Source organism: Calliopsis andreniformis, chromosome 4 (genome assembly GCF_051401765.1).
Source record: "Calliopsis andreniformis isolate RMS-2024a chromosome 4, iyCalAndr_principal, whole genome shotgun sequence".
NCBI lineage: Eukaryota > Metazoa > Arthropoda > Insecta > Hymenoptera > Andrenidae > Calliopsis > Calliopsis andreniformis.
The window spans coordinates 6,140,793-6,636,028 of NC_135065.1; the positions used below are offsets into that span (position 1 = coordinate 6,140,793).

A 495,236-nucleotide genomic window follows, 5' to 3' on the forward strand; every position below is an offset into this window, starting at 1 on the left:
TTAGCCTACGACATTCTGAGCCACGATATTTTTGTGCCATTTACGAAAGTGGACCTTTTTCCCCTGATCTCAGCGTCCCCTTCCAAACTTTGAGAGCACGATACGCTCTCCCTGCTTCTCATATTGGTTCCCTCTCGAATCGCTTTCAGAAACGTCGTAATATGATACAAACTCTCGAGAAGGAGCTCGAGGAAGCTCTTTTCGGAGGTGGAACAGGAAGAGAATAGACACGGCGGTTCTAATTACAGAACGAATCTTAAGTACCTTGCAGGTTGGAACACTTTCATCAATCATCCAATAGAAGCTTCGTTCTTACCTCGATCTCGCCTTTGGCATGGTAAATTTATATTGTTACAGCTTTCATCGAACGATCGAGGGTAATTTATCACTGTGAGTTTCCAAGGAACGTCCAACGAGGTGGTTTCACCCCCTACTCTCTCGAGGACTCGAGGTTCGAACATTCAAAGCGAAGTAGGTCACCTTCTGCCCGAGCTCCAACTCTCGAAAGTGAAAAAGCCATGAAATTCGTCCAATTCGTTTTACTCTCGTTTTTCACCCCCTTTTTGGACATCTTATTTTTTACATGAATTCACTAATAACAAGGAAGAATAGAAAAATGAAAATTGTTAAATACTAGTGATATCTTTTAATTTTTCTTGATGGACACTTTTCACCCCCGTCTCGCATTTCTTTGAATTTCTCTAATCGCAAATTCTTTTCTTTTCACTTGTCTCACCTTTTCTTGGAGAAGAATTATTCTTCGGAGTGATAAATGCATCCTATTCCATCTCTTGTTCACCAAACTCGATGAAAAATGTCTGCTTTTCGTGAAAGCACGAATTTCCCCTTAGTTCGAACGAATTTTTTGGAATTTCATGTCTTCGGTGATAACCATATCAACATTTTCTAAAGAAAATTGTTTCCTTATTTTAAAGATTATACATATCAGCTAAGGCGGTAGAGGAAACAAATTAGCATCAGTTTTCCAAATAAATTAGCTGTTAGCAGAGCTTTTAAAAGATATAAAGTAGTTTATAGTATCACAAAGGAAATTTGTGTCTTTTCACTTTTCAATTACTGTAAAACCATCCATGAATATTTTCTATACTAAATCTGTCTACTTCTTAGGTATCTTCGATTTTCAATTTTAATATAAGCACCTATAAAATAGTTTTAATAAAAAGTACACTTGATCCAGATTAGCAGATCAACTTCGTCTGCACTAAAAATTTCGAGTGCCATATTTTATAAGGTAACAAGTGAAATACCGAAAAAATTTCCCAAAAATATAGACCTAGAAAGGGAGGGACTGGGAAGAAATGAATTCTCCCCGATACTACTGTCACCATCTGTTCTGTTATCAACCTCTATCGGCATTTTTCCCCCAAAATTCCGATTGCTACCACAAACGTTCGCTGGCAATTTTATAAACGAATACCTGCTCGCGCGATACTATTTTCACGGGACGAGTGTCATTCGCGCACGACGTGTCGTCGGCTGGGCAACCCGAAAAGTTCTTTGAAAGCGACAGGCGTAAAGGGTGCATAATTTAAATTTCACCCGTGGAAAGGGGGAAAAGTTAAAATTTTTGCACGAGTTGGTCGCTGCTGGCGTCACCGCGGAATTCATGCGAAAGTCTCGCTAACGAAAACGGCCACGAGCCGACCTTTAATTTTCTCCCGCCCCTTGAATGCCATTCGTTTCGTGCCCAACTCCAGCAATCCTGCCAATTAAACCAAATATTTGCGTTCGAGTCTTGCAAGAAGGAGGTGCACCATCTCCGCGCCAGGCCCATTGAGACACGAACGGCTAATCCTGGATTACTCTATCTCGAGCAGACTGGATCTCTTCCGATTATCAATTAATTAAACCAGCCTTTCCCTCCGTCCGCCGAACAGCCACTTAATTAATTGGCGATTCAGCCCCACCGACGCATCCTCCTGCAATTAAACTCGCAATCGCGCAAGGATATCCGGCGAGGGAGCTTTGATGCTTCTGTGCAAACGGAAGTGGTTCTTCCTCGAGGAAATTATAACGATCGGCTGGGTTTTAGTCATGGAAGAAGGTATGGTGGCGTGAAACTGCGATGTCTTGAGAGATATGGTTAATGCTAATTTGTCCATTATAATGGAAAACGACGTTAATAAATACATTACTATCATTGGACATGGTGCTTTGTATGATAATGTAAAGGCTCCTAGATAGAAAATTTGTTTGTCGTAAGGTAACTGTTGCTTAGATTTTTTAAATAATCTGAATAATGTCTGAAATCTGGTCATTTGCATTAGTTTTCGAGTAATTTTGGAATAGAATATTTTAGAAGCTATTAGTGTCGTTATTCAGATAAAAGACATAGTTAAAATATTCTTTCAAAGTAAATCAAATAATGTTCTTAAACTTTAATAAATATACAGCGTGGTCTGAATAAAAAGTTTAAGAGAGAACGGTTCTACAAAAACCAAGAAGCTTCGGGAATACACTTCGAATGAAAAATGGAAAGAATTCACCAACGTGTTTGCTCCACAAGCACTAAGGTACAACCGCCCTTTCAGAAGAACTTAAAGCTTAAATGCAATAATGACTTGAACAAACTCAACGCTCCGTCGACGTCAGTGTTTAACTTGTGTAAAAGCTTTGCTTTACTCTCCAACGATGTAGACACTGTTTAACATTATACAGAGCGCTTATAATTCCGCGGTAGCCTCTGTTTAATTAATCGCTGGCTTATGGAAGCTAAAACTTTAACGCAGCGCAGGACTTTTCTGAAGAGGGAGTGAAACGATATATGCTTAATCATAACGATATCTTCTTGGAAAATTGTGGACTACTGTAAAGTATCTCTGGGCAAAAATTATCTCGGGAACAGTAAACAGCTTTTAAGAGTTCTCACTACTCCCATTTGATATATATTTCTCTGGAGATATGGTATTTAGAGGAGTATATGAATTCGCTACGAAATGCTTTCTCACTTAATAAAATACTACCTTTGAAGTGCTGCTCCTGTCATATAAAAGTTAGAGCAAAAATTTCAAATGAAATTTATAACTCAAATACACTGTAGGTGTTCGATTATAATTACGATCTTCACTCTAGATCCTAATTATTTGTAGTATTCATATTACTTCTTTACTTAAATTTTTAAATCTTAAAATTCAAATATTCAAGTTGCCAATATTCAAATATTTAAGTTTCAAATATTCAAATATTCAAATAACCAAATATTCAAGTTTCAAATATTCGTCACACATGTATAGCCTAATATTTAAATATCCAAATAGTTAAGTATTAAAGTATTCAAATTTTCAAATTTTTTAGCTTAAAAAATTTTAGGAATCCTTTCTTAATTCTAATATCCAAATTTAAATCTCTGCAGAACCATATTGCAAATATTTTCTTTCAAGAACCCTACAATTTCATATCTTTATCATCCCTCTAAAGAAAAATGAATGAATACTCTCGGACCTTCGTGATCGACAGCTCACGTTTCCATATATTTAGATTAGAGAAAACAGGGAAAGAAGACGGGCCATGAAGCGCTGTTTTATCGACGTTACCGGAAGCTTCGTAGTTTTTTAACAAGGTCGGTTCGCCATAAATCAGTATAGAAGCGGTAGGAGGGATTTATTGTGAAAGTTTTAAAGAAAGCTTAGTAGACACGCATGGACAAGGGTGCGCCAGCGGTGATCGGGCGATGGAGTGGTGGGAATCGTAGGTACTTTAGTGGGGATCGAGGCGAAAGGGAGATGGAAAATGGCCCAGGAGAGAAGGGTGGTTGCTGGAGGGGCAGTAGGGTGGTTATGACGCGGGTGTAACCTTGGCAACTCTGCATCCCCCTTTCTCGTGACCAACACCATCCTCCCTACGTCCTTCTCATCTCTGTCCCTCCCTTTTCCCTTCGCCACTCGACACCCCTCCCTTTCTCTTTCTCTTTTCCCCCTCTCTGGCCCACACTCCCTGATTCTACCCCTTTTCTTTCCGCTGCCTTTTCTTTCTTCCCTTTCTCACCCCTTCCCTCTCGTTCTCACTTCAGTTTCCTGTCCCCGTCTCATCCAGCTTCCTCGATTCGCCTACTCGACTGCGAATTCCTGCCACTTACCCCCTCCCAGCCCTTCGAGGGGAAGGGGCACCCTCTTGTCCTTCTCCTACACGCAACTCCACCCACGTCTACAAATGGAGCAAAACTGGAACGTGTTCTTATTCGAATGCATGTTCGTTTCGCACTCCTCTTTCTCGCCCCTCTCCTAGACCCTTCAACGCCAGCTCCCAGCTCCTCCAGCCGCCCTGGCTATCTCACTATCCTTTCATACCTCATTTATCTTTTTCTTTTGCCGCGCGTTGCACCCACCCCTCCACAACTGCCTCCCTCATCTCCTAGCCGCTGCCACCCCGAAGTGTCGAATCGTCGAGATGAATTTCTAAGGGTGCGCCGTCTTCGTCCAGCGACTCGGCCGAGAAGAGGGTGGAAAACGGGTCGGGTGGAGATCCACCATTCGCGGAGAACACGGCTGCGCTCTTAATCCCTTAGAAATGTAAATCGCGTTTAAGCTGCGTTAACGTTCTCGCCATGGCTGCCGATGACGCGGGGATGAGCTCGGCGAGCTTCGATCGAGGACGCCTCGTCTTTATTTGTGCTTCTTTTTGCGCTTGTTGGCTAGGTACTATGGTATCGGGGTTCGATGTTGTAAAGTGTGTTTCAATTCTTGGAAGCAGATTAGTTGAAGATTTGAAAAGAGGGATCATTTTGAAAGGGGATTATCGTGTTCTTCATATGCTTTCATTTAGGGTAGAAGAGATATACATATTTTGTAATTTAATGATGTGTTTAGATATTGTTGGACACAGTTTCTAATAGGAAAGAGGGGTTCTTTATGTTCTTTCATTTAGGGTAAAATAAATATAGATATTTTATAATTTAATGATGTACATTAAAGTCGTCGTAGCTTAATCACCTTCTCAGTCTCGCGACTAATCACTAAACGAATTTCGCGACGTCAATGCTCGCCCACTTGTCATCGAGGAATCGATCGCGAGTCAGGAATTATTGCGGTACAAGACACCTTCCATATTCTACGAACGTTCCTGTTGGCAGTGCGTCCCGTCCAGCGCAATTGTCGACCGTGCGAAATTACGGTGTCCCATTGTTCATAGGTACCATTATTACCATTACACGGTATCGTTATTGACAGTTCGATCATCTCTGCATTCATATTCATAGCGAACCTCTGTAACGGTACCTAGAGCCTAGTGGAGAGAGGAGCACAGAAGAAAGGATTTCATTGCCCATCTCAGTCCCAGTTAATGAATTCAGCAGTGAAAATCGTGTACTTTATTCGCACGATTTTGCCTTAGGTCACATTAACGATATCAATCACGTCATCCGAGACTGATTAAAACCACGGTTACACATTCATCGTAGGCTACATATTCATGAGCAGCAAAGGTTTGCTTTCGTTTGACCAGAGGAAAAATTGAATGCTGTCAAGTGTTGCTCGACGCTCGTGATCGACTGAGCGATTTAAAATGCAATGGTACGGTTCGCTGATCTGAAGATTGCTGATGCATACGACGACTGACTGAGGTGTGTGGGTTTTAGTATGTATCGATCGTCCGATAAATAGAAAATGCATAATGTAATGAGATTTCATTCAGCAATGACTCAAGGACTTTATTCGCAAGAAATAAACTTAACCCTTAAATGGTCTGGTGGAATATTTTTTTAAACTATGTTATCAATAGACTTCACAAATAACAATTGATTAATGAGACTCTAAAGATGGTATCTGTTAATAACTAAAAATATTACCAACAAAATGTACAGAGTATCCAAGCTGAAGCAGGCCAGCTTAATATCTCTTCTCTTTTAAACGACACGGAAATTGTCCACAGTATAATTTAAATAGTTTCGAAGGAGGAATGTCACGGAAGGATAATCTTCTGTATAGGACCATTTTTATAGTTTCCCAGATTTTCATGTTATTAAAAACAGAAGAGAAGTGTAGGTGACCTGCTTCAACTTGGACACCTTATGTACAAAGTCAAGGGTTTTGCAGGACCCCACAAGAGCAGTTAAGGGTTAAAAAGTTGCTTGACAGTAATTAAAAAAGTAGGTTTCCATAGATCCCCGACACCTTGTTTCAGCCCCAGTTGACGTCAGCGATAAACATTACGAGCCCCAGCGATAAGGACATGGGCGGAATTACGTACGCAAACTGGCTGAGGCTCATCTGCATGAAGATTCTCGTTTTATCTACAAGATGACGAGCCAAATGAGCGCGGGTGTAATAATGTCGTCAGTACCGCGGGCTTATTGCGCCGTCGGCCTCTAGCTAGGGACTTAATATCGTCCGTTGCAAGCCGACCCGCAATATTGGACTCGTTCCCAGTGTTTCGTTTCCGCGACGGCCCCCGTTTCGCTGACACGGCGGGAATCGCGTGCACGCTGCTCGTGCATTTGTCTGCCGCGGCTTCGGACCACGCACCGACTAGGAATTCGTGCCGCGGACAATCACGCTGATCGATACTCGAACGGGGAATCGCACGCGGCTGGGAGCTGCCGATTCGTCGCTGCCTGACGAGACTCGCTCGCAGATACCAGACACGTTTTCGATGGCAGACCACTGACGGCACATTCGTGACTTGTCGAAGTGGAAAAGGAGAGACAGAAAATTGAAGGATTCTTGGAAATGGCGAAAACGATGGGGAGTTTAGAAGGTGATAATGGAACTGTATGGAGGGGTCTTGTGATTGGAAGAGGGTTACTATTTTAGGAGGTGTATAACATCACCTTTAGAAGATATTTACAATCTTAAGGTCGAGAAAGGTTAAATTGTACTTCATGAACTGAAGCAGACAGGTTACAGAGATGACATTTAGATGAACTTCTGCTATGTTGCCTCTTTGGGAAGGACACGTGTGGGGTTAATAGCTGTATCTCGATGCAACACAGTGGAAATTTCATTAGGTAGAGTATCGGGAAGATCGTTTGAATAGGTCTGTGCTGATAAGAGATGTTTCAGATGAAGGAATATACACAGAACAATTATAGCTCGATATCATATAAGCATATAAGTAGGATTTGCACAGGAATCTACGAGTTTATTTATAAAGAAATATTAAATTCATCAGTCTAAATTCTACAGATATTTTACTTTTGTATTAAAATTACAAAAGATAAAAATGATCGAACATATCAAACTAGTTGATTCACATGAATGAATCTAAGTCAGTGTAGATATGTATGAAAACTGAATATGTGTAATAACTGAAGCTACTTGAAACTCTATTACATTATAGAACATGGAAGCTACACATTCAATAACCTATCAAAGCACCTTCCAGGAGCAAATCAAGAACTTACGTTCAAGTTGTAAAACGTTTGCTTAGCTAAACGATTTAATTCGACGTATCGGAGGACACTTTCAACTGAAAAACCTAACTCGTACTCCCACCCCTGGCTGGACCCGGCTCCCCCAGGGCTTTGTGTGTTTTGACGGGGATGCTAACTGACCCCGTGGTTTTCAGGGAGCGCGGAGGTGGATCGGGAGAAGGAGGAGTGTGCTCAAGAGCAGAAGAGGGTGGCATTAGGTCGAGGTCACCAGGACACCGAAGCGATCGATGGAGCCCGCCAGGCAGCACCACCCACGCTTCAACCCACCGATTCCTCCCTCCGCCGAGCTATCTTCAGCGACCTTCTCCTCCGGCGAAACCCAAATATCCTCGCTATTTACCTCCACCTCCAGGCTGTCCTCCTCGAGCTCATTATGTCTGTATTTACATACCGTTACATTTATCTGGAACCTGTGCAGAGGGGTTAAAAACTGGCTAAGTTCAACACGTGGATGCTCCACATTCTAGATTTCGATCAGCTGTTTCCCCGGGGCGTCGACGCTTCTGGATCTCGACGCACCGAATCCGTACAAGCGCCACCCCATTTTCAGGGTATGTGCACAATGTGTACACATAGGTGGTTTGGGAAAAGCGGATCTCTAGGTTCGTTTGTTTGGAATGTAGCAGTTTGTACAGATTTGGGGGCCTGTTTTCGCAAATTACTATATGATTATTTAGAAGGATTAGTGGATACATATAAACGTCGAATATAAAGAGCTTTATTACACACAAAAGTGACACACCTTTATATTCTAAGGTTAATAATAAGAATGAAACCTTCCTTATGAAGTAGAAATACGAAATAGGATGTTTTTTGATAACCAAAGAAATTTAATCTTGACTATTAGTATTACAGGTGTTTTTACTAGCTTCATGTTTATCAGAAACTAGGCACATGACCAACTTATTTAAGTATTAACGACTAAATTTGCTTCGTACATCGTATTTTCATCTATCTGTCCATATAGTATTTGATAGTTCCAACCATCAAATTTTTTAATTTTAAAATACTCAAATTTTTAAATTCTCGAACTCCCTAATTTTTCAAATTGAATTCAAATGTTCAAATTTTCAAAGGTACAAACTTTAGAATCTTCAAACATTCAAACGTTTAAATTTTCAATTTACCTAATATTCGAATTTCCAAGTTTCAAAATATTCTATTAATTAAATATGCATAACTGCAAATGTCTGTATTTTCAGATCTTGAATTCTTCGAATTTGTTAAGAAATCAAATTACACGAGGCCACTTTTATTTATTATTGTTGTCGCACAAACCATTAGCCATACGTTTTCAGAAGTGGAGCACCGACGTTCTCAGTGTTTCACAAACGAACAAATGTCTATTAAAAAGTGAGCATTACACTTGGAGAGTTCTCTTCTGCAGGACACTCATAACGCTACATCAAACCCGGTCAAACAACGTCGTAGAAAATCGGTCGACGTAGGAGCAATTAAGATTCCCTTTGGCCCTGTAATTTCAGCGAGCTCATAAAGGTGGAATTTACGAGGGAGTAAAGCCGCGCTTTCAGACGATAATGCCCGACTTTAAGCTCGCATCCCTTCCCTCTCCAACGTTATATTCAATCACGAAGCTGAACGAATCCACCACAGACGATCACCGATCGAAGCAGCCAGGGAATCTGATTCTAACAGGTGAACGTCAACCAATCCACGGTTCGTCTGTCCTCTGTTTGGTTTCCAAGGGTTTCCCCCCCTGCACTCGCCATCTATCGCCCCTTCTTCTTTTTCCCTTACAAATGTCTCGGTCGTTTTAAACGTCAAACCACCCATTTCTACGTCGTATATTTTTAGCGGTTTTTAGTCCACGTTACACCGACCAAAGTGAAACAGTGACGTTCTGCTATGACGCCAGCCCTGAGAGAGGTTTTTTGGTGAGCGAATGCGAGCTGTACCATGCGAAGAGGTTTAACGCGTTATGACGTGAGTACCTTTGGAAATTGGAACGAGGACGATGGAAAAAGAGCGATTCCGTGATTTCTTCGGTTTCTGAGATTTTTAACCCTTAAGTACTGACGCGGAGTTTCACAGATTCTGTGTGATATATTTCTAATTCTTGAGCTCTAAACGCAACTGTGAAATATTTTTTACTAGCGATTTTTCGTACAAGTTATGCCTCGGTTTTGTGTAACAATTACTGGTATATTAATTTTGAAACTGTGTGACACCAATAGGCTTTAATTAGATTTTGACAGACTTTTTGTTCATATAAATTTCAGGGAACTAGATGTTAGTAATTAAGGGTTAAGTAACAGTGGTGGATAAAAGAGATTGTTTTTTCAAGGGTTGATATCTTTTTTAGCTTTGACTATTTGAATTTGTTTATAGGAAGAACCTAGAACGCCTGCATCGACAGAAGACGAGTCTTGGCGCTCCTCGGAATTCGGTCTGCTGAATCCAAGGTATTTATTTCTCAATCGCCTGTGAGGTTCTTTAGAAGTACCAGATTTTGAAAGAGCAATTTTGAATATTATTTCATCGAAGAATGTTTGGCATTTTTGGGATGAAGAATTTATTGGAACGTTCAACGATCTTGTAACTAATCGATTGCTATTGCCAGAGGCGCGAGATTCTATCGGAAATCGCGGCACCAACGTCATATTTCGAACGGTGCAAGAAATAGTTCAGTGAATCTATTAGAGGCGTCTGGGAGGAATTACGATCATCGTTGCTGTTTCGCAAGCTACGACCACGTCGAAACAAAATTACGTAAGTGATGTAAGTGGTTCTTTCCTCAGATCTCTTGCAGTTTTCATAAGGAAAATATTTAGAAAAAGGATAAAAATCGATAGGGTATAAATGAAGTCATTTAAGACCTAGCATAAATTTCAGTTTCTGAAGAATTAGTTAACAACAACAGGAACAATCGTTCGATAAGCCTTCAACATCTTCGAGGTTATCCAAAAAAGTATGAGGTAATGTACTCCATTTTTTCTGAATAACAATTAGCATGAAGCAAAAAGTAGTATAAAATTGTTACAGTAGAAATGCATATTGTGAAATAAACCTTGATAACATGAAAGGGTGGAAGAGTTGAAGTTAACCTTTTACAGGAACCATACAGGTTGACAGTGACGTTTTATGGCACTAACACAAAAATGCTTCCATTTATGTCACTACATTTTTTTCGCAGAAATATTCGTAATCTAAAAAGTACATCGATCAACGATGACATTGTCACTTGCACTTTGGCTTTTTGCAGTGAAACAATGAGATTAGTGAAATTCCAAAATGCTTTAAAGAAAAATGGTATAATTAACGAGCAAAGTAATTTGTTGAAATAGAAAGAGAAAAATGAAACGAAATTTTCGAAAATCGAGTAGTGACATTTTGATAAAATTGATAATGTTTTACTAAATCACTTATACTATTTATTTCTTTCATTCTAATCACGTAGCCTCAGGTAACTTTCATCACAGAGAAGACTTCGAGTAGCAGCGAGGATCACAGCGGCAAAACTTTCACGAAACATTGGTAATTATCCGAAAACTTCAACAGGTCATCCGCACCCTCTTAAATCGTACATCCCTCTAGTATCATTATAACGACACCTAATGCACTCCCTTGACAACAGGACAGGAAAAAGTACACCGCGAATAGTCCGAGCGATTCGTCGAAACAGCAAAAAGTGTAAGTTACAATCGTTCAATCCTTTTCAATTTATTGTTAGCTATCCTATTCGGGTTTTGGGGGCGACTAAAAAATCACAAAACATTTAACAAAAACTGATAAGATAGTACTGCTTGTGAATACTGCAATACTATATAAATTATAAAATATTTCAGTACTTTCAATTACATTCTTAACCATATTTTCAATTCAATTAAACACAATGTATTATACACCTGCAATACCAAAAATTTAAAATCATAGTATTAGTAAGTCCTCCCACAATATCCCTAAATCTTGCCACATTATTTCCATTAAATATTTCCTAACTTCTACCCCTGGTACAATTCACTTGCCACCCTCTGAAAGGTCCTTTTCTCGTCATTTATAGCGATCCCATGATTCTGGTCATCCCCAAGGCCCGAAACCCCGTAATCTCGGTCACGTCTCTCGAGTCGTTGCCCCTGATTCGATGTACTTGTTCCTCTTCGCGTTGTTCCTCTTCGCCTACGTGTTCCTCGGCACGGAAAGGCACAATTCGCAAGTGAACGGAAGCGGGGCAGGCAGCTCGAGGAACGGCCAGCCAGTTGGAACACGCGCGGCTATCTTCGCGAGGACCACCAGTTTAATCCCAGGACGTTCCTAGTTGACGAAGATCGATCGGAATCGCTCGATCGGCCACGGCCTGGAGACAGCAAGAGCAGCGTGGTTGTCTTGTATCACGAGAAACCAACCACACCACCTCCCGCGACTGGCCCAGAGCTTCAGGTGACGCAATCGGAGCAAGTGGTAGCACGTGGATCCAGCCAGCTGTCCAGGGAGACTGATAGACCTTTGCTTCACGAGAGGTAAAGGATAAATATATCGAAAGCTTTTTATGGAGCTTCTAGGTTCTAGTATCTCTGGTTGTAAGGCAAAGACCTGTCACGTATTTTTTAGTTTCGAGGTATTGGCTTTTAAAGTCTTCAATTTTAATATTACTTACTTATTTTTAAGGAAAGAAATTCTTCTAATGATCTTTGATTGGTAGTTGGTATCACATAGGTCATGATACTTCTATTAATCACTTTTTAATACAGAACTAATTTTTTCTTTTAAAACTCCAATAATCGTACTATTCTATAGAAGTAGCTTTTAATATGACAGATACATGGAAACCTTTTTATAGCTATTTTCATAAATTAAAGTCAACTTTAAAGACCAGCCCAAAAATCTATTCCACATAAAAATTTCTCTTCAGAAACGCCTGACATACAATTCCCTTTGCTCCAAGGATTCAGCCTTGGCAATAAATTAAATTTCCAGAAGTATTACTACATCGCTAGAGAAATTGCAGAAGTTTTGCATCGTATCAGACCTCTATAATCGAGTTTACGAAGAAATCCTACAATTCCCTTTTGGTTCCTTTCTCACAGGGGGAATCTGGAAAGTCCGGAAGACCGTTCCCCTGTACATCCGATTGACCGAAGGAAAGCTACTTTGAGACGACGTCGGCGTTTATCGAAGCGGCAAGGACCACTCAACGTGCACGTTTATCAAGACAATCGTGCACAGGTCGCTTCCTTGTTCAAGGATCGCCGTGTCGGTTCTAAAGAAGTGCAATCGCCCGAACGGAGATCCGATCCGACGAGATATTCGGCCAAGTCTGCGAAAAATTTGATTAGGTCGGACGAAGGATCTACTACTCGTCGAGAGGAAGATTCGGATGATCCTGATCAGGCTGGAAGATCGGATAAGCAGTGGATGCCCGACAGAACTGTCAGAGAGCGATGTCGTCCCTCTGATAATTCCGCTTTGAAACTAATGGCTCGTACCAGGTAACAAGATTTATTGCGAAATTTGCATTTTACTCTGTGGACGAATCTTAATGATGAATCATGAAATATAGGTAAGACGAAGGTCCCTACGTTAGATAAGTATTGATGGACTGAACGACCAACGAGCATGAACGCTAGAGGGTAGACGTTGATATAGGACGTAGTGTTTGATAGTTCTATGCTTTACTGTGCAATTATCGGATCGAGGAGTTAGTGACCATAGCATTCGAGATTATCCCCGATTACAGTACTTGATAATCGTTAATTATAGCGCCCGATAGTTATCGAGTGTGGCGTTTGATAGTTCCCGACGTTGGCATTAATTAATTATCCCCCGCAGCGTTTAATGAGCCCCGAATACACCGCTCAATAGCTCTTAACTATAACGCTTACCAGTTGTTAATTATACTCGATATTTACAGTGGACCACAGGCTCCTCGATACAACTTTGGTATAATTAATTAGGAACACTGCTCTTTTGACTTTCCTCTCTCACCTGCGTCACTTTCAGAACTCAATCAATATCTGGGTCCTTTAATTTTCATGCAAATTACTAGAATTATTACATTATGGGTAAGTACACGGGATGGTTGTTTGTAAATAACTTTGCGAGAGTATAGTACACACCGAAAATACTGATGACATAGATATTCCAAAATGCAGAGTGTGAAATAATATTAAGTGTCAGTCAAACAACTTCATACACGAGGAAGTATTTGCTACAAATCTTTCTTCTCAACAACTTGCAACAGATACAAAAACAAAATTCATAAAAGAAAAAATACTATAATGCAAATACTAGGCAAAATTTTTGTTAAATCTCATTCATTAACAAGATGAAATAAGATCATATGGAACATGTGTCTGTATGTACTTTCTTCTTTTCTTTCTTTTGGTTTCTGAATTCAACGCCAAAGCTATGGCTCTAGTATAAAGCACTATATGTCCATTGTATCTATATATTAATAGATGCAACAAAATTGCATAACGTTCCACAGTCCAGGAAGAGACGGTGATTCCAGGCAACGACGAAACGGAGCCACCTACCCCAACTTGGCCTACCTGATGCAGCATATGCACGCATGTCCACGCGAACGAGGCGACAATCGTGCATACATCAGTGTAAACAACGGCAACGACGAGAAACGAGTGTTTCCTTTCCAGGCGACCCCGAGTGGTAACCTAAAGGTCGTGCCCAATCAGGTAAACGTCCCCATCAGGTTCTCTGGACTAGGATGGCTCTTCGAATCTTGGGGAATGTTCGCCTCAAGGCAGACGCGTAGTCATTGTAGGTGGTGTTCGAATCCAAGAAAGTCAGCGTGCTGGTAGCTGATCCACGGCACACCAAGGTTAACGTCAAGGCCGAGCTGAATAGAACCGGAAACGAACTCGGTGGACGCGTTTCCGAGTCCTCGACGCGACCCAGGCCCATCGATCTTCCGCAGGGTTTCTCGTCGACGACGGTCAATCAGTACCAGGTAACGCTGCTGTCACTGTTATCGTTCGGTTACGTAATACCCTTTGACCGATCGCCGAACTACGAAACGAACTGCTTCAGGTTGATGGAATACTTGGGAAAAGTGGACATCCATCTCCTCTTATTTTTGTCAAGCATGTAGCTTGTTTGACCTTATCGTTTGCGTTGTTTAAGTGATTCCTTCATTTTGTAAAGCTAGATTTATTTTAGTGTTGAAATTGAAATTTCTACAAAAATTGGGGGTGGCTAGTTTGCCTTCTGAAAAGCTTAATTACTGAAACCTTTTGAATTATTCGTATAAAGCTACCTATATCACCCTGAATTGTCTTAATGCTTATATGTATGTCACTGATTGGAAATAAAACAGGCACATAGGAACCTATCAACCACAGAGATCGAGCACAGACCTACAATGCACCCGTTCAAATTAAAATTACCATCGATGGAGATGGATCAGAAGCAGAAAACAGTGCCATCGACGTCTCATCAGATGCCTCTGCTTCAGGAGGTACCTCTCTCTGCGTAAGTTTTATGTACGAAGCTCTAGAGCAATCACTTGCCAAACGAAGGAGGATAAAAACCAGGTCGAGGCGATTTTATAGGAAAAACCACGCGATGCCCTTTCCGTGGCGAAACTATTTTTCATAAAATCGCATTAACCTATATTCCTGATACGTCGTAAAAAGGGGTAGCTCGAATAATATGGCTCGAGCTGGGGAACGAGATAAACGCAGCGATTTCCACCGATGTTTCCCAATAACGCTTGATCGCTGTAATTTCGCGCAGACTTGGGTTTACGGGTGAGCAGCCGATCGATTGGGATAACATAATTCTCCCGGAGAAGACCGACCTGTATCAGGAGTTGGCCAGGCGTATCACAAATTACAAGTAAGGTTATGTAACAGGACGCGATCGATGAAACGAAAGTTAGAGGGGAACGATAGGGTTACTAACTGAATTTCCTGATCGATCTTCCTAGGAACGCCGACTGCATCGTGCGGATCGAGCAGGACGAGTTCCATTGCCACCTGCTGGTGCTGCAGAGCTACAGCACCTTCTTCGACGAGAAGAATTGCAAGGAAATCGACTTGACTGGGGTGAGCTGATAGACACTTTACGTTTGGCCATGTGGGAGCAAAAGAACGCCAGACACGTACTTTGTCTGCCAATTCTGAGATTTAATCCAAGAATAGGTGTTCTCCAATGCCTACTCTTCGAACTTAATTTCAATGCTGATCTCTTGAAGAGTTACTTTGTGTGAAGTTTGATCTTTTAATTTCCCTTCAGGATTTAAACTTAGAATTACAGAAGTTACAGAATTATAAAAATATGCAATAATTATAATGTGTAGGTGAATGTGTCCTGAATTGGTTTAACTAAGTATAGATAATCTGAGAGTTATCTAAATATATGAGTAACCCTGATCAAAATTAATCTTCTCAAAGTCCTGAAGCGACAGTATAATCCCCTTGAAACTACCTAAATAATTAATCTTCCATCTTCCTTCGTCATTAATCAATTCAACAATTTCTTCATCAATCCCAGTAATCCCTTCGAAACAGGAAAAACAGTACGATCCTCGTATCCAGATTGCCCAAGAAGCTTATTTACCATTTCCATCTCCAAAGCAAATACGATGTTGTAAATCGTTTGCGCGGTATTTCTTCTGATGTGTTCTTGTTTATCGTCGCAAACCACGAGCCACGTTAATATCGTCGAACGAATTACTCTGCCCCCTTCATGGAAACTCGTCCGCCATCGATCTTCATGTTTTAATGAAGTATATATCTACGTTAAACGAGTCGTAACAACGCGATGGCTCGACGTTCCCTCGGTCGTCGATAACGTTAATTTTGTCCATACGTGCCCTGTCTTCTTGAAGTAATTTATTACACTATTTTTTCTCTGAAGATGCCTATGCTTTCAACAGATTTGCATTAATTAAATCACCTTGAAAGAAGTCTATCTCTGTTTCAACTCTTGTGAAAATGGGACCTGATTCACATTTTGTCTATTATACATTTTATCATAGAAGATCTATTTCAGAAGAGAAGAGAATTGTTTGTTGGCCTCATAGGAGGAATAACTGTCTATGGAAAACAGTTTCTAGATACCAAAAGTGAAGCTTTTATATTGGCTTGAGGGAGGAATTGTCAACCAAAAGTTTTGTTAATAAATTTACCAATTTCGTAATTTAAAGAAACCTTCCACAGAAAACCCAATTATCTGACAAAAATTGAAGTACTTAGAAGTTAGAAAACATGTTTCAATTATTAAATATTTAAACTATATTTTTAACCTATTATTATGGTTTTATCGAAACTACAAAGCTTGAATCTAGAAAATCCCCAATAAAATTTCTTTGTTCGCAAGATACGATTTTCCAGCCGATTCCTCTACCTCTGGACCGACATCTATCGTCGTCCACGTCCATCTTAAAGTCTCTCCACTTCTCGCCCGTTTATTTCTAGACACTCTTCCACTCGATTCTTCTTCTTTCCCTCGCGCCATTTGCCTGATAGAGTAGCTGGTGATTCGATCAGATTCCACAATCTTGGAACATTGTGTTTGATTCAGGATCAAATTCCTTAACCCCCGTGTCATCATCCCTTGTCTATCTTGGTTGAGAATTTTTGTGATGTTGGGTGATTTCATGAGAAGAGGCAAACAGGAAAATAGGAAAATTGTTGAATGGAAATTTCACCCAGCGTTACTAAGGATTATGCTAATATGCAAACAATTATTAGATGTATATTTTAATTCAGTACCCTTTGAAAACAATTCAAAATTCACTTATGGCATAATTTAATTTATCCAGCATTATTTTATTCGTTCAACATTTTTGATTAAAATTTTTATTCTGTTCAATAGCTTTGTAAAACATTTCAAAAGTTATGATTCTGGTAGATACTTAAAATAGCTAAGGCTAATTCTTTGTTCTATAAATTTTTCAGTCTTTTTCTAGTCAGTGTTCAAAATCCATCCTGTTAACCCCATGTTAAGAGAGGGAAAGTTGCTCCTTTCAAGACTTTTCGGACGTAGGGAGTCATCAAATAGGAGTTAGATATGTTTCAACTATTCAAACTTTTGAGGAGAGAAACGAGACTCGAATGTGGGCGTATACTGGACGCTGCAATTCAGAGGGAAATTCAATATATCTTCGGGTACTGAAACTACCAAATCGCAGAGTAGGCATCAACGAGGGGTTGCAAGCGACCCCAATCTCCTGTGTCAGCATCTTGGTCCTTCTGGCTCCCCCATTTCCTCTAACAGTGACTCGGTGGGCTCGAAGCCAAGCGACCTTGAACTCCTTTCGTCTTCCCTAGCTGTTACTAGATTTCTCTCTCTTCTTACTTAAGGGTGAATAGAGGTTCTCGAATAATACGCCTCCCGTCACCCTTTAACGATTGCCGTCGAGGAGCCACTTTTACGCTCTATTCTTGCCCTCTGTTCGACGAAGCGCTTTTGTTCGCCACGTGTCAAGGAAAAGAGTAATTAGAAATAAGTAATGAGCCACAGTGTCAATATTTTTGACTTCTTCTTGAAATATTCTTGCTTCTCACATTCTTGGGAATATTCCACTTCTGTCGTGCCAAGTTTAATTGAATTTAATATTTCAAAGAACAAGCCAAATAAAGTACCCAAATAACGTATATGTGAAAGTTTTTCAGACAATGGTACCAATTTATGTTGCAGTAGTAATATCTAAAATAAAGCTAGCCAATATTATCAGTATTTCAATCCAAAGCACAAATGAAAATAGTTGCAACTTTTGAATCAGAGTGACGTCACTTCGAAAGCGTTCTCAATCATCTACGATTGGATGATCAGCTCTCAGAACGAAAGCTACCACCTCTTGCAAAGGGACAACATCCTGGAAGTGTTCACTGCTGCTCAGTACCTTGGGATCAAAGGTGAGCGACAAAAAATATACAAAAATTTCGAACTAACCGAGTAATGAATTTTTCTGTTACCCAACGTAACACACAAGCACTGAGTGATCTATATTCATTAAAATCCTAGTATAAAAAATGATTGTCAATCAAAAGATTACACAGACAGATTACAGTGACGACATTCCATCAGTGTACTATGGTGGATTGAAATGGGTCATGACTGTTTCCTCCTCAAACAAATCACTTCTAATCTCATGGCAGTAAAAAATGACGTTACATATTCTAAATCTATATATTCCCCTCTGTTTGTACTGTAAGAAAGGTTTACGAGGAATGGCCCTGTTTACAACACACCCCCATCACAGTTTCCCATTTCCATCAATCTTCTAAAGCGCGGTTGCCTCGCACAAACGTATAACCCATGCTTTCTAACACACTTTAAAAGTTCAAACTCGCTACCAGTGAAAGAATGAAAAGTTTCTCGGGCACGATAGGCTTCCGGGAAACTCTCGATGGCGCCGCATTCAAGTTTCCTTGAATACGTCACTGTCCAACTCGAAACTTCGATAAACCGTATGAGATTCGAAGAAAATAAAGAGTGTATCCTATCTCTCTACACGAGCCAATATAGAACCTTCCGCGTGAAACTTGGAACATCTAGGTTCACAATGTGACGATGTGATGTGTGACTCAATACTGGGTTAAAATTTTTTATATTTAAATTTTCGGACATTTTAATAATTTTAATATTGGATGAGTACGAAAATTCACTGATGTAGTATTTAAGTTTCAGCATAAGGATATAGATAGTTGTCTTATTAAAAATAAATAATAAATATAATTTTTCGTTAGTCATGGCAAAATATTGATATCGTATGAAAATAACTGACTTTTCACATTTTTCTTTTTTTCTCAATATCTGTTAGAACTAGAAGAACAGTGCTGGGCTTTCATAGACAACGATGAGTTGTTCACAGAGGACACCGCGTTCCTGCTCTACTTAGAGGCAAGAAGAATCGGCAATACTGCTGTCATGGAGCTGATGGTGCCAAGAATCATGAAATTCTTCCTAATGCTAGTTAGCACCAAGGACTTTCTAGAACTCACCGTCGAGGAGATGTGTCTTTTGCTAAAGTCCAACTACATTAGTGTAAACAGGTATTCTGCAGCTCTTGGGTGGTCTTAGAATCTATTTACCTCATTTTCGCGATTCCACCCATTTCAGTGAAATGGAAGTTCTGATGTCTGCTGTTCGATGGCTAATGCACGATTGGGAAAATAGAAAACAGCACATGCTGGAAGTGCTAAAGTGTGTCAGATTCGGTCTGATTGCCCCGTGGCAATTGGTGGATGTCAAGAGGAACCCAGAGAACCCTGAGTTCATGGAACTAATGTCTTATCCTGAAGTGCAGAAGATGGTCGATGATGGCCTGGCGTGAGTAGAGAGAGTTATTTGAAAGAAACGAGCATCAGACTATTGTCAGGATTATTTTTCAGGTTTGTCATTATTAAATACTGGTACGGCAATCAGACTGAAGATTACTATCACTGGATTGATCTCCTGGGGCTCACGGAACCGACGAATCGAAACTGGGCTGGGGAGGACAAGGTAACCTGAATTTCAATAACTTCCTCATTGCTATTCGACGTTTCCCAAGTTACACACGCTTCGACCTATTTCTGCTTAAAGAACTACGTGACGTATCGAGAGTTCTTGCTGTACCTCGAGGAGTACCAGAGAACCAAAGTTTCAGAATTAAAGACTCGAAAGACTCGACCGAAACCTTCCCCACCCAGTTCACCCCCAAACGACTACTCCTTCGGCCCTCCTAGAGCAGCCACCAACTACCCCCAAAACTCTGGTACGTCTGAATTTCGATTTAGAGTTAGGTTCGCGTCAAATGAGCCAGTTCAAAGTACAATCTAACTAAGATGGGTCTGCCAGGTGACACTGACGTCGGATATAACGGGGCAGCAATGCATTCGAATCACCCTAAGACTGCACCTCCGAATTACTCGCCGCTTCAGATGCCAGAAAGCATGATGTTACCTCCGAAATTTATGAATGAATATTTGAGCAGTCTGGAGAGGAACAAGGGGGTGAGTAACCCTGGATCGAATCCTCACCGAAGAACTACGCAAAAACAACAATCTGGACCTCACTAATTATCGCGTTAGCGAACGTCGCAAAATGTCGCGATGCACAATATTTTTAGTACGCGTTTTAGAATTTTGTATCTAAGAACGAGCTCGTCTCCTGCGGATATAGAGATACGAATTTAGAGATTATATACTCGTATATCGTATGTACACATTAAACGTCGGATTGTACTGAAAAGCATATGTGCATCACGTGTCTATTCATTTAATACGAAATCGAGATGTTCGATGGCTCTTATTTCGAAGTGGTTAAGGAGTGTAATGAGTGTCAAAGGTTAGATTCGCTGGCGGATGGAAATGACAGCGGATATAATGTACGGGTGAGTCGTCTTGAGATGAAAATTCGCGACTGAAAAGGCTGGCCAGATTTTCTCGTTTCAACAGTTTCCTCGCTTTCAGGGATTATTACCGCGGTTATCGTCAAAGAGAATCTCGAGGTAAGCCACGTGCTTTGTAAGTGGAAGTAATAAATTTTCACCGAAGAAATGTCACGGAGCTGTAGTCAAAGGTCAGAGTTTATGCAGCTCGAAATCCGTGCTTAATGAAACCGGGCAAACCGAAGCGACCGCCATTATGCTTCGCGCAATTCATTGAAATTGCACTTACACAGCGTATAACCTCTTACCTTGAGATTACACTGACCCCGTAGTTTTCGTTAATTGCATCAAACAATCGTAATTGTGTTAACACGCCTTAATAATTTGTGCTCGAGGTTGGGAGAAGATAGAACAATTTATATTCATTATATAATATATATCGACTATATATATGCATAGGATAGTATACATCGATTTAAAAATTAATTATATTATATAATTATATTTTCTGTATAATATAGACAGAAATGTCAGAAAATTTGACTATTTTAGAATACAAGAACCCTTTAAGAAATATGTGGCATTATTAAAATAATATCATTAGTATCAGACATAACATATTTTTTAGATATCTTAGCTTACTTAGATAGATAAGGATAGTTCAGTCTCTCATTTTCGAGTTAACACAATTATCATTCTTTGAGCAAGTTTCTTAAGAAAAATATCTCATGATTGCAACTGTTTCCCAAAAAACATAATTGCCACTAGCATTTCCATATATCGCTTGATTCTGACAAAAATATTTTCAGTTCTAAAAAAAACTGTTCTCATAAAAAATATAATTTTCATAAATTCCAAACAGTTGCGCCATAAATTTATCACTCAAATACTTATTGAAAACCATTGCATAGCGCAGAACGATCGTCCGAAGAACGAAAAGCCAGGACACGCGGTCACATTCGACACCAGGTTCACAGGCGGCGGGGAATCAGTTAAACCACCGTACAAATCATCGACTCTCGAGAAACAGAAACAGGAACACTGTCGTGGCGCGAATTCGTCGGTAATGCGACTGGTTCTCGAAAGATAAAAAAAGATTCCTCTCTGGAAGAGAGAAACTTTCGTCCCCGTGGATTCGCTACTGTGTTCTCTCTTTTTCCATCCAGGACGCCAGTAAATTGGATTACGAGAGACGACAGGAGAAGAACACGCCGGATGTTTGCCGGTGCCAGCAGTCGAATTTGATATTTTCTGCGAAAAAGCAACGAGCACAGTGTGCGAGAGAGCAGGAAGAACGAACAGACTCGAGTAAATCCGAAGAGAAGGCGGCCACCACGATACAGGCGGTCTACAGAGGATACAAGACCAGAAGAAGATTTCATGAAGTTAGTGTATACACCAAAGTTCCCTTTTCAATGTTATATTGGTTTTAAAGTGGCAAAGCTGCCCTTTAAATCACTATTGTCTAGAAATAATTGCTTGAACAATCTAAAGACGTGAACCTCAGCAAGTCTCGTCTAGCATAAATAATTTTGCTGCGATTTTTTCAAGTATAAGGACTCTATGGCCTCTACTAGTACTGTATTGTCAAGTGTCTACTTTGGAAAAAATAAAGTATTTGAAACTCTGTGTTCTGTGGAACACAAAGTGTTAAAAATTAAGAGGAAATTTGTTTAATATACGCTCCTTTTTTAAACGACAGATCAGGAAATCGATGTCAGAGGAGAAACGAAATATCCACAAGGTGGCAGAACTTCTAGCAATTCCAATGGGTGAAACGATTCGCAAGCCTTTGGTGGAGCCCATCAGAATTTCAAGCAGTTTAGCAAACCAAATCAGAAATGAGAAAGAGGCAGTCTCCTGGCAGTCGAGTCCGAGAAGGAAGAACAGAGATCCAGTTTCTCGAAACCAAGATCAAAGTTGCATCGAGAACCAATTGGACCAAGTAAAAGACCGCAACACTTGCTACAAGCTTTAAGCTTTAATGAAATTTAGCTGTATTTCTCATTGCTTGCTTTGAATTTCAGTTTGAGGCGGGTACGCAGAACCAGCAAAATGCGTCGATGTCTATTAAGACTATCAAATCGCCAGTATTTTTCTCTAATTACGACGAAAAAATCAGTTCCCTTTCGGAGAATACAGACGCGGAGGATCCTTCCCCTGCAGCGTCGGAACCGAAATCAGGCACTGATTTTGAGGACAATGTCATCGTCGAAGGAAATGTTGCAAAAGAGAACGATACGAATTTTGCAGGAGAAGATACTCAACAAATGAAAACGAATACCAAAAGCGTTCAGATTCGAGAGTCGAGTTACAGACGGCCACTGTAAGCCTCGAAATCTTAAATAATAATAGTAGCTAATCAGACAAGGAGTTACATACATCATAACTTCCTTCATTAAAAATTGTGAACATATGTATCCTTTCGCGATATAAGTCTATCTTACATTTTAGTAAAAATATTACAAATGAATTAATTCAGTAAAACAAGTAGAATGATCGTGGAAACTATTGTATTATAAGTATTTGCATAGGATAATTTAGTTTAAATAATTTTTTTAAACTTTCAATTTCAGTTCCTGAATTCTGTTCAAATATTCAGTCTATGTTATATTCATGATATATATTCAAACTATATGAAATATAATTATATACATAAATATAAATTGACTTTATATTTAATATAAGAAATGTTATTGCAAAACGGGTCGATTTTTTACAGGCCACAGAGGATTAGCAGCAGCATGTTAGGTTCGAACAGTGACGGATACTTTTTCGATAACTCTCTGTTCTTTCCCAATCGAGAATCGGTTCTCGTGTTCGGTGGTGTGGATCCTCATGAGGAATACGGTCGTGCTGGGAACAGTGGCAAGGACATATACAGGTTCAAACCTGACGAAAACGTTTGGGAATTCGTAGGAGAAATTCCACAAGCACGACATCACCACTCGGTCGCTTACCTAAGAGGTCGTATTTATGTAGTGGGTGAGTTGAACGATGACGAAACGCATATCGATGTAATTTTTAATGTGAATTCCGAATGAGCATTTGCCATATACTTTCGTTAACCTTCTAGACATTATACAGGGTAGTTCAAAAAGTACAGACGTAACTTTAGGAATGAATTGAGGCATGAAAGTAGCAATAAACAGGCCTAGTAACTTATTTTCAATTTACATTTAATTTTATATTTTAAGAATTTTCGTTCAAAATTGATCTAACTTAATGTTTCTTACAATTGTGTCCTTAAAGAGTGAACAAAAAGGTTTTAGATAGATATTGATATTATTTAGGAAACTGTGACTTAGGAACAAGACCAAATAGAAATATTTAGAATATATAATTTTCTTAAAACTGACAGTTTTTTCTTATATAGATATTTTCAGAAAACGTGTTACAAAATACTAACTATTGCGAAGTAAGTTATGAATGAAAGATATTGTAAATTTTAGTAGTTTGAAAAATGATAAGAAAAGTTTATTAATCTAACTGAACACATTTTGTATTTTTGTTATTTCATGCTTTCAATTTATCCCTAGAGTCATATATCCACATATTTTGAAACATCCTGTATAGAAGAAAAAATTCTATTATTGCTATGATTCATAAAGTAATCAGCTAACATCTATGGTAAAGAATGTAAAAAAGAATCGTATGTTGTTAGGGGGAGCCGATCCTCTGGAAGACAAGCTCCACAGGAAGAACACCGCTGTCGCTAGTGTATGGAGCTATGACCCGACTACCAGGACTTGGTTCAATGAACCTAGCATGCTGACAGCAAGAAAGGACTTCGGATTGGTGGTCAGTCACGGGAAAATGTACGCTGTGGGAGGGCAAGGCTGGAACGGGATGTGAGTTGTTAAAGAGAGCGTAATTACGTTGCTATTCGTGTTTTCCTTCATTTTCCCCGCTATTTATTTCCACGCTGACCGCGACTAATTACAACCGTTTTTCGTTTGCAACTGTCATCATCCTCGTCACGCTTTAAATAAGATAATTCAATTACCATTACGGAACATTAAAGAAGTCTTACTTAGTAACTCAGAGTACGACTACCAGAGTAGCATTTACTTTGTACGTGGACAAACTAAATTGAAAATATGAAATGAAGATTCATATAGATCATTTAAATAACTGCTTACATTAAAATGCTACCATTAGAACCGAAAATGCTTAAAACCTTTGCTGGAGATAAATTCCATTTCTTTGCAATATTTTACGAAAGGGATTTATACTTAGCACATGTATTATTTTCTTGTGTGGTTGCCTGTACTTCATTTTGTATTGTATAAATGGGTCTTTACCCGTATAAAGAATAAATTAGAACTATTTGAACAGACTTCAAGTACTTAGAATTCAGATGTCAACAAAAAATCATTTAGAGTATACAGATTAAGCAAATAACAAACAGAAAAGTATTCAATAGCTTTACAAGCATAAAATAAAAAATATTGCTTTCGATTTGAAAAATTGATTGCATCTCTCACACCTTGACCAATAAAACTAATCAAGAGAAATTGAATTCTCTTTGAGCCATACGTCTAATAATCTAGTATCTACTTCTTTATCTTTTTTTCATCAATTTTAACCAAAACATTGTACTCAGAGGTATAGAAATGGCTCGGTTTATATTGTATAGAGAGAACTAACTTTGGCTTCGATAGCGTAATTTGACAAGGTGCCAATGGATAAGCTTGTTTTCCCTATTTCAGGGCATTGAAGACGATAGAGGCATTCGATCCGACCGACTCCACGTGGAGAGAGATGCAACCGATGCAGACTGCAAGGGTTGGCCCTGCCAGCGTGAAATATCGAGATCTTATCTGGGTCGCTGGCGGGATGACAAAATCGAAGAAGGAGCTATTCTCAAAGGACGTCGAGTGCTACGATCCCATCAGAAATTTGTTAGCTCGATTCTGTCGCATCCTTTACCACTCGTTGCATTACTTATTAGATTAAACGCTTCATTTGCCTCGCTCTAGTCGTTATGAATGCGAAAGATGTTATCGATACGGTTTTAGATGGCTAAAAGCAGCGTCTTTGAGGTCACCGAGGTGCTTTGCTTCCTTTTACGTCGTCTCTGACTGTCTTTACGTGATCGGCGGTGCATCGACCACTGAAAACGGCACTCAGAGCATCGACAGCGTCGACGTTTGGGACGTAAACGCTTCCGTTTGGAAGGAACTGGCAAACTTGTCGATCGCGAGACACGGACATTCCACTGGATCTATAGGTTGGTTATTATCGAGGAATTCGACAGAAACATGGAATTTTTCTGACATGATTGATCGAAAGTGGCTTTTCGCGCAAACAGGTGAACCTTGAGTGTAGTAGAACTTCTAGTGAATGGAATATTTTCTCTATAAAATATCTCATTTACTATTAAAGTAATCGTCTATTATAAGTACTTTGAATTAATCCAAATAACTTTAAAAGCGTAACATAATAATTGTTACAACTAAATAAAAGATAATATGTGAATTAAAGAAAGTAGTGAATATCTATGATTATGATTAAAACCAGTTTCAGAAGTAATTTTCAAAGATATAAGGTATAAAAAAAATAGCACTATTTTATGTAATAATTAAATGAAAGAAGTTCTACTATACTTGAGATCCATATAAAATTTGTACATTTGGAAATTCGACAATTTGAAATTTTGAAACTTTTAAAATTGGAAAGTTTGAAAATTTAAAAGTCTAAAAATTAGAGGATTTGAAAATTTAAAAGTTTGAACATTTAAATGTTGAAAAACTAACTTTAATATAAATTCTGTCCAAGGTGATCAATTACTAATAATTGGAGGAGTAACCACTGTGTTTATGAAAACATTAAACAGTGTCGAATGTTATTGCTGCGACATAGGAAAGTGGATGAAGGGTGTCTCATCATTGCCACATCCAATTTCCGGTCACGGAACCGTGTCTTTACCGCCAGCGAACCTTTTGATAGATCATTGATAATACGTCCAAATAAAACAGCTTTGAATTATTCAATACTTTTACACGTTTAGTAATTAAACATTTATCTATTCGTTACAATTTGTATACGAGTATTTTTTAATTGTATACTATTATAATTGCCGTAATTTTTATTTCTATACGAGATTTATACAATTTTATACGTATTCTTTTGCTTTCACAGCTAAAAAATAAACTTTTATGACAAATTCTAACTTCATTTTGTGTCGAAATGAATATGATTATAAAACAGACAAAAAATGAAATCAGAGATAACGAACCAATTATTAAATAAATTGACAAAGAATAATTAATGAAAAGTTAACACATACATAAGCTTTTAATCAGAGAAATGTGATCATGTTAAACGATATAAATTAAAACACTCACCGATGAAGCTTGGACCTCTGAAGACGACTACATTCCATTTAATTCCATTTCATAACGTTTCCAGTTGTAAAAATACATTTCTATTTCTAATCGACCTCTCAACAATTCTCTGATTATCTGTAAAATGAAAAATATTATTTCTCTAATATTTAATATAATGTATTTAAAAGCTAATTATTACATTAGCGTATTAACAATCAAAATCATCTTAAAATAAAATAGCATACATAATTCATACAGCTACTGTAAATTTAATGACAAGACAATTTATTCTAATTTTTTCGATTAATGTATAATGTTTCAATTTTTCAATTTTCTTTCAATTTTCTTTGACAGAAACATGAACACAAAATAGACTAGCAAAATAGTTTCGCTTATGAAGACAAAATAGAATAGAAAAATACGATTCAACGAATAATTCTATAAAAAATTGTTAATTAAAAACAGAAAGCTTGCAACCTACCTGTCACACTTCCATTTTTTAGAATAGACTGTCCAACGGAACTACTTGTCACGTGATCATAACGTCACTTCCGACGAATTTATCGATACATCACTGACCAATAACTGCACCATATAAAAAATTAAACTTTTTCATATTTAATATATTTCATTTCTAAAACAACTTAAATTTGAAGTTAAATAACTTCATTTCTTGAAGTTAAATAACTTCATTTCTTGAAGTTATTTAAGTTTAGAATGGTTACTTGTATTTGAATATTTTTTGATATTATTATTCATGATTCTAATTTCTACGCGACATGTATAGCGTTCTACATCGACAATTTATTTATGTAATTTAATCACACATAACGCAATTGCAAGTGTCATTACTAACTTTCCTTGCAAGAAATTTCGATATAAATGCGAAATAGAGTAACACAATACGATTCTCGGAATAATTCTACACAAAATTGTTAATTAAAGCAAAGAGCAAAAGTCTTACCTGTCACTCCTCTAGGCTCTAGAGTAGACTGCCCCACTCAGCTTCCGGTCACGGGAACATGACGTCGCTTCTCGTAAATTTGTTAATATATCGCTGATCTATAACCAAAAAATATAAAAGATGTACTTTTCCATAACCAACATATTTAATCTGTAAACCTCTTATTAAATATTATATTATATATTTTTAAGTAATTACATAATATGCCAAAATAAGAAACTAATTATTAAAATAATTCTACACAAAATATCGCGCGCATTTAGATACTTCAACGCGCATGTCTATCTGAACCGCCAAAACGACGCGCATGCGCATGACACTTGCGCTCGAGTTTCTTAAATACGAGGTTAATGAAATATTAAACATAAATTTAATTACTACTCTTCGTATACTATTTTAAAATGTAACCCATATAATTCTTATTCTTATACGAAATTTCTATAATCCTATACAAACCTTTGCTCGCACTTCTCTCGACACCGACTCACTGCGCTATCGATCCAAATTGATTTACAATCTCGAACGTCAACTATTTAATGCCTCCTTACAGATTTCTTCTAACCAGAACTTTAACCAAAAGCAAAAACCTCTGCCTCCTACGTAACTAAATCAATCAGCTCTGCACCCATCAAGAGATAAAATCCTTTTCACTTTGCCCCTCAATTCCCGAGAATACGAAACAGAAATCAAACCCACTGCTACACCTACTTTTCGTTTCCTAACTCCAGCAACGGACGGCAGGTGGCAGCAGCATGCTCAGCATCCGGCAGCCGCCATCTGTCATAAGAGTCGCGCGTTATGAACCGCGAAGCGTGCGTGGAAGTTTCGAAAAAGGGATTCGGATTCAAATGCGGCGAGGCAATCGGCCTCCGTGCGGATAAACGCGAGAGTTAACCTGAAAATGGCCGAATCGTGTGAGTCGGTTGTGTCAAGTGCAGTGACGAGTGTCGTGCCGCCTGGACAGACGAGCGCACCCGAAACGCCTTGCCAGGAGGACGCTGAGACATCCTGTTCTCCAGGTGCGTAAGCCTCGCCAGAATATCCCGCACCAGTTTGGGGCCTGTTTATTCAAACGCGAGCGTGGAGCGCGGCCATGTAACAAGTGGCACGGAGCGCTCTTGAATGCCGAACAGGAGCGTATCGCCCGATTTACGAGACCCCTCCCCTCCTCTCGAATCTGGGCCCGGTTTTCGGGACTGAACATGTCGTCGATCACGTGACAGCTAGACCTTTAGGCGAGAAGTCTATTTCACGCGTGGCGAAACTGTCAAAATCGAAATACCGTGTCGGAGATCCTTATCGGCGCAACAAAGCAGATATTTTATTTGGGAACTTGAAGACAATAGAGTTAGTCGAGATGGGGATCCTGATTCTCTGCAGTGGATTTTTAACGTAAGGTTTTCTGAATTTTTATTTCAAGCCCTTTTCAGATATTTTTTGGATCTCCCCTGTAGTCGTTTTGAAATAATGGTTTGGTAGATCGTATGTAGAATAGTGTGTCCTCAGTGAAAATTTGAGTTTATTTATCGTTTAGGATATTTTATGGAATTTGTCACGGTTGATGTGTTCAACATTACGTTACTGGCGGGAAGATTATTACTAGGCAGGTGGATAAGGGTCAGAAAACAATCGTCTGGATCTGTATAGCATGTGTGCACGTGATGTTAATCGAAGATGTATGCAAGTGCAATTCCTTTCGTGGTTATTTTCTCGCTAAGCTGACGATTCGTGTGACTAATTAATTTTGCACGCTGTTGAGGCATTCGCGTGAAGGGAAACGTAACGAGTCGCCTATACCGGTTTTATTTTATTTATTTTATCTCTGTTTGACTCACTCCTGGATTGTTCAATTTCCGTGGTGGCGCTGTTGAACGACTGAAAGTTGTCAAATTGTTCGCGCGTCGTGCGTCGCCAGCTGTTTTTCAAAAATTCTCTTTGGGTTTTTAAAACGCGTAACGTCATTAATGGGTGTGTTATCGTTAATTGAATGATTGCAAAGATTTACGAATAGCTCTAATTATCGATGAGAAATTATGCACCGATAAGTTATCTACGATAAGCTTAAAACTGTACATTCAATATATTCTTACTTATCGCGTATTATCTCTTCCGTGTTATGTACTCAATCGAGTGATTAATCCTGTCATGCACGATGAAAATATTAATCCTGTCGTAGTGTTGTTTGTTTTACCATGCATTGGTATATTATTGCATGGACTCGAAACTATCGTCTCAAGTTCAAATATAGGATTATTATTAGAATGCTAATTGAAAAATTTAGCGAATATTAAAAAATATTGATTGTATCATTTCATTATTAGTTAATAGTCAAATTTCATTTTCATATGTCTGTCTTTCGTTTATTGTAACTTGCACGTTGCTCCATAGAGGTCGCTACCGACTGCATTTTCATTTCTGCAGTTTTTGAAACTAATTTTACCGCGTGATCGAAAAAAATTCCAGATGAACAGTGAGAAAATAGAAAAAGTGAGAAATGCTTTTCCATACTTGGATGATTAAAAGAAAAAGAAGAGAAACTTAAGAAAAGTAGAAAATACACTGGAAAATCTTTTTGTATTTAATTTAGATGCCGTTGTTGTATTCTAGTGAAATGTGTTCATAAAGTTACTACAATTTTGTCGCGTGAATAACTAGCATTCTCACAAACTTCCCTACACGCAAAATTTGAGGTTACTGTTAGTGAAAGAAGTGCGTAGTTTTAATTATCACGCATTTTTGAAGATAAAGTTTTCTATCAGTCGGTAGCATAATGTTAGAGCCAATCTTAGCGGAAGATAGTACTGTTACGAAATTAGTGCCTTCTTTAGAAAGAATAGTGAAAGATTTGAAAGAGGATTCTACTCATCATGATTATCTTGTTGCTTTGTTGATGGTATTTTTGGCAGAATCAGGTTTTTATGAATCGACGACAAATAATTGCTATGCACAATGGTATTTTATATTTTTCTACCTTTTTGTACTTAATATATAACCTTTTTTGTATCAACGTTGAAATATTTGTCGCAGTCCAAAACTCAGATCTCTTTCTATACCAAAATGTTGGAAGTCAAAAGAAACAGAGGTCTACGATATGGGATTTCGACTGATATCTTGTCCTGACGTAGAATGCAAGTTTATTGCAAAACCTTCTGGAGATACGTTAATAGTTAACTTCTTTATTGTCTCTGAGAAAAAAATATATAGTATAGCTTTACAATGCTTAATGTATGTTAATCCTTTCTCCAGTGATCTCAGTGGACGTTATATAAATCTCAAAGAAATATCTCACAGGTATAGTGAAGTGTGAAATATCATATCTGTTTACTGAACAATTACATATAATATTTGATATACAGGTTCAAAGAGTCAGTGGTCAATCTAATGCGATCCGATATATTAAGAAATGCAGGCCTGTTGTGTCCTACTTTAGAAGGTATCCCAATCGAATTGAAACTGAAGATCATAAACATGTTAGACTTGGATAGTTTGTCGCAAATGGCTAAATGCTCATCTGAATTTGAAGAGCTGTGTCGAGTCCCACTAAACCGGGAGCAGCTGAGGTCATTGAAAACTGAGTATTCACATAAATTTGTTGTCATTTCGAGCATGCATTCGCGTCTGGAACACTTTGTTTGTTGTTACATGTAAAAGAGTACTACATACCCAACGTACTTGCAAACTTTATATATGACTATATACAGATATTTATATGACTGTTAAGTACTATTTTTAACGCCTGTTTTTATTTGGGAAAATTATACAAGCTTTCTTGAAAGTTATGGAACCATAATCAATATTCCATTTCCTAATTTTATTCAAGCCTTTAGTGTCTTGAAATATCAGCAACATGCTCTGCTGCTTTATTTCAAGTAATCCATGAATTTCCTAATCCTAATATCCCTTTATTTTCTTCTTTTTATAGGAGAGCGCTCGAAGACGCTAGAAAATATGCAAAACGAAGAAAAGGCTACATATGGCCAGCATGCGTACGCGAAAGGCAACGGGAACGCACGTGAGTGACAACCCTTTCACTTTAGCCTCGTTGCGCTTCACTTCTGTTGCACTCGTCAGATGGAGGCACACCTGATGCGCTTATCGATCTGCAGACGTGCAGTAGATGCGAAAATCTCTACTCGACACGGTCTACACCGTAGAATTACTGCGGTCTACGCCCTCGACGCGTTACTATTTTAAGTTTATAGACCATTACAATGAGCAAGCGATCTATTATTTACATATTATCGCAAATACGTGTTCATGCTCGTTATAATAATAGTAGATAGCGAATATAAATTCTTCATTATTCAATGTAAATAATTTATCATTTACATCGGTGTAATTCACTTGTTTACATTGCACGCGAGCAGCTTTATCAATATTGTAATCCTGAATTGTAAACGAGCGCATTTCAGAGATTGTGAATCATCTATGCACGGAGCATTGATTGCCTTTCTCCTCCAATTTCGGTATGAAGCATCTGGGTGCATTTCCTGTTTAAAGGAATATCAATTTCAATTTATTAGGACATTCAAAATTTTTTAAATTGTTTTCTCAGAGGAAATGTTTTTGGATAATATTGATAGACATTACCCAATTCGTAAACCCCAAAATTGATCATTGCATCAACCATTTACATCTAATTTCTTCCCCCAATAGCAGTTTCCAAGTTCGCTCTCATCAATCTTCGTTTTTATCAGAGTCCAATCAGATTCACCTATCGTTTTTCTGATTCTACTCGTGATTTAGAAATGTCACATAGATATAGCTTTCCACCGAGATATCACGTTTTCATTCGACGAGCACCTCTCTTTTTGGACGTTTCGCCCTTGGCCTTGATTCCAGCTCGAAACGGTTCAAAGGCACGTGTCTATGATGCTGGTACGTCGTTAATCCGCGAAATGCACCTCGCCAAGTGGATTTGCATGTTCCACGCGATCTCGTGTATCCGAACCTAGCGCTACTGCTAGATAGAGGCCGACCGATAATTGTTATTATGCTTTCGATACGGTGTTGGGAAATCGGTCAGAATGGTTCCTGTGGAGTGGATTTGTCGCGAAGAGGCTGCAGCGAGTGTGTTTCGTCGTTTCGGGGCGAAATTCGTGTTTATTCATTGTACGAATTTCAAAAGAGGTTGTAAGAATTGAAGGGATTGATTGACGGTCAGAGCTACTACTATTTGGATATTTATGCATTTTATGGGATTCCAGTGTTCGTGTCGTTTTACACCGCTGATTTATTAATCCCAGTTTGATTTTGATTTTTGGTATCCTAACAATTTGATGGCTGCTATCGTACAATCGTGATTTCAGTTCTTTTGGCTGCGGTATGATCTGCCAATGAATTTTAATATTTGACAGGGTGTAGACTGTAGATTGTCTATAGGATACAAATAAATGAATACATATGCAATAATGATATTTTAACATTTAGGAAGAGTTTCTAATCGAAAATTTGATTAGACGTTCTTGCTCCAAAATATGCAAATAGAATATTAAGATGTTTTTTGTTTTCTTTGATATTTCTGTACCTCAGAGCCAGATTAATCTAAGTCCATTTTTTTTAAATTAATTTTCTACAGGATCTCATTACTTTCTCTTTATTTTATTAGAATAATAGAAATTTAGTTAAGTTACGTTATAAGTGAAGAAAATTTAATAATATAAATTATTTCAAATACTATGTTAAGAAATAGATAATCGCATTTATTTTTTGGCTCTCCTGAAAAGAAACAAAGAAGGACTTGGGTCACATTGGCTATCAGGTACAGATTTCTGGTATTAATATTTTGTCTTAATTTTTTGGATTATTAAATCTATTTATTGATTTTATACGTTTTTCAAAAAGACTGTAATGTTTAAATATTACATAGGGACCAATGATGCATAAAATTTTCATATACCTAAGCTTTAATAGAACTTACTTCTATTTCTATAGAATTATTTCACTATTTGAACATCAGTACCGTTATTATATTTTTGATTACTTCAGAGCTTCCCACGGTGTAACAGTCTCGCGTCATTGATTTTGCCTATTTTCTTGTTTCGCAGCAGAGGCAATGAATGTTTGTGCAAAAAAAGCAGCGACTGTTGTTCGAATATTTGCACAGTTTAACCATAACGAACGTTTCCAGTATTTTGTTATTAAATTTACTCTTACCCTCGTTCGCCAACATCGAATGTTTTTGTGAAAATAATTTCCTCTTTCATATTTATTCACTTCACAAATTTTATCAGTCCAGAAGCGAGAAGCTTAGCATTCAAACGACAGAAAAAGGCGGTTATCAGAGCAGCGTTGCTCCGTATAAATCATCTCTGGTCGTTATCGTTCCCTTCGACCACGTTTTTAACACGAAGTCTTTCACGTTTATGTAAATAGTGTGACTTCTAATATTCTTCCCAGCCTGGCTGTCGGTTTAACGAACTGCGAAGTTTTGGCACGAAACCGTGGAATATAAGGCGGGCGAACGTAATCACGAATAACGTTCGCCTTTCGTAACATACTTTCTGATCAGAATTTCCATTCAGTCGCTCGTACGGGACGCAACCAAGAGCATTCTTTCTCAAAACACAAACGATCGTTCGCACGGTTTATCGAGGCACGTAAGCGACTCCGATACGAGCAATTACGCGGCACGTTCTCAGAGTATCGAGTGATGCTCAGTTATCGTAATTTCTAGCGTTTAGGACGTAATTGAATAGGTTACAACGCAAGTGTTTCAAATATTTCTTCTGAATTACCTAATTTTTGCTCACTTGAGAAGGAGAATGCTATTTAGGTCATTTTATAAATATAATGTTGTTGAAGATTATTGTATTTTTAAGAAAATTAGGTACTGATATATAGAGTACTATCATCATTTTTTGTCGTTTGAATAATTTTTCAAACTATTTTTTAAGAAATTTCTATTTGTTTAAGATAAAATGTGAAATGACAAAAGACATTTATGGAATGACTTAATTAGGTTGAATGCAATACTTCCTGTTAGGAAATAAAAATGGTTGAGTAAAATAGATTTGTCTTTAATAGATACTTATCAATCTTTGCAAAATTTATGTTTGTGTTTAGTTGCAGGTATTTCGACCACCCTCCTTTCTTTAGTGACGACTTCTAAAATCGCATTTGGTGTACAGATTTGAAATTTAATTTCACTCCAGTTATGAATATAAGATATTCATTTCAGTAATATAGCTATATTTTATTTTTGGAATGAAAATAACGTGTTAGATTTGTATTTGTAATATTTTATTATTAACTCTGTTGTGTTGTAATTAAATGTCAAAGTTTATAACAAGTTTTATTTTACTATATAAACAATAAAATGCTTTTTATAAAATAAAATTTACAAGTACATTCTTTAAATTTCTATACAATTTAAAAATTTTAAATATGATGATTTTAAATTATATTAATTAGTAAAAATTCGTAACACTGGTACAGTTCATAAAGTACTCAGACTCTCCAATAAACCAATCCCTAAGTACTTAATAAAAATTATTGTACATCTTAAAAACGCATTAAATATCCCATTATATTCACTAAAGTAATTCTAATAAGATTCCTAAATGAAACATTGAAAATCTTGATCGACGTCAAGAATCACACATTAGCATCCAGAAACAACTCCCAGAGACAAAACCAAGAGCTTTCACGGTAATGAAACGTACGAGTGACCCAAAACACAATGAAAGGTTGTAGATCGCATACCCTATACGCGTGCAACTTACACGTTCCGTCTAAATAAACATAAACATTACTAGACTAAATACCTTGCACGGATCTAGTATCATAACTTTAACACTCTAACAACTAATACGACGGTGAAGTTGTTAACGTACGAAATTAGGACGAACCGCCGTAAGGTCGTCTAGGAAACTGGGTCATGGCAGGTGGCGACCCTCGGAGGGAGAGAGGCGTGTACTTTTCAAAATCGACCGCTAAACACTCGTCCACGCTACGAGGGATGCTCCCTCCTCGAGATCTTAGGAGCAACTCTAACGACACGTTTGTCTGCATTCTCCCTTAGTTTGGCTTTTGATCTTTAACATTCGTTCCACCTTTGATCTCTCCTTCATTATTTACAGTTACTTCGACTGATTAGTCCTGAAACTGGCCCAAAAATCAGTTTCAAAGTACAAACTCGGCTACAAAAGGCATTATTCTCAAAATAAAAAAGAAACTCTTGATAATAGATCTCTGGATAACAGCAAAGTTTCATCGTATATTAAATAATCTTTCGTAAGCTCGTTGCTGTGTTAGCTATAGTTTGAGACGTATTCGAGAATACGTGTTACTTTCACACGTACTGTCACTCTCATTGTCAATAGGATCAGAGTAAGCTGTCATAGGACACAGTTGTCTTCAGAAGTGTGTCCTTCCCTGTAAACCAGGGTTTCTTAACCTTTCTCGGCTTGTGGCTCTCTTCTGCACATTGGTCACGTTTATAACCCCCTTCCGCTTTCTTTTTTGCTATTCCTATTTTTCTTCTATCCTAACTTTTTACCTTATCCCTGTCTTTCTTTTCTTCACTTGACACAGTGGTTCCAAATCCGGATTTAGTGGTCCATATGATTTAAATCAAATGAACCAAAACTCTGTAAAAGGGATGTGTCCTGATTTAGTAAATGTTAGTTAAATAAATAACAAACGAATTCGATAGGATCTGCAATAGTGGACACACAGAGTATCCTAAGATATTAATAAGTATCCTAAGATATTATTGTTTGAATCATTTGAAGGCCTGGACTGCTAAGTACTGACTTCAGACCACTGTGTAGCCCTGAAAATTCGATGTCAGGATCCCTAGATCCTAGTCAGGCCCTTCAAAGGAATTCTATTATAGACTCATCAACGAGGCGTAAGTCTGTATACTGCTCCTCGTTAATATAGTGACTTAGATGAAACCCACCAAAATGACTTGCAGTACCCTTGTGCATGCAAGTGCCCAAATGCGTTCTCTGCTACTTAGTTCAGTCCTATATCTTGGCCACATTTACTTAGCTTCCTCAAAGTTCCAAAACCTTAGTTTGAACAACACTACTCCAAGGTCCCAAAGAACTAACACCATCCCTAATCCATTTCCAAATGCTTCACGTGCTATCGAAAACGCTCATCGTCACAGGCGTGATGAACTTGCACCTCTGCTATTTCCACAAAGTCACTACAGGGTGATCAATTCAACTAGAAACTCTGCGAGTATTGGCAGCATTTATTATAAATGCTATCATTGCAAGTCCTGCCAACAGTCGTTAGAACCTTTCCAGTTAAACTGATCCCCCTGCATATTTCCGAGAGGCACCATAACCTGGACCGCTGTACAGGGTAACGGGACAGGGACGTGCCCCTGTCCATTCGTATTCAGGAATCGGAACTCGTTCACGGTTAGCTGGTGTGCGCTACTATGTCGTATGCGTATTTCGAAGCCCGGCGAGCTTAAGCTTGCGCCGTTTCGCCCTCCTCTTTCTCGCTTCCTCCTCGCCTCGCTGACTCTCCTCTCTCTCTCTCTCCATCCACCCCCTGCCGCCGTTCCTCGTCCCTCCAGCGCGGTGTCGGTGCTCTCTGTTCTCCGGGTTGCTCCCTGGTTCTCTCTCATCCCCAGTGCGCGCATCGAACCCGTCCTGGACGAAAGTCCTTCCCGCTCCGTCGCACCAACGGTCCACGCTTCTTTCCGATCGGCGTTCCCCAGGTGCATCGAGACGAATCACGCGATCGTCCCTGACACGGGACACCCGTGGCCATGTGACACGCGATCGTGCTCCTCCCTGCTGGCCGATCGTCCCGCGACGGGTGCGTGGACGTGCGTGGATCTCGCGACGGTGCGGACCCGCGTGATCGACACGCTCGATCGAGAGGAACGTGGACGATCGAGACGGGAAGTGAGCCACGGGAGTTCGCGTCGGTTGGCTGGCGTTAGGTGACCTGGCGATCGAGATCGCCTGGGAAGTGGTGACAGCGTTTACATCGTCGAGGGTGCAGTTTGGATTTCGGTGAAAGGGGCGACGATTGTTACTGCTTGGGAATCGGTGTCGTAAATCTTGTGCGCTGGGAGTTCAGTTCGGGCGGAGGTACTGGATCAGTCACGGCTGATTTTCGGGGTTGAGGTGCGAGGTTGGTTGGGATTTTGTGGATTTGTGTGCTGGTGTTTGAAGACAGCCGAGACATCGATCGGCACGATTGGGGATGAGTTGTGTTTGGTTCTTTTCTGTTGGGATTCCGTGTTTTGTGGGGTGGTGTAGGGAGTTGCTTGGGCAGAGTTTGTTTAAGGATCAATCTTTCGCGGGAGTGCTATATGCTGGTGAAATTAACTGGAGCATCTCTTAATCTGATGAGTGCTCGAGTATCTGCGATGGAGCAAGTGGGGTTTAGCTTGTTTTCAGGAATTCATTTATTTATTTTGAAAGGAACTGACGGTGACGAGCAGCGGTTCGGTATTTCAAGTTGCTTTGTTGGCCTGCGCTTTTCATTGATATAAAATATAGAGGTTCAAAGAAAGTGAATGGAGATAAGTCACTGTCTCTGAAATTAGGTTTACAAGTAGCTAGTCACGCAACAAATTAACGTTGGTCAAAAGTTGTATATTCTTTCTTAAACGTAACAGTTTATTCTGTTAACTTATTTGCATACCATTATCCGAACTCAGAATAATAGAAAATATTGACAAAGAATTGTTAAAAAATTCCTGTTTCATTCATTCTTCACCATTCAACAATCACTTAAGAATTTTAGAAAATATCGAATGAAAATCTTATAAGAAACAAATAATTCTTCAAATTTACGATTTTAGTAATAAAGCTAGGTGTCGAATTCAATCAGTGCTAGGTACTGTTCGATATTAGGTGAGTTTGAGAAACTCACGTTTCCATTTATTCATGTCCAAATAAATTCACGTAAATTCCTACATCTTCACCCCTCTATGTCACTGTTAAAATCTGTTAAATTTATGATCATATTTATGAGTGTTCATCATGATTTTATTCTATCCTACAACGTACATATTTTTACCACTCGTTATAATTCAGCGCTGTGTTTCATAATTTTTTACCGTCTTTCAATATTCCACTGTATTCTAGAGTTGCGTTGCGATTTATAACACAATAAATTACACAGCGAAGTTATACAAGTTATTAATAAACGAGAATGGAAGATATTACATAACATTTTTCATGTTATGTAGCAAGTTATGTGCATTCATCAAATACCGATAAAGGTCAAAATAAATTAAGAAACATTATCATATAACATGTTGCCATTCATGTCAAACATCGTAACACAATTATAAAACATTTTCTTATTTTCACTTCATGCCTCAGTTTAGCTGAAACCTTTGACCGCAAAGTATTTTTTATTGTCCGATTAAATATCGTTTCTTCCTGTACCTGATCATTACACTGGAATAAAGGAACGAAATGGTCACTTATTTCATGGAATTTCTTGAAAAATTTCTTGAAAAATTGTCTGTTGCTAAATCCTATAATTACGAGTTCAGAAATAGAAAATTTAATGAGTGGGTTGCTTTGATCAAATTCACGCGAACTGTTTCTTGACGGTTAATACAATTTCTAATACCGAAAGCAAATTGCAATAAAAAGAATATAGGTATCCAGCTTTATAACAAACTATCAAAATTATAGAAATATGTTGTGCAAGGAAGTTAAAAATAAATTTGTTATATGATCTCAACGCAGTATCAAAAAAAAAAAAAATAACAGCTCGTATCCTGTAGACTGTAGAGTATCAAAATTGAACTGTTAGTCAACCGCGGTTGTTTCAATTTTCTCGCGTATACACAACAGCATGGTTCCAATCGTGACGATCGATCAGAAATAAATCCTACTAACGAATCGTTCATCACAGTGAGAAGGAAAAAATACCCACGAGTACGTGATATTAGAATTGTAGAATTGCCCTCGAATTCTGGAACGTTATTAGCGGTGAATTTCCGATTTATCTAAAGGAGGCTAGCCTTCAGCCGACAAAGGCGTAATTCAATCTCTGCTCAGTCGCTTCCACCCCTTCCTCCGATCGATCAACCCCGCGAGCTACGATGTATTAATAGTCGACGTATAAATTTACGCGTGCGGAAACTGACAAGCGTCGCGACGCGACACAGAGAAAGTTCCGTTTTACCTCAGTTTTCCTTCTCCCTCGATACGTGGATTATTTTTCAATGAAACGTTGCGATAAGGGATACCACCCAGTATTTTCATCGTATGAACGCGATGGGAGAAATATCGCAGGACTTTTCTCTGATATTTTCTTTCCCCTTTTGTCGTGACGCTGGGATCACGATTACAGGGTTGCCACTAATCAGAACACATGTTCTGATGTTTCATCTTGATTAGGAATTAATTTTTTTTGGAAGACGAACCGTGTGTACCTTTTGAGACAGTAATCGCCAATTTGTGAAAGAACTTTTATATATGGCGTAGAGAATTGAAAGATGTTTAGGGGCACTGTGCGTCTAGACTACTGGATAACAATCATTTTTTTGTTTCCATTACAGTAGCTATTTGGAACTATGGAAAAGCAGATAATAGTGAATTGTTATCGCGTACTAAGAATGCACGTACATATGTAAAACGAAATTGATTCGAAGAGCTTCTATTTTATTGAAAACGATGAATTTTTGCAACGATGGTAACTGGTTCAGTGGCGAACCAAAAGCGCTTAGGTAAAGCGTCAGTTATCGAATTACAGAGACCATGGCGGCTGGAAAGCGATGTTTCACGTTTATACCGTCGTTTGTTTTATTACATTAACCGAGGTAACTGAACCATGCAACATTATTGGGTTCGTCTCTTCGTACCCATTTGGGAAACACTTGGAAAATTACAAGAGATAAGGATAATTAGTTTCCACCCCTCGATGGGTTATTTCGTGTGTAATTTCCGCGACTAAAGATCATAATACCCAAAGCCATTAACTTTTTGCCCTAGGGCAGGCATCATTCTCAGAATATCTGCATCACTTATTCTATCTTTCTTTCTACCTCTTGAATCTTATTTATGACCATGATTACCTTCAGGAAAAAATGAAAGTTAGCAAAAGAGTCACGGAAAGAAAACTAGGTCCCCAAGATCGATGTCTCAGGCTTCCATCATGAGAGAGTTTCCATACCAATCGCAGTCCCAACCAGCCGTTAATCATCCCTCAATTTATTCCCAGTTAAACAAAGGTGTTAAACCAGCGTATAACGTCAGAAGGACGATGTCCACGTTTCTGGCGAGAAAGGTTCAATCTGGTGATACGTTTGTCAAGTTTTTGCAGTGAGGTCGATCACAGTGGTTCGTTGAGACGCAAAGTTTGCAGAATGGCAGACGAGTAGTGCGTTCGATATTCACGTGGAAAAGTGGACGAGGCTTCGGTGAACAGAGACAGTCGTTCCTCTATCGGAGGACTCATAAAGTCAACCTGTCGCTGTCCGAGGTGGTAAGCCTGCTGGGCCTCGCCGACGACGACGAGGTCCTCGCTGGCACGTCCGAGGAAAACAGGAAGAGAGCCTTGTGGCAGTTCTACTCCACGGGGATGCTCACGCACAGCCACAGCGACGGGGAGTTTCCGATTTATTCTCAGGGTAAGTTGTCAGCCGTGTAACCAGAGTCCATAGAGTGCCCTCGTGTCCCCTGCATGCCGCCAGATAGGAGTGGAAGTTGAATGTCCTGTGTGTCTAGGTGTTAAAGAAACACAGTTTTTGTCGTTTGGTTCCTTCCTTGTTTCCTCTGTTTTATCCTTCGTTTGCATGCACCTGTTTATGTGCTCATTATGTAATTCACGGCTCCTTTCATTCATCCTTGCCTGGGATGCCTTTGTCTGTATTAATTGCGTTATCATCGTCATTACGGTACAGTGAAACTGTTTACGATTGAGAGTCTAGGTCGTAATAACAAGGAAAATTATTATGGAAATTATATCGCGAAGCGAAAGCTGGACGTTTTCCTTTCCTCTGAAAGTAGTTACCTGCACAGCTGGAACTGTACAGAATGTGTTCAGTGACTGTGCTTTCTGGGATTGTAAGGCGTGTGTTGTGTCGTGTTAACTGGATGCAATTTCTTTTCTGAGAAAGAGCACGATACTTGTGTGTTTGCATGGTTCGATTTGTATATTCCATTTACGTTTCTAAATAAAAGAAAGCTCGATTATAGGAAAATATAATTGAATAACAGATGGTAGTTTCTTACTTATTTTATGTGATTCATTGGATGGGGATATTTGCTTAATCAAAGGATGCAGCAGAGAGTACTTCTCTATTTCTACTTGTGGAATTTTTCTGTGTTTCACCCATTCATTTAACGAGTGAGGGAGATTTAAGAAATTTTTAATAGAGTTTCCAATTAATTTCTACATGGTTCATTTTGAGTGCAGTATCTTCCCAGAAAGGAAGCTCGGATGTCCAAGTTCTGGGGAACGATGGCAAGTCATTGACTTACGAAGATCAGTGTTTCTTTTAACACTGGAACGTTCAAAAATTTCCACTTGTTTAACTCATGAATAATTCAACTTACCTATATTTTTACCTCGATATTTTGAATGTTACGACATACATGTACTTTATGAATTCCCAGCGATTAAAATCGTTTCGAAATACACAGAAAAGTACTTTATTTGAACGTCAGAAGAATTTTCTCTTCATATTCCACCTGGAAGCATCCAATCGTGACACCTAAAATCCACATTCCAGTTTTCTTTCCCCCTTCTCGCAGCTCCTCTATTTCGACTCCGTTTCGATCGAAACGAAATTAGGCTAGCCGATGACCCATAAACATAGCCAGCATTGATACTGATAAGCTCATTACGATCAGTATGACTGAGTCGTTTGACTAATGATGGAAATTCGAGGCAGGCTTTATGGCCATGGAGCAAACCCACGATGCCGCGTGCATTTAACTAAAATTAATTCTGGCAACGACACGGAGGACAGAACAGAAATATTAATTGTGAGCAGAGCAACGTTTCGTTATGACTGTACTGGAGATGCCCTTGCCAGGATTTTGGCGTGCATTACGACTGACAAAAATCGAGGTTTCTCGGTAACCGAAAATTTACGTCACGGTGAAATGCATGCAGCGATGCGCTTGCCGCAACCATTTCCTGCATCCTTCGCCGTCTTCTGGCGACCTACTGAGAGACTAACGCAGAGGATGTGCCTGCGTAATCAATTTTTACACGGACTTTTAATTGACCAGCATTGTGCAAGGAAAGATTCATCGCTGATGGTCGCGGCTACTTCTACGATTGCGTCAGGAGACTACACGTAATGCATTATTGTTAATCAAGGTCCTTTGGTTTGGTTCAATATGGTCTGAAGCTCATTTGAATTTTTAATGGTTTTTTGTAACGATTCAAGGGATATAAAATTCGTTGATATTTAATAATAGGGTAGAAATATGACATAGATTTATTTTGTTTCTAAGGAAATTTCATGTAAAATATACTATCTATAAAATAGAAATATTGTGGACCTTATAACATTGTTTAATTTTATACTTTTTTTGAAATGGAATATATTATTATCAATATCATTGCAATATGTGCAATAAATGAATAAGAGAAATTGGTTAATAAATAATCTTGTTGTGAAATTTTCCTGTGGAATTATAGAAAGCAAATTTAATGACAAATGGAAAACGAAATTTATAAATTAATATTGCCAAATATTTGGAGAACAAAAATGATTTTTTATCACTTTTAGAATGATATATGTATAAACCCCATGTAACCTTTTTATGAAAGGTTTATCAGGAAACTATATATTGCAGTTATTTAACACCATTTGTAGAGTATTCGATCAAAATTTGGTTTAAATTGTTTCAGTGGTTTGGGAGAGAATGGGTCATGAAATTTATCAATTTTCCACACGAATAAAGCTTGGTTGTGAATTCTCTTAACATTCATCACTTTTCGGGTAAATCCTTAATGTTAATCAGCAGATACGTCATCAAATTATAAAATATTCTCATGTCTAGTAATATTTATTAACATTCGTGTTAATAATTATTCATAAGCGTAATAATTAACCAACTTATACTATTTTCTTTGTTTTAAATTTACTTTCGATAGATATAGCTTTAGAATAGTCATAAGATAAGGGATTGAATATACTTTTTCATTTTCTGATAAAATGTCAATGTATCAGATTTGAACTTTTCGATCATATTCATGCATAAAATCGATGAATAAACTAATTATTTGGCATCAAAGAATCGTCGACGCTGATTTCCCATGTGGCTGGCAAAGAAGAGCGGAAGAAATAGGGAAAAGGACTCCCGACAATGGAGGCAGAGATGAGGTGTCCGTGGAATACAAATGAATCTCCTTTTCACGTAAATCCTGCCTTTCCTTGATAACCGCCTCATCCACAAAGTATTTTCGACACCGAAACTTCCAAAGGTAATGGAAGCATCGTTTGTCGCGTCTTCTCATTGGATTTCCTGTTTCTGTGCTTCAAAGTGGATGGAATGCTCCCCTGAGAAGCTTTTGAAGAAGTAAAACTTGAATATGTGGCAACTACAATACTTCGCCAGTACTTGCTGTAATCTGTTGAGTTCTGAAGATCTGTTGAAGGAAGAATTGCTACATAACAGAAACTTTATACTAAATACCTTAACAGTACTTCAATCATTTTTTTAAATATAACAAGACTTTTCATTTGAAAATTGGAAATCATCAATGCTTCTAGAGAGTGTAAATACACCTTTCTACAAATAAAAATCAATTGTAGTATGCATCGAAGGAAGTTCCAAAGCGTTTTCGTGAGTTACAGTAACGAATTAATTAGAAGGTTTCTCGAAAACTTTTTTAATATCCAAAGATTCCCGCAGTTGTGCCAAGGACATGTTACCCCTAACTCACTTAATCAAACGAAGGGCAGGTTTGATTAAAACCTGAGTCAATTAGTGAACTAGTTACTCTCGTGAACAGAATTTTTCCGAAACGTCTGCCGAAGTTACGAACTCGTTTAATTGAGTTCCACTTCCTGATATGAGACAGACTGTCGATAACGATTTCATTTCCATGGAATAGTGCTATATTGCCAGCCGAGATTCGTTTTCGTAACTTCCAGGTACGACGAAGAAATTATTCAATTTCGTACCGAGTGTGACACGCGTAGAGCGTTATGGGAATGCAAGTGAAACACGTTCTCAGAGAGAATTTCATTAGATGGGGTCTGAAATCGGCGCCTCTGAAACGTTGATTTACGCTCGACGCCTCGTTACATCGGTAACTTCAAACGCTAACGACCATCGTTTCCTTACTATTTTCTGGCTGCTCGTCAGACGCTTCGGCATATTTGCGTTCCTCCTGACATCAAGTTTGTTTGGAAAATGGAGAAGACAAAGTAAGTGGTGGGTTTCGATACGGGGAGTCTTTCAGGAACCGTGAGGCAATATTATAATGTGACTGGCAAATAAGTTGCAGGAAAAATAATTTTCTCAAGAAGTTTGGTATGACATTGTAAATATATTAATTTTGTAAATTGAATTAGATGGCGAATGAAATCTGCTGTTAAATATTTATTCCAAAGTTCATATTATTTGGCAGTTTTTATTATATACAAATTTGGATGAAATATACTATCGATTCATAAACTTTTATTAATTTTCTACTGCAGCCATGTTTGATAATTGAGAAAATTTTAATTGAATAGTTTAAAAATAGAGCTATCTCGAGGTTTGGCCATTGAATTTTTCTTTTTTTATAACCTTTCGTACTAAAGAAATGAAAAATGAAATTGCATTGAAGATGCACACAAAAATTTGGAATTGATCTAATCTTCTATTAAGCAGATCTCAAGATAGTATTCGCGTAACACTGCCTCTCTATTTTGATTCTGTTCTTTCAAAAAAAGAAAAGGAAACAATTGAAAATATTACTGAAATATAAATAAGTATATACACAGGTGCTAACAACAAAAAGTTCTGTAGTTCATAAAAAAAGAAAACAAAAGAGAACAAAAAAGTGCCTAAAAAAATATGTCCCACAAAGGTAGTCTCAAGAAGGGGTCATACTATTGGTCATGTACGAGAACAAATGAGCTTGGGTCAAATTAGTGAGTTCCCAATGAGCCCTCCGCTTACTCGTCAGAGGAATTAAACCGATTTGCATGTAATCATTGGGAGCGACCAGCTCGATGAATATTCAAAACATATATCGGAACATTTTGCTACACCGAAGCACCCGTGGCATTAACAGACTACTCGTCGTTGCGCATTTGTCATTCGCTGCAACTAACTATCATTACGATAGCCTCTCGTATTGTTGCGATCGAGCGGTGCATACGCGAGTCATATTGCCTAAAGTGGAACCACTTTAGTCGCTGATCCTGCGGGGGAGATGAAGATGAAAAATGATTGTGAAATGGAAATGGAAGTGGTGGGCTCTAGGCTGCTTGGAAATGAGGAAAGAATAATGTTTCGTAATAAAACGCTATTTATTACTGGTGTATAGAATTTTGCTGACTTCTTGGAAACAATTGACACTTGATTTGCAAGTAGAGTTGCTTAAGCACACATTTTCTGTACGAAATAACAAGACTTTCATTATACCTTAGTAGTGCTCTCTTTTTGACAAAATCATTGATGTCTAGAGTGGTTCAAGATTACAGGTCACTGAAACTTTATTACTAAAATATTTCGAGATATACATCAAAGCATCCACTGTACGCTCGTTAGTTTGCTAAATCTACGAAATTCTAACCAGACACTTTTAAGAGTACTGCACTAGCCCTCAGAAATATTTTTCCTTTGAAAGCAATATTCCTGCAATTTCACTGTTTACCAGCACCCAGTGTATACTTCACCAATGATACAAACGAGCGTATCAGCAGCGATACGAACCTGCGCGTTCATCGTGCATCCCCGTTATTTCCGTCGAAACGAGAACGAGAGTGCAGAACAGTGAAAACTGTGACGCTCGATGATGGAGGAAAAAACTGGTCGTGCGTGTAGCGAGATTGGCGAGTTATAATTTCACAGCGTGAGCGTGGTAAAGGATGCCTACGTCGATCCTTTCACTATTTTGGCTACTCCCATCGATGAATGTTCACTGTATGCATATTTACCCACCGAGGGTAAAATGATATTTGGATGCAAATTTTCAAGCTTCTTGAGTTCATTTTGCTGTACGATTATTTTACTCATTTTGGGTCACTCAGTCATTACATTCAAGTTAAGAATAATTAGGAAGCTTTCTAACGTTCAATTTTAGAATTAAATTCCTCTGGATTACAGAAATATCACCCTGTGCCTCGTCGACACAGCGAACTAGGTGACGCAAAATAAAAACTCTTCGAAGACTCGTGCCCCTAACAGCTAACTACTAAACATTTCATGCCCTCGCACTGTATGAACGTTCCTCAGTTGGTATCTTTCGTAGCGAAAGGGTTGAAAGAAGGAAAGCCTCGTTCCCGCGGTGTCCCGTTTGGACGAAGAAGACGTCTCTTCAAGAAAGCTCATCCCTTTAGCGGCCTCTTAAATATTCAACGCGAGAATCCCCGTTTGAGCGTACGTTACCGTGGCCGAAGAGTTGCGGGGCCAAAGTTCGCCTGGCGCCTGGCTACGAGCCCCTTGAGAAACCGGCCGCTTTTCCTTCCTCAACCGCCGCGAGACAAAAGACTCGTTAAGATTTCCTCCTCGTTGGAAATTACTGCGCGCTCGATTAAAAGGGCCGCTCGGTTTCATTAAACCCCTCCTCCCGGGCGCTTGTTTATGCGTCTGGATTCGCGGCTGACGCCTCTACTCGGTGGCCTCGAAAGCTACTTTCCTCGCAAACACCCTGTACAATGGTCTTTGTTTCGTTCTTGGTTTTTCTGGCTAGCGTCGAGCATTCGAGACTGTTTCTTCTTGTAATCGGTTCAAGGTGAGCTCTTACAGGCTTTGAATAGTAGGTACTGTAATTGGAGGACGTATTAGGGTCGAACCATGCTATGGATACGCTTATGGTCCGCTCAGTCTCTGCTCTCGGTTCGATTAAATCTGCGATTGTAAGGCAAAACTACTTACCATATTTTAAAAAAATTTAAGTTAAGTCCTTAATTGACATCTAGAATATAGAATTCATACTTTTAGAAAGAAAAAGGACATTCAAAAATTATTTCATCTAAAAATAAGGAATCAAGAAGACAGGTCTATAAGACAGGAGTATTTTCTAATTTTATTCCAGTTCTATACACTATCTGGCGCTTTATATTTGCTTTCTCCAGAGTTACTCACTCTTTTTTGTATCTTTTACTGTTCTACTATAAACCCTCGTACGAAAATCAGTCAATCCAATAGGTCTCCTTTTATGGTCCTCGTGAAGTAGTAAAACACGATCGCTATAACTCGTAGGTATTTCGTTCACGGAATGAGTACCGCGGGAAAGATGAGAGCTAGCTAGAGGGTCTGGGATATGGGCATCGTAATCGTTGGAGTCGACGTAATCGCCGTTTCTTTTATATGGGGTGGTCCATGGTCTGTAAAAATGACGTATCACACCGTGGTACCGAGGGTGGTTAACTTGTTCTGAAATTGTCAGTACAAGTTTCGTCGCTACGTTCTACAAGCTGAATTCTTTAAAACTAAATCTTTGGTCTGTGTTATTCTAGATTAATCTCGTGCTTCTCTTCATAGACAATTTTTTAATTATGAAATCTATTTAAGAAATAGAATATTGAGTTAACTGACATGTAATCTCTTGAAATCACTGACTGAGGATATGTCTACTATTGAAGAGATAAAAAGTGATAGAATTAAAATTGTCTACCTGATTTTTAGCTTCCTCTTGTCTAAATGGATAAAGTATACTAATCTTTAGACGTCAGTAAAACCGCTTTTATAACCAGAATGTTCGCTAAATACATGCAGACTGTTTGGTGATAAAAAATTTTTGTGTCAACTAAACATTTTATAGTTACCGTGTGGAATCAGTATTTTGGTGCTTGCTTGATGTAAGATCTTATTGTGAGGGAGTACACAATTTTGTTTGAAAAATTGTAATTCAGAAATTAAGACAAGTAAATAGAAGTTCTGAAATAAAACACTTTGAGAAATTAAAAATACATGATTTAAAAATTTGAGTGTTTAAATATTTAAATATTTGAAATTGTTTGGTCTGAGGAAACACAAGTAGTGGTTGGAATGTATACGTAAATTTACCCTGAAGTGAAAATAGGAATTATTATCTAGTGGAAAAGTCTCCAATTAGTTAACTAAATATTGATTTTCCAATCTCATAGAATAATGTCCAAAGATATAAAATTTTGTTTACACAGTATACGTGATCATAATAGCTCACATTAACTTAATTATATTTTACAATAATAAATAATATTATGACTTGCAATATCGATCAATTTAATTAACAGAAGTTTGTGATGTGACTCGTGCTGTGATGAAAGTTGGAATAATGAGGTTTATTGCTACGAATGTGTTCACTTAAGTAAAATGACTCAGCGGCCCCATCCAGCTCTGGAAAAAAATGAATATTCTAAGTGAAAGTCCTTTACTATTCTTAAACATTATATTATTTTACTTTTCTTCGCATTTATTAGTCTCACTTTCACATTAACAACTTAAATCAGGACTATTTTATTGTAGATAAAGCTTGGACTGTTTAATTTATTCGTACTCATTAAATTAAACGTCAATTTAAATTACCTCACTGTAAATATAAACCAGAACTACTCAATTTATTCATAATAATTAAATTCCGTATTAATTGAAATTAAACTTTGATACTTTACCCAACGTTTGCGTAGGACATGGTAGAAGACTGTCTATTTAAATAATTCAAGTGTCCAGTGTCATCATCATCATCATCTTGATCATAGAAAGGCAAACCCAGCCAAAATACGTATCCATTATGCACATTTTCTTGGGGCGCCAGTAATTCCAAGTCATCTGTGTTCCAAATAAAATAATATAATGCACTACTATTTCTTCCATGTTATTCTCTCTAAAGCTGGCACAAACTCACTTTCTGGGCCAGGAATCGGCTTTGCAGAGGCAAGAACGAACAGCAGAACTGTCGATAGAAGGAGAACACGTTTTTCCATGTCTCCAGCTTCCAGAGCAACGTCAGATGAAAGCACTGTCGAGTTTTCGTTTGAATCATGGGAACCTGGCCCGTTCTTATATACGCTTGGAGGTGGCGAACTGCGCGATGCATCGGCTTGTTGGTTGACCCAGCAAAGAACTTGCTAATTCGTGTTTGAAAACCGCATCGGGGATGGCCAACACCGCTAATGAATAGTATAAGCTCGAACGAGTGGCGTGGAAGCTGCCAGATCATCGCTTGTGCAAATAAAAATAGTCTCAGTTTGCTGGCCAAACATGTTAAACACATTTTTAGAACTCGTTTGCCAGCAGCTTGCTCATTCGTGATATAATTTCTTTTTTGGACGCTAGCTCTTGGCTTGAATGGTTTTAAAGCCTCCTTAGTGTCAATGAACACGGGTCACTGTCAGTGTGAAGTCTCCTTGACTTTTTTTTAAATCTAATCTTCACTTAGAGAAACCAGTAGTGTTTACTAGTTTGGAATTTTTTTATTGTAGTCCTGCCATATCTACAACTTTATGAAAGTACTGTGAGTTAGGAAAGTATTTGGCACACAGTTTTCGTGGAGTTAATTAGAGGATGACACTGGATCATTTATAAAAGAACGTATTCAGTTGATACTACGCCATAGTTGTTACGTGGAAACTAAATTGCTAACAACGTTACAAATTATTCAAATTACTATATCGTAGTATTAACAGCGTTCGAAATACTAGAATGCTTCATCAATCAGATACGGAACTTTGTGCTGGTCCCTCGTTCTTCTGTCGAAATTGCGTTAACAGTTTAAAGTAGAGAACCCGTGGAGCCCTGGGGCCCCTACCAACAATTATAATCGGATACAGGACTTACTGGCAACCGTGACGGCCTTTATGAAACGGGAATTTCCCAAGTTTCCATGAGATTATTGGGATCAAGCGTTGCTGTTTCGTGTTTAATTAATGCTGAAGTTTACTTTCGTCATGCACAACCTCGTGCTCAGCCTGAACGATTAACTTGTTTATTATTCAAAAGTTTATTTGGAGTTCCAATCTAGCGGTTAAATCGCTGCTGGTGTCGAAGCAACCATCATAGTGGAGAAGGTTTTCGCAGAGTTAAAAGAGAATTTTTGTGGAAAACCAGAAGAAGAAATTTGTTGTGAAAAAATTATTGCACTAGATGATGGACAATTTTATTTGAGAACGTACGATTTATTGAACTTGTTTTCGAATTACAGTTCTGGGTTCTAGATATCTACATATAATTATATATGTGTCTACTATGTATAGATTACAGTAACATGTTTTTTATCATAAAAGTGAGTCTTTTATTTTTCACTGTGTGCTTATCTTAATTTGCAACAATGAAGGTTATTACGAGACTCGGTGCAACGTTTTGCTAATTTTACCTGCAAGTCTGTGCAACGTGCAGGTAATTTGCAAAACTAATTGTCAGTTTCCGTTATCGAGAAGGCGCTCCAACCGTGTCGGGCTTAGTTATCGGTCGGGGCGAGACGAGATGATAATAGAGTGCGTGCGCCCAAGTAACTACAGAATGATGCTAATTCGTTGACCGATAATGATAATGAAAACGACACTAATTTGGGTATATTAAGATAGCGTAATTAAGTGTCGGTTGTAAAAGTATTCCCCTGCTGATACACTGTTGTTGAAAGGTAGTTAAAGCAATTTATTTTGCAATTATAAGAAATCGTTGGGGCACACATACAATAGAAATTTATCAGTAGGTGAAGATTAGAATAATTATAGAAATTTTTAACTAATTTTGAAAACTTGAAATATTGTGATATTAGGATTTTTAGTTAACTAGCACAGATATTTATTTCTTCGCAGAAATTCAGAATTATCTAAATTCAGAAATTTAATTGGACAAAGGGGGAAATTAAGGAACTTACTAAGAATAAATGAAAAATAACTAAAAGTAATAAATTGATTGAAAATAAAATATACTACAGTTAACCATCCCATAACGCGATTAATTCGTACCGCATTATAAGAAACTCAGAATTAGTGTAAATCAGAATAATTCCTATCGTCGTATATGGAAAAGAGGGGAATTCCCCATTAATTTCAATCGTAAAACATGTTGTGGAGACATCGCGTTTTAAGACTACCGCCGTTGCAATTTTTGCTCTGCGTTATAAGAGTACCGTGTTATAGCAGGATTTACTATAATAATAATAATGTAGGCATCTACTATAAAAACTAAACCAAATATCTTCGCAAATATTTTACGCAACCTTCATTTCAACACTTTCCCATGCCAACTCTTTTCAAATCTAGATAATCTCTATCACCAAAGAAAATTCCACTTTTATCAATACATCCCTCTCTTGCCAACAGCACCAAGTCTCCCACTTCGCCATTCAGAGTTTCATGCACCCTTCTGAATCAAAGAAACACTAAATGGAACTGTCTACTGTCTCCCAACGCAAACAGTGAAGAATTTACCTTTTCCATGGGTATTCCATAAAAACCCAATGCTCTCTTTAGAGAGGCGAGCTCGTACAGCGAAGCCCCTGACGGTTGTTGAGTGGAGATGCCTCGTTAATCGATTATCGTTGTTAGGTTATCGCTGACGAGCAGTTCGAAGTGGTTGGCGAGCCTCCGACGTGCAGCTTTGTTTCGTGCGAGAAGTGCTCGTAGGAAGTCTGCCAGTTGATTTCGTGGAAAATCGATGGGACGCTTTTCGCGAGCAGCGATTGTTCCAGCGCGTGCTGCGCGCGGAGGGTGCACGACGTCACGTGCCAGCGTCGTGAATGGACAAACGTTCATTGAATAGTTAAGATCTGTTGGCGCGCTTCCGCTGCGAGACGCGTATTTTGCAGGCTTTGTTATACGTGCCGCTGCCTCTCGTTTTTCTGCGCGGAAAATCGACGTATCTGATGCATGCAGAGCTGCATTCCATGTGGGAACTATATTAAGAGGAACAAGGTAGATACAATGGTAGCTAGGCTTGCTTGTGCCTGCAACGCTCCTTGAAATGTTAAAATGTGATATCCTTGGTTTCTGGAATTACATTCTTCCTATTTTTTGTAAGAAGAATCACATTTCTTTAACTGGTTAGTAACCCAGCAGTGAAATAATGCAATTTCTTAATATAATATTATTCATTCTCTATAAAATAGAATGATTACATAGGTTTATATGCCTTTTTTAGAAGATGACCAGTTTTGAAAGTAAAGTTTAAAAAAGAGTTGCTCCGATTTTTTCTGTATTTAATAAATTCTCTCTAAGAACAAATTAAAAATTGAAGCCTGAAATAAACATTTTGAAACTTAAATACCGTGGAAGAAGAGAAGATATTCATTTCAAATTTCCCTGCACATTCTTCCATTTCTTGCACATATCTAATTATTATATCTAATAACAGGAAAAAAGATCGTTATGTTAGTTTCCTCAAGTAGCTAACTTCCCAACTTTCAGTTGGCAATAAGTCATGAACCCGTATCAGGGAGATGCTGTATGCAGCAATTAAGGTGTCGCAATATCAGGAATACAAGTTTCATCCGATCGATTCATTGGACTCTCACCAAGGTTCCCGTCGCCACAAAGATTCCATACTTAGCGTTGGACGATAGAAATTAAAACAGTCGATCGAGTTTATCTTCGAGACCGTTGTCAAAGAACACCATCGTCCAGTGTAAGCTAGAAGCAGAGAAAGGGGTTGAACAAGATTCCTCATCCGACAATAAATCCCCTCGTTCTCCTTCACGTGTCCACGAGCCATTGATTTCAGAGTGATCCCTTGCGAGTAGTCGGTCCAGGCATTGTCGTATCTCTGATAATTCCTTGCACAGGGAACACCAGCTACAGTTTGGATCTTTTCAGTCTGTACGCTAGCCGCGCGCAATCCTTTTCTTCCAGTCGTTCCTCTTTGCTCGAGTCTGATCACGTCCTGTGCTACTTGGTCCATTTCGACTTCGACCAGCACTTCGGGGATCCAAGGAACTCCCTGAGTGTGGTTCACTCGGTAATACTCTTGCCCTGTGGTCGCAGACAGTCCATATATTGACGGAGAAGCTTTCCTTGTCAGGGGAGTCACCAGGTCTCAGATGCTCTCGACTCGGATGTAATGAGGACCATGGGTTGTTAGCAGGAAGAGATCGAAACCCTTCGAGGATCTTTTGACCATCGATGTCGATAGTGTGTACAGAGGAAGCAGAGGAAAGACTAGCATCCAGACTAGCGTCTGGAGATGAAGGTGGCTTGAATCAGGAGAGGCTAATAGCTTCTTATTTTTGTATGGTCTGGAGTTAGTTTGATTTCATTTTTAATTTGTATGTCGTCCTACTAGCTTGGTATTGATTATTTTAGTATTTTTGGTGGAGAATATTACCTTTTTCTTAAATCTAAAATCGTTTGGAATTTATTATTTTTTCACGTCACATTAATATTTAAATATTATGGATTAGAAGACTATCATTTCTTTTAAGTTTTGTTTTTAATTTTGATTTTGAACTGATTGACGTTTTTTGAACTCTTTGGTCTAACTAATGCCATAGATTTTCTATAGAATTTTAATTGGGAAGCTGAAAAAATGGATGATAATTTTTAGGTCAATTATACGATAAAATAGTTTTACACAATTCAAGGTTTACATTTATGTTCACAGTTTTCATAAATTTTAAATTCGAGTTGTATATGTGTATCTATTATTATCTATCCATATATTTTATTCATAGTAAATATATCTTACGTAGACTCACATATAAAAATAGGAGCTATCACTACTTACACAAAACACAATTATTCTTGAAGAATTCACCATCTTTACAAAGTAGAACAAGTAGAAGGTAAGAAAATATGACACCTAATTCAAATATTCTTAAACTATTATACAAATTCTCAAGCCAAACGATGTAGTGATGCGTGTAACAAAATGACTTTTCAAGTAACACTTCCTTGTCTGAATCATCGCTATTTAAGGACATCTTCTCACTCAGAGAAAAATTTGTTTACTACTCTGATTGACGTAGTCACGTTTAAACATATACCTCAGATTTTACGTGGAACTGTTTCGATTTGCGCACAATTGCTGCACATACATGATGCAGTTTATGCACTTGGAAGTTGATGCACCTTCATTAACGCTGAACAGGGTGGCGAGCATGTTTGCTTAGTCGGTCGTACACGCGACCTGTGTACATAAACAGAACGCTATCCTCTAATTGAATCGTCATATTTGTCGTCACCTGCGAAGGTTTTCCATTATTTATTATTGCAGCTTTATGTGGCAAAGTTCTCTATCGGCTTTTTAAAAGCTGAATCTGTTTTTTAAGCAAAAGACGCTGAGGACACATAGAAGATCTAATTCTTCATTCATTTATGATCTTGTTGTCTGCAAGAAGTTCATACTTTAAGAGACCATTTTTTTATATCACAGAAATAGAACTTGTGAAATGATACTATGGTTCTAAAATAAGAAACTACTTCCTGCAGCAAGCAATAATAAACATCATAGTTTCGAGTATGTTGTCCTTAATGTAGATGTAGGTCAAGAAAAGGCGCACAAAACTTCTTCAACTCTTACATCCACTGTCTGCAGTATAATGGCACTGCAACTGGCAAAATGCATCGCGTTTCTATCTAAGAATGCGACGTAAAACCGGTTTCCTGTGACAGGAAATAGCCAGCACATTCGTCCTGAATTCAACCACTGTGTTTTTCATCTACCGTTGACATCTCGGCAACTTTTCTCTGCAGAACAATTTGTAACAGATCTTTATGTCAGCCGCTCCTTGGAATCTCTATCATCGTCCTAAACTTGCTAATTTGCTCTTCCACTCGGTTGGTCCCCGCGATATCCTTACCCTTCGCTTCTTTTTATACCCTAACGTAGCCAGAATTATTATTAGACCTGTTCATCGATCACACCATGAGCATAAAGCCCCACGTGGAGATTGACGCAGAGTTGCACCGTAGTACGTATCGAGTCGTACTCGATATCGGTGCACAGCTGAAAGGATGCTCGAAACTGGAACAGTTGGAGAAAAACTTGCAGTAGTTTCAGTACAGTAAACGACAGACATACTTTCAGTGCTCCTATGCCAGAGGGTCATAGATCACTTGTGCTGCTCTGACACAACAGTGATACACTAATGAGCTCTGTCTCTTAACTTTCTTTTGACTTGTCGGTAGCTGTTTCGCTGGTATTTGTTGAGAGATATTGCTGTAAAGTTTTACCTACATTAGTTTTCGTGGAATGTGGACCACATTGTTGGTATTCAAGAAATAATAATGATGAGATAAAAAATAGGTTTAACGATCTTAAAATATGGAGGTTGAAATTGTCTTAACAAAATAACAAAATATGAAAAAAAGTTTAACATAGATTTTGTATTGGGTTTGATACTCGAAGGTGCTATTTTTAAATTTGATCATACTCTCCATTAATTTTCTTTTGCCCTATTCTGGAACCTATCGCACACCAGAAGAATTTTAATTTCCCTTTGACTCTCTATTTTATCTTCGTATACTCAGGTTTGTTTCACGAATTATCTTTTTAGGTATATTGGGGAAAATTGGCAAGTGAGGAAAGAAATAAGGAGTGTCCTATTAGTATAGGTCTAGGCTCTAGACTTGAGCGAAACTATACAATGGGATACTTGTTATTTCTTTCCCCATTTCGTAATTTCCTCCACTACACAGAAAAAAATGGTCCTGCAGATTTAATGAGGACAGATTTTTATAGGATCTATTATGATCCTTTGCAAAATTAATAAAGGTAGCTAGACTACAGTAAGGCCACCTTTGTTAAATCTCCAAAGTCAACTCTTACTGATTCTTTTAAACTCAAGCCTGTGAGAGTCCTTTTTATAAAAGAGACTTCAATAACTTCATCTCAACATTAGTTTGTGTATACCTAAACAAAGAATTCACACAGCAACCCTGTCTGTAACCAACAAAAGCGTCTCTACAAGCTCGATTGCAATTAAAATCGCAAAGACCCCACAAAATCGTACACACACCAAAAGCCACGAATTCAATCGGAACTCGTGGAAACTCAAAGTACCCAAAGGCTATATATAAACTCCCGTACGCTGTGTTCACCAATTGGCAAAGCTCATTCAATCCCGTCACCGTTCTACCAGACACATCCACCGATTCACGCGGAAAAGTGCACTCGCGTCGATCGATCGGGATCCCATGACCTTCCAGCGCGCTAAAAATCCGCACATCCTATTTGCGTCGGTCCCCATAGGCCGTGCATCGATACAGTCTATTCTGGTCGCCAGCTCTCTCGCCGTTGGAGAGCTGTTCCGCGACACGTAGCTCGCACAGCGTCCAATCAGCCGTCGGTCGACTGATCACAAAGGTGCTCCTCTTTCCGCTGCGATGGGGGACAGTTCAGAGCGCTGGGGCCGGGTAGTCCAAGTGACGGAAGCCAAGCAAGGTGTGGTGGCACGCTCCTGCACGATGTAAACAGGCCGTCCAGGTCGAGCTCCAGTGCACCGAGCACCGTTGACGAAGGTGGCCGCGCGGTTCCGCGAGCCTTCGTCGAGCGTTTTCCCGCGGTGACGAGCTGACAGTGCCGCCGCGGCACCTAATCGAACGCGTTCAGAGACCCCTCGCGACGGCGTCGCTGCAATTAAAGTCAACGTGCAAGGGCAGGGCTGACCAGTCATAACCGCTGACACGTTTCGTGTTCGACTCTAATCAGATAAAAGCGACGCTCCTCGGCCGATGGTGGTTCAAATAATCAGTCCTCGTTGTCAACTGCGGGCATGGCGACGCGTCGGACACTGGGACCAGGAGCCTCTCGTAATGACAGCCTCGCGAACGTGTGATTATGGTTCCTCGGTATCAGCCTGATGTTACGTTGGCGGAATACATTGGATTAGCAGATAAGCGGTAGATCGATGGAAGCCTCGCAACCAGACGTCCGGCATATGCATCGTCACGCGATATGGTTCAAGTGCATCCTCGACGAAAACAAACAGACGACGCTTCTGGGTAGTTTCCTGCATTCCTGGGTGTAGGTACCTAGGGAGACGCTCGTTCTGTGGCTTCGAGTATTGGGGAATGAAATTGGACATCGAGTCGTGGGTCCAATAGGGGAGAGCTGATCGTGGATGAAGGTTGGGGACGAATAGGTACCCACTGGCGTGTAGTAATTAAAGAAGCATGGTGATGGTTAGATAAGCAGGCCCAAGCTGTCGCGCCCAGCGTGGGTGTGTCCTTCACGTGTAGACTAGTCATTAAGCAGCACTCTGGGAGCGAGGTGTAGGTTTCGTGGGTGAGAGGTCTGTTGACTTTACGGGGCAGTGAGATTGATTGCACGGCGGTCGCGTCTTTGACCAATGGAAGTTTCATCACGCTCCATTTGAAGTTTTCCTCGGCCACTGGCGATCGGGAAAGTTCGTCGCCTCGGACGCTGGTGCAAGGACAAAGGCTGGGGAGGGGGTGAGGCTCGAGTCATGAAGATTTTGTCTGGTGCCAGGAATCGCGGGATCTGAAGTGCGCCCCGACACTTGTGGGGGATCGATCGACCTTCGATAACATCTTCCTCGACGTGACATCCTCTCCGCGGCTGCTTTTTCTTCGGCGAGTTCGGAACACGCTCTTCAGAGAGTCTGCCTCGACCTGTCGACCCGGGTGACGCGTAATAAAATCGTTCTACACAAAAGCAAACAAGTCTTTGCGCGATTGTATCGTGAATATTCAACAGGAGTCGATCGAACACTTCTCGAACAAAAGGGACTTTTATATCGAGAGTATACAGTGATTGTAATTCATTGTGAGAATGAGTGACGATTTAATGGTGAAACTGTCGGGACGGATTTGATATTTTGTGAACAAGTGTGACGTGGAATTTTATATTGTGCTTTCTTTGGGATTACTTCGCTGGGGACAAGTGGAGACTCTGGGGGAAGGCTTTTAAGAACTTGGGACGATGATCTGAGCTGACTGATCTTGTTGGATACGTCCGAGGTGCAACTTGAAATGAGCTTGTTGAGGTTCGGCCCTTTTAAAGACGGTATGTTGAATATATTTAATGTATCGATTTCAGAGGGAAAATAGAGATCAAGTTCAGATGCCACTGAAAATAATTAAGAGGTCAGAATTAAATAGGAGCCTTTGTGCTATGAATTACATGTATTTCAAAATATCAAAGATATTCCTTAGAATAATTATGTGGCTAATCATTCAACAAAATAAATATGCTACTACTTCAAATATTATTGTATTAAATATTACGTATACTATGTTTATTTTATTTTGCCAAATATTTGCATATATCGTAAACATGATACATAAATGTACACCAATTTATTTACAATATTTTCTCCAATTTTGGCATTTTATAGAATGTTCATAAATCGCCACGCAGTTTGCAAATTTTCAAAACGAATTTTTGACAAGAACGTTTCCTATTCCATATCAAAAAAAAATTTTGTAGAAATAGACTCATCGAATTAAGAAAATGAATTAAATACTTTTTGTTAATGATTGTATACGTGTAACGCAAAAATAAGTTATGAATGGTAAATTCCATTTATTGCAAAATGCTGATTTATCAAAACGATACACTTGTAATTCGTTTTTAATTCTCAGTGTAAAACCTTCCCTTCTGAACAATTCCATTTCATGCGTTTCATTTGCAACAGCGAGATCGTGCTCAATTGTTAAATGTATCAAAAATATTCCTGTCCACCGGCTGTGCAAATCCATTAATCTGATTACATCGATCGCGTGTAGGTGTTCTGTTACAAGTGAAATACATGTCGGAATTTAATGTGACAACTGGCTGAGTGGTCGAAGTAAACATGCATGATTTATTTGGTTCTTCTCGACGTCGTTCAAACAGTGCCTTTGGTTCTGACTATTGTGAATGGGTGACCGTTCTGTATGCAAATGGAATATGTGAAAATATGTCAGAGTATGCAGGATGTGTACTGCGTGCATAATAATTAAGCACTAGCTGTTCAATTATTCAAGTGTTATAATTGAAATAATAATAGATTAGCTTTCCCCTAAACTACAGACCGTAGAATATTTATTTTAAACCTCTAATTAAGGTAAATGCCCCAGTAGTGGATCATGACCCAGTACCTAAATATTAACCTTAATTTTATACAATTTTAGGCTTCAATTTTAATGTATTAGGCAACGTAACTGAAAATAAAAACTAGTGTCGTAAAATAGTATCCTCAGTTTCTGGAACTTCATGATTAAAGTATAAGCACGTACAGTTTTAAGGTGTTTACTTACTGGGACATTCAACATCTCAAACGTTTAGGCATTGGGACATTTACCTTATATTTGCTTGTGCACCAGAGCATTTGTATATCTTTCTTGACTCTTGGTTCACTGTTATAGGTTTCTTAAAATATCTCTTTTGACGCAAACAATTATTTCAAGCAGCACTTCTTTGTTTGTGAATCGGGCAGTGTCCACAGGCTACATAAAAGGAACTTCATGAATCGAGACATCCAGTCTATTTTAAATAACCTTGGAAGGAGATGAAAATTGACTAAAGAAAACTTTGCCAGCATTAACATACGTAACCGAAGACTGTGTATAGATTAACGTTTTTAAGTTCATTGTCCAATGGCGCAAGATTATTATTTACATATCTTCATTATGCACTTTGTTATATGGTGATTCATCGACTTCTCGACATTCCTAAAAATAATACATGTACAGTAAAAATATCTGTACGCGTTGAAAATCTATTCCGCGTTTGTGGAAGTATCCAGCAGATAACGAGCTAGAAGAGGCACTTTATTCTGTATCGACTTGGCTGCGACCCACGCTGAGCATTTGGGTCATCGATCGGATCGAAGGGGTGCAATAACGCTTTTCGTAACCTTCGAAATTCCTGCGGAGGACTAAGTGCCCCGAGAAATCGTTGCGCTTTACAGAACCCTGCTTACGAATTCTGTGCAATCAATATTTGCAGGACACTACCAACATAGAGTTTGTAACAGTGTCACAATAGGGGCAGCAGAATTGCGACCGATTTTAATGGTTCATAAAACTTTCCAATAAGGGTCCCTCAGAACTTGCCAAAACGAAACTTTGTATCTTCGTTAACTTTCTTCTTTTATATCTACAGTTCTTCGTATTTTTATTATTACCACTGTGGGGCTCACCTATTGCTATCCATCAAATTTATTGAATGGAATTATTTTTATTTGTCTTAGCAGTTATGGGAGTTGTATTCTACTAGATATAGGTATATCTATGGAGCAAATATTTTCTTTCAAAATTTATTTGAAGCAAACTTTAATCAATTTACTTATAAGTTTAAATTCTTATGCAAAGTTCTAACACATTCTATCCTTCTTTGCCTCTTATCTTCTCTATAGGTATTTATACCTATATTTATTTGTAGTACAGTGAAGCATCGATAGCACAGTTTAAAAATTCTCGACTACGTACTTCATGAATTACAGCATAAATTCAAAAACACCATATAAAGACTCTCTACTGTTTCATACGATCTGAAACACATGATTCCTCGCATAACTCTTTCTAAATACGACGTGAGGATCAGAAAGAACCCAGTGGAGCCATAAAGAGGCTGCCAGGGGTGTTCCAAGCATTTTAAAGGATTACATCGAATCCCTATTATAGCCTGGCGAACCGCGAGTTCGCAGGAACTGAATGTTCGCGAACAGTGGCGAACTTCCGTGCGCGTGATAATACCAGGACCCACTCTATATTTACATTAGCGAGGGAAGAACGCGCGTGGAGGAGGCACTTTGAAGCACAAACATTTTCCGCGGTTCCCGCGTTCTTAGCGCCCCGACGCCTAGGAGCCCGAGTCCCTCGCTGCATTCAACCGTATTCTTCTTTTATTCGCCACGGTAATACCTGCGAGGTGAGAAGCACTTCCGTGGTGAATATACGAGCACCCAAACACCGAGGCGAGCCTGAAAAGAAAACCGAGAGCGGGGCGTTAGAGGCGGAACGATTTTCTGCAGTGTGACAGCAGTTACATAACAATGAGGCATCGTGGCAGCGGCCTCCCTTGCCAAATGCTTTTCGATATTTTTTACAGATCGCCGGCTCCTTCAGCGATATTTTACTAGCAGTTGCTCGTTGGCAACAGAGAGATGATTCTTGGGCTTTTTCGTACATTTCATATTCATAATTCGATATTCCTTTTTCTATACACGTATGCAAGTATTTTATACTCATGTTCACAAGTTTATATAATATATGAATGTCAGTGATTATGAAAGTACAAGTCCAATATGTTTCCTAAAATTTATGTTCCCGTGTTTTGTAATTTGGCTCATTTCCAGGCATTTCAATTAATAAAGCAACGTTTTTTCCATATTTTGGACTTATATTACAGTGACATATGATCAGTGACATATGTTTCATTTAGTCCTTGAGGATAGTCTCTGTCTAAAAGCCTGACTATTCCAAGTCTTTTATTTTTAGTGGAAAATCAGTATCAAAGAAAAGCTCTATACTTCTCTTGCGAAGTCTATGTTAGAAAGCTCCAAGAATGTCCTCCTTTCTAATTTCTCTTCACAAATTCCATGCCTAAGAATTCCTCTTCCAAGGAATTCCATCTCTTTCGTTACCTTTTATCGAGAAATTGAACACGACGCAGGGGACGCGCAAGGAGCGAGAGGATTCGAAGCGAACCACGTTCGCTTTTCATGTTCCTGGCATTTCTTTTCATCGATCGCGAAAGTTTTGTCGACCTGTAACACCGTGTGTCAGTCATATTTGACAGCAAAGAAACATATCGGGGGATGGAGACGCAAAGAAAAACGCAAAGCTGGCGTCGTGAGAGGAAAAGTATGGTTGCATTGGATTTAGCGGTCGTATCTTGAGGATGGGAAAGTTGGAGTCGATAACTTTTGCCTTTATTCTTTTTGATTTATCACACCATTGTCTCTATCTCCAAGAAAATAAAAAAGTAAAGTAGATGTGAACATTTTTAGATTTACCATTTCTAAAAATTTCATGAAGTAGAAGTTAGAGTCTAGAAATTAAAATTATGCAGGTATATAATTTACAGTAATCTCACCAATTGTAACTTCTTATTTTTCTTTCAAATTAGTTAAAAGTCTCTAGAAGTTTTAAAGATTAGTAGAACAATATTGTACATACTTCAGATTGAAGTTAATTCTACTTGTCAGTAGCAATGATCTCTATCAACGTAACGTAGCATTTTCCTTCTTCGAGATAATAAATCTTTCCTGTCTTAAAGTCCACTTTTAATGATACACAGGGTTCGCCAAGGGTGTAGTCGTTTATCATTGACACTGGCAGCGAAGCCACGGGTTTACATGCATAATATGGTGTCGTATACCTTGCTGAGGTAATTGGGATATCGTATCTGTCTCCTTCGCAAGAAAATCCATGTCTCCGTGCTTCCTCGTCACCATTCAATTTGCATTTTAAATCCCATGCAACTCCTTAACTTACGTCTTCTTACCAGCGTACATAATGCTCTATTAGAATTTAGATTCATGCAGGGATCGAGGAACTTTCAGATATCCTATTGTAGACTACTTTGTAAATTAGTTTCATTTCATTTCTCATGAACTGAGAACGTTCTGAACTTCTCTATTATATGATGCACTGAATTTTGAAAATATATTTCCAGATTATCATTGATAATAGTAATCAGTATGCAGCGGAGTTTTATAGTTACATTTTAAAAAACAGAATCTGAATAAAAACCTATTTTACTCTTTAAATATCGTGATGTCTACATTGCTTTTGATATTTTACATAGTTTTGTACATAGTGTGCATTTTGTACTTATTTACACATATAAATTTTCGGTAAATGCATAAAAATCCGCAGTCTAATAATCAGGAACTAAAAATAAAAATGACATAGCGTTGCAAGCATGCAATGGGAGTGGGTAATATCTCGAATTTTTTCAGAGATAAACTATCAATCAGTCACATCAAATATGAGTTACATTACAAGCAAGTTAAAATAAAAAATGTGTAGCATATATTTACTGCACAATGGAACGAGGGTTATTGACTGTAGAATTAATTTTGTGAGAAGGAAGTTTCTCAGTCCATTACCCCGTGGCAATATGGCCATTCTTCAGAAGGGTGCGGCTAGTATTTACCTTTTCGCGAGAATGAAACTATTATAGTTTCGTGCACGGCATAATATCGTCGACGAAAGTATTTCAATAATGTGAAGCCTTTGCTCGCGTTGGTAATGGTGGTATTGCCTTCGTCGCTTGCTCTTTTTCCTCATTATAGAGAAATTCCGACGAACTCTTTAGATACCTTTGAGCGATACTCTTTAGTGTTCTTTGTGCTACGAAGTACGAATGACGCCTTTGAACGAATAGCAAAGCCATCTGTGCAGGGGAATAAATTGGTTCGAATGTATTCTCTAATTAATGAAATGGAGCTACGGTGACCCAAAGTTCGTTCACACGTACTTGGCTTATTTATTAATTGTGAAAATTACTGTGATGTATATTAGAATTAATGCAAACTAGTAGATGTATCATTGAATTATGAAAGATTGTAATGTTTCAGTATGAATCTTTGTCCTTTCATTGTAACTGTTACAAGCTGGAAAATTCTCATATTACTAGATTTACAATCACACAAATTAAAATAATTATCAATGAACAGAAATTCATTCACACAATATCTACAGCAGTGTACTCAACTTCGATTGAATGAAGTTCACAGAAAAGGCTGCTTTCAGTCAATCAAATGGATATTACCTCTGAATACAAAATTTATGAAGAAACCGTCTCATCGTTTTACGACTTGGTCCTTTTATTGAATCTCCACCAGTTCTCAAAGATGTCCTAAATATTCTCCAGACGGTGGCATTCATAAATAAGAAAAGATCGATTCATGCAAAGCAGACGACAACAGGAGACAGAAGGACGTGGATATCGGTGCAACCTGGAATGCATTTTAATTTATAATCCAACCCTTCTTTATTCTATCACTTCTTAATTCCATAGCTTCGTGTTATAAGTTTTATCCGCGGTGTGGAAGTATTTCAAAGAAAAAGGAGTGAAATGCCATTTGCTATAATTACACCATGCTGGAAAGCGACGATTCTTCACGCGCGATTTGACGTCGGCGCTTTCGTTCGATAATCAACGCTGCACCAAAGCGAGGAAGCTGTTTTAACTTTAGCCGCTGCTATCAATAACGATCGACCAGTCCATAATAAATTTCATGGTTCTTAGAGATACGTCGTCCGTGGTTACACGCTCTGTTTTCTATCACGGTGAAACCGGTTGGAATTTTCGAACTGTGAAAAACATATAGAGTCCACGGTGATTGCTAATGGAAAGAATCCTCGCTTTAATTATGCAATATCCGTCGACTAACGCGAAACTAATGCTATTAGCGTTCAAGTTCTAACGCTATGAGCCATTAATTATGGTTGCAGCAGGATATGAATATCGATCGGGCCCTTTCTTATGCGTTCCCGTCCTTTGCAGTTCGAAACTGTGCTTGAGCCTGTTCTTGACTCGAGTGAAGTGTAATTATGATATCAACCATGATACATTTATCTTGATTGAGGATCGCTATCGGAGCTGGAAAATAGAATCCCTGAATTTTCTATGAAATAAATGAGCAATCAGTTCAAGGTTCTCTCAGAGAATCTGAGAGAATCTCAAATGTTTTTAGAGATGAAGTTCAGTGTTGTTAATCGAGGCTAATAGTATTAGAATTTTTGCTTAAATTAAAAAGTAATGATCAAGTAGGTTCTGTAACAGAAATTATTCTTCAAATTTATTGTATTTTTTTTTTTCAAATTTGAGTTCCTACTGTACATACACATACATGCAAAGAGTTTAAACTAACACTTTACGTTTCTCTATTTAATGCAGAGCCTCTTACCATAGCCAACATTCCTTAATTAATCCAATTAGCAAATTCGCGTACGTTACAGCAGGTGGTAACCTAATCTTGATTGATACTGGATTCAAGAATGCTGTATAATTACTCTAATTGCCCGAATTTCGTTATTATCACTAAATAGCCTATTTTCTTCAAATTAAATTTCGCCCACCTTTTAAAATACTTACATCCTGTACTTGCAACCAAAATTACACTTCTGTATACATCAACTCAATACATAAATTACGGTCTAAATGTTGCAGAAGAATTACCTAGTCATATTTTTTAATTACGCAAATATTTATTAACGGGATGACGGTAATTACTTGAAGTAAAACTTATAAAATTGTTTATTCTCGTTAAGTGACTTTTCCTACATTTTTCAGACGATCGATTTTCAAGTGTGAAACAGAACACTACAAAATAACAAAAACGAATCGTGTAATCAGTGTAGTCGACCTCTTTCAATACAATTAAGGTAAATGTCCCAGTACTTGGACGCTTAAGATACATATCCCAATAAGTAAAGAAACAAAAAATGCAAGTCCCAATACTTGAATTATATTCCAGTAACTGAATGTTCTATTTTATGATACCTTTTTTGTTCTGTAAATATTGTTTTTTATTATGTACACAAGAATCCAAGCTCAAAATTAAATAAAATTAGCGTTAGTGTCCAAGTACTGCGCCATGGTTGGCTACTTGTACATTTATCTTATTAGAATGTAGGTTTACTATTCTGTACCACCCTTTTAAAAATCCTATGGAACTTAGAAGCTACAGGCTCCAAAACCCAAATTGCAACGTTTGTCCCTGGTCTCCTCCACATTTTTCTCGATAATACAAAACAAGGGTTAAACAAGGACAAAGTTTTCCATCGGAGAACGTGAAATTAATGTCGCGGGACCGTCGTAAACAGCGTAATATTCTAGCGCAACTTGTTACGCTCACAACTTTCCTTTTATCAGCTCCCGTTTACCGACTCTTGTATCGCGTTCAATATCTTCTTGTTACGATGTAATTTATCTTGTTGCTCGTCCACGAGAACCGCTGATTCATTGACATGCAAACCGAATTCCTGGTTTCTTTATTTTAGACTGGCCTAGAGTTGCACGAGTTATTTCAAACCGGTTGCCACATGACACGCTGTCGCGCTTCTTGTGCCGCATTCTTGCATCGTTATGCACTCGTAACCTTCTCTATGTTCGGAATTGGAGATAAATTCCAGATAAACAGGGCAAAGATTTGATAATCGTGAATACATTAGACCTATATAGCGCAGAGATGTCATAAAACATTCTGTCTCGAAGACATCCAGTGAAGTCCTAAAAATGTCCTAAGGACGAACCTGTGACGTCCGATGTTACAAATCAGTATGTCTTTAGGATGTCTTAAAAGACATTCATAAGAAGTCTTCTTTCTTGAAGACGTATTGTTCTTAATTTTCCATAGATGTTTCCTTTGATTTTTAAGAAGATGCTCCTTCTCTATGTGAGAAGTATTGACAGTATATATTTTGTATAAAACTTAATTTAAAAAAAAATGAACTTAGGTTACTCTGGCTCTGAGGTACAAATACACTCCAAAAGAAAGTGTTTAAGAAGATTGTGAAACTTTTAAGTAGATACTTAATATCCTACACTAATTGCGACTGAAGACTATCTAGCAATCTTAGAGTTTAGGGATTCTCTCTGCGTCTCAACGAGTGCACGGAGTACAAGAATTGCGTGAGCTCCATTTGCTTTTCCCTTAATTTGATATTTTCCACGGTTCTGCAATCTCCTCTCCACTCTCCTCTTCATAACAGAGAATCAAATAAAAATCGAATTTCTGTCAGGGACTGCTTTCTTCAGTTGACCGAATAATCACGATCTGTCAACCACAATGACAAGCTTTTAAAGAATTAAGAAACTTGTGATTCTGGAAAGGAGGAAAGGAGTCTCATAACGCATATATTTGCCTATGTCATGAGAATAGGCGATTCGTTGTACCAAGGGGGACTAAATTTTCTTGCTGGATTCACCAGCAAGTAACTTAAATGCAAATCGTTCCGTGGCGCACAGGCATCTTCTCGAAGACGACGGGAAACCAGAAAGTTTCCAACGAATCGAGCAGCAGGCTGTCGAGCAAATTGCGCGAAAGGATTAGTTTGCAAATACTTCCGAGGATCGTCGCGACTCGTATTTCAACCTAGATTTTCCGCGGTCATGGTAACATCAGGAAGATTCTGTCTCCGTTTTTCCTCCACTTTCAATATTCAACATGCTCCATCAGTTGTGTTTTAACCACGGTGAATTTTTCTGTATGCACGTCATTCCAGATGTCTTACTTCCAGTTTTGCTCAAGAGTTAAGGTATTTTTAACTTTCATATGAATATTTGAAAAACTGCTTGACTTATCTCACAAGGAATTTCAGTTTAGTATCATCTTCCAATTTTAATGAAACTTGGTACATATACGAGTAGAGTAACGAAAAATATAAAACACGTACATTTTTTAGCTGCTGATATTCATGTTTAGGGGCGACAACCATCCCCAATGCTGGGGTGGAAAAAAGATTTTCGTGGATATCTCAAAAACTAATGCAGGTAGAAAAATGTTTTTTTATAAGCAATAATATGACGTGAACGAAATTGGAAATATTTACGAAAACATATTTTTCACCCCACCTTTGGGGGTAGTCTTCACCCTCTAAATAGAAATATCAGCAGGTAAAAACGAATATGTATTTAATATTTATCGATACACTAAGTAATGTTCTTTGTCAGATGTATCTGTGAAGGTAGAGGCTTTGCTCTTCAAGATGAGCTAAAACACTTTGCTGTACGATTCTTTTTCAAAGAGTTACAGCAGTTTAAAGATCGACCATTTTGGTCCAAACTTGGTAATGTTTTAATTTAGCCTTGAAGTATTTTCATCGTGTCTGTATTAAATAGATACTTTACTTGTTCTAAATGCAAAACTTCACTTATCTGAACACACTTCTTTCCCAATCACTCGGATAAGGGAATTCCTACTACACCAAAGTCAAACAGCTGTAAAACGTATTCTTCGTGAACCCTTGAAGTTTACGTGCAATTTCATGGATACTTCACAGAAGAAGATCAACGTCGCCCAGAAGTCGATCCTTCGCCCCAACCACCAGTGACTCTAAAAATAGTCAACAAGTTAGCAAAGAGCTCCCCTTGTTTCCTTTATAATTTATGGCATAGGAACAAAGAATGTCACGTTAGTGGGTCATAACTCAGGATTAATGTCTGGATTCTTTATGAAGACAGTTTCCAACTGGCGTCAAATGAAGTGTCCCGCTTTTCTCCCAGATATAGTCCTCTCTGTGCATAAAAGCGATAAGGCTCGTGGAATTGGAGAGTGTCAAGACCATCATGCGACAGCGTCATCCGAAGAATTTCCTTGCGGTCGGCCTTGTGGCCTGACTTCATCTCGACAACGACAGAAAACCGGAGCACATTGCTAAAAGGAATAGGATTCAGAGTCTCGTGGTTCGTCCCTGTGGATGGGAACCTCGTCTTATTGTTAGCTTAAGGCTGCGGTTACAGCGGATGCGTTTTCTGACGAACTGATGTTCTGATGAATATGTCCGAACTATTTAACGTATGAACGAGACAAGTTCAGGCATATTCGTCAGAACATCAGTTCGTCAGAAAACGCATCCACTGTGCCCACAGTCTCAGGGATGTAAGAGGACGTAAAATGAAGGATAAAAGCATCTCCATGAAACTAGTGCCTTGTTTCCTTGGCTTTTTCAGACTCTATGGCAGAGATGAAAGCGACACGTTGCTCTTTCTGTTTATCACTGAGGGAACCGCGTCTGGAGAAAAATTAGTGGTAATCAATGTGTAATCTAAAATAAACCTCAGAGTTTTTAAATGCTCACTAAGAAAAAAAAATTGAGATATATATTCCCATAACTGAAGCTCTATTTTCTAAATTTCTAATCAGAAAAAGCCTCTCCTCTGGAAAACGAAATCTGCTTCAGAAATCCTGATGCACTATACATCACACTCGTTCCAATACTTTCACTTTCTTTCATCCACCACGATCATTAACACAGCGGAGTGAGATGAGTTTACGCAGTAATAAGGAAAGCAATCTCTTTATTACTTCGTCCGTCGTACTCATCCCCCTTCGTTGCCATTAATTTCCTGCTATTATCGCGTCGAACAACGTCTTATCCAGTCGGTTGGCCACCAATCCAGCGGACGTTAGCGTGGGGCTTTCTTATCTGTCGATCTACCGCGATAATCGCTTTTAAGATCGCCTTTAAAGTTAATCGCAGATTCTTCCATCGATATCGTGGCAATCGTTGTAACTTATCGAAGCCAATCACGGGACCTATTATCTGGCTTTTGTGTTTTTGTGGTAAACGATTACGTCTTTCAGTTTGTTTGCGAAGATCCTGTTAATGATTTACTGAATAGTTGTATAAATAACTAAATATTGCAGAATGCAGTTGTGAAACTACTGTTTTAAAGACGGATCGTACGAGGAAAATACAAGGATATAAATTATCTGTGGTTCTGGGTGTTTTAAATATGTGACGATAGCCTCAGATATGAGTTGAGATAAGCGTGGTTGGTTTTTGTTCATATCTCAGTTTACATAAAAAATTATCATACATTTGATGTAAATGTTTGCAAGGACCTTTTCCTTATTTTTGTGCTCTCTATTATCTTCTAAAGTTATTCCCACAATTTTTGGAACACTGTAGATACATGGTACATGTATTTAACTATGCAATTGAGTGCAACACTAGGAGTTAGAACTAGTTTGATAACTTCGTGGTTAGGCATTTGTAGGAGACTTGGTTTAGGGCCTTTAGGCTATTGTGTATGTAGTTTTGGAATATCTCGATATATACATATTGAAATTTAAATTGAAATTAAATTTAGAAACGTAAAAATGTAAATTAAATAAAGATTGCTGTATAATGAGAGGAAAGTATAACAATATACTTCACGAAACATTCTAACATTTGTATTACTACTATATATTTTTTCAAAAGGCTTTCAGACTATTATAAATTTTTTATAACAATTCATGTCTCTCAAAAATAGAAGTGAACAAAAATTACGGAAATCTCTTAAATATGTATATATACAAGTATTATAATTTTATATTACAATTATCGTAAAATTTCTATGGTGTAAAATACTATAAATTAAATTTAATATACAATTGTATATAATGAATGAAAAAAAAGTTAATTGCATCTGATATGAGCAATAGAAAATCTATACCTTCGAGGTATAGTTGGGTACGAACGTTGGAGGGAACTTGTACGATGTTCCACGTTAAGCAACCTCAATCGCGACTATGGTAAAGGATGGGTGACCGGACCCGATTTTTCCATACTGTTTGGTTTCATGAGAATTTATCTATCTTACACTATATTCCTTCGCTGGCCTTTCACACACCTATTTCATCTCTTCAATAGATGGAGTGGTTGCCGGCGAAGGAAGATCAAAGATACCTTCCACATGGTTGTTTCGAGCTTCTTCTCGATGTTTACTGTACTAAGGGTATCGAACATTTTTTTTTTAACTTCAATAATTTTATTTTTTAGTTGCAAACTTTTTCTCTTTCGTAAGCTATTGTATTTAGCTATGCTACTACAAAAAAAAAGGACAAATCGTTGTTGTATTAGGTTTTAATTAATTAATCCTATATTATATAAATGCCTACTTTCGTATATTTGTATACAGCTAAGAAGTTACAGCATAAAATTCGTAAAAAGATTTGAATACGTCAGTTTTTTCACCACTTAACTATTTTCGTGAATGGAACTCAAATGATTTTTTTGAAAGACATTTTGTTCCCAGGTTGCTTATCGTGGACATATACGTGAAGGGTCCACAAAAATTAAAACACCTATGACACCAAACGCCCGTAGACCTTCACGTTTATCGCCTGACACACCCTGTAGCTTCCCCTCAATTGCACGTTCCTCTTAATTGCAGATCGTTCCATAATTCGGGTCATCGAAGACGTTCCGTTTCTTACTGCAATTAATAACACTGTTAAGTGGGCGTTCGCTCGGTCGGACGGTTCCTGGAATCGCTCACAACATACCGGATAATTATAGACCACTTCGTTTCTACCAAGAGTGAGAGAGTACTATCTAGCTACTATTCAAATATTCATATTAAAATACATAATTTATCTGGTTCGCGCGCCTCTAAATAAAGCCTCGATATCTACATGCAATCAATCAAAAAATATCTTGCACTCCAATACAAGTGCACCAGAGGGAACTTCATCCCTTCAGGGAGCTATCGAGTGCATTCTCGATACTTCAAGCGAATATATGTAATAGCAATAATAATAATAATCGAAGAAACACTTCGAAACTAGTCACATTAATTAGTAATATTATCTGATTAGGTGTTTATTGAAAGAAAAGCTTTTTACTGACAATTTAACTTTGTAACTAGCTCTGTAGCTTTTTTGGGGAGCCAAGGTTCTTCGTGCATTTCTATTCGAGCCAAAAATATTTTTTGGCAGTTAGTAAATACTTATATGCACGTAAATTGCACCGAAGCTCGCTGATCTCTTTTCGGCGGATGATCGACCTTAATTCGCGGAACGATCGATGGATCGGGTCAGAGGACAGTTTATACCTGACTTAATATCAGGAGAGCGGAAGCTTTGCATCCGATAGACGGGAAGTTCTTTGACCATTGAACTGAAGCAGCCTTTTCCTGCGCCTTATTCGACCGCGGGTGCAGCGGATTATACAGAGTGGTACTTAATTCGTAATGCACAGGTAGATGGGTTTTATTAAAAAGAGTTGAATGCATGGAATGAAGTTCTCCAAGGGAATTAATTAGGGAGATCGTTTCGAGAAAGATGAATACGTGCACCTGCGTTCCTTTCTACATTTTCTACGATTAACCAGTTAAGTATCAGCTACGTAGTTCTGGCACACTCTTGGTACAAACACGACTATCACTTAAAGTGTCATTCCAAGAGCCGTACTTCAGTTCAATCCACGTGTACTCACAGAATTCTACGATCTTGAATTTTCTCGAAAATTAATGGCGTCTCTACTTCTGTTGGTTCGTCCAAAGCTAAAGCCTCGATTACCTCTGAGGTATCTATAGTTATAGCATATTCAATTTAAACATGTATACGTATATTTAATTACTGGTTCAGCTATCCGAAATATGAAGAAATTATTCCCTTCTGAAGGGGAAACCTACAGGAAACCTTAAAAATTGTATGAAATTATTAGTTATTTATTTGCTTATTTATTAACCAGTTAGAATATCCTTTAGGGTACGAACACATTACTACGTCACGTGAAATCACGTCACATATAGTAAATTTATTCCATATTATAGTAAAATATATCTAAACAAGGGAGAAACTTCGGCTCACCCTGTGGATTTACTATAACATGTGACGTGATAGTAGAGTGTACTCCTCTACCTAAGTACCACGAGTCCTCAAAGTCTTAAAACACTTTTTCTACCACCCTGTATAGCAATCGACCAGCTATAGAACCCCGAATAACGGAAGTTAAATTTTTTCAAAAACAAAGCTCCGCCTCACTTTCGATTTACTTCGACCCAGCTCCCTCCCCTCGTCCCGCCCCACTTGGTCGACCCGCGGCGCGGTATTTAAACCAGTTGTTTCCCGTCGGTGCGAGCGCAATTACGCTGGGCGTGGAGCAGAGGCTACATTTGGCGACGTCCACGCTGGAGAAGGCTCTGCACTGGGTCCGTGCCAACAAACCCATCTCGCGGCGGTGTCCGCCAGGTTTCGGCGCAGACGCGCGTTGCTTTAAGCCGCGATCGAGCGTGAACGATAAGAGAGCGCAGAGCGTACGCACGCCGCGGTACGTAATGCCGTTTTCGTTCTATTTTCGAGGCAGCCTTTCCCAATCGCGAGCCTCGACGTTTCCTTCCTCGTCGCCGTCGGTGGCCGACCAACTTGCCCCTTTGTTTCTTAACGAGACGAGAAGAAACGCTCTCTTTCGGTCGACGCGCGCCCCGAGAGAGAAAGAGCTGGTCGGCCCTCTGGCGAAGGCAAAGTGTTTCTCATATTTCAGTCGTTCGTTGTGACAGCGGCTAGACGGGGCTGAAACCGTCGGTAGATTCGCGAGTCGGTTTAAATTAGGGAGTCTAGACGCCACGGAAATACCACGTGGTTCGCGTCATACTCCATATCCCGCCACTCTAGTTCGAATGTTCGCGCCTCGCTGCGCCCGTCGACGACTCAGCCTGTCCATCGACGGACCATTGTTCGGGGAAGATTGTTTAGGCGTTTTGTGATGGGCGGCTTTATTGAGTCGATTGGACGCTTTGGTGGGATGCTTCTATGGGAATGCACTTTGAGAGTGTTGGTTTTCAGAGTGACTTTTTCGTTTGAGTAAGGGTTGTGGTTGAATCTTGCGAGATATCTGGTCTCTGATAATCAAGGGTTCGATTATTCAGCGTATCATCGATAGGAGTATAATAGAATTTGATATGCAGTTCTTTTGGCGTGCAATATTTTCTTTGAAAAAATCATTTTTCAAATTTATGGATAAATGAACGATGAATGAAATGAATGATGAGTTAATATTCATTCACTATTTTATAAAATAGATTTAAGTTAAAATTCGTGTAGAATAAGCGTATTATTGAATTATGGAATATTCTTGGTGGAAAGAATATGAAAAATGTAAAAAAATTATTAGATACGCTTATTAATAAACGTGTGAACTTTGATACTGAGTAATGCACATGAGATTTCTTTTAAATATGTTCATTCTGCGTAAAACTGGAATTGAAAACTTAGAGACTAGATCGTTTCTCTAATTGTCCGCTTCAATTGTTACTTAATCGCATTGGAGTGTAATTAACACGTAATTGAGTGTGTAACCTGCACCACGTATACTATTGCATTTAATTCAGTTACAAATTACATTTCCAGAAATTACTGTTTTATTATTGCGTCTGTTAAATTACTAAATATTTATGGAGGAAATGAATTTTATGCACATACATCTGTAACAGATTAAGAAGAGTTTATAAAGCAAAACGGGGTATCATTCCTAGAGACTTAAACCATGATGCATACTTGCGTGACTGGCTCGCGATTATCATCGCAGGCGTTCAAAGTCGATCACGAGCGTGACTCGTGGTTGACATTTTTGGAGTATAATTGGCAGTACGAACTGCATTCCGTTGCAATCTATAATTTTCTTGCATTAAAGGAACAAAAGACGTATACGGAACATATTGAGGAGCATAACAGTGATAAGGATGTTGACGACTGTCACGTGTTCAATTTTCTGGGCCACATTTTTATAGTATTACGAACTCTGCGATAATCCATGGAATCCTTAATTGATTCGTTAATTTATTGTAAATATGAGATTAATTAGAACTTTAATCTATTTACTCCTAAGTACTTACATTAGTATTTACATATACGTATATTTAATTTAAGTAATAAGCAACTCTCTATTTATACAATGTGATTTACGTTCTTCTAATTATAAGCTTATATCGCCTTATAATACACGATTCTTTATGTTGCAATAAAAGAATGTTTCTTAAAATAGAATGAATGAATAAACAGAAGAAATTGAAAAATGCATATGAATTTTTTATTACACAAATTTTCACTATTTTACATAGCACTCACTTAATATACAAAAAGATCAAAGCTGGCATTAACACAATACAATAAAGTAGCACATATAGTTAGTATTGCAATATAAATTGTAAAAGAATTGTTTTAAGAAATCGTCTCCTAATTACTTCAGATACTTGATATCCTACTGTATCAAAATCAGAAACTTAAAACCTCACTATCTCCAAAAAAAAAAAAACAAAAAGATTCACAAAGTACAAATAACTTCTGAATCACCTCCAGCTTTTCGTCAGCCGTCCATTGCACCGTGCCTCGGCGTCCAGTGTCGAGGCCCTCCGTAAATTCATTAATGAAAAATTACGTCGAAGGCGGTATAGGAGCGGTTCACTTTCCCCCATTCGGCGTCCAGGCAGTTGTCTCGTGGTCCCCGGTACCGTTTGCCGCCGCGCGGCGTCGCCGCGGTCGCATGGCCGCCCTCAGTGTTCGCGAGCCTCGCTCGGTGTGTGTTTCGTGGCGTGGTCGTCGTCCGTCGTCTTCGCCCGTTTTCCTCGGCACATCGTCCGTTTTTCCACGCGCCCGTCGCGCTCTCAATCAATTCCGTCGCGTCCAATCCGTCCGACGTGCCCAGCGAAACCTGTGCCCCTCGCCCACGACAGAATCCACCGTCTCGCGTTTTGTGCCTCGGAGGATCGCGCGAGGAGGATCCCTCGGTGTGTGTCAGCTCTCCTGTGCGTGCCAGTCGACGTTCGTCGTGCTCGTTTCCCGTGCTAAGTTCGGAGTTCGGTGCCCACTGAGCGCCCCTGCGTCTCTCTCCGTCTCTCTCGTGTCTCTGTCGTGTCTCTGTGCGCGGGGCTAGTATGTGCTTCTGTGTTTATCATCGTTGCGTCCTCTCTCGCCGTCTCGCTCGCCTCTCACCTGCAGCCAGAAGGCACACAGGTGTCCCTGCGAAGGAGTGGCGACGCCTGCCGTGAATCGTCATCGCTGTGATATTATACGTAGACGTCCACGCGAGAGATCCTCGAATCCTGCCGAAAGGAGCGGTCCCTGTCGCTCCGAAATCGTCAAGTATGTCCTGTGGCATGCCACAGGGTCCCTTCTGTGAAGGATCGAGATGTGTCTCGGCTGTACGCGGTCTGCTGGGAGCCCTGAGATGCATTGGGCCTGGGATCAAAGCGGATGCTTTCTGCGCGTGTTGTATGTAATTTAGTCGGAGCAACACGATTCCTCGATCGGAAGTCCTCTGGAAGGCGTTGCGTGTAATGCTCCCCAGGGGACTTCTCGTGGGACGTGAGTGGTGCATAGTACTGGACTACGAGCACCGCTGAAGTTTGAAACGCGGCTAATACCCGCCGGATGCTTGAGGTTACTGCGTATCGAATGTGGGTTTATTAGTTTATTGCGCGCCGTTTGGGTTGTGCTGGATGGGATTGATGGAGGTTCTGGAGTCGCGAGTGACAATTGCTGGATGGGTTTCTTGATTCTTCGGTTTCAGGAAGGGAGTCGGGGAACGCTTGCGCCGAGGCCCTCGCGGAGCTCGAGGTACAGGTTAGGTTATGGACGGAGCATCGTTGTTATTACGAGCCCCATAACCTCACTTCCTTTCGGCGATTGTGACACTTGGGTGCATCGGGCTTATTAATTTGCGTGTGGAGTGACGGGGAAGGCTTGTTATTGTTGATTTCGGAGCAGCTGGAAGCGAGTGTTGATTTCTGGTTAGTGGAGGAGTTTCTTGAACTATGGTAGAACTGTACTAAATAATAGGAAAACATACAGAAGTACTATTTAGGATTGTGTACAGTGTTAGTAAGATACTTTAGATTGTGGTATTTTCGAATGAAATAGCAATTATTTAGCATTCAGTTTTATATATAGTAGAAATGTTTCATTCATGAATATTAACGATATCCTTTTCATTTTATAAGGAATTTTCAAGCCTTTTTATGTAAAGAAACTACAAGCAAATTTATTGAGATGTCTAATGAACCTGTTGTAAATAATTTTAAATGGTATGTTTTCGTATTCTTCCATCAGTGATCGTTGATTTTTTATACTACATTTATATACTAAGTATTTTACATTTGTTTTGTGATCGAGTTTCTTAGTTATTTCATATTCTTTCGAATTATTTATTTATTTATGCAGTTGATGGGACTAAGAACTTTATTAACCACTTTAAAATCTTACATACATTATACTGGTACAAAAAATATGCTACGTAAGAAAACGTCTCGATCGTGATATCTTAAATAATGGAGATTCTACTTAATTGGTTAGTTTTGTTGAAATATTTTAAGTTCTACATTCGATTTCAATGCAAGTTGATTTAAAAATTAACGAACTGATAAAACTTACTTTTACATTTTTCATTTTGGAGTAATTGGAGTATTTCGTAAAGTAACCATAGAAAAATGAAAATCGGGGAAGATTCACTGGTAGTTCGTATTTTAATATATAAATGTTCCTTTTGTCATCCTTGATGCACGAGGTCTATAGTTATTATGCAACGAGACCGGTTTCCAGGTATTCGCTGATGCAAGTCGCTCTTCCGCTGACTTTAAATGCATTCCTTCAATTTGTTTGAAGTGTATCTCTACTGTGATTATAGCTAGGGGTTCTCGGGAGTTATTGCTCATATCTCAATACATTATTATTATAGTTTGCTATTTGTCATACTCTGCTCACCGCAGACATTCCTTGCAGTCACTAAATATTTCTCTTTCTGCCGTTCTTAAGTGACTCAACATCAGTTAATGTCTAATCTTGTAAGAAGATAGTTATAAGATTTGAGGCCGTAACAACATGTAAACAGAGATTGATTTCTTTGAAGTTCTAGATTAGAAAATTCTTCAGTGAGGTTCAAAATAATCTCAAGATTAAAATATTCAACTTATGTTACTCTAATCTCTATTAAATTACTAATTTTCAAATTAGTATTAGTCGATCAAAATTTAGAAATTCACAATTTTGGGACAGTCAATGTCCCTCAAAAAACTCATTTTCTTCAGTATTTGTATTTAAAATCATGTCACAATTTTTTCTATTTTTCACTTTGACTCAACTTCTCATCTCATTAGATCCACATTCTTAACACCATATTGATTCGACCTCTTTTCCTCCAATCGTCGTCTCAAGAGTCACCTTCGAAGCCACTTTTTTCAATATTCTATCGATATTCATCGTTGATCCCATATCTTACCGTGAGATTGAAATCTAAAGAAGGAATCGACACTCCGTATGCAGTAACCCAGGAGCAAGGTAGCCTGCGCGTGCGAGCAGCGCATTCAATTTCAGCATGGTTTCCCAAACGGATCGGAAAGCTGCGTATCCGGGACGCGGGTGTAGCTCCAATTAAGCAGTTTGTAATTAGAGGGACGGTGGACCGCGACACAGCGAGAGACATTTCGCAGGGACACAATTGTGTCTCTCTAACGACACCATGCACGATGCCCGCGAACAGCTATTAACGTTAGCTGGTTCCACTTGCACGCAGGACGATCCCTTGGAAGCTCCTTCGTGCCGCGAGAAATAGCAGAGGACCTCGCGGTACGATCCCACTGTAAATAGATGCCGCGCAATCGAGGGGAGCCGACCATCCCGAAGTGCCATAACAGGAAGACGTCGGGACTGTGAAGAAGCGTAACGTGCCAGCGAAACTCGTGACGAGTCGAGGCCACCGAGACGCTGGAGTCTGCAAAATAATCCGTCGAAGTGATAACGAGAATCGTCCGCAACGCACAGTGTCCTGCCATCTTAGATTCGTAGCTTTTTTACGAGGGAAGATACAGTAGACAATAATCCAAGGTACCGAGTCAGGGTCCTTTCGTCCAACCCGATCAGTGTTCCAGGATCGTTTATAGAATCGAGGGGGCTTAAGGAGCCTCCAGGATTGGCGAGGTGCACGCGGTGGCCGCTGTTAACAGCGCGCTGGGGAATCCATAAATTTCCTCGCGGAGCAAGAACGCACGAAACGCCGAGCCGTGGAGCTGCCCAGAAGCAACAAGCGACGCGAGCCGACCTCTCGACCGGGCGTTCGTCAGGATGTTCCTGCTGGCCAGCACCCGGTAGCTTCCTTGCCGGGCCTCGTCGCGATCCTCAGCCCCTGGAGGAGGAAGAAGCGCGGCCGTTTCAAGGATCGCCCGTCGACGATGTCGATACGCGTCAGCGGTGTCTATCTGGTGCCTAGTCCAGGCTCCAACGAGGCCACCAATGAGAAGAGCAACTTGTCCACGGAGAACAACCTCCACCAGCAGCACCACCACCACCATCACGCAACCAAGACGGTGACCATCGTCGCTGGACCCCAGAGGAGCAACAGCCTGGATTATCTGAACTTCGAGGAGAAGCGACAGATCATCGCGTCCTCGTTGTCGCTCAGCGATTTCCTGGCGCATGGACCTGCGGCTGCGGCGGCTGCTGCCAAAGAGGTCGCGGCTAACACCGTCATAGGTGAGTTTGAAGAATGTTCTGTGGCGTGGAGGTTGTTTAATCTCCGTGGAGATTGTTTAATCTTCTGAGCTCGTTAATATCGAAGTCGCGGGGTTTGGGGCATGGGAACAGCGATTAATGGTTTTATTGATTATCTGCGAGTTTCATGTGAGGTTACTTGTTACGTGGAAATGAGGATAAGAGGAGGAGGGTATTAGTAATTTTTATTAGATTGTGTTTTATTGTTGGGCGAGGAGAACAGTTTTGGGAGGGGATGATGATGAAAGTTGTTTCATGAGGAGTTTGTTAGACTCTGTGTCAAAGGTTAGGGTTGGGGATTAAAGGAGACGATTGAGAAGGATATTTACTGGTTGTGACACGATGGGGGATTGGATTGGAGGTTTCTCAAGCTTGTGAATTTTTAATCCTAAATGGTTAACGTAGGTGGAAAATTATTCTTGGAAGTGTATCTCTGAGTTACTTTTTTGAATATATATTTTTCATGTATTTTTTTCTATATAAAATATCTCCACAGATGAATAACGAATGCTGCTAATAAACATGTAAATTAATCCTCTTCAGGAAAATAAACCACCGTGTTGTTTTTCAGTTTCGTTCGAAAATCCACCCTGAAAGGGGAAACATTTACGCTTTGAAAGCTCACAAAATTCTCTGAATGGTACGGCAAATAGTCGAATTTTTTAGTAAGGTTGGTTTAATGAATTACTTTAATGAATCCTCAAATATATTTGTTTTTACATTTGAAAAATAGCTTGTGCAAAAATATCTATGTTGACTTTAATCATGCTTTCATCATTAATGAATCATACAACTATGTCACCAGAAGAATTAGTACCTCAGTCATAAAAACAATCCATTCTTCTTACTGAAGTAGCCTAGGTCCGAAATTCCTTGACACACCTCACACAAAGCGTTCACATCGAAATCGATAAGGACATGATTCTCCTTTCAAAGAAACAATAGCTTTCACCATAGCTAATTCTCGAAGCCCTAACTTTCTACCTGAGTACTGATTCCCAAGGAGGTACAAAGTCGTAAAATGCACTCCCAAGTAGGGGTCCTACCTGATCCATGACACTCAAAAACCGTACACAGTAAAGTAGCAAATTTATTGATCCTCAATTCAAATTTATTATATTTCAAATTGTATATCTCTGATTCTAAAGCAGAAAGATTTACATTTTCAAAGTATTGACATTCACAGTTCTGAATATTTCAATTTGCTTGTGTCCAAAATGTGAATCCTCTGAGTGAGTACATACTGTGCAGAGCTCGTAAAGCTACACCTGAGACACATGTTGACATAGTAGTAATTTTCCATGTATAGAAGATATGTTGACTCAATTTGTAGTTATGACCACTTTGGCAAATAATATGCCACGCCCAACAGTGCATGTGAAATCTAGCGATCCTGTCTACACAGATAGAATCCTTAGATGCAACCTTACCAGCTCTGTACAGTACCTGAGTCTTCACTTTACAAGAACAGTATCGATCCTCTTGTTTCGTTCTATCTCGCCACATCTTCTTAGCCAGCAGTGCCTGAAACCATCTTCCCCAAAAATCAGTTCAGGTCACAGTCTCATTCCCCAAGCCTCACACTGTGCAATGCACCTATACTCGATGCTAGTTGTCCATTATCAGTGTTACGTACCAGTAGCCATGGTGCAGCTGCATAAGATCACCACTCGCTGGACGCACAGTTCGATGCGTCAGAAAGTGCTTTCAAATGTGCGAGACAGCCAGAGAATGACAGAGGGGGGCAAGGGCACAAGCAGAGGAAGGGATATAGGTACCTAGATCGATTGTGAGCGAAGGAAAACGGGAGAAGGAGAGTCGAGTTCCACAGCTTGTAAACAAACCTCGCGAGTGCAGTGCACCGACTACCTACACGTGGTTTTTCCCTCGTTCTTTCTCGTCCTCTTCCGCTTACTTCCTCTGGCTGGCGCTATCTCGGGAGTTCGTCGGTCTGCGCGTGGCTGAGGCACAAAGAGAGACGGGGCACAGGGGAAAGGGAGTGGTAGAAGGGACCCGTGGCGTTTTTCTTCCCTTCCCTTTTCAGCGAGGACGGTTCGCGCGAAGGGAGCTTTGTTATCGCGCTCCCACGAAAAGCCCGCGCCATTGTCGTGGCCGCCTTTTTGTTTTCGACGAACGCCCGAGGAGCTCTGATTGATCGTTAGACCTTGTTGTCGACGTCTTTGATCATGCGTGCTTGATTAAGCTCTTACTGCGCGAATTTCAGTCATTTGGTGAATATGTATTGTATTTGAATCGAGGTCGTTTCCTTGGGCGAGCTACTTGTGAGATGTCTGATGCTCTGAAATGGTGAACTGAGGGACTTAGACCAATTTGGAGAGAACTTATCTACATAGGATTATTTTCTTCTGTTGGAGCGTTGGAACAAGTGCTTTAAAAATTCAGTATTTCTAAAGTCAAATAAGTTAGCGTCTCGATACAAGCTCACAATTTGGTTAAGTAATTAGGAACATATAGAATGGAAGAAACTTGTATCTAAGGTCATTTTACGAGTTTATAACTTCAGTATGACGTCTCAAGTGGTGAGGACCTGGTGTTCAGTGACATCATGGGGTAAAAAGGGAACTTTTTGAATGGTGTGGGGATACTTAGGAGTAACTGGTTGGTGGGACGATTCTTATCTCATTCGAAAAATTCCCTTTCTATCTGGTAACGTAACTAGACAGCAAGGTTTATACCATCCCTGGGACCTAGTACAGTGTTTGAAGACATCATGAGAGTACTATGGAGCTTTTATGGAAATAATATTAAGTACTTAGGAAAATATTTGAATACTTGCATTACAACTTTTCATACATGGAAAACTTGTTTTGATTTTCAGCTGAGGTAGAGTTAGTATTATCTACAGTAATTATAATTCAGTCAGACCACTATGATTTCATGCTGAATAACTCTATACAGAAAATTCACAACTTTTTAATTCATAAATTATCTCTGTAAACTATGGATTATACTTACCTTAATGCTGCATAGAATTACTATTTTATTATTTAAGCCTCACTCAACATCTCCTAATTAAATCAAAATTCTCTTCCACTAATACCCCCAGAAAAAGGTACCTACATGTTTCACCACTCAAACACTTCATCCTTAACTATAAACTGCATATTATCGAATGCCAGAGCCCTGCCATAGACCAGCCCAAATTTTGTTACTTTCGTGACCACAGAGGAGTTTCAGTCAGTGGCTAGATAATATATAGCCCTTCGAGTGGCTTAAAGTGTGGTTTCCAGGAACAACCTAGCCTTGTTCCCAGCACCCTCCGTGGAAAGAGGGCCCAGCCCAACAAATGGCTCGCTGTTCCTTCCGTCACATTCTCGAATTCTCTCTACGAACGAATCTCGTTCGAGGCTCTTATTATCGGTCCCTTGGCGTTCCCAGCCGCGGATACTTTCATGGGTTTGGTCATGCAACACGTGTTACTTTCGAGGTAACCAGCGCGATGGACGCGGCGAATCGCGCTCGGGGCACGTATCTCTACGTGTTTCGCCGTGCGTTGTTGCGGGGACGTGTAAATCTAGGCGGTTTACTGCACACGTGCATCGCGGACGCTATGCAACAGCGTCGCGAGACAAATTTATATGCAGAACGGTTGGACTTTAATAGTACGCCGCGTCGCGAAAATCTTGTACAAACAGCGTCTTCTGCGATGCAGCTCGCGCACAATTGCGTCTACGTTTCTCTGTACGTGAATTCACGTTTAATTTCTGCCGTGGAAGCAGCTGGCTCGAGGGGAAGTATGACTTCGAACTTTGAACCTAATTCTTAGGTGGAGCACTGTGGAGGGTCTATTCTAGAGTCTAGAGAAATGAGATTACATGTGGTTTATATAATTGAGCCATTCAGGTGGCTAATTAAGTCCACTTTTTCTACGAATTTTACTTTTATCACCAAGGCAGTTGAGTAATAGTGAGCTTTTCAAGAATTGAAAAATTTGTTTCCATAGTTATACCTACTATGAAAAAATAATAAAACTGTATATGATTGATAAGTAATATTCAATATATTTCTGAAGCCATTTTGACAATTTTTAATTTACTGTAGTAGGTTACTTTAGTTGTCTACTTTAAGCTAATTATTTATCGTACTGTCACTTTTCTCTACTTCTTGTTTGATGTATATAGACTTTGATCAGTATGACATCTGAACGACTCGATTATCAAGTTAATTTTCATTTCACAATTTTTTATCGACCTGGTGTTTGAAGAGATTAATGAATACCAACCAGGTAAAGAGACAGTGCATACCGAAGTTTTTCTGTTTCTGCTCTTCCTGCTCTTCCTGCTCAGACTAAAGAGCTACTATTTGCATATGCAGATGAACTGTTATTACAAGCTTCTAATAGTCATATATCATGCGTAACGTTGTTGCACAGACAGTCACCTATTTCTTTTACCCAGTCACGAGCCAGAGCCGTGACAAGATTCTTCGACTATACCAATCGATCACCAGAGTGAATCATTAGCATGCCAACGAAGCTTGGAAACGCGTTTTCCACTTGTCATCTTCCCTCGACTGGACAGGATGATCCAACTGCGATCATTCTGTTTTCCAAGGGTTAGAATCGCCTGGTGTCTGGACAGAATACTCGAAGCGCGTAAAACTTTATCGCAAAATCAATTCCAGGTCGTAATCGATACGCAAATATCGCCGCGATAACACCTCGACCGAAGGCATCGAATCTCGATAGCTCGGATGAAAGGCACTCGACTCCCACTCGGCGGATGGGAGATACACCAGCCTTTCGAATCACCGTGTTTGCGCATTCATTAGGCGAGATAATCGATAGCTGGCGATTGTCTGACCCCCATGAATCGAGATCACCGTGTTTGGTCACCGTCTCTGTCCTGAATCCTGAAAGTTGAGCGCATACAGTCGGACGCAATTTAGATTCAGCTGTGTAACGTGGAATGCAAACTCCGAGAAACAGTTCCGCCGAACTTCCCTTGCCTTGGCATTAGTTTTCCATTAATTTTCCAGCTCGAAAGTTTTAAATTCTCCCTCGCTAATTTATACAGCGTGTATCTAGCGAAATGGAATTATTCGGAATTTTTAAACGAAATACGCGTAATTGTTCAGAATGGGAAGAACGCAACTGCATGGTTCGCGGTAATAGGTGCAATCAATTATTTCATCTATCAAGTAGGTATGTTTCGTATTCATGCATACAAGTCGTTAATAGCCCGTCATCTCGCCATGCTCTCCAGGCTCAAACATCATCAATTAGGTTCTCCTTTTTGGAGTAATTTAGACATTACTCGTTCTTCGCGGAGACTCTGTTCGTTCGCGCAGCAGGTGTCTTTTCGAAACTTCCTTTTTCCTGTTTTGCAAGCAGCATCGTGGCGAATTCTCGCAAGGAAAGCTCAAGTGTGGCTCTGGTAAGAACAGCAGCCGCGCCTCTGCGGCGTTGCCGTTTAATCATTTGCGCTCGACTCGATGATCAATCACCCACGAGCCTCTAATACACGCAATTCGTCATTAGCACTTGGTAGTCGACTGTCTGAGAATTGTGCAACATATGTACGCAGAAACTGAGCCGCGTATTAGGTCATCTCCATAAGCAATTCGACTTCCTTTGGAGGATTGAGGTGTGAATACACTAATTTTTCTTGGGCATTTGTCAGACAGGGCTTTAGCAATGATTAATTGAATGGAGGATAGGAATTCTGCTTGTTTAAGACTTTTTGCTGATCGGACTGCATTCTGTTCACCTCGTTGTGCATTTTGTTTGCTTGGATCCTGTCCAAGTGGTTTTGTAAATTTTGAACATTGGCAAGGTTGGTTGAAAGGTTTTCTTTAAGTGAAAGTGGAGTGAATATATTTTATTCAGAATATTATACACATTCTTAGGTATTTCAGGTTCACTTTTAGATATCTAACACTTTGGTGGAACCATTTCTTACTTTCTTCTTCGTTTTTATTATCTTCTTGCAATAAGAGCTTTGTGTCAATACTGTTCTATTTTTCTCGTTGCCTAGAATTATTTTTTCATTTCTTAAATACAGTGGTAGTTATTTAAAATACTACAAATTATAGGTATTATACAAAATTTGTCTAATACACTAAACAGGACAGAAAGTATTACTATGTTATTCTCATAAAAATGTCTCCCAAGGCAACATAGTTCCCGAGACACAAACAGTGTCATTTTATCACAGAATGCCCTACTTTTACAAAGTATAAAAAAAGAAAGTTATTTCAAGACATATAACTTCAAAAACCCCATCAATATCTGAGCTTCATTTTCCCACGAATTACATTTCTGAAAACCCCTGCTTTCTTCCATAGCTACACAATGCACTCTGGTTTCGAGTTCGTTCCCAACTCGCTGAGTCAAGATTCCACTGCATCAGAATCTATCTAAACTGTCTCGAAAGACAGCTCAACGATGACGTAGCCGCGACACGGACCCAGGCGGTTAGGTCAGCGTCGAAGGTACAATTGCGCAACGTTTGATAGTAAACTGCAGGAAACGATAAAACGCGACGCCAGTCCTCTCGAGCCATTACTCCAATGGATGCAGAATGCAGACGTAACGTGGCAACAGCGCGCGGAAATCATTCATTGAGCAGAGAGCCCAGAGCCGCCAGCTCGTCGGCTGTTGCTGTTGTTGCTCTTGCTGCGGGAACTTTGGTCGAGGGTTCCTGGTCGTTCGACGGGGCGGCAAGGGGGACGTTGTAATTCGACGTCTGCGATGCTTCTTCGGAGTCCTCGAGGCACCGCAGCTAATAGGATGCTCCGCCGTTTCGTGGATTCGTATCGGTGCTCTCGTCGCTGCTTCAGTTTCGTTCGAGGCGGAGACCCTCGCCAGACTTCGATTCGCGGTCAGCTCGTGCCGGGGATGCCGCGATCGCGAGCTGATTTACGCGACGAATGCTCGCGTGAATTTATGCTCTGCAGTGGATCGTGCAAGGCTTGCAGAGCTTCGCTGCTGCGCGATGCTTCCGTGAGCAGAGGGAGCTTGTAATAAATTAAGAGAAATTTGTGGGGCTCCTTGGCGAAACTGTGATTTTTCACGAATTTAGGGCTCTAAAGGAGTAGATGAAAGCTTGGAAATTGTGGTACAAATGGAGTAACTTTGGTCAACCTATCTATAATACTTTGTCTGAGTACAAATTTTAGGCTGAGTCCTTTTTTATTTTATTCATTTAATGGGAATCAAAGTTTGTTATTCAGTTGTTGGAATATAATCTTAATTTATTGTATAGTTAAAATTGTTATTCATAATCGATATCGTGTTATATAATTTCTAATTTAAGGTGGGTTGCGTTTTTCAAGCTTTAATCGTACTCTTTTAGTGGGTCTGTGATGTAAGGTCTATATGTGGATTATTTTTCATTATGAGGATGCAAATTGTTACATGAACCCGTTATTGACCCTTTCATTGAGTTGGTTCTATTCTTCTATCAACACTGAGGAGACTTCTGTGTTTCTCATTGACCTCATGTATTTTTAGACCGCTCCGTAAACAGTGTCGAGTAGAAATTACCAGTTGTAATTGCCAATACATCATGACATTAATTCTAATTATCTCTTCTTGCAAACCTGTAGACTCTCGTAGTTTATGTCCAATTGACTTACTTAACTTTTGGGTCAAAACTTCTCCTTTGTAATCTTTTTCATACCCTTTGAGCTGTAGGTAGGTTTTATGTTTTCTATGCTTCTAATGCAAAAGTTACATATTTTTCATAAAATTGAATTTATGCCTTGAGATTCACGAAGCAGTAGATGTAATTTGTATTTTTAGCAGAAGGAGATTAAACTAGAAAAATTTCCTCCTTAAAACACGAGAATACCATAACAGAAAAATCCATACAAAATTGAGATTCCAAACTTCAAAGTCAATATCTAAAAAGAGAAAAAAGAAGGAAAATAGGTGACTTATTTTGTCTCGCTTTGGATTTCTAAAGTCACAAATTTCTAAAGCACACCATTCACAACATAGACCCCAGGATTTGTTTTCTAGAGACCCCGTGTTGGAACTAGGTCATAGAAATTGCATTCCAAACCCTGCTTGCTTTTCCTTTCGCGAACGTACCGTAAAGGGACGAGGTATTTTGGGTCGGGCTATTTAGCTGGCTACCGTCGCTGTAAATCCATGGAATTGATCCCGAAGCCCTCTATCCTGCACCGTTCGGCCTTGAACTTGATACCTATACCTACCTGGATTTTATTGTCGTTGCTCCGAGCAGAGAAGGAAACGTCACGGTCCGTGTAATAGCTTCTGACGTCAGCTAGCCGCGAGGACGATAGGGAAAAATATTTTAATAGGCCTATTGAAGGTCGATGCTGCTCTAATCAAGGATTTATTAATATCACGCAGCTCAAAGCGATTAGAGGATCCCATATGGGGCGATCAATGCTTTATAGTCTGTATAACTGTAAGATGAGGATCTGTGCTATGAATAATGATAGCAGGTAATTTTACTACGATCCGTCTGATACTTTTTTCAGAAAAAAGTTATTGTGATTATTTTGTTTGGAGCATTTTGAAATTCTGAAGTATCACAATTTTCAATTTTTCAAGTGGTTCAATTTCTTTTTAAATTTCTCAATATTAGAAACTTTTGAAGCAAGTTCATTTATTCTAATTTTCTGATTCCCATTTCTAAAATAAAATTATTTATAGACTTAAATTGTGTAATTTAAGTGAAGGAAAATTTAAATGACTGTAAAGTCATAGATGTATCAATGCTTGCATCAGCTCTCATTGATATCCTCCCCTCTCAAGTAACCAAAAACCAAGTTCTTCACTTTCCCCGCTTAAGGCAGCAATTTTCTCCACAAAACAGGGAAAGGATGGAACTCTACACGCAACTTGAGCTTTTTAGTCGTACTCGAATTCAAAGACCCATGGAAGAATCCTGCACTCTCTCTCGGCGAGGTCTTTGAACGCGACTTGAAGAGGCACTTGGCTTCGAAACGAAACAACCCAAACTTTCTTCCTCGAGCCACAACATAATTTCCCTGGAGAAAAGATAAAGCAGATAGGCCAGGGAAACTTAATTTTCAAGCTCTAGCGACGTATGAATCAGTGAACGCTTAATTCTGTGGTTATAAGGCAAAGCAACCTATGTCACATTTTGAAAAAGATCAAGTCAAGGCCTTAATTAACATCCAGAATATATATTTATAGTTTTAGAAAGAAGAAAGGTGTTAAAAGAATTGTTTCATCCAGAAATCTGGTTGTAAGGCAAAGCGACCTATGTCACATTTTCAGAAAATTCGCATTAAATTCTTAATTAACATCTAGAATATGGAATCTATATTTCCAGAAAGAAAAAGGGACATTAAAAGGACTTTCTCACCTAAAAATAAGGATTCAAGAAGACACAAGTCCATAAGACAGTACTGAAACTAAAAGCTTCAAATGGCAATATCTCGAAAACAGAAACATATGACTTAGGTCGTTTTGCCTTCCACGGAAATGAGGGATCAAGAAGACACAAGTCCATAAGATAATATTGAAGTTGAAAACTTCAAACGCCAATATCTCGAGAGCAAAAGCATGTGCCTAAGGTCATTTTGCCTTGCAGCCACGGAATCATTCGGCCAGTGGGCGAAAAACGACGCCCGAGCGAACTCTGGTCGAAAGTAATTCATGAAAATACAATCTTCCACTTTTCGCTTCGCCGAGGCGGAAACGTTTCCTGGTGGCCTCTGTGCTCGGGAACAGGTGCGTTATTTCCGTAATCGAGGGCGCAATCGGCCCTCCCTTTATCCTCCATTCTTCCGGTTCCGCGTGAAAGATGGTCCTCCGAGTGGGTCGTAGCCAGTGGAAGAGCTGGGGCCAAGAAACGCGGCTCATAGAAGATTCATCGTTTAATTTCGCGGGCTTGTGTGCCACGGAAAAGACGGCCTGCGGAGGGAGAGTTGCTTGGCCGCCTATTCGCGAGATCTGCGATCGTGGCTTTTTCACGTAGCCCCGGGCCTCGTTTAAGTCTGACGACTTGCAACGACTTTGGCGACATGTTGCACCCTTAGGATCGCGAAACTCGCTCCCCTTGAGGGAGCCTCGTCAAAAGAACGTGGGAGGGACGCTGACCGAGAGGTCGACGATTCTCTCCTAGGGAATTTATCATTTATAGAATTTACTCGCTACAGTCGCCTCTAAATTGTGGAGTCTTACCTCACTCTTAACTCATTTACCGTCTAATTTGCAAGGGAAATTTCCTCGTCGAAGTTCCTCTGCGTGCAACACTCGCGATGTCAGGGTAGAGCCAGAGTCGGTATCGTATTTTTTCAAAAGCAATCGACTCATCGATGAACAAACAGGCGCGTGGTCGACGTCGTTTGAGACACTGTGCAGGGGCTAATGGTTTCATTCATGCGATTCGTGGGGTGGTAAAATGGGTGCTAGTGGCGCGGTTCTGGCGAAGAATGCGTCTCGTCGCGTCTCGAAAGTTTGCTCAGTCTTGCATGGAATCGATTAATCTCCGCGGGTCTGCAACATCGCCTAGCCACGTCCCTCGCGTGGAATGTCAAGGCTGTTCCTCGAGGCGAGCAGCATAAATTCGTACAGCAGAACGGTAAACACACGTACACATGCGCGTGTATATTGGTGTGTATGTACACGGTGGCTCCATTGTGTTATCAATGGAAGGAGCGACGGTTTATAGGCGGATGAGATCATCAATCTCGCGATCATAGTTGAGCCGCGAAAGCCACGATCTGGTCAACGTTCGACGCCTCTTGCGCGATCCTTTCCACTCTTTCTTTATACGCGCGTGCAACTGGCCGTCTGTAAATCACGCCTTCTCGTATTCCTTTTAGCCCCTTCAACACGCGCCAGAATTTGTTTGCCTGTCGAGGTCTCGCAGGGATCGTGAAAGATATTGACGATCGACTCGGTGCACTCTTTTTCGCCGACCTTCGGGGTAGATTTATGTAATTGGTTTTTCTGCTTTTTCTGCGTTTGAAGGATTTTCAAGCGAAATTTTTAGATTATCAAATTGGGGGAAGATTGAAATTCATAATGTAGATGTCATATATTGTTTTGTTCATTTTTGTGCAAACTTGTGGATTGTTGATAGTTTTGTATGATTGTGAATTGTGGATTGTTTTGTATACAGGAGTAAGTAACTTTATTTGTTCTTATAATTATGGAAAAGAATATCACATATACGGGGTAGTTAACGACAGATGTTAGAAATTTTAAGAGGTGATTCGACATGCTAAAATAAAATCAAAATGGAAACAGATAAATTTATGCATGGTGTCTTGTTTCGAAATTATCATATGGCGAGAAGATAGCTAAAATTTGTCTGATTCTGGACATATTCTACTGATTCTATTGATGTCTGACTTGGAACTTATTCTACTGATTCTATTGATGTCTGATTTGGAACTTATTCTACTGACTTCGTCATGTCTGACATTGATACTAATTCTACTTACTCCGCTGTGTCTAGCTTGAGACTAATTCTACTGATTTCGCTATCTCTTATCTGCTTAATACACGCAGCAGTAGAATAAGTCACTAATCAGACACACTTCACACTTAATTTAAATGTTCCTTAAATGATTAATAATTTAGAAATTAATCTTTAAACACAGCTTCGTCTGCCTTCATTTTCGTCTTATTTTAACATGTAGAACCATCCCTAAAATTTCTAACACCTGTCGTGTTAATAGTGGTAGTGATATTCTTAATCCTATTTCCCATTATCCTAATTGAAGAATAAATATCTAGATCACATGAAGGGCCTCAGAAAATGATTTAAAAACATCTTCGCAAATGCTGCTAGAATTTAATGATAGAAGTATCACTATCGATGGACTGGTTAAATAATTCCAAATAGAAACATAACTCCATATGCCTGATAGTCTGAAATTTATAACAGAAAACAAGTATTCACGAAACCATCTGTCGAATATGAATATCGAGAGATGAATATCTTCAACGTTGTTGCTATTTTCCCTGGTGTGGTGTTCGGTATCGATCATTTGCCTCTCGTTACACGGGGACAATTTGTCCGTAATTTTCCATGCACCCTCCGACAGACGAGCGGAGCCTCACGACAACAAGCTGTCGCGGGCAGGTGTTTGACTTCTGGCCAGTGCCTTGCCTTCGAACAAAGAAAATTTTTAGTTCCATTTAATAGAATATTTCAATTTTTGTTAGAAATTGAAACTAAATGGATTAGTATTTTAATGCATCTTGTCTATCATGCATCTGTGATTTCAGTTTCTGGATTATGATGGTACTTTAATACTAAAATTATTAATACTATGCACTAAGCTAATACTAAAATTATTTAACCCTCACCTAGCCACTGTCGAATCATGTTTGACTGCGTGTTGTTTTCACGGAGTAATAATTCCAAACACATAGATAAAATATTATTTTACCTAAAGGATTCGATCACGCTATTAGTGTCCTCCATGCTCAGTTATCCACGTGGAAACGTGGTTCAATCTTCCTTCATACTGAATGTACGCCTTGATAATGGCAGAAATTGGAACGAACCAGTTCTCTTTTGTTTTCCCTGGTTTTATGTTCAATTACTGCTGACAAAATCGTCTCTAGCGAAATTCGGTGTTTCGTTCGAGGCTCGGTCAAAGTAAATTCAATTGAGCCGACACGAACGAGGGATCAAAGCGTCGAAGGCGAAGTTGCAGCTGGAATGTCGCGCGAGACACGCTCTTCCAGCGATATTCGTTAACGTGCTTGCGCGGGAAAGTTAAGCTTCTTCCCTCTCTTTGTGCATAGTTGAGTATCCAGAGCAGCCAGGTGAACGATGCCTCCTGCTCGCTCCAGGTTGTCGTTTACCCAAGGGTGTTAATTTTAGTTGCGATACCCGCCGGTTATTGACCAACCAGAGAAAAAGGGTGAACATCCAAGGGTCTGTGATCAATAATCTGAAATAGGGATGATTTGTTTTAACTTGTGAAAAAATTTGAAAATTTACAAATTTTAATTTATGCGATTTCAAAAATTGAAATTTAAATTCAGGTTCAAATATTCAAATATTCTAATGTGTAAATATTTAAGTTTTCAAATTCAAATTCAAATTCAAATTTAAATTTAAATTCAAATTCAAATATTGAAACATTCTAATGTGTGAATATTTAAGTTCTCAATTTTTTACATTTTCATAATATCTAGCTACTCAGCTTACAGCACTCTTAACCTTTTAAATTATCAAATTTTACAAACTTTAATTTTTCAAATATTTAATATTCAGATGGGTATTTAAAATTGTGAATTTTCATTTGTTTAAATCCTTCTGAGGAACTAAGGCGCATGTAGTTGCTTCAATTGTTAATGCCACTTAAGCTATTGGTAATGTACCCCCAAGAGGGGTATTGGCGTTCTTGGCTTGACGAGTTCTACAAACTGGAAAAGATTCATTAATAAGTGAGCGTCACACTTGGGGAGTTCTCCTTGTGAGGCAGTTTACTGTGCATGAACTTCACTAAAGGAAGGTTCAGTGTATATATCTTTAATTTGCAGCTGGTGTGGCGTATTGGACTCACTATAATTTCAGTACGGTAAATTATTTACAGCGGTACGTGCACAGAACGTTCACAATTTTTCTGTTTACTAGCTTCTACGAGTTACTTATCTATACAGAGTGTTCGTTAATAGATACTCGAAATTTCCAGGAGTAGATTTACATGTCCCACGTTTTTCTTATTTTTCGCACGATTCGATCACAAAATATCGTATAACAAAAAAGAACTAAGCATTCCTATACTTCGTTCACTGGGAGAACGCAGTTGTCGGTTGACGAGTTTTCGTACCCTTTGCGCAGTTCACGCCTACGCTCATTAGTTATTGGCTCTGTCACTCCCGAGCACATCCCTACCCATGAACCCCTTGTTGGGCCCTTGGAGGTCCTACCATTTCTAAAGAAAGTCACTTCTTCAAGTGTTAGCGCATAAACGGTGTGAAAGAAATTTTGAGCAAGCAAACGATATTCTTTCAGATTTTAGTTTTCTCCGAAAGTATTAATGCGGCTCTGTTAGCAAATAAAAATCTTCTTGAATATCGTCTCTGTCGACCGAAAACGTACTGGTACTAGTCAGAATTCTTACTGCGCTGCAATACCATAAACGACCCTAGATTTCCCGTGTCATAAACTACCTGGTCGCATCGAACATTTTGTAGGAAATCCAGGAAACAGTTCTACCGTTGCTGTTTCTTTAGAATCAAATAAGCTGTGGATTCTTATACATTGATATCTCAATAAATATTGTTTCTTAATAGAGAGAAACATTTGTTTCATTTGGACACTAGGTATACAGAGTAGAAAGAAGCAAGGCGTGTCCTTTTAGGCTCTTGAATCCTTCACCAATCTCAGTGGAAAAGTCAGTCGGGGCAATGGAAGCCATCTGCGTGAAACGACTGCGTTCTCTCAGTGAACGCAGTATAGACACATGTTCATCCAAACATTTTTCATAGTCCAGGTATCTAAAACCTATTCTCAAAAATTGCCCCACATATTTGGAAACACCCTGCTTCCCATTTTCTCCTTTCGAAGATTCACCCCCAATATCTGTCAGCCAAAAGATCCCCCACGTATTTATTTATTCCCATCGTGTTTACAGCATGAATATTCACGAGGCAACGTTCGAGGCTGTTGTCTCCCGATTTAACGTTCGGTTTTCCCTCTTATTATTCGGCTGCTGGTATAATAGGTAATTCTGGGAAACGCCTGCGCGCGGGCGCGCGTGCACAATAGGTTCTCGTGAAAAGCCTGTCGCGTCTGGCTCCGTCTATTAACGCTTGGTTGATAATGTTAGTCATTGTCCAACGAGGATGGCGTGTCGACATCGGAGCTTTTCACGCGGCCGCACGAGGAGTCATCGTTTACGTCACCCGTCGTAGAAATCAACACAATCAACGGATGAGCGTGTTGCAATTACTAGGAAGGCGACTGCCAGTGTCGCGGTGAGAATAAATTCCTCGAAGAACGAGTTTCCTCGAGGTCCAATCGATGCGGTCATACGAGCGATCAACGAAGAATCCATAAATTTCCTCAATTATTCATCGACGGGCTATTTGTCAGATTTCCTCGTCGTTGGGAACTTACTTTGCCCGCGTTTACGACCGTTAAATCGTCTTAAGAGTTCTTGTTTCATATAACTGCTGTACTTTTTTCCGGTTTCATGAATTTCAAGGAGCTTGGGCGTTGGAGAACTTTGAAATTCTCCTTTTTTCTTTTCAAGCGTTTCATGGCTTTAGAATGCCATTCGACGGCGTCAGAGAAGTGGCTGCAGAACCAGTTTTTGGATGATATCATTATATCCAAAATGGTGCATTAGTAGGGATCGTTTTTTTTAATAGATTATAGCATATAAAGACGATGCTTTTAGGTAGAGCACTCGATAATTTGTAAGAGGAAAATATTACAAGAAGAATGATAATTTGTGAGTTGAAACAGTAGTTAAGTTTACTGCATACCTATTTAGGTTTTTATATCAGTAGTCAGTGTTTATGGAAAAATGATAAATAATGATCAGAAAACAAGCTGAAGTAACTTTTTATGAACATTAAAACTGCATTGGCTCAGCTCTTGTTAATGTCGAGGAAGAACGATTCATCTATTTATTCGTCTTTTTAAATACATATTGAGGTATCCTAATTTATCAACATTTATCCTAACACCATTAGCTCTATGCCATACACTTCTATATACAGGTGTACTTATCACCATGTGTAACAGTCTGTTGAAACTCAGTAGGTATTAGAGTAGCAGCTTTGTCATGTCACAATATACCAAAACATAGTATAAAAGATTCCTCATGATTCGAGAATGAACGATCCTTCTCGACGTTGATCCAATATAAGCGGATGAAGTTGGAACATTTATAATTGGATTTTTTCAGTTTCTTTTATGACACAGAATTTCTGTACATAGACACTTTATAAAAACTAAGTGCAAAAAAGTTTGCCACTCGCAAATTATAATTTTTCTTGCTATTTCCTGATCACACAGCATTGGATCTTTTAGAGGGAAACAAGAATGTTATGAGACTTGAGATGGTTTTCTAGATACGTACCTTTTTGTCTAAGAGACTACACACTTTTTAGAAAAGTGCACTTTGGAAAATAGTGTAGTTAAAAATCTGATGAAATGAATAATTAGAAAAGAAGAGGCAGAAGTATTTTTAATGGGATTAAATGTGCTGCAGTTGAGGCATCTGAATTGTTGAAGACTTTTATTTAAACTTGGAATCCTAGATAAAAAATGATTGACCGTATAAGATAGTACGTAGCAGAAAAGTCATTCACGCTTCGTCGCGCAAGCAATTAAATAGATTGAATTATCTTGGTCTTGGAAATAAGATGTGCCACGCTGCTTCTTTCCATTTATTTCTCGTTCCATTCCTACAGTAATTACACTTGTTAGCCGAGCATTAACCAGTTTCGTTTGCGTAAGATGATCCAAAAGCTCTTTCAACTTTCGCGGTTTTGGCACAAGAGAAATCGTGTGTGCTCTATTTTATTATTTTTGCCTATTTTTCTATAGAAAAAATTGAATACAGTTTTTCTACTTGTGGAAGCTTGGCCACCAAAAAAACAGGTTGAATAACGCGCCAAAGAGTGTTTATTTATTCAGCTAACCAACTACATACAAAAAAGTGAGACCATGTTTTTTCGGCATCGTAAAAGTCTAAAATAAAAACATGTTCACAGCTTTTGCTGAGGATTGTTTGTTTACCCAACTGCCCGGAGGTTAGTCGCGTGGATAAATTCAATGGTTTTTTGTCGATTCCCACTGTCCAAGCTTTTTCCCACGATCGTCAGCGAAAACGCGAGTAGCTGGCGCTTGCTTGCAGCTCGAGGTGCATTGAGACTCCAGTCTACAATAAATACATAATTATATTTTGTTCATATGTATTGTGTAGTCAAACAAGACGTCGCAATGGAGACGATTTTTTATTTATTCTTAGTATTTTTGCACCTTTCTTAACCCTTCCACGCTCGATGTTGGGCATATGCAATTTTGGTGTTTGAATAGCACTCAATTTGAAGACTCAGAATCATCCAATTTTATGTGTAGCTTATTTAGACTACTAGTATTAATAAATGGTAGAAAACACTTTTACTCATAGTCTGAAAACGTTTGGACCTGAAAGAGTAAACTGGTACTGCGATTATGGAGTCATAGTATTTCTACTATCTCAGTTTTAATACTTGATGTATGAAATATCTACGAATTATTTATACTTAAATAATAAATTAAAAACTGAAAATTCCCTCTTTGCTCTTAGCCTGCTTCAGCTTGGATATCGTGTATAGAATTATAAAACCATTCCTTGCTTTTGTCATATTTTCTGAAACTTCTTCATTCCACAATCGGTAGCCTTCATTTCTGTTTTAATTTTCCTAGGAATAAAATAATACTTTGTATTTAATATTTCATTTGATGTAAGTAGTTACAAATTACATCTGTATGAATCCACAGATTGAATTTAATCTCTTAGGATTGTTCACTCAGGGATTCCTAAAGGTAATCATTCGTGAGTCGGAAGAAAAAAATGAACAGAGAGTTATCGATTTGGGAGCAGAAAAAGATCCCCTGGTATTTCTCTTTGGTTCGAGGTTAATTTCGATACTGTTGGTAGAGATTAGTTAAGATTGGCTCGCTACTCCGTTTTTCGCGATGCAATCACAAGAGGGAATTCTGGCGTGGTTATCAGCGTGAATTCTTCCGTGCGATCGCTCGAGACCAAGATGTGTTTCCTCCCTCGGGAGATTTCACCGACGCGATAGGAGAGCGCTCTAATTGTGCCCAATTTCTTTTCTAGCCTCTCCTGCTCCTTTTCGTTTCGTTTCTTGCGGTAACTGTCTTCGGCCCCACTTAGGTAATGCTAGCAGATCCATCTACTTACCTTCTTTGTTCGGTAATGTTCCTAATTGCCAGATTACGAAGCCAAGAAGCAGAATACTTTGGGAAACTAGTTCACTGAATTCCTATATTCGGAATTGGGAAATTGTTCAATTTTTATGCAGGAAAAAATACATGGAAGGGACATGGTGTCTACGTTCTTTTATGTATTAGTTTATTTGCTTGTTAGAAGTTTTAATAGATATTTAGATTCCTAGGCTGAAGGGAATTTCAATCTATTAAAAGGGAGCAATGATTTGCACCTAAGAAATTCCAAGTTATGAATTTATTTATTATTCAGATTTTCAAATTTGTTAGTTTTATTACTGGAATTTGTAAATTTTCAAATATTCAAATGTTCAAATATTCAAATATTCAAACATTCAAAAATTCAAATATTCGAATATTCAAAAACTCAAATATTCAAATGTTCAAATGTTCCAATGTTCAAATGTTCCAATGTTCAAATGTTCAAATGTTCAAATATTCAAATACTCAAATATTCGAATTTTCAGCCACTCAGATTTTCAAATTGTCAAATATTCCAATTTTTAAATTTTCGTACCATTATATTCTTAAACAAATTTCTACATTTCCAAATCGAATGACTTATACATACAAATTAACAAAAATTCATAATCAAACCTTTTAGAGATCTCTCCTCGGTAGTTAACTAATAAATCACAATTAGTTATCCACAGACAATTTCCTTTAAAGAAGCACGAAATTAATTGACACACTTTATAAAAGAAAAACCACCTCTGGCAAATTTTCTCTTTCCCTTTCTAACATCTACTTTTCCTTCTCTACTTATTAAAACGCACTCTTTCAAATACTTTATCTTTCAGAAACCCCTCTCAGACTACATCATCTCGAGTTAATTTCAGTTGTACCAGACCGAAAAGAGTTCCGTAAACTCTGAACAAAATCTGTTTGCCGCTCCTAGCGAATTCACCTCGCTTCGTATCATACTGAAATCCCGTCGATGCACGAGTATCTCCGCTGGCTAAATAATAGACGCTTGTATAGGTTCTATCGGTCGAGATTCCGCAACATTTTCTCTCTGTGCTCGGCTTTCGCCGCTTGTGTTCTACTTGGCGGGCACGATCGTCGGCGAACGCAGGGCGACAATTACGCGATTATGCCACTCGACCACGTAATGCATATCGAGAAAGTCGAGACGCGGGCAACCTCGTTTAATTAACATATAGACACCACGAGGGAGGCTTTCCCGCTGCGCCGCGAATCCTTTCGACGCGCTTCATCGGTGTTGTGGAAAGCGAACATTCCTCGCGGGCAAATACGTGTCCTGTGTTTTTGCTACTGAAAATATTATTCAGGGACACAGGAGCTCTTATTTTCCTCCATGAATGCGAAGTATGAATAACAAGTAGGTAGTTGAAATGAGAGTTTTTATTTTATCGATGTCAAGTGGTGCTTCTTGCAGCTACGATTGGTGTTTAAGAGGAATTTTCAGTCGTTTTCTTGATTGATGTTTCTCGTGAAGGTTTTATGATTGTAATTCTTAGTTTGTCTGGTGAAATTGTACGGGGTGATTCTTCATGTTAAAATAAGACAAAAATGAAGGTAGACAAAATTGTGTTTGAAACTATTAACCATTTGACAACACATTTGAAATGGGCGTGGAATGTGTCTGACTAGGGACTTATTCTACTGTCAGTCTGTGGTAGCCAGATCAGACATAGAAATTAGTAGAATAAGCCTGAAGTCAGACATAGCGAAATCAGTAGAATATGTCTGATAATTCCTAAAATAATTATAATCTACCACGAAAAAAATATAATAAAAAAATAGAACTGGAATACTTTAAATCGTCCTACCACTTACAATCAGTGCATCAGAAATTTATTGTGCCCCGAGTTCAGAGGGATGATCGATCTCGCGAGGGCGTTTGATGAAAATGCCAGTGTTTGTCGTTCACACGCGAAACGTTCCAGTGGAAAGGCTGTAAAAAATAATAGAGAAGCGAGGGAATCAAGCGGCCGTCTCGGATTGTCTCTCGCTTCCTCGGGAAATTCAATATTCCGTCCCTCGCCATTCGATATCTTTCGATCCGTTCGAGCAGCACGGTCCACGGGATTCCTGTCGTACTTGCGAAATGAAGTTTAGAATTCCTCCGATATCGTAAATAGGATACGCCTCCGTAGGAAACTTATTTAAGATCCTTGGAGGGACGACCACATTAAAGGGAACGAGGGACTCGTGCAAACACCACGGTGCAATAAAATGTAACTGTAGATGATAGATGATGAGTCGTGATTGTCTGTTAACTGCCAAAGCGATTTAAAAAAGAGCTTTTTAATCATTCGTTTAGCAACTGCGGATTTCTATGCAAAATCAAGCTTTTATAGAGAAACTTTCAGGTATCCTATTGTAGACTACTTTGTAGATTAGTGAGATTTTATTTCTCATAAATTAGGAATTTTCTGAACCTCTCTATTACGTGATGTCCTGAATTTTGGAAATATATTTCCAGATTATTATTGATGATAATAATCAGTATACAGCTGATTTTTATCTTATATTTTTTACATAGTGTGCAGTTTGAACCTTTTTATACATTTAAATTTTCTATAAATACATAAAGATTCGCAGTATATTAATAACACAATATCTAGTTTTTTTTATTGGGTTAATTATATTTGCAAATTTTATGAAATTATTCAGTGTGTAATTGCTCCAATTTTTTAGACTTTATTTAGAATCTAGTTTAGATTTCAAACTTGATTTTGGAAATTGTAGTAGAAATTATAAAATATCACTCAGTGGCTATATGAATGATAAGTCGCCACGCAAAAGATTCAGTACGAAACAGATACATGGGTTGATAAAGAAAATTCGCTGTATCACGTAGGAACAGATTAGATAATCGCTTCCTATGAATCGATTAGGAACACTATCACTGTAGACACAATTAGGTGAGTCGGAAAGGAAAATTTCTGAGTTAACATTGAGACAGTTGTAACGTAATGAGAATACACGAATCAATGAATGAACGAAACTTTCACACATTTAATTTTGAAATAACTTCAGAAATAAATTATATCTTACGTTGATTCGTAATCATTACATAACAGTTAATTAACTTTTTCTATGCTTAGAAATACTCGTTCATTTACCATAAGAATTTAATTACCTAAATTAAATTCGATGTTATTTACTAATTACTCTTAAGAAATTGAATGTTTAGTAACTTGCACTGTTGGATACAGAAACACCACAATACGAATATTGAACTCCAAGAAAAGTGTCCCTAAACATTAAGATAATATTTCTTATACGTAGTATAACTATTTTGAAACTTCCTAGTATATTAAAAAGCATAATATCCACGCTTTGTATTTTCATTATGCATGTTTTAATTACATTATTAATAAATTCGTAAAAATACTTTCAGTTATGATCATCACAGGCCTTTGCATGAAATTTTGGAAATATAGTAAAAGATTTTATTATTCGAAAATATAATTTAAGAAAATATGATTTACATAATGGAAACAAAAGAGAAGTTGCTACGTTTATAGATTTTGCGCAAAAGGGACATAAATGTTCTTAGGCCATTCTTACATCCAGCAATACAACTACTGTCTAATCGTCATGTAGTATGAATGACGATTGAATGAGATCCCAAGGAAGATACTGGTAGAAGGGTTACACCATATCAAGGGACGAATAACTCGCCCACGCGCCTATTACGCTAATAAAGCCTCTCTAATTACCAACCAGCATATTTCGAGAGTTCAACGCGCTCCAAACTGGCAGTGTTGCGCGCATGTACTCGTCGCTCAGAAGTTTCTCTCGCGAGAAACTTTACGCCTCTTGCGCCTCGTTGTTTCCCTGATTTTTTTTCTATTTTGACGACATTAATTATAACGAAATGTAAAGAAGAGATTCACGCTCCAGTTTGTCCCAAGACGATGAGACGTCACGACGTTTCGTGACAACGATAAAGTCTCGTAGAACGCAACTACTTGTTGATGACCTCATGGAATTAATAACGGTTCTTGATAAATATTTTCGGTGCCATAGGCGTACACTTTCTCCTCGAGGTCTAAATTCACTCGTCTAGATGTAACCTCTCGACAACTGCTCTAAATTCACAAGGTTCTGCTCTTATCACGCTCTGGAGGCATTCAAGAGCACTCGTCCTCTAGATTGTCATCGTATTCGGTTCTTCACCAGACCTTGGTGACCCTTTGGTACAGTAAACTCGAAGAAAATTCTATTCTATTCGTATATTGATCGCTTTCAAAAGTTAATTGCAGTTCTAATAAAATTTGTATTGCGTAGGTGGATATATACTCATAAGGAGATTTAGAGGAGTCAAACTACGAAAAAAGGTCGATACTGAAAATTATCTTATCATTCTAAGCTAATAAAATTCGATAGACAATACAAATTTCAGAAACCAACATATTTTACTCGCATAAATAAAACCTAAACCAAGTTGTACTCACTTTGAAATAAAACAAAGCTAACGAAAATTGTCTAGTCATCCAAATCACGTATAAACTACATTCGATCCTCCCTGACATTCTCAAGAAGGCAGATCGAAAAGCAGAGTATTCTGGTCATCAAAGTGAAACTCGGATCGACTCTGAAAACTACTTTGCACCTAATTGCTTCGAGCATCGACGGCAGAACTCAAGTCGAGTGAAATGCCGAGTGGCTTCTACTTAATAACACCTCGAAGTCGCGTCTTCGAGCTGGAATCCTCCAGCTGGCAAGCACCCTTCACCCGAGGGGACAGATAGCCAAGGCGTTGCTCGCGATGCGTGTCTTAATGGCTAATTAGCGAGGGAACTCGCTATGAACAAGCCTTCGCGCAAAACTCACGATTCTCGATTCTCTTCTAAATATTTATGCAAGTCGCTTGCACTTTCTCGCTTTCGTCTCTGCCGTGATTCCTGTGTCCTCGGGATTATTTATGGCCGCCTTGAAATTCCGGAAGAGGAAGCGGCCCAAGCTGGAATTCTCATCTGAGGATACTAATCTTCAAAGGTCGTGCATCTCGAGCGCGTTTCTTTCTCCGCGTCCTGTGAATCGCGTGCAAATTGCTACTTTTGAACAATTTCTGACGATTTGGAATTTTTCAAAGCTTGAGCATTTATGCACATATTCGAGTTTTTGGTGGAAACCAGAGCTAGATGTCTAAGATGAGCGATGGATATATTTTAGTGGTATGATGAATTAATGTGGGGTGACTGAAATATTTTGGTTAATTAAATTCGGTTTGTCGAATCATATTTAGTTACCCTGTTTGAATAATTGAAATTTCTTCTCCATTTTTAAATCTTCAAATCTTTTAAGGAGAGACGCTACTTATACAACTATAATTGTTCATCTTTTATAAGTTGTTAATTGTATATCTCACATTCTCTGTGACAGCCCTTAAATGAAGCCCATTCGAAGCTAGAATAATATATTTGTCAGTGACAATGTCAATTTCGCAGTATTTTAATGTCAGCTAAGATAAATATTCCCATACCTGTACGCTTAAAATAACACATCTCCCAGTAAGTACCTTAAAAATGCATATTCCGACACTTAAAGTGCATCCCAGTAGCTAAATATACTATTTCATGCTACTATTCTTTATTTTTATTAGGCATATCAGAATTTAAGCTTAAAATTAAATAAAATTAGTATTACCGTTCAGGTATTGGGACATGGTCAGCTATTGGAATACTTACATCAGAAGTTTACTGAGATTGTAAGTTCTAGATTATCATAATGCAAGTAGTACAGCAAGAAATAAAAAATGTTTCTTTATCCAGCTTCATATGTCTATGTCAGTCAGTCATGTGTGTCAATCAGAGTTGAGAAGTCAAGCTGCTCAATTTCTCTTTCCATTCCTCTGCTCTTGATCTACAGTCTGTTCACTCAGTCGAGAGAGTAGAAGACAGCTCAGAAACCACGTGGCCGATTACTACTGCAGCTACTGACTGCGAATCCACTGTCAGTTGTCGATTTCATTTCGCAGCTAACAGCAACCATAATAATTATCCACATAGTCGTCGAACTATCTACTTTCTCGACTCAGTAGACAAACTATAATTGAACTTCGTTATCCAGCTTTAGTTCGTGAAGTAACCCTAGGTCAGCAGCGTGACTACACTGTCTCTTGAAGACGATAGTCCCGATTACTTCCGACTGTACTACTATAGCTTGCTTCGAGGAACACTGGCTTCCACAAGAAGTAACGAATCGATCGTTAGTTGCTGATTTTATTTCGCAGCCAACAGCTGCAGCCAGAATAATTATCCAGATAGTCGTCGAACTATCTACTTTCTGGACTCTATACAAACTGTAATTGAACTTCGTTATCCAGTCTTAGATCGCGAAATAGTCCTAGGTCAGCAGCGTGACTACACTGTCTCTTGAAGACGATAATCCCGATTACTTCTGAGTGTACTCCTATAGCTTGCTTCGAGGAACACTGGCTTCCACAAGAAGTAACGAATCGATCGTTAGTTGCTGATTTTATTTCGCAGCCAACAGCTGCAGCTATAATAATTATCCACGTGGACGTCGAACTATCTACTTCCTCGACTCAGTAGACAGACTGTAATTGAACTTCATTGTCCAGTCTTAGTTCGCGAAATAGTCCTAGGTCAGCAGCGTGACTACATTGTCTCTTGAAGACGATAATCCCGATTACTTCTGAGTATACTCCTACAGCTTGCTTCGAGGAACACTGGCTTCCACAAGAAGTAACGAATCGATCGTTAGTTGCTGATTTTATTTCGCAGCCAACAGCTGCAGCTATAATAATTATCCACGTGGACGTCGAACTATCTACTTCCTCGACTCTGTAGACAGACTGTAATTGAACTTCGTTGTCCAGTCTTAGTTCGCGAAATAGTCCTAGGTTAACAGCGTGACTGTCTCTTGAAGACGATAGTCCCTACTACTTCTGAGTATACTCCTACAGCTTGCTTCGAGGAACACTGGCTTCCACAAGAAGTAACGAATCGATCGTTAGTTGCTGATTTTATTTCGCAGCCAACAGCTGCAGCTATAATAATTATCCACGTGGACGTCGAACTATCTACTTCCTCGACTCAGTAGACAGACTGTAATTGAACTTCATTGTCCAGTCTTAGTTCGCGAAATAGCCCTAGGTCAGCAGCGTGACTACACTGTCTCTTGAAGACGATAGTCCCGACTACTCCCAAGTGTACGACTGTGGCTTGCTTCGAGGAACGTTGGCTTCCTCGAGGAGCAGCGGATCGATCGTCGACAAGATCTCCCAGGAGCTGCAGTCGGGACACAGCCGCTGTGTTTCCGTGTTTCTATGGGGGAGTCTGTCGATACGCCGCCACTGTTGCCGTGCCTTCTCTCGTGATACGTGGGACGTGTACACGGCAATTTTCCACGCTTTACGTGGACGATACACGTCACGCGACGTCCGTTAACGGGAAAAGCAACTGATGCCTCCTGTCAGTTGGCTATTGATAGAACACGTCAAACTTTTCACTGGATTCGCTGGGATTTTGCTGTGTCTGCTGTGGAAATTTCGACGAACTTGATTAGGAAATAATCGTGGAGGATTCTAGAGCTTTGACGCAATTGATATCTTGCGATGTGAAGGTACTTATCGGGTTCTAGAGCTTAGATAAAATAGATACTAAATCGATACATAATCTCAGTCTTTAATAAATTTAAAATCAGTCTGTTATCAATTTTGAAAATACTTAGGGAAGAAAGATTTGTAGGATTCTTTAATCACAGTATCATGAGAATAGATATGTAAGGTAGAATTTTCTTAAAAAATATGGAGAGGAATAATTTATACTGGAAGCAAGAGTGGAAAGTGTGACTCTTTTAATATATTTTAAAATCGAGTGTTAGTGGTATGTACTATTATTTGGGAACTTATAAAGGGAATAATAGCACAAATGAACAGAGTTGGACTATGTATAGGACCTATGTGCTAGACTTCGGTCCAGTCACGTGTAGTCTGGCTACCATCTCGAAGCGAACTGCCCACCGCAAATCTTGAAATGCTATATGCGTGGAATTCCTAGAGTCCTAGAGTAACGGAGAACGGTTTTCAAGCGAACATAGTTTCTGGTGTGGTGCGTTCCTCGAGTGTTTGACTCGTGAATCATTATGAATACTTTATCTGCGACTTCTACACAGGGAATGGCCAAAATCAGCCAATGTAATCAAGTATTTTATAGCTCCCGATTCTGGCATTTCGTTTGGCTGAGTGTCTATCTCGCCATGAATTGTTGCAGAGTGAATGTTGCCAGGAAACTACAAGGGAAAAGGCCTCGATCACGCGAGGTGTACGTAGAATAGCCACTTAATGCTCGAAATAGGTGGTAGAATTCTACTCCACAGTTAACGAGATTTTTACGATTTAATGAAAAGAATTCAATCGAATTTAATTAGTTTATGGCAAACTCGTAAAATCTCTGGGGATTCATTAACCTTTAGTTTCACTTGAACTTATGTGCATTCGAGGAATTAAAGAATTATAGTCACTGTGCCTGGCTTCTGCTGAGAAAGAATTTTTAACTTTCTCTGTATAGAATTATTTCATGAAGGTAATTACCTTCACTACTTACAAAACGAACTTAAATTCTTCCTCAGTTCTTTACTCATTTCTTGTGTTTCTGTTTTTGAAAATACAATACGAAAGTAGATATTTACTTCAGTTTGTACCAATGTTGTAAAGCAAAATCGCTATCTTGGTTGATCTTCTCTTCTCCATTTTTCCGTTCCACGATCAGCTGGGATCTGAAAAATGCCAACAGTTAAGCGAAGCGAGGTAACGGCGCCACGACCGACCGAATAACGCATAGGTCCGTTACTTTTGCAACCAGCCACGAGTAACAATCATAATGACGGTTCGACAGCAATCGACCGATTTCGAAAGTTCACGGAAACGATGCCACTGTGGGCGCCAGGAGGGGAAGAATGACATCGGGATGACGACTATCACGCGAGTTGTACGAACACCTGATTCCCAGCGATTCTCTGGTAAATCGACTCGTATGCTGACATTGTACGTACGAACGTGTCTAGGTTCCTCTATGGCCAAGTTCCTTCTCACTATTCTTCTTCGCGACATCGTGACATGTTTTCGTTCGTTTCGATGTCGAACGAAATACGAGTTCCCTTAACGAGAGTCAGAGAACGCGATTGGGTCGAGGATAGAAATGATGTCGAGCTTGTGATAGGTTGTCTGGTATTCACGTATCTTCTGAGGAATTTCAGGGGGTGAGATAAGTATTGGAAACTTTTTCTAGGATTATTCAAGGTGCATCTATTGCATATGAATAAGTTAACATAGATACAGTGCGAGAATAAAGTTTCTATTTGAGATAATTCATTTGAAGATTTGAATTTGAAAATGAAACTGATTTGAGGCTTCATCTACCTTCATAGTAGCTCACTTGAGACTGTATACACTAATTTCAGAGTTAGAATTATTAATCTGTATTTAAGATTTTCAAGATTTCAGTAATTAGTAGTTTTGGTAATGGATATCGATTTTATAATAGAGTTTCGTGTTTATGATGGTGCAGTATTTTCTTATTACAGGTTTATTAGACACTTACGAGTTTATAATTGAGGTACATATTTCTGAGCTCATATTGATAGTAACTTCGTCTTATCAGACACGAGCAACAGTACAGTACATTAAGCTGTACATAGAACACCATGGTGATAAGACGATTGTCACGAACAGCGAAGAATAAGCTATTCGAAACTATTTAGTCACTAATCACCTTGGTGACTGTCGCCAATTTAACAGTGTAGCACTTGTATGACATCAGACCTATATCGACATATTCTCATTACTGTTATACATATCTATGTAGTAGTTTAAATAGAAATGCATCTACTTATCTACAAAACACGTCGATACGATTCTGTTATAGATAGTGATCCCATTTATATTTAAATTACACATTGTGCAGTAGGACCCTGCACACACGAACCTCAGAAAATAAGGTTTATATAACCAGATCAGATACGTGTGGCTCACATAATTCTTTCCTCTATCTATGACTTTTCTCTCAGTTAATACAAGTTCACGTTTAGGTATATAATTTTTCAAAAATGTGTATTTTACAGTCACAGATACCTTTTCTAGGAATCCCAAACCTCCACTAACATAGGACTAAAAGAACATTAAGATATAAAACTCACCTTCCCTTCTCTGATCTCCATGAAAGTGATAAAAACTGAATAGAGACCATAATTAGGGGAGTCTGACACTGTCTTATAATTGTTTCACAATTCCTCTCCCAGCACTTAATAGAGCCTAGTTACTACTCCATAAACTTCCCCTAGCTCCCCCAGAGTCACCATTCCGGTTGATGTCCCCTCGTTACACTTCACGTAATACCCGAAGCTATTCGTAGCGAAATCGTAAGAGAGGTAACTGTTCCTACGGCAGAGAAACGAGTCGCGGTGAAAAAGGACTCGGTCGAATACGCGGCAGCCTAGAAACGCGATTTTTCTGGCCTCCCCTCTCGCTGTTACCGCAACGCCGAGCAGGGGTCCCGCGTTCCCAGGGTTATCGTCCTTGCTCATATTTTTACAACTGGAAAGAATCGAACTCCTGGACGTTGAACGCGCCCGGAACACGGGAAACGAGAATACGTGGAATGAAACGATTCGTAAGAAGGAAACTATCCGTTCCCTTGGCGAGTGAACGTGTGCTGCGCAGAGCTACGTCGGTCCTGCTCGGTTGCTGCGCCGTTGCAGTCGCTCATATGTAAAGACCAGCACGCAGTTCGACTCCGATCGTTTCTCTGGCGCAGCCGGAAGGCAATTCGTGGCACATTCCAGAGCATTGTTCCAGGGGAGCTGTGGAGTAATTTAGAGCGATCTGAGCGATTAGAGTTGCTGCGCTGCTGTTACTCCTTGCTGCTCTTGGCTGTTAGCCTTCTTTCTTTTCTATCGTCTGGCAGCGATCATTTAAATAACCGTGGTCAATCTCTGCGGTTGGTTCTTCTGTTCCTTTGGTTTTCAACGAGTCATCGTAGGATTCTCTCTTGCTTGGAATTTCTGGAGAGTTGGGAGTTGGGGAAGGCCTGAGGGTGCTGATGTTGAGGACATTTTAGGTTTGGGATGGAGTGAGGGTGGTATTTATAGATGTTACTTTTTGTAGTTTAGTAAGGGTAAAATTACACGGCTGAAACTGAGTTGGCACCTAGAAATATTTGTTAATTTATAGCTGACACACAGTGATTTAAGATCTTGCGGGTGAGGATCCTATATTATTTTGTGTAATTTAATTCGACTAAGTTTACTCCGCAAAAACTGAGTAAGTTGAAATCTAGAAGTGTTTTTTAATCTTCTGCTGAGATATGAGATAATTTGGTAACGTTTCTAATTACAGTACGAGTTACAACTAAATATTAAGTTAATCGATGGAACGACACGTAGTAAGTGCAACTGGCGTACACTACCGTGATACAAAGGGTAATCAATTCAACTGGAAACTCTCAAATGGGTGTTGGCAGTACTTACAATGCTAACAGCATTTGGAATAAGTGTTGCCAACACTTGGAGGATTTCCAAATAAACTGATCAGCCTGTAGATGAGTCTAAGTTTGATTTGAGAGTTAGTACAGTCTAATATAATGTTTAAGAATCTTTAAGGATACCCTCTTATATAAACTACTGGGTATGGTGGGGAGAGGATGACCAGAGTCCTTAGATAACTATGAACAAGCCTGACAAATTTGTACTTAGATATAGAAAGTGAAAACAGGAGTGACTAGCTGTGCTTATCGATGACACAGGGCTAACAGAAGGTTGGTCACCAACAGTAAATTTAAACGAAGATGTTAGAGACATTATAAATTTGAGCTACAGTGAGCTTTACGAGAGAAACTCAGTTCCTCAATCATAAAAAATAATTAAATTCATAGAAACCACGTCACACGTATTTCATTCAGTTCAACATTTCTTCTAAATTATTTCTTCTATAACTAAATGCACGATCGGTGAGGAAGAGTTTGGCTTGCATTGTTATCTCTCGAACCGAGATCATGAATTCTGAAAGCAGCCTCTTGCGGCTGGATGCGCCGCCCCAGCAGTAACAAACCAAAGAGCCTTGGAAAGGTCTGGGCAAACCTTGACCGCGCCATGTTGCGACAGGGTCGTTGGTACCGCGAGTGTTTACCCTGTCAGCCGGCACCAGAATAGAACCAGGCCAGTCGCGATTGCTGAGAGAGGTCTTGTTGCCGGGGAGGCAGCAACAATGCGTAAGCATGCTCGACTGAAGTGAGTACGTGACGCAGAGTGTGTTTTCGATGAGCAGAAATTTCGGAAAGATTTCGTCTCAATTACTTACCATGATCCTCTGATTATCAGCGTTACAATTCATTAACGCTTTGTGGTCCAGAATATGAAAATGAAGATACAAACGCAGTTAAATTGAATTTTTATTATATTATAATCTATATGATAAAAAGCTATCAATATGTGATTTTAATCTGAAACCACTAGGTCACAAAGGGTTAATAGTTAGCACAGTAACGACATGTATAATATTCTATTAATAGAAGAACACTCAGCCTGCGATCAGCTGATTCACAAAACAGATAACCTAACCAGTTTTATTCATTCAAACTTTCTTTGCTTTATTCAGTCTTAAGTGTTCATAAAAATTCATGTACATCTTTATCACCCATCATAAAAAACACTGTTGTATAAATTAAGTTTCTCTGAAGCTACAGCTTCAAATTAGGTCTCCTTAGAATCTTCCCACTTATTCAAATAAAAGGCCAAATCTGTGACCATCAAATTCCCTAGCCTGGAATATAATCTATGGAAAGATCGTTTCATTATCGTTGTTGCGACGCGATGTCAGGGTCAGAGGGACCAACCAGAGGCGAAGATCGCGTCACGACGCCGAGTGGGCGTCCGTGGAAGGTCGGTCGCGCATTCCAAGCTTTCGTGACTCGGCTGGGTCGCGGGATTAACCAAGTGGATGTCATTGAATCGTGTATCGGCGATCGTATGGTCGGTGGAACGATAAACCACGCGTGGCTGCTTCCAAGTGCAATACAATTTCCCTCTGTCGATCGCTACCCTATTCGTCTAACGGGCCAAGTGGCCTGTTTTCAGATATCGAGGAGACTCAAACTGTTATCTATTCGTTTCAAGGCTACTGGCAAGCTGCTGCTTCTTTACAGATTTCTCAGATGACATTCAACCAAAAAATTTCTATTTCTAAGATTCCTCAGCTACAGTATCATGTAATATGTAAGCTACAATTTACTCAAAAATATTTAAATGTATATATTAGAAGGACTCTGAGCAGCAAACATTTCTAGCTCGTGTGTGTCATAAGTTAATAATCACTCACGATGAGTCACTCTAAGGAACTCCAAGCTGAATCTTTTCTTCAATGGGATGACACACCAATGCTCAGCCCATCTCCACAGTGTCAGAATGGAAAATTTCGTAGCATGGTCTACGTTCTCAAGCCCCAGCGACAAGAATCAAGATTCAGTTCTAGGGTCACGTTTGTGACACAATCGAAGTGTCGATGACGCGGTGTATCGAGTTCGCGACTAGAGATAAACACGCTTTAGAACGTGCTAGGAGTGGCTTGTTCGTGATCGATACAGTCGTTATAAAGGGTCAGCGAACTGGATGTAATCTCGCGGTCGAGGAACCTTTCGGTTCCGGCGTTTAACACCTTTTATTATCCGCGGCCTATTACTCTCGGTACTGTGAAAGAGTACAGTGTCGTTCAGAGACAATTCGCCAGGGAATTTTTATGTATTGCTATCATACCTGTTGTGGTAATATGAAACAGTGTAATTCGAAATTTTATACCTCGATTCTGTACATGGTCTTGAAGGTCTTCAAGGGAAAGGTTTCTTTATTCAATTTTCTGCTATTAAAAATATAAATTTCAGATACTGTATGTTGAGTATATGGTTACTTATTGTTAGGTCGCTTCTGAAAGTAGTAAAGTATCTGAAAGAATTAAATAAAAAAGAAAAAAGTGGGATAAAAAGAAATATTTTATTTCTACTTCACCTGGACGCATTTCTCAAAATTGTAGATTTTATTTAAGCGTAAACATGTATTTGTTGAAGATTTAATTCATGTCGTTTTGTTTCGTAATTGTAGATGTTTGTAGTTTCAATGTGTAGGGAAATATCGCAGATGGGCAAGCGTTTCGTTTAATATTCTATTTCTAGCTAGATTATTTAAGCTTTTAATCTAGGCGATCTTCCAGTAATCCCCCAACAGTTCTGTTTCTGTTCACTTCTGCGAGTACTGAAGTTCCTTTCATTTTACATTTAATCGCTGATATTAACCGCACAATTATAAAATCATATTCCACATTATAGGTAGTTTTTTAAAAAAAAATTACATTCTTTTGCTTCCTCTAAATTCTCATAAAAGTAACAGAAGCATTTGGGAAATTCGCATTCTCTGGCACAATTAATTTTAGGATCACAATGTGAATTTCCAATCGCAAAGTATGCGGACTAATCGATGATTACTCGAATGGAGGAGCTTGAAGGGGGACTCGAATCGTTCATACTTAGGAATAATGAAACAAATTCGTAAGCGATGCATTTGTACGTGACATAGTAGCATTTCGTACGAAACTCGTTTCTGTCTGATTAACATTCTGTTATCCAACGAAAATGTCCGAGAAATTTCACGGAGCTAACGAGTCGTGTTTCCGTGACGAATTTCGATAATGCTTCAAATTGCTGCTCGCGGAGGCAGGCAGATGAAACACTTTATGAAACATTTTCAATTTCTAGCCCGATTCCAATTATCGCGAAGCGCAAATGGTAACTACGTCGCTGCAGCGTCCAAACAGCAAGACTGCAATCAAACCGATGCACCATTTCACAGAACTTACACGAGTCATCCTCGTTTCTATTCGTACGCCACCATTGAGTACACAGGCTGTCTGCTCCACAAAGCGAGTGTATTTAAAAACTAATTTTAATAAGTAAACAATTTCACAGTGTTCTTGGAATTGTGATATTGACGTCTTTTATTTCTCTGGACTCTACAAATATGGAGCGATGAATATTTTAACGATTAAAAGAAGAAGTAGGTATTTTAAGATTACAATTACTTGTCATTTATTAAATTTTGGTAATAGACACATAGAAGTAAGTACATTTTATCAATTCTTCTTTTATACTTTCTTTCAACAGTTAAATAGTTATTTGGAGATTGCTATTCCATTCTTTAATTTATGCTTTCATTTGGCCATCCTTTCAAATTGCTCCGATTTAACAGCGTCACCCACGCTCCTCCCAAAATCGACTAAACTCATGATTCACGAGGAGTGCTCCACATCTAGTGAACGAGTTAACAAACTGCTTAAATTTCACGAGCATTCCTCTCGGTCCAGCTCGTCATTTGCTCAGGCGAACCTCCATAGTCTCCCTCGAATCGCTGTTCACACATTTGACCCAGTTTCCGCGTGTTCGTTCAGCAAGCATCCTTAGGCCTGGCCACATGCTTGGAACAATATTTGTCATCGTTGAAGGCGGAGCAACTGACCAGATAATTATTTTCTCGTACATCAGTGCCTTTGTTTGTTCGTCGTTGATACATCGAGGCGCACGCTCTGTCGAGATTCGAAGCTCAATTAACGCGCTTACGAGTGGACTCATTGACGCGAAGGGGAATGTGTTGCATTAGCTGAACACTGTTAAAGCCTGGATGATAATCGTGTAGCTGGTATTAACAAACATTTCGCGGTAATTAAACGTCAGCCAGGTCCCTATTCATCCTGTTCGTTGCCGTTCGAGTTCTTGCTACTGTCAATGAGCTGAATTTTCTGGTAAATTGGCACAGCTGAATGCTCTCCGTTCGAGAAAGTTTTAACCACTATTGATTCCTATTTGATCTTTTTAACAGAATTTTCTCAAGGATTTCTAGGTCAATCCATGATCAAGTTTTCGGAAGCTTCTTTTCCTAGTTAGCAGGTTAGTAAATTACACAGCTATAAGCTATCATCGTTGGACTCACTTCATATGATTCTTACAAATAAATCGATCATACCTTCGACATCTTGTGTCCTAAGCAAATTGTACAGCACAGTACACTAACAAGGAAAGTTCGGTGAGTGTTAATCACTGATTTTAATGAAACTTTGTACAATTACTTTAGGGCCCTACCTAAGAATTTTGCCGTACAATGTATCTGCCCATACGCACCTTTAAGGGAGAAACCACCCCTTTAATCAAGTCGCCCCTTTCATTTCGGTGCTTATAGCTCACAAAGTATAAGCGCTATAAAAAAATGTTACATACGAATGTTTTACTGTTTTTCAAGACCTATAAAATGGCTTTAAATAAATTTCTGATAGTTATGGGGTATTAAACATACCTTCTTTATTAATTAATTACACGTGATCTAGAGTTTTAACAAAACGGATATATTTCTCACATTAGAACAGGAAGTTCAACTCACATAAAAGGAACAAAAGAATGTCTATTCTTCCACACACGGCGCTGCTATCAATTAGTTCGCCGCGGGATATACAAACTAAACTTACGTTGTGTCAATACCATCAATTTCGAAAAAACGGGGGTAAAATTGAATTTTTATAAACAATTCGTTTTTTCGAAATTTTTTTAAACCCATCTTATAGGTCTTGAAAAACAGTAAAACTTTTGTACGCAACATTTTTTTATAGCGCTTATACTTTCTGAGCTATACGCACCGAAATAAAAAGGGCGACTTTGATTAAAGGGGTAGTTTCTCCCTTAAACGTCCATATGGGCAGCTACTTTGTACGGTAAAATTCTTAGGTAGGGCCATAGAATAATTGTACAAAGTTTCATTAAAATCGGCGATTAACACTCACCGAACTTCCCTTGTATGTAAAGTGACTCTGCATTCGTCGTACGAGGGTCGAATCTACTCAGGAGACTTTCAAGATCTGCATGACCATATTCTCCCTGTGGGAAAGAGATCCTCGCAAGGTGGCGTCGCTATTTTCGCGGACGATGAGCGACGCCCCGATGCCCGTGACTCGCGAAACAAACGCGCTGACCGAAAGTAATTTTAGAAATGCGATTACCCGACCGATACGAGGGCCGTTAAAACACCGTGTCGGTGGAATGCAATCGCTGCAAATAGATTTCGGCCGCGCGTCCTGAGGTAACGCGAGTCCGCGAGGAATTTTGGCAGCCTTCCCCTTCAATGGGTCCGATCCGACACGATCGAATTCAGCGGATGCAAATTGCCCGAGTAAAAGCTCTTCCTCGAGGCGTGGGTCTTCGAGAGACGTCGGTTCTTGGAACTTGCATTGGATCTTCGCAATTGTACAGACGCCTCGTGCGCTGTCCACGTTTCAGAAACGTGGGAGTGTTCTTGCAGAGACTGTTGGTGAGGTCTGAAGTGAGCGAATTGGATGAATAGAGGTAAAGCGATCAGTAAGTGATCTTTAGACAGTTTTTTTTTTAATTAAATGGAATAATGGTACTGTGCTCTGCTGGTAGGATCTGCTGGAGCCTCGAATGTAATAGGTCTGTAGTGTTGGTAAGGCTCATCTTGCCAGGGGAGCAATGTACATATTAGGTTTTTTTTTTAGAAAGTTGGTTAAGTTGAGCTGGGTTAATTGTGGTTGCGTTGGACACTAAATTAAGATGTTGCTACAGTTTTGGGTGCCGTTTCGCAAGGCTGCTGAAATGAGACACTAAGTGGCAAAGTTCTGACGGAAGATAGTGAATGTATTTTAGTGTCAGGAGACTGTTACTCGGAATTCTATGGTCTGTAATTAAGTTTATATTTCAACGTAATTGAAGTTGCGTAAATTAGTGTCAATTTGTCGGTATATTGTTTCAGTTGCTCTAAGTGATTTCTGTTTTCTGTTTGAAGAATACAGTATTATCTCGTTATAAGTTCCCTGCTATATTTGCTATGTCTCGAAGTTATTCAGAACCAACAAGGTTTACTTGTTATTCACTGTCACTCCCAAGTTTGATAAAATCGAACTGGGTTATCAGTACATAAGTTGACCTCAGGGACGTCTCCCTCGCTATAAATTGAGTCTATAGAAAGTAAACAGTATAAAACGTATTTGCTCATTTCCAAGGAGAGCATTGAACAGTACTTTCATATCAGTTAATTTTCAAAGTTACAAGGTAAATAGTACAAGTCCAAAATCCATGCTCTGAGACACTGATAAAAGAAGCTTCAGATCAGTGCCATTGATATCCTAGTGCTACATATTCTAATTTAAATAAGATTACTCCATTGTCAATGAACGATCATATGTATGTAACTATCATATGTGTTTGTTTAAAAATGATTAACTTTAGACTCGTACCATCCTCCAACTCACCGATTCAGCTATCATAAAATTTAGTATTCCGATCATCCACAGCAGAGTACTCAGAAATTCGCCAGATACAGCCTCCTCGAGTTAAAATACACGTACTCGCTATCTTTCTCGCGAAAGTCCAACCGAAACATCTCGAAAACATCTTGCATCCGCAGCGTCGATGAACGTACCGAATGATGTCACCGCGATCGTCCTCTCCTACGCTCCGCATCTCGCTCCTCGCTCCCTCGAATTCCTACGCGCGAATGCGACTCGACGAAGTGTGTCGCGTCGCTTTTGGCGATCTTCCATCGGGAAAATAGGTACGGGGCGCCTCCGTACTTCGAATCATTGCCAGGAACAGCTCCTTCCACGGTGGTCGATTCGCAGTTTCGTGGGTCTTGGTTGATCCGAGGTTAGAGGACATACCACACCCTCTGTACCCACGGACGAAGTCCTTGAGACAGTAACTCTGGGTCTTGATTAACCTTGAGATGTGTTCTAGTTTCCAAAATTTCGAATCTGGAAATATTGAAACTTTGGAGTGATCAAATTTTAATTTTAATTTTGATTTAGATCTGGATTCACGTCTTGAGGTATTCCAGTTTGAAACTGGATACAGTGGCTCTGTCTAAATTTCTTCGAGATAGTTAGTCGTCGCTATTTTCACCACTTCTTGGAAGTGACTTCGTCAAGTGTCTTCAGGGTGACGAATTTAAAGTAAATAAACGTGATCTTTCTGAACGAGACCCTTTACTCATTGTGTCCTATATCGATATCTCACTTGCACTCATTTTTTATTACTGTACCTATTTATCCATTCTGAGATGCACGACTCGGAGAAAGAAAACACTTGGTAATTCCTAGAAGCAGACTTCCCGAGATAGTTAGCCAGATCTGGTTCCGAACCATGGCCAATTAACGCGGAATCACTGTATTCCAATTTTGAGACGTTCGTATTTTAAGATTTGAAAATCTTCATCTTTTCATCTTTCAAAGACCTCCTAAAAGAAAATTGTTTCAATTGAAAAAAGTCAATAATCGAGTGAGACTTTAGACCTAGAAAGATATGGTGTATCCTTGCTATAGGTTCACGATGAATTAACGAGTTTACACTGAAAAGTAGGTAAGTCAAATTACCCAGTAAGTACTGGTAACCTACTTGGCTTCGTCAAAGACGTGAGAGAGGGTATAACATGCAATGGTCGTTTACCCTAAGTCACATCGAGGTATAATAGTGTGTACAAGAACGTGTTTCTAAAGTGGGAATATTGCTCGCCAGATTACTCGAATCATCTGAATGTTTATATGGTACAATGTCAACATTGCTACCCACGGTGTCCATGGGATCAGACGTCTGCCTTATCAGAAGGTTACCAGTATATCTTGTCAGTGTGCCCACTCACCTGCTGTCCACGCGCAGACACCTGCCCTTCACCTGTCCAGTTTGAGTAAGGTAACGGTTGCCCCTCTAAAAGGAGAAGCGTCCCATCGACAGAATAAAACGAAGAAGATTGGAGGAAGAGAGTGAAAAGGACAGAAGTGAAATCGTGGTGATTGTTGTGATTAGACTGCATAATAGACAAAGACGATTATGGAGATGGTAGTCTGCGGTAAAATCCAAAGTGTGAGAAGAATCTTGCAGAAACTTAGAAGAGACTCAGGTTGGTTTGAGTTGGATAGCATTTCTGAAGGTTTCTAGCATTTCTAACATTTCTGGGCCAATCTCTAAGTAATGTGGTTTCTGATTTCACATTTCACACTTTTCAGAAACCTTTTAAAAGCAGGTGAAAAATTGTTTGAAAGTAATAGAGGTGATTTGTTGTTAGTAAAGTTTCTAATACGTATAAATAAATCATTTAGACTTTTAGAGTATTTTACGGAACTCAAAAGGGATTTCGCTCGATTTTTTCTATTATCGAATGTGAAAGAGAGAGTCGGAGAGTGATTTTGATGAGCATGACTGAATATGAAATAGAACACCAGTCGATCCTCGAAACCTCATTTGTGCTTCTGTGTTGGCCTCGTTTCGATCAAGGATGACTAATAGATGAAGAAAGTTGTTTACTCGTCCACGAAGTTCATTCATCCAAGCTGCTCGTAAACATCTAACAAAAAACTTCCCTAGTGTTTTCCAATAAAAACAGGTCTGAAATGCCATTAAACGATTATTTAGTCATTGAAGCTATCAATCTCTATCACATACGTATCTCTGCTCCTGATCTTCATCAGGATGTTAACGATCAGCTGTTAAGAGGCAGGCTATAAATCAATTGGAGGATTTTCTTCGAGCAACGATAGACTTTCGCCTTTTATTTGATCTTCTCAATAGTTCAATGCAACTACAATCTCGAAAATTGGATCAGCTAAGTGCACTTAGCCATTTGCAGTATTTTTGTTCCCCAGGAGAAATTTTCTCTAATATCAAGTAAAAGTAGTGAAAAATTTTGATGAAGAATTCAGCTGATCGCCAGGTGCGTTATATATACGCAGACTTGTGTTAATAAAGATCTGCTGAATATTAGAGCTAGTAATTTTAATCATCGATGGTTTATCGTTCATTAGGCTCTTTGAAAGTTAAGTTTCGCGATATTGAACGAATTTTATTTTCTATCTTCGAGCGTTGCTTTATAACTTTCTACGAAAACTAAGCTATGCAAACTGTCATTAAGGTGTCCCCATGAAGCATCACTCATTATTTAAAATAATGAATTTCTGTCTCATCAGCTCCCGCTGGAAATGCTGTCAACGACTTATTCTAATTTATTTATCCCACATATATTTATTTATTCCATAGATCTATCTTATTATTCTCTCTACTCATGTATTTTGCAATACGCCACTTCAGTACCACTTCATCAGACCTATCAGGAGTGTTTTCAGGATAGAAGAGAGTTTCCGCCAACGACGTGGATTTTCCAAGAATCTAGGGTGTCACTTATCGCAAAAGAATCACGTACACGTGTTCAGCAGCCTCCCAGTCGCGAAAGAAGCTCGCGAGGGTCGTAAGAAGGTCAACGAGGCTGCTCCAGAGCTTGGCAGATGGGATCTTTTGTATAAATTTTTGATGGCACACATTCCTGGCCACGTTGGAATATTTTGCACGGTGTTTGCGACGCTGGCCATTGTTGGCTCGCGATTCAGATTTATCGGAACGGAAATCCGCGCAACGGGATCCTCCAGCCAATGTTGTTTTGTCGTATCCAGCGAGACGAGTCGCGAAAAATCGATCGTTATTATTTTCTTCCTATACATAATTATTCGGGACGATCGTCTCCACGCAAAAACGACTGCGGGGTTATTCTGTTGCATTCTTCGCTGCTTCTTGCACTGCTTTTGCCTACTCTGTTTTTGCTTACTTTTGAAACGCGCTGATCTGAAAGGAAAATATCAGCGCGGATGCAAGAAGAATTTATATGGGAGGCAGGAGATTGTTTGGTTTTTCTCGAGGTATGGGGAGAAATTGCAACAATTGAGGCGCTTGGATGCTGAGACGATCTCCTGCACAAAACAGAGAGCAGAGAAACTAGGGATGTGATTAACAATCTATTGCAAGCTGAAGAGATCTGTATCCTTGAAGAAGAATAGTTACACATGAGTATACATTGAGTTTCTCTTTAGATTCAAATGTTGTCAACAAAGATGCACTAAATTGAATACTCAGCAATGAATTCTTCAAATATTTCATACTCTGATTAAGCGATATTAGATAGAAAATAAGTAAGATTAATAGAAAAAGGTGACTTAATTATTGCTAAAACAGTATACAAAATATCTTCCTAAAAAAATGCTTTATGATTTTTAATCTGCTTCTAAAATGCTTCCTCTTTTTCCTATTTCCAAAAATTGTACATTTCTCTGCGAAGCAGATAAATTACAGTAGAGTGCAGCGACGACAAAGAATGGCCACATGCAGTTGTGACCTGCACTTTGAGTGCTCGCTGCAACTGAACCGTCAGACTCTCCCTTGCTCGCTTCATATTTCCAGCGTTTCGAGAGACTGTCACTCGCAAAACATCTCTCATAGAAATTCCACGCTTTTCGGCCAGGTCTTTTTCAACTTGCGCATGTTTTTGGTATTCGTTCCACTGCAGGGCGTCTCGTGGGAAGACCTACTTTCGCGACACGTAGCCATGCGTGTCGTAACGAGCGCCAGATAACACTGGCACGAGGTAACGAACAGGAAATACAGGGAAGCAGTTACGGTGTCTTCCCGTGATCGATGAAGAATTCAAGGGTCAGGAAAAATGGCTGCAATGGGCGAAGTATCACTCTCACGTTTCGTACAGGAAAGATTGCCAGCAAGTGGTGTGCATTTGTTCTCGTATCTGCAGGCACTTTTTCTTGTGTCGTAATCTCTGACTTGGCGGTGGTATCGTGACTCTACTATTACTTTTTCAAGAAATTTATATAATAATTCGAATTTTAATATTCTTATAGCCAGAGCAAAATATACCTAATAGTATTTGAATTTTAATTTGAAGGACTTAGAAGTAGTAAACTTAGAAATTATTCGAAACTAGAAAACTATATTGGAGAGAATGGTTTTCTCGAAGTCAGAAATAAAATAGTTTCAAATAAAATATTTGTTATATCATCACAAGTGGAATAGATATCTAAGTGGCCTTATTTAAGTGGACCACCCTGTATATATAAGATCCATAGCGAGGCCTTAAATTTACCAATATAGTGCATAAACAAATGACTAATTTCTATTCCTTCTCTATTTCGAATTTTAGATTCTCCAAATATCACATAGGGAAGCTTAAAATTATTCTAGTAATACACGTACCTATTCGTGCAACGAGTGTTATACTAACTCACAAATTATCCTCATTTAAATTAGACTCGATAGGGAATCGTCGAAACGAACGAGATCACAGGGAAGAAATTCCGATGATTGCTTTGCACGAAATGACACTCGAGACAGTGTTCGAGGAAAATGGAGGCGAGGGAATATTGCAATCCACTTGGCGCAGCCTCCTTTTCGCACCTACTTTCGCGCAAAATACTCTCTTGAGAGAGGGAAAGCGTAGGTGTGTGCGCTCGTTGAACGTGCAAGCTGAAAATGCTTCTTGTTCTACGCGCGCAACAAAGCCTTTGTGTTTGCATTTGCATTGCCCCTAAATGCAGCCGCACACTCGAAACGAACAGTTTCTGCTCCACATTTCGCCAGCGCGACTTTTTCTCGATTATTACCATTCATCGTTGCATGTTCGGTATACAGATCGATATCTTTCTTTCTTGCCTTCCACTCTGCTGCATTCCTACAGGGCCTCGAAGTTTTCTAGGCCGAGAAACGTGGAATCGAAATCGAAGTGTGAATGAAATTCTCTGACGCGAATTTATCCTCACCTAGATTTTTCCGAAAGATTTTTCGAGCACATTTGTTCTGCGCCTCTCTGCTATCTGCAAGCTCTTCTCAGGCTTTTGCAGCGAGCTTTGACAGCGCAGGCCACTTAGCGAAGACACTCGGTATTGATTGCTGCTGTTCTTTTTATTTCAGTTTACTGTTGCTTTGGCTCGATGCTGTTGCTTTCGTTGCATCACGCGGGAACTTTATTCAAAATCGTTAACTGCGTTTGTTAATGGAAAAGAGAAAGGGGGTTCTCTGTACTAGTATTGTCTTGGGTGATTCATCAATTACTAGCAATTTAATAGATTTACTCCCTACTAGTAGGCCTCGACAAAGGCTTTGAGTGTACTCCCAGTACAATGGACTTTTGTTGGTGCCTTTCTGAAAGTGGGCGTAACTGAGACACAAAGTTCGTGTTGCCTAACCCTGTTAGTTTGTCCTTTCAAATATTGTCCTACATTTTACTGCAATTTTGTACCTGTTTTAAACAGTGAAATTTCAACTCGAGCTTGGCCTATTCTTTTAATAGATGCGGGAGGTGCATTGCAAGTGAATCTGTAACTTTCACTGAATTACTTTCCCCTTAGACTAGACACAGCAGAGACTTTAAAAAAAATTATTCTACACTATGTTAAAGAGTTAGCTTTTTAATTACTTATTTTTTATAAACATGTTTAGTAACATTATAAGAACGAAGAGTATTACATACATTTTAAAGCATTTGAATTATACCTAAAATAAGTTAAATTTATATCAGCACATTTTTCAATAATAAAAATATTGGATTTCTTTTCCAATAGGATTCTTTCCTTATATTTGGTTTCATCTGACAAATCCTAATTTCTTACATTCTTACTTTCTTACTTTCACAGGTGAAACATTCGCTGACTCTAAGAAGTTGTAAAACTGCTTCTCCTCGTCCAACCAGATTTTATGCCAAAATGTTCCTCTGGCTAATGCAGTCCTACCTAAAGAAAGGAAGACACAAAAATTTGAATATTCTCGTGGTCGTGAAAAGAACCCAAGAGGCAGCTTCCTCTCTCTCCCTAGAACGGGACAGTTACCCAGCCCGTTTAAGCGTCTCGATGGGACGAATTTGATAAGCAGATTATGCCCCGACTGTTCCTCGAGGGAGTCGAAGCGAGCGGAAAAGCAGATACTCGAAGCTTTCTTCCCTTCCAGCCGATGGGAAACGGTGTATTGCGCCGTTCCATTTAGACAATGAAGCATTTACAGCGAGAACTGCAGACCTCGTTATTCAACGCGACCGTGTCAGTCGTGTGCATTGCACTTCCGCGAAATTCCCTCCGCGCGCAACGGTTGATGCAACGCGATGCATTGTCTCGATTGCGTTACGTAAGATTGATGGAGCCTTGTCGAAATTGATCTTGCGCTAGCACAATAATTCGAATTTAATTATTAAATCCTTCACTTAACATTCGTGGAGTTCCTGAATCCTTTTGAATTAAGTTTACTTGACAAATCATTGAATTTCTTAATATTTGAGGGATTTTATTTGTCCATAAAGGGTAGTAAAATGAGAGTATTTATTATAGTTTATGAGAAGATTATAATTTGTGATATAGTTTATTATAATTTAGGAAGAGTTTTTTCTACCCAATAATTTCTCAACCATTCTAGTTTTTCATGTAGTAACGCTCTTGCTTTAAAAAATGGTGCAACTGTTAGATGCACCTGCGTTGTTGCACGTGTACAAAAAATATGGTCCTATATGGAGATGTAGTATCACTAGCTTTCTGTTAACATTCTGTTAGATACTAGCCATTTCCTTGATAAAGGCTTTGCAAGTTCGTCCAAAACAACTTACTCATCACTTCCCATTCCAAAGTACAACTTCGTACAGAGTCAAACTTGACCATCTAATAATCTATCAAGTCTAGTCATTTTCTTCCTTACTCAACAGCTAGTCTTTTTAAAACCTAAAACTGTTTCAACTTTCAAGGTCGATTCTTTTGACATTGTACAGATACTAATAAAGGCAAATCTACATAAAAATATTAAATTTCTTTCTTTCTCAAAATTTCACCCTTTCCAAGTATTTTGAGTGTATTGATAAAAGGTATGCTGCTTCAATTAACACACTCGAGTCTAACATAAGTTTATTGTGAAAAACATCTAATGATCTACAATAACAAATACTTAAGGGATTACTGATGGTCATTAACGAGGATCGTGCAAGAGCCAAAAAAGCAAGAGAACAGTGTATTTTCTAAAGTTCGTTTCATTCTCCCTTTTTGTTTTGTAGCTTCTTTCGACGAAATCTCTGTTTCCCCTTTTTACAACGAATTTTAGTGGAAGGGAGAACAGAGGACCAATGGCGAAATAGTTTATATTCCGCCCACCTTTTGGTACATTAAGCAGGAGAGGAAACGTAAACCAACGAGTACATGATCTGGGCCTTACTCAAAGACCAGGACTCGAAGAGTCGCCAGGATCAATTGCTACTGAGTCCAATAAAAAAACCAAGAATCTGTCCTGTTCGAGATTTGGAATTTTCCTGTTTACGACGCTAATACTAAACAGCTGCAATAATTATGCAGAGGTGAAATTCTTCAACTCAAAAATAGCAAAGAAGTCACGCCTGCATCATAAATTCTATCAGTCCCTCAATCTTTACCACCAAAATATCATTTTTTGGCTATTTAATTCTCCTCTATCTTCAAGCTCGACTTACTAACTTTATTCTTCTCACGAGCCATGAATCCTTCGAAAGTGCTCGATTTGGGGACATCTTTAAATCATGCCCTTTATCCCGCGCAATATCGACCCTTCTCGAGCTTCGTGCTTGATGTTTTGAACCGTGCCATCGTCTGTGGTCTGCTCGAAGATCCTTCTTTCCGCTGGAGGATTTCAGTGATCTCGAGAACGATGGGAAGGAAGGCTGGCGCACCGCCAGCGGGACTTGATCGGTGGAAAAAGGTGCGGGCTGACTTTCGACTTCCGCTGGAAGTCGAGGCCTCTTTCTCTCTTTCCTCGTCACCATGACCGCGGCCAGAGGGGGCACAGGAATCCTCCCCTGCCCGCGCTCTCCAGTCGTTGATGCTTCTTTTTTAACCCTGAAAACGTGCCAAGGCGGAGAACAACTCGAGCCGCTGAGTAGCGTAAGAAAGAGGGTGAGGGACGACGGAGAGGGGGCACGGACAAGAACTTGCCACGAGGAAGGAAAAAGATGAGGAACGAGCAGAGAGACCTTGGCACTGTCGAGGACCGCGATGAATGGCAAGTGACGACCAAGCGGCGCGAATTTTTGGGACAGTGTCTCCTTTTTTTGACCGTGGAATCGTGATTCGGAGACAGAGAGATGAGGACTTTGGACGAAATTAGATGAAGATTTGTTTATGAGTGGTCTGAAATTTGTCATGTTATATTTTGTAGAATAAATGTGCCTTTTTTTAGCTGGTGGTATCTTTCGTATGGAAACTCCATCTTTTTTATTTATTTCTATGATTTCTTGTGTGTGATGCATTGGTTGGGTTAAGTAGCCTGAGAATCTGAGAAAGTAGTTTCGTCAGTTTCTTGCACTGTGCTCCACTGACGAGATGAGCCCTGGAAACAATAGATCTGTATTGTTGCCAGGGATGAACTTGTCAGTGGAGCACTATACATACTTCAGTTTCAGCAAAAATTTTAACAGCAATTTTAACAGTAGGTACAGAGAATTTAGTGAATAATAGAAAATGAGTATTTTTGTCTCCAGTGATTATTTGTAGCATCACTGCACTTTTGAAAGTTATTACTGTCTATAAATTCCTACTTCCACTATTTTAATGCTACTGCAGTAAAGAAAGGGCACAGACTCTAGCATAGATAGCCAGTCCATTAGATAGAGGATTCATTAATAGCAGACTGGTCATTAATAAGATAGAACGTTTAACTTGGAAACTTATTTTACATTCTACTATCTTAACCATGAAGAGAAGAATTGCTCGAGAGAATTTCCAATGAAATTAGAAATACTATTTTCTGATTCTACTTTCAACTCGATGTCCATTAAGCTCACTGTTCGAATACCATGAGTAACAGCGTTCAAATAGAGAGTTCAACATCCCGACAAATGTTTCTGCAAATGGTCCTGAGATGCAATGGGTCATATCTTCATAGAGAAAAATGTCCCTCGTCGTCTCTGTAATAGCGAAAGGGGTCGTTTCTTCTATCATTCGACGATTTTTCTGAATGCCTTTTTTTAGTTTTGTTGGACCGAATATCTGCTAGGTTTTGCCAAGATTCACTTAGAGAAGTCCTTTCCCCTATTTGATGGATTCTCTACCGAGTCTGTGAGCTATCGATCGGTCGTCGAGGAAGTTGAAGCATTAAGGGAAATGCATCGTTGATGGGTAATTTGATTGACTTCGTCCTGACGATGCATGTGTGCATACATGCATTTAGTTGGGGTGGAGGAACATCTTCCTCCTTGGCTCGGATTTTCTGATTGACAATCACTTGAGATTAATTTTGGAGCAAAGTAATTGTGACTCAAAGTTTCTGTAAATTACATTATTATAATTAATTATTTCATTAGGACATTTAGTGAGATATATTATTATATTTTTTGAGAAAATTAATATAGAGAATTTTCTTAATTTAATGGATCAGAAAAATATTGCTTCTGTGTACGAATTTGAGACTTATTGAAATTTGATCGCATGCAAATTTCTTATTTCAAATATTTCTCAATTCTTATTCCTAGAAAATTACTAAGCCACTTTTCAACGCAATAGTCCAGTGTCCCAATTAGTTACCCCATTTCTCAATGGGTAAATAGTTTGTTCCCAGCTTTTGTCGCCAGAAAATGCTCTCAGTAGTTGCAGTTAATCCTCCGCTAATCGGTTGTCCCGCTGGCTGCACAGTGCAAACTGCAACTTTGGCACTGGGATTGCAACTGCAATTACACCTAAGAACAACTGTCGACTTTCTGAGTTTTGTTTGGTGCATGTGCCTCGTTATGTAGTCGTGAATTGTAATGCTGTTCAAGGATACTTTGAGCTGTGTCCCACCAACAAAGATTTAAGCCCCTTCCACGCGTGTGAAAATTGCAGACTGTGATTGAAGCTTTTCTGTGTATTTTGGATTAAATTTGGAAAAGAGAGAAATTTTTTTTTACAATTATTTTTATCAACCTTTTTATTTTTCTATATTGAAAGGATACTGTTCTTTTTCATATAGTAGGTTTGTATTGAAAATCTGACTAAATGTGGAGGGAATTTCATGAGAGAAATTCAGTGTTCGTCATGAGTGGCAAATATGCAGTTGAAATGCTCGAAATGTTATTGTTTTATTTTCCCTTTATATTTTAGTCAATCGAGAGTAAATTTATACGTATATCTCATATATATGAAATTTTTTTAAATTTCAAGTTACACAGCTATTTTTCCTAATATTCAATTTGTTAAAAATTTGTTCATTCGTTTAATTACGTATCTTTACGAATGAAGATAAACCTTCAGCGAATATTGCCACATAAAAATATCCTCGAATGAATAATTAAAAAAATATCATTCTTGATAAAACAGCGGAAATTTTCATATCATTTGATTCAAAATGTGCAGAAATATTAAATGAGATGTAATGTATATTCTGCAGAACAATCGAGTTCGATACATTTTCAAATTAAATTCTCGCATTGTTCAAGGCACATTTCCCCGACGACGTATATATTTTCCTTTCTCGTTTTTCCGTGCTTCATGCTCTGCTGTCTTCTGTATTTCTCGCGCTGTATGATTCGATTAAATCCGTCCACAGTAATTGTTCGACAGCGTTGCATCGGTAAATACGTTGACGTTAGGATGAGCAGGGAACATCGATGACATGGCAGATCGCCAAATCAGTAGCCATTACGTTTATCGCCAGTTTTATGTAACTATTGTTCGCTGTAACTGGGACAATGGCAATGGGAATCTGTCAGTGCGATTTCTCGTTGCGTAAATGGCATTGTTAACGACCGCAATGGGATGACAGCTCGTGCTGTCCACGAAACATTTAACTAATCTGAACTACGCACCAGCTTAAGGAAATAGATTGAGAGGATTTTGGATCATGGTTTTTGCTGTAGGTTTTCAAGCAGAGATTGTCTATTTTATCGAAGAGTTCTTATACTAGTATTAAGAGAACCTTCCTTGTAATATTACTTATTTTAGTTTATCTCAATTAAAAATCTAGCAATTAACCTGCAAGTGCTGGATGCAAATGGAGCATTAATGTATTTCTGAAGAACTTCTGCGAAACTATTGAAGTACTCTAATGAGGTGTGTGCTTCTCAATTAGAAACCTTGTTAAGTTAAACTGTATTTCTGGTAAGCTAAAAAGAAGTGAAAAGTCCTGTTAGCAATCAAATATGCGACTTTGCAAAACCAGAAACACAGCAATTAATTCCTAGCCTACCCTGAATATTCATCAAGCAGTAAAAAAGCTTTGAGAAACCCCAATGCAACACCAAAAATCGTTTGTCGTATTGATTTATGCAAATCGACGTTTAGACCTGTTACACGAGAGTCGCTACTTAATTCATCTCTAACATTTGGCCCATTACTGTGTCCTCGAGTGCAGCTCGTTCCTCAAAAACGAAAGTAGCCTCCTCCCACGTGATTGATAGCACCACTCAACTGCGCCAGGGATCGCCAAATCGAAAGAAACGAGAAACAACGAATGCTTCCTCCGTTCAACGTCGCAAAAATACCCTCAGCCGTTTCCACCCGCGCATTTGGGGCTCTATTTTAGAGGACCGGACATAGTTTATCTTGATCCTTACATTCTTTGGTATTTTTACGCCGTCACGCGACCGCGGATGTCCGACCAAATCCCTCTTCTCACGTTGGAGAGAATAATAACGTCGTTAGGCATTTCGCGTGTCCAACGCGACTCGACGAAGTCGAACCACGCGCTTCCAGCGTTGCTGTTTAACATTCCTTTGTTCTGGCCGCTGACAAATAGCTTGGGGATCGCGGGATTACCGAAAGTATGTCGTAGGATAAATTTCGATAACGTGACACGTGGAAAAGTCCCGAAACGATCGATTATCCGCGATACATCGCCGCGCAGTGACCAGAATATCCGATTCCCTGAACCGCGAATAAGCGGGACTCTAGAATGACCCCCTGGGGTCATCAGCAACCCCACAGAATTATAAACTTGAATATCTGTACAGACTGTCCCAGTAAAAATTACTGTCTTGATTATGTATTAAATTCTAAGAGCTATAGAAAGATTTTTTAAATAAAAATTGTTTGATATTAAAGGGGTTGTCATATGGTCATGCCTAGTATCACTTGAATCTTCTTGTAAATTATTTATTGCATGAAGAGAATGTTTTAAATGAAAGTTGATTCATATGGAGAGTATATCTCTATACACACAACTTTCAATTTTTTTTTCTTTTTTTTTTTTTTTTTTTATACAATAAATGGCTTACAAGAAAATTCAAGTGATAAATGCATATTTAGCGTGCACTTTGAAGTAACCTAAGAAATTCTGGTTTATCTGTGAACTGGTATTGGGACATGCCACTGTCTTCTTGATATGCTGAAAGAGAAATGACAGAAGAATTTCCCGAAAATAACAAATATTATTTTAAATATTAATTTTTTGTAGTGTCATGCACAACTCCACAGTGTTAGTTGCGCCAAAAAATCGAAGGGTCGTTCTAGGGTTTAATCAGCAACGAACTTTCTCGTGGTCCCTTATAAATCCGGAATTTTCGTTGGAACGCAATTTTCAGCCCGATTGAAATTTCGCTCGATGGATTTTCGCGGTGATTTATGCGCTCGTTGCCGCGAAACAACCTGTCGCCGATTAATCTCTTTAGCTGGAAAGACGAATTAACTCGCCATTTGTGGAGAATGTTCGCCTGGCGATGTTGGCGTATTTATGGGAATAATATTTTGCTGAAAGGGCTTTGGAAGTCTGTGTTGGGAATTTTAGATATTAATTAATGTTTCTTTCCATGAGCTTTAATGTAAGTACTAATATATTTTAGTAGCTTATATAGCTATCACAGAGGCAAAAGATATAGCTGGTTATAAAAGTCTAACGCAGCTGAGACATTTTTTATGCATTTATTATTCATATATCTTTCCGTGTAGATAGATATATTTATGAATATTGAGGATCAAGTATAAAATATTTATCTATAAAATATATGTTAAAAATAGTTTTGTCATTTTTCTTTTTCCCTGACTTACTCTTTTCCATTTTATCTCTGGAAGTATTGCCCAGTCATGTCTAAATAATATTACTTTTCTCAATTGTATAGATATTGACTGTTGACTGTTAGGATGAGGAAGGTAGGATTGTGGAATTTATAAAATAATTCATAAGGTACTAGAAATATTCAACTATCATCAACTATAAACCCTTGTTCAGATTAGTCAAGTTACTGGAATTCAAGCAGCTTGAATGTAAGATATTTGGAGCAATTTGACCAATGTAAATCTGTTATTTTTTTGACTTGAAACATTCCTTCAAGTTTCTATTTCATCTAGACACGTTCAGATCAGTCAAATTAGTTGAGTTCAAGTGGCTTGAATTCGAGCAGCTTCACTAATCTGAACGAGATTTATCATCCAATAAATATCGGCAAAATTGTGTCTTTAGTCTTTTCTTAAAAAGTTCCTCAAGTTCCTATTTCAACTGTCTTTTCCCCAGCACATCAAACGTTAGAAGTAAATTTCTCCCCTGGCGGTTGCTTCGTCCAAAGAACATCAAACCACACTTCGGGTGAAAACTTCGTCTCTGGTGGATTATTAATTTACTCGAAAGCGAGAAGCGGTTTTCGTGTAAGCTGATGGTGACTTTAAACGTGAAGTTAGGGCGCCCTGACCCGAGGATAATTCATTCCTCGTGTTCCATGGCTGAGACAGCTGAGATTCGTTTTCGTCCTGTTTGCTTCGCACCCTTCCACTCCTAGACCCCAGAATTTCATTCGATTAGGAAACGTGCATACATCGAGTTTCCTTTACTTTAATGCATGGTCAGATATCGATTTAATTTCGTATGATTTTGTCAACTAGTGATATTAACTACTTGAGATAATAACACATGGCCACACGATTCTAATTTTACATAGATAGTTATTTCTTCTTAACATTTCTTCAACATTTTAAAATACTATTTTTTTAATCAATTAAATACATGTACAGGAAATTCTTGTTAAGATTATTTCAAATCAATATAACTTTATTTTTCAACAAATTGAATTCGAAGTTCCATTTTCTATAATTTTATGCTCTCTGTGTGTTGGACACTTTGATGATTTCCTGAGATTAGTCAAGTAATTCAAATTCTATCAGCTTAAATCCAAGTACCTTGATTAATCTGAGCAAGGAATTAAACGACATGAAAAATCGCCACGCGTTTTGTCAGACGATCGAGCGCGAGCAGACGTGTTTCATGTGTTCCGTATCGACAGGTGTAACGTGTGGCAGCGTTTTATCTTGAGGATTACAGGATACGATTTCCGTCAACATTGGAAATTAATCTTTATTTGCTGGCGTCGCGCGAGCAAACTCCGCGTACGTGCGTTTCTACTCTGTCGATGGATTTCGTTACAAGATTAGTCGATTCTCAGCTTTCGAAAGGCTACCTTCGTTCGCTGTATGCTTGCAGTTGGTAGCTGAGTTTGGAGCTGCATACACTAGAATCTGTGAAGAACAGCGTAGTTGCATTTATGCATGTGAGACTTAAAATTCGAAAGATGAATACATTTCAATTTTTAATTTTAGATAAAGCATATTTAACAATACTTTATGTTTTTGAAATTTAATATCACTGGCTTTGACATACTTCAGCAGAATATGCAACCAGTTAATTTTAATGCAATTTCTTTGAGAAAATTTGATGTTAAAATAGGATACATAAGATATATAAAATTATTAATAGGATTATATAAAATAGGATTAAATAGGAGAAAGAATGTTATCAATCACGTGAATCTACGTTGAGATTCAAGGTGAGGGTAGTTCATTACATAGTCAATTCTCCACGAACTTCGATCGAGATAAAAACCTCGGAGTCCCGAGCTTCCTGAAGTCCCAAAGTCAGGTTGGCTCATCAGGTGCACAAAGTCTGCCGAGACTTTGTGTAATCAGTCACGAATCCGCCGTGGGAGAGTAGAAAGTGCTCCATTGAAATCCTTTCCGTGTTATTAACGGAGACGCGTCTAGAAATCGAATCTGATCTCTTGGTGCGTTGCCATCTCGTTGAGCTGGTGAATCCCTGATATTTAGCGTGATGAATCGTTACAGCTGAACGAGATTTTTGGTACATGATAAGAAAAGGGCACAGTAAAGATAACAGTTGATAAGATTATCTCTTCTCTTTCTCCGAAATTAGCAACAATTTCTGTAACACTCGAACGACTGTACTTGAAAGTGCAATTCCACTAAGAAATCTGATCGTAAACAAAATTTCTTTTTATAGATTTTACATCGTTTTTTAAATTTCCAGATACGAATGAAATTCCCTGAAAAATATTTCTAACGAGGATACCTCTCAGAAATCAGCCTTTTATTAAGTATACATAGTTTTTTAAACATAGGCACATGTTTGCAATTGTAATATATATCTGCTTTGCATCGAGTAAATTCTACCTAAGTGTCGTAATTAGTTTTTACTATCAAATTCAGAGTAATTTCTCCTAGACATTGCGTATCATTGCCTTTGCAAAAAGGAACGCATTAGGAACTAATGTATATTTACCAGCCTAATATGACGCAGGCAAATTTTGCAACGTTAACTTGCTCTGCAGCGTTAAAAGGTTCGTGCGAGCCGTAAATAAACAGCGACTTCCGGTACGGGGTATGCAACAGGGGAAACGCGTGCAGAACAAGCTTTTTTGTCGCTTGTAATATATTCTTGCAGTAAAAAGCTGCAGTGAGTGGGCAGGAAAAGTTTGCTTTTTACAAATTCGACGAAAAGTATCGCGTTACGCTGTTGAACTCGTAAAAGGAAATGTTGCTTGGCGGAAAACTAGCTCTCAAGTGCTCGAGATATTTTTCACTATTTTCCTTAAAGACCCTTAGTAACGCTTATTTAAATTGGTACTTCGTTTTTTTTTCTTTTCTTTTTTTGACTGCCATATGGCACACTGGGTGTTTCAAAGTCATCGTAGTTTTTGCACATTTAGAACTATATAAAAAATTTTGTAACAATTTGCTGAAACACTTTCAAGTGGATACTTGAAGATAATAAAATTCAGATATAAAAAGGAGCTAAAGAACATTTTTATTTGCAATTCTTTTGCAGTACAGTAACAGAAATCAGTAGAGCCATGAAAGACCATAGTGTGCAATTCCATTAACAAACATTTTTTAGCATTTTTCCTCGATAAACCAAATATGGAACTTATAATAAAAAATAAAAATTGTGAAAGGCAATAAAAATGGTGAAGGAGCCTCTGTATCTTTATTTTTCTTTTCCAGAGTTGATAATTATTTTGTTTTATGAATACTATGTTTCATAAGACTCTAAAATAATCTTAACTTTCTCAAATAAAATTTCCTACTTCCCTCCATACAATTTTGTAAGTAATATAAAAGTAAATTGAAGAACTGAATTAAAAAAACGCGTGTTTATTTACAAATTACATAGAATCTACAGACATCTACAGGCATTTGAACCGTAGTCACGTGATTACTACTGTGCCTGCGCAGTTGCCTCTGACAGTTCCCTCGCGCTCGTTCACACGTGAAGATCGTCTCTCTGTTTCTTCTTACTTTTTCATGGAACAAACGTTTAATTCTTCATTATTCTACTCAGTTTAGCTTTCTAAAGCCTCGATATTTCGATTTTTGTATTTTCGTGTAAAATCTGAAGCTAGAAATATTAGTAAAACGTCTTATTAAATAGATTATACGATAGTGCTCGCGTTACGCTGGTTACATGGACAAGGAACGCTGGAACAGAGGGCAGTAGTGGAACGGACCGTGGACTGCTTGGGGAACGACATAGAACGAGGGAACTCGTAACCATGCTTTGGAATCTGTGACAGTCTCTTATTTTTCGTGTTAAAATAGTTTATTTACGAGCTTTCAACTAAAAATTCTATCTGAAACGATTCCTCATGAGCTAATGTTATTGGGTGAGTGTTATCTCAAAGAGTTTTTCGCTGTACGCTGTAATTTTTTGAAATTTTCTGACGCCTGTCGATGCACTGTCAATGTTCCACAGAAGCCCCTTCGTGTAACCAAAAAGTGCGCGAAATTTGAATCGCATATGAGAGTGACGTGAAGCGTTTCTCAACTAGAAGTGACGATTTTCTTCGTAAATCAGTTTCGTTGAACGTTGGACAGGTATGTGCATTTTAATTATGAATAAATTGCAGAGGTTTATGCATTTATGAAAAATTTAAATATGTAAAGATATACAGGGTGGACATAATATGCAAAAATATAGGAAATATTAAAAGTAGAGTACAGGTTGTATACTAAACTGATTTATTTAGGAAATGTATTGAATTTTCAAGTTTGAAATTTAGTTTGCTCTTTAGTTTGCTGAGTATGCTTTTTATATTAAAATTATATTTATTTGAAGAATGTATAAATATTTGAGTGGCAGTCATGAGATTACTTTTTCAATGTTCGTCGTTTATTTCATTTTTTACTTCAATGACTTCAGTGTTCCATGTCTTCATATAAAAATTTTGTTTATTATACGACGGATGAGGAAACAAGGAAAGAGCGATATTTTTGCATATAGTCTTACATTCTACTATACATCTATAAGTTAAGAGAAATGAAGTTTCCTGTGCAGTAACACAGTAAAGAGCACAACATAAGTAAATTTTTAAATTTCGCTTCGTGCAGATGGGACCGTAGTTCTTGCTTTGAGAATTTCTCAAGTTTATTCTGTACTCAAACAGAATTTTAAGAATTAACATTGAGTGTACTTTAACTAGCAACATACACTACTGTGAATAAGTATTTGGATACTTCCACATGATTGCAAATTCATGAAATAAACAATTATTATACGAGGTTTATAAATACTGATGAGAATAACATATATCAGTCAGTATAAATAAAAAAGTATATTTACTAGAGATAAGATCTGCAGCCAAAACTATTTTATTTTAAGAATTTTAGTTTAAATGTACTTTATGCGTTTTTCATGATAGTGAAGGTGTCTAAATATTTATACACACTGGTGTACGTCTCTATCGATATTTGATTGAGGCATAACTCAAGGCCAAAAGTTCCTTCAAAATTACTATAGTTTATTTTCATCTTCTGAAAGCATTAGTAATATGAGCATAGCAAGAAAGGAATACATCTTTTTCACCCTCCCTTTTTTATTTCTTGTCTGGCAGACAATATTTCCACCCACCCTTTCGTAAGGGATGTTTTTACATAGCCAGCTTTAATCCAAGTCACGTTCTAATCTTTCTCCCCGCGTGTACTGCTGTCTGTCCACTTATATAAAAATTATCTTCTCATGGGAACGGCGTAACCACGTTACCCTTAGGCAAAAGCTCTCATGTTAGTAGCGGACATATTCTTGTCGCATAAAGCACCACATGAATTGCCAGTCGCTCCTCTATTTGCACTCCGCCGTAATCCTTTCCGTGAAATAGTAACACGACGTCGTAGCCTTCAATTTTACGAGGTCGCCTGAGTAATCGAGCTTAAACACACATTGTGTCTAAAATACTTCAACGAGAAAGAGGTAATCCTGTATGTTACTCTTCGCATTGTTTCTCCTGCGATCCTTAGCTGGAAAGTGTGTCCTGGGGGGTTAAATTTGGAGGCACACGTTTTCCTTCAGTTTGTTTAAATTTCTGTATGAAAAGCTCTTCTCTATAAGCTCGTAACTGTGACTTTACTCTAGAGAGTCACTCTCTCACTCTGTGCTTTCTCATTTAATGAACCAGAAGAGTACTTTCCATTCATTTTCATTTTATTTCCCCTTTCTCTATCAACTCATTACTGCTATTCAGTTGCAAACTTATAAGAAGTAAATAGGTAAAAATCCCATGACACTATGAATATGATTTATGTCACTAGCAATTTTCTAATCTGTGTTACATCTCCATTAATATTAGAAGTCTCCATAATTAAGACATACACTAGTTTTATCGTGTCTACAGTCACAGACTTTTATCTTGTATCGTTAAAATAGTATGGTTATTAGGTATGTAAATTAGTCACCGATAATTTGAATGGATTACTTTTTCGACGATCTTTCTTACAACAGGAGCGCTTTGTCTCAATAAAAAGAAGTCGAATTATCGCAGCTACCCCGTCACGTGTAGCTCGTTAATTGTGTGACTGGCAGAGCACGTAGGTAACCCCACGTAGTACGTAGCGTACGTCAAGGTAAACGCATTACTCGTCGCGTAATACGCTGCGCGTAGTACGAGTACGTTTACACCGTGTCGCTATCGCGAGGTGGGGAATAACGGTGCTGGTTGTACGGCTGCGTTCACAACGAGCAACTGAGTGATGTTTTTCTTTGGATTCACTAACAAAAATTTTAATTTTAATCAATTTAAAGTGTTTCTAGTCGAAGAATAATTGAGACATTAAGTACAAAAGTGGACTAAGCCACATTTTTCTCTGAAATTGAAAGAAGCTATATATTTTAGATCGCCTATTTTTCTGATTTTTTCGAGTACGTAGTGGGATCAGATTGTTGTTACTCTCAATGGCTCAGTTTAATTATCTGGTTCAGTGTTTGGGGGATGATTGTGTAGCTCAGTCATGGGATAGTAATAACTTAGATGTAGTTACAATAAGGGAAACCTAGAATTTTTATTTCAAATTTGTATTATTTAGAATGAGTAGGAAGGAACTTGAAAGGACTTGATTCAATGTAACTACAAGGTGTTCTATAGGCTTTGAATTTTTGTTTGTTTAATGTGGTGCAGGGGTAGGACATATAAAATATAGAAATAAGAAAGTAGGAAGTGAGAGAGCCTAAGAGGAAAAAGTAGGGAGTAGGGAGTAGGGAGTAAAGACTAGAAATAGGGAATTTCTGGGTCGTAGGTCAGGGTTGCAAGGTCAAGTCTCAGGAGGTCTTCGAGCATTGAGAACGATCATAAACGACCCATGATCAGAAATCATTTCATGAAAACCTAGACCAAAGAGGGATTTTATGAGCATGAGTTGACCATAATAAACAATTCCACGCTATAAATTCGTCACTGAGCAGTGAGCTACTACCGAGGAAACACTACCTATTAAATTCATTCCAATGCAAGTACCTACTTTGCATTAATGTCATAAGAAAATTTATTTCACCTGGTCTCAAATACGTTCTCATATCCCCGAAATTAATTTCTAATGGTTGAAAATTATATTCAACTGCTATTTAATTATTCTAACTAAATTTTACGACCATTCTGTTATAATAACTTCAGTCCAATAGTTCCAGTTTGCCTCCACCTTATCCATTCCACTACAGTTCAATGTCAATGGCTCCAATTCAGTTTGATTTGCTCGCGGTGAGTCCTCTTCACTTTGATTCGATTCCAGTGGTTTCGGCTCGATTCGACTGTGGAGCCTACGATTTACATAGCTTCGTTCGTTCATAACATTATCGATTCGACTTGGCTTTGTTTCCACAATTTCAATTAGCTTCACCATTAATACATTCAAGAGAAACATTTTACTCCCATTACAGGCATCGATACTATTTAATTACTTGCTCCAAACGATTCAGTAACTAACAGAATCAAATTTCAATTTCTACCGACAAACTGTTCCCAATAACTTCGCCAAGAAGCGTCTCTTCCTGTGACCAAAAAGAAATTCGATCGCTCTTCGCGGTACTTAATGCCTTTCTAATGCGATCTGCAAGTGGGTTATCGTAACCTTCAAAAACCTCGGCGAGCTCAGAGTTGAGTCGTTCAGAGAAAGCAGACCGTGTGTGTTCTAGCAGGAAAAACAGGTGAAACAAGATCGAAGGAGCGAGGAACGAAGCTCGAGCGAAGCATTCGTTCGAGTCAGACTCCGCTCTCTTGCTCCAGCGGGTCAACAACTATGCTTAATGGTCGTTGCTGACTCATGCCCTCGCATAGACTCATAATGTGCGCTTGTTCGGCACAAGTGGTTCGAAAATAACGCGTGTCTACTTCCATCGCGCCAGGCTGAGAGCCACTGGAATCGATGACTCCAAAAGCATCCGGAGTTCGGTCAGACGCAATTATTTGCATATTTATCGACGACGAAACACACGCGCGCCCGATAAAAGGGGCGATATCGAGAAGTGTCGGATGTTCTCGGGGAGAATGTCCAATATCAATTTTATTCAGAGAGAATGAATCAATCTAGGAGTGATTTCAATGCTTTTGAGTGACTACCTGCACTGATTCAGTAACTTATTATCTTCCCGTGAATCGATTCTTTTATTTTTGAATTTGAGTTTGCTATATTTATGAAGATATTATCCTACATTATCTAGGAATATTGTTTATTATTTATTTTTATATTACTTTTATATTACTTTTAGCAGAAAATCAATTCTCATTGCATATGTATATAAATTAATATACATATAATTATTTAAGTGTTATTTCGATTGAAATAGTACTTATAAATTAATTGCGTCAATGATTTGGTACACTCCAATTTCTCTCTATCTGTGGAGGAACAGGAATAGTTTAAATATTTTCGTTAATTAGGAATCAGTACCGTTTCATTTCGGTTGATTCCATCAAGGTGTGGAGATTAAAACGTGTATTTGAATGGCAGGTTTGGTCTCGATAATTAAAGCGCGTAAGGAGATTGATATGTACATGTATTTATAATAAACAGATTGAAAGTGTTGGGAATAATTTACAGGTAATATTAATGACGATTTTATATAATTCGATGGGATTGAGGTATTTTTATTTATGTTAACGATAGAATAGATGTCACTGCATTTTAATGATATCGCAGTGTAACAACATTCATTCTGCAAAACCAAAGCACTTTTCACCGTGAACCGTTGCGTCTCTCGAAATTAATTTCGCTTTGACGTGATTTGGAGTAGGAAGAATAAATTGGAACAACAGAGGCTTTGAAAGTGGCACTCATCGCGGGACCGATAACGATTGTTCATTCCGTTGATGTTAACGTAACGAAGGCAGGAACGTGAAATGAAAGACAACAGATTTTATTGCTAAAAATGGCAAGTACCACGGAATGAACATCGATTGTTTCAACTGCTGTGGAGAATTCGCCCCAGAAGCATGAAACAATTATTTCCTGTCACTTGTACGTTGGCAAATAATTAATATGTCAAATTCGTTGAAAAGGATTTCTTCAGTTTTTAATACCATAGTGGGTTTAATGAATTTTTTATTATAATAGGAGAGAAGGTAATAATTCAATAATTTTTTAAAATGAGTTCCTTTTATTAGTTAGTTATAATTTGAAGAAAAGTCAGTTTCAATATTTTCCATAGCTTCCATATTTTAAACATACGAAATAGTGTCTACAATATTCACTAATTGTAAGCAGGACACTATATAAGAATAGCTATCTAGATTTTTAACAAAACAAGATGAAATCAAAGTAACTTCCCTTCAAAGAACGACGACATAATAAAATATTGAAATTGAAAATTTCGAATGTCAATATCTCCAAAATCAATGCATGCTACTTCTATCTACACATTCTTTTGCTTCACAGCCTCAGACAAAGTAGACCCAAAAAACAATGAATCGAAATGCGCTTCTTATTTCCATAGCAGCTTTTCCATTTTAAATAATTCTCTCGATGGTTAATACCGATTCCAAAATAGTCATCCCATTTTGTCTCTCAAATTCCGTCAAGTTGAGCGTCACTGGCTCATTCTCTTATTGCCCCGTCGCCGACGCCGCCAACGACGTCGTCGTCCCAGAACGAAACGTGTTTCGGCTTCTCGAACTTTTTCGCTGGCTCTTTGAGAGTCTCTCGAGCGTGGCGTTTCATTAGGTTCCGCGGGTAGTCGCGTTGCGTACCGTCGAGGCAATATCCTGTGGACGATCGAGTCCTCGCCGCCCCGCGATCGTCCACGTTTCCCTCCGGAATCTCCAGCTGCTTCCGCGATGAAAGGATATTTATTCCAAGGACAGGTCCCGCGGCTGCAGGCCTCGACTCACCTACAAATCCGATCACCGTGAAACTAGATTCCCGATAATTACCGGAAATCTGATTCATTTTGACTGCATCCTGTCCGCGGATTGCGGCAGGGAGGTTTTTTTTTCTGCGGGTTGGTGCTCGTGGGAACGTCGCTGTTGGTACTTCGTGTCGAGTGTTCTGTTTAATTGTGGATCGATATGCGTTTCTTCTCGCAAGAACGAGAATATTAGTGGGCCGTTTCGAGGGAAGCTCTGTGCCCTTGCTCGATCGTTTTTAGAATGTTTAGTTTTATGTATGTTTACTCTTATATGATCATGCCTGAAAAGGAGCATCAATTTGCAGTTAAACGTGTTCGTGACGAAGCGCGCTCGTGAAATGCACTTCCGTAGAATTTTTTTCTTTACGTTCTTTAGCTATTCGCAGATTTTCTGAAGTTCATGTGAAACTGCTTTCATGAATTTTTGTTTATTCGTTGCTCGAAGTTTTTGGTTTGGAAATATGTGTTAATGAGATCACGTTTGGAATGCATTTTAGGGCTGTGGTTGATGGTATGTGATCATAGGTATGAACGAAATTTAATTGCGATTTAAGTAGCTCGAGATGTACATATTTGATTTCAATCGTATTCTGTATGGATTAATTATTGTATATTGGGTGCATTCATAGACTAGAGAATTAGTCGAATTGGAAATTTAATTAACTAATCGTTCATCAAATTTCTGTATCTAGATTTGTTAATGGATTATGTTTCATTCTTGGGTACTGTAAATCAGATCTTGGTATACACCTATCTTTCTCTAGAATTTACCTTATCAAGATAAGATAAGAAAAATATTTCATAAGACAAAATGCTTATTTTCTGAAGATTTTATTTTATTATACTAACACATACACCAAGGCTTAACTCATTATGTAAAAGTTAAGTACAAGCGTACCTATTACATCTTTATTATTAACCATTATCAATTTTCTAAAAAAGGACAACTTATTTTAAAACATTTTAATCTTCAATTGTTGTTCATTTCTTCGTGATGAACCTTTTTATACATTGCATCCTCGTTTATCATCTCCATTTAGGATGACTTACACAAGACTCTGTGTTCAGTAAAACTTACCTTGTTTTGCCTACAAATTTGGTACTAGGACAGACAATCTGATCAGCTTGATTAGTATACTCTGAAAAATCATTTTCTTAGACCAAGTTAGCAACCCTTTCCACTACGATATAACGAAATTGCGTACCCAGAGTATGGCAATTTCGCCCGCTGCAGTCTTTCAATATTTTCTTCTAAACTCTAATTAAAAATCTCTTTTATGGATAATAATTTATTATAGGTATCACATAAGACTCTAAGCTTTATGAAACATTAAATAATTTCACTACATTCACATTTAGAAATATTACCTATCCTTCGTTTTAAACAGCATGGCGAAATTGTAGTCACCTACCTCATACAGAGGGTGTCCACGCTCAAGCAGGTCACATAAATATCTCCTCAGTTCTTAATGGCACGAAAATCGTCCATGTCATAATTTAAACGAAGGATTTTCTGTATAGGATTATTTTTTATTAGCTTTTTAAAATTTCATATCAAAAACAAAGGCGATATTAAAGTGACCTATTTCAGCATAGACAATCTTTACATCTTCTCAAATATAATTAGAATCTATTGAAGTATACTTAGCCAATAATAGCAGAAGATTAAAGATTAAGCTGTTCCGTGCCAAATTTGGTTAAAAGCCGCTTTTTCAAGGGGGTTCCAATTAGCGCTATCGAACAGTCAGAGCGTCCCCATTCAATTTTTATCGAGGCGAATTGAATCGCGAAGGTTGGCACAATTGCCGTCACGGGCCAGGGGATCGATCGATCTCGTATAATTTCCTCTGACGGCTGGAAACAAATACGCGGACGGTAAACAGAGCTGACAGACAGACAGACGGACGGACGGGCGGGACCTCTCGCGACTGGAATGCGCCCAGGAGCAGACAGTATTTCGCGGCACAAAGCACGAGAAACCATAAAGCCACCCCTTGGTTTGCACGGCTCGCCTTTCACCCTCTCCACCCTGTGGGGGATCGAATCTCCATTATTCGCCTTTCCAGCCTGAGCTAAATGCTCGTTAATCCCTAATTGCATCCCCCCACCTCGACACGCGTCGATGTCCTCGCAGGGTCCACTCCTTTTTCTCTTCTTGCGAAGGGTCCTGCGATTTTTATGCCCCACTATTTACCCCTTTCTGTCCCGGGAAATGTATTCACCGGAGTACAGATTTCGTGTTCGGAGGATTTATTCGTATTTTGGGAGGCTTCAAGGGGTGATTTATTTGGCGTTTTATCTCTTGCAGTTATTCGCGCGTTGTGTCATTTTTCTAATAATTTTTCCTTCTTTTTGCGAGAGGTTTTTTAACGCCCTGGTATTGTGAGAGATGGTCATTTGAATATTCTCTACTCCTAGCAGTGCCTACTCCTATATACAGGGAGATTAGTTTAACTGGAAATTCTCTGAGTATTGTAAATGCTGTTAGCTTTGCAAGTGCTATCAGTACTCATTAGAGAATTTCGAGTTAAACTGATCACCCTTTACAGGGTGGATCACGGAATCGTATTATCTGAGTTTTCTTATAAGCTATTTATTGCATGAAAAAAATGTCTCAAACGAAAGTTATTTAGCATTGAGTCTATGCTCCTTTCTATACCACACAACTTTCATTTGAAATATTCTTTCACACAACAAATAGTTTACAAGAAAATTCAGGTGATATAGAGCGTGGCATCCTGTATAATAATAATATACAATTTTTCAAATTTCATTCTCGAATTCACGAACGAAACAACTCGCTAAAATCTCTCTCAGCTAGTCCTCGAGGTTACACGCGACCAGGGCTTTCAATTTTCGTCGTAACGAGCCTCCGATGCGCCATTTTTCGATGCTGAGGCTCTCGAAAGTTCACCGTCGACCTGCGTGGGAGGGGACTAATTATCCTTGTTAGAACGATCCACGAGGGGAGATAGGAACGTCGGTGACGTGCCGCTTAACCAGACCGCGGCTTCGATATTACAAGCGGACAGATGGACTCGAATGTCGCTCGAACCGCGGCAATATGTCGCCGTGCGTCGAGGCATAAGAGCCTCATTCGACCACCATTGCCACCGCTTTGATGCAACAGGCACGGCAGCTGCAACAATGAGCAAGGGTTATTGTTCAAGGTATCTTGAACAACATCGAGTGGTTCTGTAATCGCTTGGCGACCCATTGCATCCAGTTCCGTGGAGCGATGAAAGCATTGGTCGTAATTGTTCGAACAACCCTACCGATGAATATTCATTGCTAAAGGGTGGGAGTGTCTGGAGTTAAGTCATATTCTATCATGCCTTTTTGTGGGTTGGAGAAATCAGAAATAGACAATTAGCAAGTAGGTATGTAAATTAATCAACTTGTAGGTGTCTAGACCTTATCCAAAAGTGTCTTACACTTTCGTTAAATTATTTTCATCACGAAAAGCGACAAAGTGTTCCTCGTCGTTACCTCAAAGTAGAATCTACAGTGTAGACATAACTCAACATTTCGAATATAATTGATATCACGAGAGTGACTTCTCGTAAATCAAATAATTAACTTAACTTAGACACCAAAATCCCATGAATCCTATCAAAACACAATTCAGTCATCTTGTTCACAAAGAGATAATCCCTCCAAAGAGTCCTGAAGTAACATCAACTAATCACTCAATTCCCCCATTCCACGACGTCCCAGACTCCGAAGACCCTAACATCACCTCGGCAGACCCGATAGTCTACCTTCCTGCAATCAGACCGCAGAGGGGGTTGTCTTTTATCACGGTTAATCGATAATCTCAGGGTGCAGACAGCGCAACCATTGGGATAATCGCGTGGAATCCGACCCTTCGTCCCTCGCAAGACGTTTAATGGAATAACGGTTTCCAGACGTTTTCGGCGGGTCAGGCCAGCCTCGAAAACGAGCGAAAAAGTGCAAAGACAGGGCGGGGGCGGCGTTTAGGGCACGTTGGCCCCGGACATGGCCGTAGCCCTCGCGGAGGGCTCGCGAGTAAGGGATGCTGGGGTGTTGCCATGACGACGCCACAGTGTTTTCCGTTCCTCAATTACCTGGCCGCTGGTTGTCAACTTGAACCCCCTAAACACATTCCACTGGCAACGTGGCGAGGTGACACAGGTGTACGTGCTCCCTTTCAGCGTGCCTCGAGACACACTCGCGTCTGGAGTGCGCCAGGCGACCTCTTCGAGACAAAAGCATCGCGAGTTATCGTTTACTCTGGCTGCCCGCGACGGCTGCCCTTGATTCTTTGGATCGCAGCCGCGGCCCTCGAATGGAGTGCCGTTCCAGGTGAAACCGAATGCGAGCTGGGTCCAGGGGAACACGACAGTGGAGGTTTTGTCGCGAGTCACGACGTTTGGAAATGATTCGTTTCTCGTAATGGAAAAGGGAGATTCGGTTGGGGTTAGGTGGATCGAGGATTCGTAAGGGTGCAGGTTTGGTGGAGTTTGAAATGGAGGACTGATAAAGTTTGTTTCGATATCTTTTCGGTTGGAATAATCTCAGGTGGTTTATGGCTGAGTGTCGTAACAGAAAGGTTGTAGTAAATGGTAGTCTTGTGAATTATTGGTAATAAAGTATAAGAAAGTTTGTCGATGTTTCAAAAGTTTAGTTATGAGATAGCTAAGATAATTCTGGCGGTGTTGAAGCTGAAACAAGATTGCTTGTAGTTTTTAATTAAGATAATTTTATCTACTTGTACATTATATTACTCTTTTACAATGGGAAGATAATTAATGAAGTCCATTGTTATTAGAACTCAGAAGTTTAATGTAATACGAGGTTACTTTATTTTAATCTCGAGGCGACAGAACTTGTTTGGTTATTTAATAATACAATATTTATGTACATTAAGAAAATTTGAAAAAATTTTAATTTACTTACTAGAGTATCTAAGAGGATTGAGATAGATTTAAGGACGTTTGAAAAAATTTGAAAAATCTATAGTATTTCCGAGAACAAGTGTCAAAAATTGTAGGAGATGATCTTACATGATAAAATAGGACAAAAATAAAAAATAACATAATTGAGTTTATGACTTCGTTTCAGAGTTATTAATTTGTTGAGAAAAGGTCTAAAATATGTTTGAAAAATGTCTGACTTGAGACTTATTCTACTTTACATACACTATTAAAATCAGGCACAGCGAAATCAGTAGAATAAGCCTCTAGCCAGACACTTTTCATTTTAAGCAAATTTTAAACGTTCTCTCAGTAATTAATAACTTTAAAACGAGGCCAAAAACACATTTTGAGTGTGTAAAATTTCCCCTTAAAATTTCTGACACCTTTCATCGAACACCCTCTATACTAGAAATTGAAAAAGTTTAAAGAAGTTTGTAGAATTTAACCAATAGAGTATCCATGACTATCGACCCCATTCTAAAACTCCATCGAAGGTCCAATTTCTTCCAAATCGGTTGAAACATGTTAAATCACTCCCAAACAGATATCTCTCTCTCCATAATCTTTATCCACTTGCCAGTTTCTACTAACACAGAAAAGATCTCAACCCCTAACCATAATCCACCCATTTTCAACCATACCTTCTGCATCCCTTCCTATCGAAAGCCACCCCTAAATTAGTCCCTAGAATTACACTCCAATACCGATTCAAGCTATCCACACATCAAACCAGAATCTTGAATGATAAATGGGTTCATGAAGACAACGTTTTACCGAATCCCCAAGACACGTGGCCCATCGACCACAGGCAGACGCAAGTCTTCATTTGCATATCAACCACTCTAACTCGGAATTACGAAGTGCTATGCGGTTACACACCTTGCTGCGTAACAAGTGCCCTACTGGAGTTCGTTATCGATCGATCGACCGCGATGCGACACGCGCCTATAGCCAAGGATTAAATTGCCGTGTGATTCGATAACGCGTTCGAGAACTGGACGATGATCGACACTGGCCGAGCTAATCCGTAAACTTGTTCCTGCTGTTCGTGGGTGAGGCCATTTGGAAACATCTTTTGAGATTTTACCATACATTTGAAATACGTATTTCAATGGTCTAGAGTCTAGATTCATGGGAGTATTAAAATAAGTGAGGTGTAAAGTGGAACTATCACTCAATGCATTTTCGTGGCCAAGTTTTTAAAGCTCTGCGGCATTCATTATCATTTCTGTGTCACCCAAAATGTTGGCACTAAACGCGAGTACATAAAATTTGAAACATTTTGTGAATAGGATGGAGTTAAGGGCGAAATGTATATTTTTTAAATAGGGAGACAGGTCAATTTATGTTTGCAGAAAGAGGGGTTTAAAAAGAGATAAACGAGTCAGAAGTAGGAATTATTTTTAGTAGTTTAAGCAAGCTTCATAATCCACGTATTTAAAATATGGGAGAATATGCATAATACAGTAAATAGAAAAATAATTTCATAACCTTATGTAGCAACCCTTCCACTTCGCGAAACTACGTATTAACACGCCTTTATGTATACACAACTAAATTTTTATATTCATAAACTACCTACTGAAACTCACCCATAAAGTGATATTCTACTCCTACACCTTTCTTATGTTAATACTCTCAAAAGAATCCCCATAAAAATATTTTCAGTTTCTTCTTCACATTCTTCACCCGTTCCACCTGTATCCATAAACAAAATGCAATCAGTACATACTGGTACCGAGAGCCAGCAATATTCACAGGAATTAATCGCCGCGCGATACCCCACAATCTAATCTCCTAGCAATGATTCACATCGGATCTCTTTCGAAAAACAAACGTAATCCTCGAAGAAATTCATTTCCTGGTTTCAACAGAGCCTAGGGCCGATCTGGCTCCACTTTTCACGCATCTTGCCGCGATAATGGGCGAGGTCGCGTTAAGATGCATCGCCCTGCATCAAGAACAATAGGAACTGCACTCTACCGTCGCGCTAATATTGCCATTGTTCGTGGACGGTAGACGATGCACATCGGTGCAACGGCCCTCGATGGGCTTTGACGCGCGTGAATAGGCCGCCCAGGTACCGGAAGCTCTTTGTCGCGTCAATTATTCTCCTTCGGCATCGATATACCGCTTTCCTTCCTTTCCCTTCGGCTAGATGACACGTCGACGAGCTTAGATCACCGATCATCGATGAGTAATCAACGAAACTGTACATGTAGAGGATACGAGCGATTAAGCTCGATGTTTGCGATTTTGGGACTCGATACGAGAGATCTCAATGGAATTATATATCGTGGCATTTGCATATTGGTGGTTGAAGTTTAAATGCCTGGAAATCAGGGAAAATAACAATTTTTTAAATAGGGATTTATTAATATCTCAGGAGAATATCACCGAAACTGTACATGTAGAGGATACGAGCGATTAAGCTCGATGTTTGCGATTTTGGGACTCGATACGAGAGATATCAATGGAATTATATATCGTGGCATTTGCATATTGGTGGTTGAAGTTTAAATGCCTGGAAATCAGGGAAAATAAGTTTTAAAATAGGGATTTATTAAGTTATACATCTCAAGAGAATATTTTTAAAGTAACTGGTCAGAGTTGGAAATTTCTGTGTTACAGAAAATTTAGAAAAATTGAATCCTTGGTGGATGATTCTTCTTGTGGTAAACTGAATTATGATAGATCTAATGTATCTACTAGTGTACTTCATGCATTGCTATGATTACTAATAACTGTATCTCAATTGTGTGAGCTAATTTTAGGTCTGAGTCATCAAACTTTAACTCTTGATCAATATGCATCAGTAGAATTTATGAGTGAACTTCAGACATGGATCTTTCGCTCGAGGAATTATATTATCAGAGAATTAAGTTGAATAGCACAAAGGGGAAATTGTTACTATTGTGATTGTTTAAAGTGCAATGAACTGAGGCGACGAATCGATTGTTTTAAGGTCGCTGAAAGCGAATGATTTACAGGGCGCCCTGTACTTTGTGCCAGAAATCTGTTTCATTACAACAGGTGCTCCAATCCATCAAGTCAATGTATTCTAAAGATCTTTTGGCACGCTTCTTTACGTTCTTCATACTGTTGATAAAAGCTGCAGTTCGAATTGTGTACCTTGTCACAATTGGCACACTCTTTAACGGAGACAATGTCATGTAAATCATTCTCTTCCCTTTTGGTGCTCCTCGTTAGCAGTACAGAAGCTTAAATCTACTTACTTTCTTTAAAGGCTTTAAGCCTCAGCATTGAGAACTCAAAGTGAAGATTAAAATCATCTTCTTTTGAAGTTCCAATTTTGTTTGGAAAAGAAACATTCTCGAGGGAGTTACTTTTATTACAATAAAATCAGTTTACAGTAAAATCAGTTTACAGTAAAATCAGCAGAGAAGTTTCGATTCCCAAATTAGATCAAATAGCATATCTTAATTACAGTCTTTTAAATTTGGTAATTAACTCTGTTTTAACTGTTATTTCCCTCTCACTGAGCATCACTCGTGTATTCGCTCTGGATGCACTCGATGCAGTCTTCTCGAACATCAAGAACCTCTGCAGTTCGATCAACGTCGAACAGATTCAAACGGATATTGCATACTCGATCGATCGAGCATTCTTCGAGCAATTTTGAGCCACGATCGGGTCGCGGCGCTTGCCAAGAAATGCCTTCCCCTCGAATCCTGTGCCAACAACTCGGCCGCTAAGTCGTTTCTGATGGCATTGAGCCTGTTCGCATCTAGCGAAAACTGTCGGCGTTTAGAGATCGAACTGTTACTCCTTTTCAAGATTTCTTGGTGGATCACAGCCTTCGACATCTTTTATCTCCTCTTGTTCTCCCTTTTAACCGAGGAAACATAGTTCGTGCGACTGTTTTGCATTCGAGATGCAAGCTGGATGCTGTTGATGTTCATTGATAAATGGAAATAAAAATGGATGGAGGAAGTGCAATGGTTAATGCTAAGTGTAAATTCGAGAAAGGTTGGTTTGAAAATGGTAGAAATTCATTTAAAGAATTATCTTTATTTACGATTTATTTTTTTAACATTCTATAGATTATATTGCATCACAAGTTACTTGGTAAATAGACAGAGTCCAAATATAATCTAAAATTAATCAACTCCACTCCTATCAAAATGGTTCGATCTTCTATAAAAGCAATTACATATTGCTTTATTTTTGTTTCAATATTATCATCAATCTAAACCTTCCATTTATTTTCCACGTATAACAAAAATGATCAAGCTTCTCTGAAGACAATTTCACGGCTGAAATTAATATCTCCTCAATCACGTGGTTATGGAAAACCAACTCCCATTCGTCGTATCATTTAATTACCCTCAATCTGCACCTTCAAGAGCTCTCTCACAGAGTCAGAGTGAATCCAGGAGCGTGTCAAGAATCCACCTACCAAGGTCCTCGCTCGGAAGTGTCCTCAAGGGACGTTTAACGCCGATAATCGTCGTTCCCGAGGAAACTGTCCTACCCCACGTTATCATTTATTATTCCCCGCAGGGAGCTCCCCAAAATTGCCATTTGACAACGCCCTAGCTGTCGCCCCTTTCTTTCCTTTATGTCTCCTCTATCTACTCTCCTTAACTGAGAAGATACGCGAGCTGCTGCGCTCTCGGGGCGTTGCATCCAATGTTGATGTGTTTTTTGCTCGAGGGTGCATTTGACGCTTATCAAAAACCATCTGCTCCTGACGGGATATCGGGGGTAGCTTCCTTCAGCACGATGGAGAGCGGGTTTATTCAATCGTTGTTAAAACCTTGGGGGTGGTTTATGATCTCCGTTTATCCCTTTAAGCTGAATATATTGCTCAAAGCGTGGGAGGGTACATTTTTCTCGCTGGTAGGGAAAAGGGTGATAATGATTTCTTAAGACTAGAAAATTCTTCGTTGAGAGAAAAATATTGGATTCTTTCAGCCTTTTTTAAATATCTCAGGGAGTATTCTATCTTCTGTATTTAAAAAATGGAGAGTATTCCATTTTCTTTATTTAATGCATGGGGAGTATTCCATTTTCTTTCCTTTATGAATGGAGAATGTTCAATTTTCTTTATTTAAAGAGTGGAGGTGTCTGAAATTTTAATAGATGATTATACATGTTAGCATAGGGTGAAAATCAAGAATAACAAAATTGTCTTTAGGATTTCATTTCAGAGTTATTAATTGTCTATTCATTTCTACCTGAAATGTGTCTGACTTGGGACTTATTCTACTGTCAGCGTGCATTAGTCAGACACAGTGAAGTCAGTAGATTAAGCCATGAGTCAGACACATTTCACACGTACCTTGAAATATTTTCTCAACAATAATCTTCATTTTCGTGTTATTTTAGCATCTATATTCACCTCTTCAAAATTTTGAACACCTATCACGGAACATCCTCTATAAAAATATCAGGCGCATATTGAATTTAATAAAATATTAATTATCTCACATCACCATTAAATCTGAATAAAACACGTGTCGCACTTTTTTAGTCTACTAAATCCCCACAGCGTGAAATTTCAATTATTAAATCCCGTTTGTGTTACGCTGCAATATGAGTCGAGACGTGTCTCGAATTTACGAAGGAAACTTCTCCTTTTTTACGAACTGCGAGAGCCATTAAATATCTATGGGGCCACAATGTCGAGTATTGATTTTATGGTGACATCGACATGGCCGTCTAACAATGAGTTAAGAGGAACGGAGCCGTGAGACCAGCCTCGATACAATTTTCCGCTAATATTCGTTCAACATCAGCAAGCTCTGTTTCCTCGGAACGAGTGCAATAACCCCGAGAAATAAGTCCTACATTCGAAGGAAATGGAAGTCGTTTTTCATCGTATTAACGTCACACGTTACGCGCTTTTCCTCGTTACGTATTTTCCACGCGACTCTCTTCGACGATGAGAAAGAACACAACCAATGGAATTTTATAAAATGGAAAAGATCGACACAGAAACCTCGAGTGATTTTTTCATTCCTCGAAATCTCCACGTGAAACTTAAGTATACTTATTTGTCTTTAATTTGAAATATAAATTTAAGTTTCAACACCAATCACGCCCTTCACTTACACGTTTCGATCTTTCTCTTGCTGAACGCTTGTTTATTCCTCCCTCCCTTCGTCTGCATTTATTTCATTTGTAATCTGTGTTCGTTTACCAATTCAATTTCAATCAATCGACCAACGAACCGCAATATTCTCCTGCTATGTTCTCAAATTGATCTCGTTTCCAAACCACAATCGGCGATAACGATATTTCCGAGATAAATTAGCCTTATTCGAACGGGAAACGTGATCGATCCGCCGCCACGGGGGTGGTAAGCGCGAGGGTAGTTTCATCCCTTGTCGGTAACGCAGCGGACTGCTGTATTTTTCCCTGGAAAAGCAGGGGAAATAGGGAAGCGTATCCCAAGTCGATAACGCTGCTGCAGCGTTCGAGGGACTTGCAGTCGTTTATTTTACCAGCGAACGGTCTGTTTCGAACATTGCGACTGCGATTTGCGATTTGGAGAGACCGTTCGATGATAATTCTCAGTTCGGGTGATTTGGCTTCTCGAGGAATAACTGACAATGTTTTCTTTTGTGTTACAGCGAAGAAGCAAAATGGGGCGGCTCTGCGGACGAACAGTTTGGGCTCGGGGGCGAGGACGCCACCCCTGGAGAGGAAAAGCAAGTTCTCGGCCCTCGGTAGACTCTTTAAGCCTTGGAAGTGGAAACGGAAAAAGAAATCGGACAAATTCGAAGCCGCCTCTTTGTGTGAGTACATATTTATTATTTGAATTTTATGATTGTGTTCCTGTTTTAATCTGTACTGAGAACTAACGTAACCCAAGTCTTCTTTTGTTATTTTTTAGGAGAGCCAAAAAATAAATACGATTAGATATTTCTTTATATAGTGTTTGAGGTAGTTTATACTATTAAATTTCCTTCATTTATAGCGAAACTTTATTCAATTCCTATTATTCTAATAAAATAAAGAGAAAACAGTAAGATTTCATGAGAAACTTAATTTTGAAAAAGTGGACTTGGGCTAGTCTAGTTCTCAGGTACAGAATGATTCGCGCTGAAGATAAGATAAGATCACGCTGAAATATATAATTAGTGTTTATTTCTCTGTATGATACAGTATTGCCACTTTTCTGAAAACTGTGAAATCTGAAAAAGAAGAACGCTAAAAGTTTGCATAATGCCAAAAATTTCACTTGTCTTACAGTACTCTTTTGCATTCATTATGACTATTTCTTTTAATTATAATTTTATTATTCTTTGTCTTTTGAACTCCAGCAGATAAGTTGCAGCTTTTAGTATACTGTAGATTCTAGATATTAATTTTTGAATATTATTAGTTGGACGAATTTTAGTGGGGCACAATTTTCGAACACTAACTTAATAATTCACAGACAATTCTTTAAAATATTTGATAAACTATTACTAAGTGATAGTTTGAGGTTTACTTGAGGCCCTTGTATAATTTCATCGATACTCCAAATAGCCACAATTCTAAGTAACAAAGATCGAGGAAAATGCATTTCGAATAATCGACGCTTTACTGTACTTACTAATATTTATTATTGAGAATTAAAAGTATTAATCAAGTGTTGCTTTTCGCAATTTCAGCGCTCGAAAGGAAGATCTCCGTACGAGCTAGCAGAGACGAATTGGTACAGAAAGGAATTCTGCTGCCCGTAATTAGGTCTACGTCGTTTCCGGAAAATGGTGAGTTACATCTTGCTCTACTACTTATCTCTTCGTTATCGTACATATTAAATGTGTAGCGGTTCTCTCATTAAAAGAAAATTAGAACTCTTGTTTACAACCGAATATAGGCATACATATACACGTACGTTGTATACAGTGTAACAATATTAATTAAATTTCTTACACAGAATTATTTAAAAATTTCAAGCCGTTATTAGCGATGTTACACGATCCAATAATTGGGTCAAAATATACAAACTTCTTTAACACGCAGCATAATTAACAGCCTCTAATACAACCCACTGAAATTAACCAATTATAAGCAGCGTCAGTAATTACACAGAATATTAATTTTCCAAGAACTCTCGATACGTGCCCGCAATTAAAGTTTCAAACGAGTGACATTAATTACTCTCTGCAGTCGTAAAGTTTAAATGCAGAAATTTAAGTACTTAGAAATCGCAATAAAAGTTATTTGTATTAGGTACTGCAATTAAAAGATTAATAATCTTCGCATTCTTTAACTTTGCCTCGTTCTTGATAAATGGAAACTGTTCTATTCTTTTTTGAACCTGTTGGAAATAAAGCTCTCCAGAGATTGGCTAAAAAATTCTTCAATCTCGGGCTATGGCTAGACTCGTTATTTCCGTATTTCAGCGTTTCCTTTTTGAACTTTGTTGGATTTCGCACACTCGACCCCTAAACTCGCGAATTTCCGTCGAGGGCTGGGCTCGTTCCACACGCGTGAAAATTGTCCAGCCTCCGTCTGATCAGGAAATAAGGGCCCATGGATTGAAACGAGGCTCGGAAAGCAAGCAGCGAAAGCTGGCTGCACCGTAGAATGCTAGAAGAATGTAATTGGGTTTCGTGGCTCGTTATCGTCCAGACGTGAGCTTAATTTCCGGCGTCGCGAAATAACGCGGGCACTTCAAGTGCCTGATCAATCTTGAGGAAAAATCGGCAGACCAAGAAACGTGTCTACGAGCTGTATTTTCTAAAGCTTCGCTCGATATAGCAAGTGTCAAATTCTGCGGCTTTATTTATCAGGGATTTTGATAAATCTTGCCTTGGGACAATTATTTTACCGTGGCATGATAACGCTACGGTCGTTTTTACCGACGAGAGCGATAAGAGATTAAGTTTCTACTTGTGGACGAATATCCTGTTATCAAGCGACGAAACTATCTGTGAAATTTTAATTCCTTGAAAATTGTTCGAAATTTTGTGAAGGTACAGGAAATTATCTTGTAAAATGATTTATGTAACTGTTTTAAATGTTCGAAGGTATGTGGAAATAATTTTCCACTTTGTGAGAGTCACTATTAATAATTAAATTCTAAATATTTTCAAAGTATTAAATTTTTAACAATTATGTGATTAAAGAGTACTAGAATTGTGTTATAAGTATCTGTTTAAAAAGAAACACTTTATAATTTCAATTATAAGAAATACCTTTAAATTTCTACTTTTAATGTTTCTATATGCAAATTTAGTATTTATATTTTATCCTTGCGGAAGTTGTCGTTCATTTTTGCAACAAATTATTATTCTCTAAGTCTAAGTGTTCTGATGGATGCCATAACTGTTTCACAAATCTATCATCTAAGGATTGTCATAAATTTGTGTTTAGAATATTCATATTCTATTTAATAATTACATTTCATATTTAGGTAAATACAATTGAGTGCAACTTTCTGTGTTAAAAACAGCATCGCAGAACAGAGATTTGAAATTATTGCATCTCTCAAACACACATCCAGAGGAATTTCTAGGTCCACGACCTCCGCAGGGTTAAAATGACGTATTTTAATATATTTCTCCTTCGTCTAGAGTCTAGCGCAGTTAAGATGTACGTCCGCGTTAGAACAGTAATTTTCGCTCAGTGTTCTCTTATTTCGACAGCAGTACGCAAGACACCTCGCGCGGAATGTAATTACGAAGGTGAACGTAAAACGTTCCTCTTCGTTCTCCGTTGACCTGGTGGAACTCGAGCTGGCTCGGTTGATTAATAGATTCCTGCTGCTTCGTGCGCAACAATGCCTGATGAACGTATCTTCTGTCAAAGAACTTGCCGGAGTATTGATTTTGAAACTTTTCACCAGCTTCTACCATTATTCATACTTCCGCTGTGCGAGGATCTATGTGGTCAAGTGTGAAATCTAGAGCGAGTCTGAACTTTTGATTAATTGCTTCCCGCAGATGAGATCGTTTTCGTGGAAGGCAAAGATACGCTCCTTTTTCGATCAGCTGGAGGAGGAGTTTTAAATGTTAACATTTGTCGGGGTATCCATTTTCTGTACTTCTTCTACATGTCATCCTTTAGATGGAAAGGAAGGGTCGATAACGCTTTCTACAAATTTCATTTCTTTCAGCAGTATTAACATTCTGAGAGAAACTTCGATAAAGTCTGAGGAAGAGTAGGATTACAATAGCTCAAAGTTGAACACGGTGCGCAGGTCTGGTGTATGAAAGTGTAAAAGTCCAAGTTCAGAGAGTTCCAGTAAACTCCAATCCCCAACTGTCTAATTTATTCACTTGATACCGTCTCAGATTCAATGCACCAGTTCTCTCCAATCTAGTACACTTACAGTCACAGAACCACGAAATGCAGTGATGGTCAAAGAAGGTCTGACACTGACATTATTTTACACCTATAAACTAGATTACAATATCACGATTCTTGCCATTCTATCTACTATTCAGTCCACAAACTTTCCTTTGACCAGCACTGCGAGTTACACCTCCACACAGCACAAACTCTAACACCACCTTTAACACCTTCACGTAGACTTCACCTATCGACAGACATCTCACCAAACGACTAAACAAACATCAGAAGGGAACGGCGTCGAAGCTTCCCGAAAGCCCGAGTTAATAGCCCCTTTTGGAGCAGATCATCAGCAGGAAGCGTTCGTAGCCGACGAGTCAGATCGAAAGCAGCGTAAACCGCTTAGCATTGACGTAGAACAGTCCTGGACGCCTGTCTGCGTGCATTAGTGTCCAAGCTAACCCAGATGGTGGGTTGCCCGGTTTCAGAGACGCCCAGCGACTCGACGGACGGCCAAAAACCGCCTACTCCGCAGCAGACGCCTCAACAGCCGCAGCAGCAGCAGCAGCAACAACAACAGCAACAGCAGCAGCAACAACAGCAACAGCAACCAACCACTGGGGGTGTCGGCCCTGGCGGTGGCACCCCCGCTGCGACACCCACGGCTGCCAGTACTGGGCAGCAATCCCAGCAATCCCAGCAAGTACCGTCGGCTACCCCGACCCCCACGACTGCCAATCCACATTCTGCAGGACCGCCCAGCAATCAACCCTCGCCGCATCTCTCGCCCCTTTATCCAGGGATGCCGCAAGGAGGCCAGCCCAACGGCAGCACGCAAGGTAAGACGCACTGATATCATCTCACTGCACCCTAGTAGGTCCGAATAAACCTGGCTCGTTGGTCAGGAGTTGGATTGCTTGATGATAGCGTTCGTTCAGGCGTTTGGTCTCTGTTAGGTCGCTGAGGATCGCTTTCGAGGGATTTCCACTGGAGATTTGTTAGAGTCTTGAAGGGGGCGGAATGGTGGATTCCAGTTAAGGTGAACGAGGAGTCCAGGTTTAAGCTCGTGTGCTAGATCGTCTGTAGTGCCTTGCTCATGGTGCTTTGACAGCGATTGACGTATCATGAACCCGAGGCACGGCGCGTGTAGTCGGTGACCCTAATCGAGTTGCAACCCTTGGGTGCACCCCTTGCATTCCGTAGTAATCCTGCTGCGTGTGTGGGTGAGGGTGAGCGGGTCGGTTATATTGAAGCTTCTGATCTGTCCTGTGATGCTCGAGGTAGAATTGAAGGTGATGAGATTCTGCTCCTGTCTAGGGTTGTCGTATGAGCTCCCTTCGTGAGTATAGTGGGGGAGATTGGGAGATAAGGGAAGAAATAAGAGGTGCTTTATTTCATTCCGTGAATGAAGGTCTTGCTCGAGTCTGAGACCTAGACCTATAGCAATAGAGCACCCATTATTTCTTCCTTCACCTTCCAACTTCCCCCACGATACCGAAGCAGGGAATTCTTATGGCAACTCTGATCCTCTACATATCGAAGAGTGTTGCCTCAGGTTTAGTTTTTCTGTGATTATCATTACTCATGAAAGATTGTAGTATCTGGCAATGCCTGCCAGCAGAAGGTAGTGAATGTAGTGCTATGTTAGCGAGTAGAATAGAAACAGTAGTTTTAATGCATTTGTCCACTCGGTGGAAAATACATGTCTGTGATGTTCCTCCAAAGGAAAATCTCCTTCGTGAGAGTTGCTATGGCATTAAGTGTAACAGGTTTGTAACGAAGGTTACCTAGATATGGGTCGACACAACGAAGAGGAGGGAAGACCGCGAGAAAATTGTAGTCTTCTTTCTGCAGCAGCTAATAAGGAGTCGCACAATGGCGCGGGCAGTGGCGTTGACCTAATTACCGGATATCACGCGTTAGAAGCGGCATTAATGGACTATCAAGTATGATAGTGGTACGTCGTGCTATGTGCCGACCGCTTAAATTTCTCATGGAATCTCTGTCCTGGCTATCTGATTCTCCTAACAATCCCTTCAACGTCGAATCCCCATCCTCCCAGTTCTATTAATAACGAATGTCACGCGAGTTCCTTCTCTCTGAATACTTTAAGTATTCGCGTTTCCTGCTCTTCAGGAGAGAAGCTCTTTTTAGTTCGGTGTTTGAGAGACTCTTTACTTGAAAGCTTAGTTTTTGTGCCCTCTGGTTTTATTTTCTCACGGTTTTTTAAATACAGGCGGAATCTTGTTTCACCTATTTTGGTGCAAAAATGTAAGGCGTGTCAGCGGATATTTAATATAATAGAATTTTTAAAAGTATACGTGGGCTTCAGTGTTGGGATTTTGACATGGAAACAGATTTTTATTTCTTTTTTGTGAAATATAAGTATAGTATGGGTATTGATTTTAATCTTTCAATCAGAAAATAATACTATAACACAATTTTTCTAAAAAGTCTGTTAGTTATATCAAAATACTCGATAGTTATTATTAGTAATGATTATTTAAGAAAGAGAAACCAAGGCTACTTAGGAAATTAGATGTAAGAACAATATTAAAATAGTGTATAAATGTTTCCTTGTAACCAAATATGTTATAAGGTTACAGAAATTTAGTAAACATTTAAGTAACTAAATACAGTAATTTTCTTATAGATAAAGTGAATATTAAATGTAATAACCAATACTATTTACACCAGTGTCCAAATAGACACAGGTTGTATCACCTTATCAGGTATGCACCCCTTTGTCATTGAACCCTCAAAACTTTAGGAAATTCTTGGACTAATCCACACCTAATCCCGAACAGAATTAAAGTATCTTCACAGCGTCATCCGATATGCAGACCTTGTATCGAGTCTCTGAGGTCCTCTGGCTCAGAAAACAACCCTCGACCTTTCGTACCCCTTTCTCGCCTCCCGTATCTCTCGAGCATCGTCCAGATAAGACTATCAGGTTTCCCTTGCGGTTTAAACCGAAGCCGTAAAACCACACTTATCACGCAGACGCGTAACGCGATATTACAAAGCGGTTTCGACCATCGACAACTTTCCTGGCGCCCCATCCTCAAGATTTCCAGCGGATCTCCTCGCTGGTTCCGCTGGCTCCTCCTCGCGAGTCGTGTCTAGCACGCGAATCCCCTTGTTGCGGGCTACCTGTTGCTGTCAGTGAATTTATTTGACGCCATTCTTGAATTACGCGAACTGAATTGGCTTCATTGATACTCTTGTTGAAAAGGTCTCGTTGCCTTGGGACACGGGTAATTTGCATGCGAGACGTCGCCGAGGGCGATGTTTCGGCCCAAGGATTGTGCGATACGATGCTCGCGAGTATGTTAACATCGAATAATGCACCTGCTGCACCTGCCATTGGAGTCTCGCCGACTCACTCTTGGATCGTTAATTTTGCGAGAAGACGAAAGGGGACACCGTTCTTCATCATTTGCATAGAGACCCTTTGATGTCTTCGCCCTTTTTGGGTCTGGCTCGTTAGGGTGGGTGATTCTCAGATTTTCGAGTATTAAATATGGTTTTATGATAGAGGGGTGGTTCAAGGTTTTTGGGTCCTTAGAATGTTTGTGGTTTATGCTACCAAGTTGTTTATAGCCCAGGACAGAATCTGTATATTTTTATTAATTTTGGTACAGCCTATTCTGTTTTTCATAGAGTACCAAGTGGTTAATTTATTTAACTACTAGATCGTAAAGACAATATTAATGTCTTTAAACAAATTTATTTACCATGAAACTTGATTGCTAACAGAGGAATGTAGTATTAAATTATACATACAAAATCTTGGAATTAATATATCATTTATTAGTATATAATTCTAAATATTACAGTGTCTGTCTATAATTTTCCAAAGAAGTAAACCATTTTGTCCTAAAAGTGTGAATGACAAAAATTTGAAATATTGGATATTTAAATTTTTTCTAGTTCTTCTTTCTCAATTAATACCTCCCGCGCAGAGGGTGCAAGCAATTTCACGAGATTTCGGCCATTTCAGCATCGATCCTCAGTCATGGAGACATTTCACGGCCTTTTCGGTTCTGCTTCCTAGCTAAACACGGAAAAGACGAGGAACGAAGGCTGTCTCGGGGTTTGGGGGTGAATTAAGCGGCCGTGATGGAGGCTGTGGGACGGAAAGGGTGCAAACAGAGGATAAAACGTCGTACAGACGTCAGGGGGGCTGGGTTAGTGTGTGCTCCTCGTCAGTCTCGTGGCAAGAACCATGGGAGCCAACGACGATCGATACGCTTCTCCGCGTACATCGTGAGTTGAAGAGCCTACCAGCCCTGTCCTCCACCCCCTCGCTCTCTTGCCTCCTTTATTTTTATCCGTCCGTTTTCATCGTTCTTCGTGCGTTCCGAGGGAGAGAATCGCGCATTCAAAGGGATCGAAAAACCAGAGAGACGCAGGGTCGTTAGATGTCTGCCCTTCTAACTCGTGTAAACAAGATTCTAGAGAATGCGAGCTGCGAGGAATTTGGATCAATGCTGTTCAAAGTGTCATCGATCCTAATTTCAATTTAGTTTGTAATGGAACGAGGGAGGAAGAGCACTTTGCTTTGAGTTGGGGTTAGGGAAAGGGTTTTCTGGATGTTCATTTTGTCTTCGTGAGATATGTCTAGAATAGGAACGAGACATTTTTAGGTGTATCTGAATTACATTCTGTAATAATAATAGTACTATAGTATTATAATATTATAATAGATAAGAGTATAAGTTGATCTTGATACATAAATCTAGTTATCAAATTTTCAAAATTTTCATATTACAATTTTAAAATTGATTAAGTTGAGAGAATTTCAAGCTGAAATTATTTAAGATTTATTTTTATACAGTTCTAAAATACATATCTGCGTTTAATGTTGGTGTTTCATTATACAATGTGAACTAACAAATATTCCATTTTTCTCATTTTTGTCGATTTCTGAGAATTTGAGAGTAATTCAGAAAGTCACAAGTATTATTCTTAAACTACTGTAGATGGTGTAGATTGAAGAAGAGTTTAAAACGTTCGCGTCAGGGAATATCAGGGTCATCACTAATGCAAAGTGATATAACACAGCTGATGGGCTTCGGAATTAAAGAGATTGTTCGCATACGAAGGAAAGAGGGTTGAAATGGGGTGACACTTGACTAACCAAAGAATGTTTTGGCGGGAGATGTCTTTTTAGGCAGTTGGAAATCAGTGTCTGAACAAGCTATTTATTATTCCCTCCAATTGAGTATGTGCTTCTAGGGACAAATTCAGGGGAAATTCTTGGGGAAGGGAGTTATGTAAATTCGGAAGTGATAAAATTATGCAAACGATTTGTGACTAAGTTTCTCTCATCGTGGTTCATCAGTGTCACATTAATTGCACTTTATCTTACATTTTTAAATACTTGTTCACGAAACTTTTCAACTTTACTCATTCTAGAAATTATTTACGTATTACATGAGCATATTTTCTGGGCACCTGTACCTGTGCTAATATAATAATAAAAGAATAAAATTGTATTAAATTTCTTATTTACACCACGATTAGAGAATCAGATTGTACTTAACTAATCTTCAACTCTTATCTGTTTACCCACCAATTGAGTCTGTGTAACGAGAAATGGGAAACGTATCAAACCACTGAATTGAAACACAAACATACATTTGCTCATATGTTGACACAATCATTATTGCAGCTCGTTGGACTACTCTCAAATTTCCCACTACTCTAATTCGTGCTCCTGAAATTATCTTTGATGCCCCTTTTAGTATTAGTCATACAATTTGAACCATGTGCCTATTGTTACTGGAGTCTGACTCGAGTATTAATTCTAGCTTAATGGATAGAGTTATACATAATTGAAGAAATTTTCTCTAAAACTTTTAATGAGCTTATGTGTTCCTAAAGTTACCGCAGAATAGGATAAATTTTGCTTGAAGCAGCTTTTAAAGCTTTAAAGGAGCTAAAAGTTGCAGAGAGACGCAAACACGGTGAAGCTGATTGAAAAACGTGTCTGCCTATATACGATCCTTTTCTACTCGAGCACTGTTCTATTTCTTTTCACGTTTCACCCAATCATTTATGAATCACTTTTTTCTACATGTATCCTATTATAGCTCTTAGCATTCCGTTTGGATAATATTTTACTTATTAGATTACCTAATAAAACTTTTGGAAAGGCGTGTAAATTTATCAACTTTTAGATGTCTAAATCTTTCAGCTTGTACCACACTTTTTAAAACGCCAGATTTTGAACTTTAAAATTTCCTTACTTACTGATTATTCGTTTCCACTTTCATGCAGAATAATTACAAAGCAAATGTTCTTAAATTTAATCATGCTACTATCCTCAGATTTTTATAAACTCTTTATTTTTTGTAGAAATATCTCGACTTTTGAATCTAAAATTTTCATTCTCAGTTTACTAAAGACATAAGCATAAATAATAAACTTTAATCATATTTCTCAGCATACAGGGAACATAGCTTTAATGTCATATGAATTTGATGAAACTTAATATATGCCTAGTGTAACAAAAAATATTAAACACGTATTTCCTTTTTAGCTGCTGATATTCATATTTAGGGGATGAAAACCGACCCCAATATAGCGCTGGAAAATACATTCTCGTAAATATCTGGAAAATTAATCCACGTAAAAAAAATAGTAGATACACAAAATGCGTGTTTTTTTAATGAGAAATAACATAATTTAAACGAAATTTGAGACATTTACAAAAACATATTTTCCATCCCAAATGGAAGTGGAACTTTGAGGGTGCATTTCACCCTCTAAATATGATTACCAGCAAAAAATACATGTCTACTATTGTTCGAAGCTCTACTCCTGTACCAAGTTTCATCATCCTCGAAAGATACTAAAGTTATGCCCCTTGTAAGTTCATGACCATCCCATGTTAGGGGGATATTCTGTACTAGACCACAAGTTTTCAAGTATTGTTTGCATTATATTTTTCTGTATGGTAAGATATGTTCAGTATGGTTAGATTTTTTCATATATTTTTCGCCTATATTTAAGGAGTACACACAATTTCTTTAATCTAAAAATATTGAAAATTGTGAGAGATACAGCTGCTTTAATACAGCCTCTTCTCTTGAAAGTGCTTTCATGGTTGCCATGGTACCAGCCGTTCTACTTGTCTAAAATGAACGAATCGAGAATAATCTTGTTCAATATGAACGTGACTATAGTCGAAACTAGAATTGTGCAAAAATATTAAAATCAAAAAATTTGGCAGAGGAATAAAGTCAGATTACTAATTTTTGTTAAAAATAATACTAAAGAACATCGAATTTTCAAAGTTCTCATTCGAACGATAAAGACAGATGTGGTAAGGATTCTCTCCAAATTTGCTGTCAATCGAACAATTAGAACGTGAGATATGGCAACCATTTGGGAAAATGTAATTTCGAGAAAATCGCGTTTAAAGTGTACCTAATCCATACAACGCTGCGTCGCAAGTTCTGAACAAACGCTTCTAATTTCATTGATTTCGCGAAACCAGCAATATCGATTGGCAGAAATATTCTCGAGTATATATATATATATGTATATATATGTATATATATATATATAGGTATATACTTTCAGAAAACGAGATTAAAAAATCGACTTTTTTAAGTTTCTAGACCAGAATACCTCCTTAAACATTATCGATCCCATAAGAAACCAAACCGCCAGCGTTAAAATTCCCAGCGAATCGGCGGGACAGTAAAATTTAACGCATTTTCTCGCCAAGCTCGGAGCACTGGCCGAAATTGAATGGAGCAAGGTTCTGGCCAGCGCTCGTGCAGAGCGTTTTTCCGTCACGCTGCCGTGCATATTTCAACGCAGCCCCAGCTCGTTGTTTTCCCTCGCGCGTACGTGCACCGTGCTGCAAGGGTGCAGCGGAGGGCGAGCAGGAAATGGCGAGGGAGAGGGACTCGGGTCGATATTGACGCAGGTCCGTCGTTGAAACCTTACGCCGTCGTCGGCGACGAAATTCAGACGATCCAGGAATTCGTTTGATCGCTCGTGCGAGCACGATCGACTTCGCGAATGCCTTCCAGCACACGTGCGCATACAGTAGCGAGCAAAAGTTTAAGACTGGGACAAAACGTTGTCAGTCTTCTTATTTATTGTAAGTTCGTGAAAAGAAGTTGGATAATAACTTCCCTAGAGTCATTTTAAAAGGGAAATTTTCTACTTATATATTTCTATATTCAATTTCGTTCAAGATTTTTGCAATACTAGTAAGGAATTGAAAAGGAAGTGAAGATGGTGTTTTTTCTGAAAGATTGTACAAATTTCAGTAGATGCAGTTTTCTTAAAAAATTCTTTTGACAATGCAAATCAGCATGAATTTCAAGATCAAAGCCTCGTCTTTCTGATGGCTTCCATAAAAGTCGATGTACAATTTTTTGTTGTTGTTTTATTCCACGTTGAGTGAAATGTATCACTGATACAAAGATGATATTTTGTTCTAGTTGTTATAACTACATAAATCAAGCAACATTCTACTTGTTTTTGTTCATCAGACTGTGTTCACATGGTTGGACTTGCATCCTGCGTGTTCTTGTATAGTTTGTGTACCATTATACCGATAAAACACTTTTCATTCAAAGTGGAATAAAACGACTACTGAAAATACTACATCAAGTGGTAAGGAATTCATTCTAAAGTCCAGGCTTCAGTCCATAAATCCATGGTCATGTGGATTGCAGAAAAAATTTATTACAGAAACTAGAATCCTTTGAATTTTTACATCTTTTTTAGAGAAAACCTATTTTCTCCTTCCTGTTCGTTTCCTAGTGTAGAAACATCTTCGAAGAAATTAAATTTAGGACTATAAAAACAGAGGATTCATCCTTTGAAATCACCATAGAAATGTTGTATACGACTTCCTCTCACGAAGGTACAGCAATTAAAACATTGCCTATGTTCTAGCCTCATATCTTTTGTCTGCTACTGTACATATACATACCCCTTGCGTTGATACCTCGCCACCGCGGTAATTTAAATAATTGGCTCGACGGTCGCGAAAGCTGCCCTTAATATGAATTTGTTTCCTGGTTAATTGAATTTGAATACCGTTCTGGGTGAATGCAAGCTCTCGAACGTATTCTTCTGTGCCACGCGTTTATTAATATTTTCTAGCCTTTATTTTTCACTCTCCCTTGCAGTCCCCTGTGCTTGCACCCTTGGGGTACGGAATGGAGGCTGCTGCTGAGGGATCACGTATGTGTGATCATTTTAGGACTACAATGTAATTTCGTAATAGTCGCCTTTTACGTTGGAGGTAGAATTTGAGAAATGTAGCTTCTCTTTTTTCTTTTTTTTTTGTGGATGAAGATGAGCTTGCAGGCTGGATCAGTTACTCTGTGGAAGTCGTAGGTAGATGTGTTTCAAGATGTTCTTCTCGAGACTGAATACACTGACATTTACGGAGGGTGCACATTAACCCAGATTTAGGTAATTTGTCTCGCTAATATTGTCGCTGCACGCTGTGCGCATTTGCTGTTTGTATAATTAATTGGAGTGTATTAAGTTCGATCGGAAATTAATCACAACGATAATTTATTTGGGATATCATGAGTATTTTGAATGTTCACCAGTTTCAGTTCTGACAACTCTTTTCTGTAGCGAATGTAAAGGTCTTAATATGTATTAAATTTGTCGAAATGTCAGATATTTTTAACACTGACTTGTAATTTAAAACTGACATCTTTTCTAATAAACACAGCTCATTTTTAAAATTAGTTTCACAGATATCTAAGAATTGACAATTCCTTAGAAATGTCACTTTTTTTAACGAATCGAGGATAAAATACTTTATAAATTCATTAGTAAATAAGGAACTTAGGATAACACAATTACCTCAAAGTGGAGCATACAGTAATAGCAGAAAAGGTGGACGATAAATATTCTATAATCCACTTCTGTATCTAATTATAATTCAGATTAAAACCATGGTCCACAGCAGAATAACAATCATCCATTAAATACGATCATCACTGGTCCCAAATTTAGTGATGGCATCATGTACATGCGGAAGTTTGCTTGTTACCCATATTAGCCACCTGCTCCACTGTTATCAAACACGATATCAATTATCGAGCGGCAGACCGCGTAAAACTGTCTTACACTTGCATGAAATATTTTTCATTTCGGGGTACAGCGTGCTTGGCTGGATGCACCAGTCGAATTAATAACGCAACATTCGTGTGGTTCGATAAATCGAGGGGAGCAGACATTTTGAGTCGTTCTTCGTTCTTCCGCGTCTCAGGGGATTCACACAACGCGATGAATTAGTAAAAAGGTGTCCAAGATCCGTGAAAATAAATTTCACACAGGGAATTTTAAGCAGCCAACATGGAAACATTGCGAATGAAAGTAAAATTAAGTTGGGAATGATAATGGACATTATTCAAATCATTACTTTTCGCTCTTAATCTGTCCTTTGCGAGATGGAATTCTCAAAGTGGGTCAAACTGATTCTGAGAAGGAATATGGGAAGACAAGGAGCGTATGAGTAAAACTGAGAAGTTTATTGTGAGATAATTCAGGGAAACGTACGTGTTCAGAGAATACACAGTGCTGTGAATAATTACAAACTCAATTATATTTCTTTACCTTTAAAGTAAAGTTCTTTACCTTTAATCTAATTATATATTGTTTTCTTCTCTATTCGAAAATATCTGCGTGTATACTGAAACTTTTAATTTTTAGCTCCCTGCAATGAAGACCAAAATTTGTAATTCTAGTGGCAATAAGTTCCTTAAGTTGAAGGTAGCTTCTAAAACGAAAATATCCCCATGAATTTTTATTTAGTTTCTCATTTTAAATATTTCCAAAATTTACCCATATCAATTACCTATCTGTACTTCAGAGCAAAACATAAATCTCCATCAAGTTATAATCCATGGATCCCTGTTTCTCCCTCGATTCGCGTCACGTTCGGAGTTGCAAATTCTCCACGAAAAGCGGATATTCCCGATAAACAGACGAGCACCCGATCTTTATCTCCCTATCTCCGAATTGGAAAAAAAAGGGATAGAGAGTGCTCTCGATGCACTGGCCACTGTGCTGGTGGAAAAAATCCAGGCCATAGGTCCGTCCATGCGATGGTATCGTAACTCCGTTGCTTCGCTAAATCAACGTCGCACAAAGCGATTCGTGAACGCGTGTATCGCTGAGTTCGATTGGGCAAGCCTGACTGCAAAGCTGCATCTAGTCAAATTCTCGCAGTGTCTTTCTATTGCCATTGGAGCATCGTATGCACATTTTGAAAGGATCTGGAGTTAAATCGCCTCGATTACATGCTTTTCTGTAGCAACGTGAGTTTTTCAGCTGAAAAACAGCTCTGAATTTTGTCGACTGAAGCCTATGCTTTTTTATCGCTGGAGCGTGAAGTATGAATTTACAAAAATTTCGAATTCGTTCATTTTTAATCCATTGTAACTGTAATGCTTAAAATGTTGCGTGAGTTATGAGAACTTGAAATGTTGTAGAAATATGAAATTTTATGCTGTGGCCAGAATCTTTGTTAATAAATTTTTAATAATCGCTGCGAACGAATGTTTGGAATTTATTCACATGATTTATGGCCATGAATTGCATACTGTTTGAAACAAATTTGTTATTAAATCTAATCTTGATTTATTTGACTAGTTCAGTTCTCTTTTACAAATCATGGATCCAGATTTCCAAAGTTGCTTTTCGGTTCTATAAATTCCACTCTTTGGAGGACTACCACACAGGAATTATATCTAGGCTCCATTAACATTCTCCATAGTGGAATATAGATGACACGATTTGCGATCGCCTTGGTACAATTTGCGAAGTCACAAATGCACAAGTTATTTAATTACGGTTTTCACTTTTCCACTATGAAACTCAGCGACTCGTGGTTTCTCCAATCCCATTACTTAGAAGTGCATCTCCGTGCTCCTAGATGACCAAAGGTAAATCGATTCGAGGTAACCAAGTTATCTACCGAGAGGGAGAATCTCGTAGCCCCATGCTGTTGCGAAATTTCTACGTCTTATGGGTAGACGTAGATCCATGTCGCCTCCAGCTTACGATATTTTATAAAACAGTCTGTAAAATACACTCTTCACAGCGACTGGTCCTCCTATCGAGCTTCGTACCCTCAAAAGTTTTATGAAATAGCATTAAAGCGTGCTCTTCCACGGTTCGTGATTCATGAAGATGATCTTAAAGAGGTAAATAGGTTGCTTTGGGTGCATATCACATAAAATTGTAATTAATGTTGCTGGAAAGGAAAATATTGACTCTAGGGCTGCCTTTTTCTTGGTCTTTCGAAGGATGAGGAAATAACTAATTTTTATTATTATTTTTTGAAGCTCTTTTGTGAAGGTTTTTGAGATTGCTTCAAGTACCTTGATGCAATTTACTGGCGGATATAAGCTACCAGTAAACTTGCTACAATATTCCAAATTTAAATTTAGCTAAGCAAAACGTCGACGAATCGATCCTCAATTTGTTTCGATATAAATGAACTTGCTGTAATTATTCTAGTGGTACAAGAAACGAAAATACTCTTCTCTTCACTTCATAAGATTAATCAATTTATTTCTAATATTAATCATCTATTTCTGATGTTAACTAATATTTCTATCTCCATAACTGTTATCTGCATTCCTCATTCTTAAAATATTCCCTCAAATCGCCATTGTTAGCATCCTACTGAACTTTTCGTCGCAGAAAGCTTTTTGCATTATCCTTGGCCGAACTTCGACTCCACTCAGAGTTTAGTGCAAGAATTCTGTACTCTGCTCATTCGCCATGCGTTTCCCATTCCCTTTTTTCTTCCAGTTTCCTGAAAGATACCGTTAGTTCCGGATATCCTCGAGCAACGAAACTACGGGATTAAGAATGCTACCTCGCTAGGTGGAAAGTTTATACTCGTGTACAGAAGTTCCTGGCAATCGTTGCAACTCCTGATGAACACTTGCTGGGATTTTCTGGGTACGAAGAGAGTTTCGGCTGGGTCTACTGTCTGGAGCTTTTTCAACGTTCGATGTTAATATGAATAATAGGAAAGAAGGTGGTAGACAGATATAAAATTACTTCAAACGAGAGCGAGAATCTTTTGAAAAAAGTTCTGTTCGAACAAGATGACACAGGTTTATAGAAGTTGTCGAATGATATTTTTATTTGGGTTCGAATCATTGGTAAAAACAGGTAAATTACGTGGAAACCTTCGTTAAAACGAGGGTAAAGGATTTACTTTAGTATTTCAGCTCGTGCATTGAGAGAGAAGCTCAATTTGTATCGTTTGTAAATATGTCGAGTAACAGAATTTGTATCTCTGCTATTCAGTTTCAGTTGCTCTGATTTAACTTCGTCTACTATTTGCTCCATCAATACTAAAGAAGCTTAATTTCATGTTGTGTACGCTTTCAGCGAAATTCCCTATCCATCTTGTTACACATGTAAACAGGTTGCAGTTATGCTGAAAATACAAGGTGTTCCAGAAGGAAACCGAATATACTTTACCAATATGTTTGGCAGGTTATTCTGATTAAAGTAGGTCATATGCACTGTTGGATTTATTCCCTTTGTTATTGGTTTATTTGAAACAAATAATATTCTACGTTAAGGTAACTGGAACGAAATAATAGTTAATTTCTCACATATTCGTTGACTTTTTTAAATTAAATATTGTAGAGGAGATGGTGACCAGGCTCCTGTAAACATTAATTTATTCTAATGAAAGTGCTTAGTTTATTATTTTAATTTGTTAAATTTGTTTTATTAATTAAGTTTTTTTTAGTACTTAATTAAATTTGAGATTTAGTTAAACATACACAGCAGGTAAATATGCAGGACTGATCTTTCATTCATTTATTTACATCTTAAATAGTAAAATCAAAGCTTCAAATTTTCAAATATTCAAAAATATAGACGTTCTAATTTTTAAATGTAGAAATTTGTAATGTATTTGAAATTTAAATCTTAAATACTTAAATATAACCTCATTAGAATTGTACAAACTTAAAGCTGCTCTCGTTTCGCTAGCTTTCAGTACCAGAATCATACTCATCTCTCATTTTGTAAAATCCCTCCCCTGTTTATAGTCGTTCCAAAATTCCCAGCACTAAAACCAACAGAAGTCCAAATACCCTCTGAGCCATCAGAAAGTATCACAAAGGAGGGCGGGTGAAGCTCTACATCCGTAGATTTCAACCCCAAACACCGCAATCCCATAGACAACCCTTCCTGGAAGCGGCCGTAAAACCGATTTTTCTGCGGTCGTAAATTCATCGATCGCGAGAAGCTCTAAAATCGCGATCCCCTGCCCTAAGAACCGCAGCTTCAGTGAGCCATAGCCTCTGTCTAAGTAGAAACGGCTCAGCCCCGAACTCCTCAAGTCCTAATTCTTTTTGAGCAAGCGGCAACATCGATTATTCAGCGGCTGCAAATTCAGCGGATGGCAGAGTGAATTTCCATCCTGAGCACCGTGTCTTGCCGAGTCATATGCATGTCCGATCGATTCAACTGGTTTCGAGGAAACCTCGCGACGGAGGCGTTTCGGATGAGACCCCATGAATAGTAGACGACAGGGACGACCCAGGAGAGGCCTGACCGCAAGAGATCGGCGACGAGACGAGGATGACGACTGCAGACCACGGGTCGTGACCACGAGGTCCATTTCACTGGAGATCGATAAAATTCTATCCGCACGATCCTCAAGGTGTTCGCGTGACACTCTGTTGACCCGAATACCAAGCGCGTGGAGAGCTTCTCGCGGCGAATTATCGGTGGGAAAGAAGTCGATGGCACGTGCTGCGTCGCTGTAGAATAACTCGCTGTTTCGACTCCTGAAATTTGTAACTTCACTCGTTTGAGATAGCTGCTGGAGAGTGAAATCGAGGGGCCTGAGCTGCTCGCGCAGATTTTGGACAGTCTTTCATTTTTTGTAACTTCCCTAGCTTTGTGCTTGTGGGATCTGGTAGTAAAGTATTCTGAGAACTTGGTGAGATTCGATTTTTGAATCTCTATGCCTTTTTTTTGGATTAGAACATGTGTTTATCATAGTTAATGGTGGGATTTTGATCTTTTATTACTGCTTGGGATTTGAAAAAAATTTATTTATGATGAAATTTATGGATTTATTAATGAAATTTGATTTTTCTGGAGATTCAATTTAATATTTCGTGGATGTAGAACTTCTATGTCGTGCTTGGAAAATTTAATGTTGTAATAAGTAGAAACTTAATAGGAATATCATATATATATCAATAGATAAAGAATAAACACAGATTAAGGTAGAAAATTATGTTTTTGGCAAAGGAAAAGTGTTTGCATAGAATATTCATTACAAGTTACGTTTCTCTCTAGGCTAAGAATACAACTTACTGCACTTGCAGTTCGGAAGTACAGGTGCGCTAAATTCATCTTAATTTTAACTTCAAAGTGTACCCATTTCATTGGTTTATGGTTAATGAACGCTGGAAGGTACGACTTACTGTTCTTTATTGATTAAGTTTCACGCTCTGGACCGTTTACCTACTTCATCGTAGAAACAGGGATATTTGTGTCTAATTTAAAACCGACCTAAATTTCTCTACCCAGCAACTGGGGCTCGGTATGATACTACAAATATCTGCAGGATATATGACCTACCTCAGGGTGTTGCAAAAATCGATGACTTTATATGTAAAAATTTGAGTGAAGGCAGGAGTGAGGATAAATGATATCCTCGAGTTGAGCAGGGAATAATTTGAATTAGCAATCAAATGTAATTCTGTTTTTAGAATATTTCAATCTTTAAGCTTCAACTTTGAACTCGTTTAAGAATATTTGGAGGCTACACTCTTAAATGCTAAATTCTGACTTCAGATTTCAAAGTCTTATATTTTCAGTATTTCAATGTAAATTTTAGTTTTGATTCATCAAGCTTGCAAAATTAAATTTTAAGTCTCATTTTTGAAATAACAAATCTCACATCTCATTTCAGATGTCAAATCTTTCTACTAGGTTCATGTTAATCAGTTCCAGCTTGAAATAATTAACCTTAAATCCTGAATACAAAATTCTAAATTTCACATTCGAAACCTCTCAACCTCCAAGTCTCAAATCCGAAAATGATTCTGTCGTCCCAAATTTAGCGTCTTCCAACTTCTCCAATATACCCAACCAACTTTCCAGCTGACAGTTTTCCAAACATCCTCATACATCTTCCCAGTTTTCTACACGTCACAGTAACTTCAAGCCTCCGACGAGATTTCCTCACTTTCTATATTTCACTGCTACGAACTAACGCAATTTCGACTCGTCAGAACGTTCAGCTTGCACAAGCCCCCAGCCAGATCGACAATCCTTAAGCGATTACGTTCGAGTTTCCTTACGAGCAGCAGCCCTTACGAATCAACCCCGACGTTCTTTCGCCCCTTTTTCTTTCAATCGAGTCTGCATCGGCCAGACTGCGGCCGTCGACGATAACTTCTCAGTCGTTCGCGCTCCGCTGACAAATTGGAAATCGATATCCACGCTTCTGTAATGAAAAACCACGGACGCGTGTGAGAGACCAGCTTTCCACGAAGGATTCCTCTTCCTTTGCGTGAAGGACCAAACGTGGATGCAAAGACCTTCTGTTGAAGTAGGACTCGTGATCGAGTTCTGGGGCACGCGTTTCTGAATATAGACGCTTTGAAATTATTATGGGGGAAGATTATGTAAAATGGGGGAAGAGTTTATTGAAGCTTGATATTTCTACTTCAATATTTTGATTTTTATGAAGCTTTGTGCTTTGTGTAGAGAAAATATGAATTACACAAACAGTAATTTTTCTTTATGGTAGAAGACTCTGAAGTTTTTTCATATTTTCGTTTTTGAAATACTAATAACTTAGCAACTTGCTGTTTTAAATATTTACCAAAAAAGAATTGATTAAAATGAATATTTTCAGGTTTCGCTTTACTTTCTTGAAAATATGCAATCCTTATAAAAATTTAGTTTATTAACTTCTAATAATCCATTTCGTTATTGTTTGTCACAATTCTGTATTTTTTCATACAAATCTACGACACAATGAACTTTTCTTTTCCGAGAAATTAAAATATTATAATTGCGATACTTTAACCTCCTTTCTAAATATTCTCCTGCTACAAAATCAGCTCGCAAAAAAGTATCTTGGTCGTTATAAAAGCGCTTCAAATTAATGATTCTGTTTCCTCCGGCATTTTCGTTTAAGAGAAAAAGCAGGGTGCTTCTATCGTGTCGCGGTGAAGCCAGCACCTGGCTGAAAACAACCCCGTTGGTACAGACGTTTCAATCGTCACAGGCAGAACAGGAGCTCGACAATTATACAGTTCAAGCGTGTGGCAGCTTTTTTATTTAACGATCACTCACCTGGATTGCTCGGGAACCAAGAGGAAATCGTGCAAACGTCGAGCGAACCGGACAGCAATTAAAATTCGTTTCCGTGTTTACTGTTGAAACAATTAACAGTGCAGCGATTTTGCTCGATCCTTGCAACATTTCGAACGCGATTACGGCCACATCGTGTAGATCGGACGTGTTCGACAACTCACTGCGATTTTAAATTATCTGGAGTTTAATTCAAACGAATTACAGTCTTTTTCGGTGCAAAATAAATTGGACTGTAGCAGATGGACACATGAAAGACATGTAATATTTGAATAAAATTCAATTTCTGTCCATCAAGATCAGCCAATTTTGCAAATTTAACGAAAGTCTGCGTTCTACATTTTGATGTCGATTATCTTGAAATAATCGATCCCTTTTAATGATAGTAGTTGTAATTTGAAATTGCTACCTTGAATTTACTATAATATAAGTTTGTAAATTTATCATGTAAAATTATATTTTCTAATCCTCAGAAAATTAATTTTTTAGGCTTTGTCACAGTTAATTGCAGCTTTTTAATTGAGAGTTTAATGACGTCGCTAGGGCGCGAGGTTGTCCCTCTGGAACTCTTTGATCTTGATCCGTGTTCCACTCCCTTTTCCTGTTGGATGATTTCTGTCCTCGTGAATTCTAGCGTTAGAAGTATTTCACTGGGACCACTCGCCATCGATGGATCCTACTCCCTTCATTTTGCAGCATGAAGAGAGCTCTATGTTGTACTTATTTAACGTCCTTCTGGCTCCTTTGAATTAGGTTTTGAGAAAAATAATCATAACAAAGAACGTTGGTAAATTACTGACTTGGAGAAAAAGGATTCTTTATTTCTGTAATTTGATTGTTTTAAGAATCAGTTTAGAATTAGAAGAATCTACTAATTTCTGTGGTTTACCAAATTGTTCAAGAAGGATTATGGTGATAGCTTCTATTTATGGTGTCAACATAAAATATGTGAGATCAGTGTGGTTTCTTCATAAAACATTGTTGATAATAGAATGTCAGAAAATTTCAATTTCCACTCTAGCATTTTTTATTACTTTTATATTAAGTAGAATTAAATTAGTTGAAATTCTTTCAAAACGTAAATGTCCCAAAACTAAGAAAGAGTGAACTAATAAAAAACATACTAATTTCTCAAATACCACTTCAATCAATATCAAAACTGCCTTTACAGTAAGCCATTCTAAGCGAGTATTCACAGAAAAAAATAAGACACTCTTTAACAGTGCATTGCAAGAAATATAAACGCCTGCACTTCTAGTATTATTAATTACAAGACTTAATCAAACCTTCCCCAAGCTGCACAGAAAGAAGTACATTATTTAAATCAACAATAAAAGAAAACAATTTCCTCAACATTTTGCATCCCCTAACCTCCCTCAAAAAAGCCACCCCCATCGCCTCGTTCATCATCCACTCAGTCCAGCCCCCGTCGCGTTCCACGTGCCCAGTCTCCCCAACAAGGTATCGAAACGAGACCAGCGCCCACCCCAGCGAATTCTAGGAGGAATATCGAATATCTCAGCGTTCGTAAGGGGTTGGCGTTCGGTCAGCAACCTTCTGCGGCTCGTACCAGGTGCACGTCCACGGACGGATACACGGGGCAGGCAGGTATAAGTCCGCGATGGCTTGCAGCCGCAGACGAGGGGCTCGTGGGGGATGGCAGTCGGTCTGTCGAGGGGGTCGCGGTTGCTCGAAGGGGGGAGCGAACGCGCAAAGGTGGCGTCGGCGTCGCGACGACCCGGAGAGAGTCAGTCACCAGCCGACCTCAACGCGCCGCGTAACCCCGCTCCAGAAGCCGCTCGCTCTCGGTGTTGCTCTCGGTGAACCGGAAGCTGAGTCGGTCGCGGGACCGGAAGCTGAGTCGCGTTCCGCGTGCTCTGTGCGCTGGGTCGACGCCGAGCGGCTGGGGATATCGAATCCTCCCACGAAACTGTTTTCCCTCCCTCGTGGAGGAGACGTTCGCTCGGGGAAAGAGCAGGGAAAAGGGGGCTCGATCGAGAGTGCTCGAGGGAAGGCGATTCCCTTCGACCCTTTAGTGAAGGTGTGCTCGAGAACCTGCCTGCTGGCGAAATCAACAAACTCTGGGCATCGTGGTCTTTCTCGCCTCAGTGTTTCATTCGTGTAGCTTCTATACTGCCCAGCTATAGGAAGAGACAGGAAAATGTGGAATCGAGTTTTTTGCATTTTTTGGATACTTCTGAACAGTTTACGTCTTCTCGTGCAAAATGAGAGCACAGTACTTTTAATGGATACTACCTTTGTTCATTGTTGGGCAATGTAGTGCTGTGATGTAATGGCAGCAGAGATTCTTTGGTTGTGATTGGTACATAGATTTGTGGGCTTGTTAGGAATATCTGTCGTCGCTGTGTTGGTTCTCTGTGGGGTTGGTCTTTGGGATGATCGTGGTTTTCAAGTGACAGGAAGGTGGTACTGCTAGCTGCTGTTCTAGAGAGATTTCGTGTTCCTAGCATATTCCTATATGCTGTGAATTTGGGTTTTGGCGTTCTTCCTCTTTCTGTGAGGACTTGTGGGGACTTTGGTTGTTAGACGTAGTTTACTTGACAATGTTTTCGAGCAGAGTCCCTTGACCGAGCGGCATGCGGCGACCCGGGTATCCGCGTGACCTGGCGACCCATGTAGCAGCGCAGCTGAGGTCACTGGGTACCCCGCCCGGATGCTACTACTGATAATTCTCGTTTTACTGTGTCTACCTTTCTCATGTGCGTCACTATTAGTGTATATTAGAGTTTTGGTGTAATTGTTTTGAGGGTAGCTCGGTGCATCAGCCTGAAGTGGTGTTTATGGTGAATGAAAACGGTCAGAGGATGATTAATGGCGTGGACTGGTTTGAATTGTGTTGAGATTGTAATCTAGAATCGCGATTTCTGGTTTCTAGGTTGTGTTCATTGCTCTTCTAATGAGATTCAGTTGTTTGATCTTCGAAGTGAATTAAGGTCGAGAGATAATTAGAGGGTCAATGTAGAAAATTAGTGGTTTCTTCTTTATCTGTTGTGTGTTGACCTAACAGTGTTAGATGTGGATACTATGTGATTAAATTGCTTAGTAGTGAACTCGGGAATTACTTGGTAATTAAAACGTGTTTTTCAAGCATTCGAGTGTTCTGGTATTATCACAAGCATTCACTTACTGCCTTTCAGTTATAGTTATAGTATCTCGTTATATATTTGTTGCAATCCGTTTGCAATCTGTAACTAAAGTCAGAAACGAGAATTTAATTTTTATGTGCTTAAAATTTAGGTTTCGTTGACTAATAAAAAAGGACTTCTTTATGAAATATAATTAAGTTGTTCAAAAATACATTGAAAAATCAGTGAAAAATTTAAGTGATTCAGAAATACTACTCATTCATTTTTCGTACATTCTGTTCTTACCTGAAAATACAAACAGGAAACATAAAAAACGTATAGAAACTTGTCTTTCACATGTAACTAAAGCTGCATTTACATTAGACAACTTTTGGTAGTACAACCGAGTGAATCAACCTAAAGTCGATCAAACTTGTCGTTTCAACTTGGTCGAAATTGAGTTTACATGTACAACTTTGATGAACCTCAAGTTCAGCAACTCTGTTGTTCAACCAGAAGCTGCCTAATGCAGACGTAGCATGTTAGATAATTAAAAAAATTGTGTATCAGAATTCGTTCGTCAGATTCCTTGAGATTTCAAGACAGATGTTAAGATCCATATCAGAGTTCGACTCCCAAGTTACAATTCGTAACAGTGAATCTCAATCCAGATATGATAAAATACATTGTGTTAACAATGTTAACACATAATCGCTTTCCCATGTACATACAATATTGCAACGGTGTATTCATAGTCAATGGCAGAGAGGAATCTTGCAATGTATAGGATTAACCTCTCAACGCTGAATACCGTACACGGTTGATGTCGATGAACTGTATCGACCCATGCAGCGTCATTTCACAATGAACATTTCATCTTTACTACAACGTAGTAATCATATATGATATATTATCACCATAAAAGCCGCGATGGGTGAAAACAGTTCATAGTACACCTGAAATCTTAACTTCTGCTGGGTTAGTGGGTTAAGTATCTAATATAGATAAGATTAACAGTGGTATTTAAGATTATGGTGAATTTTACTGTCACAAAGTAATTTATTGACACTTGCATCTTTTAACTTTCTCGAGATAAATTCTATATTGCCTGGGGAAACGAATATTTTGAATGAAACTTGGTTTATATCAGTTTATTATTTTTTATAGTCCTTAGTCTATGAAACTTGCATATTTTATTCATACGGCTCAAAAAAGACTCGTTTAGTAATGTTCCTTTTAGAATTGCAAACTTCGTCGATTGAGAAGGATAAAGTGTCGAGAGTAAGTTAATACTTCAATGCATCTCATCATAAAGATTCCTTTTCGTTCAATATCCATAAAATTTCTTCCGTATAAGTCACTGTTACTTGCACATATAGGACACAAAAGCACGGCAGAAATTTGGAACAAAGGAACGAACATATTGAAGAATATTGCTAGCGTTACGGATCCCACTTTCGTTCTGTTATTGACAAAACAATGGGTTATGGGCCATTGTTCGTATCACTCGATTTGATATGAAATATTGTACTCTAGTTTATGTCTTCGATGAAATATCTTATTCCAATAATAAATTCATTTCTCACTGGTCAATGTCTAACACAGTTTCCACTTTGCACACTTTTATTTGCACCGCATACTTTCAATGCCTCGCATTCTTTTCTACTTTTGTCCTTTGTTTTCTCCTACTCTTATTAAATTTACAATGGTATTGTGACACATTAAAGACCACAATATGTAATAACACAAGTATTGTAGCCTGTAATTCTATTAAACCAGCGACTGGGAACACTATAATAAGTTACAGACATGTATTTACAGTTGTTTATAAGAACATAGCTTGATAAGGGTGTAATTGAAAATTAATGATATTTCTAAGAGAAAAAATCTACCTTTCACAAAAACGCAGTTTTTTAATGGTATTTATTATAGAAGGACAATTATTCTCAAATTATCTACTTCAATACTCACAGCCAAATTTGTATTACTGATTTTTCTACACATATCTACATTTCTGAATAACTTGACTTCACTTAGACTTGTAAAACTCAATCTTTGTATTGAGTTTTCTATTTATGACTCTTTTAACCATATTCAGGAAGCAGTAAGTGATTTCTTGTGCCAGAAAGGATACTGATCGAAGGACAAAAAAAAAATGGATTTCATTCACTGCCACCAGCTATTTACCTAATCTCCTATCATACGTAACTCATATCTGCTGACTCCATTCGTCTTTTTCCAAGCTTTCGCATCCCCCGCCTCTGATAAACCGTTCCATCTTTCCATCCCGCAGCGTCTGCTCAAAAATCGACGATCTCCATCACTGTGTACGTTTTCGTTCTCCATCTTGGGCAGATGGATAGAAACGGGGAGTTCCTCTTGAATTTTCGGATTTTACGGGGAAGTTTCGCCAACGGGATCGTTCGACTGTGAAGAGATACTCTTTGCAGCGAAACGAGAGCCTCCCCCGCGAAAGAAACGTCGGCTTTCAACCCTCGGCTCCTCTTAGTCGCGATCCAAGTCGCGTTACGGCCAGAATTCGACGCGATATAGCGATCGATCGACGATCAATGACGCTGGGTGCGTTTCACTCGAGGCCCATTTAAACTTCCGTCGCGATATTCGACTCGCTGGAGTCTTATCGACGTCCCTTTGGAAACGCTCCAAAATCTCTTGCTCGACTGCAGTTAGAACGCTAAACGATACTGCTTATCGTTGCGCCTTTGGCCAGGCGATTCGCGCTAAGAGAAATTGCGTTGCACATTTTAACTGGAGTTTTTCTTACTTTATATCTTCCACTCCTTTTTGCGACGTTTTTTTATCGAGAATTTTCTAAGGATATTTCGATTGATGGATTGGAAAATTGATATGCTTGACTGTAAAACAGGAATGCTTTAATTTGTCCCTTTGTGAATTAATTTTAATTTGTCTTATGCAAGGAGGTGTTCTTTAGAGTAAAAGTATTGTAAGATAAATTGCACGTCAGTATTCGAGGGTATGAATTCTAAAGTCAAAGTCTTCAGGAAATGTAGTTAAATAAATACAAGCATAAAATTTGATCATGGACCATGTTCTAGTTTGTTTTCTTAAATTTTTAGTGTGTCTTGGGAATAAATATTTGATGCTATTATCTATTCTTAGCTGACATTCATTCGAACTCTCGCTTGTATTTCTTGACAGTGTTATTTTACATTGTTTGTTAGTTGCAGTACGTTTTTGATTCCTCTTAGCTGTGTCTGTAACCCCAGACAATGAAGAAGGAACCCTAAATTCGTCATAGATTCTGTATCCTCAAAACTGAACATATTCTGAAAAAAAGAAAAAAATATCTCAACAATTACATCACAAGGCACTTGCATAATCTCCTTATCAGCCTCAGCTTACTTTCGCCAACAAACACATCCATTTTCCACCGTCTTCTCTTAGTTTTAATTTAGAAAGTGAGTTCTCTGAAAGTAGACAGGGTTGAAAAGTGCGCGAGCATCGCTCTCCATCCCTCGCGGCAGGTCAAAGGGCAACTAGGTCTTCTGCTTAGAACTCCACAGAGAATATCGCATCTATCCTCGAAGTCACGTCATCTCTTCGTCCTCGCACATCCTTGGCGATAAATCGCCGACTAGATGACTCAATCATAAACAACTCGATATACCGTTTAATCCAGCAATTAAACGTTCCCAGCCATAATGGCTTATCGGGGTCTCGCAGAGGAGGTCGAACTGTTTCGACAGATTCGCGAACCTTATCGGATCGGGCGGGCCGTCGGTGCTGCGACTCGCCGATAAGCCATTGTTTACCTTGTATACACGCTCGAGCACATGCCAGAATAACGAGCCAGCTCTTGATGCAGGGCGAGCGACGTGTCGGTGCCAAGCATCGATCCACAGTCGAACGATCGACTTTTTCCCTCGCAGAGCGAACCTGATAACTCGCTGGAGGAAATTCGATTTCTTAGCCGTGAGACCCAGCGTGACCTGGACTGATCGTTGGCTGAAGGAATTCTGTAATTAAGAGAGGAGGATTCTAGTGACGGTAATGAAGAGAGTGATGAGTGTTCTGATGAAGACTGGAAGGGATCGCGTATTGTAGAGGAAAGAAGGAAAGGAAGCTAAAGTGGTTGAATAAGATACTGTATAGAGTCAACGTGGGAAGTGATACTTGATGCATGATGCCATTGCAAGCTGGGGAACTGAAATAGTGTCTAAGGTTTTCCAGGAAGACAAAGGAGAATGAAGCTGTGAGGATGTGTTGAGGAGTTGAACCTCTGTGAAGTAGAAAATTGCAAATTTGTTGAAGCTGACTGTGAGAAGTGTCCAGTATTTTTAGGGGAAATAAATTGTGGATTGAATAGTTTTACTTTGAGAACTTGGAGTTAGTGGATGTTTAATACCATTCAATATACTGAGTAGTACAATCGATAAAAAGTGAATGTAGAATCTACTGCACATTCCATAGTACACTGTTTTGACAATAACTTCTGACAACAGACTTAGTATACATATAATATCTTCTAACGAAAACAGGAGAAACTCAGGAAAAATGTGTCTCATCGAACAATATCGTAACGACAATACATTAAATCTTATACACAAATAAGGAGTCCTCATTACACCTCAAGTGTCATTGAACTTGACTCACAGAAGTGCCACTCGTTCGCCAAAGAAGCTAGTCCTAGAAAACAGACTCGTCTGTTCCAAAGACAAATAAATAACACCTCAGCGTCCAACAGTCCTTTCCAAAGGAATCCCAAAAGGAGGACTGTATCTGCCACGAGAAGACAATACCTAGCAAGCAAGCTTCCCAGTAGACCGCGATACGGTTCCCTAACTGAGCTCCATCACCGAGGCTCGCTGCGTCATCAGTTTCGCAACAGTGCCCAAAGGGAGAGGCAGGATCCGCGGAAGGGAGCCACAGGGCCGTATGCAGAAGCGACGGATGCAGCCCGCGACGACGACGGGGCGAGGAAGCAGCGGACGACGCAGCCGTACAGAGAGTCACTGACCTCTCACCCAATCACAGTCCAAAGTGTGATGTTTGATGCTGCAGTGGTGTTTTATGCGGCGACGTCGAAAAGGTGTGCACGCCGATCCGCTCCACTAACCCAATTTTCCACCATGCTCTAACTGACTGCAGCTGCAGTCGCATCGCCGCCACCTCCTTCCTCCCGCGAACCGTTCCTTCGCGTTTTACAGCTTCATTCATCCTGGACCTCGCGCGGTTCTCGTAGCCAAGTTTCAAACTCGAGAGGTTGCCATGCGAATTCCCTGCTTGGGAATAGTGGAGGGAATTGGAAGGCGGGATGAAATAACAGCTGTTCTATCCTGGGTCTAGGGTTTGAGACCTATACCAATAGGATATTCGTTGTTTCTGTCCTTGAGAGCCAATACGGTGATCTAAGGCGTTTAGGGTGAGAACATATTATTGTCACGTTGCGTGAGCTGGTGTTACATATTATAGCAAAATAGGTCTAGAACAAGGGAACAATCTTGGCTCACACTATGGACTTGCTATAGTATGTAACGTGACCTCACGTGATGTGTACTCAAATTGCATTCTTAACAACTCTATTGGGATTCGACGTGAATGCTACAAAGTTTGCTGGCAGGAGGTGAAAATATTATTAACACTGGGTTGAGAACACGTTTTCCTTCAATTGCATTTCTATGTGAAGGATTTGCTTCATCCAAGAGTAAATTTCTTCGAGGTTAATTAAGATTTTGACATGTAACACTTGTTGCGACAGAACGAGATGTTTTGAAATTGAATTTCCATTTTGCAGTGGGGAGTTGTTAAAGAGGTGCCTGTCATTGATTGGGATAGTTTTTTAAGTTCAGACCTGGTTATCGACTTTTGTGGTCGATACGTTGAGCCGCTAGCATTGTACGGTTTTGTTTGGCTGTGGAAGGGTTTCTCTCTTGTTCGCCTTTTTTAATTTGTTTTCTACGTTTTCGTGTAAATGTAGAACGATTTTGGCTGTGGAGATTTATCTTCTTTAGTTGTTTTAAAGTGAGAGATCCTTTGGTAGTTAAAACAACCAAAATTAATTATTTTGGTTGGAATTAATTGTTTCACAGTGACTTAAGATTACGAGTGATATTTAGCAATAGTTACGTCTAAAATTCCCATCAAGTTTTCTATTTCCCCCGCATTAAAAATTTTCACTTTGTAAAACTTTCAAACATTCACATTTTTCGAGCTCCAAATTTCTAAATATTTAAGCATTCAATTATTTTAATATTTCAATTTCAAGTGTCTCCCAAACGAACCATACATCCATTCATTTCTAGATGAAACGTAAACTGTGCAACTTGATGACTCAGACAGTGGGAAGTGAACAAGTTAACGAGTTAATTAGCGAGTTTTAACTGCGAATGAATCGGCGTGTTAGGACCGATTCGAAGTGACATGGGTAGGCTCGATCGATTTCTATCTCAAGAGCTTACCGAAAGCTCAGAGAAGGAGGGAATGGAATAGGGTGCTTCATCTCCTCTGTTGAAGTGTCAGCACGGGTGTCGTAGCTACGAGAGAACCGATGCAGCCAATGGTCCTGAACGAGAACACTTAGTTGACGGGTCACCCTCGAAAACGACGGGGTTGTTGCTAGCAACCCCTCTGTTGGCGCGTGTTGCGTTGATTAATAGTAAATCGGCCCTTCAACAGGGCATTTCGATCCTTCATTTTGACCTATTACTTATTCATCTTGTCGTCTGAAATTGAATGCTTGTATCCTCAATCTTGTCTTTATCCTCCTTATTTCCTTTTATTTCTTCTTTATATGCAAGCAGGAATTTAAAGGCTTCCCTGAATTTCTCAAAAAATTGTCTTAAATAAGTATTAAACTGTACAACTGTTAAATATGTCGAAATTATTCGAGTGTTAAAATGTCAAAAAGTGTCTAAATTTTTAATTTTATTTAAAGTATCTTCAGTAGAATTTCATATGTTTTGTAAAGTTTGGAGAGTGCAAAAATTTCGTGATGACTGTATATTTATAATTAGAGATCTTTGTGAAATACTAGTACCATTACCTCATCTTTTTTATTTAGTATAAAAATTTAATCTTGGTCAATTATCATGTATTATTCAAGCATTCATCTCAACTCCAAAAAATATAGGATCCTAATCACCAAAAGCTTTTTAGATGCAAATTTAAAATTCAATTCAGATAAGACGATTGCATTCTCTGTGCTACACCTTACCCAGAGCTTTAATGGAATCGAAAAGCCTCAAATTGAAATTTCATCGTGATTTGCATCAATTGTTCTAATTAATACTCAAGAAACTTCAATTAGAGTATTCACACCGAGGAGTTCCAAAGTTTTAGAGTTAAACAATTTCGCTCAGTTCGAAGGTCTACTTTTATTTGTTAATCGGAAGTTCTTCCCTCTGAAAGCCTGTGAAGAGCGAAAAACACACAAGGCAAAGTGATCGAAAGGCATCCCGTGGAGGATGGCTCTCACGTCGTCCGACATCCTTTCCTCGTTAACTTAATTTCGAGTAATTAGAAGTGTGCCCGGAGGCATCGTCGTCGACGTTAACTTTTATCGCACCCTCGTGCGACCTAATTTCATGACGGCAGCTTTTCTTCTGCTCTTCCCTCGGATTCAAATGTCGCTTGGGCTGTTTTTCCCCCGATTTTCTGTTTTCTCTCAACCATGTTTTTCCTGTGATTCAGAATCCTGTACTCAGACTGAAAATGTCTGTCAGTAGAGACGGGGTTAAGTGTGGTTCGTATATCTATACTAGAATTAATCTAAGCCTTAATGCATTCTCTTACTGACACAAATATTTTCGTTTAGAAAAACCAAAAACCTGGAGAAGATTTGAAAAATGATGTACCTACGAAATCACAGAAACAAAATTACTAAATTACTTAGTAGTGCTAATTACAATCTCAGTAATAGTAATTCATATTGTGTCTCATTTTTAGACAATTTTCATATAATCTTTTTTACCATTTTTCTAGATATTATAATGCAAATCTAACAATTATTTCAGAGAATGCATTAAGACCTTCACTCTGAACACTTTATCCATCAGCTAAATATCTTGTATAAAGTCAAATACGCAGCTTGCATGCCCGCAATCTGGCTGCTAATCTCACCGAAAGGAACTTGAATTTATGATCAGCCGGTTCCTGAAATCTCGTTACCATTTGCATTCTCGCGGCGTGGCTTACGTGACACTTGTCGCCTGCACCGTTTCGTTCCACGAACCAGCGTCGACGGAAATAACCCTCCATGGCCGTGAAAAGCGTCGAACGAAAATACCAGCCCGAGAATAATTCGCGGGGGTGTGCTGTTTTGAAGGAGGGTGGAGTGAAATTGATTCGTTGGTGTCTGATATCGCCCGGTCGTTGACATGTTCACGTGATATCTGTTTCCTCGAATTTAACTCGCTTGTTGATGTGACATAACACATGGACCATATTATTTTTTATTAATATTGAATATACAATTGCAATTTTGCACTGAGCACTGGCTGCTGAAATTTACAGTGACTTCAATAATGGTCCTGTCATATCGCTGATGAAACTCCCAGATTATCAGAATGCATTTGCATTTTTTGAATATCAAAATATTGTGAAATTTTCTCAGTGAAGAGATAATGAATTATGGTAGGGAATTTTTCAGTACGAAACACTGTACAATAAAATAATATAAAATAATTGTATAATTATATGTATATAGAAAATAGTGTATATCTGATCAATAGGAAAAGGCTTCCATTTTTTTAGAATTTAAATTTACTACTTGTAAAAAATAGTAAGATGCATTCCCTAGCGATTTTTCTTTCGATAATTTCCTCGTAGCTGTCAAAACGAGTTTTCTCGGCAAACCAAGGGCTGCACTGTTTCGCTTCCTTGGTAGTTGCCAAGGGGGTTAACGAAACCGAGTGTCGCCTGTTTCCCAGGAAACAGCACTCCGTGATCCTCCACGGAGGAGACTTTCGAGACTGTCTGAGATCGGAGGGTGAGTCCTTTCATAGCTTCCAGACCTTACTCTCGAAAGGTGCGTATTACCCTTGAGTACTGACGCGCAGTACTTCTCGAGGGATGCCTCAGGCTGTGAGAAGCAACCATAACGAAGTACTATAAGGATAAAAATGTTTGTCGCCGATAGACTTCTAAGGAAGCTGGAGCTTATTCGGAAGCTACCATAGTCATTCAATTTTATTTAAAAATTTCGCTGCATTCACTTACTTCGTTGAACTTTCTTGCATATTGCATTTCTCTTTTGATCTTTCCCTTCATACTGAATTAGTTTTTATAAGCTTACAAATTAGGAAGTTTAAGTGATCTAAAAATGAACTTAAGAAGAAATATTGTGATAGAATTTTCACAAATTTATTTTAAAACAATATACAGTATATTTGTTGCAGATACCATAGACTTAATCATTTCTTCAATTATTCCATTATGTCGAAATTGTTTATACATAAGTTGTTTAATTTTAAAGAAGAATTTAGTAAAAAAAATTAGTAGGTCTTTGTAGATTTCAACATCGATTATATTTTTTTAATGATTCTATATTCGTCTTATTATGCATTCGAGGGCTCATAAGAATTAGTAATTTAAGAGAAATAAGAGAAAAAATAATAGTAGAATCTGAGGAACAGATCTAACTTAATATGAATTATTTTAAGGCGTCTGACTCGATCTATGCCTTCCAAAATATTGACCTTCACTACTAGAATACTCTACTAATTCTCTAATACTCTAACACATTAAGATGTGTAAAGTAGATAACAGTTCTGTGTTGTAGTGAAACATTGAATACCACTCTCCATATCTATTACATTGTTGGACAACAATGTTACTTGAAATTACAACTTTATACAAGTCCAAGGTTGAATAATCTATTCAGGAAATACAGTGTAGACAAATGTGATGGTGAAATTCAACTCTGTACAAATTATTGAACGACAAATTCAATTTAGAAGTTAATAAACCGAGCAGGCTGAACCTGAGTCTATTTTGATATCTATGGTGCGCATTAGTTTGTTAATTCAACTATGCTATCTTGTTGCGATATTAATCGTCTAATTGTCAAGGGCTTGCATTGCTTTCGATTGATAGTTCACGGAGATTAATCTATTTTGCTGGCTCGATTACGCTCCGATCGATTGATATTTCACGCGTCAGTGTGAGCGAACACGATTTGAGGAATAGCCTCAAGCATAATCCATCTCGTATTATTTAGTTATTATTAGATGAAATTTCGAGAACATTAGTTCCGAAAATTTGCTTTGAAAGCATTCGATGATTTATTTAACCACTTGTGGATTACACTTTTTTTTAGTACTAGATTTCTTTGAACTGTTAGAGAAAGGCATTACACAATTACTTTAGAAACGCAATTTATAAAAAAGACTACGTATAAAGACTTCTTATCTTAGTTGTCATTGGATATCAAATATTAGAAGAAAAAATAGATAACACCATTTTTGGGCTCACTAAACTACTTCATACACTCAAATTCACTATATTTCAAAATTTTCCTTAATACTAGAACTACTGTGGTTAATCTGTGTCTATTTTGTGCCACAATTACAAATATCTGAAAAGATATGTAATTTACAAAAATCACGATTATTCACATGTTTCTCTTGTATTATTCAGCGTTAACTGAGAATAAGATACGCTCTGTGAAGAATAAAACGTGTATAAAAAATAATCATACTAATCATTTTGACAGATTTGGTAGTTCCAGTGTTAAATACAAAAATTCATTAGAACATCTTCCTTTAATCATTCTCCTCACATTTCTCAATGGACGTCATTCGCTTCAATTTCTGTCGTTCACCCCAATCAGACGAATTAATTACATTAACGCGTCGACACCCTCTTACCCTACGACTCGAGCGCAATTTCTTATGCCTTGGATTACTTGGAGCCCCACGATCCTCAGAGCAGCGCCATAGTTTTTCCGTTTCCGCGCGTTTCCTCGTCGACCTTTTGTTTCCAGGCTCCACGTACTCGTCTGGGAACAGTTTCGCTACGGTGAAGAGTAAACCGACGTCGCTCGTTGTCTTTCAGCCCCTTTCGTTGCCCCTCCCTTTCGCATTAGCTCCGTGAAACGTGAAATGGAAACGACGAGAAGCGAATCTGCTCCGAGACCAAGCGAAATTTGCGGCAATTCTAGCGCTACGGCGTAAGCAGCCCTTGATATTTAACTGTCTCCTCGTGACGTCTCCTGTCTGACGCTCTCAGAGAGGAATCACAATGGAAGGGTTAAGTTTGACGGTGTTTTGCACGCTTTGGGGTGAAATGTGGATGTTCTTTGAATGATTGAAGTGGAGTTGCTGGTTTCGTACTTTTATTGTTCGCGTAGGGTTGTTTTTAATGATTGTGTCTTGTTTTCTGGAAGGTTTTGTTGGAGAAAAATGATCAGCAAGATGTTGGAAAAATTGAAAGTAGTGTCTATAATATCTTTTTTCTTTTTACAAGTGTTTACAAGTTTCATATTTTTATTTTATAATAAGGTGGAGGGGTTTCGATGAAAAAGTGACAGAAGAATATTTTCTTCAAAAATTAAGTAAATACAGGGAACAATATATAGTATCAATATTTTATTTATGGTAAAAAATTATGTAATTGCTTCCTACAGTAATATGTTTGATCCTTACTCAGAGTTTTCTCAAAGTAATTTCTTTTCTTTAGAAGTTTTTAATCGTGTTATTCAATTTCACTTAAACAGAGTATATTATTATGTGAAGACTTTATGAGGCTGCTAAGTGAAAGTCTCGAAGAAAACTCTTCCAATATATTACAAAAGAAAGTTGCATGCCATCATAAATAAGAATTCTATAAATTCAATTTCTGTATAAGATATCGCTCTTCCTTTCTAATTGCATTCTAAAATGCTAAGCTTGTCGCATAAAATCACCGACATTAAGACGAGGTATATGGCAGGATATGAATTTGCAAATTCAGGAAGATACTATCATAATTCCAGTAGAGTTAGCGCATTCCCTGTGTGCTGAAAGCGTATTGATCGTGTCATGCAATAAAAAATTACAAATTTCACGAAATAATTTAAACTGCGAAATGAAACATGGGAAATAGGTACTACATTTTTTGTTAAAAATTGAAGATAAATTTGATAAAGACACGGGCAGAAATTATTGTTGAAGTTCTCTTGACCTACATATGGCACACAGAACTATGAACATGTTAATCGAACATAAATCATGAACTCTCTGGGCTGACAAAAAGTAAAGCAGTAGCAACCCGCCATAAACCGCTTAATTATATTTAATCTTTGCATAAAATATCACCCACCAAATTTATTATAATGAATAAATGACTCTTCATGAAAATTCAGCTTTTTTATGAACCAATATGTTTGTAAAACTTTTAATAACAAATGAAATCAGTTCAAAAATAAAACTCACAGGGGAAACGTAGTTTGAATGATCAGACTATGCTCCCAGTTATTTCAAATTTATTTTACTCAAAAATATATCTAACTTTAGGTACTACATTTTATTATGGCACCGTGTACTATGAGAAATTATAGTCATCTAATTTTTAACCATTCACGCGTATTAAAATAAAATTCAGAATTCATAAAAAGATATCTTCAACTTTATCAAGAAAAACGAAATTATATATTCTGCCATATCAAATGTCAAAAAAAGTAGATTAAGTCATTTCAGGGTACCAAATTATCAAAATAATTCTCAATTCACATAAAAGACTACTATAGAAACAAAAATCAAAGAGCAAGAAAAAGCCATGAAAAACGATATTCTGCAAAGTGTTAGAAGCTCTCAAAGTCTCCCAAAAAGTTACTTCATCCTTACTCAACACGTTTCGTGCCACGTGTACCATTTTTGGTACACGTCTAAAGGCCAATGCACACGAACGATATTGATTTCATTACGATTATATATTTTTCTCTATTTTCCCAATTACAAACAATGAAGACAGATATAAGCTCGCAAAGAGATCCTGCGTTATAACATTGCTCATGTGCATCAGGCCTAAAACTTCATAAATTGCTGTTCCCTATCTCGTAAGACATCCGTATTAACGACGAGCTGCATGGCCAGCAGTTTCAAGACGTTGCGTCAGTTTCATCTCATCGCGAAACGTGTTAACCCACTTCTCCATATCCCCAAACAAGCAGCACCCCAGCCTATCAAAGTGACATCGCAGTTTTCCAAACAAAAGAACCCTGTATCGCACAGCACATCAACAGAAATTCCACAAACTCCAGAAATCCATCCCAGAAAGAAGGCAAAGCAGGAAGGAGTCATTATCGCGAAGCCAGGTCGCATTTACTCGCGGGGGTGTCAGAGGGTGGTGGTTTTCCAGCGTTCCAGAGACGCGTACTTTCCATTCTTCGGCTCGATAGCGTAGCCAACGTGCTCCGTCGACCTGTTGTCGAAGGCCAAGCACAAAGCCTCCCCGCGGCCGCCCTCGCGGTGTTTCCGGGTCAGAGTTCAACGTACGTGCCGCTGCACACGCGCACACGGCGCTCAGTTCGCCGCTACGAAAGCCCACGCATCTGCCGTGCATCGCTCGCTCGCGCGAGCGTGCTGGAGAACGATCCACCGTGGATCTAAGAATAGATCAAAGCGCGGTGGCTGAAAAACGCGCGACACGATCTCGCGAGTCGCTAGCACGAGCTTCGACGCTGTATCGCCACGAATAATGGACGCTTTCTCTGCACCCTCGCCCTGCGTGCCCCCGCTCTGTCGCCCGTTTCGTCGCGCGATTTCCTCGCGTGAGCTCGCCCCTGGAAAATGGAGTGCGCTTTGGCTCGAGGGAAACGGCGTTTTTCGCTCTTGAACGCCACGCGGATGGGATGCTCTGCCAAAGGAGCGGGAAACACTGCCTTTCCAGCGGTTTCTGACGCCTTGGTACAGCAGTTTCGTTTGAAGGAGCTGCCACTATAACCGCGACACAAATTGCGTTTTCGTTCGCGCAGCGACGCGGAGAGCGCTGAGATGTTCGAGAGAACGCAGCGGAGCGCGATGAGGGCCATCGTTTTAGCGTCGAGGTGGTTTTTCTTTGTTTTAATTTGAGGTTCGTTTGACCCTTCGGGGGATTTGTCTTATGAAGTATTTTCGTTTAGTGGATGTGAGGGTGAGGCTAGTAGCTGGACCGAGTTATCGTTAGACTATGGATATTTATGTAGATACATATGTTTGTAGAAAATAGGTAAAAGGGTGAAACCTAAATGCAAGTTTGTTTCATGAGTACAGGACCTTAAAAATATGTTTTTTATTTTGTATATTTTCCACATTGCGTATGTTTTGCATGTCTTTTATGAAAACATATGTCGAAGCATACTGCATATGTGATGTACGTTTATTGCATTTCTTTTCATAAAATTAATACTTATGAGCTTTCGAATATGATCTATTTCAGTTTACTAATTAAGTGTCTGTATACAGCAGTCATAAGAGAAATGATAACACAGCTATTTTTATATCTCGTGTTTACCTATAAGATCATAAAATGTCTAGAAAAATAAATATACACAATATTAACCAAAGAAAATAAGTCAAAAATATAAAATAAAATTTTTTAATTTTACGTTTCATTTTTGAGGGAAATAGTTTCTGAATTTCTAGCCAGTGCATTGTAGCTTGTAGGCTACTTCACAGTAGATAGAGTCAGTGGTCAGACTGTGAGTATTCCTCTTACTCTATGTGCCTTTCAAGTGCTTAAAATTGTACTTCTGTCCACTTGTACTCGTTCGAAATTCCGAATTACTTTTCTAAAAAATAAATTGCAAAAAATTTGTGCCACGTATCAAAAGCAAACCAATACTAAACTTTCTTCACACTTTCTATTATTATTTCTCTTATCCTAAACAAATTAATTTCTGTTACTCTAAAAAGACTATTTCTTTCATATAAAATTATATCTTTTCTTAGTAATTATTTTAATATTTAAAGTAACTATTTTATTTTCCATTGAAGGAAGCTTAACAAATGGATGTCGAAATAAAGTTTCTCTTATTCAACGAAAATCACTATAGAATAAATTATTCTTCAAATGCTTACAAAAATTTTATAATCCATAAATCTTGAAGCTCAAATATTTCAAGAGTTGAGTAAACTCTCCCTGTCAGGAAATAGAGAAATCCAAGCAGATGCATCTTCTAAAACGAACTTTCCTCCATTAAGGGAAGAATTTTAGTATTCTTTCCATTGTACCCTTGCAGTGTACTCCTGTATGCATCCACGATTTTGAGAACCTTTCCTCTTCGTTTATTTCATTCTTGCCCTTTTCCTGAATGGAAGCGGGAAGTCGAAGAAGCAAAGTTGAGCAGGACTTTCAGGGCTGGAATGTATTTGCATTTGCAAATCGAAGCCCGAGCATCGGGAACTTTTATTGAAATTGCGAGTAGAAAAAGCACCCTCGAGATCCAGTAGATAAAAAACTTCCTCTCTGCGTTCTTTTCCAACACTCCTGGAACAAAAACTCTTTCATGGTTTATCTTACTCGCTAATGTAACATTTTCCTTGGAATTCGCCTTTTTATTACGCGCATTTGAAACTCTTAAGCTGGAACATAAAACAGGCCTGTTATCTGATAAGAAATTACCCTTACGACCATTTCACGAAGAAATTGAATTATTAGGCAAACACTAATTTTAAGTTTCATGAAATTCCCGTCACGCAACGCGAAGATCGATGAACTGTAACCAGAATTCGTCGAATTCCAAGCATAATCGCTGACCACGAGATTCAGAGGTCTCACTTCCAAGGAATTTGAGTATCTAATTGCTTCAGTAGTTAACTGCATCGTTAACGAGAAAAGTTTCGATGTATCGATCGCCTTTGCCTCGAAAGAGTTTCTTGTAATTGTATTTAAACTTACGATTCGATGGGCGAATCTGGAGACCTTAAAATCTCAATGGTCTTGATGCAGATCACCAAATCGATCGTTTCTGCGTGTACCTCACATTAGTGAATAGAAACCAGTGACTTCTGGATCCTGAATGTTTAAAGGCGTGTTTTAGTTGCAGTTCGATTCAGAAAAGTTGCCAGTAGGTCGACCCAGACCATTGGGTGATTAGCATCCCTTCAGAAATCGACTGAGCTCTTTCATTAGGATCCTCTTACACGTGAAAAAGAAATCTTTGATGCTGTGTATTCATTCATTGGAGAGGTGTAAGTTTAATAAAATAGCTGTCTGAAAATCTTGCTTTATAATTCCTTTTGAGATTGTACGACAATTATTTTAACGAAGAAAGAAGGTGTAGATTGACTAAGTGATAGGTGAATAATTATTACAAAAATAAATGAATGAGCCTTTAGCTCTGTTAGGATTCATTAGAACATAATTTATAGCATGAGTGTGACACGTAATTATATGAAATTATTTTCGTAAAATTTAGATGAGAGTGAAGCTTATTAAATCCGTGAATCTTTGAATATGGAAAAGGTTTAATTGAACGAATTTAAAATTTGTAGAAATTTCAAATGTGCGTAGTTTGAACTGACGAAATTTAAAACCTAACTTTAAGAGTATTTGAAAGTTAAAAAATATGAATTCAAACTTCGATCAAATTGAAATTCATACAAATTTTAAATTTGAGAACAAAAAAAGATAACTCAAGAAAGAGACTTAATTTTGAGGAAGAATTTCAACGTCAAAGAGTTTGAATTCAAATAAATTCAAATTTCACAGAATTTACGCTTTGATAAAGTTGAAACTTTCGAAGCTCGCGCGTCAAACAATTTGAATTCAAATAACTTCAAATTTTAGAAAATTCAAACTTTGATAGGGTTTAAACTTTCGAAGCTTGCGCATGAAAGAATTTGAATTCAAATAACTTTAAATTTCATAATATTCAGGCTTGAGAAACTTTAAGAGGCTTACATTCAAACTAAATAAAGAGGTTCTTATTGCATCACAATTGTGGAATCTCTATTTTCACGTTATCACACGGTTCAACAATCCTTGAATTTATCATCATCCCTGGGTCTCAGCGACAGACTTTTTCTTCGAACAGAATGGTTTTGGCAAAACGCCTAACTTAGAGCCAGCAATCGATAATAATGCAGCTGGTGGGTTTCATAAAGTCTTTGATGTAAAATAGCCAACCAGACGATTGAAGTTAATCTCGTTGCGAGATTGAGTTATGCGTCGGAGTTACTTTAATTGCAAGCTAATGACGGAGGGTGCTTCAATCACGGAATGATAAGCGTGTCGGGGGATCGATCCTGGCAGTGCCTAAGTGTTCGTAAACTGCGTTACGCAAGATGTAAGTGATGACGCTGGGGTAAAAGTACTCTTTTAAAATGCAGGAGCTTCGTGGGGTTAATGAACTCTTGGCAGCTTGCAAATTTTTAGTTAAAAAGTTAGTGGTTATAACTTTTTATTCATCGATTTGACTATATTTAGTAAATCAACTCTTCGAGCAATAAAAAAATTTCCTTAACTTTTTGTTACAGCAGATATTAATACTTTTATGTAATATATTTATGGCATTCTTTCACAATCATTTTCTGATGTCTCAGAACGATTTTTCTTCTTTTCGTAGTATGTTTTTTTTATAATTGTCATAAATTGTTATTATCGTAAGTCCTTTAATATTTATTTAGTATTAATAATTAGGAAAATAAATGACTGAGGATAATTATTCGCAATTTCTCAGAAAGGATATCTTCAGATAATAGAATAAAATCTTTCTTTATTCCGCATCAGAAGATTTAATTTCCTGCTTTCTAGACAATGTGATCAGGTTTGCTCTTCTAAGCGTGTTAGAAAGTCGGGGGTGCAATATTGGCAGAAACCTTTGACCTTCAGTACGTAAATTCAGCAGGTCGCGCGAAGTGCCCGTACCACGTTTCCTCGATGTAAATCGCCCCCATCCCTCGTTTCCCCTCTTGAAACTCCTTCGAGAAGAATAAACCGGACGCCTCCGCGTCGCATACAGAATAGATTTGACCATGAGAAGAAAGATTTCCTTCTGTTTCCACGAGAATTCATACGCCTGTCCTGTTTTCTTCTGCGATCAATAATGAATTGTGCCGAATCGTTGACTCGTACTACTGAAATCTGTTGGAAAGCTATAGCTGCCTACCAAGCCACAGTATTCTGCATATTTTTAGTTTTAAGTTATCTTTTCTATATCTACGTCGTTTAGTTCGTACTTATTTTAAATTATTTCGTTTAATAATGAATAGTATCGAATCGTTGACTCGTACTACTGAAATCTTCTGAAACCTATAATTGTCTACCAAATCTTAATATTCTGCACATTGTAAGCTTTGATTTGTTTCTACTATACTTAGCTTATTTATTTCCTATTCATTTTAAATTATTTTGTTTAAGAATGAATTCTATGGAATCGTTGACTCGTACTACTGAAATATGCTGAAAGCTATAACTGCCTACCAAGTATCAATATTCTACACATTTTAAGCTTTGAATTAGTTCTTCTATACTTACCTTATTTATTTCCTACTCATCTTACGTTATTTTCTTTAATAATGCATTGTACAGAATCGTTGACTCGTACTACTGAAATCTGCTGAAAACTGTGGCTGCCTACCAAACCACAATATTCTGCACATTTTAAGCTTCGAGTTATTATTTCCATACTTATCTCATCTATTTCATACTTACTTTAAATAATTTCGTTTATTCTACGCAGTTTCATTTTCGTACATTTTTTGTTCCACGAAAAATATTTTATCCCCTTCGAGAGACACGTATCTCCAATGAACACAGAAGAGCTTTTAATATACACCGTGCCCTAGTTAATCATGGAACATGAATTTATATTTATCCACGGCAGTAACATTATCAAGATGGTCTACTTCACGCCACTTTTGTTCCCACAGTCACAGGTACTCGGCATTGAAAAATCCATTTCGACATGTTTCGATCGCGGCGAAGGATTTTCATTTCCTTTTTTTCCTCTCACGAGTGAAGCGACCTGTTATCAGCCAGACCGTTTATAAGGGTTTTACTGTTACTTCCAGGGCTAATGCAATTTCCTTAGACTATCCATTAGCGGCCTCAAAATTTCAACCCTTCTGAGCCAGCCACGTCTCCCGTCAAGATGCAATCTCGATGTGGTTTAATCTCGTTTATGCATTAGCCAGAACAGTTACCAGTATGTACAAGAGGCTGTTATCTCTTAGGTCCGAGCCTTCCGTGGTCGAGGGAGCTCATTCTGTTAACGGGGGAAGTGTTGCAATCGTGTGCCTTTCTCCCATCGCTTTCATCGATTTTAATCAATAGCAGAGGCTATTCTAGAGCGTTATTTAATTAACACAGAATTACCGTTCTAGGGGAAAAAGCTTTGAGCGGAGTAAGCTTTTATTATCAGTCCATAAAAAGATCTTATTCCCCGTGGAATACGTTTACCCTTCGTCTCTTTCTTGATTAATGTTTTTAATGAAATTGTAGAATGAATTGCAGTCGTATTTCCAACGTGTTCTGAGAAGATATTCGGTAACAGATTTAATTAAATTTAAGGAGGCTGTAAAATCGAATTAAGGACTAATATTTTGTTAATTTATCGCTTGTATATTCTTCTACTTGGTTCATACAATTTTAGTATCTGAAATAGAGTTTCATAAGAATTGCGATAAAAGTGATTATTACTCTAGAAGTCTAATAATCCTTTTCGATAAGAGGTTTCATTTAATTTCGCTACGGATATTGGATGAATGCGCCAAGCTTAGCGTTCCAGTTTTCATTCGCAATCGGACATGAGAACGCGAAATTCATGACGATCCAGTATCTGCTTCATTTCCAAGATAATTACGTGAATTTTTTTCTGGTTAAGTGAGGAAGCAGGAAATCGCTGAATTTCCCTCGTCACATGACCTTTCATTTCTCTCGATACTGATGGGGGTTAATAGTTCTCCTGGATTATCAATGATCATAAATTTTCCTCGCTTTAGAAACCGATTCCATCAGTTAATGAATTAGTTTCAGTAATTATTTGCTGATGCAGAGAGTTGCTCTTCTGCACAATAGTAATAAGTGAAAATTTCTATGCAATCAATATATTTCGTCTATTCTGCATTAATTAACGTATCCACTGTTTGTAGTTTCGAAAAATTACAATTTTAATTGATTGCAAATTTTCCTGTCAATATAACAATCACGAGAAGAAATATTACAAGAAATATTACATTTTCGATCGTCTTAGATGAAAAATTGGAACATTGATAGAAAATTTCTCTAAGCTTACAAAACATTTTACAAGACCATTGAGCACTTTACAGATGAACACAATATCAAAAATTTTCCTCCTGCTTTCTAAAGTTTCTAGTTAAGAACTTTTTTGATAAAAAGCAAATAATAGAAATATTTGGAGGTTCTGTTTTTCATGACCCACCCTATATATCTTGCACCACGATTCATGCTTCGATTCTATTCAACATCGTACCTTCTGTAGGTGGATGATCCCAGCACTCGAGCGCGTAGGCCATCGTTACGCAACTGTGTCTCATCTGCCTCAGTTCCGCGGATATCGAGTTGATAAAACGTGGCGAAATACGACTCAATATTACGTTGCAGGCTTGTTGAGCCTCGAGAAGCACCGTAAGGGCTTTCAAAATTGCGTGCCTTCCGACTGGTTTTTCAGGGATAGCTGCAGCTATGCATAAATTGCGACTTCAGTCGAACCCCACTAGCATTCATTCAAGCCAGAGGGATCGATGCTCGACGTGCATCGACTGGCGATCTTACACAGTTGGGTAGCTCTTGGTATCGTCTAAATAGACGGTTAAAAACTAAAGAGGGAGTTTGCTTAGAAATGAGGAAGGCAAGGTGATTGATTGGAATGAGAAACTTATCGATCTTCTGCGAACTTGTAATTTTGGGGCAGAGTGGAGACTGCTAATTTTGCTGGAGGTCGACGAAAGATATTTGAGAGTGATTGGAGAGTGAATGGAGAATTTGCTAGAATGAAAATAGGAACTTCAAGAATAGAAGAAGCTTAAAGAAAAGTCAAAAAGGAATATTCAATGAAAAGAGTAAAGCTTAAGATTCACTGCAAGTGGTTTATTCGCAAAGGATCGTCATCGACAATCCAATTTCCCTTCCGTAACGACTCCAACTCGATTCTCCGTTCAATTAACTAAATTCCCCTCATCATCACTGATAAATCGATAATTGTCCAGATATTAATTCGTCACGGTAGCGTATCGATGAAAAGGGAATATAAAAAGAAGAGAAAGGAAGAGAGAGAAGCACGATGGAGTGGAAATGAAGGAAAAAGAAACAAGAACAGCATTCAAGTCTGTTTATTTGCTTGAGTAACAATGGCAATTTGTATATTCGCGTAGAACATCGACGTCGACGCTGATTCATAGAAAAAGAAGAATTCCACACGACAGGGGGCAAAAAGGCAGCAAGAAAAGTTTTATTCTCCAATTAATTGGCGTTTGTGCCTCGTTGGAAAGACATAATTGGGGAACTCCTATTCGTTGACGTTTACCTGTAAAAACCGGGATAGGTCTCCAGAAAGAGTTAACGAGGAGGAATCCCCATTCGTGAGAGTGATTTAACTTTTTGAAAGGTTCCATTTGCCCCTTCTCTTGAATCTTCTGACAGAGAATTGAATGCAAAGCTGACTTCTAATTTGGAATTAATTCAAACCATAGCTTCAGACTCATTTTACGAAGGATTTGATAGGCATGATTCCATTTTCTATTGTCGTATTGACGAGATTTCATTAATAAATATTTCCACGTGATAAAAACTTTTTATTATATAGTTTGGAGAAAGGTTTAATCTCTTGTTTAAACAAATAGAAGTATTACACTAAAGTGGAGCGAAGTTGTTAATATTTATGAGTCTCATCTACATAGATAACTTTTCTGTCAGACTAGTTTTAAATTGGTACGTCTGTTGGAAGTTGTAGAGGGATATAGTTTCAGTAATATAGGCTCAGAAAGTGTGTCTGGCCATAGACGTTCTACTTCCACTTGAGCCCTCAATTTCGCTCCTCACGTCTTAACTGTACCAACGTAATAACGAGTATAATAGTATCACCTTCTGTTTGGTATCTTCAAAAATGCAATACAAAATTATTTTCAATAATTTACAATTTACCATACATTTTTTTTTTTAACTCTAGCAGCCTTCACTCGAAATATTCTGGAAATTTCCTTTACTTGAAAACTTCATTTTATCGTTATTAAAACAAATTGAATATACTTCAAATGAAAGTGTTTTCGAAAATAATGTATAATGAAGCAACTAGACCTCGTTAAACTTGTTGCAAAATTCTGTACCATCAAAAGCGACTTCACAGCACTGAACACACATTCACGTTCTCGTAACATTAACGAAGCCTCGTCCTTCTACCGTCAAGGGCCACTGTCGATATTACCGATACGCGAAACATCCAACAGAACGGAATTTACGTCAGCTAGTAGCGATCGACAACCGCGATAAAGGAGATTCAGCCCGTAATCGATAATCGATGGGATACCGAGGCGTTCGAAAGTAGATAGGAGATTGTTGCAAAAGAAGGAAAAAGGCGAGCAGAGGAGTGATAGATGGCTTGGTTCCAGCGATAAATCGGCAGAACGACGCTGGAATTTCCCAGTGCCTCCTGGAACTTCAGTCTCGCGCGTACATTCGAATAAACAGTCGTCGATTAATCGAGAGCATCGAGTCCCGCGATTCGAGCTGCCATTCGCGATCAGCGTAATAGCACGCCTAATGAAATCCATTTCTCGCGGATAATGGAATTGTTATTGGAAATCAATGGTAAAATCTGTTGGCGCTCGTTCTTGAATAACCATCGATGGTCGAATAATTGTCACAAGGGAAAAATTACCAGCTATTGATTCATGTGGTCCCAAGTGAGTTTAACTTGAGTGTTAGAAAGTCACTGAAAAATATGTCATTCTAAATGATACTTTTAGAGCAGGCTACTAATTTTCAAGTCAAGAAATTAATTCTTTTTCGTTTTTTAATTTACTTCTTTTGTAATCCTAAATACAGTGAAGCTATATTATTATGTACACTACCATACATAAGTATCTGGGTAGTTTAGTATTATTGGGGACACATAAAATACACTTGAAGTAAAATTATTAGAGGAGTATTTAGTTTCGCCGACTTAAATTATTATCCAAAGGTTGGTAGCAAAAGTTCCTTTTTTTCTATTTTTTGTTTGCCTGTTTGTTTGTTAATTAACACAGCACGTGAGTGCACTACTAGTTATCGGTGGTATGGCGTCGCAGCGTGCTGTGAATATATAATTCTTAAAAATTCCTGTTACTCTTTAGCGTGTCCGCCTATAATAAACGTTTAGTTTATTTTGTGACGTTTTTTACAAATAAGTACTGTTTCATCGTCTTTCTCTCTTTCCTAAAAATGAACTCAATAAAAATATTGCACAATATACTTTCAGCTACAGATCTTACGAAAGGCGATTATCATAAAAGGTTTACAAATTCTAATGAGAATAACATTTGATCTCACTTAATATACAGTTTACAATTGCAGGAATAATTAAAGTGCAAACTTGCGTCAGGACGCTATCGTTATCGTATCGTGTTCCCTCTCCTAAACGAGGAAAAATCTGCTTTGAGAGGTCTCTAATGGTGCGAGAAATGACTGTTTAACGAGGTCACTCTGCCTTGTCTATTTGTCAGTGACGACCTCTGCCTACGGATTTCGAATACTCACCGCCGCGAAACGCAATCAACGACCAATCTGCGAGTCCCCTGAGCACGTGCGCCAATGATTTTCGTCCCATCGGCGCGAACTAATCCCGTTAACTTTCCCCAAACGAAAGAGCAGATCGTGATGTTCATTAACGCACCCGTGGCGCGCGCGAGAATTGGGTCACCAGGCGAGATCCTCACCCTTCTTGGATAACGATTCCCTCTCTGCTCGTTGAAATCCAATAATTCTTAATTGGCTCGCAACAATAGCGCGCTGTGAAACGTCGAACACGAAGAGATCCTGTTATTCTACCAATTGGCTCTATATCGCGCGACCCTTTTAATTAATAACAGAAATAAAGGAATTGCGAAACGTTGTCTTCGACGTTGATTGCTCTATTAGCACGTCAATCATTGTATAAATTGCGAGCAGATTGTCGCAGAATGTCGTGTGATACAGAAGGTTTAGTAGATAACCTTTTCTAATGGAAAGAGGAAAATAGGATTTCTTCTTATTAAAATTATTTTCTTTAAATTCTGTGTAATGAACTAAAGCATGAAACGTAACTCAGTTCTGGGGAGTAACTTAGAGTCTCAACAAAATTATAGTTTCCAAGTGCAAGCGTAAAATTATTGGAAAAAATAGTTCATCGAGTTTTATAATATTACATTAAACTCTATATATAGGGGGTATTTAAAATGATAAAAGGCGAATAATTCATCTAGGTTCAGAAAATCACATTGGACCCAAAGTAAAGAGAAATAAGTTCATTGAGTTTTAAAAAATTACATTAAACCCTAAATGAAGAGGGTATTTAAATTTGCTAAAAAAAATAATTCACCCATTAAAAAGCCACGTAGTACTCTACGTAAAGACAATACCTACAATTTTCATGAAATACTCATACTGCTCACAACTACTGTGTAATTAAATAAAAATAAAGATTTTATGCTCTCTTGAACAAGGTTGGATAACATAAAAGAGTACTCCAGAAGGATGACTTTCATGTATTTTCTCCCATAGTTCTTAGTTTTCCTTCTGGTGGCTTTTTTCCCTCGAACAAGAATGAAAATAATTTTCCACAGACTTAACTGTAAATCTCGAGCGACCCTATCCACAGGAAAAGAAGATTCATAGCGAGAAACTTCCGCACGGGGCGATAATTCTGAGCTCAAAGCGTCGAGAGGAGTCGCGAGTCTTTTGCTCCCAGTAGTAGAGACGTAACTCAGCCCTGACAGCGCCAGTGGAATAGGTCCGCGCGACGTCAGACAGACGAGGCTCGCGCTGGAGAATGGATCCTATGAAAATGGCGTGTGATCGGTCGCCGCGGTCGATTTAACGACGCTTCTTGTCGAATCGAGAATTTATTTTTCGAGAGATTTGACGCGCTCGAAGAATGACTTTGACATAAATTATTGGGGGGGATGACAGGATCAGGATGGACATGTTTTATCGAGTAGGTACGCGTGTACTGCAAAACTTCACTGTCCTGGATTGCATTTTTTTTTTTCCAGAGGAGAATTATATCTGCTCACGTATTTCGTATTAAAGCTTTCTGATATTACGTGCTCCCTGTGCAGATATTCAACGATCCAGTTTTTTCAATTTAATTATGCTCAGTGTATGGAAAGTGTATGTTTCGTTTTTTAACGAAACCGAATTACAATTTGTAATTCCAGGTTCGTCCCACTTGCTCTTTTAATCGAATAAACAAATTTTCAAATTGTTGGCGGACGAACGTCATAAATCAAGCAATAAAGCAATGTCCACGCGTTCGTCGCGCTGCCAGCAGCGTTAAACAAACTTTCCTCCAATTTACAACGATTCATTTCCACGGGAGTTCTGTGCTCACTCAAAACCGCGGGGAAAATGTGTCATCAATGTGCGCGATTAATCATTCATTTACCTCGAAATGCAAATTGGAAAGATTGTGGTTTCGAGACAGTTTTCATAAATCTTTAGCTTTCATAACATCCAGTTAAATGAGAAAACAAATTACCTACGATATTTATTGGGCAATTAGACAACTATCGACATACAGGGTGTTCCACAACAGGTGTTAGAGATGTGAGGGATGATTTTTTATATCGAAATAGGAGGAAAATAAAAAACAATAAATTTGAGTATAAACTTCTTTTCAGAATTGTTGCTGTTCAATGTTCATTAATTATTGAGAAAATGTTTATAAGTCGCATGTTATACAGGATGTCTAAACAAACGCAAGCCATGTAAATATCTCTCCTATTTTTAGTCACACGAAAATCGTTCATAGCATAATTTAAATAATTTCGAGAGAAGACTGTTAAAGAAGAACAATTTTTTATGTAGGATAATTTTTTTTACTTTTTAGATTTTCGTACAATTAAAAACACATAAGATATTTAAGTGGCCTGCTTCATCTTGAACACCTTGCATGTCTGACTTGTGACTTATTCTACTGACCTCACTGTGTCTGACCTCGCTAGTACACATCGACAGTAGAATAAGTCCAAAGTCAGACACATTTCATTGTAACCTGAACGAGGCTTTAGTCAACAATAGCCAGGATGTGATAATCCTCGTACACGACACTACCTCCATCATAAATCGAATAATCCACCGAAACCAAACCATATTTCCTGTTCCTGGAATATTTATACCAGCAGTCCCAGATTTTTAATTGCATCCCTATTCACAACTTCCCCCGAATCTCGCGAACAAAATATTCCCCCTTTCCCCTTGCTTCGCGCGTACTCAACACGGAATCAAGGGGTCATCCAGGCCACGAGCACACGTATAAATTACGCGAGATTAATTAACACCGTGTAAACGAATCCGTGGAGCGGCCACGTATTTGCAGAGCTCGCGCACACAGAGACAGCCTGTCCAATCGGCTACACGTATTCCTCCATTGATCCGTTCTGTCTCCACGCTAATGCACCGCGACGAACAATCCTAAGCGGCAACGCCTGACGGTGATCAACATAATTAGCGTGAGCCAGTCAAGTGGTAGGGAATGTAAAACGCGCAAGCTTAATGCGCAATCCCACTGTCCACTCGTTGATATCTTGCTCGCTGGACACGGGCAGAGAATTTTCTCTGTTTTTCGCGTGTTTTACCAGCGCTGTTGTTATTTAATCTGGTCCGTGTAATTAAGGGAATATCGAAACTGTGTACTTGCTTCTCCACGTTTTTGCCTGCTCTGGGATGTCGAGCGTCATCACAGTGGCAGTTTTTGCCTCATTGTTTTTATCTGCGACGCGTGGAGTATATATTTGAAGGCGGTGTTTTAATGGACAGAATATGGTTGCAGATTACAGGGCAGAATCAGTGGAATGTAATTATCGAGGGAGATTTTGTAAGGTTTCAAAGTGGAGGATAACTTGTTTCGTTTCATCGACTCGATTTGGCGGTGGAAATAGATGGAATTTAGATTCGGAGCAAGCGATAAGTGGAACATTGAATGTGCAGTGGATATTGACATGCTTTGTGTGATCTGTTTGATAAAATGTAGTTTTTAGACCGCTTGATTATACTGCTGCTGGTTATCACTGACGCCTCGAATATTGATTACAACGAGTACGATGTGATTAAATAATAGAAACAGGTCTTTTGTTTGTCTCGATACGTGGATACTGGGGCATTATTTTGTGGAAAAAGACAGCCCTAAAATTTCGACAAGTAGACATCTATCCAGAAAAAACTTTTTTTTTTAATGTACTTCTCGATACTTCTAATGGCTAATTATTTGCTATTTTATTCCATTAAGATATCTAGGTATAAAATAAGTTATTAAATTAAGCGATGTACTTTATTAAATTGTGAAATATTGTTAAAGTTCCTGGTTCGCCAAAAATAGTATGCAAAATTAAAAATTGATGGCACGTAAACCACGATCTATTCTGAACTCGTCTTTATTGATTCGCTGACGTTTCGTAACTTGGTTTCTGTTTGCGCGTACGTAACGGTGCAGAAGCCAAGCATTCGCTTTCGAACGCGAAACGATTATTAAATATTCTAACAGTTATATTGCGATCGATTCACCCTGTTGAATAAGTGATTTCATGTTGCACTCGTAAGTGCAGCCTATTCTATCCAAATCTTCTCTATTCATCATTGTATCTTTCAAGCTTTCCTTCAAGGTATAACATCTCTACATAGAATTCTCAATACTTGAAAAAAAGTAGAATATATGAAAGGAATATCTCAATTTAAATTTCATTCAGTTGAACACAGAATAATCTTTATCCACGATATTAACTTGATCCAGTTTATCAAAGTTCCACACAGAATCTATCGTATCAGAAAATACTGACTTCTGTTTGTTCCATAAATCAATTTCAACGTTACATCGACCTACTAAATCTCACTGGCCCTGTTTGGAGATAGATAAAAGTTCTTGGGAGGCAAAAAGGTTCCGCATTGTTGAAAGAAAAATTGTTGGATTCGCCCTGAAATGGGAATACTTGAGATTAATGGGTCGACCATATTCTTCAGTGGTATTTTTACGATTCAGTTACTACTCTTTCACAGTGCAGAGGTGTTTACGTTTGGTAAATCTAAAGGGAAAATTTTTTCATATTTTGGATGACGAATTGAATGGTTGGCTGGGAAACTTTTCATGATGTAACATTGGGAGTTGCTGAGTTGAATACATGTTGCCATCCAACGCGTCATGGTGTTTAGCACAGTTGTGTCGTTAAATTGTCGAAACTTTCGAGGAAGCTTTTATCTCTTGCGCAGAACTGTAGTTCCATTAACAACGCCCTTAATTCTAGCTCCACGTAAGCGCTAAATTATCCAGAACGTGTATCAACCCTTAATTATCTCAAGATTGCTTGAAATTATTATGATAATTTAATCAGAAGTAACGTCAACGTTAAATTTGCATATATTATATGCTTTTCTTCCTCTGCTCTGTACAAGTTTATTTATTTCCTGTTTGTTTATTTTTTGACTTTGAAACCTGAACTTTTTTTAAAAATTGAAAATAATCTATTTAATATCATTTATTTTTTACTTCTCGATGCCACAAAATGTCCCTACATCAAACAATTAAAATCGCAAAAATTCTCATTTATAACAGAACTAAAATATAACCTAAAGGAAAGCATAAAGAAACCTAAAACCTAAATCAAGTACAGCATATTTACCACTCAAATCTACGTTATCAGAGAAGCAGTTTAGTACAAAACACGAATGAAGCATAAACCTTGGCCCAGCAAAGGTCAAAATTACAATCCCCCAAAAACGAAGACACTCGCCGAAAAACACTTCCCCAAACTTTCACAATTCTCCCCCCATGAAGCCCCTCCCCACCACAAGCTCGCCTCAGCTCTACACGATTTTCGCCCCCCGCAGCAATCGACGCCCTTCGAAAACCAGCGAGACTCAGCCGCCTCAGACAAAGCGTACACGAAACCTCCCCGCCCTAGCGACCACCCCGACGCCCTCCCCGCGGCAGGCTCGCGGGTCGTCGGTTGACAGCGGCAAAAACTCGTCATCGAATTCACTCGGCGAACAATACCCCTCGGTCGGCCCTCGCCGCGAGAGCCTTGACGCTCGCTGGTAGAGCCCTGTCCCCCTCCAGCTGGAGCCCACGCACCTGGATCGTCAGAGGCCAGAGCGTCCCCAGTCGGACGTGAGACGCGGAAACGGGCATGTGCCCATCGGCGCGACGTGTCCAGCGCGATCGGGGCCGATCGCCCATCGCCTCGCGACCCCTCGTCGACGCGTGCACGCCGAGGACCCGTTAGCCTCCGCTGACCAAATACGCGCGTGCCGCAGTCGGCCGCGTGACGACGGAGCTGCGCGATCGCTCGCGGCGCTGGCTGGCACGCGATGTGCCCGCGCTTCCGGCACGAACGATCGCGCTCGCGGTGAAACCGAGTGATACCAAGAGAGCCACACAGCAACCTGCGCGCCACCGATGATGGGATATATTATGGGCTGCACGTGTTTCAAAGGTACCATCCTGGCGCACCTGTTCCAAGGTTCGTAGCAATAAGGGAGATCTGGTGGGGGGATGTGTTCAGGTTTAGTAGGGGGTAGAGGGTGGTCCACCTGATTGTGCTTCTGTTGTGGAGGTGCTGGACATATTTTGCGTGTAATTTCAATGGTGGCAGGGGAAGGATATTCTGGAGAGGATGTTGAAGATGTGGTCTTTGGAATGTTTTGGTTTGTTCATGTTGTTGAAATTGCATGCAGAGTATTTATGTGTATATGGTAGGGAGGTATGTTTAAGTGGCTTAGTTTTGGTGGACCACTCTGTGTAGTTTACAGGGGGGAAAGTAGGTGTAGTGGACAGGGGTATGTGTGGGGGTGGGTGAGTGAGAGGTGTGTGTGTGAGGTGGGTGAATGATCGTGGGTGGAGGGTGAAGGGGTTGGTGATGTGGGAAGGTTGTAATGTTCTGGGGGTGGGTGGTTGTGGGAGGTTGATGTTCTTGGGGACAGATGAACTTTAACCCTTTGTGGCCTGGAGGGACTTTAAAGGAGCACTTGTGTTAAAGTGTTATTGTAAAGAGTGTGCTTAAATTGCTTCTGGTGCTTTAAAACTTTGTTTTCTAGTAATATTTTGTATGAAGAGTTAATATTATTATGTGTGATTATTACACCTTTGTGCATTTACGAGACAAATTTCACTATTCAGAAAACTTTACTATATAGTATGCATAAATGTACAAAATATTGAAAGTTGAATACAGTTTATAATATTCGGAGGATGAAACAAATCTTTAACTAAATATTCATTTTTTAATTGTGTTTGTGAAAATAGGAATTTGTGTAAACATCTACAGTCTATTGATTATTACTAGCAATATTATTGTTACTAATTTATTAGTATTTGTATTTAACATATGTGTCTTATAAACAATTCTTGAAGTACCCAGAATAAAGATAGCAGTAAAAAATAAGAATGACATAATTCGGTATATAAAAAAAGGGGACAATCTGATTCTATCAATTAAAATGAATAATCTGAACAGTATTTATCATTTAACAAGCTGATATCTATTATATACATCATACATGAATGAATAACATTGCGTTCTGTAGAAGTATTTTGTATAGCGATATTAAGAAACATGTTTTCATCCTCAACTTAAAACTCATGTTTCCAATAACATAGTGTTTCCTTAACTTTGGCTCAAGGTAGTCAGTTAGCAAATTGTATCGACAAACAAGCTTCTCAAGAGAACTCATGTGCATGTTTGAGTACGATTTTACCAAAGATGCAAGCGACAGCGCACGCGAGTGTAATTCATTTAATTGAAATAATTCTAAGTTGTAGTAAATACGAGAGCAAGCTTTGTAGTGAGGGAACACTGAGTTCAGTGGAAATTGTTATTGGACTAAAGGCCAAAGACTATTTTTGGTGCGTTTAGTGTGTAGAGTGCTCGCCGTGATGTAACGAGGACGCGAAGTGCGGTAATGAACGATAGTAATTGTGTAAACAGAAGACTTCTGACAGAGTCCAAGGTCTTTACTTCAAAGACTTGTTTACGTTAACATTGTGGCCATTTTAGGACCTCAGTGTACGTTGATGAATACTGTATAAAGCATAACACGTTTAAGTGTTAGAGTCAGTAATCTAAGATTGTAAATGTTTTTTTGAATGAGTTCTTTTGTATCACGATAAGGTTGATAAGATTGTAGCGTATGAAGTTTCAGTATTGATACTTCGATGATTACATTTGTTCATAAGAAATTGATGAAAATATTTAGGGGAATGTATATTAATTGGCAGAAATTGCTTGTTAGTGCAGGGATTGAGGAATATTTGGTGAGTTGAACGTGCAGGTTATTATGGGCTTAGCCAGTGGAGTTAACGATGTTTAATGATGTATACTGAACTCCTATCCCCCTTGGACGAGCTGAGAATCACTTACCAATTAGCATTGAAATTGGTCCGTATCGAGAGGTATTCCTTCAATTCGAGATGAATGCGTACAATAACGCTTGCAATATTTAATATTCATTATTTTGCTCCAGTCAGAAATATGAATTACTGAAACTTGTTTATTTAACAAGGGAGTTAATTTTTCTTTATTTTACAAAACAATTTTAAGTCATAAAGTAGGGGTAGACACACAGTAAATTTTTTGAAAAGACTTTTCGAATTCAAGCTTGCCTCTCTAAAATAGACGATAGGTATTTAATCTCTCAATTCAAATAGTTTTTTGTTGTTCGATTTTATCTGTTCAAAATTGGAGTGGAGAGATCCAAAGAGATGTATGATAACACTGTGAAATAGATTTTCGATGCTAAAATAAGAAGGGGAGTTTTTAGATTGCAAGATTTATTTGAAGCTGTTTGTTCTTGTTGACGTAGACCTAGCGTGAGTTGTTCTTGAAGTATACAGGTTCAAGGACCTGTAATTACTATCGATTGCTGGAAATTATTACTTGGAGCAAGGTTGAGAAAATACTTGCCAATTTTAGACACGGAAAACCTTGTCTATGAAAACATCGATGTCGAAGTTCTCCAACCTCCCATTTAATCTGTAGAACCTTAATTCAACTTTGGTACAACTCTTTTGAGGGGAAATTAAACGAAGGGGTTTTAAAAAGATATGCATTATAATTTTTTTTAGTCTTAACGTAGAAAATGATTTACAAATAGTGTGCTAAATGGACCTTAATCTTTCGATCAGAGTTATTCAATAATTTTATCATAAATTGCTTAGCCTGCTTTCTTTATTCTACTATAAAGACATGTTTGCGAAACAAATATCATTTATCATTCATATTTTCCCCAGATCAAGGTTACTTTACAAAGTTTTCTTAAGAGCAAGCCACTCAGACTGTCCCTTTGAAGAATCATTTGCGTTGGCACAGATGTTTGACGACCTTAGGTCAAGGCTTCACTTGAACTTTTACGTACAGAAAGTGCAAGCTTTCCAGATTTTGAAATCGTAAAATATTCAACTACTCTCATACTTTACTTAAAATATTGAGTTGCAGTTTAGATGAATTTATATCACAGACATTTTATCTATGATTTAGAGTAGAGTATTTCTAAACATTGAAATTATTTTCTGTTGATCCCTCAACATTTTACTTTCAAATTAATAAACAATAGCGAACCATAAATCGTTGAATAATTCTCAATTACACGTCCCGTAAAAACACCTCTACGCGTATTTAGTAGAAAACCTACGCGTTTCAGTCTTTATCGCTAATCCCATAAAAAGCAATACGAGCTAGCAACTACAATGATCCTCGACCATAAATCCTCGAGTTGGCACACATAAAAATTCCAGATAAACTTCCACGAGCATCGAGATTGTCAACACTCTCGCCAAGATTATTCAGTCTTTAATCTTTGCGTCCTCAAAATTGTTAGTCCATCAACTTTATCACCAGCACTTATTTCTTACTATACCGCACGCAAACAAACAAACTTATTCAAGTTCCTTCGAAGTCGAATACACAGTTGCACTGGCAATTACGAAGCTAACCTAACCAGGAAAAGACAAACAAAACACTTTCACAAAGTAGAAAGCAGTTATCAAAAAATTAATCACAGAAAATGTGAAAATTTCTATCCACGAGTATCGACAGTGCAAATGCAGGTCAAAAATCTTTGAAAGTTGAATTTATCATTTATTTAGTATAACATTAATTTAGATTATAAAACAAGTGATAAATTGCACATTTAAAAATTTTTTATTTAGACTCCTTTCACGATTAATTTTTTTTAATTGCTATAAATCCTAGTCCCCACCCTTGTCACAGCTTCGTGGCACGCGATAAACGCCATGCATCGCACTAGAACCATATCGTACGAACTTATCACGCATCGGGTAAACAATAAGAGATAAAGTAATCTCGCAAGCTTGCGATGGAACGCGCGAACATAACCATCGTCGTCGCGATGGTCGCTTTTCCTGGTTAATAACTGCGAACAACGACAAATTCTCATTTGGAGCATCGCATAATATCGTCGCGAGAGGGGAAGCAGCGTTAGATATCGATACCGATATCGATAGCCAGTGGAATTGCCGGATGCTTTTGTGGAACAAGTGGAAACTATCGAAGCTCGAAATAGCGGCGCGTTTTCGAACGGGGTGGATGTAGCTGACAAAAGCTGGGGGTTCGTTCGATTTCGAACGTGCTGTGCTTTTAATAAGTTTCATTCCAAATTTTTAACTGTTTCATTTCAGTCTCTGAATGAGAATGTATTCAAATTCGTTTGATATTTTTATCTGTTCAGGGGTGAGTTTGTCTGGGATGAAAGGATATAATTTAATATGCGATTTTAATTATATTCATTGTAGCTAGGTTTATTTGGCTGGACTTCTTGATAAATATTTGTTCAATACAGAATTCATAAATGTTTCCAAAGGTATTGCTTTAACTAATTGTAATTCATTATTTTTATTGGATGAAGGGAGCAGGAAAGTAAATTTTGAGGAAGTTAAAATATTAAGAGTTGTGTAGTGACAAAGTTTTAGCCACCACTTTTTTTAAGCTGTCTATAATGTAAATGAAACTTTTTAATATACTGTACGAACTTGCGATCGAATAGTGAAAACATCGATTTCATTTGCTTGTTTGTCAAATTCTACGAATATACTAACCCATTACAATAGCGTGATAAGATCAGTGCTTGTGGAACATAGTCCTGCAAAGTTCTATCTTAACCCCGGTTTGACTTCCACTGAGTTTGACTTAGAGCTTGTTCGGAACCTGAGCGAAATTAGATTTTATCGAGTGGAATTGTAACTAAGAGGATTTGTAATCTCTTTAAGTAAAATAAAAGGAGAAGTCTTTTCTTGTCCTTAATGCGTACAATTAAACTTTCCAGTCATGCATTTCAAGCTTCTTTAACAGTTTTTATTTTAATTTTAGGAGCTTTACTTTAACTATAAATTCGTATATTTTTAACTACCTCAATTTTTAAAAATAATATTTTACATCCAAAATAGCAGAAAATTCTCTAAAAAATGATATAAAGCTTCTCAGTAGAAATTTATTTACAGAAAGATCCTGCTTTCAAATTTTAATTAAATCAATTCACCAAAATTTTCCACATATCTGCACCCCAAGTATTTACCTCATAGTATTGAATTTTATTTATAGTTTGGCTCCATTGAACTTTACATCTCACATTGTCATAAATTCGGGAGACCATTTTATTAAATCGTGATCTATCGACAGCCTTAATTAATAGCCTCACTAGAATTAATTTTTAATCGAAAAGTTCACGGGTGCCTACAGTGGAGGCATATTATTTTACGAAGGTAATTTAAATTTTAAAGCAGCCCTCGGATCAAGCTCTCGAGGCCTCGTAAAAGTTGCTCGCCCGCGAACTCGCTCATTCCTAGAACCTGCAAGTTCATTTCCTCGCGAAGCTCGTGGAGATCGATATTACAACATATCAATTTCACGAGTGCCTTCGAACATTGACCCGTGAAAATAACAACACTCCTCTCACAATGGAATTTGTTTTCGAGCGTTCAGTTTCTTACGATTCCAAAATCTCCCTCGCGACACTTTTCCTTCGCAGGATTCTCCAGATCGTGGGCTTTCATTATTTTAATTTCAGGGGACGTCGAGAACCCAAGTTCTCAGAGGTCTCGTTTGCCAGTCGATCAACTAGTCGAGGTCAATTTAATTTTATTTAAGGTGAACCTCGTCCCTTTTGGTTGAACATGAAATAACTCGGTACAGATGTTGGAGGTGTAGTGATGAAATGATTGTAGTTAGAGGGATTATAAAAGTTTTGTACTTTAATTAGTAGGTTCTTATTTTTCTATTGTGAAATATGAGAAAGTTCCTGTGACTCGTGTTTTAGCTGGAGTTTGAGGCTATGAAGTTGAACTACTTAGTACGTGAATGTTAAGTAGAATATGCCATCACGAAATGATCGTCTCATAAATATAAGTATCGATTACTCCTTGCAAGATTTCAGTACGAGTCTTTAAGATTCATACCAATTAAAATGAAGTACTCGTTGCAAAGGTCGAATTATAATTACTAGCAGATACTTCAATCTCAATATTCCAACCTTGGGCTCTCGAGAGACTGTCTATCTTTCCCTGGTCAAAGCGAAACGAATCTCAGACTCTTACTACGTTTCAGTGAATTCGAACTTTCATACGAAACTAGAAACAACATTTTGAATCGTTCCTTTTAAATTCATAATATGTAAATTTTCTAGAGTACATAGCCTGTGTATAGAATGCATTGAGATTAACCTCGACTCTAAATTATTACTAATAATACACAAATCAAAAATATAGAACATGAATTTATTTAAGAAGCAGTAGGTAGATAAAAATTATTTCTTACTTCACTAATTTCTCATTCATCGTTTTATAAAATTACAAAGCTTAACTCTAATTACTCCAAGGTAAGGTCACTGAGAATTTACATTTATTTAAGAAATACAGATTTGACTCAAATACGAATATTTGAGAATCTAAAAATTTGAGGATTTAAAAAGTTTGAGAATTTAAAAGTTTTTAAATTTGAAAAATTTAATTTAAAAATTGAAATTTAAAATTAAAAATTCAAATTTAAAAAGTCAAATTTAAATTTAAATTTAAAAATTCAAATTTAAAAATTCAAATTTAAATTTAAATTTAAATTTAAAAATTCAAATTTTTATATTACAAGTTTTTAAATTAAAAATTTTGAATTTGATTGTGTTGGGAAAATAGAATTAGTGTCCCAAGGGACCTCACCTTGGTATCCTAAGGGTTAAATTTACTTTATACTCGTCTATTATTCATTACTCCTTCGACAACCAACCCTTGACGGACAAAACATTTATACCTGCAGAAGCGCTGTGCAAATGAAAATGAAATTTTTTCAGTTGAAAAATTCAAATAGTTCAGAAGCATTTTACGATCATTAAAAAATTATTAGCTAAATTATACATTAAAAATTATTTCATATTCAGTATTTAGTGAAACATGAAAAAGTCCTTCGGTGCACAGACGCCGAAGGACTAAACAGCTAATTTAAATACAAGATCTTAGAACACATGCACAATGCCATGCAGAAACCACAGGCAATGACTGAACGAAAGTTTTTCTCCTACTTCGCGCAAATGAAAAGCGAATTCCGTTGCATGTCACAGCGGTGTCAAACTCCTAATCGCGTGATCCTCGAAACTCGATAAGACGATTCACGTTTTCCATCGCGTCTCGCTAGCACTCGCTCGAAGAGACGTCGTTGCGTGCCGTTTCTAGCTGGAAACGCGCAGCACGCCGAGTGAAAAACACCGTTCCTTGTTGCGAATTGCACGAGCCACTCCACGTGGCTCTCGTGCTAGCCCACCCGGTCACGAAGTAGGTAATTAGAGTCTCACGTTAATTTATGCTCGCTAACTTTAGTGCGACGAAGAAAATGCTAGCGTGGCAAGGTCCCAGGGCATTGGATTTCCTTTCTTTTTCGTTTCCCTTTGTTGGCTGCCTCGAAAGAGGTCTCGGAGGCTTGAACTTCCTTCTTGCTACGCTGCTTGGGAAGATTAGAGAATAAAGCGAATGTCTTCATTTTCTTGAGGCACTCGTTTCTTCACCAGAGAGTTATAGCATGCTATACTTTTTTATGTTCTTTTTATTTGGAACTGTCTTTCTAATTTGTCGTTCCTTTTAAGAGAATGTATACAGTGTGTTCAACAACAAGTGACAGAAATTTTTAAAGGTGATTCTACGTGGCAAATTAGAATGGAAATTATTAATAATAAAATTGTGTTTTGGGTTTTGTTTCAGAGTTATCAGCTGTTGCAAGAAAGTCTAAATTTCATATAAAATGTGTCTGAGCTGTGGCTTATTCTACTGTCAGGGTGTATCTGCTAGGTCAGACATAATGGAATCAGTAGAATAAGCCCAGTATCGAGTCAGACACGTTTCAGGAATGTTGTATGTATTTGCTTAAGAATTAGTAACTCAGTAATGAAGTCTAAAACGTAACTACGTCTATCTTCATTTTTGTCTTGTTTTAGCATGTAGAATTATTCCTTAAAGTTTCTGACACCTGTCGTCGAACACCTTGTAAAACTAACGAGGTCGAAATAATGATATTTTTCATCTTTTCTCTAGAAAGTGTGAACACTTTGTATCTTTAAGAACTTTAAATAATAGATTTAAATTTATTTTCAAACAGTGAGTAATATAAAAGCATTAGAGAATATGCTTTTGGCTATACCTACTTGTAAATTACATTTCTTCTACTTAATAAGTAGAAAAAAATTATTAAGGAATATAATTTTGGCTATACCTACAAAAAGAAAGCTTTAGAGAATATAATTTTGGATATAGCTACTACATATTTGTTATTAGTTTGAAAATGACATTTCTTACACTTAGTTCATTATATAAAGTATCTTTTCCATGTTTTTATCATTGAATTATTCCTGTGTTTCGTCACCAACTGGTTTCGTGCATATTCATTCGCTTACACGGGACGGGGAGGAATCGTTATTCAAGCGACGTAGTCGGGCCTAATTTGCTTACAAAGAAAACCATCGCGGCTAGACTAATCCGTGACTGGTTACCATGCACGACACGCTAACTACCTTCGGACAGTGTGGCACACGCTACCGTCTACAATCAGTATCTGCTTACGAGCCAGACGAAGCAATTGTCACCACTGTAAATCGATTACATCCTATAGGGCTTATGTCAAAGTTAAAGTTATATTTCAGTTATAATTAATGATCAAATTAGATGTGTATTTTACAAAATACCTACGTAACTCAAGAACATGATTTTTTAAAATATTAAATTTTTGTCAATATTTTATGGTTGATAAATAGTTTTTTCTAAGCTCATAAGTAGTCATAAAAATGTATTTTTGTTTTAGTTTTGTCACTTTGGAATACTTACATGCTTCAATCTTCCATTTAACGTAGGGTTATCGGTTTGTCAAAACTGTTTCTGTGTTAACTTAAGATTTAGATTCATTCATATTCCTAAATTAAAAAAAAAAAAAAACAAGTGTTTAACTTTCCCAGAGCTCTGTTTTTTAAGATATCATCTCTTTCATGAATAATTTTGTGCTACAAATCACTTCAAAAAATTCGAGATTAAATCTGTCCTTAACATTAACAATACTGCACAATAAAATAAAAGAATTCGATTTTACTTATCATTCTAATCTCACGACCAAATCAATTACTCCAAGTAATATCTATTCGATGTCTACCAGAGATTAAAAGAGCATGAGCCTCTAATCAAAACAAAATAATTCAACCCTTGAAGGCTCTCTTTTTTTCCACTCTCACTCCATCTGCTAAAGTATTTGATATAAGTAACCTTAAATAATCAGCTGTCTCAACTATAGTTCCACATTGTTCATCGAGGTATAGCGTTCAGGTCCCAGCGGAGCAAGCAGGGAATACAGAGGTCTGAACAATCACTGCAGTCACGTAGAATCGTGTAACTCGGTCATTCTTCTCAGCATCTTTGCCTCAAAAGAGCCAGCCAGTATTCGTTACTCAGTGCCCCGACAAAGACGACTTTGTTTGTTGCGATTCTCCATCCTGAGCTTATCCGACACTCATTAATGGAATATTCGCGAGCAATAATTAATCCCCCCACTACCCGCGTGATCGTCAATAACAATGGCCGGCGGATAAAGTCTCGTCGCTAATTGAAATTTTAAAGAGGACGTCGGAGGTTCTCTGCGGCGTATCCATGCTCGTTTATGGTGACAGTCAGTGCCTGTAATATTTTGTTATGCTTCGTTGCAAAAGAGTGGGAAAAAATTATCTATAATTGAGGCGTTGAGGGTAGTAAGGGCGAAATCAAGAAATCTGAATTTTAGGAAAAATGCTTTTTATTTATATTCTATAAGAATGAATAAAATAAAAAGTATTTTTGAAATGAGTTCACCCTTTGTTACTGAAAAATGGAAAAAGTGATATATATATATATATTATAACAGGATTAAATACCTACATCGTGCAGTAAATATATAAATATCCATAGATAAATATTTCATAATATATTCTGAATTCTGGGAATTAATTATCGACAAATTCACAGTTCCAGGAAACATCCTGTTCAAACATCCTGTATTTGCAATCAATCCCTTTTATATACTTTTGCATTGCTGTGTTAAATATACCTACAGCGCTTGCTGCCTCCACAGTCTTCTTTATGAAAATATTATCTTTGGTATTCAAATTTCGTTTTTCCTTTTCCATTCATTTCAAATAAATTTCTGAGAATATTTGTATCGTGAAACATAGATTGCATCGAGATGACCACAATCGAACGTTTATAGATAACTCCCAGGATTAACGCGGCGCTTCTTCTTTTTCATTAACCTGATAAACGCGTGGGTTTTCGTGGAATAGCTAATCAACGGCCTACATCTTAATTACTTCGTATGAGCGGGTTCGTTTCGTGCGACTCTCCCTTTCATCCTTTTCCTGTTTATCGGCGGCAATTTATCCTGCTTTTTTTTATGGCAGTGTGCAATTGGAGGAAATTTTTGTTTAACGTTTTCTGAAGATAAATCGTCTGACGCGTTGATATTTTGTTGCGTGAATTAAATATCTCGACTCTGCTTCTCTTTTCTGATAAGTTTCCATTTAATCCAGAAAAATGTTAAATATTCAAGGCAGTAATTCATGTTCATTTTCAGTACAGTGCTGCCTCATTATAAGCTCATTACCTTGTGAATATATTCAATGTACCTTGAAGTTACTTACAGCAAACGTGTTTTATTTTTATGCACTTTCATCAATAAAATTAGCGTAAGACATTAGCATACGAGACAGGAGCCTATAATGAGGGGGGACTTCAACATTTCTTGTATCGATTTGTGGTAAAATATTAAATATTATTATTTATATAATAAGAACGCTATAAAGGTTTATGAGTAAGTCTCGATTCTCTGATATTCACTTAATTTATTACACTCGTAGACAAATCTTTTTATTTTTATAATTTTCGTCTTATTTTGAAAGATCGAACACGAATCTTGAGGTTTCAGTCTAACGTTTTTAATCCCTTTTCTGTTTCAGGTATGTACCAACACTTTGGCTTAAGATGTCAATAGCATGCAGCAAACTGTGAGTGAAATTACAAACTCTATATTTCTCTCTGAATTTGAGGAAGGCAAAACTTTAGACTCATAAGTTAATTGCATATTTAGCATTTAGTTTTCCTTCTATAAACTTTTTGCGGAGGCATAATTTGCGTCACTGTGAGAAAACTGTCACAAGTTGGAGACAAAAGAAAATTTCTGTTTGAATATTAGTTAATTACAGCTTCATAAAGCATGTGCCAGCTGAAAAATACAGAAATCGAATTCCTGAAAATTAAAAATGGTGGTAAATCTATGCAATAATAAATATAATAATACAATATGACGAATATTGACAATTTTTGGCTTGCAACAGTTATCTCACTGAAAGTTTTGTCTTCAATTTTTCATTCATAGAAATTTATAATATTTTCTCACATACTTAATCGAAACAACATCTGTCTAAAGTATTTTACAAAATATTCAATTTTCAAGTACCAATGATGAGCCAAAAAGCAAACAGTATAATTATCATAACCCATCTAAATTTAGCGACACAATTGTCACCATTTACATTGACTATCGTTTAGGCAACGCTTTTACGATTATTACCCTTATCAGAACCGAGACTAAACGGTGTCGCAATTAATTATCGCGATGGAAGATAAGATTCAATGTTCCTCCCAGCCGAGGAAAGTCGAGATCCACGATTCGTGCCCATTTTACGCGACGATTATTTCGCTATCTCAGCGAAACAATTGTTAATTCTCTCGTTTAACCTATGCTAATTTCGACCAATCAGCCATTTCTTGCTCTCGCCCACGCGAAAAGTATTCATTGCTCAGCGTCTCTTTAACAAACTTTAAGCCTTGTTCAGATTAGCCAAGTTACTGGAATTCGAGCAGCTTGAATGCAAGTGAAGCAACTTGACCAATGAGAACCTGTTATTTTTCTTGACTTGGGACATCGTTTCAAGATTCTATTTTGTCTAGGCATGTTCAGAATAGTCAAGTTATTGGAATTCAAGCAGCTTGAATGTAAGTGACTTGAAGCAACTTGATCAATGTGAACCTGTTATTTTACTTGACTTGAAACATCCCTTCAAGTTTGTATTTCGTCTAGGCATGTTCAGGTCAGTCAAATTACTTGATTTCAAGTAGCTTAAATACAAGTGACTTGGGGCACTTTGACTAATGTGGACGTGTTATATTATTTGACTTGAAATGTCCTTTCAAGCTTCAAGGGAAGTTAACACCCTCTCAACTTTTCCTTGCCTTGAAATATACATTAATTAATGTATACCATGATGAACATGTGAACGTCAAGGAAGCTGTCAGAAGTACATGTCTCGTTTGGAAAATACATAACCAAATAATGTGCATCAATTATCTCCTTCGACACGATTTTCATTATTTTTACATGGCAACTTGAATTCAAGTTACATTTGAACTCAAACCACTTGAATCCAAGTAACTTGACCTGTGTGAACACAAACTTGACGTCAAGTTACTCGAATCGAGTGGCTTGAATTTAAGTAACTTGGCTAATCTGAACAAGGCTCTAACCATCGCCATTGTGGACCAATAAAGTTACGCTTGTGTCGCGATAAAAGCTCCCTGGCATACATTTCGTCGTACACCTTGACAATCGAGGCTGTTAACGTTCAACTTTCGTAAGTAGTTTTTTCTTCATGGATCCTTGAACGACCAGCGAATACAACATAGGCATCGAGTGCACTTTTATATTCCAAGCATAAAAATCACGCGGCCATTTGCGGTAGTGCACATAAAAGCCTATCTCTCTGCGATATCGATCCAGTCTAGTATTTTTTTCTTTTCTGACACGGTAGCTCGCTGCTCGTTGCCATCTGGTGGGAAGCCTACCGAATTTTGCTACCTTTCCTCACCCTATCTGCGATCGATAGGGATTTATCAGACACGGCTACTCGACATGATAACATCAGTGTATTTTCAAGACATTTTCATGCTTTTATTTTGAGAATCTCCGAGTAGCGAAGCTTCTAAAAATGATTTTCAAATTAATTGTAGGAGTTTGAATCTCCCGCCAAAAGCAGATCAGTGGATAAGTCTGCATCGATGGTCGGTAAAACATTTTCCTCTAGGAACTAGGAGCTAGAGAATCGTCTTGTTGGATGCTAGCGCCATCGTATGATAGAAATTGCGTTTATATCATAGCCATGAGTCGTCGTAGATAATTCTTCTCGCGAGCAATAGACTATTCAGCACTGTTGGAGCGCAGACGAGTATACAAGATAGACTTGACAAGCAATACTGTTTTCTGTCTCGCATCCTCAAGGCTCTCAGAGCTCCATTACCATTTTAATGTCACACCCAACGTTAGCAGCTGTGCGTGAAATAGGAGTGCAGCACTGTCAGTGGTAAGAATTAAAATTATTATACCGACACGAAAGTACATAAGCTCTCCAGTCTATCTTATATACTCCTCTGTGGTTGGAGGCTTCCCTAGATCGAATAAAAGTTTACAGAGAACTATCTTACCATTGCGTGGTAAAACAGTACCGTGGGATTAGAAAAATCCCCTAGACAGGGGTGAGAACCCTGACACGGTAAAACTGATTCTCGAGGCAACTATTCTGCGATGCTGAAGATGTCAGAGTCTATACCTCAGAGCTGCAAAGTTAGAAATATCCATTAAAGGCCAACGCACACGAACGATATTTTAATACACGATTTGGTTGCAATTTTTTTTCTTTGTTTTCCCAGTTATAAACAACGAAGATAGATACGATATCTTAACAAGATTGTGCGTCAAAATATCGCTAATTCCTAAGTTCAGAGGAGTTCAAAATTTCTTCTGATAGAAATAGAATTTTGTCTCCACGATTATGAACGATAAAACATCGCGTCTCACAGTTCAAAAATGTCATCTTATGATCAACATCACTTTTATCCTCTGACCAGAACCGCCTCTCTACAGCATCATCAACAATATCCGATTATCATCCAGCGTTTGAATAATTTACTTTCTTCCACAGACGCCAATCGTCTCGTCCTCTAACAGAGATCCATTACTCATCCTTTATTGTCGTTACCGAGGGCGAAATTAGGATCGAGTAGCTCGTGTTTCCGCGTAAATCACCCTGCTGCTGGTACACTGCAGGATATCCGAGGCAACACGACAGGGGGGTTTCGCTCGGGCAAAGTGGAAATCTCTCGCGCGGGAGAATTCACAGATTCTGCGGACGACGTCTGCATTGACTTCCATCCCTGCGTACCGATGACCCAATTCTCTGCAGGTCCTAGCCCTCCGTCTTGCCAGCCCTCGAATTATTTATCAGCGCCGCTGGTCGAATCGATTTAGCATCCTGTAGCCACCGACGCTGCCGCCACGAGTCTCTCGAGTCTAATTCGGTTCGCTTCCTTTCGCCCCTGAGCTGACCGCGGCTTTCCTCGAATCGAATCAAGACCACCTTCGGGCGGAAGGAACTCTTGGGCGACGGAAATCCACTGCACATCGACGAGACCTTCGGTTTAACCTGCCCTGATCGGTTTGCGAATATCCTTGTGCGTGGGCGGCGGAGCTGGCTTGAAATATTAACACTCGCAGGGTCACACTCGCATCGGTGGAAAGAGTGTTTTTGGACTCTGATATTTCTGTGATAATATTTACATGAAAATGGTTATTTACTTTTTCTCTTCTGAATAATTGAGATATATAATTTTTATTTTATTTTTTAGGGACATGAGAGAATATGTCTGACCACATATTAAATTTTATTATTAAATTTGGAATATTCCATTCGTCGTAATTTGCACCCTCACTAATTTTTATATTCGTGTTGAATAGGAAATACATACACGTATGGATGAAACCCATTTCAAAGCATTGAATGTTTACTTTTTTGTGGCGTTTCATCTAGTATCCAGAATTATTAATTGTAGGTTTGCTTGAATATTTTCCGCCAAAAATATCCTTTCATCCTAACCTGTGAATAGAATATTTTAAAATATTATGTTATCGAGTAGTTGCAGCCAGTTTCGCAATTCTCCAACCACACACAAAAAATAGAACGAGTGGAATATTCTGAACTGCTAAATAATTATTCGAAAATATTGAATACCTAATTGCACAGCACTCCAAAGGAAATAGATTTGATTCCTAACAAAGTACCATCAATATCTAAACTCAAGACCACCCTCGATCAAGGAGTCTCCACCTATTTCACAGTAACAAATAATTGCTCACCTTTAGCCCAAGCTCCTCGCGATTCTTCACTTCGGGCAATTCGAGATCTCTCGAGATACCAATAATTGCCTCCAACGCAAAAATTCCTCGAACGAATCAAACTATCGCGATACCCGCAAGCATCCGCAGCATCCTGCAGCCAATCGACGCTCCGCGACCTATCCCCTCCCTCGTCTCTTCCATGTCATAACTCTCTCTCTTTCTTATTCCTCTCTCTATCGAGGAAAACAAAGGAAAAGGAGAAAAACCTATTCGAGGATTCTTTTTTTCAAGGAAGCTCGTTGAACTTGCCCAAGGACTCGTCAGCCTCGTCCCGATTACGCCGCGATTACACGGCATCCAGGCTTTATTTCCGGCCAGCACTCCGCGCCGCGGGAGGCTTCAAAAGCAGAGCCGTATCGTAATTTTCTGAAATGCCTCGCGGCCACGAGATATCCTGCGCGCCGCGATTGTCCTTAACCCACATCATAGTGACGTATGAATCAAGCCTGCCTGCCGGGAGTCTAACCTCTGTATTGAAGGCGTAATAATAGGCTGGCACCGCGGAGAAACGGGGGCCTTTGTGCTTGAGTTTGCCGGAAGTTTCCGCGATACTCGACCGATGTCCTGTTTTTAAACGGGACGATATATTCTGGGGCCTTCGTTGTGTCCGTTTTTACGTCTACCTCTCTGGGAACCTTGGCTTGTCATTCCTCAATTGTATCTATCGAATGTGAGCAGTTTTAGGGAGTGGCTGGCTTCGTGAGTTGAAGAAATACGAGTCTGACTATACTGCGTTCACTGAGAGAACGCAGTCGTTTCACGCAGATGGCTTCCATTGCCCCGACTGACTTTTCCACTGAGATTGGTGAAGGATTCAAGAGCCTGAAAGGACACGCCTTGCTTCTTTCTACTCTGTATACCTAGTGTCCAAATGAAACAAATGTTTCTATCTATTAAGAAACAATATTTATTGAGATATCAATCTATAAGAATCCACAGCTTATTTGATTCTAAAGAAACAGCAACGGTAGAACTGTTTCCTGGATTCCCTACAAAATGTTCGATGCGACCAGGTAGTTTATGACACGGGAAATCTAGGGTCGTTTATGGTATTGCAACGCAGTAAGAATTCTGACTAGTACCAGTACGTTTTCGGTCGACAGAGACGATATTCAAGAAGATTTTTATTTGCTAACAGAGCCGCATTAATACTTTCGGAGAAAACTAAAATCTAAAAAAATATCGTTTGTTTGCTCATAATTTCTTTCACACCGTTTATGCGCTAACACTTGAAGAAGTGACTTTCTTTAGAAATGGTAGGACCTCCAAGGGCCCAACATGGGGTTCATGGGTAGGGATGTGCTCGGGAGTGACAGAGCCAATAACTAATGAGCGTAGGCGTGAACTGCGCAAAGGGTACGAAAACTCGTCAACCGACAACTGCGTTCTCCCAGTGAACGAAGTATAGTTACGGTAGAATCTCCTTCGAATGTGTAATTGAAGTGTGAATCAATGTTTCGCGTAACTTCGTTTCTTAAAGTTATCTTGAAGAAGTTGTCATGCTAGAGATTCTGTTTGGGACGAAGTTGTTTTTAAGATTTTTAGCTTCTTTTCTGATTTGCACTTGTTAAATGTAAAGATGGCTCTATACTGCATGTAATATAATCTGTTATATAACTTGGTTTATGACTTCGTTTTATAACTCTGTTATATAATATGTAGTGTAGAGCTACCTTAAGTAGGTACCTTTGGGGGCTCGTAAGTTGACACGTCTGACAAGTTATGGTATAATCTCCTTCCAGTGGCACTAATAATTGAAGATTAAATTAATGTCTCGTATAAGTTTATTTCTTGAAGAAGTTGTCAAGCTAGAAATTCTGTTACTAGTAAAATTGTTTCTGAAATTATTAATTTCTATCGAATGTAAGTTGGTATTTCTGAGGCCTGGTAGATTGACGAGTCTGACTAGTTACGGTAGAATCTCCTTTCAGTAGTCCTTATGCCTAATTGAGATTTAAATTAATGTCTCACATAACAATGTTTCTTGGAGTTGTTTTGAAAAAGTTGTCAAGTTAAAGATTCTGTTAGTAACAAAGTTATTTTTGGAACCTTTAATTTCTTTCTTGGTTTGCACCTATCAAATATAAATAGATACTTTTGAGGTCTGGTAAGTTTCCGAGTCGAAGAAAAGCGAGTCTAACTAGTTATGGCAGAATTTCCTTCCACAGTCCCTTGCAATTGAAGTTTAATAGCGCGCACAACTTTGTTTCTTGAAGAAAAGTTATGATAGTAGCTTCTAACAAATTTCGAAACATATGATCTTTAGAAAACTAGATTTCATAATTTTCATGGGGTGTCAGTATTGTTATTTTTCTCATCTATTAAATTAGTACAACTTCGTCAGTTATAAAAATTCTGATACATAGAATTAATTTTAATTAGATTTACTTTTAAAAATATCTTCTTTAAAAATTTCTGAAAAAAAAAATCAGAGTCTAAAATTTGTCAACCTCGCTATCCTTTTCTGTCGAAAGAATCTACTTTGTCACAAGATCGATACATCAAGCCAAGAAAGACACTGTCGAAAGAAAATAAAGAACTGCACAGCATAACGAGGCGCTGGGAGATGACGTTACCATTTGTTATCTCCAAAAGCCGTGGTCCGAATAACTAGCGTGGTAAAACCAGCTAAAAAGTGAGCTTCCAGGAAATATCGCGGGTAATGCTCGTTAGAGAAAATTTACCGTAATTGTGGTAGCGCGTTTAATAATGCAAAAAAATATAATGGAAAAATCAGGACCACCAGAGGACACAGTAACTTAATGCCACTTTATTTATACCGATAGCTTAGCTTATTTCGCGGTCAGTTGTTCGCAAAAAACACTTATTAATCGAATTAGAAGATTGAAGCGAAACTGGTCCATTTTTCTACCGTTTTACAAAGAGAATTATTCTCCACGTCGAAGTGCTTAAGGCGCTGCTGCTTCCGGAGTGGCATTGAAAAATTGCCTCCCTCCCGGGCTCTCGCGACATAATTATAAAATTGTGTACGCGGTTCGCGGGGAGTGTGAAATCAGAGAAGCCCTCTGACTTCCATTTTAACGAACCCTTGAAATTATAATAGAAAAAGCCACCTTAAATTGCCATTAATACAGGCTGCTACATTTTAGAGCTGATGAGTTTCTGGCTACAGATTTTTGAGGGAGTAATAGAAAATGGGAAAATAGTAACTTTGACATATAATAAAGTCGACTTATTGGCGTTTTATAGACTACTGTGCATAAGTATTTAGACACTATCACATTATTACAATATGTAAAATACAACAAGTAAAATTCTATGATATAGTTTTGACTACAAACCTCATCTCAGATGATTATATATGGTTTATAAATACTGACAAGAATACCATTTGATAGTAGTAAGTATAAATAGAAAAGTGTAGGTATTTCATAAACTTCTAATAACGTGAGTGTGACCAAATACTTATGCACAGTATTGAATATCACCTAATAATATTAATAAATCTTAAAAATCAGAGAATATAAATAAAACTCATCCACAGTGAATTTCCAAACTCGATTTTATGGAAAACTAAGCCTTGGATAAACTTTCAAAATTTTATTCCAAATATTTGTCTCAATAAATCCACAAACAAGAAATAAGACCTAAGCCAGATCAAGTCGTAACCTCAAAAGTTATAATTCTTATAACAATCCTATTATAATCAATACCTCCTTTACAAAGAAGAACCGTCAACCTGCGAACTATGCAAAGTGCCTCTGACAGTGGATCCCATCATCTTAGACTACTGAAAGTACATCACAAATTGTCTGGAGTGCAATATAAAACCCATCCTGAAAGATAACTTGATGGACACCAACACAATTGACAGCCTATTACGATATTTAAAACAGGCTACATTGTACAATAGACTACAGCCTAATAACCCATAAAGGCATTGATGTGACACTAAATAATAAACTTAAAAAAAAGAAAAAAGAAAAAAAATCAGAAAAACAAAATAAATAATTTCTCAGATTCAGGAATCAAAAAAGGCTTCCAAGTAATGAAACAGTTGAGTCTTCATTTAATGAGCGTTTGAAGACAGCATTCACTCATGTAAACGATGATCTCGAATGTCAGCACATAAAAATTTTGCAATTGGAGTCTGTTAAAACATAGCAGAGATTCAATTTCGTTTGACCACCCGGTTCCAACCCCTCGTCTTTTCACCGAATAAAGGAATCAGGTCGCGAGAACGTGAACGGAATTCTCGTTGTCTCTGGCCACGGGGGGCGAAATCGATGGGCAGAGGTATCGACTGGCGAACGATCGCGGGACCTTGAACGATGGCTTGCGATGGAATGCCTTGGACCAATTGTCCCTCGATGTTGGAGAGGTTTAATAGCGTTCCGAGGATCTTTGTGTCGGGATTTTATGAAAATGCATTCGACGTTTGTCGATCATCCTCGACAATTTCGATAATTTCGCCCCTTCTTCTGAGCATTCGGGAACATCTCAGGATTTTGCTCGCAGTTGGTATTTTAATCTCAATGAATCGAGGTTTGAAATAGTGTAGGGTGAGGTCAAAATGGGGTTGAAGAGTTTGAGAACGTATGTTGTTCATAAAAATACTGAAGTGTGTGATATTAAAGCGATTCTTTTAGCCCAAATTATATTTAGAAATAAGAGGAAGATTACTTTCTTATTTGAAGCTGAATATTTTTATTTGTATTTGTTGTTGCAAATTCTTTGAGTAATGCATTTAGAAAGGAGATAATACTGCACGTTCGTTCCTGTTAGAAATCCTGAAAATTAAACTCGTAGTATTATAATATGTGTATTATGGTCGTAAGTATAGTTTCTATGAAAGTTTAGAATGAAATGCTTCAATTTTTGCTAAATATGATTTAACTACACATTCTATATTCAGCTTAAGTATATTATACACTTTCAAAATTGTAAACCACATTTTTCGATTATCCTATAATGTTTTAAGCTCATCATATACCATCAGCTTTAAAATATTGTATAAATAATTCATTTACTATTCTATTATCCAAGTAAAAGTGTTTGACCACAACATACCTGTTTTAATTAACACGTGCAGTGCTCCACCATTAAAATTAAAATCTCTCAATAAAGGAAGAAGCTCCACCGACTTAAATCACTCAAAATTAACAATATATATATCAAAAGACCACAGAAAATTATTTAAAAAAGAAATCGTTTTTGACATTAGTATAACTTTATCACTGATTAAATTTCAATGAAATATTCTTTCCTCTATCAATTTTCAATGTTGCCATTATTCATGCCGTTCACAAAATCTCGTCACATCGATCTCGCCTCAGTAGACGATCAATAAAGCATAGGAAGTAGAAGAGCACGAAAATTAGTCGCGTGGGCGTTTCACGCGATCTCGTAGATATATATCAGACACGGGGCCACCTGCTGGAAATTGCTGGACCATGAAAGGGTAGGGGTAGGAAATAATTAGCCTGCAGTTACTGGTTCCACGGGAAGCTTATTAGTAGGCGAACGTTTCACTGCCAATTTCACGGTCGTCGACGAATCCGAGCGAGTCTCGAAACGAATTGTAAATCAACGCTAATTTGCCGCGAAAACGAGCGCAGTTTTTCTCCCTCTTCCTCCCCTCTCCGTGCAGAATCCTCTGTTAACGACGAGTCGTCCCTTTTCTTTGCAGCAAACGAAATATTGGCCGTGAATGTTCTGGACATTTGAATGCATCCTCTTTTTATTTGAAATTTTTTGTTAGATTTTTTTTCCTTTTTTTATTTTTTAGGCGCCACTGGTTTCTATTGCGTCGAAAAGTTAGTTGTTAAAGGGGAGACTTCCTTCGCAGGAGGGATTTCCAATTTTTTAAGTTCAGATATTTCAGATTTTTCAACTTCCAGATTTACCATTTCTCAAGTATTCGAGAATGTTAGTTAATTATTCAAAATTATTAGTTCCTCGATTTTTTAAAGATTTATTAATTTTTTCACTGTCTGAATTTAGGCAGAGTTTTTCCTATATAAAAACTGAAAAAAGTAACCCCAAAAGTCAGTTAATTTGATCTAAAAGAGCGTCACTTTTTAAATAGGTACCTTTACATTGGAACTCACTATTGCTAATTTAATATTTCAATTTAATTATTATTGTTACTTTACCAGTAACCATTACATATAAACAATATTTTGTATGCATCCTCAAAATCCAGATACTATAAATCTATCTGTGAAAATAATATAATTTGTCATACCCAAGTATTTAAATAACTAACAATGTCTCACTAGGAAAAATATCTGACACATTTTCTGAAGAATTAATTCTTTTAATTGCAACACTTTTCTACCACACTAACAACATAGATATTCATGTAACAATTCACACAAATGTATGCACCTACTTAATCTAGCATATAGACCCTAACAACGTAACTATAATTGGCCACCATCGTATTTGCTTGTAAATTTTTAAAACAGAGATTAGTACCTCGTAGCTTGAAGAGTTAATTACAGTCTACATTCGAATCAGGAATCCCTAATGTCCCAATGTTGCAAAATCCCTGAGAGATCCCCGGATATCCGCCTCAGACGAGGATCCAGGGTTATCGGTTTTGTCGGTCGTAAATAATGCTAGCGAGGATGAACAGCTAAGTCTCTCCCACGAGTAAATGTTTGAACATAATTCCCTGCGTTTCTGGTGAACCAATCGATCTCCTACTGGTGTTCCTCAAATCGATTCAGTCGTCCTTTATAATGAGAAGTATTGCTTCTTGCTGTAAAAATAAATGATCAAAATTGTGTTGGTTAAATACGTTGTTCAAAAATTGCTGGAAATTCATTTTTGTATATCAGACTTTTTATTAACGATGGAAAGGTTGAAGTTAGTCTGAAAATTAAGGTAATTATTTTAAATATATATTATGGGATATCGTTTTTCTATTATATGTAGATACCTAATATTCTGAATAATTATATGTAGGCGAGAGCAGAATGCTTTACATATGAATGCGAATATTGAGGGAGATTTAGGTAAGATCATCATGAAATAGAACAGATTTAATGAGACCCCTTGAATCGATATCGTCGGGAAATCTGAGAATCGTTCTTCGAGAGCTGCAATTGTTATGAAAGAAAGAACCCCTGGAATATTTGAGATCACTTATATATAATAATATGATATAGGTTTCACGTAAACATTAATTATTTGTACATTACTTGAATTCGTAGGATAATTATAGAATCCAATTTTCAGACTCGACTGTCTTTAAACCCTACATCGAAAAACCAAAATTCTATATTTTATTAGATCTAACGAGATTAGTATACTTCTATACCTAAAATACTTGACATTGGATGCTAAAATGGATTCTAAAAAAATTCTTGAAAAAATGCATAGTTTCCAGAAAGGATATTCATTTCTATAATTCTGTTCTTTTAACACTAAGTTTCAAAAAAACGCAATAACATCTGTGCACAAAGTAATCCTCCTAATATTAATTCTAACATTAAAACTACCCTTCTAAATTCCAAGTTAGATTTTCCTTAGACTTCAGAATTAAATTTAAAAATCAAGCCTGCTACCATTAAAACTACCATTCTAAATTCCAAGTTAGATTTTCCTTAGACCTCAGAATTAAATTTAAAAATCAAGCCTGCTGCCTTAAATCCTAGGTAGCTGGAGTTCGATAAAATATTTTCGTTCGTAGGTTGCCGCGAAATTCATTGAAATAGAACTTCGTGTCCAAAACTTCTCGAGGAACGAATTTTTTCCCAGGCTCCTCTAAAATACGAGAAAATAGCGTAGGACGTCGGTCGTTGGGCAACCTCGAGGCGCAATTTGTCTAACTAGCGGCGAGGGCAAGTTGCCGGGGGTCGCTCGATCCCCGGGACCAGTTGCAAGGGATGCAGCCCAGCCTCCATGCCTCGGTTGCAGTCGCGATGTATCCGCGCGCAGCTTGCTTGCACCTTTTCGTCACCGTCGATATCCTCCGACGTTAACTGTGCTCACTGTTCTGACACCACAAACACGATGTTATCCTTAATTATTCCACGTGCAATATACTAATTATATAATACTGTAATAATAATTTGTACTTGTGAAAAATATCAAATGATATTATTTACTATAGATATGCGTTACTTGTTGGGTTTAGTTCAACGTTCTTTAGTAGGTTTTATATTATTTGAATAGAATAAAATTACTGTTTAATATTCTTTAATATATAAATTATTATTACTGTGTATATCAGTGGGCTTCTTATTGCTCGTAAATAAATAGATTAGTTTTTACCTTGGATTATAATTATTTAAAAAATGAGTGTACTATTTAATTAAATAATGAACTGTTCTCAAAATAACAATGTTTATGTTAAAGCTCAAGATATTTTCTAATAACATATTGCACTGTTTATTGACACAGGGAATTTCATATGAACTTGACAGAATGCTCAGTCTTTTTAGTTGATTTTGAATTTGTTGTGAAAGTTTTCAGAAAGAGACAGAAAAAGAAAGAAACTCATGGTATCTTATTCTTACTGGAATTATTTTCTTACTAATGAAACCTGTTATTAAATTTATTGAGAGGAAAAAATGAAATATACCCAGGCCTCAATTGAGAACAGTTATTATCCTTCTTACAAAACAGTAAATAAAGGTGCAGAAATAGACTAATACGTTAAATCTTAAAAAGTACATAGGTACAATACAAGCAATAATCTCGACAATAAACTCGTTAACATTTATCACCCTCATTCAGACCCCCATTCTTCGACTTACAATAGTTAAATCGACTTCCAAACAGGACAGGAAGTCGTACAGCGAGTACTTCTAGACCCTTTCTCTACCTGTGCGTTCACTTATTCATTTCTTAATGGAACTTTTAATGGCGAAGTAAATGTAAACGATCGATACAAAGTACTCCACCATCGCAACAATAAACTCCCTTTAACCTTCCATTCAATTGCCAAAAAAAGAACCTCCAACGTCAAGTAACACAGGATTCCCTTGCACTTTTGTGTTATGTGCCCTCAGATGCATAAAATTCCACTCTGCACGCGGCAAAACGCGTTCGACAGCGCGAAACTTGTTACAATCTCTGGGATCGTGATCCTTGAATAATGCAAATTTCGTTAACGAATGGCGGTGACGTTTAAACGAAATTACGGTCGGTCGATTGGACACGATGTCCCGGATTCGTTCCACGACAGGAAATCCTTGCCTGCTTCGCAAATACGCGACAAAGAGGCGGCCACGGCGAAAAATCGTCGGAAATTCCGTATCGATAAATATTTACGAACGTCGCGACGGAAGGTGCGCCTGTTTCGCTGGGTTTTTGGGCACGCCCACGCCCTGGCAAATGCTCGGGGCTAATACTTTCGGAAATTGTGTCCGACAGCGCGTGGACGCGTCCTCGCGAGCGAGAAGCAGGTGGAAAATGCCGAGTCGCCACGAGAAACTTGTTTTCTGAGTCTATTAGGAAATGGAGGGCGAGATTGGTTTGGAAAGCGAATTCAGAGAGGAATTTCAGGGGAAATAGTTCGACAGGAAAGAAAGACGGGAGGTAAGAGAATTATGGATAATTTTGGTGCTTCGACTTTGAGGTTCGAAGTGCACCCACGGTGGAGAATTATTCTTCTATGAACCTTGAACTTTTTGGAAGTGGACGTGCGTGGGTGAAGAGTAGGGTGGTAGGCAATATGAGCACCGATCTTTTTCATTCTGCGTGATTTCTAATTGTGGATGAAACGTTGGCTTACAGCGGGATCGAAGCTGTGGAAATGTTCGCTTGATTAACTTTTTCAAATGCAGTGGACTATGCAAAAGTTGTTTTTATTTATTTTGTGAAGTTTCTTTTATTCTTTTGTTCTGATTTTACGAGATTTTATACGCTCTCAGTGTCACTCTAGATTGAGCTGACATTTTGTTACGGGATAAACTCATTTTTCATGTAATGGAAAAAGGTGAAGCACATTTTACATAATGTAGTTGCTTAACTGAATTTTTTGTTTCGTGTCTTTTAAAATGCATTTCATTTCAATTTTAAAGGGGACTGTGAAGGGTCATTTTTCTCTTAAGAATGTGAAGAAATTAATAGATACCCAAATCTTTTTAAATATGTTAACAAATTAAAGCTTAAAAGGCCTTGAAGCACTTAGAAAATTGCTTCAGCAGAATCTAGTTTTTCATAGTTGGAAAATTCAATGTAATCCTTTCTCTATGAATTTATATCTTGCAATCAAAGTTTAATATTATAGAAACAAAACTGATTGTAACTTGAATAATATTTTATCATATCAGTTTGTATATTTCAAGTTGAATTTTTAAAACACATTATTTATTGCATTTTGTTTTGCTTTCTGAAGTTGATGAGACTCGCTTTTATGGAACTTAAATTACCATCGCAAGTACTTTGAAACCCGAGTAACTATTTTATGGTAATATGTCTTGATTTTCTGTGTCGTGAATTTTATTCAGTCATTGTTGTTAAGAAGTCAGTCTGGTAGTACAGGAAAAAATTCTTAAAAATTAAAGAAGGAATTTTAATTATATCATCTTCAGATTATGATTTTATTTTTGACGAAATATGGTGAGATATGCTGTACTTATAAAATATAATTTAGTTTACTGCACAATTCTTGGTGCTTTTACTCAGTAAATAATTGAGAGAAAATCTTTTTTAAGTATCTATCTTCAGTTTTCGTTCAACCATAACAAACATATCGTTCGTTAATTTTTTTCAGCAACCGAATAGTCATATTTTCATGATATAGCGACAAAATGGGAGCAGAAAAATATAATTACGAAGGCATTAAATTGTACTCAGCACCCTCTATAAAAGCAAAGCCATATAACGGTCCTCAAAACGCAATCTGCTAAATTCCCAACCAGCAATTTAAAACCTCAGAGACAATTCCTCCTGTCATAAATTCCGCTTAAAGAGGGCTTAGGATGATTAAACTACATTCACCGCTTTATTCAAACGCCCTCTCAAACGAGCGGTACATTACTCCTCACCTTGAACTTCAGACTTTGCAAACGATCTCCTGTCACAAACATCCTAACAGCATCTACTTCCTGCTTCCCTTCAAAGACACCCATTCAGTCCTGGAAACTCGGTCGCAGCTTAACGTTAAATTAAAACCGCCATCTTGAGTCGTTCATTCTCCACGTGGAGCCAAAAGTCAACATGGTCCCGTGGCAAAAGTGTTTCCTCAATTTACCACCCTTAGAATACCAAGTTTCTCCCCTCTGAAACGTTATCGAAAATGCTTCTTATTTCGACTCTAAATATTTAAATTAAGATATTTCTTAGCCAGCTGTGTTAGTCAAATCGGAGTTTGTTACTAAACGATGAATATAAAAGTGGTGGTATGCACTATACACTTCTCTCTGTAGCATTACTAGGAGCCTTGATAAGTGTTCCCTAAAATTCTTGCCTCATAAAAATAATCAGAAAATGCTGTATGAAGTGTATAGTGCATACCACCACTTTTATATTCAAAGTAAGATATTTCTTAGCCAACTGTGTTAGTTAAATTGGAGTTTGTTACTAAACGATGAATATAAAGGTGGTGGCATACACTATACACTTCTCTCTCTAGCATTACTAGGAGCCTTGATAAGTGTTCTCTAAAATTCTTGCCTCATAAAAATAATCAGAAAATGCTATATGAATGTTTGAAGTATACAGTGCAGAAGGTAGGATAAAAAGCTATAGATCCCCTGGAACAGTCATTCAAATAATTTAAATACCCTGTTTGCAGTGTGTTACGACACTATATGAATATAATTAGGAAAACACTACATGAATTTTTGAAGTGTACAGTGCAGGAAGGTTAAAAGATTATAAATCCCCAGGAACAGGCATTTAAATTATTTAAATACCCCCTTTGCAATGTGTTAAAACACTATATGAATATAATTAGGAAAACACTACATGAATTTCTGAACTATACAGTGCAGAAGGTAGGATAAAAAGCTATAGACCCCTGGAACAGTCATTCAAATAATTTAAATACCCTGTTTGCAATGTGTTAAGACACTATATGAATATAATTAGGAAAACACGACATGAATTTCTGAAGTATATAGTACAGAAGCTAGGATAAAAGACTACAGATCCCCTGGAACAGTCATTCAAATTATTTAAATACCCTGTTTGCAATGTGTTAAGACTCTATATGAATACAATTAGGAAAACACTACAAGAATTTTTGAAGTGTACAGTGCAGAAGGTAGGATAAAAAGCTATAGATCCCCTGGAACAGTCATTCAAATTATTTAAATACCTCGTTTTCAATCTGTTAAGACTCTATATGAATATAATTAGGAAAACACTACATGAATTCTTGAAGTATACTGTGCAGAAGGTAGGATAAAAAGCTATAGATCCCCAGGAACAGTCATTTAAATTATTTAAATACCCTGTCTGCAATGTGTTAAGACGCCTCTGTGCTATATGGATTAACGTTTCCCCGCTTCGATGTCAGGCGAAAAACTCGTAGGAGGAAAAACGTTGATTTCCCCTGGTCTGTGGAAGCTGTTTCGAGGTCGAGTGCGCGTGCATCGGCGGCGGGAATTGGGTGCTGCTCGCGCGGCACGCGGGAAGCCGCGCGCGGATCCGCGGGGATCCCGAAACTGGAACGAAGGCGGCCCGCGTCGGCGGATCGATAGCTCGATGCTGGATTGGCACGTGGCGAGGGCGGCAAGAAACGCGATAGTTTCGCTACCTCCCCGCCCCGTTATCGCTGGCACGTTCCAGCGCGACCCTGGCCCTTTGCCATTCGCTCTGCGGCTCGACTCGCCCCTGGGTCGGGGCTGGATTCCGAAAGCTCCTGGTTTTGGCCGACAGACGTAATCCTCTCTCGCTCTCGGGGGTGGGACACTTGAGCTGGACCGCGATCTGGATAATAATTAGCCGATTAAGTGACCAGTGAAATGGACACTTCGTGAAAGTTTAATGGGACCCTCGAGCTGCTTCCAGCGGCGTTCTGAGCAGTCGGGGCGCGTGAATTTTGTATCAGAGGGAATTGGGAATAAGGGATGGTGTTATGTTCTTTTGGCTTGGGGTGTCTGAGTAGAGCCGCGCATGACAGATAATTTTGGTGGATTCAGTAAAGGGTGAACTGAACAAGTTTTCTTTTTATGTTTAATTGGTGAGAAGACAATAGACATGTTAAATTCTGTTGAGGGTATTATCGGGTTTTAGTTAGATCGATGAGACTGTTGGTTGTGTACGCCTAAGCTAAGAATAGCTGTAGATAAGGAAGCAGAGCTTAGGACCTGGATTAGCGATTTCTAAATTTTATAGGAGAGCTATTTTCAATTTCAAATAAATAATTTCGGAATTTCAAATTGAATTTAATTAATTTTAAATTCGAATTTAACCCTCAACTGCTGACACTAAAATTTAAGATACAGAGACTTCGATTAGAACCTACTAATATTAAATATTTTTAAAATTAATATAATAACTGGAATGTAGGAATAAAGTATTACATTAGGTGTAATAATAAAATAAAATTTTTCTAAATAGTACCATGTTTTTTAAATATTATAATAGTACATTTCTCGTAACAACACATATATATTCTCAACTTTCTGAGAATAGTAATACAAATGAGAGCAGTAATACAAATATATCATATAGATTCTACCAGTCTGAATGTCAATAGTTAAGTGTGAAATTCGAAATAGAAATATCACAAAATTTGATTTTCATTACAGTAATTATCACAGTAGATAAATAACTAAAGTTAGTGATCTCAACACAGAGATAAATAGAGTCCCCTAATCTGGTCCATTATCTCTTATCTAGAAAGCTTGTATTGTCTGCTTCGAGTTTGTATCACTTAAGAGAAACGTACACTACTATCGACTAGATTCTCCGATAACAGCTATCCTGGCAGGGTGCATTAATTGTTTTCCAATTTAATAACACTCTGTTCATAATATCACGAGATTCTTTGACAGTACTTTTATTTCCTATTACTACGATTATTGTCGCAGACGTCGCGTGGTATTTCCAATATCAATAGCTGCGAGTTTCTTTGTACCTTGGATCGCTCCCTTGCAATGGAGCGTACTTTTCGAACGAAATGAAGCTCCTCGCGTCGACGTCTTTCTCGTTAGCTCGCTCGAAAACGACTTTGAGCTGTTTCATGTTGACTGTTCTTTTGGTCCACTGAGCTCCAGACAATTGAACCAGGGGTGGTGAAATATTTGAACTCGCGGAGACAAAAAGAATGTAGAAACTCAGTTGAATGAAATCCTTGAGATTTGCCGTTTTCAGCTGTATATAGCTGATCATTCAAAGTATTATTCCTAGTTCTTTGTTATACTTTTCATCCCAAATTTCGAGATTTTTATTCTCAATATTTTCGTGACCAAAGTCCTTTGGTAAAATGGTTATTTACTTCCCTACTAATTTAATTTACTAATGTCTTGAAACTCTATGTTCATAGTTCTGTAGCTCAGAGTCAGCCTACCCCAAGTCCATTTTTGTAATATTTTATTTATGACTCTTATATACATATATACCCATGCTAAAATTAATTAATATCATATAAATTAATCGAATCCAGAACATGTTAGCAGTCTTAAAACACAGTGAAAATCTTTAATATTTCAATAAAAAGAAAACACTAAAAATATCAGTGCATCTTCAAACTTCTTGCATCACAACTCTGCCCACTTTTCTCGATGAAAATTTCACTCTCCAATTACCCCCAACAAGGGTCAACCCACATCACACGTGAATGCACAAACAGTTCTCCCTGCTCAACATTATCCTTACCCCTCACACGATCCTCCCTATTAATGCAACCCCACAACAATGTTCCCAAGTTACCCTCTCATTACGGTGCAGGCAAACTTCCCCGCCATATTCCATCAAAATTAAGCGTCATGATTCGAGGCATTCGAAGCATCTGTTCGAGATATCCCTCAAATAGATTCAGGCCAAATCGGCTGCGAGCGCTCAGAGGCGAAAATCTGCCAAGACCAGTGTTTTCCTTGGCACGGAGGCAGCTCGTTCCCTAGGGGCGAGCAGACGAGAACTCGTCGACCTTGAAATTAAGGATCACCCAGAGGCGCGCGCGTAATTCAGCGATCCGTGGCATGCAGGAGCAGACTTAATTTTAGGATACCTCTGTTGGCCGACCTTCGTCCTCGACGAACGAGCCTCGTGTCATTCGCCAAGATTAGGATGTCTCTCAGGAGCAGCGATAACCTCAGATCTTTGATGTGCTTAATCTTTGTGGTGCTGCACTGACGAAAAACGAGCTTATCGCGCGTCTGCTCGCAGTGTCCAGGGTTTTTCCACGCTGAGGCTGGAGGAGCACGTGAAATCGTACTTAAGTTACTGTAGTCTACAGATCTTAGGGTCCCCTTGTCTCTCTTCGCGCGATGGAAGCTGGCGAATTACGAATGTTGCTTTGGATTTGCTTTGCGGGACTGCTGAGCGAGTACAGAGTGTGGGAGGCTGGATTCTGCGGCTTTGGTGCGCTTGCTGGTTCTCGGGAAGTTCAGGTGGGCTTTAGGAAGTCGAGGTGGGCTTTGGGGATCCTTTGAAGGGGAACTTTGAAACTGGAATAGTAATAGGGTAGTTATCTGTGGTGGAGAAGTATTCTTTTTGGAAGGGTTGTTCTTAGGCGATATTTAGATCATAGGATGGTGTGTGGAGGAGAGTTTTTGATAACAGGTGTCAGGAGTTTGAAGAGGTAGTCCTACGTGCTAAAACAAAACTTTAAACAAGAATCACAATAGATCGTTTGTGACCCCGTTTCAGAGTTATTAATTGTTTTAATTGTAAACAGTATATTCTTTTTATTTCCTATAGAGTATATGAGTGTATGTACATTATTTTCTTCAATGATTAACAATAAATTAACTACACGTCGTTAAATCAAACACTTCCAATAACTTTCTATCTATGTAAATCTTCTTCCAAAAGGAATGAAATTTCTTTCACATTTCTAAACAAATTCATTACTCTATTCTCACTATCTACAAATGAATCATTATAAATTCTAATGTCAGATAATCCTCTCCACAAAAAACACTCCCAGCGTCTCTCTCCCATCCACCACAATCTCCCTCAAAATATTCATCTCCGCATCTCTCCTTCAGAAGTAATTATTCAGAAGATCCAAGCAGCTCGCAAGGTCGCGTATCTGCGCAAAACTGTCGCAGAGCAAAGCGACGTGAAAAATCTTCGTGCGCCTCGGTGTCGCGGGGAAGCGTGAAAAATGATTGTCACGAATCTCGTATCTTATACGTCTCATAATGGACTTTCTTGCTGAAACCCCTCGCGGGGATTGAGCCCTCGAATCCCCGCTGGCATAATCCGAGAACGTTATTCAAGGTCTAGCCGTCGTCGAAGGAAATCAGGGTCCTTCGACGAGCAGCATAATTAGCCGAGGCTCCCTGGAAAGCCAGCTGAGAAATTCCTAGCTGCTGCAAGACACAGGCGTCTCGTTTGAATATCCCCGAGACTCGAATTCTCGCGGCTGCCTCGTGCACCCTCGTGCCTCCCTCCAGGGTCACGGGGGAACGAGATTACGAGGCTGTCGGTGGTCCAACGAGGATCCTCGGCTCATTTCGCTCGAATTAAAGATTCTTTCTCGCCCTCTGACTCGGTTAATCCCTCTCGTCAGCGCTTGAAGGCGAGCAGCAGTCTCGCCGCGAGTGGCCTTGCCCTCGAGGAAAATCGCGAAACAAAATGGAGAAACGGGACAAAGGGATGGCAACTATTCGACGACAATCAAAAAACGGTAGCCCCGGAGAAATCGATTTTAATTTGCTGGCTGACCTTTGCGCGTGGGTCCAGGGGAAACGCGGTTTAAAAGGAAATTTCGTTTCGTTCATTTGTTCGTTCGAATGATTTTCCTGTGGTGCTCGTCAAGCGTGATAATTTAGTTTTTTGTGGTTTTCGTGGTGGCTCTGATGGTTTAAATGTCATTGTCGGATAAATGAATTTTCAAATAGGGAAAATAGTAGATGTAAATGTGGGTGTATGTAGGTGTAGTGAGTCTGTCTATGTGGCTCATTATACGTGTTGAAATTAGAAAAAGTGTGGGAAGTATTGGACGTGTAGAAATTGAAATAATGTAACGTATTGTTAAATTCCGTGATTATTTTTCGTAGAAAAATTGATTTTTATGTGTAATACAAATTTTTACAATATTTAAAACTGCAATTAGTAGATATTTAGGTTAATAACTAAAATTTAAAATACAAGTTTATGAAATAGATCTAAGAAAATATAAATAACAAGGCTTATAAAACAAAATTGTTGGAATAACTTGAGAATATAATATATATGAAATGACTTCTTTTTATAATTGGTCAAAATAAAGAATACATATTTGAATAAAAATTTTGTTTGTCCAATTAGAATATACATCGTTAGAACAAATGACTTCCTCAAGAAACATGATTTTTAAAAAATAAAAATATATCTAAAAATGATATACATCAATAAACATTCCTCTGAAGAAAAATTACATATAAATCCCAGTCGTGCAAATCTCAATCAAATATACTAAATGTATCTCTATTCCTCTATTTAGTTTCTATTTTCACTTAAACAGAAACAGCAACTTTATATGATACATTTTACGTTCGCCCTCGTTACATTTTCCTCGTCTCCTCATCTCATTTTCTTTACATGACATTTTCCACTCAAAATTAATTATAATGGAAGAGGCGGTTAGCGAGTGGAAATTGTTAACGACTTGTAACACGGTCACAGGTCACCGTTCCCCATTTCTTACCGTAGTTTGCTCTCGTTCCTTTTCTAATGTCTGTCATTTGTTCACCTTCCTTCATACCGCCGCGGAATAAATGTCACGGAGTCGAAGAGAATCGTCCGTGAGTTATGACAACCCTTTAGTACCTCGAGATAAAGCACGGAATTACGAAATAAAGAAAGGAACGAACGATGATCTGCTTTAAACTGTGCAACTTTGAGCTAAGAAAGTTTCCTCGCAATGAAATTATAAAAAAAGTTATTTCAGCTAGAAACACTAAATAAAGGACACATAAAAATGATAAAAATACATCTGTAAATATGAAAAATATCAATTATTTATCATATCACTTTATCACCTGTCTCCCTTACATACAAACAGCAAATTTCAAATTACTTCACAACACAGACTCATAATTCCTTTATTTAAATTTCATGCGTCCACAAAATAATCAGTCAAAAACAGAAAACCACAGTCTCCATCTCTAACAACACAAACCTAAACCCAAACTAGACAACTTTCCTCTCCACAACAAACCAACAAAATATACACCACACCTCTAACATGCAACATGTACTCAGTCCACGCTCTTTACACATCTAAAAAACCATCATTCCTTCCCTCTCTCACCAGATCCTTCCATACTACATCAATATCGCAGTAATCAATGATGCAAGGATCGATTATCTTCCAAGAAAAACGTCTCAAAAAATCCCTCAAAAGTCTCTGTAAACTCAGCGAGGAGCTAGAGAATGGCGAGCCAAGGAGGCTGCACTTTGCCGCAAGTCGATATCTCGATTCGTTCCCGAGATACGGGGCTCGAAAGTTCGCCGCGACTCTTGAATGGGAACCCGGAAGCGGCGTGACCCAGTTTCCCTCGCGAGACTACGCAACGCGTAGTAATAGTAAATAGTAAAAAACCGCTGACTCGGCGTCTGGCGGTGACCAGCGCGCGGGCACCTGGCTTGGGGCAGGTCAGTGATGCGTGCGAGAGAGAGGTCCGAGCGCGTGAGCGAGACAGCGATAGTAAACGCATTAAAAATTACGCGTCTCTTCCAACGACGATATCTCGGCAACCGGAAGTCGTATCGAGGCGAATCAAAGGGCATTTTAAAGGGGAGGATCCGCCGCTTCTATCTGCGCTAGTTTGGTTTAAATCGCGCGAGAAGCTGCGACGCTGTTGAGGTTTCAATTTTGGGGAATTTTAATACGCATTTTTTTGGGGCACGACTGAGATTATTAGTATGAATTTGTGGATTTTCTGAGTGGTTTTGTTTATAATCGGGTTACTGCTTTTAGGGGAGGAGGTAGTGATGTTTTAGTGAAGTTTCAGGCGGTCTAAGGGTTGGGGAAGGGATGTTCTCAGGCGAATTTTGGAAGTTTGTTTCATGGTGGAGCTTGATGTTTGTGGATTATCGTGTGTTTTATTTGATTTTTGAAGTTTCTTGGGTGTTATCGGGACTTTAATTGTTGGATAATGTGGGGTGAGAAGCAGGGAAGTGGGGCGTGAGGATATTGGAGGTTAATTGAATATGCATGCGTTGTTTCGACTTTAGTAAATGACGTTTAATTGGTTTAGTAAGGGGATTTCTATTGAGAATTGTTTAATTGATTCGTGGAATGTGTAATCATGTATGGAGAAATATACGTGGTTTGATTTGGGACATTGTTTATTAACAAATATTGGGTTTTAACTTCATGCAGCACTCAAACATGAATAATTTAATATTCTGCTTTTGATGACGTTGTTTGCATGGGGGTAATTAAAGATGAAAACAACACTAGAAATGCCATAATCCATGATTTAACAGAACAATCAAATTCACATTTCTTCGATGAGCTTACCACTCACAGCGATTACGTTGTATTACTGTTTATACAAATCAGTCTCTTAATTATCTCAAAGCTAATTTGCTTTCATATTTTTTCTAAGTATTTCCACGAGTATTAAGATTAACAAATCTTCGCAAATATTATTATTTTTTACTCAAATTGTATTCTATGAAGAACGTTCATATTTTTAATCTATATTCTAATAATAGTTATTCTATTATTAGTTATTCTATTAATAATAGTTGTTCTATTATTAAAACGTAGTTCATAATATTCATAATATTCTTAGAGTACATACTTCTAATAAATTTTGTCTATATTAATATTAAACTTTAAGATATCATGAAACAAAAATTTTTCAGCACAAAAATTAATAATAATTCTTTAAAAAATGTCACTTTTTTGCTTTCCTCAAATTTCGTCAAACAACACGTTGAAAACTGAAAACGTGTAGATATTCCCAGGAATTTCTCCTCAGTTCTCGATCTACATTCTAATCTCTGCCCCAATCAAGCCACCGTCAGCTAACTAAGCTTCCAATCAAGCCACACTCGATTCAGTTAGCCTGGCTATGCTCAAAGACACACCCATGCTCCATCAGAACACTCATTTCCCAGGTCATCTTAGTTTCCAGTGTCGAATGAGCGTTCTACAGGAAATCCCTCGAGTGCATGGATTGCCATTCCACATTCAAGTTGTTACAAAGGCACTCGTATTCCTTGGGGATAATCAGAAGCAAAAAGACAAAGATCGGGCCGACGACAGACACGGTGAACTTGAAAGGCCTGTAACGAGGTGTTCCGTGAAAGACATTAATTCATAATGTCGAGACGCGGGAGTGCCAGGCAGATTAGCCCAGACTGACAAGAACAAATGACCGTATAGCTCGCTGTTGATACAAGTGTGTAACGACCACACCCCCGCGACCAACCCCTTCGCCAACGCGAGACATCCGTTATTGATTTATCGCGCGATGTTTTAACCGCTTGGACCCATTTCGACCACGAAACCACTTTTGTTGGACAGGCGTAGTTAAGCAGACTTTGACCCCATATTTGGCAAACTAAATATTAATAAGTATACTACTGATTTTTATGAGAATTCATGTTTTCATAAATCCTAATAAAAGAAATGGAATCTAAATATAGATCTTGTTCACCCTCGAGCTATAATATTATAACGTGTACTGTTGATATTTTGTATAGTTTCGTAAAATATATATATGCTGTAGTATTCTGCATGTTTAAGTTTCTTATAAATACGTAAACTTCCAAAGTCTATTAATTGTGAAAGATGCTTTCATTATGGGAGATTTCTTGCGAAAGTGGTAGGATTATGGAGATTATCTTTTAACTACGTTAAAAAGTGAAATTAGGTAATTAGATTCTGGGTGTTTATTAGGTCGAATATCTACTATTAATTATTTATTCTGGAGATCATTCTGTGAGTGATATTTTTATTCGTCTACATTTCTCATTAAAGGAGTTGAAAATTTTACGTGAAAAGAATTTAACAAATCATGGTAGTGCTATGACCACTTGGTACCAGGTGTAATAAAACAAGTTCATTATACTTATTGTACTACTTCTACTTTTCTTTATTTCATTTTGAAAATATCTAAAAAATTGGAATCTACGTAACATTTATTGTCAAAGTTGTTTCAGTTTTCTTAAATTACCATGATACTAGAACGATAAATTCCTTGTTCATTTCACACCCACCCAGAATGCTCTCCAAGTACATAAATCCAGCAATAAATCTCTGTCTCCTATGAACACATTAACCGCTTCGTGTCTAGTTTATCATTTCCTATGTATATTCTCAGCCAACATTATACTACCAACTGCGCGTTGAATTTTGCATATAATAATGTAATAAAAATATTTAATTATATTTGCTACACAACAAATTATACAGGAGATGTTCTACCTAAATGTCGCCATAAAATTTCAGGACCTTTTTTAAAGAGTAAATAAAATTGTGTTGAAAATGAATTAAATATACCTTTTTATGTTTTTTTGTGGCACGTGTAGTTTAACTAAAATAAAATATTATAATTGGTCATATTATAGTCAAATATTCTAATTTCATTTATAAAGCAAAAGCTAGTATTTATCTCTCTGATGAAGATTATTATTTGCTCAAATATTACATTGACTTAAATATAATTCAACCCTTATCAGACGTCAGATTCTCAGACCTGAGTACATAGTGTGACGTGAGAGGTGATATACAGTACTGTTCATAAATATTCGAACGATTTCACAAGTTTGGAAAATTACAGATTTATTGGTAGCAACAAATATTTATTACTCAGACTAGCCATTAATTACTAAATTAATAGAAATACGAAACAAATGCAAAGAATATACATAAGTTACTACAAAGAAACTAACATGCGTCATATTCTTCATTTCACACGATTTTCTCAACATATGACGCCATTTAAATACTCATAAGCAATACTGTACGTTCTATAAAGGTTAAAATTTGTTTAACACAATATTTCCTAAACTTTAAAATGAAGTCTCAAAATTTCATTCATCACAGTAATATAGGAAATCATATACTTATTGAATATTCACCGAAAAAAGGAAATAACCCTGCAGCCCTCTCAAAGCCCCTAAAACAGCGTTTCAAAACTCTATTCTGCTCTTCATCTCCCCAATAGATTATTCTTACTTAATTGCCTGATAGAATAGCAGGCGATGGCGTCTCGTTTAGCCACCGCGAACTTTGGTTATCGATCTTCGCCCGCGTATCGATAGGGCTGATCCGTTTCGAGTGTACCGCGTAAACCCTAATAATGCCACGCTAATACAGCCAACCGAGCAGCGGGATCCCATCGTTATTCAGGTTCTGAGTCCATCTAATACACGGGCTCGATGCGAACGCACGAACATCCATCGATCCTTTTATCCTCGGCGAACGTTCGTTTCTGGTTAAGCGAATGTTTGATCGCCCAGCGCGAAGAAATCACATCAGGGATGAATAGGAGCGCCACGAACGCTTTGAGCTCAGATGAACTGCGAAATGGCGTCGACGTAAAGCGTTTAATTGCCGGCACAGTCGTGTTATGGATAGAATTAATCGCTTTGAAGTGGAACACTTGTGGGAGAAGTTGAAGGAAACTTGGAGGCACTTGGAAGTTTTCAAATGAGCTTATAATGTAAAGTTTCGAATCGCTATGCTGTTCAAGTATGGAGAAAGGCAGGAATTGCGGAAGAATGTTAAAAAGAGTTTTTTGTATTTTTGGATAGTTTCTTTGAACGTTTTCTGTCGTGTTTTAATGCAAAATTTGAGTACAGTGTTTTTTGTAGATACTGATTTTTTTTCATAGTTGGCAGTGTAGTAGTGTAACTATTGTAATAAAGTGTTAGACTGATAAAAGTCAGCGTGTGATATTTAGTTTTGTCTCTTTTGGAGAAGTATTTCCAGTGGAAGATATTTTATACAGAAAAGAGAACAGGATTTTCGTTTTACAAGCGTCTTCAGCAGTCCCAAGATACTTTACTAGACTCTTTACTAAGATTTTTAACAGTTCGAAGACGTCCAAGGCTTTCGAGATTCTTGCCATCTTCAGAACTTTATAAAGTTTCCAAGAATTTCTCCCTTCTTCAGAATTTTTCTAAATGGTGGAACTTCATCTGGAATCAATCTCCGGTGCTTTCGGAAGCAGTAGACATTCCTCAAATGGAGTTTCTAATTTTGCTTCAATATTAACTCGGAAAAACTCAAGGGAGGTCAGAAAGTTCCCACAAAGTTTTAAACGTTCTGTTTCATTTATGAGCTTCTATTATGAAGCCTCACACTCTTCCCAAGCAACTTAATACTAGAGATACTGCAGGAAAATTTACCTCTAGCAGCCACCTTTACCAAATCATCGAACAAAGACTACAATTTTGTACAAAGTCGTGTTATACAATAGATATTAAGTCTAGAACTGATCGTAAAGGTTTGTCTAACTGGACAAAAACAGTGCAGAACATGTAGAATCTGAAAATGGAAAAGTGAGGGAGTATCTTAGGTTCAGATTTCAGTAAAGTGTGAGTCAGTGAAGTCGAGGTTCGAATGAGTAATAGGATGAGTGCAGGATGAGGTCATTAGTTATTCAAGAAGAATTTCGGCTATCTTGAAGAGAAAGTTGGAGGTTTATCTGACGTGTACAAAGGATAAATGTTGGCATACGACACCTAGCTACCAATTTGTCAGCCATACGAGCCTCCAACAGCCTACATTAACCAGTGCAGCCATTACTCCAAGACAACAGCGCCACCGATTCTAATTAAACTTTAACAAAGGCTCCGTCATCGTGCAAACCACGACATGTCGTTTCGGCTGACCGCCAATTCCCCTCTGGCGACCATCCTGCGATCTGCTGAACGTCCTTGCAGAAGCCCCAAGGTCCCCAGGTTTATTTGACCCCTTTGCTGCAGCAGGATCCAATCCCATTCACGATCCACGTCACCTCCTTGCTGCAAAAAGGCGGAACGCACTCTGTATCGCGATCGAACTCCTCAGAGGGTGATTCTGTCGCGATCGAGGCCAGCCATCCACGAAACGTTGCTCCACGAAGCAGAGGCGACACGCGGCGGTTGGTCCCTGGCCGAATCCAACCCCGTGGACAAGCCCAATATACGCTGGAACTGGGTTAATGGCGAGGAATCTTGCAGCTTTGTAACAAGGGACGTCATGGCCGACGTGAAAGCCTGAGGAACGTGGATGCGTCTGGGTCGTTTGTATATTAATCCCAGTAATTTCGCGGCTGACACTTGTGGCTTTTCGCGTGCTTCTTTAATTAATTCGCCAGTGGCCACTTTTAGCGGGTTGGTTATGTCCGTGGCATTCGTTAGGTCCTTTTCGTGTTGCAGATGTATGGGTGTCTGGAATAAGGGTGTATCTTCTGTATTTCATAAATTTCAAAGGAGAAGAGACAAACCAATCGTTGCTCATTCTATGTAGGTGTGTTTTCCTGGCACACCTTGCTATAAATGATTCTATTTTATCATCAAAAATAAATTTACTTTGGAAGTCTTCAATAGAACAATGTTCATAAATTCTGTCCAAGAAGTACCCTTTTCAGACCACTGTACACTGATATAGGTTCTCTAAAGTACCTTCAATAGCTCGTGAACCCAAGGCAAGGCACATTTCGATGAAGCATAGTACCAATCGAGACTTCGAGTTCCTCAGTTCCTCTGCCCATTCTGCCCTATCGAAACACCCTAAGTATCAACACTGAGCCAAGATACTCCAACCCCACCTGCCTCCCAAATAAATAAACGAAACCACAGAGAAGCATAAAGGACAATCCATTTGAATAGTTATTTTTGATGATAAAGTGGAATCATTTATAGTAAGCTGTGCCAGGAAGGCATATGTTATTGACAATATTTGCATTAGTTCACTACCATCAATTATTAGATATCAATTCGAATGGAAACAGTCTCAAGCACATTAAATTTATAATGATTTTCGAAGTGTGTTTAACCCTCTCACGTCCAACGAACAACATTTAGAAGAACTTAGAATAACTTTTTTAGAGTACTTAGAATTTATTAACTATCTACTCTTTGTACAAAAATATAATTTTGTGATATATTAATTCAAATTAAAGAAACTAGTTATGATTTCCCAAAAATATGAATGGTCTCAGAATGGTCAGATTCTACGTACATATTTATATAAAAAATTTCTATTAATTTAATCCTATTTGAAGAGATGAAGCAAACTCTAGAATATAAGATATAAAATATAAAAACGTCATTCAACAATAAAATACAATCTTCAGAACAAAGCTGCATTCTTAATAGGAATGCAAACCGCTAGAAAGATCGCAGGAATGGCGATTTAATTGTGACAGCAGCGAAATTGGAAACAGCTGACTGATCACCCTGTCAACGTGGATTGATCAAACACCCAATTCGTAAAGTGTCCATGTAGTGCCGTATCCACGATTAAGCCAGCGTCCCAGGTTAGATAGTGCAGAATAAAATGGGTCAGGGCGGGCCGCGGGGGCGAGGAGATTTCTAGCGTTTCCCTTTACTGCTTCGAGTGTCGTAGAAGTTTCGCTGAAGAAGGGGTGTGGGTGCTTTGAGAGGAAACTTTTGTTTCTACGCGGCGGTGTTCGTCACGCGATGCAATTCGAGGACCAAGAGAGCTCAAGAAAGTAGCGTCACGTATTTTGCTTGCGTTATAAATACTTATTGCTCGAAATCAGTGTCCTTTTTCAGAGGTCGTAACAAGAGGATGACAGTGGGAAATGCGCTAATTTCGTAGCACTCCGCAGTGGAAATTTGAGGGTTCAAGCCAGAGGTTTCGAGAAAGTGTAAAAGAGTTTCTTAGTTTTTGGCATGCCTCTCTGTCTGACTATGAATTGATCTATACTACTTAAAGTCCAAAACGTTCCTAAATGTGGTTTTATTCGAAAGCTTCGAACATAATAGCTTAATAGCTTAAATTACTTTCTGGAAGAACGAAGCTGTTCTTCGGGAAATAAAATTAGAGAAAGTTATTTAACACTAACTTTATTTAGTGACTTGATAAGCTGATAAAATGAAGACAACAAATGTCACTTTAGTTGACCCAAAAATTGCATTGACGCGTGAATTTTTTAGAAAGTAATAAAAAAGACTTTGCTTTTTTATTCAAATATCGTGAAATGTTAATGTCTCGAATCAATCAACTTTTTCGTCAGTTTTAAAATAATTTTAGATTGATTTTAGTATCGCATGTCTGTATCGCTCTTGTAAACTTTTTGTACATTTTTGATTGATTGAAAATTCATTTTATAAGCCAGCCAGAATATTTCATAAAATTTCTTTTATATCGACATATTTTATATTTTTCTTTTCGAATATTTCATAGAATGATTGTCAGTTTTCAAATACACGCTTCACATATTTTATATTTCTTTTGTAAAATAGTTTACAAAACATTTCACATATATTCCAATAGAGTAACTAGCACAGTATTTCTTATTTTTCTTGTTTAGAAAAGTTCGTGGTAGTATTAAACATTTTATTTTACGAGTTCCTTTCAAAATATTTCATCGAATAAAATACTACAGACAGGTAACTTCAATCCTCACTCAGTAACTTTACCTAAGAAAAAAGAAAAAGGGGTCCCTGAACAGATGTATACTCCGATAAAAGTCAAAACGTCGTAGCACCCTGCGAGTATTAAAATAAAATATAAATTTCGAGAGACGTTGGCATGAAGTAGTGTCGTCCCGTTCCTGTCAGCCATAGTTTAAACGCAGCGAGTCTTCATGTTTTATTCATGAAAATTTGACGAGCCTCTTTCGCGCCAGTTCTCCTGTTATTTCAATGAGACCTTCCCATCTTCCATTACTCCTAAAGAACACGATACTTCTACTCGCCATATCTCTTCTATTTCCCTCTGTCTTTTCGAAATTCATAAACCAATCGCAGCTGCTAGCACAGTTACTTAAACTTATTCTTTCCCATTTCCACTTTAACCCTTTCAGAGCCAAATTTTTCTAACAAAAGCAGTTTATATAAGTTGTATAATATGTAGAAGCTTAAAAACAAGGCCTTTGATAAATCGAATAATTGATATAAAAATTCCATTGTTCGTAATTGAAATAAAGCATAATAATCATTGATTGTGATTTGTGAGTGGATCGAGTGAAGATTAATAATTTCACGAAATGAAAATATATTTAATAAACATATACATAGATATGAAAAGGATAAATATATAAATAACAATTCACACTTCTAAATCTCTCTCTACTCTTGCGGTACAATCTCTCTCTTTCTGTAAACACGCGTCCATCCTCTCTCATATCGTGTCACACATCTAAAACAATGCTCGAATCACGTTTTCTCATTACCTTCTTTTCACACCTCAAAATGGCTCTCACTTTCCTGACTTATCTTTCTAAATACTTATTCTAGAGACAAATATATTTATATCAACTCTCACAAATAAACGCGTTCATACATATCTCATCACTCACAGCATAATCTCACATGCGTACATAAAACCAATTCCACACGATTAGTTGCAAAATGTAGCTTCAGGAATTATTGCCTCCATAAATCCTCCACACTCCCCATCAATCAATTCTTTATCATATGGATGAACCTTAGAAGCATTAAATCAGCTAAAATGACTGATACGTCCCAAAGGAGGATCCGATGACCATGAATCCATATTAATTGAACTCGTTCCAGAGCTGTGCTTGTGACAATGGCAGAGCACAAAAAATATCGACGGCTCTTTGAAGCCACATTTTACCAAAAACCAACCATTGCCTTTGAGAGATCGAAGTTTGAGGTCGCGCTGGTGCCGTTCATCAGTGGTTTCGAGGGTTAAGCTGAACCCTTTCTGGGAACCAAGTGGCGTATCCCGTCGGTTAGACGCGGACTCTGCTAGAGCAGAAAGCGACCGCAGCTTAAAGATCGCGGAGGGCTCTTTGAACGTGAGAGCCCTGTGTGTGTAAGAACGCTGGTTCACGTACAGACGGCGAAGAAAAATATCACTGAAAAATTGTGGCAGCGATTGTGCGTGGTTAATGGTCAAAGCTGGCCACTGTCGCGGAATCCAGATTGAAATACCTTTCGGACGTTTGTGTCAGGGGCTGCGAGGAACGCGCGAAATAAAAGAAAAATAGGATTTCCGGTGTGCTCGGGCGAGCGTCGCTGCCAGTCGTTAAATAATTTCATGGCCGAAAAACGACGCGTCAACTGCACTTCGGGGGATTGAAAACGGTTGACGCAGTTTAGGATTAAACTGCAATCACGTTTGTTCGGTGAATTGTGTTTCGATGTTTATTCGATGTCTGTGTTCAGGCAGCTGGGGATTCAAAAATGGGGAATTTCGAGGTTCTATGTTTTATTGATATTTATTTCCGTCGGAGGAGGAAAAGGCGACTGTGGAATATAAATCTCGCTGGGGGCTTGGGAAAATCTTGAAAAAGGTTTGTGTGATTCGTAGTGTGATTGGAAAGCTGAGAGTGAGTTTCTGTGGAAAAAAAGTGTCACTTTTTTAGGGATTTTATTTCGAAATGGTTTTCTACAAAACTTAGTTATATTTGTAGTGCGAGTGAATAATGTCTCTTTCTCTAAAGAAAATTAACCATAAGTATTAATATTATTATTACTTTATTTATGGGCTGGTAGAGCTTTTATAATCATACAAAGACAATACACACAATCCAGAAAATAGAAACATTGCACGATTCAAGACTTAGTGACAGATACGCAAGAATTAAGAAAATGTTTCAGAACGCTTCTGAATGCATCTTTAAGAAACCAGGAATGTTCTATTATAATCTAGATAAAAATATATACATCATTCTCTCTGTAAAAAACAATATGAGGCACTCAAACAGCCTCAAACACAATCAAACGTCTTCAAACAACCTCAAACTACCTCAACCAGCACCAAACGCCGCTAAACCCTCTCAAACAGCACCGCTCCGCAACTCACGAACGCGAAACTCAGCCCAAGATGTATCATCCATTAGACCCTCTACAATGAAATTACACTGCCTCTCTAACGCTTAACATTCCCCTTGACACCGTTCCACACAATGCTACAAGCAAACAATGGACTGAAAACATTTCGTCGAACAATGGAAGATTCCAAACAGCTCATCAATAATGTCGAAAGATCAGGCTGGAAGGCAGTAAATGAGCGCTGTTTAAGCCCAGTCCCCGAGGCGCGGTCAATCAAACAGGCACGAGGCTTTCGACTGTTCGCCCGTGTGCAAAGCTCCCGCGCACACAGGACCGAAGCACGTGTCCCGTTGCTGCGGCGTATTTAATAATGAGCACAAAGGCCGCCGCGGTCGGCTGCTGCATCGCCATATTGATTTCACCCTGGACCAGTCGGATTTTCAGCGACGGCAGAGGACAGGGGACGCGACGTCGCGGGCGCTACATCGGCCTGCCGCGTCGCCCGCGGAACGCTGAATATTAATGTTTGAAATTGTACGAGGAAATTGCGTTATCGCTGCTTCGCTGACCGATCCTGACGTTCCGCTGACGCGACGGTTTCTCGCAGCTGCTGGATTCACCTGCGGTGAATAGATGGAATTCTCGTTGACGAAGTTTGCGCCAGGCTGATTCTTTTTAGATTTTTCTTCTGATTTTTAGGGGTGGAGGGTGGAAGTTTGGGAGAAATTGTAGGATCGTGTAAGACATAATTGTAAGGTTTCAGGAATTTGTGGAACTTGAAAATAAGAGTTTCTGTGGGGATGGGAAGGATCAGTAATTGGGGAGAAGTTATTGATTCCAATGCTGCAGATTTTTATTAAATTATCAAAATTTTTGTATGGGTGTGTTTATGATAATACCACAGGAACGTCAGTTGTTTGAGGGCTGATTTCTGTGGTCAGATAGTACAGTAATTTTGAAGTTAGGTAAACCCATATGTCATGAATTGACATCTTTTTTTTTTTTTTTTTTTTTTTTTAACTATAGGATAAATATGTATCATCTTTTGGAAACTCATACGTCTTGTCTAGATACACATAGGAGACTAGAGATCTCAATTTCAGGGAAAAAAGAACAAAAAATGACATATCAAGTTTTGTCATTTGTGAAAATAACTCTGCTGTCACGTACAAGCCTGATTTAATTAATTTCTACTGCATAAAGTGATGCAGAACACATTTGTATTTAAAGGCACCTATATATGTACCTCTACTGTGACCAAGGACTATTACCAAAAATTGAATTTGTGTCAGCATAGCATTACAAATTAAGATTACGTTTCATGTTCAATTGACCTGAATATTGCACGAGGGTTAAATGGTCTTGACGCGGCCTTGAATGACCTTGAATTGACCCTGACCTAACTCTAAATGATCCTGACTGGTCTCTCGTTTCGTTTTCCCTTTCACCCCTTCATTCACTCACCCGTGGCTGACCTCCTCACCCCCTTTATCCTTTCGCTCATACCTTGTCTCTAGCACGTGTAGCCATACTATTTAAGATCTTAATTGCGATGTGAAATTTCACCTCAGTAAATCGCAAAAGGAATTTTAATCGTAATTACTAGAATTGTATATTCGTATTCTTGCAGATGGCTTCTCGCAACGTTTCGATAAACTTTTCGAGTTCAGAATTCAGGCACGCCTATTGATCAAAACTCTTCATGGAAACGAGACAGTGCGTCTGACATTTCAGACGAGAAATCGGAGGCTTTCGGATTTATCAATTCACGCTCTAATAATTCGATTTATCAATGAACCCAGCGTGTCCCATCCAGCTACTCGCGCGATTCAAAAGGGAACTTCGACCCGCTCGTTAAATCAACGTCGTTCAGCGAACGTCAGAATCGCGCGGCCAATTTCGATATCTATCAGTTTCTAGGCTCAAGCGACTCAGGTTCGTCAGCGTAGGCAAACAATTCGTTTCAGTCACGTTCTTCTATCACAATATAGAGATTGTGAAATTTTATGGAGATTCGCACTCTTTGTCTTTTCTTCCATTTAAATTTGGGGAAGAGCTTGAGGAAAGTTGGTTCCCTGTGGTGCATCTAGGAAATGCATTTATCCTGGAGTAGCTTTGTGTAGATAATGCATTTTGTATTACAAAGGCGACACACTTGACAGAGAATGATAATTAACATGTAGACTGTGGCATGTTTGGTACAAACTTTGTCAAACATTGCATAGTGATCTTCATTTTTAATAGGAATATTTTTAACCAACTGTTTGATTCACTTCGAAATTCTTGCTCTTAAAATTATTAATTCTATTTCTATGCATGATATAATTGATATATATAATGGTGTAAACGAATACCTACATGATCAACGTGACAAAGTTTTAAAACAAGCAGGAAACTATCCTCGTTAGCTGCAGTAGTTACGAACACAGAGCGTGTATCAAATTATTCATATATAAAATCGTAAGTAATATAAACCTATCTCTTAACAGAGTTAATGGACACATTTTTAGTTTCATCAAACATGAATCTAATTCCTCGAAAGCCCACAGTGTTCCTACAGAAGAGCAGAATTTATTATTCGGTTAATTCCGTGTTGGTTAGCTCCATGAATTTCTGTCTGCGAAATGGTGGATTCGCGCTACTGCTACACTTCGCTCGACAGTGAAAAGGCGAGAGGCAAATTGAATTTCGCTGGTAGGAGGGACGGTCGTTTGAAGAACACTCTGCAACGAGCCATTGGCACTCCTCAAATGGAACGAAAAAGACAAAGGGAAAGTAAATGAAAGAGGGTTCGAAACGAGTGAGAAAATAAAACGAAGAGTGCAGAGAGTAGAGTACTTCGACGTGTTTTCCCTGTGTCGCTGATGCGCCCTTGACCTCGAGATTCGTCGCGAGCATCCCTTAGTTAGGCCTCTGTTATCACCAAAATGGAAAGCATGAAATTCCTTGGACCCAGTGGGAATTCTGAACCACAGTTTCTCATCCAATCGCGGCGCAGAAAGTCTGAGAAATCGTCAGCAATGGAAGTGACGCGAAACGAACCGCGAGGAATTTGTCTTTCCGTTTGTTCTTACATAAGATCGTTTCTGGGGCGCTTCTTCTGGGATCTTTGAGCACTTTTGCTGAACATCCGCCATTTCTCGCGGCAGACACCCTTTTTTGCAGAAAAGTTTGAAAGAAATTTCTCTTCAATGTGAGAATTAATTTTATATTAATTTTTTGGACGTTGGTAGAATTGTTTCGTGGAAAATTATAGAATTCGCTTATTAATACCAGTAGGTTGTAGCTTTTCGTTGAAGTTGAATTTTATAGAAAGGTAATTTTGCTAAAAAATATTCAGAGAGCCATTTTAGGACCTCTCTGTGCATAAATTAATTCAGTAGAATTTGCCTTTTAAAAGATCTTCAAATATATAATGCATCGTACATTTGTACAATACGTATCAAATATACTGCAAAACATTCATTATTCAACAAAACCATATTAAATGACGTAAATGTGTAATGAATTTCGACATGTAATAGGATCAAGGAATTAAATGTAAAAAATGAATCTTTTCCATTTTTGAAAATTCTGAAAGTATCGTTCCCAGGAATCCACAGATAGCATAAATTTTCAATGGTTTAATTTAAAAATTTTAAAAAAAGTAAGCTTCTACAGTAACCACTAAAATGGTAACATTTCTGCTAACTTGTGCATATTCAACATATTCAAAAACAAAGTCAAAAAATCATGCTACAAATCTATACACTACTATCATGACAAAAAGAAACATATTTTCAATCCCACAAGTAACATATAACAATGCTCCAGCAGACGTCACCAAGAGGCAAATAAAACGTAAAAATCACATCGTGAAAGAATACAGAAGCAAGAACAAGCCAACAACGAATACAATTTTTCAAAGTCAGCTTTCTCAGAGATTAGAATTTCTCGATCCACTTGTTCCCAAAGACAATCACTCTCTTTGAATCGCGAAAAATCTCCCTCCTTTGGGAGATTCTTCCATTCCACGTTTCTCAGCGGTATGTCCCGAACATCCCTTATTATTTCGCCCTCGAAGGCGAAGGATTCGTCTCGTTGCATTCGAGTGCACAGTGCTCAGACCACTCGCTTCCTCGGGAGACGACGCGTCCTGTGTGTGGGGAAAGAGTACACACGCGAAGGAACGAGAGAAAAATCGTTCTTCTGACCTTGCGAGGAAGACAATCTCCGAGATGCTCGTAAATGCAAGCCAACCTGCTCTTCGTTCGCACTACTTGAATATAAATGCGAAATATTCTCAACTGGTGTATCGAAACGAAAAGGGAAACCGAGGCTAGGGGGTGCAACCGCTATTTGCATCCTTTTGTATGTTGCTGTCGCTCCAGCAACTCTCGTGCAGTCTACTACCCCTGGACCACCTGTTCTGCCAACTTTCGTGAAAGAGAATGTTCGATATGGAAAATTTCGAGATGGATTATAAACGCCCAATTTTTCCTCCTTGTTCGCGCGACCTATTTTTCCACGAGAGCTTTTCATAAAACTGTTCGATTCTCTTGGAGCTTGGAAACGTTATTGGTCACTGTTATAGGACAGAAGTTTGTACAATTTTCGAGTGTAGAAATATAGGACAGTCATTTGTTTTCAAACCTTCATTTTATGTGGTTGAGGTGCCAGATAGGAGAAACAATGTTAAATGGATATGTTATATGTACTCAGGTTACGTTCCTTTCGCAACAGTATTCAAATTTCAACACTTTCACGCCAAATATTTGCGTTAAAATCCCCTTCAGAAGTTGGAAACTATATTTACCCTTAACTTAATCATGCACCGCAGATCTGAATTCCTGCAGAAGTTTGGGATGGTTTAGTCAGACATTGTGTGGGGGATTTAAGCTAAAGTATTATGGATTAAGAACACGTAAGCTGGATACTACTTAAGACTCGTCAGAGGTAATTAGAGGCTAAAAGAACAAATTTCTATATCGTTCTTTTTCATAATAAAATAAGCCTAAATCCAACTGCTTTCACAAATCAAATTTTTCATTTTTACTGGAATTTAATGCAGCCAGAAATTTCCTGAAATTCTGTAAAATTTCTGCTGTGCTCGAGAAACATCTCAAGCATATTCCTCCTTTTCTTCATCCATTTGTCTCAGAGCCACGTTTCCAAGAGATCGTTCTTTAGGTTTCTCCATGACTAACATCGAACGAAATGCGAGTTGTCGCTCTTACCGTAAACGGGAAGACGAAAACAGCTAGCAGGAGATATTTTGTATCGTTCTTCCCTATCGTTGCCGTGCCCAGGGAATTTTCGAATGTCGAATCGACGTTACTGCACGTCGTTGAATTCGAAACGATGTAAGCTGGATACTCTCCCACAGTTACAAGCATCGAGGCACGTTCTTCTCCTTTTCTTGCAATTTTCTCAGGAAAATGAGATACTGAGCGAACGTGGCTCCGCTTGTGAGGATTTCTCGCGAGAACGCCTGTTTTTCACGATGGAACAGATGGCGATGGAATCGTGTTTTTCACTTAATATTTGCGATGCGCGAAATAGTATCGTCGCGATGCTGTTTCTATTAAAATGAAGCTGTACTCTTGAAAAGAAAATCAGAGATAACTGACAGATAATTATGTATGAAGGAGAATCATTTCTTTTTGAGTGACTTCTGATGTATCGCTCTCAAGAGTGTAAATGCTGTTAACGATTGAAAATGTTCCTCGAAGTGAAGATATTAATTAAAACGCTTCGTTATTCGCTTCAGTGATAGTGACATTGATTGTTAAATCGTTTCTAGTTAAAGGGGTCATTCTGACGTTTGTTGTACGAGGAACGAGCTTAACGAACCTCGAGCTCGCCAAATGCTTCGATTCAGGCTAAATGGTATAACAGGTAATTAATTACATCTGTAGCTGACAAAGTATGGCACTCCTCAGTGTTCACGTGTTAAATTAAGAATGATTTCACCTATCAGGTGAATTATGAGCATTGTTCAAATGGAGTTGAAATTTCGTTTGCTTTTATATGGTAGAAACTATTAATCAATTTTACACTTTAATATATACACAATGTGTTATGTAATATATACACTTGGACAATAAGTATACTTCACAGTGGAAAAGGATCACATAATTTTGGAACGAGAAATTGTCGAATTTTGAACTTCTGTAACTTTGTAACAGAAGATTGTACAGCAGTGAGCCTAGCCTAATTTTAAAGAGCAAGGCCTCTAGTTTCTCACATTCCTTTATTGAATTCTCCTAGAGGCCCTGTGTTATTTAACTTGACTTACACATTTTCTTTTGCAATATTATGAGCAAGTATTTTCATATAAATCTAAGTTCTCTTAAGCTTCAAAAATCTTATCTGTATTACGAGGTTTACGATAATTTAAAAAATTCCATGGTTCAAATAAACAAAGTTGTAATCTTCTCCTCAGAGTTCTGAAAAACTCTGTAATTTCACTTTTCCAGTCAAACTACAAAAAATATCAAAAGTTAAATCAGAAAAATTTTCATGAAGAGAGAAAAACTTTATAATAATAAAATTCTGTATTAAATTATATTCAAGAGTTTATCCTTCCTACATGTTTTTAACTTAATATATAAAAGCCACTAACATTGTCGTAGTACAGTAATAATTTGATCATTACTGCTGCTTCATTTTACAATGTAATTCCCACAACGTTTTATTACATTAGATAATGTAATAAAAGTTCTTCAAAATCTCTAAAGTAATGAAAACGTGGTGCAACTGTCAAAGCATCCAGAATCCAGGACGATCCAAGTTTGTTATACAACGCTCCCCCGTTTGAGAATTTGCCACGCTCGGCGCTAATTCAATTCACCCGTTCCGTGTCTTGCGTAATCACGAGCAAGACATCAGAGGCTGGCACCCCATTGTTGCCACGAATTCAGATATGTGTCGCGAATGGGGCCAATGAGAACGCAGATGTATGTCGAAATTCGATAGCGTAACATCTTTCTTCCAGTTTCTACCCATTTTTCTTCTTCATCGTGCTTCGTTTTTCTTCATTTTTCCCCTCTTTATAATTATTCCTGCAGATACCTCTATCTTTCTCGCATCCTTCATTCATCCCCAAGCAGGAATTTTAGCGATCCCCCGAGGATGCTTGCAATCAACGAAAATTGTTAGCTAACTTGTACCTCAGCACCCTGGTCGTCCTTGCACCATAGCGCATTCCTCTGACAAACAGTTATCCTGTTATCTTCTTTTGTAGTCAATTTTGTCGTCGCCAGAACCCTTTGTGGCATACCTTTAAAACCTTTCTACATTTTTCCTTTGGTGTCTTTGTCGAGTAGTCACTAGCAATTCTGGGTTTTATAAAAAAGGGAACATCGGTTTTGTTTTTTATTTTCCTTTAATTTAAAAACAAAAAAAAATAGTGAAATTCCAGTAATCAAGGTTCTATTGTGTTCTATTGTGTCTATTGTGTTAAAAAATCAAAGAAGTACATTACTATAAGAAAATAAAAATTTAGAAAGAAAATAATCTTCATCGACCTCACCATCTCAAAAAAAAAAGGACAAATCATGTTACCTTACAAACCACAGAATATCAAAGCACACATTGGCCAGCCTTTACCCGAAACAGTATCACACAATACACCCTTCGAGTCAGTCTCAGTCCAGCCACTATCTCCAGAGGCACTATACAACTATACCTCACGCCTCCTCACACAGATTCGCCTCAACTAGAGAACGTCCCAGCCTCGTGTGTGGCACAAAACGATAACCCAATGACGCTCGCCTGATAAAATAGCGCAGTCATCGCTGGTGGCTCGCGAAGGTGGCACCGCCCAGCGAAAACGCAGCGATGATGGTACAGGCCACTGCAGCTGCACGCTGCATCCTGCAGAGCCGCGATAATCGAAGTCGTTCTCGGCAGCCACTCTGGCCACGGGGCGCGGCGAAAGTCGGCCGAAAGTGTATATTACGCGAGTCTATAGAGATAACCTGGAATCCACGTGCGCGCACATAGTCTTGCGGAACATCCTTTGCCCCGTCGGTCCACCTCTGTGAACCGTGGCTGGGATCCCCTCGGGGGCGGATAATGAAAGGCGCGCCGACAGCGTCCCGAAATTCAGGCCAACGATTTCTTTCAGCGTTTTAATAAACGTCCGCAACGGTAGACAACAGCGGAGCCGACGCTTCTGCCCTGAAACGCTTCCAAATTGTCTGATCGCGGAGGGGAACCTACTGGGTGAGTCTGCTGACTCGACCACCCTCGGAGACGGGCTACGTGATTCGTAGGAGCTCTCGGCTTCTTTTGCTGTCGTTTTCTAATACGTACGATAATTCACTGCACGGTGAATCTGTTTCACAGATGGCACAGAATGTCCTGAAGATGTCTGCATTTTAGATTTGTGGGTTATTTGGAATGAAGCCTTCTGACGTGGCTATTTGATCCATTTTTTGAGATATTTTGTTTTTGTGTATGTTTAAATTTGTGTGTATCGTGTGTACATTATGTGTATCGTTACATACTTCGTTGTTAGAGGTTAATAGTAAGAATCAAAATTTTTATTTTCTTTTGAAGTCTAAATACTGGGAATAGTACAATTTAGATTTTCTAATACGTACAATAATTCACTACACGGTGAATCTGTTTCACAGATGGCACAGAATGTCCTGAAGATGTCTGCATTTTAGATTTGTGGGTTATTTGGAATGAAGCCTTCTGATGTGGCTATTTGGTACATTTCTTGAGATATTTTGTTTTTGCGTATGTTTAAATTTGTGTGTATCACGTGTACATTATGTGTATCATCAGATACTTCGTTGTTAGAGGTTAATAGTAAGGATCAAAATTTTTCTTTCTTTTGAAGTCTAAATACTGGGAATAGTACAATTTGGATTGAAAGTTCTGGAATTAGAAGCGAAGTCTTGTAGCGAACTTTTTTTTTCTATAGAGAGGGAGATATGAATTTGAATAATTTATGCAGTTTCAGCTGCCTTTCCACTGAAATATTTGGAACACTCTCTTACAACAAAGGGTTTAAGTTTCATTGTCAGACCTGAAAATGGTCGAACAACTACATTGCTGATTCGTTTAAAATGAACCTGGTAAAAAGTTTGTTGTATGAAAAAATATTTCAAACAAAAGATGTGTGGTATCGAGGGGGCGTATAATAATTACTCAACGTTCAATAGTGTTTCAAAATGCAAGGCGAATTACTACTAGCTATATTTAAAAAGTTCAAGGTAATTGTCGATGAAAAAGCAGAATAATTAAAAGTTAATTATCCTATTATACACTCTCTTCAACTTGTGATTACAATATTTTATTTTGTAACAATTACTTTACAAATAATTCTATACTTACATTTTGTAGGATATTCAGGTTTTTGAAAAACAAGGAGAGACTAATTTCTTCAGAATTTATTTAAATTTGACGAATAAAGAATTTTTTCGTATTTTATCGTGAGGAATTGGTAAATAAGAGTGATTTAAACATTCATGTGCGATCTATTGCTCGATATAGGTCATGGGTTAATAGTAAACTCTAAAAATATTTTTTATTTTACATGAGGTAGCTTCAATTTACAATTTCTTCTTTTAATTTATTTAATAATTTTCAAAATCTTGGTTTTATCTCAGAAAATAAATAAACAAGAGTGAAACATTTCTGCAAACCGCCAGTTGTGATTTAGAATCTCATAATACTAAGGATAATTCTTTAATTTCATATTAGAGTCAAAGTAAAATTAGATCAATTATTAAAATTCGATATAATTTTCTGTGATGATTAGGGTACTGCAGGTTAACGTTACATCAGCAACCTCTGTAGTTGATAATGTTGTTTCCCATTTCGTATTTCGTGGAATTTCCATATTTCGTTGGATTCTGCAGCGAATAAATATCGTAAATGCATCCGGGCGACGAGATTCCATTGTAGGATCACAGATACTGCATCCGTGCGCTCTCCACAGAGGCATGTTAATCGAAGCCACTCCGCCACTGGGGAGACTCGTGATCTACAGGGTGTTTAACATAAAACTGACAAATGTTGGAGAAATACTGAACTATAATACTGTAATGAATAAAAAAAGTTCATCACAGTATACCATATTTAGACTCATTTGATATATAAAAATTAATAAAAACAGAGCATTTAAAAATGGACGTAGATACGATTACTATCACAAAAAATACTACATCCATTCTTAAGCAACACGGAATTCAAATAAATAAACAATTATTGCTTTAGTAAAATTAATAATGGTTTTAGTACTTCTTCAGTTTGCTATTCTATTTACAAATACTAAGAGTCTACTTATACACATGTCTACAAACATTAAAAAATATATATATAAAATTGACACAATATTTGAGGATTATATAGAAACGAAAATAATAATTTAAAGTGAAACACTTTGAGTTGACTAAGCAAAAAAATACTTCACAAATATATTGTTAGGTACAGGGAAGTTATAAATCTTATTTTTCGAAACGAGACACTAGAGAGATTTGTTTCCATTGAGCCACCTGGTATAAGAACTTGCTGCTTGCTCGAGAAACGAGTGTACAACTCGGTGCATGCCTCTCGAATAGATAATGCTTAACAGGAATACGTCGACGACCTGGATCCCGAGGGAACGCGTGAAAGGAGTCGCATATTTTCACTTAGCAGCGACGTGATAACGCAATTGAGCACGACGCCTAGGGTTTCCTATGCGTCGCACGAGCAACCGAGTGCTTCGTAATGCGTTCGATTAATAGCATCGAGGAATTAATGCTTCGCGCTGAATTTCTTCGCGAAAACAGCTGCCTGAACTTTATCGTAAAACAAACTCCTGACAGGAGGAAGGAAGAGGCTTTTTATCGTTGGAAATATGAGAGAGGATCCTTTTTGTGGTGTTCTGTAGTTTTTCAACTTGATTTTTCAATTTTTTAGCGGGAACTGTGCCAGCTTTGAATGAGAGAAAGGCTGTAGGTCAAGGAGATCCAGAGGATTTTTCTTTTTCAATTTTTTGGGAAAAAATAACTGGTTAGAGAGAAGGTCCTTTTGGAGGGAAGAAGTTAAGTTTCTATATTTTAGTCCTAGACAAAGAGTATAGTCTGCGAGCGATTCATTTCTATTGGTTTTATTTAAACAGTTCAGTACTTTTGGTTAAATAATCTCAAACTACTTATAATAATATTTTATCTCTTTTTTTTTTAGATTTATTTAACGTTACATTGCTCTGTGTATTTAATTCTTGCAGCCAGAAATGTTATAGTAGAGTTCATTTAAGTTTCACATTAGTTTAAAATTATTTTTAATGGCAATCGCGTTACGTTACATTCTCTGTTAAATTGAAGTAGAAAAAGACCAGAAGGGAGCAAATAACAGACTCTGCTACTGATTTTACAATAACAGTTTGGTTCTCCTTATGTCAGAAAAAATAGCAGGAAGCAGCCAGGATCCCGGATCCGGATCTTTAATTTCCTGAGGAAAAATTCCTCTTTTCCAGTCGAACGACGAAGAACCAGCTGCTAAAAGAGATTGAATATAAATTCGAGTCGAAACGAAAAGAAACTCTTTTGAAACCCTGCCGAGGTGGAAAAGAACGAGCTGGGAAATTGAATGAATCTGATACTGTAATTGATCAGTCGACCTTCACGATTAATCTCGATGTAATAAAATCAATTCAGCAGAAATCAATACTTAATTGAGAACTTGAATTGAATCTCTTTTTCAGTCTCTTAAATGTAATGCAAACATTGTGTAAAAAATTCTGGAATACTTTCAAGTGTAGAGTTTAATCTTATAAAATTCAAATATTAAAAAAAATTAAGGGGCATTTTCATTTGCAATTATTTCGCAGTATAGTAACAGAAATCAGTATTTTCTTAATAAAGAACTTCAGTGGGCCATTCCAGTGTTAGACACTAGAACAGACGATATTATTCATCCTGCAGGGACCCTTCTGAATGAACCCTTTAACAGTGCAATAAAATTGCAAACGTGGATAAAAAAAGATGTGTTAATACTTCTGTAAATTTGTAAAATGTAAAAATATCATCTGTAAAATACTTCTATACATTGTATTTACAAAAAGACGTTTCATTTCCAATTCATTTTATTTCCATGGATGTCTTCCCATATTCCAGTCTCACTCGCGATAAACAGATCGCTACTTGACGCAATGCCCAAGTCTCCCTCAGAATAAACTATCAAAGGGTTGAAATATCCTCAATCCCCTCATTTCTCAGACACTTTATCTAAAAAAAAATTCCCCAATCCATAAATCCCCGCGAACAACGTAACCACGGTGTCAAGCGCGTTAAATCGCCTCGAGATCAGGTGGCAAAGAGTCACCGAGTCTTAGCAAGCAGCCGCCTCGAACGAAAGCAATTTGTCGCCGTAAATACAAGCCAGTGCACGCGTCGCTGCTTCGAAGAAACTTAATTCCCTGTCTCTCAGGGAACTCGAGAAATTGCTTTTAAGACCAAGCCCTCCCGATCGCCCTCTCGCTCGTAGGTGTCAGGGCCAGGTTCGCCGTCCAAGGACACGCCGTGCCTGTCCTGCTAGCGGCGCGTGGCGCCCTAGCACGCGCCTGGCGTCGAGGACGCGTGGCTGGCTGCGTCGTCGCTGAATTAACGTTTAATGAACAGACGCGAATGTGATTCACGGTGAAATGGATGGGGAGGAAACGTTGGCACGCGATAAGCCGCTGGCATGCGCGCATTTACCTGGGTTCCCGCTCGTTAGCGCTTTTCGAGCGACGTTAAATAACGTGAAAAGGGACGATTATAATTGCAGTTGGTCTCTGGCGATCTTCGCCGTTCCACGGCCGAGGGTTGCTTTTGAAATTGTGGCACATGGGGGACGTGGAGGAAAATGTGGAACATTTTCTTAAAAGGTCGCGAGATGTAACGATGACTTTTTTATGAGATGTAACTAATGGCGCACGCTTTCGGGGGAGGAGGTTGATAGTTTAATAGATATTTAATGTTAAAGGCACTGGGTTCGTTTATCTTATGAGGGTGACTTCTTTTTTCGAGCAGATGCAAAGTGCATGATTTTTCTAAAAATAGAGTGCTTGTTCATGTTCCTGTGCTTTTGGATAAAAATCATTTATAAGAAGAGAATTTTTATACGTAGAGTAAGGAATTATTTTTCTTTATTCCTGTTTACTTATTAATATGTAAAATTAAAAAGGTTATTAAAGTTTCATTGAAAATCCTTCTTTGTTATAAATTTTATCTTGCGACATATGACTACTTTTTTGAAGTAGCAGAGAGTATAATTCTTTTCTTTTTTCAATGATTTCTATCTGAAGCACAAAAATATATACAAGTATCCTACTAAAGTATTCTAAAATTGCTAGTCTTCTTGAGGTATAGTTACATGACTAACTTTAAATAAAAATAAAGTGAATGTAGGTGCAAAAATTATATTAAAATTTTTAGTTTTTAGAACATTACAAAATATTTAGTCTAATAAGTAAAAATATTTAGCTGCATTTTCGAATAACGACGCTGCACTTAAGGATTAAGTGGCTTCTAAAAAAATTTCCCACATTTTTTCTGTCACCTTGCAAGAGAGTATCCCCTAAAATTTGTAACCTCTGTTTCCCAAAAGAAACTACCATGACCGAGCCGCTTTGATCATCCAAGTCGAACGTTGGAAAGCTCTCCAGCTCTCTCCTGTGCATTTTATTAACTCTTCCACTCTGTTTTTTCTCGCGCGACGCCGACACTGGTTTTTTTGGCTATGTTTATTCGTAGGCAAAGCAAATGTTTGCCAATGAATTTTTCATTGGATGTTAGTGATGCGAGCTAGCGAAAGGAAGGGAAGCTAGGTATTGGCGCTCGTGTAATTTTAGACGCGAAATAAATTTATACCAGAGACAGAGGTCAAGGTCTGGAGGGACCAATTGCGTAACCCACTTCCGATCTGCTTCAGAAAGGATTGATTACTTCACTGCCAGTGAATATTTAAAAACAAGAAATATTAGGACGATTTAATAATAGCCTGTGGCGCACGATTAACGAATATTGAAGAGCGCCACGGAAATTTCATTTCGAACGACTGCGAGATTTTAACTTTGCAATTTATTAGACGTCTGTGCGTGTTTGCTGTGTAGTTCATTAGTGGGTCGAATGATTAATCTGGAGTAGATACAGAAAGCGCTCTTCGATAGAATTTTCAGATAGAAATGATAAAATACCTGATACTTGTTATTTTTTCCCATTAATTCTTGCAGCTGGAAAATAAAACACTGCAGTGATAGGGATGAGAGATAGCACAAAAACTGAATTTTAATTAAAGAAATATTAATGACGTTCACAAAATGAAAATTTATTCCTGTTTGTTTTCCAAGTTAGCTTATTTATTGAGCAATTTCACTGTCAAGATACAGATACATGGTGCCTCTTTGAAAACTGTAGGCGAATACAATATCGAAAAAGGTTTGTAGTCCTGCAGGAAAGAAAATGTCTGCATCTTTTCTGCTCATCTAAAGTCAAAGATACCTGGACACTGTCATCACTTTCTAAATTGCAATCCTGGAGTGCAATTGATCAGGAAACAAACAAATGTAACTAAAGATGCAATGAGAACAGAAAAAATTCAAGAATCTACAAAGTTGATTCACACGAATTATGGATTAATATCAATTAAGATTATTAAAATGACCATAAAGGGTCTTCTAACTTGTCTTCTAAAATTCCAAGAAAAAGACAACCATTACAGTTTTATTTATAAATTCAAGTAACTGGGATTCCATTCCCATAACCTTAGATTCTCCACCCTCTTCCAAATCGCTCTCGACATCCCCTAATAAGAAACTCCGCGCCATACTTGCGTCCCTCGAAGACATCAAATTCGTCTGCAGCAAAAAGTTCTTTCAGAAAGATTATTTTATCTGCATGCAAAGTCCCTGAGGATTTCACGGTTCGCATGAAACAGCAAAGGGGTGGTCGCGCCAAGGGGTTGGAGGGGCTGGGACGTGAAAGAGGAGCGGATGATCGCAAAGGGGTTGCGCAAGCTTTGCCGCGGTGTCACTGACAGCTATCCTGATACCAGAGATTTCCATTCCAAAGACATAACGCCATCCCCACCCTTACGGCAAACAGTACTCGTTTCACTTTTTTCCCTAGTACAAGAACATCCTCTGCTTGGAATCTCGATGAATAAATACTCGATAAGAGACACAGTGTCAAAGGAATTTCTTTAAGACTGTTTTCTCGCCAGTTTCCAGACATTTGTGATATTTCGATCGCGAACACTTGAAAATGATTGTTACTAAAAACTTGATTACTAAAATAAAGTCACAAGTCCTGCAATAATAATTACTATTAAATAATTACTAATAATTACTACCTATATTATGAGAAAAATAAGTAGATAAACATTTCCTAAATTACACTCACTGTAATACTACCCCATATAATTATCCCCTAATAATGTTACGTGCTGACAAAGCTAAATCCAATCAACATTCAGATATGACCTACATTAATTTATACACATGAGAGTCATTACTATGACGCAAAAGGGAAATTTGACTCCCTATCAACCTCCTATACTCACGTGATTGTAACCACAATCGAAATCCCAGTGATAATGTTATTCGAGGGTTCTCTCGTTCCCCGCGGCGATCGTGTTCACCTTGGAGTCGTTCGATATAATTCGAGACTAGGGAAAACCTGATATTTCGGTGGGAGGACCCGAGATACAGACACCGTAGTTAAAGGAGTTAGCTGGGGAGTTAGATAGCGGAGTTAAACTACTTAGGTCTATTAGAACTTGGGCAGAGTGGTATGAGACAGCGCGGCACACACGTTCTCTCTCCTCTCAATCTGTTTCCTTTCTGCTCTTCCCTTGCTTTGACTCGAGTCGTGAGTGATTCAAAATTTTGAATATCTCGGATTTGGAGCTACAGAAAATCGTCTACTGGAAGGGACGAGGATTAGTAGAAAATTGCTTCCCTTTTACGGTGCCCTGATTCATTAAAGGAAAATTAGATCTCGTGTATGTATATCAAATTTTAATGAGACTTTTAAATGAATTGATAATTTATTTGTATAATTTTTTTGTATTGGTAATTTATTTGTATAATTTTGTTATAAATATTTATAATATTCGTGATAGAGTTTGGATATCTTTTTTGTAATTTTTTTCTACTTCGACACATATAAGGTAAGTGTTCCAATACCTGGACACTTAAAATATCACATGTCTGAGTAAATGGACATCTTACAGTTCCATGTTTCGACATTTGAATTTCATCCTATTAGTTGGATATACTGTTTTATAATACTAGTTTTTTATAATACTAGTCAATTTTCTATTGGGTACATTAGAATTTAAGCTTAAAATAAAAGGAAAATTAGAATTAGTGTTCAGGTACCTGGGACATTTACCTTATATCACATAAAATTATCTGTATTTTAAATACTATAGAATCTGAATCGATCAACTTGAAAATTAAGTATCCTTTTCATGACTAATTTTTTGTTCTATGCTTAATTCGGTCCAAAAAATTTCTATGATGAATAAAAAGAGAGACTCTACTACGAGAAGTCATATTTTTTACGTTAAATAATTCTCAGAAAATTATTCCACGATTTCTTTTTGGATTCTTCCTCTAAGGGTCAATTATTTCCTGGATAACTGATCGTTTCGAGTATTTTTCCTTATGCATTTGGAAACGAGCTCAACGCAGTGACTCGACTTTCATTACCAACAGTGCCAACTAATAGTCGAAGTTCTGTGGTTGAAAACTGTGATTTACGTAACGCGAACGTGGGACGACTTTCTGGGCGGAACATTTACATTGGTTGCTCTTAAATTTTAATGAAATTACACGCAACTAGCTTCCGTTGGCGACGATAAACGTGTTTAATTGAAATTCGCTGCGGTTGTGCTATGGAATAATGTAGGGGTGATTTGTTTAATTATGCGAGAAAATGGTGTTCGAATCAGCGATAAGTGCCAAACAACCCTTTGGAGGATGTTAGTTAATTATTAGAGAGCACTGAAATTAAAAACAGAGCCAAGTTCTACTAGAAATCTTTTTCTTAAAAAAATCAGTTTATTACTATTGAAGCTATCAACAAATTTTACTATCCTTGGCAAACAATTTTCGACCAAACGCAATAGTACGAAATTATTTTAAAATATTGTCGTCTTTGAAAATGTAAAATACTACCTTACCAAACCCATCCAATATTCTCCTATGTTTTATATTCATACAATAGCATTTTTCATTTCAAAATCTGCAGTACTTTTAAATAACTTAATATTGCTGCATTTGATCGAAAACTTTTTACCAAGTGTAGTATATTCAAGGATGTTTTTTTTATTTGACGTATTGGATCTAAGAGAAGTGAAGTTTTTAATACACAAAATTCAAATTTATTTCAGTAATAAATTTAATTTAGAATGCTGGTTATTTATTACAGAAATAACAATGAAATTTACAATTAGCTTACCAGAATAGACCACGATGTTGTACCATACTTCGACAGATTCTCAAGCAAAATTAGATGCCAACTTCCAAACAAAATTCATAAAGGGTTCCTCCGCGCTTTGTATCTCGCTTTTAATTCATCGTTACAGACAAAAAGGAGTCAGCAAACTCACTTACATCGGCCCCTTTTATCAAGTATTCTGTTCGTGATTTAAAGTTACGAAATCGACAAAGCCCCGAAGCTACAGGACTGTGCAGAGTGTAGAGAGCTGAATAATCAAAGTCGTTACGCGAGCCTCCCTCTTTCATTCCTTATTCGTGTTTCACCGCGGTGAACACGGGAAAAACTTCTGTATAAATCACCGCCACCTCTTTCCATTCTCCATGCTCCACGAAAGTGTCACAAATCACAGGGACCTCGAATCGCGCGAAAAAGCTCGCCAAATCGCGGAAGAATTATCGCCGCGAAGGCTTGGGAAACCGCTGTCCTCGTTCGCTTGCAGAAAACCGCCCGCATGTACATCACGATTATCGAGCTGTTTGGGCTGGGAACGATTACTGAATCGAATGTGCCCGCATTGGACATTCATTGTCATGTACTGTTAACAGTTCTATCGTGTAGAATTTCAGAGAAAAAATACGGATTTTTTGATACAGTTCGGCTGAATATATTGACAAATTTTTGTAGCTTTTATTTAGGAAATTATATGTGAATATGTCAAGTGAAAAGGTAATTGATAGAAGTAGATGGATGAAAGTTGAAGGTTTTTAATAAATGTAGGCAGGGAAAGTCATTGATGAAGAGATAATTTAGAAATTTAATAAAATTGTAAAATTGATAATTTAAAGATTTGAAATTTTAAATATCCAAATGTTTGAAATTTTAAATATTCAAATGTTTGAAATTTTAAATATTCAAATGTTTGAAATTTTAAATATTCAAATGTTTGAAATTTTAAGTATTCAAATATTTGAAATGTTAAATATTCAAATGTTTGAAATTTTAAATGTTCAAATATTCAAATGTTTGAATATTAGAGAAATCAATAATTTTAAAATTTGAATATTTAATTATTTCAAGAATTAGAGTTTTGAATATTCAAGAATTTTAAAATATAAAAGTTTGAAAATTTAAAACTATGAATATATAAAATATTTAATGCAAATATTTCGATAATTAAAAATCCTGAAATATAAAAATTCGAATACTTGAAAGTCTAAAAATTTGTGTAAAAAACTTCAAATCTATCGTGTTAAGGAAGCCAAAAAAGAAGAATGAAAAATCTGAAATCATGCAAAGGGCATAAGTCATCTTATTTTAAGCCTAACTAATTAATTCATCCCTACATAAACAAACCAAAGACTCCAATCCCCTCTCCAACCCTTGTCACCTCAGGAAATATTTCCAAACCTCCCAATACTTTTCCCACTCTCCTCACATTTCTCCTTCCCCGTCCTAAAAGTCTCTCAAACGAAAATCTGCCAGGAATTGTCAGCGCAACGAGCCGTCGAAGTGTGCGGTGCCCAGCGTGTCGAGGCGGGGATAGGTCGACACTTGGATGATCTTTCCGCAACGATGAGGCGGGGAACATTGTTCCAGAGGGTGCTCGCCCTCGTCACGTCTCGTTCCCTGAAAGCAGTCAGTCGTGAAAGTTCCTCCGGTGGCTGCTATTTCTGAAGCGGCGAAGGACGATGGACTGGAAACACATTTTCCCTCGACGACAGAGAAAAGGCTTCCGCGTGGGACCAGGAGCCAAGTCGGCCTTCGATCACGTCCTCGCGGAAGTCGAAAGCTTCTCTCGTTGCCCCTCGCGACCACGTCGCCGCAACGAGTTAATTCGATACAGAAATGTCTGCCCTTTGTCATTCCCCTTTCTTCCTCGGAGAACTATCGATACGATCAGACCTATGACCCAGGAAACGGGGGACGTTCGTAATTGGTCCAGAGAGTGGTATTGCTCTTTGGTGGAAGTTGGCACGTGGATGGAAAGGAGATGAGGCGCTTTGGATCTCGAGTGGGAACGATTGTTGCTAAACTTTATTGCTTCTTTTGATGGGGAAGCGGGTGGGGAACGTGTGAAAGGTATTGGACTTGCTTTCTGGTGGTTTAAAGAATGAATTTATTGAGGTTTAAGAATGGACTGTTTATCGATTAACTGTGGAGAGATTTAGTGGAGTGTGTAATTGTTATAGTGTTTATTGTATCTCCAGCTGTGGTGCGACAATTAATAATTCTGAAAGAAAGACCCAAACGGAATTTAATGATATTTATTTCTCTTATTTCTCGACTACTTTGTGTATTCATCGATTTTTCTAACATGTTTTGTATCTTTCTGTTTCAGGTAAGAGCACAAGAAATCATAGAAATATTTGGAAACTCATGGACAATGCATTGAGGATGCTATCCACAGAGTCGTAAGTCAAACTCCAGGTTTATAGTATAGAAATAACTAGGAAAATGTTTCTTCGTGTTCAAAGACTCTGCAATACATACACTCACTGTAAACCTCAACAAGAGGGTAGAATTTTCTAGCGATAAGACAGAATCTTCCAAAGCTCAAAATTTTCGAAAACAAAATCTAACTTACAAAGAACATTATTTTAGTAAGATCCTTCGATTTTGATGAAACTTGGTATATAAGTAGAGCATCGAAGAATATTAGACACATTTTTTTTTAACTGCTGATATTCATGTCTAGGGGCTGAAAACCACCCTCAAAATTGGGGTGGAAAATACATTTTCGTAAATACCTGGGAAACTAATGTAGACAGAAAAAGTCCTAAATATACAAAATGTGTCTTTTATGAGTAAACGAAAATTCAAGCAGATTTACAAAAATGCATTATCCACCCCAATCTTAAGGAATATTTTTCCTTCTCTAAACACAAACATCAACAGCTAAAAAAATACAAGTCCAATATTTTTCCATGCAGTCGTATACCAATCTTCATCAGAATCGAAAGAGGACACCAAAGTGATGTCACATGTTAGCCTCCCTAATCTCCTTCAGGAGCCAGCGACGCTCAAGTAAATCAAAACGAAAGCTCCTGGCAGGTAACCTCCCCAGGCTTCTCTTTACGCTTCGTCCCTTTGTACCTCGAACGCCATCAAAACGACGAATTATCGCGAGCTTTCTCTCAAGGGTCCTCTTAGCTTGAGATCGATACTGTTTACTACTACTGCGACGACGATGCCCAGCCCGCGAGCAGACGATCGTACATCAGTCGACCACGTGGAAAAATATCCGTCTGGGCGGTCGTAAACGTCCGCCCCTGAACTGTATCGAACCGCACAGTCCTCGTGTATATCTAAAATTTATTTTCCGATTGGTCCTGTGCTCCCGGAACGCGCACATAAAACAGGTCGCTATGATCACGCAGTTACGAGTGCCTTGAACCTTCTCTTTCCCCGCCATGCGATCCACGACAGTGTTTTTGTCCCTGTAATTCCAATCCCATGACGCTCTAAAATCGTTCCACCCTCGCAGACAGCCTCCACGCGCAGAAGCGAGCGGTCCTGACCCATAACGCGTTTTTCGGCAGCTGGGGAGGAAGGCTGTCAGAAAAGAGGCTTGACTGATAGGGAAAAAAGAGGTTTATGTGCAACAATATTTGAGGAGATAGACGATGTTTTATTTGGATGATGAATGACGAGGAAAAATAATGAATAAATTTCTAGTCTTCGCGATTGAATATTTTTAATAGAAGTTTTAATAGAAGAAGAGTTTTTTTTACATTTTTGGGCTTGAATTGTTTTCCACAGAAGGAAATCCTTGAATAAAGGTAGCTTTTTTGAGTGATTAAATGAGGTAAATATTTCTTTGTATAGTGATAATGTGTTACTATGGTTATTCGACATAATTTGGAAAATGCTTAACTTTTGTGAATATAGGATTAGAGTGTAACAAATATTCTGAAGAATTATTCCATTGACAGCCTCAAAATCGAGAAAATTGAATAGGAGATAAACGTGGAATATGAGAATTTTAAAGTATGAAAGTTTAAGGATTTGAAAAGATTTCTGTCCCTATATTTCATTCTACCTTCTGGTATATCTCATTTACTCTACACATTAAAAAAGTTCACTCTTCCAAGAATTATATTTCGCGACTTCTGTTAAAATGATTACTTCCATCTGAAGTAATTCATAATGAACGAGAACGTTTCACCGCAGTTTTGTGACTACCCGAACGAAGAGGATTAAATTTCAGCGAGTGATTGAAATCGCTTGGTTCGAAAGCTCCCTCGCCTTGCCACATTGCTTGAAGATTTCGTTACAGCGTATCCTGAAAAGAGTAGCGAAATACGCGAAGACGGTCTCTCAGAAACACTGAACCGTATTGTTGAATATATACTCAGCCGCCGAGTGGGCACTTCACCTTCGAATAACACGGTTTTTCAACTTTAATAAGCTGAACGCACTTCGGCGAGAAGTGCCCGCCAAATGAATTTTGGGGCTTATGTCGCTGAAATTGCGTGTTTCCCATTCGTAATCTTTGTTTCTCCTATAAAGAAACGGCAATTTATTTTTACGCTGCTATAAAAAGCAGTTTCGCGAGAGGGAAAGTCCGTATTTCAGTGATGACGAATTTACTATCTCGTTTTCGTAGTAGTACTGGCATGTGAAGCAGTATTTCTACTATAAGAGAGTATAATAACATCAGTACTAGTTTGACCACTACCAATTTTCCAATAATTAAATCCCTTTTTTATACTTTTAGACATAATATGAAGACTTCGCTACTGTAAGTAGAAGTGGACTGTCGTTGGTCAGACACCTAGAATACCTAAGAGTAAATCATAAATACAGTGATATATTAACAGAATATTCGCTTTTTCCTTAGCTTGCAATTTTTATACAGTATAATATTTATTCGAAAATAACGTTCGTGTATTTATATTTACAATAATTTGGGAAAAAGGAACATAAAAATAGAAGTTTCTCGTTTTACGAATTAAAATTTATTTTTATTTCCAGTATATGAATAGGTAGAAGTAAACTTCTTTTGTAATTATGGAGAAGCGGAAGGTGGAAATAGAAAGAAAGAAACTACTAACTAAGCTTAGGCAGTGCAGTCAGGATGACGGGAGTGTAAACACTCCTCGAGAGTGAATATGAGTTTGTGGGTCTTGGAGGTTCCCACTGAACCTTGACCTCCTTCTGAACTCATCGCTTTTCAGCCGTTTTGCAATAGTCCTTGCATCGATTTCGATGGATGGGAGATTCAGTATCCCTCATCCCTCTCCTGGAAACAACCTGTCAAAACGAGACAGGTCCTCTCTGCTGCCAGAAATGGTTTCAGATATACATGTTGAATGTTCTGTAACAGCTTACAACTTGATTAGTTCGGATCACTTTGATGGAACTGTTTCGTGACTGTAGTCGTGTGAAAATCTGTACTTTCTATCCATGAAAATTGATTACTTTTGACGTTTTCGAAAGATTAGAATTACTTGATAAAACATGTAATTTTAGTGTTCTGTTCTTTTTGATTCACAGTAAGATCTAAAATTTTATTAATCTCTTGGAAAATTGAGTATTAGTATTCTTACGTTGAGATAGAATATGATAGTATGATATAAGAAATAGTTTAGTATTTTTGGCATTTTGGTATTTTATTTTGCAACAACTTTTTTAGAAATATTTTTACTAAAAATTCGCATTAATTTGCTTAATTCAGAGTACAAAATTTGTCCTAAAATATGATAACGTTCAGCTGTTTTTTCTAGAGTTTCCAAGAGGTATACATGACTCTGTAATATTTACAAACTTAATTTAATCAATCGCCAATCAAGGAAGGAACCAATTTACTTCTTCCAAGCAGAAAGAAGTTTCTTCGAAGTTCAAAGGTTTGGTATTACTTTGTAAAATAAGATACCTAAGAATTATACCGATAAAAAAGTATACAAATTCAAACAACCATAAGTTGAGTAATTAATTTTTAATCAAAGAGGAAACCAATTTTTTTCACTTTATTTATCAAAACTTCGTTCAAACTTGAAAAGATCACAATCACGATATAAATGAAGAAGCCCAAGGATGTTCTGCTACACAACAAAATTTAACTAACAAAAAACTGTTTTTACATTACAATTAAAATAATTAAGGGACACTAGGAATCTATCTAGGAATCTAGGTATTTTAGAGATCAAGTATCCTAGGGAATCTAGGCATTTAGAAACCTACCTAAGACTCATTTCATGATTCCAATTTCTAAATTCAACTTTACCAAAGTAAGTAACACTGTCATTAACCAAAAATTCAACGTCAGTTGTAAAATAGTTCCAAGCTCCAAGCCAGCTGTAACTTTCCAATCCCGAAAATACCAAGTTCGAAATCCATTCCGACGTTTCATATCCTACGTGCTTAGCCAACATGCAGCACATAAGGAGGATAATACACACAAAAGCGAGAACGCCGATACAAGCATCAGGATTCGGTTCACTTAGGATTCATGCTCCAGTTCATGGTTCCTATTCCCAGCGAAACGGAGATGCTAACTCGCTGGCGAGCTCTAATAGCGAATTCCTCGACGAGATCTGACAGGATTTCGTCGAACCTGGTACTGGAACCGTATTGTCATCGACGAACGCTCGTTTTTAATAAAAGCTCGACGACCAACCGGTTACTCGACTTTAAACGTATCGCGATTTTATTACCAACCGCGCAATTTTGTCTCCCTTTATGCGGCGAAATTGGGACAGCGGAGTATTTTGTTATTGGAATCAGTCACGAAGAGTCGAAGGCCCCTTTCGCTATCGATCGCCTAGCCATTCCATCTCTTTCTGCGCCACCTTTTTTCTGCCCTATCCTTTACGTCGTTAGGATTTCGACAGGGGATAGAAATGGTCACGCGATGGAAGGAACCTGTCTACCATTTGTTCGAGTACCTTCCTGCTTGTAGGAGGAAAGTATTTTGCAGAGGTCTATTCTAGATGGTCTTTAGAACGTAGGATTAATGGACCAAGGAAATATTGGAAAATTGAAGATAATTAGAATCCATGTAGAGTTCAAATCGGGTTTATATAGAGTTTATATAGAAACCAAATCGAGTTCATATAGAGTCCGTATAAAGTTCATATCGAGTCCAAATTGAGTCCATATAGAGTTCAAATTTAGTCCATATAGAGTCCAAATTTAGTCCATACAGAATCCATGTAGAATCCAAATCGAGTCCATATAGAGTCTACATAGAATCCATAAATAGTGTTCATGTTCCTGTACTTTCGGATTAAAGTCATTCTTAAAAAAGAATTTTTCATCGAAGTGTGATACTTTTTTTCTAATCTTATGTCTTAATGACTAAACTGAAATAACAAAATAAGTTCTCAGATTATGTATAAAAGATTTTTTTTATAAATGATTTTAAGTACCCTCTTCCGAAAGTAGTTTCCCTGATTAATTTGAATGATCTTCAAATGTGTTATCAAAGCCAACATTCCGAGTAATTTTGTCGTATACATATAACAATTGTTCCATCTAAAGTAGAAATATCAAAAATAATTTGTAAAGCAAAAAAAGTGTATTTCAACAAAATGGGAACAATCTAATAAAATGTGTTAATTTTCTCAGGCGATAAAAGAATTATTCCAGTCACATGGATATTTGAGTTTTGAAATCGTAGAAATTAAGAGGATAGAAGAAGTGGTAAATAATTTATAACAACGAAAGCAAAACAAACAGACTAATTTAAACAGCTATTTATACAATGAGATTGTCAGGAACGAAAACAAAATCAACGCAATTACACTACGACGAATGAACCGTCAGTCGTCATTAAGTCACCGTACGGTTAACGAGTAATTTATGCTTTATCGAAGGTAACGTCTGTCGAGTAATATCATTTACATTTTAAACGAACACATTAATCCGTCTGAAATCCATTGAACAGTTCATATGTCACTAAAATCCTACGCGTAATACTGAAATTGTAGTAATAATAATGTTTATTGAAAGGAAACATTTGCAAGGCATTTCAAGCGTGATAAATTGACATTCACAAACTAAAATATCTCTCGAAAATTATTATGAAATATAATGTTTCTAAAAAGTGACTTCGTGAGATGGAAAGTCAATATTTCAGTGATAACAAATTTATAATCTCGTTCTCGTAGCACTGACATATGAATCAGTATTTCTACTATAAGGAAATACGATAATAAGTTTGACTACTTCCAATTTTTCAATAATTAAACCTTTTTTTATACCTTTATACATAATATGAAGGTTTAGTTGCGGTAAGTAGAAATGGATCGTGTTTGGTCAGACACGTAGAATACTTAAGAGTAAATCGTGCACACGCGTGATAAATTGACATTCATAAACTAAGCTATCTCTCCAAAATTATCATGAAACATAATGTTTCTAAACAGTGACTCTCCAAAAATTATAATAACACAGAGTCCTCAAGCTCTCCAATAAATAATTAACACAAATTAAAATTCCACACTTCGACGTGTTAAAAAAGAATGAATAAAAAATTCATCAGAAACGCCAGTGATTTTTCAAGAGTTCCTTCTCTCACAAAAACCACCCTCAACCCTCCACTATTTAGACCCCTCGAGGCCCCACGCACGTGGACGTGACCACGCGACCAGAAACGATAATTCAGCGAGGATACCTCCGATTCGACAAAGTTCGGAAAAGTGAGAAGCAAAAGGGCGTGTGCCATGAAAGTTTGAAGAGGCCGATAAACGCGGCTTTGAATCGCGGAAGCAGGAAGGAACCCTGACCGAGTTTCGCCGCCGAGAGAGGGTGGAAACGCTGAGAGATAGTCGCGTGGGTCGACGTGGCCAGGCATCAATGCTTATAAATGCGGCACCGAAAAGAGACGCCGCGAAGCGATTGACCATGACCAGATTTCGCCTCAGACGCGAAAGGTGACACGTGGGATGCGCCTTTCAGCTGCGATCACGACGATGGAACGTCCGAGTCCTGGGCTACTGAAACGTGTCCAGAGAATGGGCAGAACAAACTGGATGCCCGACGATGATGGATAAGTCGCTTTGGGGCGGCACGAAATGAAAGCGATCTCGCACTGTGGGCTCGTCAGTGAAATATGGTGTACTGCTCAAAAGCTAGTGTTTTCTGAGAGTGATGATAATTTAATCGAAAGAGCCAGAAGTGGGCATGTTACACCAGATGATCTTGATATGGTTTCAAAGACAAAATTGGAAATATGCAACTAATGAATACTAATGGAGAATTTATCTAAAATGCCAGAGATAATAATCCACGATTTTATTCACAAGAAATCAGTAAATTTGTATCTCCAAATTTTCAAGATATTTTAGATTCTGCATTAAAATTAATCAAACTAGCCAAGAATAAAATATAAAATTTAGGTAAGAGGTAAATACAAGAAATGTGTCAGTAATTATGAAAGTAGTCTAAATTAAAAATGTTTGAAAGGTGAATTTCGATATTGCATTAATTAATATTACAAAATAAGTAAGAAATTTAGCTTTTTAAAACTTGAATTTGAACCACTGCCTATGACGAAAAATGTCTATTAATTTATTTCTATTATTTCTAATATTTCTATAACTCTGAATACGCGTAGACAGATGTATAAACCACTAAGTTTGCTATTAAACATAGAGAGGTACACAAATCCCCCTCTGGCCATAGAACTACGCCACGTTGATTGCAAGAATAACTTAAGAACTTCTTAAGATCACTTAAGTACTTCTATGCAGCGTCGACAGCAATAATCCAAAGTTTAACTGGAACCGAAGGCCCCTGACTAATGGTCGAGTTTACCCGCTGATTAACGTTGAGCAACAACAACAGTAATTGATACAAGTTCAAGGGGATTCCAGTTGACTAGTCCTCGTTTTCCCTCGACCACTTCGGGGTGTCTGTCAAGCTGAAATCCATTTTAAAGAATACCCACTGAAGACTCGCGGTTGTGAATGACGTTTATGAGAGAAGTCACGACACGATATCTCGTCATTGTTCGCGTGTCAAGCGAATCCACGTTGACTGGTGTGTTAATTTGCATGATTGAAAAAGCACGACTAAAGTGGACGTCGTCTGGGTGCATGAAAGCTGGCTGCGTTTTCACTGCGGGAGGTAAAATATTATAACAAAGAATAACTACGAAAGTGCTGTATAGTATACAGGATAATGCAAGGGCCACATTTTCTCTGCAGCCATACTTGTTGAGGGATTAATGTTCACATCATTTGCGTGAGGAATAATAACTGGGATTCTGTTTAATATTTGGTATTTTACCTTTAGAATGTAGAATGAAAATTCATCCCGTGTTGTGTGCGATTGATCTGCAAGAAGATTATATTCGTAAATTAATTTATTTTTACCAAATATTGACCGAGGAAATAAAATTTATTTATATCTCAATTTGGACTTTAGCATTTAAAGTCTATCAGGGTATTTATATTTTTAATCGTAAAAGTTAATCGAGTTGGAAGTTGTTTATGGATATTCAGTAAATTTGTAGTCAATATATTTGGATTAATTCGTTTGATCGTACGAATTCTAATAAATTTCGCTTTTTAAAATACCACTTCGTACACACGATTTTTTAGAGCGGAAAATGAAAATTTTCAATATACGAAATTTACGTATAAAAATAAAATGGAGATTAATTTCTCTTGCACCATTTATTGCTATGTAAAATATTTCTGTGCAAAAAGTCAAAACGTTTAACAAGTTTTAAATATAGAAAATACACCCTGAGGGTTTGCATTTCTATATTCAGACAGACAATACAACTTCTATTAATAAATGAAAATGGAAACATGCAATATTGGAAAATATTACTTCTCCACTGATCGTATTTTTTGTCATATTTCTGTTCTTCCACAGAAAAATTTGTTTCACTTTTATCTGTCCATTTTGCGGTAACACTCTTCATAAACAAATATTTTTACTACATAAATTTACTGTTTTAAATTTGCTTATTATATTTTACTCCCTTTTTTCAAATTCTTATACCAAACTTAAATAATAATTATTCATTAATGAAAATAATATTACTTATCCACTCACATTATCTACTACTTATAAATGCAAATAGTACTATACACTATATGTGCTAGATAGTAATTTCTCGTTTTTAGATTTTACTGTGAAGTAAAGATATTACATTCTCAAAACGAAATAAATCTTAATTGTTGGAAAGGCAACATGCCATAATTTGTCAATCCAAGATGTCGATATTCCTTCCGAAATTGCGACGTGCGGATTTATTTCGCATCTATTGCCACTTGAACAGCTTTCCTACATTTTTCTTCGTTCTCGAGTCTCGCCCTTTAAAAGTGCTCGAAGGCAGAGTCAAACAAGGAAACAAAGATTGATACGTAGCTCCCTGATCGATTGTAGCAGGAAGTATTACAGTCTGTTGGCCGTCGTTGCAACATCTTTATAGAGGCACGATTTGGTCGATCGCGTGGTGTCATTTTTCTCTGCACTCGATCGATGGGGAAAAATGTATTCACATGGCGAAACGAAAATGCGATTCGAACGAATCAAATTTCAGCTGGGAAGCATATCGTGGTCCTTTGTCATTTGTCACCTTCGAGTCTAGGCAATTTATCTTGGTGATATTTATAAATCTGTGTCCAAGTTTTGAAAGAAACGCTGTGTCAGATGTATTGGAGATATTATGGAAATCTAATGGACCCTTGTGCCACTAAATGACGAAGAAAATTCATCTCTGTAATTTTTATGCAAAATACTCGCATTTACAAAAATTATGCTCTAAATATATTAATATCTTGGATAAGGAGAACCTTTGAATATGGATATAATTATTAAATTATTTGTCGAGTGAAATTGGTCACTTATGGAGAACAAAATTTGTCCACAGAAAGATATTAATTATCAATTGTATTACTAGTTATTGATATTAATTCTATTCAGGTAGGGCAACAGTAATGGGATACTTAAGTGTGCAGGCAGATACTCAATGCAAAAATTTATATTGATAGTATTTATGAAAATTAGAATTTCCATGAAACTCCACCATTTAGTTACTCATTTAAAATTTATAACATATGATTCCCAAAAACAGTAAAAGATTGTCTGTGCACAAATCAAGTGTAAATTAGGAAATTTCAATCACAAATATTGAAAAACTCATGGCAGAAACATCGTCATATATGAAATTCCATCATTTGTGTTGTGCACGAAGAAGTTAGTGGTTCAAGTGAGCTTAGAATTTTTTCAAGATTCTAAGAACGAGCTTGAGAAGCTAATAAAAGTTTCTCGTTTCAGTAAAAATCCTGAGCCATCGGTTGAATAACACCGCAGAAAGTTGTCGATCGAACTTACTCGTTTCCTATTCATTCCGCTGTGATGCGTTCTTCGGTTCAGAATTTGCGTTGAGTCATCGAGGTCCTCTGGAAAACTCGAAACCCATCGTACTCAGCTTCTCGCTACTAGAAATATAATATTGGAATACAATCTTTTCCAAATCAAGTATTCAGTAAAAGGAATTACGAATTTGCAGGAACTATAGATTAAACTTTCCATAAAATACTATTCAAATGTGAAATTAAATTTCAATTAAACTTCATTCAATGAAGAGTAAACTTATCTTGTGTAGTTAAAATCTGAGTTACTTAAAAGGGTTCAATTTCTTCATTTTATGGAATTAAATTCATAAATATTTATTCAAGGATTCTTTAAGATTGAATAGTTTTCTCGAAATACACTCCAGTTGGAAATTAAAGGGAACAGACATCTTTTAAAATTATAAGGCTTAATGTATTTTAATGTCTCATTATGTCCATGAAACGCAGAAAATTAAAGCAGGAAAGTGAATGAATAAATTCAGTATACGCAGAACTTTTCTTTTGATCAGCAAGAAGGTTGTTACCATTTATAATACTTGCAAAACACATTCCAGTGGTGGAAGTTGTACAGGCACAAAGATTCGCAAATGTGTTCGTTCCGTTTCCTTTCACAAGCGAAACGAAATCATCTTCACGAGGCGGCTGCCTTCACAGGCTTTCTTCCACTGCGAAAATTGATTATGCAGAAAGTCGCGAAGGGGTGTATAATAGCGCACAGCTCGCTGTAATTAACGGTGAGTGTTTGTTTTAATTGGACGAGAAAATTGGAGTAATTCTAGCAACTCGATATTCCACGTACTGAGAATCTCTTCAATCTTTCTATTAGATCGATCGGATATACTGTAGAATTCTCACGTTGAAAAATAAGGGAATAACAATTATCTTGAACTATTGAAACAGAAAAGCAAGATTTTAGAATTGCAATAAATAACAATTTTGGAAAAGAAAAATTTATTTAGGTTGTACAACTTAACTCTTTCATATTCGATTTATCATAAAACCACCCCTACTCGAAAACCATCTTCATTTAACTCATCAAAAATCTATTATATTTAATTTGACATAAGACCACCTCTACTCAGAAACCACCCTCAGTTAATACAACAAACATCTAATATATTCTATTTAACAAAAAACCACCCCCAGTTAACACAACAAACATCTAATACATTCAACATAACAAAAAGCCACCCCTAATTAACACAACAAAAATTAAAAAATCCCGCTATTGAAATTGTCATCCACAGCCAAGTTGAACTAATGAAATTTCGCCAGAAAGATTTCCCCTCTCTCGAGCAACCCTCGAAACTCCAGTGTCGGTCGAAAGCCGCCACCAAAATTTCCCGCTAACAAAGCCACTTTTGTCCGCGGCGTTGGAGCGCTAAAGAGAAGTCGTTTAAAAGCCGCTTTCGGCACTTGTACGCGCGTTAGAAAACGTCCTCGCGGCTGAACGAAGCCGTGGACGTCGAAAATGGCGAAAGGGAGGGGAAACAAGCGAACGATGGTCGTGGTTCGTCGAGGATTCGCTCTGGGAGCGGAGACGCGACGCGGCGCGTAAGTGATCCGCGTGAATGGGTCATTCAGAGGCGGCGTCTGATGCGAGGGCCTCGTATTTTAATTGAAGTGTGCTCCCAGGGATGTCGACTTGGCCTCGCTTTTCGTCAGCCCTCTTTCTCCCTGTTTCGCGGCCGTTTCTCCTGTTCCCATTGTGAGGACAACTTTTTTCGAGATAGGTCGCGCACACCTGTCGCACAACCAGTCTATATTCGAGTTGTTCGAGCGAGAGTCGCGGGGAAAATGGTCTCTTTCAGCTGGTGCACGAATCTGGGCGAGCTTGGAACTTCTTTCGGATTTTAAATGCCACGTTTCGTCGAGGGTCTGTTTTCTGGGAATTTCAGTGGAAAAAGGAACTTCGTTGGTGATTAGGAAGCTTCTATTTTCTCTTGTTTTGAGTCACATTCAATTCTGGGTTACTAGAAACTGTAAAATGTTTGTAGACTGTCTTGGACATTAGTTTGGATTGTATTAGAAACTTGAAGGTTTCTGTGATCTTTTTATGAGGATTATTTTTTAAATAGTATTTTAATTTTAAATGTGTTCTGGGAATTTAAGTAGAAGAGGGAACTTCGTTGATGATTAGAAAGCTTTTTGTTAGTTTGCTTTTGAGTTGCTAACAACTGTCAAATGATTTTAGACTATTTTGGACATTAGTTCAGATCGTATCAGAAACTTGATAAGGTTTTTTATGGTCTCTTTGTGAAAATTGTTTTTTAGTGATGGTTTAATTTTACAGTAATTTCGATACATGTACTTAGAAAGCTGCTTATTGCGATGGAATTATGTACTTTTTTGCTGTTTTATTCACTTATTTATGGTGGGATGTTTTCTACGGCTAAAAGTTTTATAAAGTGGCGGATAAAAACAGGAAGAAGTTTCTCCTTTAAACCTCTTCGTGAAGTGTTTTCTTAGTGGGCATGACGGATAAGTAGAAGTGGACAGTGTATGGTCGGGCATAAATCAATAATTCATGTCGTGGACGCAGTTGTGGTCATACTGGGAATAATGTATCACTCTATAATATTTGTAATATATCACTGTAAAAATAAAGTAGGTAATTTTTATATTTTTTATGGTATGAAAATTTTCATAAAAATGAAATTCTTCCTATAAGCTTGATAATATACGGTTATACTACTTATGAAAATATCATCTCCACAGATAGCAATATTCGTATGCAACAAAATAACTTAGGCAATTATGAAATATCATTTCCTTTATTTTTTCAAATTAAATTACAAGTAAATAAAAAATTAATTTCAGTAAACATTCATTACAATGTAGAGCCGTAAAGATTCTATTCTCTAACCAACACTATTTCTTATCATATCTAAACATACTACAGATGTATACTAATAAAAAAATACACAAACACACGCAAAGGTAGCATAGTATGAATACCTAAAATTGTCCACCCACGTACAAGCAAACTTACAAAAAACCTCAAACAATATTTTATTCCAAAGCCACACATTTCTCACGCGAAATTCCAGATCCTCTTCCACATAATTCAACCGTCTGAAAAGCTTAATCCCGAAAGTAAAAATCCCGGGAGCAGCTAAATGACGAGCCCTCCTCCAAAAATGATCCCCAGCATAGTTCCGCCCCCTCGGTGGCGAGTTAAAACTCACCGCTCTACCCCCAGAGCCACCCCTTCCGGCTCGAGGGTGGCTCGTCTCGTCACCGTCTCGTCTTCCTTTTTCCGCGGCGGATCCCAAGGTCGTCGGGCCTCGTCGAAGTCGAGGTCAACGCGTCCGAGGGTGCACCCACGCGACGAGCCTCGAGGCGAGGCAATGATCGATACTGCTGATACGCCGAGTCCCGATCGCCAGCCGGCCGGTCCCCCTCGCGGCTCCAACCCCCTCCTCCCCTTAGAGAGGAGTTTGAGCGCGTGTGACACGCGGAAGGACAGATTTCGTCTCGCGCGGTGGCCTCATCGCGCCATCGGCGAGCGCAGAGGCTCGAGTCGCGCTGCCGAGCGACCGACTGCGCCCCCTTTGGAAAATGAAAAGACCCCTCCACCGCCTCTCGAGTTTTCCAGTAACGATCGGTTCCCTTGCCCGGGGTACGAACAGCGGATAACGCGTCTGCCCACCCCTTACCCTCGTGGCCACCCTGCGTCGCCCTCCCTTTCGTCCTCAGGCTCGGGTCGGCCTCGCGCGGCGCCCTCGCGCCTTCCTCCGCGCGCGCGCGAGAAATGAAATGAAGTTGCAGCGCGCAGGGGTGGCTGGGGGTTCGAAAAGGTTTGGGACGGGAGAGGTGAGAAGGTGATCAAGGAGCAAGGAATTGGTAGGGGATGAAGTACTTAGAGGAAAGAAAATTTAGAGGAAACATTTCCTTCTTTCTGCTTATTTTATTTTAGTTTTTTGAGGTTTGTGCTAGACCTGTCCTACCAGCTTTATTAAAATTAAATTTGTATAGTATTGGTATACTATGGTGGTATATGTGTGTACCAATACTCAGTGTATAGTACAGTTTTGAGTGAGTTTCATACAACTGTATCAACCAAATTTTCTTGTAAACTATTTATTCCTTGAGAAAATGTTTCCAGCGAAAGTTCTTTGGTATCGAGAGAAGCATGGCCAAAATGAGTTACACCATCAAAGTGGTAACCATGATGAGAAGAAAATAAAAGCTTGGTCGTCGTGATCCATTAATGAGTATACGTATAATACCCGACTGAATATTACCGAGTGAACAAATAAATGCTAAATTCCTGTTATTATGTATATTATTATTTTGTCACATTTCGTGTACAATTATTGCATTGAATAACAATTTCGATACCAAACAACTTTCGTTTGAAACATTCTCTCATGCAACAAATAGTTTAAAGAAAATTCAAATGATACAGTTGCGATATTGACACTGTATGTACGTATACACATACTGATTTGATCAGTTCTGCAAATTTACACTGGCAGCTTTTTTGACAATCTTGTTTTTATTATTATTAAAAGAAGGTTAAAGTTGCAAAGAAACCATCATGTTGATTTTGCACAAATTTTCTTAAGAAAACATTGCAAGTGTTTCCTTTATATTTTTCTTTCCTTCTAAAATGAACTGTGATTGCTGTTGAGGGTTAAAATTGGTAACTAAATATTTTAGTGTGTCGCTAGTTGTACTTGACTTGCTAGTTTTTCAAGCTTCTGGTGCTTTAGAAAATAACGATGTGTGAGAGTTAAGTTTGCTTGCAAACTAGGGTTATTGTAGAGTTGAAGGAAGAGGATTCCTTATACTGATTTGAAAGTTTGAATTGAGTGAAGGGGTTGGATTGGAATTGAGGGAAGTTTGCTTAAATTGTATGTTTCTTACTGAAGTTTATACATTTTTGTTGTTGGTGTAAGTAAAGAATTTTCAATATTGATTTTTAAAGATGGAGTACTTATAAAAAGGGGGTAGGAAACACTTCACAAAATTATGAAACTTTGTAACTGAACTTGTTGAAAAATTAATGATCAACATCTTCCACTAAACTTCTTTGCACGTTGCTACTAAAATATTATATTATTCTAAAATTGAGCAATTTGTCATAATACATCACTGACAACAATATAATACAGTGAAAATATGCATATGTATCATTGTCACTATATTTCTCAATGATTGTCATGATCCAGTTAAACACGAATTGAATATAACCCATAAAGAAGAGATGGTACAGACAAACATTAGTATCCCATGACGAAATGGTTCAAAGTTTGATGGACAGGTGGTTTTACGGTGGTTTCACTGCCATAGAGTTGAATTTCGTCTTAGAGAATCAAGATGAAGACTTAGATACGTCTGCAAGTCTGAAATTTGCGTATTTAGCGAGTTTATAGAATTCTTCAAGAATTCCATCAATCGTTTCATTCATCCACATGGAAAGCTTCCGCTATTTTTCATAGGAATATCCGTTTGCTTACATCCAAAGTGTCACAGAGATATTTCAGATATCTCACCGCCCACGGGGACTTTCATATTCGAATTGAAAATTATGCTCTCCCTCGTAACGCAGGTTCACCCCATTTTGCGGAAACTGCAAATGATATCGGCACATAAATATTTGCGTCGATATTCTTTCTGCTTATGCGACGGTCCAAGGAAATATTCCCTCCCTTTCGTGCAAATCCACGCTTCGATGCATAGCATCGACAAACGATTTTATCGACGTAAAGTAACCTGTCTTATGCATACACTGATGCGTGGCTTTCATAAATCCCGACAATTTGTGGATACAGATTATTTTATTTTTATTTCTTGCGATATTTATAGTTTCTTAGAACTACAGTTTTTAGACATTTCTAGAGCTATTCTAGAGAAAATAAATTGCATTAAAATAAAATCATTATTTTTTTTAAATGGAACTAAGTGTTTACAGAAGCAATAGTATATTGTTTTAAGAATTAGGGATTAATGAAGGACAAAACAGTATAATTACTAAGTATAAGCGATTTCCATGCTCGTGGATTCTTCTTGTTAGAAGGTTTCGCTTAAGGCATACTTGTCTTACTTGAACACAATACAATATTAAAAATACTATTCATTTTAGGTCACTGCGTTGTTATTTTCAAATTAGAATGATTCGAAAAGTTTTTAACAACATCCAATTTCTTAAATTCTCCTAGAGTATAGAAATATCACACTGTGCCTCGTGTGCCATCTATGTGGACTGTCACAACACGAAGCTGCATCTAATCGTTTCATATTCTTCCGTTGTGTGTTTTTAAATTCTTCCCTCCTAATAAATTACTTCAATTCTTTCCTTGAACCCGAGAAGAAAGGACACAATTCAAAGCTATGTATATTTAAAAATATATATAAAAATATTTATTCAAACCTCTGTATATTACCTTTATCATAATTCAAAGTACAAACATTTAACTCTTCAAATCCCCAAAACAATTGAAATCAGTATACAAACGCCAAAGACCTAAGAGAAACGCCCCGTATTTCTGAAGCACCCTGTACACCTTGTCATTAATCTCCTGACGAGCGATTCGTCCCTGCAGCATCCCCCAAGCGCAGCCCCCGACAGCCCTTCCCGCAGCCTTCGCGGGCAGCCGGTCGCCCACGCGTGTTCGAGGCACGACCGCGGGCCGAGTGGTTCCCCGCGTTGCGCGCGCACCCTCGTCGCGGCTCGGCCGTCGCCGCCGCCCCTCGGCCACGCGCTCGGCTCCCCTCGGCGTAGCTCGGGCGGCCCGCGGCAAAGAAAGACGGAGAGCGGGCCGTCTTCAGTACGGTGGGCGCTCTTCTGCGGAGCGCACCTCGAGCCAAGTGTGAGTTCACGCGTCCTCTGGCCCTCGAGCTGCACGCGCGCAACTGGTGATCGATTCGCACTTCCGCCACCGGCACGGCCTCCTCGAACTCTCTGGGATCTGTCAAGGTCACTCGGTGACAGCCAGAGACTCACGAACGTTCAGGTGCACGCCGATCGCGACTGGGTGTCCGAGATTTATTTCCTCGATTATCGAAACAGAAAACATTCCTCGGTCGTTCGCGCGCGAATTTGTGGAATTTCGTTTCGTGGGGAGGGAAATAGAGTGGAATGGTCGGGAGATTGAGGTTTTTCATCGTTTTTTGGAATCTCGCGGGCGGTTTAGAGAGTGTTTTTTTATGCTTCTCCTGGGACCCGTTTGCTATGGGAATTCGTGTTTGATCGATGGAGGGAGAGAGTGATTGATGGCTGCGCTGAATGTTACTGTGAGTGGTGAAAGTGAACGTAGAGCTGTAGCGAAAGGGGTTGATGGAGTGTGTAAATTACACTGAGGTTTGTATCGTTGCGGTTATGACGAAATTGTCGTTACATCGCTGTTTGCATTGTGCTGGTTCTATTGGGCCATTGTCTTGTTAGTATTGATTGTATATCTATAGGTACAAGTTATAGTCGAAATTGAGGTTTACATTAATTTGTAGTCGTGTTGCATCGAATTACACCCGCATTAATTTCGTCTGTGTTATTACTGGAATTGTAATTAATATTCATGAGAAGCAGTTCTCGGCTGTGAATTCTAAATATAAATAATTGAAATATATAATTAAAATTCTCTGTGTAATCACAATAATATTTCCAACTTTTAGTCGAATTTAAACATGCTCAACAAACTTTTTAACCATAAACTTCTTCTATTACTAGAATCGTGATTTAATAGAATAGTAATTGAAAATTGTCAACTCGTGTAATGGATTTTGCAAATACTTTGTAGCATTTAGTCTCTGTCAGAATAAAATAGAACACAAAGTTCTCCCTCTCACAAAAACCTATCTGTTCGTTTTGTACCTAACGCTGTACACTGCTTATCGAGTAAAAAATATCGACATTCTTTGTTCGCTTTATCTACAATGCAATTATTTCTCGTGGATATGTGCAGTGCCATCCATCGACGGGCGTACAAAGGGAAGTCAGAATGTTAAGTTTTTGTTTTGTTCGTTGCTTTCCCTACGCCAGGAAATAGTCACAAGACACTTCTGCCTCGCGAAAAATAATCTTTTATTTTTCAATTTCAACAGACGTTCTATTTGTTGTCGAGATACAAACATTTCAGAACCTTTAAATTCATTATTCGAGCTTGCAACCTTTGAACTTCTTCCTATCGGAGCTTATAGAATATCGTGGTGCAAAGTTATGAAAATATTGAATCAATTCAAACAATAACATATTAATTAATAAGAGCTTTTCGATATAAAAGTACACTGAGTATACAAAAATCATCCACTAGAGACTTTTCGATTCATATCATCGAGATTGACGTTTGAATACACGTGTAGGTTTTATCGAGGGAAAAGGATCCCAGGAGAATGCTATATCAACGACGATAAGTGCTAATTAAAAGTTCCTCGTCGACTTGTTTTCTGCTTCCTTTCTCGTTCAGAAGCAACTGGTGTTAAAATCGTAAACTTCGACCAATATCTCGACATTGAATCTTCGACAGAAAATAGCTGTTCATGAGGGACACCCAGTCGCTGTGTGAAACATCATTGTTTCGAAACGTTCCTCGTAAAACCATAGAATCAGTGATATAAAGTCTCGTTTCAATTGGAAAGTAGATCATTAACCCATTCACGAGAGATCAATCGCTGTGCCAAGAAGATAAAGTGACTAACTTTGTTTCAACTTTGTCTTGTAGTTGAATCAAGGAGAAAGAATTTCTTTTTCATTTTATTTGATTAGAACTTCGTGAGATCAAAGAGGGTATACTTTAGATAATTTGATAATAGAGTGTATCTTCTACAGTCGAAATTGTAGAGAAGAGTATCGTTGAGTGAGTGTAACACTTGATCTTTTCTTTAATTCATTTAGGAGAGTTAATTGATTTGTTGCATTAGAGAAAGATTTTAAACTCTTAGATTGAAATTATTGCGTTTAAAAGTTCTTACTTTCTTGATTTCTAATAATGTAATTAAAAGGAATATTAAAGTAGACAGAGTGTTGGTGGTTATCATTGGAATTACCAGTGGATCACTCTTATCTTCGAAAATTTTAAAAGAAATTACTTCCACATAAAATCTGTCGAAAACATATCATCACCTTTCAATTCTCATTATTTTCAATCGTGCATTTTGTGAATGGGTTAACATGTGTTCACTGTCACTGAGTATCTATTAAAAGTAACAGTATAAAAATTCAATAACTTCTAATTTTACTTTCGGTGATCTTTATTATCAGTGATTGTGAATTTTCGGCTCTGAACACATCAACAATAACTTTCGACGAGTCAAACCTCATCACATGTTTCATATCTCTTATCAACTCTTTAGACACTCTTTCACCTTTTGCGCTCGAAGCTTCAAACTTACTTCTATCATTAAATATTTCTACAATTTTATAATTCAAGTTTCTCTGTCGAAGAAGAATTAAAAATATTTCCATGTAATTTTTCCAAGAAAAAATAATTCGAAAAATTGAACAGAGCAAGTAGAATTATGTATTATTTATTAACTCGTTGACTGCCACAGTGACCACTCTTGAGATCGTGAATACCATCGAATAAGAAATATTACATAGCATAAATCCATAAAAATTTATAGTACATAATATAGTCTGATTTGGTCGGGGTCTCGAAGGGTAGATTTTTGTATGGTCCTTTTTTTATATCGCCAACCAAAGAAAACTTCCTTAGAGCCAGAAGATCAAATTATGTTTTCCGTGCCTCACTTAATGATTCTCCTTGAGGTGAAATGCTAATTCACTTAGTTGTGACGGCTGCTTGAGGTAGACCACAATTCCACCAATAAACATTGCCTGTTAAATAGGGTCTCGAACCTCCTACTATACTCAACCAAAACTATAGTCTACTAGTATAGTGAAACATGATCGATGATTAAAGTTTGAGAAATCATTTTTGTATTTCCATTTATTTATACTAAAATCTTTACAGAATTTTTCTATAAACTACATTCTGAGTAAAAATTCTATTTTTTAAAAGGTTTCATTGCTATTTTTGTTGGGTAATAGAGACTCTAATAGCGTTTCTACTTTAAACACAATTTTAAGAAATGTGTGATACTTGTTTTTCTGCTGTTCTGAAAAATAACAGAATAGAATTTAGATCAGCTTGGCTCTGAGATATAAAATTAACAAATTACAGTCCAAGGACTATAGGTATACCAAGCAAACTTGATGCCTGGACACATAAGCTTTACACAGTGTCCAGACTTCAAGCTTACCTAATACCGTCGAGGAACCAGTTGCTGATCAGTTTAGTATTTAAATACATACATGAAATTTATTTTGATAAAAATGTGTTTCAAAAACTTAGTGAATAATTGTTACCTATTTTGATATTTATACGCGCATCTTAATAGTTCATAATGAGACATAACTATTGCTTCCTTCATCTATTTTGCTTTAAAAACTAAATTATGATTTAATTATTACTATTTTCGTACTTTCTTCCATAACAAACTGAAGATGACACGTTTATATGAATATCAAACAATTCTTTAGATTAGGTGAACATTTTCGTGAATACATTAGTAAATTAGTAGAAATTAGTAAAACTAAGGTCAAGAACTGTGTCCTTGAACGTATACCAATATTTCCTCATTCTCAATTTCCATTTTACTTTAACATCTAGAGAACCTCTTAAATTTCCCCCACCCATATCTGATCATCCCCCATACCTACCCCCACCATTACAGTCCCCAAAGCAAACCCCCAAATTTCACTTGGCAGTCAGCGCGTTAAGCCGCCAGTACAAACACGATCGAGCGCAAGGTGTCGCCTCGTCTCCTGCAGCCCCATAACTCGCTCTTGGGATCGTTTCAACAGTCAGCTCGCGTCATCCACCATGACTCTCTCAGACATCACCAAAATCATCCGGCAGTGAATCGACGTCAGCCTCTGAAAACCAGTCGCGTGCCCATCGGTCAGATCGATCGCGCGTGCGCGCAAAAACCCTCCTCGTGATCCAGGGAACGTTCCACGTCGTGGTACCCAAGGGTGTCGTCCATCACGGGTTCGTGGTCGCCCGCTCGGAGCCAAGGGAGAGTCGTGGCGACGCAGTATCGCGGAAACACGAGATCCCAGAAGGAAGAGATGAGTGGCGTCGGTTTCCTCGCGGCCGTGAAAACGTTCGCGCCTGGGGGCCGCCGACGAAGACGCTGCGAAAAACAGCAGAAAGTCCTCGAGCTGCCGACTGGGTACACGATGCAACCGGATGTCGTGCCCTGCTGGGACGCTGCGCCCCCTATCACGCCGCCTGCTGCTTTCCTGCCGCCGGGGTACAAAAAGGGCTTCCCAGGTGAGACGATTTTTCGAGAGATTTTTCGGGAGATTTTTTGAGAGATTTTTTGAGATTTTTCGAGAGATTTTGAGCGTTGGAAGTCTTCTGTATTTTAGGGGATAGAGAATTCTTGGGAGTTCTTTCTCTTGGTGTTTCTAGATTTGTTAAAAAAGGTTCATTTCATTTGTGATATGAAACACTGAATGTCCCTACTGGTAATTATTAAATAGATCTAAATGAAAAGTTTAAAGAGGTTGAACTTATCAGATATTTTGTAATATAAATCGAAACATCAGTGAGTGATATATTCAATTTTGTTGAATTCTTTGGAGGAATTTTGAGCTTTGGAAGTCTTCTGTATTTCAGAGGGTAGAATTCTTGGGAGTTCTTTCTCTTAGTGTTTCTAGGTTTGTTAAAAAAGGTTCATTTTATGTGTGATATGAAACACTGAATGTCCCTACTGGTAATTATGAAATAGATCTAAGTGAAAAGTTTAAAGAAGTTGAAGTTATCAGATATTTTGTAATATAAATCGAAATATCATTAAGTGATATATTCAATTTTGTTGAATTCTTTGGAGGAATTTTGAGCCTTGGAAGTCTTCTGTATTTCAGAGGATAGAATTCTTGGTCTTTCTAGGTTTCTAAAGAAAGTTAATTTTATGTGAGTAAAATATAAAACACTAAATGCATTGTTGGATTCCGATGTTTAGTAGTAAAACTTTTATTAGACTAAACTTGATTACACGAAATCTTACTATAACTAAACACTTAGATTGTAGGTTCTAAATACTGTGTTAGATACCACTCTAGTTTAGAGATAATTGTATAAACATCGTTTAGTTTTAGATAAGCCATTCATCACTTCTTTATATCTTCTATACATAGCTACGCATCTGACCGTCAATCTGTTACTCATTGAAACTGAGTCATACGCCTAAACCTTCTTATCAATTCCGAACCTTACCCTCAAACCCTTAATCATCAACTCCTACCCTAGAATACTCCTTACTCCCACTACCCCCAAAAAACAAACTTCCGACCTTATAAAAGCTTACGTTAAGTTAGAATGTAGATTATTAGAAATTGAGAGTCAGAGTCGAGAAAACTCACAGTATTTAGAACCTACAATCTAAGTGTTTAGTTATAGTAGATTTCGTGTAATGAAGTTTAGTCTAATAAAGTTTTATTACTAAACATCGGAATCCAACAACTGTAAGTTTTCTTGACTCTGACTCTCAATTTCTATTAATCTATATTCTAACTTAACGTAAGCCTTTGTAAGGTCAGAAGTTTGTTTTTTGGAGGTAGTGGGAGTAAGGAGTATTCTAGGGTAGGGGTTGATGATTAAGGGCTTGAGGGTAAGGTTCGAAATTGATAAGAAGGTTTAGGCGTATGACTCAGTTTCAATGAGTAACAGATTGACGGTCAGATGCGTAACTATGTACAGAAGATAGAAAGAAGCGATGAGTGGCTTATCTAAAACTAAACGATGTTTATACAATTATCTCTAAACTAGAGTGGTATCTAACAGTATCAGTAATTATGAAAATGATGTAAGCAAAAAATCGTTACTTTTGAACTGTTCTTCAGCTCACTAATGCAATTTCATCTCAATTTCTTCTTCAGCTCCTTTAATTTTCCGTAGGTAATATTTTATAAGACTTATATCCAGTTTCCCCATGTAATTTTTTCCCATATTTGAACGCATTTCGCGAGCAGAACATCTTTCAATTTTCTTAAACAATACCACTCGCCTTGATCGTTTATCTCCATTGAAACACATTGCGCTTTCGCTGTGTGCATTCATTGTTCACCGTGTTCAACCTCTGTTATTCTTGTGAACACTCCCCGACTGAAAATAAAAATGACAGTTTCTCAGCTCCCTCGAGGTTTTCTGAACGCGGCGACGATTGACGAAATATCGAGATAAAACGCGATCGTTTTCGACAAGCCCGTTAACGCAAATATTGACGTTTCTCGGCCCGCGTTTTCCATTATTTAACGAGCAGCGAGGTTTGTTTATCGTCTAGCACATCGTCGATCGCGAAACACTTCAATTCTTTTTCACTGGTCAAAAAAAAATTCAATCGTCGAATTTCAGAAATTCATTTACTGATTTTCTGAATTTTAGCTTTTACTTTTATTTCGACTTACATTCAGATCGAAATACGAATTTTCCAGTGTCCCAGATTTCTTTGGAACGAAAATAAACGTTATGGTAGCTTGGGGCTCGTAAAACGTCAATTAAATGGCGAACGTGATTTGCTTTCTGTTGTTCGAAGAGGAAATGAATTTTCGTTTCGTAAGGACAGTTAATAATCACGACTTAATAAATCTCGAAATTGAAAACGTTCTCTCCGATTGACTGCCACGAAATTTTCAGTTAATGAGTTCTGTCGTCAAACGAAGGAAAAATTCTGGCGGTTAATTACAATACAGCGAGTTATTACGCAAAAAGGGTCTTCTAGATAGGGACGCAAAATTGTTTAAATTTTAATCAGCAGTTTATTGCTGTAATTCGTGTTAATTGCTTGGTAAAAGTTCGTTTTATAGTGGCATTTTATGAGCGAATATAATTTCAAGTCTAAAACTGTACAGAAAGTAATAGAGGATGTTACAAGAAAATGAAAAAGTCAGCAGGAAATTCAAGACAAATGTTCACGGTGATTTTCTGCAGGTACCTAATACTGGGGAGTCTGCTTCGAACTTTTTAGGAACTACATAGGGACTTTATAAACTGGTAGACTTTATAAGGTCTTTGTAGACTTAACAGATTTATACTTTCTATGCTCAAGACTATAGGAACTTTGTAAAGGGTTTCGAAAGACATATAAGTCTTGTGTGATATCTCGTGATCTCCTATGGATTCTGCCTCAGTCTGCTGCGATATATTGCGATATTCTGTCGTACTTTGTGATCACCTGTGACAGTTCACGATATTCCTCGACGTTAGAAGACGTCTTGCGATACGTTACAATTGAGTCCTTCGACTGTAGTGTCTTTCAAAGAGAAATATTACCGCGTTCTTTTTCATATTTTTATGTTGGCTATTGTTATGAAAATCAAGGAACAATAATTCCAGAGAATAGTTAGAAGCTGGTCAGTCGGAAGGGTTTATTAAATATTTTTTTCTACATTAAATAGAGAAGAAAGGGTCGAAAGAATTTATATATTGAACTCTGGATGCAAGAGATTATTATAATTTACGTAGGGATTAATCTCATGGACTTGTATCTTCTTGAACCCTTATTTCTAGGTAAAAAAAATTCTTTTAATGACCCTTTGTCTTACTGAAAATATCAATTTTATATTCTAGATGTCCATTAAGACTTTTACTCAAATTTTTTGAAAATGTGATCAGGTCATTTTGCCTTCCAACCACAGATTTATATCTAACATTATCAATCTCACACAAATCGATTCTCATCTCATTATCTATGAGTGGAGTAGAAAATCCACGTTCCCATTGAACTTGAACTCCTCGTCGAATATTCCCCTGTTGCCCTGGGTCAACGTCATCATCGTCATCTCAAGTGTCGCGTCGAAACGAATTCGGTCGATCGGTCAGTTACTCGGAAAATTACCAATCAAATTTCGCCACATTGCGTGGCCATACTGCCTCGAATGGCAAATACCTTCCACTATTGATCCCATCGTTTCCCATGGACCTGGCAAACCATGACCTTCCAACTATTTCACCTTTAACCTCTCCACAGTGCGATCGCCTTTTCAGAGAAGCTCCGTTTTCATTGAGAAAGATGAAACGCTGTGAATCTCCTTTATTCGAGTGTCTTTTGTTCCCACTGCTTCTTGCTATTCTACGACTACCCTTCTCGTTAACATTGAAGAAAGGTGGTATTTTTTTTTGTGATGTATAGGTTACTGATATTTAGATTTTTTTGTAGGTGTATGGGGTAATATTAAGGTGTATGTTGAGGTTAACTTTTTATATTAGTGAGATGCTTGTGGGTGTGAATTATATTCAGCTATAGAGATCAAAGAATTTTTTTCTGTAAATTTTAATAGCTGTAAATAATTCAATTTCTTTTCTAATGAAGGGTATTTTCATTAAGGATACATTAAACTATTGAATTGAAATGAACTGAAGATTTCAAATGTTAGTAATCTTCTAAACAACAAATAATATTTTTTATATATTCTTTTCTAAAAGCATACAAAAGTTTAAAAATCTTATACTGCCTAACTATGGAGAAAGGCAGTAACTGAAAAAAATATGAAATCGAGCTTTTTACATTCTTAGATAATTTTAAACATTTTGTGTCTTGTCTCACTACAAAGTAGCAGTAAAATATTTTTAACAGATGCTGCTTTTCTCCACAGTTAAGTATAGAGTACAGAAGTTAAACTGTAGAAAGTACACATAACATATAGTAAAATTTTCTTGTTCTTATCAATGATGGAATCCTCCAATTGTTGCTATTGCGTGTTAACTTTAAGACAGTGTTTTATGACCAAATCTTTTACGCTTCTTTAATTATCACTTCCTCCTCTGCGAATACTCCTTTCTAGGTATATCGAAGGTGTTCTGAAGACTTTCCTACGTTTGCTTAATATAAATTTGGTTTCATTAAAAAGCACAAATTTCTTCCTTCCCAAGGGAAGTATTTTTCTTCATTGCTGTTTCTCGGGGATCCATTTCGCCAATCGGGGGACAGTCGACGGAACAAAGGGAAGTTGGGAACGATCGCGTTTTAATTTACGGCGGTAAGTTAAGGAACGACGATCCACCGAGCTGGTGGCGGTGTTCCAAAGGGGAAAAAGGTGTTCCGAAACTTCGAGGGACGGTCTTTTTGTCGAAGCTGAATTAATTTGATCTCGACTGGATTATGCAGCCTCGCCAGCTAACAAAAAGTTGCTCGAAGCTGATGGGAGGCTGCGTTTCCTTGAAACTTCTCTGGGAAACTTTCCCTCGGACGCGAGTAAATTGTCAATTATTAAAATCGTATCGCTCGTAAACGCCAAGTGCCACTGTCCCACAAACTGACACGGAGATCTCGGAGATTAAATGGGTAGTGAGGTAGGTTGAAGAACAGATTAAGTTTCGTTTAAAGAATCGTGGTCATTTTGTGGAACATGGTTGTAGGAAGCGGAAACAGACGTGGTTTATTCCCAAGTAACGAGGGAGAAAGAACTCGATATTTTTCTCTTGAATGTGATTATGCAAATGCAGTGGACATTGAGAGAGGGATTGAGAAAATTTTGTATGAAAGGGGATTTGTACTTCTTCTGAAATTTTTCGTTTTTTTTTTTTAAATTCGATATTTTTATTGTTCAGAAATGGTCTTTTAGAAGGCAGTTAAAGTTTAAGGACACTCTTGATTATTGATATAAATTATGAAACTTTTTATAGAATAGTTAGAACAGTTCTTGTGGAATTGATTTATGATTCTATTATTTTTCACGAAATTCATTAATTAATTTTTCTGGGTAAGTACCTGTGGGAAGGGAAGTATTTTACTCTGATTGTATAGAGGAGAATATTTTACTTACAGACATAATTTTAAAGCACAGTAGCAACAAGACTTCAGAGATTTTTAATACTTGGAAGGAATATCATTGACTAATACTACTTACATTTAAAACTTAGAAACATTTGTCGATTCTAATTTTATTTCCAATCAAAATTAATTTTCAAAGTTTCGTTGTCGATTCTAATATCTTTCATTTGGAAACCTAAAATTGTTTAACAATATATTTATTAATTATGTTGTATAGTATACTAAAAAAATCAGTACTTCTAAAAAATATTCTCTCTATCATCATTAGACTGCAGATTTCACTTCATATTTTTTCACTTCGAAACTTCATATTTTCATAAACACAGTTAAAAAAATGGAAACAAACTAACAATTGACTTCGCCCTCCAAGTATCATAATTTGCACTTTACTTTTTACTAGTTACACATTTTTTAATATTACAGGAATTCTGTACTTTTTCACGCGTTTGAAATTTCAATAAATGCATAAAAATTCACGAACTAATTATCAACAAAACTCAACGCTAGAATAGTGTAGAGAAAAAGTGAAATCCAGTTGCGATAAAAATTCGACGAAGCAACTTCTCGAAAGCTTTCGAAAGCTGAAGTGATCCCCGATGCTCGCCGCGAAAACGACATAGCGTTCGCAAGCGCGAAACAATTCTCGGAACGTCGGATATTTCGAAAAGTTGGCATGTGGCTGAGGAAAGATGCATGCCACGCGGAACACGTGCATAACATCTTAATTTCTCGGGATCCTGGGGGGAATTTCGCTCCGAAATAGCGAATACAGAGAGATACTTTCGAGAACGCGACGATCGTTTCGTTCCTCTTTCCGCGTCGATCCTTTTCTGCTTAAGACCGGAAAAGCGGGCGTGAAAACCGAAGAGTAAAGATAGAGAAACTTGGCTCTGGTGGTGGCGATTCGACGATCGGGTCGAGGTCGAGTTCCTCGAGTTCCACGACGAATTTGCAGAGCTTATTAATGCTGGCCGCGGCGTGACAACTGGGTCGGATTTTTCATTGATGAATCACGAGGCGCCGTCCATGAATTCTCAGGGCTCGTGCGTCCCAGTTTCTCTGAGACGCTCCTCTCTTTTCAATCGTTCGTTTGGTGTCAAGACACAGCGATTGCGAAACCAGCTGAGCTAGCTGACTCAGTTAATAGTCGATTTTTTCTGGAAGTATTTAGAGTTTCTGATCTGGACCAAGGGGATTGGAAGTGACAACGAAATTGAAACGAAATTCTCTTGTAGAGTCAGTGACTAATGTCGTAGCAAATGAACTGGTGAAGAGTTGTCATGTTCAGTCGCTTGGAATATTTACTGTCAAAGACCCAGTTGCTGATCAGAACCCAATTCCTGGTCAGTTTTATATTTAATAGAATTTTGTATTTAATCAAAATAAATAGATACTAAATTACAATTTAATTATTATTATTATCGCAGATTTTTCAGTAACAAATTGAAGATGACACATAGATGTATATGAATAATACAGAATTGTTGGATTTGGTTAATTTTTCCGTGAATACTTCAAGAAGACCATGCATTTTATTCTTAAGTGATCAGGAACTGGGACTTTGATAGTACTTTATGTAGGTATTAGAATTAAAGAAGCCAAGTGTTGAGAAAATTTACATAGAACACCTTGTCTAGTAGTGTTTTCTTTGATAAAGAATTTACAAATTTTTGATAACTCAGCTACCTCCTATAACTTTCTTTCAATCTTCAGGGAAACAGTTTCTAGACAAAATAATCGTCTCATAAAATTTAACATGTTTCCATTCCAAAAAAGGTAGAAACCACAGTGCTAAAATTTAGTGGCACGTGAAATTTCGAAAGCTACTCGAAAACTTTATACATATATATAGTACGTTCCCTTTTTACCACTCGATTCCCAAACAGTTCATCGATTTCGTTAAACTCGAATTTCATTTCGATAACAGCCCATTAGTACGTTTGATCAGGCCGATCTTTCAAATCGGTTTCCCCAGGCCAGCCAGCAGCTTTCATTTGATCGATGCCTCGATTCGCCCCTATTTACCGTCGAAGTTTACGCCAAATGATATTTAAACTTGTACCATTCCAATGGTTGCTGGAAACCCAACAGACGAGATCGCCATCGAAGTAATTACGATGCTGTAGAAAAATCGTGTTCGCTTTGGCAACGATCCAGCCATCGGCCCCGTACACCTGCTGTAAATTTAAACTTTTTTCGCCTGAAGCTTTGATATATCCACGATACGTGGAAGCTTCTCGTCATCCATTCATGAAGTTTTTCGAAGGAAGCTAAGCATGGACTCGCGGCACTGCTTTGTTTCCATTTCCTTCATGACTCGGTGCGTCGATACTTTCGTCGAACAGATTTTTTTGCGAGGCTGTTGGAAATTTTCGTTGAACAGACTGTTCGACGAAAGGTTCGCTAAAAATAAATTTCACGCGAGATCGAAACGATTCGTGGCGAGCAGAGTGTTCGACGTCGTGGAAGCGATTTAAAGTTATGGTGATTACTTGGTGGAAACTCGATGCTATTAATCTTATTACTTTGAATGTTGAGTATTGAGTCTTTGGTTTAATTGTATTCGAATATCATCGGTGGTAGATTTAGTTTATAGGTTTTATGTATAGTAATTTAGGTATTGATTTTGTAGGGGAATTTTATGAAAAAGGATTTTAAGATTTGTTTAATCCCTTCGTAGCCACCGTATTAAAATATTGATAGACACTTTTAAAATTTTCTAGCTAAAACTTGGTCAACTTTGATTGATGATAATTCTGCGAAAAATCATTTTTGTACCATGATCTTTTTAAAAATTAAAGCTTCAAGTCTAGATTTCAGATACTTTATGGATTTTAGATTCAAAGCACCTCTACTACTTTAATATATAATGTAACTTTGATACAAACTTGTAAGTGATTCCAAACTTTTAACTTGTAATGTATATACATATATAAATTCTTTTCTAATTAACTGACTAACAATTTGCATCAGAAAACTTCTCTTCAAATCAAAATGAAACTTCCTGGTTCGCCATACTCCCCTCTCGAGACAAAAGAATGTTATACGAATTTCTCAGATCAGCATTCCATTATTCAAATTACGCAATTCATGGAAGTCCCCTTTGGGCCATAGCGACAAGAATTTCTCCGATTCCATATTCTCTGACGTTTCGCAGTGACGTCGATTTCCTCCAGCCAGGGATCTCTCGAAAAGCGTCATCCGCGAGAAAACACGTGTATACAGATCGACCAAGGACGATTCGCTGGCATTGCAGCGATGCCTCTCCTCGGTGTCGTTGCACCGTGGACGAGAATGGTCGTCGCCAATTACGGTTCAAGCCATTCCCTGCACGCGCGTGGAGGACACAAGACACGCAGACACGCGACCATGTGTGCTCTTTTCTTTTTGTTCAATGGGCATTAACGAGAATGCGCAGCGACGAGACGTATTATTACCCGTGGCTTCGTTTGTAATAACAGTAACGTGGCTGCCATTCACGTGACTCGTGCAGTCGGCGGAGCTGGGACGCTAGACAACGTAAAAAGAGAAACTGAGTGGAAAGAAACAATAAGGTGGTAGTGTTTGGGAAACGTGTGTGGAGAATGTGGGGTTTCGCAGAATTAATGGCTTTGGTAAGGGAGCTTTCTTTTTGCTTCGTGGTTTGGATATTTGGGAGTTTTATTTGAGAAATTGGCAGAGGTTTAATTACTGAATTAAGATAATGTTATCGGAGGAATAAACTGTCTTCTAAGGATTTCAGCGAAGCAATGAAAAATTGGCAATGAAAAGAGCTTCATTTTGGAAACGATCTGAGAAGGCAGGCATTTATGATAGATATTTTGCAATCATTTCCCATGTCTAATTAGAAGAAGACGAATTTTTAATGCTCTTTTAAAAATATTTCTTTTTTTACAGAACATATCAAGTGAAGAAATTAAAAAGAACTGTATTCCTCTCTTGCATGAGATGTTCGAGAATATGTGTCAGAAATATTAAGGGGTAATTGTACAGGTTAAATTAAGATGAAAATCAAGAATAACAAAATTCTATTTAAGGCTTTGTTTCAGAGTTATTATTCGTTTAGAAAACACCTAAAATTTGGAGCAAAATGTGTCTGACTCGGTACTTATTCTACTCATTTTTCTCTGCCTGACTCGGGGTCTTGTTCTACTAAATTTTCTGTGTCTGATTCGATGCTTACTCTCCAGATTTTTCTATGTCTGACTCGATACTTATTCTACTGAATTTTATGTGTCTGACTCGAGCCTTATTCTACTGACTTCACTATGCCTGATCTAGCTACTGTACGTCGGCAGTAGAATAAATCCCAAGTCAGACACACTTCACGTAAATATGAAACATTTGTAAATAATTAATAACTCTGAAACGAAAGCTTAAATACATCTTCATTATTCTTAACTTTCTTCTTATTCTTACACCTAGAAACACCCCTTAAAATTTTTTACACCTATCGTGTCATGCACCCTTTGTACTCCAATCCTTCACTTTTTTAATCATTGAATTCTCAGATATTTCTTCTCATGGCTGCTCATTTTTAATAAAACATGCATTTAGTCGGTACGCCTCAAACAGATCCTAAACTGTCAGAAGACGATGGAAGAAAGTTTTCCACGGTGATTTATAGCTCGAAAAAAATTCTCTCGCGGTGCGCTGGTGCTTTATGACGCAAGCTAATGAAGCCCAAGGGAGTGCACAAAGCGACGTGAGCGTCGTAACGCCAGTCGCAAACACGTAGGCGTCCTTTTCCTAGTGTATTGCACGGTTATAATAATCGTGACCGTGGTCATTTGCCATTTAACAATATTCTGACTACGCGTTCGCAAACTCTTTTAACAATTACGAGCGTTTGTCAGGCGGTGAACGACTGTGTCGATGCCTAATACTGAGTTTCAGTGAATAAGTCGTCGTCTAGAGGACGAATATCTAACGAGGTATTGTCGTCGAAATTTTTGTACGAAAATTGATTAAAAAATATTCAATGGTGACAGTAAATTTCAGTTTCTCGTTTTCGCTGAAGTGAATAACGAACTACTCTCAACTTTTATTCAACCACCCATATTGCTTTTAAATTTTGAAAAATTTCACTCAGTTGTAATCGAGCTTGAATAAAAACGGGAGCCAGGCTGACGCGTGACGTGGCACTGAGAGGAGCTAAATGAGCCGCGATAAAGTAAAGCGTAAACGTGGGATAAGGGATAGGTGCTTTATGGGTTTTGTTTCGATGTGAGGGTAATGTAAAATGTAGACGAGGAAAGGAACAGACGTTTTCCATACATTTTAACGCTTAACGTCAGCTTCGGTTCACTTCTCTGCCGCGCACTTTTGGTGAAAATTGGCTCGGGGCTTCTGTTGGCACTATGATTGGTTTTACTACTGAAAAAGGAATTTGTTTTAGAAACATTATATTTGTGGAGGATGTGGTAGTTTATTTTTTAACTGAAATTCAGTACATAGTTAATATTCTAAAAACTCGTTATACGAATAGTTAACATAGCATAGTGTTAAATAAATTTATGCACAAAAACATAATTTTAGATGCATCTTAATCAAGGCCTGTTTCGGTATTTTTCTCGATAAACTGTCCTGATTTATTCATATTTTCATTCTTACAATAGAATTTATTTGACGATGTTCTTAATGATATTTTCATACTTAGAACTAATTATTAATTAATAAATTGATTGTTGTTAAATATGTTATTGCTTCTAATTGATCTTGAAGAAAAGAGTAGTAAGAAATATGGTTCGTAATAAAGTTGAGTAAACATCGTCAAAAGGTTAACAAGAAAATATTTTCAGACAGCTAGCAGTTAACGAACATTTCAGTGAAACAGCAGCGGAAATCTTATTAAAGAAACAATGGTTCGCTTCTCTTAATCATCTGCTGATAAAACGAGCAATCACGCAGTGAAATATCAGCTATTGTGGGAAACATGAGAACATATGTCGATGCAACTCTGCTGCGCTCGTTGCAAAAGTGGTTGCGTGGGTTGTCCATCTCTTTGTATGCGGTTCCATTGATCACGTTTGATCCAGTGAGCCACCCGAGTCAGTGAAATAGCAAATTCGCTGAAAGCTCTCGCGATTGGCCTTTATTCTTGAAAATCGATCATTAAATTCGACTCTTGTAGCATTAGATTCTGAATTCACCGAGTCATATAAGAATACTTGACCTACATCTCATTACATGCTGATTTAGTACGCGAAATTTGGGTTGGATATTTAGAGGCGTGGATTGAGCATTCTCGAGTCATGCAAAAAATAGACATGTGTTAAATTAAGAATGAAATAGTATTTTCAATAAATTCCTGGAATTGTGATAGAAGAGACTATTCCCTTACTGAACTTATAAATTCGTGAATAGTTATTTAAATAGACATTAATAGTTACGAGAATTATACTTTTTTTTCTGCTGAAGTTATCTTGTAAAAATTATTTATACAGTCTTGTAAATTCGGTAGAGAGATTGTGGAGGACGAATTATTAATGCTACAGGATTTCTCTTGGGCACTCCCTGCGGTGACACATTCGTTTCCCCTTAGACTTTCTTTAAATATTTAAATCTTCTCTTCAAATATTTAAACTTTTAAACGTACTCAAATTTCAATATTCAGTTATTCAAATTTAAAAATTTACAAATATTCCAACTGTTACTTTTCCAATCTTTCAAATCTTCAAATTTTCAACTTTTCAAATTTCTAAATATTCCAAAATATACCAAATCTCAAACTTTCAAATTTAAAAATTTTTAAATATTCCAACTGTTACCTTTTCAATCTTTCAAATCTTCAAATGTTCAGATTTTCAAACATTCAAACTCTCTATATTTTCCAAATACCTTTTCATTTCCATTTGTAAACTTCTATTCCCAGAATAGAGTCCACTTCCTTGCAAACAGTTTCAAGTACAGACTCAAAGAAAATTATATCCAAGTAGATCTCTGTACCAAGGTATCAAAAAATTTAGAAATCTCAGCGAACCAATGGAAAGCTTCCTCACCCCAACACAATTACTCGACACTACTATTTCGTAAAGAATTGTTTGCCATTCTGTAGAGAGATAGTGGAACAAGAGTTATTAATGTTACACGACTCCTCTTGGCCACTCCCTGGGGCGACACATTTGTCTCCTCTTGTTCTTCCTTCACAAATTCAACTCGCGCGTGGTCCTACATAATGCACGCAAGTGCAACGACACCAAGGCAGTGTACTATTTGCTGCTGCCGAGTGAAAGCCTCTCACGTCTCTCTCGCCCTTGTGTCGAGAGTTCGCGTTATAACCAACGGTTTGCTGCTCGTAACCGCGGTGTACTTATCTCAGACAAAATTGCAAACTCGCTGGTAAGTCTCTGTAAATATTACAAGACAGATGAAATCTTGAGAACAGTAGGTTCCCTCTAACGCTCTGTTATTTCGAGCAGGATTCTGGAGTGTAGGTATCGGTGAATAGAAATAGTAACATTATTGTTTCGAAGGTAGCAGAATAGGGATGATGAGAATGTGGAAGTAACGTAGCGTTAAATAATTGAGATGTTGGGATTTCGAAATACATATCCAAGTATCATGGAAGGTTTCAGTATTTTTATTCTTGAATTTTTGAACATATGAATTCTTGAATTCCTGAATACTAATACTGTTAAATTCTTTGGTCTATTGAATTCTAGAATTCTAGAATTTTTTTTAGTTTTCTTTTAAATTCCTGAACAACTGAAATTTTTAATTCTTGGATTCAACAATTTTCGAGGTCTCATATTATTGAATTTTTGAATTACTGAAAAGTAAAATTTCAGAATTCTTGAATTCTTGGACTCTTAGGTTGCTAAACTCTTGAGTGTTAGAATTTCTTAACTTCTGAATTCTTGAATTCAGAATTAGAATATTTTACTATTCCAGTATCGAAATAGTGTAACAACTTAGTATGCTATCATGGGAATATACAGAGATTTGGTGTCTGAACTGTTAGATACCAGTTCTAATATTCAGCTTCTACAAAATTCATGCAATGGGAGGTCTCTCGAAATCTTTATTAGCATACTCTCAAAATATTCGACTATTCCAAGCGCAACACTCATATATTAAACTACAATAACAGTACTCCGTTTCGATTTCCCTCGTAGCTATTTCAATATTCAATTATTGTGGGTTCCAGAAATAAAATAATATCGACGGAGATCTGTACTAAAACACTAGCTTTGAACCACTCCAAGGATGAGAATAACTCATAACACGCTTCATTGACAATCACGGATGTTGCCAATAATTTGGCATGGAATCGTTTCACGAGATTGAAATTGTGGATAATTATCGGTCACCATGCGACAGCAAACCAGGGATAATTTGCACCGACACTGACGACTAATTAGTGTCGCGTTTCCCTGTGAGATCGCTTGACGTTCGATATTACGATAAAACGCGAATGCCAAGGTAATTTTGTTCGAATATTTCGACTTCCGTCAATCACTGTTTCTATCAGTGAATTGCAACCTCGATTTACAATTATTTTCGGTGACTAACTATATTATTTTGTGTCTTATAGATAATAAAATTCTAAGCCTTGTTACTTTGATCATTCTTTAGGAGAAAATTAATTAGAAATTTTTAATAGAAATTGTTCACCATAAATAAAAAATAAAACCATAAATAAGGATAATATCAAAAATTGTGTCTTGTATATATAACTGTTTCTCAATATTTGCAATAATAGAGGACGCGATTTAACACACCGATAGTTTTTATCACCCCGCAGTTGGAAACAGCTGCATGCCACGCTGTAGCTGCAGCTGCGACAAGCAAAACGTTTAATACAATTCGAGAGAGCAAATCCAGTAAAAAAGCATGGAGTTTTTTCACTAGCCGATTAACATAAGAAGAATTATTAATTTTTCACTTCTATCATTGTGAAAACAAAAGAGAAGAATACTCGTTATATTGGAAAAATTCATCCTCTTAACTTTCAAGTGAAATTCTATTTTCCAGAAAAATCCACAATTTAAATATTCCAAACCTTCGTTACTTGGTGTTTTTAATTTTAAAGGAGAAGATTATTTTTTAATAAAACACAAACACATATCAAAAGCAAGCTTTGTCTTTCCATGTTTAGAAGTTCACATTTAAAATTCTTAAATTAACCTTCAAGCGCTCACTACCATTTTAAAATTACTAGTAGTGACATGACGTCAATATAATATATCTTTAGATAGAGGTATAGAGGAGAACAATTTTTAACGAGAACTTTTACACTATGAAACTTCATATCGCTTTTATTTTAAAATTCAAAAGAAGGTTTCGATTTTCTAATTTACGTCAACTAAAATTACCTCAAAATTTATTCCTTCTATGATAAATAAAATAAAATAGACAGAAGTTCCATCCATTAAAAAGTGCACCACGTAATAAAAGTAACTAGAAGAATTTTCTTTTTCCAAATATTTAACATACATCTTATAATAGAGGGTTAAAAAACAACTCAACTATCGTCATAACTGTACACAAAAAACTAATCCCATCTCGAAGGCTCGACCTGTTAACATTCCACTGATATTACAGTCCACGAGGACCTACATTTAGAATCCAATTCCACACACGAAAACGTCTAGTTCAATGAAACTCAGAACACTCCCCTCTGGGACCCGCCATTCGGGAAACGAATCCAGACGCCCACGCGCCATCTGATCTCCCTTTGTCCTTACATGTTGCTCGTCGTGGGTGGAAGGTTTTCGTCAATGAAACATCACGTCGGTAGCGAGGCTCTTTCATCCGAGCGACAAGTAGCGAAACGCTGGATGTGCAGATCGCGAGGGAAAATATGCTCCATGAAAAATCGTCGACGTGGCAGCGAACAGGCGAATCGACCATGCGTTTTTTAAAAGCCCACGCGATCGAGGATTATTTGCGAAAGGAACAATAGTTCGTGGGCAGCGTTTCCAATCGCAGGAGCACGCCAGAAGCGAAATAGGTATTATGGAATACTTCGCTCGCGTTGCTTTTTGTGTTCGGTACGACGAAAATATGGGGCTGATTAATTGAAAGTGAATTGCAGTCGTAGCGAGAGCTATTTAGAGCGTTTGACGATAGGAATATGCGCGTAATTATTGATTGGTAATTATGAAACAGCTTCCTAGTGAAACGCGCTGCGGTACAATTTCCGATTATTTCAATTAACACTGATACAATTAATTATTTCAGTTGCTAAACGAGGCCGACTGTTTCAATAGTTTATTCGTAATGGTGTATTAATCTGTAATTAGATTGGTTCATTAGTGGAAACTGGACTTCAGGTGAATATTTATTTAGTTTTAAAAAGATTCATTGCATATCACATGATAGAAAATATGATGAAAAAGAGAATCTAAATGAATGCTTGATTAGATTTCAGAAAATGTTGGTATAATTCTCGATAATAAATTTAACCAAATTCTGCTTGCAATGTATTCACCCACATATATTTATGTAATTTTTGTTCAGAATTTTCAAAAAACTACTACCAAAGATCCCTTCTGCAGCTTCCAAAAAATTTGTCAAATTTCGGAAGGGAGATAGAAATCGCGAATCTCTGTTCTAAAGCAAAATACAAACGACGATCCTTTGAAACACTCTTTTGATCCACGTGAACTTTATTTCCCGATGGGAGTAAAAAAGAAGGGAAAAGCGACGAGGTTACGAGAGGGGATCGCGAAATCCCCACGGGCCATTAATCAGACGTTAAACCCACGAAAAGACAGAGGCTGAGAAGCCCCCGATTTGATCGCTGGCTGCTTTTTACGAGATCCGCACGCGCGCCGTTTCGCTGAGGACAGAATTTTCCTCGCAGAGGTCGACCCACTTTCGTGACGTCCCTCGATTTTGCCAGGGGAATCGACTTTTCCTGGTCAGCCCCGATTGGTTTTCATTACTCGCGAGGAAAAACTGTGGGGGTGCGCGATGCGTCGGTTTTCTGTTGCTTGGAAGTTGGCCTAGCTTTGAGAGCTTTGTCTGAGGACTAATTCAGTAGAAGGGAGAGGAGGAATATGAGATGATGTGAGAATATGAGGCACTAAAGTATTGATTAGTGTATGTATAGTACAGAAATTTTGCACTGTTATTAGAAATTATTTCATCCCCTGAAATGACACACTGATTTTCACACATTTTGAATATGTAAAAAATTCTGTACAAATTCACTGAAATACTTTGAGTTGTGTAATTGAAGACCATATATTTCAAATATTGAAGAAAAATTAAAGAACGTTTTTGTTTTGCAGTTACTTAACAGTACAGTAATAGAAATTAGTATAATAGACTAGGATCGTGATAGACTTCAGTGTGTCATTCCAGGGTTAAGTGTAATGAACATTGAAAATTGCAGTGCCACAATAGCCATTTTCATTCAGTATCAGCTAACACTCTAACACAATTTCGTAAAGTAATTTTCTTTAGAATAATAGGTCTGGGTTAGGTTTATTTAATAGGCCTTATGTTACTCTACTCAAATTTCTACTCATCCGATTTTGTCTTAATTCAGGAAACCTAATAAATTTAAAAGTTTCTGCAAGGTTCACAACATTTATATTTATGAAGCACGTTTCAGCACTCTGTGTCAAAAAACGAAAATTGCTATCTCATATTTCGACCCTCCACTCTATTATTCATTAGGTTCAAAGTGACAGAGTTTGGAGTTTAAAGTTTAATCCTTTATGCTCGAAAGAGGCATAGCGTATAAAATTCTGTGAAGAATTAATTGAACTTTTTCCAATTTATTTTAGCTACTTAGTATTGGTATGAAAGATTATAAATATTAAACATTCAAGAAAGAAATAGTAGATATTAATATCTGTTACAGATTTAGTATTGGAAAATAGTGTTTGGTAGTAAGAATTTATTGAATATCGAAAACTAATATTTAGAAGTAAAAAAATAAATCACCCATGAAACAATAATAAAAAATGAAATGATTATTTACAACAAAATAGAGCTCAAATATTAACAGAATATTTGCTATTGTCTTTAATACATAATAACATTCTCATGAATCCTTTGAGAAGACTCAGAATCAAATTCCTTAAAAGTCATTTTTACATTTCCCGAATATCTCGAATGCAGATTTCTTTTCAGCAATCGTAGCAATCGACACGAGTCAATTTCACCATCCCATTTCACCACAGATCACTGGTAGCGAACCCACAGTCTTGAAATTTTCATTCATCCGCCTTCTGAACAGGTTCTTTGAGATGAACGAGTTCCCGATAAAGGAACTCGTACAGTGGCTTAATTGAAATACGAGGAAACGGCGTCTCGAGACGATTCGCGGGAGCACGATCGCCTCTGAGGATTAAAATTCATAAATGCAGGATCGACTGAATCCCATTTACTTCAGAAAATGCTACCCTTTCGTGGAAAAACTTTTTTAGTCTGTATGCCGCACTCTCGAATCGGTAAAAGAACGTAAAATTGTAGCAGATGGAACAGTGTTCAAGTTTTATGGACAGTGTGCATTTTGATGGAAAAACGGAAGCTGATATTTTTTACTTTCTGTCAGGTGAAATTGTTAGACTTTCATATATTCACATAATCAAATTCTGATATTATCAAATGTTGAAGTTTCAAATATTCAAATACTGGAATTTTTTCTTCTCTCAGACTTTCAAGTTTTCAAATATTTCAATTTCCAAATTGTCAAGCATTAAAATTGTCTAGTTTTCAGAATTTTCTAAAACCAGAAGTTTCAGGTCTTCAAATTTTCAAATGTCGAAGTTTCGTGCATTACATTAATTAGCTGTAACTACTGATTGCTTAAAATTATTACTTCGTAAATAATTCCTCCCAGTTTGAAACTGCAAATCAGAATGGCAACTAAGACTGTGACCCCAGTAATAAACTATTAATGCACTGAAAGACCAGATACTCTCGAAAGTAAATGGACCACTTCCCGCAACTCGTTGTTAATTGATGAGTCCATCTAGTAACCATCGCTGCTTTCCCTCGAATTTGAAGCCAAAGAACATCGAGTCGAGTTCAGTTCACTTCAGGAAGCCTCTTAAGTGGCGAAGATCTCCTCCACGTAATCGAGAATTCGAGTTTCTCTCTGGGGTCCCAAAATTACTGTCATCAGTTTGGACTTTAACGAGCGTTCACATGGTCGACTACCAACAGAGATTGGAAAATCTTTACGGGGGTCAACCGATTTGCCAAACAATTTCGTTAAACTGGCTCGTAACCACAATTTCTAGACAATTTGTCGTAGAATTTGTCGCTCACCTATTGTTTAAATTTAGTGGTTTAGCTTGAGAATATGACAAACAAAATAATATTTAATTTTGGGGGAAATGAATGCTGAATGATTTCTTTTAAAGGAAATGTAATTATTCAAACTATAGTTGTGGTAGTTTAATACTGTATCGATCAATGGAGATATATTAATTTGTGATTTGAATTCAATGATATTTTGAAGCACAGTATTTGCTTATTTGTCAAGTCTGATCTCTAGGAACGTACTAACTAGTTTCTGTGTAGATACAGTACGAAAATTGATAAATTAGTAATACAGTAAATTTAATCTCTCTGCTTGTAGAGATAAATTTGTTATCACACTTACCACCAAACTTCAGTATTTATTAATTTTTAAAGAATCTTTAGAATTTTAAAAAAATAGCTAATATATTACTAAATCATGAGATACATCCTTTACTAGGATTATTCATCGATTTTAGTAATATAAATATAATTTGCTTATGTGAAGGAATGCAAAAAATCTAGAAAGATTCTTTTACATGAAACGATGCAATAATTCTGTACTTCAGACTAACTCAAGTCCATTTCTGTTATTTTAATAACTTAGTGCTAACAAAGCTCCCAGTAAAACAGACATTCTGCCAAGCAAGAAAGCTCGTCACGCTACTTACTTGCACTCAGACCCTCGATTTTTTCTCAGCAGCCCCAGCACTAACTCCTTCAGTAAATAATGGAGCAACTGTTCTCGTAACTCCATGCTATCGCGATTCTGCAGATACCACATAACTTGTATCCCGCGTAACCTGCACGAGAAACGCGCGTTGCTCGTGTTTGCGGTGATCGTGGCTGCAGTAATGCTGTCAGTGGACAAAGTCGTTTGTAATAAATTACATTTTAGCCTGGTGCATCAGACTGGCCACTTTATGGAATGGTCTGGCGACGATAAATACGCGAGTCGAGTAGGATATTTCGCGAAAACGATCAGATCCGTTTGATTTCCCGCGCCGCGTTTACTTTGCGATGTTTGACGCTCCGGTTGTGGTTTTTGCTTCAATGTTTATCAAGCAAGCACCTGAGCTGATAAAATATTTGGCGACACACGCGGACGTAACGTTCAGCCGACTCAAATTAATTGCTTAGAATTGAAATTCTCTCGGTGAAATTCTCTTCATGAATTTTTGAATATATTGATGATATTAATAGAATTTTTGCAAAATATCTCGAAAACCATGGGAACAAATCACAAGAAAGTCAAAAACCAACACAGCACGAATACCACACTTAGAAAAGCTCAGTACACGCAAAAATCAATTTAGATACATTCTGTCATTTCATCTTTAATTCCTCGCGCCAGAGACGCGAAGGGAAAGTAATTAATTGGAATAAGTGGTGGGGAATTCTGTTCTCGAAGATTTCACGAGGCGCAAGAGTGACTCCCTGTTATATTCTGTGACTGGTTCGAGTTCCTGGCGTTCCTTCACCCCTCCGCGGAAAGGAAGAACGATCGATGCCAGGAGGAAAACGCTCTGGTGTCGACGACCTCGCCGTCACGCACACCGAGGCAAACCCTCAGGCACGAAGCCCCTGGGTACGTGCCTCTGAATCGCTCTGCGGTGTTTCGTCCACTGTTTGCCAGCGATATCGCCAAGATTTGCTTGGGTTCGTTGACCCTGGGTCAATGGATATCCTCATTTTTCCTGCGAGGCGATTAAAGGAACGAGGGAGCCTCGGGGAGAGGAAGTTGCTGATGAACGAGGATATTTTTTGTTATTGGATGGCGGCGGCCAAGTCATCCTGGGGGAGGTGGATCCTATAGTGGGTGATACTTGGATCAATGTTGAATTTTTGGGAGGGATGTTGCGACAGGATTGGCGAGAGAAATGTGGAAAATTTTGTTTTATGTTTTTTGAAAGATTGAAATATTGTTTCTTAGTTAGGGGTAGTGATGTTAGTAGAGTACTGGTATTATTGGGGAAATGTGTTTAGAAATAGTGTTCTGGTATAACTGTTTACGTACAGGCTCATTTGCATATGTATCATTTATAGGTACTATACAATTTTTATTTATTTATTTATTTAAGTATACGGGAGAAACCTCATTAGTGTATAACGATGATAAAAAGAAAAGATAGAATATATTGTGATAAGAGGAAACGTGAGCACAGGCAGAGAGAACTGCAGAAAATTTAAAAAGATAAGGAAAACCAGAGTAGTTATTCACAGAGTCTAGATAAAGCATTTCTGAAGGAATTAGTAGTCGATGCAAAGAAATCAATTTTTCAATTTAAAAAATTATGTTTTAGAAAATAGGTAGATTTTTCAAAAACTATATAGAATAATTTACCTAGCTTGTCGTTTAAAATCATTAACCATCTTTGACTATTCTACTTAGAAAATATCTTCCTTAAAAAGCAGTCTATACACTAAGCTCAAAGCCTATGCCAAAAAAGAAAAAACGAACAAAAATATCGACTAAAAATAGTTTCCTAATATTACTAAACCCTTTAACATCCTTAACTCTCTATAAATACACGAATTCGCAGAGGAAGCTTGCATTATTAAATTTTCTAGAATTAATTGGGAATTTTCGCTGTCGCCGAGTGTTGGAGAGATAACAATGAAACAACGGTGGAAGCGAAGTTCGTTGATTGTAACCAGACCGCGGTAATCGTTCACAGTTTGATCAGAGTTTCAGAAATACGGTGAACCGACGTTTAACTTCGTCGTGTGTCGCGAGCTCGTAGCTGGAAGCCGCATTACGACGTGTCTGACCTTAGACCGACCGTAACTACTGGCGAGTGAAACATTCCTCGATGCGATCGTACGAGGCGAAAGTTTCGAAGCCGATTGGAACTGTGGACGATTAAATAAAGCGTTTCTGTGAAATGGTTAAATGTAGCGTGTGAAGGATGACTACAGAGTTACAAAGAGTTACGTGTGAGGGAGATGTGGTAGAATTTTTTATTGGAATTTAATTTGTGACTTTTTAATTAGGGAGAAAGTATGTACTGAAGCTTCTCGTCGAAGTAATCAATTTCTTTATATTAAATTAATACGTTTGAGGGAAGTTCTGTCGAATATTTAAGAGTAATACTAATTTTAATTTAATTCATTTCTGTTTAATTATTTCGTGAAATTCATTTATCTTTTGTTTTAATCAATTTTATTGGAAATTTTATTGGAATATGTTATAAATATTAGATAGAATATTAAGCATGTTATTACTATCTATGTTAAATAATATAATAGACAAAACATAAAAAATACACCTACATAAAGTGTATAGTAAAATTTTTACTAGTCGTAGAGCCTTCAAAATCTTTTTCCTATGTATCAATTAATTTTCTGTAATCTTTATTCTTCACTCTTATATTTATAAACTTTGCTTCGCTTTTTTTACAATTACCCAAATCGTGAAAATAAAACAAAGATCCCTCTGATTCGTGTAGACTAAATTTGCTATCATCACTAAAACCATATTATCTATCGTAAAATCGTATTATCTAAGCCCTCAAACCTCCCTCCCATCGAATTGCCTACAGTTTCTCCAAATGTCGCGATTTCGATTCCCCCATCCACGTGTCGGGTAATTTCGAGATACTGCGCCCTCGACATCACCAAGAACCGAGCAATTTCGTCGATAACACGATCCTAAAATCGTCGCAGAGTCGATTATCCCGATCGTTCTAGAAATGTTCCGCGACGTTGAAAATCGAGGAGGTTCTGGTAGCAGCAAATTTTTATCGACCCCTATTCTCGCGGATGTTCAGCGCCATATTAAATTTCCTCGTGGGGGGGATTGTCAGAGATGAGAGTCGAGGCCCCAGGCTCCATCTTGAAACTATGGGAAAGATTACTCGGTTCTTGCGCGTTCATCCGACCAGGTCGTAGAAGCAAAACCGAGACGGGTAAAAGTGACGGACGCTGAATCATCTCGCGAAGATCGCGCGCGCGTTTCCACTCGACTGTGATGAAGAACGTTATCTCGCGACTCCCTCGCACTTGATTATTCTTCAGCACGTCCTCTTCCATCCACTTCCTGACTTTCTCGTGCTTGCCTTCAGTATTCGCTGCGTGTCTGTACTCTTGTTCTGTTAGGGATCCTAGATTTTTTAGGTTTTCTGGTTCTGGTTAATGATTCTTTTTATATAGAGCGTATGTGAAATATATTTCCCTCAGATTTATTTTAATTGTGTTTTAATTGTAGCACCACTGGGATTTTGAAAAATTGTAGAATGATTGTAATTTTAATAGTTTGTTAGATTCTATGGGAAGGATCCTTTGTGGCATCAAGAATCAAAGAGGTGACAGTGAAACAAAGGGAAACTTTAATAATAAACATAAATAATAGAAATGAAAATATGTAAAATAATTCTGAGTCGAAATTTCACATTTTACCTCTCAAATGAAAATATATACCTACTTTGAACAGGAATATTTACTTTTGTCCCTATTTTCATTCACTAAAAAATGTATCTTTGCTAACATAATAACCAGACTGTGAATCTTTATGCATTTATGGCAAATTTCAATATGCAAAAATATACAGAATTCACATAATGTACAAAATTGTACTAAATATCGAAAGTTAAGTATACTTTATAGTATTTGGAAGGAGAAACAAATCTCAAAGTTGCACTTCTCTAATTCTATTCATGAAAATGGAATTTGCATAAACATCCACAGTCTAATAACATGAAAAACTTTGTTTCAATTTTCACTAAACTTGTCCCTTTTCGTAAATAGAAAATCACAGAAGAAGTGTCTCCCCCTTAAACCATCCAACTCAGTTAATTACCGAAGCAGAATATAATGAAGCACAATACCTAATTAGCCCAGCATCGATAACAAAATAATACCATTAATATTCACGAAGTCATTAAAACGACCATTAATAACAAAGTATCATGTGACGCTGATATAACAGTGTTAAACAATTAAATCCTTTGCTATACAGGATATGGAAGATAAATTAAAGTGGGGGATCCCAGGTAGCAAGGCAGCGCGAGTGTTATTTATTCGAGAAGTTGACGCAGTGAAATTCTGTCTCCCTTTCAGCGAACGAAACTGTTAAATTTGTCGTGACGTTCAGCCCGACAAGTTGTCGTCTCTTATAGAACTTAATTCTCGCCGCGACATGTCTCGCTATTGTGCGAATTAGTCGAGTGGCGAATACCAGCGAAAGTTCCGCGAAATAATTCAATTCATTGCCACAAGTTGCGACCAAGTTACTACAGTCTGCTCGTTACGTCTCGCGATTATGTCTCTAGTTCCACTGCAAGCGATGCTCCTAGTATGATGTTAATTTTACTTGGGAACGTATGTATTTGGGTGCCAGAAGATAATTTCTCCCAAGAGCTTTCCAAATTATGGAACAATTAATTACACCTGATATAGTAATATTAGGTCATCCTACGAATATAGTAAATTCTCGTTACACAGTATCGTTCATAAATATTCGAACGACTTTGCAAGTTTGGAAAATTAGATTTATTGGTAACAACCGATATTTATTGCTTAGATTAATCATTAATTACTACTAAAAATACAATTACTGTAATTATTATACTGGGTGTTTCTTTTATCTTGCACGTCGTTATATCTTCATTATTTTTCAAGATCATACTGTCATCGTTCGTTTGCATAAATATTATTATAGAAATGGAACTTAAATACAGATGTTATTCACCCTCAAACAATAATACTATAACACGTACTTTAGATATTTTGTATATTTACACAAATTCTTCTGTACATGCCATAGTATATTGCAATCATCTCCAATATCTTCCCACTTTGATATCTTAATACTCAAGATTTACTCATGAACCTGTCCCCAATATCTTGACAAAGAGAGCTCTGTTTTCAGATACTACCAAACATATTTTGATCATCTCGCTCATCTCACCCCTGCAAACTTTCCCAAATCACCTCAACTCCACGACACAACTGACGCAAGAATCTTCCACAAAAATCTCCCTCGCCATAATTTCCCACTCCCCCAGCGTGTCTATTTTCAGCTACAGGGAGAATCGAATTCAATCCCCTTCATCGTCTAACGAAAAAGAACGAGGTAATGATAAGATCATTCGAAAGCCAGGCCCGTGCCTGCTCGTTCCGCTGGCTTCGAAGCAATTACGAAAACTTCCGGTTTTTCGTGACGAGGGAGAGGGTGGAGACCGTCGATAAACGGTCCCAAAGTTTCCAGCTGCAACTGTTGTGCTCGGTCGAACAGTCTAGGGAGGGGCAAGGGAGGGAAAACGAGGGAGAAAGAGAGAGGAAAATGGGCGAAGCACCCTCGAAACTCGAGCGAGCTGTAAACAATGCCGATGCCAGATAACGTTGGCCTTTATTGCACGCGTTCCCAGCCCAATGATGCGAATCTGCAGTTTAGTATTATCGTTTTGGATAGAACTCGAAGCGAGGCCAACGATCGATACCGCCTTCGTCGCTATTGTCGCGTTCTCGCGCGGAAGTCTCGTCGCGGTTTCCCTTCGTTGCTCAGTGAATGTCTCGTATCTGCTGGTTGTTCTGGTTTTACTGGGTGACAGGAGAAACTGAGAGTTTCTTGAGAAGTTGGAAGAGATACTATAAAGCTGAGGAGGAATGATTTTTCAAGAATAATTCTGTGGTTGTAAGACGAAACAGTCTGTGTCACGTTTTTGAAAAAATTGAGTTGAGGCCTTAATTGACATTTGGAATATAGAATTTATATCTTTGGAAAGAAGAAAGGGCATTAAGAAGATTTTTTCATGTATAAATAAGGATTCAAGAAAACACAAGTGTATGAGACAGTATTGAAGCTGAAAACTTTAAACGTTAATATCTCGAAAACAAAAGCATATGACTTAAGTCATTTTGCTTTACAAACACAGAATTGAGGAAGGAGTTCTGCGGCGGAGAATGAGCAGTCGCAAGTTGTTGACTTGTACTACTTGTACAATTGTGTTATTGGTTGTTTGAAGAATAGTTTGGCGAACTAAAGGAAATAGGGGATGTATGATGTGGAGGAAAGATAAATTATTAAAGCAGGAAATTGGATGTCGGTATGTTTTCCTTCATATACGGCGGACATGAGATAAACGAGAACATGAGGGATAAATAGTATTTGTGCTAAAATAAATTTTATTCCTCAAGGTTTGCATAGGAAGAGTATGATATTGAGTTGTACTACTTGTCTCCAGCATTTTACTGCTACGAAACAGTGGTAAAGTTTTTCTTATGGAATAACAAATTAGAATAACCAATTTAGTTCAAATAGAAGCATTTCATTTTCAGACTAATGAATAAGTAAAGTTCCATCGATTACTAAAGCATACATCATTGACTTATACTACTAGTTTTGAATATTTCGCTACAGAAAACTAAAATTTCTATTATGTACAGGAAGTTACAAATAAAATACAAAATTTCGTCTTTAGATTGACCAATAATTGAAACTTCATCAGTTACTAAAACTCCAATATCGTTGACTCATACTACTAGTTCTCAACAATTTTTCCACTAAAGAATCCTAGAATCTTTTACAGCCTGGAAATGCATTAAAAAATTGCAGAATTACTCAAGATAGAAATTAAACCTCCAAAGCAATTAATAATCGAAGTTCTATCAATTACTGAAGCGCCCATTATTGATTTATACTACTAGTTTCCAAGGTCCCAGTGAAATCGCGCATAATATTATTCTCTCTCGTTTAGAGCACGCAAGGGGACGGGAGTTCTCAATGTGATGGTAAACAGAGCAAACGAGCTTTCCTAGGTGCCTGACTAATCGACGATTTAAAGCTCGAGTAAAGCTGCATGGCTTCACCAAAGCGTCCCAAACGATGATGTCACGGTCCTAATGGGAACAGAGGAAGATATGCGCGAATATCTTCGCGAACGCGTCACGATCGTTTCGAAGCGATAGATGTTAATTTCCAATAGCCAGATGCTGATGTACGTCAGTGAAAGCTCGTTCCATAATTCTTCGAAATGTACGATGTAGCCTCGCCATATAAGGACAGCATAACACATGCTGTAAATGTTATTTCTGGATACATCGATTTCAGGAAAAAATAACTTTCTTAATTTATGAAGAATATTTCGTAAACATTTTTAAGTAATTTTTCATTTAATTTTTAACTATTGATGTTCGTTTCCACTTGCGTGCTCGTGAACATATACAAGTCACTTTACCGCGATATTTCTCGCGAAGGATTAATCGTCCTCTTGCTGTGAAATGTGTGGTACACGTGGTGATAAATGATGAGTGACTTAATTAATGAAAGATGAATTATTAATTGGTGAGTGATGTTAGTAGCAGGCGCTAGTCGACAGGTGTTTATTCAGTTTCAATTAACATTTCATTAAATACTTGATTAAAGGATATTTTAAAGGCTGTTTAACTCATTGCAAGTGTTATTTATTAGTTATTGAATAGAATTTTATTGAATAAATGAATTGGAACGTGTAAGTAGATTCTGACATTTGTAGTCAGACAGTGTTCGAGAATGTTTTCGTCTCCGAAAATTCGATTAAATTAAATCACTAATTAAATCACATTGAATACAAATAATATTCCACACTTAGTACACAGTTATGACTTGGTCTTGCTTAATTAAAACATCATTTAGATTCAAATGATACAGTTAACAAGTTTCAGAAAATTAAGCCACAGTGGCTAGCGCAGACCATTGCACAAACTTCAGACAAAAATGTTTTTGCATCCAATTATCTCTCCTTTGAATTAAGAAAGAGTATAAATGAGAAAGTAAGAAGAAAGCATCTGAAAATGTCAGAACAGCCAAAAGAAATATAGCTAGAAGAATATAACTAAAGAAATATAACCAATTCTCTTTATAATCTCAAAACCTATTCATAAGCTGCACAATTAACAAAAACAAACCTCCTCTTAAAAATACTTCATTTACATTTTCCACAGTAAAACCAACCACTCAATATTACAACGTACGTTTACAAGAAACTTACAGCAACAATTTAATGCAGACAAGCAAATCCACTCAAAATAGATGAAAAATTCAATATAAATCTGTATCGACCAGCTACCACTCAGAAGCACCTTAATTCTCTCAATAAAATCGTCTCCCTTGCCAGAAAGAGCCATTTGCAAATGGGTACCAATTCCCCGAACAAAAGCTTATTTACAGACATTCTGACAAACGGTCGGGCGCAATATTTATTCGCGAATTCTAAACGAGCTGCGTGGTTTTGGCACGTGTCGCGAGGTGTTGCACGACACGTGACGCAAGGGGACATGCGTGTGCGGTGCGTGCACGTCGACGCACCCCGCGCAGGTTTCGCTGCACTTGGCATAGAAAACGCAAGTGGAATTTCGCGCAACAACCGTGCCCGCGAGGAGGCCAAAGTTGGCTCGGCGCGTTCAGGCGAGCAAGAAAGTTGTTACCATCGCTTCGCCGCTGTTCGTGAATTATTTCGGTCGTGTTCCTCGCCACTCTGGGACAGATTTATTCGCGTAATTACCGCGACTGGATTATTCAAACGATTCCCCGAGTCCACATCCCGTGCTTCTCTGTGTCGTTGAACTCGAACTGATGGTTAAGCAGCACACTGAATTCTGGGGTAATTAGGTGGTAACGAAGGGAGAGAAATTAGTGGAGTAAAAATAAAGAAAAATTAGATCATTAGACGGGAAAGGAATATGGGATAATTAATAAAGTGATAGTTGAGATGTAGTTAGTATGAAGGAACTTCAAGTAAGGTAAAAATAAATTGGAAAATTGGAAGATTCTTAGTACTAGTCAGTGAAGTATTTTTATAGTCTAGTAGTTTCACAATAGAAGTATATTAGTCATAAAAGTAAACTAGATACAGAGAAATGAATACATGAATTATAAGTAGCCTTCAAATTTTAAAACATAATTTATTGGTTACACATTGAATACATTGTTGTTTATGTAACAGTTAACAGTAAAAGATTCATTGTTAATCTTAATTATAATGCTTATGTAACATCGAAAGTTTAGCGCAATGCATTAACATAATGCATAAATATAAAATAGATCATGCTCTAATTATACTTACATATACATATGTACTATTGTATCATGTACTCTGTTTAACATAGATCTTACTCTGACGAACTCTTTAAACTATCCCAACAAATTGTACAAAATTACTTTATTTTTCATTCTTTTTTTTTCTTTCATTTTGTACTACATATTCAAAAATATTTTATAAAAGGGTTTACAAAGGGCTCTGCTGAAGGAAGTACTTCACATCCATCATATAAAAAAAAGTGAATTTTTTTCCTTCATCTCTTGACGAATTTTAAAAGAGCCTCGTGCATAAAGCTTTATGAGCCCTAAATGGAGATTTAAATGTCACAGGGTTCATAAAGAAAGTTCTACAGACTTTCTTGTCCATTAACAAATAAAAACAAAATAAAATTAACCAAATATTTGCTCGACTCGTGCTCGACTTGCCAGTTGCATAAGGCCCAATGCACACAAGCGATATTTTGATTCACGATTTCGTTGCCATCATATGTTTCTCATTGTTTTCCCAATTACAAACAGCGAAGACAGACATACGATCACAACGAGATCGTGCGTCAAAACCTCGTCTGCTTGGACCTAAATGAACCTTCAACAGTCTCTCTAACACTCTCACAGAAATAATTGTACACCTACTAGCAGAGACCAGATTTCTAGAAAGTATAAAAAACCCATAAAAACCACGTCCTTCGATTAAACGAAGCTGTTGTCTCGATGGTTGATCGTAAGCGCGTCGCGTTGTCTCCGCGACGCCTAGTGGCAACGAGGAATCTGGGGTAACGAGGGACGCGCGTCGAGAAGGTCGACGCGTGTCGGCGCTGGTCGTCGACGCAATCTCGACCGACGTTTTTGATCTATTTTAAGCCGTGGCGAGTTTCTAGTTTCTAACAGTTCGACCCGCGCGTCCCGACTATGCGGAACGACGCGCGCGTTCGCGATAATCGTGACGTTTGTCGTCCGTGTCGAGAAACAACCACGGATCTCGCACCTGAATACCATACCAGGTGCTTAAAATTAGATTCAAGAGAGGAGTTCGATCGAAAATCGTGGAGTGATTTGGGAGTGCAGACAGTGACAAGGTGTGTTATCGCGACTGGGGATATTTAAAGTGACTCTTCCTTTGAGGAAAAAAGAGAAAAGTAGAAGAGTTGAGTGCTGATTTTTAGGTGAGAATCTTTTGGTTGTATCTTGGGAGCTTCTATGTGAATTTAATTTTTGGCAAATAGTGGACAGTCGTTTTGTGCTGTTTTGTTGTTTGTAAAAGCTTTAAAAGGATGTTTATGAAAGGAATTATCATCTACCTTTTTCTGAGTGTTTTAGTCTGACTATTTTTACTGTATTTCACTGTCGAAGCAATGCCCTGGGAAAGTAAATATTGGGAAAGAGGTGTGAGTATTAATGGATTTCTTGATTTGGTATTGTTAGAGACTTTTCGTTTTGAATTGTAGGAATGTCTTCTGTAAGCTCGTTACAATGAATTTCGAGACTATATCGTATATATTATTATATATTACGATTTTAAGAAGTTAACCCTCGGATGGTTGACCTTCGCCCACGATGTAAGAGGTCAAGTTGAGTCTTTTTGGACCCATACTAAATATACTTTAGAAATCATTTCTTTATCACAATCGTATGATACTATACATCTACAGGATGATTGGAGAATAACAGGTATGCAAAACACAAAAAATGATTCTTTATTCATTTGCACAGAGCATACACAAAATACTCAGATTAAACCTAACCCAGGCTCTTCCATCTGAGGGTTAAACTAGCCACACACTCGAAGAAAAAAATTACAAATTTTACAAAAAATCAAATTATTCAATCTGACTTCTGAAAGGCTCATATTATATACTCTTACTACTTATAATTTCATTAGCCACGTTTTAACTAGTTTCTGTTCCAAAATAAGGAAGTACTGTGCTCACCTATTAAATTAAAACCAACCCTCTCTTTACCTAAAAATTATTCACATTCGATTCCTCTCTACATCGACTTCAAGCAAAAAGGTCTGTAGAAAGTTCAAGCAGTTGACTCCCGAACTGTCGAAAGAGGAATTCACGAGAAATTCTTCCGCGTGCTCTCCTCTAAAATACCCCCGACGTCGATTTCCCTCCGTCGACCTTCGTCCTCCTCTACATTGTTGACGTTATTAACAACGTCGACGACGTCCCGCCCGCGGAATTCCATTGGCGCGTTTCCAAGTCGACGTCGAGGAACTATCCAAGGGAAATCCGTAGAAGCGTGTATCATGCTGTTCACGAGCCAACGAAAATCTCATTTCGCTCGGTGATCCGTCATCGTCGGATTTCCAGGGCTTCTGCACTCCCTCGCTTTCCTTCTTTCGGTTTTCCTCTTTTCTTCCCTCGTTTTCCTGTTTTCTTCCCTTGTTTTCCCTCATTTCTTCCCACGTTTTCCCTCTGCATCCATTCTCTGACCAGGTCTCGTAGGCAAGCCTTTAATTACCGAGCTGTCTCTGTAGCTGAATGATTTTTTGAAGACTCTTTGGGATCAAACACGCGTGGGCTTTAGTATTCCCTTGGTACCTTTGACCAATTATTCTAGCGATGAAGGATCGATGACAGCGAAGAGCAGATAGAGCTTTGATGCTTCTTTATGCTGGGTGACTTTGATATTAATTGAATATAAAAATATCTTTTACCGAAGTGGCGTTGGGGATGTAAGAGGCTTTGCTGCGTCTTTCTAGTTCGTTATCTGTGTATTGATTCGATGGACTTTGTGAATTGTTTTTAGTATTCGAGGAACTTGAGTTTTAGTGTATTACAGTTAGAGGTGATTAGGATAGTGTATAGAGGGAGGTAAGTGTACACAATTTCGCCATGCTAACTTTTACAGCAGTGTAGTTTTTTATTTAATGCTCGTTTAGTGAATTTAGTAAATGTCTAGAAATCTTTAAATAAAATTGCTACATAACGTATTTGTAGCATAATAATGTAATGACTACAAAATAGATTAGATGTAGACTATGTTGGTTTCGACAAAAATATTATTACTCACTAGCATGTTGCAAGTCTTGGCTGAAGCATTCTTGGATGAAGCATTGAAATATTATGCTAATATTGTTTGGTAACTTTAATTCCTAGTTTATGGATACCTTGTGTCTGGCAAATTTGAAAATACTATGAAATTGTGTGCTCTTACGTTATAGCGTGAGTGATGTGAAATTATAATATTCTTCGAGAAGGCTCAGAAGTATGTTCGACCTAGTTGCTGAAAGTTCAGTAAAACTTTTCCAAAATGCATGTTCAGTTATGAAATTATCATATATTATAATTTTAAGAAATTAAATTAATCACATACTTGCAGGACAAAATTACAAATTTTACAAAAAAATGGAACTTTTCAATCTGACTTCTGAAAGACCCATATTATATGCTTTTACTACTTAGAATTTCATTAGCCACGTTTTAACCAATTTCTATTAATCAGAATCAATTAATTGATCTAAGCATAAATTAATTTCTTCAGTTTTTCTGAAACTCCTGAACTCGTATCCTTTAAAGGAAGTGAAAACGCCATTGCAAAAGCATGCTCGCGATCAGTTTATCCTCTGAAAATACTCTCGAGCTCGGAAAACAGAACTTAGTCATCGATGACGTTCAACTACTGAACGACGACAAAGTCAGAGAGCCTGTGACGTGAGACCTGGTCAACGATCTGAACCCGCATCTGGCAACGAGATCGTTCGTTTTATTTCTATCCACGCGAATTCGCCCCGTATGACGACGAATCCTTCATTTACGATTGCAAATGTTTCCTCTTTTATATTCTCGGTGTCGAGCGTTAGTCGCTTCATGAAATGGCAATTTAAAAGTCCCGAGATATTTTGAGGCAATAAAACTTCTACAATATGCGCCATTTTTACATATTTTTTTCATAGCAAGAGAAACGAGAAAATCAGTTTTTCAAACGAGTGTAATCATTTCTGAAAATGTTTCATTTATTTCCTTAATTTAATTTTCTCGTTTGCTTCTTAATTATTCATTACATTTCAATCATTATTTTAGAGAGGAAATTATCTGCTTGAAGCTTCGTTTAAAAATTCGCTAATTGTATTTTTCATGTATTAAATTTATTAAAGCAGGTATAGAGCTAACAATTTTTAGACAAATATGTCACAGAAAGTTGTTTCGTATGTGACTTTATTATCATTCACTGTATAGGAGAAATTGCAATTTCTGTGTCCATAATGTACCGCCAATTCGTCGAATGTGACTCGTGAAAACGCAGTAAAACAGATAATAAACGAAATAAATAGAGGGAAGAGGTTTTACAGTCGACTCACGAATTAATAAGACTTTTCCACGGGCTTCTGTCGCCCAAAAAACTATCCCTGGAAATGGATACGTATGATGACGTAAGAAAGGGTACATAAAAAGGAATTAGGACGCTGGTAGATGAAGTAAAATCTCCTATGAATTTTTCATCCCATTAAAACTTTTATTCTTCGGATGAAAGTGTGTTAATTCCTGGAAAAAGTCCTTTAAGCGAACAGAGGATAAAACTAGAACGAATAAAAATTGTAGAACCACTTTATCTTACTTCAGATTATGATTCACCTTAACACCTTTTTAAGTTTGCTTACATACGAGCATATTAGAAAAAATTAACGTTAATGTTATTAAAAAATATCAGGGTGTTAAAATTGCAACTTTTTGCAGTTCTTGCATTTTTTGCATATCTGTGGAATGACATAAGTAGCAAATATAGCAGTGTTGGTAGTTGGAACAGAACTGACTAAGTTATTTTATAACTTTTTGTATTTTTCGCACGTTTATTATTCCTTTTTTCTACTTTGTATGTGTCTCCTTGCTTGAATACATTTTTGGAATTTTTATCTAATTTTCATGTGCCTGTTTTAGAGAATGATATATTATATACTTATAATACTTCTGAATTCGTATATAGTTTTCAATATATTCTTCCTTTTAATGTACTATTAGTTGTTTAAACATTTTATAATTATTAAAGTAAACAAGAATTATTTTCAGAATTCATTTTCTAATAACTAGTCCTTTTTAAAATCTTTTTAATCGATTTGTGAATATACCAATAGTTCAAAATCACTTGATAATACGTAATTACTAAAGTTATTCTGTATGGCAAAGTAGTAGTTGTATATCAAAATTAAAGTCTTTTGTGTTTCACTATAATGAAATAAATTGAGTTTCCCAAACTCAAGTGTACTATGTGGGTAACCCTCACGTGAAGGTTCAGTTAAATTAATTACTCTCATATACAGCAGTGCAAACTTAATTTATATACGAGGATGTAATTTTCTAAGTAATATTAAAAATTAATTTTGTGTGCATTTAATTTTCACGAAAAAAGTACTGAAAACTAAAATTAAGTTTCAACTCAGACTCGCCTAAAATAGTGTATCAGAGTTAACTTGAAGAATTGTTTCAATCTTTTGACCAATAGTATACTTCAATTAAACTTCAATCTCGATAATATTTATTTATTTCCAATACTATTACTATTCCGATATTATTAGATTAATTCAAAAGTTCGTCCCATTTCTGACAAAAATCATCAACCCAATATCTACCACTCTAAAAGTAAGTAAACCAACACTCGTCCCAAGTGCCTCAGCAGCCCCTCCAGAAGATCCAAGCCACAAAAATAAAACCAACAAAGACTACAACCCACTAATCAAAGCAGACTCACGAACAATCCCAGAACACATTCACGACTCAGCTCGCAGGCCTCCAAACTGCGGCTTTCCGCTCGAAGAACCGCGCCTGAAAAACGAACTTACCACCGTCCCCCTGCAGAAGGCTGCCCAACGAACCGAAAAGACAGTTTACGATGGCAGAGCCTCGAAATTCGAAAAATTCGAAAGCAAAACGGTGGATGCTAAAGCATTGGTCGACCGATTGGTGGCTCGCGTTAAGTCAGATCGCTGTGGCCCGCTCTGACGGTCTCGATATTTTTTTTTTCTGTTCCAGAGCCGAAGAAGGAAAAGACTGAACAGAGTGCAAATGGCGCGGTATCGCCGAGCGGCGAGCCGCAAGCGAATCAGGGCACGGCGACGACCGGCAGCGTGCCGGTCTCGACGGCCCCGAATTCAGGGGACCAGCAAAAGCCATGTAGGCCGAACACCCTGGAAGCCAGGGTGGTAGCCAGGAGACTGATCTTGTTCGACAGTGAGTACCGTTTCGCTCGTAGACGGCAGAGAATATCGCTGCGATTTCTGTGGAGGGAGAGGGGATAGGCAAGATGTCTCACGCACGCTCAGCTTTCTGCACTGCTTCGAATCTTGCGGCTTAACACTTTTTTTTTAAAGATACCACTGTTTCGAGTGACTGACGCGGTCAGATAGCGAGTACTATCGAGAAGTCTCCTGAAAGGCATTCAGTTTGATGCGTTCCAGGTGACTTCTCGTGGAATGCGAATGTACAGGGTTTAACTGGAAACCTTTCGAGTGTTGGCGGTGTTTGTTGTGAATTATGGAGCAATGGAAGTGCTGGCGACGCTCGTTAGAGGGTTTCCAGGTAAACTGATCAGCCTGGAGGGTTGTGAGATCTTGGGTCGGGATCTATAAACTGAAAGGGGCGAGAAGGGGAATTGTCTATGGTGAAACGTGAATGAAATGGAATGCAGCGAAGTGAGATGCAATGATGGTCAGTGACATTGGCGTAGACATTGTAGAAATAAGTATAGTGTTTTGCTGATGAGATGAGCCCTGGCAGGAATACAGATCTATTGCTTTCGGGGCTTATCTTGTCAGTGGAGCACAATATGTCCACGCTAGTGTCACTCAGTATTGCTACACCTCACTTTGGTGCGTTCTGTTTCGTTCGTGCTCCTTGTTCCATAGTAGACGATTCCACTTTTCTCTGGCAATTTCAGTCTGTAGGTAATGAGCCAACATCTCATAATCCTGCATGGTGATCAGTTGAACTGGAAACACTCTAATGAGTGTTGGAAGCACTTGTAATGTTACAGCACTTACAGCAAGTGCTACCAATACTCGAAAGGTTTCCAGTTCAACTGGTCACGCTGTATAGTACGTTCTTGGGGGAGTAGATTCGAACAGAGGGTTTTAGAATTTTTGGGATGAGGTTTCCTGGTGCTTTAGATCTGAATTTTCATGCAGGGTGTTCGGCTACAGGTGGAGGAAAATTTTGGGGATGAAATTGCTTTCGAGTCTATGCTTGTTAACTGTTTTATGGTCGGTAATATTGTATCTTAACTCACAAACACTAACTCACGAATGTGATTGTTTGATAGCACTAAACCTGTATATTTAAGTTTCTATTAAATATTAATAATTAATGACTCATAAACAATTGTTCTTATAAGGCAACAAAATTCGTTCTTGAAAGGACCAGTTAGAGGTGTTTCAATATTGATAAAATTTACTCGACACTTGACAAGGTAAATAATTCTACTATCAACAGCAAGCCAGGAGTCAGGCCATGAAGAGCAGTGATTAGCGTAATCACTGTCTGGATCGAGAATCATAGATTCTTATGATAACCATTTCATTTCTTTAAACTCTTATAAGTAACAACTGAAAACTCTTTGTCTTGATTTTCAGATTATTGTGATATTTAGAATAGCCCCTTAAGTGTTACTCTAACTGTAGTTAAACGCCCTGTATAGAGTTCACGTTGAAGGAATTGTTTGCAACTATTGAGGTCATTGAATATCAAGTTTTATTATAATAATGATTTCGGGATACATGTCTTTATCTGCATTTATTTTAAAACTTCTTTTAAAATTGATATAGCTGTTAGTGATGACCATTAATAACAACCTAGAGCTAGGAAGTCTAAGTATGATCATGGTCTGATACAGGAAAAATGGTTACAAAACTGACAGATATTCTTTCTCTCCTCTTTATAGAAGATAAATGCAAACGATGATATTTACTAAAGTTATAACGATATTAAATCAAAAATCCATGAAAACACATCAACATTTCAATTCCAATTACAGAATGATTACTCTCGACGCCCACTTCTCATTAAATACCCATACAAATACAGCTCTAAAAGTTCCCATCGAATTTTCATTAAAATTTCAACTGCGATTCCAGTCAACACCCACCATTCTATTTTTATTAAAAGAAAAATACTTTCCAATTTTTAATTTTATAACATTGGCGACAGTATCGAGCTCTCTGTCGATATTCACTTCTTGCGTCAGATTACGAACGATTGGTTGTAATCCCTCGAATGAAACGGTCCATGTCCGACGCGAGAAAACGGTAAAAATAATACGAGCGGCTTATGTAGATTATCGGCTTTTCAGATTACGTTCATCGCGCTACGATTGAAATAATAGGTTCTGAGGGAAGAGAAAAAAAAAATAGAATTGCACGGTCTGCGCTGTCGAACGACCTGACGTTACACTGGACGAAATATTACGTCGTCGTATGGATATTACACCCCCTGGTTAAATCGCGATTTCACTATTATCAAGGAACTTTCAGGCAATATCGCGTTTCCTCCGTTAAAGCGAGGTATTAAATTCCTATAACGAAATCTCGTACCCTTATACTGTATCCAAAAATTATTTCACCATTTTATATACAGTATTGCTCTTACGTATTCGAACGATATCACGTGTTGAGAGAAATACAGATTTCTTTGTAGTAATTGAAGTATATTCTTTACATTTGTTTCGTATTTCTATTCTATTTTAAAATTAAATATATAATAATTACAGCAAATGTATTTTTAGCAGTAATTAAAAATTAGTCTGTTCTAGTTTAATCTATTTTATCGGTTGCTACTAATAAATCTGTAATTTTCCAAATTTGTGAAATCGTTCGAATATTTATGAGCGGTACTGTATATTCACAGAAAATTAATATTAATATTATCCATAGCAAGACGTTTCAATAATGAACTGTGAACATTTTGTTCGAATGTAGGTAGCAAAGGGTAAAATGAAAATGGGGATTTTTCGTAAATGTTATAAAGAGATGTTGCAATCGCTTCACATTGGGATTTGTAAAGGAAGTGCTGGAGCTTTTGAAGCTTTTGTGTACTCAAACTTTTATTCGCCAGAGCCTCCCAGATAATAGAAACGAAAAGGTTATGGTGAAATATGACAAGTAGAATTACAGTGCGAGAATGGTATGTTACAGGAGAGGAAACAGCGCGTAAGTGAAAACAGTCTGTCTATGGTCAGACATGAATCAATACGTGTAACACATGAGCTTTCAGACTTATATTTCCTTCAAACTACTTTCAGAAATATTGTATCAGATTAGTGAGAAGGTGAAAAACAATTCTCAACAAAAAATTCAATTTTTTAAAACAATTTATAAAGTATGTAGGTTCGAAATTACAGTAGTAACAATAGCAACACTAATGATTGAAAAATTGCAAGTGGAAGAATTAACATTGATATTTTCTGACATCATGTACTATTAACTGACAGTAAACTTCTATAAAATTGAATTATTTAATATAAAATTCTAGAATAAATTGCATTCATATAGCTGCAAAGCCCAAAATTGCTTCATTCACAAGTATTATTTTATATTCCTTTGATCGACGTGCCAGAGTCGACTGAAACGATGCAAACAGAATGAAAAGAGAGCAACGTCTTCGTTTTTAACCGGAACTTGAAAGTTTCCATCAATCCCGCGAGATTTTCAGGAAGAGCTAGGAACGACAAACTTTCATTCGCCGTCGCGAATTGCCTTTTAAAACTTCCGTTTACCAGTCGAACTTCAAAGTTCGCTTTTATCTTGAAGCTGTCCTTAACTATGCTCGTTCTCAAATTTACTTTCCAACAAAATCTTGCTACATATACACAGCTGTTATCTGAAAACAAGGTCTTGGGAAACGTTTCGAGCAGACTTTGAAAGCAGTCGTGGAAAAACATTTAGATAACAGCGCTACTTTTTGAGGCAAAATTTCACTGACGTGCTACTAAAAAGAATTTTTTATTCTCCTGTATGGAATATTTAGTGTCAGTTTATGGCTCCGTGTTTGACAGATACTTTTTTATCTGCCTGTGCAGGGGAACCCTTCTCTACTTTATATCACTCTTAATAATAAAAAATGAAATAATTTGAAAAGATAAAAAATGTTTCCTAGAGAGAAAAATTATTTTTTCTCAATTCTTGAAAAAACCAATGACTCAATACAAAAAAAATTGTTTTTCTGCTCTTTTAATTAATAAATGCTACCTATATCTCCAAGTGCATTTGCTAATATTGAATAATTTGAGTATATTTAAATTGAGTGTATTTCTCTCTCACGATCTGACAAAAAATGAAGGAATACATATAAAGTTCTAAAGAAATCCGAAAATGAATTTATCTATTTTTTATTCAGCCCTATTAACAGAATACTCCTTCCAAACTTTATTCAGATGAGTTCCAAAGTTCATCAAATTTCCATGTGCATAAAGTCCAGTCGTGTTTCCCCCAATTTGCTTCACCTTCATTCTCAGTCTCTGCATTAATTTCGAATCCCCTTCTTCACCACTCTACATTCTCAAGTCACGAATCCCTATATTTAGCCAAGCAACTAGCATTCCAGCTCACTATCGATACACACTATCTCGTTATCGATCAGGAAACTTTAAATACCAGTGTCAAGCTATCAAGAAAGCTCAGACAGGTTCGAGCCTAAAACTGTCTTCCCATCACGCTGGGGCGCTAACTAAAAGGCTAAAGTGTCCTCGAGCAAGTGGCACCCTTGTCGCTAGCACTTAACTGGGAGCCTGCAGGAGACTCGCGACGCGTAAAAGACAGCGTGATAGCTCTCCCAGGTGGAACTAAGCTCCTAACAGGTTTCCATCTCCCCTGTTCTCTCCTCGCCGTCAGGCACGTGGAATTTTAGAAACTGCCTCACCCCTCAGCCCTTTAATCACCCCCGCTGACTTCCAGCGGCTACTTCCAGCCCCTTTTTTCCCCGACGTGATCTGCTTTCCCTCGAGGAAGCGTCGGTTGTTCCTCTGTCTATAATCTCGTTCGATCACCGAGCTTCCAATGGCGCGCAGAGGTCACGACCCCGAAGAAATTGCATCATTTGGCGAGCTGGAGTCTGGGGCATGAGAGAGGGATCGGGGAAGAAGGTTTCGCGACACGTGTTGGGGGTGGGTCTTCGGGGGAGGTACAACCTTTTGCGGATTTGTGACTGTCTTGAGATCGGGCTGATGGAACTGTGGCTATGGAGGATTTTATTGAGATAGGGAGAGGCACGAGGATGTTGATAGAAGGTACTAAGGTTCTGTGATGTTGAGGGAATATATTTGAGTTAAGGAAAAGGCTTTTGAGATGGAAGAATTATACATAAAACATATGTATTGTATATACATATTATCATAAATATAAGGAGTGTTTGATACGAAGAAATAGGAAGCAGTTCAAGTGTAAGGGAAGTAGAACCGACTATGGTCAGACACTCGATTTATCTATATCTACGTATCACACATGTACTTCAAAAGTGACTGAACTCGAAAGAGCATGTTTTTGAGAGAAATCAAAAAACTATTTATAAGTTTAAGAGAAAATTATTTATTAAATATGTAATATTGATATAAAGAATAGTTTCATTGAATAAATGTTATCGTACTTGAATAAATAGTTTAAGAAATAGTTATGCATTACTTGCATTAGATGATTCTTTCGTCATTATTTAAACACTTAGTAATTCTTATTTCCAGAGTTCTTTGAATAATTTTGATGTTTAACTAACAAACTTTTTTTAATGAATAGAGGTGCAGTTACCAAACTGATTTATAGCTGTAATTAAAATATCACGTTTCTTGAGTTGTGTCACGTTTGAAGTACATGTGCAATATATAGATGCAGATAAATCGAGGGTCTGATCATACATGGTCCCATTTTCCATACATTTGATTTCCTCGTTATCTCTTCGTACCTGAAACTCCTTTCACCAGTTGCTTCATAAATTCCTAAAAAATATTTCAGTTTTCAAATTTCTCAGACATTTTACAGTCTTCTCAAACATAACTCTAGGAAAGAGTTCTACTTTCCAAAATATTTTCAATATTTCAAATACTTCAACTTCTAAATGAACATATTTCACAAATCCAATATGAAGTACCTATAAATTATGCATAACTAGAGCGCTCAGCAACCGACGTAGAAAATCAATTATAAAACACGTCAAAGCCTTCATAAACAGGCAATACATCTCTCAGATATTTTAAATTTCAAAGATTCATTATCCTATTACCAGCGAACATCTTACAGTCCCCGCCGATCGTATTTTTACGTCTTGGTATTAGGGTCGTAAGCTTCGATCAGCAGTGGATTATAAATTCAGGAGAATTTACAGGCGACGTCCCGCGGAGACATAAATTTTTATTTATAGATCCCCCCTCGGGACCGAGCGTTTCAATTATCTGCTAAACAGCAGACGGGAAGTTACCGCCGGTGATAAGTGGTTCCACGATCGATTTTAACGACCTCGACGAGTTGGGAATTGGTTCACGGTTCGTGGCAACTGCCAGGCCTAGAATGTGAGGAATTTGAGCGATCTCTCGCAACTATTCCTGAAGTTGTGTCCTGCCGAAATTTCGGATACAAACTTGCGTGAATCGATGTCATCGGTTGACCACACGTTGCTTAAAATTTTAGAAAAACGATCGAACGAAATACTCGAAAATTAAATGAATTTATAATTAACTTATAGTACCTATTATTTTCAATGAACTGCCATTTTGTAATATAAAATGTGATTCTATACGCTAAAATAAGACTAGAATCTTTGTGTCTGTCTTAAGACTTGATCTACTGATTTCTCTGTGTCTGAGTTGAAAACTATTCTACTGATTTCTCTGTGTCTGACTTGGAACTTATTCTACTGATTTCTCTGTCTCTGACTTGGACTTTATTCTACTAATTTCTCTGTATCTAACCTGAAACCAATTCTACTGATTTCTCTGTGTCTGACTTGGAACTTATTCTACTGATTTCTCCGTGTCTGACCTGCAACCTATTTTACTGAATTCTCTGTCTCTGACTTAGGACTCTATCCAGTGATTTCTCTGTGTCTGACTCGAGACTTATTCCAATGGCTTTACTACGTCTGACTTGGCATATAATCTACTGGTTTCATCATATCTGATTTGGGACTTATTCTACTGATTTTGCTATGTCTGACCAACTGAGTGTACGTCGACAGTAGAATAAGTTCTATGTCAGGCACGTTTCACACAAATTGTAAACGTTTTAAGTGCAATTCATTACTGACTAGAGCTTCTTTCAAATACGTATGATTCAACTGAGCAAGTATTTCAATATTTTTGGATGAGGGTATACATTATCTACATTTTCTGCATGTGTCTTTTCTTTCTATATGCAAGATTGTTAAAACGAAACAGTAATTCTGGTAAGTTTATAATGAGTTTTTAATGAGGTGTAGAGTATCACAAATTGTTATTTTATTAAAATAGAGCAAAGCTCCTGAGATGGAGACTTAGTGCAACTTTTCCACCAATGACATCGAAATCTTGCAGAATATTTTTGCAACACCAGCGATGTGTTTTCAAGATTTCTCGGTGCAAACATATTCAAGGGTGAAAAAGTATAAAAGCAGGGCGAAACGAGCGGAACCTTTTAGTTGCAGAATTAAACAGTTCTTTAATTAAGAGATTTTTTTCACTCGACGCGTGCTCGAAATTTGAAATGAGTCTGAACGAAATACGAAATTAAAATTCCACGTGTAACTGGAGATTCCAAGAGCTGAATTTATCGCAGGACAGATGCAACTTTAATTAAAAACTATCACGTGTCCTGTCTCATATGATTAACAAATGCATTTGTAAATTACGAAGAAGCTTCTAAATGGTCAGTAGAATAACCAAATAAAAACATCGTTTCCGAATATATTTCATAGTGATTACACTAGACAAAGGAACCAAACAGAAAAGTGAAAATACACTATCTTTTAATAGAGAAAAAATTTGCCTGTAAAATTTCAAATTAAACCTGCGAAACCTAGTTTCTGACAAAACAATTTCTGCCGCGCTGCAGGAGCCTTAATTCTTTAATTGTTTGTTTTCTTAAACATATTTTTAGAATTTTCTATCTTTTATCTCCTTTATTCCCCTACGGTCGAAAAAAGTTATTCGTATTTTGTTTTCTATAAATTTTGAAAGACATGAAGTTAAAATTAACTGAATGTCTAGATTTTTAAAAATTTACCCTATTTTTCTGTAACTTGTAGAAACAGGAAATCATCTAAGAAAATATCATTGCAATTTCAAGTAATTTTGATTTTTACAGCATCCAGAAGAATCTGTTGATAACTCACATCTTAATAATTAAAATGTCATTCTAAAATGCCAACCATTAGACTCTATGAAAAGTGGTGAATAATAAAAAAGGATATTTTTCATATAATATACATATACATTTTATATAACATACACGTATATTTTATATAATATACCTACACATCTTGTATATTATAATATACACATATATTTAGTTCCTTTCATCTAACCATAGAGCTTATAAAATCGGTATCAAAAGTTTCCCAAACAAGTATATCAAAGGAAATTTAATAGAATAATCGATAGCGCTAACGTACACCACTATCAACATGAAACTGCTGTAGCCATAACCATCAATCGCGAGCATGAAACGAATAACCTTAATAAACTGCAGGAAGAATTTCAATTTTAACGTGGAGCTTGAAATCTTGGATGGAATCTACGTATCATGCAAATATTACGAGGTTACGCAATTTCGTACCGCGACACCGAGCAGCGTTCACCCGTTACGTTTTGCTCCTCTCGCGTGACAAATGAACCGTGACACGAAGTGGTGGACGTTAAAAAATGGGAGGACACGTAGGTCGTCAGAGGATCCGCGGAGAGGAAAAACTGCCACGGTGAAATTTTCGCAATTCGTCGCGAACAGTGCCAGACCTTTCCGCCAGTTATACTACTGGATGAATCATAATTCCTGTGAATCATAAATGGATTGGCACGCGACACTCTCGACCAGAGCCTCCGTGCCTATGAATAAAACGTGTCCAACGAGAAGTGACATTTTTAGAAATGCATTGTGTATCTATAACGTTCAATGGATTCGCGAAATCTGAAGGAGTTTCTTGTGTTTCTATAGTTACTGCGGGCCTTGAGTTGAGGGATTATGCAAGTGCTTCATTTGTGAAAGCACGAAATAGATTAGTTGGAAATATTAATTACTGATTATTTTAGACTAAGTTCTAGTGAAATTTAGTTAGAAATTTTAGAAATTTTGTAGAAGCTACCAAATAAAGTTGGATATGTAGCTGTTTATATATTACTTTTTTTTCAATTATATGTTACAGTATTTATTCACTAGAAATTCGTGATTCAGTTCAAACACAAACAAATGCATTTTCGAGATTTCTTTTAGTTCTTCTACTTTTTCTTGTGCCTTGTATTTATACGAAACCTCTGTCTCTCCTTCTTAAAACCGAAATTTTGTGGAAGGGAGAACAGAAGACCAATGTCAAAATAGTTTATATTTCGCCCACTTTCGTAGAGTGGTAGGGGAACGTAAACGAACGTGTAAATGACCTGAGCCTTATCCAAGGACTCAGAATCATCAGTGTCTTCACGTGCGTCTGCCCAGAAGGTTTACGACTAACCAATCGCTATTGAGTGTCAGAAAAAAAAGCCAAGAATTCTGTGTCCTGTTCGGGATTTGGTATTTTTACTTCTTTACAACGTTGAATATTTAAACAGTTATAATAATTGTGCTGAGTCGATATGTGTCTGTGTTATCTCTATGTATTTTTTTGCGGAGTCAATCAGATCCACTAACAATTTCTGAGCTCCCAACAATAATTATGTGTGCTATGAGGTCAGGAGATTTATGCTAATTCGAGTTTTAATGCATCCACAGTTTAAAAATACTGATTCAGCTTTCAAATCTAAAAAAGATGATAGTGGTTTTAGAATTTTATTAGGAATTTTGAATAATCAATCTGGAGGTAATATATCACTAATACTATCAGTGAGATCTGTACCTTTTTTTCAATCCCTTGTCATAGCAAAAGGGTTAAACTATCGAAGAATTCACGTACACATCGTAAACCCAATCACTCTTTGAATTTTAACCAGTTTCTTTTTGGTGTGTTTTCAGTGGAGAAGGGGGTTCTAGACCAAAGCAACGAGAACCAACAGGTGATAGAGAGGTGTTACCCTCTACCACCTCAGAACACGTTGATGCTCTCGGAGCTTCCGGAACCGCCGATTCCGTTGAGCGAGATCGGGCCGATTCCACCCCCGCCGATGTTCAGTTCTTCGAGTCCCACCTTGATACTGGCTAAACAGCGGCAAATACGAAACCCATTGCCATCAGACTACGAGGACGAAGGTAAAGCTCTATTAACTTAAACGAACTTCGAAATACTTCAACTTCATTCAATTTTCCAAAGGCGAAGTTTCAGTCTCTCTTGAAATAACACGACTGAAAAGGAATGCAAAGACGAATTTCGAGAGGTTCTGCTTTAAACACGTATTCAAATTTTAACTTTGCAATTTTCAACAAACTTAGAAAATTAAGGAGTATTGAGAGGGAAGTAAATTGAAAATTCCTTTGCTTTTATTAAGAAAAATGGAATTCTGTTTTGTAAGTTGAGGAAGAGCGGAGGATAAAAAGAAATTTCTTTTAGGCATAAAGATACAGTATTTTTCTCTATAAATTCGCTATGCTCGTAAAAAATAACAAATTTTGAGGCTTGTAAATCTGTGCTTCACAGAAATAGTATCACATTCGGTAAAATAATAGGAATAATTTCGAATATATGATAGAAGTTCTGTATAATAATAATTGACGCAGTACTTGTTAAAACTAATCGTCTATATTTAAAATAACTGTACTTGCAGAAGACGAAGAGGACTTCGACGTAGAGGAGGAGGACAACATGTACGTGCCCAGGATCACCCAGCCAGACCCGACCATCGACACATCAAGGGTCGAGAAGATCCCCGCGAAGGAGCCTAAGTTCTACGCGGTGCCCCTGAAGAGCGTGCTGAAGAAAAGGGGTTCGGGAAGCGAGCCTGGAACGCCGCAGAACACGCCCACGCAGGAGAACAGGCCGCTGACGCTTCGTCAGGAGCTGCACGCCTTCAAGTTAGTGTGATTCCAAACAGCTTGCCCTGAGGAGCACCTCGAACCCAACTCATTCAAAGACTCGATGACCAGCATTCAAACGACCACTGATTCGACCAAAAGTCTTGGTGAAAATCTAAAAAGAGGGCTGAATGGTCTCGAGTCTTTCTCCTTTCAAAATTACATGAACTTCGTCGGAGAAACAGGTCCCTCTTCAGGGGTTCAAAGGCGTTTAGAGCCAGCTGCCAGAATAATTACTCTCTTCATTCGATCCTGTTTCCCTTTAAGCGCTGTTGGAGGCGTCTCATTGATCATCAAACGCGCAACGCGGCCCCTCGCGGGTTTAATTACTGCTGGCTTTAATGAAAACGTCTCGAAGGCTTGAAGAGGGTAACCTGCTCGTCTGGAACATCGTTCTTCACCTTCTATAGTCTTGTCATTTCTTTCACGCGCACATGCACCGTACTCTCTCACATTGTCTCTATCTTTCTCTCGAGTTCTTTGGATCGTTCTGTTATTCATTGAGAGGAAATAGCGCGACAGAGCCCGCTTCGGGTCTTGAGACTTTCGCGAAGTTGCAAAGTCTGTACGACACGCGTGAGTCGTTGGACGAATGGAGTTTGTAGTTTCTTGAGGGACAGTGAACGGGGCACTGGTTCACATTTTGGTGGCTGCAAAGAGAGTGTCACTCTGAGGAGTGGATAAATAATAATTATTAGACTGTAATCTAATTATTATTAGACTTGTGCAAATACCTGTGTTTATAACATAAATTTAGAGAAATGGAACCTCCTTAAAAATTTGCTTCAGCCTTAAAATATTACAGAGTGTACTTATCTACCTTTTTTAATATCGTATGGATTCTGTATCTTTTTGCAATTTGGAATTTTTCATAAATGTAATTGATTAAGTAGAGTTATGATAGGGAATTGAAACAGATTTTGTCTTCTTTTTGGTGATTTGATAAGATGAATATCTTTGATCACCTGTGTGTATCTTATAATTAGAAAGTCAATTGCATTGAGATTAGATTCAGCAAAACTTCTGATGGAAAGTATTTTAATATATTAATTAATCTATAACTATAAACATTTCTTTTTTTAATTAGAAAAAAAATATGATAAACTGAAATATTTTAAATGATAATGTTTCATTTAGAATGAAAAATGATAATGTTTCGTTTAGAATTTTTGACATTTTAATTCATTTCTTTAGGAATAGAAGGACTATTCATAGTTGAGATCACAGGTAAAATCGGTAGAAAAATGTGTAAAAATTTCAAGAGTTTCAGTATGATAAATGTCTGATCTTATATTCTGAAGTACTTGGGAGACTCTTGGGAAATTCGCCGACCTCAGTGAAACTTGAGAAATTCGTAAAAAATTGTTCGTAGAGTGGATAGGCTGAGGAAGTAGAAATACCACGTATGTGGTCAGACATAGATGAATAATCTATATCATGGAGGCGATTGAAGATGCACTTTCTGTATTGGATTACAACACGCAATATTACTAATATTACAGTCTGACATTCAATATTGAAGCACATTTGAATATTTAATATCATTTAAAAAGTGAGTTGAATAATTGTTGGTCCTTTTTCCAGCAAAAAATAATTGTTTTAGTTTTTTTACTAATACGATCATATTCTGTGTATGGTCATTTTATGTTTTAAAAAATATATTCTAGGTTTTTAAATTGCAAGCAAATTTATTCATTTAAAAATCCATAGAATAGCATATGAATTCAGGAAAAATTTAATTGATCACAAGATATCTTGTTTAACTTTAAACAAAATATTCTGTAACGTTATTAATTATACGAAATTTCAATACAGAAACGCATCTTCATTTTCAATTACGATTACCTTAAAGTGTTTTGCATGAAAGGTGTTAAGTTTTGAGTAGAAGTTTAACAGAATCCTCGCTTTCCTATTTCAATCTAGCCATATTTGATCACAATTTAATTTACCTTCAAACAGAAATTATTCTTCCATCGAATCTTCAATAATTAAAAAAGACCTTCAGTCATAAATCAATAAGAAAATCAATAAAAAAACTATCCAAAGTGCAAAGTGTTCCGTTCAAGTCCCAAAAATAAGTTCAACCCCAGTCTCAAAGTCGATCGAGTCGAAGGGGTAGAACGATGATCCGGAGAGGGCGAAACGACATAAAAAGAATTCACATCCCACGAGAAAATGTTCGCGCATTCATCCCATTAACATATATCAGTCACCAGTAAAGTGTCGTATTTTTCTTATGCTTAACCAGAAGGCCACCGTTGAGGCCTAGGATAAGAACATGGTAATTGGCCATTGGTCTAACTAAGCATGCGCGAACCAATATGGTATACTACATCTATATATAAATATTTCTATATTATATGTATAAACATTTGTCTGATCCACGGTGGTTGATCGCAGAGAACAATCTTCTGCCCCATCCCCTTTTCTATTTCTCTTTCTATTTTTCTGTCTTTCTATCTTTCTGTCTTTCTATCTTTCTGCCTTTCTCTACCTTTCTGCCTTTCTCTACCTTTGTCGTTGACCATTCACTCTTTTCTCTTTCTGTTTCTATTCCCCTTTTTGTATTCCCCTCTTGTCTCTCTGTGTGTCAGCACCAAGAGCGCCGTGAGCATGGTAAACGTACGACCTTAAGCATGAGAAAACCTTAGGGAAACCCATGTATAAACTGTCTTCTTCTCGCCCACGCTTCACACGTTCCATTGTCCGCGCGAGACCTCGAACCATCGATCGACGAACACGAGGATCTCGATCCAACCCTTCTGACAGATACGTCCATCAACCTCAGACCATGCCCACTTGGCTCTGGCTGATTAAGAAACGTCACGTACCAACTGACGTCTCTTAATCGTTACATCTTGCGTCTTATCGCCGCGGCTTCGACGCTTTTAAGCTCGTTCGCTTCTTTGAAAGCTCGCTCAGGGGAAAACACTGTCATTTAAGATGAACTTTTGAGATTCTTCTTTAGACGACATTCGATGCAAAGGGGTGTAGACAGGATTTCTTGCAGATTTGGTGAATCTATGCATTTGGAATTATTTGGATGCTGCAATTTAGGATGATTTTAGAATTCAGGCACGAAGCTTTTCTTGTTTTTGGACAAAGATGCCCAGATACAGTTTTAGCTTTCAATACAGAGCATTTGAATATTGAACATAGAATATTTGAAATTGGAATACTGAAACGTACTAAAAATTTAGGAAGTTCCAAATTTATATATTTCAGTATTTAAAATTTTGAAGATTAGATATTTGAATATCTGAACATTTTCGAAAACAGTCACTTCCATTATATGAATTAGTATAAACTTTTTAAAAGAGGCTTTAAACGTTTCATTAATCTAAATGCATAGATGCATCGATGAAAGCTTTTTTTACTGCCTGTTCAGCCTTTGGTGTGCTACATGCCGAGAACAGCGTAACGAAAAATGAAATTATTTTTACCTCTCCCGTGGTAATTTAAATAAATTTGTTCTTACAAGAAGTTGAAGTTGAAGTGCTAGAAACTGCCATAGAAAAGTTGACAAATTTTAATAAGTATCTGATTCAATAGTTGAGTAATTTCAATTCCTTAGACACATTTTAATATTGAAACATCCTGCTCACACATTTGTTCATGTTTCTGTTACTATACCACTGTACCCTGTAAATGTCTACCATTTTAACCGCTTTGATACTTTGACCCATTGCACTACTTTAAAGATTAACCAACCTCTGCTTCAAATATCTAACACCTAGAATGACCTAGCTTCAAATAACCCTTGCAGTAATAATAAAATAAATATTCTAAATGATAGTAATTTAACAGCATTACACAAAATCTTGTATTAACTTACTATACAAAAATGGGTCAAGTCCAAAGGATTAAAATCTCAACTCCCTAAACTGCTCAAAACCTTCCACGTGTACAAAGTCCTGCATACTAACACCCCCAACATAATCCTACTCTTGCTCCTAAAAATGGTAACAGAAACAAGCAAATTTATCACAATTAATTCCCAGACATCAGAACAATTATTCACTCGAGTACTCGCGAATATGATAAAATATGAAATAACTGCAATCCCTTCTGTCGCATAATAACGAGATTACAGTAGCTAGGGGGAGGAAAAAACGCATTTACATTGCGAAGGGAACAGTTATCTGCGTCGACGTCGTTGATAACCCAATTTCAGAAGCGGACGTCCGTGTCCGTTTCACGCAGAGCCTAGCAAGTTGCTTCTGTTATCTTCATCGACGTCACCACTGTGCATTCCCCACCCTACACCTTGTCATTGGCGTTGTTTCATCCCCTCCATGTGCATCTCGTAACTTGAAACGTCCGTAGAGTAGAACATTGGCCTTAAGTAGCGAGAACCATGACCGAGGAGCGATTTTGTGGGTGTATTGAAGACTGACATGTGTCCTTTCTCTCTTTGTTCAATCTTCAGGTTATCTGTAACTTCAAAAACATAGTCTATGGTACAAGTTTGCTAGGGAGTAGTGAGCTTATATCGACGAAATATTGTATAGCGTCGATATGTATTAATAAAGAAAAGGTGGAAACTGTCTGTGTGAAACAGACACTTTCTACTTAAGAGTAATATCACAGAAAATATGAATCTTAAAATAAAAGAGTCAAAGGGGTTGTTTATTTTGAACAGTAGAGGGTTGATTAGCTTTGAATAAAAATACTGTGTGCCACTAATACGTGTTCACAAAGAAAGATTGAAAATGTCTGTCTAAAACAGGACATGTCTGTCTTCTACGTAACAGTAATATCACAGAAATTATGAATCTTAAAATAAAAGAATCTAGGAGGTGGTTTAATTGAAAGAGTAGAGGGTTGATTAACTTCGAATAAAAATTCTGTATGCCATCCATACGTGTTAAAGAAAAAAAGTAAAAAATGCCTGTTTCATGCAGACATTTTCTACTTACGAGTGATATTACAAAAAATATGAATCCTAAAATAGAGAAATCAAGGGGATGGTTTACTTTCAAGAGAAAAGGGCTGATTAATCTCGAATAAAAATATTATGTACCATCAATACGTGTTAACAGAGAAAGATTGAAAATGTCTGTGTGAAACAGGTATCTTCTACTTACGAGTAATATCACAAGAAATACGAATCTAAAAATAGAAGATTTAAGGGGGTGGTTTAGCTAGAAAAGTAAAATGCTGATCAGCCTCAAATACACCCACAAAACTTCTCCTCATTAAATTCCCATTAAAAAGCAATTTCGACCATGTTTTCTAATATCTGGCTCGTTTTCTTCGACACTTCTTTCAGCAGTCGTCCAGTCAGATTCGGCCTGGCTCTACCATGCACTCCGGAGAACAAGGAGAACGCGAGGCCGTACGTAATCAGGGAGGACGTCGACGACGAGTCGGCTGACGGGCAGGTACTTTACAGGGAAGATTACGACGACGAGAAAAGTAAGTTTCATTTAATGCAAGTGAGATATTTTGGGGATAAAATCACTTAAGTGCATCAGAGATGTGAGAAAGTTTCGAGAATCGTTCATTCCATCGATTCAACTTCATATATTACTGTGCAATAAGAAATCCATAGAGATCTCCAAATTGATGCAACTCTAGTGCAACGAATGCATACTACACGTTAATATCTCCACGCGAAGGTGGAAATTTCAAACGTTAAAAGCTGTGGAAATAATCGATCTCCCAGTAAAAAGTTAATTCGCGGATTGAACAACGGCCAAATTTCATTAGTCGCCACGTGAAAAGTTCCGCTCGTGAGTTTTTAATAGCCGCCAGAATCATATTACTTTCCGCTTGGGGCCTCTCCTTTTTTTATTTTTAGTTTCGATATAATTAAATGCGAAACGCTTCGTGTATTTTAACCACGCGTCACTGGGAAAAATTCTGCTGCAACTGGGTCGTCGATGAGTTAACCAATTGCATGCAAATTGCGTGCAGCGTTAAGGAAATTTTGACGTTCGATGATATAAGTTTCCTTGGTAAAGCAGCGTGAGATGTTTGAGGTAAAACGTCGAGTAAACATGAAAGTATTTTTTTAATAACAATTCTCGTTAAGTTGTGTGAAAGAGGAGGAATCCACAGCGGAAAAACTGGACGAGAAATACGACGCAGAGACTTGGTTTTGTCATTCTCCTCCTATTTGTCTCTCCGCCGAACGAATTATATCAACGAGAGACAGCTGTAACGTAGAACAGTTTGCAATTGGACTTTCTTTCTCCGTGTTTTCTTTGACGTAACGCGGATTAGATGGCAATTAGAGTTTGCAATTTGAGGGCTTGCAGATGATTTGTTTAAATACCTTTTGGAGAAGGCTTTCCGTGGATGTTCTTGCGAGGATGTAATGTTGGAATACTAATTACATTATTCAGACAATTATCGTGTATTTCACTTTGCAGGCTTTTTGAGGTTTCCTTTGAAATTGAGGCAATGGATTATTTATAATTATTGCAGAAATTTTGAATATTTGTTTTAAACAGAATTATGATATATTAGATTATTTTCTTTTTTATGCTGCAAACTTTGATAAACTCTGCTGCTTGATTATAAAAGACTAATTATTGATTTATATTAAAATATAGAGAGAAAAACAATTAAAAATTATTAAACATTCTAGAAACAGTAAGAATTCTATTATTCGAGATGAAGATTGTTAATTAGAAAGATTGTAATCAATAATTCAAGGTAAATGATTATTTAAGGGTGCAATAAAAGGTGACTATTTGAAACTATGAATCAAATAAATTTACTAATTATATGTTTTGTTAAGAAACGAAGAGAAGAACTAATTAAATGATAATTAACTGTTTTAAAATCCCTTAAAGGAAAACGCAGATTTAATCCAAAACTTAAATAAACCTCCAACTTTAATCACATACAATTAATCCAGTAACTTATAATTAATCTACTAACTTGTCATATTTTCCCCCATGACAATTTATCATTTAAAACCTTCTAGCCGATCTCCCACCAAATTAAAATTTGGTCCAATAAAAATCGAATAAAAATCTTCCCCAAAAACGTCTCAAGTTGAAATCCGTCCTCGAACTACAATAAAATCACTAAGTAAACCCAATTAAATTCAAAGCACCCTCGTAAATAAAGCATCGCCTCCAGGCGCCATCCACTTCCCCTTAACAAAGCGTCCCAAAGACACAGAGCACCCTCGAGCCTGCCTCAACTCGTGTCCTTCCTGCCGCGTCTCCGCCATCGAAGAGGCCAGAGTTCGATTGGCAAAGACCTCGGGATCAGCCATCGTGGACCGTACTAATTATACTCTCGCGTCGGTACGTTTATTCACGCAGACAGAGGCGCGATCACGCGAACGCCTCGATGGTTATATTAATCCCCCCCGAGATAGCTGGCAAATGGCTCAGTGCGTCTTTGGCCGTTGTTTTGCATCGATTTGCCGCGAATCGCCGCCGATTCGTGAGAAGTTTCCTCACGCGTCAGAAGTGCGCGAAAAGCCAATCGAACTTTTCCCCGATCTCCCCTTCGGGAACCGCGAAGTTTCGATAATAATTCGCTGGCTCGCGACGACAGCCGATCGCGGGATCGACTTAGAATTCTGCCAGACGATCGGAGCTTTCGATTTAACTTCTCGCTTCGAGGGTCGATCGGGGAAAGTCGAGGGGAAGAGGGCAGCGATGACACCATGCTGTCGATCTGGACCGCGTCGACCCTGTCGATCGCCTGCGCCTCGATCGAGCCGTCCAAACGCAACCCTCCTCTGCGTCGCAGCGTCAGCTGCTGCTCGCTCGTCGACGGTAAATCGCGCTCGAAATAGCAGAAAACGACGGATCGACGCGACGTTTGATAATAGACTGTTAGCGGGAGCGGTTGGAGATCAAAGTTTATAGCGTTGACTTGCCGCGGACGATCGCTGATCGATGTTGGAGGACGTTGGGGAAGTTTAATGAGGAAGTCGAGGAATGGAGATAGGTTACTTATGTAGAGGCGTCTTAAAAAGGTCTTGAGAATAGTGAAGTCTTAGAAGCGTCGAGAAGACGTCTTTGAAATATCTGAAGTAGAAATCAGTGTCTCTGGGATGTCTTAAAGACGTTTAGATTATGTCTGTAAGACGTCCAGGCAAGACATAGACGTCTTTAAGACATCCAAAGGTGTGAGTGGTTTAAGACAGTCATGCAGTGTTTTTAAGATGTCTTATGGACGTACATTTTAGAAGTCTTTAAGATGCTGTCGAATGTTTTTAAGGCATCCAAGTTATCTCATGAGGCGATCAAATATAAAATAGACGTCTTTAAGACGTCTTGTGCTATTTGGATACAGTGTGGTGGAACGAAAAAATTAAAATTAAAATTGTGGAACTGTTTTCTTATCGTGAAAATGTATACCCTGACTTTAGGCTTCTAAATTAAATTTAGGAAAATTGGGTGTCATTAACATTTCAACAAAGACGCATTTTTAGCATTTAAAACTATGCAGGAAGATAAGAACTTTAATTTTGTTATTAGGATACTTCTGTCCCTTAAATTGACGTGGTTTACAAGTATACAAAAATTATTTGACAGAATTTTACTAAATAGAAGATTTAATATTGAAGTTTCTTAACAAATATTTTCTTCGAATATAATCTTCTAATTAAAAACAGATACCAGTGCTAAATGTCAAAAGTCAATCAAAATAAAGCAGGTTACAGCCAAGAAAACGATTCCACCTAATTTAAGAAGTGTGTTCCAAACATTTCCTCAGTGTCAAAATGAGTATAATTCACCTACTAGATTATGATCATGCCAAGTAGAGTTAGGCGTATTTCGAATAGTCTTAAATTCAACTTGTGAGCATATTGTGGATTTCTTATTGTGCTGAGACAAATCGAATAAACGAAAGAAAAATAAACACAAAAAATTAATAAAAGTAGTAATTACTATTATCTGTGAAAATAATAATAATAACTTCTTGTATTACCAGTCCCTTTTTTAAATTTCCCAGGGACAAACTTCCACCAACTTTGTTGATTTTCCGTCACGGTAGCCTCGTATTTACGAAAAATCATGTAAATATTGACCAGCGAAATAAAATCAGCTGTCCGTGAATTTGCAAATACCACACTCTGCAATTTTATTCCAATTTAATTTGAATCTCGAATTTCTCGGGAAATTACTATTTAGTCCTCGAAATACATTTTCCTCAAAATAAATATATCCTATAGTAACAGAAAATTATTACTTAGAAGTACAATTCCCTAACAAGAAAAGTATTTTACATTTAATGTAAATATGAAAGACAGCTAGAACGATGAGGCTAACTGTTTCTCACGATTTCAGGTCGATTGGCAGCGAAGATCGCGCGCAAGGAGTCGCTGTCGCTGAAGTTAGCCCTCAGACCTGACAGGCAAGAACTCATCAACAGGAACATCCTTCAGCTGCAGACAGACAATGAGAGGCAGGAAACGAAGGAGGCAATTGGTGCCAAGCTCATCAGGTGAAAAGATTTTTCATCTTCTCTACCCAGTTTTTATCGTGCAAACGGGACTTTCTGGGCTTGAACAAAAGGAGGCTGTCTTTGTCGCCTGCCATAGACGTCTTACGATTCTGCCGATGATCTCCAGAGACACTTTCACAGTATTAATATTCACAATTTTTATTTTATTCTGCGGTATTTTCTTGTTTAAAATCATTTTATTGGGCTCCAATGCTGCAGATCGTTACAGGTTAATAAGTTTGAGTTAAAATTAAATATTTAGCTTGTTTCTGTGTGGGATATTCGATAATAGGTATCAGAAATTTTAAGGGGTGATGCCACATGCCAAAATGAGACGAAAATTAAGAATGATAAAATTGTGTGCAAGGCTTCGTTTTAGAGTTATTAATTGTTATAGAAATGCTTAAAATTCGCTTGAAACGTGTCTGACCAAATAAGGGATTATTCTACTGCAGCTCTTCAATTAATAACTTAGAAACGACACCTCAAACACAATTTCACCATTCTTGATTTTAATTAGACAGATACTGGCACCACATTGCTATTATTCACAAACATTATCAATAAGTGTAACGCCAAATAATTTTTCTTAGCATTCATCTTAGCCACCTCTCCCTTATTACAAACAGTATTTAACATCACCGTGACTGAATGAAGCATTAATTTTCGAAAAAAAGTGGGACTAAATTACTTTCCTTCTAAGGAACCCACGCGTCTCTAAAAGAAGCTCCTTAATTATTCCCGCGGAAAAATTTGCCCTCGCCTGAAAGGGGGTAAAAATGAACTTCGCCGCGCGTTATTAGAACCAGACGTCCTCGAGGTCCCTAGAATAAAATTGAAAAAGCCAAGCATTATTCAAAGGAGCCCTGGCCATTGATCGCGCGCATTCAAGCGTGCTCGCTGAATCCTCTCGCGTATCTAGCACGGCCGTGAATAGCCGTGACCATAGAAAACCGAGCCCTCGACTATTCGCGATATCGATTCCCCAAGACCTGGCGAATTTACGCCCCCGCAAATTGACGTGCACGCAACGACGTAACCGCGTGGAAACTACGATTACTAAATTTAGGGACTCGATTGAGAGTATTTGTTTCCTTGAGGAGACCAGGAGGCATCGCGAATTCTGATTTGATCATGGCTGGAGCTCGTGAATCGACGTATTTTGAATACCTTGCAGAGTCCTTGAGGCATTCCTTCCTCGATTTTCCTTGCAGAGTTTTTCCTTTCAGAGTTTCCTCAAGTTTTTTTTCAATTTACAGATTTTATAATTTAGAGAGGTGATTTTAGAGACTGAGATAAACTGCAGGCTCTTTTTTAACTCCTCAGGGACAAAATTGATGTCGACGAAATATAGTTTCTTTTTTGATTCTATTTTAGTGATGTGTTAATTATGAAACATTTTTCTTTGCTATTTTGGGGGACTTTGATCAATTTAAATATCAATTAACTGATAATAGTTTAACTAAAGAAGTAATTACATATATACTACCAATCCATAAGTATTTGTATCTTTGAGGAAACTTAATTAACTTTGTTATTTCTAATTTAATGAAAGACTTCTTAATCTTTCATGTTTGCATTTCTAAAACTATTAGACTACAATTGTCGATAACTACATAGTTTATTTTCGAGTTCGAAGATAAACATTCATCATGTTCACTGGATTACATAACGCGCGACAATTGGCGTAAATAATATGTCATATATTTCTTTCAGTTGGTAAACGACTTCCGTCTCGAGTGGTTCTTAGCTTAGTTTGTTTGGATCAGGTTCAGAGGCAGTCATAAAGGCTTTCGTCGATCATGGAGCGTTGGACACCTTAAAAACGTAAAGAAATCCGCCTTTTCCACTTCCGTCCCTAAAATCACATAATCAACGAAAAAAGATAAGCCTCGGTAAACCACAGCAAATTTTCCTTCACCTTCGCTTTGAAAAAGTTCCTACCTCGTCCCAATTTTCCAAAATTCAGTTTCCAATGCCCCTGGGATTAAAATAGATAATTCCTCTCGAAACTATCACCGAGTTCAGTGTAATCTGCTTTTAATCTCTAACCGAATAAAATCGCGTCCCGTCGTCGATTCTCGAGGCCCGCCAACGCGAAATACGATGCTGAAGCAACTGGTGCCGTGAAAGGCGATTACACGGGATCACGGGACGAACAGTTGATCACGGTGAATCACATGTTTGTCTCTGAGCGAAATCTAGCCGTCCCTTGACCGTTCGAGCCTCTCAGCGATCCGCGAAAGCAGCTTTCAATCTATGCACTTGCACTAATTCGCGCTGCATTGTTGTTGCAGGCGGCTGAGCATGCGGCCGACCCAAGAGGAGCTCGAAGAGCGGAACATCTTGAAAAGTAAGCATTCTCGTGAGAGAATAACCCTTTTATCGATTAATACAGTCACATTATTTGAAATTGCAATTATGAATGGATATTAATAAAGATTACAACAGTGTCTACTAGAAAAAGGAATACTATAGAAAGGACGTGAAAATGAATTAAAAATATTTTTCTTTTTCATGGTAGAATGAATGAGAACTATGAAGGTGATAGAATTTTTAATGAATTTAGCAGTCGAGGTGTTAAAGACATCATTTTTATTTTGACCTAAAAATGGCAATTTCATGTGGTATGATCTGTTAGCTCCTTCGAAGTAGGCAGAGTACAGAAGGGAATGGTTGATATCTTCTGTTTGCAGAGCAAAGTCCCGCCGAAGAGAAGAAGCAGAAGGAGGAGAAAAAGCGATACCTGCTGCGGAAGCTCAGCTTTCGACCCACAGTTGAGGAGCTCAAGGAAAAGAAAGTATGTCTCGAGCTTTTTCTTAATTATTGTAATTAACCCTTTACTCTCAAAGTATGTTCCCCAGGCATTAATATTAATTTCTAATGTTATAAAGTTTTATACATTAAAAGAAACGAAGAAAAAAGCAATTTTAAAATAATTCTCTGAATCTGTGTTTAACTGTCAGAGAAGACCACGTTTTTTTTATTATTTTTCAATCTTTTTTACTTCTAACATAACTAGGGCTACAATATTCTGTGAAAATAAAAAAATAGTAAGATGCCCTATAAACTAAATTAAACAAAATAGACTACAGTAAGCCAGGCTCTCAGATACAAATTATACATTACTCCTCCTTTATCTGCACTCTTTGAACAACCAAATTTTATAAATGAATTACAGCATAAATATATAACTCTGTCAAAGGGTTCTATCATCCTTTGTGCCTTTTGTCGAATTTATGTTATAATCTACTTCCTTCGTTAACTAGCTATATAACGACCACTCTCTCAGTAAACACAAAAGACATTAAACAGTTTTAAAAGCCAAGAGAAATACAATTAAACAGAATGGCAAGATTCTTCCGCAAACCTAGTAAATCAAATTCGCTCGATTTCCGCGCAGAGAACTTGGAGCGTAAAGGGTTAATTGAACTAGAGCCCTGAGGGAGAGGAACTAACGTTGTGGTTCTGCATGTAGATCATCAGGTTCAGCGACTACATCGAAGTCACGCAGGCCCACGACTACGATAGAAGGGCGGACAAGCCCTGGACGCGGTTGACTCCTAAGGACAAGGCAGCTATCAGGAAGGAGTTGAACGAGTTTAAGAGTTTGGAGATGACCGTTCATGAGGACAGCCGACACCTCACCAGGTACATCTTTATTAGGAGTGACGTTTTAAAGTAGTTCACGTTGGCCCAGGTCGTAGAGTTCAGAGATTAGTAGAGCAGTAGAGTTTGAGATCTAGAAACTGATAGAGTTTTGTCCCCATTATGTTTGGCTTGGAGGATGAAGTGTCCCTTAGCAATGTGGTGTTCGAAAACGATCAGAATGTTAAGACTCATTGATGTAGAAGTTTGTGACTCTGAAAACGTAAAGTAGTTTAGCACCAAATCTGATGCACTTGCTTTTAGAGAGCAGAGTAGTTGGACTGACTGCATCATTGCAATTTCTGTGCTTTCGAAAATGCAAGTTTCTCCCCTGAATAAATTGCTCGTTTAGAGAATAATTATTGAGATCTTCTCTATTTTTAGATTAAGATCTTTTATATTTTATTCTCATTGAATTGGATAACAGTTTGTTGAGATAGTGAAAGGTTTTAACAGATTATTTTCGGACCACATTTATGAACCCTCTGGGGACGGTGCATATTTGAATAGAAGAGACAGTTTTGTTTGTTGCGAGAATAAGTTTAATATAAAAGATTACTTAATCTATCTTACAGATCTGTTAAGGGAACTACTTTTTTATTGATTCGATTGCATACGTTACATGTTACAGTTTTCTATGAAACGGTGTATCTTTCAAAGCAAACACCAATACGAAGACCTGGTTTTCGACTGCAGGTATCACAATGATAACCAGACTCCTGTCGTCCTCCCCCAATTTTGCTATTAAGAATGTTCAATTTTTACATCCATCGTCCTTCAAACACTTCACAAACACATTATATGTAGTTTTCATTTATTTCTCTGTTACACACGTAGATATCTTATCTAAGACACCATAAGCTCACCAAAATCGTCAGCTAGTTCAATTCAGTCTCAAAATCAACAAACACTGTCGTCCATTTTCCATTTTCTATCTTCTACCCTTTCAAAACTTTTTCTACATGTCTCCATTATCCCCAACAAAAGACACTTCTCTCACATTTTAAAAACTTTTCGCACCAAATCCACCTTCTCCCACATGCACCCACACACGTTTAAAACTCCACAACCACATCTCACACTCCTACAAACTAGTACAAACTCACCACCCCCATGTATCAAAGCACCCCAGAAACCCCAAACAACCCCACTCCCCTCTCTCGCCATCAGCTCCAATTCTCTCAGAAATGTCCATCAAGAGTCATTCAGATACCGACCAAACCAGGAGAACAATCGCATCCGTCCCCCGAAGGGCTGTCTCATCCCCTTCGATAAATGTGTCACGCATCCCCGAACGAATTGTTTTAATTATTTTTCCAAAACTTATCTCACCACCGTGCACCACAGCCGTAAATGATACGCGAAACCATAACCACCCTCTTTGTGTGCTTCGTTGGTTGCAGGTTCCATAGGCCATGACAATTGCAATGTGTTGAGGTGGTGCTACAGTGTGGTGCGGGTATAGGTGAAGGTGCAGTGTGGTGGCCTCGCGTCGAGGCTGGATAAATCGGGGGTGGTGACTCGCGGCATCCGTTGGATAATACGTCGAGGGTTGCGCGCGTGGCACGCCCCGACGGTGGTTACTTTTGACGTTGCAGCGTCGTGTTGTCATTCGTCGTCGTCACCTCCGTGCATCGCCACTGCAGCCAGGTCGGTCCGTCGCCCACGCTGACGACGAACGTCCCCACGACGTCGACGAAGATTGTGATAGGGTGGCCCGCCACGAGCGACGCTGGGTCACGGCGGGTCACTCGTTGAATTTCTCTTCATTAAGGCTCGTTCACACCCGGGCTCGCCGAACAGCTTGCATTTATCTACGATGCCAAAACACTGACTCAAGAGACGTGGAGAGAACCTGGGGTGGGGGAGGGAGGGGTCGACAGGTGACGACTGACGGAGAATCAAAAAGCTAAGACTCATTTTTCTACGAACGCTCGAGTAGGTAGCTTGTCCCCCTGTTCTTTCGGGGAGCTCTGACGATCTCCAAGGGATCGAAGGAGGATTGGGAGGGGATTGTCGATGGAGGTTACACTTGGGGATAGAGTGTAACGCGTGGGTCGAAGGAAGCGAAGGAAGAGCTTCTTTTCGTGGCGCGAGCTCGCGTGTGAACGAACCTTTGTAGATGTATAAACACCATTTTCTATTTTTTTCCTTTTTTCTGCCATCAAGCTAGCTCATCATCAGTGTCACCTGGCATCATCGTGTGTATACGTAAAGCGATCGTTCGAGTTTTAACCATGTATCGTTCGTGTGATATATCTTGTGAATATCTTGCGAGAATACTCAGATCAGTGAGCCGTTGGAGGGGCGAAACACTTGCATACGCGATCGTGCTTCTTTTTCGCGCGTGTTATGGGGGACGCAAAGGGGGGGGAGGACGTTGATTTAGGTTTGAATTTTCATTTTCTTCGGTTTCTTTCCCATCGGGGACACGTTAGTTCGCGATATTTTTATATGTTGACGTTTGTGGAGGGAATCTGCGTAACTGAGGACACATTCTTTTCGGGCGGACGAGAGATCGGTGATGACGAAACGAACAAATGATACCTCGTTTTTTTTAAATGAATCGAAGCTTCGCGGCTGGCGGCTGGTGTATACATACATATACATATATACGTGTGATTTAACGATATAATTCCACGGACTCGCATGATTTTAAACGATTTTTAAGTCGACTTGACTTCGTTGTTCGTATATCACGCTAAATGTTATGTAGTTTATTGTATTAAGCTCGTTCACTGCGCGGCGGTGACGCACAGTGGACAAGCACACGGACACACGCGCGCGCACGTCAACACACATACACACACACGTACACACAGAGAGGACATATTCATTCGAAAACTTTGCGAATCTATGACAATCTTGTTCGAATTGACAAGAAACTAATTTTTCTTTTAACTGCCAGGTATCACTCTATCTCTCTCTCTCTCTATCTCTATCAGTCTCTCTCTCTCTCTCTCTCTCTCTCTCTCTCTCTCTCTCTCTCTCTCTCTCTCTCTCTCTCTCTCTCTCTCTCTTCAAGAGCTGCCTTGAAGAGCCAAACACATACAACACTATTACCATTACGAAAAGGGGAAGAAAAAATAAATGTTCACCGACGAAAGGGTGGAAAGAAAACGAAAGAAAAGAGGAACGAATCATGCAATTAAGCTTTGTAGAAGAGAATAGATAACGCGTACCGTAGTGATTATTACTGTCGCCATCATCATCGCCTAGCGACGCTGCGATCATCGTCAACTTCGATCGCTTTTAACGAAGAACTTTCGACATTCACGATCACCGACACATTATCGATCATCGAAAGAGATCATCGCTGATCGACGCGTAGACGAAAAGTTTCAAAATCGAAAAAAAAAAAAATAAATAAATAAATGCTTCGATCTCGTGCGCGCTTGAGTCCCTCGAAAAGACTTCCTCTCTCTGCCGCTTGATCATCAGTGAATCGCGTTGCTTCGGGAGCGTCGCTGGACAGCCTTAATCGAAAAGAAGCCCTCAAAAAAAAAACGGAGAGAAAAAACAGAGAAATAGAAAATGGAGAGGATCGAGAGACTCGAGTGTCGTCCTCGAGGGACCATGGGCGCCTAGTCCACCCATGCTCCCTCGATCGAAGAACTCGATACCTCGATCCCTCGAGCTCTTGAGGTACGTCGCGACGGCGAATTGATTTTCCTTCTAAATAGTGAATCTAGTTTTTAACGATCGTCCAATGGGGTGAGAGGATCGGATGGTCGATCTTTCTCGTAACCCATCAGTGAACTCAGCTGTTCGATATTATTAAAAGCAAAACGAAAACAAAAGAAAGAACGATAAACTGAAGAAGAAAACATTCGTCAGCTTCCTCGTGGCGTCGAGCCGCGAGGAAGGGGATGACCTTTGACAGCGAACCACGGAGACGCAAGTGATAAGGAACGACGCGCAGATTGGGAGATGAAGGGAGGCATCTCTCTCGTTCCCATTGGTCGAGCGCTGTGGCTACCGTGTAGTCGAAACGAAATATTATCAATTTTTCTCCGGGATGGCTTTGTGTGCCGAGTGTGTGGAAATGAACGCGCGTGAGGATCGTGTGAATCGTGAGAGAGATGAATATTTTAGAACGGGGTTAAAAAAGAAAGAGAGAGAAGCAAGAACACGAGAGTGGAAGGGGGAAAAGTCGAGAAGGATCGATTTGTCCTCGAGTTTTCTCCCTTTTTCGTTTCCCTTTTTTTTTATACATATATATATATATTATATAAATTCACGTGTTTGTCGACGTGTGGCTGCCACTCTCGAGGACGAATCAGAGTGACGAAGGCACGACGTAACGCGAGACATACCGACTAAATAACGAACGATTTGTAAATATTAAGAAGCGACTTAGACGTAAAGGGGAGAAGAAGAAGGAGAGATTGTAAAACAGCGCAATAGAAAATTCACGCTACACGCTAAGGTATTACGCATGGCAGAACGAAAGCAAATGGAGACACTTATAAATATCGAGTTTTAGGCGAACGAAGGAAGTGGAGATCGCGCCCTAACGCAAAACGACACACCATATACATATATAAATACTATACATATATACATAGATATATATATTATATATATATTATTATATCGAGCCGTACGAAGCAGTAATGTGCGTTTTCCGGCACAGATAGTTGGTATTTTGTGTACAAAAGAGAGACGAGAAGACGCGAAGAGAAACACGCAAACCAGAGAACGATTTGGCAGTTTTCGTCGCGCCGAGTCCATCGTGCATTATTATTTGCATTTCTGCGGGAAGGCGCGATGAGAAGCCTTTATCATCGTCGAACATGACGTCTCTGGGTTCGTCGATCGAATTCTTGACACCACGATCATCGAGCAAACCGAAGATGCAACCCTCTAATGATTTCATTAGGATCGATCGATCCCAACGAAATTCGCTACACATTTGCTCCCTGCAGATTCGGTTTGTTCTATTTTCGTATTTTTCGCATCGCGCGAGCACTCTCGATAGATTCGTTCCGCGAAATCGTGTTGACAAGATACGACAGAGTCGATGGGAATTATAACTGAGCGATGACAGCATTGGTAATTGGTACTTGAGAGTCGAGTGCAATTGGAATGATCATGTAGATGGCACGATGCGTTTTTAGGGGTTTGAAAAATCATTTTTATCTCTGCCAATTTTTAATAAACATGCTGCAATTTTGGAAATATTCGTGGAATTGTGTCGTGAGTCAGATTGGATGTTTGGATTGAGAACGCGACTGATTTTCGTGTAGTGGCGTGGCGAAGTGATGTTGATAGGAACGTCGCCTGGGTGATCTCGATGCGTGGTAAGTAGTGTCATCAGGCTGGAAAAGTTAGAATAATATTTCTGGTTCCGAGAATTAGTGTCAGGTGACTGTGACTCAGAGGTTTGTTCGAACGAGACTGATATATGTTCATTAAGACACTATAACTTGAAGCATGTTAATCGATAAATGAAATAATGATTTCGTGTATGGAATCGGAAATTATTGAAGAATTAAAAGGAACGTGAGTTTTAAATAAATTTCAAAATACATATAAGATTATTTCGATAAAATTCTTGGAAGATTAAGTTAAAGGAAATTAGGTAAATAAGACTCTTCCTGTTTAAAATTGAAAAATTAATGGACTTATTAATCGAGAGTAATCTCAATCACTTTTATATCTGTTTTAATTACCGAGTTTCGTACAACACGTGTGAGTAAAGAAGCGAGCTACTGCAATTAAATTCAATCGAAGATATAACTGCATTTTCTAGTCCATAGCTAAAGCAAACTAGCAAAAAGCTGAAAGTATCAAAACTTCAACTGAATTTCTACTTTCCTGCGATGAAGTAATCCTCCATTTTTTAATAAATATTTATACAAATTTTTACTTCCCCGTAATTCAATTTTAATCAAAGAAGCTATGCTATTTTCTTATTCTACTTTTAAGATTCTACCAAAGACTTAAAACTCCACAAGTAGAACGCATCAATAAAAGACCCCACACGAGAGGCAAAATTTTCTTAACAAATTTCGAGCAGAACAAAAGCCATCCCTTATTAACGTAAAACTTCCCTAAACCATCAGAACAAATCTTCGAGTCACTGTACAAAGTACAATTCGTGTCCTATGAGAAGTCCCCTGAAACACGTTAAGGATAATGGCTTCCAGAAGACTTTTCATGGGATTTCTCATAGGACACGGATATTACGTGCTCTCGCATCCACAAAGTGCGTCACATCGAGACAATTCACATATTAATAATCCCGATTTCGTGGAACGCGAAGTATCGAGGTGCGCCAGTATCCACATAGCAGGAAGTCAGGCTGTAAAAATTGTCGCTGGCCGTGCAAACGGACGAATTCTACTTGTATCATAATATCTTACGGTAAATAGCGCTATTATAAACAATAACGACATAACAACAATAAGGTAAAGCTCGTAATTTAAGGGGTGAGCGAGGGCGTGTGTCGATTAACTGTGCCGCGAGCGCGCGAGCTAGTGATCGAGCTACATCACTAAACCGAAAAGCGGCTCGTGGCCACGTGGAAAGGGGCTCCTCAGCCGCTGGTCTCGCGATTTTCCCTTATTCTTCGCGAAGAATAGAACCGTAGATTCCCACAGAAATCCACGATTCTCGTCTTCGACGAAAAGAAATAAAATTACTCGAGGGAAAAAGCACGCGAAATCGGTGCCTGCGCGCAGCCCTGACAGATTTTTACCAAAACGACTCCGCGAGTCGCGGGGTGGAAGCAGTCGATTAGACGTGTAATAATTCAATTTCGTTCTGTTTTGTAAACGAAGTCGAAATCGATTGTCGATGAAAGAAATCGATGACGAAGGTCGTCGATCCCGTGGAGCATGGGAAATATAATGGAGGTTCGCGAGGGATCGCTGGAGGAACCAGGTGTTGAGAGGTTCCATCAGTCTTATTCGTTGTTAATCATATAGTATTGTATATTTTTTAGAACAAATTGTTTCGTCGACTGTTTATCTGTTTTTGGAAATATTAAGAGTACTTTTTAAAATCGTGGCTTCTTGAGATTCGGGGGACGATGGGTGTTTATTTATTATATAATTCTTTAAAAATAGTGAGACAAATTTGGGAGCTTGAAAGGTCGACAGTTTATCGTGTAAGTGTTTTTTAATCGATTTTTAATCGAGTGGGTGGTTTGATCAGCGATCGCTCGGGAACGCGTGGCTAGGGTCTTAATATGGCGGAATGCGTTGTATTATACATATACCGAAATCGAGAAACCCTCTAAGTGTAAGAATAATAATGTATATATATATAATTATTATACCGTAAACTTCGATTGATTGCGCTCCAAGGGAGCGAATGAGCCTCCCCCTCCGTCGAGAGCATAGGAGACCGAGGAAGGAGTTAAAGTAATAAAATTGAAACGCACGAAAACGAAGACGAAGCGGCTGAAAATTCTGAGAAAAAAGGGGAAAACTGTTCTCGCGTAAAAGAAAAAAATAGAGGAATGAGAAATGATCGGGATGAAAAGATAAGGAAAAAAAGACGCTGTGTTTTTCGATCCAGATCCGTTCTGTTTTCTATTTTGTTGTTAGTTTGTACGCACTACGATTTACCGCAATTTATTGTATTATCGATGAAATACTGTAACAAAAATACTGTTAACTATTCTTAAAGAAATTAAAAACTTTTGTAAACTGAGAATTCTTTCTCTGGAAGACTTCTGCTTTTATTATAGTCTGCATGAATCATTTCAAGAAGAGAGAAATAGAAAGAATAACTGCGAAAACATGTTAAAGGATAGATATTTGTTATTTCTGTGGCATCATTTTCCTTACCATAAATAGGAATTAATTAGTCTCATTTAGAAATCACTCTATCATGGCCAAAAGAAATTATAACTTTTCATTTATTAGCCTTTAGGGATTTGTTTAAAATAGACTCATAAATCTGTACCTGAGAGCCATCGTGATCCAAGTTCTATCTGTTACTTTTTAGAAGAGTCAAAAATAAAAGCAATTATCCATTTTTTAACATAGTATTTAAAATACTTCATAATATTCAATTTTCTTCACTTATAACACAACTGAATTAAATTCCTGTTATTGTAATAAAATGAAGAAAATCAGTAAGATCTTGTAAAGAAACTGAATGTTGGAGAAAAATAGACTTGGGTTAGTCTGGCTCTCAGGTACAGACTACTTTAAAGAAACACTAGACACTACTTTAAATAGACAGTACTTGAGGGAATATTGACTTACCTGAAAAAATTAATGTCCACATATTTGACCACTGGAGCAGGAATTAAAATGAAAATTTCAAGGAAATGTGGACATTTAGGATCGTAAATATAGATGGACGACACAAAAAGATCCACACGAATTATTTTGAATTGACGAGCATATATTTCATCAATAACACAGTACATTTCACAGGCTGTCTTCCAACAGTATTGCGAAAGCCTCAGGTCTCGCAGTCTCGCAGTAAAGAAAGCTTCGCGACTTGTCTGTTAATCTCCGAAGCTGTCGTTCATCACAATAGCACCGTTTATAAAAATATTTCAACGAGTCAAACTATAAAAAGTATCAGTTCGAGCTACAGAATAGAAAACCCTGACGAGTCGTGTACAAAATAATTTCAACGTCTTGGCAAAAACGGTAAAAAATACTTTCACTCTTCGCTTAAACTAATGGATGGCATCGAAAATGTTGCTTGAAAAAAGCAACAACTGAACTACGATATTAAGAAAGTTAGGAAAATAGCTGGAGCAGTCGCCCCGAATAAATTCGATTTTGCATTGATCAGAATTGATCGACGCGGCTAAAAGCTAATTTAGTCTGCTACTAATTATTAATTAGGAGGAGGGTTGCTCGTGGTCTTCAGAGCTGCTCTCCTCTTTCATAGAGCTATCGAAATTGGAAAACTTGTCCACGCTCTGTTGATCCGATGAGGCTACGCGTCCCAGTAATCGAAATGGCGATTCCTGTGAAAATTAGTATGTAAAGTAAGAATGAAATGCAGTTCTTATAAAGTGTTTATGAATTCTCTTTATAAACTTCATGTGGTCTATTTCACTTCTTAAAATTATTTTTACATTTTATTTCACTCGTCTTTATCAAGATACATCAAACTATTATGGAATAAATAATTTTATAATATTTTATCTTCCACTTTTCCTACTACATATCTTGGGCAACCACTTTTTCTATCTCCATATTTTCGAAAATATTTACGTGAAAATATATTGTAATCAATTTAAATTTAATATAATTTTATTGAAGTACTCAAAATAATATTTATGCATCCATACTTGACAGAAATTGTTTGCCATTATTTCTATAAATAAACAAGTAAAATACCCATTCAGTTACTAATTCAAAAAAATTCATCTAATTTTCTAAAACTAGCATGTAAATGATTCAACACTGATGACTCAAAGACGATACATAAAATGTAACTTTCTAGAAAAGGGGATGTTTACCTTTTTCATCACGTAGCCTTCGACGTCACAACCCAGGTAGAAAGCAATTCTCTGCAGGCCCAAAATCGATTTGAGCCTCAGGCTAGGGTCTGGTTGCAACAACCTTGTCAGTAAGTCCTCAGCAGCCGAAGAAATCTGCACGTCTGCAGGCAGAGTTCCAGGGGGTGCGTAATCCATTCTTCTGTTTCCTGGCAGGAGATCGCTGGACACACCTGCTGGGTACTGTAACAAAACAAATATTGTGCTTTTTAATTTTAATAGTGGAAAATAGAAGTGAGGTAAATGTCCCAATAGCTGGCCATATCCATGTACTTAATAATCCATATGCTAGACCATATACCTAAACACCAACCTTCATTTTGTTCAATTTTAGACTTAAATTCTAATGCATTAGATAAATTAATTAAAAATAAAAACTAGTGTCATAAAATAGTATCTTTAATTTCTGGAAGCTCGTAATTAAAGTATCATGACATAGTTTTAGGTTGCTTGTTTACTAGGATATTTGAAATTTTAAGCGTTTAGGTATTAGGACATTTATCTTAGTTTTATATTACATAAGAAGCATAAAGTTGAGAGTAGAAAATTATATAAAAAATAGTAGAAAATAATTTCAATTATCTCTACAGTATCTCTACAGAAACTAGCTTATACCAAAAAGGTACTCTAATATAGTAAAATACTCTTAAAATAGTTTCCTACTTTACATACAGTAGAGGAGAAATTTTCCCCTTTTAATGCTTTAAAATTTTCTTAACTATAATTACTGTGAAAGATAATACCTTTAATTGAGACTTGAAATTATTTTCTAATAATCCTCGCAAGAGGTGCTAAGAGACATAAAATGGGAATGCACGCGTATTGATACTCGATATGAATAGTCATCAGAGACGAGAATGGGGATTGAGTCAAGGTTCCAACGATCTCTTGGATCGATTACAGTAATTTTATATCTTCGATTAAATTATCTGGCCAGGATGCTTAAACGTCACTCATCGGTGAATCAACCGATCGTAATTGTTAATTGTGTTCTGTGGCAGTTGAATTCTTAGAAGTTCACACTATCAGATTGAACATTTGACAACTGGCTGACTGCCAGAGGCGTTAATCTACTGAATTATTCTAGTGATTTGTTTCTGAACTCTGCAATTCTTTTTCCTGGAAAGTGCACAAGCTTCTAGCTCTTAAATCTTTGTAAATTCTTTTTAATTCTAAAAGTTATTGATTTGTGAAATTTTTAAGAAATTTGAAAGCTAAGATAAATAGTCACATTATGAAATCATTATTTAGTTTACTATACATTTTATTGATATTTGAAACTACTAATAATACAATTATATCTAAATATAGGCTCGTAATTATTTTTATATAATCTTCAAAAAATTGTTTATAGTTGTTACTGTTTATTTAACTAACTTTCTTACTGTATTTCTCTATAACAATTGTGACAATATTTTTCTTCCAAATGGGGTAATCTGGTCTCTTTCAGTCACTAAAATTCACAGATTAACACTAGGAGTGCCAGAGGGGTAAAAAATACCCTTAAGCTTATTCTTTACATGTATTTTATTTTCTCAAAATATTATATATTTTATCCATTAACGTAGAACAAAAACTAAGGCAATGTATAAATAAATATCATTTCTCTAATTCATGAACTTTTTCAGAACACTGTAATTCTGAAGTTGATATAGGGTTGACTTCGGTAATTCTAGTGTTAAAGATAAGTGCCACAGACATAATGCTATAACTATTAAAACAGCATGAGGAAATTTAAAAAAATTCGGTTCTGAAGGTTTCAAGGCTCAAAATGTATCGCAGTTCATCGACCAATTAACAATCTGCACCTGTCCCATATGTGTTCAAGCTCAAGGGCTCGCGAGTCGCTTCCTTCGCCGACGCGCGCCGCGGCGTCCATAAATATTTGTTTTTACGAGTGGAAGGTCGGTAGACTAGAGAAGCTATTACCGATGTGGATTCTAGAGTCCGTCTAGGTGGTCGTAGTCCACCGCTCGCCGCTCTCCAGGTACGTGCAGGTACACAGGTAAGGGTCAACGGCCACTCACGACCCTCAACCTATTCGCTCGTTCGTATCCCCGAGGCGTGTGTGCCGCGACCTCACACGCGATCGTTTCTCCTGACACACGGATTTCTTTGTCCTCCCCTTCTATCGAACGTGATCTACTGCCTGCTCTTCCTATCTGATCGATCATTTTTTCTTTATACGGTCGATCCTTTCAGAAGCGATACTGAACGTCAGGTTCTGTGAACTTTTCTATTGCGCCATTCGAGTGCTTAACTTTCAGTGATGAATTTTTTGGGGAATTTAAGGATTATTCTGAGGAACTATATCTGTATAAATTATTATGATAGTGGTGTAAGTCCAACATTTTTTCTAAAATTTATATTTTATTTTTCTTGTGATTTGGCTCATTTTCAACTAACAAAATAACTTTCTTTTAATTTTGGAGTTACTTTCGTAATAACCAGCACGTTTATATATAGGGTGTCAGCTGAAGCAGACCACCTGAATATTTCCTCTGTTTTTAATGATTCTAAAATTGTTCGTGGCATAATTTGTGTGGTTTCGAAGAGGGAATATGATGAAAGAATAATCTTTAGTGTAGTATCATGGTTTTTACTTCTTTAGATTTTTTATTTTAGATTCTCACGTAGGAGTAAATTAAAGAAATTGTTGATAGTGAATTCTAGAAATTCCAATCAACACAGAACGCTCAGAATATCAATTCTGAATCCCTCACGCCACGATTACTTATATTTTCTTAGAAAACATATGGTTAGCAGAAACTCCATCAATTCCAGCCTGCCAAATCGTTGTTTACAAGCGGGAATGGAGAAAGGTAGAGCGCAAAGCAGGCATAAGATTACGCATCACGGCAAACGAGATATTCCAATTCGATCTTGCCAGGAACCTTGACCAAGAATAACGGTACAGAATGATCATTATTATGTAGATTGTAGATAGACGTGTTCTAAAATGGCTAATCTGCTAAGAAGGTAGAATGCTGTCAGTCAATCTTATATTTTTCAAGATATTCAAATTGTATTTCTGTGGTAGAAATTGTTGCTATACATTTTGCTCTAGATTTTAGTTTGAAGTATTATGAAAAGCTGCAAAGATTGCACAATTGAATATACATATATAATGAGTTCTATGTATTCTACAATGCAACAAAGTGGCAACAGCAAGTGAGTCAGATTTCAGAATCGTTTATAGATTGCATGCATAATAAGACACTCTTATAGATATTTATATGTAAGCTAATACTTCAATGCATTTAGTCGAGAAAATAGGTGAATTAGAATATTTTTCATGTAATTAGGTACAAGATACAAAATGACAGTATATTTCTGCGGCTGCGAGGCCAAATTACCTAAGTCACATATTTGTGTTTTCGAGATATTGGCGTTTAAAATTTTCAATTGCAATAATGTCTTATGCACTCGTGTCTTTTTAAATCCTCATTTTTAAGTGAAAAATACTTTTATAGAAGAAAAATTTGTTCGCTTTACAGTCCCAAGTTCATATCTGAAGTTTGATCATTTAACCCTGTAACACCCTGTACATATAAATTCCATTTTTAGCAGCATTTTCAAGAACATAAATCTACAATAAAAACCCTACAATCTAGTAATTACAGGACCCTCAAATACAATATTCATTATGTATGCACAAATGATCCTACAACTCGTTAACACATTCCTCGTTCAAGTCCTTCTCAAACCACAATACTTCTCGCCATCACAGGTTCTACCTAAGCAATCCACGAAACGCCATCGCCATCCCGTTAACAAATCCCTAACCAAACAAGGTGACTTCAACCACCGAGCGTTTAAACCAACACCATCCGCGGCAGGAAAATTCGCGAAGTACAGAGAAGTTCCTGCGGTTCCTCAAAGTAAATAAAGAAAATCTCGAAGCGGTCGTCACTTCCGCGAAGTGGCGCGTCTTCGCGGCCACTTCGAGGCGTCAGTCTTCGTCTTCCTCGAAGGTATCTCGAGACGCGAAAAATTCCCGCGGCCATTGAACCTAGACGACGCTTCTCGAAACGACTTTCTCCCCCTCCCCTCGGTCTACGAAAACGCGAAAAAGAAACGACTCGGCTACCTGTCCAGGACGATACGTCGAACACGAACGTGCCGCCACGTGAGCTCGCTAGGCCACCGTCTAATTGCTGGGCAAACCGAAGCCGCGGTTGAACACAGTGGATACGTTCGTTAGCACCGTGCCTCTTTTTGATCTTTTGCATTCGCTAAAGAGCCAAAGGCAAGGCTCCTGCCTCGACGCTCAATGTCGCTTCTGCTTTGAACGCGACCGTGGACGATCCTGAGGAGCTCTCTGCTTGCGTATATGGAAAGTAAATGTGAGCATATCGTATGTGACGCTGAAGCTCGGTTCCAACGGAGTTTACGGTGACTTTTATGGGAAGGCACTGCGACTGTTTCGTGGGGGTAATTGATTAGAGAGGCTGTTGCTTGGGTATTTGGGATCGTTTAGCGAGGCTGTCTACTTGGAGGGGAATTTAGGAATTTTGGAATTAATTAAAGACTGTGGCGCTGGAGTTGATGGAGGGTTTGGTGTTGTTTACGTTTGGGTGAGGAGGGGTGGGGAAGGTCTTGGAGGGGATTTAGTTGAATGTTTGTTGTTGGTTGGAGATAGTGAAGGTATTTAATTAAAATTGTTAAGGGAGATTTTATAACTATGGATTTAAAGTGAAATGATGTAAGAGTGTCATATTTTCGAAATATTTGTCTTTGTTTGGTAATGAATTCAGATAGTCTACAAGGTATAGTTTGAATTTTTAATATGAGAAGATGGGATTGACAGAACCTCTTTCTCAAAAAATGAGAATATAAAAAAAGACGAGGTTAAAATATCTCTGAAATGTACTATATGATTTAAACTATTCTATTTTACATATATCCAACAGATTTTTAAATTTTTAGAGCATCATTGGAGCTCTTAGAAATTAAAATATAAATAGTTAGAAGCTGCAAGATAATACAAATTTCTAATCTTTTTATAATTTAGTTAGAATATTTTTCTAAATTATTTCTAATTCTAATTCATCAATTTTTCTCCCAATGAGTTCAATATTTCAAACAAGACCCTTGATCTTTCCGTACGAAACGTGGCATTAAAAAGTATAACATCCCATCTGCATAGTGTCTCTTAATAACACTCTAATTACCTCGCAAACCCAATTACAGAATAATATCAAAAGAATCCACGCATCGTGATTCACCTTACATTTTAATTAATACCATGACGTAATAGCTTCTTTTCCTAGGAATAGGTAACGTTGCAGCTAGATAATATTTTTTGATAAAACTCTGATTACCTTGAATTCACAATTACTAAATAATATTCAGAGAATCGTGCGTCTTGATGTCCATTAAAATTGTAATCTTCCTGTTAAATAATTAATATCGTGAGCTAACAGGTTCTTTTGGCTAAATTATGTTTAATTCCTCATTATATAAGTCTGCTCATAGAAAAGTAACGTCAATGCGAATACGAGGGAAACCGTTGGCACGAAAATACGAAACCATTACGATTGCAGACATACGACACGTGCTCAGTCTATCTTCGGGTTTCCTCTTCGTTTCGTGACATCCGCTCGTCGCGTATTCGATGCATCGTTGCGCATCGCGTTATGTGCGCAGGTACGAGACAAGTGCTTGTTGCAATGAATCGGCGACATCGATTCACATTTAATTGCCTCGGCGATGCTGGTCACGAGAAAGGGCGAAATTGAACGAACTATACAGTTGTTTATGAGTGGCTGACCATGGCGAGATATTCTACTTAACAATAGGAAATCATCTCTGATGTAGAAAATGAAGCTGTGAAACTAATTTAGAAGCTTGAATATGATATTACGTGCAATGTAAAGGTAGAATCTCTGTGAAAAATATTTGTGGGGAACTTGGTATTGTATTTAAAAAGAAATTTTAATATTTAAAATTATAACATATGTGTACAAAAAATAAATACACTAGTATTTTAATTCTTAGGAAAGGTATTATAGAGAGTTTTTATTTTGCTTAAAATAATAAGTAAAAATATTATTAACACTGCTTTTACTTTTTTTGCCATGGTATCATACTTTAAGAAGTAATATACCTTAAGTTCTCGCTAATATTTTAAAACTACGAATTATCATAGAACAGATTATCTTCTTTGATTCTTTAAGAATCAAGAACAAAAGGACAATAATGAATAAGAACAACTATTGTGGGAAGACCTTATAATCTTAATTTTAATATAACTTACTAATTTTCTTCGTAATTAAATTAGTAATTTTCAATTACTGTTAAAGGTATCGGTACTATGTAGATACAGATCAAGACCTTGATATCCCGTATTTCTACCCTCTGTTTTACCATATACTCATAAAAGAAGTGAGCACACTTCCTAATCAAATATAAAATCTCAGGAGAGCCTATAATTTAGTTCCACATATTTCCCCTCGATGACTACGATAATTATAAAAAAATGGACACGAACACCTCCATTAAGAGCAGTACACTCACGAGATGTTTATCCCTCATAAATCAGCTCTCTTAATTTGTGAAAATTCTCACGAGAAATGGAAGTCGTTCTGTGAAAATCCACCCCTTTTCCTTCCACTTGCTGCACAGGCAGCCGAGTGGAAAACTTGAAGGGCTTCGGTAAGAACAACGCGCGATCCTGCTCGTGACGGCGACCATAAACGCAGGGAATCTCGTTCCGCAGGGATCAGTATCAGGGCTAACGAACGAACTGGGTTTGTATGCACAGGAAGCGACGCATTAGACTTGTATGCACCAGTCCAGAAATCGTGCGTTTCCTTCGTTCTGTGCAAATTTTCCCACAATTGTTTGGAAGCGGTCGAGGAGGAACAGAGATGTAAGAAGTTAGCATTTTTTGACCTTTATTTATTATTTTAACGCGTGTACCTGATTGTCGTAGAATTTTCAAGAAAGACAAATATTTAAAGAACAATATTTGGTAATATATTTTTTATTTATGGAATGCTGTATTTTTATAAATACAGATGGAGAAATAGATCCTTAGTAGAAATTTAGTCTAGCTTCTCTCCTGTTCATTTTGGAATGTTATTTGTAAAAGAACTTTCTACTTTTCTGCACTATTAGATTTTCCATAAATGCATTAATATCCACTTATCAATTTCCAAATGAATTAGAGAAGGGTTTATCTAATTGAGACAGAAAATGTAATTTTACAGGAATTAAAATGATCTCATGTTAATTATTATGTAGAGTGACTATATAATTATATATTACATTTTTACTTGAATATTTAGAAAAGATATACACAGTAATTTTTCTTCCTTTCTTTTCAAGTAGAATTTATTAGTCTTGTACCGTATAATTATGAAACCTACTTCGTTGTCTGTGTCTGGCAGGAATATTCTACTTAGTCACAGCAACTATGTAATACCGTGCGTTTCTTACATGACAGAATTGTATCGCAAGAACTTTTCCTAATCTTAATAGTAATTAGCCACAGCTCTCACACATATTTATTTTCTTTGTTTCCAAGTAGAATTTATGGTTCTTGTACTCTAGAATTACGAAATCTATTTCATTGTCTGTGTCTGAGAGGAATATTCTCCTTAGCCCCAGCAACTCTGTAATACTGTGTGTTTCTTGTATGACAAAAATGTATTCCAAAAACGCTTCCTAATCATAACAGTAATTAACTACACTTCTCACCCATATTTATTTTCTTTATTTCCAAGTAGAGTTTATCGCTCTTGTACTCTAAAATTATGAAATCTACTTCACTGTCTGTGTCTGACAGGGATATTCTACTTAAACCCAGCAACTCTGCAGTACATGCATGACAAAAATGTATTGCTAAAACGCTTCCTAATCATAATAATAATTAACTACAACTCTCATCCACATATATATACTTTACACGACCACAGTACCACCCCAATTTTCCTAGCAACAAACAAATCACCACAATATACCAAAATCGTCTCACAAAACCTAATATTTTACACTCCATTCAATCACCGACATAAAGGGGGGTAACAAACACCCAAGAGAAACTTGGCAATCTATCCCGACACGCGATAAAGCTTGCAAATGAACATCGAAAACCGGTTCCGATCGAACGATGTCAAGAACGTACACAATTTTATCTCTCGATTAATGCGAAAACTCGACAATCGAAGAAAGAAGCCAACAAATTAACGCGTCAGGAACGAGAACCACGACGACAGAACACGCATCGCGGCTGGATTCGTGGCCTGGAACCAGCGTGGTGGTTTCCTACGCGCGTCGCTCGTAATTTTGATATCGTTTACGGGAAGAGGAATTCGTGTATCGCCGCGAGAGATAAAGGGGAGCGCTGGCAACGATCGATATTACGGTGCACAGACTCGTTTCTTGCGAGGTGCATCGACCAGGGGGCCGGTTCTATTCCTGGCGCGATGACGATGTTCTCACGACAGAAACTGCAAATAGAAGCTGGTGATTACGAATCCATCATCGGCATCAGCGCCTGGAGCTGGAGTCCTTGTCAGGAATTCCTGCGCGCGGGATTACTCTCGGTCAAAGGATAAAAGAACACTGCGAGGCGGCCTATGATGAATGTTTATGGGGAGTGCAGAGAGATTGTAAGGTAAATGGCTCGCAACAGAAAAATCCAGGTACCGATACTTGAATTGCATTCCAGTAGCTGGATATTCTAATTTATATCTTTTTTTATTCTGAAGGTGTTGGTTTTTTAGGTACACGAGAATTTAAACTCAAAGTTAAAGAAAATTGTTATCTGAAAATTACAGACTTCCACCCTCTTTTTGCTTGTACTCGTAAAGTGCTTATCCAGTCACAAAGGATTCTAGTTCAGTCACAATAAAAATATATTAAATATTATAAAACAAACAACGACCATCAAAAGAATCTTCAACTCCTCAACACTTGTCTATCACTGAAATATTCTTTCCATCAGTCTAACCTGCCATAAATAGAAGCCTCAGGAAACCCAATCATAAAATTTCTCAACTTTGGTCCTCTTCAAGGCTCCACTCGACACCCATAAGGAGTATCGAGCAGAACAAAAGCCAGGATTCTACATAAACGTCGCTGAAGGGGCACTAGACGGAGGACGAGGATACCAGAAAGAGACCGATGAAAAACGAGGAAACAGAAGCCTGGAGGAGGATGGGGACAAAAAGCGTGGAAAGAGGAAGAAGGACCGGTCGCGTAGTTAGCACATGGCAGACATTAACTTCCCATTAACCGTCGGCCATTAAAGGAACCTGGAGGAGGCTGGTGCACTGGCGCCAGGAGTAATCGGCATCGAGCGCTAGGCGCCTCATGCGACTCTTCAAGGCTATTTATAAACCAGCCCCGATGCTGCAGGCGGACGCAGCACGAATAAACCCGCGATAAAATACCCTTTCGGCGACGTTCGCCGATAAAGGGCACGCAATTGTCGGTTTCTTCTCCTGGACAGGCAATAGAGTCGTCCTTGACTATCGACAAGCGTTGTTTGAGGGAGACTGATACCTCTGAGAGAGCTCAGAAGCTGATGAGAGTGAGAATAGTGATAAGACTCGAAAATTGCACTCTGCAAGGCGTGGTGATTAGTCGAAGCTGTATTAGTAATAGGTACCCTGAAGCTGATTTTCTAAAGAGAGTCAATAGTTTAGGGCTATCAGTCTTCTTTCCCTAACTACGAAATATATTTAAATATTTATAATATAGCTAATATCTCATTTCTATGAGATATATACCTAATTACTATCACACTAATTTCACGTTAAAAATATTTAATAAGAACCTACTTTAATCGAAGGTTTATAGACGCTACATCCTCGTCTGAAACCTGGCTATTACTAGTTAAGACCTAAGCACCACTCAGCAAGTGATTAGAAAACCGTACCCCAATCAATTGGTACTCATTTCCTTTCGACGTCAAAAAGGAAAGATCGCCAGAAATAATTGCATAATTCAGTTTCCACAAAAAGGAAAGCTCAGAATCCCTCCCCATGGGACGTGCGCTCGGATACCAGTCCAGCAAGGACGAGTCTGCGCGCCTCTTCTTCAGGTCCATCGGGCTATTTATAGATCCTAAATATTAGCTAAGACGAGGTTGTGTTAGTGGACTGGTACTCGTTACATTTCTTCTTGGATCGGTACCGCGAACCTGAGGCCGCAACTCTCAACCGCCGTCTTCGTTTTTCCGATGTAATTACCACGCAGTTTCTTCGGTTTCTTCCTCTGGTACAAAGAGGCTCGAGAGCCTCGACGTACTATTTATAGATCTTAGATCGTTATCCGCGGGTACGTGAGTCCTGGTATCGCGTGTGAATGTTGGCCACCAACGAGCAACTCAGGGGAATATCACCGTTTTCTGCGGGTTGATTGCTACGTGCACCGTGTCCCCTTCTCCTTGACTTATCGATCCTCGTCGAAATTACTGTCCAGGCCTCGCGGACGCGCTTGCATCTCTGAGGACGTGATCGAAGCTGACGCGATTAGAGGCTGGGAGGAAGCGTCTGCGAAGGTCAGTGACAATGCTAGGCAAGATACGATGCTGTTGATGCTACAGAGAATTTTCTTTGAGAAATGGTACATGATTCGGCATATCTACATGCAGGAAAAATTAAACTATAGTAGGACCTTCATTGGTAGGCTTGAGATCAAGGTAGATACTAAAGTGTTCTTTTAATGGATGATGATTAATTCTTTCTCTTTTTCGAGGAGTATGTGCTAAGAAAATCAAGAAGAGACAGGTAATATACTTTTTTGTATCATTATATTCTTCTTTATTAAACAGCTAAGTAGCTAAATCACCTAAATACTTTTGATAGAGGTAGTGAGGAGTTTTGAAGAAAACTGAGGTTCCCCAAATGCAAACCACAGCAAAAAATGGGTTAAACTATAGTTTCATCTAGAAAGGAAACTATACGAATCAAAACAAGTGAGAAACCCTCAGCCCAAGTCCCATATCTCAATCTAAAGAATCCCGAAACACCAGTTTGAAAATTGCCCCAGAAACAGGCCCAAAAGGAAACCAAACGAGCCAGAGGTGGAGATTGAAGAAGAGACCAAGGTTCATCGACCGTCTAAACAAATCGCCTCGACAGAAACACGGGCTAGACCAACAATCCTGAAGATCTGTAAGGCAGAATCTCATCATCAAACAGATATCATCACGTTCCAGGGTAAACGAGGCGTGTACCGCGGCCGACGTTACAATCCCGCGAACCAGCACGCGAGCCAGCGAACGCAAACACACTCGGGCCCAGGTAATGCCCAAGATCTATAAATAGACCTGTCGAGGGTGCAGGAGGCATCTCGAAGGGGAGGTGCACGCGAGGAGGTGTCTTTCCCTCCCGAGAGCGTGGATATAAAAAGAGAAGGATCGACTGGTTCAGCTCGGATGCCTTCCATAGGCGCCAGAGCACTGCCTGGCCACAGTTTTTTGGTAGAAACACGATCTACGCTGGCCCATGAACAGCTTCATCCCGTGTCATTAGGGAACAAACGCCAACAATTTTCTTCGGGATCATTTGGACAATTCGAAGAATCCATGTATTGCAGAGACACTCTAGATATTTCCTGAGTCATGGGTTGTCGAAGACAAACATAATTGCAGTGACACGAGAATGCCTCGCTGTTGCTGGTCTCTCTGAAGTTTTCTCTGCTGAAGATAGCATCTTCGACTTTTGCTTTTATTTACAATGTCATTGTGATACTAGGCAGTGCTATTATCCATTTTGTTCAACTTTCAATAGACGCTGAAGATGACACACTTGTAGATATTATTATGTACGATTATCTGACAAACTTGATCTGATGTCTTCTTGGCTGGATACCCTTGCAACTATGTGAAGGATTATTAGAGTCATGACACATCTCAAGATAAGACAATCCTGATTCACGAAGCAAGCATCAGAAATAGAAGGAAATACAAGACTTCCCTAATGAACACTGTTAGCTTCAGTTTTAGAAGAAACCTGACTCTACCTTGTACTTAGAAGTTGCTACAAGATAAATTAGATACTGAAGAAAGCACTGTACAAAAAAGTCTCTACTCGTAGGTGTCTATCTACCACAATAAACTATCCTGGAAAATTCGTTTATCCATTGTTCTCAAAAAACCATCAGCCAGCATGGTGACTCGTCCTGCGCCACTGGATCAGAGCCTCTCCGCAGTGGATACAGGTAGGCTAGCTTCTGTTCGCTCGGCCTCCAAAAAGGAAGTAGCGTAACGAGATGGCGTTCCCGACATCCCACAGAGATGCACCAGCCGCGCATCTTTGATGCGCTCCAGTATCGCGGGATTGGTAACTACCGACGATTTTTATCTGTGCAAGGGGGAACAGGGGACGAAGAAAGAAGGAAAGAGCCGAGGGAGATCTGGTTCACCTTGCGAAGGTTTTCTGCGTCCTGTAACGCCTGTGCTAATCCTGGAATCGCGAGCTACCCCTCGGACAATTGTTCTGTCAGCGCCTCTAGTCTGATCCTCGTGAACAGAAGCTTGCCTTCTGTGACTGGCTCGGCTGATCAAGATAAAATGCATGATTATATTTAGAGAGAGCAGAAGTTACTATTAATGAAGATTTATTGTGTAGATATTTTCTTGTTTCGTGTTAATCTTCAGATTAAAACCAGCTCTAAACATCGCCATGGATAACAATTACATGAACGATCGAGTTACAAGAGATTCTGTACCCTTCGAGAGCACTTCCGCCGTAGACATGGGAAAAAGTATAATTTATGAAACTGGCAGTAACATCTGTCGAGAATGATTTACACAGGTGGAAACCTGATGAGATGATAGGCTGGCCATATGGTGCTGCAGGCGGCAGTTCGCTCTTTGAGTTATGAAGTATAGATTTCAAGCCCCAACTCTTGCGATCAGAATAACTCTCAGGCTTCTCAAGACCATTAATTAGAACTTCACCCTCAAATGACATAAGAAACTGAAACGAAAACTTCTCGAGGCTTCATGCGTTAAATCTTCACTCCCCTGATAAGTTTATCAAAGAAGATAATCGCTGAAGAAGAGACTTTACTGACTGGAACCACACCGTGAACAAGTTCTCCATGATTGTTTCGAGAATCCCCTCGAAGTCTACGCGAGAAAATAAGCAGCATGGCGAGTACATTGTTCGCGAGGAACGTTCCCCAGGCGCCAGTAATCGCGAGGGGGATTTTTTCCAGCGGACTTGCCTCCCGCAGAGAGACGGGAGCAGCGATTAAGGCAAGACGAAGCTGGTTTACCTTGCGAAGGTTCCCTTGCGTTCTGAAGACGCTACCCGCGACAGTCGTTCTGTTGACTATCAAGCAGAAGCTATCTTGGTTGCTTTTTGTCTGAAACAAGGGAATTCGAGCGCTTCATACTAACAAAGATAAAATTTGTCTTACATTTGACGAGGCTTATTCACTGACGATTAGAAAGAATAAACGTTCCTTTCACATTTTTTTATGAGAAATGTATGGGGCTGAACAGTTTGACATTTTAATAGCAAAAGACACTAAAGTAAAATATGTTCAGTTTACTAGGAGTGGGAATTTTAAATAAACTTTATTTAATAAGTGGTCACAGTATTAGGCTAAAACGAAATATAGCCAGGACATATAGTTCACAATACAAATTCATAGAAATTGGTGCCCAGAACTAGATATCCCAAGAAAATAGATGACACATCGTTCTGATATAATAGACTATCAGGAACATTAATAATAAAGACACTCTAAATCCACTATCCTCAGTCTTAGCACATCTCCTCGAAGGACAAAACAGTAATGATTACCCTAGGATCGACTCCTCCTCTTTCAGTTTCAATACTCCTCCCCAACGAAAAGGAGCACATCCTTATCGCCAATCTTCAAGCCATTACACTGATATTAGAAACCAATTAAACCCAGCATGTACCCTTTTACTCCACCCGATCTGACAAGTAATGGCCAGATTAGAGTCTAGCTATCGCGTGAAGGAGCTCCGAAACAAGGGACCAGATAGTCTCGTAAAGTCAGGTTGGAACACAGCGACGCGAGTCTGTAAAAGAAGAATATACGACGGCAATAAAGCTCTCGTTCTCGTGTAACCCGCGAGAATGGCCATTTTGGTTACGTTAATGGCTCGTGGACGAGAGGAGGTGACGATAGTCACGTCAGACACGTTTGCTATCGCGCGTTCTGGGTGCACCTTGAGGCTGCGTCTTCTTTCCGCGAACGTTTTCATTTTGTCCTTCGAATTCTCTTCTTCTCCTTGGAGCTTCTTCGGGTGCCGATCTATTTATATCAACCGATGTATGTATATCGACCGTAAAAACGGTCGAATGGGCTGTAAAAGAGCCGGATAATAGGACGAGGGAAACCTTGCGCTTCTTACTTCGAAATGGCATCAGAAACGACCATTAGCGGTTCGTGGAAACGTGGATGGAGGGAAGGAGAGGACTGTTCGCCAGGCGATAATAGAATCCTCCTGATTGCTCTTGGTAAGTTGTTTGTAACCGTACTTGAATGTCTAGGTCAGCAGATTGAGTGCTGACGTTGTTGATGGTATTGGGAATTGAGTGAGATGATCCTTTGGTGGTTAGAGTCTCTGGGTTTGGTGGAGGGAACTTGAAGAGTTTGAGTGATTTACGATTATAGTAAAACTTTTTATATAAACCTGTTAAAAGACTATACAGGGTGAGTCGCGCCACTGTATCACTTGAAGTTTCTTTAAACTACTTGTTGCATGAAAAAATGTTTCAAACGAAAGTTTTTTGGTCTCGAGGGTATACTGCTCTTTGGTAAGCTTCTCTTGATACCAAACAACTTTCATTTGAAACATTTCACCCTGTATATAAGTGGATCCCATTCTTCACATACAGATTTAAATTTCAAATTCACAAATTTTTGTAAAGGTATTGAACTGTTAGAGAAGAAGGTACATAAAGCTGACAAATTTAACATAAGTAAATTAAACCTCTCCACTTTTTATTAAGTTCTAGAAACTATAAAAAAAACACTTTCAATTTCTCTGAAGTCTACTTACAACAATTGCTACTTGTTAGTTATACCAAAAAGTTACTAAATTAGAAATATTTTGTAATAAATGCTAAATTAGAAAGTCTCAGTACCTAAACAATTAGTTTAAAGAACATCCATCGAATTACGTGGTCATTAACACCTGAAGATGTTCCCATCCCTTCCAGTTGATGGATTAGAGCCATTGAAGATGGTGATCTAAGATCTACAAGGCTGGAGCCAGACTCGAAGCTTAATCTACATAGAGAATCTCGCGGAGTAGCACCGTATTTTTTAGAGGGCCGACAGCAACGCAAGAGCTGGCGGACCAGTATATATCATGGGCCATTGGACAGCTAGAAATTATGTACTGCTGGTTTAAGAGTTCGTCCCTCTCGGGTGAGTAGAATAGCGCCCATGGGGCCCGAAAACTCATTAATCGCGAAGAGGCTGTTCTGGTGAAGTAAAACGAAAAAATACTATCTCAATGGAAAGAATTTAGGAATTAAGCAGAGCTCAGCTACATTCATAATATTAGACAGGAACAATCAGGTGATATTCAAAACAGATGGTGTTGTAGGGTGAGACTAAGAGCTACATGAGTTCTATACAATTTATTAACCCTTTTGAATAAGAACTCGTTACTGTGTACCTTTTCATCCTTTCAAACTGACCATTATAATATTAATACAAAAAACACACACTAAAAAGAATATATAGGACAAGGCTCCAAAAATAAAGAAATACTCTAACTCAAAAGGCCTGCTACCATTTCTCTCATTAAAATAAATTAAAACGAAGAACACCTACACTTCAATGATCACTAAAACAGTATCTTTAAATGGAACTGCTTAAACTGCTTCAACAAAAAGACTCAACATCCACAAAAGATTCGAAACATTGGCCAGATATCTCAAGACCCAAATGAACTGAGATAAAATCACTGGGACATTTCTTCTGTTTCTATCCAATAGATAAGAAAGCAGTGGATGCATAAAACTCCCAATCCTGTTCCAAGCACTAGATCTCGAAGAGCCACGGGCATGGAGAGACGCGAAGTTATTCAATAATGGACAGAATGATCCGTGAAAAGGTTGGTGAACCTGGTGAACGCAGCAGAACCTCGAAGGCCGAAGTCTCGGAGCTCTCGCGTCCCTTAGCGACCGGTCGTTGGTTGCCCATCGCCTTCAGGCGCCACGGAGGGTGACTCTTTTTCTTCCTCTTCCTTTACTCCTCTCTTCTTCTCCCTGCATCCCTCTGCCCTTCGCCCAGCGACCATACGATCCCCTTCCTTCGCGTTCGCCGTCCTGGCAGCAGCCCGTATACGGGGATTCGCCTCCGATACGCTCGCTAAACGACGCCGAGCAAGAAGCTAAACCTGCTCTTCACCGATGCGCCTCTTCCTCTTTTTTCCCCCATCGTCCAGCTCGCTTTTCTCTTTACTTTTCACCCTCCACCGCCTTCCCTACCTCTTCCACGCGCGCCTTCTCGGTCTTAGGACACGGGGACGTCGAAGGAAGGATTATTTCAGAGAGTAGACTAGACTTATTAGTGATTGCAGGCGGCGAGGCTTGGTATTTTCTTGTGGAATCGTAAGGAGGGATTTTTGGGACTAGGAGGGGGGATTTTGGGCTACTGAGGGTGGGGTTTCGAGGAGTATAAGTGTTATATAGAATAATATATAGAATTATATAGTTGAAGTGTATGTCTAATGGAGGCACTGAGATAAATACAAAGACAGAAGAAAAGTGTATCGTAGATCTGTTTTGTGGATGTTTTAATAATTAGAGACATGGGCTTAGTTATTCGATTTCTGTTATTTGGGAAGTAAAATATTGAGAGGGAGATAAGGAATCGAAATCTGAGGTTATTCTATATTTTTATTAAACCTATCTACCTTTTCTAAGGCAAGAGGTAATAGTAATATACTAAGATTATTGGTTATCTGTTTTTTTACAGAGGATTCGTAGACGTGTTGTTTCAGAAAATAATTGAAATCCTAATACAGAAGCTACAATTAGCAATCGCGTGATTCACCGAGAAAAAACGGCTTCCGATTGCGTGACGTTGCTGCAGGTCAGCGTCGGGACACCGACCAACTGACCAAAATGTCCGATTTTACTTTCCACGCTTATGTCATTTCCCGTGCGTGTACCAGATCTCTCTGCAACACTCGTGAGCAACCAAAGAGTCAGTTCTATGACAGCAAGGCTTCGAAATAGCTAACGTGAACACTGCACCATTTTAGTACTTTATTTATCAATATTTAATCCAAAGCATTTTAAATACTTTGAATATTATAAGTCAACGACATTATTTCAATAATTAAAATAATACTATAGTAGCTTCTTTTCAAAGGTGCATTAATACATTTATGAAAAACCTAAAGCTACAAGGAAAAGATCTCATTATATGTATGTATAATTTTTGACTTCATAGTATTTGCACTTTTCAGCCAAATAATAAATACTGACACATATTACATTAAAAAAGAAAGAAGAAAATAATTTATAGCTTGTTAACTGCGTAACTGTGCACTTGGTAACTGCTTCAATGCACTCCTAAAGATATCAAATTAGAAAAAAATTAATTAATACCCCAGTTTTCATCATTTACGACCATCAACTAAATACTGAATACTATGGTATATTAATTTTCAACGAGAGAAAGTAGGATTTCAGCACTAAAGTTAAAATTGCATCGATGCAATTCCATTGATTCCCCATATCTTCCGTGCCCCATTAGCTCGCCACTCTAGGCGATTCCCTCCGTTGGCAGCATTTAAACGTAACAAAGGTACGACGCTGCTTGAAAATCGACAGGGCAGAAAGTAGGAGACGTGGAAGAAGGAAAAGGAGGAGCCGAACACGAGAAAGGAATGAGATATCGTGACACGTCGTGCGAGCAGCTAATTTAGTGGCTGGCGCCAGGTTCCTCGTCTGCGAGAGCACCCGTTAATCCTACGGCGGCTGATTTTTATTCCTGTGTCTCTGTCGATAGGCAACGCGCTGGCACACCCAGTTGCGATTCCTGCGATGTACACGCTGGACTTGCTCCTTCCGCGCGCTGGGGAACGTTCTTCGTAGATTCAGGTCGATTCGACGAGATGAGAGAAGATCCTTGAGTATCTTAACGCACAGCTAACTGGACACGCCTCGTTTTGTTTCGATAGGTACGTATACAAGGTGATCAGTTTATCTAAAAACCCTTCGAGTGTTGGCAGGCGTTTATTATGAAGGCTGTTAGCATTGCAAGTGTTGCCAACAATCTTTAGAAGATTTCCAGTTAAACTGATCATCATATACACCCTCAAAAGCATTAGGACACTGCATGTGTAACATGACTATTTTCAACTTCTTGCTTCACTTTGACTGTGCAATATAAACTGTCAATGTTAAGTCACATTTTTTAGAAATTTTGGATGTGAATTATTTTATTACTTAACCCTTTGCAATCATATTTAATACAGAAGATCTATAAGTAAAAAACACAAATACTTAAATAAATAAATCACATACTCCTCCCATTTTCCCTGAACACTATAAATCACCCTAAAATCGACATCAAGCCGCCAACAATCGCGTCTACAAAACAACGACTGCGAGTCCTTGCGCTGGCCATCGCCAATGGCCGCCAGAAGCCAGTTCCTCGCGAGTCAACGCTCCGATCCGCGCACCTGGAGGGATCCTGTGGATCGGTTGAATCTTCCGTGTTTGCTCTCGATCGGATTCAGGCCACTGATGTTGCGCCAGGTTATATTTAGATCCTGAGGATCGTCGGTGGAAAAGCGAAGAACGGCTGAGAGAACGAACGAGGCGTAGCGACATATGCGACGCAATAACGCGCAAGGCGTAGCACACGCGAAAATCTGAACGGTCACTTAGGAATCGGTAATTAGCCAGGTGAGGATTTAATGGAGCGTGGCCGATCTTTAACGGTAGATCTGCTGCTCGCTGATCTAAGAGAGAAATTAGAGTTGGAGGGGTCTGGGTAAACTGTTGTGGACATGGCAGGATGAGCTGGAAGGAACTGTTGATTGAAATGGGAAATCTGGTAAATTGTGTCTCGTGTTTTGAGATAGGTTGTTATATTGAGGATCATAGAAAGGTGTTCTTTAAGAGGAGCTCCATCAGACCTGGTGTGTATTAGAATGTGCTACTTCAACTACTTTGCTACTTCAATATCTGACTTAAGATATTAAAACTGCGACTGTCATAGCGACATAAGACTCAAAAATAAAAATTTAAATTCTGTGGCAACCCTAGTCTGGACTCTCCAACTCTTTCTTCTTGAATTGTAAACTGGCGAGTGATATTAGTATCGATTTTATAGAGAATGCTATCTGTAGACATTTATGAATAGTCTAGATAGAAGAATATTTGACCCAAGGAGTACCTATAATTTACATATAGATGTGAAATTTGCCTAAACCACTTGATTACCTATAAAAACCCCAATAATAATAAGATACTCACCCCTAAAATAGTGTACTTAATATACAGAAACAAGTCTATTATAATTAAATTATTATTATTAAAAATCCAGAGAAATCGAGTGAAAGAAATTCTGTAAAGCTTCTCTCTGTGATAAGAAGTAATCAGGGTAACGAGACGATCCCATCGGAGGTCCCGAGTTCGTCGTCTCGAAACTTCTTTCACGCGTGTATCACTCTCTCGACACTCTCGGTCGACGCGTTGAATAACGGCGATAAAGGCGAATGCCGCGGGAATATCACGATAATCGCTCGAATGATGGATAATGATCGGGGCGGCTGCCTTTCGCGCCCCTTCCCCCATCGCCATTATTCAATTGAATTCAATGCTACGCCGACCATTACGGAATTGACTTCGAGAACTTTCTTTCGGGCATCCGTCTCGTCGGACAGACGCTACTTCCGTCGACGGTTAGCCCTACGAGAAACGACCTGTAAGCTATGGAAACATTCTGTGGTTGCGAGGCAAAACTACCTATGTCACATTTTCGAAAGAGTTATGGTCTGGATTGACATTTAGAATGCAGAATCTATATTTTCGGAAAGAAAACGGGACATTAAAAGAGCTTTTTCATTTAAGAATAAGGGTTCAAGAAGACACTTGTAGGTAAGACAAAAATAAGTGACTTAGGTCGTTTCGCTTTATCACTATAGAATTGTCATCTGAGATCAATCATCAGAACCATAGACAAAAATCCAAGGAATCAGTTTTTGCGTTTTCTTTGGAGGTTCTAGTGATTTATCTTCGTTCTTTGAATGACAGGAGAAATAAAAATGTTAAGAAACGGAGAAAAATAATCTACACTGATTCTGAGAATCTAGGTACTGCGGAGGTAGTGATTAATTTAGTGATTAAGTTTCCTTTTGATTAAACTCAGTTCTTTTTTTTTAGTGATTTGAGTGGAAAATGACCAAGAATTCTTGAATTTTTTTTTATTTCAACTGAAGGTGGAATAGGTACTCCTTTTTCTTCTCAAGGTAATGATAAATTGCGTAGAAATTTTAATCATACTATGCCATGATTCAAAATTCAAGGAGACACTGTAACAACATGGCCTGCTTAAACTTTCTAAATGCAAAAAAGAGAGCAAGGAAAAATTAATCGATAAGTACAAGGGCAGCTAAAAATCAAGGAAATATACAATTTGCCAGACGCATGAATCAATTTTCCAGAGAATAGAATTAACCCTTTCACAGCCAATAATGCATCAGATGCATTCATTCTGATGCAATACGATAAGTATAATAGTTACAATAAACCTGTCGAAGGCGAGTTCAAATTAAATTACCATCACAATTAATTTACACAAAAACTGATAATTGCCATTAAATGACACAATAAATGTCTCTAAAAAAATTAATTAACATTTGGAAATTGGATGTCATTATTGTCGATGAATTTAAACAATTCGCGTTTAGGTATCGCGCAGTTTTCTCGCCGCTGTGAAAACCACGTGTCTAGTTTCCATTTCAAATTCGCAATCCTCTGCGCGATCAGCGTCACAAGCGCTCGATTTTTATGCGATTCGCAGAATCGGAAGGAAAATATTCCACGTCTATTGTCGGGACTTAGCTTTGATATAAGGATATAATATGGCATACAGAATGTAAATTCTAATGTAAATTCACGTCAGTATTTGTCCCTTTATCGACGTTCTATAGTCGAAATTTGTATCTTAGTAATTACTCAAAGGATTTGAATTAAAGTAAGTTTTCGTAACTAGAGATTAATGAAGAGAAATGTATATTTTTGGGAATAATTCGTAGAAAATACTGTAATGGAGATATTAGAAAATTCATTCGTAAGAAAATCTACTGTAGTTTGGACATAAATATAGTTTGATGTAAAGTGATAATGGAGGCCCCATGGATCTTATAAAGTAGAAAGACCACAATTTTTAGAAATAATATTTCTGGTATTAAACCAAGCTAAAAAAATAATTTAATGTGATATTCCTAGGTTTGTTACTATATTAAACAATTTCCTGTTCAGGAACCTAATATCCATCAGAAAAATCTGATACTAATTAAAGATCAAATACATCTGGAACTTTAGACCTATAACTACCTATATCTCATAAAGGACACATTTCATAGGGTCATATTGGACCCAGAGTCTCTGAAGCAATTTCTCTTAAAAAAACCTGATCACACATTTTCAACTCATTTTTGCTTAAAACATGAACTCGTGCTCAATTCATAACACTTCTATCGCTCTTTGCAGGCTATTGTCAATTTCATCCCTCAAGAGGCGCTTCATCTGCTCTCCATCTCTCTTATCCAGTTATCCAGAAACGAACGTCTTGGTCTCAAACATTTCATCAGACGTGTGACACGCTCAGGTCGTGTTAATTCGCCGTCGGTAGATTTACGTTGGCAAGCGACGACGCAAGGCGTCGTTAATTCCCGTGAGTTGCAGTCGTGTCACGTAGCGCGTCGGTACAAAAGGAAGGAGACGATTCTTTTCTCCCTTTTTCTCCCCTTTTCCGGCCGTGTGCTAGCTCGCGTTGACTACCGACATCGAGATCTCGTCGAGAAACCTCCATCGTGCCTCGCACTTCGCACCCAGACTGCTAAATACGATTCTAAACGCCAGTGGATGCGACGTTTTCCCATATAGCGATATCACGCGGGAATCTTGCCCTTGGAGTGACAGCGTGTAGCCTGACGTTGGTACCAGTGACGTTTTCTGGGTGGAAAGGGTGAAGGGTTGCATGGAGAAACTATGAGATTGCGTAGAAGGATTTTTAGATGCAATGTTTGGGAGTTCAGGAAGAGGAAAGATAGGGGAGGAGTAAGGAATAAAACACAGACTTTTCTACTGTATAATACGAGTCGATTTTGTCATTCTAGTGTCGCAGGCCAAAGGGTGTGGATTGTCCTGGACTGACTGCTTCGAGCTCCACCCTGGACTTCACCCTGGACTCTCATAGCCGCTGGGCAGTCGCCACCCCTTGGACTGCTCTGACCAGTGGACAGAGCTTGACCATCGTCCTTGACCACTGATAAGTTTTGCCCAATTTTTAAGTCAAAAATGAGCTACTGACTATGAGACACATAGGCCCCAAACAGCGCCACACAGTCCAAAATACCTATACATAGTAAGGTCGTCATTCGTTGCGTGACAGTCGAAGAGATAGGACGCTTTGAAGAACTTATTAGCATTAAGGTATTTGAGCGTTGTAATTATAATTTATAATTCTAGTTTTCTAATAAGAGTTACCATCAATATTTAGCGAACAATTAAACATTAAGAAGAAGCTTCTTTATATCTTTGCGTTTCTTTCTTTTTTAGTGGTCAAAGAGACATGGTACAAAAACACCGCATCTTCAGACATAAATCGGCGTCAATGAAGAATAAGTTTATAGATGTAAGAGCATTGTTACAAAATAAATATAAAACCAGATACAACAGAATATTGTATGTGATACAAAAATAAATATATTATTTAAAACATTCGAATATGTTTCTTCTTATTTGAATTAAAGATCTCAAAGTATTTTTTTCTACCCTTAGAGTTCTACCAAGACCATCCCCAGTGGTCAATAACATTCACTTTAATACAAAGATGACTCAAATATTGTATCCTCAATTAATGAGAAGAGCTATCCCCAAGGGTAGGGTCATCAGCCTCGAATGTGTTAATCTGTGGTGATTGTGGTGAACTAACCTCTGTTACCCGGTTTACCTGTGGTGCTCCAAAACAAAAAGGCATAAATACCCTGCACCACTGGCGCGCTCCTCAGTCGCTCCTGAGATTTCGAAGTTTGCGGATCGCTGTGGTCCTCGGTCAGTTCCTGATTTACCCTCCCCTGATCGATGTCGAAGGCCCATGGGACTTTAAGGGTGCGTCAACCTTGATCAGTGATCAGACCATACGCCATGAGGAACATCATCGATCCAGGGGCATCATTAAGTGTCATGGGTTTAACAATGTACAGGTGAGTAAGTTTAAATCTTCTATGTTCAATTTAAAACACGACTGTCGCCTATCACTTTTTAAAATTTCTTTTGTTTCTTTTGCTTGCGCTGCTTGCTCGTCTTTAATGAGACGATTATCATACTATATCTTTCTGTTTAGTGATCGGGCAAGGCAACCGACATGTTGGTGCGGAGAACAACCTGGATGATACCAAACGATCTCTCGCAAGTTTCGCCAAAGTTCCAACAACTACCTCATCATTGATTGCCCCCTGATTAGGAAAGCATCGCGATTCGATTACAGTCGCCATTGATGTAACACGGCAGTGAGAATACAGAGTGCTTTATTAACAACAAGCTTCATCGAGAAGACTACTACCCACTGCCAAATTTATTCAAGTATATAGCAATGAATTATCCTAATAATAAATTATATTAGTTAAAATTTGGCATGTATACTGTACATACATATTACTTCATACTTATTGTATATACAAATATTGTACAAATATTGTAAAAATTCTCCTAACTATTTATTTAAAAAATAAAATCGCTTTAAAAATAATAATCTGTGTTTGATTTATTGAATCACATTCCCAACACGTTCCTCTCTCCTATCCTAAAATATATCTGTCCATATTGAAAATTGGCGTCCCCAACCAATTCCTGAAAATTCCGAGATACCTCCTTTCATATCATATTCTCCTGATACTTTTGCGAACTTTAGCTAAAAGTTAAATTTTGTTTCCCGCCAATTTTTGGAATACCTCTTTGCATATCATGTTCTCCTGATACTTTAGTCGATTTTCGGGCAAATTCTAAGTTTCGTTTCCCGCCAATTTTTGGAATACCTCTTTGCACATTATGTTCTCCTGATACTTTAGTCAATTCTCGGGTAAACTCTAACTTTGGTTTCCCGCCAATTTTTGGAATACCTCTTTGCCTATCATGTTCTCCTGATACTTTAGTCGATTTTCGGGCAAACTCTAAGTTTCCTTTGCCGCCAATTTTTGGAATACCTCTTTGCACATCATGTTCTCCTGATACTTTAGTCGATTTTCGGGCAAACTCTAACTTTGGTTTCCCGCCAATTTTTGGAATACCTCTTTGCACATTATGTTCTCCTGATACTTTAGTCAATTCTCGGGCAAACTCTAACTTTCGTTTCCCGCCAATTTTTGGAATACCTCTTTGCCTATCATGTTCTCCTGATACTTTAGTCGATTTTCGGGCAAACTCTAAGTTTTGTTTCCCGCCAATTTTTGGAATACCTCTTTGCACATTATGTTCTCCTGATACTTTAGTCAATTCTCGGGCAAACTCTAACTTTCGTTTCCCGCCAATTTTTGGAATACCTCTTTGCCTATCATGTTCTCCTGATACTTTAGTCGATTTTCGGGCAAACTCTAACTTTGGTTTCCCGCCAATTTTTGGAATACCTCTTTGCCTATCATGTTCTCCTGATACTTTAGTCAATTTTCGGGCAAACTCTAACTTTCGTTTCCCGCCAATTTTTGGAATACCTCTTTGCCTATCATGTTCTCCTGATACTTTAGTCGATTTTCGGGCAAACTCTAACTTTGGTTTCCCGCCAATTTTTGGAATACCTCTTTGCCTATCATGTTCTCCTGATACTTTAGTCAATTTTCGGGCAAACTCTAACTTTCGTTTCCCGCCAATTTTTGGAATACCTCTTTGCCTATCATGTTCTCCTAATACTTTTGCTGATTTTCGGACAAACTCTAAGTTTCGTTTCCTGCCAATTTTTCGATATACCTCCTGGCCTATTATGTTCTCCTGATACTTTTACTCATATCTGCCGCAAAATATACTTTGGGCAGAAATGAAGGAAAGTATCATGAGAATACAGCACTACCGGAGGTTTATCGTTGGAAATAGAGATCGGGTTACTGTTGGGAATATGGGAATGCTTATTACAGAGGATGTACGATGGTTGAAATAAAACGCTAAATACGCATACTTTTACTTACTGTCTTTTTATTGTTATAAAGCCAATAGCAGGATACACATAGGATATATACATTAAATTTTTGACTTACTATTTTAATGACGAACCTTGTCAAATTGTGATTTTCATCTAATGGAAGTAGACAATGATGAGGCACAGATTAGATCTTGGAACGAAATTATGGGAAGATTGTTCAGCATCATTGAAGTCCTTCGCCGCGTCAAGATTTCGGCTGCCGTGTTACCTTGCCTGATCCTTAAATAGATACATGCAGAATGATGGTCGTCTCATCAAAAACGAGAAACGAACAGGGGTAATCCAAAAAAAAGGAAGAAATTCTAGAGAAAGGATACGCGACTGTCTTGTTTTAAATTTAATATTGAAGATAGGAACCTAAACTCACCTATGATTCGATTGTTAAACAAAGATACTTGACGATGTCCCTCGATGGATGTTGTATCTTACGGCATATGGGCTGACCACTGATCAAGGATGACGCACCCTCAAAGGCCCATAGACCTTTGACACGGATCAGGGGAAGCTAACCTAGGAATCAGCTGAGGCCCATCGCGATCCACATCCTTCGAAACCTGTACAGCGACTGAGAAACGTGTCGGTCATGCAGGGTATTTATACATTTTTGGGGACAGACAAGTGACCCGATGAATTTACGAATACTTGATATTTTCTTAATTTCGTTTCTCAACGTTGTTGTATATTAAATTATACAGTACTTACTTAATCAACACTTCCAAATTGCTTTCTGATGCTTGGTGCTCAGTGCACAGGCGTGTACAGCTGTTTTGAATGTGTGCCCTCGAAAGAGAGCCTGTGTTAGTACAGCCAGAAGTGCGTGGGGATGCGTGGGAATAGACAGGCAATAATTATAGGCTTAAATATTAGAAGAAATTTCAATGTCTTACGTACCTACACTCTGTTGTAAAATATTCCAAACATCCTCTGTTAGGAACAGATAAAGAACTTGGCCAGTACTTGGTCTACTCAAAGTCAGGCCTTTTCTGACCTGACACGCTTGTTAAAATGAAAACCTCTGCTGTTCCAAGATTTTACGGCAACATTTCACGATGTTTTGGATTATAGTTTACAACCCTCGAAGGATTGGCACCATAAAGCCATATATTTTCTCTAATGCCACTATCTCGCTTCTCCTAGTTAATTAGGGGTCATAAACCCGCGACATCTCCACTCACCCTTGTTTTTATACCTCAATGGAATCTTCCAAATCCATCCTATCTTTCTATCTTAACTCTAACAGCAGGAACAACACCTCTGAGATTCTGTACATCCTTATTTCGAATAAAAGAAAATATGGGAATAGGGTTTTAATAAATGTACTTCGAGATTTTAATTAATATACCTATTTGCTTTCACATCACCTACAAATATTCTGTTATATTTGGTTTCATATTCAATTTGTAACAATGCTCTTACATCTGTGAACTTACTCTTCACCGCTGCTGACGAATGCCTGAAGGTCCTCCTCGCGTTCTCTGCTTACGTTATTCTTCAAACGAGCAATGATCTTTCAACTTGCATCACTCGCTACTATATTATGATTATGAATCAATGCGTACGAACTCGACCACCTTGAGATCACGTACACGTAAAACATTACCAAATCGATTCCTTGATCGATTTTGACATTAATCGATGGCAATAAAAAATGACCTACCTTCAACAATTTTGTCCCTGTATTTATCAACAAAATTCCACGTGAATACACATGCCTATGGAGTCCTACAGACTCAGTAATTAGAAAGTCACGTTTCTTAAATTACAAGCGATATAAATATATTATAATAATTATTGCACTAAAAAATCATAACACTTGAGAAAATCTAACATATCCACTTACTGCAGAAATCATTCTTCCTGCGCTGATAACTCAAAAAGAGAACGTTTCTGAATGATATCGTACACAGTTGCAGGAAATGAGCAATATGTAACTCACGACTTCCTATAATAAACCCAGCCAGGACAATCTCCTCAGTCTTGAACATAGCCGCGAGGAAAATCGAACGGACCATTGCGAAGGACCTAAACGCGGAAAGAGGGAGACAGAGAGTCGGCGGATCGACGTGATCGTTAACATCCTGTGGTAGCCGCTCGGGAATGATGGATCGGGATCGACGAGCGTCTGGTCCAACCTATGAAACGTCGTAAAAAGAAGAAACCGAGGAAGCTAGCTGGGTACTTCTGTCGAGCGAAGGAGGAACGAAAAAGAAACAGGACCGAAATAAAATGATCGACAGGACGAACGAGTCGAGGTCCGATTTACAGTTAGCGGCGGAGGGATAACGGGAGACGCGAGACAAATGTGATTCGGCGGAGAAGAGGGAAAAAGGAATACGACCGTTCGTTTCGCGGTGATTTATCATCGAGCCCATCGATCAGGCCTGCCTGAGCGCTACTCGTTATCGGCATTAGGGAATAAACGACGGCTAATAACGACTTGGATCGTCGCGAACACGCGGAAACTAGGGTTCGCTTGTTACCGTTCCTGGATCGGTTCGACGATAATGATCGAGGCTCCATGGATCTCGTGATCGTTGGATTTATTTGCAAGAGGAGTTAGCGACTGAATATTGAGAGCACGTGATGGTCTGCGTGACTGATCATTGTTTATCGAGGCTCTTGGAAGTATTGTCGAAATGCTAGGAAAATGAGACGTCTTGAAAAACGTCAGTTCTGAGATATCTACAAAAAGCTCTCAAAATGAGTCATTTTTATCAGGATGACGTTCTGAGCTGGACTGCTTTAATATTTAATTATTACTGTTATGGTAGACATTAAACATAAATAGTATTTTATTAAGAGACTTCACAGGTCAATGATCAGTAGCTAAATTCTGAAAGTATAAAATTTATATTAAAAAATAATTGATAATTCTTTATGAGAGAAAATATCAACCTGAAAATAATTTCAAATTATTTCTATTCTGTCGTCCTGAATCTTTAGATGTATAATGAATCACACATCTATGTGTACACCTACATAGGTATACAGAACTTTAATTAATATGAGAACTACTGTAGTATACTTATCTCTTCTTTCATCTGGCTCAATTCCCAATTTTAACACGAAAAGTAAATTTCCTTAGATTCTCTAAACACGTGAATTTAATAAACTATTCTGAATAAATTCGTGACTCAGAGTACCTGTGTAATATTCACGTTAAAGTATAATCTTTTAAAAATCTTCTCAATTTTAATATTTTTTTGCAATAAATCAGTGTCCACAATTTTTCATCCTAAATCAAAAGCACAATGTTGAAAATAAATGACATCGAGCTAACAACTTCAAGAACAATCAATCTCAGCAACTAACATTAATCAATGATATTACAACGTTCGAGAAACTGTTCACCTCCCATAGTTTCTGGTAAATAATGAAGTGTCAATTGACGAAGTATCCGTCAAAGGCAGGCAAATATTAAAATTCATCGTGTAGGATCACCGACAGCAAACAGGGTTCACAAACGAACGTTGAGTAACGATGTCTTCTAACGTTATCTAGCGATGCTCGCGTAGACGCCTTTGGCCTTTCCTTGGGCCGAAATTAACGCCTGGCTATTTCCAACAGAGAAGCTTCATTAAACAGCGCTAAGTTTCTCCCGTGTATCGCAAACGCGTTATGCAATTAGTGTGCCTACTCTAATTGACATCGCTCAAGGTTACGCGAAAGGGAAATACCAGGACCAATTTTTCCTTTATTCAACGTCCTTCAATTTTGAGGATAATAATGGAGCTTTGTGGTCTATTGACAAAATAATTAGCAATACTGTAAGTGTAGGATCTAACTTGTGCAGTATATTATATGTGATGTAAAGTGTAGATTTCAGAAAAATTCCTCTTTGGAGTCAATGTCTCTTTCAGCTTAATCGTAGGACAGAAACTGCAATTTTTCATCCAACTACATATATGAATTTTAATATAAGATACCGTTGTATAAAACATCAGAAGTGGTATGCTATTTCAGAATTCATTTTGGAATTGGTTTCGATATTAATTACACGTACGACCTGAGTCGAACTCGTGTACAGTTTCAACGCTTGGAAGATTAAAAAGAAGAAATATTCCTGCAAAAATGTATTACAGCAGATTCCTAATAATAAAAACAAGCAATATTTCTTGTACACATAATAAAATTAATTAAAATATCACTTGTCACTGAGTGGTCGCGTACCACTTTAAAAAAAGTTCTAATTTAATGGTCCACATGCTCTGAAACTCTCAAAGAAATTTTTATTAGGACACTTTTCATGCGTATTTATATTTTACTTAATTGAGAATTGTACGTATTCTCTATTAGAAGAATAGACGAAAAACGTAAGCACAAACACGATAGTTAACACCAGCCAGCTTGGCAAAGGCTTGACACTTGGTTCGTTGAATTGCATAATGCACAATTTTAGGACAGCCTGCATGGAAAAATGCTTGAGAGCCTCTGCCCGACCTTGCGATTCATTTTCCTGGGCTGTTTATTTTGCGAATGTCAAAGCTGACCGCTGAAGTCACCAGTTACGTAGCTGATGCACTTCAGTTGGGGAAACCTTCTCTTCCTTATGTCTGAACGTGCTTCTGATTGCTTTTGGCACGCGATTCTTCAGGGTTTCGTAACGCCACCAGTCTTGCAAGGATCAGTCGTAAAATCGATAACACGCTGTAACTTGTTGAGTGATTTATGTGTCTGATTTATTTGATTTATTTCACGAGAGACAACAACCTCGTTCTGCAAAATTTATTAACCACCACTTGTGACTATACTGTGACTCAGAACAGAGAGTTCAAGTTCAAGCAATTTCAATAATTCTTAGCTTACTCAACCTCAAAACTGAATTATAAAAAAAAAAGAAAAGAAGAAATATATTATTTCTTTTAATCCTATTTTAATCCTTATTTTTTACTATAGGATAAGAAATATTATTTATTACTAACGTAAAATATTAATATTCTATGTGTTATAAAACATCAGAACTTTTAAGTGCCACTAAAATTCCGCACACTAGAATTATAGTAATGTTTTAATGTAAATGGTACTTTTGAAGTACCTTCAGCATATAACTTGTTGAAAGACAAAAATATGTTAAACTTGACCCACTAAAATAAGTTCAGAACCCAGTTTAAATAACACTGGCGAGGGAATTTCAAAACTCCCAAATATTTCAAAATTTACAATTATTCGTTCCAAGATAAACATTTAAGGAAGATCAGCGAATTCCTATTTGCTTAGTCCTATTTGCTCTTCGTTCGCTATTTCCTCCTCAGGGTTCTATTCTTACACTCTGAATGACGACTAGAATACAATGGGTTTCCAGGAATTTGTTTATGATCGAGGCGTGGAGCAGGTCAATTGAATGCAGCGTAGAAAAATTTGAAAACTGGCAACGTGACGGGCTTCATTAATGATTAGAATTCCCCGTGTTCTGGCAGAGTCGCTGCGTGACATCGCGCTCGGAATATCGTTGAGATCGATAAAGATCGCGGAGATGATTGGACTCTGAGGGCAGCAGGTCTTTGAACACTGTCAGCCTGACATGGTGATAATGAACGAGCTATGTTTAGAATCCTTCAAAAAAGAGCGTAAGAGAACTAAGTAACAACTAATTTCTTATTGCAAAATAGAATGGTAAAATATATAATATATGATCTAAATAATAATAAAAAAAGAAATTCTCAGAAGAAGATAAAGACTATCGAATCCTTTGACTACATGCAAACTGAAGTTTTAAAAATATGTATGTAATTTAGAAATCCTAATTTTGTAAAAAGATATGAGGTCCATGAACATATTTTGAAACTATGTATCATTTTTTAAATCTTTGTTTAACTAAAAGAAATTGGATAACAGCGAAGTGATTACTGGGTTACGCTGAAATTTCTTTATGTGAAGATATGTCTTCCTATTAATGCGGATATGGTAATAAATAACGCATGAATGTAGATGTAGGAGCCATGGAGGGCCTAGTTTAAATAAAAAAAGGAAAATAAAACAGAGAATGTATAAATATCGCGAGCTGAGTATTTATGAGAAATATCAGGGGCCTTGGACAAAGAATGAATCACGCTTCCCAGTATTTTCGAGAAATGGATATGAATTAAACATTCCATGCCGAAGCGTGCGTCCGACTCTAATCGTCACTACAGCAAGGATTGCTGTCTCAGGGAATTAAGCCACGTTTCCACGTAGACGCGTAAAGCAAAGTCTGATAACAGCAAAAATGAAGCACTTACGAACCCTAAAAAATGATTACAAATTTATCAATACGTGGAGAGTCTAAGGTTGTTAAAATATAAATTTTAAAGGATCTACTTTTTCGAAATTAAAATGTGAATCCTTCTGTGGTCCAATTTATTACCAGAAAATCAACTTTCATTAATCAAAAGTCCAGACCGATGTCCCCTGAAGTGTACACTCCAGTTCAATATAACAGAGTACTCAATTCACTTTGGAAAGGCGTCCAATTCACACCCCGGTTAACTCAATCAACGCTTAAGACTCTCGTAGGTCCCATTAAATCGCCATCTGTCACGGAAATATAATATTATATTGTCACAATAGAATCAGACTCCAAGTCCCTTGCCCAGATTCCAACATCGTTACTCAACCCAATATCCTCGAGATAAATACCCATTTAGGCCCCTCTAGAAAATGCACCAAAGGTCAACGCACTGTCGTCGACCAGTCCCCGAGCAATTTTCACCTGACACACGATCGACCGAGAAAAAGAATTCTCAGTCTCCTTGGGCAGCGCGCCGAAAACACGAAATGTCGCGAAACGTTCGTACTTGACCAGCAATCACACGAGTACGAGCTTTTGTCGTAATTTCAATTGTAAATTGAACCCAAGGCCATGAGTTTGTTATGACCCTAATCGACGCCGTCCCCCGAAAGATAAAGGGGCCCTTTTAGCGTTACAACCGCCGACAGACTCTGGAGAGTGTTAGGGGTGATTATGAGCGTGAAGATTATCGTCGAGGCCTTAACTTTGTCAAGGCACTGTACCGTCGCCAATGGAATAATACCAGACAGATACCAGGTCTGCCAAGGAACCCTAACAGCGAGAGGAAATGGAAAAATACCAAAAGGACGATATGGGCAGCTTGAAGGGCGGAAAAATACTCGATAGCTGTTTGCCCACTTTCTAGGTAGGCCTCTCGTATAGACAAGGATAGTCTATCATAAGATAGCCTCGAAAATTAGGTATACAAATTGATCCGAACAGTACAGAAGATTTAAGTAGAAGAATAGTGTTTTTTTCAAACAATTTAATACTGCATTTGAATTTCATCTTTCAAAGAAAAACTATTTTTTGTTCAACATATCGAAATAAAAATATATTTACTAACTTTGGTCAAGAAGTGTCCCTTTTCAGACCATTGTATTGTGGAACGAAAGAATCTTGACCATAGATCCTGATTTATAGTTTGACCCAAACGCTCCAGACGAATTTCTATGAAAAGCATGGAGGCTAAAGATTTAAATAATAAATCGAATTTTAAATCGGTTCTTCCGAAGGTTGCCAGAGACTTCACAGAGCCTCTCAGTTCAAGGAGCGCTGAGCAATGCTTCATGAAATTTTGCCACGTGTCGAGTTGACCACTTTGCACGAGAGAAATCGAGAGTGAAACAGGAAACGCAAACTTTGGGAAGGTTGGAGTTGACTCTATGGACTCAAATGGCCAAAGATTATAACATCTCATAATTGACTAAATATTTACTGTGTGCCTCTGGCTCTAGCTCTTGTAGTAACCTTCGACACTCTACTGGCCACTCCTGCAAATTCACTAAAGTTCTGTCAAATTTAGATCCTAAGTTAAACCAGACAGAAACATTTAATTGTAGAAATCACACTAGATAAATTTTCACAGAAAGCACAGTACCTAGATAGGTAGTGGATACTTGCTATAATCTCAAAACTCATTACTAAACTCAGAAGACTAAGTCCACATACAAGGTGATCAGTTTATCTGAAGACCCTCCAATGTTGGCAGCACTTATTCTAAATACTTTCAGCACTGTAAATGCTGCCAACGCCCATTAGAGGGTTTCCAATTAAACTGATCACCCAGTATTCTTACACTGATTCTAAGGCTCCCTAGCCAAGAAATAATCTAGTCAACAAACAACCTAGTCAATAAATAGCAAAAGCCTCATACTCCTACCTCATCCTCCCCAATTCTCACATGAATCCCAAACTGACCCATGACTAACTCTAGCAAAACAGTGGCAGCGTCTGGCGAAATTAAAATGCAACCGTGAGAACGATCATGTATTAACTACGTCATTGAATCCGTGTGACCCTGAATGCAAACGAGGCAGCCAAGTTCGCGGTCGGCTCGGATTTCGTGATCGCGCAAGAGAACGACACCGATTACGACACGACGGTCTGTCGTCAAATGTTAATCAGGAACCTGTGTCGCGGTCGGGCAAACAGCCCCGTTCATGGACCATCCATTCGAGTGGTTCGTGAGGGACAGGGACAGGTGGCATATGCAAAGTGCCGCCGAGAAGAGAGCACGAGAAAGAAGGTAGACAGGCTAAGGGCGCATACGCACATGCGTTGGACCAGCGAGCATTGTAATTCATCGGCGATCGGTGGACGTCAGCTGATGGAGAAGTATGAATGAGCATATCGAGGTTCCATCGTTGTCTGTGCGTGACGGGCATAAGCCTGTCTGTCCTGCAATTCTTCCTTCCCCTTTTTCTGTGCCCATCCCTCGAGGAAGCAGAGACAAGCACTTTGAGAAGGTTTTTAGGGGAAATAGTTTGAAGAGAAATTAATCTGTACAGTGTCCAGAGAATTATTACTAGCCTGTGGATTTTTATGCATTTATGAAAATTTAAGATATATGAAAAATTACAGAATGCATATGATTTTCAAAAATATAGAAAATATGAAAGAAGTATTGAAAATTGTAATATTTGATAGGGGAAGCAAATTTTTGTTTAGGTTCCATTTCTTTAGCTGTGTTTATGAAAATATGATGTTGCATAAAAATGTGGAGTCTAATTATTACACCTGGGCCTCTTTTTGCAGAATCAATTTTTACACGCTATGCATCCTCCATATAAAAAGGGGCCCAGGTGCACATAGAAATATAATTAGTTGGTATAACAATTACGTGAGTAACTTAAAAATCATAATTTTTCGGGATATAAAATAAAACCATATAATTTATAATGATAATCATAATTTTTTCAGAATTTTTATATTATTCTATATTTAATTATTTTTATATTCTACTTATAAAAAGATATTTTAATAGACATTTATAAAATGAACCTCTAGATTAGACAATGTTTCCAGTAAATTTCTAATAAAATAAGAAAAACAATTTATAGTTGAAGCAATAATAAGAAATGTATCTGTTAAACTCTACATCAATAATTAAGGCTCAGGTTTGATTACGAAATATATTCTTAACTTTGGCAAGAGTAGCTGTGGTCGAAATATAAATCACGAAAAATAGTTAATTTTATTTACGAAACAGTTTCAATCTAATTCTAGCTTAGAACGATCACAAGAGACCAGAGAATTAACAATAGACACAAACTCTAAGCACTGTTAGATATTGAAGGATTATTAATATGGCTTATCTAGCAACTATCAAATGCTAATATACTTGTCTCACACCCAGGAATTGCTAAACAGTATACAGTTGTACGTAATACAACGACAACTTTCATATCCTAGGAATCTCAGGCATACAAGATAGACTTTGAGCAAGCAGAAGTTGGGCAATAGATGGTTGATGAATGGCCAGCCAGGCTCGAAAAATTTCAACAGGCAAAACGGATAGAGATTGAGGGAGAGGTCTCTGAAAAGCGAATGGAAAGTGGCTGATGCAGGAAAAGGGCAGTATTGTGTTAAGGATGAGTGAAAGGAGTACCGATTCTAAGAAGCCAGTAATACAGAGATTTGCTCCTTTCATTCAGCGATTCCTTCGAACGCTCTTAGATTCGAATTTCATCAGCAGATCACATATCCTTTATCTCACAATTTCCTGAGGCTTTTTCGAACCTGGTAGTCTTTTGTCAACCCTTCCTCTCATCCTATTATGTTGACAGAAGACCCTAAACTCATTGATAGGTATTTAGTGCATTTATTTCATAGAAAGAAGCACTGAAAGTTGAAGAAGCTTCATAAAGTTACAGTCTTATATAATCCTAAATCATTAATACACTTATTTGCATAAGAATATCAGCTTGTGTCATTTTACCTCACAGCAAACGCAGATATAACAAATCGACCCGAAGCCTCCCAGCGAATTCAACCACATCAGCTTTTAACGCCGCTGTACAAATAACAAGCACGGAACATTCCCCACCGAGCTATTCAAACGATTCTGTGTACAGTGCTTCTGTGATAACCGCGAGCACCGACGAATAGAGAACCTGCACGGGAATCCAAACAGCGAAGTGTCGGTATGAACAAGGGGGCTCACAGCAAACAAGCAAACAGGAACAAGCCGCGAGGCTTCCCTTCTCCCCAAACATTTCCCCGATTCAGCTGTAGGAAGCACGCCGCGGGCGCGCGGCATAATTCATCGGAACGGTTCGACCATGCAAATCGATTCCTACGACCGGTTTCGTCTAAGGTCGTGCACTATGTAACGAGACCATTCCGTGGGCTGGCACGAGTTTGTAGCCGAGAGACGCATAATAGACGGCTTCCCCTGCGATACGTGTCTCCGTTACTCTCAATGACCGTGTAGCTTCGTTCACAACCGTCCAGGATCATCCACTGGACGCTGATCCGAGAGGAATCTGTTCCTACGCGCGCTCTGGCCGAGCTGCGTCGATGAGAACGCGACTTTAGACCGCAGAAACGCGTTGGTGCCTAGGCACTGTGTGCACCTGTCCCGAGATGCAAATGCACCGTGGTGGGGGAATGTTCGTAAAGGTCGAACATTATACCGAGGTCGTTTTCTCTGGGATCGAAGATACCCTGCTCGTTCGATACCTCGATTGCTCTAGGATACCGAGATGCGAGGAGCGACGACGAGTTCGGGAATTGCAAGCTGCAGCGATGCAGAGGTGATTCCTGAACGAGTCTTATGGATTGGTGGATGATATTATTTGGATACCTACTTTTGATAGGTTTTGGTGGGTTCTAAATGGAAGAATTTGCTGGGAATTTATTATAAATGGCGAAACTAAGAGGAGTATTTTGTTATTTGATGAAAATATTTGGAAATTCCTGCAGGAAAATTAATTTCGAAAGAATTTGAAAATTCAGTGAGAGGCTACTGCGATTATATTTAAGTGAATAACAAGTTTGTTACTCTGTGAGGATAAAAATACAATCATCTTTAACAATCTTCAAGTATTAAAAGATTTGAGCGTATGTATAATAATTGAAAATTTGAAAAAGAGAATATTACAAATAGGGAAATGATAACTTTCATAAAAAGAGTTACAGAAAATGAGGTTTCCAGACCGTAATCCATGGAAGAGTTAATCGCAAAAAAGAAACAAATACCAAGCGTTACCGAGAATAGTCAGGGTATAATTAACGCCTACGTGAAAGATTAATTACATCCTTCCCATTAAGATCAATAATTTGATAAATATAACGTAACTTCATTACTCTAAGATGTAAACAAGCCATTTCTCGAATAATATGTTGGCAAAACAGGATCCCAATATTTACAGTTTCAACTTTAGCCTGTACTGCATAATTATCCTTCTCAACTTTTAGCAAACTACAATGAAAAAGTTCTGATGCAAGTATCGAGGTTACGTACATATACGTTTCGCTGTATTTAATGGGATATGGGGATGGGTTAGCTGACATTTCAATTTCCCACGAAGCATAGTGAATTACTGCAAGTATCTTTCACACCAAAGTATGTAACTATTATAAGTGTATAAATAACTATTACATTTTCAAAGAAGTGATACATGGAATAAGAATATGCATACAAAATGTTTGAAAATTGAATACAGGGTAACTGTGATTCAGATCTTCTTAACAACATCACCAGTACCCTAATACTTTTAAGACATAATAGAAAATAATGTAGGTATGAAAGTTCTAAGTACCCAAATATTTTCTAGAACCCAACAAAGTTAAAATCTGAACTAAGTGTACATCCTTGCAGTTCTTCTGTTCATACACACAAATAAATTCCACACAAATCACAGTCCCCAATTTCCATAAAGAACACTAGAACCCAAAACCCCAACAAGCCCTCCTCTCAAACCCAAGTTTCAACAAACCATATCAAAGAACCCCTCAAAACCCCAAACAAAAAGACATAAAAAAGATCAGTCCCCGAACAGCTCCACTAGACCCTGCTCCCCGACAAATCCCAAAGCCAGAAGACGCATCAAAAACACCTAAACCTGGCCAGATCGCAAGAGAAAACAGTTCATCCAAGAGAGCCCGCGAGTCCTCCATCGAGCAACGAGGATTACGCTTCACAGTGAAGCTTCAGAGCGGTCGCTGGTGTCCACGGGGGCCGAGGTTGAAGGCTCGACGGAGAAGGTGGCGAAGGAGGGAGTCGGTGGAGTCGGTGGAGGCGAGGGGGCGAGAAAAAGTTGCGGACGTTAAACCGTCCGCTCGTGGGGCCGCAGGGTAAAAAGATAAGAAGGAGGAGAATAGGTAAAGGGAAAGAGTGAGCGGGGCCAGGTTGAGGTAGGAGGAGAACGCGAGAAAAGAGGATGAGATAGGGGCGAGCGGAAACAAAGATGAGCTGGTGCAACGGCGCAGAGGGCCCGCGGGGAGGGGGGACGGGCCCGAGGCGCAGCTGGGAGGGGGAAAGGGCGAGGGAGGCGGTCGGGGAACGAACGACGACGAAGAAGAAGCCGTTCAGCGGGCCCCTGCTGCCTCGAGGTCGCACGTACGTCCGTATAATACTCGTAATACGTGTAATACGGATAATACCTGTAATACCTGTGTAACGCATTACACACCAGCGTAGACCGGCTCCCAACGACCGGTCGCCACCTCGTCCTTGCCAGCCTGCAACTTTCTTTCGCCAGCCGCTGGTCGCGCGCCGATTAGGAGCCCCTCTCCCTCCCTCGAACCAGAGACGGCAGTTTTGATTTTCCCGCGCGCATCCCCTCGCGACGCGCGCTGATTTACTGGCCCTCGCGGGCTAATGGGATCCGCGGGACGACGGCGGTGGCCTTGGCGACGCGCGCCGAAAGGACTAAGGACGAGGCCTCGGATCCGAAGACTACTAGCGAACCTTGCGCCAGCGAACTGTGCCAATGACGGTATTGAAATTGACCATGAATATGGTGGATTGGGTACAGATGCAGAGAGATTGTAGCGTAATTGGTACTCTAATAGACACTCCGTAAAGGGGTATTGCGGGATTGAGGCATGCTTTTTGCGGGTGTGGAGTTTGGGTCAGTTTGGGGTTTGAGAGGGACAATGTTGTCGGGAGAGAATATCGGTTGTGTAGCAATGCTTAGTTGGGAGTGTTTCTACAGTTTTCCTAGCTTTATTTGAGAAGATAAAATTGTCAGTGTATAAAGGTACTTATAGTTAAAATTGAATTTTTTGTATCTTCAATATTTTTTACTGATATCATGGCTGCAGAGAAATTGTAATAACAAGCTTTGAAGTTACCACAACAGCCAATCAAAAATTCTTTTTAATTTACCACTTGACTGATTGAAAAGTTAAAAGGAGAGAGTTCGGGTGCTAGTTTACGCCTTCTTATATTATTCAGATGTTCCATTATCTCCAACACTTGCCAGTATTTTCTCTAAAAGTATCTTCCAACTACGTTACCTTCGCCCACAAGAATCTCGTGTTATATCGTCCTTTAAAATTCTTCTAACGTTTTTAACATTTTCTATGACAGTAATCTAGCAATCATCCGAAACAGCCATCCGCGATATTAACTTTGGTAATCCACCCATTCATTACAAGTCGTTGCATAAGCAACGTCGAAGCCAGCCAAGAGGGAAAAAGAGAAAAAGCCCAGCGGCTTGGCTACAGGTTGTATCGTTCAGTCTCGCTGGCATCGGAGTCAGTGAACGAATCGAAGGCTACTGCCGGCTGGGCGCGAGGAGCAAAAAGGCCCGGGAGCTTCCGAGTTGCTGAATTACGGTCGAATTACACGACCAGTGATTCAACGCCCTCGAATAACGACTGTCCGGCGACTGTTCACGGTCCGATTGCGCGCGAGGTAGCAGACGACACGATCTAATGGGATCGATGGATTTTTTGCTCGACGACACCCGTGTTACACCTGTTGCAGCCGATCGATATTATAATATCATTAGCGCGGGCCAGACGCGCGTTTATCGCCCGATGAACTCGTTCCAGGTAGAGAAAGGAGAGCCGCGGAGAAAGGAAGGAAGAGGATCCCTGAAGAAACCTGCGCTTCGAATCGCCTCGAAGCTACGAGTCCGAAGCTATTTTCAGCTGACGTTCCTGCTTCTCTCTCCCTCGGCGTGTCCACCATGTTTCTTTGCTACCAGCAACCTGGCGGGAGCGAGAACGCTGCAGCAACAGCAACACCATCGGCAACAGGAAAGGTGGTGCGAGACAGATACACGCTGCGACTCGCGGGAGAAGAGGAGCGGAGCTGCCTTCAGGTTTTGCTGCAGAGGATCGTTAAGATAATCGCCACTATCCTCATCCTAACTTAACCTTAGCCAATGTATCTTCCACTCGGCTGCAACCCCCTCGCCTCCACCCCCGTCCCGCTCGTTCCTTTCTTCCTCCTCGCTAGGCGTCTTTTCATTTACTTGTCCCCGTGTTTTCTTCGTTCCCTTTGCCTCCCTTCGCGTCGCGCGATAGAGCCGACTGCCTGATGTGGTAATCGATGGAGGAGTTTGAGGATCGGGACAAGAGAAATCGCTCGCAATTTTGGGGGTTCGAGGTTTGGAAACGTGTTTCACTTGTCAGGTTCTTTTTCGTCTGTAGATAAGCTGGCTTCGAGGTGGTCTCTAGCGAGTGTACGCTTCGGGCGCTGAGATAAGCGGAGAGCAATGAAAGAGGTCTTCATTTTTCTCGCCTGTCTTCTTGATTATAACGCAGGATGAAATATGGACAAAGAGACCGACGGGCAATTTACGATTTATATCGCCTGCGTTTCTCCTGATTGACGACACAAAGGGACAGAAGGGGGAAGAAGATGTCACGGTGAGCACACCGAACACCTCGCGCGAGAGGAATCTTTACGACACTCGCATTTTTGCGGCTTTCCTCGCCAAGCACTGAGTAACAATTGCGTGACTCTTACGCAGAATTCTATCTCCTAGTGAATGTAAAATTCGATATAAAATTTCAGACTACTTCTATGCTTCTTATAATGAGAGTTTTACAAGTGGAGAACTCACTTTTTGTGAGGCTTTGCTGTCTTCAAAAATTCTTCTTCTTGAAAGATTCTTACTTCTTCAAAGACTTGTAAAATTTCAGATCTTCAAAATGGCAAATTTAAAATAGCCAAAAATTATTATTTACAAATTATCAAACTTTTAACCTTCGAAATTCTCTAATTTTCAAAGTTTTTAACTTTATAATATTTCAAACTTTCCAAATCCCTAATTTCCTAATTTTCAAACACTCCAAGATTCAAATTCCCCAATTCTTAAATCCGAAAATTCAAAGATTCAAATCCCGCGAAACGAAAAAGCACAAAAAACATCACTCTTTAATAGCCCAATAAACAAGTACCACAACTTGCTAAAAACTCCATTAAAACCTGAGCTCTACCCTCAAGAAGCTCCCTTCATCGCAGAACACCGCCGCGACACAAGAGAGATTCCACAAAAATTAAAATACAGTAAAGCGTCAGAGTTTGCTCTCGTGGAAGGCCTCTCTAAAGCGAAAAAGAAAAGACACAGGTAGCGGGAGAGCCAATGATGGGCTGGCGTTAAACGAAAGAACAATTACATCGTCGGGAGAGGATAAGAGACAGACCTTGGGCTCCTTGCGAGGTAATCATAATGTTACACGATCCGCGGTATAATGTCGTATAATGTGTACGACACGGTGCGCGTTGCACGAACGCGATAGGCCCATTTGCGCGGTCGCTTCTAAAACTGGGACCGTCGGGTCGATCCTCCCCCCCTCCTGCCCCTTTTCCATTCCTTTCCTCGGCCGATACGAAATTGGAGCGGCATCCACGTCGACGCGTAATTGCCCCTGTCGCGGAAAAGGATACCCCCGAGACGTGGGGACACAAAGCGGGGCGAACGTCGGAGGAAACAGTGAAGCGGTCGCTGTCAGGATGTGACCAGAGAGATCTGTCATTTCAGCCGCACTCGTCGCCGTCGTTTCGTAATTGCATTCACGCTCGAGTAGATAGAAAAACGGAGAACCGAGGGACAGGAGGAAGGGAGAAAGGATATAGATAACGGACCTGCGTTTCGGATGATTGCTTCATTTGGACTGTCCTTTGTTGATTGGACGATTTTTTAGCGATGCGAGCTTTTGGTGTAACAGGGTACTTGTATATGTTTCTGTGGATTTAGATTAGGAATTACAGGAGGGCGTCGATTATTGGAATTAACGCTAACTTCAAAATTCATGGTCAATTTTTTTTTTATTTTAGATGAATTGTTAGTAAGTGATAGTTTGAGGCTTACTTGAGGCCTTTGTATAGTTCCATCGTTAGTACTCCAAATTCTGAAAATTTTAAATGACAAAGATCGAGGAAACTTCAGTTTGGATAATTTAAAAAACAATGCTATTTAGGATTTTTTTTTTAAGCTCTATACGAATTTTCTGAAGATACATATTTATGAGCAATAAATTCGTGGTATGCCAAACAAGACGATGGAATAAAAAGTATTGCTGGTTTCTGATTTCTGCCAATGCACTGACTCGAAATTAAAAACGCCCACATCCTATCCACTTTATTGCAGACTGCAACCCTGTTACAGAACGAGCATCTCCTGTTAGGGACTAGCGCGAAAACCGGATTGAGTTTTGGATAAAATTAGTAGTCAAGGACAGCCAAAGTCAGAGAGGGTCACTTAAATAAATTTTCGAATAGCCCTTTCGCCCTGGGCTTTGTCCTGTCGCCTGAAGACAAATCCTTCTCGCTCCTACACTGATTCAGCATATGTTCCAACAATGTTAATCTTTAAGTGCTGAAAGGAGAGTTAAGGAACCCCGAAAAATATTTAAATGAATAACAATCTGATTTTCAAAAGACACTAATTTTAAGTACTATTTATATAACTGTTCTAATTCTCAAATCCTTTAATCGAAATTTTAACCAAAATCTAGCCACTGCTTCATCCGAATAAATTGAGTCCCCTGAGCCAACATAACTGTTCAAATTCTCAAATCCTTTAGTCGAAATTTTAACCAAAATCTAACCACTGCTTCAACCGAATAAATTCATTCCTCTGAGCCAATACAACTAACGCAGGATTTGCTGAGGCAATCGACAGATCGTCGATAATGAAAGGCCTAGAATAATAGAATATCTTTCTTGCGTCTTCGAAGAAAGGAGTAGCGATTTCCCGCGAGACGAGTATAAATCATGTGTTAATCGTAGGGGATTACGGTGTTGCGTACGCGAAGGCCGTTGGAGATCAGTGATACCGCTGTTAACGAGCAGCGTATACTATACTTCGATGTTCTAATGATTCACTGTGGAACTGAACATGAATTGTTAATGAATACACTGCCTAATATTGGAGAGACTGACAGGTATAAAGAAACTGTGCATCGTTGATCGTCAAAGTTGCAATGAAACGTAACGATGAACGCCACTGTAATGATATGCAAGAGAAATTTAGTGTCTTATGATATAGGTAACAGCTTCGTGCACTGATGATATTCAAATACTGGACTGTTTGAAATTGAATTAATTACACTTGAAAATACTTAGAAAAAATTTCCATTATGTAAATACTAATCATTATAAAAATGATTGTAGATATGAAAGGCACTGTTGAGACGTGTATGTAATGTAAAGTTAACTGCAAATCATAATTAATCATTTTGTTTTACAATAAAAATGGTTCATGGTATTAGGATAAAATTAACAATTTTTTCATACATTAGAATACAAAATTTATAACTGTGCAAAATGTAATATATTCGATTCCGTTCTTAGGAAATAAGTGATCTTCATGTACAAGTTAAGAAATCTTAATATATGAATCGTAGAGTAGAATAATCAGCGACTAAACTCAGTGTATTGAACAATCGAGGGAAAAAATGGACTTGTTCGGTGGCGATGAAAAAAGAGCAGTATCCTTCCAGTACTTTTTGCGACGAGGCAATTACTGAAGAATTAAGAGTCGTTACCAGTTAATTATTTCAAAAAAGAACAAACATTCCATTCCGCTAAACCTCGTACCTCTTGAATACAATGAAGTATGATTCACTCCTCAATGGAAGTCGTAAAATAGATGATCGAGAATGCGATCGATCGAGTTGCAGCCATGTTTCGCTTATAAAAAAACTGCCCGCATTGAGAATGTATAAATCGATTCCAGGAGTCAAAGATGAAACCACGCGAACGTAAATCAAGAGTTATTTGTCTAACAAAAATTTTATGACCCTCTACGAACCAACGAACTTATAACTTTCCAAGAATTTTCTGAATAACTGCATGCTTCTCGTGTCTGATTTTTTTATATCTTGCCTAACGATGTCTCCAGTCTTAAATGCAATTCATCGATGGCCTTGGCGCACGTATTCGACTGTGAGAAATCGTGAATATGTTAACAGGAGTGTAACGTCACATCTTTAGCAGGTTTCGAATTTTTGACATTTCAAGAAAATACTTCACAAATGTTTGACATGAATTATGAAAATAAATTTTGAAATTAATATACAAATTATCGTTAAAACGTGCATAAATTATACTTCAATTAACTACTTCATGAAGTATCTAAACTACTTAAAACAGTAATATCAATTTTTCTAGTTGAAATTTAAGAGTTCCATGAAGTAAAAAAATATCTACATCGAAGTTTCGAAATAGATCCTACTTCTTACACGCGACTGTATAATTACTTATAATAAAATAGAAAACAAATCCGTTACGCTATAAATATCTGAAGTTTCGTGTTTGTTTCGAGGTTGCGTAATTGAAAAAAATACGCGAAGAAATTTTTCAGACGGTTCCAGCCGTGACTCACGTTTCTTGTTATCACCAGGAAGCCACAGGAGCACGAACGACGAAGCAAAGGACGCGTGTTCATTTAAATACGATAATTTGTAATTTCGGAGTACGAACTGTGAATTTCAAATATCGGACGCGAGCAGAAATCCAAACAACTTCTACTGCACGCACGAATACTCATTGTCAGATCAGGAAACAAATATTCAACGTTACTGATACTCGAGCTTATGCTGAACTGACAAATTCAAATATCTTAGAGATGAAAATTAAACGAATACTAAAATATTATTCACAAAATTGAAATTTTGTTCTAAAATTAAAGTCTGAAATTATTAGAAAAGGATTGTTTGATTTAAACTAGAAGAGAAAGAAAAATTTATAATATTTAGCTTGATTTCATTACAATAAGAAATAAGGTTAATTGTCCCAGTTTTCATAATTTATTATGCCCATTCGTATTTCCAGGACGAAGTCAGTCACCGTCCTTCATCCTTGGAATCCTTGAAGGATATCTTGTACAAGGAGAAAAATCAAGTAGTGCAATAAAAATAAAGTGTTCACATATCGTTCTGCATATCAATTACCATTACACTCAAACGAAGAGCCTAAGTCTCCTTCTTTAATGCTTCGAAAAATAAAACAACCCAGAAAACTACAAAATTTTCCAAAAACAAGATCTACCCCAAAGAGCTCATTATAATAAACACTCACTTTATCAGCATCCAATAATTATGGAAATTTATTTCATGAATCGAGTCATCGTAATAACAAAACTACTGTTTCTATTCTTTGTTTTCTGTTCATTCTGGGGACAGAGGAAATCCTGCGATGGCCAGTTCACAGGAAAATGAAAAGTCTACAGTTTCCACGTTCCACAATCGTGTTCTATTTCAAAAGGCTACGATCCCTGTAATTACCTGACCGTTTCAGGCACTTCTCGAGGTAATAAAAATGATATTTTTCGCCAGGAGCAACATAGACGAGGATCAGGCCTCCTAACGGTACGTAACGGTTGGGAATCGCCGGTTGTAAAGCAGTCGTTTCCTCAGCAACTGCTACGGAGATCCAGGAAGAGCGTGGATACGAACGATACAGCACTAAACAGGACGGTGGATAATGACGAACGTCATTACGTCTCCTATCCTGCGGGCGCTGTGCTATTCCTGGCTGAACAGCCACGCAGGACGAATCATCGAATTCCTGAGCGATCAATTTTTCCATTTGCATCAAAAGGAGCCGCTGGTATGGCAACGTGGCCACTTCTGCGTTTTTTCTTCGCTAATGTACTCGTTCTGACGAATAATGAGGATTTATTGACTTGGTAAATGATGGAGAAGCGCCATTGCCTGTTGGTAATTTTGTGTTATTGACTATCAAGGAGATCTGTTCATTTGGTAGACGGAGAATGATAGATGGACTGCTTCTTGTGTTCGTGTGGAAGATACTGATGGTAAGAGGCTAGGTTGGTAGACTGATTTGGTAGGATTTTGTTGTGGTGGAAATTGAATGAGGGGTGCAGGAATGTTTTGCGTTGGCGTGGGTGTCGAGAGTGGAATTCTCTGGTCTTTATTGAGACTATTTGTGAATTTGTAAGTGTATCCAGAGAGTTATTAAATGACAACCTTTATGTGTAATTAACATAAAACATAGATTCTAAGTATTGTAATTATTATAAGAGTATAGCCTGAGTAAGATCAAATACTGCTTTTCAATTGACCTATTCTACTTGTGTTGTAAAATAAACAAATTTTATTACTAGCATTTGCAATTTTCATTCCATTAACATCACTAACGCTTTCAATCTGAAGAATTAATTGCATAGAAACTTATCGATTTAAACTACCGACTAGCTTGAAAGATAAAGTTCGATTTCGTCAAATGAGTGATCATCATAGTAATCAATTGCATGGTTAATGACACAACGAATGATACGCCTTATTTGCATTCCAAGAAACAATGTCTTGAAATGGATATATATGCAAATTTATGCATGAATATAAAGAAAAAAATTAAGTTTCGCGTTATATGTGAATCTATCTAGTATAAAGTTGCAATCAGGATCCTCATTAATTTCTCCATTTATCTAAACATCCGATGATTACTAGACGACGATTATAACTCACGTTAGAAGAGTTTCTGAGTGTACATATGTAAATATCTATACACTAAGACAGAAAATATTTAATGCATTGCATATTAAGTTTTTACATGTAAAAGCTTCTTACGAATAATTTTGATATGCCATGGGTAACAATTTTTAGAATTAATTTCTAATTTTAAATGAATAAAAATGTTAGAAAAAGGTGGAACTATTCTCTATTTCCATAACTCCTACAACTTTAATTAATGATCACCAGCCCCACCAAGGACTAAAATTTAACCAAAACCTTACAATCTTCACTGCATCACAATTTTTTCAAGCCTCCAATAATTCTAAAAACTCTCACAATTTGAAGAAAAAGATCACCGCCAAAAAGTCAGAGGTATTTACAAGTTTTCCAGAATCAAATAAACGAGGTATCAAAAAAAACCTGTATCACTTGAAGTACTGAAGCTGCCAAATTCCGCATGCAAATTTGACGCCTCTTAATGAAGCAGGATGGCGAACGAGCACCTGACGAGGTCTCAAAACCGATCTAGCGTCGACGCTAGGTATCGACGACCTCAGCATCAGCCGACGACCTTCGCCCTGAAGAGAACCGGTCCGAGCGCTGAAATGCGTCGCGCCGTGACAGCGTTGCCCTGCGAATCTTCGCGGATCCGATCGATTCGCGACGGAAAATCGCGCGGTTCCTCCGTGGCCGCGTCCTCGTTCGCACCAGATGCGTCTCGCACGCATCCGACGTTTACATAATGCCGCGGTTTGCGCGAGCAGAGGCGACACGCGCTCGCAGCGAGCTGAAAAGAGGCTCGCGATGACTCATGACCTGGCTCAGACATTATGCGAATGACTTACGTCGACGTTAATCCGTTCGTGATTAGCGACGATACTAATCGAGTATTCCATTTCGAGAACGATCTGCTTCTTGCAGTCCTCTTAACTCCAGTCGTTTCTTGAGGAAAATTGTAGCTGCAGAATATTACAGACATTTGGATTGTAGTTTTCTTTTTAAGTTCCAGGTGTTCTGAGTTGAAAATATTTTTCATGGAAAATCTGGGAAGGGGTTCTATATAGGTACTTTAAGTGAATGAGAGAATTGGAAGTTAGTAAATATTATAATATTGGGGTGAATTTGTTTCTAGAAATTTGTTAATTAAAATATAATCCTCTTGTATGTTGAATTGATTGGTATCTTCAGCAAATATATCTACTAGAGGACTTATTTCTTATGAAAAAGAAATCTGAAGAAATAAAAGAGTAATTTTAATGTCTCCTAATTCTCAGCAGTAGTGGTGTCAAAATTTTACTGAATTCTTTCTCAAGTGAAGAATTACTTTCCTCGAAATACTCTGTCAAGGAAATTGTATGTATCTTTCATCTACTTTCTTCATCCAGCAACATATTTCAAAACAATATTTCAAAAACCTCAAATTCTTAATTCAAGATTCATAGATACCCATAGAAAATAAAAATAATACCTACATGCAGAATATCTAGTCGCCGAGGAGTTCAAGATTGGCCCAGTACCTCAAATGCAATTTAAAAACTTAGGTAGGATGAATGAAACCAAGAATAACCATCACATTTATCACTGTAGATGTGCTGGTGTGAAGACGGTCCTTTTTGCTTTGTGTTATCTTAATACGAAGAATTATCGTTAACGCGACCTTTTAACACGCCCCAGAGGTCAGGACGAGGTTACTTGAACCAGTGAAATTTCTTCACGGAAGGCGTCACGTGTCTTTCTCTCATTCACCAGCAAAGATGCTCATCCTCTCAATGAGCGCAAACGAATCGTCCCGCGCGTGTTCGACATGCTTAAGTGTCCGAAAGACGCGGCACTCGCGTGGAGCTTGTTTGCGCGACGGAAGTACGCGCAGAATTTGTAACAGACCTTAACTGATCCCAATTTGACCTCGGTGGCGTCAAGTTCTTGGAAGAGAATTTATTATTATTTCTCTGCGCGTCAACTGCTTTTAATCAATTACGACTATCACAGTGGCGACTCCTTCACTCTCAAAAAATCAAATTGAAAGCCTCGCCTTGAGAGAATAAGAAATAATAAATTATTTAGAAATTTATTCTCGATCCTACATTGTAGTGAATTTCTATTTCCTCTGTTTTTTTAACTGGAATTATTGCTAGAATAATAAAAAACGAGACGTATCGTTATGTAATTTATCAAATTATTGAGGTTTACGTGGAACATAAACCATTGTGAATAATCAAAAGAGACCAAACAAATCGCTTTCCTACGGCCAATCAACGTGTCCTAATATTTCCATCGCTTCTCTTATCGCGGTCAAACATCAAGGTCCTTTTCACGTTTATCAAGCTCACACCCGCGCTACACCGCTGCACTTCCGGTCGATACTGAATCATGCTGAACAGAGTGCTTTTAAAACATCCTCGTCCATCACCGTGTTCAATGTACTATTCGAAAATCAAACTGGCTAAATGTGCAGATGCGTCATGGCACGACGGCTCTAATGTCAACGAGGGAAACGAAAATTATCGTACTTCTGCAGGTGTAACTGCAGAAACGAAGAAAAGGTTAACTGTCAACGAGCAATTAATTAATAGACGTAACAGGATTTTTTGACGATCTTGTGGAGAATCTCGAATGTAAAACCTGAGAAATGAAGAAAGTAAAAAGATTTGGATTGTGGGATTATTGTTTGCAAACAAGATTGCTGAATTAATAACTCGAAAATTCGAGTTTTTTGAAGATTCGATCTCTTTGAACTTTGACGTATTACCTGTCGCTGAACGAGAAATCAAAAGATGGATTACACACAATTGAAATTCAAAATTTAAGTACCTACTTCAATAATTTCAAATTTTCAGACTTCTTTTTCAGATTCTACTGTTATAATTAATAAGTTCACCTAAATAAATCAAAACAGAGCCTCAAGTCAAACAATTCTCATAAAAGAAACCAACATTCACCAACCCCTAAACTCTCAATAAAATCCATACTCAGAAAAAAGCCGCGAGTCTTCACTGTGCAACCGTGTCTCACAAAACTCTTTCCGCCAACAGTCCCTCCTCCACTCAGAATCTCAAACAACACACCCAAACGGCCCAAATCGCTCCACAGACCCTCGAGCTCCGCCGAAAACAACCCCATCTACTTCAAAAAAAAAATCTCCCCGTGTCTCCCCATATCTCGACGCCATTCACTGACAAAACATCCGCGCCGTCCCAGCCTCGAAGCATCGAGACCAAGCCAGAGGAGGATGAACCGAGTCGTCCAAGGGTCCAGAAAGTTCGTCGGCACGTTATGAACCTGAACCATCCGCGAGACCTATCGAATAGCTTCGCTCCCATTCGGAACTGGTCCTCTGGTTGCGGGTCCGAATCGATACTTGAAAATCTCGGGGTGGATCTCACTGCCCCCGGCTCGTTTTGCTCCTGGCCGTGGACGCACACGGCGTGGGCCGTGTTAGAGAGGAATCGACGCTGGACAGGCCGAGTATCGCGACTCGGGGAGGAAGAAGGAAAAGCTTCGTGGCTGGCGGTCGTGGGGGCGGGGGAGGAGGAGGGCAGGTGGAGGACAGAGGTAGAGAGCAGAAGGGTGGAGGAACAGAGACGAGAGAAGAGAGCAGAAGAGGGGCCCCTGGCGATGACGGGTGAAGAGGGTCGGGGCCCCCTATACGATCCTGGCCGAGCCGAGGCTGGTGGGTAAATGGGTATATAAGCGGGGCCCCGGCGATTCCATCTCGACACACGACCCAACCTTCATCCCGATCACCGGCGAAAGAACGGGTTCCCCCTCGCAAACGAGCGTAATCGCACGCGCGCGAAAAGAGAAACAAGAGAGCGGAGGACACTCGTGCAACTTCTTCCGACTCTCGCCTGTCTAGCCTGTTTCCATCGAGAGTTCCAACCCCCAACGGGACACGCACGTAACGACAGTTCCGACGCGGTTTTACGCCAGGGGCCAGTTTTAATCGGTGACAGAGTACAAGGAGCCTGGGAGCATCCAGTCGGCGACCAGTTCGATTACACGGGAGGAGAGAAAAAGACGTGAGTACCAAACTATGCATACGGGACTATTACGATTCTTGGTGAGAGACTCCCGGCGACAGGGGGTCTGACATGCTCTATTCTCTATCCTCGCTGAGAAATCCAATCGTCGTTATGACTCGGGAACTTTTTATCGTCCTCGAGACATCCTCGGGAGTTCAGGAAGAAATTATTGTCGATGGTTGTCAGGGAAATGACGGATGGGTTTGGGGAGCTTTCACAACGCGGATTCTAATGTTCGCGAGAGGATTGCACGGAGACGTCGCAATCCGCGAATTGCGGGCTTGGAAGTCGCGATTAAAGCGGGGGAAGCAGGATAATCGTCGGGGCACAATTCGCGATTAGGTTTCTCAACGAGCAAGCTCGTGTTTGCGTCACGCCTGCCCCCCTCGCGCAGCTCCGCTCTTTTCCGTTCCAACTGACGCCTCGTCGCGAGTCTTTCCTCTAATTAGACCTAAGATGGTAATCGCGATCGGTCGGTGTCGCGACACGCGAGCTACCCACCCGAGGATCCTCTAATTCGACCACCGATCACTCGCCGGAAGCGAGAATCGCTGGGTTCTATCTATCGCCTGGCCGCGTCGAACGAATCGATTGGACGCAGAGGCGAAACGAGTCTCGAGTCGGTGCAAGAAACTGCCAACTTTTCTGCAATTTTCTAGCAAAACCGCCGAACCGTGGCGTTCCAATTTTCCTGTCGATTTTTTTGCTGGGACATACGCCGAGTGTTCCGCGATTTTCAGAAGCCTGCCTTCGGGTTGACGGCAGGCAGAGAGCGAATTACTGCCAATGGGATAACAGAATTATCTGAATAATTGCCTGAATGCTGTTGGCTCGAGATCGTCTCTGAAAGCGTCCCCGTCGTGTTTGCGTGAACTGCGCCGCATTCTCCGTCCAATTGATTCAATATACGCAGATTACCATCGACAATCGCGAAAAGGATAGAGCTGATAATAGATCCCGCTGCGCGACGAATAGAGGCGAGAGAAAGAGATAGAAAGAGAGAGAGAGAGAGAGAGAGGCAGAGCAGAAAGCATTGTTGGAGCGGTGAACCACTTGATGGGCCGCGACTTCTTTTGTAAGCGTCGACTGCCATTATTACGTCTCTGATGATCTTGATAAGGTAATGGGTGGCCATCATCTTTCACAGGCATTTCCTCTCCACTGACTTGTCCCTCGGTCGCGTCCACCGCGAGATATCGTCGACGAGGCTTTTCCACCTGGCCGCCGATCGAGTATTATCGAATCGTCGGCCAGCTCGACGGTAACACGCTGCTGACTCGCAAAGTAATTCGCAATTAACTCCATTACGGCCCATTACGTACGCTTGCAACACGATCGCTGCTCGAATCGATTAGACGAGTCGTTATGCGTATGTTCTTTGATCTGGCCTTTGACAAAAAATTCTTGTGGTGAGGAATTCTTCACCTTTGAGTTTTGTACTGTTGATGATAATCGTAAAAAGATTCCATGTTGAGTACTCATGCTTAGGTTTATGAAGAAATATTTTTAATTGGAAAAGTTTAATCCCAGAATAGAAAGATTATTTGAAAATTAATTGTGAAGTTTATGATTCTACAGACTTTCATTTTTTTGGTACAAAATTACAAATTTTATATTGGATTAAGGGAACTTGTATCCCAGCAGCATTTATATAGAAAACTGCTAAAATCAGAGTGTATTTTCTCTTTTTTATCCAAATAATATTATCCAAATAATACTCTAAAATAAATAGTACATGTTAACATTTGAATAAAAACCTCTAGAATTCTAGTAAACATTGTACCAACAACAACAAGCTACTCAACAAAATAGGAAATATTAATCAAAACTTTAAGAGCTCTCCTAATGACAATTTCACAGTCAATTAATTCCGATTCCTATCTAACCCTAATTTGCACAGCTGGAAGAAAATCATAAGTCAGCCCGACAAGTAGATTTCTCGTCGCGAACTCTATTTACAGTTCCAATACTCGCGATCGTGACAAAGTACCGAGCAACCTCGAGCCCAACCGCAGCGGCTGCAATCGCATTACCAAACGCACAGTCGCTAGTCCATCGTAAAAACTGGATCGTTGCCTCCTTCCTCTCTTGAATCGCCGTGTCGCCAACTTTTTCCCTCTTTATCCCTCGCTTTTCCCTCCCAGGGCCCTCCTCCTTCTCAGCGCGCATTCCACCACGGTTGCGTTCTCCAGAAGGTGTGCCCGCCCGATAACAGGCAATCATGTTTTCTCGCCTCTTTTCATTTGCGCAATTTTCGGCAGACGCGATATACAAATAAGGCCCGAGCACGATCCGCTCCTCTCGATCGTTCGAGTCCCTTGAAGGGGCCCGACGTCTGCTGATTTTCGCGATGGAACGTTCGCGAACCGAGCCTTTCTCCCTCTTCGGCTTCCTCTCTGGTATAAATTACTCGCTCGATTGCCCGCGACTCGGTCCTCCGAGCGGAAGGTCGTTCGAGCAGTGCTGCTCGAAGTCGACGGGACCCTGGGCCGTCGTTTCTCTCGGGCCCCGTCGTTCTAACATGCACCGAGACGACGTTTCGTCAGCGTCGCATTTCGCACAGTTTGCCACTGTCCCACGTGCAAATCGCGGCTACGCGAGTAGACACCGAGTCGATTGTCTCTGGTTTCGAGCCTGCCCACTCGTGTCGGGCTCCATGGCCCTCCAGCGTGGGCATACGATACCGATGTGCGCAGCGGGATCGATTTACAACGCGATGAGCATCGACGATAGGTGATAGTACGATTGTGCTGGTAGTAATGGAAGTAATGTAACTCGAGGAATCGAAACGATTGAGTTCCCTGGGGATTTCTTTCTAAATAGCTATGAAGTAGCGATGACATGAGGTTGGCGCTTTAATGTGCCGTGGCAATTTTGTTTTAGACCTTTTCCAAAAATGAGAAGATAAAGATAAATGTAATTTAGGATTTATTATATTATAGTTAGTCTGAGAATTTAGTGAGAATATTTCAGAGCTCTTAGAAATATGAAAAATTAAAGTTTTATAGCTGAAGTAAAATATTAATAGAAATTGATTAAGCTGAATTGTAACTATAAAATACCTAAATAAATGTATTTATTTGTAACTTTTTTTTTTAAATAAAATTTTGTGTTTTGGGAAAATTAGAAACACACGAATTTTGTGATGCAGTTTGTTGCATTTTAGAAAAGTACTATTTAATACGACCGAAAGATAAATAACTTATACCACTGTCAATCACCAGCACACTTAGAAACGAGAGGTTTTGATTAAAGAGAGATTTAAATGATTCTATAGTTCTCAGAGATTGCTTCTTTTTTGTGAATGTTTTTTGTATGGGTGGTTGCAAGTTCGTTTTAGACTTTTTAACTGGATTGTGATGAGGATTGTCGATAGGCCGATTGGAGCAAGCCAGGCCATTCTCTATTCTTCCGTTCGCACATGTCGCGGAAGTTCCACCCATGTTTCGCTTTCCGTTCACAAACCACGCAACGATGATCGCGTGGATGTTTGATGTAGGCGTTTTTGCGCGATATAGTAGTTTCTATTTGGTAAAATACGAGAAAGACCTCTAAAGACGTTCCATGAGAAGCTCTACAAGCGTGGTGCGTGAGGAGTTTCATTTTCATATCTAAAAAAGTTGGAGGTCGATTATATACCTGATATAATCGAAGATCTAACATTGATCATTAGCTCACTTAGCATTGCAAATTTTGTAGAAATCAGACAGAAGCGTTCTACGACGTTGCCCATTGAATCTCCATTCAGAGATCGAAAAAAAGGTTATCTAATCGGGTTCAGTAACGTAATTGACTTTTTCTGTCGACTGTTGACGTAAACATTATCTCAATGTCCAATTAAAATACCAAATTAGGTATCTAATAAAAATTCTCAGCTAGCATAATAATAAATATCAACAACTTCCACAAATCTCATAAAAAGAATCTGAAAACCGACTCCATCTCCTCCAATTTGCATCAGTTAACTTCTCAAACTATTCAAGCACCATTAATCACTATCAAACAAATCAAAAACCAAAAGAAGACGTTCTATTCCAAAATTCCAAAAAAGAGGACAGAGGCAAAGACTCTAACGAGCTCCTAACGAGCAAATACTTTACTCAACAAAATAACACTCCCAAGTATCGTCAACGTTTGAAGTCATCATCGAACTCAGCAAATCTCGAAAACGTTTCCAGCATCCGGTGACGAACACGCGAGCGCGTCCAATTAATCGTTCGTCTTTCGCGCGCAACGGCGAGGAGAGAGGCGAGAGGGCATGGAAACGACGAAGAAAGACGCGATACGCGCAGAGAAGTCTCGCGTACGCGCGTACAACGAGCGCATGCGAGGGGCGCGCATCCTGTCATTAGCTTCATAACGCTTGCCTTATTCAATGCATTCGGTTCAATGTCACCTGTCCCTCTCCTTCCTGCCGGTTCTTCTAGCAGCCCCTTGCCCATCCATCCATCCATCCATCCATCCCTCCCTTCCCTCGATCGCTCCCTCTCGCTCCCTCCGCTGGACGTTCGTGGCTTTTCGTCTCGCGGTCCATTCATACACGCGCGTTCTCCATTCATGCCAAGTACGAGAGAGCCCTCACGTCCGCTCTCCTAACTAGAAGATTGCGAGGAAACCGTCCCCTGGTGGGTCGTTTCCTCTCACTCGATTCCTGTCGATTCTTCCACCGAAACCTACTGCAAACTGTTTTAAACTCCAATTGTCTTCATTCTTCATTTCCTTCGTTAGAAGATTAGCTTCTTCGTATAAAGCGACACAACTTCGTTTCAAGATGATACAGTCTACTTTAACTCTATAACGATAGAAGATGAAAAATTAGGTGGACTCGAGGTGGTCGTTGAAGATTCGCTAATAGTCTCTTTGATTGTGCAGATACCAAGATGAAGCTGATTGTGGCAGCGATGATGTGCCTGGTGGGCCTGAAGGCCGCGCTGGCTATGCCCCTCGCAGAGGTCCAGGACCCACTGCAAGTGGTGCCATTGGGGAAAGCGCCGATCTCCACGAAGGCGGTTGATCCCGAGGCGTTGGTCGTTCCATCACCGAGCCAGGAGTCTGTAGAACCTGCGCCTGCCGAACCCAAATCGATTGAGGCCGAGAAACCGAGCGCGAAGAACGAACTACCCCTGCTCGTGGCGCACCAATTGCCTGAGAAGGCTGAGGAGAAGAAGGAAGAGCCCCAGCTGAATGCTGAGGAGAAGAAAGAAGAGATGAAGGAGAAGGCGGCTGAGCCACAACCACAGGCTCAGGAGTCTCAGCAGCTGCCTGCTCAAGAACAGAAGCAAGAGCAGAAGGAAGAAAAGAAGGAGGAGGAGAACCTGAAACAGGAGGCCTCTGAGAATCGCGAGACGGTGCAGCCTGCACCACAGGAGAACAAACCACTGGACCCTGCTGAGGCCCCATTGGAGCAAGCTGTGAGTATCGTGACGAAAGTATTATTTTTTAGGAGCTAAGACACATTACACGAGGATAGCTTAGTTGATTACCGCGAACAGTGGGAATTTGGAATTTCTAAGTAGAGTTCTGAGCTTGGACTACTCGTAAATTTGCTAATGAGAATCCCAGAGCAGTATGATAAACCTTCCACTGAGAATGTTCTTCTAATTGTATAGAGATGTCTAACATTGAGGTCAAGAACATAGACAATAGAACACCATTACTGTTAATTGTACGCTCGGCTACCGAGGTCTTGCACATTACTGCGTCAAGTCACTTTCACTTGTTCAGTAGCTCTGAAATTTTGTAAGCTGATAGGACTTGATCACCAAACACACTATATACATCTCATGACAAAAATTGTACCTGTTGTTTGAAATACACTAACAATAAACATGTCATTGCAAACTTATTCATCGTCTATGTTTTGACTCAACATCAACAATATAAAAAATCAAAGAACAGTATTCCTTAACCGATCCTTTGGCATTTCAGAAATCTATCCCCGAAGGCAAGATCTCCGAGCCGATCAACTCTGCAGAAAAGAGCGCAGAGGTCAAGGAAGAGCCTAAGGAAGAGATCAAATCTGAGGAAGTTAAGCCCAGCTTGAGGAAAGAGGACGAATCCGCCCCATCCGCCGAATCTTCAGAAGAGAAGGCATTGCCAGCTGCTGAAGAGAAGAAGGCCGAGAAGCCTCAGGAAGAACAGGAAAAGAAAGCTGAGGAGAAGCCCGACCGTGTGACCCGTGACGCCGAGGAAGCAGCCCCCGAACTCAAGAAGGCAGCCGAGCAGCCAGCTGAACAGGCCCCTGCTGCTCCCGCGGAAGCTGAGAAGAGCCAACCTGAGCAGCCAGCCAAGGCTGAGGAACTGAAACCAACCGGAAAGAGCGAGAAGATCGAGCCAGCTGGCGAGAAATCGAGTTCTGAAGAGTCGTCCAAGAGCGAGGAGAAGGTCGAAATTGCTGGTAAATCAGACAAAGAAGTGAAGAACGCTGAGGTAGTCGCCGCTGAGGGATCAAACGAGCAGCCAGCGAAATCTGAGGAGCCGAGCCAGGGCAAGCGCGAGGCCTCGGAGGCCGAGGCTCAGGCGAAGCCCGAGCTGAAGGAAGAGAAGAAAGAGGAGCCCGCGAAGCAGGAACCCGCGAAGGAAATGAAGGAAGCGAAGGAAGCGAAGGAGCGCTCCGAGGAGTCTGCGGAGGAGAAGTCCGCCGAAAAGAAGGAGAACAAGAGCAGCGAGGAGGACCTCTCCTCCGAGGAGGAGAAGGAGTCGAAGCCTGCAGCTGGAGAGTCCAAGCCTGAGTTACTACCCAAGCCCCAGGAGCTGCAGGCGTTGAACCATCCGACGAAATAACGGTCGCAGCGGGAAGTGAGGGAAGACGAGCAACGGTAGCCCCAGAAGCAGCAACATCAACGAGAGAGCGACCGATGATGCGCGCAAGTTCTTCCCCCCGATCAGGTTCAGAGGCGCGAGGGAGCGTCGCGTGTGCGTCAGGAAGCGTGAACGGGAGCGGGAGAAAGACAGAGAGGGAGAGAGAGGAAACGGAGTGAAAGCATCGGTGTGAATGGGAGAGAGAGATTGGTTCGATCGAATGTGGCAGGGTTCGAAAAACTTCCCCGGCGCGCTACGATTCCGAGAGTTCAGAGACTCGGGGCGGGATGACCACGTGCAACCTGGCTGTGAGGGACAGAGACTTAGACGTCGAACGAAGATCCTGAAGCGACGACGACGAGACAGTGACCAACGCTCGCGCGAGAGAAGATGGTTCTCGTGCTCGTCCGAGCGAAGAATTTTGAAAAGAGGTTCCCATCAGGGACACGTGGCCACCCCTGTTCAGGATGCTGCTTGGCCACTACCAAGGACCATCCTCATTCGTCCCAGTGGACACTGCAATTTGTCCGCGGGGACGAAGCTGCGCCCCCGATTAGTATCCTCATATCCCTAAATTTCCCAGTCTCTTCTTCTCTTTTTTTTTTTTTCTTCAAAACCACACACGACCACAACCACAACCTCATCCCAATAAACTAGTGTGTAGCTCGACTCTGTCTTTTTTTTTTTTTTTAGAGATACGTGTCATTATTATTATTAATATTATTATTACGATTTAGTACCAGTACCGCTATTATTATTAATATTATTATTTGTATTATTGCTATCATCGTTATAATAATAATTATTATTATTACTATCAATGGACCGTCCGTGTTTACTCGTACCACAACCAACGTTTCCTTGATGACTGAGAACTGTGTTGGAGAAAATTTTATTTAGACAGGAAATTAGAAATTATTTCAAATTTGACGGAGATGAAGAAATTTGAACTTCTAGAAAATCTACAAAAATTGTGCATATTATATTATAGATGCGATGGTATTCGTAATCTGCTGAAAAAAAACACAGAAAATGCATCTTCTCATAGTAGATACAGTAATCAAACTATAGTACAATTTATTTCTGGTATACAGCAACAACTACTTCAATAATTATTTCAAATGAAATTATTGTGGAATACTGTCCAACTCTGTTCAATAACGTCATGCTAACACTTTCATAAAACATTAAATTCCCACCCCTTCAACAAGAAACTATTTTGCGACAAAAACAATATAATTTTCTCGTACTACACTCGAACTCTGTTATAAAAAAATAAACGATTATACTCTCCATAGTCAATGCTATTAAAATAATCATGACACGACTATGGAATCGTCCGCTCAAGCTGATCAAACAGTCGGTCCCTACGCTTTCAGCTGATTATGGGTACGACTAATAACAAGACAAACAACATGATGTTTGAGTCCATTCCATGCATATTCCAGTTCCCGAGATAGCATCGATTATGTTCGTGATTTTAATCACGTCTACCGTCTTGAAAACAAGAATACTCTAGCATTATGCTAACAAATAAGTCGATAGGCAACGTTCATGTGCCAAGACTTGCTTAGAGTTATTACAACGATCGATCAATTTCCCTTAAAAGACAATTTATCCTTAGAAGTCTCACATTTGATCACTAACATCGTATCAAACACAAATCTCCTACGCCTGAGTAAAATTGATATTCAGTTAACCACTGAAACACACTATTCCCCACTTAATTGTCCCCCAACACTTAGCGAAGGAATTAGGTATTCCCGAAATCGCCTGCTGACTTTTGAACACCTAATTACCTACTCGTAACCAAGAACCATCAAGAGCAATTAAAATATAATAAAACAGTTTTTATTCAGTAATCACAGGAAATTTATAAAAACGAGTACATGGTAAGAACTCCAACAGATAATCACTCGAGATTATCGCAACCTAGTCATCGCGGTACTCAAAATCTGTTGAGTAGCCTATTCTAGTAGCAAAGGAGTAAAATTCCTGTATCCTTTTACAGTTCCCTCGAGGAACTTCATCATAACAAGACGACAAATCGTCGTGTCCACGTGAGAATGCACTTGCACAAGAGCCGCGGATTCGCGTGATTGGTCGTCACGCCTCGCGGATAATCTTTTCAGTAGGGGCACGACGACATTTCTCCGTGATGCACTCTAGCCATATGTACGTCGATTCATCAAAGGGCGAATGAGAAGCCTACAACAGCGATCCTCGGGCCTTTGTAGACAGGGGACAAGGCGCGAGAGGTGAGCGGGCCCGGCGAAATGTCAAGGCGCGAAGGATTTTGCAAGGAACGAGATATGGAGTCGGTTTCTTCAATTCGTGTGCCTGAATGCTTTTACGCAAGATCGGTCGACGAAATGCGCCGTAAATCGCGCGAGAAAATCATCGCGTTCGAAGACCTTTTTTATGCTGAACCATTGACCTTTTTTCAAACGCTTGGAAAGAAAGGTATCTTTCTTTCGTTTAAGTTCATACATTGCTGTTCTCTCTGCTGAATAAATTCGTAATTTTGTGAAGCGTCTTGGATGTTAGTGCATCTATGAAAAACTGGTAGGACACTGCTCAGAGTTTAGTAATATCTAGACTACATTCTGCTTTGTATAGTTATTACACTTTTGAGATATTAAAGAAATCATTTCAAAATGATTTGCTCACAGGTCATGGGGCAATACATGAACTACGATAATTGATTGTGAAATAGCTTGTTCCGTATAATGTTTTCTCAGCATTAAATGGAGTACGTGACACAATTTATCCACGGCGTTTCTACTTCAAAGAAATTAAATGAATGTACATTAAATTATAACCAGCGAAAATTGTAATAGCAATTATTACCATTCACATTATCTTATTAGCTAAACATTACATACTGTCAAATGATTTTGCAAGTAATACTTGCAATGATTCCACTAATTCTAATTAAGATTTTATATGTCACTATAAATGTTAAAAGACCATACGAATAGTATTTACATGAAATATTAATATCATTTAATACCAAACACAAAAATGAAGTAATAATAACGTTTTCTTCAATTGAAAAAGTTGAACAGTCATAAACGACTATAAGAAAACCGACAGTCAACTGCCTCCGTGGCGCAAACGGCTAGCGCGTTCGGCTGTTAACCGAAAGGTTGGTGGTTCGAGCCCACCCGGGGGCGGTAATTTTTTTATCAACAATCTATAATATTCATACCACTTTGACTTGGTAAATATTAATCAAAATTTTTAAAACTAAAGCAGAGTAATTAATCATTCAAATAAGAAATTACTTATGAAATACTATAAACTTCGCATGCATTTTTTAAGTCCTCAAAAATGTTTGTGCCTTTTTGTAAAATTTACATTGCAATGTTTAGTAATAGTAACTAGAAAGTATTAAAAAGAAAATAATAGGATGAAAATAAGAAAATGCAAATCGAATTATTGTTTTATATAGAATAAAAGTTACCAATAATAATTATATAGGAAAAGATTATTATTATTATTAAGTTATGAATATTATTCACTTTACATTACAGCTGCCAAAATATGTAAAAAAAATCCAATTGACCCCGACGTGATTTGAACACGCAACCTTCTGATCTGGAGTCAGACGCGCTACCGTTGCGCCACGGAGTCAGTTGCACCAAAGTTGCTTTAGAATACTTATACCAGTGTTCGCAAATATTTTAATCAAAATTGATATATTATACTTGTAATTATAATAAACTGATTAAATTAATTATTATTATTATTATATTTAGAGTTAAACACTTCGTATATAATTTCGGATTACATGTACGTTTAGTAACTCGTATTTAAACAAATTTGAATCATCTCATAGTATAGCAGTTTGAAATATCTTAATATGAAAAAATATGTGGCACATACCTGATTTGTAAGCATGAAGCAAGTCAGAACTCCTAGTGACCACCAATCTACCTCCTGTCCATAGGATTGTCTTTTAAATATTTCTGGAGCTATGATTAAAAGAAAAAAAATAAAATAGAAATAAGTTTCCACATCTTCTTTGACTGTATTCTAAATATTTAGATATTTACCCATATATTCTGGTGTCCCACAAAGTGTATTTGTTCTCTCTGCATGGCTCAACCATTTTGCTAGGCCAAAGTCAATAATTACAGCATGACCTTCCCGATCTAATAGAATATTTGTTGCTTTTATATCTCTATGCACTATGCCAGCATTATGTAGAAAATCTGTAGCAGAATATTAATAAAACATTACAAATTGAATTGCATAGTTAGATCATTAAAAGGAAAATATAGTTACCAATAGCTAAAGCAACTTCTGCTACATATATTCTCACTACATTTTCTGGCAAGCAACCATATTCTTCAACTAGCGAAAATAATTCTCCACCATCCATATAATCAGTTACTAAAATAGATAAATATTATAACAAATATCTAGAAATAATTTGTAGCAATATAACAACTTACAGATATACAATGTCTTTCTTCCTTGCCATTTGTAAGAACAATCTAATATGAATGGATAGTGACCAACCATGCTTTGTATAGCCACCTAATGTGAATATTTCAAGATGAGATTTTTTAGAAATTAAGTGAATGTATTTGATACACATACCTCTCGTTTAGCTTGCGCTACACCATTCTCTGCAACCACCTTTGCCTTGTTAATTACTTTTAAGGCAAAACATTCTCCTGTATCTTGTTTCTTGATTTTATATACAGTCCCATACGCTCCTTTAGCTACCACATTTAAAAATGTGAAACCAGTGTTTAGAGAGACTTGCCTGATTTGAAATTCTGGGAGAAACATTGCTTGAGAACGTGATATTGGCCATATTGTTTTTGAGGTGTTCAGCTGTTCGCAAAATTTATTTTCACTCCAACTAAAAAATCAAATATATATTATACACCTGTATGTAACAAATATAAAGAATTTGTAAATGAAATAAAATTACCTTCTGTTAGAGGCATGAAACCATGATCTGGATTCATTACGTATAGGATGCGTTGAACCAACACAACTTCCAGCAATTAAATCACCAATACTACACTATGAATAAAAAACATGGAGCAACACATTCATGAAAAACAGTAATTAATGCACAGCAGTATATGATTTATTTATTTCATTTACAACATTATTCAAACTGTAGAGGTTATAACAATTTTGAATAATATATACCTGACTGAGATAGTTCTGATTACTGTAAGTGTGTTTACTGGCAGGATTACCCATTCGAGCTGAAAAATGATTAATTGTTTTCAATAATCATAACACTTTCATTTAATAATGGATAATAATAGATATTCATTTCATTCACATTATTTTACTCGATTTAAACGATATTAAAAAGTATATAATACAGTTTTCTGTAATGTATATAAATTTGACATTTAATTACATTTTAATAATTTAGAATTAGTATATAATCAATCAAATGATTCATCATATAAAATCAATTTTCAAGCGCATATGTATGATTTACACACACATTATACACAAGAAAATTACTGTATATAAATATAAAAAATAATATTTTTTAGTTTTACAATGTAACAACGTATTATTATGTATTTTATCAGTTACACGACAGCTGTTGCGTTGCGCGAAATCGAATCAATAATTTTGAAAACATAAGGTCAACCGAATTCAATCGAACTGTTTTCGAATAGCAAAGAAAAATGAAAGAAACTTAAACGATACCTAAATCCTACATTGTTTTATTCGTACCATTTATGCATACCGTGACAGTAGATTGATTCTTCTATATAATTTTAAAGGAAAGTTAAAAACAAATATCATCACGTCCGATACAAGTGTACGATTTGAATTATTACAAATTAAAATGACGAATATACGTATTGTCACGTGACACAACACCTAAATACAAATAACACACAATAATAGATCTATACTTCATGCAACTAGCCTAAGCACACATATAAACCAATGTATTCACATCAACAAAATTTTAATAATTTTTATTTTAATTCAGATCTTAGTAATTCTCCATGAAAATTATTTAGCTTTAAAAATTATTCAACTTAACATAAAAATGCATTAAAACTTCACATTTATTGAACCGGTTAAGAAATGATTTAGATTGTGATTTATGTACACTTCGCTGTTACCTCTTAATAATCAATCGAAATAAATCGATCATTTTCTCCTATCACAAACAATAAAAATAAAAAAACAATTCACCTTGCTGTTTAGTCTTCTTCACAATTTAATCCACTTTTGAGTACTTTAGGTGTTCGTTGTCAAATGTTCTACAACTTGCCAAAAAGTGAAAGGAATCGAGCTTTTCAAATTGTCCTCTGTGCTGATCAACTGATAACTGACACATTATCAACTAAGAATAACATCGAAATTCTTAGGTACGTGCGATATCTTGTGAGAGAACTTGGAATCGCGAATTAAACTTTTAATTCTTAAGAGCCACCGCTAGATGGCGCTACCAGTAATATCCTCAAAAAATTGTAGGTAACAAAAGGTTTTAGTGGCGCCTCTAGCGTCGGCGCTTTAGAATTAAATTTAGAAAATAACCTTTCTAGTACAATTTTTTAAATGCTGTTTTTGCAATAAACAAGCAATTTCCATGGACTTTTATCATTGCACAATGATGTGTATCGTTCCCACAGTGATTTTATAACCTCAAATTGTCCATAAATTAATAACTAATCGATTTTTCAATTATTAGTGTTCAAGAACAGCTACTGTCCATATTTTTACCAAGTCTTTTAAATCCTTTTAATATAATAATTGAACGTTTTTCACAACTCTGGTTGCATTTAATAAAACCAGTGTATAACAACGAGTAATTAATTTTACTATGCTCTCACAATACATAATAAATTGTATTATGGTAAAGATTATTTTGTTTTGTAATGAATTACTTTAAGCTGAGCTACCAGCACTGAAATGACTTGCTTTTAAATATCTTTCGCTATAAATTAGATAGTAATCTGTATGCCTAACAATAAGAAAACACTATATTTACGAAATATTTTAATAACTATATTACTTTCAGAATTGACTAAAGAAGAAACCGTGTCTTATGTATATCCATTTCAGAAAATTCGAATATCGCGGTTATCAATCGCATTTACCGATTAAGAAATAAACAGGAGTATCGCAGCCTCTGCACGAAGAAGATCGATATCAGCATGGCGGTAAAGGAGCGGCTCTGTCTAGCGTGATTGCAAATCAAGATTATTATGGCTTGGATTTTGCATTACATAACTGGAAAGTGCATTTCCATCGAAGTGCATTTTTCGCGACGCTCCGTATCAACGTGAACGACGATTAAAGACGAGAGGATAAAACTTGCCGGCGTTTTGGGCTGTCGCAGCAGTGCGGGAAAAAAGGAGAAGAAAGAGGAGAGGAGTCGAAGTTACCAAAAAACGACAAGAATATTGAAGTTTCAGCCTTGGCAGATCGACGTATAAACAATCCACCATGGCGAAGTACGAAGACATTGCGTAACGCCTAGCCTTATCTAATTATAGGAGCATAGAAAGTGCATCTCTAATTCAGTGATAATGCTTTGTTTACTATGCCACGCTGCATACTGACTCACTGTTATACTTTGATTCACCGGTCCTCTTTCTCGACGGCATGTCCCTTTTCAGATCCTTAATTTTTGTTAAAGAGAATGCAGATTTTAAGTTGGTGTGAGTTTAGTGAATGTTAACGAAATAATTTCGATACATCCCACCTTCCTCTTTCACAGTGCCATTTATTGTAATCCATTCACGAATTATGAATTCTTTTGAAGCATATTAGCTTCGGAACGATATAATTTTGTTTTATCATTTTTAGAGGATTATTTATAGTATGATGTGTGTGTGTATATGCGTGCACTGTAATTAATTTTTTTTTACATTCACTCATGACTACATTTCATTGCTTTATTTTTTTATAGCATAATATTTATGTAAATAAAAGTATGTATTTAAATCTTTTCTTTCTGTATTGTTTGGACTAATACATATACTCTCTGTAGTAAATAATCTATGTTCATTGTTTGTTAGCGATTCCCCTTATTTATATGCTATATGTGCAGATTATTTATGTTATGATATTGGATATTTTTTTGATAATTACATTCACAATCTTAAGACTATTTCCATAAATTTGGACTATTGTATGCAACTCATGAGTATGAATAAAATATTATTTTGACAAAGTTGATTGAAAATTTAATGATAAAGTAGAATTTTTGTGCTACTATTATATTAAAAAAAAATAAGAAAAATTACTTTGTTAAATGTATCTAGAATTTGCATTGCTTATATCATCTAGTCACTAGTTTAATTATTGAAAAACTTATTGACCTTTCTGAATATTATTGTATCTTAATAAACACAACCCAGTACAAGATTCTTTGAAAGCACGTATTCTAAACTCTAATCTTATCTCATTCAATTTGTTATCGGTTAGTGCTGTAGCTAATCAGTAATACTCTGTTCACAATTGTTTACTCATAGAATCATTCGTGTATCAGAATTAAAGCAAATAATAGGCATTAGTATTATGTCTGTAATTTTGTAAAAATGAAAGTTGATATATTATCACAAAAGTGCATAGAATACTTTTACCGACTACTTCAGGGTAAGCTAATTTACTTTAAAAAAAAATTAACTTTTACTTTTAAGAATTAATATCTAATACTTAGTTATATGCAATATTTTCAAGTTATTTTTTAACGCTACTGGTAGAGTTAATATGTTTGAATAGCATTAAATTAAAACAATTTCAATGTTTGTTTTTATTTTTAGAGAGATGATGATAGTATTTGTTTACGACACTGCAAGGTGTTGTAAAGAAGATGACGATCCTGCAGAAGCAGTTATGTATTTCCATCCAGCATGGGTATCTCTTACCCAAAGGCTAGCTCTAGCAGGTCAATTAATGGCTGTTAATCAATTCCTCACAACTTCGTTTTCTGCTCCAAAATCAATTGCATTACAAGGAGGAAAGTTTGTTTTAAAAAAATTTGGACAGTATATTCTTGTAAGTGAATTACTGTTACTTTCTTTTTTCTTAACATTGCCCAACAATCTCTGAGTTTGTAAACAACCTGTATAATTAATTTAAAAAGCTATAAATTTTAATATTACATATGTAGAGAAGATACGTAGGAAAGAAGATTCAACACTACCATTTTATAGTAGTAGTTATCTACTAAAGCTATAACAGTTATCAGCATACACTTAATGAATGAATTATAAATTTTTTCTTATTGCTTAATGCGTCATACATAGTAGGAATTAACATTTAATGCACATATTTGTTTATTGTTTTGTAGGCAGTGGGAACTGATAGGAATATTCATGACTGGATTTTAGAAAGACGTGCAAATACATTGGAATCTTTGCTAAAATTTTTTCATTGTGATCTAAATAAGATTTTGGAATCATTTAACAATGATAGAAATAAATTTACAGAGAAGCTATATCAAATGTTTGAAACATATTTACCGATACTTCAATACAGTGCCAATCTTTTTTCCAACATTCCTATCATCAAACTTCCGAAGGTATACTATTTTATTTAAATGATGTACATAATTTATTCAATTAATTGTATTTTGTTCTTATCATATTTAACTATGTACCTACATAGCTTATATACATATATATATATATTGTTTTTAGAGTGCTAGTAACATATTTTTAGAAGCAATTCAAGTTTTACAATATTGTCAAGAAACTAATGGTATTTTGGGTGGTGCACTCTTCTATAATAACAAGTATGTTATTTTAAATAAATGTATATGTATTATTCTGTACTTTTTCATATCTAAAACATTCTGCATCTTATGTTTATATTTTAATATTTCAGGGTAGTTGCTACTCAGTTAAGTGCAAATCTGACAAAACAAATTGTTATAACAGATCCATACAGAATAAAGGTATATTAACGAATATTTTGTTTAACATTAATCAGGAATAATAATAAACGTTCTTTTCTTAGGCTCCTGCAGAGAGAATACCAACAGAATTTCATTTACCTGTTGGAGTGCAATTACTAAGAGTGTATATAGAACAAAAACAATTTGCAAAACTTATGCAAGAAGCAAAGAGTGAACGGTATTACAGTTCTTATTTAGACAGTGTTACAAAAAAAACATTACAAAGAAAGGTAAGAAGGAGACAAACTTTAAAGATGAACAATAATGATTTCATAGCTAATGATAATTATATTTTTAGAACATGTCCAAGAATAATAAGGAACCACCTTTATCTGCAATGAAACGTGATACTTCTCGTATTTTTACTGTACCTGAAGAAGGAGAATTAGACTCTTCACAATACAATGACAACAGCCATTATGTACCCTCCGTTCCACTTACAGCTTACAGTTCACCAGTTAAGCGTAAACAGGAAACTAAAACAGACCGTCCTAAGTGTGCAAATCCTTTAACTCCTAGTGTTTGCTCTACACCTTTAAAAGATATAAACAGAGTTTTGCATGGTAACGCCATGCTCATATGTAATGCAGATGAAGAAGCCAATGTTGAAGCAGAGGAGAAAAAGAAAGAAATAAAAACAAATGTAGATGATATTCCAGACGTCGTTAAGGAAGCACTTAGATGTAAACGCCTGAATAAATTGAAGAACGTTTTACCGAATAAGAAATTAGACAAAAGAAAAGAGTCTAATAGAAAGAGCCTAAGTATGCACGATTTAGATTCATCTACAAATTTTTATTCTAACCGAATATCAGTTAGAACGTATGGATTAGGTCTACCGCAGTTAAAAGACAGAATATCTCCCGAGTCTTCTCCTCAGAAGAAACCTGCGCATAAAAAACAATTTCAAACCATTACTGATCCTTGCTACCCTGTATTTCGATGCGATGGGTTGCCAGTATCTAAATCATTGTACGATCAATATATATCTACCCATTATGAAGAACTCCAGGATGATAGCAGTAACACAATAAATCGTAACAATTTCTTAGCAAGTTTGACTAACAGTTGTAATGCTAAGAACGCAAAAAATAACTGTGATACTACGAGTAAAGATAATATAGAGAAACCAAATAATTCCCGCGACTTAAAGTTGGATAGTAAAACGAAACAAGAAACTTATCGGCGATCGATGAGTCTTCCTTTAAAGCCACTTAATGTCACAGATAATGATGACAGGAGAAAATCAGCATCGGAGTGTGGTAATACATATGACTTTCTTCAGAAGAAGAAATTAGATGGTTTACAATTAACACCTCTTATGTCTAAACTTAGTTTACTGGCTGATGAAAGAACCAGTGGTTTTTGTAGTAGAGAAACTACGCCGAGTGAATTTCGCGATTTATCAGGATTCTCGACAGCAACAAATCAAATGATCAAGCAAAAATTAGAAGCAGCTAATAAAGAAATGGGTAGTGACGGTGAGGATGAACTTGAAGAAGATTGGGTTACTACATCTAAAGATGAAGTTTCTCTTGAGAAGACAGAGTTATTTCTCTGTGGACATCAAAATATGGTATTAGTACTGCTAATGGAAAATGGAACTGCTAATAACCCTGATCTTATACATTCCCTTGTAAGTATATTTAATGTTTCAAAATTGTATATATTCTACATCCCATAAATTTACCAGCTGACACATATTACAGTGGCAGACTTGTGTAACTACATTAGGAAAACTTGAAACAAGGCTACAACAATGTCTAGAACCTCTGCCATCAAACGAGAACAAGGAATTATACAGTATTTTAAGCATTGATCCACAATGGGATACAATAAACCGCTCTGGATTATGGGGTGTTACTGAATTGGATATAGTTTCAAGCCTTCATGATAGATTTACACATGCTAGCAATCTCACGGACATCATTGTCAGGTAATTTTTTAGATACTTGAAAACGTTTCTGAATTAGTTGAATTGGCTCATGTCAGCTTTAATGCGTTCTGGTAGATTTGATTTTTATCTTTTCTTGCTCAGTTAAAGTAATACTTATAGACAAATTTTTCTTCAAGCAAAATTTTAACTTTAACAAATAGTATTTATAATAATATTTCAAACTATGGTAAAAAAGATGAGTATGTTTTATTAATTAACTAGAACGGAGGATACCGTTGTTTATGGTAACCAGTGTGGAAACGTAGAGGTATTTTATCAGCAAGCAGTGGCACCAAATACCTCTGGAGGACTTCCAACTCCTGCAGATTTAATGGGAATAGTATCTCTTAAAGCAAAACGTAGACTAGAAAGAGATCATGGAATTGTATTATTATAAATTGCAATTATCCACAAATGCTTCCACTAGGATGTTGTTCGCGATTGAATTGTTTCACTCAAAACATTATGTTTATAATATTTCATGGCACACCAAATTAATATTAAATGACATTCTGTATATATGTTTTTTTACATATAGCAGTAGGTAAATACATCCAATGTTTTGATAATACTGATTAGGGACATTCTCTTTACCTTGTTATTCAATAATACAAGGGCATTAAAAATGAGAATGAAATCCTTTCAATTTGTAGTTAGCATATAGTAGTAGTTAAACTCACTTAACTATGACAATGACATTTTGATCAAGTATAGATATCAAGTATAAATATTATGTATACATTTTTATGTGTATACAAGTATTATTATATTTATTTAAAACGTCCACATCCTATGTAAGAAACAATGAGTTCAAAGTTTCATATCTTTCCAAAATTCTAAGAGCGATCAAGCATTCCATTAATTTAATCAACTAAGGCTACTTTTACAATAAAAGAGCATGACACTGTCGATAGAAGAATTACCGAATTTTCTACGTGTATTTTTGTAATCAAATTCACACTGTACCAAGTATAATTAGTTTAAGAATTGGCTGTAATCAAAACACTTTTATATCACTCATGTGTGTATTAACCATACATAATAAAGTTGGTACCAAGGTATTGCTATTTTTTTGAGCGTAATAAATAATGTATTTTAATAAGAAATATTAAATATTTTATTCAAAATAATTGTTTTAAGGTAACTTCAATAATTGAAATTAAAAACTTTGTTTTACCTCATTAAACATAGATACATGCCATAATTCTTATGATAAGATTGAATTTAATAAAATTATATTTTATATTTAAAGAATGATTTATTATGTATGGTTTTAAAGTCGTATAGAGTTACTTAAAACTGTAATAGTGTGGCATGATGTGAAAGATGCTTTTTCATATCTAAGCTTTTAATAGATAGAAGACAAAAAATTCTAGTATTCTAGTGCTATGTCCAAATTAAGTGATAAATTAATGCTAAATAATTTATTTGTGTATTTATAAATCATGTTACTAGAAATAAAGATTTTTATTACAAGTAGGTTTAAAATAACTAATACTGTTTATTATTTGATTACTTAATAATTCAGTGTTGTATAAATGAATTTATATTGTATGTATTAAAAGTATAATTAGTTCTTTTGTACATAAATATACGTAAGAAATATTCCATAATTTATTTACACAATGCATAAACAACAAGGTTCAATTTTTTAATTTGTTAGTGTGGATAGATAAAATTCTGTTTATGAAAAGATGTTGCAAACTAGTGTCTATGTCAGTATATTAAAAGAGTGTTTTAGATACTACAGATATTATTAAATTATCAACAAATTAATTATAAAATCTCACTTGTAGTAAGTCATTAGTGCCAACTAATTACTATTCAATAGTACATATCACATATTTTATTTCAATTTTTTACATCTTCTTTCAATGTAATTATATCTTTCTCTTTATACTTTATTCCTGTATTCTAAAATATACTTGTAAAAACTTCTCTATATGAAATACAATATGTTTATGTTATACTTATTATATTAATTGTATTAAACACTTATTAACAATTTATTATTATTAAGCATTTTACATATTCTTTGTTGTTTACTTATAGTTAACATTAGTAACATTATATATTATCTAAATTATGATGCTTATCTTTTCCAATGTATTTTCAGCAAATTAATCTAGTCAAATGTACACACATTGTCAACTATAAATATTCTGAGTTATTTTTTGACAACAATAAACAAATAATTTCTGTAGCACGATTAATTATACAAATAAATTAAAATATTCTGACCAATTAAAATTAATCTGAACTAGTCATATAATCATCAAATATTTATAAGAGAAATATGCACAGAAATAATAAATCAATTTGTTAATGCATTACTATTAATTAGAAATACTAAACCAGTGGTAATTGTTATTTTGTTACATTATTTTTATGTCAATTCAATCTAATTTTCCATTTTCTCCAAAATTTGAAATAAAGAACTGAATATTACATGTCTTTAATTTTGTTGAGTCCATATGATTTTTTCGCTAATTTCCCTTTTTTAAGAGAAAAACAATCCTAATCATTGATTAAACATCTTTTATTTATTACTCTAATTGTCGAATGAGTTTTACTAAATGATCTAATAGTTGAATGTAGATATTATAATAACATGTTTACCATTTCTTGAGAATGTAATAGAGATTTTTTTTACTGACCTCGGTGTCGATGGAAATGAATCGGGGCGAGCCTCCTGGTTTTGCCAGTTTGTTAATATGTTTGTATTGCATGGAATAGAACCTGCTTTTAAAACAAGAATCTAAATTCTGACGCATATCCAATCACGTTTCGTCATTTTGAACGGCGAGCCTCCACGGATGGAAAATTTTATTGGAACAGAACATTTGAATACTAGCAATGATTATCAAATACGTTCTCGAGAAATATTTTCAATATTTAATATCGGCAAGAGATACATACTTTTTAGAGTTATTTTTAAAATATATGCGAGAATTCTTTTATGTACATGTGAATACCAAAGTATTTGACTTCCGGTTCCGCCAAATAAAATCTTCTTTTCATAGAAAACAGATTTCTAATTTCTCTTTCTCGATTAAAAATGTATTGATGGACCAAAATGATCTAAAAAGGTCCAACTTTTATTCTATTTTTTAAAATGAAAACTTTTTTATTGTAGCTTAAACGTATAATTGTTACATTTAACAAAACTCGATCATTCTAGATACTTCATTTGCACACTCATAATTAATGTAAATGCAAAATTATGAAAAATAAAGGCGAGAGGACATTTTACTGTAGGAAAATGTTTTCCAACTACAATATTTTGTCATCAGCTTTACATATCTAAAAAAATGAATACAGAAGACTGAATATTTATCGAAATATCAAGCTAAAACAACGTAAATGCATTTACAACAAAGTTTGCATATAGTTTCATAGCAAACTCTGCCTATGAATATCCTTTTTGTAAAAGTAGTTGACTAATTCTTGGAACTACTATCAACACATAAATAATACCAATGTTACTTCGTTTTACATTGGTAATCAATCGTTAACATTCTACATATTTAATAATTAAAATAATTTTTTAACTGATGTCTATCAATTTTGCTAATAAACAGAAATAATTACTGGCAATTTGTAATATTATTGAAAATAAGGAACGCAAACAGATTGACAACAAATATAAGAATAATACAAATACTTTTAATACATAGGCTGATGAACTCTATTAAAAAAGTGATTTTAAACGTGATCATTTCAGAGACGAGCTTCCGATAGGAAAATACCAAGCGATCGTGTACCTGTAGTTGATTGAAAAAACTTTCCTGCTACAGGTAATAAAATTAAACTGGGTGATATGGTATGTTTCACGATTCTAAAAGAATGTGACAAACAAGCCTCCATAATCAACCAATCGGCGAAGGGGATACCAATCGTCGATTCTACGCGCGTATATTTAAGCAGGGCACACCTCTGCTTAAGCTTATTAAAAACAAAACATTAAGAGAAGCAATACTCAAGTTTCCAGTTGTATCGACGACTAAGAATGGTAATTTTTGTTGAATAACACTTATTGCTGTAATATTTCTTTTATTTCTAATCCTGCAATAGTAACATTTATTTGTAATTATTTCTTCCTTTAACTTTTTATAACTGTTTTAGACTACATACACGGACAAAGGTCCAAAGGTAAATAAAATTATTATAGTAAGAATAATTAAATAATTGACCTGTTGCTAAACAGAATTTTGAAATTTATAGCCCCTGGGAGGCAAATTCTTGAATTTTGACCATGTAACATTTTGGGTTGGAAATGCGAAACAGGTGAAGAAAATAATATACTGTTTCTAATAATATGTTTAGTGTTTATAAAATGACTGAATATACTTATTATTACAGTATTTATTTAATTTTGTACAAAAAAGTATTTTCTTAGTGTATTATACAATACTTTGAACTAATATTATGTATAGGCTGCCAGTTATTATTGCACTAGAATGGGTTTTGAACCTTTGGCTTATCGAGGTTTGGAAACTGGTTCAAGGCATGTGGCATCTCATGTAGTTAAACAAAATCAGGTATGTAAAATAAATATTAATAAATATGAACAATAGTTCAATCTCGAATTTTGTCTTACAATTAGAATACACCTGTAGTAAAACTTATAATAAGTTGAGTGCCAATTATTAATATAATATTTTGCATAGTTTTTAGGAATAATATGTATTTTCTGTTTACAGATTATTTTTGTATTTGAATCAGCCTATGAGCCTGATAATAAAGTCATGGCAAGTCATCTTTCGCGACATGGAGACGGCGTTCACGATATTGCCTTTAATGTTGAGGATATTGACATCATTGTAAAAGTATGTTGAAAAATCTTTAATGAACGTAAATATAGTAATTATAATAATTATAATTTGATAGATTGCGAAAGAAAGAGGAGCCGAAATAACGAAGGGTATATGGGAAGAAAGGGACGAATACGGCGTTGTAAGATATGCTACTTTGAAAACTGTAAGCATGTTATGCAAAAGAAAAAAAAGAAAAAAAAAATAAACAAATAAACATTTATAGTATATTAATAAATATTGTGTTACTTATTAGTATGGAGATACACATCATACGCTCATAGACAGATCAAAGTATAAAGGATTTTTCTTGCCAGGATTTCAAAAGTTACCAGTGGATAAATTTGTAAAAAATTTGTAAGCTATTTATAATGAGACACTGTTTTAAAAAATGTATCATCACATTTCTAATAAATAAATAATTTGTTCAGGCCAAAGGTTGGATTAAATTTTGTGGATCATATTGTTGGTAATCAACCTAACAAACAAATGGAGCCTGTTGCAAGATGGTACGTAAAATTATAATCTTGATATTTGGCGTTTATAAATTAAAGCAAAACTGTCTTTATACAGAGTTTGTTTCATTGTAGGTACGAACAATACCTGCAGTTTCATAGGTTCTGGTCAGTTGATGATACACAACTACATACAGAATTTTCCAGTTTGCGTTCTATTGTTATGACTAACTGGGAAGAAACAGTCAAATTACCTATAAATGAACCTGCTCCTGGCAAAAAACGTTCCCAAATACAGGAGTATGTAGAATACTATGGAGGAGCAGGTGTACAGCATATTGCACTTAACACTGATGACATAATAACAGCAGTAAGTTAAGTATATGCTTAAGATTCTCCCTTTAAATTTAAACTTCTGATACTATGCGTTTTCCTTATTTTGTAGATACAAAATCTGCATGCTAGAGGTGTAGAATTTTTACATGTACCAGACTCTTATTATGATATGTTAAGAAATCGTTTGAAAGCCAATGGTGTGAAAATCATGGAAGATCTTAATACACTTCAGGTTAGAGAATTAATAGATCATATGTAAAATAAATTTAATAGGAATTCATTAGACTTACTTTTTGCACTCTGTACTTTTAGAAATTAAGAATCTTAATTGACTATGATGAAAATGGTTATCTTTTACAAATATTTACTAAAAATATGCAAGATCGACCAACACTCTTTATAGAAGTTATTCAAAGGCACAATCACAATGTGAGTATTATAACACTTAACATAAAATTCATTAGATTCTACAGAGTGTGGGCATTAAACATTTAATTCTGTTTATGTTATAGGGATTTGGAGCAGGAAATTTCCAAGCACTATTTGAAGCTATTGAAATGGAGCAAGCTAAACGTGGAAATTTGTAAACTGATAGTATTCTATAATAGATGATAACTATGCTAAATAGGACATAAATATAATTATATACAGATATTTTGTATTTACGAAATTTATATAATAAAATCTTATTACAAACGTAATAAAGAAACAATTTTATTTTTCATTTATATTATGATTAGTACCTTCTAATGTTGCACATTGGAGAATGGAAACTAACATTAGATTATTCCAGATGTGTTTAATGGCCAATATGTTTTACAAAAATACACACAGCATGAAAATTTGAAATATGTAACAATACAATTTGAAGCGTAATAGTCAACTATTTAAATCAAATATATAATATCATTGTATTGTATTGCAGTATTATACTATTCAGTGTGTAATTAATAATAGGCATATCTCAGAATAAAGGAATTAAAGGAAGCGAGATAATTAGTAAACTGTGTCTATTTTTAATGCCTTTTTTTTTTTCATGGCCAAGATATAAGCGAATATGTTTTTTCATATAAAAACTGCAATGTCTAGAAAGAATGGAATAATATGTAATGACAAAGGGTATTAATGAGAAAGTAGCTCACTTATTTCAGTTTCTGGGGAGTCCATGGCTCAAATATCTGCCTGCCATTGCTCATGATGAACTTTTGCAAATATTTATCTTCATGCAGTATCATGAATGCCAAGGCGAAAGATGTCATGTTGACAAAAGAATGAATTCCCCAGTGGTTTCAGCACAAAAATTTGTGAGAAAGCATGTGGTGGATCTTCATCTGCCTGTAATAAAATTATAAATATATATTTTACACAGAAATATAAGTCAAAATATTGAGCAACATTCCTCCTTTGCTATTTATAGGTTTTCAATAGAAATGAATTCAAATAGAAAATAATTAATATTAAAGTCTAAAATATGGATAACAACGTATAATGATACAAACTTTTGCAATCAAATGTATATTTAAGTTTATTCCTTTTTCCCATTACAAAATATGTAAATACTATTTACATGGATTAAAATTTTTCAAAATATAAACAATTATGATTAAAAACTAAGTAATCATTATTATAGTATATCTTATGGAGCTTCTTCTTAAACATGTTTTGTCTCAAAAAGAATGAGAATACTTTAAAGATTAATGTTAAATAAATAAGATAAATTATAATTAAACATAGTCAATAATATCATTAACAATTATGTTATAACAATGTAATCTTATATAACAAATGTTATAAAAAATTATATAGGACTATAATGATAAACTTACCGTCTAACAATATTAAGATTAATTTAAAAATTACTTTATTTTCACTGTTTGTCACTAAACAATTTTAATTATTTTAAAAGGTTATACTAATTAAATTTACATATAATTTAACAAAAAAAATTAACTATTTTAAATTAGAAAAAATTATATTAACCTCTTAATTATACTTTTTACAATTATGTGGTTTTACTTACTTGTTAGAACTTTTTATATTTGTTGTTTTATTACTTAAGATAAAGAATTAAATAATATATATATTTACTTAAACAGAAATATATATTATTCCTGTCAGTTCAGCAATTTAAAGTTTCTTGTACTGTTATAGAAATTAAGTTACATCTTATTCAACTGAATGTTTAATAAAAATATCTAAAGCTGAAGTTAATAAATTTTACTAAATCTAAGTGATTGTACTAAATATTAAAAAAATATATAAGCTATGTGTATTAAAATATGTATTAAAACTAACTGATGTAAAAAAATTGTCTTCTATGGTACATTACAATATGCACAAAAGCAACATGACAAAAAATATATGGTTCAGTGAAGGTTAATAACAAGCAGGTATTTTGGCAAACACAAAGCAAGTGTAGACACTCAGAATTAGTATCGGGCTTGCCTGTACCATGGTACGAAGATCAATGGAAGATCAGTACCTGACGTCTAAACCGTGTCGTGCAACGCAAGTCTGAAGATGTCGTGCTGCACGTAAAAGCTCGTGCCAATTGGCTTCAGGACAAATGTCTGGATGTATGCATGGGGCTGATCCTCATCAGTCTGCCCAATCATCAACAATCACTGACTGAATTTTCTTATTTCATCTTCTTTGCGGAGGTAGGTATATAGAGAGATTGTTGCTGGACATTAGTCATAGCTCAATCTCTATCTTCTTATGGCAGCACAAAAAATGTAAGGCAGTACAGTACACATTTGTGTAACATGTCCAGCCAATAAAATATAATGTGTGAACGAATACCAAGTATTTAAAAAAAAAAAGATATCGAAGCCAAAATTTTTTATTTTTAAAAACATATTAAACATTAAGAGATATATAGTAATACAGAATTAAATTACTGAACCAATTGGAATAAGAATTTCTTTACGTACTGATTTAGAAAAATCTTTTTGATAAATTTTTAGTAATATACATATACAAAGTGCTACTAGATTTTGCATATTCATATATGAAGCCTTCTGTCCATTTACAATATTCAAATAATAAATATAATATATAATTTAGCTTACCTGCAACCTTCCTAAAACATTAATGAGTACACCGCCATCGAACATTGGTTGCGAATCAATGGCAGTTATTATTCGATTTATTTTTTGAAACGTTAAACTCTGGAAGTTGAAAATTTATAGTTAATGCAGAAAAACATACTACACTGTACTTTTATTCTTATTGACTTATAATCTAATTGCCTTTTTAGTAATTTACTCATTCTTATAAAAGCATACTTGGAAAGAAACATAGTAGCAAAAGTGCAATATAATTAATATACTATATACATTCACCTTGCATACTTACAGTTAATTTTTCCATGATTTTAATAGCACCCTGTATTTGCAAACCCTCAAATGTCATAAAAGACGTCTCTGTCTGCAAAATGTAATATTGAACAATTATATTAAAAATGACCAACGTGGATAATAATAGGCTATTGCAAGCAATCAGAACTCACATTATACATATTTATTAAATTTGGTCTTTGAGCGGGGTCGTCAAACAGTGCATAATACTGCTGCACGAAACCCTTTCCAATAACTTCATATTGAGGGTTCAATGCCATTACGCTAACTTATTTCGGTTCACACTCGCTACCGAATATCACCACTAGCAGTCTTTCGAAATGATCGGACCGCACGACACCTCTGCCCTTAATAAAATTTCTACTACCAGAGTAAAATAATGCCTATTAACATCCCTCGTGCAAGATACAAGCTAGCAGGAAGCTACTTATGCCGACCAATCATTTCGATGTATCGAGAAAATCGTCGGGATTATTCTCGAACTCTCGAAAAGTTTAGATATTTGGCAACGATTTCATTCGTTTTTGCTCAACAATGTTACGTTACTGCTTTGCGAATTATGTAATTGAACCTTTCCAGAACTGATTGCACGCTATTACGAAAATCGTGTGATAGACTTACATAAAAAAAAGTAGAAGAAATTTGTACTTTATATCGATAAGCAATGCCGGTCCGAGCAAAATTCTCTATCAAGAAACAATTTTGTTGAACGTCATTTAAACCACGACGTTGGATTGGTTAAAGTTATCGCCGGATGTCTAATGGCGCGACATCTACAGTTTTTGTTTGAAACAGGGAATGGTTCAGTGATCAAATGTTAGGTTAACTTCCTTTTTTCCGGTGTGAAAAGCCGTGAGGTGTGTGGTAATTGTCATTGTAGAAAGTAATCCAAAAACATCGGAAAACTATAAGATAATTCGTTTGTACATGTACCATTGTTTCGATTAGTGCAGAATCCGATATTTTTGGTGTACGAAACATTTTTCCCTTAGGACAATTTTAATAACAGGTTTCTGAGTGTATCAACAAATGCAATAACTTTGTTTATATTCAGTTATACATAAGATTGTATGTATTATTTTAGCTTTAGATATTTGGAGAAACCTTTATTTTATCTAATTTTTTATTTTTAAGTTGTGGAAAAAAATAATCATCATATATGAGAGGTTATCTGATATTCTCGAGTACAGTGTTTACAGTTACTAATATAGATACTGCGCCTTTAGAGACAAGTGCTATTCGAATTATTGACTTAAAACATTGCTTTATAATTTTTCTAAAATTGCACAGTTGTGACAAATGGCTATATTTTTTTCTATTAGTTCTCACATTGAAAATTTAATTCTGTAAATTTTTTTTTTTGCAGTACATATCTTCAAGATGGTGAAGATTATGAAGACAGGGAAAGTCGTGTTGGTCCTCAGTGGCCGATACGCTGGAAGAAAAGCCATTGTCATGCGTAACTATGATGATGGTACTACAGAAAAACAATATGGACATGCCATGGTTGCAGGCATTGACCGATATCCACGCAAAGTACATAAAAGGATGGGCAAAGCAAAACTTCACAAACGTTCTAAGATTAAACCATTTGTAAAGGTAAGTCTGGCAAATATTATTTAAGATTTTTTAAATCTTTTGATTCTGAATACTTGTAAATTTTTTTTATAAATATTTACAAATTCAATAACTACCTTTAATGTGTTCAATAATAATTGTAAAAGTTACATTACCAATATTACAGATTTTAAATTATAATCATTTGATGCCAACAAGATACACTGTTGACTTGCATTGGGAGAAACTAACACCTAAAGATTTGAAGGACCCAATGAAGCGCAAGAAGATCCGTTTCCAAACACGTGTTAAATTTGAAGAAAAGTATGTACAATTTTCCAATACTGTATTTTATTCTAATATTATTAGATAGATAAACTATATAAATGTTTTTTTGCAGGTACAAATCTGGTAAAAACAAATGGTTCTTCCAGAAACTACGATTCTAATTAATTTTAAATAAATATAAAACATACAAATATTTTAAGAGTATATTTTTCAATCATTCTCCCTATCCTAATTAAAATAAACAACTTCCTTTTTTACTGTATATACTGGAAAAGCATAATCATAGTTTATTTTTAATTTGCAGTATTTATACAATTTATAAGTTTTTTGTTTGTATAACATACAAGAATAATTAATTTGTATTATTTAAAATACTATGTTCAAAAGTAACAACTTGATGCAACTTTGGTAAAAAAGTATGTTGAAAATGCAATGCGTGACGATGATACCAAACTGCCAGCAATTTAAAAAGTATTGATAAATATAATTTAAATATTTAATAAATATGTATTAAAAAGTTTGTATGAATCTATAACGAATTTTTTATTACTCTACATTATCACTTGTTAAGTTTTTTAATACGTTCATCTAACGACTCTATATTGTTTTTTATAATATCCAAATTTGATGCAAAGCTATCTTGTACTCCCTTTAAGAGAGATTTGTTACTTTCCAAATCGGTAGTAATTTGTGACTGTAATTCTTCCAAACGCGCTAGAGATTTATTAAATTCAGCAGCTGAAAAATGCATTAAAAAAATGTTACATATAACAGATTTTTTATACAAATATCGTTGTAATTAAAAATATACCTTGTTGATGTATAGCACTTAAAGCCAACATTCGATTTACAGTTTGAGGTAGAATTTGAGACAATGTTTCCGTTTGTTTCATTATATCGTACATTTCCGAAATCTGAAAAAGTTTTGAACTGTGATTTCATGCATATTAAATATTTTAATTTACGAATAATAATATACCTTTTGCTCTTGCTCTGAATCCAGAGCTAATTGAGTCTTCTTTTGTGCAATGGTATCCATCCTATGAATTAAAGAAGCTAATCGACTTTCAATTATGTCTAACTGATATGTGTCTAATAATGATGCTTTTGCTCCTAACTCTTGGACAGCTTCCATCACTCCTTGACATTTAAGATTCTGTAGAAAAATTGTTACTATAAACAATCTGTTAATGTAGACAGATACAGTTAAACCAAAAACACATACTGTACCTGTGAGAATTTGGAAAGTTTGTCACTGGTTGTTCCAATAACATTTTCCAGAGTGCAAAGCCGTTGTTCAAGTAATGCAATTCTTGCTGCTTCTTGCATTCTTGCTTTTTCTGGAAGGTAGTTCATCTGATATTTGAGTACATTAGGTTCGGTTGATTTTCCCACTTCTGTACTCTGTTCCTTTGAATCAGTTTCAGAGGCAAGAATACTGGTTTGTTTAAATGCTTCTATTTGTGACACCAATTGCCTGAAATATTAATTGATAGAGAAACTGTAACTCTTTGAAATATTAAAGGTAATATAAACTATGTTACTTCAGTCTTGTGCCTTGTGGATCTGACAAAATTGCAACAAGATCAGCACCCAAACATTCATCCAACTTTAAGGCATCTAATTGTTTTTCTAAAACTTGCACTTGAGAGATTATGTCAAGAACAGACTTGGTTTCTTCTTCATCCTTTGCCTTGTCCTATTTTACATGATTATCATAAAGCATTGCCACATTACAAATAATACTTTGATAAAGAATGAAATAAATCCTTTGATACCTTTATATCATTTACTTCCTCATATAAATCTTTAATTTCACATTGTAAACGTTGATACTTTTGAATTGGTGTTTCTTTTTCTCCATCCCTAGGTAGTTCCCAATCTCCAAACCTAAAATTTTGTATATAGTTTGACAAATCCAAATTGCAGCTTTACATGTATTTATATAAAAAAAACATTTACTTATAGCCTGTCCTTGGTTTGAGCGATATACGGTCTGAGAAATCAATTCCTTTATTGACAACATGTTTACCTTTAAACTTGTTAAATGCTTCTGTAGCACTAATATGTAATTTTTCTATGGTATCAGTTTCATCCTAAAAAGTAAAGTATGGTATTAAATAATCATTTATTATATAATACTAAATTATAAATTATGAATATTTCATATCATACCTCTGAATAAATTTGAAACTGTTCACATTCAGGTAAATCAGTTGTTTCATACACATCAACTTGATCATATGCCTATTTATGTAAAATACAGTATTATTACAAATTACGATAAGGGTAGAAACAAATAAAACCAATATAACAAATAGTGTATAGCATATAAAATTATACTGAAGTTGTATTTATTAAAACTATATTATTCAATAAAGTTCTAAAATTGGAAATGTAATTTGAGTTTATCGAATGTAAGTATTTTGACATAGTTTTAATACGAAACATATGAAACACTTACGATGCCAGGTAAATCGGCGTATTTAGGATCGGCCATTTTTTGCATCTGACAATAAGTCAAGAAATATTGTGAACTTCTAAATTATTTAGAATAATGCAAAATATCTTGTGTTCACTGACAAGTGACAGAAGAAGCTATTTAGGTTCGAAATATCAAGATTTAGTCCGTATACAGATAACAGATTGTCACTAAACACCCACTTTATTCACTTGCACGACGTGCGCGATATCTTTCAGCGAATATTTGCACTATATTACGAAGTGGTAATTTTGAACGTCGATATTTAAAAGAAAAAGAAATATTATAAATTAGTTTATAAATAAAATGTTTTAATGAAGTTAATACAGGATAAAATTATTATAAAATGCAATCCGTATTACAAAATTTAATTTATTACATATTTAAGATGTTAATACTTTATAATGTTTCATTCTTACGAAAATAATTGTAGGATTGTAAAAACTTTACTTGAAAAAATTTTTTACTCGTTACTTTTTTAATATTTAAAAGTTTAAAAATTATAAGTACTACGTTTTTATTTAAGCATATAAACGTACGAAATCCAAATATCAGTAGTATAAAAAATATAAGTAATAGGGTATATCACTATAAGTACTTCATATTTTAAAATGCATAAAATCATTTGTTTGTTAATCAAATGTAAGAATTTATATTTTATAAAATCTTTTACGTAGAAAAGGTAATACAAATGAGATATTATAAATTTCCATTTATTGATTATCAATAATTGAAATTGGGACGAGATAAAAGTAAATTATTTAAGAAAGTACAAACTGTTTTATTACAATTCTTCGTGTGCAATGGAAGCTGAAGATCTTTCAGTAGGGAAGCCCCAGAAAAATGTTGGATACCCTTTAGTTTCTCTTTCTCTTGCAACAAAAGCTGAGAAAGATGAAATACAATTTCCTATAAAATAATTTGCCCTCCCCAGAATAGCTAAATCTAAATGAGGTGATGCAGGTGAATCTTGTTTAAAAACTGGTACCTATAATATGAGGAGGAATTTTATAAAACTATTGTATTTAAACTATATTACTATGAAACACAATTATAGATTTCTTACCTCCATACGTGCTAGAGCTTTAGTAAGTTCCTCAATCATATAATTATTGTCAGATGCTACAAATACTGATTTGATGTCATTCCCATTGCGTATAACACGTTTAAGGTGACGTACTATCAAATCAAACGATGGCAAACACATAGCTGAGGTTGCTTTTCCCCGCTCGTTTCGATAGCCGAGACACTGAGGCGCGGCAAAGAGATTTGGTGTACTTGATATAAATTCACAAGCACGAGCCTATAAAAAATGCATTGTATATTGAATCTTTATATCATTTTAATATACTGTTATATAATATTATTTTTAATATAAATACAAACCCAATCAATTCCATTGCGTAAATGAATTCCTACAAATGCTCCCTTTGGCAACTTTTGTTTTATAAATGTTTTTGCTTTATTCAGCATAGCTGTATTCCATTCAAGACATTTCTGTAACTTTTTATTTTCCAGCTGAACAGGAAAACTGGCAGGTGCACCTGTAAATGCTAAAACTGGCCAATGTACTGCTGGGTATTGTCTTCGCCATTGTATTGCCATGTCTGTGTGGTAAACATCATAATGAAGAGGACCATAAAATTCTGACTTCACAAAGTCTATGTTATAGGTATCCCAGAATGGACCAAATGGATTTCCTTCCTTAGCATTGCACGAGTCTCCTTTACCACGTGCAGAATAACAGAAAGCTGAAAGTAACAGTTTGTCTCAGAAGAATATTTAGTCTTTTCATTTAACATCCAAAACTTACATACTCTTTCCTTAGGCTGCCATATACTTGGTGCAATATCTTGCATAAAATCTTCCATTAATATTGCTTTATGACAGCTTTGTACTTGTGAAACATTAAAATAGGTATCAAAAGGTACTTGTATCTGCAAAATAAATGAAAAATATTTAGTTATAAAAAATGCAATGGTCTTAATTGGTAAAAATACAATGTTGATTACTAACAGATCTAGTTTCTCCAGTCCTGTATTCAACCCATGGTGGTAGAACTAAAGTTCGATTTAATGCTTTTGCAAATCCTAAGGCACCCAAAAAGTGATCTGCTTGATTTCCAAATCTTCCTGAAATATATAGCCATATTAATAGTTTAAACAGATTATTATCTTTTAGGAGAAATGATTATATGACTAGATATAAAAATATAATTTTAATCTTACCCATACATGGACAGTAAACAATGTAGCCATTTGTATCAATATCAATATTATTTTCACAATATGTGCTATAAAATTTGTTTAACAATAGAATAAAAAATATAATACTGAACATTATTAAGTTTTCTCAGTCAGGTTTTGCTCAGTATAAATGAGCACTTGCGATCACTCATACAGATTCTCCTAGGTTAAGAGCGCACCATATAATTCGATCAAAATTGTATAGTATTATAGTTTATACATTTCTTATTACTATGGATACGTGCACTGATTATCGACAATGTAGAAATGCCTTTCGAAATTGAAACATGGAGTAGGTAAAGGACAGAATAGGGACATTTTACATTCTCCCTAACATGTACGATATTTGAACACTAATATTTCTTTTACTGAAAATTAATGAAATAGACAGTGTTTTGTGTTATTTCATTTACTTAAATTTATTGTAACGCAATTGTTATATAAACAAACGATTTTGATGTAAAATAATTAAAAAAATACAAATAACACTAAATTTATTTAAACAAAAATATACATACGCATAACACAGAACCATTAAATAATTACATATTTTAGTCAATGCTTGCGTAAAATGAAATCATATCAAATTTAAATATTAGAAATATTTACATTGCAGTTAATTCAATTGACAACGAATATACATCAATATGATTGCTCGATTAGGCGATATTAAATACATAAATAACAGACAAACGTAGCACAATCCATTTGTAATTATTTTAGTATATAAAATATTTCGTATGTGAGAGAGTACTATAAACCCATTAATACAGTGCTAGAAGTAACAGGGGTTTGCGAAGGTGCACTAGCTTGTCTGACACTCATTTCCCAAGTATCTAGCAGTTGGGATACAGAAAATCGACGGGGAAGTTTTGTTATGCGAGCATTCAATGCCTTCTGAACAGCACAGAGGAAAGTTGTGGCATATTCATGAGGGGCCATAACGCAACGCGGTGGCGTTAAGGGATAATCCGCGGGAACCGTAACTGATACTGGCGGAACACATGGAAGATGACGATCGTCCAACCAGCATATCAACTGAATACACTTTGACCCACTTTGTTGTGCTGGATCAAGACTGACCTATATGTACGTGTAATAATGTGATATAAGCTTTTAGAATATGTTTAAAAGCGTAACGTAAAAACAAACAAATTACCTTAAACCGTTGATCCAATCGAGCTATTTCTCCTTGTAATACGTCTGGTATATCGCTAGGAGAATCTTCTAATTTTTGTTTCTTCAACGGCGGTGGTAGATTCCTGAAGAAGAAGTTCTATTATGTAATATTTTATAATACAATTATTTATAAAGAAATGTAAATATTATTTACTTTATTTCTGGGCCAAATAAAGCTTCTAAACATGGACCAAAAGTACGTTGTAATGTGTGGTTTACAACTGGACTTTGGAGGTGAGTGCTCACTGCTTCTAACAGTGGACTGAAGAAGTGATGTTCTTTCAGTGTTGTTACAGGAGCTCCTACACTAGCATCATTTCGTTTGAAATCTACTTTCTCGAGGACTGCTTCACATTTTAATAACGTTTCCATTGGCATACGTTTACTGGGATTCGATAGAATTTCTAACAGCTTCTTCATTTTGCTTAATTTATCGACATCTGTAGGATGTAAGAAGACGTATTTATATCCATGTATTAATATTACTACCTATAACTTGGAAATAGTTCAAGTTACTTACTTCCATCATTTCCCCATTTAGCAATCATTCTTCGTAAGGGTTCAATGTATTTACTTAATTGTCTAACTTTATCTCTATATGCTTGATCTTCCTGCTGAGGACTTGGGGTAGCTCCAACACCTCCAGGTGTATTTAAAGAGCTACTAGGAGACGGTGCCATACCTAAACGAATATCAATTTTTTATTGTTATCTTCAACCATAGAAATTTAAAATTTGAGTGTTCACGTCACAAATTATTTTAACATACCCGCAGATCGCTGTGGTCCTGCCATTATTGCGTGCTGTGGGCTTGGCGATGGAACTAATGCAGGAGATGCTACCATTTGATTGCTGCAAGTACATTTTTTACGATTGTAATTTATGATACATGTTTAAATGTATGGCAATACATTACTGTATTAGTAAAAATAATTCTACAATAGTAACCTTGATGGAGCACCTATGCCAGCTGGACTAGGAGCAGATGGTGATGGACTCTGTCGTAAAAATTGATTTGCTGTAACATTTCGAGGCCCTGGGAATCCAGTGTTTATCATTTCAGCTGACTGAAAATAATTATACATATAATAATTATAAATATATCTTAAAATAATGCTATTGATTCTTCGTTCATGTACCTTTCTTTGCATATGATTCAATTGTTGTTGCATTTGACCAGGACCTAATTGTCCTGGAGCAATTTGATTCATCTGTTGTGGCATGCTAGTTTGCATCCCACTTATAGCACCACCAATTTGATTCCCTATTTGATTGGACAATTGATTTTGCATTTGAGTCTGAAAAGTATTATAATTCGTTAGTTATTCATACATTCATTGGAAATGCTAAATATGCACATCTCTTATCATAACAAATACATACTTGCATGTTTTGTTGCATTTGTCCTGTGGTAATTTGTCCCATTTGATTAGGGACTACCTGGTTCATTTGTTGTGGAATATTTCCTTGTCCCATTTGATTCATTTGTGTCAACATTGAGTTATTTTGCATAGTCTGAATTGCACCTATATGACTCATTGGGCCACTTGTTTGGGTAGGCATCATACCCATTCCTGGCATTTTATTTTGCATGCCTTGCATTGTCATAGGTTGTCCAGGACGTTGGTTTAAGCTCTGCAGTACTGAAAATTAATAATATAATATCAATTATTTGTTAAATTATTTGTTACCAATAAATATGTAGTCATATTACTGAAGTTTGAAATGTTTCAATCTGTAATTCTCGAAATAAATCGAAAATTTCGTACAGAACTTTTTTATACGAAACTTCGTTACTAAATTGCATGGTAATAAAATTGATCGTAAACAGAATATGAAAATTAATTTTTAAAAGCTATCGAATACACGTGGAAATGACTAACCTATCCGTCTATTACTCATCATTTATGTTAGTGTTTGTAAACATAACCGATAGTATGATTCAATAACAGAGTGTCCTGTTTATATGTATATGTAGAAGTCCTATTAGTGGGGAATATGAATCATACTCATTCACAGCTTTTCAATACTTGTATCATTTCTTTTAATGTTTCATTTCATTCTTAATTTAATTTTTATTCCTTGTATATTTGAGAAACAGTATTATTTAACAACTTCGAATTTTTTCGTGAATGAAATTCTTTTCTAAGTAATGTATAGAATAAATATTATTTTTTATAGAATATGTATATCTTTTTTAATGCACGATTCAATTACAAACATGTACAAAACAATAGTACAATAGAAAATATAATTATATGAACAAATTGGAAATAAAGGATATCTTCTTTCTGATGAAAATTAAATATGACAATAACTAAATTTAATAAAAATAAATATATTATATTTTAAATTATTTGATCTTAAATCACAGTATTATAGTAGACATTATGTTCTAGCTTCTTCAAAATTCATTTTCAATAAAAGTTTCAGGATTCATAAAAATATCAAAAGCTTGTATCAAAGGCAGAGTGTAAAATATTTTCAACTTCTCTTCTAACTTATTTATAAAGATCTTTTCAGTTTTTCTTGATATTGATGTTTTATATATACATTCATAGTTAAGGTTCTCGACATCTAGTGTGTCATCCAAAGCTAGCTCTATAATAATAATATCTTGAGAACTTGTTTTCTTCATATCTGTAGGCCACGCATTTTCTTTCAACATTATTTTTAAATTGTTTAAAGATGGTTTCAGCTCAAACTCTATATCTTTATAGGTTCCTTTAGCTTCATCAATTATTCTGTATAAATGTATTAATTTTAGTACATATACTTCTAATAAATTCTTGACTTTTGACATAAGTTTAAGAACTCTTGATCCAATAGGATTATAAGTACCATTCCTTATGTTATTACTTAGATCTATTATTTCTGGTATTCTACTGCGTCCTGGACTAATATACCATTTGCGTAACAATTTAACATATACCAATGTTATTTTGTATCTGATACCTGGTATAGGTGTGTTCTCAGTGTCAGGTTCATAAAAATAACATACACGATTTTCCCCTATACAAACTGATAAGCCACATTGCTGTTCAATATTTGTTACAAGATCTGCATTATTATGTATTGTAAGCTTCCAATTTTCAAATATTAATTCTTCCTCTTTTCTATGTTCAAGATACTGACGAAATTTAGTTTGAGATGGAGAATCCATTAATTTTTTATATGTATCAGAATTATCTGAATCGTAGCCCGGACATTCACCTTCAACTGAACTTGAATAATTTGAATAATAAAAGTTAGTAAATTTGTTCATTCTTGAAACTCTGTTGTATATTCTGTAAACAAGTTAAACACTTTTTTAAATTATTGCAAAAGCAATAATTAGGTTAAGTATGTTTTCTTTCATAAAAAACAGAAAAAAGAGAAATATTCATTAAAATAGTTACTCTATAGTATTTACTGCATATAACAAATACAAAATAAAAATTTAAACTCAAGTATTGGTATGATTATGTTCCTTGATCCTCTATATACACCCTCTTTAAGTCTTGTAAACATTCTGAGTACCACTGCTTCATTCAAGGGCATTTTCGAAATGCGTCGTAGTACTACCGAGTTAGAATAGACGAAGACAGAATTGAATGCATGAAAGGGGAAACAAATATGCGTAAAGTCGCATTATTAGACAACATTGACCTAAATGCTGATTATACAGGTGTCCCACCTGACGTGACCACCTTGAATATCTCTTATTTTTTATGATAAAAAAAATACCAGAAGAAAATATTGTTTGGTTTAAAAGAGTAAATGGTCTTTCTTCGAGATTTCGAAGACGTCGATGTTTTTTTAAATGCATTTATCTACACATTTTTTTCACCACAAAATGATAGCTGAAATCAAGACAAATCCAATGGCCTATAGTACTATAACTTTTATTTTATAATTATTTATAGACAAGTTATTGAAATAGAAGAATAAAATTGTGCTATTTAAGACCTTGTAGTATGTATTAATGTATGTAAGTATGTATTAATGTATACCTATTGTCTGCTGTATCCACTAACTGTGAAAACTGTTTAATAAAACAAAATATCATGTTTCTATCAATTCTATTTAATGCATGTATCTTTTGAAATTTTTAATGTAATTTGCAATTACTGTTTTTTAAGCAATATAATAATTACAGAATACTTTGTGCATTAAGTAAAATGCAATATGAGAAATAGTCTTTCTTTCTCATGAAAACCTTTTTTCTTATTAGAAATTCTACTTTTTATTTTAACATAAAAAGTTGTGACTATTTTAATGGAAAGTTATAAAATTATAATAATATATATGCTTACAATTTGTAGCTGTGTTTGTAGGTGGTTGTGGAATTATTCCTTGAGGATTAGGTCCTGGTCCATTCATATTCATCATTTGATTATTGCCAGTTCCTTGACGTGCTAAGGTTTGTAATGCTCCAATTGGATCTGGCATTCCCTGATTTCCAGGACCAGCTGTGCCTGGAGCAGTGCCCCCAGCAGCTTTTTTATTGTCTAAAGACAAATGACATAATGTTTAATAAGAAGTTAACACATCATATTTGAATTTACATATTCATATTAATATGTATTACTTAGTTCTCTGACGTGTAGAATCAACCTTGCCACGAAACCTAGATATTCTTCCTACAATGAGAAAAAATACATTATGAATGGAATTAAATGTCAATTTGTTTGCATACTTCAAAATATTGTACTACTACATATAATAACATATGAAGAAACATAAATTAGGAATATAAATTAATTCTCTCATCACACTAAGAAAAAGAAAAAATAGAACTCTAACAAACCTTAGTTTTTGCCTTTTGAAAAACATGATTTTCCATGTCAATACTATTTCTTGTAGTGGGCATACCAGACATCTGTACAGCTTCATCTCTACGTAGGAATCATTTAGTAAATACAAGAACTCAATTAATTCACATTTTTCGTATAACAAACTGCGTAAAGATTCTAATTTTTAATTACTCTAATATTAACTCGTTTAGAATAGTTACTTTAAAATCATTTTTTATATTATTTGTATCCTCATAAAATATTAACTATTAAAAATTTAACATAAATTAACTTACATTTTCGCAACTACACTTTGCCGAAAACTTTGCGTTCTCCAAGAATTTTCATCTGTTGCCATTTTTAACATTTAATAATTAAATTAATAATTAAGATGATGTCCCAACTTTCGTTTATCAGAGCGACTAAACGACTAAACATGTCTATAGTAAACTGTTTGCTTTATGGCATAGTTTGTGAGATATATAGATATGATATATGTATATAAAATAAATAGCCTTTATGTAATCACGTTTCCATGAGAACGATCATTATCCTATTATATTTATTGTATCTAATACACTCAATTTTGTACTTAATGTGATACAAAGAAAAAGAAATAAAAACTGAACACTTAAAAAATGTATAATTAGTTAATTTGATATGATTAAAAGAATAAAAGAAACTTTGAAAATCATTAAATATTCGGCTTAAGTTTAAGAGAAATTTTAAACTATACTTACTTCACATTGGAAACAAAGAATTTATTCATGAAAATGCTGTGATACGTTATTCATTGACCATCGTGTTCAAGATTTTCTTCCTTTCGATAAAAGGTATGTTTTCTAAGTAACCTCTAAATTCAACATGGCAGAGTTAATGTTAACAGAGGATGAATTGGCACAGAAACATAAAAAAGAACGGAAAGAATTACAAGGTAATTAAATTTTTTCCAAGTTTCAATTTTTATTTTTATTTTTATATTTACGACACAAAATCATTGAAGGCATGACATTCACACATATTGCTCATTAATCGTTAGTATTTTAAAATATTTAGTAAGTACATTTTTTATGACATCGCGTCTACAATATAAATAATTTAATTGCTATATGTAAAATTCTAGCACAAATACAAAATTTAAAAAAATCAATCGGCAAGGGCGATAAGAAAAAGAAGAGAGAGGTTACTGAAGAAATCAGCCGCTTAGAAGACGTTTTGGATAAAAGACAAGAAGACGAATTGGCTAGATGGAAAGTTGCACATCTTAATATTAATAATGTTGAAAATAATAGCACAAAAGATAGTGATAATAAAGAAATAAAAGATGACAAGCAGTGTGAACAACCAACACATAGAGTTTCAAAAGCACAGAGAAGAAGAGATAAAAAGGCTAATGCAGAAAGGGAACGTAATCAAAGAATAATAGAAGAAGAAGCATTAAATGTTTTTGGGAAAAGAAACGTGGAATTGCAAACCATAAAGAAAATTCTTTATGATCGTGGTTTGATGATTTATGAAATTCCAAGTGATGGCCATTGGTAAGATATTTACAAAATATTTGATCATTTGTATAAACATTTATATTTTTATACTAATTTTATCATTTTTACAGTTTGTATAATGCTGTTGCACATCAACTTAAAGTTATAGGAGAAACACCACTGACTTTCCAAGAACTCAGAATGAAAACTGCTTTGTATTTAAGAGAAAATATGAATGAATTTTTACCATTCATTTCCAATCCAGATTCTGATGATCTTCTTTCACCTGAACAATACAATAAATATTGTGATGATGTAGCAAATACAAGTGCCTGGGGTGGTGCTATTGAGGTAAGCATAAATTTAAAAAAAAAAAGTACAATAAAATTCTCAACAATCATACTTATATCATTGTTTTTGCTTGAAATAGCTGCAAGTTCTCTCACATCTATTAAAATGTCCAATAGAAGTTGTTCAAGCATCTGGTGCTCCATACATTATTGGAGATAACTATAATAATGATAAGAAGATGATATTAACTTATCATCGTCACATGTATGAGCTAGGGGCCCATTACAACTCTGTTACTAAGTATGTGGAGGAAGAAGAAAGTTGATAAGGCTGAACATTAATTACTTGATAATGCCTCTAAGGGAAAAATTTATCAAGTAATTTCTTAATACTTTTTATTAAGATGAAGCATATGAATTACTAAAAAGCTGCCACAATATAAGTGTCCAGGAAACATATCAGTCACATTTTAAATTAATATTTTAACGTTTCTCTGGTAACTTTACCTAACTGAATATTTAAAAGAGAAGTTAGCAATTTTTGTCGATAGTAAGTTAAACTTAAGGTACTATAAACGTAACAGGAATCAATAGGTCTTCCCTTGTTTTTGTAAATGGTTATTGTATACATTGTATTTATTTAGAAATTAAATATTTGACAATATAAAAAAGCTGCCAGTGAATTGCAAGTACACAATTATTATTCAGTGCTTGCTTGTTCAAACTTTTTGATGTAAATATCTATTTATTTTTCTGTATGGTTTACTTTTTTTTTTATAATAAAAATTGAACTTTAAATGAAAAGTAAGCTGTTAAATATTTAAATGAATTTATTACAGAGGGAATATTAAGATTGTATGTGTGAATATATGCTAATACTTTGTGATGTGTTCTTAGTAAATTTATACTATTTTGATGGTGAGTAATGTATATAAAATATGAAATAAAAATGATAAGATAATGAAATTGACTATTAATTTTTGGAAGTGACATTTATTTTCTGCTCGATTCCATATCCAATGGTTTACACGTTGATGTAGAAATTAAGATCATAATATCAGTTCTTATTTCAATTTTCTGCATTAGTTGTATTACTTTCATTTTGTGTTTTATCATTTTCACTCACTTCTTTGTTTTTGTTTGGATCATCTGGTTTCATTTGTGGGAATAATAGTACTTCCTATAAACATATATCCACATTTAGTATCGCATATTTTTTTAAATTCTTACATATGAATAATTACCTTAATATTATTGGAGTCTGTGAGGAACATAGTAACTCGATCAATACCCATTCCCCAACCAGCAGTTGGTGGTAAGCCATATTCTAATGCTGTACAGAAATTCTCATCAATTAACTGCGCTTCATCATCTCCAGCTGCTTTATCTTTAGCTTGTTGCTCGAATCTATACACATAATAAATGAATTGTTATAAAAATTGACTGGAACATATTTTTATGTTATTGGTAATTATTGTAAACAGTTTTCTAATACTTAAAACATTACCTTTCCCTTTGTACTATAGGATCGTTTAATTCTGTATACGCATTACAAACTTCTTTTTTCATAATAAATAATTCAAATCGTTCTGTAAGACCCTTCTCAGAACGATGCCATTTTGCTAATGGGGACATAATTTGTGGATGATCTAAGATGAATGTGGGGTTGATGCAAGTTTCTTCTATAAACTCCCCAACAAGCTATTAAAAAGAAACACAGGGGTAAATATAATTATTCTAAAGTTACAAAGTTTTAATGCAATCTTACTTTATCTAGCAATCTTGCTGTTGTTCTTGGCGCAGGGCATTCAATTTCATGTTTGACACAGAGTTCACTAAGCATTTTAGTTGCTTCTGGGGTGTTTAATTCATCTGGTGGAGGTAACTTAACTTTCAATGCTTCTTCTAGACTTTTCATCATTGAAACACGCTTGAAAGGTGGAGTAAAATCAATTTCTACTGCTTCTCCTTCTGGTCCCTCTGGATGGTACGTTATTTTATAACTACCATGTATAGTTTTCACCATCCCAGATACCATATCTTCTGTGATAGACATTAAATCATTATAGTCTGCATAGGCCATATAGAATTCACAAGTAGTAAACTCTGGATTGTGTGTTAAATCTATTCCTTCATTTCTGAATTGTCTTCCAATTTCGTATACTCTATCTAATCCGCCTACAACCAGCATCTAAACATATAAATAATTATATATTAATGATTTTTTATATAACAGTATTTGTATCCAAATCGTATATTTTTATTTGTTACCTTGAGATATAATTCTGGAGCAATGCGCATGTATAAGTCCATGTTTAACTCATTGTGATGTGTAATGAAAGGTTTGGCAGTAGCACCTCCAGCAATCATGTTCATCATTGGTGTTTCAACCTCCAAGAAACCAAGTTCATCGAGAAATTTACGAACATACGCGACTATTTTTGCTCGTACGTGGAAAGTTTTTCTTACTTTATCGTTCAATATCAGATCTAAATATCGTTGACGGAACCTTGTTTCCTAATTGATTAAGATAATACTTTCGTTATAGTTAATTTTACTAATTGTAAGCGTGGATAACATATTTTAAGTTCAATCATTTTTTATACCTTATCCTTTAATCCAAAGTAAAGATTTGGTAACATGTGCAAACAGGGACTTAAAAGGGTAATATTATGTGCCATAATAGAAAATTCACCCTTTTTAGTTTTTCCAGGATTTCCAGTAATACCAATGATATCACCTCTTCTTACTTTGGAAATATCTGTGACAAACTTTTCTTCATTGACAAAATTTCTTGCATTAGCCATTACTTGAATTTTAAGTCCTTCTCCTCTGAGGTCATAAAAAATAAGTTTAGCGCCAGATTCCCTAATTGCATGTACACGACCAGCAAGACTATGTACTTCATTTTCTAATACTTCTCCATCTTTCAAGCTGTTGCTAAATTTCTCAATGAAAGTTTCCAATGATGTTGATACATGAAATTTATGAGGATATGGGCTGTCATTCTTGCTTTTGAGATGATTGACTGCTTGTGTTCTAAGCCTAATATATTCCTGAAAAAAGAAGATAATACATTTTAATAAAACATTTAAATTAAATATATTGTTTTTCATATATTGTTACAGATAATAAATTTAATCCTTCAGTGATAGCTTTTGTATATTATACAGACTCTTATTATTTTACATATTATCATCAAATACATATAGCATACATTATACCATGGTTCTGCTTACAACATTTTAAAATAATATTTCAATAATTGTAAAACATGAGCTTAAAAATGTTCTATTATTGAAAGATTAATCAACAGCTGTATTTTTAATATTATATTTACATTTGGACTAATTTCTTCTTCTTTGATATCATCTTTATCCTGAGCTTTGACTTGAGGTTTCTCTGCGGCAGCAGCAAGTGCTTTTGCTTCCTTCTCTGCCTTCTCTTTCAATTTCTGTTCTGCTTTAAGACGTCTTTTCAGTTCACTGTAATCATGATTGGAATGTGCCGTAGCTTCTATCTTTTACGTAAATGAATGCAATCCTTAAATCGTACGCACTTCGTATGAAAACGACGTATAGTTATTTGATGCAATTTAGATGGCTTTGCACTAAAAAATACCGGCAGTACCGCACCAACGAAACTTTTGGTTATGTTACACAACATAATTAATTAAAAGCGTCGTTGCTATTGCATCAGTAATTTATATGGATTTATATACGATAAGTCTAGTTAATCATAGGTTCTAATAAATTATCACTATTTAGTACGTGGAAAGAAATACATCAACGCAGACGGTTCTCCATAAAACAACGTGGATGGCCAGACCGTGACATCAGTCATTGCCCTATGTAGGTTATACTACAGCTATGATCATAGATAAGAAATTACCAAGCGTAGATACGAGAAAACAAGCTCGTGAATCGGATATTTTCCCGATATTATTATTTTACTCACTTTTTTGATAATTTTTCACCCGTAGTGTCAGCCATGTTAGTAATCCTTCCGTGGAAAAGGTTATCCCATCGCAGTTGGCAAACCTGCAAAATACCTCCATTTGCCCTTTTATTCTATCGCGATTTCATCCTTCGCGCATCATTTTAATCCTAAATTGATTTGCCACTTTAATAACTTCTTTTACAGTTTTTATTTAATTATTTCAATCATTATTGTATTCGTGGTGATTATTAAAATGTTGTGAGCACTGCAGTTCTCAGCGAAGACGAATTTAATTTAGTTTTGACCATTTGGCGGTATAATATTCAAAATTTGCTACCTTGACAACCATCTTTGTTGATTCGCATCTTTGGAATCAACCCCTTTCGACGAAAAGTGTTTTGCGTTTATTGAGAAGATGGAAGGTCGATTTGGAATCCAGGAATTAAAAGCGTTACAGGATTTAGTTAGTCCGCTGCAGGATAATTCGGATTCAGAAGATGATTTGCCTCAAGCTGGCGCGCGAAAATTTGGTGAGTTGAACAATTTTCGAGATATAATTGTTTCAACCTTTCTGTTTTTTATGTTACTTTATTCTGTAACGATTTTTAATGGTTTTCTTGCGAAAAATTGCATTGAAATTTTAATATAGGGCAATAAGAAGTATGAATATTAAAAAATGACAGGTTATTATTTTTAATAATTAGTGTTTGAGATATTGGGTTATACAATTTCTACTTACAATTAAAGAAAGTTGTCCTTTATTGAAAGGAAAAAATCTATAGTATTAAATTATATTAATATGCAAAATCCCTAAAATTGACAATGATTAAAACGAAAACTATATAATTTCAATTATTCTTGCACTTATTATTTTTTAATCAATAATCAGTCCGAATAAATTAATTTGAAAATTCAACAATACTCAAATGATACATAATTTGCGACAGATGGTAAAATAGAAATGACTGTTATTGATTATCGATAAGTAGGTTGTGTACTTACCGATTGTCGTAATATAACTTCAGCGCCATCTATCGTTCGCTACTGTTACAACTATATCACCAGGCTGATGAAGAGTGGTTAAATAAGAATAATTAAAAATATTTTCGATATTGTATGCCTGATTAGATTAAAAATAAATTTAGTGAGTGATACTTTTTCACCGATTACACACATAATGGAAAATAGATACTTTTAAGGGCCTGGTGATATTGGCGCCAAAAATGAGAAGCCTCAGGAGCACATGGGTCCTCATGCACCCCTGAAAGGCGAGGGTGATGATATTTGGCATCCATCTGAAGCAGTTCCGGTACACAATTCGAAAATCTACGATCCGAGGGAGGTGCCAGAATACCAGATGAAATTTAAACAAGCAGTAACAGCAGAAGATGTCTTCTTGGGAGTTAGTGTTGCATTAATATTTATTGAAGACACAATAAAATCAAGTGATCACTGAAAGCTTTTATCAGCTTGAAATTATATCAAATTTCGAATAGTGTGTAGAGGGTAGCATTTTCATTGTTTTCAGACAATTGATTTTGTTCTGATCATTAGCAAGTAGAATGCAAATAGTTCATGCTTGCTAATTTTCACACTCACTTGCACACTGAAATGAAGCTATGCATATTTGTTTTATGCTAGAGATTCTTGTTTCCTTTATGAAGTAATTATTGACTTTGATTTGGTTGTCAGTATTTTCGGAGAAATATTTATATTATTTCCGAATTTCACTTTAGAGACAGGTCTCTAATTCTTGATTCATTTTTTTCTTGTATTCCTACTACGTGTTTGTACAAAGAAGAATATTTGTTTCGCTTCTGGGAAATTGCAATTCTTCATTTTCTGATCTGCACCATTTAGTTTCTCTCAGCATCCAAATAATCAGTTACAGCTGCACAAGCTATAGAATATGAATTTGAACACTCAAGACCAAAAACTTGAAAGATAGAATAACAAAAAAATAGTGGGTACCTACACAGCTTGTTGTAATAATCATACTTCACTGCAACATCAGCTGTTCCACATCACCTAAAAAAAAAATATTACAATTGGTTTAACAAGAAACATCACTTAAGTGCCAGAAGTTGATTTTGATGAAGTTTGCTAATTTGAAGAATAGGCAGTTTTTAAATAACTGAAGCTTAAGTGATGTCCCTTATAAAACAAGGAGATGTAGAATGACACGAATAACAAATCAGATGGGCTTCAAAACGCCGAGTTCCGCTTCCTGCGAGTGGCTGATCATCTCAGTGAAGATGCCGCAGGAGACACGCGACAAGGTCGAGCTTTCCGTGGAATCCGAGGCGATCGACGTGCGCAGTCCAAGGTGAGGGAAACGTGGTACACGGCGCGGACGATTTATCGGCGATTTCGTGCGAAGTTTCATTGCTTTGACTCTGTATCTGGGGTGAAGAGGGCTGGAATTTCTTTGACAATTTTACGAGGCTGTAAATCTGCCTGAACGTAAAGCCAGTCACGATTTTCCAGATATCGGCTGCACCTTGCGACGCCGCATCCGGTTGATCCTAATACATCGTCCGCCAAGTGGCACACCAACACGTCCACCTTGGAGATCACGCTGAAGCTTGTACGCGAGCTGGACAACGTGAATTTTTAAGCTACGATTAGGGTAGACTGATGACCTCGCTGCTTTGCACATATCTGGAAGCGTGAATACATTTGTATCTGAATGAAACATGAAGCGTTGGATTTTTTGGAAGGGTGTATCCTTCTAAGAGGGAGGAGCAGTTTTATATTGCCATGGGGAAATTGGGAGTTGGAACGTGTAGATGTGACGTGTGCTTGGAGATTTGTGCACAGATTTGTGTACAGTGCTCTTTTATATTGTGGTTCCTGTTAAGAATGATTTTGTGCTCTGTTGCGAATACAGATTTATAGAGATTTCTTGGGAGGTTCATTAAGATTCGTTGACATTAGTTGAGATTTCTCACGATTCACCTAATTTCTCGGAGATTTCTCAGGATTCACCCAGATGTGAAGATCTTCAGTTTCTTCAAAATTTCTCATGTTATTGGGATCTATGGAGTTTACCAAAATTTTGTTTTTTCAAGATCTGTTGAGATCAATTAAAATTTCTTGGGACTTATCCAGTCATGCTTTTATGAATATTTATATTTCCCAAATGTAACAAACAATTGAATATATTAATAGCTTTCCTCTTACGATCCTATGTACCTTATCTGATATTGTTTTTTTCATCATCTGTTATGCATTTTAAGGCTCATTTCCACGTAAAATAAATTTTTCGCAAAAACCCATTTCCTCTATCACTCATATTTTAATTGTTCTGCAACAATCTCATCAATTATCGATCATTTCAGTTCTCTCGAATATTCAAGAAATATTCTTTTTATATTTAGATTGCTTTCGATAGCAGAGGTTTTAATTAAACCTCGCCAGCAAGGTTTCAATGAATTTATTAAAATAGGGAGGAGAGGCAACTTGGGGGAAATAGAAATCGCGAAATGTTCTCTGTTTCAAAATGCGCGCGCCAGCTTGCGTTTTTCATTCATTTATTCAAAAAAATTCTATGTTTACGTAATGACGTGGCCCAACCCTGTCTCTCGTAGCCTTGAAAGATTCGCGTTCTCTTCGCGAATTCGCAGGCACGAGTGTTTTTAACGATTGCTGTTCGCAGAAGTCTCAACCGATTCGGCAAACTCTGTGGACGTTTACTTTTAACCGCTTCTAAGGAGAGCCAATGTAAAAGTTTCAGTCGTCTTTAAACGTTGATCGCAGATTCATTTCCACAGTTTCGCTAACTTTTTTCACTGAGTACGCTGCCTTTCGTTATTAATTAAAACATTCATTTAAGGGAAAGAAGATTCTGATTGAGGCGGAATTACTCGTTCAAATTTTTTTGATTGATTAAATATTTTCTTATGAACTACGATTGCTTTAATTGAGGTGGATGATTGAAAGTGCTGCACGGAGTCGCTTTCTCACATTTGAAATGCGTGAAGTGAAATATACTACATCTACTGAATGATAAAATTGCATTTAGTGGATGCACTTGGGAACGTATTGATTTTAAATGTTTTCAGAAACATATAGATGACTTTTTTAGCAATAAACTTCTCTTATAATTAAAATACTATGATCTCACGACATGTACTTATAGAGGTGTATCTCAAGTATTCGTTTGCTAAGTTTACACCGATAAAATTTGCATGAAACCAAATATATGTAACATTTATATGTATAGCATTTGTAAACAATAAAAAATAGAAAACAGAAAAAAGTATGCAGCATTTATCAATTATACAAACACTATATTGTACAAGTTAAGTTAAAAGTGATCTAGCGACTTACTTAGATATTAATATTTAATTATACATGTAAGAATATTTCAATATTTAAATTTCTATACTTACTCATCGAAATCCATACGTAATGTTAATTGAAGATTTTTAATTTATATTTGACATTACGATATTCGTCTTTTCATTCTGGTTTTATGGACAGCGATCCTACGTGATAACAGATTATGTTTGTTTTATGCACACGCGAAGATAACAATTTTATGCATTCTTTAGCGGTGAAGGACAGGTCAGAACCGTGTCCTGTGTTTTACACGCTTTGTCATAGGAAAGGTATTTTATACAAGAAACTTCCGGCGACTTTCAAAACCAACTGAATGGAAATTTCACATCTAGCTCAAGGAGACTCCATACATTATTTACGTTGATAAATGGTTAAAAAAAAACGATATCATTATAATTAGATAGAGGCGTAGACAAAGTTATAAAAAAATCAAAATTTTAAAAATTACGGGTTCACATTTGATTCACTTTTATTTTTTTTTCAATTATTTGTCTGAATATGATATTTCATTGTTTTAATTAAACAGAAAGTCGTTATATGGAGTCAATTGTTTTTAATTATTTTTTCCTCAATAATTTAATAAATTATATGATATTTTGAAATTTTCGTACTATGTGTTTTTTTTTAAATATTTGATATTTTATCTAATGATTAATGATGTGAAGCTCCTTTTTGTTAATTTTAATTATGCAATTCATCGAGTTTCATCATATACGTATATTTATCTTTCCTGTTACGTTTCAAGAATAAAACACAAGGCAATGGAAGCACAAAACAACTTTCCCTTTCGAATTGCAAATGTCCATGAAGGATACAATAATTATGTGGAATATGAAATTAATAAAGATTTCTTATACAGGATGTTCCATAATAGACGTCCGAAATTTTAACACAATTCCAAAGTTAGTAATTGTGAAACATACACCTAAAATGCTCGAAAATTATGTCTGACTTGGGACTTATTCTACTGCCGAAGTGCATTAACCAGGTCAGATGCAGCAATGTCAGCAGAACAGTAAACATCTCCTAATCTACATGTTTATGTTACTTAACATGAACATTACATAACTCGTCTTGCCCAATATTCAACTCAGAAAATTAATAATCATATTATTGTTATATCTCCTTAACTCCCAGTAACCAGTATCTCCCTAACAACAGGCAAACTTCATTTATAGACTTCTAATTATGACATTTCAATCTTATTTATACTTGTAGAATACTACCGAAATATGTACAGGAAAATAGGGAACACCCTGTACATATTATACAATAATTTGTTGCTTTCCAATAAGTCGTTTTCTATTGCCTTCCGCCATGTATTAATATTTTCCCGCTTATCGGGGGCGAAACAAGGCGAACTCGTAGAAACAGATAAAGCCAAATCGCTTCACTAATTCTGGCAGAGGGATCAGCTTGAGCTCCCTGAACATTAGGATCGTAGTTCGTTGGGAAGGGGGAGGGATGCCAATTTGTCCCGGAAATTCGAACGTTTCGGGAACTTCGAAACAGTGCTCCTTCAGCGTGTTGACCTGTATGACCTGGCGGTGACATATTGCATAATGCAGCACGACGGCACATTGCGATGCACGTAGAGGGATGCACGCCGCGTTGTGGGAAACGCCAGTGTCCTCGATACAGAGGACGCGATTCTTCCGCCTGAATCGATTATCGGAGGCTGCACTCGATAATGTGGGCTCACGTTATTATTGCCACCTACGTGTTTTCATTTTCGAGGAATACAACGAGCATTTGAATCATTCGTGCGTTTGATATTATTATTTGTTGCTTTATAATGGTTGTTATACTTTGTACAGGATGTTCGACAGATGTCGGAAATTTTAAAGAGCGAAAGAGACGAAAATGAACATAGACAGATTTGAGTTTCAAGCTTCCTTTTCCAGTTATTAATTATTAAGAAAATATATGTTTACGAAATGTGTCTGACTTGAGACTTATTCTACTGTCTTCGCTGTGCGTGACCTGACTACTGCATTTCGACAGTAGAACAAGTCCCATGTCAGACACACTTCTGGTGTATTTTAGACATTTTTTTCAATAATAGAATTAATAACTCTAAAACGAAACTTCAAACTTAATTTTGTCATTCTTGATTTTCGTCTCAATCTAACATATGAAATTGTCATTTAAAATTTCTAACATCTGTTATTGAACACTGTATTTCTGTCTAGCTTTTCCTAATTTTTTTTAAATTACTTCAGAGGTACACTCCTGAACAAAAACCAGCACACTTGCGCTATAATAAATTGTTTATATTAACCTATAATTATGATAATGTAATATTTGTGATTGGGATATAAATATTACCTCCACGAACATTAAAATTGTATCCAACTCCATTGAAGAAAAGACTGAATAAGTGAACTAAGTCTTCCATTTTATGGTTTCACTTTGCATAGATTATTGCAATTTTTTGAGGTAGCATTTCAGTAGCCATTATAGTTTTCTTATTTTCTGACTGACATCTAGGTGAAGACTAAAAAATAGAGGGGTATGATTGGGATGAAAGAAGGAAGCACGTGCGACTGGATGAGAAGAATTCCTGTTATAGTTCCTATAGATACAAAAATAATTGGACAGAAAGAGTGCTGGTTTCTGAAGCACATTTCTGGAATACGTCATTCGATATTGCAGCACGACACAGCTTCGTCGCAATTTACAAACGTGGACGGAAATATTCGAAATGATCGAAGCTGTCGTAAATTCTTGCTTATCTATTCACACCATACCTGATGTTTGTAAAAATTTGCCCTGCTATTTTCAGCATGAATTGATGTCGATGCGATTCTTCCTCTAGGAAGGATCCAAGAACGTTCTTTGAAGGAGAAAATTTGTATTTCGTATCGAATTCCATTCTGCTGAGCATTTTTTCGTGCAATAAGTTCCACAGTGGTTTTCAAGCCAAATTTATGAATTTTAATATGCGTTCTGATCTTAGACCTTTTTTGGTACTAATATATTTAAAATTCCAGATTTACAAAACATAAATTTCTATTATTTTCACGATTCATCAATATTAGAGTAAAATTTTGTTGTTTCCAGTGTTATAACTTAGAGAAAGATATGTTCTTTGTTAAAATAATTCATGGAGGATTAAAGTTTATTAAAATTAAGGCTAAAACCCTTTAGTAGAATTATAATTAGGATTAATTTGTTAATATTGTCATTATCAAATTTACTAATTAATAACGTTCATCGTTGATCAACCAATTATGTTGACAACATATACTTGTTGTTTGAGTCTCTTAACAAAGGCTTCCCCGAACTCTGTGGGAAGCTTTTAAAGTGTACCGCAACGATATCAGTTTACCCAGAACAAGTTACATTGATACCATCAATATTCGGTTAAATTCGATGCCATGATTCTGCCAGTTATATCATTACAGAGCAGTTTGCAACTTCGTAACAGGACTCCTAATTACCTGAATACCGTGCATCGTTGAGCATCATTCGCATACATCAAACACGACAGTAGACTAATGTCGTTAAACGCTATCCGCGATGTGCAATACACATCCATCTCATTAACGAACACCTCGAGCCAATTATTATATAATATTTAATTATAAAAATGATAAAGATATAATTATTATATATATCTAGACTTTCATATGAAAAAGAATCCCCCACGATCGTATATTTTCGCTGCAAAGAATTCATCTGAATTTACTTTTGGTCGCCATTTTTATAAGCTCTGCCGCAATGAAATGTTGGCTCGCGATCAAAACGCAGCGTTAAAGAAACCAGTATGAATGCACCAAGTTATGAGCTTTCATAAAATTAGATAGAACATTTTTAATTACTCGGAGCCTGAGAGTCAATTTCGTGGTTAGATTCAGTTGTCTTTAATTAGTTGCATTGAATGTGTGCTGAAATAAAAAATCACCTGTAGAAAATTATGATAAGAATCTCGTTTAAAGCGCAGGACTGCGGTTCATTTTTATCAAGATGGTTTTGTAGATCTGTGATAATTAAACAGCAGTTGGTGAATCATTAATCTTTCATTTAGGAAAAATAGGAATGTACAGTGATCGTTAAAAAAGTGTGAATTGACATATTTTATTTATCTCAGAGGAACATAGTTCTATGTTTATTTGTCGTATTGGTATCATTAACTAATTTTGGGGAATTTCTCAGGCAAAAGATATTTAACATCGCTATTCTTTCGCACATATAAAATATTAGTTTCTCAAAATGCTGTAATTCTAAATAACATTGCAATAATTTTCACTCTTAAAATGTATATATTTATTTATTTTGGAAAATATTCTAGTTTTACGTGCCATTAAATAAAGGATTAAATTACCTTGTAGAAATTTTATGGTATTTCTGTTAGTATTTAGATCCAAAATTTTCTGTTACGGTCACTGTAATTCCATCAATCTGGTTTCACAACCAGCCTCCCTTCGCGCACGATAATTACTATTTTACCATCAGGTCGCTCGTAACAGTGAATTAGATCGCTGAAAGATATATCAGCGGCAGCTGGTGATCAATTCGTGACGAGATTCCCTGGATTTCGATAAATTGTTGGACAGTCGCGTAGAGTATTGTGAAATAGCTTCGGCACGTTTCCTACTGTTCGAAGTCTCCTGTGCATCACCAATCGATAAATTAACCGACAGATAATGCACACAGACATCTATGACGCGTGCTTGGCTGATTCGTCGACAGCACTCGTTGCTTGTGGCCACTGAAACATTCGTGTTAATTTTCTCCTTGACTTGTCATCGTTGACATACACCTGCCTCGTCGTGCAAGTGTAGTTTTTCTTCACAGTTAATTCAGAGTTTCTGTATCGTGTCTTTAATGATATTCAAATACGAGCTGAGAACCGAATTAGTCTTCATATCGTTAAACGTTTGTATTGAGATGGAGTCGAGCTGTTGCTGTGTTGAATGTTAATTTCAGGTCGAAAGGTTCGAGTACACTGTGTGAAAATGTGGTCACGTTTGTTTAATATGTTGGTTTAACGCTTATTGGCGTTTATTGTACGTGAGCCAATGACTTTTATCACTTTGTTTAGTTCCATTCTGTATGAATTTTAATGTGTGTTCAGATTGCTTCCAAACGCAGAACTTAATACGATATTATTTACCTTTTAAGGAGGAGACAATCTTAAAATATTCTTCACTCATATCATAACAGACACATTTCTATCTACAATAGTCGTCGCTGATAACCAAAATGCAGTTGATGTGATGTTAAAAAATTTGTGTAAAAAAAAAGAAACAAGGAAACGAAAAACCTGTTGAGTTGATCGATATCTGTGAACAGTGTATTTGCTATTTAAATGGGCGAATATTAATAGAGTTTGTATTAGGTCACTGATGTCTCACCGATGAACTCTCAGCCTGGTCTTGCCATTAAGTGGTATAATCCACTGTACTGTTGAGTTCTTTGGCAATGTGATTTAGCAATTGCAGCCATTCTAACGTTGCTGGTCTACTTTTTCATACGTAGAAATTGTATGCTCCGTTTTATGACTGTTAGATGTTGCATGTCGCTTGAACGTGGAATAGAAATTGGAGCAACATTAATTGCGGTCAAGTCGTTTTGCCACTGTTGCAGAATTATCTTTGTACGTGATCGGACTAGCAGGCAAATTTTATGCTACGAATGTTAGTAGAAAATTAGCCGATTTGAGTGTACAGACTTTCATAAAAGTAGGAGAGAAACTATGAACACTGACTGCATAATTTATAAAATTTGTGAAATTGATAACGTGAATCAATTTAAGAAATCATAGAGCAGAAATAAGTTTCTTGGAAACTGAACCTGTATTTTAATTTTTTGTGAACAAATTTCTTATAAGAACTTCGAAGTTAATATTTTTTAAAGTTATTTTATTTCAATTCAGATTTTAATTTCAGCAGTATATTTTTTTCAAGAATTGTATCTAATTTTTCCAAGAGTTGTCCAAAACTTATATTGTCCAAGTTCAATTTCGATTTTTTTTCTTTGAAGTATAAAATAATTAAATATTAAACATTTTTTTCTTCATCTCATACACTGTATAGTTTTCATCAAAATCACTTATCCATAGTAAATGTTCAAAATTTGTATTCAAACTTAAAATTATAATTTATTGTAGATATATAGCGGTGTCTACATTTATTTTAAGTTTTGGCAAGAAAGTTAGTGTCAAATTGTTATTATAATTTGCTCTAGCTATTTCGATAGTACAGTAACACTTCAATTATTACAAAGACCAAACCAAAACTGCGTGCAAGTAGTAATACATTTATCGTAACCAATTAACTATATAAAATCTACACGTTTTTGATGGAATGTTTGTGAGTGTAAAGATTCTACTATACTTCTGGTACGTTCAAACCCATCGCTGCTAGATCATCGAAGGGGCTCGCATCAGCTCGAATGTTTATACAAGTCGAAGGAAAATATGGTTGCACGAACGATGTGAAATTGAAACGCGATGAAGTCACGCGTCAATTTCGTTGCATTAACCGTCCTACTTTCTGTCATCGTTTATTTAGATTTATAGAAGTGCATTGTCTCGGTGAACTCTTTCAACTGAACACGCGGCTGCGAAAGACCTTCGTTGTAGGTTGTAGACGCTGTCTGAACGAATCACGAGAGAACCTTGTGAAATGGTAACAGATGAACAACGTAAAATGACTCGCAGATTTTTTCATGAATCGTTCATTCCTCCCAGTTATAAACGTCAGATATATTTTTACCTATTATCTTGCTGGATTGAGAAGAATTAGGTAACGATAAAATAGAGAAGATGAAGGTTGCATAAGGGACCAAAGGTTAAGTACAGTGCTTTTAGAGTTAATCAATTCTGGGTCTTCTCAATGTATATAGACTGTAACAAATTTAGTCTATGATATTTTAAGGAGTGGTAAAAGATCCAAATTGCAGCACAAATTGTCCTATGACATATTTTGATAATTGTGCTTCAATTTGGATCTCCTACTATCTCTTAAATACATTGTTGTACAAAATTTATCTAGATTGCTTTCCAAGTTGTACTAAACTGTGTATAGCATTGTATACGAGTTGATACTAGGATTATCATTACTGTTATTTTTACTCCTTCATTATCATATGATTTACATAATTACTATCATGTGATTTATACAATTAGATTAACAAATAAGTACAGAAAATGGGCTACAGCTTAAGACTATTGTTAAACTTAAACTCACAAAAGTGAATAACACTAAATTTCTATTAATAAAATAAACGTGACTTACTACTTTCTAGTAATTAACTGAATTTCCAAGAAACTAAGAATTTCACCAATTAAAATTAAATCAAGTCATTGTAGCAGGTTTTCAATGTTTTTTAATGAAAGATATGAATTCTCTAAAAATATTTAACTACGATAACAGTAATAGCTCTATTGCATACAGTTACTTTGATCTACGTTAAGGAGATGCAGCCCGAAGGTGACCCGCTTACCTTTCGTTCCTGGTAAACATTAATTTATGAAAAATTGGGGTCTAGATGTAGAAAAAATAAAAACTACGCGCCTCGTTAAAATTTTCTCTCTGTTCCGACTCGAGGCAAGGAAATTTCGTGTATGCTGTTCATAGTCGAAAAAATGTCAGTTTATTTCAAGCTCTCTTTCTTTTCGCTATTATTTTATACGCGCATTCACAGGTTAAATAATGTATGCTGCCTAGTTTTGAAGGCTGCGTATTTTTATTCGTAGATAACGAAGAAGGGTTCCAAACACGAAATGCAATGGCCTTCTCTTTCTCTTGTCGAATTCTGACTAAACTTTTCCCGCTGGTAAACGTTTTTCTGCGTTTATTTTCCTTGGAACGGGACAACTGCGAGGGGAAAATTTTTGTCCACGGATAGATTGCACCGCGTTTTATCGTCATGATCGATAGCGGTGCATCGGTGGTTCGGGGAGAAGGATTTCTGCGACGGCAGCGAGGAATTCAGTAAACTGTCACAAATATTTGTGCACGCGATTGTCCTTATTCAGGAGGGACATTAATTTCATACGAAATCGTAGAGCAAATGTGTAGAAATTTCATTTGCTTTTGAACAGCGAATCGGTTATTGCGACTGCTCTTTGTGCATGGTGCATACACGTTCACTAGGTATTAATACGCAGATTAATTTGCTTCTGGCTCTTATTTATAGTTTCAGTTCATGTACGGTAATTTATGAATACTGAAATGCGGAGAGAGTAAAGAATCTCATTGACTGTACGTTCGCGTTATTACTGAAAGTTATTTACTCTTTTAGATTATAAAATTAGAAATGATTAATCTTTATGTTAATAATTTGTTTTTTTTTTAATTGAAAATTATGTTTGGAGTGAAATTAAAGAAAGAAAAAAAAAGATTGCCCCCAGAGAGATTTGAACTCTCGACCCCTGGTTTACAAGACCAGTGCTCTAACCCCTGAGCTATGGAGGCTCACGAGTTTCCTCTCTTTTCAAAGCGTAGAAGAACCTGATTCATTTTTAATGTGATAGTAAGTTCTTGTAAATTCTTTAATGATCTCAAATATTTGCATAGTATATTAAAAAATTACTTTTGCATATGAACAGGAGTAATATTCCCAAATCTTCGCTTGTTTAGTATACATAAATTAAAATCATATGCATTTATGAAATGCAATGCAAGATATTTAATTTTATTTAAACTAAAAACATATTGTGTATGAATTTCTAAAATATAATTTTAATATTTTAGACATAGGCAATTCTTTTTTTCTTAATAATTAAATAAAAAAATTTGATTAATAAAGAATGATCTAATAAGTGATATTAATGATTAGTTGTATTGTATTAATATTTTTTCCTAGATATTCATAATCTTATGTAAAATAATTTCACTTCTTTGGATATTTGTTTTATAACATTATTATCTAATAACTAAAGCTTGTAGATTGACAGATTGGTAGATTGATAGTTAAGATCACACGTGAATATAAATGATATTCTGGCTGTTTGAATGTCAATCTTAATCGATAAATGTACCATCTTCATGTAATAATTAAATCTTAAGTGGACTGACGAGATTCACGCTAGGCAAATTGTACATAGATCGCGTCAGCGATTACCTAATTGCATTATTACATGGTAATTACAGTACTCAGCGATAATAATGTTATCTAAGCAAATTCCAGCGACGCGGTTCATCTATTATGCATACACCATGCATCATCCTCGATTTACTCTTTCTTCTTCTACAGAGGATTTTTCGTTATTTTGACTTGAAAGAAAGGAAATCAATTACGACACACTTTACTCTCATCGAGTATACTTCTAAACGTGAGAGACACTGAAGACAGTCTTTGCATTTACTTGAATAATATTTAACTGAACAGCAGTGTTAGGTCTTGACCTTTAAATATTCTCAAGAAAATGTAATTCTTATCAAGCTAGTACAGACCTTGTAAAAGTATCTACTTTTTGTCAGATAGTTGCATATTTTAAGAGTGATAAATTTGTTAATTGGACCATTGCTTGGCTAGGAACATTTTAATTTAAGATTTTATATTTCAAAATAATTAAGGAGAAATTAATTTACTATATCTGTAGTATTACTAAATAAATAGCTAAATAAACGTTTTTAAAATGAATTTTTAAAATTAAACGTTGAGTTAAATAAACGAACTTTTCTTTTCTCCAAATAATTAAAATTATTTTAGAATATTTTTCATTAAATTTGAAGCTAGATAAACGAATTTTTATTTACTCCAAGTTAATGAGAGAATACTTTACTATGCATGGTTTAGCACTAATTTAATTATTTTTAATTTTGTCTTGATAAGACGTTTCGTTCTTGATAAGACGAAGATGAATTATCAGTTAATAAATTAATTTCAAAAAGATGTTACTTATCTTATACAAACTTGTACTTTGCATCAGGCCTTGAGTGTATAGTAAATGAATTTTGCATTTATGAAAGTAACTTTAAAAGTTGATTCTAGAGATCAAAATAAGACAAAAACTAATCTTCATTTGTTAATTAAAGCGTTCAAAGAAAACAGAGGCTATCACCACTTCTCAGACACTGTGGTGAGGTTCTACATTGCGTAGTCTACCCACACAGTGGCTATGATAATCACTGACTCTCCATGTTCTGATCCTTGCCATTAATTTTCTGCAGATAAATGTGTCATTCGATTTCCACATTTCCAGCTACATTTTACCACTATATAACTATAACAATTAACAAACAAAGTCTTATTCTTAACCCTCATTGCCACGACGTAAGAGCTCGACCCTGAGTCTTTTTGGACCCACCCTAAACATACTTTAAAAATAGTTTTTCTGCCAAATTTAACATAAGTGTCCCAATAGCTCATCATGTCCTAGTATCTGAACACAAATGCTAATTTTATTTCATTTTGAAATAGTATCATAAAATATTCAGTACATTCAGTTACTCAGGTGCATCTCAAGTATCTAGAAGTATATAAAAATAGCTAAAAAGGTTGTCCAGTTACTGGGACATTCACCTTATATATCATTATACATCTAAAGAATGATTAGACAATAACACGAATCCAAAATCCAGAAAAACTAATTCCTTTTCGTCATCTGTACCCACAAAATACTCAGACCAAATCTGACCAAGGGTCAATTTCCCTTTCACATTACTATCTAAGATCCCCTTTCATATTTTCTCCCACCTGCAATCAATCTCTCCACCAAAAAGCTGGCAACCCGTGACACAAAAGTTCGCCCAAGCACCTCCATAAATTCCCCACCGCACATAACTTATTTATTCTTCGCAAAGAAAACGCAGACCCAAGCCACATGCAAGTTTGTCAGACAGCAGAAAGAACGTGAGCCCGCCAGTGGCCTTTTGCCCGCTGAATCTTTAATTTGATAAACGCAGAGGCGAGGGCCGCGCGAAGCGTCAGCGAAATAAGTACGATACGTAAACAGCCTTGCCTCAGCAGCGCACAATGTCCAACAAATCGAGGAGGATTCGAAGAGAGCCGTGTGTACGTGTACACACCGCCGTGCCCCATTTCTGCCGTGTTTAATCGCCCCTATAGACACGCCGCGTCCCTGGCGTGGGGGGTTGAAGCAGGCAGGGCTGCCTTGCGGCGAGGAACGGAATGACAGCGCTGCCTGCAAGGGAATAGGGCCGGCTCGGAAGGAAAAATGGGAACGAACGGGAACTGTCGAGTGCCATGGCTTGGGAAACCAAATGTTTGCGAACAAATCGTCGTCGTTTTCGACGGGGCAAAATCAACAAACCGTTCCGAGTTCGGCCCTAATCCACCTCGCCCACCCCAGACCCGATGAAAATCGTTCCGCGCTGGCTGTACACGCTGCCCGACCATTTCGGATCCATGGATATTGTCTGGATACAGGTCCAAGGACCTGTAGCAGTGTAGTAGCAGTGTACCAGTGTAGCGAACCCTCTCAGCTGACTGTTGCGCCCGCAGAGACCTCGGATTGAGGGAAAAATCGAGGGCGCTTCCTGCGAGGTTTTCTATTTTCTTTTTGTTATGTTAGTAGACTGTAAGGATTTCGATGAGTAGTTGGATTAGGCGTTGGAGGAGAAAGATTTGATGTGGGTTTTAATTTTTGGAGTGGGTTTGGTATGGTGTTGGAGGGTGGTATAGTGTTATGAGTTTTTGGGGTGGTTTATTCATTTTTAATAATTTAGGTACTTTTTGTACTGTTTCTACTAGGTTTTAGTTGCGGTTAGACGGCGGATTTTTATGCATTTATGGACATTTGAGATGTATAGAAAGGTATAGATTGTATATAATTTGTAAAGATATAGAGAGTGTGAAAAATAGACTGCAAATTGTAGTATTTGAAAGGTATTTAGTATTGAGAAAATAATTTAGGTACCTACAGTAATTCATACTTGTTCAGACTCTACGTTTAGGTGAGCTTATTCGTTGTATGTGTAACAATATTAACGATTATTGTATTAAAATTTTTACTGATATCTATTTTTTATTAATAATGTGCTCTGATTGTTTGGGCGTGTAAGAAATAATTTTTATTCAAATAATGATGCGTTTTACACTCTTCTATTAATTATATTTTCAGATTTTCCTTACTAAAAGCTGACTGAAACTTTTGACCTTATTGCAGTTTTACGAATTTTTCACTCTAATAAATCCCATAAACTCTCAGTATTTGAAAGGTGAAGGAAATGTTTATTTTTTCTCTCTTTCTTTAGCTGTTTATGAAAATATGATATTGCATAAAAATCGGCAGTCTAGTTATGGTTAATTAATTTTCCTTTTGAAGGTTTGAGTGATGTTTAATCATAACTTATTGTAATAAATCGAGATTTAAATTGGTTAATAATTTGAATAATTTGAAAAGAGGAGTAGAGAATTATTAATTTTATTAATTTTAATAACCCATCACGTTCACGAATTTCCAATGAACTAGAAAATTTGCAATGAAAAATAACGAAACCTTAATATAGGTCACCTTAAGTAATTTATCTTATCGTGTTTTATCTCGTAGTCTGTTGCGCTCACTGAAGCGTTATCTCAACATTTATAGACCGTGTTTTTATGTAGCCTTCAGCAATTTCTATTCTAAGCAATACTAAATAAAAATTCTTAATTTTTAATCATTTCTAGTAACAACATTATTTACTTCTCCATACAAATACTCCATATTAAAACATTGCATATGAATATTAATAAAATAGTAGTTAAAGTTCTAATACACGTAATTAAAAAATTAATCAATACAGAATTAATAAAAAAATAAGATAGAAATTTAATATATTCATTTTCTTGTGATTTCAGTTACTATAATAATATTTAAAAATTATTGCAAATTAAAATTAGCAAATCCCACTTTCAAAATATTTCCAATGTACCAAGTAATATTAACTTTGCCAAAATAACTTTGCTAAGTAAGATTAATTAAAGATAGCTCTTTTCTAAAATTCGTAAATTCGGAGGGGGGCTGACCAGAAATTGTGGCTTTCGGTTTTCTCTGAATCTCGTCACTGGCTGAGAGAATTTTCACAAATGGGGGTGACTACAGGTTCGTTAGACTAATATTAGAGAGGGTTATGTGGGAATCTTTCGCCGTGGCGTGGAAGGCAAACTAACACGAATTTCACTTTAATTTCCAACTACGTATCAGAGACCGCGGCATGCGGGTTCGAGGAAACTAGACCAAATCGGCTGGATTCTCCAGAAACTGCGTTACATACTTCGCGTTAAATTATCGCCCGCTGTTCCACGATTCCCTTGTCTTAATAAATGAATTGCAAAACATTTTCAATATTAATTACCCCCTTAAAATAGGACCTTTATCAACATCAAGAAACACTTTTCATTCCTTTCTTTAACGATGGTAATACTTATTGCACTAATATAATTTTAATACACACTCTTTAATGTGACAGTAAAGAATCTGCCACTTGAACACAATTAAAGTTAGCTGTGTTATGTTGTGCTTTTTAAATATTTGTAGTATTATGTATTATAATAATATTTATTAAGATTAAGGATTATATTAGGTGACAATACTGTACACGTTAAAATACAAGTCTTTTCCCTCTTGATGGCACTCTCGACTTTCCTCACAACACTGTCTGCCTTTTCGCCAGGCAAAATCCTTAATGCCCTTTTCTCCCTCCCACCACGCTCTCAGCACCATCGACGACGCATAGGCCCATCGCCCAGCCATTGGGTCTGTTTTTTGTCCATCGACACTTTCTCTTTTACGACCCTCTTCCTATTCTCAAAACTAAGGTCTTTTAAAACTATGATACTAGATATTTTTTTAAATTTTTAGATCACATTTGTAAACCACATTTTATAGCATTATTTTAGATCGATTAATTATGAAGAACACTCTATGTTAATGTCTTTTCTTAAATTTTATTTTAATAAGTACAATACTGCGTACATGCAATACACGTGACGTAGTTCCCTCCAGCTCTCATCTGTCGTTCATTATTAGTATGTACATGGCTTGTATTATTAGTTGTACATTGTACGTTAATGAACTCAATACCGCTGTCGCGTTTATCTAGTTACTATAATTGCTTTCAGCCTCATCTGTGACATATGGATAATTGAAGTTTAACAATTTCGATTTTAGAATTATCGACAGCAGTCAGAAATACTGAAACGTTTATTATAATGATTACATCGACCATATTCAATCTTCCATGTAAAATAAGTAAGAAAAGCAAACACATTAATGATAGCTAATTTTAAAGCTAATTTTAATTCCAGAATATTTAAACCAAAAGTATTATATAATTAAATAATCATAATTTCAATCGTTCATCACATCTAAAAACCATACGCTCCAAAGATAATTTTACAGTAGACAGTAATTAGATGTATTTTAAACATATTGAATTTTGTAGGAGAAAAATAATGCAATAGAAATTCTCTGTATTTAATTAGCCATCTTGTTAATGAAGAATAAATGTTTCCTCATTGACTATTTAAATAGCCAGTCTGACGGTGAGATGCATTGTCTGAACTACCGTCGACGTAGAAAGGAAGCGGATATATCACTCCTTGTTAAATTTACAAGACGGTAATAACATGGACGTGCTGTGAGAGCGGCCCTGTTCCACGTGAACTGAACAATGTATTTCGAAATTCCCTATAATTTCCAGCACGTATCGGTGGATAGACGGTGCCCTTATATTATCGAGCGAGCTGGGCTCCAAGGCAGGAGACTTGTAACAATGCTAAAGCGGTTAACGTTAAAGTAACTTATAATTTAACTTCTGTGTCTTTTGTTACTCGAATTTATCGACCCTCGACTGAGCTGAGTGTTTTATACTTTTGTTACGCGAAATACGATGAACTTAATTTAATCGACACAGGGTATTGTGCAGAGAAGATTAAGGGGAAAATTCGAAGGCTAAAGATGAATGTGGAAACTTGATCAATTATTTATTCTACCAATTGGAATAGTTTATTATACAGGGACGATGACAGTCATTTTTTGACAGTATTTTTGGGGGATATTGAGAGGCATTATTATGTACTCCTTAACATATACAATGTAAATTAGAAAACTAATATTATAGTATAAATTGAATAAATAATAAAATAAATTAAAATTGCACGAAACGAATTTGTGAAGATTAGGAGTATCGTTACTACTGGAGATCAAATTTTGTTTAATTTAGAATAACTACACAGGGAGTGAAAAAATTTAGCAGTAAAGTTTGTAATAAAAATGTACTTCATCTTTTAAGAATTTTTATAAAAGCAGTCTTTACTTTTAGTCAAGATAAATGCTTAATTAATTCAGGGAAGTCTCGCATAAAAATGTAATTTACGCAGTTACTACGCTACGAATTTTATTTCTCTTTTATGTGTAACGTTTGTCTACACAGTTTTCTTATCACAAAGCATAGCCAGTGATATTATCATCAAAAGTATGAGAAGGCATAGAAGAATTGTAGAAAAAATTTGCCTCCAGAGAGATTTGAACTCTCGACCCCTGGTTTACAAGACCAGTGCTCTAACCCCTGAGCTATGGAGGCTGTTGAAGTTTTTTTTTCTTTTGCACAACCGGATATATCCGTGCCCTGAGTGGCTCAAATTTTTAATGTAACGTTACGCCTTTTGGTATTAATGTTCATTCAAAATTTACCATACGTCGTTTAATTAAATTTTTAGCTTAGAAATATGTAATTATCTTCTGTAATAATTTCTAGATAGGTAGAAAACTAAGAAAAATTTGCTTTGAATTAAGGGTAGACAGTCAAGTGAATATGTTTCTATGAAACCTTTTTATTTTAAAAATTAGAGTATCTGTATTTTTCGATGCAATATGATTTATAGTCTATTCACTTTTAGTAAGAATCATAAATAGAGTAAAATTTTAACTGAATATATATGCTTTTTAATTTAATCAATTAAAAGATAGTATCGTGCTAACTTTTAACTTGTGTCAATTTTATCTCATGTATTATGTACAATAAAATTTTGATGCTTAAAAATTCGTGAAATATGTCGAGCTAAAATTACAAAATTTCTTTTAACAATTTTTAAAATACTTTTTTAATATTTTTCCAAAGAAAATATTTGATATAAGAAGATTATTCTCACTGATTCATAAAGCGTAATGGAAGGAGATTCTTATGCAAAGTAACCCGTTATCTCTGCTCACGATCAGCAATAAGAAATAGTAGACGGGAACTTCCATACTTTCTGTTGATGTACTGTGCTTGTTCCGAGATCTTACATAACTTTATTAACCTCCACCAAGATTACTTAACAGTAATCTAATCATTTTTAACATAATATCTTTAATTTTTGCAAGTATGAATACCCTCATCTTTAAATTAAATTACTTTCTTCTACAGATACTCACTAAAAAAGAATTAAAAACAAATTAATGTGTTTTATCTATAGTTAGTATTATACCAAGTAAAAATTGCCATAATTGGTATTATAACAGTGCAAAAGATTAAAAATAATTATTCTGCATGCTACAATAAGATAAAAATTACTATAAATTGAAATGATCACAAAACCATTACAAACCAGATATCTCCAATGGGAAGCTAAATGGAAAACGATTTTTCGCGTGAGTGAACGAGTGAATGGGTGGGCGAGCAAACGAGCGTGTTTAATAATACACTGATACTAATAGTTTCTAATGTTTAAAGACAAGATGTAACTAACAAAGGAGATATGATAAAAAAAATACATTATTGCAAAAAGTAGGGTTAATTAGTTTGGCTTCTGAAAGGCTCACACAACATTAACATTGTATAAGAAAGACAGAATAACTGAGACTCTGCTTAAACGAGGTTCTACTGTGCACCTAAAATGCGCAAGAAACGTGTCTGACACGAGGAGTTAATCTACTGCCAACGTGCTTAGCTAGAGCAGACGCAGCGGTGTCAGTAGAATAAGTCACGTCAGACACAGACTTCGCGTATACCAGTCGATGTTCAACCAAGAAATTCAAAAACGAAACCTCTAGTTATTTCTAATTTTCGTCCTCTAATTTCTTCTTATTTTGTCTTACTATCTATAAAATTGTTTCTTAAAATTTCTGACACCTATCGTTGAACACCCTTTATAGTCTATTTATGCAGACAAAAAATTCTTGATTCTATCAAGAATCTAACATCATCTTCCAATAACAAAGTAATCCTTCTTCCCCGTCTAATAGATCAACCTATCATCTTCTCTCACATTTACCATCGAAGATGTTACCCATTGTTTCCCACGTTCACCACCAACCACGTTCATATCCACGTTCACTCGCTTCGTGCGATTATCAAAGAGCGATCCGCGATATTATCAGTCCCCTTTTCCTCCAATTCGGTTTCAGCTCCGCGAGGCGTAATCCAGCCGCGTTGAAACTTCACCCAACTCCCATCATTTTCACTGAAACTGCAGAACTTCCGTATCCCCCGGCACGGCCTGCTCGGCAGAAAGGAAAATTCGCATTCGAAACATCTGCGGCCGCTTTTTCTGGCCGTCGTTACAATTAACTTTTAAGACCGACACCACCTGGCTGTTCTTCAGACGCGCCGCTCGCGAGCGTCGATTCAGGCGGGGATTTTCGGCCAGAAAGGGAACCGTTTCGCGCGTAATTTCTCCCTTGGATGTAGAGTCACGTGGAACGATCGTTGGTGCAGAAGGGAGGGGAATTGTCGTGACGTCTGGATTCAGCGTGTTCTGCGTGGGAGGATCTATTACCTCTGGCAACAAGTTTTTGATTGGACGTGACAATACGAAGTTGGTTAACTATCTGGGGGATGATCGATCCAAGACTTTTGTAATCGATATTCTTGAGCTGATGTACTCACGATTTGTGGACACAAATGAACTTTGGTTTTACTGGATCTCTTCTCATATTCTCGTATTTAATGAGAAAGTTAATGCTCTAGGTGAAGTAGCGTCCTTTCATGAAATTATTTCTAATATCCTTGTTCTCTATTCCATTATGATTTCAAACAATTCTTATAAATTATTTATCTAATGGAGTATTTATGTAAGTACTTACTTTGACTAAAAACTTGAAAGGAATGTTTATGATTTTTTACAAGAATGTTATTGAACATATTGTTAAATTTAATCGTAAAACACATTTCAATTTTTCATTCGATGGAGTGCAACTTGAAATTTTAAGTAACGTAGGAGTTATGGTACTTAAGAGGATAATCGATAGGTCAAAATGTCAAGCACATTTTAAAATGTCAAAATACTTGTAATGTGAAGATCAGCTTTTAAAATATCGCGGGACAAAATTTGATATATTTGCTTTTTCATTTTTTAACTATGGTATTTAAATTATTGCTATGAAATGTTTAAGTAGATAGACTACAAACTTCTTTAGCTTATTTCTTTTCTTATATTCTAGAATTGTATTAATTTTACAAGTCTCTGCTAAATAAAATCATACATGTTTCAGAATGATCGCTCAATTAATTAATAATTTTTCAAATATTCCTCTAATTAGTACCAAAATATAAAATCATAAAACATTACCATAATCATACGACAAGTCCTGATATAAGTATTTACTGTTATTTTTTTATGTCGCAAGTAAATAAAAATGTAAAGGAGTTAGTCCTGTTTAAGTAGTTACCACGATAAGAATAATGTATGCAAATATGCAGCTCGTTGAGTGCAATCACTTTTCAAGACACAAAAATGATCAGACGTCACGTCAAGTTCCTTTTACCCTTGCACCCTTATTCCATCTAACTTTGAAAAATCTTTTCATTTAGAATACCGAATGCAGGATCACAAACTAATTAGCATTTAATATTTTCCAAAATAAGAATATTGAATAAAACAGATATAATTAAATACTGAAATGTTACTTTAAAAAAAGCATCAGTTTTTTCGCTAATATATTTTTAGGAACAGCAAAGCATTTCTATTCTCGTCTTTTTATTTCATTAATTTTGTGTACGTCAATGTTTTATTACTTCAGTAGCTTTGAATTTTCTCACATTTAGAATAAAAGTATTTGTTAGATGAATACTGATTTTTTTTATAGAATATAATTGTATTATATGTAAAGCTATAATTATATCTCATTTTCGGATGTATATTTGAACGCGACTGCACAGTTACTAAATTAATTCTAGAGTAAATCACGCGACAGAAATGGATACACCCTCTGGTGCTACGTATTTACTCCATTAGAAGGCCTAAATCGACGCAGGGAGAGCAGCTATGTGTCATACAACGTGGTAGATGACGATAACAGTTTGGATTAATTGCATGGTCAACTGTGTTTGCTGTTACATGCGTAACAAGCATGTTCCGCAACCTCACGAAACAGATCACCGGATTCGACCTAACAACGGTGCAGAGAACTGCATAATTGAGAGTCATTGGTAAGTTATAACCAGTTATACGTCAGAACTAGCTGAATTAGTTTAATATCTAAGGCTCAAAATTCTATTTAAAAACAATTATTCAGTTAAATATGAATAGTTAATAATGGTTAGAGTATTTCAAATAAAATGCAACGAAGTTACTATTCTTTACAATTGCTCACAATTATTTAATTTTTTACAACAATAATTTTTCAGTTTCTTATTAACACTTTGAATACAACGTAAGCCCTGACACGAATAATTCTATTCCCATATTAATACAATTTTAAAAATTTCTCCTGGGGGAATTTTTCAAAAAAAAAATCTCTAGAGAATCTCTAGATAAAAAGAATGAATAAAAATGGTTATCAAAACGTTAGAGATCCTCGCCTGTAATGTAGCAGAAAAATCGAGGAAAGGAGAAAGGAGCCCTCGATATCCTCAGAGGAGAAATATCAAGGATGCGAATGAGATCGATGTTAATTCATCGTATTGTATCATCACGATAATCCGTGATCGCCAACAAATCGTTTCCTTCAGCGATATTCCCCTAGGTAGAGTAACTGGTCGTTGAATTATGCTCAGCACTTTCACGGTATTTTTGCCTCATTTCCGATGCCCCACGGCCCTGTGTTCGTGTTTCATGATTAATGGACGTAGGATGGGGTCGTTCTCGAGTGGCAAACGGATGGGCGCATCGAAAAATGCAGCAAATAGCCCCGTTTTCCAAGCAGCACGGTCAACAACAGAGATAGCGGAACGTGCGAAGTCGATTATTGCAGGCATTCTCGGAGGCACGTAGAAATCGATACCTAATTATCGGCTGGGGCCCACACACGGACTGCCGCGGGAATTTCCTTGTCCTATGTCCATCGAAACAGCTATTTCGTGCATGTACCCTACCCTGTTAGGATTATCGAGGAACGACGATGGAACGTTAAACCGGAAGGGCTTTCGTGTTTTCCTAGAGCTTCATGATAGTGCAGTTTAGCCAGGGGCTGCACCCTGGCTTAGTAGAAATTTGGAATTGGAATTTATGTATCGCATAGAATTTTATGATTGGAATGTCTTAATTCGAATTATTTTTGTCCTTGTACGATGGAAACTGGATTTTAGTAGAAAAAATCGCAGAGATGTGAGCCTGAGCTTATTTTAAAGGGCGAAGCTTCTGCTTTTACATCACTGAATTAAACTTTTCCGAAAAAAATTGTGCACACCACGACATGCCGAGAAAGAGAAGGTGGATTCTTTTCAAATGTTTCCTAAATTTAGACGGCCCTCTGGAACTTGATAAATTTTTTTCGCGATTTCTTTTGAGGGGAAATTAAAACTGGAACCTTTCTCTCTAGAACGAGACCTTAACGAGTGATCTGCAATTTTTTTTCGCCGAGTTATCGAGCTCTGAATGAAAAGTGAGCCTCCAGCCTTGGAATCACGCAGTGTTCCAGAGTTTGAAAAAGTAGTCAAACTTTGAACTGCTGTAACTTTGTCAAAAAAAATCGCAGGAAGGTGGGCCTGGTCTCATTCTAAAGGGGAGAGCCTCTAGTATAGCATCTCTGAGTTGAACTTGTTCGAAAAAAATTCTTGGCTTTAGGACCCAACGAGAGAGAGAGGGTGTTTTTTCCTGGAATATTTTCCAACTTTAGTCGACTGTCAGGAACTTGATAAATTTTTTCCGCGACTTCTTCTGTTAGGAGATTGAAGTTTGAACCTCATGCTTTCAAACAAGACCATGGCGAGCACTCTTCGATTTTTTTTCGCTGAGATATCGCGCTCTGAATGAAAAGTGAGCCTCCAGCCTTGGAATCACGCAGTGTTCCAGAGTTTGAAAAAGTAGTCAAACTTTGAACTGCTGTAACTTTGTCAAAAAAAATCGCAGGAAGGTGAGCCTGGTCTCATTCTAAAGGGGAGAGCCTCTAGTATAGCATCTCTGAGTTGAACTTGTTCGAAAAAAATTCTTGGCTTTAGGACCCAACGAGAGAGAGAGGGTGTTTTTTCCTGGAATATTTTCCAACTTTAGTCGACTGTCAGGAACTTGATAAATTTTTTCCGCGACTTCTTCTGTTAGGAGATTGAAGCTTGAACCTCATGCTTTCGAACAAGACCATGGCGAGCACTCTTCGATTTTTTTTCGCTGAGATATCGCGCTCTGAATGAAAAATGAGCCTCCAGCCTCGGAATCACACAGTGATCCAGAGCCCGAAAAAGTAGTCAAACTTTGAGCTGCTGTAACTCCGTAAAAAAAAATCGCAGGGAGGTGAGCCTGGTCTCATTTTAAAGGGAAAGGTCTTTACTTTTACACCCTTGAGTTGAACTTTATCGAAAAAATTTCTCCACCTCATGATTCGCCGAAAGAGGAAGGGTGGTTTTTCAACGAATGTTTTACAACTTCAGACGACTCTCAGGAACTGGATAAATTTTTTTCGCGATTTCTCTTGGGGGGATATTAAAGGTGGTATTCTCCCTTTTAGAACGAGCCCTTAGTGAGTGATCTACGATTTTTTTTCGTTGAGTTATCAAACATTGAATAAAAAGTATACTTTGGGTACTACTTCGTTCCAGATGTAGCTTGCGTATTACTTCATTCAGAGTGCGATAACTCGGGAAGAAAAAATCGTAAATGATTCATTAAGGTTGCGTTCGAAAGAGAAGAGTTTCAGCTTTGATTTCACTTGAAAGCGGATCGCGGATAAAATTTATTAAGCTCTGTACAAACGTTCGAATTTGGAAGATGTCCGGAAAAAAACCATCTACCATTTCTCGACGTGCAGCGAAATATATAGTGACGATCAAGAAAATTCATTTCAGGGGTGTGAAACTAGAGGCTTTGCCCTATAAATTAAGCTCGGGTTGATTTCCCTGCGATTTTTTTTCATAAAATGATAACAGCTCAAACATTGTTAATTTTTCGTCGAAAGCTGTCTAACAAAAAAGCCATATCAGACACTTTTATTTTTTGAGAAAGCTTAAGAATACATATAATGATAATATATCACACAAATTACAGTTAGAAAATCAATGCATGGAACCCTTAGAGTAATATGAACTGTTTGAGAGACAGAATATGTATTTATGCCACTTAAAGTTGCCGCCGATGCGCGCGCAGGAATGTTCTGCGCAGACGCGGGTCACATGACCACGCCAAGAGCGCATTGCACTTGGCGCCCCAGGATGGTTCACGTGTTCGTCCTTTTTTCTCACAAAATATTAATTAAACCGTGAAATAATGGAATAATTCTGTGCTAAAGTGGTTCCTGCGCTGACATGGATGTCCCAGCAGACGAATCATCATATTTTTATCATACTTTTCGGTAAGTAACTATTGATATACATTATTCTGTTCGTAGTTGAGGGTATAATTCTGATTGCCAAGACACAATTGTTATAATGAAACAAAATGCATAACTGTAATAACCTATAGAAGTAACTGACTTGCTTTTATTAATTTATGTCAGTAATATACTTTGATTGATGAACACGTTTCACATATTTTAGAATATTATAAATATGTGTACTTAGTATACAAATGACTCACAGACTTTTTTCGAGTGCATAAATTTTCTCAAAAACTGCACAAAAGAATAGTCACTAATATTAAGTTCAACAATGATAGCTTAATTTGTTCATAAGTTGCAAATAAAACTCTGTTGAAATATTTAGAAATAGGAAACCTTAGTTTTCGATTACCTTTGCAATTAGGGAAATACTAGGAATTTTTTCTTATCACTTCCACAAGAATCTCCATAACATGAATCACAAAATTTGTCATCTGAAGCTAGGATTACCAAATCCTTCAAACTCCCAAAAGTCTAGGTAACCAAGAATGCTAACAAAAATTGCTCACAATTCACGAATAAAAATTAAAAGCAATCTTCAATCGATAAAATACTGTACTGCAATGTGTAACGAAGACAGCCTGTGTTTATCGTCTCATCTGTTACGACAGTGTAGCTTTCGAAGGTGTAAGCAAGAGCTAGAAACTAGGCTGCTAAAGAGCGCGGCATGGCGTGCAATATTTTCTGGGGTTTCGTTTGGAATAACACGCTTCAGAACAGAATTATGACTCGTGGAAATAATACTCTAGAGAATTCGCTTTGCAGAGGTGGGACGAGACGAAACGGGAGCTTTCCAGAAAGCAATGGATGTACAGCTATGTACTTTATGTTCTACAAGTACATTGCCTCGTTTCTACAGAGGAAAATTCGAAGTCGTAAATAATTTTCGAATTGCTTGGTCCTTGTGGAACTTGTCCGAAGAAAAGATGAATGATCTGGAAGGATAATCTACTTTAACTCGTGGCTGGTAATGCCTGGGTCACTTGAGACCTGTGTGAATGGGTCAAGATTCATTGGAGCAGTCTACTGTAGATTTAGATGCGCTGGAATGAATTGTATCGAGTTGAGAGAGGGTTGACGCATGTTGGATCCAGTTTAGGGAAGATTCAAGCAGCTTAGGCCGATTTTAAAGATAGTTGGAGCAGGTTGAACCGAGTTTAGAGAGTTAGGCCAAGTTTGGGTAATATTGGAGCAAATTAAAGCTAGTCCAGGGAAGGTTGAAGTGGATTACAAAGAGTTCAAAGTGGGTTGGTACGAATTGAGTGAGTTCAGAGAAGACTAGTGTAAACTGTAGTGCATTTAGAAAGTGTTGAAGCAAGTTGAGTGGACTTAAAAGGGGTTTGGTACTTGTTGGGCCAGGTTTAGATAGAACTTCAGTGGATTAAATCATATAAAGCCGACTTGGTTTGAGTTGAAGTGGTTTGGAACACCAAACACAATCAGAACTAATTAATATCAGTCGTAAAAAGCTTAGACAGTTTCTTTCACGATTCATCTTTTGAAAGTGGAAGCACCAGCAGATCATAAAGCATCGCTACTGGTATCTTGAACTGACGTTTTCGTAATTTGATTTTTTCTTGGAACGAAATAGTCTACTTGATAACTTCATATCATACTTGTCCAGCAAGGACTTCATATCGATTCTAATTTATCTGTATAATCCAAGAGTAGCGAGCTAGTAATAGCAGTTGTCGGATGCACAAAGAGATACCAAGCAGACGCTAATTGCTTTTCCTATATGGACGTTACCTCGCCAAGTCTCTTGCTTTTTCTTTTGTATAGTGACTAAGGATACGGGTGAGATGTCCACTTTGTTGATACTGATGTTTTAATTAAACCTCTTCCTAAATTGAATCCTCTCTGTTTATTTGGGGTAGCTTTTCGGGGATGAGAAGTTTAAAACTAGGAAATGTGTGCTTTGTGAGATTTAGTAACATCATTTAAAAATAGGTACATTAATGCAAATGTACTTTTATAAAAATACAGATGTATGTACAAGGAATTGTAATTTTTGCCTGTTTAGTATATTATACTTGCTACTTTTTATTACTGAGCTTTTAGAGGATTGCTTTTGAACGTTGACCAAGAAACTTTATCATTCAAAAAAATCTATATTTCATTTATATTTTAAAACATACAAATATCAGTACAAAGAACTATATTCCTCACTTCACAGCCAATAAATGTTCTCTAGGGTTCACCAACAACTCAAGTTCGAGCAAAGCCTACCATTAATGCATTAAAACTGTCCATAACTAAGAAGCTCATTATCTCTTTAGGCTCTCCATTTAACACAACTCTCAGGGATGTTCCCAGATTCTATCTTCCTCAATATTACCCATTTCTCCTACATCTATGCCCCAACTATAATCGTCTCCTGTCACGAACCTTCCAAACTCGGGGGCCTCTCGAATTAAGAATCCCAGATGTATATTAAGCAGGCTGCATTCGTTTCTTCTACGAAAACGCGAGCTACGGTGAGACAGGTGCAAAGGTGGGCAGAATATAAGTCACGGGACACGTGACTTATGGCAGGCGTACGTATATCGTCAAGAAAACCGCAGTTCCGGTGGCGTAGGAAGCGTCGAGTGTGGAATATAAACTTTAACGGATGGCTTCTTCCACAGCACCGTCGTGTAACTGAAGTGATCTAGGATCTCTGTCCTATTCCTGCAGCTTCTTCCACGCGATCCTTGTCCTAGATAGACCGTTTCATTGCGTCGACCATTGTTCTGGGACGTGTTATCGGTTTTTACGTAGGTATCCAAGTTGCGACGTCTACCTGCTCCAAAATCGCTATTTTAAAATAGCACGCAATGAAGATGAGCTAATCCTTGTTCCTGCATTGGGATTTGTAATTTTTCTCTCTTCTGACACGATTACTCTCAGTGGAACAAATCTTGAGGAAAGTACTTCGATATGGAGATACAGTAACTTACAGATTCGTTCACGTGTGTTTAAAATATCAGCTAATGATTTACAGAAAAATTATTGTGCTGTATTTTCTTCATCCATTTATCTTATTTTTGATTTTTATATTCAGCTCTTGTCAAGCTTTTTAATTTGAATATAACAGGAATTTGTGAATCACTGTATTGTATGGGTAAATTGAAATGAAATTTAATATAGTATGTGAATAATGAATTTAATTTTTTTATGGTTGAGTTTTTAAATATTTCAGTCGTGTAATAAATTGGTAAAAATAAGTGTCTGTTTTTTAAATTCTCTGTAAATTAAAACATGGAAATTTAATACTGTATTGTCTGGGATTGTGGATTTATGTCATAACTAAGATTTGCTCAGGGCATTTTACATTGGTTACGTAATTTCATCGCGGATGATTATTATTCATATTTCTACAATGAAATGTGGAAGCGTAAATTGACTTGTTTCTTCACGCATGTTGTACAATTTATCATTTTATTCATTACTCCAAGTAACATTACGATTTTTTTCCTTTCTAGAGTAATCAAGCGTGTAGTGACTACTTAATTATCTTACAGCTAGCTAGCGACGTTCTTATCGCTTTTGTTGCGTTAAATTGACGATTTCTTTACGTAACGAAAAATTATCAGGTATTATCAAGATTGATCAAAGATAGAAAACTAGCAGAGTGATGGACTGCGTCAATTGGCTGCGAAGTTGTTCTCAGTCAACCAAGTTTCTAGTTTGCCGAGGTAAAAAGTTTCACGGTGCCCATATTTTAGTTGCAAATGATATTTCCTTATCTGTTTCAAAATTGAAATTGAAGGTTTCTGCCTTCGTAGAGGTTTCACTGAAAAATGAGAAAAATAAGTCAGCCTAAAAATAGTAGTCAGTATAAACCTTCTTTGGTACAGTGCTAAAATGCAAATAAAGTTTGAAGAATAGATAGAACAGAGTAAAAGGGAAATTACCTAAAATGAATGCATAATGCTAAATAAAACTGCTTTATATCAATCTCAATTGCTACAGAAATGTAAGAGATATTCATTCAAAAATATTCATTAAAGATGAATTATCTAAGACCTAAGTTATAGAAAAAAGTTATATAAGTATTTATAAAAACTTAAGGTGATTCGAGAATATTTTGAGTAGAACAAATTAAAGCTCTTTATCTTTTTTTAATATTCTATGTCTGATGATATCTTGACTTTAGATTTCGATTTCAATGAGATACTTTCTTTATACATATGTATTTCAAAATATATTTCTGTGGATACATTAGACATTTATACATGTCTCCCATTTTACCCAGAACTCGAGTTACATCCATTTTCAATTCATGTTTTCGATTCAAATGTACGTTTCGTCTAGTTACGTTTATATGAATATGGCGTATTATCGTTTATTCTTCTTCTCATAATCTCTCTTACAAAAACTTACTAACACTATTTATAAAATTCAGCTTATTCGATCAAATTTCTTCTATGAAGAGAGTGCACAAAGACTAAACTTAATCAGAAAGTCCAAACACCAATATTCTTTGCCTTGCGATAACACAAACAGTATTTCACAAATCTACAATCTAACATTCCTAGCTTCATAATTTACTTAAACCTCTATTTAGGTCGAAGGAAACAGTATTCTCTTTAGTTCAACCCTTTATCACTTTATCTCACAATTTTGACCGAGAATAACAATATTAATCCTGTAATTAATTTCGTAGAATTGGATTTTCTGTTCCTTCAAAATTGAGCAAGCTGGAAAATCGCTTTCTCTTTGACTTCATCTACAATTCCTGTAACCTAAAATTTTGACTGATAGTAATCTGATTAGTTTTATAATTTTTTCATGAGATCCGACGAACGTGGTCCCTATCCTTTCGATGTTGAGTTCTGGCGGAGCATGTCATAGAGATATGAAGTCGATATCACCTGAGCTCGTCTGGTCCGTGTTACAAACTTTTGCCAGCCAGCTTTGGGCTTTGCAACCAATGTACACGGTGATTTATGCGTCCCAGATGAGTTGATCCGAATATATTTCTATCAAGGGTTGTATTTGCGATAAACATGGGTTTGTGGCGGGCGAACGTGTTGGAGATTTCAGGCATACGTTGAATAATTACGTCTCTGGAATAAGATTTATGCCTTAATTGCAGCGACGCAGTGAATTTCATTTCGCTTCGAGCGATGGATTGAATTTTTAATTTAAATTAAACGGCAGGGATGACATTCTTTGAAATCTCCATTTCAATCAGAATTTTATTTATTGATATACATTACTCAGTGACTCACAGATTTCTGCACAAAGGATTATTAAATTCGGTTAGCGAAAACTGATAGCTACTAGAAATATGGTATACAAAGGAAGTTAATTATTTCATAGCAGCTTTCATGATTAACTGACACACTGATTAATTAATACAGCCGATCAGTAGAATCTATATCGAGTTTTATATCTATAATATAAATGACACAGTAATATAATATTTAAACATAAATAATACTTCAATCTCTACAGACGTATATCTATTTTGCAGAATAGTATAATTTATAGGATCATCTAGATTTCAAATGTAAAAAATCACAATCCATAAAGTAGCAAAAAATGTACCTCTCTTTTTACTTATTCCTCTCACTGTTCTTCTATCAGCTCCTGCAATTAACAGTCTTCATTATCTCCCATACACGATCTTCACATCGAAGCTTCCATTTTCTGCAAAATTATTTCACCCTCCCACGACCATCGTAAACGATGAAATTCAGGCTTTGGCTACGTTCTATTGGTACACTTTATCACGCGGTGAATTATTGTATTGGCGGCTGCCAGTTTGATTACTGATTGAACTTAAAGTCCTGCACAGGCTCGCCACGACTCCCATGTTAGCAAAGTCAGGCTCCCGAGTTCCTATGGGATTGGTAGCGAAGTTTCGAACCAAGTTAAGATTAGTTAAGATAGCAGGTATTGGGATCTTCTGCTACCGAGGTCCCACCCAACCGTGTACCCAGCTTCAGCATTCTTTTTCTTCCTCTCTTCTCCTCTGCTCAAGGATGCTGGGTGACAATTGTAATTGACAACTCGACCCGACACGGGTCCTCGTTATCCTCGACGTTCGCAACGTGTTTACAAGTTTCAATGTTAGTTTCCGAAAATTACGTGACTGTAATTTGCTGTACGACGCGCGGCCCTGAGCGGCCTGATGGTTAAGTGCAACTTAAAGACGACCATAAGGCGGTTAGTAGAGAAAGCCGATTATAGTCAGACGAGGAAACTCCGTATGACGCGGGGGATCTGGTCGCAACTTCGTTACGTATTTTTATTATGCAACTTCGTGTGTTTATTTGAGAAGATCGTTGCAATTTTTTATTTGTGGAATAGTATCTGTTGTGTTTTTCTTACTTTTGGAGAATAGGATTTGATTAAATAGAAATACATTTTGAACGTGTTATTTCTGAGTTATGTAATTCTGAGAAATATTCTTTAAAACTATTATATTATAGTTTATTCTATTATTATTAATATCTAATAATATGAATATAGTAGAAAAATAATGTAGTATTAATAATAACCATTAAGAGACACCAAACAAATTTTTTTAAGAAAGCAGTTTCCAGTTAAATAAAGATTTCAATTTTGAAGAAAATAAGAAAATCACATATACCTTCAATTCTAATAAAATATCCTCAAATTTTGTTTGAGAGGTCTAAATTTCAATTCTATTTTATTTAATTTTATTTAAATTTTTTTTTAAAGACTGACTTTCTACTTGCAGAGTTATCGATATTTTCAACAGTATATAAATAAATCCTTTCTATTAATACAACTAAGGCGTTTCAGGAACTCGGTGATAATTAGCATTCATAGAACTCGTTCGCAAGGATACCTTGGTGGTTTGTTGTAAATCGAGAAAAAATGTCAACCAATTATACGCAATTTATCAAACCTTCACGTAGAAGCGACTGTTTTCAATCAGCCGACTCACGTCGCACATTGCATGGGGAACTTCTTTTCTTCGCGCACGATGTGGATGACTTAAACGCGTTGTGTATCGGCCATTTAACCAATGCATTATTAGCCCAAGGTTTCTGACTGATTATTGTTCATCAGTAGAAGGAATCGTGAACGTTTCCAAAGGCTATAAAAGATACGACAGGCTCGTCCAATTGTCAGTATTTTAACAGACTTCCTGCTGTTTCTATGGTCACGTCTTAGTTTCGATCAGTGTGCTTCTTTTCACCTTGTTCAACTTGATATACTGGAATTGAAAAGCTGGGTTTTGCGAAAAGAAAAATTCTTCATTGTGCATACGTTACTGTTTCATCCGTGGAATATGCAATAAAAGTTCCACATATGGTAATAATAGATATTGAAATGAATTATAATTGATAAATTGTTCTGAATGCAAAGGAATATAAAAAAAATGAAAACTGTGAATATGTGTATGGATAATAACATGTCTGGATATTGAATTTTAAGTGCACTTGCAATCTATATTGATAATATAATTTTTGTTACGAATGCATTTAGTATGTAATTTTTAGATACTATTTCTTCTACTGCAATTGCACTTCAAAAATGCATTAGTATACTTTAAATATTATTTTTGGAAATTTTTTTATATTATGTGCTTATATAGAATTATTTTACATTTATGAAACATAACATTCTACTGACCTTTTCTGCAGGAAGAGGAACAGTATATGTGCATCGCAGGTCGTTAATTCCAATCCCACGTTTTTCTGGTGAGTGCTTGTTAAATTTGCTTTTCCACTCTAATTTAAGAAGAATTGAATTTATTTAAATTAATCCAACAGTAAAAAGTGCTGTTATATAGTCAAATTACAAAAAAATGTTGAGAGAAAATTATTCGTAACCTTATACTGTTTAATATGTGCGAGATACTAATATTTGCGGCATATTTTGGATATCAGTTGCATATGAGAGAGCTATGAAAATGTTTCTGTAAATTTCTGCAATGATTGCAAACATTTCGGCTCTCCCATCTATATCCAATAGATTGCTCCGACAGAAACGCGTACAAGTAAACATCTCGTATTCTGTAGCAACGATTTCAACAACCAATGCAACAAAAATCATTCATATCAAAGCAAAATACAGTAAATGTTGCATTGTTATTCTTTGCTTGTATACACATTTCAGAGTTACATTCTAATTGAACAATCACAGTTTTGAAATACGTATTCTACACAAAATTTCTTTTTCTATTTAAATGTAAATCTTCTGTTTACATTATAAATTATATTTCTATATATCTCCAATCACATAAGTCCAAAAGTCAATCCTTTCGACGAAATATCGGTTTGTAATATCTAAGAATATTTGATAACGTGGGTGAATTTCTCCGCGAGCCATTGAATGTAAATAGAGGAACTGATTCAGAAGTACATTCAAGGTAACCAATACAAGATTATTAGATTACCATCAAGAAGGATTAGCTCATAAATAAATGCAAATTTAGCACAGACTTTCTTTGTTACAATAAATGTTCGATCTGACTTACTGCAATGCAAAGCTCACATCTATTAGGCTCGCTGCTATGCTCACAACTATGCTCAATACTAAACGCAAACTAAAAATTTGTACTACGTTTGAAGCTATGAAGTAATCTATGTTCACGCTAGTTTAATAATCTTATTTTGACAACCTGGAAGGTACTTCTAAATCAATAATAAAATTCAATTTCTCCTCGAAAGAATTCACTTTAGAATCTATATTGATTCAACATTTTTTACTCCTCTCGCTGAGTTCTATAAGTCCTTAAAGTCTTGAAGCACTTTCTTTTAACACTCTGTATACTTTCTGCTCTCACATACGATTCATCACGACAGCCACAGGCACAATGTAGATCGAGAGACTCCTCTTGCCCTTGTGCCGCCCCAGGGATCATCCCCAAAGCGAAACACAGTATTACACTACACCACATACATTACATTACCCCTCTCAATCTTCGAAATGAGTGCCACGACCCCCAATCCAAACAAATGCTTTGCAATTACTATAAAATTAACAATACCACGGGACAACAAGTTTCCCATCGAAATAGGGGAGAAAGTGGATTTCCTGTTGTAATGGGAATCGGACGACCGGTTCGAAAGCCAGTCTCCGTCAGGAAATGGTTTTAACGAGGTGGTTCGGAAGAGGGAGTTCGAGGGAGGGTGGTTCGATGGAACACGAGCGCGAAGAATCGCGTGCAAAAACGTTCGGTTGATAGGGTGGACGAGGCTGTCCCCACAGGGGGTGGTGTGCAACTTCTAAATCGTGGGTGGAAAGGGGTGGGTGTAGGTGGCTTGATGGAGTTTCTGTCGGAACTACAACGTGGTTGAAACTCGGGCCGCATGGTTTTGTTGCAAATTCTCTGCGCACCGATACTGCTAAAAATTTTAATCGAGCAAGCTACGTTCTTCGTTTTGCCGAGAATGAGAATGGCGACTGAGGGAAGGGGATGGGGGCGGTCTGTTCTGGACGAGGAGAAAGATAGCGAAAAAGATGATAAGGTGAAATTGAATGTTTTTCGATGTTCGATCTTCGCGGCTCGCTGTTCTGGTTTCCCAGAGTTCAGGTGGATATTTTTTCCCTCGTTTTTTAAATCGGGGAATAAATCTTCGGACTCTTCGAAGCACTGGTCGATGGAGTTTTTCCATCGTCAGTCTGTGAGGAAATATCGGGCTGGTTTGCTAGAAAGTTCTTTCAAGGGAAGTTTTAATTTTGAGTTTGAAAGGTACTGCGTTTTGCTTTTGATAATCTTTGGACACAACTTATGTGCATGTGTAGGTGTGAACTGTGAATAATTATATGGTAATATGGTGCAAGATTGTCAGTTTATGATTGTAATTTGGGTTGGTTTAATGGTTTATTATTATATTTTAAAAATACTATGAGAATTATGGTTTGCAGTTTTAAAAGTTCAGAAATGAGATTAAATATTCACTTTAATATTAAGATGCTTTTTTTTGATTGATAGATCATATCTCACACAGACAGAACTCAGTTTTTTACTGGGACTGAAAAATTAATTTAGGACAATGAAGATAAAAATATTCTTTGCTTCTATTCATTCTATTTCTCAGAAGCTTGAATTTTTCCTTCGGGCCAGAAAATAGCTTAAACAGAAGTTCACGTTTTACTTTAAACGAGCGAAATGGTCAAGTTCAACAATCAGGGAGAAAAACACGACTGAAGTTTTGTCATTTATTTTATTAAATATTCATTCGCGTCACAGCCACGCAGTGCTGACAATGAGACGTATTCAGCTGTTAACGAGTGTCTGGAATTTGTTTTCCTTCTTGCTAATTAATTTGCTGTTTTGTTCTGGTTATCCTTCAGAACTAAGCGTCTTTAACGTTTGCTTATTGGACTTCTCAAACCTTTTAGAAATGACACACCAGCAATTTTATCATCGTGAAAGATAAACAATTTATCTTCGTTAATATAATTCAATTTTAGGCACTCGTTTGAAAAGATAGAAAATGTAATCTACTGTTATAATACTCCTAAGCAAGAGTAAATGCAGAAAATTTTCAGAAATATATTTGTAACCATTCAGAGTAGATATTTTATAAAGTTTTGTACAGGATAGTGTGTGTTACAGGCACATATAAAATTTCCATTCCATTTCTAGTTAAAATAAGTATCATTATACTAGGCATACACATTACTCCTCACAAATCTTTGTAAATTATTTATACTGAACTACAGCATTCTTTGTATTTCTGAAAAGGTTGCCGTGTTTACAACTCCCACTTCACATGAATTAATTTAAAAGAATGTTTATCTTCAATTAAGGATTTTCCCCCAAAGAAATGTTAAATTATAATGCATGAACTATTTACACTTATTACACTCTGTATACTGTACTGTTTTACAGCATGAAATATTTCATTTCCAGACTTCCATCTACTAGAATTTTTAATTTTTCTTTATTTTCGTCATTCTGTGTTTTGTTATAATGTGTGTCTACACACGACAATGGTTTGGATTATTCCAAATATTGAAAGAAAACAGAGTACTGAGATAAATAGTAAGATAACTCGCAAATATTTTCACTCCAATATTTAACCACTCCCTTAGGAATAAATTCGTAATTTGCAGCAGAGAGGTAGGAAAGATGACTGACGATTCCTTTTTTCGCAAAAGCTGGGCGCAGCAGAAAAGAGGATTTCGAAAGAGAGCAATACGTCCGTGCTATTCGATGACGTTGATCGTCTGGATATATCGAACGTATGTATGTACCTCTCGGGCATATCGAGTTTGTAACGGTGACGTATGTATGTATGTATGTATGTCGAAGTACGTTCGCTTCAGCAATGCACCGACAACTGTCATTCTCGAAGTTTTGTTACCACCACCAGGGATTTCGTGGTGAAAAACATTCTCGTGATGTGTTATAATTCAGGGCGAAGAAATTTCTAGAACCTCCATATGGCAGATGAACGACATTTCGTGAAAGCTTTGAGCTCCCGAATGCAGCCTGATGTTGTATACTTCAAATGATTTTTTACTGGTCGAACTATTTTATACTGATTTCGTGTGCTAGAGTGACATGTGTACATGTGCAGGAAAGCAAGTGAAAATTAATCGAGAATAATTGTTATTTAATTATTTTTACATTTAAAAATTTCTATCCATCTTAGAAGCTTCAATTTTCTACTTTCTCTTGACGTTTAATTTATTCACAGTGAGTCATAAATTATTTTATATCTCATCTAGCTTGAGGCTATAATAAAAGTTTTTATGAATTTTAATTTTTCTTTCATGACACACTGCATGTGTTTTCAAGTACTTATTATACGAGTAAGTACTTTAGTACTCACAGATTTTAATTATTCGAATTATGTCGAAAATTCGACGAGTAGTTTTATGTAGTTTTATGTGGCTTTATTTCTATCTCAATTTCTTGAAATTGTTCAAACTTACTTGAGCTTCGTCATATTTCCGATAAGTAGTACAGTTTTATTATGGCTCTAAAGGATGTCTTCACTATTTTCTAAAATTTCAGAACACATGTTATAAATGCACATAACAATTAGTGAAATATCCAAAGTTTTGATTAGATTATATTGAAAGTTCGACAAGTAGTTCAGATCTATTTTGCTTCAATTTCACAATAGAGTGTTTCCTCACAATTTTCTAAAGTAACTCACAACCCAGTTTTCTAAGTTGATATAAAAATTTAGTTTAAAAGTTTCCAAAATTATCCAACATCTGAATGAGCCTTAAAACCGTATTAACTACAAACTGTTAATCAATTTCTATTTAGTTGCAAGCTCATTACGGGAAAGTGTAATACTTAGCGTAGAAATGAAATGAAGAAATTCCTTTACACAATTGGGAGTGAAAGCATTATAAATGCTTTTCTAGTTTCACTCCCTGCTGTTCGTGAAGCAATTTTCCTAACATTATGGATATTCTGTTCTATTTTATTCGCATAAATGTCCCGCCTGCAAGGTTTCGTAAAAGGACATTTAGTAGTTTTCGTACCAGAAGATAGCAAAAGTTTAAAGCATTCACAGCCAAAGGTTTCACTTTCCGCTCTATATACCTACTTCTTTCAATTTATCCTCCAGTAATTCATCGCCGTCTCATAGGCGTTTCGCTTTTATTCGGTTGCAGACAGTTTTATGTCTCTTCTCGCACAGTTTCGCCGAGTTCCGTTTGTTTAGTGTAACTTCCTCGAGAACATCGTTTTACAAGCTCCTGTATTACTTCGTGCATATATCTTTGTAATTTCATTCGAGGAAAGCGTGTTAGTAATTAAGCAATATTTTTAATTCTTGATATTCTGTATGAAATTGTGCGTATGTTCAAGTATTCGTAAAATTCAAGTACGATTTACTATATTTTACATCCCTATTGGAGATTTACAGAAAAGAAAAAAAAGAGTGTATGGTACTCTTAAATTTATTAGAATAATTAAATGGTAAAATTAGAATAATTTTATGACAACTGAAAGGGTTCAGAATTAGACATCTGTCTTGAAATTGTTCTCTCATCTTTTCCCATCTTTACATTTGGCAATAAAAGACGACATATCGATAAATAAACTGACTTCTTTTTTGTTTTAATTTGTTATAGTTATAAATTACAAGTCTTAAGCTTATCCAGAGTAAGTACTATACTTAAACTCGAGAAGTTTTAGATGCATAAAAAGTAAAATTTAAAATGGGACCAAAAACAATAGATGAGAGTTAATATGTTATTATAGCTACGTATTATTAATGAGTTTTACATACAATTTGATGGTCAGTGTTGCTAAATTCTATTTCAAGTTACTAATTGCTGACAGAATGCCTAAAATACGTGTGAAATGTGTCTGACTCAGACTCTATTCTACTGACATCGCTATATCTGACCTAATGTATTCTGTCAGCAGAATAAATCCCAAGTCAGATATATTTCACGACAATTTTAGAGGTTCCTGTAAAAATGAATAACTCTGAGACAAAGCTTCAATCACAATTCTGTTATTCCTGGCTTTCGACCTATTTTGACACGTAGAATCCATTAAAATTTCT

General features: G+C 37.5%; 16 protein-coding genes, 5 long non-coding RNA genes and 4 other non-coding genes across 47 annotated transcripts; 12 read left to right on the forward strand and 13 right to left on the reverse strand.

The window, feature by feature from the left end:
- The first annotated feature begins 9,304 nt into the window (after nt 1–9,304).
- Nucleotides 9,305–26,762, forward strand: LOC143178514 (uncharacterized). The gene is made up of 32 exons (XM_076377237.1): nt 9,305–9,331; nt 9,737–9,810; nt 9,893–9,895; nt 9,969–10,117; nt 10,158–10,201; nt 10,269–10,316; nt 10,358–10,389; nt 10,440–10,626; nt 10,806–10,882; nt 10,983–11,036; nt 11,653–11,865; nt 12,433–12,834; nt 13,833–14,037; nt 14,127–14,312; nt 14,679–14,833; nt 15,098–15,199; nt 15,291–15,408; nt 18,093–18,225; nt 19,134–19,365; nt 19,433–19,642; nt 19,705–19,816; nt 19,898–20,082; nt 20,151–20,307; nt 21,616–21,747; nt 21,851–22,069; nt 22,387–22,648; nt 22,680–23,010; nt 23,407–23,669; nt 24,349–24,535; nt 25,397–25,588; nt 25,706–25,917; nt 26,466–26,762. The coding sequence occupies exons 1-32, from the start codon at nt 9,305–9,307 to the stop codon at nt 26,642–26,644; spliced, it is 5,082 nt and encodes a 1,693-aa protein (XP_076233352.1). The 3' UTR covers nt 26,645–26,762.
- Nucleotides 26,763–30,499: 3,737 nt separating this feature from the next.
- LOC143178039 (F-box only protein 7) lies at nt 30,500–122,477 on the forward strand. 5 transcript variants are annotated; one of them, XM_076376461.1, is made up of 5 exons: nt 30,500–30,932; nt 31,008–31,271; nt 31,337–31,413; nt 31,903–31,992; nt 122,301–122,477. In XM_076376461.1, the coding sequence occupies exons 1-5, from the start codon at nt 30,751–30,753 to the stop codon at nt 122,330–122,332; spliced, it is 645 nt and encodes a 214-aa protein (XP_076232576.1). In that variant the 5' UTR covers nt 30,500–30,750; the 3' UTR covers nt 122,333–122,477. The 5 variants fall into 5 exon arrangements, with proteins under 5 accessions (XP_076232576.1, XP_076232575.1, XP_076232573.1 ...); XM_076376460.1 differs by lacking the exon at nt 122,301–122,477 and adding an exon at nt 35,046–35,310 and having other exon boundaries at nt 30,511–30,932; XM_076376458.1 differs by having other exon boundaries at nt 30,535–30,932; nt 31,337–31,540; nt 122,301–122,421.
- LOC143178038 (phosphatase and actin regulator 2) lies at nt 41,364–350,464 on the forward strand. Of its 6 annotated transcripts, XR_013001702.1 has the most exons (15): nt 79,435–79,877; nt 151,061–151,225; nt 152,087–152,185; nt 155,204–155,554; nt 324,707–324,904; nt 334,840–335,073; nt 335,586–335,832; nt 338,081–338,113; nt 341,105–341,250; nt 345,099–345,255; nt 347,553–347,608; nt 347,952–348,055; nt 348,734–348,906; nt 349,535–349,599; nt 350,307–350,464. XR_013001702.1 is itself a non-coding variant. In XM_076376454.1 (14 exons), exons 1-14 carry the CDS (start codon nt 41,502–41,504, stop codon nt 350,320–350,322), a joined length of 2,028 nt encoding a protein of 675 aa, XP_076232569.1. In that variant the 5' UTR covers nt 41,364–41,501; the 3' UTR covers nt 350,323–350,464. The 6 variants fall into 6 exon arrangements, 5 of the variants coding, with proteins under 5 accessions (XP_076232569.1, XP_076232571.1, XP_076232566.1 ...); XM_076376454.1 differs by lacking the exons at nt 79,435–79,877; nt 349,535–349,599 and adding an exon at nt 41,364–41,550; XM_076376456.1 differs by lacking the exons at nt 79,435–79,877; nt 349,535–349,599 and adding an exon at nt 57,492–58,987.
- LOC143178221 (uncharacterized) lies at nt 91,602–92,252 on the reverse strand. Its single transcript, XR_013001741.1, has 2 exons — nt 92,182–92,252; nt 91,602–91,981 (listed from the first exon to the last, which is right to left on the reverse strand). It is a non-coding gene; the product is annotated as an uncharacterized LOC143178221 (long non-coding RNA).
- LOC143178040 (uncharacterized) lies at nt 97,103–116,368 on the reverse strand. Of its 6 annotated transcripts, none has more exons than XR_013001706.1 (3): nt 116,264–116,368; nt 107,942–108,182; nt 97,103–97,251 (listed from the first exon to the last, which is right to left on the reverse strand). It is a non-coding gene; the product is annotated as an uncharacterized LOC143178040 (long non-coding RNA). The 6 variants fall into 6 exon arrangements; XR_013001707.1 differs by lacking the exon at nt 97,103–97,251 and adding an exon at nt 105,179–105,279; XR_013001708.1 differs by lacking the exon at nt 97,103–97,251 and adding an exon at nt 106,502–106,522.
- Nucleotides 319,636–327,143, forward strand: LOC143178041 (uncharacterized). The gene is made up of 2 exons (XR_013001709.1): nt 319,636–319,897; nt 327,018–327,143. It is a non-coding gene; the product is annotated as an uncharacterized LOC143178041 (long non-coding RNA).
- Nucleotides 326,954–328,077, forward strand: LOC143178223 (uncharacterized). Its single transcript, XR_013001743.1, has 4 exons — nt 326,954–326,962; nt 327,002–327,228; nt 327,643–327,873; nt 327,966–328,077. It is a non-coding gene; the product is annotated as an uncharacterized LOC143178223 (long non-coding RNA).
- A 6,788-nt stretch (nt 350,465–357,252) lies between the features above and the next one.
- Nucleotides 357,253–422,071, reverse strand: S6kl (ribosomal protein S6 kinase like). 4 transcript variants are annotated; one of them, XM_076376464.1, is made up of 10 exons: nt 421,958–422,071; nt 420,935–420,993; nt 420,708–420,802; nt 420,368–420,635; nt 420,220–420,304; nt 420,050–420,157; nt 419,818–419,976; nt 419,648–419,736; nt 358,346–358,567; nt 357,253–357,847 (listed from the first exon to the last, which is right to left on the reverse strand). In XM_076376464.1, the coding sequence occupies exons 2-10, from the start codon at nt 420,986–420,988 to the stop codon at nt 357,719–357,721; spliced, it is 1,209 nt and encodes a 402-aa protein (XP_076232579.1). In that variant the 5' UTR covers nt 420,989–420,993; nt 421,958–422,071; the 3' UTR covers nt 357,253–357,718. The 4 variants fall into 4 exon arrangements, with proteins under 4 accessions (XP_076232579.1, XP_076232580.1, XP_076232578.1 ...); XM_076376465.1 differs by lacking the exon at nt 421,958–422,071 and adding an exon at nt 421,340–421,370; XM_076376463.1 differs by lacking the exon at nt 421,958–422,071 and adding an exon at nt 421,243–421,346.
- LOC143178173 (uncharacterized) lies at nt 383,777–384,949 on the reverse strand. The gene is made up of 3 exons (XR_013001730.1): nt 384,482–384,949; nt 384,147–384,344; nt 383,777–383,998 (listed from the first exon to the last, which is right to left on the reverse strand). It is a non-coding gene; the product is annotated as an uncharacterized LOC143178173 (long non-coding RNA).
- Bnb (bangles and beads) lies at nt 408,650–416,580 on the forward strand. Its single transcript, XM_076376070.1, has 3 exons — nt 408,650–408,955; nt 413,831–414,369; nt 414,887–416,580. Exons 2-3 carry the CDS (start codon nt 413,839–413,841, stop codon nt 415,739–415,741), a joined length of 1,386 nt encoding a protein of 461 aa, XP_076232185.1. The 5' UTR covers nt 408,650–408,955; nt 413,831–413,838; the 3' UTR covers nt 415,742–416,580.
- Nucleotides 418,862–418,935, forward strand: Trnan-guu (transfer RNA asparagine (anticodon GUU)). The gene has a single exon. It is a non-coding gene; the product is annotated as a tRNA-Asn (tRNA).
- On the reverse strand, nt 419,324–419,395 carry Trnaw-cca (transfer RNA tryptophan (anticodon CCA)). The gene has a single exon. It is a non-coding gene; the product is annotated as a tRNA-Trp (tRNA).
- An 844-nt stretch (nt 422,072–422,915) lies between the features above and the next one.
- On the forward strand, nt 422,916–431,516 carry Hps4 (Hermansky-Pudlak syndrome 4 protein). Of its 2 annotated transcripts, none has more exons than XM_076377042.1 (9): nt 422,916–423,222; nt 424,537–424,771; nt 425,067–425,297; nt 425,416–425,510; nt 425,603–425,672; nt 425,735–425,902; nt 425,971–427,308; nt 427,382–427,608; nt 431,333–431,516. In XM_076377042.1, the coding sequence occupies exons 1-9, from the start codon at nt 423,215–423,217 to the stop codon at nt 431,376–431,378; spliced, it is 2,418 nt and encodes an 805-aa protein (XP_076233157.1). In that variant the 5' UTR covers nt 422,916–423,214; the 3' UTR covers nt 431,379–431,516. The 2 variants fall into 2 exon arrangements, with proteins under 2 accessions (XP_076233157.1, XP_076233156.1); XM_076377041.1 differs by lacking the exon at nt 431,333–431,516 and adding an exon at nt 427,831–428,808.
- On the forward strand, nt 431,490–433,927 carry Hpd (4-hydroxyphenylpyruvate dioxygenase). The gene is made up of 12 exons (XM_076377044.1): nt 431,490–431,620; nt 431,734–431,760; nt 431,833–431,895; nt 432,045–432,149; nt 432,312–432,437; nt 432,499–432,588; nt 432,679–432,779; nt 432,854–432,931; nt 433,013–433,247; nt 433,323–433,445; nt 433,526–433,642; nt 433,726–433,927. Exons 1-12 carry the CDS (start codon nt 431,618–431,620, stop codon nt 433,798–433,800), a joined length of 1,143 nt encoding a protein of 380 aa, XP_076233159.1. The 5' UTR covers nt 431,490–431,617; the 3' UTR covers nt 433,801–433,927.
- A 74-nt stretch (nt 433,928–434,001) lies between these two features.
- Ntf-2 (nuclear transport factor-2) lies at nt 434,002–437,129 on the reverse strand. Of its 3 annotated transcripts, none has more exons than XM_076377048.1 (5): nt 436,725–437,129; nt 436,571–436,642; nt 436,285–436,383; nt 435,659–435,816; nt 434,002–434,548 (listed from the first exon to the last, which is right to left on the reverse strand). In XM_076377048.1, the coding sequence occupies exons 1-4, from the start codon at nt 436,830–436,832 to the stop codon at nt 435,703–435,705; spliced, it is 393 nt and encodes a 130-aa protein (XP_076233163.1). In that variant the 5' UTR covers nt 436,833–437,129; the 3' UTR covers nt 434,002–434,548; nt 435,659–435,702. The 3 variants fall into 3 exon arrangements, with proteins under 3 accessions (XP_076233163.1, XP_076233162.1, XP_076233164.1); XM_076377047.1 differs by having other exon boundaries at nt 434,015–434,548; nt 435,696–435,816; nt 436,725–437,125; XM_076377049.1 differs by lacking the exon at nt 435,659–435,816 and having other exon boundaries at nt 434,022–434,548; nt 436,725–437,123.
- A 218-nt stretch (nt 437,130–437,347) lies between these two features.
- Rpl27 (ribosomal protein L27) lies at nt 437,348–438,610 on the forward strand. Of its 2 annotated transcripts, none has more exons than XM_076377045.1 (4): nt 437,348–437,429; nt 437,939–438,171; nt 438,317–438,453; nt 438,530–438,610. In XM_076377045.1, exons 2-4 carry the CDS (start codon nt 437,953–437,955, stop codon nt 438,576–438,578), a joined length of 405 nt encoding a protein of 134 aa, XP_076233160.1. In that variant the 5' UTR covers nt 437,348–437,429; nt 437,939–437,952; the 3' UTR covers nt 438,579–438,610. The 2 variants fall into 2 exon arrangements, with proteins under 2 accessions (XP_076233160.1, XP_076233161.1); XM_076377046.1 differs by having other exon boundaries at nt 437,428–437,436.
- Nucleotides 438,611–438,794: 184 nt separating this feature from the next.
- On the reverse strand, nt 438,795–441,052 carry Dctn2-p50 (dynactin subunit 2). The gene is made up of 9 exons (XM_076377043.1): nt 440,882–441,052; nt 440,593–440,664; nt 440,380–440,513; nt 440,196–440,307; nt 439,962–440,116; nt 439,648–439,894; nt 439,397–439,573; nt 439,229–439,331; nt 438,795–439,155 (listed from the first exon to the last, which is right to left on the reverse strand). Exons 1-9 carry the CDS (start codon nt 440,924–440,926, stop codon nt 438,977–438,979), a joined length of 1,224 nt encoding a protein of 407 aa, XP_076233158.1. The 5' UTR covers nt 440,927–441,052; the 3' UTR covers nt 438,795–438,976.
- Nucleotides 441,053–441,582: 530 nt separating this feature from the next.
- On the reverse strand, nt 441,583–443,323 carry O-fut1 (O-fucosyltransferase 1). Its single transcript, XM_076376705.1, has 6 exons — nt 443,128–443,323; nt 442,916–443,031; nt 442,713–442,836; nt 442,286–442,650; nt 441,966–442,202; nt 441,583–441,887 (listed from the first exon to the last, which is right to left on the reverse strand). Exons 1-6 carry the CDS (start codon nt 443,237–443,239, stop codon nt 441,684–441,686), a joined length of 1,158 nt encoding a protein of 385 aa, XP_076232820.1. The 5' UTR covers nt 443,240–443,323; the 3' UTR covers nt 441,583–441,683.
- A 316-nt stretch (nt 443,324–443,639) lies between these two features.
- Med15 (mediator complex subunit 15) lies at nt 443,640–449,526 on the reverse strand. The gene is made up of 12 exons (XM_076376704.1): nt 449,395–449,526; nt 449,113–449,200; nt 448,894–448,945; nt 448,619–448,813; nt 445,707–445,966; nt 445,463–445,621; nt 445,272–445,390; nt 445,093–445,175; nt 444,845–445,006; nt 444,479–444,764; nt 444,305–444,407; nt 443,640–444,228 (listed from the first exon to the last, which is right to left on the reverse strand). Exons 1-12 carry the CDS (start codon nt 449,463–449,465, stop codon nt 443,899–443,901), a joined length of 1,908 nt encoding a protein of 635 aa, XP_076232819.1. The 5' UTR covers nt 449,466–449,526; the 3' UTR covers nt 443,640–443,898.
- On the reverse strand, nt 446,728–447,812 carry LOC143178224 (uncharacterized). The gene is made up of 2 exons (XM_076376754.1): nt 447,722–447,812; nt 446,728–447,610 (listed from the first exon to the last, which is right to left on the reverse strand). Exon 2 carries the CDS (start codon nt 447,586–447,588, stop codon nt 446,728–446,730), a length of 861 nt encoding a protein of 286 aa, XP_076232869.1. The 5' UTR covers nt 447,589–447,610; nt 447,722–447,812.
- A 347-nt stretch (nt 449,527–449,873) lies between the features above and the next one.
- On the forward strand, nt 449,874–451,679 carry LOC143178135 (deubiquitinase OTUD6B). Its single transcript, XM_076376631.1, has 4 exons — nt 449,874–450,032; nt 450,222–450,636; nt 450,711–450,930; nt 451,010–451,679. Exons 1-4 carry the CDS (start codon nt 449,963–449,965, stop codon nt 451,193–451,195), a joined length of 891 nt encoding a protein of 296 aa, XP_076232746.1. The 5' UTR covers nt 449,874–449,962; the 3' UTR covers nt 451,196–451,679.
- A 163-nt stretch (nt 451,680–451,842) lies between these two features.
- Lysrs (Lysyl-tRNA synthetase) lies at nt 451,843–454,876 on the reverse strand. Of its 2 annotated transcripts, none has more exons than XM_076376630.1 (8): nt 454,827–454,876; nt 454,210–454,354; nt 453,476–453,925; nt 453,141–453,386; nt 452,638–453,060; nt 452,377–452,570; nt 452,114–452,276; nt 451,843–452,049 (listed from the first exon to the last, which is right to left on the reverse strand). In XM_076376630.1, exons 1-8 carry the CDS (start codon nt 454,859–454,861, stop codon nt 451,939–451,941), a joined length of 1,767 nt encoding a protein of 588 aa, XP_076232745.1. In that variant the 5' UTR covers nt 454,862–454,876; the 3' UTR covers nt 451,843–451,938. The 2 variants fall into 2 exon arrangements, with proteins under 2 accessions (XP_076232745.1, XP_076232744.1); XM_076376629.1 differs by lacking the exon at nt 454,827–454,876 and adding an exon at nt 454,429–454,749.
- A 347-nt stretch (nt 454,877–455,223) lies between these two features.
- On the forward strand, nt 455,224–457,425 carry Dnaaf6 (Dynein axonemal assembly factor 6). The gene is made up of 4 exons (XM_076376906.1): nt 455,224–455,338; nt 456,008–456,210; nt 457,007–457,134; nt 457,296–457,425. The coding sequence occupies exons 1-4, from the start codon at nt 455,224–455,226 to the stop codon at nt 457,423–457,425; spliced, it is 576 nt and encodes a 191-aa protein (XP_076233021.1).
- Nucleotides 457,426–467,505: 10,080 nt separating this feature from the next.
- On the reverse strand, nt 467,506–467,578 carry Trnat-ugu (transfer RNA threonine (anticodon UGU)). The gene has a single exon. It is a non-coding gene; the product is annotated as a tRNA-Thr (tRNA).
- A 6,986-nt stretch (nt 467,579–474,564) lies between these two features.
- Nucleotides 474,565–474,637, reverse strand: Trnat-ugu (transfer RNA threonine (anticodon UGU)). The gene has a single exon. It is a non-coding gene; the product is annotated as a tRNA-Thr (tRNA).
- Between the last annotated feature and the right edge of the window lie 20,599 nt (nt 474,638–495,236).

Excerpts from the sequence above, each read along its gene's own strand:
- LOC143178039 (XM_076376457.1), top strand. The coding sequence starts at position 30,751 with ATGTTAGAGCCAATCTTAGCGGAAGATAGTACTGTTACGAAATTAGTG. Across the intron at positions 30,933-31,007 it reads AATAATTGCTATGCACAATG|TCCAAAACTCAGATCTCTTT; the intron begins GTATTTTATATT and ends TATTTGTCGCAG. Across the intron at positions 31,541-31,902 it reads CTAAACCGGGAGCAGCTGAG|GAGAGCGCTCGAAGACGCTA; the intron begins GTCATTGAAAAC and ends TTCTTTTTATAG.
- Lysrs (XM_076376629.1), bottom strand. The coding sequence starts at position 454,535 with ATGTTGTGTAACATAACCAAAAGTTTCGTTGGTGCGGTACTGCCGGTA. Across the intron at positions 453,926-454,209 it reads AAGAAGAAATTAGTCCAAAT|GAATATATTAGGCTTAGAAC; the intron begins GTAAATATAATA and ends TTCTTTTTTCAG. Across the intron at positions 452,050-452,113 it reads CAGACTCCAATAATATTAAG|GAAGTACTATTATTCCCACA; the intron begins GTAATTATTCAT and ends ATATGTTTATAG.
- Rpl27 (XM_076377045.1), top strand. The coding sequence starts at position 437,953 with ATGGTGAAGATTATGAAGACAGGGAAAGTCGTGTTGGTCCTCAGTGGC. Across the intron at positions 438,172-438,316 it reads AGATTAAACCATTTGTAAAG|ATTTTAAATTATAATCATTT; the intron begins GTAAGTCTGGCA and ends CCAATATTACAG. Across the intron at positions 438,454-438,529 it reads CGTGTTAAATTTGAAGAAAA|GTACAAATCTGGTAAAAACA; the intron begins GTATGTACAATT and ends GTTTTTTTGCAG.
- Hpd (XM_076377044.1), top strand. Across the intron at positions 432,438-432,498 it reads ATATTGACATCATTGTAAAA|ATTGCGAAAGAAAGAGGAGC; the intron begins GTATGTTGAAAA and ends ATAATTTGATAG. Across the intron at positions 432,932-433,012 it reads ATGGAGCCTGTTGCAAGATG|GTACGAACAATACCTGCAGT; the intron begins GTACGTAAAATT and ends GTTTCATTGTAG.
- LOC143178135 (XM_076376631.1), top strand. The coding sequence starts at position 449,963 with ATGGCAGAGTTAATGTTAACAGAGGATGAATTGGCACAGAAACATAAA. Across the intron at positions 450,033-450,221 it reads AGAACGGAAAGAATTACAAG|CACAAATACAAAATTTAAAA; the intron begins GTAATTAAATTT and ends GTAAAATTCTAG. Across the intron at positions 450,931-451,009 it reads CCTGGGGTGGTGCTATTGAG|CTGCAAGTTCTCTCACATCT; the intron begins GTAAGCATAAAT and ends TGCTTGAAATAG.
- Dnaaf6 (XM_076376906.1), top strand. The coding sequence starts at position 455,224 with ATGGAAGGTCGATTTGGAATCCAGGAATTAAAAGCGTTACAGGATTTA. Across the intron at positions 455,339-456,007 it reads AGCTGGCGCGCGAAAATTTG|GGCCTGGTGATATTGGCGCC; the intron begins GTGAGTTGAACA and ends GATACTTTTAAG. Across the intron at positions 457,135-457,295 it reads ATCGACGTGCGCAGTCCAAG|ATATCGGCTGCACCTTGCGA; the intron begins GTGAGGGAAACG and ends ACGATTTTCCAG.
- LOC143178514 (XM_076377237.1), top strand. The coding sequence starts at position 9,305 with ATGCGAAGAGGTTTAACGCGTTATGAC. Across the intron at positions 20,308-21,615 it reads GTCTGGAGAGGAACAAGGGG|AACGAAAAGCCAGGACACGC; the intron begins GTGAGTAACCCT and ends GATCGTCCGAAG. Across the intron at positions 25,918-26,465 it reads ACATTCCACTGGATCTATAG|GTGATCAATTACTAATAATT; the intron begins GTTGGTTATTAT and ends ATTCTGTCCAAG.
- LOC143178224 (XM_076376754.1), bottom strand. The coding sequence starts at position 447,588 with ATGAACAAATTTACTAACTTTTATTATTCAAATTATTCAAGTTCAGTT.
- Hps4 (XM_076377041.1), top strand. Across the intron at positions 425,511-425,602 it reads GCACTCTTCTATAATAACAA|GGTAGTTGCTACTCAGTTAA; the intron begins GTATGTTATTTT and ends TTAATATTTCAG. Across the intron at positions 427,609-427,830 it reads CTCACGGACATCATTGTCAG|AACGGAGGATACCGTTGTTT; the intron begins GTAATTTTTTAG and ends TTAATTAACTAG.
- O-fut1 (XM_076376705.1), bottom strand. The coding sequence starts at position 443,239 with ATGTTCAGTATTATATTTTTTATTCTATTGTTAAACAAATTTTATAGC. Across the intron at positions 443,032-443,127 it reads TGTTTACTGTCCATGTATGG|GAAGATTTGGAAATCAAGCA; the intron begins GTAAGATTAAAA and ends TATATATTTCAG. Across the intron at positions 442,651-442,712 it reads GCAGCCTAAGGAAAGAGTAT|CTTTCTGTTATTCTGCACGT; the intron begins GTAAGTTTTGGA and ends TGTTACTTTCAG.
- Med15 (XM_076376704.1), bottom strand. The coding sequence starts at position 449,465 with ATGTTAAAAATGGCAACAGATGAAAATTCTTGGAGAACGCAAAGTTTT. Across the intron at positions 445,967-448,618 it reads TACAAACACAGCTACAAATT|TACTGCAGAGCTTAAACCAA; the intron begins GTAAGCATATAT and ends ATTAATTTTCAG. Across the intron at positions 445,391-445,462 it reads TGAATCATATGCAAAGAAAG|TCAGCTGAAATGATAAACAC; the intron begins GTACATGAACGA and ends AATTATTTTCAG.
- S6kl (XM_076376463.1), bottom strand. Across the intron at positions 420,636-420,707 it reads TTTCATGCCTCTAACAGAAG|TTGGAGTGAAAATAAATTTT; the intron begins GTAATTTTATTT and ends TTGATTTTTTAG. Across the intron at positions 420,158-420,219 it reads AAGAAAGACATTGTATATCT|TAACTGATTATATGGATGGT; the intron begins GTAAGTTGTTAT and ends TATCTATTTTAG.
- Dctn2-p50 (XM_076377043.1), bottom strand. The coding sequence starts at position 440,926 with ATGCAAAAAATGGCCGATCCTAAATACGCCGATTTACCTGGCATC. Across the intron at positions 440,514-440,592 it reads AGTTTCAAATTTATTCAGAG|GATGAAACTGATACCATAGA; the intron begins GTATGATATGAA and ends TTTACTTTTTAG. Across the intron at positions 440,117-440,195 it reads AGGAAGTAAATGATATAAAG|GACAAGGCAAAGGATGAAGA; the intron begins GTATCAAAGGAT and ends CATGTAAAATAG.
- LOC143178038 (XM_076376451.1), top strand. The coding sequence starts at position 79,577 with ATGTCGATACGCGTCAGCGGTGTCTATCTGGTGCCTAGTCCAGGCTCC. Across the intron at positions 341,251-345,098 it reads AGATTACGACGACGAGAAAA|GTCGATTGGCAGCGAAGATC; the intron begins GTAAGTTTCATT and ends TCACGATTTCAG. Across the intron at positions 348,056-348,733 it reads AGGAGCTCAAGGAAAAGAAA|ATCATCAGGTTCAGCGACTA; the intron begins GTATGTCTCGAG and ends TTCTGCATGTAG.
- Bnb (XM_076376070.1), top strand. The coding sequence starts at position 413,839 with ATGAAGCTGATTGTGGCAGCGATGATGTGCCTGGTGGGCCTGAAGGCC. Across the intron at positions 414,370-414,886 it reads AGGCCCCATTGGAGCAAGCT|AAATCTATCCCCGAAGGCAA; the intron begins GTGAGTATCGTG and ends TTGGCATTTCAG.
- Ntf-2 (XM_076377048.1), bottom strand. The coding sequence starts at position 436,832 with ATGGCATTGAACCCTCAATATGAAGTTATTGGAAAGGGTTTCGTGCAG. Across the intron at positions 436,643-436,724 it reads ATTTAATAAATATGTATAAT|ACAGAGACGTCTTTTATGAC; the intron begins GTGAGTTCTGAT and ends TACATTTTGCAG. Across the intron at positions 436,384-436,570 it reads AAATCATGGAAAAATTAACT|AGTTTAACGTTTCAAAAAAT; the intron begins GTAAGTATGCAA and ends TTCAACTTCCAG.